Source organism: Stomoxys calcitrans, chromosome 2, assembly GCF_963082655.1.
Source record: "Stomoxys calcitrans chromosome 2, idStoCalc2.1, whole genome shotgun sequence".
NCBI classification, from domain to species: Eukaryota; Metazoa; Arthropoda; class Insecta; order Diptera; family Muscidae; genus Stomoxys; species Stomoxys calcitrans.
Window position 1 is genome coordinate 75,478,967 of NC_081553.1, and position 498,592 is coordinate 75,977,558.

A 498,592-nucleotide genomic window follows, 5' to 3' on the forward strand; every position below is an offset into this window, starting at 1 on the left:
TTGTATAGGCTCAGGAAGCCAAATTGGGCGATCGGTTTATATGGGAGCTATACCAGGTTATAGACCAATTTGGACCGTACTTAACACAGTTGTTGGAAGCCATAACGGAACACTACATGCAAAATTTCAGCCAAATTGGACAATAATTGCGTCTTTAAAATTTTGCCAATATCTTCAACATAAAAATATTTTCCAAACAATTTTTGATAATTTCGTATTCTTTGTATATAAACCTGATCTTCTGATCTCATAAAATCGTATTTTAGTTATATATAGCCGCTATATAGACCGATCTCCAGACTTAAAGTCTTGAGGCAATAAATTGATAATTTTAGTTATTTCAGTTCAGGTAGAGCCCTACCTATTTCTATAAAGTGTGGTTCAGATCGGACTATATTTGGATATAGCTGCCCATAAACCGACCGCCCGATCACCCGATACATGGTATTGAGGCCAAAAAAGATGCATTTATTACCCGAATTAGATGAAATTTGGCACAGTGCGTTCTGGTAGACCTCTTCCCATTATTTTTCATCCGATTTCAATGAAATTAGGCACAGTGAGTTCTGGTATCCCTTTGTTGAATATCATCATATCAAGTTCAGACCATATTTAGATACAGCTGTCAAATAGACCGATCTCCCGATATGGAGTATTGAGCTCATAAAAGGAGCATTTTACATCCGATTTTGATGAAATTTGAAACCAAACTTGAATTCATTGCGCAAAATTTCGGCCAAATCGGATATTGCGGAATTGCGCCCTGTAGTGCCTCAAGAAATAAAATTGGGCGATCTGTTTATATGGGACCGATTCAGGCCATAAGATTTATGTTGAAGCTCATACAAGAAGTCGTTTTGCCATTAATTGCGCCCTCTAGAGGGTAAAGAAGTCAAGATTCGAAATCGGTTTATATGTTAACTATAACAGGTTATGAACCGATATGGCACAGTTGTTGATGGTCAAATCAAAAAACTTCATGTAAAAATTTGGACAAATCGAATAAGAATTACCCCCCTTAGAGGCTCAAGAAGTAAAGACCCGATATCGGTTTATATGGCAGCTATACCAAAACATGGACTGATTTGGCCCATTTACAATCTCAACCGATCTGCACTTATAACAAATATTTATGCAAAATTTCAAGTTCCTAGCTTAACTTCTTCGAAAGTGACAGACAGACAGACGGACGGACGAACAGACGGCTAAATCGACAGAAAATGTCAAGACGATCAAGAATATAATACTTTGTTGGGTCTCAGATCAATATTTGGCCAGAAAATTTTTTGAGTTGAGTGTACAGTAGCGAAGTTTATGACAAAAAATGCGGTTTAACGAAATTTCAGATTGTTTTCCTCAAAAAATAAGCTTAAAATCGCATAACAATTAAAAAAAATCTAAATTTAGAAGCTCTGTAGCTCCTGAGATTATCGAACTTCAAAATGTTGTAAACACCGTTTGATTAGAGAAGTAAAGGTCTTTCGATATTGGCACTAATTTTTGAATAAAATCTTTTGTAAAACTTGGCTAAATACCATCTTTTAATGCCTTACCCAGTTCGTAAATACTGTAGCTCCTTTGTATTTTTCGAATTTCTTATAAATCGAAAGTATCCCTAGATCAGGGATCAAATATTTCTTAAGTAATAGTGTTAGTTGCAGCAATACTGAAAAATTTTCTTTGGAAAATTTCGCAAAAATCGATTTTTTTGGGTGTAAATATTCAAGGACATTTTCAAATTCGAAAACGGTGTAACTCCTTCGTTTTTTCAAATTTCTTAAATGCAAAAGTACTTCGCGATTCGAAATTCGTGAGGAATCATAAAATAAACAGCAATTTGTAAAATTTTCACTTTTAATTTTTTCCCCATTTTTTAGGAAAGGGCCTTAGCCTTATGAAAATTTTCAATTTTTGATGCCCCAAAAAAAAAAAATTGAGTTGAGTATACAGTAGCGAAGTTTATGGCAGAAAAATGCGGTTCGTTAAAATCCCAGATTGTTTTTCTCAAAAAACAAGCTCCAAATCGCATAATTAATATTCCAAAATTCAAATGAAATCTTTGTGAATTTGAAAATGCTGTAACTTCCTGAGATGTTCGAACTTCATAGTTTTAAAAACTCCGTGCGATTGTAAAATAGAGATCTTTCCATATTGGTGCACCCAGAGAAAAGTTGATACCAAACGTGCTCATTTCAGTACCAAACGGTATTAATAGTAAAGCAACACCGTATGGTAACAAAGCAATACCGCATTGTACGTATGAAATATAAAATGATTAGTAACGTTAGGTACTAGCCTTATTACCGAACTGGTATTGGTTTTAAAACCAATCTGTTATTGGTTTTAATTCCAAACCGTTATTGAATATTCCACCCCCTTATGAACCAAAATAAAAAACCATTAAAAATTTTTTTTTATCTCATTTTATTTTGATTATTTATGTTAAGAATTGTGATTAATAATTACAAAAAATAATGTCACGGTGTAACACTATTGCCTCGATTCGTTGTATTCAGTTATTGATTCCATGTCCATTGATTCCTAGAAGTGGTTTCACCAACACAGCTTTGTTTACCACACAAGAGGTTTATCATGTTTTTGATATAGATAACTTCTATAGAGCTTCTACTGTTTCCATTTTCACCGCTTTCGAGTGTTTTAACGCACACAAATCCTATGAAAACAATTTATTAAATTAAAACAAACATATTATAATGACGTCAATTGTTTAAGTACAACGCTCAACAGTACTTCTGGCGCAATGACATGAATGCAAATGTGACGCCGTCAATTCTTTATAGCCTCCTTTGTCTGGTACTAAAATGGATACCAAATGGTATTAAAAATACTAGCCAATAACGCAAATAAAATAATAAAAGCCATTATTGAAAAAGTATCGTCCTTTTTCTATCAGTGTGCAGTGTAATTGTCGAAAAATAGGCAAACTAAAATTTTTTAATGATATACAGAGTTCGAAATTATTGTAACTCCTTCGTATTTTTGAATTTCTGAAAAACCAAAAGCATCCCTAGATTAGGTACCAAATATTCCTTATGTAGAGGGCTGGTTGAAGCAATTCTTCACATTTTTCTTAGGAAAAATTGGTAAAAATCGATTTTTGTTTTGACGTAAATATTTAAGGATTTTTTTTAAGGTCAACAACGCTGTACCTCATCCATTTTTTCAAATTTCGAAAATCAAAAAGCGTTTTACGATTGGAAATTCGAAGAGGAATCCTAAAATAACCAATATTTCTTCAAATTTAAACTTTTATTTGTTTTGCATATTTTTAGGAAAGGGGTTAGCCTTATGAAAATTGTCAATTTTTGATGCTCCAAAAATGTTTGAGTTTAGTATACAGTAGTGAAGTTTATGGGAAAAAATGCGGTTTATTACAATCCCAGATTGTTTTTACCAAAAACAAGCTCCAAATCGCAAAAATGTTTTGTTAAAAAATAGGCAAACTAAAAATTTTTAATGACATGCATAGTTCGAAAATGCAGAAACTCCTCCAGAAGCATCCCTAGATTTGGGAGCTAACATTCTTTTCGTAATGATGTTAATTGAAGCAGTACTTTACAGTTTTCTTTGGGAAAAAATCGAATTTTGCGCCGTTAATATTTATGGTGATGTTCAAGTTCGAAAACGCTGTAACTCCTTAATTTTTCGAATATTGAAAATCAAAATGTATTTTGTGAATCGAAATTCGAAAAGGAATCATAAAATAAACAGTATTTCTTCAAATTTTCACTTATATTTTTTTCCCATTTTTAATTCTTTTAATTAATTTTTTCGAATTTCGAAAATCCCAAAGCAGTTCGTGATTTGAAATTCGAAAAGAAATCATAAAATAAACAGTATTTCTTCAAATTTTCACTTTTATTTTTCCCCATTTTTTATGAAAGGGGTTAGTTAGACTTATGAAAATTTTTGAGTATACAGTAGTGAAGTTTATGGCACAAAATGCTGTGTATTGCAATCTCAGATTGTTTTCCTAAAAAATCAAGCTCAAAATTGTATAATTGATATCTAAAAAATCAAAAGAAATCTTTGTTGAAAATTCCTTCGTATTTTTCAAAACCAAAAGCTGCCCTAGATTTGGGAGCTAATATTCTTTCCGTAATGGTGCTGATTGAAGCAGTACTTTACAATTTTTTTGATTTTTTTGGGTCAAAAATATTAAAGGTAATTTTTAAGTTCCTCTATTTTTTCGAACTTCGAAAATCCAAAAGCATGTCGTGATTCAAAATTCGAAGAGGAATCATAAAATAAACACCAATTCCTAAAATTTACACTTTTATTTTTTTTTTTTGCATTTTTTAGGAAAGGGGTTAGCCTTATGAAAATGTTAAATTTTTAATGCTCCAAAAATTTTTAAGTTGAGTATACAGTAGTGAAGTTTATGACAAAATAATGCAGTTTATTGCAGTCCCTGAGTGTTTTCCTCAAAAAAAAGCTCAGACTCGCAAAAGAAATATCCAAAAATTCAAAAAAAAACTATGTGAATTTAGATGTTCTGTAATGTGGGGACTACAATGCCAAGCACACGATTTGGGGATTTTGTCTTAATACACCGAAAGGACGACAGTTATACTGGGCTGTAAAAGAGCTTAATCTTCGGGTTATTTCACCATATTCTCCAACATATTGGCCGTCAGATCTGAATAAAATCCCAGATCTATAGATTTCTGCGTTTCCAAAGGTATTTAGGCTGGCTCCGAAAAATTTTTTCAAGCCACGATCAGTATCCATATCATTTTATGCACAGCACATACCTAAAGATCAAAAATGAAAGCTACACAATTATAAAACTAACTGGCTTTATTTTCGCTACCAATTCAGCAAAACTCTAAATCGAAATTTATCTCCTAAATCGAACCAACACATATCTTACGGCGTAGATCACCTATTGCAAACTATACAGAGCACCTCATGGAACTCCACACCCATGAAAAGTTTCATTGAACCAAAGAAGTACCCTGCCTTTATACAGAGAAAAGCGTAAAGCTTGGTATGCACCTCTAGCGAAATTTTCGGTTGTAGCCAAGACACTTATGTCGCAACTGAAAAATAATTGAGTAGAATACAAGATGGCGGCATATATTATAATTTTGGCCGTATCTTCATCATTTTTGGCTTATAAAGTACACCCAAAGAAAAGTTAATACCAAACGTGCTCATTTCAGTACCATACGGTATTGATAGTAAATCAACACCGTATGGTTAAAAAACAATACCAGATGGTATGGATGAAACATAAAACGATTAGTACCGTTTGGTACTGGTACCGAACATGCATTCGTTTTAATACCAACCTGTTAATGGTTTTAGCACCAGACCGTTATTGGTAATTTGTAATTTTTCCATTTTCAACGCACTCAAATTGTATTAAAACATTTTATTTATTTATTTAACAATTATTTTACAATGGCTTCAAATTTTTAAGTACAAAGCTTAACAACACTTCTTACGCGATGAAAAGAATACAAATGTGACGCCGTCATTTCTTAATAGCCTCCTTTGTCTGGTATTGAATCGATGCCAAATGGTTTTAAAAAATCTTTGGCAATGACGAGAACGAGAAAATATAATACCAGGCGGTAATACCCCCGAGGACAAACGAAAACTAAAAAAGGCAACTTCTGATTTGCAAAAGGTTTTTAAATGACATAGATGGTAACCATATTGAACGAGAAATGCAAAATCTTGGGTCAGCAAAGTGAAGGAAAATTTGGAAAGCCCATAAGGAAAATTTGGAAAGCCAAAGTCTGAAATGCAAAAAAGAGACTTTAACCTGGCAACGATCCTGGGTAAGACTTAATAGCCACCAAAATACCCAAAGAACTGACTAAAGAAGGCACTGACTTCATTCCGTTCATCTTCTATGCTTGTTTAAGGCGCTGCTGCATTTCGCCCCAATGGAAAGTTCACAAGTCACAATGATCTAGAAACCTGGAGGACCATCCGATGAAGTCTAATCATATCGACAAATAAGTCTACTGCCAATATTTTTCAAAGTATTCGAATCTCTGTTTCTTAAGAAATTGATGCCAATAATTGAGGAAAATAACTTGATAAAAAATCATCAATTCGGATTCAGAAAGAATCATGGGACTGCGGAACAAGCGGAAACTATAAATTCAGCATTTGAAACAAATGCTTCTTCCAGTAAATTACTGTCTCTTCATTAAATCATATATTCAAAAAATAATGTTTTTCGTTTCAAGAGGCCGATGAAATGAGCGATTTAAATCCTGTCAGAGCTGGGGTTCCACAGCGGAGCGTGATGAGCCCAATCTTATATATGTTTTTCACATCTGATATACCACAGACAGAGAAGGCAGTGATAGGTACATTCGCTGATGATACCGCTATGCTAGCTGTTAATAAAAATCCGGAAAAAGCACGCAATGTGCTTCAAACCTTTAGAACTCTGTGCGAGTGTCTGCAGCACTGGCATCTAAAAGCCAATGAAACTAAGTCCACGCACGTAACTTTCATACTTAACCACGGAAGCTGTCCTCTAGTTCAAATGAATGACATACAAATCCAGCAAGCGAACAAGGCAAAATATCTGGGTCTATTCTAAGACAAAAAAATAACTTGGAAAACTCACATAAAAACAAAAAGAAATGCTTTGGATATACGATATACAAGTACAAAAGATGAATTTTCCCATTGGACCAAACATACAACAATCAAACTGCTACAACAACTACCATGAAAAACATTACCCAAATTGCAGGTGCACCATACTACATAACTAAAAAGCGTCTACACAAGGAATTAAATATAAAACCTATCCAGGAAGAAACATTGTCTCAACTTAAAAATTGTGAATTGAGAATTCAACAACATCCAAACCCTCTAGCAACTACCCTTAAGACGAATACTGAAACATTTAAGCGGCTTCAAAGAAAAGTATCTCAAGACCTTCTGTACATTTCAACTACAACTAAATTATTATAATCTTTAATTAAATAATATCGAGAATAATGTAAATATCTATACTAATATATAAAGCATTAATAAAAAGGAAAATAATATAACAAAAAACATTTTTATTTGGAAAAATTGGTAAAAATCGATTTTTGTTTTGATGTAATTTTCAAGGTTGAAAACGCTGTAACTCATTAATATCTTCGAATTTCGAAAATCCAAAAGCAATTCATGATTCGAAATTCGAAAAGTAATCATAAAATCAATAGTATATCTTCAAATTTTCAATTTCATTTTTTTCTCTATTTTTTATGAAAGGGGTTAGCCTTGTGAAAATTTCCAATTTTTGATGTTCCAAAACTTTTTGAGTTGAGTATGCAGTAGCGAAGTTTATTGCGAAGAAAAGTGTTTTATTGCAATCCCAGATTGTTTTTCTTAAAAAATAAGCTCAAAATCGCATAATTGATATCCAAAACTTCATAAGAAATCTTTGTAAATTCGAAAATTCTGTAACTTCTTCGTATTTTCGAATTTCTTCAAAACCAAAAGCATCCCTATATTTAGGAGCTAATATTCTTTCCATTTTAGTGCTGATTGAATCAGTACTTTACAATTTTCTCCGGAAAATTCGCAAAAATCTATTTTTTTTTTGGAATGTAGATATTCAAGGTTATTTTCAAGTTCGAAAACGCTCTAACTCCTTCATTTTTTCGAATTTCGAAAATCCAAAAGCAATTCATGATTCGAAATTCGAAGAGGAATCATAAAATGAACAGTATTTCCTCAAATTTTCACTTTCATTTTTCACCCATTTTTTATGAAAGGGGTAAGCCTTGTGAAAATTTTAGCCTGCAAAAAATTCGCAAAAATTTATTTATTTTTTTTTTTTGAGTGTAGATGTTCAAGGTTATTTTCAAGTTCGAAAACGCTATATCTCCTTCATTTTTTCGAATTTCGAAAATCCAAAAGCAGTTCATGATTCGAAATTCGAAGAGGAATCATAAAATGAACAGCATTTCCTCAAATTTTCACTTTCATTTTTTCACCAATTTTTTATGAAAGGGGTTAGCCTTGTGAAAATTTTAAATTTTTGATGCCCCAAAAATTTTTGAGTCGAGTATGCAGTAGCGAAGTTTATTGCGAAAAAAGTGTTTTATTGCAATCCCAGATTATTTTTCTTAAAAAATAAGCTCAAAATCGCATAATTGATATCCAAAACTTCATAAGAAATCTTTGTTAATTCGAAAATTCTGTAACTTCTTCGTATTTTCGAATTTCTTCAAAACCAAAAGCATCCCTATATTTGGGAGCTAATATTCTTTCCGTTATAGTGCTGATTGAATCAGTACTTTACAATTTTCTCCGGAAAAATTCGCAAAAAAATTTTTTTTTGGAGTGTAGATTTTCAATGTAATTTTTAAGTTCGAAAACGCTATAACTCCTTAATTTTTTTCGAATTTCCAAAATCCAAAAGCAGTTCATGATTCGAAATTCGAAGAGGAATCATAAAATGAACAGTATTTCCTCAAATTTTCACTTTCATTTTTTCACCCTTTTTTATGAAAGCCTTGTGAAAATTTTAAATTTTTGATGCCCCAAAAATTTTTGAGTTGAGTATGCAGTAGCGAATTTTATTGCGAAAAAAGTGTTTTATTGCAATCCCAGATTGTTTTTCTTAAAAAATAAGCTCAAAATCGCATAATTGATATGCAAAACTTCATAAGAAATCTTTGTTAATTCGAAAATTCTGTAACTTCTTCGTATTTTCGAATTTCTTCAAAACCAAAAGCATCCCTATATTTGGGAGCTAATATTCTTTCCATTATAGTGCTGATTGAATCAGTACTTTACAATTTTCTCCGGAAAAATTCGCAAAAATTTATTTCTTTTTGGAGTGTAGATATTCAAGGTTATTTTCAAGTTCGAAAACGCTATAACTCCTTCATTTTTTTGAATTTCGAAAACCCAAAAGCAGTTCATGATTCGAAATTCGAAGAGGAATCATAAAATGAACAGTATTTCCTCAAATTTTCACTTTCATTTTTTCACCCATTTTTTTAGGAAAGGGGTTAGCCTTGTGAAAATGTCAATTTTTGATGCTCCATAAATTTTTTTGAATTTAGTATACAGTAGTGAAGTTTATGCCACCAAATACGGTTTATTGCAATCCCAGCGTGTTTTCCTCAAAAAATAAGCTCAACATCGCATAATTGATATCCAAAACTTCATAAGAAATCTTTGTTAATTCGAAAATTCTGTAACTTCTTCGTATTTTCGAATTTCTTCAAAACCAAAAGCATCCCTATATTTGGGAGCTAATATTCTTTCCGTTATAGTGCTGATTGAATCAGTACTTTAAAATTTTCTCCGGAAAAATTCGCAAAAATTTTTTTTTTGGAGTGTAGATATTCAATGTAATTTTTAAGTTCGAAAACGCTATAACTCCTTAATTTTTTTCGAATTTCCAAAATCCAAAAGCAGTTCATGATTCGAAATTCGAAGAGGAATCATAAAATGAACAGTATTTCCTCAAATTTTCACTTTCATTTCTTCACCCATTTTTTATGAAAGGGGTTAGCCTTGTGAAAATGTTAGCCTTCAAAAAATTCGCAAAAATTTATTTTTTTTTTGAGTGTAGATATTCAAGGTTATTTTCAAGTTCGAAAACGCTCTAACTCCTTCATTTTTTCGAATTTCGAAAATCCAAAAGCAATTCAAGATTCGAAATTCGAAGAGGAATCATAAAATGAACAGTATTTCCCCAATTTTTCACTTTCATTTTTTAACCCATTTTTTATGAAAGGGGTTAGCCTTGTGAAAATTTTAAATTTTTGATGCCCCAAAAATTTTTGAGTTGAGTATGCAGTAGCGAAGTTTATTGCGAAAAAAGTGTTTTATTGCAATCCCAGATTGTTTTTCTTAAAAAATAAGCTCAAAATCGCATAATTGATATCCAAAACTTCATAAGAAATCTTTGTAAATTCGAAATTCTGTAACTTCGTCGTATTTTCGATTTTCTTCAAAACCAAAAGCATCCCTATATTTGGGAGCTAATATTCTTTCCGTTATAGTGCTGATTGAATCAGTACTTTACAATTTTCTCCGGAATAATTCGCAAAAATTTATTTTTTTTTTGAGTGTAGATATTCAAGGTTATTTTCAAGTTCGAAAACGCTCTAACTCCTTCATTTTTTCGAATTTCGAAAATCCAAAAGCAATTCAAGATTCGAAATTCGAAGAGGAATCATAAAATGAACAGTATTTCCCCAATTTTTCACTTTCATTTTTTAACCCATTTTTTATGAAAGGGGTTAGCCTTGTGAAAATTTTAAATTTTTGATGCCCCAAAAATTTTTGAGTTGAGTATGCAGTAGCGAAGTTTATTGCGAAAAAAGTGTTTTATTCCAATCCCAGATTGTTTTTCTTAAAAAATAAGCTCAAAAGCGCATAATTGATATCCAAAACTTCATAAGAAATCTTTGTTAATTCGAAAATTCTGTAACTTCGTCGTATTTTCGATTTTCTTCAAAACCAAAAGCATCCCTATATTTGGGAGCTAATATTCTTTCCGTTATAGTGCTGATTGAATCAGTACTTTACAATTTTCTCCGGAATAATTCGCAAAAATTTATTTTTTTTTTTTTTGGAGTGTAGATATTCAAGGTTATTTTCAAGTTCGAAAACGCTCTAACTCCTTCATTTTTTCGAATTTCGAAAATCCAAAAGCAATTCAAGATTCGAAATTCGAAGAGGAATCATAAAATGAACAGTATTTCCCCAAATTTTCACTTTCATTTTTTAACCCATTTTTTAACCCATTTTTGTGAAAATTTTAAATTTTTGATGCCCCAAAAATTTTTGAGTTGAGTATGCAGTAGCGAAGTTTATTGCGAAAAAAGTGTTTTATTGCAATCCCAGATTGTTTTTCTTAAAAAATAAGCTCAAATTTTCACTTTCATTTTTTCACCCATTTTTTATGAAAGGGGTTAGCCTCATTAATATCTTCGAATTTCGAAAATCCAAAAGCAATTCATGATTCGAAATTCGAAAAGTAATCATAAAATCAATAGTATATCTTCAAATTTTCAATTTCATTTTTTTCTCTATTTTTTATGAAAGGGGTTAGCCTTGTGAAAATTTCCAATTTTTGATGTTCCAAAACTTTTTGAGTTGAGTATGCAGTAGCGAAGTTTATTGCGAAGAAAAGTGTTTTATTGCAATCCCAGATTGTTTTTCTTAAAAAATAAGCTCAAAATCGCATAATTGATATCCAAAACTTCATAAGAAATCTTTGTAAATTCGAAAATTCTGTAACTTCTTCGTATTTTCGAATTTCTTCAAAACCAAAAGCATCCCTATATTTAGGAGCTAATATTCTTTCCATTTTAGTGCTGATTGAATCAGTACTTTACAATTTTCTCCGGAAAATTCGCAAAAATCTATTTTTTTTTTTTGGAATGTAGATATTCAAGGTTATTTTCAAGTTCGAAAACGCTCTAACTCCTTCATTTTTTCGAATTTCGAAAATCCAAAAGCAATTCATGATTCGAAATTCGAAGAGGAATCATAAAATGAACAGTATTTCCTCAAATTTTCACTTTCATTTTTCACCCATTTTTTATGAAAGGGGTAAGCCTTGTGAAAATTTTAGCCTGCAAAAAATTCGCAAAAATTTATTTATTTTTTTTTTTTTGAGTGTAGATGTTCAAGGTTATTTTCAAGTTCGAAAACGCTATATCTCCTTCATTTTTTCGAATTTCGAAAATCCAAAAGCAGTTCATGATTCGAAATTCGAAGAGGAATCATAAAATGAACAGCATTTCCTCAAATTTTCACTTTCATTTTTTCACCAATTTTTTATGAAAGGGGTTAGCCTTGTGAAAATTTTAAATTTTTGATGCCCCAAAAATTTTTGAGTCGAGTATGCAGTAGCGAAGTTTATTGCGAAAAAAGTGTTTTATTGCAATCCCAGATTATTTTTCTTAAAAAATAAGCTCAAAATCGCATAATTGATATCCAAAACTTCATAAGAAATCTTTGTTAATTCGAAAATTCTGTAACTTCTTCGTATTTTCGAATTTCTTCAAAACCAAAAGCATCCCTATATTTGGGAGCTAATATTCTTTCCGTTATAGTGCTGATTGAATCAGTACTTTAAAATTTTCTCCGGAAAAATTCGCAAAAAAATTTTTTTTTGGAGTGTAGATTTTCAATGTAATTTTTAAGTTCGAAAACGCTATAACTCCTTAATTTTTTTCGAATTTCCAAAATCCAAAAGCAGTTCATGATTCGAAATTCGAAGAGGAATCATAAAATGAACAGTATTTCCTCAAATTTTCACTTTCATTTTTTCACCCTTTTTTATGAAAGCCTTGTGAAAATTTTAAATTTTTTATGCCCCAAAAATTTTTGAGTTGAGTATGCAGTAGCGAATTTTATTGCGAAAAAAGTGTTTTATTGCAATCCCAGATTGTTTTTCTTAAAAAATAAGCTCAAAATCGCATAATTGATATGCAAAACTTCATAAGAAATCTTTGTTAATTCGAAAATTCTGTAACTTCTTCGTATTTTCGAATTTCTTCAAAACCAAAAGCATCCCTATATTTGGGAGCTAATATTCTTTCCATTATAGTGCTGATTGAATCAGTACTTTACAATTTTCTCCGGAAAAATTCGCAAAAATTTATTTCTTTTTGGAGTGTAGATATTCAAGGTTATTTTCAAGTTCGAAAACGCTATAACTCCTTCATTTTTTTGAATTTCGAAAACCCAAAAGCAGTTCATGATTCGAAATTCGAAGAGGAATCATAAAATGAACAGTATTTCCTCAAATTTTCACTTTCATTTTTTCACCCATTTTTTTAGGAAAGGGGTTAGCCTTGTGAAAATGTCAATTTTTGATGCTCCATAAATTTTTTTGAATTTAGTATACAGTAGTGAAGTTTATGCCACCAAATACGGTTTATTGCAATCCCAGCGTGTTTTCCTCAAAAAATAAGCTCAACATCGCATAATTGATATCCAAAACTTCATAAGAAATCTTTGTTAATTCGAAAATTCTGTAACTTCTTCGTATTTTCGAATTTCTTCAAAACCAAAAGCATCCCTATATTTGGGAGCTAATATTCTTTCCGTTATAGTGCTGATTGAATCAGTACTTTAAAATTTTCTCCGGAAAAATTCGCAAAAATTTTTTTTTTGGAGTGTAGATATTCAATGTAATTTTTAAGTTCGAAAACGCTATAACTCCTTAATTTTTTTCGAATTTCCAAAATCCAAAAGCAGTTCATGATTCGAAATTCGAAGAGGAATCATAAAATGAACAGTATTTCCTCAAATTTTCACTTTCATTTCTTCACCCATTTTTTATGAAAGGGGTTAGCCTTGTGAAAATGTTAGCCTTCAAAAAATTCGCAAAAATTTATTTTTTTTTTGAGTGTAGATATTCAAGGTTATTTTCAAGTTCGAAAACGCTCTAACTCCTTCATTTTTTCGAATTTCGAAAATCCAAAAGCTATTCATGATTCGAAATTCGAAGAGGAATCATAAAATGAACAGTATTTCCCCAAATTTTCACTTTCATTTTTTCACCCATTTTTTATGAAAGGGGTTAGCCTTGTGAAAATTTTAAATTTTTGATGCCCCAAAAATTTTTGAGTCGAGTATGCAGTAGCGAAGTTTATTGCGAAAAAAGTGTTTTATTGCAATCCCAGATTATTTTTCTTAAAAAATAAGCTCAAAATCGCATAATTGATATCCAAAACTTCATAAGAAATCTTTGTAAATTCGAAAATTCTGTAACTTCTTCGTATTTTCGAATTTCTTCAAAACCAAAGGCATCCCTATATTTGGGAGCTAATATTCTTTCCGTTATAGTGCTGATTGAATCAGTACTTTACAATTTTCTCCGAAATAATTCGCATAAATTTATTTTTTTTTTTTGGAGTGTAGATATTCAAGGTTATTTTCAAGTTCGAAAACGCTCTAACTCCTTCATTTTTTCGAATTTCGAAAATCCAAAAGCAATTCAAGATTCGAAATTCGAAGAGGAATCATAAAATGAACAGTATTTCCCCAAATTATCACTTTCATTTTTAAACCCATTTTTTATTTTAGCCTTGTGAAAATTTTAAATTTTTGATGCCCCAAAAATTTTTGAGTTGAGTATGCAGTAGCGAAATATGAAAATTTTAAATTTTTGATGCCCCAAAAATTTTTGAGTTGAGTATGCAGTAGCGAAGTTTATTGCGAAAAAAGTGTTTTATTGCAATCCCAGATTGTTTTTCTTAAAAAATAAGCTCAAAATCGCATAATTGATATCCAAAACTTCATAAGAAATCTTTGTAAATTCGAAAATTCTGTAACTTCGTCGTATTTTCGATTTTCTTCAAAACCAAAAGCATCCCTATATTTGGGAGCTAATATTCTTTCCGTTATAGTGCTGATTGAATCAGTACTTTACAATTTTCTCCGGAATAATTCGCAAAAATTTATTTTTTTTTTTTTTTGGAGTGTAGATATTCAAGGTTATTTTCAAGTTCGAAAACGCTCTAACTCCTTCATTTTTTCGAATTTCGAAAATCCAAAAGCAATTCAAGATTCGAAATTCGAAGAGGAATCATAAAATGAACAGTATTTCCCCAAATTTTCACTTTCATTTTTTAACCCATTTTTTATGAAAGGGGTTAGCCTTGTGAAAATTTTAAATTTTTGATGCCCCAAAAATTTTTGAGTTGAGTATGCAATAGCGAAGTTTATTGCGAAAAAGGTGTTTTATTGCAATCCCAGATTGTTTTTCTTAAAAAATAAGCTCAAAATCGCATAATTGATATCCAAAACTTCATAAGAAATCTTTGTAAATTCGAAAATTCTGTAACTTCTTCGTATTTTCGAATTTCTTCAAAACCAAAGGCATCCCTATATTTAGGAGCTAATATTCTTTCCGTCATAGTGCTGATTGAATCAGTACTTTACAATTTTCTCCGGAATAATTCGCAAAAATTTATTTTTTTTTTGAGTGTAGATATTCAAGGTTATTTTCAAGTTCGAAAACGCTCTAACTCCTTCATTTTTTCGAATTTCGAAAATCCAAAAGCAATTCAAGATTCGAAATTCGAAGAGGAATCATAAAATGAACAGTATTTCCCCAAATTTTCACTTTCATTTTTTAACCCATTTTTTAACCCATTTTTGTGAAAATTTTAAATTTTTGATGCCCCAAAAATTTTTGAGTTGAGTATGCAGTAGCGAAGTTTATTGCGAAAAAAGTGTTTTATTGCAATCCCAGATTGTTTTTCTTAAAAAATAAGCTCAAATTTTCACTTTCATTTTTTCACCCATTTTTTATGAAAGGGGTTAGCCTTGTGAAAATTTTAAATTTTTGATGCCCCAAAAATTTTTGAGTCGAGTATGCAGTAGCGAAGTTTATTGCGAAAAAAGTGTTTTATTGCAATCCCAGATTATTTTTCTTAAAAAATAAGCTCAAAATCGCATAATTGATATCCAAAACTTCATAAGAAATCTTTGTAAATTCGAAAATTCTGTAACTTCTTCGTATTTTCGAATTTCTTCAAAACCAAAGGCATCCCTATATTTGGGAGCTAATATTCTTTCCGTTATAGTGCTGATTGAATCAGTACTTTACAATTTTCTCCGAAACAATTCGCATAAATTTATTTTTTTTTTTTGGAGTGTAGATATTCAAGGTTATTTTCAAGTTCGAAAACGCTCTAAGTCCTTCATTTTTTCGAATTTCGAAAATCCAAAAGCAATTCAAGATTCGAAATTCGAAGAGGAATCATAAAATGAACAGTATTTCCCCAAATTTTCACTTTCATTTTTTAACCCATTTTTTATTTTAGCCTTGTGAAAATTTTAAATTTTTGATGCCCCAAAAATTTTTGAGTTGAGTATGCAGTAGCGAAATATGAAAATTTTAAATTTTTGATGCCCCAAAAATTTTTGAGTTGAGTATGCAGTAGCGAAGTTTATTGCGAAAAAAGTGTTTTATTGCAATCCCAGATTGTTTTTCTTAAAAAATAAGCTCAAAATCGCATAATTGATATCCAAAACTTCATAAGAAATCTTTGTAAATTCGAAAATTCTGTAACTTCGTCGTATTTTCGATTTTCTTCAAAACCAAAAGCATCCCTATATTTGGGAGCTAATATTCTTTCCGTTATAGTGCTGATTGAATCAGTACTTTACAATTTTCTCCGGAATAATTCGCAAAAATTTATTTTTTTTTTTGAGTGTAGATATTCAAGGTTATTTTCAAGTTCGAAAACGCTCTAACTCCTTCATTTTTTCGAATTTCGAAAATCCAAAAGCAATTCAAGATTCGAAATTCGAAGAGGAATCATAAAATGAACAGTATTTCCCCAATTTTTCACTTTCATTTTTTAACCCATTTTTTATGAAAGGGGTTAGCCTTGTGAAAATTTTAAATTTTTGATGCCCCAAAAATTTTTGAGTTGAGTATGCAGTAGCGAAGTTTATTGCGAAAAAAGTGTTTTATTGCAATCCCAGATTGTTTTTCTTAAAAAATAAGCTCAAAATCGCATAATTGATATCCAAAACTTCATAAGAAATCTTTGTAAATTCGAAAATTCTGTAACTTCGTCGTATTTTCGATTTTCTTCAAAACCAAAAGCATCCCTATATTTGGGAGCTAATATTCTTTCCGTTATAGTGCTGATTGAATCAGTACTTTACAATTTTCTCCGGAATAATTCGCAAAAATTTATTTTTTTTTGAGTGTAGATATTCAAGGTTATTTTCAAGTTCGAAAACGCTCTAACTCCTTCATTTTTTCGAATTTCGAAAATCCAAAAGCAATTCAAGATTCGAAATTCGAAGAGGAATCATAAAATGAACAGTATTTCCCCAATTTTTCACTTTCATTTTTTAACCCATTTTTTATGAAAGGGGTTAGCCTTGTGAAAATTTTAAATTTTTGATGCCCCAAAAATTTTTGAGTTGAGTATGCAGTAGCGAAGTTTATTGCGAAAAAAGTGTTTTATTCCAATCCCAGATTGTTTTTCTTAAAAAATAAGCTCAAAAGCGCATAATTGATATCCAAAACTTCATAAGAAATCTTTGTTAATTCGAAAATTCTGTAACTTCTTCGTATTTTCGAATTTCTTCAAAACCAAAAGCATCCCTATATTTGGGAGCTAATATTCTTTCCGTTATAGTGCTGATTGAATCAGTACTTTACAATTTTCTCCGGAATAATTCGCAAAAATTTATTTTTTTTTTTTTTGGAGTGTAGATATTCAAGGTTATTTTCAAGTTCGAAAACGCTCTAACTCCTTCATTTTTTCGAATTTCGAAAATCCAAAAGCAATTCAAGATTCGAAATTCGAAGAGGAATCATAAAATGAACAGTATTTCCCCAAATTTTCACTTTCATTTTTTAACCCATTTTTTAACCCATTTTTGTGAAAATTTTAAATTTTTGATGCCCCAAAAATTTTTGAGTTGAGTATGCAGTAGCGAAGTTTATTGCGAAAAAAGTGTTTTATTGCAATCCCAGATTGTTTTTCTTAAAAAATAAGCTCAAAATCGCATAATTGATATCCAAAACTTCATAAGAAATCTTTGTAAATTCGAAAATTCTGTAACTTCGTCGTATTTTCGATTTTCTTCAAAACCAAAAGCATCCCTATATTTGGGAGCTAATATTCTTTCCGGTATAGTGCTGATTGAATCAGTACTTTACAATTTTCTCCGGAATAATTCGCAAAAATTTTTTTTTTTTGAGTGTAGATATTCAAGGTTATTTTCAAGTTCGAAAACGCTCTAACTCCTTCATTTTTTCGAATTTCGAAAATCCAAAAGCAATTCAAGATTCGAAATTCGAAGAGGAATCATAAAATGAACAGTATTTCCCCAATTTTTCACTTTCATTTTTTCACCCATTTTTTATGAAAGGGGTTAGCCTTGTGAAAATTTTAAATTTTTGATGCCCCAAAAATTTTTGAGTTGAGTATGCAGTAGCGAAGTTTATTACGAAAAAAGTGTTTTATTGCAATCCCAGATTGTTTTTCTTAAAAAATAAGCTCAAAAGCGCATAATTGATATCCAAAACTTCATAAGAAATCTTTGTTAATTCGAAAATTCTGTAACTTCTTCGTATTTTCGAATTTCTTCAAAACCAAAAGCATCCCTATATTTGGGAGCTAATATTCTTTCCGTTATAGTGCTGATTGAATCAGTATTTTACAATTTTCTACGAAATAATTCGCATAAATTTATTTTTTTTTTTGGAGTGTAGATATTCAAGGTTATTTTCAAGTTCGAAAACGCTCTAACTCCTTCATTTTTTCGAATTTCGAAAATCCAAAAGCAATTCAAGATTCGAAATTCGAAGAGGAATCATAAAATGAACAGTATTTCCCCAATTTTTCACTTTCATTTTTTCACCCATTTTTTATGAAAGGGGTTAGCCTTGTGAAAATTTAAAATTTTTGATGCTCCAAAAATTTTTGAGTTGAGTATACAGTAGTGAAGTTTATGCCACAAAATACGGTTTATTGCAATTCCAGCGTGTTTTCCTCAAAAAATAAGCTCAAAATCGCATAATTGATATCCAAAACTTCATAAGAAATCTTTGTAAATTCGAAAATTCTGTAACTTCGTCGTATTTTCGATTTTCTTCAAAACCAAAAGCATCCCTATATTTGGGAGCTAATATTCTTTCCGTTATAGTGCTGATTGAATCAGTACTTTACAATTTTCTCCGGAATAATTCGCAAAAATTTATTTTTTTTTTTTTTGGAGTGTAGATATTCAAGGTTATTTTCAAGTTCGAAAACGCTCTAACTCCTTCATTTTTTCGAATTTCGAAAATCCAAAAGCAATTCAAGATTCGAAATTCGAAGAGGAATCATAAAATGAACAGTATTTCCCCAAATTTTCACTTTCATTTTTTAACCCATTTTTTATGAAAGGGGTTAGCCTTGTGAAAATTTTAAATTTTTGATGCCCCAAAAATTTTTGAGTTGAGTATGCAGTAGCGAAGTTTATTGCGAAAAAAGTGTTTTATTGCAATCCCAGATTGTTTTTCTTAAAAAATAAGCTCAAATCGCATAATTGATATCCAAAACTTCATAAGAAATCTTTGTAAATTCGAAAATTCTGTAACTTCGTCGTATTTTCGATTTTCTTCAAAACCAAAAGCATCCCTATATTTGGGAGCTAATATTCTTTCCGTTATAGTGCTGATTGAATCAGTACTTTACAATTTTCTCCGGAATAATTCGCAAAAATTTATTTTTTTTTTTTTTTGGAGTGTAGATATTCAAGGTTATTTTCAAGTTCGAAAACGCTCTAACTCCTTCATTTTTTCGAATTTCGAAAATCCAAAAGCAATTCATGATTCGAAATTCGAAGAGGAATCATAAAATGAACAGTATTTCCCCAAATTTTCACTTTCATTTTTTAACCCATTTTTTATGAAAGGGGTTAGCCTTGTGAAAATGTCAATTTTTGATGCTCCAAAAATTTTTGAGTTGAGTATACAGTAGTGAAGTTTATGCCACAAAATACGGTTTATTGCAATTCCAGCGTGTTTTCCTCAAAAAATAAGCTCAAAATCGCATAATTGATATCCAAAACTTCATAAGAAATCTTTGTAAATTCGAAAATTCTGTAACTTCTTCGTATTTTCGAATTTCTTCAAAACCAAAGGCATCCCTATATTTGGGAGCTAATATTCTTTCCGTTATAGTGCTGATTGAATCAGTACTTTACAATTTTCTCCGAAATAATTCGCATAAATTTATTTTTTTTTTGGAGTGTAGATATTCAAGGTTATTTTCAAGTTCGAAAACGCTCTAACTCCTTCATTTTTTCGAATTTCGAAAATCCAAAAGCAATTCAAGATTCGAAATTCGAAGAGGAATCATAAAATGAACAGTATTTCCACAATTTTTCACTTTCATTTTTTAACCCATTTTTTATGAAAGGGGTTAGCCTTGTGAAAATTTTAAATTTTTGATGCCCCAAAAATTTTTGAGTTGAGTATGCAGTAGCGAAGTTTATTGCGAAAAAAGTGTTTTATTGCAATCCCAGATTGTTTTTCTTAAAAAATAAGCTCAAAATCGCATAATTGATATCCAAAACTTCATAAGAAATTTTTGTAAATTCGAAAATTCTGTAACTTCGTCGTATTTTCGATTTTCTTCAAAACCAAAAGCATCCCTATATTTGGGAGCTAATATTCTTTCCGTTATAGTGCTGATTGAATCAGTACTTTACAATTTTCTCCGGAATAATTCGCAAAAATTTATTTTTTTTTTTGAGTGTAGATATTCAAGGTTATTTTCAAGTTCGAATACGCTCTAACTCCTACATTTTTTCGAATTTCGAAAATCCAAAAGCAATTCAAGATTCGAAATTCGAAGAGGAATCATAAAATGAACAGTATTTCCTCAAATTTTCACTTTCATTTTTTAACCCATGCTCCAAAAATTTTTGAGTTGAGTATACAGTAGTGAAGTTTATGCCACAAAATACGGTTTATTGCAATTCCAGCGTGTTTTCCTCAAAAAATAAGCTCAAAATCGCATAATTGATATCCAAAACTTCATAAGAAATCTTTGTAAATTCGAAAATTCTGTAACTTCTTCGTATTTTCGAATTTCTTCAAAACCAAAGGCATCCCTATATTTGGGAGCTAATATTCTTTCCGTTATAGTGCTGATTGAATCAGTACTTTACAATTTTCTCCGGAATAATTCGCAAAAATTTATTTTTTTTTGGAGTGTAGATATTCAAGGTTATTTTCAAGTTCGAAAACGCTCTAACTCCTTCATTTTTTCGAATTTCGAAAATCCAAAAGCTATTCAAGATTCGAAATTCGAAGAGGAATCATAAAATGAACAGTATTTCCCCAAATTTTCACTTTCATTTTTTAACCCATTTTTTATGAAAGGGGTTAGCCTTGTGAAAATTTTAAATTTTTGATGCCCCAAAAATTTTTGAGTTGAGTATGCAGTAGCGAAGTTTATTGCGAAAAAAGTGTTTTATTGCAATCCCAGATTGTTTTTCTTAAAAAATAAGCTCAAAATCGCATAATTGATATCCAAAACTTCATAAGAAATCTTTTTAAATTCGAAAATTCTGTAACTTCGTCGTATTTTCGATTTTCTTCAAAACCAAAAGCATCCCTATATTTGGGAGCTAATATTCTTTCCGTTATAGTGCTGATTGAATCAGTACTTTACAATTTTCTCCGGAATAATTCGCAAAAATTTATTTTTTTTTTTTTTTGGAGTGTAGATATTCAAGGTTATTTTCAAGTTCGAAAACGCTCTAACTCCTTCATTTTTTCGAATTTCGAAAATCCAAAAGCAATTCAAGATTCGAAATTCGAAGAGGAATCATAAAATGAACAGTATTTCCCCAAATTTTCACTTTCATTTTTTAACCCATTTTTTATGAAAGGGGTTAGCCTTGTGAAAATTTTAAATTTTTGATGCCCCAAAAATTTTTGAGTTGAGTATGCAATAGCGAAGTTTATTGCGAAAAAGGTGTTTTATTGCAATCCCAGATTGTTTTTCTTAAAAAATAAGCTCAAAATCGCATAATTGATATCCAAAACTTCATAAGAAATCTTTGTAAATTCGAAAATTCTGTAACTTCTTCGTATTTTCGAATTTCTTCAAAACCAAAGGCATCCCTATATTTAGGAGCTAATATTCTTTCCGTCATAGTGCTGATTGAATCAGTACTTTACAATTTTCTCCGGAATAATTCGCAAAAATTTATTTTTTTTTTGAGTGTAGATATTCAAGGTTATTTTCAAGTTCGAAAACGCTCTAACTCCTTCATTTTTTCGAATTTCGAAAATCCAAAAGCAATTCAAGATTCGAAATTCGAAGAGGAATCATAAAATTAACAGTATTTCCCCAAATTTTCACTTTCATTTTTTAACCCATTTTTTATGAAAGGGGTTAGCCTTGTGAAAATGTCAATTTTTGATGCTCCAAAAATTTTTGAGTTGAGTATACAGTAGTGAAGTTTGTGCCACAAAATACGGTTTATTGCAATTCCAGCGTGTTTTCCTCAAAAAATAAGCTCAAAATCGCATAATTGATATCCAAAACTTCATAAGAAATCTTTGTAAATTCGAAAATTCTGTAACTTCTTCGTATTTTCGAATTTCTTCAAAACCAAAGGCATCCCTATATTTGGGAGCTAATATTCTTTCCGTTATAGTGCTGATTGAATCAGTACTTTAAAATTTTCTCCGAAATAATTCGCATAAATTTATTTTTTTTTTTGGAGTGTAGATATTCAAGGTTATTTTCAAGTTCGAAAACGCTCTAACTCCTTCATTTTTTCGAATTTCGAAAATCCAAAAGCAATTCAAGATTCGAAATTCGAAGAGGAATCATAAAATGAACAGTATTTCCACAATTTTTCACTTTCATTTTTTAACCCATTTTTTATGAAAGGGGTTAGCCTTGTGAAAATTTAAAATTTTTGATGCCCCAAAAATTTTTGAGTTGAGTATGCAGTAGCGAAGTTTATTGCGAAAAAAGTGTTTTATTGCAATCCCAGATTGTTTTTCTTAAAAAATAAGCTCAAAATCGCATAATTGATATCCAAAACTTCATAAGAAATTTTTGTAAATTCGAAAATTCTGTAACTTCGTCGTATTTTCGATTTTCTTCAAAACCAAAAGCATCCCTATATTTGGGAGCTAATATTCTTTCCGTTATAGTGCTGATTGAATCAGTACTTTACAATTTTCTCCGGAATAATTCGCAAAAATTTATTTTTTTTTTGAGTGTAGATATTCAAGGTTATTTTCAAGTTCGAATACGCTCTAACTCCTACATTTTTTCGAATTTCGAAAATCCAAAAGCAATTCAAGATTCGAAATTCGAAGAGGAATCATAAAATGAACAGTATTTCCTCAAATTTTCACTTTCATTTTTTAACCCATGCTCCAAAAATTTTTGAGTTGAGTATACAGTAGTGAAGTTTATGCCACAAAATACGGTTTATTGCAATTCCAGCGTGTTTTCCTCAAAAAATAAGCTCAAAATCGCATAATTGATATCCAAAACTTCATAAGAAATCTTTGTAAATTCGAAAATTCTGTAACTTCTTCGTATTTTCGAATTTCTTCAAAACCAAAGGCATCCCTATATTTGGGAGCTAATATTCTTTCCGTTATAGTGCTGATTGAATCAGTACTTTACAATTTTCTCCGGAATAATTCGCAAAAATTTATTTTTTTTTGGAGTGTAGATATTCAAGGTTATTTTCAAGTTCGAAAACGCTCTAACTCCTTCATTTTTTCGAATTTCGAAAATCCAAAAGCTATTCAAGATTCGAAATTCGAAGAGGAATCATAAAATGAACAGTATTTCCCCAAATTTTCACTTTCATTTTTTAACCCATTTTTTATGAAAGGGGTTAGCCTTGTGAAAATTTTAAATTTTTGATGCCCCAAAAATTTTTGAGTTGAGTATGCAGTAGCGAAGTTTATTGCGAAAAAAGTGTTTTATTGCAATCCCAGATTGTTTTTCTTAAAAAATAAGCTCAAAATCGCATAATTGATATCCAAAACTTCATAAGAAATCTTTTTAAATTCGAAAATTCTGTAACTTCGTCGTATTTTCGATTTTCTTCAAAACCAAAAGCATCCCTATATTTGGGAGCTAATATTCTTTCCGTTATAGTGCTGATTGAATCAGTACTTTACAATTTTCTCCGGAATAATTCGCAAAAATTTATTTTTTTTTTTTTGGAGTGTAGATATTCAAGGTTATTTTCAAGTTCGAAAACGCTCTAACTCCTTCATTTTTTCGAATTTCGAAAATCCAAAAGCAATTCAAGATTCGAAATTCGAAGAGGAATCATAAAATGAACAGTATTTCCCCAAATTTTCACTTTCATTTTTTAACCCATTTTTTATGAAAGGGGTTAGCCTTGTGAAAATTTTAAATTTTTGATGCCCCAAAAATTTTTGAGTTGAGTATGCAATAGCGAAGTTTATTGCGAAAAAGGTGTTTTATTGCAATCCCAGATTGTTTTTCTTAAAAAATAAGCTCAAAATCGCATAATTGATATCCAAAACTTCATAAGAAATCTTTGTAAATTCGAAAATTCTGTAACTTCTTCGTATTTTCGAATTTCTTCAAAACCAAAGGCATCCCTATATTTAGGAGCTAATATTCTTTCCGTCATAGTGCTGATTGAATCAGTACTTTACAATTTTCTCCGGAATAATTCGCAAAAATTTATTTTTTTTTTGAGTGTAGATATTCAAGGTTATTTTCAAGTTCGAAAACGCTCTAACTCCTTCATTTTTTCGAAAATCCAAAAGCAATTCAAGATTCGAAATTCGAAGAGGAATCATAAAATGAACAGTATTTCCCCAAATTTTCACTTTCATTTTTTAACCCATTTTTTATGAAAGGGGTTAGCCTTGTGAAAATGTCAATTTTTGATGCTCCAAAAATTTTTGAGTTGAGTATACAGTAGTGAAGTTTGTGCCACAAAATACGGTTTATTGCAATTCCAGCGTGTTTTCCTCAAAAAATAAGCTCAAAATCGCATAATTGATATCCAAAACTTCATAAGAAATCTTTGTAAATTCGAAAATTCTGTAACTTCTTCGTATTTTCGAATTTCTTCAAAACCAAAGGCATCCCTATATTTGGGAGCTAATATTCTTTCCGTTATAGTGCTGATTGAATCAGTACTTTAAAATTTTCTCCGAAATAATTCGCATAAATTTATTTTTTTTTTTGGAGTGTAGATATTCAAGGTTATTTTCAAGTTCGAAAACGCTCTAACTCCTTCATTTTTTCGAATTTCGAAAATCCAAAAGCAATTCAAGATTCGAAATTCGAAGAGGAATCATAAAATGAACAGTATTTCCACAATTTTTCACTTTCATTTTTTAACCCATTTTTTATGAAAGGGGTTAGCCTTGTGAAAATTTAAAATTTTTGATGCCCCAAAAATTTTTGAGTTGAGTATGCAGTAGCGAAGTTTATTGCGAAAAAAGTGTTTTATTGCAATCCCAGATTGTTTTTCTTAAAAAATAAGCTCAAAATCGCATAATTGATATCCAAAACTTCATAAGAAATTTTTGTAAATTCGAAAATTCTGTAACTTCGTCGTATTTTCGATTTTCTTCAAAACCAAAAGCATCCCTATATTTGGGAGCTAATATTCTTTCCGTTATAGTGCTGATTGAATCAGTACTTTACAATTTTCTCCGGAATAATTCGCAAAAATTTATTTTTTTTTTTTGAGTGTAGATATTCAAGGTTATTTTCAAGTTCGAATACGCTCTAACTCCTTCATTTTTTCGAATTTCGAAAATCCAAAAGCGATTCAAGATTCGAAATTCGAAGAGGAATCATAAAATGAACAGTATTTTCTCAAATTTTCACTTTCATTTTTTAACCCATTTTTTATGAAAGGGGTTAGCCTTGTGAAAATTTAAAATTTTTGATGCCCCAAAAATTTTTGAGTTGAGTATGCAGTAGCGAAGTTTATTGCGAAAAAAGTGTTTTATTGCAATCCCAGATTGTTTTTCTTAAAAAATAAGCTCAAAATCGCATAATTGATATCCAAAACTTCATAAGAAATCTTTGTAAATTCGAAAATTCTGTAACTTCTTCGTATTTTCGAATTTCTTCAAAACCAAAGGCATCCCTATATTTAGGAGCTAATATTCTTTCCGTTATAGTGCTGATTGAATCAGTACTTTACAATTTTCTCCGAAATAATTCGCATAAATTTATTTTTTTTTTTGGAGTGTAGATATTCAAGGTTATTTTCAAGTTCGAAAACGCTCTAACTCCTTCATTTTTTCGAATTTCGAAAATCCAAAAGCAATTCATGATTCGAAATTCGAAGAGGAATCATAAAATGAACAGTATTTCCCCAAATTTTCACTTTCATTTTTTAACCCATTTTTTATGAAAGGGGTTAGCCTTGTGAAAATTTTAAATTTTTGATGCCCCAAAAATTTTTGAGTTGAGTATGCAGTAGCGAAGTTTATTGCGAAAAAAGTGTTTTATTGCAATCCCAGATTGTTTTTCTTAAAAAATAAGCTCAAAATCGCATAATTGATATCCAAAACTTCATAAGAAATCTTTGTAAATTCGAAAATTCTGTAACTTCTTCGTATTTTCGAATTTCTTCAAAACCAAAGGCATCCCTATATTTAGGAGCTAATATTCTTTCCGTTATAGTGCTGATTGAATCAGTACTTTACAATTTTCTCCGAAATAATTCGCATAAATTTATTTTTTTTTTTTGGAGTGTAGATATTCAAGGTTATTTTCAAGTTCGAAAACGCTCTAACTCCTTCATTTTTTCGAATTTCGAAAATCCAAAAGCAATTCATGATTCGAAATTCGAAGAGGAATCATAAAATGAACAGTATTTCCCCAAATTTTCACTTTCATTTTTTAACCCATTTTTTATGAAAGGGGTTAGCCTTGTGAAAATTTTAAATTTTTGATGCCCCAAAAATTTTTGAGTTGAGTATGCAGTAGCGAAGTTTATTGCGAAAAAAGTGTTTTATTGCAATCCCAGATTGTTTTTCTTAAAAAATAAGCTCAAAATCGCATAATTGATATCCAAAACTTCATAAGAAATCTTTGTAAATTCGAAAATTCTGTAACTTCGTCGTATTTTCGATTTTCTTCAAAACCAAAAGCATCCCTATATTTGGGAGCTAATATTCTTTCCGTTATAGTGCTGATTGAATCAGTACTTTACAATTTTCTCCGGAATAATTCGCAAAAATTTATTTTTTTTTTTTTTGGAGTGTAGATATTCAAGGTTATTTTCAAGTTCGAAAACGCTCTAACTCCTTCATTTTTTCGAATTTCGAAAATCCAAAAGCAATTAAAGATTCGAAATTCGAAGAGGAATCATAAAATGAACAGTATTTCCCCAAATTTTCACTTTCATTTTTTAACCCATTTTTTATGAAAGGGGTTAGCCTTGTGAAAATTTTAAATTTTTGATGCCCCAAAAATTTTTGAGTTGAGTATGCAGTAGCGAAGTTTATTGCGAAAAAAGTGTTTTATTGCAATCCCAGATTGTTTTTCTTAAAAAATAAGCTCAAAATCGCATAATTGATATCCAAAACTTCATAAGAAATCTTTGTAAATTCGAAAATTCTGTAACTTCGTCGTATTTTCGATTTTCTTCAAAACCAAAAGCATCCCTATATTTGGGAGCTAATATTCTTTCCGTTATAGTGCTGATTGAATCAGTACTTTACAATTTTCTCCGGAATAATTCGCAAAAATTTATTTTTTTTTTGAGTGTAGATATTCAAGGTTATTTTCAAGTTCGAAAACGCTCTAACTCCTTCATTTTTTCGAATTTCGAAAATCCAAAAGCAATTCAAGATTCGAAATTCGAAGAGGAATCATAAAATGAACAGTATTTCCCCAATTTTTCACTTTCATTTTTTCACCCATTTTTTATGAAAGGGGTTAGCCTTGTGAAAATTTTAAATTTTTGATGCCCCAAAAATTTTTGAGTTGAGTATGCAGTAGCGAAGTTTATTACGAAAAAAGTGTTTTATTGCAATCCCAGATTGTTTTTCTTAAAAAATAAGCTCAAAAGCGCATAATTGATATCCAAAACTTCATAAGAAATCTTTGTTAATTCGAAAATTCTGTAACTTCTTCGTATTTTCGAATTTCTTCAAAACCAAAAGCATCCCTATATTTGGGAGCTAATATTCTTTCCGTTATAGTGCTGATTGAATCAGTATTTTACAATTTTCTCCGAAATAATTCGCATAAATTTATTTTTTTTTTTGGAGTGTAGATATTCAAGGTTATTTTCAAGTTCGAAAACGCTCTAACTCCTTCATTTTTTCGAATTTCGAAAATCCAAAAGCAATTCAAGATTCGAAATTCGAAGAGGAATCATAAAATGAACAGTATTTCCCCAATTTTTCACTTTCATTTTTTCACCCATTTTTTATGAAAGGGGTTAGCCTTGTGAAAATTTAAAATTTTTGATGCTCCAAAAATTTTTGAGTTGAGTATACAGTAGTGAAGTTTATGCCACAAAATACGGTTTATTGCAATTCCAGCGTGTTTTCCTCAAAAAATAAGCTCAAAATCGCATAATTGATATCCAAAACTTCATAAGAAATCTTTGTAAATTCGAAAATTCTGTAACTTCGTCGTATTTTCGATTTTCTTCAAAACCAAAAGCATCCCTATATTTGGGAGCTAATATTCTTTCCGTTATAGTGCTGATTGAATCAGTACTTTACAATTTTCTCCGGAATAATTCGCAAAAATTTATTTTTTTTTTTGAGTGTAGATATTCAAGGTTATTTTCAAGTTCGAAAACGCTCTAACTCCTTCATTTTTTCGAATTTCGAAAATCCAAAAGCAATTCAAGATTCGAAATTCGAAGAGGAATCATAAAATGAACAGTATTTTCCCAAATTTTCACTTTCATTTTTTCACCCATTTTTTATGAAAGGGGTTAGCCTTGTGAAAATTTTAAATTTTTGATGCCCCAACAATTTTTGAGTTGAGTATGCAGTAGCGAAGTTTATTGCGAAAAAAGTGTTTTATTGCAATTCCAGATTGTTTTTGTTAAAAAATAAGCTCAAAAGCGCATAATTGATATCCAAAACTTCATAAGAAATCTTTGTTAATTCGAAAATTCTGTAACTTCTTCGTATTTTCGAATTTCTTCAAAACCAAAAGCATCCCTATATTTGGGAGCTAATATTCTTTCCGTTATAGTGCTGATTGAATCAGTATTTTACAATTTTCTCCGAAATAATTCGCATAAATTTATTTTTTTTTTGGAGTGTAGATATTCAAGGTTATTTTCAAGTTCGAAAACTCTCTAACTCCTTCATTTTTTCGAATTTCGAAAATCCAAAAGCAATTCAAGATTCGAAATTCGAAGAGGAATCATAAAATGAACAGTATTTCCCCAAATTTTCACTTTCATTTTTTAACCCATTTTTTATGAAAGGGGTTAGCCTTGTGAAAATGTCAATTTTTGATGCTCCAAAAATTTTTGAGTTGAGTATACAGTAGTGAAGTTTATGCCACAAAATACGGTTTATTGCAATTCCAGCGTGTTTTCCACAAAAAATAAGCTCAAAATCGCATAATTGATATCCAAAACTTCATAAGAAATCTTTGTAAATTCGAAAATTCTGTAACTTCTTCGTATTTTCGAATTTCTTCAAAACCAAAGGCATCCCTATATTTAGGAGCTAATATTCTTTCCGTTATAGTGCTGATTGAATCAGTACTTTACAATTTTCTCCGGAATAATTCGCAAAAATTTATTTTTTTTTTTTGAGTGTAGATATTCAAGGTTATTTTCAAGTTCGAAAACGCTCTAACTCCTTCATTTTTTCGAATTTCGAAAATCCAAAAGCAATTCAAGATTCGAAATTCGAAGAGGAATCATAAAATGAACAGTATTTCCCCAAATTTTCACTTTCATTTTTTCACCCATTTTTTATGAAAGGGGTTAGCCTTGTGAAAATTTTAAATATTTGATGCCCCAAAAATTTTTGAGTTGAGTATACAGTAGTGAAGTTTATGCCACAAAATACGGTTTATTGCAATTCCAGCGTGTTTTCCTCAAAAAATAAGCTCAAAATCGCATAATTGATATCCAAAACTTCATAAGAAATCTTTGTAAATTCGAAAATTCTGTAACTTCGTCGTATTTTCGAATTTCTTCAAAACCAAAGGCATCCCTATATTTGGAAGCTAATATTCTTTCCGTTATAGTGCTGATTGAATCAGTACTTTACAATTTTCTCCGGAATAATTCGCAAAAATTTATTTTTTTTTTGGAGTGTAGATATTCAAGGTTATTTTCAAGTTCGAAAACGCTCTAACTCCTTCATTTTTTCGAATTTCGAAAATCCAAAAGCAATTCAAGATTCGAAATTCGAAGAGGAATCATAAAATGAACAGTATTTTCCCAAATTTTCACTTTCATTTTTTAACCCATTTTTTATGAAAGGGGTTAGCCTTGTGAAAATGTCAATTTTTGATGCTCCAAAAATTTTTGAGTTGAGTATACAGTAGTGAAGTTTATGCCACAAAATACGGTTTCTTGCAATTCCAGCGTGTTTTCCTCAAAAAATAAGCTCAAAATCGCATAATTGATATCCAAAACTTCATAAGAAATCTTTGTAAATTCGAAAATTCTGTAACTTCTTCGTATTTTCGAATTTCTTCAAAACCAAAGGCATCCCTATATTTAGGAGCTAATATTCTTTCCGTTATAGTGCTGATTGAATCAGTACTTTACAATTTTCTCCGGAATAATTCGCAAAAATTTATTTTTTTTTTTTTGAGTGTAGATATTCAAGGTTATTTTCAAGTTCGAAAACGCTCTAACTCCTTCATTTTTTCGAATTTCGAAAATCCAAAAGCAATTCAAGATTCGAAATTCGAAGAGGAATCATAAAATGAACAGTATTTCCCCAAATTTTCACTTTCATTTTTTCACCCATTTTTTATGAAAGGGGTTAGCCTTGTGAAAATTTTAAATATTTGATGCCCCAAAAATTTTTGAGTTGAGTATACAGTAGTGAAGTTTATGCCACAAAATACGGTTTATTGCAATTCCAGCGTGTTTTCCTCAAAAAATAAGCTCAAAATCGCATAATTGATATCCAAAACTTCATAAGAAATCTTTGTAAATTCGAAAATTCTGTAACTTCGTCGTATTTTCGAATTTCTTCAAAACCGAAGGCATCCCTATATTTGGAAGCTAATATTCTTTCCGTTATAGTGCTGATTGAATCAGTACTTTACAAATTTCTCCGGAATAATTCGCAAAAATTTATTTTTTTTTTTGGAGTGTAGATATTCAAGGTTATTTTCAAGTTCGAAAACGCTCTAACTCCTTCATTTTTTCGAATTTCGAAAATCCAAAAGCAATTCAAGATTCGAAATTCGAAGAGGAATCATAAAATGAACAGTATTTCCCCAAATTTTCACTTTCATTTTTTAACCCATTTTTTATGAAAGGGGTTAGCCTTGTGAAAATGTCAATTTTTGATGCTCCAAAAATTTTTGAGTTGAGTATACAGTAGTGAAGTTTATGCCACAAAATACGGTTTATTGCAATTCCAGCGTGTTTTCCTCAAAAAATAAGCTCAAAATCGCATAATTGATATCCAAAACTTCATAAGAAATCTTTGTAAATTCGAAAATTCTGTAACTTCTTCGTATTTTCGAATTTCTTCAAAACCAAAGGCATCCCTATATTTAGGAGCTAATATTCTTTCCGGTATAGTGCTGATTGAATCAGTACTTTAAAATTTTCTCCGGAAAAATTCGCAAAAATTTTTTTTTTGGAGTGTAGATATTCAAGGTTATTTTCAAGTTCGAAAACGCTCTAACTCCTTCATTTTTTCGAATTTCGAAAATCCAAAAGCAATTCATGATTCGAAATTCGAAGAGGAATCATAAAATGAACAGTATTTCCCCAAATTTTCACTTTCATTTTTTAACCCATTTTTTATGAAAGGGGTTAGCCTTGTGAAAATTTTAAATTTTTGATGCCCTAAAAATTTTTGAGTTGAGTATGCAGTAGCGAAGTTTATTACGAAAAAAGTGTTTTATTGCAATCCCAGATTGTTTTTCTTAAAACATAAGCTCAAAAGCGCATAATTGATATCCAAAACTTCATAAGAAATCTTTGTTAATTCGAAAATTCTGTAACTTCTTCGTATTTTCGAATTTCTTCAAAACCAAAAGCATCCCTATATTTGGGAGCTAATATTCTTTCCGTTATAGTGCTGATTGAATCAGTATTTTACAATTTTCTCCGAAATAATTCGCATAAATTTATTTTTTTTTTTGAGTGTAGATATTCAAGGTTATTTTCAAGTTCGAAAACGCTCTAACTCCTTCATTTTTTCGAATTTCGAAAATCCAAAAGCAATTCAAGATTCGAAATTCGAAGAGGAATCATAAAATGAACAGTATTTCCCCAAATTTTCACTTTCATTTTTTAACCCATTTTTTATGAAAGGGGTTAGCCTTGTGAAAATGTCAATTTTTGATGCTCCAAAAATTTTTGAGTTGAGTATACAGTAGTGAAGTTTATGCCACAAAATACGGTTTATTGCAATTCCAGCGTGTTTTCCTCAAAAAATAAGCTCAAAATCGCATAATTGATATCCAAAACTTCATAAGAAATCTTTGTAAATTCGAAAATTCTGTAACTTCTTCGTATTTTCGAATTTCTTCAAAACCAAAGGCATCCCTATATTTGGGAGCTAATATTCTTTCCGTTATAGTGCTGATTAAATCAGTACTTTACAATTTTCTCCGGAATAATTCGCATAAATTTATTTTTTTTTTTTTTGGAGTGTAGATATTCAAGGTTATTTTCAAGTTCGAAAACGCTCTAACTCCTTCATTTTTTCGAATTTCGAAAATCCAAAAGCAATTCAAGATTCGAAATTCGAAGAGGAATCATAAAATGAACAGTATTTCCCCAAATTTTCACTTTCATTTTTTCACCCATTTTTTATGAAAGGGGTTAGCCTTGTGAAAATTTTAAATATTTGATGCCCCAAAAATTTTTGAGTTGAGTATACAGTAGTGAAGTTTATGCCACAAAATACGGTTTATTGCAATTCCAGCGTGTTTTCCTCAAAAAATAAGCTCAAAATCGCATAATTGATATCCAAAACTTCATAAGAAATCTTTGTAAATTCGAAAATTCTGTAACTTCGTCGTATTTTCGAATTTCTTCAAAACCAAAGGCATCCCTATATTTGGAAGCTAATATTCTTTCCGTTATAGTGCTGATTCAATCAGTACTTTACAATTTTCTCCGGAATAATTCGCAAAAATTTATTTTTTTTTTGGAGTGTAGATATTCAAGGTTATTTTCAAGTTCGAAAACGCTCTAACTCCTTCATTTTTTCGAATTTCGAAAATCCAAAAGCAATTCAAGATTCGAAATTCGAAGAGGAATCATAAAATGAACAGTATTTCCCCAAATTTTCACTTTCATTTTTTAACCCATTTTTTATGAAAGGGGTTAGCCTTGTGAAAATGTCAATTTTTGATGCTTCAAAAATTTTTGAGTTGAGTATACAGTAGTGAAGTTTATGCCACAAAATACGGTTTATTGCAATTCCAGCGTGTTTTCCTCAAAAAATAAGCTCAAAATCGCATAATTGATATCCAAAACTTCATAAGAAATCTTTGTAAATTCGAAAATTCTGTAACTTCTTCGTATTTTCGAATTTCTTCAAAACCAAAGGCATCCCTATATTTAGGAGCTAATATTCTTTCCGTTATAGTGCTGATTGAATCAGTACTTTACAATTTTCTCCGGAATAATTCGCAAAAATTTATTTTTTTTTTTGGAGTGTAGATATTCAAGGTTATTTTCAAGTTCGAAAACGCTCTAACTCCTTCATTTTTTCGAATTTCGAAAATCCAAAAGCAATTCAAGATTCGAAATTCGAAGAGGAATCATAAAATGAACAGTATTTCCCCAAATTTTCACTTTCATTTTTTAACCCATTTTTTATGAAATGGTTAGCCTTGTGAAAATTTTAAATTTTTGATGCCCCAAAAATTTTTGAGTTGAGTATGCAGTAGCGAAGTTTATTGCGAAAAAAGTGTTTTATTGCAATCCCAGATTGTTTTTCTTAATAAATAAGCTCAAAATCGCATAATTGATATCCAAAACTTCATAAGAAATCTTTGTAAATTCGAAAATTCTGTAACTTCGTCGTATTTTCGATTTTCTTCAAAACCAAAAGCATCCCTATATTTGGGAGCTAATATTCTTTCTGTTATAGTGCTGATTGAATCAGTATTTTACTATTTTCTCCGAAATAATTCGCATAAATTTTTTTTTTTTTTGGAGTGTAGATATTCAAGGTTATTTTCAAGTTCGAATACGCTCTAACTCCTTCATTTTTTCGAATTTCGAAAATCCAAAAGCAATTCATGATTCGAAATTCGAAGAGGAATCATAAAATGAACAGTATTTCCCCAAATTTTCACTTTCATTTTTTAACCCATTTTTTATGAAAGGGGTTAGCCTTGTGAAAATTTTAAATTTTTGATGCCCCAAAAATTTTTGAGTTGAGTATGCAATAGCGAAGTTTATTGCGAAAAAAGTGTTTTATTGCAATCCCAGATTGTTTTTCTTAAAAAATAAGCTCAAAATCGCATAATTGATATCCAAAACTTCATAAGAAATCTTTGTAAATTCGAAAATTCTGTAACTTCGTCGTATTTTCGATTTTCTTCAAAACCAAAAGCATCCCTATATTTGGGAGCTAATATTCTTTCCGTTATAGTGCTGATTGAATCAGTACTTTACAATTTTCTCCGGAATAATTCGCAAATATTTATTTTTTTTTTTTGAGTGTAGATATTCAAGGTTATTTTCATGTTCGAATACGCTCTAACTCCTTCATTTTGTCGAATTTCGAAAATCCAAAAGCAATTCAAGATTCGAAATTCGAAGAGGAATCATAAAATGAACAGTATTTCCCCAAATTTTCACTTTCATTTTTTAACCCATTTTTTATGAAAGGGGTTAGCCTTGTGAAAATTTAAAATTTTTGATGCCCCAACAATTTTTGAGTTGAGTATGCAGTAGCGAAGTTTATTGCGAAAAAAGTGTTTTATTGCAATCCCAGATTGTTTTTCTTAAAAAATAAGCTCAAAATCGCATAATTGATATCCAAAACTTCATAAGAAATCTTTGTAAATTCGAAAATTCTGTAACTTCGTCGTATTTTCGATTTTCTTCAAAACTAAAAGCATCCCTATATTTGGAAGCTAATATTCTTTCCGTTATAGTGCTGATTGAATCAGTACTTTACAATTTTCTCCGGAATAATTCGCAAAAATTTATTTTTTTTTTGAGTGTAGATATTCAAGGTTATTTTCAAGTTCGAATACGCTCTAACTCCTTCATTTTTTCGAATTTCGAAAATCCAAACGCAATTCAAGATTCGAAATTCGAAGAGGAATCATAAAATGAACAGTATTTCCCCAAATTTTCACTTTCATTTTTTAACCCATTTTTTATGAAAGGGGTTAGCCTTGTGAAAATGTCAATTTTTGATGCTCCAAAAATTTTTGAGTTGAGTATACAGTAGTGAAGTTTATGCCACAAAATACGGTTTATTGCAATTCCAGCGTGTTTTCCTCAAGAAATAAGCTCAAAATCGCATAATTGATATCCAAAACTTCATAAGAAATCTTTGTAAATTCGAAAATTCTGTAACTTCTTCGTATTTTCGAATTTCTTCAAAACCAAAGGCATCCCTATATTTAGGAGCTAATATTCTTTCCGTTATAGTGCTGATTGAATCAGTACTTTACAATTTTCTCCGAAATAATTCGCATAAATTTATTTTTTTTTTTTTGGAGTGTAGATATTCAAGGTTATTTTCAAGTTCGAAAACGCTCTAACTCCTTCACTTTTTCGAATTTCGAAAATCCAAAAGCAATTCAAGATTCGAAATTCGAAGAGGAATCATAAAATGAACAGTATTTCCCCAAATTTTCACTTTCATTTTTTAACCCATTTTTTATGAAAGGGGTTAGCCTTGTGAAAATTTTAAATTTTTGATGCCCCAAAAATTTTTGAGTTGAGTATGCAGTAGCGAAGTTTATTGCGAAAAAAGTGTTTTATTGCAATCCCAGATTGTTTTTCTTAAAAAATAAGCTCAAAATCGCATAATTGATATCCAAAACTTCGTAAGAAATCTTTGTAAATTCGAAAATTCTGTAACTTCGTCGTATTTTCGATTTTCTTCAAAACCAAAAGCATCCCTATATTTGGGAGCTAATATTCTTTCCGTTATAGTGCTGATTGAATCAGTATTTTACAATTTTCTCCGAAATAATTCGCATAATTTTTTTTTTTTTTTGGAGTGTAGATATTCAAGGTTATTTTCAAGTTCGAATACGCTCTAACTCCTTCATTTTTTCGAATTTCGAAAATCCAAAAGCAATTCATGATTCGAAATTCGAAGAGGAATCATAAAATGAACAGTATTTCCCCAAATTTTCACTTTCATTTTTTAACCCATTTTTTATGAAAGGGGTTACCTTGTGAAAATTTTAAATTTTTGATGCCCCAAAAATTTTTGAGTTGAGTATGCAATAGCGAAGTTTATTGCGAAAAAAGTGTTTTATTGCAATCCCAGATTGTTTTTCTTAAAAAATAAGCTCAAAATCGCATAATTGATATCCAAAACTTCATAAGAAATCTTTGTAAATTCGAAAATTCTGTAACTTCGTCGTATTTTCGATTTTCTTCAAAACCAAAAGCATCCCTATATTTGGGAGCTAATATTCTTTCCGTTATAGTGCTGATTGAATCAGTACTTTACAATTTTCTCCGGAATAATTCGCAAAAATTTATTTTTTTTTTTGGAGTGTAGATATTCAAGGTTATTTTCAAGTTCGAAAACGCTCTAACTCCTTCATTTTTTCGAATTTCGAAAATCCAAAAGCAATTCAAGATTCGAAATTCGAAGAGGAATCATAAAATGAACAGTATTTCCCCAATTTTTCACTTTCATTTTTTAACCCATTTTTTATGAAAGGGGTTAGCCTTGTGAAAATTTAAAATTTTTGATGCTCCAAAAATTTTTGAGTTGAGTATACAGTAGCGAAGTTTATGCCACAAAATACGGTTTATTCCAATTCCAGCGTGTTTTCCTCAAAAAATAAGCTCAAAATCGCATAATTGATATCCAGAACTTCATAAGAAATCTTTGTAAATTCGAAAATTCTGTAACTTCTTCGTATTTTCGAATTTCTTCAAAACCAAAGGCATCCCTATATTTAGGAGCTAATATTCTTTCCGTTATAGTGCTGATTGAATCAGTACTTTACAATTTTCTCCGGAATAATTCGCATAAATTTATTTTTTTTTTTTTGGAGTGTAGATATTCAAGGTTATTTTCAAGTTCGAAAACGCTCTAACTCCTTCATTTTTTCGAATTTCGAAAATCCAAAAGCAATTCATGATTCGAAATTCGAAGAGGAATCATAAAATGAACACTATTTCCTCAAATTTTCACTTTCATTTTTTCACCCATTTTTTATGAAAGGGGTTAGCCTTGTGAAAATTTTAAATTTTTGATGCCCCAACAATTTTTGAGTTGAGTATGCAGTAGCGAAGTTTATTGCGAAAAAAGTGTTTTATTGCAATTCCAGATTGTTTTTGTTAAAAAATAAGCTCAAAAGCGCATAATTGATATCCAAAACTTCATAAGAAATCTTTGTTAATTCGAAAATTCTGTAACTTCTTCGTATTTTCGAATTTCTTCAAAACCAAAAGCATCCCTATATTTGGGAGCTAATATTCTTTCCGTTATAGTGCTGATTGAATCAGTATTTTACAATTTTCTCCGAAATAATTCGCATAAATTTATTTTTTTTTTGGAGTGTAGATATTCAAGGTTATTTTCAAGTTCGAAAACTCTCTAACTCCTTCATTTTTTCGAATTTCGAAAATCCAAAAGCAATTCAAGATTCGAAATTCGAAGAGGAATCATAAAATGAACAGTATTTCCCCAAATTTTCACTTTCATTTTTTAACCCATTTTTTATGAAAGGGGTTAGCCTTGTGAAAATGTCAATTTTTGATGCTCCAAAAATTTTTGAGTTGAGTATACAGTAGTGAAGTTTATGCCACAAAATACGGTTTATTGCAATTCCAGCGTGTTTTCCACAAAAAATAAGCTCAAAATCGCATAATTGATATCCAAAACTTCATAAGAAATCTTTGTAAATTCGAAAATTCTGTAACTTCTTCGTATTTTCGAATTTCTTCAAAACCAAAGGCATCCCTATATTTAGGAGCTAATATTCTTTCCGTTATAGTGCTGATTGAATCAGTACTTTACAATTTTCTCCGGAATAATTCGCAAAAATTTATTTTTTTTTTTTGGAGTGTAGATGTTCAAGGTTATTTTCAAGTTCGAAAACGCTCTAACTCCTTCATTTTTTCGAATTTCGAAAATCCAAAAGCAATTCAAGATTCGAAATTCGAAGAGGAATCATAAAATGAACAGTATTTCCCCAAATTTTCACTTTCATTTTTTAACCCATTTTTTATGAAATGGTTAGCCTTGTGAAAATTTTAAATTTTTGATGCCCCAAAAATTTTTGAGTTGAGTATGCAGTAGCGAAGTTTATTGCGAAAAAAGTGTTTTATTGCAATCCCAGATTGTTTTTCTCAAAAAACAAGCTCAAAATCGCATAATTGATTCGAAAAATTCAAAAGGAATCTTTGTGAATTTGAAATTGCTATAATTTCCTGAGATGTTCCAACTTCATAATTCTAAAAATTCCGTGCGATTGTACAAGTAGAGAACTTTCCAAATTGGTGCAAATCTGTTGTAATTATCGAAAAATAGACAATCTAAAACTTTTTAATGACCTACTTGGTTCGAAAATGCGGCAAACCCTCCGTATTCTCAAATTCCGAAATACCATACGCAAAAATCAATTTTTTTGGGCCACAGATATTCAAGGTAATTTTCAAGTTCGAAAACGGTGTAACTCCTTAATTTTATCGAATTTCGAAAATCAAAAAGCATGTCGTGTTTCGAAATTCGAAGAGGAAACGTAAATCAAGCAGCGTTTCTTAAAATGTTCACTTTAATTTTATTGAATATATTTAGGAAAGAGGTTAGCCTTATGAATATTTTCAATTTTGATGCCACAAAAATAATATAATATTCTATAGAAAAAATAGAAAAAAAAATTGCAAAAATCGTTTTATTTCGGCCGTAGATATCCAAGGTAATTTTAAAGTTCGAAAACGCTATAACTCCTTAATTTTTTTCGAATTTTGAAAATCCAAAAACAGTTTGTGATTTGAAATTCGAAAAGAAGTCATAAAATAAACAGTATTTCTTCAAATTTTCACTTTTATTTTTTACCCCATTTTTTATGAAAGGGGTTAGCCTTGTGAAAATTTCCAATTTTTGATTCCCCAAAAATTTTTGAGTTGAGTATACAGTTGCGGAGTTTATGGCGAAAAATGCGGTTTATTGCAATCCCCGATAGTTTTCTTCAGAAAATAAGGTCAAAATCGCAAAATTAATATCCCAAAATTCAAAAGAAATCTTTGTGAATTTGAAAATGCTGTAACTTTTAAAAACACCGTGCGATTGTAAAAGTAGAGATCTTTCCATATTGGTGCACCCAGAGAAATGTTGATACCAAACGTGCTCATTTCAGTACCATACGGTATTGATAGTAAAGCAAATCTTATGGAAACAAAGCAATATCGCATGGTATGTATGAAATTAGTAACGTTAGGTACTAGCCTTATTACGAACTGGTACTGGTTTTAATGCCAATCTGTTATTGTAATTCCAACCCGTTATTGGTTTTAGTACCAACCCATTATTGAATATTCCACCCCCTTATGAACCAAAATAAAAACCCTTAAAATTTTTTTTTATCTCATTTTATTTTGATTATTTATGTTAAGAATTATGATTAACAATTACAAAAAATAATGTCACGGTGTAACACTATTGCCTCGATTGGTTGTATTCAGCAATTGATTGCATATCCTTTGATTCCCAGAAGTGGTTTTCATATGAATACACCAACACAGCTTTGTTTACCACACATAAGGTTTATTATGTTTTTGATATAGATGACTTCTATAGAATTTCTACTATTTCCATTTTAACCGCTTTCGAGTGTTTTAACGCACACAAATCCTATGGAAACAATTTATTAAATTAAAACAAATATTTTATAATGGCGTCAATATTTTAAGTACAAAGCTCAACAACACTTCTGGCGCAATGACAAGAATACAAATGTGACGCCGTCAATTCTTTTTAACCTCCTTCGTCTGGTACTAAAATGGATACCAAATGGTATTAAAAATACTAGCCAATAACGCAAATAAAATAATAAAAGCCGTTATTGAAAAAGTGCCGTCCTTTTTCTATCAGTGTGCAGTGTAATTATCAAAAAATAGGCGAACTAAAATTTTTTAATGATAAACAGAGTTCGAAATTATTGTCACTCCTTCGTATTTTTGAATTTCTTAAAAACCAAAAGCATCCTTAGATTAGGTACCAAATATTCCTTGTGTAGTAGGGCTGGTTAAAGCAATTCTTCACATTTTTCTTTGAAAAATTTGGTAAAAATCGATTTTTGTTTTGACGTAAATATTTAAGGACTTTTTCAAGGTCAACACGCTGTAACTCGTCCATTTTTTCGAAATTCGCAAATCCAAAAGCAATTTGTGATTGGAAATTCAGAAAGGAATCATAAAATAAACAGCGTTTCTTCAAATTTTCACTTCTATTCCATTTTTTATGAAAGGGGTTAGCCTTGAAAAAATTTTAAATTTTTGATGCCCCAAAAAAACTCCGTGCGATTGTAAAAGGAGCAATCTTTCAATATTGGCGCGAACTTGCGAAAAAATCGATGGTAATTACCGAAAAATAAGCTAACTGCAATTTGTTAATGACCTACTAAGTTCGAAAATACTGAAACTCCTCCGTATTCTCAAATTTCTAAAAACCAAAAGCATCTCTAAGAGAGCTCTTGCAAGCTTCCAGCTGATTTTCTTTCCAAAATCGACCATTCTGCAAAAATGAGCTTCGTCGCTCGATGAACAACAGAGCACACATTTTGATAATAAAATTCAATAATTTGCAAGCGTTGTTTGTTTCCAAGACGATTCGTGGTTAAATTGTAGACCAAAGACCAAAAGATGCTTGACAGTGAAACAAAACACGAAACGTGCGTGAGCTTTTTAAACCAGTGATTCCAAAAAGATAATAGCTAAAAAATCACCCTTTATCTTCATAAAAGACTAGCTGTACCCAGCCCGCTCTGCTGCGCCTTCATTAGCACCACGCGAAAAATTAATTTCTTACTTACTGCCATATGTATCTCCTCAGTATAATTTGTTTATCTACTACCAAATACCTCTTATTGAACTCCATATAGCCATAATTGACAAATATTCACATTTTGGAAGGTGTTTGGAGGGGTAGGCAACCTTCTATAAATTAAACCTGATTTTTAATACCATATTCAAAGTGTACTTGCAAATACCTTTTATTTGAGTCCCATATTACCATGTTAGTCTAATATGCCCATTTGGGGCAGTCTTGGACCGGCCCCTTGGTAATTACATTTTTAATATTCGATAATCTCGTACGAGTATGTACGAGGGTTGACTTCTATATTTCGGGATTAGAGAACACAAAAGCAAATATTAATCATCGAAAATCCACTCTGTTTGAGAAATCTCCAAAACATTCATTCTGAACGCATCAACCGCTTCTTCGGGTTTCGAAAAACGTTGACCTTTCATTTTATTTTTTACGTTCGGGAATAAAAAGAAATCATTCGGTGCCAAGTCAGTTCTATACGAGATGACTCATTAAATCGATGTTTTGAGTGTTAAAAAATGCAGTTGTTGTATTGTATTGTATTTATGGAGCATGTTGTTGTATTTATGGAGCATTTCTTTCGAGCCTTTTTTTTTGAGCGATTAACAAATTGTGTACGATCCAACGCGAACAAATATTTTGGACGGTCAAATGTTCATGCAATTTTGAATTTATGCTGGTCCCTCTAATGGCTAAGGTTGTCTCAATCTCACAATAGGTCACATGACGATCCTGTAATATCGATTGGCGCACAGCATCAATGGTTTTTGGAACAACAACTGATTTTGGACGAACTTCACGAAATTCGTCTTGGAGGGAACTACGATCTCGGTTGAATTCACCATACCCCAACGATAAACACTGGTCTTTGATGGAGCTTCATCGCCAAAAATTGAATTAAGTTCATCAATGCACTGTTGTTGAGTTAATCCACGTCGAAAATTGTAAAAAATAATCGCACGAACATCTTCGCGATTTAATTCCATTTTTTGGGAGAGATGAATCTTAAGTTACTGCAAACAACACAAATAGCGCTCGTACCGCAAAATGTTCTGAGTACGTTTAATCGCAAAAATGTCACGCTTTAGAGCTGTTAGTTGGCAAATTGCAATAAAAGGGTTCTCCAATCCCGAAATATAAAAGGCAACCCTCGTACTCTACTCCCGGATACCTTGCATTGGAGTCCCAAACTGTCCCGATCGGTTTACTTTTGAGTTTCGACGGTTCTTTTGGTAAGGTTTTGGGCTTGGGGCGGCGCCCTAGCTACTTAGATTAAATTTTTTATCATATTCATATTCTTCTCCCGAATACCTTTCATTTGAGTCCCATATTGTCCCGATCGGTCCACTTTTGATTTTGGGCTGTTCTTTTGGTGATGTTTTGAGCTTGGGGCGGCGACCTAGGTACTTCTACCCAATTTTAAATATCATATTCATACTTTACTCCCGAATACCTTTCATTGGAGTCCTATATTGTCCCAATCGGTCCACTTTTTATTTTAGGCGGTAATCTAGGGGCAAAGCCATAGGTACTTGTATCCAATTTTTGACAACATATTAGTATTCTACTCCCGAAAACCTTTCATTGGAGTCCCATATTGTACCGATCGGTACACCTTTGATTTTGGGCACTACTTTTAAGGCGGTTTTGGGTCTGGGGCGGCTCCCTAGATACTTGGATCCAATTTAAAATGTCAAAATTATACTCTACTCCTTAATACCTTTCATTGAAGTCCTATGTTGTCCCGATCGGTCCACTTTTTATTTTGGGCGGTACTCTTGGGGGCGACGCTCTAGGTACTTGGATCCAATTTTTTACACCATATTCGTATTCTACTCCCGAATACCTTTCAGTTGGGTCTCATATTGTCCCAATCGGTCCACTTTGATTTTAGACAATACTTTTGGGGTGGTTTTGGGCTTGGGACGGTGCTCTCGGTACTCGAGTCAATTTTAAATATCATATTCATACTCTACTCTCAAATACCTTTCATTTGAGTCCCATATTGTTCCGATCGGTCCAGTTTCGATTTTCGGCACTGCTTTTGAGCGGTTTTGAGCCTGGAGCGGCCTGCTAGGTACTTGGACCCGATGTTTAATACCATATTCGCATTTAACTCCTCAATACCTTTCATATGCGTCCCATATTGACCCATCGGTAAATCTGTCCTGCTGGGGGCTTTTGGGGGTGGGGAGGCGCCCTCAGACATCAGGGAATACATTTTTATGTCGGATGTGAACTCTACTTTTAAACACCTTTCATTTGATACCCATATTTTCCAAAGCAGTAAAAGTGTCTTGGTGGATGGTGATTTTGGAGGTGGGGGACCGCCCGACACTTAGAGTGCCATATTTATGTCAAGTTCGCACTCTACTCTTTAATAACTTTTATGTTGTCCCATTCGGTAAGCATGTCCTTTCGGGTGGGTTTTGGGATGGGGCGTCCGCCAGGTTAATTGACCCCAAAGTTTTATACCAATTTCGTGTTTTTGTGGTACCATAAGGTGGCTTCCAAATTTTCGCTCCGAGATCTGGAGTTTTTGAAAATTGGGGTAAGCCCTTCAGATATCAAAAAATGTAGTACCCTATTTTCAATCAATTTCATTTTCAGTTTTGGGGAGTTATTTTGTGGCGCCCATCAGCGTTTGTTCAAGCGAGCTCCTGTTGTTGACCGAAATGTTTGTGAGAAATAGTTCCTAGATGAACTTTGTGACACCAAACAAATAAAAAGAGCTAGAGAGAGCTAAAACTTGACGAAATACTCGTATATACATATGAAACTCATAAAAATAAAACCAAAAATATCACAATATATATGACCAATATTAAAAACTATGGTATAAAATACTTAAAAACCGAAACAAATGTAGGGCTTTCTTAAAGTCTAACTCTTACCAACAAAGTACTACATTGTATATATGTATGTATGTACTGCATACATCTAGACAAAAGTATATTTTGTGATGCACTTTTATATTTACACATCCATGCCATACATACAATATATAATTTCTTTTTTCTGATAAAAAAGGAAATCGAGCTCATTGAAAAACATAAACAAAAAACAAAATGAATGACAACAGACTTATTTTACAAAAATATATCTTCAAAACTTTACAATAACAACAAAACAACATTTTTGTGTTTTTTTCGTAAAAGAGGAGAAACTCCGAAACATCGTTGGACACAAAGTCAAACTTAAAGATTCTTAATACGTAAAGCAATGAATAAAAATCTCATTATATTAAAAAAACAAAAGTAGATTGAAATCATGTGAACTGAAAACAAACCAAAAAAACACAAATTAACAAAAAAAAGTTTATGAAAAACACCTAGAAAGGGTATGTAAATTAAAAAATATATAGTACTATTGTTAACCTACATTGAAAGAAATAAAAACAAAAAGATATTGAAATTTAATTATGTTTACCGGTGTGATGATAATTATGACAAACCAAACGACAAACACAGTTGGTGGAATTATTTATTGAACAAGATCACTTATGTATATTTATAGTCTAGAGGCAACTTGCACAGTTGCCGCCCAGCAAGTCGCAATTGAATTCATTGATTACAAAACGAAAAGGAAAGCAAGAATTTACAGGAATTTTTTTTGATTGTGAATGTGTTAACATATTCTTTTGAAAATCGAACATATAACAAACAATTTGCTAAAATGGAAAACCAACTAAAACGAAAATATAAATAAAAAAAATACCGACAAAATTCAAAAAAAAATAAATATATATATAAACATTTTTTCGAGTTTAAATAAAACAAATACAAACTATACACATGTAGTCTTAATCCTATTTTGTGGTATCCACTAGTATTTTGGGATTGGCGACTCGAAACACATTGGGCACCATACTGGCTAAGGTGCTGAAGAGCTCTTCGGATATATCATGCGGCAGTAAGAGTTGCAAAGTGCTGCAAAGAATGTTAAATTAAGACAAATTTTATTATTAGGGAAAAATATGTAACAAGAAACCCCCACTAAGTTTGCCTCCTATTTGTGAGATGTAATGGGAATGGGACGTCCCTAGAAGGTTGGTCCCGAATGTGGATATCAGACTCGTGCTTTAATCCCAAATATCTTTCACTTGAGCAACATGTTTTCATAATCGGCAAACACGGTTTAGGGGGCGTGTTTTGGATGATGGCCACTGAATGACTTGGTCCTGAAAGTATATATCATATTCGGTTTCTACTCAAAAATACCATTTTATGGAGCCCCATACTGCAGTGGTAGAACAAGTAAAAAGGCGTTAAGTTCGGCCGAGCTTAACGATACCAACTACCTCTAGTATATATTGGGTTGCCCAAAAAGTAATTGCAGATTTTTTAAAAGAAAGTAAATGCATTTTAATAGAACTTAGAATGAACTTTAATCAAATATATAATTGCCATTTTGTTCGATAACCTTTTGCCATCTTTCTGGCAAATTTAGTATTCCACGCTCATAGAACTTCTGGCCTTTATCTGCAAAAAACTGAACCAAGTGCGATTTTATAGCCTCATCATTGCCGAAAGTTTTACCATTTAAGGAGTTCTGCAAGGATCGAAATAAATGGTAGTCTGATGGTGCAAGGTCAGGGCTATATGGTGGATGCATCAAAAGTTCCCAGTCAAGCTCACTCAGTTTTTGGCGAGTGACCAAAGATGTGTGCGGTCTAGCGTTGTCCTGGTGGAATATGACACCTTTACGATTGACCAATTCTGGTCGCTTCTCCTTGATGGCTGTATTCAATTTGTCCAATTGTTGACAATAAACATCCGAATTAATCGTATGGTTCCTTGGAAGCAGCTCAAAATATACCACACCCTTCCAATCCCACCAAACAGACAGCATAACCTTCTTTTGGTGGATATCAGCCTTTGAAGTGGTTTGAGCTGGTTCACCATGCTTGGACCATGATCGTTTTCGACTAACGCTGTTGTAAACAATCCATTTTTCATCTCCAGTTATGATTCGTTTTAAAAACGGATCGAATTCATTGCGTTTAAGGTGCATATCACAAGCGTTGATTCGGTTTGTTAAATGAATTTCTTTCAATACATGTGGTACCCAAATATCAAGCTTTTTCACCAGTCCAAGACTTTTTATGTTGTACCTTATGCCCCATAGTAGCTATATCGAAATATGTTCCGATTTGGACCAAATACTTATAAGTACAATTCATTGTTCAATTGTGTATAACAAAATATTGGTCTTTTAAGTCTCTATATTTTAAAATAAACCGATCTGAACGATCGGATGTCGAAAAGCCTAACACAAGTCACTTTGTCAAATTTCAGTGAAATCGGTTTATAAATGCGCCTATTATGGGGCCCAAGACTTTAAATCGAGATATCGCTCTATATGGCAGCTGTATCCAAATCTGGACTGATTTGGGCCAAGTTTAAGAAAATTGTCGAAGAGCCTAACACAATTCACTTTAAATCGAGAGATCGGTCTATATGGCAGCTATATACAAATCTGGACCAATCTGGGCCAAATTCAAGAAGGATATCGAAGAGCCTAACACAGCTCACTGTCGGCGTCATCGGACAATAAATGCGCCTTTTATGGGCCCAAACCTTAAATCAAGAGATCGGTCTATATGGCAGCCATATTGAAATCTGGACCGATCTGGCCCAAATTGAAGAAGTGTGTCGAAGGGTCTAACACAACTCACTGTCTTAAATTTCGGCGACATCGAACAATAAATGCGCCCAAAACCTTAAATCGACAGATCGGTCTATATTTAAGCTATATCCAAATCTAGACCGATCTGTGCCATATTGCAGAAATATGTCGAAGGTCATAACTTAACTTACTGTCCCAAATTTTGCCAAAATTGGGCAATAAATGTGCCTTTTATGGGCGCAAGACCTTAAATCGAGAGGTCGGTCTATATGGCAGCTATATCCAAATCTGGACCGATTTGTACAAAATTAAATAAGGATGTCGAAGGGCCTTACATAACTCACTGTCCCAAATTTCAGCAAAATCGTATAACAAATATGGCTTTTATGGGCCTAAGACCCTATATCGGCGGAACGGTCTATATGGGGGCTATATCAAGATATAGTCCTATATAGCCCATTTTCGAGCTTAACCTGCTGATGGACAAAAAATTAATCTGTGCAAAATTTCAGCTCAATATCTCTAATTTTAAAGACTGTAGCGTGATTTCAACAGACATACAGGTTATTGACCGGTTTGGGCCGTACTTCACACAGTCACACACACTTGGAAGTCATAACAGAACACCGCATGCAAAATTTCAGCCAAATCGGACAAAAATTGTGGCTTCCAGGGGCTCGAGAAGTCTAATCGGGAGATCGGTTTAGATGGAAACTATATCATGTTATAGACTTATTTAAACCGTATTAGGCACAGTTTCTGAAAGTCATAACAGAACTCCTCATGCAAATTTTCAGCCAAATGGGACAAAAATTGCGGCTTCCAGGGGCTCAAGAAGACAAATCGGGAGTTCGGTTTATATGGGAGCTATATCTAAATCTGAACCGATATGGCCTGTTTGCAATCCCCAACGAACTACCTCAATATTAAGTATCTGTGGAAAATTTCAAGTGGCTAACTTTACGCGTTCGACGGCTATCGTGATTTCGACAGACGGACGGAATGACTAGACTAGTATACCCCCATCCTATGGTGGTGGGTATAAAAATGAAAGTGTTGCGCTTTGTTTGTATGCATGTTATCTATAGACTCAAAAACAGCTGGACCGATATTCATGATATTTTCACAGATGGTAGAGGGTGACCCCCGATGGATATGGGGTACCCCATTTAATGACATCCGCGAAGGGGGCGGACCCTCCCCCAAACTCCAATTTTCAAAAACGACAGACTTCGGAGATGGGAGGTCGACTTAAGCGAAAATTTGTATGTACACACACAAAAGTATAAAAATTTGGTGTCAAATAACCGTAGGGTATGCCCAACCAAAAAACGCACCAAACGGACATGTTTACCGATTGGGACAATATGGGTATCAAATGAATGGTATTTTAGAATAGAGTACGAACTTGATACAACGAACTTGACCCCAAGTGTCGCGAGACCTGTCCTAAACCAGTCCTAGAGGGGCCGCCCACCTCAGAAACCACCCCAAAGAGACATATAAACCAATCGGGAAAATATGGGATTGAAACAAAAGGTACTTGAGAGTAAAATACGAAAATTATATAAAAATTTGAGGTCTATTCCCAGGCGGATCGCCCCACCCAAAAATTATGCCCCAAATGGACATGTACACCAAACGGCACAAAATGGAAAGGTATTTGGCAAAGCCGGCATGCTAGTATACACATATTGACTAATAATTCCAATTCAGGCTAGGCTAAAAAAAGTATCTACCTATCCAGGATGAAGACAATGTATAAGGAAAGGTAAGTACCTGTTTTTTAAGCTTCTCTTCCAAATTCTTACCTTAACTCGGCACCACCCCATGATGCTGATTCGATCATAAAACCTTTGGCACATTTAAATACCAGCTCCGCTCTACGCATACACCATTGCACTGTCATATCCTCGGACATTTCATGACGTAATAGTGCCGGTATTGTCAACGTTGTAACATCATGACGACTGGCAGTTTTCAGAATGTTGCGCAAACCCAATATTACCGGATGTCTGGAATTTATTTCGCTGGGAGCATTGATTGGCTCATCCGATATTAGATGGAATATAACATGTGATTGTGAAAGATTCGAATGTTTGGTAATGAAAAAGTCACCAGTTTTTAATTTTGCACTGGTTTTTATTGGCGAATTGCTTGCGCTGCTTTGTAAGGATTGATTTTTATCGCTGCCATTGGTAGCAACATCAGTTCCATCAGCACTGTTTAAACTAACATCGGTGCTAGCCGTACTTAAACTTTTTGTGCTGGGTGTGGATGAAGAATTAATGTTAAGCTGTCTTATTTGTTGTTCAATTTTCTCTAATTGATCATCGATCTGCAATTTTTTAAATAAAATTTTATTTATAAGTCATTCATATATACATATATGTAAGGATTTACTACATGCCTGATTAAAATGGAATTCAGTCGACATATTTGCATTCTTAATAATATCTTTGTTAGCCTGTGCCTGAACCGAGGGAGTTAGCACGACAACACCACACAATGAACTGGAGTATAGACCCAAGGCCATATTCAAACCATTTAGACTAAAAAAAAATAAATGCATTAATTAATGAGAATTCTTATTCTTGCGGAAATGTGCGGAAAAACTGGCGGGACGGGACAACAAAGTTTTAACCATAAGGTTCCCATTATGGACAATGAGGAAGCTGATGATAAAATCAGCCCAGTCTACTAGAAACTACTGAGCAAAAAAACTAGTCAAGCTAATGCTTTCGGATATATGGAGCAGCAGCGATATAATATTTAGAAGGACGAAAACAAATTTGCCATAATATTTGGGAGGGTGGAATCAGCCCTCATCGGAATCAAGAATTGAAGGCGTTGAGCTCCTAACCGGGGAATTTAAGGTCATATCGATTGAGTCTCTCTTACCTGTAGAGAATATTGGACACGTTTATGATAATAAATCTTCTGATCCTTGTTAGCAGCTACAAGCATGTCTGCACTAGGAATCGATCTGTTGACTATGATGTGGTTGTCTAGAAGATTTACATTGTCAACCTTCTTGAACGTAAAAGGGTTTTTAATAACATGAGCTTTAGAAAAAAACATAAATGGTGTTCCTGAATGTTCCCCCAATGCTGTTAAATCGGATTGATACGATGCTAAGGGAAGAATTGTCAAATCATCACTAGCGGACAGCTCAATTAGGAAGATGGTAACTAAAGCGGATTTTATCTCCCTTTTTGTGGGACTGAGTTCTTTTGATTCTGAGTTTTGACGCCTGAGAATGGGAGGTCGAGACTGGTTAGGAGATTCAAAATAATATTCCAACCATGATAAAGGCTATTAGGGTTTGCTGCGAATCGGGCCATCAAGAGGTTGTTGAGAATGAGGTGGCCGAATGGATGACTAGCCAGAATGGATGATTTTTGAATCAGTAAACTTTCCGCGGTGTGCGCTCTTTGTTAGGATGGATCGTTTTCTATGTGCATCATCCAAAGGCCTCGCTGTTGTTATAGCAGTGTGTTGTACACTGAGGCCATTGTATTGTAAAAAATTATGTTGTAGCTAGTGGCCAATTTTCACGTAACGGCAAGATACTTATCCTGGAGCTGAGACGATCTTGGACCACTGATAGGCAATAGGGGGTCTGTGGTAGTGAAAAACGGTTTGAGACGGTTAAGATCCTAGGGTGCCACTGCTGTGCACTGCCGGAAGAAGACACAAGATAATGATTTAACACCCACTCCATGCTTGAACTCTCTCCAGCCTCACAATCCTCTCGTCATTTGCAGGAACCTCAAATTGGCACTATGTAGGAAACACTCACCCATAAGGGTCTTCCCCTGCCCACCTGGCTTCTCTCGACTCTTGTTGTTTTAATTATTCTCGTGTTTTGTCTTGCGCATTGGTTCTCCTTCCTTCCCTTTTGATTCTACTGCCTTGCACCGTACTATTATAGATCTGCGTCTGCATATTTTTCTCTCCTTGGGCGTCCTCCAACCTAATTAAATCTAAGGCAAAACACAATTTTACAATAACCGGCACGGAATAGCTGTGACCACCACACAAGCTGGAATATTTAGCTCTAATTTTGTGTGTTGTTCATTGCTGTCACGAGAAGCTTAGCTGCGAGCTACAGGGCGCGTCCACAGGTTGCGGATAGTGGAATGCTCCATACGAAGTAGCTGCAACGGCATTCGCGGATAATCGGCGATATCGAGCGGAGAGTCTCAGTGAGAGGTCGAATGGCACCGGCTCTTGCATAAATACTGATTGCATATGATGCTCGATATGACAAGGCGAGTTATTGGCGCCTTTAAATAACCACTGGCCACCCTGTTCCCGCAGCAATCGGTCCTTTGGACCTGAACGAGCTTGCTCACCTACAGGAGCCACATGACATGAATTGTGGCTACAACAACAACAACTGTCCTCACTTTATAATGGCCGCCGGTTGCTCTGCAACGACCCTACTTAATAAGGTTCGCTAAACCCATATGGAAGTATGTGGTTACAACAGAAACAAATTAGCCATATGGTTGTAAGAGTTTTTCAAGTTATCAGGTCCATGCGCTGGAACGACCTTGCTTCCAATAGGAAACTTGCCTCTCACAAACAACAACAACTTATTATCGAATGGCCATCATGTTCCCGCGCCGATCGGACTTAGAGACCAGAACGGGCTTGCTCCCCTATAGGAGCTTGACGGCACGGCATGGCTATGAGCACCACACGGATTGGAACTGTAAGCACCAATTTGGTTGGTGTTTATAGCCATGACGATTAGCTCTGCTGGGAGATACCGGATATCGAATGGAGAGTCTCAGTGAGAAATCGGACGGCACTGGCACTCTTGCCTAAATACTGGTTGCCTTTGTTACTCGATATGACAAGGCGAGTTATTTGCGCTCTTAAATAACCAGTGGCCATGACGTACCCGCAACGATCGGTCACATGGCCCGGAACGAGCTTCCTCTCCGTGGAGCTTGAAGAGGATCGCTACCTCTACACACGGAGATGTGGCTACAGCAACGAAAACAACAACCTAATGGCTATCGTGTTCCCACGGCGATCGGTCTTACGAACCAGAACGAGCTTGACAAGGATCGCTACCTTCACATAGAAACATGTGGTTACAACAACAACAAATTACCCAGTTGCAAACCTTCTTCGAAGGGATTATTTCATTACTAAAACAGGCAAGGTTTCGAGTAAACAAACTGTACAGCCACTTTCACCAGAATCCAATACACTTATGATTCTTATGCTCAAAAAAGGCTTCTACTATAAGATCACCACAACCTCCTTTGAGATGGTGGGGATTGATTTTGGGGTATTTGAATCGAAGCTACTAACTTCATATTCATATTCATCAGCTAGATACTTAAAAATAAAAACTTGGCCTTACCTCTCATCTGCATAAAGTGGACTACAGAGATCATTAACATTTGAGCTTAGTATACGTATATTGTGCATGTGCTTCAATTGAGATCCTAGATGTATGGTAAAGCTCTCCTCCATTGAAGGTTGTTGAGAAATAAACATGGATGAGCGATTGCCCAATGGCGTTGAAACTGGCGAAGACTGGAATAGTTCACTAACTTGGCTTGTAATCCAATGACGATATTCATTTTTCTGATGGCCTATTTTTGCCTCCAATTCCGATTCGTATCTTTTACGAACATAATTCTGTGTAGAGTATTGTTGCGCCAATAAATTGTTTATGTCCTCTGGTGTTGTGGTTATATCCAATTGATTTATTTTAGACTCCATCTCCTCTTGTTGGGTATTATTCAGCGTTTCTACCTCTTTATCCATTTCTTTGGTCATGTTGGATATAACTTTAGAATAGGCACGTTCCTTTTTCAAGATTTCCTCCAGCGAAGAGGAATGTACAAGACGATGAAAACTTTGGGCAAATATATCCTCATCTGAAGGACCAACACGATCAGCAAATTGTATTAACTCCTCCTTATAATGACGCTCAGTTTCACGTATAATCTCTTCAACATCGATTTCATTATTGCGAACTTTTTCCAAAAGTTCTTCGGCATATTCATCTCTAAACTTTTGATTTTCAACATCGATAAACTTTTGTAGGACCTTTTCAATACCTAAAAAATACGAACCAGATGAACAAAGTTTTATTAAAAAAAAACTTGAAATATAACGCAATAGCGTAGGTCCCACTCCCTATCTGATCTGAACTTGAAGCTAGCCAGCACTAAATGGCCAATTTTACTCATGTGGCAGGACTAGTAGACTAATGTTGTCGTTGTTGTAGTAGTGTGTTGTACACTGAGGCGACAGCCCTTGCCGACGAAGGACTCCATGGGGTCAAATCGGTACGTACAACTGGCTGCCATGGGATGGACTAGTACCCTTATATCTTTAGTTTGCTTTCCACATTGCGCAGGTTGGCGCAGTCTAGTCTCCGCAAATAATTTTAAGGTATTAAAAATTCATCAAAATATCATCGAGGGTGTATTACTATAATGTGTAATTCAATCCCATACGTACCGGATTGACCGGACTTAATCGGCAAGGGCTGCCGCCTCGGTGTACAACACACCGCTACAACAACATATATTTTTTATGTTACAAGAGACAATTCTTCAAATAAATCGCAACAAAAAATTTATTTACTCATGCAGACAAATTCTCTGCGGTCATCGAATTGGCCAGAGGGCTGTCATAAACTTGTAAAATTGACGCAGTACGAGTTAAAGTCGTGGGGGACGTGTGCTATGGAAATCGCTTTATTCTGCTTAGGGGTAACTTTTGATAATGAGAGCGCACAGCAAGTCTATTGCTTGCATGTCCATAGTAACATGGGCGGTTTAAAATCCACACCCTCTTCTTTAACCTATCATAATCGTACCGGTATAGCATACATCTGTTTTACACACCTATATTTTCATCCAAAAGGCGCATCATAGGATCCATTTGGGCTAAGACTTGGGTGGTTAGCTCTTCTAGACTATCGTCATATGGTATAATGACATCAATGGTGGCTTCTCGCTGTACTCCTTCATGGTCCATGTATTTGTAGCAAAATTGCTGAGTTTTTGTCTTGTCCAACTCTACCATGCTGATATTTTAGGGGGATTCTATTTAAAAGATACGCCCCCTTTAAAGCAACATAAAATTTAACGTTGTTATAAATTTAACAAAACACAAATTACTGATAACAGCTTATACTAACAAACAGCTGGTATTAAGTGTGAATGGAACAGCTTATTGTGAATTATCAGTATCAATATTAATTATTGAGCCACATACAGTACCCTTCAACTACGAAGAACTCCGTTAACATTTAAAATTGTTGAAATGGCGAAACTATCAAAGGTGGTCTCATTTGTACAACAACCACAAATCATATGGTGCAATCCCCCATCTTGTCATAAAGGTGATCCACGTTTTGCCAACGCAACGTGTGCGTTATTGAGCAGAGAATATGGGAGAAAGAAGATAACAACAAAGAGAATTCAAACAAAAATCGGACACCTTAATACGTCAAACCTAGCCTGCTGCTAACAGCTGTTTGTGTATTCATATGAAAACCACTTCTAGGAATCAATGGATATGGAATCAATTGCTGAATACAAAAAATTGAGGTTGGGTTTAACATTAACTTTAACATTGCTTTTTGTAATTATTAATCTAAATAATCAAAATAAAATTAGATTAAAATTATTTTCAATGGTTTTTCTCTTGGATCATTAGGGGGTGGAACAATCAATAACGGTTTGGTACTAAAACCAATAACGGTCTGGTGCTAAAACCAATAACAGATTGGTATTAAAACCAATACGAGTACGATAATAAGGCTAGTACCAAACGGTACTAATCATTTTATGTTTTATCCATACAATCCTGTATTGTTTTTTATACCATACGGTGTTGCTCAAATATTAATACTGTATGGTACTCAATCCCATGGCAGCCGGTTGTACGTACCGCATTGACCCGATGAAGTCTTTCATCGGCAAGGGCTGTTGACTCAGTGTACAACACACTGCTACAACAACCGTATGGTACTGAAATGAGCACGTTTGGTATCATCATTTCTCTGGGTGCATATACACAGGTCAAGTGTGAGGCAGCCACTACGGCTATGAGACTTAAGGCGATGGGGCAATGACGGTATAATCGAGGCGACAATAGGAAACCTGGAAGGAATGCAAGAGGTTTCCGACCTTATACCTGAGACGACACTTGTTGGTGCGAGGCACTGCTGGTGCGAGGCACTGCTGGTGCGAGGCACTGCTGGTGCGAGACACTGCTGCCACATTGACGGAACCCTGGTATTGCCATATGGAAGATCATGCTAGATAGATGGATCAAAGCTAGAGAACAAATGGTGCCTGGGGGTCTACATTGAAAACCCAGGGACTGAGATCTGTTTTAGACTGTCTGACCATAATACGATCCTGCAGGCAGAGATCCATGTAATCTCGGAATGGAGATCCAAGTCGGTAAGGTCATGAACAGTTTTGGAGGACGTAGTGTTAAAATTTACAGTAAACTGGCCATCAGGTCAATAACAACCAAGTCGGTAAGGTCATGAACAGTTTTGGAGTGTAAGAAGAAGATTAAAGCCTTATCTGAGGATGGCGTGGTACGCATCGTTTAGGTATCGGGACATAGGGAAGTAAGGTATAATGAAGGCCATAGCCAAAGAAAAGTGAAACGGTCGGTAGGTCGACGAAAATCCTAAGGGAAGATCTGGATCATGAGAAGACGAGGTGATTATTGAAAGGAAGCAAGACAAAGGTCAACATAGCTTTCGGCATCATAACGGGCCATAGGACTACGAGCTCACTTATGGTAAATCGGTGCGGCACGACGATTATATGTTGGAGCATTTCCTATGTCACTGCCTGTCTTTCGCGGCTAACAAACACTGGCACTTCGGTGGGGACAAAATACCAGACATACCAATAGCTATACTGACCTCCTTCTTACTTTCTTTCAGTAATAGCCTCGTCTTCTCACGATCTGGATCCCCTCATAGGATTTTCGCCGCTGTTCCACAGTGTTGCATGCGCAGTCGTTGTGCACGCCCTTAACTCTTACTGCGTCAACCCGAAAGACTTCAGATTAACCAAGTTTATTAACGGCAGTCCTCTGGCCTTCACCGCTAAATCATCCGCCCTTACATTCCCCCTTACACCGTTATGACCCGGCGCCTAAACGATGCGGATTTTGCCATCCTCAGAGAAGGCGTTAATCTCCTTCCTATACTGCAAGACTGTTCGTGACCTTACGGTCCTGGTTGTTATTACCCTTTTGGCAATTTTACTATCCGTAAAGATGTTCGTACTCGACGTTCTCGCGTTATCACCACACCACTTCACGCATTCCGTGATAGCACTTATCTCCGCCTGCAGGACCGTATTATGGTCGGGCCGCATAAAACAGATCTCAGTCCCTGGGTTTTCAATGTAGAACCCCTTACGTACTCTGTCCTCTAGCTTTGATCCATCCATGTAACATGATCTTGCAAATGGCAATACTAGAGTTTCGATAATCCAAAATTGAGCCGCTGGCAGCGGTGCCTCGCATTCGACCTCAAGGTTAATTTATGGTATCCAATCAGAAACCCCTTCCTTCCGGGTTTCCTATCGTCGCCGCGATTATATCGCGATGGTTTGAGTTGCTTCCATCCTCAATCCAATTTCCCATCGCCTTAAGTCTTATAGCCGATGTGGCTGCCTCACACTTAATTTGTAAGTCAAGGGGTCGGATATTTAGAATAGTTTCCAGAGCCATAGTGGGCGTGGCCCTCATCGATCCGCCTATGCTAAGACAACATGTTCTCTGAACCTGTTGTATGGTCCTTATATTGCACTTTTTCTCCATAACAGTCCACCAAACTATTGAGGCGAAAGTAAGTATTGGTCTTATCACGCTCCTGTAGAGCCAGTGCACCATCTTCGGATTCAGGCCCCATTTCGAGCCTACGGCCCGTCTACATAGTACCCAACATCTGTGAGCCTTCTCAGTACGCTTCTAAATGTGCCACTTCCAATTCAGTTTCCTGTCCAAGTTCACACCAAAGTATTTGACGTTGTTAGATATCGAAACCGTCTTATTGAGAAAACGTGGTGCGTTAAATTGGCCCACCCTCGACTTCATGGTGAACAGGCATATTTCAGTCTTCTATGGGATAATTTTGAGACCTCTGGGTCTAGTCCAGTCATATGCCATATGTAAGACCCTTTTGGCCCTTCTGCATAGCGGATCCTTACCCCTTAGAAGTATTGCAACATCGTCTGAGTAGTAGACGGGTTCAAATCCCTTTTCAGTCAGCATCCGTACTGGGTCATTTATGGTGGTCACCCATGGGAGTGGCGAAAAAATGCCCCCCTGTGGCGTGCTATGTGCCACTTTCTCTCTTACATTTAAGCCATGGGACACATAATTTATCCACCTGTTTCTTAGCATATGATTTATCCAGTTTCTAAGGACCGGATCCACCCGGTACTGGTCTAGGGATTGGATCAGTGTGTCGGTCCGTACATTATTAAAAGCCCCCTCGATGTTAATACATACCGCCAGAGTGTACGTTTTGGCATCGAAGGATTCTTCTATTTTATGCACAACGCGCAGGGCATAACTTTCTTGACAAAGGCATGCTGTTTGTATTTGAACAGTTCGCTTGATGTCATACTCTTATCATGGTGTCCACAATACGTTTCATGGTTTTGAGTAGAATGGACGTAAGGCTTATAAGTCTGTAGGCTTTTGATGTCGCATAACTTGCGTTGCCGGGTTTAGATATAGTAACACCCTTGCCTTCTGCCAGACTATGCAAGTCCTAGGCACACTATAAAAATAGTTAAAAATGGTTTGAAGCTCCTCAAGGATTCCTTTACCATAAATTCCGTAATTATAAACATTCAATCAACATCATTATTCCAAGATTCCGTCGTTTTCATCAAAAGCCTCAACATGTTCTCCGCTGTCTCTGCTCTCACTCCCATGTCGTCTTATTAATTTTCAGTTTGGACATGGGTTTTTGAGAGAAACTTTTTTATCTTGGCGGCGTCATTAACGCTATCGACCTGTTCGCAGAAAAGCTTCCAAGAGGCACGTTTTGTCTTTTGTATTCCTTAAGCCGTGTGTTAAACACATCCCAATTAAATTCCGCTTTTTTACGACGTGCTCTGTTAAAAAGTCTGCGGACCTCTTTTGCAATATTGCGAATTTCTGATTTCCTTTCCCAAAGAGGACGACTATCTTCGAAGGACCCCACTAGTGCAGTCGTAATCCTGTTGACATTTCCGTCAATGTCTTCTATGCTTGGACAATCTAAATTGCCTTGCCCAAGTCTTCTGCTATTCTAAACCTAATGTGCCGATGGTAAGAGAAATAGTGTTCAATGGAGACCCTCCAATCCTAAACCTCATTGATTAGATTTTCCGAAATGTGGTGACAGTACCCTATTAGTACCACGTTTCCTTTCTGTTTTGCTTTCACACCATCCGTTGCATCTGCGACATGGGTGGCGTTGTCGGAGAGTCGAAAGGCAGATAAAGAGATGCCAGGTGTGTTACACCGTCTCCTTGTCTAACCATTGTTGCAACCGACGTTGACAACTCTGCGGAAAATATATAATTAAAAGTTTTTTGACAAATAACGCAGGTCCTAAGAGTACCAGTGTTAATATAGAATAATTGGTAGTTGATATGGTTCAGTCCAGAAACGTTGTTCCGGGTCGTCCATGGCTCCTGAATTAAGGCAATATAAATCTTGCCCAGTTAATTTGAGACATTTCAAAAAGAACAAATTAAATGTCTTGATGACCATGAGGGTTCTTCAAACTAAATTAAGAAGCATTAGAAATAAGAAACCGCTATTGTCTCAATTACTGAATGATTCTGTGGTAGACATTGTTTGCGTATCGGTGACGTACCTGGAAATTTGAAGGAAAGAAGGGCGTTGCCATTCCAATAAACAAATCGTAATCAAATCCGCTTATGTTCCACCTAACGTGTCCTTTAACAGAGCGGATCTTTTGAACATTATCCATTCCGCTAAATGCCAAAATTATTATGTGTGGCGATTTCAACTGTCATCACCAGATATTGGGTTTTACCGATACTGATGCACGAGGAGATAATATGCTCTAATTTATAAAAGACAGAGGCCTTATGCTTCTGAATGACGGATCACTTACATGAGTGCTTTGGTTCTTACCACTGTACCATAATTATGGATTTAAGCATACAGGCAACATGTCGCAAAACTACCTATAGAGTACCAAAACACAAAACAAGATTATCTTAATGTTGGTATAGTTGAAATATTTGTTGATGACCAATCAAAGTTCGAACTTTGATTTTAATGGCAATTACATGTATGAAGGTACTGAAGGGTGCGCAGTTTGGCTTGTGCGACGCTTTAGGGTTGGTATTCTATTCTGCTTTCGGAATGGTCGCGGAAATTTATAATTATTCCGCGAGCGGAATTTGACAGTAATCAAATGTTTTTGTTTCCATACCAAAACAAAACAATTTTTTTATCCGCACTTATTGTTTTCTCTATTTAATTTATATTTTTGCATATAAATAAAGAAAAACGAACCATTGAAAGCAATAAAACATGCAATATTTTCAAGTGTTTCCATTTTGATTTTTTTGCCATTTTCCTCACTATAAGCAGAGTACTACTTCTCCGGCTATTTTTAGCCAACGTTTTTTTTTTATATGGAGTTTGGCAGCATTCCGCCTGAAAAGCTGAACAGAAAACTCAGCTTTAGACCTGTATTCACAAAACTTAATGTAGCTTTAAAGTAGGTATATTGACAGATTTTCTTTATAGAATTGTGAAACAAACCTAATTTTAAGCTGCATTTTGTGAATACCGGTGTTAGTAATAAAGTATGAGCCCTTGCCACACGGTCTCTCGTAGAGACTGCTCTCGAAACAGCAGCCAACGGAGCATTCTTATATCCGCAATCTGTGGACACGCCCGCTAGCTCTCAGCCGAGCTCATATTAAGCTATAACTTGTCTGGTACTCGTGTCCATCCCGGAATTTGCAAATAAAATATAAAATATTATGTTTTATACAGTACATAAAAGGTAATGAACGAATAAAAAGCAAATATACAACAAATCCTAATGTATAAACGATCCATACAGAAGAGCCGAATTTTTTTGTTTAATGAACGCTGAACGTTACAATAGAGAAGTCGACAACTCGGTATATTCTCCAATACATATGAATGCCAATGTTCTAAATCGCATGTGTTGCACAGTGCGAGATATGTTTTATGCCTGCAAAACTAATTTCAATTTCTAAAATTTTTTATTCCATTTTCTAACTTTTTTTAATTTCAACTGTTTTTCGAACACTTAGAAATGAAGATGAAAATAAACATTAACAGAGAATTCCAAAAATCTAATTGTATCCAAATATCTTCAGATATTTGACATATACATATGGCAAAAAAAAAAATAAAGAATATCGAGAATTGTGGCATGGACTACCAATGTATATAGCTGGTCACAGCAAAGGATTTGATAAGGTTTAAAAAAATGATTATTTTTTAAATTAAAAATATAATACAAATAAAAATTTAAACAAAATTTAGTTATAATTTGTCAATATATATATTCTTTTGGAAAGATGTGTATTTTGGCAACTCCTTTTTGTTTTGCTTATCCTGCTTTCTTCCTGTAAAATTAAACGGCATTGGGTGACCAGAGTTCCTTTCAAACGATAAAAAATCATGAAAAATTTTGCCACAATCGATAATAAATCGATTATTTAAATTGTTCAAAACGATATTTCTTAACGCGAGAAAATATACAAAAAAGAAATATATAAATGAAATGGAAGTTAATTTAGAAAGAATTGCTGTCGCAATAGCGAATGAAGCTAGAACAGAAGGTGATTGTAAACCCATATTAACCAAAACTAGTGGGGCCGAGATGCAAGTGCCAACATCAATGGTAAATCAAGACACCACATCTACGACATCTTCCAAGGCCCTGAAGCGGTGTTTAAGTGTCCCAATACCACGATCGCAACCAACATCCAGGGAAGTATCCCCGGCACCAGTTTTCAATATATTTGCACCACGCGGACGCCGATATTCAGCTAGTTATAGTCCAGCTAGGGGTATGGGTGCAGCCGGAGGATCATCAACCAGTAATGCAGGAAATAATGGACAATCTTCAAGGTGTGTAACACCACGCATTTCACAGCTAAGACAAGAAGAATGTGTTGATGGTTTGAATTCTCGCGAGGTAAATCATGAACGTGAGGTACATAGTGCCATACAGATATCACAGAGTTGGGAGGATTTGTCATTGGTTGCTGAGAATTGGTCCTGCAAGTCAACCGAAGAGCTTTCAAATCCTCTGCAAGTTGTTGTGGGTGGTGTTTTGAGCGGCAATGGCAGTGGTGGTTGCTCTAGCCCCAGTCCCACCAATAATCGTGCCAATTTACGTCTTCCATATGGTTTATCGCCATCACCCACGCGGCGTAGCACCACATTTGCTACACGTCGTTCTATGTCTCCCATAGCTATACGACCATCGCAGTTGGGTCCTGTCAAAAGAAAATTTGAATTAGACGATACTGCACCTACAACGAGTAGCAGCACTTGGAATTCAATATATTCCCAGCCACCTAGCAAAAAAATGTTTTGCGAGAGTCGAGGATCTTCTCCTATATGCCAATCGCCCTCAGGTTCGGTGTGTCCCAGTCCAGATTCTGGAACGGGCACCTATGATGGTCGCCTAACACCAAAGTTGTTGATATCCAAATTATATACCCACAATGCCACAAGTATGAATGCCAACAACAATACAAACTCTTCGGCCTGTTCTTCGCCCATGTCAGCTTCTTCCTATGGTGGGGATGTTATTGAAACGGCCTCCACAGTATCAACACATTTGTGCTCCTCCTCATCGTCATCGTCATCATCATCAAATTCATCGTCCTCCATTGCTATTTCGACAGCCTCAAGCAATAGTGAGCCCATGTCTTTGGGTAGCATTGACGAAGGCATTTCACTTAATGATAAAATACTGGAGGAAGGCTCAATGTCAACCACTCACACCATAACACCCGCTATACAGGATGAGTCTACACTCATGGATATAATAAAACCAGCTATGGATGAAGAATGTAACAATATGATAATAGAAAATGCATGTGTAGCAACTGTTATGGATGATAAAATGTAAGATTTCCTTGGTCGAAATTGTGGAAAATTTTAAAAAATTCGAAATGTAAGCGTTAGCTTTTAGTTAGAATTTAAAGTAAATTTTGGACTATGTGCTTGGTAAGAACAAAAACACAACAACAACGAGACACTTAAATGTAATCGTCATATTCACCATTTGCTTTATTCTTGTAGCAAATTAAAAAAAAGGAAAACGCCAAAAATTGGCTACGAAATGTTTGGAAAAACAAGTGTTTTTATGCATAGATAAAAATAGGTCCTCTATATAAAACATCGGGAGATGGGCACACAAACTATCGAAACTAAAAGGCACCCAAAATTTTTAGATTATCGCTTTCAGCCTTTCTACCATTTAATTAAGTAGTTATAATACATATATGGGGACTATTGAAAGCAGATATATGTATGGGTATTTCTCCTCGTTTGAAATTATTTAAAAAAAAAAACTAATATCCCCTCTGCATTATACCAAAATTATCATTTACACAGCCTTGTATATATCTGCCTTCCATACTCCCAACTTCGTTCTTTGATATTTAAATATACTAAATAAACTTTATTTATATATATATAGAAATATGTATTTTAGTAAACTATACATAGTTCACATTAGTTTAAACTTCGTTTCTATTTACACGTTATTAGTGTGTAAATGTCGAATGTATTATCAAAAGCAATCCCTTACCCTTATCAATCTACCAATCTACTATAACATACACCACACATCCAACCATTAGACTTCATTTTCAGCTGTGGAAGGAACTCTTCGTTTTGTGTTAGACATGTTTATTGTGTGTGTATGGGTTTTTTTACTTATCCTAGATAAAGGAAACCTTTTTGTTAATTGTATGGTACGTCTTTGTTTTAATATGTTTTGAAAAACGAAAGGAAAGAAATAGAGTGACAAAAGATTCCCGTGATTTATTTGTATGTATTACTTATAATATCTCTACCTACCAACCAACCAACCCCCTGCGCGCTTTACTAAAGTTATTAAGTTTATGTTTAGGAATATAATTTAGAAACTATTTTGCTTAGATACAAAATAAAATAAAATTTGTCAAATGTATAACAATAACACCATATATAAAACACCAATTAGTTTTTTTAATTTAAGAAAGAAAAATAGCCATTGAAATTATGGATGTTGTAGCAGTGTGTTGCGACATAACCAGTATGACTATACTCCAGTAGTGAAGTGAGGCCAGGGCAAGATCGGGAATGTACCCACTCCATGCACCGGTTACACCTCACCGACACCGACCGATGATGGAGGCGGTTCTGGCAAACCGAACAGAACCAAGGTTCGGGGTTCTTTTAAATCCCGGCACGGGCCAGAAGCGTGCGGAGAAGGCACTCCGGAATGTGCCTCTCCCATGACGAAAAAAGATGAATACGTGCACTGAGGCGGCAGCCCTTGCCGATGAGGGTTCCATCGGGTCGATCCGGTGCGTACAACCGGCTGCTATGGGATTGCCATATATTTACATTGAACGTATATTTATACTATGCCAGATTCTGGAATAAACCAAAGGGAAACACAATGACACTTTAAAACTATTTGTTGTCTACAATGGCTTTCTTCAGTGCATCCATAGTGGCATATTTTTGTATCCAGCAACATTGGATGGGGGGTATACCATTCTAGTCATTCCGTTTTTAATACCTCAAAATATTGATCTGCTACCCCATATATATTCTTGATCGTCTTGACATTCAAAGTCGATCATGCCATATCTGTCTGCCTGTTTTGACTTCCAACATCCGTGCTTAGTATGATCCGTATCGGTCTATGAACTGATAAAGTAATAAAAGTTATACAAAACACCAGCTTAGCGCCAGCTGTATCAACTCAGAAGAAAACCACAATGGACAAGACACCCGTCCATGGCGATGATATCGACATTATGGCAATCAAAGCGATAAGTAACTGAATCTTAAAAGAATAGAATTGGAAGCATCCTTGCTAAAGTGGGTTAGTTTAGGTTGAAAAGAGGGTGCAGATATTAATCCGCACCATGCCACTATGGACATACACCTAAGCCAGTAATCGGCTTGTTGTGCGATCTAAATAAGGTAATCTCGAAAAAGAAAATCTAAGTTAGGAATTGCGTGCCACTTACAATATCCTTAATTGTTTTCAATACCACTCCCCTAAGTTAGTCCATGTCTGGTATTGTGTCTCCACCTAAGTGCCTAAGTCCCCGCATGCCCCGTCACATGCTTTCACTTGCCGCACCGATTTTACATAAGTGAGCTCGAAGTCCTATGTGTCCCTCCCTGACCTCCTTCTTACTTCCTTTCAGTAATAGCCTCGTCTTCTCACGATCTGGATTCCTATCGTCGCCTCGATTATACCGCGATGGTATGAGCCTTAAGTCTCATAGCCGCAGTGGCTGCCTCACACTCAATCTGTATGTCAATGGGTCGGATATCTTGAATAGTTCTAGTGCCATAGTGGGCGCGGTCCTCATCGCTCCGCCTATGCCAGGACAACATGTTCTCTGAACCTGTTGTATGGTCCTTATGTTGCACTTTTTCTCTATAGCAGTGCACCAAACTATTGAGGCGTAAGTAAATATAGGTCTTATCACGCTCCTGTAGAGCCAGTGGACTATCCTCGGATTCAGGCCCCATTACGAGCCTACGGCCCGTCTACATAGTGCCCAACATCTGTGAGCCTTCTCAGTACGCTTTGAATGTGCCACTTCCAATTCAGTTTCCTGTCCAAGATCACACCTAAGTATTTGACCTTGTCAGATATCGAAATCGTCTTATTGAGAAAACGTGGTGCGTTAAACTGGCCCACAGTAGTCTTCCTCCTGAACAGGCAGTCAGCATCCGCAATAGGTAATTTTTGGTTGTTGTTGTAGTAGTAGCAGTGTGTGGTACACTGAGGCGGCAGCCCTTGCCGATGAAGGAATTCATCGGGTCAATCCGGTACGTACAACCGGCTGCCATGGGATTGCGGTAATTTTTGGTGGTCACCCATAGGAGTGGCGATAGAATGCCTCCCTGTGACGTGCCTTGTGCCACTTTCTCCCCTATATTTATGCTATGTGACACATTATTTATCCACCTGTTTCTTAACATATGGTTTATTCAGTCTCTAAGAACCGAGTCCACGCGGTAGTGGTCTAAGGATTGGATCAGTATGTCGGCGCGCACATTGTTAAAAGCCCCCTCGATGTCAATGCATACCGCCAGGGTGTACGTTTTGGCATTAAAGGCATTCTCCTATTTTATGCAAAACCTCGTGCAGTGCAGTCTCCACCGATCTTCCCCTTGACATAGGCATGCTGTTTGTATTTGAGCTGTTCGCTGAATGTCCTACTCTTTAAGCTCCTTAGGAATTCCTTCATTATAAATTCCGTTATTATAAAACATCGATCACTATCATTATTCCGAGATTCCGGTGTCTCCGTGAGTCCCGTCGTATGCTATGGAAAATCCGTTGTTTCTTCTCTCACTTCCATGTCGTCTACTAAAGTTTCAGTTTGGACATGGGTTTCAGTTGGTTTTCAACTTATTCCGGAAACTTAAGCTTGCTAAAGTAAGTGTGGCAGTAAAAGGAGATAAAACCAAGTTATTAAAATGTTTAAAGCGTCAATTATATCCAAGAGGACGTAGAAAGATAAGCCTAGGCAAGGACATACTGAATGTTTATAAGCGGAACTTTAGCTATCTCGCTTGAGCAACTTGTGCTTTTATATGGAACAGAAACTTGATAGAAACCAATGAAAAATTACTCAGAGTACTCTGAAGAAGGTCATTTAATGCCATCAGAAAAATTTTAGTCCCCCATGAATTTTTCTCACCCATGTCATTTTCGACCAAAATTTCGTTTCAATGAGGTTTATCCCTTCAGAAAATGTGCTAGTTACTCTAATGGACAACAATGTCTGAGGCCTGGAAAGGACCCGAGTTTGAGGGAGTCGTACAGACCGATCTCCCTTCTCGAACCAGTGGCAAAGACGCTTGAGGCACTACTCCTCCCGAGCCTCGTAGGAGAATTTCCATTCGCCGAGCATCAACATGTATCTCGAAGATTGCATAGCACAACAACAGCTTTGCATGCCATCACCGCACACATTTACCGTGGCTTCAATCAGCCCGGTCCTCGTGGCACTGGACCTATCGAAGGCATTCGACACGGTCAGCCATGCCAAATTATTTGAGGACATCACCAACACGTCTCTCCAGCCAGGCCTGAAACGCTGGGTCGCGAATAATCTGCGTAGTCGCCAGTCATTTGTGGAATTTAGGAATAAGAAGTCGAAGCACCGTAGAGTGAAACAGGGACTTTTCCAAGGTGGGCTGATATCTCCGGCACTATTTAACCTCTACCTATCCTCCATTCCACCACCTCCAGACGGCATAGAGATCGTATCACATGCGGACAATTGTACGATCATGGCATTGTTGACATCTGCGATAGGTTGAACGTCTACCTCAAGGAACTTGCCTCATATTTCGCTCCAAGAAATCTCATATTTCGGTCACTACAAATACGCGTGAGGTGTATACTTAGCTGACAGTGATGGTCGATGGAGAAATGATTCCGACCATCAAGTGTACCAAAATACTTGGCGTCACATTTGACAACTCTTATACATTCTCCCCACATGCCACAACAATTTGCGATAAAGTCAAACGTAGAAACAAGGTCCTCAAGTCACTTACTGGCAGCACTTGGGGGTGCAGACAAAGAAACCTTGTTGACCACGTACAAAGCAATTGGTCGGTCTGTGGTAAGTTATGCAGCGCCAGTGTGGTCTCGTCAACTTTGTGACACGCAGTGGAATAATATTCAGATCTGTCAGAATGCCGCCCTATGAACTGCGACGGGCTGTCTCCTCAGTTCTAATGTGGACCAACTCCATTAGAAGACAAAGATCTAAGCAATAACTTTTGGGCCGTTATCGCAAAGACCATCCAAATCATCATCATGTGGATAGATATCCACCGCCCGAAAACCATAAGGTAGATCAAGAACGTGAGATTCAGCACTACAAGAGAAAACCTCTAGATCAAGCGGCATTTCAAGTTGGTCTAGACAACATTCATGCAGACACGGTAGCAGATGCGGTAAATGGCTACCGGGTAAAAGTAGTAAAAGTAAAAGTATTGCACTTAAAGAAATTGACCTCCACCGGCAAACTAGAGTAGTTCTGGCTCAATTACGATGAAGCAGATGCAGCCGCCTCAACTCCTACAGAGCAAGGATTGATGCCGACGTGCAAGATGTATGTCCCGATTGTAACTAGGGACCGCAAGATACACGTCACCTGTTTAACTGCCCAGCCAGACACAATCGACTCAGACGCACCCCATCTTCATCCCCCAGAATCAAGCAGACGAAAGATAGAACACAATAAACTGCTACAACAACAAAAAGGGAGATAAACTGATTAAGTGGAGCAATACTTTTATGCTTTAAGGTTGTAATAAAAGACAGTTTATTTGTGTAAAACCAGAGATAAACAATTCAAGTTGTTGTTTTAGCGACATTTTCTTTAAGCTCCTGTAGGTGAGCAAGCAAAGGACCGCTTGTCGCGGGAACAAGATGGCCATTGGTTAAAGTCGCCAATAACTCGCCTTGTCATATCAAGCATCATAGGCACTCAGTATTTGTGCAAGATCCGGTACCGCCCGACATCTTACACTGATACTCTTCGCTCGATACCGCTGATTGTACGCGGCTGCCGTTGCAGCTACTCTGTATGCATCACTACAGAGTTGGAAGAGTTTCAACCTGTGAACGCGTCCGGTAGCTCCCAGCTTAGCTTTTAATGATAACGAAGAACACACAGAGGGGGGCTCAAAGTTCCAGCCTGTGTTTTATATATGTTTTGTGGTGAAAGTAAATGCTTCAACTTACCCATTCACTTAAAGTTCAATAAATGAAAGCCTCTCAACCTAAAACAGAGTTTTTTAAGATTATTGTTTTTATTTGTTTCATTTTTGTGAATTATTTTTATGGTATAATTTAAATTTAAGTTTTTTGTTTTATGTTAAAGTAAATATTTTTTTCATTTTCCAAAAATAAATCACAATCAAAGTTCAAAACTAACTGAAAAAAAATTTTTAAAATAAAAAGGTGATTTTGTAAATGAAATTGAGACAATAATAAACCTACACAAATGTTTTAAATTAAGAAAAAAAAATATGTATATATATAAATCAATTCCAAAAGTGAATTGAAGTCTACACCTCCAGAATTAAATCCTTTAGGCTTGAAAGAGTTTCACATTATAATTTTAATTTATTGTATGATAACTTATATTAATGTGGTTAGTTTTGAACTTTAAATTCTTTTTTTTTATTTTATTTTATATATTTTTTTTATTAAAAATTTTTAATAATGTACCAACCTGTTGTTTTTCTTTTTTGTTTTTAATTTAAAGTAAATCTAGGTTTTCTCTTGTTTGTTAATTAAATAAAAAAAATATGTATGTATGTGTTATGTTTTTAAATTATTAATATTTCCATTTCAATGTATAGTAGATTTTCCTTATCTTATTTTAGTTTTTTATGTCTTTTTGTTAATTTTTTCTTCTGTTAAATGAACTACATTTTTGAGTGGTGGTAGCTTATAACAAAGAAAATAAACAGACAGTTTGATATAAATGGCCAATAATGGTATTAGAAAAACAAAATTGAAACCAACCACGTGGAAAAAATCTTTCCAGGAAAACGAAGCCAAAACACCTTACTTACTTCTTATTCAAGAAGAATTTTTTAAAAATTAAATTAAAAATTTCGAAAAACTGGCTTGAATACTAATGATTTGGTTTCATGCAGTGTAGGTTAAAGAATAGACACGATTATTGGTCTCATGAATTTTTGAATGGCCCAGCTAAATTAGGACTTTCGAAGAGGTAAACTCCTCAAACGAAAAGTGTTCTGACCCGAGCCGAATTTTATGTATATACCCTCCAACATGGTTCGCATTGATAAAGTTATCTGGTTGAATTTTATACCCACCACCGAAGGATGGGGGTATATTCATTTTGTCATTCCGTTTGTAACACATCGAAATATCCATTTCCGACCTTATAAAGTATATATATTCTTGATCAGCGTAAAAATCTAAGACGATCTAGCCATGTCCGTCCGTCTGTCTGTTGAAATCACGCTACAGTCTTTAAAAATAGAGATATTGAGCTGAAACTTTCCACAGATTCTTCTTTTGTCCATAAGCAGGTTAAGTTCGAAGATGGGCTATATCGGACTATATCATCATATAGCCCCCGTATAGACCGGTCCGCCGATTTAGGGTCTTAGGACCATAAAAGCAACATTTATTATCCGATTTTGCTGAAATTTGGGACAGTGAGTTATGTTTGGCCCTTCGATATCCTTCTTTAATTTGGCCCAGATCGGTCCAGATTTGGATATAGCTGCCATATAGACCGATCTCTCAATTTAAGGTTTTGGGCCCACAATTGGCGCATTTATTATACGATGTCCCCAAAATTGGGGACAGTGAGTTGCGTTAAGCCCTTCGACATACCTCTGCAATATAGCACAGATCGGTCCAGATTTGGATATAGCTGCCATATAGACCGATCTCTCGATTTAAGGTTTTGTGTCCATAAATGGCGCATTTATTGCCCGATTCTGCCGAAATTTTGGGACAGTGAGTTGCGTTAAGCCCTTCGACATCCTTCTTGAATTTGGCCCAGATTTGAATATAGCTGTCATATAGACCGATCTCTCGATTTAAGGTTTTGTGTCCATAAAAGGTGCATTTATTGTTGCGTTAAGCCCTTCGACATCGACAAATCTGGACCCAGATCGGTCCAGATTTGAATATAGCTGCCATATAGACTGATCTCTCGATTTAAGGTTTTGCCCCCATAAAAGGCGCATTTACTGTCCGATTTTGCCGAAATTTGGGACAGTCAGTTGCGTTAAGCCCTTCGACATCCTTCTTTAATTTGTTCCAGATCGGTCCAGATTTAGATATAGCTGCCATATAGACCGATATCTCGATTTAAAGTCTTGGCCCTTTTAAAAAATCCGCAATTACTTTTTGGGCAACCCAATAGCTGCAGTGGGACATAAGGCCGAACTTAACGCCTTTTTACTTGGTGAAGCAACCACCAGAAGTCTCCAATAAGAAACTTATAATGCTGAGTCTAAGAAAGTAACATTGAAGAAATTTGCAAGGTATAGTAATAGAAAAATATGTTAAGAAAATAAGTACAAGCGTGCTAAGTACAGCCGGGACAAATCTTATATATCCTCCACTTTTGATCCCATTTGTGAAGTTCTTTGCCTGATATCTCTTTATAAACAAACAAAGCATAATGAATAAAAATTGTCATTGTATTGGAGCCATATCAGGTTATGAACCGATTCGGACCATACTTAGTTTGTATGTTGGAGACCATAGTAGAAGACATTGCGCAAAACTTCAGTCAAATCAAATGCGAATTGCGCCCTATAGGGGCTCAATGTAAATACAGTTGAACCTCGATTATCTGGGGCTCTATTAACCGGTTACCACTGTTAACCGGCATGCCGTGCTTTTGATTTTGAAGCTGCGTCAATAATGCTCTCTTTATTAACCGTGCTGCTTACCCCTATTAACCGTGGCCCACACACATGATTGTTTGATGTAAAATTCTGGGGTTCCCCTTTTTATTATTTTTTAGTTAAAGCTGAATATTAAATCACATTCAGTTGCTTATTCAAAACTGGCCACAAGCGCAGCAGAAAAAAATAACTTTGATTTATTGAAGGAATTGTTTGACATAACCAAGGTAAAAAGCGAATGGATGTGCAAAGATGAGAATTTCCACAAACTATAATAAAGGGTGATTTTTTTGAGGTTAGGATTTTCATGCATTAGTATTTGACAGATCACGTGGGATTTCAGACATGGTGTCAAAGAGAAAGATGCTCAGTATGCTTTGACATTTCATCATGAATAGACTTACTAACGAGCAACGCTTGCAAATCATTGAATTTTATTACCAAAATCAGTGTTCGGTTCGAAATGTGTTCATTCACCGTAACGTTGCGTCCAACAGCATCTTTGAAAAAATACGGTCCAATGATTCCACCAGCGTACAAACCACACCAAACAGTGCATTTTTCGGGATGCATGGGCAGTTCTTGAACGGCTTCTGGTTGCTCTTCACTCCAAATGCGGCAATTTTGCTTATTTACGTAGCCATTCAACCAGAAATGAGCCTCATCGCTGAACAAAATTTGTCAAAATTTGAACACATTTCGAACCGAACACTGATTTTGGTAATAAAATTCAATGATTTGCAAGCGTTGCTCGTTAGTAAGTCTATTCATGATGAAATGTCAAAGCATACTGAGCATCTTTCTCTTTGACACCATGTCTGAAATCCCACGTGATCTGTCAAATACTAATGCATGAAAATCCTAACCTCAAAAAAATCACCCTTTACAAGTTGAGGGTTCATCTTCCTTGCACATCCATTTGTATTTTACCTTGGTTATGTCAAGTTGAAAGCAATGGCCGCGTTGGCTATTCTAGCGGCAAACCTGCCAATACCATCCAAGCGAAAGAGGGCAATGAAAGCGACTGTGTCCACACTAAGCAACTCAGCGATACTTGATTGTTCCTAAAGTAGCACGCACTCATGTGACAACAGTACAGATAGTCCTTGGGAGGATTGCAATGCAACATCAATGAGAAAAAAGAAGCCTAACCCAACAGGTATAGAAAAACGCCTTGTTACAAGCTCAAAGCAGTTATTCCACGAGGCAGCAATGGTCTGCCACAAACTTTTCGCTAAGGCATTGAAATCCCAACACCATGTCAGTCAGGAATCCACAAGCCTATACACAAGGAAACTGTTGGTGTGAAGGAGTATTTCTTAAGCACGCTTTATCTAGAGATGTGGAGCATGTACTTTGACAGCTAACACCTTGAGAGCGTTGAATATTAGGCCGTTGTCATCAATAATGAATCCAAAGAAATTAAGTTGACTGCGCTCAAATTAAAAGATTGGAAAGCTCAAAAGAAATCGCAGAAGGACTCCAGAATGAGTTAGATAAGTTCAACCTAAGGGAATGAATTGTGATGATTGTTGCCGACACAACAAGCGTGAATATCGGCAAATAAAATAGGCGCTTTAATTCGACTGCAGCAAATATTCGAGGAGAAAGGTCACACCACTCCCAAATTCATTAGACGCCAGCATCATGTGCTGGATCGCCTTCATCGCGTTGTCATGGACGATGAGCTCTATGAATCAACTAGATAACCAAACATGGAATACTTTTTTGTGCAGGAATTGATGACCAATTATGATGTATTGAAAGCAGCCTTCAGATATGGTAAAACTTAGATTAAGGAAACAAGCGACTGGAGAGACGACATGAAGATTATCTTCCACCTCACTCGTGTCTTCCGTCACTTAACTGAGAGGAGTAAATTCCCTTTTGTAGAGTCTAACCAGATCCCAAACATCTGCAATGCACGCTGGAACTCTGGTGCCATTCCAGCTCTTCTTGCATTTATTATGATGCCTTAAACTCGGAGAAGGTTGCATAAAATCTGATCATTGGTTCAGTAGTCAATTGTTTCGCGCTGAAGATTTTGAAGAACTCTGAATGACTACCCAAAAGCTCTCAAATGCTTGCTTGGAAAAAAGATAAACCAGTTTTGTGAGCGTGCGAACAATGTAATGCAACTCCTGCCCCAACAAGGACAGATTCATCCTCTCCAATGACAACTTGGTTATTTAACTTCCTTGAGTGTTTGATAATGATGGTTGTAGCAGTATGGGGTACACTTGGGCGGCAGCCCTTGCCGATGAAGGATCTAAACGGGTCAATCCGGTCCTTACAACCGAGTTTTATGATGTTGATGTAGCCGTAAAAGGACTCCATCGAGTCAATCCGGTACGTATAACCGGCCGCCATGGGATTGCCGAGATTTATGATGGCTCTAAAGTTTGTGTTCAATCATATAACTGCTTACAGATACTTCCAAAAATTGCCAAAATAAAAATTTTAAATTAATTTTGTGCGTGAGGTTTTTTTTTATATCGAATCACCTTAAATGTTAGATTTGCAGTCCAATTCTGTAAAGCTCCCAGGGAATTAATTTCTCCCTACAATAAAATTCTCCTATTCTGATTGAATGGGAGGCCACCGTAGCGCAGAGGTTAGCATGTCCGCCTATGACGCTGAACGCCTGGGTTCGAATCCTGCCGTGACCATCAGAAAAAAATTTCACCGGTGGTTTTCCTCTCCTAATGTTGGCGACATTTGTGAGGTGCTATGCAAAACATCTCTCCGAAGAGGTGTCGCACTGCGGTTCGCCGTTCGGACTCGGCTATAAAAAGGAGGCCTCTATCATTGAGCTTAAACTTGAATCGGACTGCACTCATTGATGTGTGAGAAGTTTGCCCCTGTTTCTTAGTGGAATGTTCATGGGCAAAATTTGCATTTTTGATTGAATGGGGAGAGGGTATTTCGAAAAAATTTTATAGCTAAACTATGACTATTATTTTTTGAGAAAAAAGAGCAAAAAAAAATAAGCAAGAAGTTATAATGGTGGTTTAAAATGTTTACAAACATGTAAGTGTTGCTTCAGTAAAACAATGATCTTAAAATCAAGATTTAATGGCTCGATCATCTGTTTTCCCTTTATAAAAACAGCTGACGAGCGACTTAAATCCGGATTTAATGAGCATTGTAAACTTTGTTTAATGTTTGTTTTAATATTTGTGTTTTTATAGTGCACAATTTTGGCTTACAGCTTGTCAACGAAAACAACTTTGCAACAATTTTTGGTAGAGGTTTGTTTCTATTTCGTCGTCGTGAATGCTGTTGTTGTCTGCCTGATACGCTGCTTTATCTAAAGGCCTACATTTATGGAGCTGAAACTTGAGGATCTAATCGACATTTCCGGGCGGCATTCGCTTTTCTTTATGGTTGGGACGACTGCTGGTCATATTGCTGCCGAAAATGCGACTTAAGGATTTATTCCTACTCTTGTGGAGTAAATGCTGCCAAATGTGGCACCAAGTTTTGAATAATTGATGGCCTGAAGCGCAATGTTGGAAAATTTCCCACGAACATTCCATTAAGGAACAGACAGACAACTTCTTGCATATCAATGGGTGCTGCCCAATTCTACTTTAAAAACAATGATTAGGGACCGCCTTTTAGTATCCGGAAATGGAGTGCCATTAACGAAATCTCAAACATAAATATATCTCATACATATATAAAGTAAATATAGAAAACAATAAGTGGAGATAAAAGGTGTTTTCCTTCATAAATCGGGTTTCATGACATTTTGTTCATAAATATTATTCATTATATTAATGAAAAACTCATAAATATTATGAATATTGATAATGATCGTTTATGAAAATAAGTTCTTATATTTATGAAATTTTGTTTCATAGATGTAAAGAAACTTTTCATAATCGGGTGTGTTCTGGGATTCACTTTTCCACTCAACTCAATTTGTTATTATCACACAAACAAAAAGACCAAATTAATTATTTGTTGTAAGATACATTTTGATTTTATCTAAGAAATATCATGATTAAAATTTTGAATATTTTGAAACTTTATTAAGGGGATAATAAGCGATTGAGTTTAGGGGAAAGGTGAAAAGTGAAATCCAGAACACACCCAAATATTAATAAAAAAAAAAACTAATCTCGAAAAAGAAAATCTATGTTAGGAATTCCGTGCTACTTACAAAATCCTTAATTGTTTTCCATGCCACTCTCCTAAGTTGGTTCATGTCTGATATAGTGTCCCCACCTAAGTGCCGGCATATGTTAAAAGCGAAAGCCGGGCAATGACAAAGGAAATGCTCCGACGTCTCATCATTTTCCCCGCATGTACTACACATGCTATCACTTGCCGCAGTACCGTCGTGATACCAATAGCTATACTGACCTCCTTCTTTAAATGTAATTAAATATCCAAGCTTTCGGTTTTATTATCCTTTTTTATAAATGTAATGAAAACATTTTATAAATTGTAGAACAGGGTTCCATGAATACAATAAATTTTATTTTAAATTTTTTATTTAAATGTAATGAAAAATACTCATAAATTTTATGAAAGTGTTTCATAAATGTTATGAAAACTTTTCATAAACTATATATGTTTGATTTTCATAAATATTATGGCATGTTTCATTTCAGATTTATGAAACGTGGAAATGTTTTATTGGGACATATTTAAACATTTTTTTCATAAATGTTATGACAAAATCATTAATATCATGAAAAATGTTCTTTCTTTGTACGCCTGGTTCTTTCTTTGTACGCCAGTTCCGCAGCAAGAAAATGTGTAAAACAAATAATTAAACCACCACAAAAATGCTGGAAGTTGTGAAATAACATGAACAAACACTATTTTTCCCGACACGGAATAGCTGTGAGCACCACACAGGCCGCTACATTGAGATCTGATCTGTGTGTTGTTCATTGCTATCACGGGAAGCTTAGCTGCGAGCTACCGGGCACGTCCTCAGATTGCGGGTAGTGGAATGCTCCATACAGAGTAGCTGCAACGGCAGTCGCTGACAATCAACGGTATCGAGCGGAGAGTCTAAGTGAGAGGTCGGGCGGCACCGGCTCTTGCACAAATACTGAGCGCCTATGATGCTCGATATGACAAGACGTGTTATTGGTCCCTTTAAATAACCAATGGCCAACGTGTTCCCGCGGCGATCGGTTTTTTCGACTGGAACGAGCTTGCTCGCCTGCAGGAGCTTGACGAAGATCCACATAAATATGTGGCTAGACAACAACAACTTTATTTGTAATTTAAAGTCTCTTTTTAATTTATTAAGGTGTACAAGATTATTTTTTGTCACCGTTTGCTGCTCTTCTCAATGGTTTTCTTTAGCTGCTTCAAGCCCCATATTTTTTCCAACATTAAAGAACTCGCCTGAATATCCAAGTTAATTTACAGACGTATAATGGGAATATGTAGGCACTCCTGCCGGTGGCTGACGGGCTGTGATTCGTTTTTATACCACCGTTGGATAGAGGGTATATTCATTTAATCATTCCGTTTGAAACCCATCGAAATATCAATTTCCGTATATATATTTCGGATCGAGTAAAATTCAAAGACTATTTAACGATGTTCGTGTGTCTGTCCGTCCGTCTGTTGTAATCACTCTACAGCCTTCAAAAATTAAAATATTGAGCTAAAATTTGACACAGATACGTCTTTTTGATACACGATGCTTAAGTTCTTCAACGGGCCAAAACGGACCATATTTGGATATAGCTGCTATATAGACCGATCTACCTATAAGGATCTAATGCCCATAAATGCTTTATTTATTACCCGATTTCGCTGAAATTTGATACAGTGAGTAGTTTTAGGCTCCCGACATCTGGCCCAAATACGGCTCAGATCGGACTATATTTAGATATAGCTGCCATATAGACCGAACTGCCGATAAAGGGTCTGAAGCCCATAAAAGCTTTACTTTTTATCCGATTTCGCTGAAATTTGAAACAGTGAGTTGTTTTAAGCCTACCGACATCCGCCCCAAATATGTTTCAGATCGAACTATATTTAGATATAGTTGCCATATAGACCTATCTGCCGTTTAAGGGTCTGGAACCCATGAAAGCAACATTTATTACCCAATTTCTCTGAAATTTAAATCAGTGAGTTGTTTTAAGCCACCCGCCATCTAACCCAAATATAGTAAATATCGAAATATATTTAGATTTAGCTGTCATATAGACCGATCTTTCACAAAATTGGACAGTAACTTATATTTATTAACCACTCAATGTCTGTGCCGAATTCGGGTGCTGAAGTTATCCAATTTGCGCCGGATTGTGACGAAAGGGGTTTACATATATACCCGAGGTTGTGTGTATCCGCCAGTATAATTTTTTCTTTGCTTTAAATTCTTTTTACACTCAACTATTCTTTGGAAGTTCGCGGCGATGTTTTTTTTGCACACGCACAACCCGGACTGGGTACTTGCGAAAGCAGAGGAGGCAGTGCTTGGAGTATTTGAGAGAAAGATTCTTCATAAAATATATGGACCAGTTTGCGTTAATGGAGAATATGGGCGACGTATGAACCACGAGCTGTATAAGCTGTTTGACGACGAAAGCATAGTTACACGCATCAAAATACAACGGTTGCGTTGGCTAGGTCATGTTGTCAGAATGGATGAAGAAGCCCCAGCAAAGAAGTATTTTGAAGGCAAACACGGTGGTACATGCAAACCGGGAAGACCAAAAGCCCGATGGAAAGATCAAGTGGTGGAAGACACCACGAAACTTGGTGTCAGATTTTAGAATGAGCGCAGAAGATCGAGGCGCTTGGAAGGCTATTCTACTTTCGGCTAGTGGAACTAATGTTCTGTCATAGCCAATTAAAGTTAAGTAAGTTATTCATCAAGAACTCGACGCCACTCACAGCCGCCTCATCATACCGTTGGAATATAGTTAGCCTTCCTTTACGGATTATGAGAAAGACGGATTATGAGAAAGTGTGTAGTATAGAGGTTTGCTTCTCCTTCGTCGTCATAAATGCTGTGGTGGTCTCCATGATAAGCCGCTTTGTCTAAAATCCTACTTTATGGAGCTTGTTGGTGCCGTTGTACACTAAGGCGGCAGCCCTTGCCGATGAAGGACTCCATCGGATCAATCCGGCACGTACAACCGGCTGCCGTGGGATTGGGTAAAAATATTGTTCGTAAATAGTAAACACTGTTACCATTTTTTTATAAAACAATTAAATTCATGATTTTTTATCCTAGCTCCCTTTCATTTGTTTTGGGGGAATTTTTTCCAAGTTTTATCGTCTCATTCTCCCATTTATTTCGATTCAGAATAGCTAATTTTTTCCGTGGAGATATATTCCTTTTTCGAAGTTTGTTTAGGATAAGGGAAAAGGGAGTAGGGAACAAACTCCCAGTAAATTGTTATGAATTGTTATGAAATGAAAATGAAAATGAAAAATGAAATTGTTATTCAGAATAGGGTAAAAGGGAGTAGTGAAGAAACTCCCAGGGAATTGTTATTCAGAACAGGGCTGGTCTTCTCTTGTTTTCCTGTTTTCGAGTTTTTCCCAAGACTTAAGGCAAACAAAATGTGGAACAGAATTGACATTTGACATTTCTACGTTGCTAAGGTGGAACAGTCGCCACATGACCAGTTTTGCCGAGTAGCAAATTTGGCTCGGTTTCGAAGGCCCATACCCTCGATAGTTTTGTTTCGGTTCATACGCATAGAACCATGAGTCGGGTTCATACGCAAAGATCCATGAGTCGGAACCTGTGAGATCATATAAACGTCTTTTAAAGCACCGCGACCGTATTTTTACATTATTTCGCACCAATCGACAAGAGCCTTTATTTGAGCTATTGTCAAAATGTCAAAAGTCATTTCAGAATGAGCAGATTTTGAACCATTAGATTTGTTAAAATAACGCAAATTTTTAAACTCAACAAAATGCGAACAATTTATTACAAAAGAACGTACCAACCCAAGTATGAAAAAAGTAAAAGTTAAGTGCAATTTGTTGTATGTCTACCATTGTTAGGCCAATTTTTATCCTATTCTAAGTACCGATATGACTTCTTAAGACCATTGAAACCTCAAATTTGATGGCTACGAAAGAATTAAAATACAAATTCGGTTAATAAGAGTAAATTTTGAGCAGAATCCAAGTTGTGGGTACCCAAGATTCGGCACGGCACGTTTTTACTTGTTTTTTATACCCACCATCATAGGATAAGGGGTTCATTTAGTCATTCCATCATTCCACTCATAGAAATATCAATTTCCGACCCTACAAAGAATATCTATTTTCGATAGTCGTAAAATTCTAAGACTAAGACTAAGACGTCGGGGGTGGCGCAAAGCAAATTGGGTTGGGAAGCCCTGTGCTAGAATATGTCAAAATTTTCAATGGAAACATCAGATTGTACCTAAGAACACTTTGTGTTGCCTTAGCCAGAAATATATACAGCAGTCGTCGTACTTACAGCTATCTTGGCTACAACAAATGAAATGGAAGCATCTCGTTTCCGAAAATGCAAAAATATGAAGGAAGTACATCTTTGGTGCATACCATGAACAACTGTTACTAGTAGAGCTTGCCAGGGCAAAATGTAAGGCAGTCAGCAGTATTTACACATACCTTTCTAAACACTTGTTTATCGGCAAAGGTTCTGGTAGTTAATTTGATTTTTTCACTGAAGTTTTCAATAAAAAATACCATTTTTAATTAAAAAAAAATTATATTTGATATTAATTGCATAATATTTTTGTCTAAGTATTTTCTTGTTTTTTTTTTAGAATTTTTTTCTGAAATTTTTACTTATACGGAATGTGTTGAAGTTTAGTTTTGTTTGATACTTCCGAATTTGATTAAATAGCTTAAACGATTATTTATTCCATGAATATGGCGTTTTTATTAAGTGATGATGAATACAAGAACTTTGGCCATGGGCATTTAGAATTTTGTAAGTGTATGGCGAGCGACTACAACAACCTAGACTATTAGCAGATGGTTTATTGGTTGATTGATTGCCGCGGCTAGGTAATATTCATGCCATGCAGAGCTGTTAGATAAACATTATCTATGATTTTCCCAGAAAATATTTCATATTTTCATAAATTGAATTAAAAAAAAATAATTATGACAATTTCTTTTTTTTTAATTACATCATATTTTTGTGTATTTGTTTGTTTGTTTGTTTCTTTTTTTTTTTTTGTTTCTTTAAAAATAAAAATAAAGATTTATAAATTAAAAAAATGTTATTATTAAATTAAAATAATTTCATTTCATCAATATCATTTAATAAAAAAAAAAATAAAAAGAGACAAATTTAAAGATATTGTTTTTTCTTTTTGTTTAACCGCTGATACATTTTCGTTTTCTTTTAAAAAATTATGAGAGCTTGAGTGAAACAATATTTATAGTTGTTGTTGTGTTTTTTTATATAGTAGTAGTTTAGAGAAAAGAATATAAAGAGGAGGACAATACATTTTTGTTATACGTAATTTTGTTTGTTTTGTTTAAGGCGCCGCCGTGTGTTCTCTCTCTTTCTCTTTCTTAAATGGCTTTTTAAAAAGCCCTTAGTCTTTGATTTGTTGTATGAAATGTTGTTGTATGTGGTATGAGAAAATATTGATAGAGTTAGAAAACAAAAAAAAAAAATAAGTTCAACAATATAATTTAGAATTATTTAAACAAAAAAATATAAAATATTTTTTCGATTTTCTTTCATTTTTCTGTGTTTTTTTATCGTTTAATTACAAATTAAAAAATGATTGTGTGTTAGCATTAGATGATTTCTTTTGTTTTTTTGTTTTAAGGTTTAAATGAATGTGGCGGAATGAAAAGAAAAACTAAACAGCAGCCAACAATCACTAATTTGAAGCTCATTCATTCAAGAAAAAATATTAATGGTTTCCTAAACACACACACACACAAACTCCTCTCGCCACTCCACCAACCAAATACTATAAAGTCTTTATAAAGATTGTATAAAAAAAAAATAAATAAACTAATATTTAGTTCTTCATCCCTTAGGAATATAAATACACGAAGAATAAAAAAATTATCGAATTTGTATTTAAAACAACTTCAATTGGCACCTCAAGTCTTAATGTCTTTTAACTGAACTGTAGCAGCGAGCCTATGCTCTCTATATTCGTTTTATTTTGTTGTTGTAGTTTGGGTGGTGCCTACTTTCTTCTCTTAAATCAACAGATCTAGGACTAAACAGCATTTGTATGAAGGCAGCTTGGGCAGATCAAACGAAAAACGAAAACAAAAACGAAAAAATACACAAGAAAAATACTATGTATTATAAATTTTAAATAAAAATCCTTAAATCTCTAGCATATATATATAAAAATACATATTTAAATAAAAAAAGGAACGCTAAAAGTTGCTTACGCGTCTTACATCTTATAAAGATTACATTTAATAAAGAGCTGTACTGCCTGTTGCTGTTGTTGAAGAAGAAGAAGAAGATGGAAACATAAAACGAACGAATGAATGAATGAAAGAAAGTATGAACCCTTTAGAGTTTTTTTCTTTTCTTGCTTAACCCTCTCAGAGTGTGACTTCTAATGAGTAGGTGGTGGTGGTGGAGGAGCTGTGTTGGTTGATGTGACAATTGTTGCAGCATTCGGAGCATAACAATTGATTGGACGAGTAGGTGTCGTTGTGTTTGTGGCGGCTGCTGTCGGTACTGCTGTTGCTACTGCTGCTGCTGATGGTGGTGGAGGTGGTGGTTGTAATGATGGTGGTGGTTGTGGAGCTGGAGTTTGTGGATGATAGAAGAATATTAATGGTTAGCGTCTTACACTATAACTGTTGCCTTGTGTCTGCGAATTATTTCCGCCGCGCATTTGTGAGCCACTACCGCCATTCGAAGTACGATTATCGTTACGATTAAAAGCACCACCCATGCGAGGACCGGCACCGCCGCCACTGGAGCCACCACGTGACATGCTGTTGTTGTTGTTGCCCACACTGTTACCCCGCATCATGCTGCCACCCCCACTGCCAGAGTTGGAGAGCGAACGCGATGGTGGTCCACCACTTGACATATTGCGCTGATTGTTGTTCATATTGTTCATGCCGCTGCCACCGCCCATATTTTGGCGTGGTGGCATATCATTAGTACGAGCTCTTGGTTTTTTCTCTTCCACATTCAGTTTTTGTCCATCGGGTGAGTTATCGGGGAAGTAAAGGGGCTATATAGACAAATCGAAACAATGTTTTATTATTAATGCAACAAGAACAAATAACATTTGCGTTTCCTTTACTTACACAATTGGCCAAACAATTTTGCACCGCATCTGGATCACTGTAGGTAATGAATCCATAATTCAAGGGATTTCTACCACCTGGGGGAATTTTACCACTGCCCTTCGATAGAATTCTTAAGTCAACAACAGAACCAAATTGACTGAATAAAGTTTTCAACTCCTCCTCGGAAGCATGGTGAGGAATGTTGCCAAGGAACAGTTGTTGATTATCTCCAAATTGTTGAATGTTACCAGTCCGGCGTTGATCAAAATCTATAAACAAGAAAAAAAAGCAGACATATATAGTTTCCAGCATTCATTTTCACTTGAATAGTTTTTTTAACCCTCCGGCGGGTGAGAAGACCCCTGGGGACGTTTTTTCAAGGTTCCTGGGGACCTTTTTCATTGATGTCTAAATATTAAAAAAAAAATGCGTTTTCATATAAAAGTCCACAGGAACCTTGTACTTCGGCAACGGTAACGGATGACTCAAGGTTCGGAAGGTTAATTTATTAAAATTAAAACACTTTTCAGAGAAAAGTTGGTACCAATGTTAAGTAAAATTACAATAGGACAACTGAAGCCATTCAAGGTGACACAAAAAATAACACACTATATATAGTCGTAAAGTTTCGTGGAACCGATTCTTTCATTACATTTCATTTATTTCAAAACATGTAATATTAGCCATCAGGCCTATTAAGTAATTACACAATCCGACCTCGATTATCCGAGAACCTCCATTATTATTTTTTCAATCAACCAACACGCAGGGGTGTCCCCCTGGAGAAGATAGTTAAGGATAGGATGGAGGAGAGGGAGGGAGTAGTGTTAATTGGCACTTGCTTTGAATTTCTGGATGTCGTCAGTAGCGGGAAAAACATCCGCCGGATGTCTATTTCACATACGAACGGTCCTTGCGAAAAAAGAATTCTCTCGGTAGTGCATGGTTCGATCAGCTGGCTAATCGACTACCAACCGGTGCGCGTTTCTAGAAAATCTTGCATTTCTGCAAACAACTTCAAGTCAGGAATCAGAAGACTGATTTCCGAAGAACACACACCGTGAAAGAATCAATACAACAGCGCCACACAACCTACATTTCGACGATGTTCAAGGGAAAAAATAGAGTTTGATACACTACCATCTCCTACAAACACTAACGCCCGCCTCTGGACACGATCAAGCTGCTTCAAGGATGATTTTGGAGCTCCATCTTCGGCCTAATGTACGTAGTGTAGATATTAAGGAGATCAGCGGGAGTGAAATATTTCTTACACCGCTAAAGAAAGCCCAAGCACTTGAATGCTTCTTTCGACACTTCGAATACATGCTTTGACCAACGGACATCACATTGATTCTTCATGCCTAAAACATCCAGAGCCTCTGACTACTTGATATCTACACCGTCTATAGATATTGACGATTTTAAAGTGTCAGTGAATCATTTGTGGGACAACAAACAGCACCGCGTTTTCCGTGCATTAGAATCTACTCTGTTCATAGACATCACTCAGAAATAGCCAGAAAACCCTGGCAGAGTGTTACGTCCATAATCCCCCTCCTGTCTTCAATCTCTCGAAGACTCGGCCTATGGTCGAATTATACGGGATAGAAAATATTTTTTTTTCGATTAACTCAATTATGCGCCATTACCTCTGTTATCCGGGAGTATAAACACGTTTTACGTTTGCAAATTTGCAAATTTTCTCATGAAAATTTCATTAAGGAACAGGGGACTAACTTCTTCGACTCGAGTTAGGCTGAATGATAAACGATGGCTGCTCTCACTTATGTCGCCAACATTAGGATTGTCAGGATTCGAATCCAGACGTTGGGCGACAAAAGGGGACATGCTTACCTCTGAGCTACGGTGGCTTCAGTTTTACGATTACGTTTGAAAAATTAAACAAAACGGGATTGAAAGCGTTTGCCTGAAAGCATTTTTTTTGTGCAATGATGAAGAAGTCGTAGATCGACATAAGGTGTAAAAGAGGGAAAGACTAACTGCATTATTGTGCATACAAGTGCAAGGAGTTAGTAATTGGAAAAAGAGCTCGGCCAAGAATTTTAAACAATTTTTACGAACTTCCCGTTTTTTTAAAGCCAATATATAAGCTCCTGCTAAACAAATAATAAATAATTAAAAACAGATATCGAGCTGAAACATGACACAGATTATTTTTGGCCATAAGCAGGTTAAGTTCGAAGATGGGCTACATCGGACTATATCTTGATATGGCCCCCCTATAGACTGATCCGCCCATTTAGGGTCTTAGGCCACATTTATTATCCGATTTTGCTGAAATTTGGGACAGTTGTGTTAGGCCCTTCGATATCATCCTTCAATTTCGGCACCGATCGGTCCACATCTGGATATAGCTGCCATATAGACCGATCTCTCGATTTAAAGTCTTGGCCCCATAAAAGGCGCATTTATAATCCGATTTCACTGAAATTTGACACAGTGACTTATGTTAGGCTTTTCGACCTCCGTGTCGTATATGGTTCAGATCGGTTTATTTTAAGATATAGCTATATTTTGTAATACACAATTGAACAATTACTTGTGCTTATTAGTACTTGGTCCAAATCTGAACATATTGCGATATAGCTGCTATGGGGCATAAGGTATGCATTTTTCACCGGATTTTGACGAAACGTGGTTTACATATATACCCGAGGTGGTGAGTATCCAAATTTCGTAGGCAAATAGTAGTCTAGCCGCTTAAAATTTTGATAAACACTCTTTATATATACAACCTTTTTAAATTTCTGGACGCAATTCCAATCTTATTAATGATAAAAAAATATGCATGTTAATGGCATAACTTCATCGATCTAATTATAACATATTCTGGGTAAATGTTTTTCTTTGGATTTACTTCTCAATGCATAAAGTTACTACCTCGGAAACAATATTTTCTGTTTAATTTTTGGATAATCCCCGGAGGTGTTTTGTTCCTAAAGAGTGATCATGGACCCAATCATAAACCTCAAATGCATGTTCCAGGAGTTTTACATATGTGAACCATGTTGCATCGTAATCAAGGGGGCGCCCTGTATAGCGCGCTTTTCGTAAAAATTTGAGTATAAAATTTGCATATTTTGCATAAAATTTTTAATTGCTCCAATTAAAAAATTAATTGGATATTTCGAAAGTTTCAATTATGTTTTAATTGGATCAATTAAAAAATTTAATGCATATGCAATTTTTTCAATTGAAATTTTTTTCAATCACCTTTTTCAAAAACTGTGATTGGTATTATCATTTTCGTCATTGAAGCAGTTTCAATTAAAAAAATTAATTTAATCAGTTAATTTCGTGATTGAGACCAATTTTTATTTTTTTCTATGTCATTTCTATGCTGTCAATAGAGTACATACGAACGCTGCACTGGCCAAGAGAATAAAACTCTGTTAGGAAAATTTAATTGAAAAATTTTAAAGTAAGGTACCATTGGTCCAATTGCCGTACAATTTTAAACGCGCAGGAAAAAAATAAGACATATATGTATTTCGCAAACTTGGCATTCAAAACGAATCGATCATGTTGTTGTTGTACCAGTTTGTTGTGCTCTATCTTTCGTCTGCTTGACTCTGTTGAGTGTCAAGACCCAGAAACTCTCCAAGGACTACATTCACCCGGTAACCATTTACCGCATCTTCTACCGTGTTTGCATGTATGTTGTCTAGACCTGCTTGATATGCCGCTTGATCTAGAAGTTCTCTCTTGTAACGCTGAAGCTTACGCTCTAGATCATGTAGATCTACCTAAAGGCTTCTGGGCGGTGGATACCTATCCACAAGATGATTTAGATGCTCTCTGCGATAACAGCCCAAAAGGGTATTGCTTAGAAAGCAACACACCAGAGTATGTGTTCGATCATGTTGTGGTCGCCTACAGGCATTTATCCAATGATCCAAGGCATCTTAAATGATTAAGATCATTACCTTGCAACAACAGAGATTAGCACTCATCTGAGTAAGTAAGCTGCAGATACACCCTCTTCTTGTGGTCTCTAGAAGTTAAATAGGGGAATCGATTTTTAGGGGGCATGAGCAAACTTCACCTACCATACTTTATCTAAATCGGATAAAAATTGAGGCCTAGAGACATTTAAGAACTAAAATCGCTATCTGGCCGGGGATTGGTGTGGGTGTTGGAGTATAAACGTTTTTTACATATAAAATTTAAAATTTTACAAAAATTGAGGCTCCCAGGGGTTCAAGAAGTCAAATCGGTGGATGAGATTATATATTGGTTATATCTGTTTATGGAGATAGCTGGGCTGAATTGTGTGGGTGTTGGAGAGTGTAAGCGTATATCTCGTGGGTTGAAACAATATCTGAACCGACATTGCCCATTTATAATACCCAATCCCAACACGGCATTACTAAGAGCACCACACAAACTGGAACTTTTAGCACCAATCTGTTGGTGTTCGTCTTTATCACAAGAAGCTTAGCTGGGAGCTCCTGGGCGCGTCCAAAGGTTGCGTATAGTGGAATGCACCATACGGAGTAGCTGCAACTACAGTCGCGAACAATCAGTGGTTCGAGTGGAGAGTCTCAATGAGGACGGGTGGCTCCTATGATGCTCGATACGACAAGGCGAGATATTGGCATCTTTAAATAACTAACGAGCTTGCTCACCTATAAAAGCTTGACGAGTATCGTCACCACCATATGCAAATGTGACAAAAACAAGTACTTGCGAAAACAGATGAGGTAGTACTTGGAGTGTTTGAGAGAAAAATCATTTTTTTCCTTGGGAAAAAATGAGCAAAGTAAACAAAGATACCATGAAATTATTATAGTCAAGCACTAGACCTAGCGCTCGACAAAATATATTTCATTAAGTCATGGAACCGTAGATTTTCTATTAAATAAGCGACAAAAAATTCCTAAAAAAATTTTGAAAATTCCTAAAAAAGAATTATATATAGAGTTAAGCCATTTTCTGGTTAAAAATTAATGCGCTTGTTATAAATGTATCAATGTTAATACAAACCTTTGTTGAATCCTTTTGTATTCGATCGTTGTGGTAATGGTCCAGCACCGCTGCTTTGTCCATTGTTATTATCTTGGCGAATGGAAGAACCATTATCATTGTTACGATTACCATAAACTGATATCGATGGCGTCGAACTGGCAGATTGTGAGTATGAACCCGCCGAACCTATTGACGAACTGTTGCCATACATTCCACCACTACTGGCGCCGACAATCGATTGCTGTTGTTGTTGCTGTTGCTGCTGCTGCTGCTGTTGTTGTATTTGTTGTTGTTGCTGCATTGCAGCATTCACAAAACTACTTGGGGAGGAAGATGACGATTTAAAAAGATTGGCATACGTTTTGGGCTCATTTTGTTGCTGCTGCTGTTGTTTGGCCGCTTCATATTTTTCCTGCTGTTGCTGTTCGTTGATGGTTTTAAAGTCTTCAACGATGGGAGCTGGTGTAGGAGGTTCGAGCACAGTGCTGGGTGATGAAGAAACTGTCTGGCCGCTCGCTACAACGTTGGCTGCTGTGTTAGGGCGGGATTGTTGTTCGGCAGCAACCAATGGTGGAGGTGGTTGCGTGCTTCCGACACCGTTATTGGAACTAATTGCATCATCAACATCGGTTACATTTGAAGTGGAGGACAATGGTGTTTGAGTTTGTTGTTGTTGCATAGTCTGTTGTTGCTGCTGTTGTGGTGGTTGGGAGGGTGTATTCGGTAGTGGCTGTTGTTGTTGCATTGGTGTTGGTATCTGTTGTTGTGGTGGCTGAGGTTGATGCTGTTGTTGTTGCTGTAAGATATGTGTTTGGATTACCGGCGATTGTTGATAACTTGGCATAGTTGTGTTGCTTGCCGCATTCTGTGGCAATCCAGTCGTTGTTGCAGAGGCAACGGGAACACCAGTTACGCCCACTGATGCCTGGGTGCTGAGCACAGCAGCATTGCCAACAGCTACGGCAGCTGTCGCCTGTGGCATAACAGGAGAGGTGGATTGATTTGCCATTTGTGGTTGTGGGGCAACACTGGCGGGTGGCATACTTGAAATGATCTCATCATGGGCCACTATGCCATTGAGTTGAGCAACTCCTGCGCCGCTAGCGTTAGCCTGTACTGCCGCTTGTGGTTGCTGCGGTGGAACTCCAGCCGTGTTGGCATTAGTAAAGGTTGCAGTGGGAATTGGCACTCCAGCCACGCCAGGAGGTGGTTGTAAAACAGTTATTGGACGACCACCTGCGGTTGGCATGGAGTAGTAAACAGCTTGAGCTGGTTGTTGCGGCAATACGCCACCAGCACTACCTCCACTAGCAATCACCTGACCCGACATTGCTTGCTGCTCATTACCGCCACTATTGACAACTTGGCCCTGCTGGTCGTTAGCACTTGTGGCTACAGTTTGTACTTGTAGCGGCAACTGTTGCTGATCATGCTCTTCGTCGTTTTCCGAGCGAGACTCACCATCGACCTCCTCATCCGGGTACATATCTTGGTAACGGAAGATATCGTTGTGTACATAGTACTTTTTAGGGGATTGAGCAGCGAGAACAAAGGTCTGCGTGAAGCGACGCATTGGTTGCCCGTCATTGGATAGTTCACCAGTCACTTGCACAACAACACCATTGCCAAGTGTAGCTTGAGCATCGACTTGGCTGATCTTAGCATGACAGTCGTGAAAGTTCAGTTGCTGGATGCGATTGTGAATATTTTTCTGGCCAACAACAAGTGTTGATTCACCATGTATGAAAGAAGAGTTGTTGGTGTAGAAGCGATGCAAATGATTTGGAGCCTTATTCAACAACGTATAATATTGGCGGACAAATTCACGTCCAACCGATTGTGGTGATGGTTGTTGGGGTTGAGTTGCATCCATTACCATTTCGTTTTCTTCTTTCGCGTTCACCAGACTTGTTCACTACAGCAGTCTTACAAATGGTGTTAGTAATTCTCCAATATCTTCACTCCTTAAACGAAGATAGGCGCACAAGTTATGGGGTGAGAACGACGATGTCGCCAAAAAGTATATCAGCCCAAATGCAGTAATCTAAAAATTAGTTGATCCGTTGACAATGCAAAATTTTGACACTAAAAAGAATGAAACAGGAGATTTCGTATATAAGTTAGAACTTCCAAAATTGGCATATTAAGTATTTTGTCTAAAAAAGAATCCGAAAGCAACAATGTCAACGCTGCATTATGTAGTTCCTACGGTTATGATGTTCTTCACATAGAATTCAAAACCAATACGTAAGTTCATAACAATTTAAGTTTTGCTATATGATAGGTAAGGCTGAGTTAAGTTAAAGTAGCAATCTGCAAGGCGAAGGAAGATGCCTTCTACATAGTTGAGAAAGAAACTTTATGATTTGTAGACCTCTTCAGATAAAAATGGACCGCATCAACATGGACTCTGCAAAGCCCCATATTTGTGACCATCTTTTAACCGTTGCCCCTTGGACCTTATCTCGAAAATTATAAGGGACAGAGTAGCTACTGAAATCAGTAAAGCATTTGAGTAATGCAGAATCCAAAAGAACTCCCCTCTTCTCGCCAGCTGCTAAGGCGTTTGAGGCACTATTCCTCCCGAGCCTTGTTGGAGATTTTCTAGGACCGCATATATTTCCCGGCACGGAAAAGCTATAAACACCACACAGGCGGGAACAATCAGGTTCGATCTATGTGGTGTACAGTGCTGCAACGGCAGTCGTGGACAATCAGCAGTATCGAACGGAGAGTCTCAGTGAGAGGCCGGGCGGCACCGGCTCTTACACATACTGAGTGCCTTTGACGTTCGATATAACAAGGCGGGTTATTGGCGCCTTTAAAGAACCAATGGCCGCCCTGTTCCCGCAGTGATCGGTCCTTTGGACCGCAACGAGCTTGCTTACCTACAGGAGCCTGACGAGGATCGCCACCTCCACTTGAAAATGTGGCTACAACAACAACAACCGCACATATTTCCGTAGGTCCCAAACAGGGCAAGTTGAGCCATAGAGGTGTCAACTTGGCTTTTGAAATATCTGAAGCTTCCGATAGTCACCCATGGAAAGCTTTTTGTGGACATCGCCAACACATCCCTCCAGCCGAGACTAAGGCGTGGAACGAGATTTTTTTTTTTTTGAAGACATGCGGTTAGAGATCCTTGAAAAGCTTATTTTGGGGAACTATTATTTTTGTTGTCGCCACACATATGTAGATTTTAGAGATAAGAAGTCAAAGTCCCGTAGGGTGAAACAGGATGTATCCTAGGTGGATTTATTCTCTTTTCCGTGCAGACGCCTTTGGGCCCCCACCTAGATATATTTATATGGTAGAATTTGCTTGCTTCTCTGCTAGAAATTTTAAGATAAAAGTAGAAACAAGGCCTCGCATGATGTAGCACATGAGGTATAGACAAAGAAACCTTCTTGACTACATACAAAGACAATTGACCAGTTAGTGGCGAAGTATGCAGCGATTATATAGGCAGGAAAGTTAAGCGACATGCAGTGAAATAAGATTTATATCTGTCAAAATGCTGCTCGGCGAACTGCGAAATGGTGCATCCTATAAACTGGAATATTCAATCCCTTGGCAGTCGGTTATACCCGGTTACCTCTTCATTTCAAATCGACACCAGGGGCCGAATTACGGCATACGTGAACGAGTAAAATCGTTCGAAATATCTATTGCGAATTGCAAATTTTGCCCATGAACATTCCACTAAGTAACAGGGGCAAACTTCTTACATATCAATGAGTGCAGGCCGATTCAAGTTTTAAGCTCAATGATAAGGGGCCTCGTTTTTATAGCCGAGTCCGAACGGCGTGCCGCAGTGCGACACCTCTTTGGAGAGAAGTTTTACATGGCATAGTACCTCACAAATGTTGCCAGCATTAGAAGGGGAAAACCACAGCTGAAAATTTTTACTGATGGTCTCGGCAGGATTCGAACCCAGGCGTTCAGCGTCATAGGCGGACATTCTAACCCCTGTGCTACGGTGGCCTTCGTATTGTGAATTATGTATCCTTTTATTGAACCGGGGTTTTTTAAATATAAGAATCAATCATTATTTATAAAAATTTTGACATACAAGTGGTAGTAAAAACGAGTTGAAATTTCTTTTACATGGGCCGATCACATAATTGCCACTACTGGAAAAATATTTGGTATGTTAAGGACACTGTACTAGACACAATAGTTTACGTCAAAACACATACGTCTTTTTTTAGCTAAAACTAACTTACTGCCTGTGCTCTGCTATAGAAGTGAACTGTTTAGCAAATGAGACTCTAGGAGCACTGGGTGACTGGAGACAGCTCACAATGCTATTATAAGATATGTTCAAAGTTTAAGTCAATTAGAGTAAAGCATATGCAATATGAAATTTACAGTTTTTGATGTAAAGAATTTGTCACTTTTCCATGAAATAATAAATGAAAAATTCGATGGATGCCATCCCACATTGGAATTTGCTGATTCCGCTGCTTAAGAGTTTGTTATGATGCCAATGATTTTTAAGATCCCATGCTTTCATCACATAATCATTAACACATGCAGAGCCAAACAGTGATCAGAGCAGCAGGCGCTATGGGAAAACTACCGAAGTTTCCTATTATCGCATAACTTGGCCCTAATAAGACCAAAGTATCGTCAAAAGTATACAAGATTTGAATATATTTTGTTGACGCGTGTCAAGGTGGCTAAAGCCTTATTCAACTATAGGCATTACTATAACAATTCAGGGGCCGAATTACCGCATACATTATCGAGTGAGCTTTCGAATCGAATGAAATTTTATTTCGTTTTTAGTGGATGTTATATCTTGTACATAATTTTTAGGTTTTAATAATAAATAATGATCGATTTAAACATTCGCGTTCTGAAATTTCATTAAATTCCCGTTCAATAAGGAGATACATAATTCACAATAAGGGAAGTAAGATTTTATTTGCTATACCCACACCACTACTGTGGTACAGGGTATTATAACTTAGTGAATTTGTATGTAACACCCAAAAGGAAGAGAGATAGGACCATTGATAATGTCTGTCCATGTTAATTTGTGTACAAACTACAGGTCGCAATTTTCATCCGATCGTCTTCAAATTTGGTACAGGCATGTTTTTCGGCCTAGAGAAGACGCCTATTGAAATTGATAAAATCAATTCACATTTGGATATAGCTCCCATATACATGTTCGTCCGATTCGCAGTATAGTGAATTTGTTTGTAACACCCAAAAGGAAGAGAGATAGGCCCATTGATAATTATACCGATCGACTAAGAATCACTTTCTAATTCGAGTTAGCTATGCCAGTCTGTCTGTCCATGTTAATTTGTGTACAAACTACAGGCATGTTTTTCGGCCTAGAGAAGACGCCTATTGAAATTGATAAAATCAATTCACATTTGGATATAGCTCCCATATACATGTTCGTCCGATTCGCAGTAATAATGCAATAAAATGGTCATTTGTTAACCGATTCTCTTGATAGGATTTTCTCATGACTCTGGTGAATTTCATAAAAATCGTTTCAGATTTAGATATAGCTGCCATATATAAAGGGTGATTTTTTTGAGGTTAGGATTTTCATGCATTAGTATATGACAGATCACGTGGGATTTCAGACATGGTGTCAAAGAGAAAGATGCTCAGTATGCTTTGACATTTCATCATGAATAGACTTACTAACGAGCAACGCTTGCAAATCATTGAATTTTATTACCAAAATTAGTGTTCGGTTCGAAATGTGTTCAAATTTTGACAAATTTTGTTCAGCGATGAGGCTCATTTCTGGTTGAATGGCTACGTAAATAAGCAAAATTGCCGCATTTGGAGTGAAGAACAACCAGAAGCCGTTCAAGAACTGCCCATGCATCCCGAAAAATGCACTGTTTGGTGTGGTTTGTACGCTGGTGGAATCATTGGACCGTATTTTTTCAATGATGCTGTTGGACGCAACGTTACGGTGAATGAACACATTTCGAACCGAACACTGATTTTGGTAATAAAATTCAATGATTTGCAAGCATTGCTCGTTAGTAAGTCTATTCATGATGAAATGTCAAAGCATACTGAGCATCTTTCTCTTTGACACCATGTCTGAAATCCCACGTGATCTGTCAAATACTAATGCATGAAAATCCTAACCTCTAAAAAATCACCCTTTATATATATAAATTTATCGCCCGATTTTCATTCCTAGAGCCACTGGAAGCGCATTTATTTACCATTCTTCCGAAAATTTTGTAAGACGCTTTCCTCAACGACTTCCACAATATCGATTCAGATTTAGATATAGCTCCTATGTGATGATCGAAATTTTGCACAAATACTTTTTATTGGTGTAGATTGGGTTGGTATTGTAAATGAGCCAAATCGGTCCATTTTTGATGTAGCTGCCATATAAACAGATCTTGTGTCTTGACTTTTTGAGTCTCTAGAGGTCGCAATTCTCGTCCGATTTGACTGAAATTTTGCACGCGGTGTTTTGGTACCACTTCCAAATGTGCCAATTATGGTTTACATCGATTCATAACCTGATATAGCTGCCATATAAACCGATCTTGGGTCTTGGCTTCTTCAGCTATTGGAGAGCGCAACTCTTATTCGATTTGGCTGTAATATTGCACGTGTTTTTTTGGTATCACTTCTAACAACTGTATTAAGAATGGTTCAAATCGGTTCATAACCTGGTATAGCTGCCATATAAACCGATCTTGGATCTTGACTTCTTGAGCCTCTAGAATGCGCAATTCTCATCCGATTTGGCAGAAATTTTGTACAACGGTTTCTCCCATGGCCTTCAACATACGAGTCCAATATGGTCTGAATCGATTTATAGCTTGATACAGCTCTCATAAAAACCGATCTTCCGACTTTGCTTCTTGAGCTCATACAAGGCGCGATTCTTATCCGAATGGACTGAAATATTACACAATGACTTCTACAATGTTCAGCATTTAATTCATTTATGGTCGGAATCGGAAACATACTATTGGTCAAACAAACTATTGATATATTTATATATTATTTTTTATAAAAAAAAAAATAACTATAAAATAATAAAATATTTTTATTATAAAATAAATTTGATAAAGATCGGATTGCAACGAAAATTTGTTCTTGTGGATAGTAACGTCATTAAGCCATTTATATTCTAATAGTTTGTAATCAAATAAACCAACAAATTTCGCCATATAGGTTGGGACATTAAGGAAGGTCTCCTGTATGGGTCACTGACTTTTCCTTAAAATTAAGTCATCAGATGCATGTTTTGAATACCAATATACATATTTATGTGCACCCATAAACTTTACTTGATAACTCAACTTTGTTTCAGAAATCATTCCTTAGATTTTTTTACAAATAGAATGTGAAAAAATACTCCCCTTCTAAGGTGGTAGAATCTCAAAAAAATGATTTAAAATAATCTTTGTGGTGGCTTTTTTTATACATAAATGGTGAGAAATTATCTTAAATGTCAAGCATTTTGTACTTGAAACCTGATACTTTATTGAACAAAGGTATTTCACACTTAATTTAGTGTTGTTTTATTTATGGCATATTTGCATTGTTAAACCAATCTGGCTTTGCAAACGAGAAAACGAAAACCCCTTATATCAAAGTTTGTGTAAGATCTTTGGCATGCTTGCACATATTCAAAGGACCTCAACGCAATTGAACTGCAAACAAATCCAGGTGCACGTAAGAAAAAAAATTCACAGTTTTTATAACGATGCAATAAATAAAAGGCTGCACCAATTAAAGAAAATATGAAAAAGGAAATACGAAAGATTGAATATAGAGAAAAGAAGCTTAAATTTGCTTTTGTATGCAAAATAATTGAAAAGATGAGGATTTTGTTCGATGAGTACTTGAGCAGATGTGCAGCTCGATATGAAAACATCTATGATTGTAATTTGCCGAAATTCCCAATCATAGACCAAGTATTTCCCGGTAATAAAACTAACAACTTTGGTAGCTTATATAAGAAGGTAACCCTAACTAGAAAGTGAAGAAAATCAAATATATTGTAGATCGCCTTAAAGGTGACAAAACAACAGCAAACCTTTTAAGGGTTATTGTTGTTGTCGTAGCAGTGTGTTGTACACTGAAGCGGCAGCCCTTGTCGATTAAGGAATCCATCAGGTCAATCCGGTACGTACAACCGGCTGCCATGGGATTGACAAGCTTTTGTAGCAGTGGATTGTGCTCATGCATTAATCTACTGGATTCTGTTAAATATTTAGATCTAGGCACTCTCCGACAAAGTGGTGTGCGTCCAAATGGATCTGGTCCTAAGTCAGGTACAATTGGCGGGACAGTTAAACAGACGGCGTGAGTCGTTTGGTCCCAGTTTACAATCGGGTCCCACATCCAAAACGGTGGCATCTGTAGGAGTTGAGGCGGTTGCCTCCGACGTAATCCAATTAACTTCTAAGGTGCAACGGGTGGCTGTCGATCTCCAAGACATGCTTTCACTCGGTTGCTGTTCACCGCTTCGGATAACATGTCTGCGTGAATGCTTTCTAGACCAGCTTGAAACGCCGCCTGATCTAGAAGTTCTCTCTTGTGGCGCTGAACCTCACGTTCTAGATCATGTAGATCCACCTGATATCTCTATGTGGTGGATGCCTAGCCACAAGGTGGTTATTGAGATGACAGTATATAAAGCTTAGATAGCATACTGTTGTTGTTTTAGCCACATTTTCATGTGGAGGTGGCGATCCTCGTCAAGCTTCTGAGCAAGCTCGTTCCGGTCGTTCCAATGGACGCATCGCCGCGGGGACAGGGTGGCAATTGGTTATTTAAAGGCGCTAACTAATAACTGTTATTGCCATATCGAGCATCATAGGCAATTAGAATATATGCCGCCCGGCCTCTCACTGAGACTATGCGCTCGATAACGCTGATTGTTCGCGACTGCCCTAGCAGCTACTCCGTATTAAGCATTCCAATAGTCGCAACCTGTGGACGCGCCCGGTAGCTCGCAGCTAAGCTTCTCGTGATAGCAATGAACACCACACAGATTGATCTGCGTGGTGCTCACATATGCTGGTGTGTTCTAGATTTCACTTTCCCTTTCCCCCTTGATATAACTTGCTGTTATCACGCGTATGGAATGCCAACATTTTATATATTTTGACCAAAAATAAAACTTCTGTACTTCATTCCCGAGAACGGATTGACAGCCATTTTTAGTGCCTATGAATCCATTCGCAAAAAAAATGCATATTGTTGTCTCCACACGTCATTTCAAAACAAAATCATTCAACACTATTCACAAAAAGAGTATGACGAAAGCCGTGCCGTGTTTTTTGTTTATCTTACCTAATACTCTCAAAGGCAACGAATATGCAGTGAATGGTATGAATCATTTTAGTGTTTATTGAATAAAGCCGTATAACTTTCAAAGGGAATATTTTTAAATACTTTGTAAAGTTCTGTTGTACTTATCACCATAGAATGTGAAACGGTATTGGGAAAGAGATTGCCAAAATAATTTTGAACCCAAGTGTCTGGGGAACCGCCCGCCAACCTAAAGACAACCCAAACGAACATATAGACCAATGTGAGATTTTAATAATGGTTCGTAAATTTTGTTCAAAAACGGCAGAACCAATTTTCCCGAAATTTTCACATATTGTGTAAATTGGTATGGAAGGAGCAAGAGGCTATATAAATTTGTGATATCGGAAAAGGGGCGGACCCTCCTCATCACCCCAAAAGCAACAACCAAAAATAGAAGTGGACCGATCGGAACAATATGGAACTCAAATGAAAGTTATTTGGGAGTAGAGTACGAATTTGATATTAAAACTTGGGTACAAGTATCTAGGGCGCCGCCCTGACCCCAAAACTATATAAAGGGTGATTTTTTTGAGGTTAGGATTTTCATGCATTAGTATTTGACAGATCACGTGGGATTTCAGACATGGTGTCAAAGAGAAAGATGCTCAGTATGCTTTGACATTTCATCATGAATAGACTTACTAACGAGCAACGCTTGCAAATCATTGAATTTTATTACCAAAATCAGTGTTCGGTTCGAAATGTGTTCATTCACCGTAACGTTGCGTCCAACAGCATCTTTGAAAAAATACGGTCCAATGATTCCACCAGCGTACAAACCACACCAAACAGTGCATTTTTCGGGATGCATGGGCAGTTCTTGAACGGCTTCTGGTTGCTCTTCACTCCAAATGCGGCAATTTTGCTTATTTACGTAGCCATTCAACCAGAAATGAGACTCATCGCTGAACAAAATTTGTCAAAATTTGAACACATTTCGAACCGAACACTGATTTTGGTAATAAAATTCAATGATTTGCAAGCGTTGCTCGTTAGTAAGTCTATTCATGATGAAATGTCAAAGCATACTGAGCATCTTTCTCTTTGACACCATGTCTGAAATCCCACGTGATCTGTCAAATACTAATGCATGAAAATCCTAACCTCAAAAAAATCACCCTTTATATATATATATATATATATATATATATATATATATATATGTATATTGGACGATCAAGACTATACGAGAATCAAGTGAAAGGTATTCGGGACTAGACTACGAATATGTTCTGGAAAAACCAATAGACTATGTAATTTGTTGATATCGGAAGGGGCCTCCCCCTTACTATTGTACAAAAGCACACCCAAAAATAAAATTGGACCGATCGGGACAATATGAGACTCAAATGAAATGTTTTTGAGAGTAAAGTTCAAATTTGACACTATAAATTGGGTTCAGGTATCTAGAAAGTCGTCCCCAACCTAAACCCCCATTCAAACAGCCATATTGGCCGATAATGACAATATGGGACTCAACTGAAATTTATTAGTGAGTAAATTACGAATGCGATATTTAAAATGTTTGGTTCAAAAATCTGGTGGGCATGCCAAAAATAAAATTGGACCGATCGGGACAATATGGAACTCAAATGAAATGCAATCTGGGAAAATTAGAGATTGTATAGATTTGTATGTCAGCCCACTTTCCAATATCAACAAATTATATAGCCTTTTTCTCAATCCAGACCAACCTACACAATCTATAAAAATTTCAGATTGTGTAGGATTAGTCAACCTATTTTTAGGGGTTAGAGCCAGCCAGATACTTGGATACAAATTAAAGATTTCTTTCATTTGAGTCCATTATTGGCATGATCGTTCAAAGTATCATTTTGGGGCGGTTTCCGACAGTTTTGGACTTGGGCCGGTCCTCTAGATACTTGGACCAAATTTAAATTATGATATTCGTACTCTACCCTCGAATACCTTTCATTTTAGATACATATATTCCCGATCGGTTAACTTTTTATGTTGAAAGGTGCTGTTGGTGTAAGAGCGTTTTAATTTTGTCTAAAGTTCAAAACTCCTTGCTTCGCACCACACCAAAATATCAACAAATACTGAACGAATGGTGCGAATCATCTCTTATTTTTAGTGTGACTGATTTCATGTTATTGCTTATAGTTGTTGTTGTTAAAGCAGTGTGTTGTACAGCAGCGGCAGCACTTGTCGATGAAGGACTCCATCGGGTCAATCCGGCTGCCATGGGATTGTTGCTTGTAGTGTAACGACACTATATAAAAAAGCATAAAGAAGCACACATCAAAACAATGAATGTATTTGAAAGCAACATCACTTGCTATTTTGTTGAATGAAGACAAGTCAAAAGCAACGATACTATGAATGCGTTATAAAAGCGAATTGTAGCAATCTATTCTCTGCTAGATATGTAGTGTCGACATACGGCTAGACATTCGGTCTTGAAACTTAAATTGGACAGCACTTATTGATGTGAGAGAAATCCTCCACAAATGCTACCGCAGTTTGTGATAAAGTTAGCAGTTCCGGTACGGATTAGCTGTGAACACAACACAGTCTGGAACAGTGAGGTCTGATCAGTGTGGTGTTCATTGCTGTCACGAAAAGCTTAGCTACGAGCTTTCGTCCTCAAGTTGCGGATAGTGCAATGCTCCATTCGGAGTAGCTGCAACGGCAGTCACGGACAATTAGCGGTATCGAGCGGAGAGTCTTAGTGGGAGGCCGGGCGGCACCGGTTCTGATAGGTTATTGTTAAAAAATTGGCTGGCCAGTGGTAAACTTGGCAGCGCAAGTTTGGACTCTTTAGTTAAGCGACAGACCTGGCAAAATGCTAATAAATATATGCACTGCATTCCGAAGGAACAAGTTATACGGTCTAAGCATCCTCTTGTGGACTGTCATCGTACAAATCAACAACATGGAGATGGGCAATTACCGCCCTGTTTGAATCTTCATGACCTAGAACCATCCGACAAGTAAACAGCTACCGAGCGAATGCCGATTTTAGGGACCATTTGCCGATCATAACACCTGATAAAGTAAACCTTCGAAACTACGAACTACCATGAGCGGTATTCAAAATTCATATTGCACAAAAATTGAGACTTCTAGGAGTTCAAATAGTTGAATCTAAGATGTATATGGGAGCTTTATCCAAATCTGAAACAAAATGGCCGTGAAACAAGGTACAGCCTCGATCGTAGACACAATTGTAAGGTGTCTAAGCACTATCTACAGAGCTGTCATCGCAGCAGTCATCCAAATCATTATCTTGTGGATCGGTAACCAACGCCCAGAGAATTAATGCTGAATCTTCAGTTCAGCGTTACCAAATGGAGCTTCTTAATCAAGCTGCAGCATTCCCTTGGAAGCGGTGTACATATATCGGAGGAATGACGTTCTTAGATACACTTTGTCGTCCATAGCACTTGAAGAGGTTAACCGCTGCCGGCAAGTCGCAGAAGTTCTGATGCCAACGTAGGTACTAAATGTGTGTCCTCTTTTGACCTGTCCAGACAGTCCTACTCGACTGATCCCTCTGGATTAGTTTCTGATTATTTAGCAAATCTAGGATTATTAATGAAGACAAAATATAACATTATAACAACAACAACGAACGGACATGGCTAGTACGACATAGAATGTCAAGGAGATTTAGCAAAACTTCGCATATTTGGTGACAAATCAATATTTCGAGCTGTTACAAACGCAATTATAGAATTAGTATAGCCGATCCTTTGGTTAAGAATGTAAAAAGAAAAATGCTGACTATAGTTCGAAAAATATTCGAGTTATACAAGAATACTAAGGATTATTTTCCACATGCACTTTGGCAACTTAACCAACATACAGCATATTTATTATTATTAAAGTGTGAAGGCGACGGCGCAACTTATTTAGAATTAAACGACGGCGCAATGGATATAACAGTTCGGCTTCTGTTTCTATAATGAGAAACACATAAAACAACAAAAATGAAACATTGAGAAGAGAAAACGAAGAAATTGCACAAATGGCTCCAAATATGCGTGGTTCTCAGGGTCTTCTTTGGATAATAAAAAAAACCTTAACCAGCGAACAAACACCAAAGAAGCTATAAAAGAGAAATATCTTAATAAATTTCCGACAAAGGCAACGTTTAAAACAAATGTTTCCAAAAATTTTTTAGGTTATGTTATGCCGGAAGAAATTTACATTAACTTTATGGAAAAGGTGAAAAAAAAAAACACAATTACAACAAAGGAAGCAAATGCCGCATGGTTTTGATGTATAAAAAAGAAAAGTTACATACATAAAGTTATTCTTACTTACCAGTTCCAGTTAAATAAAGCACTTGGTTATATTGCTTTTTGAAGATTCTTCTTATTTTTGTGGAGAAAACACTAAGGCTGCAAATATTTTTTGTTTTATGGATATAATAATGGTTGGATATAAACGACGTCCAAAGGATGTAATCAGAAGAGATTTTTCCAGTTGCTTTTTTCTTTTTGTTATTTCAGCACACAGCACACCAAAGTGGTAGGTAATAAATGCCCCGATATCTTGACTATTTTTGTTTGTTTTGAGATGATAATTTAAAGACTATGTTTTAGTTTCGTTATTGGTATCAAACGAATTTGGTAATATTTGTTTGTTAAAAAAATAGAAATTATTTTTATTTTTGGCGTTACTTTTTTATTTTAGTAGTCTCCCCTTCACTTCTTTGCGACGGCTTTGTAGTAGTGTGGTATCGCCTTCGTACTAATTCTTCGTCTGCTGCTGCTTCTTCTTGCTTTGTATATTTTTGCAAATTTTCGTTTTTCTCTTTTGTGTTTGTATGGCAAAAGAAAAAATGATTTCCAATCGCTTTGTGTTCTTGTCTTGTTCAATATTTCCTCCACTACCAAAAATTGTGTTTGCGCACACAATTAATCTTTTCTCCTCTTGAAATCACAGTTTTGGTTTTTGTTTAATATTTTTTATTATATCTATGTAGTGCAGTGTTTTTTGTTTTGTATATGCGAAAAAATAATTGCAGTTAGCGTTGAAATTGAACAAGTGTTGAAAGTGAACCTCTTTTTGTGCTTCTCCAACGGTGGGTGTTCTAAAAAAAGTTCAAGTTCTAAAAGCGGGTTTTGTCTCATATGTTTGACTCATCCGACACAATTCTTTGTTTCTCTCTGCCTAATACAGTCTCTTCAGCTGAATTGTTTTGTTAGGCTGAAGTCATGCAATCATAGAAAAGGATGACTGTAGCAAGTAACCAGAACCCAGTGTCTAGCAACTTCTAATTCGACGCCGGTATCTGAAAAAAGAATGAATAAAGAAGATTAAAGAACCCAAGGAATTGTAATTTATAAACGTGTTCTATTTAGCAATCTAGCTTGAGATGATTATTAAGTTCAGATTTTACTTAAGGGGCGGTACGCACCTAAAACTAAATTTTTCGTTTCCATAAGAAAAGCGAAATTTTCGGTTCGGTACCATTACCGACAATTTCGTTTGCAGATATGCAATTTTTGTTTCGATACCGTTGCCAAAAATTTCGTTTGCAAGTATGCAGCTCAAATGAAATTTTCTTTGCTTAACAGGGTGACATTATAGGCATTGGATAATTTTTTTGCAACCACGAGTGAAAATTTATGTTTTGAAAGCTTCACGCAACAAGAAATGAAGTGAAAATGAAATGAAAAATCGAGGAAAATAATCGCAATTTTTTAGTCTAGACAACTAAATCCCAGTGGAAACATAAATGTTTTGGCTGCAACCAAAAATTTCGCTGGAGCTGCGTCTGGAGCTTTAAATTCGATGTTGTGAGAATGGCAGCAGTACTGCAATTCTCTAGCTTAAGGGCATGTATGCACCTTTGGCGAAAATTTCGTTTTCGTAAGAAAGAAAAAATAACTACATTCGTTTGGCCAATCTGCAAAACTTTTTTGGTGATGAAGTAGGCGTTTATCAAAATTAAGCATTATTTTGTATAAATGAATCCATTACGTGGCGCAAAAAATGGTCAGGCAGTATGCTCTGAATGTCACTCTGTACCAAAATTTTCGCTTCGAAAACGTCAATGCATTTCTTGTAGTAATGAAGATTTCGTTTGAGGTGCATACTGACTTTAAATTCGAGACATTTAAAAAAGTTTTTATTAAATTTTAGCGTTATAAATTGATTAATTTATCAGCATGTCTAAACGTTCCATTAGAAATTAATATGTTATCCACGTTATGCTTTCCATTAATTGTAGAAGACGCCCTCTTTATGTCCCGGTTGTAGAAAAGGGTAGACCAGTCGCTCATGCGGTTTTTCGTCCTACTTTGTCAATTATTATCAAAGCAAAACAAAAAGAGACAATAGTATAACGGCGATTTATATTCAGCACGTGATTTTTATTCAGCGCCCTGAAAACAAAGTTTTAACATCAGCTAGTCTTTTCACGTTTTCTGTCTTTTCCGGCCATTGTAGTCATCAGCTTTACCGCTCGTGTCGTCGCAAAAATTGGGATTCGGACTTTGACAAATACAGAAAAGTATATAGTGCAGTTTTTTTTTTACTCTCAGAAAGTGCAAACGTTTTAACTAAATTCAATTCATTAACTTTAAAGTAAAATAAATTTCAATACACAATGGCCGATAATAAAAACCAGGATTGTGAAATGAATGGCGAGGACTTTTCCCAAGACGTCAGCGCTTCTAATGAAAAAGAAAATGGAGGTAGCACCGGTACCAATGGAAATGAATCTAATGCACGCGATGACGACAGGTATTTAATAAATTTCTAATATACGAACCAAGCATTTTGAAGTGTTAAGCTTAAAATTTCCAAGTGTTACGTAAAGAAAAAAATGAAGTCAGTTTGTTTTTGGTGAAAATTGAAGATTTACCACGGCGCCCAAAAAGAACTGGAATTATAGTGAATTGGGTATTCGGAACTTTTACTTGGTCATCGTATGAAATGTATTCCTTTTGTGGTTTTATTAAAGGTATCTTGTTATGTGTCCCCCCAAGTTGTGTTCAACTGTACTTTGATTTTTGGAAAACAAAACGCGCCATTTTTATTCTGTTTGTATTTGGTTTTTTTCGCAAATGTTAAATATTTTCCCATTTTTAATTTGCAACTTTTCTTTGTAGCTTGAGATGCCAATTTTATTTCTCCTAATCTGTATTAAAGAAAAAGTGAGGTTAAGGATTTCGTTTCATTTGAACCCGCGTGCTTTGGTTTCTTTCTCATTGACTTTTTCTGTACTATATACGCTCTTTCGTATTTTTTTTCTTGTACATCTTATCGATTCTCAAAATGGCGGTCCGCATTGCTACTATTTACTGATTTGTCATCATCGTTTTTGTTTTGCATTTGCTTTCTCTTCATTTTTGTTAGCATTCACCGGCCGCTGTTTGTTATTCTGTATGCAAGTATGTATGTGTGTGTGTATATGTGTGAAAAATGGACGCCGCCACTGCCGTAGATACTTTTTTTGTTTTGGAAGAGTGGCCAGATTGGTTGGTGGTAATTGTATGCCTTTGGAATAATTATTTTGCATATTTAGCGGTAGTATAAAAAGCAATAAGCCCTTACCATTAGTTTCTTCAAACAATGAGCTTAATAACAATATGGAATAGCATACTACACGACATTCTTCTAGGAATGAATTATTCCAAATTATAAATACATAAACATATGCTGGTCGCGATGGCAATATGTTTTCCCCCCAAATATTCAATGAAGAACAGTGGCTAGCTTCTCATATTTCAATGAGTGCTGTCTGATTCAAGTTTAAACTCAATAATAAAGAACCTCGTTTTTTATAGCCGAGTCCAACGGCCGCAGTGCGACTGCCATACCGGTTTTTTTTTTAAATGGCACAGTACCTCATAAATCACGCCAGCATTAAGAAGGTTATTTATCACTTCAGAAAATTCAAAATTCGCAGATGTTCTTGCCCAAATTCATGTTGTACGGCAAAATTCCATTCTACGACAAAATTTAAGAAGTTTTAACAAGTATTCTTAGGTATAAATAAAAATCTAGATTCCGGTATAAACGATATGCAAACGTTCCATTATGCCCAATATAAGCCAAACTTTCGAGTTTGTCATGTTTTCATGGCAAAAAGTATTTTCTATAAATTTTTACTTATTCCTCAATGGTGTAAATTTACGTAGGTAAATTTCCTTAAGGCTGGTTCTATGTTCCAGCATTTTTTCGATACCTATTATTGTAACGATTCTAGTTTAAAGTTCTCACTCTTTCTTGCAGGAAAATTTATAATTTGTATGAAAAATTAATTTCGTTCACGATTATCTTTAGTAAAATAGCATTTCGTTAGCGAAAAGCGAATAGAACCAATCTTTAGTTGGCTATTACAGAACGTTAGTTCAATGCAAATACAAATTTTGCCCATGAACATTCCACTAAGGAACAGGTGCAAACTTCTCACATATCAATGAGTGCAGTCCGATTCAAGTTTTAAGCTGAATGATAAGGGGCCCTCTTTTTATAGCCGAATCCGAACGGCGTGCCGCAGTGTGACATCTCTTTCGAGAGAAGTTTTACATGGCATAGTATCTCACAAATGTTGCCAGCATAAGGAGGGGAAAACCACCGCTGAAAATTTTTTTCTGATGGTCTCGCCAGGATTCCAACCCAGGCGTTTAGCGTCATAGGCGGACATGCTAACCTCTGCGCTACGGTGGTCTCCGTTAGTTCTACTAGATGTTAACTACTAATGTAGAGATATCAGATTTGCAGAACTGGCAAGTGTAAAGATTCGAAATAAGCTAAGAGCGAATTTTTAGCGTACTGTGAAAAAACAAATATTTTGCGAATGAACTATGAAATTGGGTTAGATAGTTTTCATTGGATTTAAAATTTTTTTCTATAAACATGAAATTATTTTTTCAAAACATTTTTAAATTGTTAGAAGAATATCTAATGGTTGCACTTGGAAATCATTTTTGGCTGAGAGGGATTATATATGAGGGATCTATTTGATTTACCATCTGTGTTATTAATACACAACTCTCATATCGCCTTATTTATGATTTATACTAAGAAATTCAAAGATCTGAAAGTGGGTCTTAGATTAAAATGCTCACATAGAACAGAAAACAAAATTTCAATGTTTTGCTCATAGTAATCTGCGGCATGCCCGAGTCTTTCGACCGCGCGAAACATCGCTATGAAGAGGTGTGTTTAATCTTTGCCTTATCAGGGAGACAAGGTGCTCTGGATGGTAGTAGCAGTTGTAGCCACTTATAGCATGTGGAGGTAACGATTCTTGTAAAGCAAAATTTTTGGAGCAAGATTGTTGCGGTCCACAAATTCGAATGCTGGGGTAATTCTCTGGATGGTAATTTTCAGGTTGTAAGAAACGTATATGAAGTATATTAACCTTGTTGAATATCCATTGTTGTTATAGCAGTGTGTTGTACACTGAGACGGCATCCCTTGCCGATGAGAGATTCCATCGGGTCAATCCAACCGGCTGTCATGGAATTCTTTAAAGAAAATGGAATATCTGTGTTTTCGATATTTGAAGCCCGTGCTGTAAAAATTTACGAGTTTTGCATGTTTAAACTCATCTTAAAATCAAAAGCTAAGAGTGTGAGTTATTGTATATAATTTAATATGCAACCTTTGGTAAGGCGAAGATAAAAGCACACAATTTGCATAGATTAATTCTGCCACTGTTCCTTGACAGGATGTCCTTTGACTTGTACTTCATAACCCAAATTTCCTAGTGAGTTTCAAGTCTATTCTTCGATTTCATAATAGTCTGATCTGGAATCTTTCAAGACTTAAAGCTTTTGGAAATCAATAAGCATGTGGGGAAGCTTATTTGACAGAACGTAAATACATCTTTTATATGGAGGATATAGATAATCCCTTGTGTTTGGGAAAACTCCACTGGGCTCTTCTGCCACCTGTAGGTACGTGGTCAATCTGACAGAATTTGAATGTTTGATTGCAGGGAAAACATGGTAAAGGAATATCAACCAGATTGTAATTTATATAGTTCTTGATATATGAAATTGCGAGAACATAACTGTATAATTAATATTTTCTTTGTGCAATTAATTAAGTTGCAATTCATTCAAAATAATTATATTTTATTGCAAAAGTGGAGGTTTGTTAGGGTTTTATGTTAATTGCAGATATGTTTAGACATTATTGTTTGTTCTTACCTTTCAGTTGTTTTGGTTTTTATTTATTATGATTTTTTTCCGTATAAAGTAATTTTTTGTGAGATTGTCATCGCCTAGCAATGATTGGATTTTTATAGATAAACCTACAAATATTCTATTAATACGTAAATTAGTTTATAACATACAACATTGTACATATATTTATTAAATTAAAAAAAAATATAATATTGTTAACGTAAATTACACGTGTTTCTATTGAATAAAGTAAACAATTTCAAAAACAAAACCTTGTTTTTTTTATACATATATTTTCATTTCAAAAGCCTAATATATTATATGTAGATGTAATATAATTGAAAGAATTATATCATTTTTAAGAAAATGCAATCCAATCGTTGTTTTAGCTTTAAGAGTAAAAACCTTTATTGAAACGATAAAATATTTGAAAATAAAAAGATACAGCTATGGAAAGTTTACATATTCGTGAGCAGAGATTTTATATTTGTTTGGATAAAAGGAAGGCGGCTACTGTAGCCATAGAAATCAACATGCATTTGTATATGTTTTATAAGAGAAAACAAATTCTAATATGGATTAGAAAAGCCGAGCGTTCAGCTATATTTTCACACACATAAACAACAACATTTATAAACAACATATTTAATTTTCCTGTTGTGTTTGAGCGAACTAATCTTGTTCCTCTCCGGCAGGTACTATAAGCCAATAACAAACCTCTAGTAGCTTCTAAGTGTGGAGACTGTTGTATACTTTATCAACAACAACTACAAATGTCATCAAGATGTGCGGAACCAATTTATCTTAAACCCCATGAAGATGTGACGAAGACGATGGGTGCATTCGATTGCAGTTGCTTCGCTGTATACAAAAGGATCGCGGATAAACATGGATGTTATAAAGGAGGCGGACGGAATCTCCCTCGCCACCGCAATCAACCGGCAATGCTTTTCCACCCACCGCCTCTCCATGCAAGACGATGGTATTTATCATAGTAAAGCATACATAAAATACACAAATTACTCTAGTTTATGAAAAAAAAAATAATAAAAAAGAATTGGATTAATAATTTCTTGATTTATAGAAATGTTGTATATTTTCCACGAACTTATGTTTTACCGATTTTTATTAAAAATGCTCTTACATTGATTGATCAAAAATCTCTCGCTCGCTCGATGGCTCGCCCGCTCTCTCAACCCACAGCTTTACGAAAGCCTACAAATAAATGATAACGGTGTTTAAACAATTTCGAATATTCAGAGACGTTAACGAACATTTGACAAATTTTTGGCCTTCTGTATGATTGTCTAGATTGCTTTAAATTTAACGTAAGATTGATTGATCGAACCAAGCCGTATTCCGTATTTTACATATCATATTGACTAAATCTTGTTTACTACAGATATTTTTATATTGATAAATATTTGCTTGCCACAACATTCCATCCTCTTTTCTCGACTCGTAAACGAAATATATATCTCTCTCTTGTTGCTCTTTGAAATATATTTGGTAATATTTTTTAAAATTCCTTAACTTCTGTAAGTTTTCTCTTTTTCTCTGCTGAAAACAGATCGTGTTTGTACAAAAAATTTTTAACGTTTGAAAAATAATTTTAACGTAAAAATTTCAAAACAAATTTAAAAAGTTGAATTCACACTTAAATTTTTTTTATTAATAACAAAATGTGGTTACACGGTTACTAATGTAATAATTTCTTCTCTTTTTTACTTTTAATTTACAGAAAATTGTTTGTTGGCGGTTTAAGCTGGGAAACTTCGGAAAGTAAGTTGGCACTATTTTTAATTTATATATATGTATATATATTTTTTTTTTAACTTTTTATTTACAATGAATGATTTTACCATAACATAGAAAAAAATAATACAAAATAAAACTTAGAAGTAGAATACAAAGAATTTAGTATCATTTAGTTTGTAGTAGTAGTTTGCAATCATAATCGGTCTTTCAAATTAAAGATAATTATGCCCTTGTCAATCTCTCTCTATCGGACTACCGCATACGCGATTGAGTGTGCTTTTGTATAGAATAAACTTTTATTTCACGTTTAATTATTGTTTACTAATTTTTCATAAATTTTAATGTAATTTCTTATTATAATTTATGATCGAATTAAACATTTGCGGTCTTAAAAAAAACCCTTGCAATAAAGAAATACATAATTCACAATAGAGACATTTCGAACGATTTTATTCGTTCATGTATGCGGTTATTCGACCCCTGACTTTAGATTGTTGTGATTCACGTTATCATTCAGAAGGTAGTCTTGGATGTTTATATTTCTAAATCTTGTTTAACGGAAATTGGCTTAAACACCTCATATTATTGTTTAGGTGAAAATTGAAATGCTCAATTAGTTGCTACTCGAAAACAGTCAATAATCTTAATGAAAGAAAGAAAAAAATTACAAAATTGAAATATTTAAGATTAAATAGCACCTAGTTAACGCCAGAACTTGTCTCAATAATGCAATCTACTCTGCTGAGTAGATTTAGATTTATTGGGGTCGATGAATTGATTTTTGCCATTTAACTTTTAAAAACAACTTCATGTAAATAACGCCCAGACTGATTCAAATGGTCAAAGGTCCATTTTTGCACCACTGCCGTTGAGCTTTACAATACTCACCGACTTAATCTATAGGAAATATTTCCGCACAATTTTTAACTGTTAGCCTTACTTGTTCGACAATTTGCTTACATTTGACAAACAGATTGGAGGATCACAGCAATCAGGAATATGTGTGCTTTATAGGGCATTTGAATAATAATAAGAAGAAAAACAAAAAAAGAAGAATTTTGAATTGTAATTTGTCTTTTATTTTTTTATCTTTTTCTGAATATGTATATCTCTTTATTTTCTTTTTATTCTACAACCATTTGACGCAGAAATGTAAATTCAGAGCTGTTGTCCAAAGAAGTAGGCCTATCGCCATAACTGCATTTCTTATACCACCACCGAAGGACGGGTGTATATTCATTTTGTCATTCCATTTGCAACACATCGAAATATTTATTTCCGACCATAAAAAGTATACTCGTATATATTCTTGGTTGTCGTAAAGATATAAGAAAAACTAGCCATGTCCGCCTGCCTGATGAAATCACGCTACAGTCTCTTAAAATGAAGATATTGAGCTGACACTTTGCACAGATTTTGTTTTTGGTCATAAGTAGGTTAAGTTAGAAGATGGACTATATTTTGACCTACATCAATCTCCCAACTAAATGTCTTAAGCCCATCTCCTTAACCCGATTTCGCTGAAATAAAGAAACACGACATCCGTGCTGAAAATGGTCCAAATTGGTCTTTATAATTATATATCCTCCATAAAGACCGATCTGCCGATTTGGGATCTTAATCCCATTAATGCCGCATTTATTATCCGATTTAATTAAAATTTAACACAGTGAACTGTGTTAGTCCCTCCAACCTCAGTGCTAACTATGGGTCTATATCTTAATATAGCCTCCATATTAAACGATCTCCTGATTTTAAGTCTTAGGCTTTTTAAAAGCCGCATTTATTACCTGATAAATTTGGTACATTGAGTTACGCTTAGGTCTCTGGAACTCGTGCCGAATAAGGTCTAGATCGGACTATATCTTAATGAAGCCCACATATAGACCAATCCCAAAATTTTAATTCTTGGGCCTATAAAAGCTGCATTTAATACACTATTTCGCTAAGATTTGACACAGTGAACGGGGTTTAGTTCCATACCGAGTATTGTTTAGATCCGACTATTTTTAAGAACAGAACCCATACAGAAGTTTCAAATTGAAATTCTTTCATCAACAAATGGTATATCTATTACCCGACTTTGCTCCAATTTAATGCGGTGAGCTACACAAATTAAACTCCTATACATCCTCCCGAAATATGGTGCAGATCGTTTTGCAATATAGCTGCTATATATTCGATCTCTCGATATATGAGCTTGAAACCGTATAAGACCAATTTTATACCCGATTTTGGTGAAATTTTGAGCAGTGAATTGTGGCGAGTTTGCTCCATCGGACTATGTTTCCATATAGACAAAACATTTACAACCACCACAGAAATTTCAAACAACTAAAAAAGTTATAGGGCGCCCCAGTAGCCGAGTTGGTATCGTGCTTGGAATACCAGTGCAGGGGGCTTGGGTTCGATTACCGCCAGAAGCCTTGGTCTTTCGCTACTGTGGTATCACAATGGACTTAAAATTGTATAAGTGAGTCTGTAAAGGACTGCCACTCTTACCTAACCTAAAAAAAGTTATAAGGATTTGTAAAATTGATAAATTTATTGTTTCTCTCGTAAAAACGAATTTCGCAATGCATAAGATAAATTAAATCATTGGCACTTATTTATTTTTAATTTTACTAAGTCAAAAACATTTGGATAAAACATTTACAAGAAAAAATTATAATCGATGGCTAGCCTTATCTAATCATGTTTAACTTCGCCCCATCGAGAGGGAAATTTAAAAATAATAATACAAAATAAACAAAATAATTTTCATTATAAAACAAATTTTTATTTGCGTGACAGACGGACTTGCGCAAAAATCAAATGAACACTGAAAAGCATACAAGTTAAGATCAAATGACAATTCGCGTTGTTGCCATCTGATTTAAGTCAGCTTAGTTGTATTTACTTCTGTAGATGGCGCTGTGGATGCAGTGTTGTTGAAGAACAGTTGATGTGGCTTCAACAATAACAATTGAGGCAATTGCTATTTATTCAAAAAAACAATTACCAACTTTAGGCGTCTTTTTTTTAAAGCACAATTATAATAACAGTTATTTTGTCTGCTGTTATTTAAATTCTATCAAAATTTAGCAAATTGTAGAAAATTGAAAAAAAAATTTTTGCGTTATATGCTTGTTAAATAGAAAGATAAGATGGAATGTACAAATTATACATTATGACGAGATTAAGCTGCATCCCCTGTAATGCTTTTGAAACATAGCAGTTCTAATAAAAGTACTACGGAGAACTCTAGAACAAAAGAGCTTTAGAAACTTGAACAACTTCACAACCACAAGGGGAACAAGCAGTGATTCCTTAAGACCAGGCCCGAGGTCTTCTGTACGATTAGAAGATAAGCTATGCTAAAGACTTATGTGTTTGTCATTCACTTGTAGAAGTTTAATTTCCTTAAAGATTTTGAACATTCACAAATTTTACTTCTTTAACAAGTGATTTTAACAACTATTTCTTTAAATACTTTAGTATTCTATAAAACCACTTGCCCATATTACAATATTTATAAGAAAAATTCTTTTTGTATTTTCAGAGGAACTCCGTGAACACTTTAGCAAGTTTGGTGAAATCGAAAGCATCAATGTTAAAACTGACCCACAGACTGGACGTTCTCGTGGTTTTGCATTCATTGTCTTTGCAACAACAGATGCCATTGACAAAGTAAATGAAGCCGGTGAACATGTCATTAACAATAAGAAGGTTGATCCCAAAAAAGCTAAAGCCCGCCATGGCAAAATCTTCGTCGGTGGTTTGACAACTGAAATCAGCGATGATGAAATCAAGACCTACTTTGGTCAATTTGGCAATGTAAGTGATAAATCCGCCGTGAATTCACAAAAATCCCTTGTGTACTACATACAAACATATACTCCATTGTTGTTTTCTCTTCCTTTTTTCAGATTGTGGACGTAGAAATGCCTTTCGACAAACAAAAGTCGCAACGCAAAGGTTTCTGTTTCATTACATTTGATTCGGAACAAGTTGTAACTGAATTATTAAAGACACCAAAACAAAAAATTTCCGGAAAGGAAGTAGATGTTAAGCGTGCCACACCCAAACCAGAAAATCAAATGATGATGATGGGCGGACGCGGCGGTCGTGGTGGTATGCGAGGAGGACGTGGTGGTTACGGACGTGGTGGTGAGTAATACCAACAGGTTTTTAACATAATTGAAAATTATTATGCACACATATTTCTTTAAGCCAAAATATGTATTCATCCTACCGCTTGGCAAAGAAAGGGTAATAGTTTTCAAAATTAATAATATAATCAAACGAAACGGATAAATCGGCATGATGAATTATATCCTCCGGTATTAGACTTTAAATACCGTAATATGCAAAGTCTTAATAGCAAAAATACCTAACTCAAACATATCTTAATGTCTTCACCTTTGGGACTCCCGAAACGTGCGCAACAAGATGTCAATTTGTTTTGTTGGAAGGATCGATCACAGATTGAGTTTGACAGATTTTGACGACGCCCTGGTGGCGCCTTATTATTTTAATGAATTTAGATCTCAATCTCTCCCACAATACACTGGATAATATTTTGAAATTATGGGAAAGAGACTTAATACTCCTGATTTTGCACATTAGGTCATCCTTTTTTGCACAGTAGGTCATCCATCTTATGATCTGGACATAGTATGGTGAGGTTCTAATCATCGGCTATACGTTCATCAAGTCAAATAGTACAAACTAGTTGATGTATGCGCCTTTTTAGTATATTGCATTCGATTATAAACCCAACTTTAGCAACCCATCGACTTTTGCTTCCTCATTTATTGTTGATATTACTTCTAGTTTTAACTTACGGCTATTCGGTGTGTGCTCTATACCTCTAACAAGAAAGTTTCGAAGGTACACTCCACCACACTATATTTAAAAACCAACAGTTTTCATTCCTTATGATCTGAATAGTATGCTGATGTTCTAATCATCGGCTATCTGTTCATCAAGTCCAAATAGTACAAATAAGTTGATGCATACGTCTTTTTAGTATATTGCATTCGATTATAAACCCAAGTTTAGCAACCCATAAACTTTTGCTTCTTCATTTATTGTTGACGTTACTTCTACTTTGAACTTGCGGCTCTTCGGAGTGCGCTCTATACCTCTTTCAGAAAAATATTCAAAGGTACCCTCTACCTCACTATATTAAAAAACCAACAGTTTTCTTTCCATGTCTTGAACACTGTGTATCAAGTGTTAATAGGCCCCATATTTATTTCTAAAAGAGAATGGTGTGTTTTTACTGAAGCTAATAGATAGAAGTTTTTTTTTATTTGTGGTGGCATGTTCCGACTTTATTATGGTTTTTTCTTCATATCCACATGGACCTTGTACTTTTAATTTTGAATTTTTGAACAAGGTCCCCATTGACCTTGAAAAAGTCCCCAGGGATCATCTCACCCGCCGGAGGGTTAAGAGGGATACCCAAAGGAAAAAAAATTCTGATGTTCTCAACAGGATTCGAATCCAGGCCTTGAGCATCATAAGCGAAAATGCTAACTTCTGCGCTACCATGTTTCTATTGTATGAACCAGTATAACATCATATATGTATATCACCTACAGGATGGCGATTTTTTTATCGGATATTCCAGCTTACAACATCCATGTTAGAAATATGCTCAAATATCCATCAAGTTTATTTTTGAGCTGAACTTCTCATGATAACGATGAACACCACACAGATCGGAGCTAAAAAAAGCCAAGCTGTGTGGTGCTCATAGGTATCCCATGCTGGGAGGTGGCTGTCTTTCATTCGCAAGCATTTCAGTTTCGATATCGAGAAATAGGCTATTAGTGTTGCTGAATTTGTATGACACAAGTTTTAAAGGTCCTCGGTACTATAAAAAATACTATACAGAAATTCTAGGTAAATTTTTTATTACTTCCTTGACCATTATTTTTCATTTCTTTACCTTTTTAATGGGAAATGTTTTATGTGAGAGCTTCTTTCCTCAGAATATGTGATTATCGAGGGCTTCAAAAGATGAATGACTACAACTAATTAAGCATTGAAAGAGCTGGGTTAATATTCATTGTGCATGGATTGTGCTTTTAAAAATGTGTTGCCGATTTTAGTATTTTTCCGTAAATGCATTTCATTGAAATTAATGTATCGTTTTTTTTTATACCTATTCCTTGATAGGTTATGCACATCAATGGTCTGGTGGTCCCGGCGCATACCCCTCTTATGGTAACTACGGCTATGATGCTGGTTACGGCGATTACTACAGTGGTGGCTATTACAATGGCTACGATTATGGCTACGGTAAATACCAAACATCTTATAATAGTAGTAATACACAAAATTCTCCTAATTTTTACAATAACAACCCAAGCACTTATCACAAAAATAATAGTAATTATCAGCAATTCAAATAAGTTTTTAAAAAACTTATTTTAGAACCATATGCAAACTATGCAAACAAAATGAAGAAAGTTAATGTGTTGTATAAAAGAAAAACGCCAAACCAGAAAGTCACATTTTAAGAGACACAGACAAAAAAACATCATCTATGCCATGCCCCACCTACTACCACACAAGCAAAAACGGAAAAATCTGAATCCCCCCATAACCAAATCCAACGCACACAATAGTAGAGAAGAGGAACAAATCCAATTCCTAAAAATAATTGCAAACTAACGAAGTTGTTGACAACCTAAAGGCAGTAGTCGTCTTCAGCGGTTAGTCCTTACTTCCACACCCCCTTAATTTGTTCAATATTCTGATGATGATTATGATGATTACTATTATTTTCTTTGATATTTGATTAGAGATGTTCATCTTATATATACAAACCTATATATATATATACATTGTACTCTTTAAACATTTTGTTTGATTTTAGAAGAAAAACAAAAACAAATCTTAGACAAGTTTAAAGCAAAACGTAATTATTTTTCTTTCCTGTAATGAAAGTTTTTTTTAGAAATTAATATACATACTCTTATATTTTACACGTATCATATAATTTTTGTTTTAATTAAAACAAACAAAAAAAACCAAACTTGTTTCAATATTGCTTAAAATTAAAATTGAAAAAATTCGAGAGCATCATTTCCAACGTAAACGTAAAAGTAATAAAATCCGATTTTTTTTAACAAAACATCGTGAACTGACGAAGCTATAGTGTGTTAAAAACATATATAAAACTAATCATCGAGGCGTGTTTTGATTATTTTCGATGGACGATCATGTTAATAATCCAGAGACGTGCCAATTTATACAACGCGTATCTCAAAAAAGAAAACAAAAAGAATAGGCAAAGAATATGAAGAGCGAAAAAGAAGAGAAAAATAGTAGAAAAGAATTTGCGGAGAAAAAATTACAAGAAAAGATAGGAAATACATATAGAGGGATAGCAAAGCTGTGTATGTTTATAAAACTTATATAATAGGCCCATAGGCAGGATTTTATTTATACCAAAATTCTTACATTTGATCATATGATTTTTGAACAATTTAAATCTAAGGTTGAGAAAATATATTCTATAACTATAAGGAGTAAACAACCCCCTAATAGGAAAATTGGACAAAAAGTTGAAAAAAGTCATTGAAAAATAAACCAATACAGAATTGGTATATCTGGTCAAATATTTCTACCAGTTGTACTTATTTATTTATACATTGTAACCAGTTTTGTTTCTTCCTTTTGTTTATAATGACATTAATCACAATAGTCGCCACAATCAATTACTGCTGCCGAACAATTATTCACAATAAAGCCTTTATTGGATCAACAGTATGGCTGAGGCGCCAGCCCTTGCCGTTGAAGAACTTCATCGGGTCAATCCGGTACGTACAGCCGGCTGCCATGGGATTGATTAGATGGTTAACTGTTTCAAGCTATTTCGTAGAATATATTTTCAATATATGTTGATGAAGTCAGGGCCGGTAATACCGCAAGCGTGAATGTATAAACCCGTAAGAAATATATCTATTGTGAATTATTTATTTCTTTTTAGAAAGAGAATTATTTAGATCGTTCATAGATCATTCAATAATAGACATTAAAATGGATATAAAAGTAGTTTGACATGCATTAAAAACGAGATGAAATTTTATTAGATACGAAAGCGCACCCAATAATGTATGCGGCAATTCGGCCTCAGTTTTTCAATTAATGAGAGTTTTTGAGTTTTGCTAGGGCAATATATATGTACAACCATACCTCAGAGTGCCAAACAGTTTTTATTAGCTTTCAAGCTTGGAAGTGCCTTTAGGTGATATGGAGACTTAAATGTGGACATTTAACAATTTTCCAGTCTAAAACCGTTTAATGCTGGTCTTCTTACACCTTTCTTTAATCTCCGAATCCAAAAATGTACTTCCTATATCTTTTCTTATTAGTAGTCTCTCTCCAAGAAAAACTTTGAATTTACTTTTCTCATGAAAGCAATTTTATTGCTCTTTAACACCAACATAATAACCCTCAAAAATCCCTAATATACATAGTTATTTATTTTATAAATATTTATTATAATAACCATAAGCATTTGGCTTAAAGCCAAATAAAAAAACAAACAAACAAAAAAGCCTTTTGCGCCACTTTGACAAGAGAAAGTGGTCACATTTTAGAGGAATTATATGTTATAATTTTTTTTATAACATATTTTTTCAATATAGGACATATTTGATATTCTAGTAAGCGAGTGAATGAAGAAGAAAGGAGAGCAATGCGAGCATATATTTTTTTATGCAGCAAGAAGAGTTTTAGACATGAAACATTTTTTTGTTTTATATATGATGAATAAAAGCAGCGGGGGTGCCATAGGAGGAGATTGCAAAGAGAAATTGTAAAACGTTTACTGTTTGTTACGAACAAAGAAATAATTTCTTATTTTCCAAGAAATTTCATAAAGATTATTACAGAAAAGGGATGCCACCAACCCGCTGCAAACAAAACTATACACATTACACACAACCCATACCATACCATATATATTTTTTTGTAGAAGAACTTGCTTTTTTCCTATAATGAGAGACTTAAACAAATTGAGCGAGTTATAAGTCAAGTATAAAGTGCAATACTAAGATCTCTGAAGAATACTACATAAACACACACACAACATACACAAAATTAAGACCAGAAAAGAATTAGGTCTTGGGAGAGAAGCATAGTTTTTACTGCGAAAAAGTAAAGAAAACCTTTTATTTGCCTTGGGACAATTGTTGTAAAATCTGTCAAAAAGAAAAGTCTTAAACGTTTTTTTCTATTTTACCGTAACAACACACACACACACAGGCAGGCATATACATTTTATTTACTTAGTCCAGCAAATATTTACTTTTTTAGCGTTCAATTTCAAACAAAAATTACGCGTGTTTGCGGCGTTTTAAGTTTTTTTTGTTGTTGCTGTTAAAAAAAAAACTAGAAAGAACACACTTCGTCAATTGAAAACAAAATAATACACCAATGTTCCAAAAAGCCTAAGAAGAAGAAGAGTGGGACAAAATGCCTCTTTCATATGGTAGACAACCAAAACAATGGTTCGCAGAATTTTAACATAATTTTAAAAAGCTTAATCTACCAAAAAATTAAGATTAAAAGCAAATTTGTTTGAATTAGTTTGATTCGACTGTTTTTAGTTTGAGTTTGAACCTAGTAGCATTTGGAGTTTACTATTCTCAATTTAAACCTCCCGGTTTGGTTGAACCTCTTCTTGGCTAGTGGCTTTTTGATCGGTACTTCCGCGTGGTGTTGACTTTTAATGCTTGATAAAATAAATTTTAAACAAGATTTGAAACATTTTTCTTAAATAAATATCTTTATTAGATTTCTTAATTAATTTCTAAACAGGCACAGTTCATTAAGGGAAAACCAAAAAAGGTGTTAAAAATTGAAAATAAAGGCGCAGAAAAAGGCCAAATAAGTCTTATTTATCTCGTCTATTGAACAGATTGACTCTTTTTTAGCAGTGCCCTTTAGTTAAAATATGTGTAATTTTAAATATTTTTTCTATTTTTTTTTTGTCTATACTATATTGATTATAAATAATCTTTGATTTAATTAAATTTTAAAAGTATATGTTATACCCAAACCCCATTATTATGTAACACTATTATAAAATCGAAAAACCAACTAAATTAAATATTTTAAATAACACTCCCTTGCATGTTTCTCAATGTTTATTTCCTTGGAACAAAAAAAACCTTTTAAATTTTAAGTTTGAATATAAAAAATAATGAAAGAGGAATTGAAATAGCCGTTATTTCGATAATTATTATCTTGTAAATACAAGAAGAATTATTGTAATATCGCCCTGTCTTGAATATTTCTTGCTTTTGTATAACAGCATTTTCATTACTTGTTATATTATTTTTTTTTATAGATATATATATATATATACTTTCAATATAACAAAAAACAAAAAAAAAAAAAACATTGTAATACCGAGTTTTCAAATGTTTCGCCTCACAACACACCATTTTTTAATTATTATATTCTTTACCTACCCCCCCGAATACTTCTTTTCAAAAATATTGTTTAAAAACACAAATGTTTTCGCTTAAAATTTTTATCCAAATAAGTTTAATTTTTTTCTTAATACTTTTTAACCTGGTTTTGTGGTTAATTTTCCGTAATTAATTTTTAATCGTAATACTTAGTTTAACTTTGTTATGTAGTAGTTTTAAACATAATTTTTGTCTTGAATTATTTTTTTTTCCTTTTTTATGAAAACATATTAGCATTAGTTTTTCTTTTTTGAATTTCCGTTAACTTCTAACCTTCTAAACGTCGTCATATCAACAGAAGAGACAAGTAAAGTTGTTTTTATAACGATATAAATTTAATTTTTATTACCAATTTGTTTTTGTTTTTCTGAAATCAAATAAAAATGAAAAAAGCATACACTCTGAATAATACAAAACACATAACGTTAATAGTTGAGATAAAATCAAAAAAAAAAAACCTATAATATATATACCATGAAAACCAAATCCCTTTCAAAATATCTATAAAATATATATATGGTGAGGTGAGACATTAAAACACACACAGAGAATTAGCAGCAGCAGCACAAGTTAAAATGAGAGAACGCCGCGAGCCAGTTTAGCACGCGTCGCTTCCCCTCCTTTTGCTCTGCCTAAAAAAACAAAAACACCATTCTTTAAGATCAAAGATCATTTGAACGCTAAATTGTTGTGTGGAAAATAAGGTACAAAATCACAAATATTGTCAAAATGCATTGAGAAAACATGAGAAAGTTTTGCATCAAAATTCTTGCTAAATAAGAGAAAACAGTGAGAGAGAGATAGTGATGATGCAGTCCAAATATTTTTTATAATAAACAATGAGTTTCTGAATAGAGCGCCGGCCGCATTTTAGCGCCTAAATTCGTTTTTGCAAAAATGGTGAAACAGAAAAACGCAAATATTTTATGTCAAATAGTTTCTCTACTAAACAAACAAACATCTTATCATTGTTTTTATATATAATATATATAATGCAACAAAATGCCTTTAAAATTCTTATAATTAGACACATGTGTATGTATTTAAAAAAAAAAAGAGCAAATAAAAGTGAAAAAAAACATAAAACAATCATCTCTTTTGGTTTCTCATGTTGTGCTTGGAAGAGGCGGCGGCAATCATTAAAAGATTTTCATCTTTATTTTCCCCATAACAATAAATGTGTGTTCCAAATTGAAATCTGAAATCTTAATTTAAGAACGGCCAGAACAAACTAATGGATATAAATGCAAAAATTTTCTACCAAAGCGAAATCATGCACAAGGTAAATTTTTGATAATTGTGTTTCTGATGTATATACCTATATAAAGTGCCTGCATTAAAATCATTAAATTAAAAAAAGATAACTTCCAACTAAGGATACACTCGGTAACTCCATTACGATTAAAATGTCTCGTGGTCTTTTATCGTTAAGAGAAACCAACAAGAGAACACAGTCACTCCCAAATCTCACAGATTCTTTTGCTGCAAATTTTAGTGGGCTTTCTGACCAAGCATTGCGAAATTTACATAACGATGGTTTAATATAAAGAGGGCCCCAACTCATTTTATTTTTATTCTGGAAGACAAAATGAAATACCTCTAAATTTCTGGTCGATACAACTACAAATAACGGATTTATAACGATTTACCAAAAAAATACTAATTCAAGTTTTTCCCTTCTCCTGTAAAGTAACAAAAAAATCAGTAAGGAAAGGCAAATGTCGGGCGGAGCCGCCTATATAATACCCTACACCTACCCTACAATTTTAAATTCGGGCAATATATAAGAATATATGTATAAGAGAGCTATTTCTAAATCTGAATCGACTTTCAAACAGAACGTTTGAAAATTGTTACTGCGGTCAAATAAGTGCAAATCTGGCGATAAATATGTATGGGTACTACATCCAAATTTTAACCGATTAAGATCGGTTACAAATTGTGTTTATTACACTCATATAAGTGTAAATCGTGCGATACATATACACGGGAGCTATATCCAATTCTGAACCGATTTTAATTAAATCTTGCAAGTATGTTATGATCAGTAACAAAACAATTCACGCCAAATTTTGTGCAGATTGGTTAAAAATTGTAGTAACTACGTCCATTTAGGTGCAAATTGGGCGATACATATATATGGGAGCTATATCCAAATATGAACCGATTTTGGTGAAATCTAGCAGATATGTTAGGATCAAAAACAAAGTTATCCTTGCCAAATTTTGTCCAGATCGGTTGAAAATTGTATCTACTACGGCCATTTAATTGGAGATCGGGCGATACATATATATGGGAGTTATATCTAAATCTGAAACGATTTTGATGAAATTTTAAAGATATGTTTAGGTCAGTAACAAAACATTCCGCGCCAAATTTTGTACAGATCGGTTGAAAACTGTAGCCACTATGGCCATTTAAGTGCAAATCGGGCGATACATACATATGGGAGCTATATTTTAATCTGAACCGATCTTGATGAAATTTTGCAGATATATTAAGATCAGCAAAAAAAAAACGATACGTACCAAATTTTAAGCAAATCAGTTGAATGTTGTAGCTTCTACGGCCATTCAAGTGGAAATCGGGCGATACATATATATGGGAGCTATATCCAAATCTGAACCGATTTTGATGAAATTTCGTAGATATGTTAAAATCAGTCAGGAAAAAATTCGTCCCAAATTTTGAGGAGATCGTTTGAAAATTGTAGTTACTACGACCATTTAAGTGCAAATCGGACGATACATATATATGGGAGCTATATCTAAATCTGAACCGATTTTTACCAAAATCAATAGCGTTCGTCCTTGGGCCAAAAAGTGATATGTGCAAAATTGTGATCGTGATGATTGGATGGCAAATACGACCTACACTTTGATTACAAGAATACATGGACTCACAGACGGACATGGGTAAATCGAATCAGAATTACTAAGTCGATCGGTATGCTTATCAATGGGTCTAGCTCTTCTTCTTCTTAGCGTTGCAAACAAGTGCACAAACTTATAATACCCTGTACGACAGTGGTGGTGTTGGGTATAAAAATCGGGTTAGACCCTTTTCATATTCAGCTCTCGAAGGAAAACATCAATTTATTACCGACCGATAAATAACGAAAAGAAACTGACTGACTTTCGTGGGGAATGATACCTGAGACAAACCGACAGCTTGCTGCGCCGTTATCACTGTTAGAATGTTATACGTTTAGATCGCACAAGAGTCGGGGTAGGGTCTGCGCCTGAACTTCTCTGGTCTTTGGTAGGAGGTTGCATATCATTGGGTCCTATGGACGGACATCCAAGAACATACTACTCGTTTTCAGTTTACCGCTTATAGACCTGAATCTCTCGCTCTGCCGTCGAGAGCTAGTCGCTCAGTTTACGAGTCCACACTGGCACTGGTGTGTCCTGCCAATATGTTTTTGTCTGCAACCTAAATCCTGCTGGAAAGAGAGAATGGATCACCTAATTTTTCCTTCGGACTTTGACACAAAATACAGGAGCACTTGTAGGCTATCAAATGTGAAACCAAGTTTTTTTTTGTGGGTTAGTTAGTGGTTGGGAATCGTTATGCCATCGACTCTCAGTGACACTATAGACAAAAATGCAAACTTCTCACATATCCATGAGTGCTCTCCGATTCAAGTTAAGCTCAATGATAAAGGGCCTCCTTTTTATAGCCGAACGGCGTGCCGCAGTGCGACACCTCTTTGGAGAGTTGCAGCTGCAGTTGGGAAAGAGGATAGATAGAGGTTAAACAGTGCCATGCATATGAACTCACCTTGGGGAGTTCCTGTTTATCCCTAAATACAACATACGACTCGTGACCACCACATGTAATTCACAATTCAACATTTCAATTCCGGCTGGAGGGACATGGAGGCATTGGCAACATCCTGAAATTTCGTGTATTTACCAAAATGCGTCTTCGGCCTAAAAATAATAGTAATATGTGAAAAATTTCGTGGTGATTGGGTAACAATTGAGATCTCCAACTTGATTAAAAACAAAATAGGCGGACCAACGGTATAGAAAGGAAACTGGCACAGAGCACGCCCCAGGGGGCTTTTATCGCCTCTCCTTTGGGTGACCACTATAAATAACCTATTACGGGTACTGACTGAGGAGGGACTTGAACCCGTCTGCTATGCAGACAATGTTATAATACTTCTGAGAGGTAAGGATCCGAACCAACTATGCAGAAGGGCCGAAAGGGTCTTGCATATGGCATATAAAATATGCCTGTTCACGAGGAAGACGAAGGTGGGCCAATAAAACAATTTCGATATCTGACAAGTTCAAACACTAAGGAGTGATCTTGGATAGGAAATTTAAGTGTCACATTCAAGAGCGTACTGACAAGGCTCACAGTTGTTGGGCACTATGTAGACGGGTCGTAGGCTCGAAATGAGGCCTGAATCCGAGGATAGTCCCACTGGCTCTACAGGAGCGTGATTAGATCAATACTTACTTACGCCTCAGTAGTTTGGTGGACTGCTATGGAGAAAAAGTGCAACATAAGGACCATACAGAGAACATTTTGTCTTGGCATAGGCGGAGCAATGAGGACCACGCACACTAGGCCACTGTAGACTATTCTATATATCAGACCCATTGACATACAGATTATGTGTTCGGCAGCCACTGCGGCTATGAGACTTAAGGCGATGAGAGAATGAATTGAGGATGGGAGCAGCTCATACCATCGCGGTATAATAGAGGCGACGATAGAAACCTGGAAGGAAGGGGAGAGGTTTCCGATTGGATACCTGAGACGACACTTGAGGTCGAGTGCGAGGCACTGCTGTCAGCGGCACAGTCTTGGATTGACGGAACCCCCCTAGTATTACTATCTGGAAGATCATGTTATACGGATGGATTAAAGCTAGAGGACAGTGTGGGCCTTGGGTCTACATTGAGAACCCAGGGACTGAGATATATTTTAGAATGCCTTACCATAATACGGCCCTGCAGGTGGAGAGATCAGGGCGACTACGGAATGCGTGAGGTGGTGTGGTACTAACGCGAGAACATCGAGTGTGATCATCTTTACGGACAGTAAAATGGCCATAAGGGCAATAACAACCAGGAAGGTAAGGTTGCGAAAAGTCTTGCAGTGTTAGAAGGAGACTAACGCCTTCTATGAGGATGGCACAATCCGCCTCGTTTGGGTGCCGGGCCATAACATAGTAAGGGAGAATGAAAGGGCAGACGATTTGGCAGTGAAAGTCAGAGAACTGCCGTCAATAAACTTGGTTAACCCGAAGCCTTTCCGGTCGACGCGTCCGATTTAAGAGAGTGGGCGACAGCGGCGAAAATCCTATGGGGCGATGCGGATCGTGAGAGGACGAGGCTATTACTGAAAGGAAGTAAGAAGGAGGTCAGTATAACTTTTGGTATCATAACGGGATACATAGGATCACTTTTACAAAAGTGATAGCATATATAAGACATGTGGGGAAGATAAGACGTTGGAGCATTTCCTATGTCATTGCCCGGCTTTCGCTACTAGAAGATAACGGTACTTAGGTGGCAACACAATACCAGACATGAACCAACTTAGGGGAGTGGTATGAAAACATAAACGGTTTTGTAAGTAGCAGGGAATTCCTAACTACTAGTTTTGTTTTTTCTTGGTTACTTTTTATACCCACCACCGTAGGATAGGGGGTATATTCATTTAGTCATTCCGTATGCAACACATCGATATATCAATTTCCAACCCTACAAAGTATATATATTTCGGATCATCGTTAAATTCTAAGACGATTTAGCGATGTCCGTCCGTCTGTTGTTATCATTCTAAAGCTTTCAAACATTGACATATTGAGCTGAAATTTGGCACAGATAAGTTCTTGAACGGGCCAAATTGGACCATATTTGAATATAGCTGCTATATAGACCGATCTACCGATAAAAGGTCGAATGCCCGTAAATGCTGATTTTTTTATCCGATTTCGCTGAAATTTGAAACAATGAGTAGCTTAAGGCTTTCCGGCATCTGACCCAAATATGGTTCAGATCGGACTATATTTGGATATAGCTGCCATATAGACCGATCTGCCGATAAAGGGTCGTAAGCCCATAAAAGGTTTATTTGTTACCCGATTTCTCTGAAATTTAAAGGAGTGAGTTATTTTAAACCTCCCGACATCTGACCTAATTATGGTTCAGATCGGTTTCTATTTGAATTTAGCTGTCATATAGACCGATCTGCCGATAAAGGGCCTTAAGCCCATAAAAGCTTTATTTGTTACCCGATTTCTCTGAATTTTTAAGGGGTGAGTTATTTTAAACCTCCCTACATCTGACCTAATTATGGTTCAGAGCGGACTTTATTTAGATATAGCTACCATATAGACCGATCTGCCGATAAAGGGTCTAAAGCCCATAAATGCCTTATTTTTTATCCGATTTCGCTGAAATTTAAAACAGTTGTTTTGAGCCTTCCAATATCCGACCTTAATATGGTTCAGATTGGTTTATATTTGGATATAGCTGCCAAAAAGACCAATATTTTGTTGTAAAAATTTGAACAGTGACTTATATTTATTAGACCACTCAATGTCCGTGCCTAATTTGAGTGTTTAAGTTATACAATTTTCACCGGATTGTGACGAAATGGGTTTTACATATATACCCGAGGTGGTAGGTATCCAAAGTTCGGCTCGGCCGAACTTAATACCTTTTTGCTTGTTAGTTTTTAGAGCGCACAACAAGGCGATTGCTGGCTAAGGTGTATGTTCATAGTGGCATAGGGTGGATCATTATCCGCACCCTCTTTTCAACCTAGACTAAATATTTATCTAGAACATTGTTGTGTTTGATATCTGACATACAATTTTCGCTTGAACTGGATGTGCTGTATATACGTACAGCCTATATACATATGTACAAGTAAAAAATACAAATTTTGCCCATGAACATTCCACTAAGGAACAGGGGCAAACTTCTCACATATCAATGAGTGCAGTTCGATTCAAGTTTAAGCTCAATGATAAAGGGCCTCCTCTCTTTGAAGAGAAGTTTTACATGGCATAGTACCTCACAAATGTTGCCAGCATTAGGAAAGGAAAATCACCGCTGAAAAATTTTTCTGATGGTCTCGCCAGGATTCGAACCCAGGCGTTCAACGTCATAGGCGGACATGCTAACCTCTGCGCTACAAGTACAGCTATCTAATATTCAACTTGGTTAGATACGGGCCCGAATGATCGAGTACGATATCGCAAACTTGGGGCAGGCACCTACTAAGGAGTGCTGTGTTCTTATCTTTGGAAGTTTCCCATAAACATTCACCCTTATTATGTCGAAAATTAGAGTTCATATATCAGTGGTGTTATGTGCAATATAGAGGTGTTTGTTTTTTGAAATAGATGAACCATCTATAAAAAGAAGCAATTACATCGATGTTGTTCATAATACCAATTTTAGGCAGCCGTAGTCAAATATTCAAATTTGACATGTATTCTCAAGCATCTTAAAAAAATGTGGTGATATATAGAAAAATGATAAATTTTCTATATAGGTACGACTGTTGGCTCAAGCCAAACTTAATACATCTTTAACATGGCGACGACACAAAAGGTAAGCCTTTCAAAGCCTATATTGAAGAAAAGTACGGGATCAAAACAATCGATAATGCCTGTTAAATGTTTGTGATAAGGTAACATTGAGTTTGTTGCCATGTGTTAATTATGTCCCACTTGATATAAATCAAACCATAATATATTTTATAGATTTTCGTATGTAATTTTGACCGAATTTCCTTTACACCCAAACAGAAATAAACGTGAAGAAGTAGAGTTACAAAGTTAGCGAGTAGAATGATGATAACGTAAATTTTTCATAAATTATTTATGATTTGTTTTATTTTTGCTTTTTTCTTTGTTAAACAAAAAAAACCTAATATCTTAATGAAAACCATTTAAATTGAAAAAAAACGTATATAATGAATCAAACCGAAAAAAAAAAAATCAAAACCAATTATACAAATACACCCTAACACCTCTCACAATAAGACTATGGCTATGCTGGAGGTTACGATGGCTATGGTGGTAGCGGCGGTTATGGCCCTGGAGGTGGTGGTGGTCGGGGTACCGGTGGACCTAGAGGAGGTCCCAAAGGAGGTAGTATAAACAATTCCCCATATCATAATAACAAAAAAATTTCGAAAACATTGGTACAATACAAACAAAAAAAATATAACGTATTAGAAAAACGGTCAAAATTAAATTTTAATAGAAACAAAAATAAAATTTAAGTATTTGGTTCAAAATTTGTTTAAATCTAATTGATTGTTAGGGTTTAAAATATGTGTGTGCGTGTTTCATTATTTACAAATTTTTATTTGCAGTGTGTCATATATGTTTTAATCAAAAACTTTCTCATTTTTGTAATGTTTTTCCCCCTTAGGTGCCGGAGGTGGTTATCAGTCAGGCAAACAGAGAGGGACAGGACGTCAACCCAGACATCAACCATATTAATTTTACACTTCCTTACCACACATTAACACAGCAAAGATTAAAAAGTAATTTTTAATATAAACAAAACAAAACAAAAACACAAAACAAACCTAAGCAAACGAAAGTCTTTCTAGAATACAACAAAGGCGATATGCTTATAAGCAGCATAATTATTTAAACAAAACAAAAAATATATCATAGTTTAGTTTGTTGTGGTAAGTTAATACAAAATATTTAAATTTTATATAAAACACCGTGGAACAAAATTGATTTTTTTTTTTTAATTTACAAAAACTTAATGCAATATTTGGAATATTCATTTAAATATGTTGAACAGATACATTTTAGTAGTCTTTTTTTAAAAAATTGTCAAATCAAAGAGTCGCTGTAGAGTGTAAAATTTCTCCCAAAATATTTCTTGCCATGTTATGTATTAAAGTAAAGTAAGTCATTACTATTGTCAAAGACTATACACCAAGGCGTATTTACCAGGTGGGCGCATCAACCCAGCTAAGAGAATTTGATAAGTCAATTCATTTTTAAATTCGTCGTACAAAAAAAAAACTTCAAAATATATATTTTATAAATTGTGTTTGCTGCTGTTAGGGTTTTTAAACTTAGGTTATATACTGGCACGCGTCTAACAAATTCAGTCACTATCAGCTTTCATTGTGATGCCCCCGAAAATGATTCAAAAAGCGCAGAACAACACTGATAAAATTTACGTCAGAACATTGCCAGACATTAGAATGAAGAAGATTGGGAGCCAACATGCATGACAAAACGGTCAGGCTGTCTGGAGAATTTTTCCTGCTTTAAAGCTACAGCATGTCAAGAATGGCGAAAGTACAATTGCATGAAGATAATTTAGACAGGAAAATATGTGTTTGTGTAGCCATAATTCTGCACCTACGGTTGCAGATTAGGTTAGGTAAGAGTGGCAGTCCTTTACAGACTCACTTAGACAATTTTAAGTCCGTTGTGGTACCACAGTAGCGACAGGCTCGAAAGAGACGAGCTCTAAGAGAAATTTTTAAGTTAGGAATTCCGTGCTACTTACAAAATCCTTAATTCCTCATTCCTCAAATCCTCATTCCGTGATCGCCTGAATCTCCGCCTGCAAGACCGTATTATGGGCAGGCAGTCTAAAACAGATCTCAGTCCCTGGGTTCTCAATGTAGACCCCCAGACCCACTTTGTCCTCTAGCTTTGATCCATCCCTGTAACATGATCTTCCATATGGCAATACTAGGCTTCCATCAATCCAAGACTGTGCCGATGGCAGCAGTGCCTCGCAGGAGATAAAACAATTAAAGTTAATAAAAACTTGGAATTTTTTGTCAGTTTCATTTAATATTGGTTTTATCAGCTATTTAGTATATGGTAAAAAAGCATGCAATTCAATACAGAAATGGAATTTTCTATAAGAAATTTGCTCGACGGCAAGCAACTGAAGTTAGATTGCAATCCATAATTGACACATAAACTTTGTATTTGTATGTACCTTAAAGACCATGGCAACATTTCGAGATGATAGAAAGGAAATTAAGTTTTAGTTACTCCTTTTCTATGGTTGTTTTTGTTGTTCCAGCAACAAATAAACCAAACAAATTTTGCCCATGAACATTCCACTAAGGAACAGGGGAAACTTCTCACTTATCAATGAGTGCAGTCCAATTCAAGTTTTAAGCTCAATGAAAAGGGGCCTCCTTTTTATAGCCGTGTCCAAGCGGCGTGCCGCAATGCGACACCTCTTTGTAGAAAAGTTTTACATGACATAGTACCTCACAAATATTGCCACCATTAGGAAGGGGAAAACCACCTCTGAAATTTTTTTCTGATGGTCTCGTCAGGATTCGAAACCAGGTATTCAGCGTCATAGGCGGACATGCTAACCTCTGCGCTACGGTGGTCTCCTCCTTGTTGTTCCAGCAGTGTGTTGTATACTGAGGCGGCAGCCCTTGCCGATGAATGACTCCATCGAGCCAATCCGGTACGTACAACCGGCTGTCATGGGTAAAGGGTATCAACGAAATTTAAGCTCAGCCATTATAAAGTATCATATGCTTATTGGATATTTCAAATTATATTAATTCATTGAGTTTTGAATCAAATTAAGATTTAAGGAAATATTTGAGAATCATGTATCGATGTTTATTAACCACAGTTTTTTTTTTATTATTTCTATCTTTTTTTTCAGCGTTCATTTTTTTACAAATAATTTAATCACAGACTCTCCCCACAAACAAAATATCGACTATCCATCCAGCCCCCATACAATATAATTTATTGTCCTTGAAAGACACAGGGAAATCCTACATTAATTAACCAAGGACAACGTCTGCGCTCTATACATACTACAAGTCTTTAAAGAAAATCAGTGGAAACTATATAGATATATATTGTCATTTGAATTATTGTTTTGACAACACTTAACACAACAACTACCATTCCAGAAAAAAAAACCATTGCAGTTATAAAACAAAAACAAACACACCTCCCATAGTAGTTCTGTTCTTCTTCATTTCACCGCGCTGTCATCATAAATTCCCATATTCAGGTTACTTAGTCTCTTCACAACAAAACTATTTTAATTTTTTGCTACAGCTTAGTTCATAAATATTTGTAATATTAAATTTAATAAAACAATACCTTAATTATAAAGATATAGTTTTTTCGTATTTTCGGTTTACAACAACAACAACTACTACTACAACTAAAGAGTGTGCTTCAAAAGAAGTTTTTTATTTTTTAAAAACGTATTGAAGAAACCCACCTCATATATATACATATAATATATATACATACAACCAACCAATCAACCAACCAACCAACCAAACTGATCTTCCTTTGGTCTTATTCACTCTTTATAATCATCTTCTCTATCTTTCTACATATATATATATAAATATAAATATGTGTATCTCATACCTCCTACCTACTACTACCTTAACTAGAAGTAATAATAACTACTTTCCATTAAACAAAAAAGTAAAAAACAAAAATCAATCTTGCAGGCTTTGTGTTTCTATGTTAAGTTTCTCTCTTTTTTTCATTTTTTTCTTTTATTTCTTTGGCAATATTAAGTACCCTCGATGATATACAACTTATATTTTTTTATTACTTTTAAGAACTATAATGTAATTTTCAACACAACATATGATATAAAACAAGCAAACTATTGAACAAAAGAAACCAATTAAATTATAAAAAAAAAAGAAAATTGAAGAAAAAATAAAAGGTTCTAAATTGATAACAAGACCACCAAACGTATTCCTTGATGTCTTTTTCTTTACATTAATAAACTAAAGGCTTGGAGAACATACCAATCAAACACATAAATAATTGGCATGATGTTGACTCCTTTTTATTCTGAAAATTTATTAAATGTTTGGAGTCTTTGGCAGATGTATGCATCGCGTATGTAAAGGGTGATTTTTTTGAGGTTAGGATTTTCATGCATTAGTATTTGACAGATCACGTGGGATTTCAGACATGGTGTCAAAGAGAAAGATGCTCAGTATGCTTTGACATTTCATCATGAATAGACTTACTAACGAGCAACGCTTGCAAATCATTGAATTTTATTACCAAAATCAGTGTTCGGTTCGAAATGTGTTCAAATTTTGACAAATTTTGTTCAGCGATGAGGCTCATTTCTGGTTGAATGGCTACGTAAATAAGCAAAATTGCCGCATTTGGAGTGAAGAGCAACCAGAAGCCGTTCAAGAACTGCCCATGCATCCCGAAAAATGCACTGTTTGGTGTGGTTTGTACGCTGGTGGAATCATTGGACCGTATTTTTTCAAAGATGCTGTTGGACGCAACGTTACGGTGAATGAACACATTTCGAACCGAACACTGATTTTGGTAATAAAATTCAATGATTTGCAAGCGTTGCTCGTTAGTAAGTCTATTCATGATGAAATGTCAAAGCATACTGAGCATCTTTCTCTTTGACACCATGTCTGAAATCCCACGTGATCTGTCAAATACTAATGCATGAAAATCCTAACCTCAAAAAAATCACCCTATAGAACTTTTAGCAACTACTTCCAAAAGTAGCCTTGGTCTCGTAAGTTTTGTTTATAGAGGTGCTAGGATAGATAGAGTTGCTGACACTCTCTTAACAGAGATGCTAATTTTGATGCTTTGGTACTATTTAGAGATAGACCCATTGATATGTATACCGATCGACTCAGAATTACTTTCTGATTCGATTTAGCTATGTCCATCTGTCCACGTTAATTGCAGGTCGCAATTTTCATCCGATCGTTTTCAAATTTGGCATTGGCATGTTTTTCGGCCTAGAGACGAAGCCTATTGAAATTGGAGAAAATCGGTTCAGATTTGGATATAGCTCCCATATATATGTTCGTACGATTTGCAGTAATACTGCAATAAAATGGTCATTTGTTAACCAATTCCCTCGAAATTTGGCAGGAAAGATTTTCTTCTGACTCCCGACATTACAGAAAACGGATTTCATAGAAATCGGTTCACATTTGGATAAAGCTCCCATACATATGTTCGTCCGATTTGCAGTAATACTGCAATAAAATGGTCATTTGTTAACCAATTCCCTCGAAATTTGGCAGGGAAGATTCTCTTCTTTTGACTCTCATCATTATAGATGAATTTCATAGAAATCGGTCCAGATTTAGATATAGCTTTCATATATGTATTATCGCCCGATATTTACTTCTAGAGCCATTGCAAGCGGATTTTTGACTAATCTTGCCAAAATTTTGCACAATGCTTTTCTCAACAAGTACCACATTATCTGAGAAGTTTCTCAAAGTCAAATTTTTGGCTAATTTGCAATAATGTTGTTATTTGTAAACCGTAGTTAGTACAGTTTGAAGATATTTGCTCGAAATGTGATAAGGATTTTAGAACAACCCATCTGAAAACATCCGGCGAGGTCCATCAAAATTGTATGAGAATTAAATATAACTCCAACTTTGTACCTATAGGGAAGGTGTAGGGTTGTTAGGTTCTCCCGGTTTATATATGTCATGTACCCATCCATAGGTTTGCGTATGGTTTTCAATTTTATTAGCAATAAAAGATAAGAAATCTAGAATTGATTTATATACATAGGTATAAAAATATTCGTAGACTCATAAATAAAAACAGATGTCGCTAATTGGCACACCGTTTGAAGTCGGATACTAAAAAGGGGTCCCTTATCATTAAGCTTGAAGCAGGATCGGGCAGCACTCAATGGAATGTTCGTGGGCAAATTTGCTACATTTCACTCCAGACCATATTTAGCAGGTGTAGGAATAAATCCATAAGTCGCTTTTCGGTAGCAGCAGCCGTCCCAACCACAAAAAAAGCAGGCGCCTGGAAATATGGATTATTTCTTCAAGTTCTAGCTTCATAAAAGTACGCCTTTAGAAAAAGACGTGTGTCATGTAGACCTTCACAACATTCATGACGACGAAGTAGAAGCATAGTTCTATACTACTCAGAACTAGATTCAGCTACCTAAACTCCTTTTGGCAAGGGAAAACGTCAACGTTCAGGATGTGTGCCCCGCATGCAACCAGAGACAACAAAACACAATTAAACTATCTGTCTACCAGACCACTTTGGAAGCATCTCATTTTAGCCAACGATTGTTGGATGTAAACAAACGTTACAAAGGCAACACTAAACATGTTTGTTGTTTGTTTGCTGATTTTTCCATTATAAGATCTTTTTTCAAAAAATAGTAGTCAAATATTTACCCAAAATAAAACAGCTGTAGCAAAACAGCTGTTTTCGAAAATTCGAATTTCCCTCTCCCAAGTTGTTCCTTTCACCATTCGACTACCCCATCGCCAACCGGAATAAGGGGGATTATTAATGATATAAATACAGATATATGTAATATATGCATTAGGGTGGGAAATTTGGAATGCATGCATACATACGTGCGGATCAATATGTATGCACCCGTATTACGCACTAAAGGGTTGCCAAAATGATAATCTACGACTAATTGGAAGAATTTTTGTCCAAGAATGCATGGGTCTAAACCGAGCTTCCGGACCAACAAAATAGAGAAATAGTAGACCCAGACCGAACAGCGGGATATTGATGCAAGAATACTAGGAGCGAGAAACGTATGTTAAATGCTTATATTTGGTTCTTTCTCTAAGGGTTGCGTTTGAGCTCTAAGGGTAATAGGAGTGAGAGAAACGTATGTTTAATGCTTATATTTGGTACCATTTGGTACTTTTCTTACGGTTTACATTAGAGTTTTAAATTTAGCATGTAATTAAATAAATTATGCTCCGTACGGAGTTGCTTCAACCAGTGTTGCCACTCGAGAAAATTATATCCTACCAAAATTTTAGAAAAATCCTACCAAAACCAACCAAAACCTTCCAAAGAGTTGGCCATTTTGCCATTCCATATGTAATTCATAAAATTGTACATTTTCAACTCTACAAAGTACGCATACTAGACCCTCATTATATTGATAGACGATCTGAACATGTCCGTCCGTCTGTTTGTTGAAATCACTCTGCAACCTAAAGTTCAAAGAGGGCCTATATCTTGATATAGCACCATTTATACTGATCTCCCGATAATAAATCTTGCGTTCATAAAGTTGTATTTTTGCCCTGATTTCAATGAATGATTTGAGCCCAGAAATAAGCTTTTACTGTCCATTTTCACTATGCCAGTGAGTTGCTTGGACCCCTCAACGTCTGACTATGGACCAGATCTGACCATATTTGTGTGCAGCTGCCAGCCATATAGCCCAGTTTTCCGATTGAAGGCGATGAACGTACAAAAGCCTCATTTGTTGCCCAGTATTTACAAAACCTACTCCTTTTTCCTCAAGTTTGAAGCAGTGAAACCCCCTTGTAACAGTATTTGGCTCCTCGACATCTATGGTTTTATTCGCACTTTTAACGAATACAAACAAACGACAAGAAGTGAGATAATTTTGAGTATCTTCGCAGATTTTTTTAGTTAATAACTTGGTATTTATACATTGGAAAAACCTACCAAAAATTGAGGTCAGCCTTCCAGCCTACCAACAGGTATCGAGTGGAAAGTCTCAGTGATGATCAGGCGGCATCGGCTCTTGCTTAAATACTAAATATCAATGAGAAGCCGACTTATTGGCGTCCTTAAAAACCAATGACAATCACGTTACCGTGGTAGCCGGTTTTACGCACCGGATTGACCAGATAGGACCCTCATCGGCAAGGGCGGCCGCCTCAGTGTACGTGTTCGTCTTTTTTTCGTCATGGGAGGGGCACATCCCAGAGTCCCTTCTCCACATGCTTCTGATTCGTGCCGGGATTGTAAAGAACCCCGTACCCTGGTTCTGTTCGGTTTGCCAGAACCGCCTCCATCATAGGTCGGTGTCGGTGAGTTGTAGGTGCATATAGTGGGTACATTTTCGGTTTTGCTCTGGCCTTACGCCACTTTGGGAGTATAGTTGCACTGAATATGTTGCATGGTGCTGTGCGAACATAGACAGCAGTGGGTCACAAGCACCGTCGTCGTCGCCTTCTGCGTCCTAGTCGGACTATATACGCAACTGCAGCATCCCAGTTCCAATATTGCCAGGCTAGTGCTAGAAATGGCATCTTTGTTGCAATTGAATTGAAATAGTATGAGAGGCAAGATCGATGAGGTAGTGGATTTTATGAGTCGAAAAACATATTGTTTTCAGCGACATATTGTTGTCACTCCTACAATGTGTTAAGTAAGAATCGCTAAGGAATGAAGGTGAGGGATTGGCCTTCCTTATACACCATTCCGTGCAGTATAGACCCATGTCGCGTGCGACTGACGCTATTAACCCCAACATGGATTGCATGGGGATAGCTGTCAGGTCCGGTACTGCCGAGATAGAGCTATATAAGGTGTAAATAGTAGTTGTAACCTAGCTAAAGGCCAAGCTTACTAGCCCGACATAAGTGGGCTACTGTCTCGCCATAATCGTCTGGTTCTAGGGGACTTTAATGCGCATCACACTTCATTGCATTCTCCCCTAGATAACGGCCAGCGTGGCATAGCTTTGTCAGAGCAGATTGAAGGCTCCACGTTCTGCACGGTGAATGAGGATGCCCCCACTAGGATTATGAGGAGGTGCAGCAGCTCGCCAGACATTTCCATTGCATCCCCCGATATCCTCAGTGACGTATCCTGGCAAGCCGTCATCTCTTTGGGGTCAGACCACCTCCCCATAATTCTGACCATCGACCAACCACCTGACTACATAACCTCTGAGCGCCGGACGTTTATCAACCAGAAGAAGGCCGATTGGGCTGGTTTCAGAAATTATACCAATCGCCGCTTCAGTGAACTGCCATCCCCCTCGGATGTGCTGGGGGCCGAGGGGAAATTCCGAGACATCATAAACGCAGCAGCAGCTCGCTTTATACAACCCGTCGAATACCCCAAGTGAAGCCCAATTTCCCGGCGCATGCAGTGGTACTCGCAGACGAGCGTGATGGGATTCGTTGCTGAATCTGGAAATAAACAGGCTGAAACACTTGGAGCAATGTAACTTAGGCACTGGTTTGGGCAAGCTGTGGTATACTGTTAAGTCACTCTCGAACCCCTGTAGGCGGGACGACAGGACCTCAGTCACTTTTGGCGACGCAACTATGATTGATCCGAGGAGATGCGCCAAGTTGTTAAACCGTCAATTAATTGTGCATCCCGAAAGTGACAGGGCTAGGAAGCGAGCCATTGGATTCGGTAGTGGAAGCAGCAAACAGTTATCGAGTGAATGAAGTTCTCACTCCACTCTTATTGTCCCCGGTCTTCTGGCGCATCATTCGTCCTTTGGAACATAGGACGGCAATTATTTTATTAATCACTACTTATTATTTTAAAGCAATTTTTGTTACTTATACTTACCCATAGCCAATGCCTTAAGATATTATTTAATTGCATTTTTCGCCTTTGGTATTTACTCAAGGGCTGCACAAGCCGAATTAAAAGAAACCTTGATAGCTGTGACAGCATGCTATTGTATTGTTAGGTCATTCCGTACAACCACAGGCCCTGACAACTGCATATTCATTCATTTTTTATTAATCAAACATCAACTACCCGGGCTTTACATTGATGGATTTAAAAACTACAGTGATGAAGAAAAGAATTTGAGAATTCCGGATTGAACTCAAGAATTGAAACTGGCTTCACCGTGATTAAGGATATTGAAGAAAAAGCTGCGGCTTCTAGTATTGAGAAAGAGCTGAAAATGACGACCATAAACGAACCGTAGTATGCTATGGAAACAATTTTGAAGTTTAAGCAGATTAGTCCTATTGGATCTGTAATATACCTCAGCACCATACAATATATGAGGCATCAGCAACGAATGGACCAGCATATCTTTTGTTTGTGTGGTTAAAATAACATTCAAATTGTAGAGCTTTTTAAGTATAAAGTTTAATTTGGAGCAGATATGTGCAATGTGCAAGAAAAATACAATATCATAATCAATTACAAAGCCCAATGAATTCATAATATCAGTCGATGTGACAACATTGTTTCGAGGAGAGATGATGACGTGAGCTATTGAATACCACGCAGCTATCCGATTCAAGTTTTGAGCTCATTGATAAGGGGCCTCCTTCTTATAGCCGAGTCCCAATAGCGTACATCTCTTTTGGGCATAGTTCCTCGCCGCTGACTTTTTTTCTGATGTTCTCACCAGGATTTGAAACCAGGCGTCCAGCTCCATAGGCGGACATGCTGAACTCTGCGCTACGATGGCCTCCACAGCTTCTTGCAGTACCAAAAAAATACTTTATTACAAAATAGGGATAAAGGTTTTATGATGTCTTCCCCCATTTTGTCAAATGTTCGTTTAACGCCATCATATAACAAGTTAACAAATTTCTTTCGGCTTTTTCTTTTCTCATACGTTTTCAAAATTAACACTGATTCATTGCAGGTATGCCGGGTTGCTGTGATAACAGTCAATGGCATGTGATTGTTTCTGCATTGGAGCATGTGACAAAGGGCTGTCGAGCAGCCCTCATGACATGATGTTGGGTTGATGATCGCATATCGTGGCAATGCATTTGTTGCCGACAGATGGCATTAATAGAGAACAGTTTCACGTATGCAGGCTTTGAGTACTCACCAATCCATCCTATTTTAAAGTAAGAATTTCGAATGCAACTCCACCTTCCACATTCGCCAATGTTTAAATGAAAAGCAAACAGATTGGATTTCTTAAGAAAAAAATTTATTGAAAAAATATGTATAGCATTGTGAATGGAAATTGTAATTGCAATACTTACAACATGCTTCGTTCGTCAATGCCTAGGCGATGTGTTTATAAATCCTAACGGTTTTAATGTACATATGTATATACAAACAATACAAGCCACATAACCAAATAATCTTCAAGGAAAGGAAAGGAAAAGAAAATCCTGGCCTTTAGTCATGTAAAATTTTTCTACGGAAATATAAGCAAAAGTACAACGGCCATTCAACGTGAAAGGCGTCACAATTCCGACCACCAATTATCTCAATATACTAAGCGAAAACAATTTGAGACAAAATCAGATATAGTAACAAGGTCCTCAAGTCATTCCACTTCAATCAGAAGAACTCAAAATATTAGAAATGAACCAACTTAGGAGATTATGGATACTTACAAAAGTAGCAGGGAATTCTTGTCTCCGACCAGAGACAGCAAGATTTAAATAGTATTCATTAGAATACTGTAGCAGAAAACAACAACAACAACCTGGAGCCCATATATGTAGCCTGAAATCTATTGGTCTGGGATTGGCGCTTACGTGCTGGGTGTGTATTCCACTAATAACCATGGACCACAAACCACTTTTTTACACTGGACGCGCCCCATCCAAGATTTAGTATTCCAAATTTGAAAATACATTTAACAGAAACTTTGGTAACCAATAATTGAGGAAGACATAATACACAGATAAAACGTCTATAGATCGACCGCTGTCCTGACCTTGCCATAGGCCATGTTGAACTGCACTCGTTCAGCAGCCTCGTTCGCTAGCCGCTTCATTCAGAGGCCTAAGGTCCTTTGTGTTCGCCCTTGATAAAAATATGTGAAGAATCTTACACATAGAGAGCCACCGTAATAAGGTGCAAGACAATAGAACTAAATAAGTAAGGACGGCCTAAAGACGGACCTTTTAATACCCTACACCACCTTTGGTATGCAGGCTGAGTCGCCAAAGTGTAAATTTGCTTAAATTTGAAAGGAAGAAATTCGACCACAATCTGTACATTTGTGGGAGCATCGGAAAATTGCTGTGCAAATTTTTAAGAAGATCGGTTAATATATGTGCTTGCAAAGGTCCTAGAAGCAAAAATTGGGAATACAGGAAGGAAGGAAGCTGTATATAGATCTGAACGGATTTCTATGAAATTCAATAATAGAATCCTTCGTGAGAACCAGTTGAAAATAGACCACATTTTGCAATATTTGTCCGAATCGGACGAACATATATATGGGAGCTACATATATCCAAATCTAAACCGATTATTTTCAGTTTCAAAAGGCTTAGTCTCAAGTCGGGGCGCCTCGGTAGCCGAGTTGGTAGCGTGCTTGGATTACCAGTGCAGGGATCGTGGGTTCGATTCCCGCCAGAAGCATGGTCTGTCGCTACTGTGGTATCACAGTGGACATAAAATTTGCTGAGACTGTAAAGGACTGCCACTCTTAATTAACCTAACCTAGTCTCCAGGCCAAAAAAGATGTGCATGCCTGTAATTTGTGCACAAATTAACTTGCACACACCTACAGACGGACGGGCAGATAGACGGACAGACATAGCTTAATCGAATCAGAAAGCGATTCTGAGTCGATCCGTATACATATCAATGAACTTTTCTTCGGGGTGTTGCCAACAAATGCACTAAATTATATACCGGATTGGCCTGAAGGAGTCCTTCATCGGCAATAGCTGCCGCTTCAGTGTACAAAACGCTGCAACCACTATAAATATTGTATATATATGTAGTGGTGTAGGGTATAAAGAGAGAAGGATAGGGAAAACAAACGCACATGACAAAGATGAAAGAAGCCAGGAGGCCCGAAAAAGAGTTTTCAACGTTGAGAATTTTCTTCTGTCTGCCACTTCAGGAGTCTAGCAAGAGAGCCTTGATAGCTTTTTCCATGGCTCGAAGAAGCTGTTTGCACCGTCCAACCAAACTCAACCTTATATGACCCGTAGTAGCCAGAGCCTTCAGCGCCACCTGACTGTCCACGTATATGGTAAAGTCGGAAGAGGCATACGCTCCTGCATCTCAATCGTCTCCTGGGTCGCGAAGACCGAAGAAAATACTAAGTTGAAAAGATTAAGGGGAGTAAAACATCTTCAAAATTAATATTAGGGTGTCCTTCGTTCTTAGCTTCTCTCCTTGACCAGATAGCAAGGCACTTCTTGGCATAGGTTATCATTTTAGCCTATGCAATCCATAACCAATGCAAGTAATAAGCGCTGCATTTAAGTTAGAAAATGTATAAGAAAAAATATAGAGATAAGAAAAATACTAGATAATGATAAAAATAAATATGTATATTAGAAATTATTTATTAATACTTTGCAAATGTTGACATACAGTAAGAAAACCCTCAATTGTGTATCCAAAATCCGAGCACAATTTTTAAGCAAGCTTTAAAATTACCAATACGTGGACGGGAATTTCTCCTGCAAATCTCTAAAACTCGTTACTGAACTGATTTTCCAACTTTTTATACTGAAATTTGTTTAATAGTCAACCAACAATAAGAATAAAAATTCACTGTAAAATAATCTACCCAGATACTTGAGCATACTTTGCATCACGAATCAAGCAAAAATATTCCTTCTTTCCATTATTGCATCATACTGTATAACTGCATATAACACTTTTTTATATCGTGGTATGCAGTAAAAATACACAATAAAAAACATAAACAATAAATATACGTTATATAAGTCTATATTTGCATAAAAATATTTATAGTATGTTATATGTAATTGAAAATCGGATACCAATCAATATGCTTATATATATATATATATATAGATATATATTGAGGCTTGGAAGTACTCCTTTGCTAAATGATCAGCTCAGTGTTCTGGAACAATATCGTCAGCTTATACAATAATAATCCACCAGAATCCAAACGTGTGTCCTTCCATTTCTCTAATATATATTTTCTAATATACGATTTATACAAAAGAGGTTAATGGGTACTAATAAATATAGACCTAAGTAGAAAAATAAAAATTTATGTATATATAAAATAAACAATAAAGGATGACATTTCTCTAAAAATAATATCATATTATAAAGAGATAAATATGTTGAGTGTTTACGACCGTGATGTCATAACTAAGCAACAGTTTCTTTTATTATTTAAACATCGTCGAATTTACACAAACTTACCTAATTCAATTGTTGTAAGGTTTCATTCTGTTCCCATGTAATTTACTACCTTTATCGGGACCGCCATTATATGACTGCTGATAGTTTCCATATTGATTTTGATTAGCTGGTGGTGCTGAACTATTCCAACCATTTGCCGCAGAAGATGCTCCTGGTACTGGTGGAGTACTGTATCCCCAGCCATTCCATGCTGGAGGTGCTCCGTAAGCTGGTGGCGGAGCTGGAGGATAAGCGCCCGATGGAGGAGGTGCTCCCCAACCTGGAGCACCATACGGTGCTGGTGGATATCCATACGGAGCGGGATATGGGTAAGGAGATGCCTGTGGAGGATAACCTGATCCCGGTGGTGGGTAGGGAGATGATGCCGGTTGTACACCACCAGGTCCTTGTTGTCCAGTTTGGTGTTGCTGCATTCTATTTTGATCTGGTTTGTAGTTTGACTTTTTAACATCCACTGCGATATGTTTAATTATGTGATTTTGATGCACTAAAGTTTGAAGAAAAAGAAGAAGAAAACTTAGATATCTTTCGCAACAATTTGCATCTTGACTAATGAAATTGGTTTGTCTAATACAGTACATACAGATGATCAAACTATTTCCGAGCACTTTCATAATGGCTGATGGAATATAGAACTAGTGATCCCATTACAGAAACCTGGAAAGGATTCGATGCCCCTCCTCTTGCCTGTAACCAATATTAACCACATATTAAGGGCAGGCCATGCGATAAGACGATCCTTTTGGCTCTGGACCTGTCGAAAGCTTCGTCAGTCATGCCATGCTTATTGAGGACATCGGTAACACGTCCCTCCAGCCAGGCCTTTAACTTTGGATTACGAACTACAGTGGTGGCCAAAACATTTTCAACCAACACAGAAATTTTTTAAAAACTAAATTTCCTCTGGACAATTGAGGGGATGTTAGCACACTGAAGCGGCGATTGGTATACTTTCTGCAGCCGATTCAATCGTTTTTTTTCTGATTAATAAACGACCAACGCTCAGAGGTTATGAAGGCGGCCGGTGGTGAGTCTTATGGGGAGGTGGTCTGATGGAATGGAAAAGATTGGCGAACTGCTGCACTTACTAGTTATCTTAGTGGGGGCATCCTCATTCACCGTGCAGATTTTGGAGCCCTCAAACTACTGTCAATGATATGCCCCTCTGGTCGTTGCCTACGGTAGAATGCCATAAAACGTAATGCGCATTAAAGTCTCCTAGAACCAGCCGATTATAGCCAAACAGTAGGCCACTTATGTCGGGCCTGCAAACTTGGCCATTAACCGGGTCACCAAAAAAGCGGTCTATACAGGAGCCGCATAATTTATCACCGGTCGCCCGATCGCCTTATAGGTCATCAACAGTGTTTCTTGGTTCATTTCCCAGGTGCTGCCGACCAAAGATTTAAGGAATCTGATCTTGTTCCCGGCACTTTCGCAGTTCGTAGTATCGTGGACCAACATTATATGCAGTTTTGGAGGGTTTCTCCCAAGATATTTAGGTGCCACATCGTTGGAATCGTTTGTCCATCAAAATGTATACCAAGCTCTCTGGTGCAATCTGTTGTCCAGGTGGTGAATAATGTTACCTATGATTTGGTGGGTGAGATTTTTAGGTTACAACTTGTGAAAAATTCTCCTAAATCCCGGAGGTAAATATTTACTTGCTCGCACTGTCCGTTGATCTTATACTAGCTCGATCAGGTAGCAGCAGCGCCTCTAGTGTCTTTGCGACCTGGTACAAGAGAGAGATTGGCCTGTATGAGCCCCTTGTTCGGCAGATTTACCCGACTTCAGAATTGTGCCACTCGACCTACATTCCATATGTCGGGAATCACCAAAATTGACAGATTTAGGACATCCACCAGGTATTCCATTCCCACTTCACCCAAAATGTTGAGCATCAACATCGATAGTCCATTCGCCCATAGCTTTCGATGGCTAAGGTTTTATGACCTCGACAACATCTTCTGTACTAAATAGTTGTAGTTCAGTTCTGAACGGTAGTTTCGTGCCTTTCTTGGGGTGCTCCATCTCGTCTTGTTTCTAGTTGAGTGCAATAAATTTGTCAATTAAAATGATTTGCACATCGTTTTCCATCTAGTATCTGTTGTCCATTGAAGGCAATTGCGACTTGGCATGTGCTTCCTTATCGGTTTGTTGAGTGATGTCACTGTTTGGCACAATCTATTGGCACCATAGCGTTTTGCATTTCTCGACCAGTCTCGCTGCTTTGGCCGTGAAATTAAGATTAAGGGTCAGCTGCTGTCGTGATGATTAATCGGAGAATCCTTGCTGCGCTGTGACAACTGAAGGGGCGGAATGAGTCTTCAGTATGGTCCCTGAAACCTGACCAGTATGTCTCTTTCTGGTTAACGTATGTTCGGCGTTTGTAAATTATGAAGTCATTCGGACGACGATGCGCTATGATAATTGGAATGTGGTATGAGGTGACTAACGTAATGTCAAGAGCAATTTTCCACAATCCTGGTTTGGACGTAGTTATTTATGGTGCAGAACGGGGAGTTTATTATTCGTTCCACCAGATCGGTACCTCTCTGGTCTCCACATGTCCCGAGTTCCAGAGTGCATGTTGAGCGTTAAAATCTTCCATGATTATCCGATTCTCGCCCACAAGCAACACTCAAACATCAGGGCGATAGCCGGATCGGCAGGAAGACGCAGGCGTAATATACACATTATCGCTGTTACATCGATGACATCGATCACATGCGATTCAACATGTTCATCCTGTAATCTCTGGTCAGGTATGATCGTCCTGTATTTCGCTGGTTGGTGGATTATGAACGAAATGTCCCCGACGTAATTTCTCACTCGATCTCTTCGTATGACGTTGTAGTCGTCTCTTGGATCGCAGTAATCGTGACGCCATGAAGGCCGTCATCTCTGTTATCTTATTCCGGAGGATGTTACAGTAGAATTGCCTTTATTTAATGCTATCCTGGGTGGTCACGCTGACGTGTGGTGTTTAGTTTGGGGCGTTGTGGTAGGACCGACCTATGGTGGCGAGACGTTGGGCAATTATTGTGTTAGCCGAGGTGGTGAGTGTATCCGTGAAGGATATGGTGGGGGTGGAGGAGGCGGTGTTAGTTCTAAACGCTAACGTGGATTGGTTCGCGTAGCATGCGCCCACATAATGCACTCTCCAGTCTCTACGCCCAGGAATGCGTGAGCAATTTCTACTTTCCGGTGATAGATCCCAGAATTTTAAGTTGTACACCTGACTGATGTTGTTGCTTTTGTTGTGGTAGCAGTGTGTTGTACACTTAGAAATGCTTGCTGCAATCTAAATCTTTTTGTTGTAAATAATTCAATTCCCACTCATTTTGTTTTTGTTTCATAATTCAACTTCTCTAAATGATTATTTTTAATTGTCTTCTCTTGAAAGTCTTAGATTCTCTCGTCAGTTTCAATGTCCTGCAATTTCTCATCACTCTTTTATTTTTATTTTCTTAAACGTTGAGTGTGTGAATGTAACTCAAATATATGAACATATTGATGTTGGTGCTATAAGTGCTGCAGTTGTCGAAGAATATGTGTCTTCATATGATTATTCTGACCTATTCAGGACTTCTGATGTTAATGAGCAACTGAATCTGCTTTATGATAAATTGGTTGAAATTCATTCGATCTTTCATGTTCGCAGAAATAGGTGTTATTATACCAGAAAAGATTTGAAAGGCATGCAATTCGATATAGCATTTCTAAGGGAAATAGCTTCGCAAACTTATCATCGTGATCGTTCTGCTGCAAACTGGAAAGTTTGTTGCAGATGCCGCAATAAAACTAAGCCGATTATTAGGAAGGTAAAGTCAATAGCGCATTCGAAACTATTTGATGGCCAGGTGCATAAGGAAATGTTGCAAATTTTGGATAATGATGGGATTGGGGAAATTCGAAGACTTTGGTGATGTGAGCGTGGGGATTTTAACAGGAAATTTTTGTCATATCAAGTATCGGGAAGCCAGGCTTTTCCTACACTTCCTAATATTGATGATGATTTTTTATTTCGCGCAGTAACTAGGATTGAATTAATTGATGCGTTTTAAATAATTAAATCACGAGCTGTTTGATCTGATAGATAAAGTTAAATTCCTTGAAGATTGTTTTTCCTTTTATAAATGATTTTGCGTTGAATATTCACTCACAACAGTAATATTTCCAACCACGTGGAAGAAGTTATACCTATAAGGAAGAATGATGCGACTGACGGTTACAGGCCAATTTCAATAATGACTATATTATCAATCAGCCTATTTTGAGGGGATTATTATTACATGATTGTCAGTTAGAATTAGGTCTTATAGGCCTTACTAATCTTATCTGTAAGATAGGTTTCAATATGTGAGTTGTAATAATAGATGTTCGAATTTGTTGGAGGTGAAGAGTGGGGTGACGCAGGGTTCCGACCTTGGTCCGTTACTATTTATACAGCCCAATTCTGAAAATTCCCTGGGAATAAACTCCCAGGGAATTAATTTCCCCCTCGAATAAAATCCTCCTATTCTGACTGAATGGGGAACGGAAAATTTTGGGAGAGGGAATTTCGAATTTTTGAAAACAGCTGTTTTGCTTCAGCTGTTTTATTTTGGCTAAAAATTTTACCATAATTTTTTGGAAAAGAAAACTTTAAATGGAAAAATAACCAAAAAGAAGTTATAAAGGTTGTTAAAAAGTTTACAAGAATGTTAATGTTGCTTTTGTAATGTTTGTTTAACTTTTTTGTATTTTGATAGAGCACAATTATTACCTGTCACGAAATTTCTGTGTTGTGATAACAACTTTTCATCCTCATCCAACAATCGTTGGCTAAATGAGATGCTTTCAGAGTGGTCTGTTGGACGTTGCCAAAAGGAGTTTAGGTAGCTAAATCTACCGTATAGTTCTTGGGCAGAACTACTTAAGTGAGTAATATAGAAGTTTGCTTCGACTACGTCGTCATGAACGCTGTGGTGGTCTGCCTGACCACCGCTGCTTTATCTAAAGACCAACATTTATGCAGCTAAAACTTGTATATTTATTCGACATTCCGGGCTGCAGCAGCTTTTCTTGCTGGTTGGGACGGCTGTTGGACTATGGGTTTATTTATATCCCTGAGGCGTGAACGTTGCCATATGTGGCACCAAGTATTCTTAAGCAACTGATGGTCTGAAGTGTAATGTAAATAACAGGCAGAAGACTTCTTGCATATCAATGAGTGCTTCCTGATTCTACTTTAAGCTCAATAATAAGGGACCTCTTTTTAGTTTTATTTTACAACATCTCTTTATACAAATGGCTCTAAGGATTCATATTTTATGAATCACATATTTTGATACCTTTGTATATCCCGTGGCAGCCGGATGTACGTTCCGTATTGACCCGATGAAGACCTTCATTGGCGAGAGCTGTCGCCTCGGTTTACAACACGCTGCTTCAACAACAACCACTACATACAAATGTATATTCTTATACCAATTCTAGAATTTTCGTATTTTATTGTCAATAAATCTGAAAACTTAAGCAAACCTTCTGTGGTGGGTACATGACATTTAAGCTGGTAGAACTTAACAAAATTTTTCCTTGTTTTTGATGAATAAATGAAATGAAATGAAGTGAAGTGAGAAATAATTTCTGTACATTATACATTGTTCGTAAATAATAAGTGGTAACATTTTTTTATAAAAAAAAATTAAATTCATAATTTTTTGTACTAACTCCCTTCCATTTGTTTAGGGGAATTTTTCTCAAATTTTATCGTCTCATTCTCCCCTTTATTTCGATTTAGAATACCTACTTTTTTCCCTGCGAGACATTTCCCATTTTCCAAGTTTGTTTAGAATAAGGGAAAAGTGAACGAACTCCCAGAAAATTGTTATTCAGAATAGGGGAAAAGGGAATAGGGGAAAAGGGAATAGGGAAAAAAAACTCCCAGGGAATTGATATTCAGAATAGGGCTGATAATGTTTATGAATGATTTGTTTGTTGCTATTGAAAGTTCTAACTGCTTACCATTTGCTTTTGCTGATGGTGTGCAAATTTTATTGAAAAGTTCTTCTGAATTTCCAGGAGTTTTGCAAGGAGTTATTGACTTCAGTTTCTCTATACTAATGGAATGGTTGCAAGTTAAGAATCTATCTGTAAATACCAGTAACTCAAAGGCAATGTGCTATGCAATTAGGTCTAATTTGCCTTTAGTTGTCTGTATATGGCAGCCGGTTGTACGTACCGGATTGACCCGATGAAGTCCTTCATCGACAAGGGCTGCCGCCTCAGTTTACTGCACAGTGCTACAACAACAACAACAGAGTGGACCTATACTTTTTAGAGCATGAGGTTCAGCTTGAGAATGGCCATGGAAAAATAAGTAAGTGAAATGTAGTTACCGAATACAAATTTATAGAATGCAAAGCCCTCTATAAGTTTAAGAATTTGATATACCTTAATTTCTGATACCTTGATATTCCCTAAGATTGAAGACTTAAAAACTTTAATTTCTTTTATAATATTGGTGAGTAAGAAACCCATATTTTAAATGTCTATACTAAATTTAAATATCTTCTCGATCGCTTTCACTTGGTCTGAGGTTACTTGAAAAATCTATCAATACTTACACACAGCTTTGTCAGCACAATCGGGATCCTCAAATTCGACATATCCGAATCCCCGTCTACGTCCAGTGTTTTTATCCACCAAAATCTTAATTCCCATTACCTTTCCAAATTGTTGAAAATGCTGTCTGAGTGCGTGTTCATCTTGAATATCTTTCAATCCTCCGACAAAGATTTTCCTTCCAGAATCCTTATTTTTTGGTTCTGACTCGACTATAACGCGTTTAGAATCGATGGCTCTGAAAAAAATATAGTCTCACTTATCAAATGAACTTTTTTATATATTTTTTGGTTATAAGGGTAATACTATTGGGTTGCCCAAAAAGTAATTGCGGATTTTTCACATAGTCGGCGTTGAAAAATTTTTTCACAGCTTGTGACTCTAATTACATTCTTTCTTCTGTCAGTTATCAGCTGTTACTTTTAGCTTGCTTTAGAAAAAATGTGTAAAATAAGTATATTTGATTAAAGTTCATTCCAAGTTTTATTAATAATGCATTTACTTTCTTTTAAAAAATCCGCAATTACTTTTTGGGCAACCCAATATATTCACTTTAGCAAAATATTTTCGTGATTTTTTTTTTATAAGATATTTTGAAGCAAAATAACTTGCTGACTTCATTAATAGGACATTCACTCATTAAGGCTGGTACTATATTCGGTTTTTACAGGGGAAAACATGTTTTTCATGGTTACTTTTTTGAAACACTACAAAAATCTCAATGATAAAGGATGGTACTATATTCGTTTTCAGTGAAATTTTTTCATGATTCCTTTTTAGATAATAGATTTTGAAGCAAAAAAAAAAACTTTGCTGATTTCATTTGGAAGGACATTCCCTCACTACTTCTGAAAAAATTTTCATTAAATAGTACTCCATAAAGGTGTGAAACCAACACGACTTTGTAGTCTCATTCACCTTAAAAAATATAATGTCAAAAACCATACCCAACATCATTCAACAATCATATGTATGTACATGACTGACTTTGCACAGTTATGAAAATTTACATTTGACGTAATATATCAATACTTTCACTTCTCGTTTGACGTTTGGCTGTGTATGTTGTCTGGCTGTGAAGAAAAAATTTTATCGTGAAGCATCGTGGTTGTTCTAACCTGTTAATACGTGTTACACATATTATTGGACTCCTGTGGAGCTCCTAGATTTACTGGAAGCTGTATTTTTTATCAATTTTAACTGGAAAAAGTGTTTTTGGTGTTTTGTGGTGTGAGTGGTGGGCAGCCTGCTTGATTGGCCGCTGTGGAGGCCGAAATGAATGAGAAGGAGGAGAGGGCTGGGCCCTCGGAGACGCTAATTTTGTGTCGTATAGACACAGAAATGAAGAGAAAGAATTTGACGAATTCCAGAAAGAATGAAAATATTACCTTTACTGGTAATGGTGGTGGTGCAGCTACTGTTAATGGCGTGTGTGTGGCAAATGGTAATGGTGGTGTTTGTGCTAATGAAGACAATGTCAATGCAATTGATGCAAGTGGCTCGAATGAAGTGGCGATGGATGGTAATGAGGTGAGGAAAACAAGGAGGCGAGAGGAGAATGACGTGAATGACCCTAAGAAAAGGAGGATTAATGACGCTGATGTAAGATATACCCCAGAGCATTCAGGTGAGTGTTTGGTACTAGTTGATACATCTGAGGCAGATGGAGTTAACAATAAAAAAATCAGGAATGGCTTGTATTTTATATCTAAAATAAAAGATTTGAAATCGGATGAGTTTCAAAAGATTAAGAAGGTGGTTGCGATAGGGGTTACCCTATACAAGCTGACTTTTGATGATTGGGAGTCTGCGAATAAATTTATTGATAATGATGAGTTGAGGAAGAGGAAGTTGAGGCCTTTCGTGCCTCGGAACTTCATTGAGACTTTTGGGGTTATAAGGGACGTTCCCCTATGTTATTCTGAAGAGGAGATTATGGCTAATTCGACGGCTGGGAAAAAAATAACTTCGGTAAGAAGGTTTACTAGAAGAGATGCGAATGATCCCACTGTGTTTCATCCAACTGAGACGGTCAAGGTTGGATTTGCGGGGGATGACCATCCACAATGGATTATCTTTGAAAGGACTGTGCTGAATGTCAGGACCTTCTATCCGGCAGTAAGGCAATGTTTTAACTGTGGAAGGCTAGGGCATACCAAACAAGGATGCAGATCAAGAAAACGCTGTATTAAGTGTGGTAGCAATGAGGCGACTTGTGGAGGTGCTTGTGAAGAGAAGAGGTGTATTTTGTGTAATGGAAATGGCCATGTGGCAAAAGATAGGGATGTATGTCCGATTTGGCTGAAAGAAGTTGAAACGAACAAGATTATGACAAGAAAGAAGATGTCAAAGAAGGAGGTTTTCGATATGTACAAGAACCAGAATAGGTTTGATTTATTAGCTGATGATGACCAGTTTCCTGAGATTATGGGGAACAGGAGGACGAACAAGGCCACCAACGGCTGTGAAGACAGCAGAGAGAGGGAGGTAAATGAAATCCTTACACCGTACACCTTTAATTCTGTAGTGAAGAGACAGAGGAAGCCCTATATTCATAGACCTGGAGCTGAAATGCATCCAAGGATGTTTGGTGAGTCTCAGCCAGCCACGCCGGTGTACATGACTGATGCAGTTAGAACTTCGGAGCTGGAGAAGGTAACGAAAGAAATGTTAATATTTATGATGGATTTTTTGAGAATGACAGGCAATTCGATGGCAGTGGATGCCATGAATCATTTCGCTACTCGACTAAGCAAGTTTGGGGTGAATACAAATGTCCCTGTAAGCAATATGTCTAGCCTTACCAGTAGTCATGGTAAAGATACTACAATATAATGTGCAGTCGTTAACCAAAAATGGGAATTTTGTTGAGTTTTACCTTAACAACTACAATTTTGATATTGTGGCACTTTCGGAGATTTTCTCGGAGTGTCCTAATAAAAGAAATAAACTAGCCAATTACAACTTGATACAGCGATTTAGAAACGATGGCTATGGGGGAGTGGCCATTGGTTTCAAAAAATGCATTAGATTCGCCAATGTGGTATTTGATTCGGAGTATGACATATTGATTACTAAAACTACAAGCCTGAACAAGAATTTGGTGATTGCCTCAGTGTACTTTCCACCATCCCTGCCGCTTGGTGTTTTTTTGAGGGAGGCTGGGAGATTATGTTCCTTTTTGGAAAGGTTTCAGAATGTGGTGCTAATGGGAGACTTCAATGCCCGGAATGCTGTGTGGGGTGATACGATTACGAACAGGAAAGGCAAGGAATTGGAGGTGATTATTAATGACTCCAGACTCAAGTGTATCAACAATGGCAGCTGTACTTTTAAGAGGAATGATGACACGGATGGTTCTGTCCTGGATCTGACTTTTGTGAGTGCTGATCTGGCAGGTGCGTGGGAGGCCAGTCAGGGTTACCTAGGAGGCAGTAGACATTTTCCCGTAACGGTCAGCATTGAGCTGACTGGGGTGAAGAAGACGAAATTTCTGTCCAAGAAAAAGCTGATGCAGTCGTTGAGTAAGCTTGAACTAGAGCCAGATGTTGGTCTGATTGAGAGTGCCATTGGAAATGAGATGAGCTATGCGATGTGTGAGGTGGAAAGTGCCCGTTCCCCCAAGTTCTGGTGGACAGAGGAACTCAAGAGACTCTTTAGAAAGCAGCTGGCTGCTACCAAGAAGGCTAGGAAAGATCCGAGTTACAGCAATCTAGAGTTGGCAAGGAGAGAAGTGGAATTGTGGAAGAAGAGGGTAGCTGAGGCGAAAAAGGAAAGTTTCCTGAACAAAATTAATGAGATTAACCATACTCCCAATACAAGGGAGGCATGGAGATTTATAAATAATGTCAGAGGACGAATGAATCCCCAGAGGGCTTTGTGGAATGAAGAAAATAATGAAAAATATTTGGAATACCTGAAGGGTCAAGTTGTGGATGCATTAGGTAATGCAAGGAGTGTTGCTGTGGAATCAGAGTGTGGGACGGTAGAGCCCTTTGAGTTTGAGGAATTTGAAAATTGCTTAATGAACAAAAGGATGCGATCTGCGGGTGGGCACGATGGTGTGACCTATGCAATGTTAAAGGCGCTGCCAGGAATCTCCAAAAGGGCAATTTTGATGGCGTTGAACAATGCTTTTCTAAGTAACGACATTTCTGACAACTGGAGAACAATTAAGATTGTCCCAATTCCTAAACCCAACAAGGACTATAATGACATTGCTAGTTTTAGACCGATCTCCCTCATTTCGGTCTTTCTAAAATGCATAAATTTAATGATCAAAGACAGGTTGATGGACTATGTGAAGTCCTGTGGTGCTGTCCCTGCTAGATCTTTTGCATATTTCAAAAACAGGTCCACTAATACCTGCATTAATGAATTGCTTCATAGAATTGCAATCCTTAAGGCGAATGGCTTTAAGGTAATACTTCTCTCCTTGGATATAAGTAATGCCTACAATTGTGTGGACATTGGATTATTGCATGACATACTAACTGATCTTGGTTTTAATGAATGGTACTGTAGCTGGATATATAACTTTCTCTCTTTAAGAGTATTGAAGATGGGCAGGAAGGAGGTGGTGATCAGGAATGGTATCCCTCAAGGTAGTTGCCTTTCACCCGTTCTTTTTAATCTTTACACGGCAGGCCTGCACTCACTGGAGGATAGAAATACTTTAGTTTTTCAGTATGCAGATGACTTTATTCTGTTGTCATTTAATCGGGATTATGACCTAGCTTTAGTGAACCTGAAAAGTAAAGCGACTCTTTTTCGGGACAAATGCGAAAGATTGAACCTGTCCTTCAATCCGGACAAGTGCCACACCATGTATTTTGCTAAAACCAGCCATAGAAAAGTAGATCTTGTGTTGGAAGGGAGGAGTGTTGAACATGCAAGACAGATAAAATTTCTGGGAAGGCATATCTCGTGTTCACTAGCGGTGAAAGGGCACTATGACTCCATTAGGCCGGATGTAGGGGGAAGAATTAATATGCTGAAATGCTTATCGTCTATAAGAGGGGGTCTGCACCCTAAGACAGCTCTGAATGTGTATAGGAGCCTGGTCAGGTCCAAGTTGGAGTACTCCAGGACGACTACGGCGCATAGCCCACATTATATAAATAAGCAGATACAAAGGATGCAGAATGGAATGCTAAGGAGATGTTTGGGGGTGTCTAGGTCGACCCCTGTGCACGTTATTTATGCCCTGGCCCATGAATTACCCCCTGAGCACAGAGCGGCTCTTCTTACGGTCAAGGAGTTGCTCAGGCTGCGAAGGGACAACTTTTACCTCTATGACATGGTAGCTGACAATCCCAGGGTTAAATCCAGCTACAGTCATGTATATAATGAATTTAAGGATGTTTTTGACCGGGTTGGGGATATTATATGTCCGATTGCCTCTAAAAAGATCTCTGTTACACTCAACCGATTATCAGACAGAAAAGAAGCTACTCCTAAGGAAGTTATAAAGCAAATCTATAACAAAGAATTCTATGAATATAAAAATAGTGGCTTTACGATTTTTGCCACAGACGCCTCCCTATCTGAGAATGCTACTGGATGCGGGGTCTTTGTCCCCACTCTGGGGTACAAGTTTTATTTCAAGATTGATTTCAAGGCCTCCTCTACATTTGGGGAGCTTTGGGCGCTATACAAGGCCTTAGAGATTGCCGTTGAGGATGGGCATGAAAGATGCGTGTTCTTCACAGATAGCCTTGCGGCCTGTAAGGCTCTGGGCAGTAAGAACATTGATGATTATGTGGCATCCCTATTTCATCAGAAACTGAACTTGTCTGACATACAGGCATGTCATGTGGTCTGGGTTCCGGGACACTCCGGAATTGATTTCAATGAGACAGTGGATGAGATAGCCAAGCAGGCAACTGAATGTGGTGCGCCGATGGAGGCCGAGCTGTCCCACAAGGAGGCTATGAATATTATAAAGAGAAGATTATGGGAAAGATGGAATGATTGTTTTGCTGGGACCTCGAGAGAAAAGGGCAAATTTTTCTATCGCCTGTACAAAGATGTTACTGAGAAACCATGGTTTCTCAGGATGAACCTTGATTCGGCTGAGGTGAGAATTATCAACAGGCTTCACACGGGACATACGTGTGACAAAGTTTATTTGCACAAAATAGGTGCAATCTCCACTCCGATTTGCGACACGTGCTGGAAGCCCGGTACAAGCCACCATGCCATTTTTGAATGCACCAAATATGATGTGCTCCGTGGGAACTATACTTTTTTTAAACGCCACAAGGATATTGAAGCCATACTAAGTACCAAGGAGGTTAATACTTATAAAGCACTCGTTGCCTTTATTGTGGAAGCGGAGATTAATTTGTAAAAGTTACGATCCCTTGTTTGAGAATATAGGGATACTCGATTAAGCTGTGATTGGAACTGTGATATAACATAGTGCATATGTTATAGTATGCGATCGTTGACAACTAATTATACTTTATGCCAGTTTACTGGCTAGGATTATATGGATTTTACCACCTAAGACACTGTGATAATAAATTAAGATTTTCAACATTCTCTTTTAGCAGCGGGCCTGCTTCGTTTTTAATCAAACACTATTATACCACTCACACTGGGTCTTGGAGCTGTCTCCCACTGCTGCTTGGTCCAACATCGTTTTATCTACACGCCCCTGAGGGAGGGGTATAGGAGAAGCTGTTCATCTGATGTAGACTGGGTCTACATGCAGTAGTTAATAACCTGGCTTTTGGTGCCTTATAAGCATCGCCATAACTCAACCCACAACCCAAAAAAAAAAAAATATCAATACTTACTTTCCATCCACGACATGTGGTCTTGCTGCCTGTGCCTTATCAACACAAGAGACATCAATGTATGTAACAAATGCAAAACCCCTGGAACGACCAGATATAGGATCACGTCGTAATGTTAAATCCACAATTTCACCAAATTTACTATAAAATGCGCGCAAGGAATCCTCTGTTGAATTTGGCGACAAACCGCCCAAAAACAATTTACGTATATGATCGCCTTCACCAGTAATCTAAAAAAGCGTATTAAAAAATTAATACAAATGTATATAAACGAAAAAGGCTACTCTGTATATTTAGACTTACCATTTTGAATTTTTTAAGGCACTTAGTATTACAAAAATAAACCAAAAAGTACGAATCCAACAACTGAAAAGAAAGAATTATGTATACTAAACTAGGAAGCTAAAAGTCGATATTCGACTTATCGATTAATCGAATAATGTCATTGGAATAGATTATAGTAAAATACAGCCTATACAGTGGGATGAGGTGTTGGCGTCTGTCAGAAAAGGACAAGTAGTGGAATGTGGCCAACAACAAAATATAGTGAACTATCTGTCAAAATCATTGATTAATGCAACTCCGATTTTGTATATGTAACTAGTTCACGACAATTTAAATTGTGTGAATAGTTCTTAACCATAATACACACACACAACCAAAACTCGTTGACAGATAGTGTACTTCGCGAGAAAAAATTGTACTAACTGTTTACGGTACTCTACCTGGTAATTATGTCATGGTCATTGCCTCGGTGGAGCAGTTGGTGTCACGCACATTGGAAAAAATTGTACTCAGCTGTTTGCTGCATGCTACCTCTTTGTTATATCGTGGGCTCTAGTATAAATGTAGTTTTACATTACGATTCAAGCGATTTGTATTTGCCAACAGGGATGTTTTTGACAGCGTTCTTAATTGTGATCAGCTTTGTTATTATTAGCTGTTTGCCAGCAGAAGAGAGCGCGAGAGAGCAAATGTTGAGAGTTCGAAAATAGAGAACCTGCAAATTTCTACTGGGACGTTTTTGCAACTTTGAACAGATGTTTTGTAAATGTCAGCTGTTTTATGAAAAGCAGCAGCAGAATACAAAGGCGATCAAAATGGCAGAGCGAAGTAAAAATTAAAAATACTGTTTATTGGCAATTATAAAATTTGTTTCATTTTTATTTACTTTTAATGAAGATTCAAGCCAGTGTTCAGGTACAGAAAACTCGCCAAATAAAGTTGTAATTTTACCTCAAGTCGGTTGTTCTACAGTAGAAGATAAGTGCAAAATTTGGGGAATTATTTGGAAAATCTTGAAAAATTAAAATATTGTATCCTTCCAGACACCAAGAAGAGAGCAATTATCGGTTTCTTAAGCGTTTTGATGAAATCACCCTCATCAGAGAGCTACGATGAAACCAATACCGTTCCTTTGAATTTGTTAAGGAGGCTGGTTAGCTGGGAAGTTGAACATGTGACGCACAGTGGGGTTGCAAACATTTGTGCAAATTAGTCTGTCAATTGAACATATCTGTAATCTTCAATGATATAACAGTGCCGGATACCCAACACATGACAAAATAGAAAGCTCCCTTAGCCTCACATCAGTGGTAGCAGCAATTTGTCTAGCTATAATATCCAGAAGCATTAGGTGCTTGGTCCAAGGTTTCTTGTCAGCACACAAAGTGCTGCCGACAAGGGACTTGAGAATGTTGTTTTTGTACTTTTGTGTGCGGCGATGAGATGAAAAGCAAAATCAGAGTTGCACTAATCAATGATTTTGACAAATAGTGTACTCAATATTTTGTTGTTGGGCAACTGCCACTACCTGTAAATATATATGTATATCTTGAATACTGCGGTCAACAATTAAATTGGTGAAACCATTTTTTAACAACGAAAAGGAATTAATTATCGAATAAAAACTTGTTTGATAATGCGGGAATTAGGCCCCTGATTATGGTAAAACTTTTTCATTTTGCTGTAGAAGATTATACGAGACGCAGGTGTAAACTGGCTTGGTACACAATCCACAAAGGACGTTTTCCTTGTGCTGCTTGCCGCAGTATTTAATTGTTTAAAAAGGTTATCGTACATTACAGTACCCACAAACTCTGATTGACCATAGTAAAAGCTCCCTTACCCCCACGGCAGTGGTCGCAGCAATTTGTCTAGCCACATTGTCCAGTTGCATCAGGTGGATTTTTGTTAACGGTGTTCAATTAACCAAAAACCATAGGTGTGGCAAAGTCTAAGTAGCCTCTTTCCAAATTTTTTGATTTCAATTTCCTATCCAGCAAAATTTTAAAGGTATTTTGCGTCCAGTAAAATCGCACAGATTTAACCCATACTCGTATAAACTATAAATTTGAGAAGACCCGCAGACGATCGACACATAACATATCTAAATGAAAAAAATTCCAAATTTTGCTTTACATTACATATCGATTACATTTTTAAAATAAAACAAGTATCTTTTATTTCTTGTTAAACTCAATTTATTGATTTTATAAAAAAAAACATAAAAACAATTGAAATACTTACATTGTTTACCTCCATTACTTAAAAACGTGAGTGCATTAATATACACGATCAACCTATAAAGGGCATCCATATATGTTTGTACAATGCGACGAAATTTCCATAAATAATAAATACCCCAATAAATAAATACGACATAATTTCAAATCTAATCGTATGTTAACTTCCACATATTAGACTAGGAATGCTTGCCTGCTTATGGAGAAACCTACCAGTTATTGTTTAACTTAGAAAAGGGTTATCGTACAAGTACAAAAATAAATCAAACTAGTTTTCGGCAGTTCAGGAAAGCTTAAATTCATTCGCAAGAATGTGAAAAGTCTTTCGAATACAAAACGCAATTAAAAAATCAAGCGTTAAAATAAAAATTAAATAAATAGGGCGCCCCGATAGCCGAGTTGGTAGCGTGTTGAGGTCGTGGGTTCGATTCCCGTCAGAAGCCTTGGTCTGTCGCTACTGTGGTATCACAATGGACTTAAAAGCTCTAAGTGAGTCTGTAAAGCACTGCCACTTTTACCTAACCTAACCTAAAAAAATTAAAACTTGTAGTCAAATAATCCCAGAAGTCTGAAGTATTTGAAAAAAGATTCAAATTGATTCACTAAAACAAAGTTTTTTTTCATAACCACTAGACGTAAACTTATTTAAAAAATTTACCTTTAACTATTTAACTATACGTTTTTTTTTTGAATTGTTGACCAAGCTAATTAAAACGATAGATTTTAAGATTAATGTCTACTACCTATGATTGTATGGATGAAAAAATTGTTAAAAATTGTATAGCAGAAACGTAATATACAAAAAATTCTTTGAAGAAACCGTGGATCTAAATCCTAATCCGCGCCGATGTTTAGCAAAAATAAATATAAAATAAGAAAATTTTAATAATTTTTTTATTCCCTCTAAGCGTTTAATAAAAATAATAAAAAAAAATAAAATTTTTATAACAAAAATAAAAAAAACAAGGAGAACGATGCATATGCCCATGCGAGTTCCAATAGTTGCTGTTTCAACAACGACTGAAACAAAGAGTATGAGAATACGTGTGACTTGCCATCAACGCTACCGCAAATGGCTGAATATCGATGTTATACATATGTAGTATAGCATTGTACGCTCTAATAAAATATATGAAAAATAATAAACCATAGAATATATTCTTTACGTCTATATTATTATATTAATATTAATAGCAGTTCTTACATATTCATACTTCAAGATCAAATACCAATTAAAATGTGATAAAATATTGAGACTTGGATATACTCCTTCAGTAATCAGTAAATGCTCTCATGCTCATAGCTCTGCAGTAAAAGCCAATGACTCTTACAATAATCCAATCACATCCTTCGACTTTTAATATATATTTCTTAATATATAATTTATAAGAGACAGGTTATAGGTTATCATACATATATATAGACCTAAATAAAGAAATAAAAGGATATACAGAACAATAAATACAATGATAAAAATAATATTAAGGAAATAAATGCGTTTAGGAATACTTTTATATATTATAGAAAAATAATATACAAAAATATGTTTCATAAAATGTATAAAAACGATTTAAATGGCAAGTACATTTTTCTGTTTGTTGGTACTTTTTTTGTATATATATATATGGGCGGAGTTTGTATACTTACCTAAAATTAAGATCGATACGGAGCCTTCCTATTCGCTTGTAATTTACCACCTTTTTCTGGTCCTCCATTGTATGACTGCTGATAGTTTCCAAATTGTTGAGGAGCTGGTGGGGCAGTATTATTCCAACCGTTTGCCGCAGGCGGTGCTCCTGGTGCTGGTGGGGCACCATAACCCCATCCATTCCAAGCTGGGGGAGCCCCATATGCTGGTGGTGGAGCTTGGGCATATGCACCTGCTGGTGGAGGTGCTCCCCAACCTGGTGCACCATATGGAGCCGGTGCTGGGGGATAGCCGTATGGTGCTGGATAGGCGGGTGGTGGATACGGTGATGCTGCAGGAGGCGCTCCAGCGGGTACTAGTTGACCATTTTGTTGCTGCATTCGATTTTGATCGGGTTTGTAGTTTGATTTTTTTACATCAACTGTTAGGAATTTGATTGTATGATTTTTGTGTACTAAAAAAACAAAAGAGAAATTAAACATTAACGTTATACAATTCAGAGCACTTGTATTTCTAAAAGTATGATTCAAACAATAAAGTTTCCATGTTATCGAAAAACTGAATATCAGAATAACAAAAAAATGTAACCTTTAAACGAAAAATACTTAGAGGATCATTGGAAGATTTCCGTAATATCAAAAAGTGCATGAAGTTTTCATAAATATTGCCTTTTCAGTGAAGGAAAATCAGTGCTCAAATAATGGACTCAAAAGTCATAATGGACCCAAGAGCTAAAAATAATTTAAAAAAAACTAGAAGTTCACTCTTGGATTCGGCTCAAGGCACTAAGCACACTAAAAATATACATAAATATAAGGGGAAAAAGGCATTCAAATTAAAAGAATTTTTGTAAAGAATATAAAATATGAAAAGTGTAATAAGGTTAAGATCTGTTTGAAAATGTTGAGATATGGTACAAAAATTGCACTTCACCGTGGTGCAGAAGTTATTATGTAAGCTTATGGTGCGTGGTTTTAAATTCTTACGAGAACGTTAGAAATCATATTCAACGGTAGTTATCCTGTCACTAATGCTGACGACATTTGTGAGGATCCAAACATGTGAAAATTCTCCACAAAGTTATATTGCTAATCTGCACGCCATTCGGACTCGCTTGAAAGCCCTCAGACGCAAACCTTGAAAACCGGTTTCTATCTTTTTCTAACATTATATTTAGAGTTTTCCTTAACAATTTTTGGTGACATTACATTGGAGCAATTATTTTTTGGTCTGAAATAATAAAAATTTATCGATACTTACATACAGCTTTATCAGCCGAATCGTAATCCTCAAATTCCACATAACCAAATCCTCTCCCTCGGCCAGTGTTTTTGTCAACTAAAATTCTTACTCCCATAACCTTTCCGAATTGTTGGAAATGATCTCTGAGGGACTGTTCGTCATGGACGTCTTTTAATCCTCCAACAAAGACTTTTCTTCCAGAACCCATAAGTTTTGGTTCGTTGCGCACACGTTTGGAATCTATGGCTCTGAAGGATAGAAAACGATAAGCATTAGTTATTTAATATATATAGAAAATAAATAAAATCACGAAGAATAAATAACTCAACAATAAATAGAAAAAGGAAAATTATTGCGATTTCTCATTGGTCCTTATTTTTTTTATTACTTTTACTTAACATAGTCAAAAAATCACGAAAACTAAACATAATCCACTAGAACAATTTCCTCAGTGCTTAACTACTACAATATTTTTTGGGCTGTAATAGGCACATTTTTGGTCCATTTTTATTCCCTCCACCATACTAATTTCGTCATTCTATCCGTCTATCAATGTCTGTCCGTCCGTCTTTCGAAATCACGCTAACTTTCGAAGGAGTAAAGCTTGGCGCTTGAAATATTGCACAAATACTTTCTATTAGTGTAGGTCGGTTGGGATTGTAAATGGGCTATATCGGTTCATGTTTCAATATAGCTACCATATAAACCGATCTTGGGTCTTGACTTCTTAAGCCTCTAGAGGGCGCAATTATCTTCCGATTTGGCTGAATTGAAAGGGTATATAAAATTCGGCCTGGCCGAACTTAGCACGCTTTTACTTGTTTAAACTTCCATGCTTGCAAAATCCTTCGAAAGTATGACAGAAAAAATAAAAATCGGGTTTAATCACGAAATTAATTGATCCAATTAATTTTTTAATTGAAACAGTTTCAATCACGAAAATGATGATGTGGATAATCGCCAGATATGGGGTCCACCTCGAAGTAATGCGAAAGGTAAATATAATAAAGTATCTCATTATGTTAAGAAATGAATTTAATTATCTGTTATACTCAGGTTACTGAAATGTTTGTATGTAATTATTTTATGGGCCTTATTGGCTTTATATTACATATTTGGTTAGTAAACAAAATGAAATGAAAGCGGTTCCAAAGTGGAATTAACCCACAGGGGTGACACAGGGTGGGTTTTTTAGCCGATAACTGAGTCCGGCATAAAGATGAAGTTACAAACTATGCGCGTTCATTAAAAATGCAACTGTGCAAAATATTTTTCTATCGTTTAAAGTCAAGATACTTGAGCTGCTATTCCCATCAAACCTGGCGGAGGATTCTACGCTAAGCTGTTTTCCCTAGTGGATAAGCAATCCCACGAAAGATAAGAATCTCTAGACCACGTAGATTAATAGGCGGTAGTGATAGTAGAACGATAAACAGATACCAAGTGATTGTTGTTCTGGCGTATTACCCGCAACCCCAAAGCATAAAAAGATTCTCTTCGAAGTTTTGGAGTTTTTAAGTCTGAGAAACGTAATTTTTTCCTATGCACATTGATGGTAAAATAATATGGCCTTAACGACATGTACCTATGTATGTGCGCACATGAGCGATTAGAAAACGCTGCATTTGTTTCGACAAATTATAGATTAAATAAAACACGAGAAGCTTGCGAAACAAATTAAATTCAATTAATTACTAAAAAAATTAAAACCAATTGGTGTGTATTACTTACTTTCCATCTACTACATGCGGCCTTGCCGCTTGTGCCTTGTCAACACATGAGGTATCGGCATATGTTATAAAACCAAAACCTCTGGAACGTCCAGTCATAGGATGCCGTCGTATTGTTACATCAAGTATTTCGCCAAATTGGCGATAAAAACTACGCAAGGAATCCTCAGTTGAGTTTGGGGATAAGCCTCCCAAGAACAATTTACGAAGATGGTCGCCTTCTGTGTTGTACTAAAAAAAATATTCAAGCAAGCCATCGTAAATTCGCTGAACATATGACAATGAATTGGAGTCTTACCATTTTTAATTTGTTAAATTATTGTTTAAATGTCGTCAATTAATAATTAGTCACACTTTCTTCACGACAAACAAAAAAATAGACACGTATATTTCTTGTAAATGCTCGCAGAAAAAAGATGTCTATACTGGAAACTTAAGATAACCAGACCCAAGCGACAGAGATGCATTTCGTTCTTAAACACAATAGGCATGTTTTCGTATTGCTTTCTGAAGGAGTAATCGGTTGTTTTCACATATTATCGAAAGTGTTTTTCTATAAGTGCTTAATTCATTGGACGTGTTTTATTTAATCCAATGAGTGAGTGAGATTAATTTATATATTTTCATCGCCTGTTATCGATGGCACGTAAATTGTACTTTATAATAGCAAAATAAAGCAGGCCCATTATATGCTGTGGTTTATTTTCTTCTCCTTGCGACGTATATATTAAAATCAATTCTACCACCATATGACTATGGGCAGTGAAACAAAATAAGATGACGAAGTGATTTATTTTAGTACAAAATAGTAAAGTGCAAATCCCGATAAAACGTTTCAAATTATCTGTTATCGTATTATATCGATAACTTACCAGCACAACTGTGCACTGGTATTTCGTCCAGAACATTTTACTTGCGCTAGATAGGACTGAAATAAAACACAGCAAAGGACTTCCGCTCATATGCAGTACAATTTTTACAATCCGGCTGCCACAATCCCATGGCAGCCGGCTGTACGTACCGGATTGACCCGATGGAGTTCTTCATCGGCAAGGGCTGCCGTCTCAGTGTATAACACACTGCTACAACAACAACAATTTTTACAAGATGAGCTGTACAAGTTGTCTCGGCCAACTAGTCTAATGCGTGTTGTGCTTTGCGATCGCTTTATTAAGCTCGTGGCTCAAAGATAGAAGATTGTACAACAACAATGGCCACTCTGTGGGGCCGGAACGAGCTTGCTCAACCCACAGGAGCTTGACGAGGATCGCCACCTTCACACGAAAATGTGGTTACAACAACACCAAAGCTGTTTTAAGTAAACGACTCGTTTTCACAGAGGTGAATACTGCCCATCATGGCGATATTTTCGTTACCATAAGAAATGCATTGACGTATCCTGAACGAAATTTTCGTTACCGGTATCGTTTGCAGGTACGCAGCTCAAATGAAATTTTCTTGACGTAACAGGGTGACACAAAAGGCATTGGTGAATGTTTTCTTACAACTACGAATGAAAATGTGCTTAACCAAAAATTTTTGTGTGAACGTGTGCAGAAAGTTTGCGTACGTGAACAGAGAATATGCGAGAAAGAAAGTAACAACAAAGAGAATGCAAACAAAAATCTGAAATCTTAATACCGTCAAATTTGGTTGTTAACAGCCACTTTAAGGTTCAGCCATGTATTTTGCCTAAATTGCTGTGTTTCATATTAGTGCTGTGTATACAAGTCGCGAAGGACAAAAATAAAACGTAAAAATGAATCCGGTGCAAGTCTGTGAGGAACTATTTGATTTCTGTAAAATAAAATTCATTAAAAATTTTCCAATTAATTTTATAAATAATTGGTCTTATTTATGCTGTCATTCACAAAAGAGGAATTTCCGAAGGGTGCCACACTTAAAAGCTGGTACTATATTCGCCTTTCGCCGATTATTTTTTAGAGAAAATACATTTAAAAAGCAGAAAAACTTGCGGATTTCATTCAATAAGACCTCCTACTTGAGATAAAATTTTAATAAAACTTTTACCTTATCATTGTTTTTTTCGTAAAAAAAGAAAGGTTTCAACGATGAAAAACAAACATAGTACCAGCCATAATTGTGAAATATAGTCATCCTTCTATACGAGCTTACACCACAGACAATAATAACTATCTATTCCTATTGAACATCTGTGGCTTGCACTGTCAATTTACCCAAAACTTCGTTGCAATTTATAGACTTCGAAGTACTAAAATAAAACAGGGCTATTATCGCATACTAGCGATAACTATTTAGTACAACTTTACACTGCAATTCTAACAGTATCATCCATTATCATACCATAAAATCGATAGCTGTCTTATACACAATAGGACGAAAATAAAACAACTTGTCTTAAATGTACGTAAGTATTGTATTTTATGTTAAAATAATGTTGATTTTCGAAATATCTTGTGCATCTAAGTAGATATTTAACCGATCCAATTTATCTTCGATGCAAAAAATCCATTTGTAATACATTTTCAATAAAATATATACATTGTAGTAGTTAGATGTAAGAAATTGTATATGTTGTTTTGTAATATAAGTTCTATAAAAGAGAATTAAAAAAAGAACATGTTAGCAAATTTAAAGAGTGATATAGTATATATATATATATATAATTTTTTTAAATAAGATAAATGCCAATTTTGAACTTGCTACTTCCCCTCATTGATTAAAAATGCGGAACGGGTGCAACAAATGTTGCCATATTTCCAATAAAACATATTTTCCCAAGTTTGATTAGAATAAAAAAAAATTAAAATATGCAGGCAAACAAAAGCCAGTGTTTCAAAATGCTGGAGGAAATTCCTGGAAATTATCCATAATCATACAATTTGTTGTAAACTGAAGAGACCTCTTCATAATTATTTCAAGAAAAACTATATTGATAAGATAATTTTTTGGGTCAAAAATATTTTCTTGAAGTAACTCTTAGTTGAAATGTACGGAAAACGCCTTCAAATTACATGCTCAATAGCATTACAAATGAATGAAGTACTTCTGTTGAGATGATGTTGATTTTGAGATAAAACTTTTTGGTTGATTCTATTTAAAATCGAGCTCCAAGTGCATTTCAACAATTTTGCGCAACTGTCATCCGTCAATATTACAGGTTAATTTTGATGAACAAAATTTTCTTTAAACTACATACTTACAATCTTCGCCAAGAGTTATGTGGTGGAGAAGTAAGATGATGTCAATCATTAGAGGGTAGTTTACTTAAGTAAGATCATTGCTGAACGTATAAGTATGGTATACATAAACACATTTGTTTAGAAATAAGTTCAAATCTTTCGATTGTCGTTCATTAAGGGGCAATAATTTACGTCGGTAAAAAAAAAACTTCCAACTTACCAGTTATACATTATATGGATTTCTACGGTTATTTTGTAAGTTGTGTCCCTTCTGAGGGCCTCCGCCATGGGAATGTTGGTAACTGCCGAATTGTCCTTCGGACTGACCTGCATTCCAACCATTTGCTGCACCCGGAGGTGGGGCAGCATTATAATTATTTTGTTCTTCCCATCCATTATATGCAGTTGGTGGGTTACTTTGGACTGGCGCAGCAGCATAGCCTTCATACATTGTCTGTGGTTGTTGAGCATAATGTGTTGTGTGTCCTGTCCAACCATTATAAGAAGCTTGCGGATAGTTATATGAAGGGTTCTGTGTATATGCAACTTGGGAGTAAGATCCTGAAGAGCCGCCATGTTGGTAAGATCCCCGATTGGCTTGTTCTTGTCGGTAGTTAGACTTTTTAACTTCAACGGGAAGCTGATCAATTGTGTGATTTTTATGAACTAAAAAATAGAAAGGGTTAAAGATTATTTTACAAAATTTTCCCTAATAAGACTTGAAAGACGTTAATTACAATACTTACAAACGGCTCTATCGGCAGCTTCACAAGTATCAAATTCTACGAATCCGAAGCCACGTTTGCGACCAGTTGTTCTATCCAACAAGACTTTTACGGTCAAAACATTACCAAATTGTTGGAAATGATCCTGTAAATTTTGTTCATCGTGATTGTCTTTAAGACCACCTACGAATATTTTTCGAACATTGTCATTAGAACCAATTCTGTTTGTCTCAGATCGGGGCAAGGCGGGTTTGGAATCAACATTGCTATAATGAATTTATGTATGCTCTCTTATTATTGAACTATATACATAGTACCGATCATACTAACCGTCCGTCAATAATATGTGGTTTAAGGCTTTGGGCACGTTCAATACTAGAGGAATCCTTGTATGTGATAAAACCGAATCCCTTAGAGCGCTGAGTTGTGGGATCACGTTTTACGACAGCACTTGCCACCTCACCATATTGAGCATAAAAATTTGTTATACTTTCTTCAGTTGTATTAGGCGACAATCCTCCTAAGAACAACTTACAAGAGTAATTGTCATTTTCGTACATTTTGTTTTGCTGGAAATGTGAAACAAATCAATTAAATTCAACTGCTTACTGATAAATTAATCTATTATAACTACACTTTTGTTACTTGAGACATATGTAGTAAAATTTTTTGGTGCCAAGATATGAGCTATTTTATTAATTGTACCACTTAATACTACTACCTTGCGACCTACTCAAGCTAGAGACTTATAGGATGATTATACTAGGGTAATCCAATCATTTGGCTAGCGAAACCGTACATATAACTTTTTTTTACAAATTATGATAGGAAGTTATTGGAATTTTAGCTTATAATCTATTCGTTCTGCGTTACAACGCTCGGACTTGGCTGAAAAAAATAATGCCTCTTATCATTTAACTGAATATGAATCGCCGACACTCATTGATATGAGTGAAGTTTGTCAATGGGTCGAGCGGGAAATGCTAACCTATTCACGATGGGGGTCTTCAAATAGTAGCAAAGAAAGCAAAGCGCAATCTTAAAAGATACGAACAACAATCTCAAATGTAGCGTTATAAGTTTCCCTAGAAATGCAATCTCTAAGATAACTTGCATTCCAAGCACAGAGGTCAGGTTCCGTCACATTGTTCATCCTAACTTGTATAGGTGTTTTTGAGCTGAAAAACTTTTACAAGTTAACCTTTGCTTTAGTAGGCTTTGAGTAACGCCAATAAAACATGGAAATATAGTCATCTAGAAAGCACCATTGCACAATCCAATAGAAAGGCACGCAATGACACAACAAGAAACACCCCATACGTGAGCAAGCCATGTACCTATTAGGAGCATCATTGCGGTTTTTAGCTATAAGTACCTACCTAAATCTATCGTATTTTTTATTTTAATCATATAAACACTTACCTGGATATCAGTATAAGGAGCTCCGATAACATCGACCATTTCAGTATATTTATTTTGCAATTAGATGAGATATTAGAAATTATGTACTCCAATTACGAATTCTACTTTTCCCTTGCCACGATGTATACAATGCCCAATGCTTTAAACCAAAATGGCTGGAAATAAATACCGAGTAACAGTAATCAAGTCAAACGCCAAAATTATTCGTGTACGTGTCGCATGACCGTGGCGTTCTTATGTACCGTTAACATTTTAAGAGAGGTCGTCCGCCCAACCGGGTCTTCGGAAATCGCCCATAAAGTTTTTTTCCAGTGTTCACTAAAGAGGGTTACGTCACTTACCCAACTGATGAAATATTGCAATTGCAGAGTTGTATCCAAATACATTCATATGTTAAATGGTTTGTTTAGATTTTAAAGTTTTTACAACATTTTATTTACTTTTCCACATTTTTTTTCACAAATCTTTTGTTTTTTTGGCTGCTGCAAATTAAAACTTGTATGTGTACTTGGCAATATACAGAAATTTGACAGAAGAGTGGGAATTTCTACCCCCATCCCCACAGGGTTGAATCGTTGTTTTCGTTGTTGTTGGGCAAATGACGCTACCTTCTGTAATTGTACGATGGTTTGTTCCAAGATATATTCATTTCCAGGTAGTGGCATGACATAACTACCAGGTAATGTACCGTAAACAGCTGAGTACAATTTTTTCTCGCGAAGTGCACTGACTGTCAACGAGTTTTGGTTGTGTGTGTGTATTATATTTAAGAACCATAGCACACACAAACAAAACAAAATGGCGCGAACTAGTAACATACACAAAATCAGGATTGCAAACTAGGTTTCCCATAAATTTTCAGTGTGAGCAAATCTATTTATTTAAGATCTGCAGCAAAACTCTTTCGATATTCAAATGCAACACTGCGTTTGATGGCAATGCCGGTTATTATCGGTAGTTTTGGACAGCGACAATTTCTTATTGAAATTATAAAATTTTGTAATTAAATTTAATAAAATAGCTTCACTAATATAATAGCTGAGCATAATAAACCCGCTGTCAAAAACATCCCTGTTGACAAATCATTTAAATAGTAGTGTAACGGGTTTTGCAGATTATCTCAAATCAAGTATTGGGTTGCCCAAAAAGTAATTGCGGAATGAACTTTAATCAAATATACTTTTTTCACACGTTTTTTTCTAAAGCAAGCTAAAAGTAACAGCTGATAACTGACAGAAGAATGAATGCAATTACAGAGTCACAAGCTGTGAAAAAATTTGTCATCGCCGACTATATGAAAAATCCGCAATTACTTTTTGGGCAACCCAATAGATTTGGGATCTATTGTAAACGAGATTTTATGACTAGTACCATGGCAAAACCATTAAAGGTGGTCTCATTTGTACAACATCCACAAATCATATGGTGCAGTTCGCCATATTGCCATCAAGCTGATCGACGTTTTGCCAACTCACACAAAGAAATTTGTGTGTGAGTGCGAGAGTTCGAATATGCGCCTGAAGGTAATTTAGAAAGGAAAACGTTTTCGTTTTGTAATAATCCTGCGCCTATCTCCGTAATTTCAGGGTAGTGCCACAATAGGTGATCAACCGTGTCATACCCACAAGGTGTCTCACGCGAACAGCTGTTAACAGCCGGCCTATCTTGATACAGTCCCCATATCTTGATATAGCCCCCATATAGACCGATCCGCAGATTTTGGGTCTTAGGCCCATAAAAGCCACATCTATTATCCGATTTTGCTGAAATTTGGGACAGTGAGTTATGTTAGGGCCTTCGATATCTTTCTTCAATTTCTGCTGCCATATAGACCGATCTGCCGATTTAGGATCTTAGGCCCATAAAAGCAACATTTATTATCCGATTTTGCTAAAATTTAGGTCAGTGAGTTGTGTTAGGCCCACCGACATATTTCTTCAATTTGTCCCAGATCGGTTCAGATTTGGTTATAAGTGCCATATAGAACGATCTTTCGATTTAAGGTGCATTTATTGTCCGATTTCGCCGAAATTTGGGACAGTGAGTTGTGTCAGGCTCTTCGACATTTTTCTTGGCCCAAATCGGTCCAGATTTCGATGTAGCTGCCATATAGACCGATATCTCGACTTAAAGACTTGGCCCCATAAAAGGAGCATTTATAATTCGATTTCACTGAAATTTGACACAGGGACTTATGTTAGGCTTTTCGACATCCGTGCCGTATATTGTTCAGATCGGTTTATTTTTAGATATAGCTACTAAAAACACCAATATTTTGTTATACACAATTGAAATGTAATATTTTTTACAGGCTAATCGAACCGAAAATAAAACACAACAAGCTTTTCACAATAAAATTAAAGTTCCGAATTGAACAACTTTATTGACTTGCTTGTTGCTAACCAAAAATACTAATGTTATACGTAAAGCAAGAAATGTAACTTCAGCCAAAAATGCAACTACATTCATATATAAAAAAGGCTTCATTTCCAAAAAAGGGTTAATATACATACACTCACACTTACATAAAAGTGCATCCCCAATCTATTGGATTGCCCAAAAAGTAATTGCGGATTTTTTAAAAGAAAGTAAATGCATTTTTAATAAAACTTAGAATGAACTTTAATCAAATATACTTTTTTTACACTTTTTTTCTAAAGCAAGCTAAAAGTAACAGCTGATAACTGACAGAAGAAAGAATGCAATTACAGAGTCACAAGCTGTGAAAAAATTTGTCAACGCCGACTATATGAAAAATCCGCAATTACTTTTTGGGCAACCCAATATTAGTACAGACAGCGACAAGGCAGAAATACGCTGGCGTATGTGTGAAAGTACATGCATGCATTTAAATGGTAGACAGGTAATAGGTTTTAGATGTTGCACAAATGCAATAACAATAATTTGCATAAAATTTTTGAGTAACAGCAGTAGCCAAACCGAACAGGGCCGGACTTGCGGTTAACACGAACAATGACTTGTACTTATTGGTATTTGGTCCAAATCGGAACATATTTCGATATAGCTGCTATGGGCCATAAGGTATACATTTTTCACCGGGTTTTGGCGAAAGATAGTTTACATATATACACGAGGTGGTGGGTATCCAAAGTTCGGCCCGGAAGAACTTAACGCCTTTCTACTTGTTGAATCTTTTTCGGGGGCGACACAATGTACTTAAGTTCACTGAGTGAAGTTAACAGATTAAGGATATAAGATGTGTGCCATTATTTATATATAGCTTAAGAACTTAACAGCAGCTAACACAACAATCATCCTATAACATTTTTATTTTGAAGTTTATATTTTTGTAAGGCGAATTCAAAAATTAATTGACATATCAAATTCTATCAGCTGGGTTGATAAATACGCCTTGGTAATGAGCATAATTGCCTTTTTATATGTACGACACATTTGTTCAACATTTACGAGAGCATAACCAGGCCTTACGTAACTGCTATTTATGAAAAGGTATGTAGATGTATTTTTGCCACTGTACATACTTATGTCGTTGCAAATGAAACAAATTTGTTTTATTGGTACGATTATATTCTTTTGGTTTATTAAAATTCAGTCTTCGATCTCACCTAAAAAGTTAATACCTACATATACTTGCATACTACATTTGAATACTTACAACACTTGTTCGCCGTCTCCATCATTTGGTTTTTTAACTATGCTCATAGAATATATTGTAAATATGCAGAGCCATCCCCATCGGCTTATGACTTGAGATTCTGCTTAAAAGAAACATTGAAATAGTTCAACTGGTCAAAAAATGATTTCAAAAGCGAGCAAATAACAATAATTAACGGGGGGAAATGTATTTATACAAAATACAATTGAATTGAGTTTAGAGAAACATAAAGCATTCTAAATACGAAAAAGCAGCATAATTGATTAAAAAAACTAGCTGCCAAGGCAAAGTCAGATTTTGACATGAACAACAACTAATATAAAAAAGTATATTAGATTTTAAACATACATTTTTAATAGCCCTATGTAAATAGCGGATAATGCTTTTATAACAGAAGGTGGTGATAGGTAGTTTATAAACCTTATAAGGGATATTCATTGAAAGTATATTTACGTACATACATAGGTAGTTGCGTGTTCAAACAAGCGCTAGTGCTGCCTGTCTTAAAAAGATATATTTTTTATACCTCGGTTACATGTACAAAACACAATGTATTTGAGAATACAAAGATTGGAATAATAATAATACATGTAAACATTTTAATTGGGGTATACATATATTGCATGAATGCTATTGCATTACTAAATACATATATATTCGATAACACTTAAAATTCTTTTTTAATTCTGAAATTTTTTTCTTCTAATTTATTGGGGTTTCCGATCACAAAGAAATGTATGCAAAATATTTAGTCTTACAATTATTTTGGTTTCAACTATATATAAAAAAAGTTCATCTGCTTGAAATAAATGAAATTGTATGAAACTATTGGGTTGCCCAAAAAATAATTGCGGATTTTTTAAAAGAAAGTAAATGCATTTTTAATAAAACTTAGAATGAACTTTAATCAAATATACTTTTTTTCTAAAGCAAGCTAAAAGTAACAGCTGATAACTGACGAAAGAAAGAATGCAATTACAAAGTCACAAGCTGTGAAAAAATTTGTCAACGCCGACTATATGAAAAATCGTCAATTACTTTTTGGGCAACCCACTATATAGTTAAAAACTTATAGCGAATTAAAAATTTGTATAAAAAATTGGTGTACACAGAAAATATTGCAATAATAAAGCGAACAAAACTATAACATCAATTTAACATGGTAGTATCAGTGACTTGTAAAGTGTAATTTTTGTCTGCCGAGAGGAGATTTTGTTTTTAAGCCGAGCGGATTTAATCTATTATATGACCAGTAAGGAAAGGCAATAGTCGGGCGGGGCTACTATACAATACCCTACACCACCTAGTATACGTGCTACTTTTAATATATGAAACTTATCTCCAAATTTAGTCAGACTTTAATATTGAAATATTGACATATCGCATAAACGAGTCTACGTATACTTTTACTATATAGCGCTTATATCCAAAACTAGTCAGACTTTAATTTTGCATACCTATTGAAATGTGGAATGGAGCCTTCTACGATTTTCTTACGATGGTACGAAAATTGCGGCTTCTATAGCCTTAAAAGTCGGAACGCATAAAATATATATATAGGAGTTTTATCTAAATCTGATTCGATTGTGATAAAATTTTGCACACGTATTGGGATTTTAATTGGTCAGTTAAAACATCTCATGAAAAATTTTGTAGAGATCGGACCAAAATTGTAGCAACTACAGCCTTAAAAGTCGAAACGATAAAAAGATATATATGGGAACTTTACCTTAATCTGGTTCGATTTTGAGGCAGTGCGAAGTCAAATAAAACATCTCATGCAAAAATTTTGTAAGGATGGGACCAAAATTGTGGGTACTACAGCTTTATCGGATATCGGATGAATGATATATAAGGGAGTTGTATATAAATCTGATCCGATTCTAATGAACACATACTAGAACGATAAAAAAAAGCACTTTGTACCAAATTTGGTAAAGATTGGCCCAAAATGGTACCTTCTACAGTCTTAAAAGACCATATCGGACGAAAGACATTTATGGGAGCTATATATAAATCTGATCCGATTCTGATGAAATTTTGCGCACATATTGGGCCGTAACAAAAAGCACTTCGTGCCAAACTTGGAAAAGATCGGACCAAAATTGTGCCTTCTACGGCCTTAATAGGTCAAATCGGATGAAAGTTATATATGGGAGCTATATCTAATTTGATGAAATTTTACACACGTATTAAGACGTCACACGAAATATCTCATGCTAAGTTTGGTAAAGATCGGACTAAAATTGTGGCTCCTACATCTATAAAAGGGCATATCGGATGAAAAATATATATGGGAGCTGTACCCTTCCTCATATCCCAATTTTCAAAAACGCCAGATCCCGGAGATGCGTGAACCGATTTAAGCGAAATTTTGTATTCCACCTTATGGTAACCCAAAATCACAAAATTGGTAAAAATGATGGGGTCAAATAACCTGGGGAGACGCCCCATCCCAAAACCCACTCGAACGGACATGTGTAGCGATTGGGACAATATGGATATCAAATGAAAGGTATTTAAGAGTAGAATACTTAATATGTTACCCTAAGTATTTAAAAGTTGAATACAAATCTGACACAAAAATGTATTTTTTGGTGTCTGAGGCACTCCCCACCCACCAAAACCCCCAGCAGGACAAATTTACCGATTGAGACTATATGGATATCAAATAAAAGCCATTTAAAGGTAGAGTCCAATGCTGATATAAAAATGTATTCCTTGGTAACCGAGGCGCCTCCCCCCCCCCCCAAAAAAAAAAACCCCTCAACAGGACATATTAACCGATTGGGACAATATAGGAATCCAACGAAAGATATTTGGAAGAAGAAGAATTTGGTGAACGGTGTCTACGGGGCCTCCCCATCCCCAAAAACCCTCAAAACGGGCATAAATGTCCAACGTCACAAAATGGGTATCGAATGAAAGGTCTGAAAGTTAAATTAAATTATTTAAAAATATTTGTTCACAGCATAAAGACCTAGATTTGTGATAAGGAAATCCCAATGATATTAGAAAAATTAATGGTCGGTTATGGAATAAAATAATATATTCCAGTTTGGAACATTGTATAAATCAAAGAGAGTATTTTTTTATGGCTAAGAGCTCTAAAAGAAAAACGTCATAACACATTGACATAGAAATGTATGTTTTTGTTTTTAAATAGCATGTACATGTACAAAAGTATATTTTGTAACAATATAAACACTGTGTTATTTTATTTATATAGTTTATACATAATACTGGTTTTAGAAAACTAAAGGACGGAAGGTCTTCATTGGGCCAAGAGAGCCAATTTTGTCCAGATGTAGTTGGTAAGTTGATCATCATGTCACTTCATCGAAGACAAATGTTGTGATGTAATTATTGAATATATGTTTAAATTGTGGTTACAAATAATTTTCTTTACATAAATTGCCAAATAAAATAGTAGCTTTATATAATAGGATTTTAGTTTTTTTATTGAATTTATATTAAATTGATTGTAGAATAATGAAAAAAAAAAAATAAATAAAAGTATGTTTTTAGGAATAAGTCTTTCAGTAATATTAATATATATTATTGTTATTATTATATATGAAGTGTGGTTACAATAACAATATTTTAATTTATGTTTTCCATTACGGTGTTTGGCCGTATCAACGTTGGCGCCCAGCTTTAAAGTGTATATTATTCATCATCATACAACTATATATGTACATATGTCGAATAGATAGTAGGGTAGCTCCTTCTCATGTTTAGTGTCCTCTGTCCTATTGTTTACTCGTTGCGTTGTCACTTAGATTATGGATATAAGCTGTCCTTAATTTTCTTGATATACTCTTAAATAAGTTGTACATAAAGAAAATCTATATAATCTATATATCTCAGATAGTACTACCTATATAAAAATAAAGAAAAATACAAATTGTATAATTTATGTTATATATAAATTAAGTGTAAAATTGTGTGCAAATGTTTGAGAGTGGAAAACAAATTTGGGACCATGTTCCTACCGATATACAACATACTTAACGAATTTGCTGTATTCTTTTATAAAAATAAAATTGTAATGGTGTTGCCGTGTTACTAATCATCCAAAAAAACACTACAGAAATAAAATCTCTAACAGACGTAACCCCCATTTAGTTTATTATTCGCTAACAATAAACTTACATTACAGTTTTCCTGATAGTTAAAAAATTTGGTAATTAAAAAAAGTAAGACTGATAGACTAGCAAACAAAGTGTAAGTCACTTTGACGTTTTCATTATATTGCTTAGAAGTTAGCTCTGAGAAAGAATGTCTTGTGAATTTTTGAAGATTGACTCGCAAATGTTTCCAAAACTAGCCCGTTATTTAAAATAGCTCAAACCTGTTCAATAAACCCTTTACATCAATCAGAAGAAAGGTGGAAAAGCCGGTAGAGCAAAACCCCGAAAGTGTTTAGTGTTCTCAGTCCAAATTTTAAATACTCGAGAAAGAAAAAAACTATGTGGTCAGATCCACTTATATCTACCATAAATAAGACTTGAACCCAAATTTGTCCTGAATTTTCAACTTTTTACTAGGGTATTGCCTAAACTGAAGGCTAAGGGTTCTTTTATCTGGCTTTTTATCCTAAAAATGCCGGAGATGGGTAGATCGATTTATTCCGAATTTTGCTACAAATGAATGCAAATGCAAATTTGCCCATGAACATTTCACTAAGGAACTGGGGCAAACTTCTCACAAATCAATGAGTGCTGTCCCATTCAATTTTAAGCTCACTGATAAGGGACCTCCTTTTTTTTATAGCCGAGTCCGAACGGCGTGCCGCAGAGCAACACCTTTTTGGGGAGAAGTTTTTACACGGCAAAGTAACTCACAAATGTTGCCAGCATTAGGAATGGAAAACCACCGCTGAAAAATTTTCTTATGTTCGTGGCAGGATTCGAACCCAGGCGTTCAGTGTCATAGGCGGACATGCTATAATAGAACTAAAATCAGAAATTTAAAATGGGCATTTTTACGGAATAGTTTACGAAATGATATTAAAATTAGGGGTCAAGTGCCATTAACATTTCTCATATTTTTTCACTTCTGCTAGAGTTCTAGATTTAATTAATAGAGCCGTATAAATTATTACTATTAACGTTATTTGAATAAAATATATCAAAAAATGTAAGTAAATACATAACATTTATTAACAGATATATATAGTCTAATATCACAGCCAGTTCCTTTTTTATAATGGAATTGTTAGAAATTAGAAATATAACATAGTGGAAACATAAACATAGACACTTGGTAAATCTTAAAATCGCTGTAACATCTTAAAATTTGAATATTTTAGTTGTGTCTATTTTCCTATCTATATTAATAGTTGAAATATAAAAGCGAAACTAAGAAAATTGGGCAGGTTAAACGACTAAGTAATTCTTCAGAAAGATAACGAAACAATTTACATTTAAATGTAGGTGTACTTACCAACTTATAGCTTAAACACTGTATGGATTCATACGATTTGCTTGTAGACTACTGCTTTTCTGTGGACCGCCATTGTAGGACTGTTGATAGTTACCAAAATTGGTGGTGGGACATTGTGCAGCCGGTGCAGCGCCTGTCCAACCATTGGCAGGTGGTGCGCTGTAACCATTTGGCGCAGCGGCAGTTGTAGCACTCCATGTATTGGCTGCAGGCGGTGAGCTATAAGCACCCTGCTGGCCCCAAGCTGGGGCCGCAGCATATGTATTCCATGATTGTTGTGGAGCAGCATTTTGTGTTGTAGGCGGCGCTGCATAGGCACCATATGCCGGTGGTTGTTGCGTATAAGGAGCAGCTGGTGGTGGATAGCCCCACCCAGCATATGCTTGTGGGGGTGGATAGCTATACGCAGCTTGTTGGGAATAAGGAGCTTGTGCATATGCTCCCGCCGCATTAGGATCATTTGCTTGTGGAGCCATACCCATGGCACCGTTTTGTTGTTGTTGTAGTTCCAATCTCTTTGCTTGCACTTGCTTATAGTTGGATTTCTTTACATCAACAAGCATATATTTAATAGTATGTGTTTTGCGCACTGAAAAATCCAAAAACAAAGTATTTAATGTAAAGCAACATAAAAAAAGCAACATCAAGGTATACTAACAGACAACTTTATCAACAACATCGTAATCATCAAATTCTACAAATGCAAAGCCACGCTTCCGACCTGTATTCTTGTCTACCAGAATATTTACAGACACCACTTTGCCGAATTGTTGAAAGTATTCTTTAAGGGCTTCCTCGTCGTGATAATCCTTTAGACCACCCACAAAGATTTTTCGTACCATGCCATTGCTTTCGCTTTTAGCAGTCTCGCTACGAGGCAAAGCTCTTTTGGAATCGATAGTCCTAGAAATGAGTGGAAAAATCATATAAATGTTGCAATAATTTATGTAAAGTCGTATAAAATTTATTAATTTAATAACACATGAGCTAAAAGTCCATTGGATACTATATAAATCGCGCCACAAAATTCAAGTCTGTACTAACTGCCAGAAACATAAACAAAATTTTATTTTAATCTGATCATTAGTTCACAAGTTAGAGTTATTTAGTTTTTCGATTTTTAATTTAATTATTTTATTTAAAATTTTTTGAATTTTGAATAGGTAGTAGGGTCAATCTGGTGAATACGGGGGATACGGAAGTAATTCGTAGACTTGGAGTTTTGTGTGGCGTCACTCACTCCAACATCTGCTTTTCCTTTATAAAATCATCTGGTTTTGATAGAAGGTCAAAAAGTAGTAACTCATTTCCGTGATGAAAAGCGAGTGAAACAGGCAGTATATTTTGTGTTATAGTTTGGTTGGAATAAAACTTTTTCAATTATGAATTATTATTTTTTGCGATAAAGTCAGTAAGAGTTGACTGTAATTGTTCCCAATATTCGCAAACCATTGTTGGAAAGTTACTTATTAGCAATTCGTTAACGAATGACACCAAAACTAGCCAAGAAACAATCAGTTTAGTTTGCTAAAGGACAAATCGACTGGCTAATGAAAATTGAATGAACTAGGTCTAGACAGTATATCGCATGTCTTCCCAACATATAAGCACATTATACAAAAAAGATAGTCAAATATGGTGGTGGAAAAGGAATGGCACATTGGAGCATTTTGAACAATGGTCAAATTGGAATTTCGGTACATATAATGTTACCCTATCCAGAATGGGATTTCCTTATGAAATTGATATTCCAACACTGGAAACATACTAAAAAATCCGCAAAGTAATGGTAAAAGGTCAATGGGGTTCAGGTTTAGTCGTGACCTGTCGAGTCTCCTGACCTCAATCCCATAGAACATATATGGGGAGACATTGGAAATTATGTTACAGCGACACAAATGCCGAATGCGTCAGAGTTTGGAACGCAATTATAATGCGTGACACAAAATCTGTTTAAAGAGATGCCGAAAACTCCCTGTTAAGGATATAATTGGGACTCCACTAAATTTCAATTTTTATGATGTGAACGTTCACATATTTTTGGGCTTTTTAAAGCGATCTGTATGGCTCAAGGGTAGGAACTAGTAAGTAAGTCTGATGGCAAGGTGCAACTTAAATCTAACCTATCAATACTCCTAGTATTTTGAACCGCAAACTTTTGGGAAAAATTTGTTCATTGAAATATTTTAAAATATTGTAGCTTTAATCACATAATTTAATGTTGTTAAATTTAGGAAGAACGATTAATAATTAATCTTAGGTATAAAAATCGTAATAAAACGAAATATTTTTATACAAAAATCAATATTTGCCTTTTTGTTGGGCGCACGCCTATTTTTTTGAACACAACTGTATACTATCCAATGAAATTTTTAATTCATGTCTTATAATATAGTATGTTGTCTGGTCTACATACAAGCATTAAAAATATATACAGGTGCTTACCTTCCATCAACAACATGTGGTCTGGCGGCCTGCGCTTTATCCACGCTGGAAGCGGACTTAAATGTAACAAATCCAAAACCTCTTGAACGCTTAGTTGCCGAATCACGCATTATCACAATGTCATCAATTTCTCCGAACTGATAAAAGAAGTTTCGTACCATATCTTCATTGGTGTTTGGCGTTAAACCGCCCAAAAACATTTTTCGAAGGTAATCATCAGCAGCCGGCACCACTGGTTTTACCTAAAAATTATATAAAAAAAACATTAGAAAGGAACATACATTAAATTAGGTTTGGCTGTGATAAAATTTTTGTTTTCCATCCATTCCATAAGAAACTAATCTTGATTTAGTGAATTGTGAGACCTCTAGTTGTCCTAGCGCAAGCCTATATCGGATCATATTGTGAAAAGTTTAAAAGAGACCAACCTCCCAACTTAACGACATGAGACCGATCTCACGATTTAAGATCTTGGGGTCAATAAAGAAGGCATTTGTTCTTTCGGACCCCTCGACATCCTTGCACGATATGATGTTATTTGTTTTGTACACAGATCTTGAATTGCTGTTTAAAATTGTATAAAAAACCTAATAGCTGGCGATTAATCACATCCGATATTTCAGACAAGTTCTCGAAGAAATAAAAACCTAAAGTGGAATATCTTCTTTCTATCACTCACATTTGAAAGCTTTTGTGGTCTAATGCCCATATTTAGTTAAGTAGGGTTATTTGCCATATATCCTTTATAGAACAACTGTCAAATAAACCTACTATAAAACTGTTTTTAGTTTTTGAATACCGTTATAAGTTTATATGTTAGAGAAGTCAATGGAAGAAACAAAATTTTCATATTTTGGAGTGTCCATATAATAGGTTGTTCATATTTTTGCGAGTGGACTGCAATTATTATATCAGATGATTTTGATGGAAACTTTCCAGCTTGACATATTTCCTTAAGAGAACAACTGTCAAATAAACCTAATATGAAACTGTTTTAAGTTTTGTGAATACCGTTGTAAGTTTATGTGGAAGAAACTAAATTTTTTAGAGTGTCCATATAATAGGTTGCTCATATTTTTGCGAGTGCGCTGTAATTATTTTTCAGATGATTTTGTTCAAAATTTTCCAGGTAGCCACATTTTCATTTGGAAGAGGCGATCCTTCTCCAAACTCCTGTAGGTGAGCAAGCTCGTTCCGGTTCAAACGATTGGTCGCCTCGCGAACAGGTTAGTTTCATGCGCCAATAACTCACCTTGCATATTGAGCATCATAGGCACTCAGTATATGTGCAAGACTCTCCAAACAATTGTCCGCGATGCGCAACATGTGGACGCGCCCGGTAACTCGCAGCTAAGCTTCTCGTGACAGCAATACACCCTGCATATATTGGACTTCAATGTTCCAGCCTGTGTTGTGATGGAAAGCTGTGAATCCCTTTCCGACAACTTTTCCAGGTCAAGGTTGTAGGTACTTAGAATATAAAAAATGGTTTTATTTAATCCAATATTTCTTTGTTTCATTGGAGAACATCACTAGGGATAGCTCTTAACGTATACACAGAAACCACCGGAAACGAAACGGTTTTGAGCTATCCCCAACGAATCTTTCTATAATGTACTTAGTAATTATATATAGGAAAAATCTACCAATATTGAGGTCAACCCACCAAAAAAAAAACAACAATTTTGGTAGGATTCTACCTAAAATCCCCCACTGTCTGGCAAATATACACCAGTTAGTAGAAAAATTTCATACGACCGCACTCATATCACTAGCATAAGTAAGGCAACGAGCACAGGCGTTCAGCTTCCTAGGACGACGTGCCAATCTCTGATTCACAATGGGCTTACGGCTATTATATATAAGAATCACAGAGTTTGTATACGTTTTAACCTCATTGTATTCATGAATGTACTTCATACATATGTATTTATGTACTTGTAATTGTGTTTACAATTCCGCCATGTTTCTAAGGCGTTCCCTAATTACTTGTAAGTTCCATAAAAAATTAAAAATAGAAAGCTGTTTGCCCAAACAAAATTCCATGCAATATGAAATGAGATTAAAACTTAGAAACAAAGATGTAATCCGAACCAATGAATGAATGTATGCGAATTGTTGAACGTGAATTACTACATTTAAAGAAGCGTATACGAGTGGTTGTACAATGTACATTTGTATATAAAAATTTTCATTATCAGACATATTTTTAAAGGTTTAATATGCAGGTATAGTATGGATGATGAAGCAACAATTAAAAGAAAGAAGAAAATAACCGGGCTGTGACTTTCATACATACATACATAATTACAATGTCCCAAACATCCACCTGTTCGATGGGAAATCTAAACATATAGTAGTACACGGCGAGTAAGTTCACGTACATGGTGTAACAACAATTGTCTTTGCATATATGATTGTGTGTGCATTATTCTGCACTCATATTTTGACGATGATGTATAAATGTATGTAAGTTTGTATTTATTTGTTAGAAAGCAAGTAGCAGCGAACAAACAAAAGAACTTGCATTCGTCATCATTTGAGTTCGCTCATTTATGTAAAAATATTTGTTATTTAAATGTTTTATTAAGTACCTCCGTTTGTGCTTGGTTTTCATATGACATTTTTGTAATGGTTTTATTTTTTGTTCACAAATATTTATATTTTTAATAATACTAGATTAATCCACCGTGTAAAAAAACTATGACGACGACACTAACGACCAATTGCTATAGTGGTTGTGTCTAGGGTATATTAAAAGGGGAAATAAAAAAAAAAAACCCAGCGTTGCATTGCTCTTTGTTACACAGAGTTGTTCTCTTTAACCGCTACTACCATTCCCTATGTTACAAAAGTAGATATGGCATTGACAACTACTTTATTGTCTTACAGGTGAATTAAAATTTACCAATCAAAAATTGGTATGAATAGAAAAAACTGGTTGGACGGATATTTAGACTCTTATATATGCAGCTATTCATTTGTTTTAACAATGTACAACTTCTTCGGAAGTTTGCGCTTCCTAAGCTAAGGAATTTTATGAAGACACTACCACTAACACAAGTAGTTTGGATGTTTCCCTTTTAACAAACTATACGGCGTAACGGATTTACCAGAGTAGTTCTTCCTTATTGATGGACTGGACGTTGTTTTTCCAAAAAGTAATCAAAGGGCTGGAAGTTTCCCACCTATTCCGTTACATTCTGTATGTATCAATGGGACTAAATTCGATGTGGGTTCTAGGTTTAAATTGAATTCCCTCGAGTTAGGGAATCTTTAAGACTTCTGGACAGTGTAGCGTCTTGCAGGAGGAATGCGGTTCAGGAAGCAATGTAGACGCAAAGATGTCATGATATACTTGGACAGATAAGCGGCAATGAAGGGTATGGCGTCTGAACGGTTAAGAGATGGAAATAGTTTCTTCATGCAACGGGGAGGAAAAACATGAACAGAAAGAAGACATAGAATTATTTTCCAGCAACTCCTTGTCTAAATCCAATACAGACTAAACCAATCTCTTACATGAGTCGTAACCCCAACACATTGAAAACTGAAACATATACCAGGAATACAATATTGGAGAGATGGAAACGTAACACAATTCTAAACTGGAGGGTGATGCTACTCTGATAGAAGATTGCACACAATAACGACCCATTAATCAAGATCTATATCAGTGACGGGCGCACTAACAAAGTTGAAAATATTTAATTGTATTGGCATGCCTGGGGCGATCAACTAAGTGTGGCAGCAACGCAGAATAAAAACTATGCGTTAGCAGGACCAAGCCACATGAAGTTGCTTACACGGTCCGTGTGCTGCTGCTAGCTTTCCTATTCCCGCGGGCATATGCAATATTTTCAACTGTTTTGGTATGCCCACCACTGTTCTGAATCCATTTGACTCGTTATTACACTGCACTGTTCAGATCTGACCATGCTCTGCTAATGAAATCAATCAAAAAGTTTTTTGATCTGAAGAATCCTGGTATGAATGCATGCCTTCTTTCAAATACAAATGTAAGTTATTCCATTACAGTCGGTTATATATACCGGAGAGATCTGATATAGTCTTTCATCGACAAGGGCTGCAGCCTTAGTGCTGCAACAACAAATTGTATTCCACTTGTATATAAAAAGTAGGCTTTCCCTTAGGAGTATGTTACAGGATAACTGGAAGCAATATTTTTGAGAAATTGCAACTATAGGAAAATATTTACATTGTTTTCTAACATATGGAGTAGAGAAAGTAATGTTTTCTACTATCAAATTCATTGACAGCAATCTGTTGTCTTATTATCTAGTTCATTAAGTTTTTCAAAAGGGTCCAGCGATTTTTTATTCTTGACAGGTATTTCGGCATAACTGATTTTTATGTATGTATACGTCCTCCCACTGCCGAATCCATGTCAGCATAAAATTTGCCTTGCCATTCTGGAATTTTATTGTTAAAAAGCAACATTGTATATGAAGCATTACCTGGTCTTTTCTTTCATATTCGTATGATTCATCGAGCTCTTCTTTTTTAATCATATTTATTTATTTATTTAACAACAAAACTATGATTTTTGTAACAAATTTGCGGTAGCGGCGTCTTTAGTGACAGATACACTTATCAAAATATAATAGTACTCGTTAACCATTTTTCTGTACGAATGGTTATTTTAGGGTATGTTTTCATGTTAGGATATAACGGTTGATTTGCAGTATTGCATTCATAGTTTAACAATAGGTTTGTTTTATTTATTTTCTCGCTTAAGGGTGGTACTATGTTCGCTTTTAGCGAAATTTTATTCATGATTACTTTTTCTAGATAACAGATTTTGAAGCAAAATAACTTGCTTATTCATTCAATAGAACACTCCTTCATTACTTATGAAAAATTTTTAAAAAAGTATTGTTATTTGAGATTGAGATTTTTTTAGTATTTCAAAAAAGTAACCGTGAATAACATGTGTTTTCACCGGTGAAAAACGAACATAACATCAGTCATTATTTAATACCGTGGCGGAACAATTAAAGGTTATCTCATTTATACAACAACCACCGCCATCTTGTCATCAAGATGATCGACGTTTTGCCAACACTCGCAAAGAAATTTGTGTGCGTGTGTGTATACGTGTGCGTACGTGAGCAGAGAATATACGAGTTAGAAGATAGCAACAAATGCATGAATGCACACAAAAATCTGAGATCTTAATACCGTCAAGCCTGGACGGCTGTTAACAGCTGTTCGCGTGGGACTAAATATTTAAATCCGCTTGCGAAAAGTGAATTAAGTACCAGCCTTTGAGGCCTATATTTGGTTTTAACAGTTGAAACACACAAAATTTTTTTACTGTTACTTTTTTGAAACACTACAAAAATCTCAATGAAAACATAATACTTTTATGAAGATTTTTTCGTAATTAATGAGGGAATGTCCTACTGAAAGAAATTAGCAATTTTTGCTTCAAAATCGATTTTCTAAAAGAAGTAATCATGAAAAAATGTCGTAAAAAAGCGAACATAGTATCAGCCATATTTCGACTTTTCACTTCAAAGTTGATTATTCGACGTTTTTAGTCAGTAAAAGTCGACTTCGACCCTTCGATTTTTTTCACAAAAAGTCGATTAGTCAAAAGTCGATGCCTACTTCCGCTTTGGACATTTTCATTTTCTGATATAGATACATTCTTGCTTGCTCATTCGTATTTTTTTCCTTGAGAGAGTTGCATCGGGTTTGTGGATAGTTTCGTAACACCTCGGTGAATTATTAAATTAATTGTAAGAAATCGGCTAATTAATAAATCTATGGGAAAAATGACCAATCAAAATGGAAACCAAAACAATGACAATGATGTAAGTTGCTTTTTTTTTTTCTTCTGATAAAAGTGTGATTTCATTTATTTGCAAATCGAGAATGTTCCAAAAAGAACGCATTGTCCGCCATTTTGTTTTTTTTCACATTGCTGAATTGTGGATTAATAAATTTGTGCATATACATACATGCATACATTTAGGTAATACATATTTTTCTCTTTTGTAAAATTTCAGGAACAAATAACTGAGCCCGAGCAATTCCGTAAATTGTTCATTGGCGGTCTGGATTACCGCACCACTGATGAAGGCTTGAAATCGCATTTCGAGAAATGGGGCCGAGTTGTCGATGTGGTGGTAATGAAAGATCCCCGCACCAAAAAATCACGTGGTTTTGGTTTCATTACCTATTCCAAGTCAACTATGGTGGATGATGCCCAAAATGCCCGTCCCCACAAAATCGATGGACGTGTTGTTGAACCCAAGCGTGCTGTGCCACGTCAAGATATTGACAATCCAAATGCAGGAGCCACTGTTAAAAAAGTCTTTGTGGGTGGTCTCAAGGATGAACATGATGAGCAGTGTCTGCGCGACTATTTCAACAAATACGGAACAATTGTGGAAATTAATATTGTAATGGACAAGGAGACCGGCAAAAAACGTGGTTTCGCTTTCGTTGAATATGATGATTACGATCCAGTTGACAAAATTGTTTGTAAGTATCTAAAAAAAAATTTAGGTAGTAACTGTTTTGTTTGTTACCTGGGCTAACAATCCGTTTGGGTTTATGTATTCTTTATTAATGTGTAACTGTCGAAGGTACAGTCCCAGCTCCGCATAGATTTTCTTAATGCTTCTTTGCGGCGTTTCATTGGCTGTTATAAGAATCTTATCGTAGATTATATCACTGTTGGATTCTCTTTCCCTGTAAGGGGATGATGTGAATTCGATGAAAAAGTCTGCGTTACAATAATATATGTACATCTATAATATGCCGGTCACTTCACAGTTTCCCTGACACAAACTGGCAAATGTAATTATCATTGGTCTAGTTCCCTTTTTTTAAGCTGTGAGATAAATTACAGCGTCGGCTATTGCTATGTTATGCGAATTTCTTTGTCATATTCGATGTAACACGCAGCCTCGTTACAGATTTCATAGATTAAAATAAGATCCCAATAAGTACCATATCGGAGCCATCACAGTTACCCTGACACAAACTGGCAAATGTAACCATCATTTGCTCTAGTTCTATTTAAAAAAGCTGTGAGATAAATTTCAGCGTCGGCTTTTGCTATGTTATGCGAATTTCTTTGCCATATTCGATGTAACACGCAGCCTCGTTACAGATTAACCGTTTCAGTTGAATGTCTTGTCGTTTTGCTTTTTTCAATTTTAATATTTTCTCTTTTTGTTTTTCAGTGCAAAAATCTCACAACATTAAAAACAAAACTCTGGATGTAAAGAAAGCTTTGCCTAAAAATGATATGGGAGGTCCACAAGGTGGCGGCAATATGGGCGGTCGTGGCGGAAATATGGGTGGTCGCGGCGGTAATATGGGAGGCCGTGGCGGTAACATGGGTGGTGGCGGTCGTGGCGGCAATATGGGAGGCCGTGGCGGCAATATGGGCAATCAAAATGGCATGGGTGGCGGCGGTGGCTGGAATGGCGGCAACAACTGGGGTGGTGGTAACTTCAACAATGGTGGAGGTTTCAATGGTGGTCCCGGCAACAATGGTGGTGGTTGGGGTGGAAATAACATGGGCCCTTGGGATAACAATGGCGGCGGCGGTGGTGGTGGCTGGAATAACAATGGCGGCAACTTTGGTGGTCCCAGCAGTGGTGGTGGCGGCGGTAACAGCGGCAATTGGGGTAATGACGATTTCGGCTCAGGCGGCTATCAACAAAATTATGGTGGCGGACCCCAACGAGGCGGCAACTTTGGCAACAATCGCATGCAGCCTTATGGCGGTGGCGGCAACAGCTTTGGCAGCAAAATGGGTAAGTAAGAACTTTTATTTTGTTTTCCTCAACTGCTTGTCCAAAGATGTATTCTAAAGAATAGTTACTTCAGGCACCATTTTTTCCAATGTCAGCTTCCTTCACAGTTCCCTGACACAATTGACAAATATAATAACAAATTTGTACAATTATTATTTTCAAACTGTAAGATAAAAATCATCTTGGCGTCGACTTTTGCTATGTTATGCAAATTGATATATTCCAGTATTTGTTGTAACACGCTGTCTCGCTACATTTTCATACAACCATTACAAGAGAATTACAAAATTTGAGACTTTTTATAGTCTAGTTAAATTTTTAAACAAATGTCTGGATTATAGGTCTTAAACTCTAAAATATCTGAATATATCTAGCACGTTGGCGCCAATTCTAGGTCAAGATGTTATTAGAGCCACACCTACTCTAGTTTAACTTCAACTTGTACTGCAATGAATTTGTCTCCAATAACGCTATTTGGCATCATCTGCTGCATTATTTGCTTAAGAAGCTCCATATCCAGATCATGAAGATCCATCTTGACGTTTCTGGGCGGTCGTATAGTTTGACTACTCTATTAGGAGGGGATAACCGCCACAGAAAATGTTTGATGTTCTCGCCAGGATTCAGCGTCATAGGTAGATATGCTAACTTATGAGCTGCGGTGATCTAGCAACCAGCCGAAAATTTACTGTTTCTAATTCTGACATTATTTCAGTAGTCAGTTGGGGGTGGTGTAAAGGCATCAAATGTGACACCAAGTATTTTGGGTTCATTTCGTTCAGTTCTTTTCATTTTCCAGTTTACCTCCTTTTGATCAGTTCAGCTGGTACATATCAACTCGGTTCGTTTATTTCATTAGTTTAGTTCAGGGCCTGAATTACCGCATACGTGATCGAGTGAGCTTTCGTATCGAATGAAACGTCATCTCATATTTAATGGATGTTATACGACTTTTGTAGACATTTTAATGTAAATTTTTTACGAATTGTGATCGATTTAAACATTAAATTGCTATGATTTTCGTTTAATAAAGAAATGCATTATTCATAATAGAGAGATTTCGAGCAATTTTAATCGTTCATGTATGCGGTAATTCGGCCCCAGATTGTTCAGCACAGATCGTTGAGCATAATTCGTTTAGTACAGTTTGTTCAGTAAATTTCATTCAGTACAGTTTGTTCAGTACAGTTTTTGTTGTAGCCCCATATGTTGCATGTTGAAGTAGCGATACTCCTCAAGCTCCAATAGTTGAGCTAGCTCGTTTCGGTCCTTTTACCGCGGGAACATGATGGCTTTTGGCTATTTAAAGGCGCTAATAACGCGCCTTGTCATATGGAGCATCATAGGCACTTAGTATTTAAGCAACAGTCGTTGGCGCTGTGCTTCTCACTGAGACTCTACCAGTTACCGCTGATTGTCCGCGACTGTGGAGGCGCCCGTTAGCTTCCAGCAGAGCTTCCAATGATAACGATAAACACCACACGGATGAGAGCTTAAAATTCCAACCCATTTGGTGCTCATATTCATTCCGTGCCGGGTTCCTTTATTCAAAACAGTTTTTTTTTAGTACAGCCTTATGGTTTAGTTTAATGGACAGGAAAACACCTAGACTGCCATGAATTGGGAGCCGTATGCTGGCACTCTGGAACTTCTAGAATGAGTGCTTCCGGGAATCTGCCACTGATACTACTTCATTTGCTTCCTGTAAATCATTTTGAAGTATATTTCTCTCAAACACTCCAAATACTATCTCTTTGCTTTTGACCCATTACGCGTTAATTAAAACTAAATTCAATAGAAGTTTGAAGCGAAATGTTTCTAGCACATATTTGTACACAGTCCCAGCTCCGGGTGAAATTCTCAATAGTTACATCCGGCGTTTCATGACTGTAAGATTAAACATTGCACTTATTATATCTGGGTTAATTTTTACAAAATGTATAAATTGATGAAAACGTATTTGCAACAAAAAAATTTTAAAATTATTTTAAAAATATTTGAAAATTGTTTATATGTTTAAATTTTGAAATTTGGTTTTCTAATTTCCATTTTCAGGTGGAAACCAGGGAAATTTTGGTAATAGCGGCGGCAGTGGTGGTGGTTTCAATAGCGGCCCCATGGGTGGTGGCGGCGGTGGTAATGCAGGCAACAACCGTAGATACTAAATAGGATCAGCATAGAACAAGGTAAGTGTTTTGTTTAACTCATGTGCCACAGCTAATAATGGTAGCGTTTAATTCAAAATTTATTTTTATTTATTTTGAGTAAATGAAAAAAGTTAAAGTAGGATTGTTTTTCAACTTCAGCAAATTTTAGGGTTACAGAAATTTCCAATGCTAGTTGGTTGGTTGGTTTCTTTTGCTATTGAAAACAGCACTCTAGTAATTTTTTTGTTAATTCTGGATAAATTTTGAGTTTTTTAATTTTTATTTGGATTTTTGATTTGTTTTTCTCCTCTACTAATAATTAGAGACATATCATACAACCTATATGCCTACCATCAACCTGTCTTCTCTTACATTATAAAAAAACCAATGATGATTAATTTTCTTTATTCTTGTAACATGTTTTTATAGGTGTTGTATAAAAAAAATCCCAGTATAAAATCCATACAAAAAATTCAAAGCCACAGACAGTTACAGTTTAACCACAATATGAGAGAAACAGAAATACAGAGTTAAGAAAAATAGATTCAAGATCACATTCTTATCAAACAATCACAAGCTCCTTCCAAGTCATCCAAGAGTAAATCTCAGAGTAAAGAATGAAAGAAAGAGAGGACGAACAGTTTTGTCCTATCACACACAGAGATATGCAGCAATTATTGAGGAACAAGAGCAGAAGAGCAAGAGAACAGTGTTAATAGAGGACTTAACGAAAGTGAAGAGGAGGAAGAAGAAGAAATGTGAAGATGAAGAAAGAGGAAACATCATCTCAGAGAGTTACTACTAAGTCTACTTATAACAAAATCAGATCAGCAGAGACACATTAATTGGTGGTGATGATTTAAAAACAGACAGTGTGAGAAGATATATATCTCCCACCCCATATATTCCCTTCTCATAATGTTGTCTTTTTAATGATAAGATCAAAAGCAAGTGTTAGAGCCGATAGTAGTGAAGGCTAAAAACAGCATCAAATATCAAATTAACATTTAACAAAAAATCATTGAGGACAGATATAAGTAATCTGTTTTTTGTAGATCACAGTAGATTTTATTATGATGATGATGATGATATGATGTGAATTGAACACTTAGTATAAATTGATGATAGCATTGTAAGTCGTCTTGTCTCAAGTGTTGTTGTTTCTCTTCATAGAATGATTGATCTTATAGGATCTGTTCAGCAGCAGCCTATTTTGAAGAAGAAAGCTAAGAAAAAAAGTAATGGAAAACTGTCATCATAACAAAATTTCTTAGCAATAGCATAAAACCATAGATAATATTTCTCATTAAGTGTGTCTTGAGTATTCTCGCACGTATGTGTCAACCCCATGGGCATAGTATGTGCTGCATCTTATTTTCATTTCTTTATAAGTCTTGAGGCGACAATGTCTGTCACCTTAACAGTAGAATTTAAGCTATTTCATACAACAACAAAAATATAGTTTTTAAGTTTTTTTTTTTAGTTTACTACCAACAAAATATATGTGGCAATTTTAATTTTTACTTGAAACAACAACAACAAAAAGATTAATAGCAGCAAGAGCGAGCTATAGAAGAGAAATAGAAACAAGAAGAAAAAATTAAGATAACTTTGATAATGAGGAACAGAGAAAGTCAAAGAAGTAAGCAGAACATTGATACATTTTTTTTTCTTTTCACCCCCACACAACAATTGTATTAGTAGACTTTTAGATGAATTCTATGTTAGTATTTGACGAAAAAGAAGAAATTTCAAAGTTATAACAAACCACCATGTAAACAAGAGATATGTACTTGTGTGTTTTTATTCTTGTCTTTAGAATACTACTACTACTCTATAAATTTATTCTGTAAGACTTCTTCTAATACGCAGCCATTACTGACTTCAGATTTTTTCTATTAAGCTATTTTATAACTGTTAGCCACAACAGAGAAGAAGAGAACAAACAATAAATCTATGTACATATTTATTACATTATGATGAAAATGTAAAGAAAGAAATTTTAGAAAAACTCATGCATACGTTTTTCTTTTCATTTGAGTGATGATCTATTTCGTTTTGAAAGAGTTTGTGTTTTTGTTCCTTTGCTTTTCACCTAGTACACCACTACTACTACTTCCTATTGAGTACGATAGAGATAGAGATTCTCGTACAGTTAGAGAGCCTACAGCAGCAACAGCAGTGCGAGCCTTCATTTGTTATATTCTCTCTCTTTCACTCACTTTTTCTCTCTCCTTAGACTTAAACCCTTTGATTTTAACATATTCATTTTGTTTTGTGTTCCAAGTTTTGTCGAGACAAGAAAATGGCACATCGGATAAATATTCCACTTACCATCGCCACGGTGTGTTGTTGTCGACTTTTTGGGGCTAAGAGCTAATACTGATGCCACTCTGTGTGATTCGGGGTAAGTACCAATAATAGCGTATTTTCAGTATTTAGCTGCAATGTTGCGCTACCGATGGCTGTAAACTTGGTCACCGAATGGACTTTACTGGATTTAAAAATGCAATTTATACATGTATGTTCTTTTTATTTCATATTTATTTCTTAATAAAAACTAACTAATTAAAAAATATATGTATGAGTATTTTTTATGAATTGGGAAAAGGGAGTTGCGAGTACTATTTGAAAAATTTGCAAGATTTTCTCGAGCTGAGTGTCGAAAGTCTGCCTGCCGAAGGTTGTACGACATTGCGGGATATTATACGAATTTTCCTAAAAGTTTTTGATGTTGTAGACTAGACGCTGTTTGCGATGTAACAGTTTGAACCGAATGAAAGAAAGTCGCAAGTAACCAATGACAAGTAGAAACGAGCTGAGTTCTAAATCTGAATCATTATGGCCCATTTGCAATCCCCAACGGCCTACATCAATTAGTTTCGGTGCAAAATTTACTGTATTCCTTTAAACGCTGAGTTCGGCAAACAGACGGACGGAAAGACAGACATGACAAGATCGTCTGAATGAACAATCAATCTTCCTTATCCCGTTGTCGAAGGCGAATTTAACATTTCGTAGTTTTCTGTAACTTTTTCGCCTTCGACAGTTTGATGATAGACAAATATTGTAAATATAAAATAATATAAAAGTTGGTTCCATACTATTTCGAGAAACAGGCGTTTTGTATTTTTGATCAATATTTCGAGGTGTTGCATACAAAATGACACCATTCGATTGTGGTGGATATAAAAACTTTGTAAGCGTTATAGTGGATAATGGAATTTAGAGTCATGTTATCTTAGATCTTGAAACTTGCTAACTTGAATCTCGCTCAAATATTAAAATCCACACTGTCAATTCCATGGCAGCCGGTTGTACGTACCGGATTGACCCGATGGAGTCGTTCATCGGTGAGGGCTGCCGCCTCGGTGTTCAATACACTGCTACAATAACGTTTGGACGGTGGTTTCCTATCAACAAGATGGTAATTTGCATAACCTGTTGTGATATCAGCCCAGGGGCATAATTATCGCATTCGGCATCGATCGAGTTTTTGTTTGCAGATTAATTCCGTACCGTAAATACGAATTGGAGGCGGATACCACCGTGGCGCAGAGATTAGTATGTCCGCATATGACGCTGAACGCTTGGGTTCGAAACCCGGCGAGACCATCAGAATAAATTGTTAGTGGTGTTATCCCCATGACATAATTACCAGTTAGTGTACCGTAAACGGTTGAGTAAACAACAAATTTTGGTAGTGTACGTGTATTATAGTTAAGAACCAGACACACACACAAACAACCATGGCAAACCAATTAAAGGTTGTCTCATTTGTACAACAACCACAAATCATATGGTGCAATCTGCCATCTTGTTATCAAGCTGATCGTATTGGGTTGAACCAAAAAGTAATTGCGGATTTTTAAAAAAAAATTAAATGCATTTTTAATAAAACTTAGAATGAACTTTAATCAAATATATAATTGCCATTTTGTTCGATAACCTTTTCCCATCTTCCTGGCAAATTTAGTATTCCACGCTCATAGAACTTCTGGCCTTTATCTGCAAAAAACTGAACCAAGTGCGATTTTATAGCCTCATCATTGCCGAAAGTTTTACCATTTAAGGAGTTCTGCAAAGATCGAAATAAATGGTAGTCTGATGGTGCAAGGTCAGGGCTATATGGTGGATGCATTAAAAGTGCCCAGCCAAGCTCACTCAGTTTTTGTCGAGTGACCAAAGATGTGTGCGTTCTAGCGTTGTCCTGGTGGAATATGACACCTTTACGATTGACCAATTCTGGTCGCTTCTCCTTGATGGCTGTATTCAATTTGTCCAATTGTTGACTGTAAACATCCGAATTAATCGTTTGGTTCCTTGGAAGCAGCTCAAAATATACCACACCCTTCCAATCCCACCAAACAGACAGCATAACCTTCTTTTGGTGGATATCAGCCTTTGAAGTGGTTTGAGCTGGTTCACCATGCTTGGACCATGATCGTTTTCGACTAACGTTGTTGTAAACAATCCATTTTTCATCTCCAGTTATGATTCGTTTTAAATTTCGCGCACTTTTTTTCTAAAGCAAGCTAAAAGTAACAGCTGGTAACTGACAGAAGAAAGAATGCAATTACAGAGTCACAAGCCGTTGAAAAAATTTGTCAACGCCGACTATATTACTGCTATGTTACCGACAATTACTTTTTGGGCAACCCAATAGTTTTACCACCACACACAAAGAAATTTGTGTGCTTTTGTGTATACGCGATATAGATTACAACAAAGAGTATACAAATAAAAATCTGTCATCTTAATACCGTCAAACCTGGCCAGCTGTTAAAGCTGTTCGCGTGGGACCACCTTTTTAAATCCGCCTTGACAAACAACGGATTGACCCGATGAAGTCCTTCACCGACTAGGGCTGCCGCTTCAAGTACTATAAGATATATTCATTTACAGGCAGTGGCAGTTGCCCAACAACAAAATCAGAGTTGCACTAATCACTGATTTTAACATATAGTGCACTCAATATTTTATTATTGGGCAACTGCCACTACCTGTAAATGAATATATCTTGGCGATAACCAATTAGTGCAATTTGACCAATTTGAGTATGTTACTAGTTTGCCCTGTTTGTGTGTTTTATAGTTCTTAACCATAATACACACCCAACCAAAACTCGTTGAGAGACAGTGCACTTCGCGAGAAAAAATTGTACTCAGCTGTTTACTCCTCTCCTAATGCTTGCGACATATGTTAGGTACTGTACCATTTGTTATGGCAGCCATGTAAAACACTTCTCCACAAAAAAGGTGACACATTGTAGCACGCCGTTCGGACTCGGCTCAAAAAAGGAGGCCCAAGGTTGAATAAAGAAGGTTGGCTCACTTGCCCAGCTGATGGAATTGTCCAATTCAAGAGTTGTATCCAAATCTCACTAGAACGTCAAAAGCTTGGTTTGGATTTTAAAATTGTTTCACATTTTAGTTGTTTTAGTTTATAATTTACACGTTTATAATCATAATTTTTTTGATCTTGTGGCTGCTACACATGATAATGCAAATTAAACTAGAATATAAATTAGGAAGTGTCCAGAAATTTGACAGCCTATGCGGAAATTTGCGCCACCATCGCCACAGGTTTATAACCAAGGTGGATCAATAAAGGTAATCTCACGCGAACAGCTGAAAACAGCCGGTCGGTTTGAGGGTATTAAGATGTCAGTTCTGTGCTTACATTCGAAGTAAACCACCCCGTTTTTTTGCACGTTCTCTTTGTGTTTTTCTTTCTCTCATTTTATCTATCCACGTACACACACGAGCGCTCGTATCTTTAGTTGTGTTGAAATAACATCTCGATGGCAAGATGGCGGATTGCACCATATGATTTGTGGTTGTTGTACAATTGCCATGGTTTGTATCGTTGATTTCGTTGTTGTTGGTCAAGTAAGCAAACATTCTTAATTCAACAATGGGAGGCTCTTTATCATTGAGCTTCAACTTGAATCGGACAGCCCTTATTGATGTGCGGGAAGTTTGCCCCTGTTCCTTAATAGAATTTTCATTAGAAAATTGGCATTTGAAAATATAAATTGGATCTTGCATCCGTTATCGAGCGGGTTTATATTCGAAGATTAATTCCGTTCGGTATAGAGCTGGCATATTTTCGATAGTTTTAATAATAAATACCGATAGTATCGATACTATCGTTAATTTTCCATCACCTATATTTCAAACGAAAATGAAAAGTAAAAATCAAGAGATCGATTTATATAGAAGCACACATATCAACGCACAGACCAAATAAAACCAAGGTTAGTTAAGTCATTTGGAAGTCACGAGAGAAATCGTTGTACAAAATTTTAGTCTACTTACTTTACTTTAATTGGCTATGACAGATCATTTGTTCCACTAGCCGAACGTAGAATAGCGTTCGAAGCGACTCGATCTTCTGCGCTCATTCTAAAATCTCTGACACCAAGTTTTTTCCATCGAGCTTTTGGTCTTCTCGGTTTGCGTGTACCACCGTGTTTGCCTTCAAAAGACTTCTTTGCTGGATCTTCTTCATCCATTTTAACAATAACCTAGCCAGCGCAGCCGTTGTATTTTGATGCGTGTAACTATGCTATCGTCGTCATACAGCTCGTGGTTCATATGTCGCCTATATTCTTCATCTCCAACGCAAACTGGTCCACATATTTTACGAAAAATCTTTCTCTCAAAAAATGGTTTAGAGAGATTCTTTACTATTCTTACTGAGGAACGCCTATCAGCAAGTGCCATCCTGCAGTGTCTTATTAATTTTGCAGGGATACCAAACTCAGACATGTCTTGAAATACCTTTGAACGTAAAGGGGTATCGAAAGCGGCTTTGTAGTCAAGAAAGAGATGGTAGGTGTTGATTCTCGGGTCTTTTCAAGGATTCAGCGCAGTGTGAATATCTGGTCCTGGGTGGGTTTACCAGGTCTAAAGGCGCATTGACAGGGCCCAATCATCTCATTGACTTTAGGTTTGAATCTTTCACACAGTGTGCTCGAGAGTATCTTTTATGCGATGGGGAGGAGACTTATTCCTCTGTAGTTGGCACATTCCTTCTCATGGCGAAACAATTAAAGGTGGTCTCATTTGTAGAACAACCACAAATCATATGGTGCAATCCGCCATGTTGTCACCAAGCAGATCGACGTTTTACCAATACGCAAAAAAAAAAAATTGTGTGCGTGTGTCTATACATGTGCGTACAAGAGTAGAGAATGTGCGAGAAAGAAGATAACAAAAAGAGAAACCATACAAAAATCTGTCATCTTAATACCGCCAAACCTGGGCGGCTGTTAACAGTAGTTCGCGTGAGACGGCCTTTTTAAATCCGCCTTGATTCCGTCTTGTCTCATTTAGTCTAATCAGATGAAAGTTGCGCCCTCTATAGGCGCAATGTATCTTAAATGATACACTCAGTGTCGGATTGCTTATTTTTTGTTTAGTTTTGCAAAAAAATGAACTTTTGCGATAGTATCCATGGGAAAAATATCAATCGATATTCAGTCAAAATTAAATATTGATAGTGCCATCAATATTTTGCTATCGAAATCGCCCAAGGACTCCGTTTACATTGAGACTCCATCGGTTTGAATTAGAGCCCCGATTTTTTTTCAGATTTGGCTGGTATTTAGTGACTAAAGTACATATACCCTCTAATACGCCTACTACATACATTTATGGACCAGTTAGGTCCATAAATAGGTATAGCATACATGTAAACCATTCAATTGATTTTTTTGAGCCATATGTTGGCATATAAACTGAGCTAACTGGTAAACATTTTAAGCAGTATACAGGGTAGTGGGTACCCGTGGAATTTAGGTATATTTATCCCAATTATTATACCGAGGCACATCATAATTCATCAGTTATAACAAGCCACATGGAATTTAGTTCATTTCATACAACATACGAGCATTTAATATTTCCTTTCGACTTGTCCAGTTTGATGGAGAATTTTTAAAATATTCAAAAATTCTCTATAATTAAATTCCAAACCTGTGCCGCGTTGCATGCCGAAGCACTTAAAAATAACATCAAATTCACGACTGCTCAGCATATGGTGCATGTCACGCACAGTAAGGGCACGCATCAGTTGGTTCTTTTGTATGGTGCCACAATTCTCACGATCGAAATCTTTGAAAACCGAGCTTAAATTCGATACTTCATCAGGCTGACGAGCCAATTTCATCAGAGCCTGAGAGCATAGGGTGCGTTCTTCAAAGTTAAGGAAACACTCAAAACAATCTAAATTGGCCAGATGCAGCAGAGGTACGGCAGTGATCTCTCCATCGCCAGACGCAGTTTCGATTTTCACAAATACTTCATCAAGGGCTCGGCAAAAATCGCGATATAAGACACAACAGCCACGCTTGGGTGAGCGGAATCTGCAGAAATAAAAAGTTAAATGTACAAATTGCCTGCATACGTATGTTGGAGATCTAAAGTGTGTATGAAGCTTACATTTTACATAGCATTTTGACTTCTTGAGGTAATAATTTGACATTGGCATTATCCAGGCCTCGTCGAAAATCTTCTTCAGAAATCTCACCCTCACGATGACGATCGTAGTCTTGTAGAAAATCCATGACCGATATGCTTTTTGTAATGGCTTGCCTTTTTATCTTTGCCAGTAGTTTGATGATGTATTGTTCATTTGTTATGTTCCCAATCTCATCTTCACCGTTGGCATCTCCATCTCTAGTGAGAGGAGCCAAGCAATTGCCCTGTATAGTTGAGCTAGTTGTCAACTTAGGTATAGCATATTCCGCTGGATCAGCATGCTCCAAAAAGCGAGTATAATTAAATCCCAACTCATTGCCATAGCGATCGATAAGGCTGTTCAACTCGTCATTCGATAACAAAATGCCATTATTAACCAATATTTGATTGGCAATTTTGCAGGGGACATGACCACTGTTGAGTCTGAAAATGGCCGAGGCAATTGAAAAGATCTATAAACATGTAAATAATAAAAATGAAGGAAGACAAGAAAAAACGAGTTATGATCGGTCGGGTCGATACAATACTTCCGATACCTGTCACTTTGGCTAGGTAAGGTTAGGCTGAAAAAAGGGTGCAGATATTAATCCGCCCCATGCCACTATAGACATACACCTAAGCCAGTAATCGGCTTGTGCGCTCTAAAAACTATAAAGTAACCTCTAAAAAGAACATTTTAAGTTAGAAATTCCGTGCTACTTACAAAATCCTTAATTTTTTTCAATACCACTCCCCTAAGTTGGTTAATGTCTGGCATTGTGTCTCCACCTAAGTGCCGGTATTTGTTAGATGCGAAAGCCGGGCAATGATAAAGGAAATGGTCCAACGTCTCATCATCTTCCCCGCATGCCCTACACATGTTATCACTTGACGCACAGATTTTACATAAGTGAGCTCGTAGTCCTATGTGTCTCGTTATGATACCAATAGCTATTCTGACCTCCTTCTTGCTTCCTTTCAGTAATAGCCTCGTCTTCGCACGATCTGGATCCCCCCATAGGATTTTCGCCGTCCTTGTTACATGCGCGTTTGTCTACCCTTTCATTCCCCCTTACCCTGTTATGGCTCGGCACCCGGATTGCCCCATCCTCAGAGCAGGCATTAATCTCCTTCTTACACTGTAAGAGTGTTCGTGACGTTACCGTCCTGCTTATTATTGCCCTTATGGCCATTTTACTGTCCGTATAGATGTTCACAATCGACGTCCTCGCATTCCGTGATTACCCCGATCTCCGCCTACAGGACCGTATTATGGTCAGGAAGTCTAAAACAGATCTCAGTCCCTGGGTTCTCAATGTAGACCCCCAGGCCCACTCTGTCTCCTAGCTTTAATCCTTCCGTTTAACATGATCTTTCAAACGGCAGTACTAGTGTTCCTTCAGTCCAAGACTGTGCCTCTGGCAGCAGTGGCTCGCACTCGACCTCAAGTGTCGTCTCACGTCTCCGATCGGAAATCTCTTCCCTTCCTTCGAAGTTTCCTATCGTCGCCTCGATTATACCGCTAAGGTATGAGCTGCTCCCATCCTCAATCCATTCTCCCATCGCCTTAAGTCTCATAGCCATAGTGGCTGCCACACGTTTAATCTGTATGTCAATGGGTTGGATATCTAGAAAAGTGGCCAGTGCCCTAGTGCCAAGACAACAAGTTCTCTGAACTTCATGTATGGTCCTTATGTTACACTTTTTCTCCATAGCAGTCCACCAAACTAATGAGGCGTAAGAAAGTATTGGTCTAATCACGCTTCTGTAGAGCCAGTGGATTATCCTCAGATTCAGGCCCCATTTCGAGCCTACGGCCCATCTACATAGTGCCCAACATCTGTGAGCCTTCTCAGTACGCTCCTTAATGTGACACTTCCATTTCAGTTTCCTGTCCAAGATCATACCAAAGTATTTGACCTTGTCAGATATCGAACTTTTATTGAGGAAACGTGGTGCGTTCTTCTTCCTAGTGAACAGGCATATTTCAGTCTTCTCTGGGTGAACATTGAGACCCCTGGATCTAGCCCAGTTATATGCCATATGTAAGACCCTTTTGGCCCTTGTGCGTAGCTGGTTCGGATCCTTACCCCTAAGAAGTATTATAATATCACCTGCATAGCAGACGGGTTTAAGTCCCTCCTCAGTCAGCATCCGTAAAATGTTATTTATGGGGGTCACCCAAAGGAGTGGCGATAAAATGCCCCCCTGTGGCGCGCCCTGCGCCACTTTCCCCCTTATTTTTATGCCATGGAACTCACAATTTATCCACCTGTTCTTTAGCATATGGTTCTATCTCTTAGGACCCGGACTTTATGGTTCTGGTCTCTAAGGAACCGGTCACCCGGTACTGGTCTCACTGTACTTCTTGGCATCGAATAATTCTTCTATTTTATACACAACCGACCTTCCCTTGACATAGGCATGCTGTTTGAATTGACACAATGCGTTTCACGGTTTTGAGTAGCCTTTGGTGTCTTGCCGGGCTTGGGAATAAACACCACCCTTGCCTACTGCCGGGCTTTCGGAGTATATGCAAGTCCTCGGCACGCTGTAAAAAAATGGTGGCCAGATGAGGCGCCAGATAGTCGGCCTCCTTTTGTAGTGACGCCGGAAATATTCCATCAGGTCCGGGTGACTTAAATGGTTTGAAGCTCCTCAAGGCTTTCTTGACCATAAATTCGATCAACCTCATTATTCCAAGATTACGGTGACTCCGTGAGGCCAGTCGTATACTGTGGAAAATGAGCTTTCGTCAAAAGCCTCAACATATACTCCGTCGATTCTTTTCTCACTCTCATGCCGTCTGTTTCAGTTTGCATATGGGTTTTTGAGGGAAAATTTTTCATCTTGGCGGCGTTATTAACGCTATCGACCTGGTCGCAGAAAAGCTTTCTGGAGGCATGTTAGGGTAATCTTATTGTATTCCTTGAGCTGTGTGTACTACACATCCCAATATATTTTCGCTTTTGTACGAAGTGCTCTGTTAAAAAGTCTGCGGACCTCCTTCCCAATATTGCGAATCTCCTCGGTCATCCAGGGTTTTTCTTGGGCTGATTTCCTTTTTCAAAGGGGACAACTATCTTCGAAAGACTCCACTAGTGGTGGAGGGTATACAATTAAATTAATGGCGCTCTTTTGACAGCAGGTATGGTTTTATGTCAAAGTCATATAATTTTGAGAAAATATTTTGTCTTTGTTATAAAAGCATAGTGGCTTAGGGAAAAAAAAACATTTTTTATATTCTTAAAATTAAAAAAAAAAACATGTTTAAAAATATTTAAAAAATTTAAATGCTTGGGGTCGACTCCGGAGTCCGAGTGGGGGTCGAGCAATCTTCCCGGAGTCGGAATCGAGTCAAAATAGTTTGACTCCGTAGCCCTGGTCTCAACAATGACTGAATCCAAGATATTAAGAATATGTGTGAATTGAGCCTCAACGTTTAGCACCTTTTGTGATGTAAGACGAGAATGCGGTATATCCGCAAACACCGCAACGATGAGAAATCTCATGTATGTCATCAAAAATATATTTGATTATTGCTACGATAAATTGAAGTTTTGACTTTTTCTAGATTTTAATGTCAAAATAAAATTGCGGTGTTTGCGTTGTTTTTGTCAAAAACTCATCATACCACCGCATGTACAAGAGACACATGAGTATAAATATTTGTCGTGGTAATAAAAACTCAGGCGTTGCTCGTTTGCTTCATAGCGGTATATACATATCAGCACCACCGCAAAATCAATCACCCCTGATGTAAGACGAGAATGGAAATACCGCAACGGTGAGAAATCCCATTTTTTTTATCTAAAAAAATATATATATTTTTGCTACGACAAATTTGATTTTTTGGGACTTTTTCAAACTTTTTTATGTTAAAAATGGAATGGAATGAAAATACCGCAAACACCGCAACGTTGAGAAATCCCATTTAAGTCATCAAAATTATATTTTCATATTGCTAAGACAAATTTAATTTTTTGAGATTTTTTCAATCTTTTATATGTTAACAATGAAATAGCGGTGTTTGCGTTGTTTTTGGCCTGTATAAGAGACACATGAGCATAAGTATTTGCCGTTGTAATTAGAACTCGTCTCTTCTTTGCTTCATAGCGGTACATACACATCAGCACCACTGAAAAATCATTTGTGTTTTTGTCCAAGCAGTTAGTTTCGTTGATTAAAAAAGACAAGCATTTTTGCGGTGCACCGCAATTTTGTCTGGGCGAAATATACTTGTTGCCGTTATTCAGAAAATTTCATGAACATTTCATTTTCATAGCAAATTTTCAACGATATTAGTTTTTCCCCAGGATTCACTAATAGAAGTTTGGGTCACTTGCGAAAACATAAAGTGGATGACTCCATGAACATCATTAAGGATGTCAAATCTGCCGATTGAAAATGTCATCAAATAGGAGAAAACCAAAACAAAGAATTAATGTAAAAAGAGAACATCCTCAATGCCAAGTATTGCCAAAAATTAAAAAAATTGTATGTCGGCTGATCGCTTGGCTTAACCGTTTTCAGTGAATCCTGATTTTTCCCAGTTATTGAACCGAAATTTAATTTCTAATTTTAAAGGAGACTTTTCTATAAAAATATCATACTTATCATAACTTTTGAAGAAGGGATGCATATGCAGTCTTCTGTTCTTTATACGTATTTGTATCCTATGCAAAGATTCTTCACATAGATCACGTATTTCCGGTTTGGCCTCCTGCCAATTAAGCGAACCGGAACGAGGCATTTCTTCAATGTATTTGGGTGGCGATTGCACCTCTAGTAATGGCGTTTTCTCCAAATGTTTGATTGTAAATACTGAAAAGTTTATGTTGAAAGGATTTTCAAATCAATTCTAAAAAATGATATAAGGATTCGATTCACTTCTTACCCCTATCAATCTCATCCTCAAACATTCGCCACCTTATGCGATTCGTGTCAATGGGATCTATATAACGTGCACTCAGCAATTCGAATTCACGCTGGGTCAAATATTTCCCAACTCCCATGTTGTTGAGAGATCTTTCGAATTGATTTTTCGTCACCGTACCCGTATGCATTAAATCAAATCCCTCCAAGAATTCACGAACCCTTATGCGATTCTTGTGAACCACTTTTTGTATGCAAAATACAATGTCGCAAATAGTTTTGTTCTCCTGCGGATGATTGCAAAAATCTTTGAATATGCGTTGAGCCACACTAGTCCCATCGACAGGTGGAAGTTCGGGCAAATCTAGGTCCACCAGTTTGCCTGGGAAATTTTGTATGATTTTCTATAAACCAAAAAGAAATGGAGAAAGGTCAGGGCCATTGATTTTGTCTTAGTGTTCTGTAGTTTTTCACCATGGCATTATCGGTTAAATTATTGGTTTTTAAATAATCCTTTATGCTTTCCAAGTGATTGACAAAAGCCACATAATTCACCATATAGGAATCCTTCATGTAGCGTTTTAGTAGCAGCAAAAAATCACTATCCGATAAGGGAATTTTCATAAAATGTAAAAGTCTTGAGAAGTGAGTAATGGTCACGGTACCCACATTTTGGGAAACCTAAAATGGAAATATTTTGTAAAACATTCCGGAAATTCTAGAAAAAATTTAAATAAAATATGTTCCAAAGAATTTTGTTTATATTTTAATTTCATAGAAAATATCGTCGAAATAAGTTTTTTTTTATAAAACACTATCTGAAGCGGGCCCGCTCCGCTGCGCCTTCTTTTACTTTATATGGAACAAAATTATCCATTGAATATTTTTTTCGACAATTAAAAAGCTTTTAATGAAATACCATGCTATGAAAATAGCATATTTATATCGCTTAAATAACAGTATAACAATATAAGTGCTTTTATCTGAATCCCATATGATCATTATTGGACTACGAATTTGCTCGGAGGGTTTAATGTCATTTGAATTTGGATGTTAGTTGTACTCCATTCTTAAAATACTTTTTTTCAGCCCGATATTCAAATGATGTCCGATTTAGGGGTGTTTTCGGGGGTCAGGTGGTCACCCAGGCACTTGGCCCTGAAAAAATATCAGCATCGCGTATTTGAGAGAATACCATTGATTTAAACCCCATATTGTCATTGGTTTAAGGAGAGTTTATAGGATAATGATGACCAAATTGATCACGTTGTGATTGATGGAAGGCTTTCATCCAGCGTGTTAGATGTACGATCGATCCGTGGAGTGAATATAGATTCGGATCATTACCTTGTTGCAGCAAAGGTTCGCACCCGTTTGAACATGGCGAGGAAAGTACGATCTGACACTGCACGGAAGCTGGACATTGGAAAGCTGCAGACGCAACAAATAGCAGCGGCATACTCCACTCGACAGACCCAACTGCTTGATGATATAATGGCGCAGTGGCAAACTATTGCCCACTCCATGGAAAATGCCGCGAAATCCGTACTTGGGTACCGGAAGCCTCCTCCAAAAAACCCATGGTACGACCAAGAGTGTCGAGATGCTACTGAAGCCAAGAATGCGGCATATAGAGTAACCCTGCAATCAGTAGCAACGTGCCAGATGAAGGAGAGGTATCGGGAGAAAAGCAGAGAGGAGAAACGTCTATTCCGCAGAAAGAAAAAGGAAATGGAAAGACGTGAGTGCGAGCGAATTGAGATGTATAGGAGTCAGAATGATGTCCGGAAATTCTACCAAAGAATTAAGCACCAAACCGATGGCTTTGGTGCAGGCACATCCTCCTGCAGAGACAAAGAAGGAAATCTGGTAACTGACACAGACAACATGCTGAGGATATGGAAAGAACATTTTACCCAACTGCTAGTGTCCGATGTTGTCGGCGAAGAGGATACCGCAGAACCAATCCCTGATGATGGTATATAATGTTTACCTCCTAGTCAGAATGAGGTCCAAGTAGCAGTAACCCGACTAAAGAACAACAAGGCAGCAGGAGCCGACGGGTTACCCGCTGAACTATTTAAGACCGGAGGCGACACGCTGATAAGGCGTATGCATCAGCTTATCTGCGTAATCTGGCTAGAAGAACGCATACCCGATGATTGGAACCTCAGCATACTATGTCCCGTACCCAAGAAAGGATACAAGACGGAATGTGCCAACTACAGAGGAATAAGTCTCCTCCCCATCGCATACAAGATACTCTCGAGCGTACTGTGTGAAAGATTAAAACCTAAAGTCAATGAGATAATTGGGCCCTATCAATGCGGCTTTAGACCAGGTAAATGCATCCTAGACCAGATATTCACACTGCGCCAAATCCTGGCAAAGACCCGAGAAGGACAAATCAACACCTACCACCTCTGTGTTGACTACAAAGCCGCCTTCGATACTCCTTTACGTTCAAAGGTGTTTCAAGCCATGTCTGAGTTTGGTATCCCTGCAAAATTAATAAGACTCTGCAGATACGCGTTCCTCAGTAAGAATAGGAAAGAATCTCTCCGAACCATTTAATACCAAACGAGGTTTCAGACAAAGATACAGCCTATCGTGTGATCTCTTTAATATCCTGCTGGAGAAGATTATACGAGATGCAGAAGTGAATAGATATGCCACACTAATCACAAAAGAGCACATGCTACTCGCCTATGCCGACGATCTCGATATCATAGGTCGGTCACCGGAAGTAGTAACTGCAGCCTTTGAAAGAATCGAAAGAGAGTCAGTGAAAATAGGTCTGGCAGTAAATGGAGATAAGACGAAATGGATGGTATCCACTCCCAAAATGCCTTGCACAACCGAACAGATAAAGAAAATGGAGAAAGTTGGGAACCACAACTTTGAGATAGTCAGTAACTTTATCTACCTCGGCACCGCCGTCACCGAAACGAATGACACCAGTTTTGAGATAAATCGAAGAATAATACTGGCAAACAGACGCTACTTTGGACTAAGTAAGCAGTTTAGAAACGAGGCCACCTCTCGACAGACGAAGACTACACTTTACAAGACACTGATACTACCCGTGCTGTTATATGGTTCTGAAGCATGGGTACTTGTGAAAGCAGATGAGGCAGTGCTTGGAGTATTTGAGAGAAAGATTCTTCGTAAAATATATGGACCAGTTTGCGTTAACGGAGAATATAGGCGACGTATGAACCACGAGCTGTATGAGCTGTATGACGACGTTAGCATAGTTACACGCATCAAAACACAACGGCTGCGTTGGCTAGGTCATGTTATCAGAATGGATGAAGAAGCTCCAGCAAAGAAGTCTTTTGAAGGCAAGCACGGTGGTACACGCAAACCGGTAAGACCAAAAGCCCGATGGAAAGATCAAGTTGTGGGAGACACCTCGAAACTTGGTGTCAGAGATTTTAGAATGAGTGCAGAAGATCGAGGCGCTTGGAATGCTATTCTACGTTCGGCTAGTGGAAGAAATATTCTGTCATAGCCAATTAAAGTAAAAGTAAGTAAAGTTATAGGATGAGGCGTCCCCCAAACATTTAGCCCCAAAATTGGTTATCAAATTAGTTTTCTAATCTCAAATACCTTTCATTTGAGCTACATATTACAATGGTCATTAAATGTTTACCCTTTGGAGGGTGTTTTGGGTAAGGGGCGGTGCCCCAAATACATGGTACCCCAAACACTTAGCTCTGAAAATATATCAGCATCGTGGTCTATTCTCATGGAACTATATATCATTTATTTGAACCCCATATTGCCATTGGCCTCGAAATTGGTTTTCTAATCTCCCCTGTTCCTTAGTGGAATGTTCATGGGCAAAATTTGCATTTTGCTACAACCCTAAAATACTCGGCAAAACTGTAGTTAATAGGGCTCACCTCCGATTTCGCTGAAATTTGATAAACAGACGTGGTTTGACCCCAGGAATACAAGTCCGAAGTTCGTTTTTGGGGCAAAGGACCCTGGTCTCCCCTAGGGACCAAAAATGAAAAGTATTCTCGAGTAGGTTACGCATATGCAAAAACGTGTCTAAAAATTGGACCCGAGAAAGACCTAAGGGGTCTTGAGAATTTTGAAACCTCTTAACATAGGCAATATGGGTATTAAATGAAAGGTACGAAGGAGTAGATTACGATAAATATGCAAAAAAACATAAATAAAGCTCTAAAAGATCTCTACAGAAATATTTTTCGCATGCACCGCTTTCCCTTCATTTAACTACCAACTTGCATATAAAGCCAAAAAAATAAAAGTTTTTCAAAAACAAAAACAAGCGATTTAGCAAAGTTCATATTTAAATAGAAGTGTGTACCCTTTTGTTAAATCTTGCGGAATAGCCGGAAATTTACATCACCCCGGAGGAATAACCTCGCAGACGCTGAAGGGGTAAAAGAGGAGGAAAATGAGGAGGGGGAGGAGAAATATGATAATGAGTAGAAAGACATCGTGGGTGTAAACAAACTTCAGATTCGTATTCGTAGGGTCAAAATTAGGGGGTTTGAAAAATGAAAAAAAAAAAATGGAAACAAAATGGTGTGTGTGCGTTTCTCTAATTCCAAAATGTTTTACTTTTTACCATGGGACGATCTAATGTGCACTTTTTGCCCTCCTACAACTATAAGAAGTGTCGCAAGGATTGGTCTATAAGTAGATATGGCGCCACAAAATCCGGTAACCAGATCTGACTTTAGGAGTCCTAAATCATAATCCTATATGATTCCTTAACAAGTAAAAGCGTGCTAAGTTCGGCCGGGCCGAATCTTGGGAACCCACCATCACGGATTCTGCTAAAAATTTATACGAAAAAAAATAAGTTGTAGGGCATAATTTTATTTTACATATCAAACTTCTGTCAAACCAGCAAAAATTAAAGCTTCTTGGGAACCCACCACCATAGATTCTGCTAAAAATTTATATGAAAAAAATTAAGTGGTAGGGCATAATTTTATTCTACATATCAAACTTCTGTCAAACCAGCAAAAATTAAAGCTTCTAGGAACCGAGCAAAGATGATCGAGGGATCGGTTTACGTGGGAGCTATATCAGGTTATAGACTGATTTGGACTGTACTTAGCAAGGTTGTTGGAAGTCGTAACAGAGCACCGTATGTAAAATTTTAGCCAAATCGGACAAAAATTGCGGCTTCCAGGGGCTTAAGAGGTCGAATCGGGAGATCGGTTTATATGGGTGCTATACCAGGTTATAGACTGATCTAAAGTGCACATGCAAAATTTCAGCCAAATCGGACAAAAATTGCGGCTTCCAGGGGCTCAAGAAGTCAAATCGGGAGATCGGTGTGAATGGGAGCTATATCAGGTTATATACCGATTTGGACCGTACTTAAAACAGTTGTTGGGAATCATAACGGAACACTATGTGAAAAATTTCAGCTGAATCGGAAAAAATTGCGGCTTCCAGGAGCTCAAGAAATCAAATCTGCAGATCGGTTTATATGGGAGCAATATCTTAATCTGAACCTATATGGCCCATTTGCAGTCCCCAAGGACCTACATCGGTATTAGGTATCTGTGCAAAATTTCAAACGGCTATCTTTACGCGTTCGACTTTTATCGTGATTTCTAGAGACGGGCGGACATGGCTAGATTGATTCAAAACAACGAGACGATCGAGAATATATATACTTTATGAAGTCTTATATTTCGAGGCGTTACAAACGGAATGACTAGATTAGTATACCCCCATCCTATGGTGGTGGGTTTAAAAATCGGGGGTGCACCCTACAAAGTGCAGTTTTCCCTCGTAGTTTGCTTATTGGGATCCAAAGGAAGCAATCAAGAGGGGATTGCTTTATTCTAATTGCAAAAAAAAATTTCTATTTTATAGCATGGGACGGTCTAATGTACACTTTCTGCCCTCCGACAAAAAGTGTCGCGGAGAATGGTCTATAAGTAGATATAGCGGCATATAATCCCCTAACTCATCTGACTTTATGAGGCCTCAATCATATTTATTTCTTAAAAATAATACGGATATAAACTAAGTATATTGGGTACACTTTTCGAGAATCCATGGTGTTAGAATCGCATGATTCGGTCCGGAGAACTTTGCATATTTTTACGTGTTTTCTAATCTTACCAATTCATAATCTTGAAAATATGGCAATAATGGCAAATGGGAATATTGAGCAATTTTGATCAAAACTAAACACAATTGTCGCCGTTCTTCAGGGCGAGCTATTATGTTGACATGCATGGGATCATTCCATTCCAAGCCGGTGGCAATATCTTTGTGATCACCCTTGTTGTGCTCTGGAATGAAGATGCCAAAAACATCTATATCTTCCAAAGAAGAATTTTATAGATATTATTCTACTTACTTTCATCACAAACAACTTTACAAAATTCTCTATATATGATGCGGCCATCACGCAAACGAAAGTAATCGGTAACCTCTCGCAGCTCAAAATCCGATAGGCCAAAGACAGTTTTGTATTTAGCTAAAATGCTACTAAATAGGGACTCTAAAATTCAGTGGTACTTAAATCATCTTAAAATCTTTTTTCTAGATCGATTTATTTACCCGAAATTAAACCTTTGCCTTGAGGATCGTGGCCACAGAATTCGGTGGCAATATCGAAACCATATCGGAATAAGGCATCTTGAATTTTGCGACATGCTTTCCAAACTTCATTCAAACCAATATCGAGCTATAATTTTTGAATATTCATAAGTTGTTTTTGTTGTTGTGTAGATTATGTAATATGTACATACGCGATTATCAGAATCCATGTTAGAAATTTTAAATCGTTATATTCTTAGGAATTGCGGGAAAATATTACAGAAAATTTTCTTTTTCTATAAAGAAAGGTTTTCAACTTTGACATAAAAGACTAATAGAGAGTGGGGAGAAAATTTACAAAATCGGTAGTCGATAAATAACAAATGGGTATTAAAGGGTACATACTTTGCTTCATTTCAAATTTCAATGACGGAGTTTTAATATTGACACCATCATAAGGGTTGATATGCATCGATGGAGTTAAGATTAACTCCACACATGCAAAATATTTGTATTAAAGAACCGAATTTCTTTTAAACTAGAAGTACCTTGTGTTAGTCCGCCTTTGTATGTATCTCTCTCAAAGTACCCGTGGCGAAAAATTATGAGTTTTTTGATTACAATAGATTTAGTGAACCAACATTGCGTTAGAAGGCTGATATTTTATTTTTGGTCTAAGTATGGTATTGGTACTGGTACTTTTGGTGTTGCTACTTTTCCTATCGATACTATCGGCAAAGTTATTTTTTTTGCAAAAATTAACAAAAATAAGTGATTCGCCTATAGAGGGCGCTATTTTCATCCCATTGCGCTAAAATTGTGTACAAGGATTTCTCTCACGATTTTTTTATACCCACCACCGTAGGATGGGGGGGTATATTCATTTAGTCATTTCGTTTTCAACACATCGAAATATCAATTTCCGACCCTAGAAAGTATATATTTTTCGGATCGTCGTACAATTCTAGTACGATTTAACGATGGCCGTGTGTCTGTCCGTCTGTCCGTCCGTCTGTTGTAATCGCTCTACAGCCTTCAAAAATTGAGATATTGAGCTGAAATTTAGTACATATGCGTCTTGATACACGCTGGTTAAGTTTTTGAACGGGCAAATCGGACCAAATCACAGCTTGAAATTTCAGCGAAATTTGAGTTTGAGTTTGAGTAGTTTGAGGCCTCCCGACATCTGATCCAAATATGGTTTAGATTATATTGGGTTGCCCAAAAAGTAATTGCGGATTTTTTAAAAGAAAGTAAATGCATTTTTAATAAAACTTAGAATGAAACTTAATCAAATATGTATACTGTTTTACACTTTTTTTCTAAAGCAAGCTAAAAGTAACAGCTGATAACTGACAGAAGAAAAATGCAATTACAGAGTCACAAGCTGTGAAAAAATTTGTCAACGCCGACTATATGAAAAACCCGCAATTACTTTTTGGGCAACCCAATAGATTAGAATATATTTAGATATAGCTTTAAATAAAGCTTTATTTATTGCCCGATGTCGATGAAATTTTAATCAGTGAATAGTTTCATCCGTCCCAAATAGCTTCATCCGTCCCAAATAGGGTTCGGATAGGACTGTATTTAGATATAGCTGTCATATAGACCGATATGCCGATTAAAGGTCTGAAGCTCAAAAAAGCTTTATTTATTACCCGATTTTGTTGAAATTTGAAATACAAAATTCAACAGTGACTTTTATTTATTAGACCACTCAATGTCCGTGCCAAATTTGGCTGCATAAGTTATCCAATTCTCACCGGAAAGCGGGTTTGCATATATACCCGAGGTGGTGGGTATCCAAAGTTTGGCGCGGCCTAACTTAATGTCTTTTTACTTGTTTTTAATTGGATTTATTCGGTCTGCGCATTGATATTGGTTCTATATAAAGGGTGATTTTTTTGAGGTTAGGATTTTCATGCATTAGTATTTGACAGATCACGTGGGATTTCAGACATGGTGTCAAAGAGAAAGATGCTCAGTATGCTTTGACATTTCATCATGAATAGACTTACTAACGAGCAACGCTTGCAAATCATTGAATTTTATTACCAAAATCAGTGTTCGGTTCGAAATGTGTTCATTCACCGTAACGTTGCGTCCAACAGCATCTTTGAAAAAATACGGTCCAATGATTCCACCAGCGTACAAACCACACCAAACAGTGCATTTTTCGGGATGCATGGGCAGTTCTTGAACGGCTTCTGGTTGCTCTTCACTCCAAATGCGGCAATTTTGCTTATTTACGTAGCCATTCAACCAGAAATGAGCCTCATCGCTGAACAAAATTTGTCAAAATTTGAACACATTTCGAACCGAACACTGATTTTGGTAATAAAATTCAATGATTTGCAAGCGTTGCTCGTTAGAAAGTCTATTCATGATGAAATGTCAAAGCATACTGAGCATCTTTCTCTTTGACACCATGTCTGAAATCCCACGTGATCTGTCAAATACTAGTGCATGAAAATCCTAACCTCAAAAAAATCACCCTTTATATCGATCTTCTGTTTTTACTTCTTATTTTTATTTGATACTAGCCGAACCGGGCCCACTCCGCTGCGCCTTCTTTAACTCTCTAATATCTTTTTAGGCTGGGGACACCTCGCCCTGAATGCGGATATCGAATTCGTGCCATTGTACCCTATGATGTTGAACACGTTCGGCGAGAATATCGGAGAAAGCGGTGTTTATCCCCTCTTAATGTTGGCGACATTTGCGAGGTACAATGCCATGCATGGTTATTTAAAAATTTTTTCCCAAAGAGGTGTCGCACTGCGGGACACCATTTAGACTGGGCTATAAAAAAGGTCCCTTATCATTGAGTTTAAACTTGAATCGGAAAGCACTCATTGATGTATGAGAATTTGCCCCTTCTTGGTTTCTGGTAGTAATGTTCTTCCTTAGGGTAATGTTCTCATGTGCGGAGGGATGGCACCTCAGACATTTCCACTCAAATATGGATATCAAAATTTGTGTTGCACTTCCAAATTCCTTTAATTTGAGCCCCATATTGTCATTGCTGGTAAATATGAACCCTTTGGAGGGTGTTTTGGGGCTGGGGCGGCCACCGGCACTTTGCACTGAAAATATATATCAAATTGGTTCTTTATTCCCATCGGAAATTAAGTTCAGTTTAGGCGGTGCTTTAGGGCGTACCCCAAAACACTTGGCTCCAAAATTGGATATCAAAAATCGTTTTCTACTCTCAAATACCTTTTATTTGAGTCCCATATCAACCTATTTGACTTATTTTTGGAAGAAAAAGCGTTACTTAGACTTGAACGCAAATTTTAATGTCAAATTTGTAATCTTTTCCTTAATGTCTTTCATTTGAGTCTCATTTAGCCATGTTCGGCTAATATGCCTGTGGTGGCACACTTTGTGAAAATAACTTTGTTTCTTAATTTAAATATTTATCAAAGTAACCTTAGAATAATTTTATTATTTCGTAAAAACAACTTTGTTTATTATTCTGAATATTTATCACATAGGCTTAGTATAATTTTGACAATGTACAAGAAATTCATTTCTGCATAATAAAGTTTAGTTTTGAATTAGTTTTTATTACGAACACATCTATCCATTCCACATTGGTGACCCCGAACGAAAAATATACAGATTTTATTTTTTTTCAAGCATGGCTACTGAAAATGAAAATAATGCATTGGAGTTATCCCGTGTAGCGGTTCGAGTTCCTCCGTTTTGGCGACAAAATCCGCGGCTATGGTTAATACAATTGGAGTCCCAGTTTGTTACATCAGGAATTTCTTCCGACGAAACGAAGTTCCATACGCTAGTTGGGTCCATGGAAAGCGGTATTTTGAACCATGTAAGCCATATTGTGGAAAATCCTCCAGCGGTCAACAAATACGAAGTCTTGAAGAAGGCATTGCTTGATGAATTTATGGAATCTGAGGAAAAACGCCTTCGACAACTTTTGGAAAATGTATGTACCGGTGACAAGAAACCTTCAGCATTACTAAGGGAAATGATGGAATTGTCCTGTGGAAAAGTGTCAAAAGAGTTATTGAAAACATTGTGGATCCAGCGCCTTCCATCAACAACAAGAGCCATACTGTCGGTAAGCGATGATGGAGTAGACAAGTTAGCAATCATGGCAGATAAAATCCATGACCAGTATGATGCTTCTGGTGTAGTCAATGCTGTTTCAACTAAAGATGAAGACCGTTTGATGGTTTTGGAAAGGCAAGTAAGTGAACTTTTATCGAAAATTGATGCCTTTTCGTTCAGAGGTGGTCAACACGAAAAAAGGAATTCCACACATCGTTCACGAAGTAATTCACGCTCTCGTTCAACATCTTCTGTGTGTTGGTACCACTTTAAATTTGGACGGAAAGCGACAAAATGCCGTTCGCCCTGCTCGTTCAATTCGACGGAAAACAATTAGGCACCTCATCTAAGGTGGCGGATGAGTGCGGCCGGCATATAAGTCGCCTTTTTATTCAAGATGCAGAATCAAATTTAAGATACCTTATAGATACCGGTGCCGACATATCTGTTTTACCTCGCAGAAACGATGAAAAAAACAAAGCGTCAAATTCTTTTGTTTTGTATGCAGCGAACAACACGAAAATACGAACTTATGGAACAAGGGTTATTAATTGCAATATCGGTCTACGGCGAAGATTTCTCTGGTCATTTATTGTAGCTCCTGGTGGATATGAAAAACAATCAACTAATCGATTCAACAACAAAACTCAAAGTATCTGGATTTTGCTCACTTCAACCAAGAGTTTTTGGGTTGGAGGGGCCCGTTGGGTACTTGGACACAAATTTTAATAATATATAATTTTTCTGGTCTGCAATACCTTTCATTTGATATCCTTATTGGGCCCATCGGACCACTTTCGGATATGGGTGGCGCTTTTGGGGAAAGGGGGAGGGTCCGCCTCCACCCGATATCTAAAAATACAGACAAACGTACACAATCTATGAAAATTTTAAGAAAATCGGTTCAGCCAAGTATCATATAGTCATAATGGGTCTGATGGCGTTTTTGAGTTGTGGCGTGGCCCCCTATATTCGATCAGATTTTGTATATCAGATTCGAAATCTACTCCCGAATACCTTTTATTTGATCCCTATATTGAAATGAATGTCCAATATGAGTGGTTGGGGGAGTTTTAGGGTTGGGGCGGGCCGATGGGTACTTGGACCCAACATTACTTACGAAATTCGAACTCTACTCTTAAATACCTTTCATTTTAATCCCATATGGTCCCGATCGGTCCACTTTTATTTTTGCGTAGTACTTTTGTGGTAAGTACTACATCTTATACAACAACAACCTACATCTTATAGATGTAGGTTGTTGTAGATGGGATTACAAATGGGCCATATAGGTTCAGATTTGATATAACCCCCATATAAACCGATCCCCCAATTTGACTTCTTGAGCCCATAAAAGCTTTAATTTTCATCCGATTTGAATAAAATTTGGAACAAAGACTTAAGTTATGACTCATGTTGGAAGTCATAACTTAATGCCAAGTATGATCCTAATAGGTCTATAAACAGATACAGCCCCTATATAATCCGATCCCCGGATTTGACTTCTTGAACGCTAAGCAGCCGCAATTTTCATCCGATTTGGCTGAAATTTGGAACAAAGACTTGAGTTATGACTTTTGACATCCATGCCAAGTATGGTCCGAATCGGTCTATAGACAAATATAGCTCCCATATAAACTGGTCCCCGGATTTGACTTTTTGAGCCCTTAGAAGCCTCAATTTTTATCCAATTTGGCTGAAATTTAGAACAAAGACTTGAGATATGACTTTCAACTTCCATGTAAAGTATGATCCTAGTCGGTCTATAAACAGATATAGCCCCCATATAAACCGATCTCCGGATTTGACTTCTTGAGACATTAGAAGCCGCACTTTTCATCCTGATTTGGCTGAAATTTGAAACATAGACTTGAATAATGACTTCCAACATATATGATTAGAATCGGTCTATAAACAGATATAGGCCGGTCTCCGAATTTGACTTCTTCAACCCTTAGAAGTTTAAATTTCCACCTGATTTCGCTGAGATTTGGCCCAAACCCCTGTCTTATGACTTACAACATCAGAACCAAGGTTTATCCTAATTGGTCAATGTGGTGATAAAGGCCCCCCTAAGTACCGATATCCCGATATGTCTTTTTGAGGCCAAAATAATTCAAATACAAAATCAGTAAATTTTTTGCGAAATCCATGGTTGTTAACATCAACACGATTAATCGATTAACCGTTCTAAAGTATTCGATTATTTGTTACTTTGTTCGATTATTTGACAGGTCACGAATAATTGAATGTATACCCTAATTTGGAGGCCACCGTAGCGCAGAGGTTAGCATGTCCGCCTATGACGCTGAAAGCCTGGGTTCGAATCCTGGCGATACCATCAGAAAAAATGCTGGCAACATTTGAGGTATTATGTCATGTAAAACTTCTCTTCACAGAGGTGTCGCACTGTGACAAGACGTTCGGACTCGGCTATAAAAAGGAGGCCCCTTATCATTGAGCTTAAACTAGAATCGGACTGCACTCATTGATAGGTGAGAAGTTTGCCCCTGTTCCTTAGTTGAATGTTCATGAGCATAATTTGCATGCATACCCTAATTCTGGTAAAATGTTGAACCTCGCATCAGTTATGTGTCCAACACCTTGAATAAAATCAATCTTATCATCAATCTTAAATCAAAACATAATCTCTTTGGTTTCTTGCTGTGTGATCTGGCTACATCTGATCTTACAACCACACCATTACTGGGTACAAGGTAATAGAAAGAGATATACACCCATCGATAAGTATACATATAGATTCAAAATCACGGTATATTGAGTAGGTATATGTTGCTATCACCATTTTAAAATTGTAATTAAATACTGATCGCATTTATTGTCGGATCGTCTTGAAATTTGGCGCATAAATTTTATTCGCCTAGAGGCGAAGCGCATTGAATTTGAAAGAAATAAGAATAGATTTCTTTTAACCGATCAACCGATTTATCAGCCGATCTTCTAAAAGTTGTATGTCCTCTTTTATGGCTTGACTCGAGTTTGATTTTAATTTCCTTTCATATAACAAATTTAATATCAAATGTTTGCGTTGATTCTTTTGGGGGTGTCTTATGTTGTGATTCTTTTATTCTTCTCTTTGTTTGAAGCATTCCAAAATCCATTTTATATAGCATTTACATTTTATAAAAGGTCCTACATCATCCCAAAGGAAGAAGAGGATAAACAGAGGATGTGTAAAATGAATGGTCGTTATCTGATGTTAGAGTTCCGTTGATGTTTATGCTCTCATTGTATGAGTGTTCTTCGAATGATTGGCTTAGAAGAACTATCACTTCTAGTGTCATTTTCATGAATGCCCACTCCTTCTCTGTACAGCCGCCCACACATACTGCAATCATCATAAGCTTTGTGGCTATGACGAAGCCTTGGTGTCCTTCGAAAAACTAAAGCCAACTAAAGAAAGGACCATTAAGGGACTTTAAATGTTTTCTTTTAGTTTAAATAGTTGGAGTGATTTTACTCACACACATACGCTCAGAGAAAAAGTTTGAATAGAATGAATTTTATATGAACATCAGTATAAAAAAGAAAATCTTTTATATTTTGTACTGAACTAGAAAATCGTAATTCTAAATTTTAAATTGACTATTATTTTTTTGAGTGCATAAAATGGCGTCCTTGAATCATATTGGTATTAGACAAGCTAAGTCAACAGGATTTAGTTGACCACTGAAAGAGAAGAACAAGCTGATAGTTATCTGCTATTTATTATCTATGGTGCTCAGAAAATCTAAACCACTTTTAGTAAAAAGATGTTAAAGAATAGGAATTTTGTCACTTTTATGTTTTAACTGTGATTGAAGTTTGTTTGTGTAGACAATAGCTGATTTGTGATTTTATGCATTAATGATGCTGAAATGACAGTGCGGGATACCCAAACAGCAGATGTTCTTTAGTTTTCTAGTCCGTAATGTCCTCACAGCTTTTGCCGAAATAGTTACTTGGAACTTTTAGTCTATCAGCACGATTTTTTAATTGGCGAGTTACTGAGCACTGAGTCGCGGCGGACTAAAATTTTTCTTTTCTGACTATAAATTTTTTACTAACATTTTTCATAATTTTGGAAGAGAGTTTTTTAGCAGTTTTTCTTCCGTATGAGTCGTGAAACACTCTTTTAGGGTATGATTGGGCAATCTATTAAGTGTGAGCGGAAGTATTAGCAAATATTCGCAACGATTCTCTTACAACTCATTGCGTTATAACCATATGTATGAGTTTTGAAACACTCTACTAGGATATCAATGAAAATCCATCACATCACTCATTGCGTTATAACCCTCCAGAAGATTTGTTTATCAACCAATTGAGTTAACCTTTCGCGATTTTTTATTATAATATGTGATGCGTGTAGGACTTTATTTTGTTATTTGATGTTTTGTTTTGAGTGGACAACTTCCACAACAACAAACGTAATTCTCACTTGGTTTGAATCACGATTGTATTTAGTATGACCAATATGACGACCCAGCGGGAAACCTGAGAAGGACCCATATTTAGAAACCTTCCGTAAGGTCTATAATTCAACCTCAAACAAGGCAAAACAAACTCTAAAATCCTTTCTGTTCAATGCGGCCAAGATCGGTCTAGATTTGCATTAAGCAGCCATATAAACCGATCTCCCGATTTAAGGTTTTGGACCTGTAAAAGGTAAAATTATTTACCGCTTTTGCTGATATTAAGGTCCCTTGACATTCGTACCTAGTATAGAAAAGATCGGTATTTATTTCGTCATAGCTGTCATGTAGATTGATCTCTCGATATAAGGACTCGAGCCCATAATAGGCGCATTTATTGTCCGACTTCGCTGAAATTTGGTACAGCGATTTGCGTTAGGCCTCTTGACATCCCCGTTCAATACGGCTCAGATCGGTCCAGATTTGGCTATAGCTGTCATATACATCGATCTCCCGATTTAAAACTTTGGACCCATAAAAGGTGAATTAAATATCCGATTTTGCAGAAATTATGCACAATGAGTTGCCTTAGGCCTCTATACATTCGTACCGAGTATGGGCAATATCTGGCTATACTTGGATATAGCTGCCATATGTATCAATCCTCCGATTTAAGTTCTTGGGTCAATAAAAGCATGTTTTGTTACTCGATTTCAATGAAATTTGACAAAATGGGCTGTGTTAGGCTTCTCGATATTCCTGTTGCCATATACTCTCGAATTAAATTCTTAGACCCATAAAAGGTGACTTTTTTAACCGATGAATACAAGGGTTGACTTATATATTTCGGGATTAGAGAACACAAAAACAAATATTAATCATTGAATATCTCTATTGTTTTTCAAAATATTCCCCATTAAGTTCTATACACTTTTGCATGCGTTTTGTTGCCACTTTTGCCACTCTGATTGAAGTATCTCCAGAAGTCATTTGGTGCCAAGTCAAGACCATACGGCGGATGACTCATCGAAGTGATGTTTTAAGTGCTCAAAAATGCAGTTGTTTCGTATTTTTGGAGCATTTCTTTCGACCAATCGACACCAGGCCTTTTTTGAGTGATTGACAAACTGTGTGGGATCCAACGCGAACAAATTTTTTTGACGATCAAATGTTTTATCCAACATTCATTCGATCTTGCAACAACAACTGATTTTGGATGACCTTTACGAAATTCATATTGGAGTGAACTACGACCTCGTTTAAATTCACCATACCATCGATAAACACTGGTCCGTAATGGAGCTTCTTCGCCAAAAATTAAATAAAGTTCATCGATGGTTGTTGTTGAGGTAATCCACGTCGAAAGTTGTAAAAATTTACGCATGAAAATGTTCACGATTTAATTCCATTTTTTGGGTGAGATAAATCTTTTAAGTTACTGTAAACAACACAAATAGCGCTCGTATGTCAAAACGTTCTGAGTACGTATAACCTCAAAAATGTCAAGCTTTACGATAGAGCAGTCAGTTGGCAGATTGCCAACTATATATTTCGGGATGTCCAATCCCGAAATATATAGAGTGCAACCCTTGCATGAAGTATCATTAGTTGTGTTAGACTCTTATATAGCCTTCTTCAATATGGTGATAATCGGACTTTATTTAGATATAGCTGCTGTGGGTTTATAAATGATGCATTTTCCACTGTATTATGACGAAAGGTTTTTAATATATATGTATATCTGAGGTGGTGGGGATCCAAATTTTGGCCCGGGCAAACTTGATGCATTTTTTTACTTGTTTTGATTTATTGTAAATGGATTAAGAAAATTATTATGCCGCCCTTCAATTGTACAAGAGCAAATCTGATAAAAATAGAAATTGCCATCTGCTAATAACAACAAGTAAGAGCGTGCTAAGTTCGGCCGGGCCGAATCTTATATACCCTCCACCATTGATCGCATTTGTCGAGTTCTGTGCGTGGTATCACTTTTTAGACAAACATAGAATATTGAATCAGAACTGTTATGCTATTGGAGCTATATCAAGTTATAGTCCGATTAGGACCATAAATGAATGCTGAACATTGTAGAAGTCATTGTGTAATATTTCAGTTCATTCGGATAAGAACTGCGCCTTGTAGGGGCTCAAGAAGCAAAATAGGGAGATAGGTTTATATGGGAGCTGTATAAAGCTGTTGATCGATTCAGACCATATTAGACACGTATGTTGAAGGTCATGAGAGAAGCCGTTGTACAAAATTTCTTCTAAATCGGATGAGAATTGCGCCCTCCAGAGGTTCAAGAAGTCAAGATCCCAGATTGGTTTATATGGCAGCTATATCAGGTTTTATACCGATTTACGCCATACTTAGCATTGTTATTGAAAGTCATGACAAAACAACTCATGCAAAATTTCAGCCAAGTCGGTTGAGAATTGCCTGCTTTATTGGCTCAAGAAGTCAAGTTCCAAGATCGGTTTATATAACAGCTATACCCGATTATGAACCGATTTGAATCATACTTAGCAGTTGTTTAAAGTGATACCAAAACACTACGTGCAAAATTTCAGTTAAATCGGACGAGAATTGCGCCATCTAGAGGCTCAAGAAGTCAAGACCCAAGATCGGTTTATATGGCAGCTATATCAAAACATGTACCGATTTAAACCATACTTAGCGTAATTGTTGGGAGTGATACCAAAACACTACATGCGGATGAGAATTGCGCCCTCTAGAGGCTCAAGAAGTCAAGACCCAAGATCGGTTTATATGGCAGCTATATCAAAACATGTACCGATTTAAACCATACTTAGCGTAATTGTTGGAAGTGATACCAAAACACTACATGCAAAATTTCAGTTAAACCGGATGAGAATTGCGCCCTCTAGAGGCTCAAGAAGTCAAGTCCCAAGATCGGTTTATATGGCAGCTATATCAAAACATTGACCGATTTAAACCATACTTAGCGTAGTTGTTGGAAGTGATACCAAAACACTGCATGCAAAAGTTCAGACGGATGGACAGACGGACGGACATGGCTAGATCGACTTAAAATGACATGACGATCAAGAATATATATACTTTATGGGGTCTTAGACGCATATTTCGAGGTGTTACAAACAGAATGACGAAATTAGTATACCCCCATCCTATGGTGGAGGGTATAAAAAAGATTTTGTTTTGTTTTGTTGTAAGAAGCCAACGAACCAAGTTTCCAAGCATCATAAAAATTAAAAAAAAAAAATTATTAGGTACAATGAATATTTCGAGTAGCTCACAAAACTCAGCATGGCAACTATTTTAAATAATCTCTTTACAATCGTTGGCAAGTAATGAAGTGGACAACGAGAAAAGTGTGAAAAGCGGCTGGAAATGGCTACGAAGTGTAAAAGTAAAAACTTTTGCCTTTTTAATAAACAATGCAGAAAAATCTTAAATTCATTTGCTAAATACAAGAACTTGGCCTTTTTTCTGGTTATTACAACTTACAGCAATTTCTTTTTGTTATACAACGTCCAATGAGTGAAATACCACAATCACCTCCTTCAACACTGCCTGACCGCCAACATGGAACATTTGCGTTGCGGCGTTGTTGAATTATGAACTTATAAAAAGTTACTTTGACTTTACAAATTATGTAGAAGTTAGAGCATAATTACTACTGGTTTTCCTTACATTTTTAGTGTAGCAAACTGGAGGAAAGTCCAAGCAGAACTCTTTAGATGGTACTATTGACAGGCACAAGTGGTTGGTTCTTAAACTTTAAATACATTAACATTGTAGCATCACCTTTCATTTTGTGGGTATTTTTGAAAAATAAGTTGAATTTGGAAATTTTGTACTTAAGTTAAAGAAGAAGCAAGACGGCTCTATTTAAGTTTGAACGATCCGAATTTTGTAAACCCTCCACCATGGATCGAATTAGCCAAGTATTTTGAACAATTTTTGTAAAGGCAGATTAGGTGGCCTATGTGCTTATATGCAGGCGAGGTTATAAACAGATTTGCAAATTGGTAGTCATAGCAAAGATCATCATGCAAAATTTTAGCTAAATCGAATAATGCACATGCGCTACATTTATTCGTTCTTGAAACAGTTTCTAAATCGAAAATTCAAGTTTCGAGATAGTTTAATATGGGAGCTAGGTTATGATAAAAAAAAAATGCAAATTTTGCCCATGAACATTCCATTAAGGAACAGGGGCAAACTTCTCACATATCAATGAGTGCAGTCCGATTCAAGTTTAAGCTCAATGATAAGGAGCCTCCTTTTCATAGCCGAGTCCGAACGGCGTGCCGCAGTGCGACACCTCTTTGGAGAGAAGTTTTACATGGCATAGTCCCTCAAAAATGTTGCCAGCATTAGGAGGGGTAAACCACCGCTGAAAATTTTTTCTGATGGTCTCGCCAGAATTCGAACCCAGGCGTTCAGCATCATAGGCGGATATGCTAACCTCTGCGCTACGGTGGCCTCCGAATCAGGTTATGATCAAAGTTGCCGTTTTTGGTAGATTTTTATTCTCTGGCAATGTTGGTAGGTTGACCTCAAATTTTGGTATGGTTTCCAACATATGAAGTAAAGGGTGATTTTTTTGAAGTTAGGATTTTCATGCATTAGTATTTGACAGATCACGTGGGATTTCAGACATGGTGTCAAAGAGAAAGATGCTCAGTATGCTTTGACATTTCATCATGAATAGACTTACTAACGAGCAACGCTTGCAAATCATTGAATTTTATTACCAAAATCAGTGTTCGGTTCGAAATGTGTTCATTCACCGTAACGTTGCGTCCAACAGCATCTTCGAAAAAATACGGTCCAATGATTCCACCAGCGTACAAACCACACCAAACAGTGCATTTTTCGGGATGCATGGGCAGTTCTTGAACGGCTTCTGGTTGCTCTTCACTCCAAATGCGGCAATTTTGCTTATTTACGTAGCCATTCAACCAGAAATGAGCCTCATCGCTGAACAAAATTTGTCAAAATTTGAACACATTTCGAACCGAACACTGATTTTGGTAATAAAATTCAATGATTTGCAAGCGTTGCTCGTTAGTAAGTCTATTCATGATGAAATGTCAAAGCATACTGAGCATCTTTCTCTTTGACACCATGTCTGAAATCCCACGTGATCTGTCAAATACTAATGCATGAAAATCCTAACCTCAAAAAAATCACCCTTTACTTACTGAAAAAAAACGTGTATTTGTTAAGAGTGCAGAACAAAACCATGGATGTCGAGGGGCCAAATACTATTACTATTGGTCTCACTACTTTAAGCTTCAGTAAAAAAAGCGCAAGTCCTGATATTGTATTTTGAACGAGTTTAAGGAATCTCTTCCGAATTCCGTAAATTAAGAAAAATTAAGGGTAGAAAATGCGGCTTGTTTGTCTTCCATCGGAAAACAGGTAGCTGGTATATGGTAGCTGCATACCAATATGGTCAGATGAGGCCTATACTCAAATTTTGAGAGGTTCGTGCAATTCAATGCAACGGCATTTAAATTAATCGCGACATTTAAATCGGGAGATCACTTTATCAAAACTGGGCATGATTGTTCATTGAAATCGGGGCATAAATATGACTTTATGAATCCAAGCTTTCTTATAGGGAGGTCGGTATTAAGGGTGCTACATCAAGATATAGGGCATCTTAGAATGTAAGTCTGCAGAGTGATTTCAACAAACAGACTGACGGACATGTCTACATCCTTCATGTATAACGACGCTCCAGTACTTTGAAGCGATGAACATGTATAATATGATATGTTACAAATGGAACGGCAAAGTAGCCAACTTTTCGGTGGTGGATACAAAAAAATCGCAGTTTTGCCTTGTAGAACATTTGGTAGGTTTTGGTGGTAACACTGATTATGATTTAGTTGGAGGACACGCGACGAGCAACATCGATCCCCTCACTCAATGATCGTAGGTCCATTTTGCTCGCCCTGGAAGAAGGTAGAAGAGAACAAGTAAAAACGTTCTAAGTACGGCCGGGCCGAATCTTATATACTCTCTACCATGGATCGCATTTTTAAAGTTTTTTGCTCTCGATATCTCTTTATAGGCAAACAAAGAATAATGGATAAGAATGCTTTTGATGCTATATCAGGTTGTGGACCGATTCGAGCCATAATTGGTTTGGATGTTGGAGACCGATTCACATCATATTTCCAATTCAGCCCGACCAATGTCAGCCAAATCAGACAAGAACTGCGCCATCTATGGGCATATATGCGACATAAAAAAAGTATGACAAATAACCTAAATCAACTGATGGAACAAATGGCTAGCCTTAAAATGAATATCACCGTAAGGCTAACTCAAATTGGATTGCATGAAGATTGAATTCCGGAATGCCAATGGCCTGGCCCAACATATCCTTGAAGTTAATAATTGATATACTCCTTATATCGGAAACTCACTTCACACAAGAACATCATTTGCACGACTTTTATCATGTCATGCACCCTTCTGGCTACGGCCGGAGGAAATCCAGGCACGGAAACTGGTGTTCACCCATTACCTTGTGTCTTGTCCTCGCAATTGCGGGTTAATGACGCAAAAGGTGCTCGATCGTACCTAACTCCTTCTCGTCAACGCATATCCTGCAGAAGTCAGACTCTCCATGCTTTTCACATACAGACAGACAGACGAACGGAAGGACGGACATACGAATGAGTTAGTTCGACTTTAACCCTACGGCGGGGTAAGAATGAACGTGGGGACTTTTTTCAAGGACCTTTTTCATTGGTGTCTTAAAAATTAAAAAAAAAATGCTTTTTTATATAAAATTCCACACTATGTCCCTGTGGACCTTGTAATTCGGCAACGGATGGCTCAACGGTTGACGCGTTCGACCGCGGATGGACTGACATGGCTAAATCGACTCAGCATGTTGAGATGATCTAGAATGGAAGGTATCGGGGAGTATAATACGAATATTATATCAAAATTAGGCGCCAAGTCTAAGGTCAAGGTGTTTTAGGAAAGGGATGATGCCCTAAATACATGGTCCTATAGGTATTCTACTCCCAAATAGGTATTCTACTCCCAAATATGTATTCTACTCCCAAATAGGTATTCTACTTCCAAATACCTTTATATTGCGATGGTCACTAAAACATTGCTGTTTGTGGGGTATTTTGGGAAAATGGTAGACCCCAGAAAATTGGTCCCGAAAATGGGTATAAATTCTTGCTCAACCCCCTAAAACCTTTCATTTAGGCTCCACATTGACATTGACATGATCGGTAAATATGCCCGATTTAGGGGTGTTTTGGGGATTGGGGTGGTCCCCCAAACACTTAGCCCGGAAAATATATCAGCAACGTGCTCAATTGTCAATAATCTATATATCATTTATTTGAACCCCATATTGCCATTGCCCTCAAAATTGGATATCAAATTCGTTTTCTAATCTCATTTAAACTCCTTATTGCAAAGTCAGCAAACATGTCCGGTTTGGGGTATTGGCCCTAAAAACTATGAATATATAGTTCCCCTCTCTTTAAGACCCCATTTTAGACAGTTGGCCCCTAATGTTGATATCAGATAGGTGGTCTACTCCCAAAGACCTTTAATTTGAGCCCCATATTTCCATAGTCGGCAAACATGACCGGCTTGGGGGGTGTTTTGGGGGATGGGGGGCCACTCAGTGAGTTGGCCTTGAAAATATATATTTGATTTGTGTTCCACTTTAAAAACCTTTTTATTTAAGCCTCATATTATAATAGTCAGAAAATACTTACTATTTGGGTGGTGTTTTGTCCCGAATATTGATATCAAATTCGTGCTTTACTCCCAAAGACCTTTCATTTGAGCCCCATATTGCTATGGTCGTAAATTTGTCCCCTTTGGGGGATGTTTTTGGTGAGAGGCGGCCCCCAAACATATTTGGATATCAGATTCGTATTCTACATTCAAATACCTTTTATTTAAGCCCCATATTCCCATGGTCAGTAAATAAGTCCTGTTTGGGGGTGTTTTGGGAAGGGGTGGACTCCCAGAAACGTAGCCCCACATTTGGTTATCAGATTCGTATTCTACTCGCAAATACCTTTCAGTTGAGTCCCATATTGCCATGGTCGGTAAATATGTCCGATTTAGGGGTGTTTTGGGGCTTGGGGTGGTCCCCCAAACACATGGTCCGACAATTAGATATCAGATACGTTTTCTTATCCTAAATACCTTTCATTTGAGTCCCATATTGTCGTGATTGATCTAAATATATGTTTGGTAGGTTTTAGGGTGGGGAGCCCCCCTAGGTACCCGAAATTCGGATACCAAATTTTTATTTTTAGGGTACTATATGAGAGCACACAAAATTAGGCTTAAATCGCACCACCCATCTCCGCAATCTGGCGTTTCTGAAAATTTGAATAAGGGGGAGGGTCCGCCCCCCCTTCAGATATCAAAAAATGTAGTACCCTATTTTCACCACGGGGTCATTATGCACCATCTGCAAAAATTTCAAGAAAATCGGTTTAGCCGTTTCTGAGTCTATAAGGAACACACAAACATACAAACAAACAAACACAAATTTTTACAAATTTTTAGATATATATAGGATATTTAGCATTTAGTACTATGTCATAGTAATATCCAAATATGGGCTAGGTGCCGAGAAGCCTTATTTATACAAGTCACGTTTGAAATTTCAGTGAAATCGGGCAACAAATCCTCTTTTTATGGGAATAGGACAGAAAATCGGACTATATAGCAGGATATCGATTGGCCTAGTGCAAATCATTGTTCCGAGTTTCAGAGAAATCAGGTAATAAATGAGACTAAATACCCCAAATCGGCCGATCGGTCTATATAACAGCTATATCGAAGTAATGTCCGATCTGGCCCATAGATTCGAATATGGGCATCAGGGAGTCAAATTTCAGCTCAATATTATAATTTTTGAAGGCTATAGCGTGACTACATTAGACGGACGGGTGGATGGAAAGAGAAATGGACAGACACTCAGACGTCCTAAATATGATATCAAAATTAGGCACACCCAGAAAAATAAGTTTGCTGATATCAGCAAACATTGTCTGCTGATTTCATAATAAAGTTTTTTTACCTTTGAAGGAAACAATTTAAAATTTGTGAACACCTGAATGGTCGTCAAAGCATTTTCTATATATTTATGTGCTCTTTTGGTTGTTGGATTGGATTGGATTTTAGCGAGAATATCAGAAAAAATTTTGAGCGGTGGTTATCCCCTCGTAATGCTGGCGACATTTGGGAGGTACTGTACCATTCGGTATGGCAGCCATGTATAAATTTCTCCACAAAGTGGTGTAGCATTGTGGTACGCCGTTCGGACTCGGTTATAAAAAGAGACCCCTTATCAATAAGCTTAAAATTGAATCGGATAGCACTCATTGATATAAAGGGTGATTTTTTTGAGGTTAGGATTTTCATGCATTAGTATTTGACAGATCACGTGGGATTTCAGATATGGTGTCAAAGAGAAAGATGCTCAGTATGCTTTCACATTTCATCATGAATAGACTTACTAACGAGCAACGCTTGCAAATTATTGAATTTTATTACCAAAATCAGTGTTCGGTTCGAAATGTGTTCATTCACCGTAACGTTGCTTCCAACAGCATCTTTGAAAAAATACGGTCCAATGATTCCACCAGCGTACAAACCACACCAAACAGTGCATTTTTCGGGATGCATGGGCAGTTCTTGAACGGCTTCTGGTTGCTCTTTACTCCAAATGCGGCAATTTTGCTTATTTACGTAGCCATTCAACCAGAAATGAGCCTCATCGCTGAACGGTGAATGAACACATTTCGAACCGAACACTGATTTTGGTAATAAAATTCAATGATTTGCAAGCATTGCTCGTTAGTAAGTCTATTCATGATGAAATGTCAAAGCATACTGAGCATCTTTCTCTTTGACACCATGTCTGAAATCCCACGTGATCTGTCAAATACTAATGCATGAAAATCCTAACCTCAAAAAAATCACCCTTTATTAGCAGTTTGCCATTGTTCCTTAATGGAATGTTCATGGGCAAAATTTGCAATATTTACTGCATATTAGATTATTTTGCATACGCGTCATTAGCGGCGAGTGAATACGCGTATTTAAATATTTGGTAAAGGTAACAATTAATTCAAAAGATTGCGGCCAAAATTATGGTTTTTATTTTGACTTTTAGTGTAGAAAAAATAATCCCCGGGCAAACAATTAAGATTTTAATACCTTTCACCACCACTGTGGTATAAGGTATTATGGGGATGGGACGTCCACTAGGTAATCCCCTATAAATATCGCCTGATTTTCATTCCTAGAACCACTGTAAGCGCATTTATAGATCAACTACCATAATACCTAAAAAAGTTTGTTCTAAATCGGTTCAGATTTGGATATAGCTCGCTTATCTTATGTTAGTCCGGTTTTAAGAAATATTGCAATAAATTGTTCATTTGTAAACTGATTCTCTCGAAATTTGGCAGGAATGATTATCTTAATATTACTAGTGAATTTCATAGACATCGGTCCAGATTTAGATATAGCTGCCATATATGTATATCGCCCGATTTTCACTTATAGATCCACTGCAAGCACATTTATTGACAAATGTTGCCAAAACTTTGTACAACGCTTTCCTTGACGATTCCTACAATATCTGTTGAGTTTGATCGATATCGGTTCAGATTTGGATATAGCGCCCGATTTTGAGAAATATTGCAATAAAGTGTTCATTTGTCAACCGATTCTTTCGAAATTTGGCAGGAAGGACTACCTTATTATTTTTTATCTTAGTATTACTGGTGAATTTCATAGAAATCGGTCCAGATTTAGACAGCTGCCAAATATGTATATCGCCCGATTTTCATTTCTAGAGCCACTGCAAGCGCATTTATTGACCAATCTTGCCAAAATTTTGCACAACGCTTTCGTCGACGACTACCAGAATATCTATAGAGTTTGGTCGAAATCGGTTCAGATTAACATGTAGCTCTCATATATATATGTTCGTCCGATTTTGAGAAATATTGCAAAAAAATGGTTCATTTGTTAACCGATTCTTTCAAAATTAGGCAGGCATTTCATAGAAATCGTTTCAGATTAAGATATAGCTGCCAAATATGTATATTGCCCGATTTTCATTTCTAGAGCCACTGCCAGCGCATTTATTGACCAATCTTGCCAAAATGTTGCACAACGCTTTCGTCGACGACTACAAAAATATCTATATAGTTTGGTCGAAATCGGTTCAGATTAACATGTAGCTCTCATATATATGTTCGTCCGATTTTGAGAAAATATTGCAATAAATTGTTCATTTGTTAACCAATTCTCCCGAAATTTGGCAGGAAGGATTTTCTTATGAATCTTTATATTACTGGCGAATTTCATAGGAATCGGTTCAGATTAAGATATAGCTGCCAACTACCGACAACTACCACAATATCTCCAAAGTTTTTTCAAAATCGGTTTACATTTACATATAGCTCCCATATATAGAGTACCACCAAAATTGGTTCAGAATAAGATACAAATAGTTCTCACTGAGTACTTACAATATATTGTGGGTGTAGGGTATTATACAGCCTGCTGAGTTCCATCAAAATTGGTTCAGAATAAGATACAAATAGTTCCCACTTTGTACTTATATTGTAGGTGTAGGGTCTTGTACAGTCGGCACCGCCCCACTTTTGCCTTTCCTTACTCGTTTCATAATGTAATTGATGGGAACTTGTTTTGGCTACACCTGACAGTATTAGACGATATGCCCTAAAGTTCAAAAAACAGAACTGGGAATTTTTCACTTTGGCTTCCATGGGAGTATGAATTGCAAAATATTAATACGTCACATTCTACAATTTTATGTTTTGTTCTTGTTTACTACGACAAGACACGTGATGATCATCATGTTTCTATTTTTTTTTTGCTTCAAATCAATTGCAGATTAGAGTTATTCCCCTACCCGAAAAAAAAACTCCTCATGATGAAATTAATGTACACTTAAGTACTCAATTCAGTAGTGATTTTAATGAACAAAAATTTGATTTGGAATCTAAGCGTATAAGGTAGAACAATATCGCCCATACATACAAAATTCCAAGTAAAACCGTTTCAAATGGAAGTAAAGTACCAAAATAGATTTGACCAAAACAAAGAGTTAATAGTTTTTTTTTGGGATTTTTGAAGTCTCCATATCCCCTGTAGGTACAAAGCAAATGTTTATACTGAAGTACGGTACAAAGCGAGAAAAAAAGTGTAAAATGGTATAAATAATAAGATTTATTATGAAAGCTATTTAGTTGTTTCAAAGAAATCATAACAACGTAACCAAATTAATTTTAATTAAAAACAAAAAAAAAATGCGATTTTTGCCGCATTTTATGATTCTAGCCATTATTCTGGCATGTGGTGTCTACCATGTAGATTCAGAAGAGGAGCAAACAGTTGGAGCTGAAGGCAATCTGGATGTAAAGGAACAGAATATACCCATCACTTTGGTTCAGGTGGATGCTGGTGTCCAGAATGAGGGAGATTTAAATCGGGAAACTAGGCAGTTTGGTTTTGGCAGACCCCGCCCTTACTACGGAGGTGGTGGTTTCTACAGACCTCCTTTCTACAGGCCACCCATTTATCGACCTCCTATATACAGACCACCCTTCTATAGACCACCTCGGCCATATTATGGTGGCTATTTTAGACCACCACCATTCTTTGGTTAGATATAGGCAAAAAAGAGTTTTAAATTAGGTAAATTTTAAGTTTTATAAGATAATTTAATAAAAATGGATAAAATACTAAAGTTATTAAAGCTGGACATTTCCGAACACAATTTTGTTTGATTCTCTATAAAAATTAATATGTTAGCATTTTGCAAACAAACTATTTTGGGGTTGGTATTCCCCTTACCGATTTCCTGAGAGTTATCCGACCAGGACTATTTTGATTTCAAGACTTAAAATATAAAATATGGACAAGTTTTTTTTTTTAATCCAAATTTAAGTGAAATTTTTTGAAAAAAAAAAAAAATAAAACCACTTATTTACGAAAAAAAGTCTAAATCAGTAAAAATAAAAGTTTCGTAAAATTTTTCTTTTAAATACAAAATCTTATAAATACAAATCAATTTGTGTTTGTTTGCGTGTTCCTTATAGACTCATAACCGGCTGAACCGGTTTGGTGCATAATGGTCCCGTGGTGAAAATAGGGTACAACATTTTTTGATATCTGAAGGGGGGCGGACCTTCCCCCTTACCCTAATTTTCAGAAACGCCAGATCTCGGTGATGGATAGTGCGATTTAAGCGAAATTTTGTGTGCTCTCTTATTGTAACCTAAAAATAAAAATTTGGTATCTTAATTTCGATGGGGTACCTAGGGGGGCCGCCCCTCCCCCAAAACCTACCCAAATGTATATTTAGACCAATCACGACAATATGGGACTCAAATGAAAGGTATTTAGGATAAGAAATCATTTCTGATATCCAATTGTTGGAACAAGTGTTAAGGGGACCACCCAACCCCAAAACATATTTACATACCATGGCAACATGGGACTCAAATGAAAGGTATTTGCGAGTAGAATACGAATCTGATATCCCAATGAGAGACCAAGTTTCTGTGGGTCCACCCCTTCCCCAAAATACCCCCCCAACCAGGACTTATTTACTGACCATAGCAATATGGGGCTTAAATAAAAGGGTACGAATTTGATATCACTTTCTGAAAACGGTGTCTATGGGGCCACCCCACCCCCATAACACCACCCATATGGGAGGTATTTGATGACCACTGCAATGTGGGGCTCAAATAAGAGGTATTTTAAAGTAGAACACAAATCTGATTAATATTTTCATATCCCCCAAAACACTCCCCAAACCCGTCATGTTTGCCGACTATGGAAATATGGGGCTCTAATGGAAGGTATTTGGGAGTAGACCACGAATCTGATATCAACATTCTGTACCAACTGCCTAGGGGACGTCAAACCCCCATAACAACCCCCAAATAGGACGTATTTGCTCACCATGACAATTTGGGTCTTAAAGAAAGTGGATCTCGATATTGATAGTTTATAGGGCCCATACCCCAAACCGTTCATATTTTCTGACTTTTGCAATAAGGGGTTTAAAAAAAGGTATTTGAGATTTGAAAACGAATTTGATATCCAATTTTGAGGCCAATGACAATATGGGGTTCAAAAAAATGATATTAGAGAGTAGAACACTATGGTGATACATTTTCAGGGCAAAGTGTTTGGGAAACCATCCCACTCCCCAAAACACCACAAAATCGGACATATTTACCGACCACGTCAATGTGGGGCTCAAATGAAAGGTACTGAGGAGTGTTCACCAAAACACCCCACAAACAACAATTATTTACTAACCATCGCAATATGGGGCTCAAATAAAGGTATTTGGAAGCAGAATACGAATCTGATTACCAAAATGTGGGACGTGGCATCGCCCTTTTCCCAAAACACCCGCCAAAAAGTACAAATCTGGGGGCCAAATGTTTGAGGACCCCTCATCCCCTTCAACCAATGGCAATGTGGGGTTCAAATAAATGGTATTTGAGAGAAGAGCATGATGCAGATAATTTTTTCAGGGCCAAGTGTCTAGGTGACCACATTTCACTACAAGATCTTTAACCGTCGAAAATAAATATTAAAAGGATAATTTTATTCCGTATAAAGTAAAAGAAGGCACAGCGGAACGGGCCCGGTTCAGCTAGCGTTTATGTATAAAAATCAATCATCTATGTTTGTTTATTTGCTAGTTTGTGTGTGTCGTATAGACCCAAAAATGGTGGAACCGTTTTTATTAAACTTTCACAGATGATAAAGAATGGTGAAACTGGGCTATTTTATTTTTTTATACCCACCACCATAGGACAGCGGTATACTAATCTAGATTTGGATATAGCCCCCATATAAACCGATCGCCCGATTTGACTTCTTGAGCCCTTAGGAGTCTCAATTTTCTTCCGATTTGGCTGAAATTTGGAACAAAGACTTGATTAAGACTACCAATATCTATGCCGGTCATCTTATCCGAATCGGTCTAAAAACAGATATAGCCCCCATATAAACCGATCCCCGGTTTTGATTTCTTGAGCCCCTAGAAGCTTCAATTTATATCTGATTTGTCTGAAATTTGGAACAAAGACTTGTGTATTTACTTCCAATATCGACGTCTAGTACGATCCTAATCGGTCTATAAACTGATATAGCCCCCATATAAACCGATCACCGGGTTTGAACTCTCGAGCTCCTAGAAGCCTTAATTTCCATCCGATTTGGCTGAACAAAGATTTGTGTTATGACTTCCAACATCTATGCAAAGTATGATCCGAATCGGTCTATAAGCAGATATAGCTCCCATATAAACCGATCCCTGGTTTTGACTTCTTGAGGCTCTAGAAGCCTACATTTTCACCAGACTTGGTTAAAGTTTGATCCAAAAACCGTACCGAACCTTTGGTACCCACAACCATGGATTCCTCTAAAAATATACCTGTATTAACTCAGTTTTCTAACTTATTTTGTACTAATCAAATCGGAATTGATTGCGGTTTCTATGGTCTTAAGAATTCTTATCGAAGTATCGGTATTTAAGTGCCTATATCAGTATATAGACCGATTCGGATCGTATTTGGCACGGATACTGGAAGACATAACAAACTTATGTTGTGCCAAATTTAAGCCAAATTGGATTAAAATTGAGGCCTCTAGGAGCTCAAGAAGTCCGAACTGGGGATCGGTTTATATGGGCCTATATCATATTGGAGGCCACCGAAGCGCAGAGGTTAGCATGTCTGCCTATGACGCTGAACGCCTGTGTTCGAATCCTGGCAAGGCCAGCACAAAAAGTTTACAGCGATCGACATAAACCAGAAATTTCAAATAATAAATCGCACCGACTTAAGTCTGGAGAGCTTCCCAGCCATTGGAGAACACCTCCGAGAGATATAAGGCGGTCGGGGAAATGTCGTAACAAATTCATTCTCCCGAACGCCGGGGAGAATGCACAACTGACTGCCCTAGTCTTTTGATATTTTTCGGAGTTTTGATGGCCCGGTGAAGTCCATTTGTGGGTTTAGCGACACTACCACACTCCCGAAATGAGTAAATACACGACAGAAACGAATTAAGGCCAGGAATGAGTCTGCGAGAAGGAATTTCAAAGCGAGCTTCAAATGAGCGACCGTAAGAAAAGGAGCTCCCAACGGCAAAGGCCCATTGCTCCCTAGACCAGAGCATGATGACAACTGACTAGAGAGAGGAACAAACTTGGGAACTTTCCCTTCTAGATACGCAACCTGTGGACGCGCTCGGTAGCACGCAGCTAAGCTTTTCGTGATAGCAATGAACACCACACAGATCGGACCACTATGTTCCGGCCTGTGTGGTGTTCACATCTATGCGTGCTGGGACCTCACAAATGATGAACCCAGGCCTTTAACGTCATAGGTAAATATGCTAACCTCTGCTCAACGGTCGCTAAGGTCGCAGATCGATATTTTGTTAGATGTTAGATGTTACTAACGGCATAATTAGATTATCCTTTGGTGGTATGAAAAACAAATCATCGCCACGAGTGGGCCTGCCGCAAAAAAAAATATATCAAATGAACTATAGAACTATCATCATAATATGCGAGGCAATTGAAAAGTATTAGAAAGTAGTGTAAGAAACTGTTATTCAATATTGGAGAGCCCACCCAACCGCTGAAACCACCTCATGCGGACTTGTAAATCTATTATGAGAACGTGGGACTCAAATAAATGGTATTCGCAAGTAGAGTAGGAATACGTTCTAAAAATTTAGATCTAAGGATCTGGTGTGTTACATGTGAGAGACCTTATCTCCCCCCTAAATCGGAAGATATTGCTTGTTATCTAAAATTGATTCCATCTCGCTATACTCGGGACGTTTATCGACAGATCTCATACTATTAATTTTCAGATTTCGTTGAAATTTGGAACAGTGTACTATATATAGAGTGATCAGTTCGTTTTTTGAAAACCGGTTTTTTGGGTTTGAATATACTAATCAGTTCCGTTTTTGAAAACCGTTTTTTTTTTCAGTTTGAATACACTAATCGGTTTCCAAAAATTTCCATTTTTCGAGTTTTTGATAAATAGGGTTCATGGTATAAATAACCGGTTTCAAACAATAATTTTTGATAATTAATGCTTTCAAAATGCAAATTTGCCCCTAAAATTACCATAAAAGAACACGGGTGAACCAACGGGTGAATGGTTAACAAAATTGTTCCGCTAATCATTTCGTCCACACGGTGGCTGCTAATGTTTCACTCCATTTTGCTTTACAATAAATAGTAAAGGGTGATTTTTTAGCTATTCCCTTTTTGGCAACACGGGTTTAAACAGCTCAAGCACGTTTCGTTTTTTGTTTCACTGTCAAACATCTTCAGTTTGGTCTACCATTTAACCATAAATCGTCTTACAAACATACAACGCTTGCAAATTATTGCATTTTATTATCCAAATGTGTTCTCTGTTAAGAAAGTTCATAGCGCGCTTCTTGTGTTCAGCGACGAAGCCAATTTTTGGCTCAATGGGTACGTAAATAAGCAGAATTGTCGATTTTTGAGTGAAGATAAGCCAGTAGTATTGCAAGAGCTACCAATACATTCAGATAAAGTCACAGTATGGGGCGGTTTATGTGCTGGTGGCATCATTGGACCGAACTTCTTCGAAGATGATGCGAATCGTAACGTAACCGTGAATGGTGAGCGCTATCGTGAGATGATATCGATTTTTTTGCGCAAAATGCAAGAGCTTGAAAAAATATAAATCAAATTGCCACAAAAAAATAAAAAATACACCAGTAAGGAAAGGCAAAAGTCGGGCGGTGCCGACTGTATAATACCCTACACCTACCCCATAAGTACAAAGTGGAATCTATATCTGATTCTGAACCAATTTTGATGGACCTTGGCGGATGTCAGATGGATTATTAAACAACCATATCAAACTGTCATAACTACGGTTGACAAATGACAACATTATTGCAAATTACCTAAAATCTGACCAACATATATATGGGAGCGATATCTAAATCTGAACCGGTTTTGTTGTAGTTGTAGCAGAGTGTTTCATACTGAGGCAGTAGCCCTTGCCCATGAAGGATTTCATGGAGTCAATCCGGTACGTACAACCGGCAGCCATGGGATTGATATTGATTGATGTTGTAGTAGTCGTCGAGGAAAGTGTTGTGCAAAATTTTGGCAATATTGGTCAATAAATGCGCTTGAAGTGGCCCTAAAAGTGAAAATCAGTCGAAGTATGGGAGCTATATCTAAATCTGAACCGATTTATATGAATTTCGCCAATAATGTCGAGACTCAAGAGAAAGTCCTTCCCGCCAAATTTCAAGAGAATCGGTCAACAATGGACCACATTGTTGCAATATTAGTCCAAATCGGACAACACGGACCGAATAACAGGCCTGCACCAAATTTGAAGACGACTGGTCGAAAATTGCGACCTGTACTTTGTTCACAAACTGACATGGACAGACAGACGGACGGACAGATATTATTGCAATATTAGTCCAAAACGGACGAACATATATATCAAAAGCTATATCCAAATCTGAACCGATTTTTAAAATTTCAACAGGCGTCGTTTCTGTACCAAAAGAAATGTATGTGCCAAATTTGAAGACAATCGGATGAAAATTGTGACCTGTTGTTTATACACAACTTGGTATGGACAGACAGACGTTCGTAGCTAAATCGACTCAGAAAGTGATTCTGAGTCGATCGTTATGTATTTGTCAATGTGTCTAGCTCCCTTCCTTTTGGGTGTTACAAACAAATGCACAAAGTCATAATAACTTGTTCCGCATTAGTGGTGTAGGATTTAAAAATCATAAATAAAATTGGTAAAAATTTTCCCACGAAAATCTACATTTGTTATGATGAACTTTCTTACCATACAATCGCTGTAGACTAGTGTAATACGTTTTAGATCTTCTTAATGGTATGTGTTTCATATTTGTTAATAATGTTAGAAAATTTGCCATCAATTGGATTGGCCCCCCTCCAATCAACGATGTGTATTTATAACGAGAAGATGCCTTATCCCCTGGTCGATGGCACTTAAATTGGGCATAGATCGTCGGCAGTTCCCAAAATTCTGGTTTTCTTCTTCTATCTTCTATCTCAGTTCTCATTGTTTGGAGACAAAATCGTAAAGAAAACATGCTTTGTATGGAGCCTTCCTTACTTGGGTGAATGTATAAATAATGAGTTACTTTGCAGAATCCGTTTAGTTCTAAGTGATAGCAAAGCAAGGTCAACCGAAATCTACATTTATTTTAACGAAAAAAAAAAGCTATGAAATTGTTATGGCATTGTGCGGCGATTGCCTTGGTCCTGGCAATGGCGAAGGGTGCTTACGCAGAAGAGGTTAAAGCTTCGGAGATGGCGACCTCTGTTCCTGTAGCTGTGCTGATAACGGACAATGAACCTAAAAGTGAGATTGCCGCTGCTCCTGTGGCTGTGATGGCATCTAATGATGAGCCTAAAACTGCGTCTGGCCCTGATGCGGTAGCTATGCTGGTATCATCCAATGAGCCAAAAACAGTAACCCTTGAGAGTGTGGATTCTGGTGTTCAAAATGATGAAGAGTTGAAGCGTGATACTCGTCAGTTTGGCAGATTTGGCGGCTTTGGTAGATTTGGCGGCTTTGGTAGATATGGCGGCTTTGGTAGATTTGGTGGCAGAGGATTTGGTTTTGGCTATGGTAGACCATTTTTTGGCGGTGGTTTCTACAGACCCTACTACAGACCATTCTATGGAGGTTATGGCGGCTATGGTGGTTTCCACAGACCTTTCTATGGTGGTTTCCATAGACCTTTCTATGGTGGCTACGGTGGCTACGGAGGCTTCGGAGGCTTCGGTGGTGGCTACTATGGATAAAATTTTTAATGTTGTCTGATCTGAATCGCGCGTTCATTGTTATTTGTTTGAAATAAATTAAGCTACATAAATTAAGCTACATATTATTTTTGTCATAAATTCAAATGAAAGTGAGTGGGTTTGGTTTTTGTTAAGCGTTTGCCGATGTTATTTTCAAGAGTTTTGTTGGATAAAAATATTCCAAAGCTACAAAAGGTATTTTGAATATGAAAGTCGGCATTTTGAAGTGCGTTTTTGTTTATAAAAACTGTTGATTAATACGAATCCTACACGATTTTAGTAATGGAATGAATTTAAACAAGAAGTGAAATAATTCTAAAAACTTCGATAAGAAAAATCAATACGTCGCATTTGTTTAAAATACGTTTCAACGTTTGGATATAATTTCATAAATAAATTTTCATAAATATTTGATTAAGAAGAATTTTGTCAAAATTAATTTTTACAAAAAAAAAAAGCAAAAAAAATATAAAATCTACCTTTAAGTGAAATTTTTTCAAAAGCATATTCCCATAGAAATTTTCATCTTATTTTCTCATTGAAATGGATTTGTGTACCCACCACCAAGGCACGGGGGTTATAGGTTAACAGCTCGTTATATTGTTTTCAAGCCCCCAAAGGCATTTGCTTCGGAGTTTAAGTTTGCCTGGCCGAAAAGTCCCTGTGCAAATTTCAGCCAAATCGGATAAAAATTACGCTCTAGAATATCAAGAAGTATTTATATTAGGGAGATCGGTTTATATTGGAGCTACATCAAAATAAGTACTAATAGGACTTTGTCAAGGTAACTCATAACCTTTATTTGTTATCCATCATTCCCTCCATGCAGAATCTTGTTCAAAAAGTCTCGTCTAGATTTTTTACAAATATTTTATGAACTTTCACACCCCAAAAAATTCTTTAATATTTGAATTCATGGAAATTTTAGCCAACATTTTTCTTCTATAAAAATCTGTCATTTATGCTTTATGAGAATTATTTTGCAACATGTTTGCAAAGTAAATAATGCTTGAGGCAGCAGTGAGAAAGACTGTAAAGACGAATAAAGGAAACTAATTAAATTCGAAATTAATTCCATTTGGAAGCGTTGAAATGCTAATATACTTAGTAGTGGTGGCGCTTAGGTTGGCAAACATGTTGGCATTAACGTGACAAAGAAACTTAATCAGACTAAGGTTAACAATGTCAGTCATTTACCAGCACTTCCAGCCAGTCCATTTCAGTCATCTCCTTTTGTTTTTTGTTTTTTTCCTATGCTCCAAGGCACTCCCTTTCTATGCTGGTCTGATGATGAGTTCAATCTTTTTGCGGTGTTTGTTTAATTTCTTTCATGGTGAACTCGAAATGGATGCAGGACCTAGAAACGAGCAATGGTCAAGGGACGAAGGCGGAGATGTACTCGCAGAACATGTAAAAAGCGTACAAGTTATTTACACGCGCATTCGTCGTCTGATACTTCCTGCCGCTTTTGCCATTCTTCTGCTTCCTTGCCTTGGCCATTCATCCTGACCTCCATTTTATATGAGCGCTGCTTTTCATCATTCTATCATTTCTATCGCTGTTCTCAGAAACCGAAATATGGTGCAAAAATGTGGCAGGCGAAAAGGAGCAGAAAGCCAAACGCAGATGAGGAAGATGTTAGCTAATTTATATGCGTTTCAAGTTTTAATTACGTGATAAAAATGCAGAGAACGGGTAGGAGGAGTCGGTGAAGCGAGGGAAAAAAACGCACAAATCGCAACAAACTATGCTCAAAAAGGATGTCTTTTGTGATGGATGTTGATGGACAGTGTACTAGTTTTACTTTGGCCACAGATACGTTGGACAGTGGAGATGTTCTTTGAAATATCGCATTCAGGGCAATTTGGTGGTGGCTTGCAAAAAGTCAGTATGGCCCCCACTATTGAATGGACAATTTACTAATCTTCTCATTTCGTTTACTACATTGCGAAATATTGATCAGCGATCCCATTAAGGAAATATGTATGTTTTTTTAAACATGTAATTATTATTTCATCTGACTATGTCAGTTCGTAGGTTAAAATCTAAACAGCTTTGAAAGGTATTTACCTGTCGATTTAAAATTTTGCACAAATACTTACAAAGGACTTATGGAATTACAAATGAACCAAAATCATCAGCTTCTTAGTTTAGTCTCTAGAAGTCTAAATTTGTATCCTATTTAGCTGAATGTTTGAAATCATTCGTCTGAAATAGAGTATGCCAAGTTCATTTATGCCTATTTATAGTCATGCCTCCTCATATCGATTTTAGAGCCCACTTTAATTTTGTTTTTGTTGGCCAGTGTTATTAACCGGTGAATAACCTGATGATGACTCATTGTTTTTAAAATTCTAGCTTCTGAAATATCAACATTTCAATGTTAATATGTCCACATTGGGTGAATATCCAAGTACATTATAAAACTAGACTTAAGCATATGACTATTCGCAATTTGAAATCATCATCTCAAAAATGGGGTTTGCATAGATTAAAGTTAACCCTTCGATGCAAGAACATTTCGATTGTCATATCTGGGCGAAATAAGAGAAGATATAACGCCGCAACTTTTGATTCACTGACCTGATGAATGTAAGTCGCTAGTATCAGTAATACAGGAGGCAACATAAGGTGTCACATTTGACCAACTTTCAACTCTCTTACATTTTGAAGACTATAACACTTAACGAACCGGTCTGCAACTATACCCAAATATTATCCTACCTGGAATATATTTCGAACGGCTGTCGAGGAGTCTAATATATTTCACTGTTACAAATTTCATCGAAATCGTGTAAGTTAGGTTGAAAAGAGGGTGCGGATGTTGATCCGCCTCACGCTACTATGGAGTTACATCTAAGCCAGTAATTGGCTTGTTGTGCGTTCTAAATATTAACATGTAAAAGCGTGCTAAGTTCGGCCGGGCCGAATCTTATATACCCTCCACCATGTATTGCATTTGTCGAGTTCTTTTCCCGATATCTCTTCTTAGGCAAAAAAGAATATAAGAAAAGATTTGCTCTGCTATTAGAGCGATATCGAGATATGGTCCGGTTTGAACCACAATTAAATTATATGTTGGAGACCTGTGTAAAATGTCAGCCAATTCGAATAAGAATTGCGCCCTTTGGGGGCTCAAGAAGTAAAATAGAGAGATCGATTTATGTGGGAGCTGTATCGGGCTATAGACCGATTCAGACTATAATAAACACGTATGTTAATGATCATGAGAGAATCCGTCGTACAAAATTTCAGGCAAATCGAATAATAATTGCGACCTCTAGAGGCTCAAGAAGTCAAGATCCCAGATCGGTTTATATAGCAGCTATATCAGGTTATGAACCGATTTGAACCTTATTTGACACAGTTGTTGAAAGTAAAAATAAAACACGTCTTGCAAAATTTCGGCCAAATCGGATCGGAATTGCGCCCTCTAGAAGCTGAAGAAGTCAAGTCCTCAGATCTGTTTATAAGACAGCTATATCAGGTTATGAACCGATTTGAACCTTATTTGACACAGTTGTTGAAAGTAAGAATAAAACACTTCTTGCAAAATTTCAGCCAAATCGGATAAGAATTGCGCCCTCTAGAGGCTCAAGAAGTCAAGACCCTTGATCGGTTTATATGGCAGCTATATCCGGTTATAGACCGATTTGAACCATACTTCGCACAGTTGTTGGATATCAAAACAAAACACGTCGTGAAAAACTTCATTCCAATCGGATAAGAATTGCGCACTCTAGAGGCTCAAGAAGTCAAGAAGTCAAGACCCAAGATTGGTTTACATGGCAGCTATATCAAAACACGGACCGATATGGCCCATTTACAATACCAACCGACCTACACTAATAAGAAGTATTTGTGCAAAATTTCAAGCGGCTAGCTTTACTCCTTCGGAAGTAAGCGTGCTTTCGACAGGACAGACATGGACAGACAAATGTCGAAAATCTAAGTCCGAAGTTCCGTGCTACTTACAAAATTCCTAATTGTTTGCCATACCACGCTCTTAAATTGGTTCATGTCTGATATTGGGTCCCCACTTAAGTGTCGGCGCCTATTAGGCGCGAAAGCCGGACAATTCCGCACCGATTTTGCATAAGTAAGCTCATTCTCCTATGTGTCCCGCATTGTGTCCCCACCTAAATGCCAGTGTCTGCTAGGCGCGGAAGCCGAACAATGACATAGGAAGTGCTTCAACTTATCATCATCCCCACATGCCCCGCACATACCATTTATTGTCGCACCGATATTGCATAAGTGTGTCCTATGTTTCCCGTAATGATACCGAAATCTATACTGACCTCCTTCTTATTTCTTCGTCTTCTCACGATCCATATCTTCCTATGGGTTTTTCGTCTTCCTACCGACTGCCATTGGCCAAAATTACAAAAAAAATGGAATCTGTATTTGTTTCATGGCCAAGTGTTTCAGGGACGCCTCACTTCATAAACTCCCCCTAAACCACACATACATATATACCGACTATAGCAATATGTAGCTCCAATGTGGTTTCTGGGAGTGGAGTGAGTATAAGTCAGATATCCAGTTTCCGGGCAGAGAGTTTGGCTACTCCAATGCACCACCAAATCCAAGAGAATGAAGTAGATCTAACATCCACACTTTAATGGGAGGACCCTCTCCTTACCCTGTTTTCATAAACGCCAGATCTTGGAGATGGGTCGGGCGATTTAAGCGGAATTTAGTTTGTTTTATTTGGGATTTCCAGGGACACCGCTCCAACCCCAAAGCCCGCCAAATCGAAATATAAACCAATAAAGACAATATGGGATTCAAATAAAAGGTAGTGGAGACTAGAGCATGAATCTGAATCTCACCCCCAAAAATACCACCATACCAGACATATTTACCGACCATAGCAATATAAGGCTTCAACCAAAGGTATTTGAGAGAAGATCACCAATATAATATCCACATTGGCGTGAAATATCTGAAAGGCCGTACCAGCAACAAGAAACAGGACTTATTTCCTGACGTGACCGTAAAGGGCTCAGGTAAAATAAGAGAGTGAAAGAAGGCGCAGCGGAGCGGGCCCTGTCCAGCTAGTCTATTTTATAAAAATGAAATTGTTGAACTTTGTTTGTTTGTCTGTTCCGTATAGGCTCAAAAATGACTGAACCGATTTTCATGTAAATTTCACAGATGGTATAGTTTGAGCTTCCGGTAAAAATAGGGTACTACATTTTTTGATATCCGAAGGGGGGCGGACCTTTCCCCTTACCCTAATTTTCAAAAAAACGAACCTCGGAGATGCGTGAACCGATTCAAGCGAAATTTTATATGCCACCTCATGGTACTCCGAAACACGAAATTGGTATAAAATTTTGGGGTTATTTAACCTGGGGGACGCCCCAACTCAAAACCTCCCCGAATGAACATATTTACCGACTAGGATAATATGGGTATCTAATAAAAGGTATTTAAGAGTAGAGTAGAGTATAGTAGGCATAAAAATTTCACCCTAAGTATCGGGGGGTCCCCTGCCTCCAAAAACACCACCCAATAGGACACTTTTACCGCTTTGGGCAATATGGGTATCAAATGAGAGGTATTTAAAAGTAGCATACAAATCTGATATAAAAATGTATGTCCCAGCAGGACATATTTACCAATTGGGACAAAACGGATATCAAATCAAAGGTATTTAAAAGTATAGTAAAAAGCTGATATAAACATCTATTCCTTGGTGTCTGAGGCGCCCCTAACCCCCAAAAACTCCTCAACAGGACATATTTACCGATTGGGAAAGTATGGGTATCACATGAAAGGTGTTTGAAAGTTGAGTATACATCTGTTATAAGAATTTCGTCTAAGGTGTACACGGGGCCTCTCCAACCCCGAAAACTCCCAAAACGGGCATGAATGACCAACGTCTCAAAATGGGTATAAAATGAAAGGTTTTTTAAAGTTGGCTACGAATTTGATTAAAACATTTGGGACAGAGTCTGGGACCGGCCCACCCACCTAATACGCTTCAATAAGACGTGTAGTTCGATCGGGAAAATATGGGTATAGAGTTCGAATCTAATGTTGATATAAGGATTTAAGTATCTGGGTCACGTCCTGCCGTTGAAGGACTCAAATAATGTCTTTTGGGTCTTAGCTTCGGGGGACCGATCCTCTCCTCGCAATAAAAACCACACCAAACTGTCATGTATGACGACCGAGAATATATTGTATTCAAGTGAAAGGATGTGGCAGAAGGCAATCGCCTACCCAAAAAAAGGAATTAAAACTAATAAATGAAGGCCGATCAGGATAGAATAGGACAGCAATAAAAGGCCTTTGGTAGGAGAGTACAGCTTTTACTCTCAAATTGGACCTGCGGATCTTTGAAAAATGATTTTGAAAGAAGATAAACAATACAAAAAAAATTAATTAGTGTGAATCAGAATGCGACCCATAGCCCTAAATATCTTGATCGCCACCTTCAAAATGTTTGACGTTATAGGGCTCAAACAAAAACGATGTTGATATTATTTCAGGGTCTACTACATAAACTTCCTTTAAACCGGCCATGTTTGCCTACTGTGGCAATAAGGGGCTCAAATAACCGATATTTGATAGTATAAAACGAATTTGATATCCAATCTAACAGTAGAGCACGATGCTGATATTTTTACACGGCTACGTGTGTGGGTGGCCGCCCCTCTTTACTTACCCCTCAAACTGGACATATTTGTTGTTGATTATGGCAAAAAAGAGTTCAAATCTGATGTCCGTTTTACGGCCATGTGTTTCAGGGACGACTCATCTCATAAACTCCCCTTAAACCACATATATACATGTAGCTCAAAAGTAGTTTTTGGGAGTAGAGCATGAATCTGATATCCACTTTCGGGGCAAAGTGTTTGGCTACTCCCATCCATCACCAAAATTAAGAGAATGAAGTAAATCTAACATCCACACTTTAATGGGCGGATCCTTTCCTTACAAATAGGTGGGGCGATTTAAGCGAAATTTAGTTTGTATATAATAACACAAAAACAGAAATTTGTTACTGTTCTAAAGCCCGCCAAATAGAAATATAAACTAATAATGACAATATAGGATATATTTACCGACCATAGCAACATAAGGCTCAAATGGAAGGTATTTGGGAGTAAGGCACCAATATGATATCCACATAGGGGCGAAATATCTGAAAGGCCGTACCAGCACCCTATACACCCGTGCCAATATAGGGTTCAGATAAAATAAGAGAGTGAAACAAGGCGAAGCGGAGCGGGCCCTGTCCAGATAGTAGAGTATAAGTTTGACATCGAAATTTTGGGCCAACAATCTCAAGGGCCTCAAAAACTGCAGGAAAAGACGTGTTGCCGATTAAAAACTAAACTGGGTTTAAATGAAAGTATTTTAAGAGTAGAGTGGAAACAATAATGGCCATATGATATTCAAATGAAGGGTATATGGCAGTAGGGTAAAAATTTGTTGCATCCTCTTGTAAAAGCTTATATAGACTCAAATAGCTATATAGCTCTCGCAGCTCCTTCAATTCCCATCAAACGACCATATAACCGGATAATAACAATATGGGGCATAAATTAAAGAAGGGCGATACGAATCCTACAATTAAAATGCATGTGCGGCTGCACAATCCTAGTTTTTTGAAATATGCACTGCATTCAGTCGAAAGATATTGGCAAATTGTGTATGCCAACAATGTGGAGTATATTTAAAGTCAAGATACACCCATAAGATATCCATATTAGGTTATCATATATATAAAATTCAAATTGTGTTTGTTTGTCGGTAATTTTTTGACATCGGGATATGGGATTCAAATAATATGGGATTCAAATAAAGGTATTCAAGAGTAGAGCACGAATTTCATAACAAAAGTTGGGTTCAAGTACCTGGGGGGCCGCCCCAGCCCTAAAAAATAGGTTAATTTGACGATCATGACAATATGGGACTTAAATTATAGGTATTCGAGAGTAGATTACGAATATGGTCGGGAATAAGGAATAGACTTTATAATTTATTGACATCGGAAGGAGGCGGACCGTTTCCCTTTACCCCAAAATCAAAAGTGGACCGATGGGACAATATGGGTATCAAATAAAAAGTATGCGGGAGTAGATGACGAATCTGGCACACAAATGGGCACATTAGCCAATCACGGATATATGGGACTCGGTTTGTTTGTTCCGTATAGACTGAAAAACGACAGAACCTATGTAATTTTTCGATATCGGAAGGGGTACGGACCCCCTTTGCCAAAAACACAACCCAAAATCAAAAGTCAATCGATCGGGACAATATAGGTATCAAATGAATGGTATTGGAGAATAGAATACTAATATTGTATTAAAATTTGAGTCTAAGTATCCATCGGGCCGCCCCAACCCCATAACTCCCCCAAACAGACATATTGGACGTACATTTCAATATGGGGCTCAAATGAAAGGTATTCGGGAGTAGATTTCGAATCTGGCATACAAAATTAGATCAAAGTATAGGGGGTCACGCCACCCCCCAAAAACGCTATTAGACCCATTATGACTATATGATACATGGCTGAACACATTTTCTTAAATTTTTCGTAGATTGTGTACGTTTTTCTCGAAGGAATCATCGGCTATATAATTTTTGAATATCGGGTGAAGGCGGACCTTCCCCCTTACTCCAAAAACGCAACAAGGGTATCAAATGAAAGCAATTGGAGACCAGAAAACGAATATTGTATTAAAACTTGGGTCGAAGTACCTAGCGTGCCCCCACAACCCCAAAACTCCTCTAAACAGATATATTCGAAGTTCATGTCAATATGGGACTCAAATGAAAAGTATTAGGCAGTAGATTACAAATATGGCCCAAAATATCTCCAAATGGGCATATAAACCGACAATGGAGTAGATTACGAATATGACACTAAAATTTGCGTTCAATTCAATGTGGCGCTTTCCTCATAAAGATACGTCAAATGGGTTATTAGACCCATTATGAGTAGAAAACAAATTAGATATCCAATTTTGAAGCCAAGTGTTTTGGGGTGCGCCTTAAAGCACCCCTAAACTGAACCTTATTTCCATTGGGAATAAAGAACGAATTTGAAATCTATTTTCAGTGCAAAGTGCCGGTGTTCGCCCCAGCCCCAAAACTCACTCTAAATGGTCCATATTTACCGGCCATGGCAATATGGGGTTCAAATTATAGGGATTTGGAAGTGCAGCACGAATTTGATATCCATATTTGAGTCGAAAAAGGTAATTCTCATTACCCTAATTTTTAAAAACACCAGTAACCTAGGGGGGCAATCTTCTCACTCATCAATGAGTGCTTTCCGATTCAAGTTTAAACTCAATGAAAAGGGATCTTTTTTTATAACCGAGTCCGAAAAGCGTTCCGCAGTGCGACACCTCTTTGGGGAAAATGTTTTAAATGACCATGCATGGCCAACATTAAGAGGGGATAAACACCGATTTGTCCGATGTTCTCGCCAGGATTCGAACGCGTTCATCGTCATATACTACAATGGCACGAATTCGATATCCGCATACAGGGCGAAGTGTCCCCAACTTCAAAAGATATTAGAGTTAAAGAGGACGCAGCGGAGCGGGCCCGGTTCGGCTAGTAATAAATATAAGTAAATTTTCATTCTGTGTATTGTAGAAGGCGCAGCAGAGCGTGCTTGGGTAGGCAAATTATTTTTAATTTCAAAAACTTTTTAATGTTCTTATCACTTAATTAAGCCTGCTTAGTTTTTTTTTTTAAATTGTCGCCACTGTTCCATTACAAACACTCGGTTTTTTTGCTATTTAAATATACGAGACAAGTGAATGAGGGGGAAAAAACGCAATAAATCTGAAACAACATAAAGGCGTTATTTTTTATTTGCATTGCAAAAGATGCTGTAATGCTTCATATTCAACAAACATAAATTAGCAAAGTGAGTGAATTACTTAAAAGATGGATGGTCAGTCGAGTCCTTGCCAACTGTAAAATGTGGGTTTATACTGATGGGGGTTAATTGATCGGTATACTTTAACATTAAACATGAGCAGCAACAGCAAGAACAACCGCAGACAAATTAAAAAAAAAAAATACAAAACTCCCTCACAGGGCTAAAAAGAGCTCTGATTATTGTTGCAACCAAAAGTACTTTAGGGTTTCTTATTATTCGAAATTAGAAGGACTCCTTTTTTTCCATTTTGCTGTGCAAATATTTTTAATAACATCAAAAGTAGAAATTGTAATCCTTTTTTTATTTTTGGGTTTTAAACAGCAGCACCATCATCTGACGACAATGAAAGAATGAATTTTGATGATGCCACAAACAGCACCCTGATGTTTTTTCATATTTTTTTTTATTCTTTTGGCTAGTAGAAAATTTTTGGAAAATTTGAAAAGTTTACAGATGACAATATAAAATTGTCTGCAAAGGAATATGAAATATTTTTGTAAGCCTTTAATAGATTTCCTCTAGCCCTTTTACAATGTTCAGCTTCTAATATTCTTTCATAAAGAAAAGCTGTTGGGTGTAAATACAATAGACTGAGAAGAAAGCTTGTTTGACAAATAGGAAATGTTTCTTTTTTTTAATTTTCACAGTTCAAATGGAGTTTCTTATGACTTAAATTTGGAATTTATTCAACAAAAATTTTGAAACAATGGGTGATAACTGTAGTCATCTTGTAGTAGCTGTGCCATTTATACGCACAATCTAATATACACAACCCCATTCAAGATATTTTCAATTTGTGTAAGCTATTTCATGCAAATTAAAATATATTTCTTTGCACCCTACACGTGTTATGTGTGATATTTTTTTAATAAGTATTCCGCCACATCCATGGCTTTTTGTTGAAAAAAATTTTGATTCGGTCTTAATTGGCCCCAACAAAAAATCAGGAGCAGTCTTGGTTTCTTCTTTATATAAGCTGTGCAAACTGACATCCCCATGATGTTACCTTGGGAATCCTAAACATCCGTTGAAGGCTAAAAAAAGATTATATTAACATACTGGTTTCGATATCTTATGGTATTGACATTGATAATATAAAACGACTGCACTGATAAAAAAATTAATACCAAATGTGATTATTTCGATACCATATGGTGTTCGTAGTGAAGTTAGCCCGCATGATATGGATAAAAAACGGATAAGTACTGTTTCGTATTCGATTTATTACGCACGAAAATAATATTAAGTAAAATTTTATGAAATTAAAACATACATTTTTTCGTGCAAAATTTCACGAAACCAGATAGGATCTGCGCCCTCTAAAGGCTCAAGAAGTCAAGACCCCAGATCGGTTTATATGACAGCTATATCAGGTTATGGACCGATTTCAACCATACTTAGCACATTTGTTGAAAATCATAAAAACACTTCATGCAAAATTTCAGCCAAATCGGATAAAAAGTGGCTAGCTTTACTCCTTCGAATGTTAGCGTGCTTTCGACAGACAGATGGACGGACGGACATGGCTAGATCGACATAAAATGTCATGGCGATCAAGAATATATATGTACTTTATAGGGTCTGAGACGAATATTTCGAGGAGTTACAAACAGAATGACGAAATTAGTATACCTCCATCCAATGATGGAGTTTATACATATATAAAATTAATAAAAATAATCTATTTGAAATAATACCACTAGGTAAAATAATATCATCACTGTACTACCGTTTGGTATTGCTGTTAATACGAAACTGTGATTGGCTTTAGTAACTTTTTAGTCAATCGAAACAATTCAATCCAAAAATGTTTCCAGCAGTGATTTTTTTAAGAATATACCATCACAAACTAAACACCGTTCAGCATCAAAATACTTTTATCACGTTTTATAAAAAAATCTTTTTATTAAGGGTTCCACCGATTAAAATACTTGCGCATTTCATTTTGGGGAATCCAGTAAACGATTCAGGGACCATGATTTGCGAATCTTCATCTGAAACGTCCGAATTCTATACTGAGAAGGTATAATGTAAACACTGTCGAATATAAAGGGTGATTTCTTAGCAATTATATTTTTGGAAACACTGATTTAAATAGCTCACGCACATTTCGTGCTTTGTTTCACTGTCAAACATCTTCACTTAGGTCTATAATTTAGTCATGAATCGTTATACAATGTGCATCATACAAAGAAAGTTCATCGCGCGCTTTCTTGTGTTCAGCGACGAAGCTCATTTTTGGATGAATGGGTACGTAAATAAGCCGAACTGTTGTTTTCGGAGTGAAGATCGGCTGGAAGCATTGCAAGAGTTACTAATCCATCCAGAAAAAGTCACAGTTTGGAACGGTTTATGGGCTGGTGACATTATTGGACCGTACTTCTTTAAAGATGATGCGAATCAAAAAGCAACTGTGAATGATATCGTAAGATGATATCCGACCTTTTTTTGCCCAAAATGCAAAAGTTTGACTTGCATGACGCGTGATTTCAACAAGATGATGCCACATAGAACGGTGGACATTTCACATTGGGGACCGGTTAATTGGCCGCATAGATCGTGCGATTTAACGCCTTAAGACTATTTTTTGGGGCTATGTTTGTTTAAGCTCATGTCTATACAGACAAGCCCGCTTCAATTGGTGCATTGGAAAACAACATTGAAGCATTTATACCGGCCGAAATGTTGGAAAGAGTATGTCAAACTTGGACTAACCGGATGGACCATTTGAGGTGCAGTCACGGTCAACATTTGCATGAAATAATCTTTAAACATTCAATTATGTGGACCGTACTATCGATTCAAATAAAGATTTCATGCATTTTTCTGAGTTTTATGTGTGTATGTTGAAAAACTTTCCTTTAGTTTACAGAATGTGCAATGGACTAATGGAGGGGGAGAGACATCACAACGGATCTGAAAGATAACGCATTGTAATGCAGCTGTCTTCATGAGAGACTTTAGTTTGACTAAAGTGATTGGAAAAAAATTCTTCAATAAAATTTTAGAACCCATCTGCGGTGATAGAGAATATGGGCTACTGAGAGCTGTATAGCGATGTTTACAAAGTAATGCATAATAGAATATAATGACCAGGTTAGTTACCCAGTGGGAAAACTAGTACTTCTCGAACAAGCCATGTCCGTCCGTCTGTCGAAATAACAATAGCGGTCGAACGCGTAAAGCTAGCCGCTTGAAATTTTGCACAGATACTTTATATTGGTGTAGGTCGGTGGGGACTGCAAATGGGCCATATCGGTAAGAATTTGGATATAGCTCCCATATAGACCGCGTAAAGCTCCCGATTTGACTTCTTGAACCCCTGGAAGCCGCAATTTTTGACCAATTTGGCTCCCGCCATATCGTCCCTTTATAAAGGGACCATATGGCTGGAGTTGGCCTAATATACGTCAATCCGCTTAATTCCCATCATAATTTTTACGCGAATATTTTTATGATTTGTTTCCACCAGCTGTTAAAATAAAAATATTGTTCCCGTTAACGTACCATTAATTTAAGGTACGTTTTCCATGATTTTATTTACCTGCAACCCTAGCTTTTTTAGATTTTTTTTAGGCTGTTTTTAATATTTTCCATTTTTGTTGGTTAAAGTTGAAACTTGAACCGAATTATAGAACAACTCTGAGTTGAGATATGTTTCAACTTCTTTTCTATATGGTTTTTAAAAATATTCATATAAACGAACACGTAGCGCAAGAAATAAAAAGGTTCCATAAAACGGACACTGTTCACTAATGGGTTAAAAAGATATAAACATGGAATTCGGAGACCAGTCCTCGCAGATGGAAAACAAGAAATGATATCAGGCCTCCAAGTCACCGCCTTTTCCTGCTGGGTAGCTTATGCTGTCAGAATGCAAGATGTTCGATATATACGAGTATATATAGGTGCAATATCTAGATCCAAACCGATTTCTTGGAGATTCAATTGAATGCGTTTCTAGGCCAAAAATATTTCAAGAAAATTTGATTTAAAACTGCTTTCTGTATTTTGAAAAAAAAAAAATAGACACAAAGATGGACAGAAAAGAGGATGGACAGACAGACAGGACTTAAACTGAATAATAAAATGTTGCTGAGTCGATCGGTAAACTTAACAAATAAAAACGTGCCAAGTTCAGCCGGGCCGAACCTTATAAACTCTCCACCATGGATCGCATTTACCAAGTTCAAAAAAGTATAATGGATTAGAATGTTTATGATATTGTAGCTATATCAGGTTATGGACCGATTTGGACCATACATTGTTTATCATTGGAGATCATAGTAGAAGACTTTGCGCAAAATTTCAGCCAAATTGGATAAGAATTGAGTCCCATAGGGGCTCCTGAAAAAATATCGGGAGATCGGTTTATAAGGGAGATAAAAGATGTAGTCCATATTTGGAACCTACTTTGAAGGTCTTGGGAAAAGTTTTATATGGGGAGAATCTCCCGATATTACTTCCTGAGCCCCTTTGGGACTCAATTCTTATACGATTTGGATGCAATTTTGCACAATGAGTTATATTAGGTTATGGACCTACTCACACCATAGGAGATGTTGTTGTGTAAAATTTCAGCAAAATCATATAGAAATTGCGTCCTCTAAGACCTAAAGAAGTATTGTAGTGGAGATCTGGAAATCAGAGAATTAGTTTATATGGGAGGAATTTCAGGCTATAAAAGGATTTAGATCGTTTGTTGAATGTCATAAGTAAAGTCATTGTAATATCAGGTTATTGACTGACTCAGACCATTGGAGAAGTCGTTGCGTCCTCTAGAGGCTCAACAAATAAAGTAAATGGGAGATATTTCAGGTTATAGACCGATTTAGACCATATTTGGTACGTATGTTGACGGTCATAGAATAAGTAATTGTGCAAAATTTCAACCAAATAGGATAAGAATTACGCCCTCTAGAAGCTAAAGAAGTATAATCGGGAGATCGGTTTACATGGAAACTATGTCAAGTTTTAGACCGACTAGGGAGGTATTTCAGGTTATGGACCAACTTAGACCATATTTGGCACGTATGTGGAAGGTAATGGAAGAAGTCATTGTGCAAAATTTCAACCAATTCGGATAAGAATTCCGCCCTCTAGGGGCTCAAGTACTATAACCAGGATATCGGTTTATATGGGAGCTATATATAGTTTTAGACTGGCTCGAACCATACTTGGCACATCAGTTAAAAGGCTACAAAAAATTCAGACAAATTGGATAAAAATTGCACTCTCCCGAGGCTCAAGAAATATAATCAGAAGATCGGTTTCTATGGGAGCTATATCTTAACATGGACCGGTTTGGCCCATTTACAATCCCAACCGATCTACAATAAATTGGTTATTTTTCCTCCGATTTCGATGAAATTTGGCAGAGTTAATTCTGGTAGACCCCTACTTATTTCTATGAAGTGTAGTGCATATCAGACCATATTTGGATATAAACCACTACTTATTTTTTTGAAGATCAGACCATATTTGGATATAGTTGCCCTATAGATTGAAAGCCCCATATCCCAACATAAGGCCATAAAAGATCAATTTATTACCCGATTTCGATAAAATTGGCACAGTGAGATCTGGTAGACCATTACCCATTCCTGTCAAATGTAGTCCAAATCTTACCATACTTGGATATAGCTGCCATATAGATCGATCTCCTGTTCACATCGGAACATATTATTTGGATATAGCTGCCATATAGACCGATCTCCAGTCGTTTTTTTCTAGAGGCTCAAGAAGTATAATCAGGAGATCGGTTTATATGGGGCTGCATCTTAACATGGACCTGTTTGGCCCATTTATAATCCCAACCGATCTACAATAAATTGGTAATTTTTCATCCGATTTCGATGAAATTTGGCATAGTCAATTCTGGTAGACCCCTACTTATTTCTGTGAAGTGTAGTGCAGATCAGACCATATTTGGATATAGCTGCCCTATAGACCGAAAGACCGATCTCCCAATATAAGGCCATAAAAGATCCATTTATTATCCTATTTTGATGAAAATTGACACAGTAAGTTCTGGTAGTTCCTTATCCATTCCTGTGAAATGTGGTCCAGATCTGACCATATTTCGATAAAGCTGCATATAGACCGATCTCCCGATATAGAGTATCGAGCCTATAAAAGGAGCATTTTTTATCGGATTTCGATGGAATTTGAAACAGTGAGCTTTGGTACCCCTTTACATCTTTGTTTTAAATATCGTATAGATCGGACCATATTTGGATATAGCTACCGATCTCCTGACATAGAGAATTGAGCCTATAAAAGGCACATTTTTCATCCGATTTTGATGAAGTTTGAAACAGTGAGTTTTGGTACCCCTCTACCCATTTTTGTTGAATATCGTCCAGATCGTATCATATTTGGATATAGCTCTCATATAGACGAACATGGTTAGATCGACTTGAAATGTCATGACGATCAAGAATATATATACTCTATGGGGTCTAGACGAATATTTCGAGGAGTTACAAACGGAATGTCGAAATTAATATACCCCCATCCTATGGTAGAGGGTATAAAAATGTTTGCTCTTAAATAAGGTTTTATAGGCCGGAGTCGAGCAAAAATTTTCGACTCCGGCGCCATGATTTTGACGAAATGTGTATATATAAAATATAATATACACATCCGAGGTTGTGGATATCCATTTTTATATATTTTATATATGTTTTTTTTATTGTAGAGAAACATGCAACCGTAGTCTATGTTGCCTTCAATTCCGATAAACTCCAATGCGCTCAAAATGTAATAATCTTCTTCTTGGGAAGAATCGAAAGATGACAAAATCAGCATCAACACGAATTCTGTCCTGGCCATAACATGCAGCCTCAAACATACTCACACGAACGTTGAAATCCTTGTAAGTTCTTAAAAAAATATATGCATATTGTTAGTAGGCAAGGGTACCTTCTCGTTAGTTTGTAGCTGCTGTTGTACATCACCAGGCAATTTGAACTTTTAAATTAATTTTTGACAAAATTAAATTCCCATCAAAAATATATTTCACATTGTGCATTGTTGTGTTGTAAAATTTTTGCAAGTTGGGTGGGAGGAAAATTTTAATATGGAAAATTGTTGTTGTTATAAAGCAGAGGAAAAATTCAAATTTGAAGATGGAAAATTGTCCGACTGAGAAAGGATTGAAATTATTAGTTTTTTTATTAGGTGCTTCCACATCTTTAGAATTTGATGGGCAAAAAAAAAAAAACAAAAAATTTGATATACAAGGGTTTTAATTAAATTAAGTAATATTGGCATGTGGCTCATGATTTTATAAGGCACCTATGAATATTTTGGAGACCACCGTGGCGCAGAGATTATCATGTCTGCCTAACTAAGAGGCCGTAAGCCTGGGGTAAAATTCTGGGGAGAATTTCCAGAGGTCATCCACTCCTAATGCTCCCGATATTTTTGAGGTACTATGCCATTTGATTTTCGAGAGGAGAGTCTCAGTGAGGAGTCAAGTGGCACTGGCCTTAATTAAATACTGAGTGCCAATGACAATTGCCAATATTTGCGTCTGTTCTCAGGTTAGAGGTGGTTGGAGGCGAGCGTCAGATCTTGGAGCAAGCGGCTCGCGGCAACGAAGGGTACATGTGCGATCCCACAAAACCCATGCGGTTGGGGCGCTGGGCCAGTAACCCGCCCCGGAAAACTATGAGAATCACTATGAGAAAGAAGGGAATAGGAAAAACGTACCCCCACTTCATATTGAAATCGTTATGGGAGATAGAAAGGAAAACATCTTAAGTCCAACAATGAGAAAGTTTAGCCTCCACGTGATAACAACCGGTAATGTTTTGAGGCTGATAGATTTCGCCGTGGCAAAAAAACATGGTAGTCAGTAGCACCAGATTACGTTGTGATAGATGGAAGGCATTTATCCAGCGTGTTAGATGTATAATCGATTCATGGAGCGATTATAGATTCGGATCATTACCTTGTTGCAGCGAACGTATGAAAATGGCGAGGAAAGTACGATCTGACACAGCACGGAAGCTGGAGGTTGAAAAGCTGCAAACACAACGGATGGCTATTGCATACTTCACTCGACTGACCCAACTGCTTGATGAAAGCACTCCTTGTTCCGATGATATAATGCGCAGTGGCAAAACATTGCCCACTTCATGGAAAATGCCGCGAAATCTGCACTTAGATACCGGAAGCCTCCCCAAGAAACCCCTGGTACGACCAAGATTGTCGAGCAACACAATTCAATCAGTAGCAATGCACCAGATGCAGTAGAGGAATCGGGAGAAAAGGAGAGGGGAGTAACGTCTTTTCCGCAGAAAGAAAAATGAAGTGGAAAGATGTGAGTGTGAACAAATTAAGATGTACAGAATGAAATCCGGAAATTCCAGCAAATAATTAAACATCGAACCGATGGCTTTGGTGCAGGCACATCCTCCTGCAGAGACAAAGAAGGAAATCTGGTAACTGACGCAGATAGCATGCTGAGGATATGGAAAAACATTTTACCCAACTGCTAGTGTTCGACGATGGCGGTGAAAAGGATTCCGCAGAACCAATGCCTGATGATGGTATAGAATGTTTACCGCCTAGTCAGAATAAGATCAGAATGAGAACTAGCTGTGGCCCTTATGAAAAACAACAGGGCATCAGAAGCCGGCGGGTTACCCGCTGAACTATTTAAAACCGGAGGCGACACACCGCCAAGGGGACTCAAATTTAAAGACTTTGGAAGCACAGTGGTCACCAATAAACCCATATTGGTTATCTGGGACAATACAAGTAACAGCGTGCGAAGTTCGACCGGGCCGAATCTTATACACCCTACACCATGGATCGCATTTGTCGAGTTCTTTTCCCGGCATCTCTTCTTAGCCACAATAAGGATAAAAGAAAAGATTTGCTCTGCTATTAGAGCGATATCAAGATAAAGTCCGGTTCGGACCACAATTAAATTATTAAATTGTTGGAGACCTGTGTAAAATGTAAGCCAATTCGAATAAGAATTGCGCCCTTTGGGTGCCCAAGAAGTAAAATAGAGAGATCGATATGGAAGCTGTATCAGGCTATAGACCGATTCCGGCCATATAAGACGCGTATGTTGAAGGTCATGGGAGAAGCCGTTGTACAAAATTTCAGGCAAATAGGATAATAATCGGGACACCTAGAGGCACAAGAAGTCATGATCCCAGATCGGCTACTATGGCAGCTATATCACGTTATGAACTGATTTTAACCCTATTTGGCACAGTTATTGAATGTCATAATAAAATACGTCATGCAAAATTTCAGCCAAATAGGATAAGAATTGCGTCCTCTAGAAGCTCAAGAAGTCAAGTCCACAGATCGGTTTATATGGCAGCTATATCAGGTTATAGACCGATTTGATCCAAACTTGGTACAGTTGTTGGTTGGCAGCTATATCAGGTTATAGACCGATTTGAACCATACTTGGTACAGTTGTTGGATATCATAACGAAACACATCATGCAAAATTTCATTTCAATCGGATAGAATTGCGCCCTCCAGAGGCTCAAGAAGTCAAGACCCAAGATCGTTTTATATTACAGCTATATCAAAACATGGACCGATATGGCCCATTTACAATCCCAACCGACCTACACTAATAAGAAGTATTTGTGCAAAATTTCAAGCGGCTAGCTTTACATCTTCAAAAGTTAGCGTGCTTTCGACAGACAGACGGACGGACGGACATACCGACGGACATGGCTAGATCGACATAAAATGTCACGACGATCAAGAATATATATACTTTATGGGGTCTCAGATGAATATTTCGAGTAGTTACAAATAGAATGATGAGATTAGTATAGCCCCATCCTACGGTGGAGGGTATAAAAACACGTTAGGATCGGCCATGCTTAAATTTGATAAATAAGCAATAACGCAAGAATTTTAATCGAGAAATCTTTATACATATATATACCTATATCTATATCATATTTCGTTCCGTCCTAGACAATATCCGCCAAGAGTTTTGAGGTGTCAAAAAAAACTCAGTCTAAAATTTTGTCGTTATCGGGTATTAAGTACAATTTCGAACCATTCTATCTACTTTTAATCGCAGATCGGTCTATACGGCAGCTTTTAAAAAAAGCCCGGTCAGGAACATATTTAGAATGTGTGTTGAGGACCCTAACACACATTTTTTTTTCTAAATTTCAGCGATATTGGATAACAAATGCGCCCATTATGGGCCCAAGATCATATATTGGGAGATCGGTCTATATGGCAGCTATGGTCTGGACCATATTCGGTCTAGATATCTCGAGGCTTTGTACAATTCACGGTTCCAAAATTCAGATGAATCAAATAATAAATACGGCTTTTATAAGCTTCAGCTATATCCAAATATGGTCGGATATGGGCGAAATTTGGCATACATGTATAGGTGTATAATATGACTCTCCGTTCTAGATTGCATTAAAATTGTATTTAGATTGAAACTCGATTATCACTTTTAGGACCTTTGCAAAAGCATTTATCATCCAATCTTGTCGAAATTTTGCCCAACTATTTCTCCTGTGACTCCTACAATACGTACGGATTTTTGTTCAAAATACTACATTTCAAATATAAACATATTTGGCCTGCACACCCAATGTGGTATAGGGTATCAAAAGGTCGGCTTCTCTCGACTCGTTTATTAATGATTTCCATTTAAATTATTATTTTTCAATTGTGTCGTGATGTCCAGTTTTAATAATAATTTTAAAAAATTACTGTTGTATGTAAAACTAAATGCCTGTTAGACTGTTATAATGATATAATGAATGATACTAATCATTGCAATTAAATTAACAGATATTTCATTAGAATAGTGTCTCCTGAATGCAGCCAATGAAATGTTGAGAAAACTACGATGAAATAACTTTGTTTTGTTGCATCAGTAATTTAATGACCAATACAGCCCATGAGAAATCTTCTTATATATAAAATTGAATTTGTGTTTGTTTATTTGTTTCATATAGACCCAAAAACGGCTGAATTGTGTACGTTGGTCTGGAAGGAAACATAGGCTATATAATTGTTTGATATGGGGAGGGGGACGGACCCTCCCCCTAACCCCAAAAGTACTACCCAAAAATAAAAGCGGACCGATCGGGAAAAGATGGGATTCCAATGGAAGGGGCTTTGCCCTGTTACTTAGTGAAAGTTTCATGGGCACAATTTGCAATTTGCATTTTTATTCAAGAGTAGAGTACGAATTGCATAATAAAAGATGGGTTCAAGTACCCGGGGGGCCGCCCCAGCCCCAAAACCCCTTAAAATAGGTTTATTTGACGATCATGACAATATGGGACTCAAATGAAAGGTATTCGGGAGTAGTAGTTACGAATATGGTAATGAAGAAGAAATATGCTTTATAATTTGTTGATATCAGAAGGGGGCGGACCCTCCCCGTTACCCCAAAAATACCACCCAAAATCACGAGTGGATCGATAAAGGCAATATGGATATCAAATGAAAGGTACAAAGGGTAGTATACAAATATGGTATTAGAAATTGGGTACAAGTACCCGGAAAGTCTCCTTAACCCCAAAATGTCTAAAAACAGACAAATTGGTCGTCAATATCAATATGGGGCTTAAATGAAAGGTATTCGGGAGTAGATTAAGAATCTGGCATACAAAATCTGATCGAAGTGTAGGGGGTCACCCCACCCCCACAAAAACTCCCAAAATGGGCATATGACCAATCATGGCTATAAGGGACTCGGTTTGTTTGTTTGTTCCATAGAATCAAAAAAAGGAAACATAGGTTATATTATTTCTTAGATATCGGATGGTGGCTGACCCTCCCCCTTACACCAAAAACGCCACCCAAATCTACAAAAGGACTGATGGGCACAATATGGGTATCAAATGAAAGGTATTGAAGACTTGAAAGTGAATATCATATCAAATTTTGGGTTCAAGTACCCAGCGGGCCGCCCCAACCCAAAAACTCCTCTAAACAGAAATATTCGACATTCCTATCAATATGGGACTGAAATGAAAAGTATCCGGCAGAAGATTACAAATATGGTACAAAAAAATTTGGGTCCAAGTATCCAGCGGACCGCCCAACCCAAAAACTCCTCTAAACAGAAATATTCGACATTCATATCAATATGGGACTGAAATGAAAAGTATCCGGCAGTAGATTACAAATATGGTATAAAAAATTAGGTCTAAGTAATGGGAGGTCGCCTCACCCCCAAATGGGCATATCAGCCGACTATGGCTATATAGGATTCAAATGAAGGATATTTGGGAGTAGATTAAAAATATGAAATTAAAATTTGCGTTCAAGTCAAGGTGGCTCTTTTCCTCCTAAAAATACATCGAATCCATTTATTGACCCATTTTGGCAATATGGGACTCAAATGAAAGGTAAACGAATTTTGATATCCAATTTTGGGGGTACTCCCTAAATCACCCCTCAAACTGAACTTTATTTCCGACTATAGCAATATGGAGCTCAAAAACGAATTTGGGAGTAAAAAACGAATTTGAAATCTATTTTTAGGGTAAAGTGCCGGTGGCCTCCCCAGCCCCAAAACATCCTCTATACTTACCGACCATAACAAAATGGGGTTCAATGTAAAGGGATTTGGGAGTGGACACGAATTTGATATCGACATTTGAATCGAAATCTCTCCCCCTTACTTCAAAAATACCAGAACTAGGAGATTGGTAATGCGATTAGTTCGAAATTCTTTGCACTCTAACAATCACCAAAAAAAACATGGTTTTAATTGTTGGGGACGGCCCAAAACCCGCCAAATGGATATATAGACCAATCACGGCAATATAGAGCCATGTGTTTGGCGAGCGGCCCATTTATATTAATTTTTGGGACAAAGACCTTTGGGTCCACCCCACCTTCAAACACAACTTATTTACCGATCATGCCATTATGGGACTCATACCAAATTTTTCTAAAAGTATATTTACTTTGATGGCCAAGTGACCACCCCCGAAATACCTCCTAAGCCCGAAATATTTACCAATACATTAATATGGGACTCAAAAGAAAGGCATTTGGGAGTAGAGAAAAAAGTTGCCCAGGAACCGAGCAGGGGCAAAATTCTCATACATTAATGAGTGCTTTTCGATTCAAGTTCAGTTTACCAACGATATGGGACCTTTTTAATGGCCCAGTCCGTATTCATTACATTTTGGTTAACAACAAACAAATTAGTTAATAAAATGTAAAGTTAAGGATTTATTATTCTAGATTTAAAGATAAAATTCCTTAACATCAAGTAAAAAATCTTTCAACAAAAGACATTTTCAATTTTTCATTTTCATTTTTAAAAGGGATTACCCCTGTGTAGATTGCTAACTCAACCTATTAGCTATATTTGATATTGCATAGTTCTAAGTCGAACTCACTGCAAATTTTGCTCACGACTGTAACAGATGTTTATGGTGTCACTCGCAATCACCGTATCTGCATCGCTATAAATTTACATTTTTCAACTTAAAAATATTTAATCAAACATTCTATAGAATCTATTTTAAAAAATATTTAAATAGGGCTTTAAAAATCAACATTAACGTCAATAAACTATTCTACCATTTAGGACCGTTCAAATTTAAATCAAGAACGTCAACTATAATTTATTTACTTGTCCGAAACTGTCGATGTCTATTCAATATTTGAACAAATTAATATTCATTTTGACTTGTTGTTTGTGGTTTTTGTTGTTAGTTGGATTTCCCACCCAAATTTAGGATGAATTTAGCAAATCCACCTTTCAAAACTAATGTGTCAATACGTCACATTTGGACACGAGTAGTTTGGCAGAGTAAACATCAACAGCACTCCAGTCAGTTGGGTATGATGGTGTCTTTATTGAACGTGGTAATCATCTCCCTCGGCATCATCATTACTATAAAGATGGTCATTATCATGATGATTATGGTTGTGGTTTTGGTTATGAACACCCAACTCAAGGAAGTTTATTGATCTCTACCAACTACAAACTACCAACGCTAATGTCTTTAAATTAAAATCACAATGACTCATCTATAAAATGATGATGATGGCCGGGTTTGCATGGTGCGGCATCATTATCACATGCCATTCGTTAAGTGTTCTAAACAATATTTTTGATAGTTTGCTGGTAATCATCCAGAATGATTTAGGGGCGTATGATGGGCATTAAAAACGTCTTCGATTATCAGGTTTTTTAGTTACTGGACTTTTCATGTCAACCTCATACACGGTAAGTTCCCAACAATACGGAAGAGTTTGTAAAATGCGACATTAACGCTTTGTTTGAAGGGAAAATCCCCAATGAGAATTGTTCTAGGTATGCGTAGAAGCTGGTTAAGTTTTCGAAAGGTTGAGTGACGCCACAACTTACAACTGATGGCTTATGGCCAAAAAGTTACAACATTTGAAGAAAATAACAACAAAGAGAAATGAAAGATAATCAATCAGAATGAATAGTCGATATCGATTTTTTTTACAATACAATGCTTCTCTTTACAAAATGAATTTCACTCTAAACAACTATTTATGCCCTCCACCATAGGATGGGAATATACTAAATTCGCCATTCAGTTAGTAACTGAACGAAATATATGTCTAAGGCCAAAGAAAGTGTATATATTTTTGAACCCCATTACATCTAAAGTCGATTAGGCCGTGGCCCTACAGAGTGAAATCTAGGAAAGTAAGTTGACTGCGCTCAAATTAAAAGAGGGGAAAGCTCAAACAATCGCAGCAGGACTCTTGTGTTTGCGGAAGAGCACATCTCGATCTTTAGTCAGGAAGGCGCTTAAGAACCTACTACGATGCAATCGATTTCAATATATCGTAAAGACTTCCGTAAAAATTAACGAAATTAAAATCCGGAACAAGAATCTTCCTCTCTCAGAACTCATTGATTTTTGAGAAAGGTGAGGTCAAAATGTTTGGGGAAAGTTAAAGAATTCTGAAATATACTTAAAGCATACGGCATAGTACTGACCTCGATACCTGTTGAGCAAGCCATATATATGTATGGTCTTGCAGACAGAAGTCTCCGCCGCAACCAATAAAATCAAGATGTTCCACTCTTGAAGCTCAAGATTAATGTATGACTTGAATTTAAGAACGATGAGGTCGAAGCGAAGAGGCCACCATTGCGCAGAGGTTAGCATGTCCGCCTATGACGCTGAACGTCTGGGTTCGAATCCTGGCGAGACTATCAGAAAAAATGTTCAGCGGTGGTTTTCCCCTCCTAATGCTGGCAACATTTGTGAGTTACGATGCCATGTACAAGTTCTCTCCAAAGAAATGTCGCACTAAGGCACGCCGTTCGGACTCGGCTATAAACAGGAGGCCTCTTATCAATGAGCTTAAACTTGAATCGGACTGTACTCATTGATATGTGAGGAGTTTGCCTCTATTCCTTGGTGGAATGTTAATGGGCAAAATTTGCATTTTTGAGTTCGAAGCGCGTAAAGAAATCCCGAACATACTTCAAGCACACGTTATCTGTCATGTAAAAACTTCTCTCCAAAGAGGTGTCGCACTGTAGCACGCCGGTCGGACTTGCTTATAAAAAGAGGGCCCCTTATGATTAAGCTTAAACTTGAATCGGACTGCACTCATTGATATGTCAGAAGTTTGCACCTGTTTCTTTGTGGAATGTTCATGGGCAAATTTGCAGATAAAGTCCTCCAAAAGGATTTCTACTGCTGATGAGTATTTTTGATGTTCTCTGGGTCTTTTCCTTGAAAATTTATCTCTTCGAGCTCTTCTCTATCCAAATACAAGATAAAGTCCTCCTAAGTGATTTCTACTGCTGATGAGTGTTTTTGATGTTCTCACCAAGAGTTGGATATAGACGCAGCGTCATATGCTCAATAAAGTGCATCAAAGTAGATCTGTTTATATTACTACAGCTCATGGAGAAAGTTTGGCCCACTTTAATATTTGACCACGTTTCCTCAATAAGACGATTTCGATATCTGACAAGGAAAAATACTTAGGAGTGATCTTGGACAGGAAACTGAATTGGAAGTGTCACATTCAGGAGCGTACTGAGAAGGCTCATAGATGTTGGGCACTATGTAGGCTCGAAATGGGGCCTGAATCCTAGGATAGTACACTGGATTAGACCAATACTTTCTTACGTCTCGGTAGTTTGGTGGACTGCTATGGAGAAAAAGTGCAACATAAGGACCATACAACAGGATCAGAGAACATGTTGTCTTGGCATAGGAGGAGCGATGAGGACCACGTCCACTAGGGCACTGGAGACTATTCTAGATATCCGACCCATTGACAGTCTTGCAGTGTAAGGAGATTAAAGCCTTCTCTGAGGAGGGCAAAATCCGCATCGTTTGGGCGCCGGGCCACAACAGAGTAAGGGGATATGAAAGGGCAGACGATTTGGCGGTGAAGCGCAGAGGACTGCCGTCAATAAACTTGGTTAACCCGAAGCCTTCCGGGTCGACGCAGTCCGACTTAAGGGAGTGGGCGACGAATGCGCATGCAATATTGTGGAACAACGAAACGGTCGGTAGGACGGTGAAAATCCTATGGGGGATCGAGATCGTGAGAAGACGAGGCTATTACTGAAAGGTAGCAAGAAGGAGGTCAGTATAGCTATTGGTATCATAACGGGACACATAGGACTACGAGCTCACTTATGTAAAATCGGTGCGGCAAGTGATAGCATTTATAAGCCATGCGGGGAAGATTGCTTTGTCAATGCCCGGCTTTCGCGTCCAACAGACACCAGCACTTAGGTGGAGGCACAATATCAGACATGAAACATCTTAGGAGAGTGGTATTGAAAACAATTAAGGATTTTGTAAGTAGTACGGATTTTCTAACTTAAAATTTTCTTTTTAGAGGTTACTTTATAGTTTTTAGAGCGCACAGTAAGCCGATTACTGGCTTAGGTGTTTGTCCATAGTGGCATGGGGCGGATTAATATCTGCACCCACTTTTCAACCTAACCTAACCTTACACTAAATATTTGTCACATGGAGTGACTAACCAAAAATACCATCTTGCTTCGATGTAGGGCACCAAGATGACTTGTGACAAAAACATCCATAATTCATTCATTTATTTTAATTTCTTGAGATTGCCTTACTAATCTATTTGTTTACGCATTTGAGTAACAATCTCAAAGAGCCATCAGATCGATAAATTCAAAAGATGTTGACGTAGGCAATTGACGTATTCCTACTTTCTTCGAGTTGCTTGCCTATAAAAACTCTTCGTTTGGTCCAACTTTAATTTAGACGCTTGAATTTAATCAAAAACGGAAAGTCTAGCCAGATTCAGTGTGAAAGCCATGAAGAAAGGTGTGATCTTATTAAGCATTGTTATAACAATGGCTACGATACATTTAACTAAATGTGCCGTAATTGAAGGCGCTGATATTGTTGCCAGTGAACCGTTGGAGCGTAATGTAGCCGCTGCCGGCAGTGTTGATGATGCCGTTGCTGAATCTTTAGCTGTTGCTGACAATGATCATCCAACTAATGCGAAAGGTCAAGATTCTTTAAGCGTCGAACCTCAAGTTCGTAAGCCACGCCAGCTTTATTTTGGCATTGGTGTTCCGCTGTTTTATGGAGGAGGCTTTTATCGTCGACGATATGGTGGCTTTTATGGTGGATATTATGGACGCCGACGTTTCTATGGACGTCGTCGTTTCTATGGCTAAAATTATTCTAATTTAGATTTAACATTAATTAGCATAATTAAGCGAGTATAGTATTAGTCGAATTTAATTTATTGAAAATAAATATTAAAAAGTGAAATGTTAAGCTTTGATTGAATTATGTAATATTGTGAAGTCATTCCAAATTTGTTAATGTTGTATGATTTGTAAAAATTAGGCTTAACAAGTAATGAATGCTAAAGTTCGTTGACCGCATTTGGCGAATTATAAATGTTGAATCTCTAAAGAGTTCAGAGCAATTATAAACAAGTAGAAGAGCGATAAGTGCGGTCGGGCCGAATCTTATATACCCTCCCCTGGATCGAATGTGAAGTTCATTGAATGACTTTTTCATATATATTCGTAGGAGCTAAATGAAGTTATGGAGCGGTTAGGACCGTACTAGTCATAGCGGTTGGAAATTATAAAAATACCACTTTAAAAATTTCAGACAAATCAGATAGTAAAAGTTCATTCTAGAGGCTCATGAAGTCTAATCGGGCTATTGGGTAATACGGCAGGAGGGGAAAGCATCGAAACGAGACCCGGCAAGCCTTGTTGAACACCTTGGGCTGAAGGTGTATGCCAGCAGGGAAGGACGAAACTCAAAAAGTACTTCGACAGCAGCAGCTAGTAAAGCATCTAAGGAGGAATCGTCCACACCGCAAGTGTTCAATGTTCTGAGGAAGAGTGGTTCCACTGCTTTCTCATCTGCGACTGGGTGCGTACAGAAGCTCATCATGACAATATCTTAAGAATCTTGTGACGATGCACTCCTGGCGGAATCAGAAGACGCGGGTAATGCAACAGTGGTGGAAGTTCTGAATCTTGACTATGGGCCGGTTTCTGCAGATAAATCTCTACCATTGAAGGGCCGCTTTAGTGGCCCTAAAGGTCTTGCTTATGGCAGGGGGATTTGATGTCGAACCATGGGTGTGTAGAGGAATGGTTCGTATATTAAGAATTCCGGGATTTAAACTACTCAAGGGTATGGGGAATGGGAGACACAGAGCCTGTATTCTTGCTAGGGAAGTCTAAATGTTTTTCTTCTTTCGTCGATAAGCACTGAAGATGCATTAGTAGCCAGCCTTGAAATAAATAAGTCTCTTTACTGGCTGGCTTCCCTATATGACACACAATTCAGAGATGCCTCCTTGAAGCCTTAAGTTGTTGGTTAAGGAAATGATGGTAATGCACTTCTCCAGAAGTGATGTTCGGATGTCAACGAAAGGGGTGAGCTGCTTATCGTATATATTATAAGTTGCAATCTGCAGATTTGTAGAAAAGGGTATAAACCGACCTATATTATCAGGAAATGGCAGGAGGTACTATATATTACTTTTGTATCGGAAGATATAAGCGCAAGAATATGCGCTGGGAAGTGTTCGATGACCACAGCTTCTCTAATCATCGTTATATTAGATTCAGCCTTGCAGAAAATACTGCAGAAGTGCTTCTCGGCTAAACAGAAGAAAGGCGGATTGGGATACATTTCGGCACAAATTCAGCATGTCTGTCTCTTCTAGACCAGAAAAGGAAGTGGAAACTGCGGTGGATATAGAGGGTAATGGTCAAGCGGATCACGAAGGCCCTGAATGACCCGCTTGCGTCAGCATGTCCTAGTACCAAGCTAAGGGGCAAACAGCAACCATGGCGGTGAAACCCAAAATTGGTTGGACTATGGAAAGACTGCAGAAAACTCTTTACCAGGGCGAAAGCCACAAGAGCACTACAAGATTGGGAAATCTAGTAGGCTGAGCTAAGAAAATATAAGGGCGAGCTTAGAAAAGCTCAGAACAAATCCTGGGTAGAATTCTACAGCTCCGTAGAGGATACATTTGAGGCCTCTAGGCTAAGGAAGATTCTGTCCTCGAAACCTATTGCGGTGGGGTATATTCCGAAGTCAGAGAATGTATGGAAAATGTCTAGTGAGGAAACACTAGAACTACTCGTTGATACACATATCCCGGGAAATTATCCAACGGACAACGTGGCGCCAAAAGAGGTTGTCACTGGTATGTATTCATGGGAGGTTATTGGGGAAATTGTGTCTGAGCCGAAAATCCTTTGAGCGATAAGAAGTTTCGACTCCTTTAAGTCGCCAGGCCCTGATGATGTATCACCGGTTGAATTACAGACTGTGTCTGTTAGACCCGTTCCTTGGCTAAGGGAGGAGATATACTCTGCTTGTATCAGCATGTCATATATACCTGTGGGATGGAGGGACACGATGGTCATTTTCAGTCCGAAAGCAGGAAAACTTTACCACACGAAGGCGAAAGATTTTCGCCTTCGTGTGTTTGTCATCCTCTACGCTGAACACACTTGAGAGGTTGATAGAAACATATCTTAGGGCAAAGATCTCTGGAGATCGCCTGTCTCGGCAGCAGCATTCATATAGTAAAGGCAAATCCACTAAAACAGCCCATCACGACCTAGTCGACTGCAAGAGGTTTCTATCGATGTGAAGGAATATACAGTGGTAGCATTTTTTGACACTGAAGGTGCTTTTAACAATGTTAAACCGACGTCAATCATGAACGAGTTGGAGTTTCTAGGCGTCAACTCTACCGTAAGAAAGTTTATTAATAACTTACATACTTAAAGATGTATTACGGCAGGCTTGGGATCTGTGGGTCAAAAAAGAAAATAGCCACTAACAACATATTATTGTCTCTGGAAGAAAAAGGTGTAATAGTGGTCGCGTATGCTGATGACGTGGCTATTGCAGTTAGGGGAAGTTTCCTAGTACTCTTAGTGATATACTTCAGGAAGCTCGACCTGCAACAGCGAAGTGGGCTACCGAAAGAGGTCTAGGTGTAAATCCGTGCTAGACAGAAGTAGTTCTTTTCAGCAGGAGATACAAGTTGCCTACAGTGGCACACGTCTCCCTGGGAGAAGAGAATGTTCCAACTCTTGCGTTCTACACCTGCATGAGAGCCAAAGTTGGGGGTTTAGACCGCGCGTCATGCACTGGGTATATGCTGCAATTGTCAGACCTATAATCCTATATGGTGTAGTGGTTTGCTGGACGGCGCTTCAAAAGTCCACCTACCGCTCAATACATAACCGGATCCAAAGGATGGCATGTTCTTGGTCACAGAGATATCCTAGGGAATTGTAAGGCGGACGAGCTTACACATGCCAGGGAAACTGGAATCTGTGGGTATGCCTCTAGCGAGATGAAATGTACGTTTTTAGGATTATACCTGAAGGGCAACGAATAATAGATGGTCACAAAGAGGGGGCTGTTAGCATTCCTAATCTCTGTGTCCTAATTTAGACTTGAAGAGGTCCGCCGCTTTGCTGTCGTTGCCTAGAACAGACATCTCAGTCAGTCCGTCATGACAGGTCACTGTCCAATCGGAAAATATGCTGACAGACTGAAGGTTGTCAGTAACGACTTTTGCACAAGCTTGAAAAGGGAGTGACTATAGTACACCTTCTGTGTGTGCGTCCTGCACTGACAGTCGGAAGGAGTTCCACTTTAGGTTCTCATTTCTTTGAAAACCAGTCTTATTTAACGGGTGTGAACATTCGCAAGTTGTTGGGGTTTTTAAAGCGATCTGGATGGATCAACGGTAGGAACTAGAAGGCATCTTGCATCTTCTGTTCCTATGGTATCATAATGTACGAAAATGTCTAAGGGAGTCTGATGGCAGACTGCCACTTAAACCTAACCTAACCTATATGTTATGAACTGATTGATATCATACAAGCAAAGAAGAAATTATGTCGTATTGCATCGATGGTACTGATAGTGTGGATAGTGAATTAATACCAAATAAATATCGTATGATATGTATAACGCTTTACATCATCCATACCATACGGTATTGTTTTGGTATCAAAACTGTGTGCTTAACATGCATCTTGGAAATCGAAACAAAATATTAGCCAAATCGGATAATATTTGCGTCCTCTAGAGACGTATGAAGCCCAATCTGAATATCGGTTAATATGGTTATTATGTAATTGACTGATTTGGACCATACTTGGCACAATTATCTTGGCCGAGAAGTCTGTTGTCCGTCACAACATTGATGTTAAAAGAGGCTTTCTCTGAATACCATTGATAATAGAAGAACATCATATAAAATAAAATTGATAAACTACGTGGAGAGAAACGGATAAAAAAGAAAAACATGCTAAAAAGCGTTAAGTTCGACCGGGCCGAACTTTGGCTACCCACCACCTCGGGTATATATGCATACAACCTTTCGTCAAAATCCGGTGATAAATTCATAATTTATACCCCCATAGCAGATTTATCGAAATATTGTCCGATTTGGACCAAATTCGGCACGGACATTGTGTGGTCTAATAAGTACAAGCCATTGTTGAATTTTGTAGAATAAAATATTGTTTTTTTTTTTGGTAGCTATATCCAAATATAGACCGATCAGAACCATATACGGCGCGAATGATGAAAAGCCTAACATAAGCCACTGGAGATCGGTCTATATGGCAGTCATATCCAAATCTAAACCGATCTTGGCCAAATTGCAGAAGGATGTCGACTGCTCACGACAACTCACTGTCCCCAAATTTCGTCGAAATTGGGCAATAAAATTGCCTTTTATGGGCCTAAGACTTTAAATCGAGAGATCGGTCTATATGGCAGCTATATCCATATCTGGGCCGATCTGAGCCAAATTGAAGAGGGATGTCGAAGGGCCTAGCACAACTCACTGTCCAAAATTTTTTTTGGCAAAATTGGACAATAAATGGGCCTTTTATGGGCCCAAGACCTTAAATCAGCGGATCGGTGTATATGGCAGCTATATCCAAATCTGAACCGATATGGCCCATTTGTAATCCCCAACGAACCATATTAGTACGAAATATCTATGGAAAGTTTCAAGCGGATATATTTATTCGTTCGACCACTATCGTGATATAGACAGACAGACATACAGTCTTAGAAACCGACGGGCGGACATGGCTACATCGACTTAGTCTGCCAAGACGATCCTGAATGTATATAATGCAGTGGAAGAAGTTGCACACATAAGCATAGAAAGACCTCTGGGGTGGACTATGCATCCCCAGAGAAGATACAAAATTGAATTCGCAATTTTGTATCTTCTCAAAGGGTTGTAGCACCCGCTCCCCAAACAAATTGGTTGGTGGCGCTATGGTCCCAGATCAATATTTTTTTTAAAGTTACAAATGGAATGGTTAAATTAGTATACCTTTATGTCTATTGTTTTTTAAATAATTTCTGCATTTCACAAAGCAAAATAGGACAATACGAAATAAAATCGCTCATAAACTTCTTTTAACAGTTTCTGTGAAAGTCAAATATTCAAAATAGAAAACTTATTATCGCAATATCTGCATATGGAAATCATGGTAAACAATTTAGTGTCGCATTCACACTAAGCGGCAGCTATAGTCCAATGACATTTGCACAAGTCTAAAAGTAATGGACCAAAATTATGTTATTCCACAGTCAGTGTTTTCATTAGCATATTCAAATTAAAATTATAGGTTGCTTTGTTTTCGGAAAATAAGTGTGCTGGTTAAAAAAAAACACATCAATCAATCAATGGAATTAATTGGCGTTAGACAGAAATTATCTTTAGGTATATCGTAGTAATTCTTTATAAACGGATTAAGAATAAGCTTAGATACTGCTCTTCAAACAAGTAAAAAGTTTAGCTGATTAATCCATTTAAGGCGTTAATAAAACAAGAATTCATTTAAAAGTAGTTTGTTTTAGAATTTCTGAGGAAAGGCCTTGTTGCTGGAACCTGGTTATTTTTATATTTAACTAGCTGGACAGGGCCCGTTTCGCTGCGCCTTCTTTTACTTTATATGGAACAAAATTTTCCTTGGAATATTTATTACCGACAATTCAAGAGCTTTTAGTGAAATACCATGCTACGGAAATAGTATATCGCTTGACTAACAGTTTAACTATATAAGTGCCTTTATCTGAATCCCATATGATCTTTATTTGCCTACGAATTTAAGTTTGGATGTAAGGTGTACTCCATTCTTAAAATACTTTATTTCAGCCCGATATTCTCATGATATCTGATTTTGGGGGTGTTTTCAGGGGTGCGGTGGTCCCCCAGACACTTGGCCCTGAAAAAATCGAGCTCATCTTTCAAATACCATTTATTTAAACCCCATATTGCCATTGGTTTTGAGGGGAGCTTGCAGTATGAGGCGTCCCCCAAACACATGACCCTAGAATTGGTTATCAAATTCGTTTTCTAATCTCAAATACCTTTCATTTGAGGCACATATTGGCATGGTCGAAAAATGTTTACCCTTTGGGAGGTGTTTTAGGGAAGGGGTGCTGCCTACATTTGGATATCAAATTCGTATTTTACTCAGAAATACCTTTATTTGAGCCCCATATTGCGATGGTCAGCAGATACTTCCTATTTGGGTGGTGTTATGGGGGTGGGGTGGCCCCATAGACACTTTTCCCGAATATTGATATGAGATTCGTTCTTTACTTCCAAAGACCTTTCATTTGAGCCGCATATTGTTATGGTCGTAAATTTGTCCGATTTTGGGCTGTTTTTGGGTGGTCTCCCAAACACTTGGTCTGACCATTGGGTATCAGATTCGTATTTTAATCTCATCATATTGCCATGGCCAGTAAATAAGTCCTGTTTGGGGGGTGTTTTGGGGAAGGGGTGGACCCCAAGAAACTTGGTCCCACATTTGGATATCAGATTCGTATTTTACACTCAAATATCTTTTATTTAAGCCCCATATTGCCATGGCCAGTAAATAAATGCTGTTTGGGGAAGGGGGGGACCCCTAGAAACTTGGTCCCACATTTGGATATCAGATTCGTATTTTACTCGCAAATACCTTTCATTTAATCCCATATTATCATGGTCGGTAAATATGTCCGATTTTGGAGTGTTTTGGGGGTTGGGGTTTGTGCATTTGTTTGCAACGCTAATAAGGAGAAGAGCTAGACCCACTGATAAGTATACCGATCGACTCAGAATCACTTCCTGATTCGATTTAACCATGTCCGTCTTTGAGTCCATGTATTCTTGTAATCAAAGTGCAGGTCGTATTTGTTGTCCGATTGTCACGAAATTTTGCACATGTCACTTTTTTTGGCCCAAGGACAAACGCTATTGATTTTGAAAAAATCGGTTCAGATTTAGATATAGCTCCCATATATATCTTTCATCCGATATGGCTTTTTAAGGCTGTAGAAGCCAAAATTTTCGTCCAATCTTTACAAAATTTGGCATTGGATATTTTATTTGAGGTCTACATATGCGCGCAAAATTTCATAAAAATCGGTTCAGATTTAGATATAGCTCCCATATATATATATGGGATATATATATATCTGTCATCCGATATGGACTTTTAAAGCTGTAGAAGCCACAGTTTTAGTCCGATCTTTAAAATATTTTGCGCGATGTGTTTTATTTAACGTCCTAATATGTGTGGAAAATTTCATGAATCGGTCCAGATTTAGATATAGCTCATATACATATCTTTCATCCGATATGGCCGTTTAAGGCTGTAGAAGCCACATTTTTTTACCGATCTTTACAAAATTTGGCATGGGGTGTTTTATTTGACGTCTCCATATGTGTGCAAAATTTCATAAAAATCGGTCCATATTAAGATATAGCTCCCATATATATGCACTTAAATGGCCGTAGGAGCTACAATTGTCAACCGATCTGCAAAAAATTTCGCACGGACTGTTTTGTTACTGATCTTAACATATCTGAAAAATTTCATCAAAACCGATTCAGATTTAGATATAGCTCCCATATATATCTTTCATCCGATTTGAACTAAATATTAAAGCTGTAGAAGCCACAATTTTGGTCCGATCTTCACCAAATTTGGCGTATAGTCGTTTTTGTGAAGTGTCAATATATGCGCAAATTTCATTAAAAAATTTTCATTAAAATCGGTTCATATTTAGATATAGCTCCCATATATATTGTTCATCCGTGCCCTTTTAATCCGATTTTGCATGAGACATTCAAATTGACGTTCCAAAATTTCATTAAAATCGGTCATAATTTAGATATAGCTCCAACGAGTATATTTCATCCGATATGGACTTTAAAGGCAGTAAAATCAACAATTTCCCAGTATGTGTCATTAAAATTGGCACAGGTTTCGATATAACTTCCATATAATCTTTTATCCGATATGGCCTTTTAAAGATGTGGAAATCCAAATCTTTTGCCCCATGGTAGGAAAATTTTACAAGGTTCTAAATTGCTATTTCAATTGGTATACAAATTAAAGTCTGACTAGATTTCGAGATAAGTTCTACATATAAAAAGTACTACATGCACTAGGTGGTGTAGGGTATTATATAGTCGGCACCGCCCGACTTTTGCCTTTCCTTACTGGTTATATATAAGAAAGAAGATTTTTTGAAGTATTTGAAAGTAAGGTAATTGCAGCAGATATACAGTCAGACAAACACGCGAATATGACTACACCAAAATGTATTTCGAAAAAGAATATATATAAACCTTTTAAGATTGGAGATGATTATTTCAATGTGTTGAAAATAGAATGACAATATGAAAATGAAAGGCAATTAAATATATTTTAATTGTATATGTTCACTGGTTTCATATCATCAGAAATGAATTTCGGTGTATTTTGTCATCAATGCGTTTGTAATATCTCAGATTTTTTTATTCATCTTTTTCTCATTATGATATTTGTATTGTGTTTGTAAAATGCTTTTAGAGCAGCACCATTGATGATATCACAAAATGTGTTAATTAGAAAAAATTATCGATTCAACAAAAAAAGTAAACAAATGTCTCTTCGTACGAGTTTTTTTTATTGTGCCTTAAAAACACAATATTGAAAAATTCTGCCCAAAAAAAAAAAAAAGAAAATGAAGGGAAGGTTTGTAGCAGTCGCTAAAAAAGCCAATACAATTTTACTTTCGTTATTTGGTTCAAGTAAATAGAAGAGAAGTAAACGAAAAACAAGACAGATGATAAATGTTGTTCTTAATCTTAGGATCGTTGCATAAAAATGTATCTAAATTTGTATTGTTTAAAGTTCTTTACTTAGTGGCAAGGAAAAGAAAACGAAAATCATTGCAAATGAACATTTGGATAACAAATTTGTGATCTGTCATAATATTTAGTTTCTCAGTGTACTGTGCGTGACAGCGCCAGACGGACAGATAGTTGTTGGATTGTCTTGGAATTTTACGATCACGGATAATATATCCTTCTTCTCTTCTCTTCTATATATAAAAATGAAATTTAACCGATTTAATAGAAATTTGGTATGCCACTTTATGGAACCCCAAAAACACGAAATTGGGTTAATATTTTTGGGTCAATTAACCAGGGGGGACGCCCCATCCCAAACCAACTCGGACGGACATGTTTACCGATTGGGACAATATGGGTATCAAACGATAGTTATTTAAGAGTAGAGTTCGAACTTGGTATACAAATTTAGCCCAAAGTATTCGGGAGACCCCCACCCCCAAAAAACCCCCACACAGGCCTCTTTTATCGCTTTGGGTAATATGGGTATCAAATGAAAGGTATTTAAAAGTAGAGTACAAATTTGACATAAAAATTTATTGTCTGAGGAGCCTCCTCATCCCTATTAAGAAGTGGAGTAAAAATCCGATTTAAAAATGCATTCCTTGGTATCTGAGGCGCCTCACCACCCCCTAAAACCCCCCAGTAGGGCTTATATACCAATTGGGGCAATATGGATATCAAATGAAAGGTGTTTGGAAGTTGAGTACACATCGGTTATAAGAATTTGGTCCAAGGTGTCTACGGGGCCTCCCCAACCCCTTAAACAGGCATGAATGTTCAACGTCACAAAATGGGTATCAAATGAAAGGTCTTTGGGAGTTGACTATGAATCTGTTATACATATTTGGGATAGAGTCTGGGACCGGCCCACCCACTTAATACTCTTCAATGGGACGCGTTGTTAGAGCGGCATAATATGTGAATTAAAAGAAAGGTCTATGTCAGTAGAGTTCGAATCTAATGCTGATATAAGGATTCAAGAATCTGGATCACATCCCGCAGTGCTACCATTCAGCAGGACATGTATATAAATTGTCTTTTGAGTCTTAAAAAAAGGAAATGGAGGCCGATCAGAATAGGACAACAATAAAAGTTCTTTGATAGTAGAGTACACTTTTTACCCTCAAATTGGGATAGACACGGGAGGACCTATGGATCTTTCAAAACTTCCACTTGGGGTTTGAAATATGTTTTTTAACGTAGATAATCAAAGCAAAAAAAAAATTGTGTGGATCTGTATGAGACCCGTTGTCCTGAATATCTTTATAGCCAGTTTCAAAATGCTTGACATTATAGGGCCAAACAAAATCGTGCTCTAACACGATTCTAATATTATTTCAGGGTCCGCCCTTGAATCCTTCAAACCGGACATGGCAATAACTAATAGGTACTTGATCTTAGAAAACGAATTTGAATTCGAATTCGATGCCGAGTGTTTTGAAGGTCGTCTTACCCCATAAAGTTTCCCTAAACCAATGGCTATTGGGGTTCAAATAAAAGAAATTTGAGAGTAGAGCACGATGCTGATATTTTTTGTGCGTAGGTTGTCGCCCCACCCTAGATACCCCTTAAAGTGGACATATTTGTGGATTATGACAATAAGGGGCTCAAATCTGATATCTTTCTTATAGCCAAGTGTCTCAGGATCATCTCACAAACTCCCCATAAACCACATAAACATAAATTTGGTATCCTTATTTAGAGTGGGATATCTAGGCGGGCCACGCCACCTTTAAAGCACGTCAAATTTGAATATAAACCAATAATGACAATATGTGGCTAAAATGAATGGTATTTAAGACTAGAGCACGAATCTGATATATGGGGTCCACCTGAATCCCAAAAATACCCCATACCGGACAGATTTACTTACCACAGCTATATAAGGCTCAAATGAAAGGTATTTGGGAGTAGAATACTAATATGATATCCACATTAGGGCGAAATATCTAAAAGCGGTACCAGCATGCCAAACAGGACTTATTTCCATACCGTGCCAGTATGGTGCTCAGATAAAATAAGTGAGGGAAGGAAGGCGCAGCGAGGCGGCCCTGTCCAGCTAGTCTTATAATAAAAATCAATTTGTGTTTGTTTGTTTGTCGGTTTTTTGCTTGTTCCGTATGGACTCTAAAAAAAACCGGCGGAATTTGAAATTTTCACAGATTGTGTAGTTTGGTCTGGAAGGAAACATAGGCCATATAATTTTTTGATATCGGTCGCGGGGCGGACCAAAAACACCAAAAACAAAAATACCACCCAAAATCAAAAGAGGATCGATCGGGACAACATGGGTATCAAATGAAAGGTATTGGAGAGTAGAATACGAATATGATGTTAAAATTTGAGTCCAAACAGACATATTGGACGTTCATGTCAATGGGACTCAAATGAGAGGTATTCGGAAGTAGATTAAGAATCTGGCATACAAAATAAGATTGAAGTATAGGTGGTAACCCCACCCCCTAAAAACGCCCAAAATGAATGTGAAAATATGAACCAATCATGACTATATGGGACTGTATGTTTGTTTGTTCCGTAGAATCAAAAATGTGATTTTTCTCAGATTGTGTAAGTTTGTCTGGAAGGAAACATAGGTTATATAATTTTTTGATAACGGATGGAGGCGGACCCTCCCCCTTACCCCAAAAACGCCCTCCCCTTTACCCCAAAAACCAAAAGTGGACCAATAGACACAGTATGGGTATCAAATGAAAGGTATTGGAGACTACAATAGAAAATGAATATTAAAATTTGGGTCCATCCCTCAAACTTCTCTTAACAGATATATTTGACGTTCACATTAATATGGAACACAAATGAAAAGTATAGGCATTAGATTACAAACATGGCATACAAAATTAGGTTAATGTAATGGAGGTCGCCCACCTCCAAATAACCCCAAATGGGCATATTAGCGAACATGGCTATATGGAACTCAAATGAAAGGTCTATGGGAGTAGTTTACGAAAATGACATTTAAATTTCCGTTCCAGTCTAGTTGGCGCTTTTTCTCCTTAAAATAGCTTAATTGACCCATTATTACAATATGGGACCCAAATGAAAGGCATATGAGAGTAGAAAATTAATTAATAAAACAATTTTGGAGCCAAGTGTTTGGGGAAACGCCCTAAAGCACGCCCTAAACTAAATTCATTTCCGACTATGGCAATATAAAGCTCAAATTTGCGGTATTTGGGAGTAAAGAACGAATTTGATATCTATTTTCAGGATAAAGCCGAGACTGAACGGCGTGCCGCAGTGCGACACCTCTTTGGTGAGAATTTTTTACATGACCATGCAAAGCCTGGTACCTCGCAAATGTCGCCTGCATTAAGAGGGGATAACCACCGCGTTAAATTGTTTCCGATGTTCTCGCCAGGATTTGAACGCAGGCGTTCACCCTCATAGGCGCACGAATTCGATATCCACAATCAAGAAGAAGTGTGCCCCCTCTAAAAAGATATTAAAGAGTTAAAGAAGGCCCAGCGCAGCGAGCCCGGTTCGGCTAGTATTTCATAAAGTCAAATCCTTACTAAGTATTACTGATCTTAACACGTATTAACGAAATAACAGAAGTAATATATTGATGTCCATACAACATTGAGGGAATGATTTTGTAAATCCATTTAATTCTAATTTACAAAAAAAATGTTATTTGTCCACATCATTTAATTTGTTAATCTGTTGTTTGAGTGATGGTCACAGATTTTCTTCAAATAGCAACGTATTGATAACATTCCACTCACAATTCTCAGAAAATGCGTAATAGCTTTTGGACGTTCGTATTATTCACAACAAAACAAATATTTATTTTGGTTATTTTTTTTTAATATGAACCAGTAAGGAAGGGCAAAAGTCGGGCGGTGCCGACTGTATAATACCCTACACCTACCCTATGAATACAATGTGGGAGCTATATCTAATTCTGAACCAGTTTTGATGGACCTCGGCGGATGTTTTCAGATGGGTTATTAAGCAATCCGTATCAAATTTGGAGCAAATATGTTCAAACTGTAATAACTACGGTTGACAAATTACAACATTATTGAAAATTACCCAAAATCTGACGAATATATATATGGGAACTATACCTATTTTAGAACCGATTTCGAACAAACTTGTCAGATATGGTGGTAGGTGTCAAGGAAAGCGTTGTACAAAATTTTGGCAATATTGTTCAATAAATGCGCTTGCAGTGATCCTAGAAGTGAAAATCGGGCAATATATTGGGTTGCCCAAAAAGTAATTGGGGATTTTTCATATAGTCGGCGTTGACAAATTTTTTCACAGCTTGTGACTTTGTAATTGCATTCTTTCTTCTGTCATTTATCAGCTGTTACTTTAGCTTGCTTTAGAAAAAAGTTGTAAAAAAAGTATATTTGATTAAAGTTCATTCTAAGTTTTATTAATAATGCATTTACTTTCTTTTAAAAAATCCGCGATTACTTTTTGGGCAACCCAATATATGAGAGCTATATCTAAATTTGAACCGATTTCGATGATATTCAAAATTTAAGTCGAGAGTCAAGAGAAAATCCTTCGTGCCAAATCTCGAGCGAACAAATGATCCGATTTGCAAATCGGATGAACATATATATGGGAGCTATATATACATCTCAACCGATTTCAAGCAAACTTTACAGACAATGAAGAAGTCGTCAAGGAAAGTGATGTACGAAGTTTTGAGAAGATTGATCAATAAATGCGCTTGCAAAGTGGTTTTAGGAGTGAAAATCGGGTTATTTATATGAGGGCTATATCTATATCTGAACCGATTTCTATGAAATTCCCCATTAATGTCGAGAGTTATAAGAAAATCCTTCCTGCCAAATTTCGAGAGAATCGGTTAAAAAATTACCATTTTATTGCATTATTACTGCAAATCGGACGAACATATATGGAAGCTATATCCAAATCTGAACCGATTTCTTCCAATTTCAGTAGGGTTCTTCTCTAGGCAGAATAACATGCTTGTACCAAATTTGAAGACGATTAGATGAAAACTGCGACTTGTAATTTGTACTCAAATTAACATGGACAGACGGACAGACATAGCTAAATCGAATCAGAAAGTGATTCTGAGTCGATCTGTATACTTATCAATGAGTCTATCTCTCTTCCTTTTGGGTGTTACAAACAAATGCTCTAAGTTATAATACCCTGTATCACAGTAGGGGTGTAGGGTATAAAAATTGCACTGCGTTCTGCTTGGTTGCAAATTAACTGCCTTTTTGTAGGGTAAAAACCTGTTTCAATGTCAATGCGATCTGCTCATTTTAATTTGTAGTAAAATAATAATTAACACGTTTGTTTTTAAACAGCGCTATGACGCGAATTTCGATCGTATTGTTCAAATTAATTAAGTGATAATTCATATTAATTGAAGTAGGTATTCATAAATCTTAAAGAGCAACTAAAGTATAATAAATAAATAAATTTGTGTTATGGAATAAAAACATGTACAAATTATAATAAGTTCGACCAGACCGACATTTGGATAGCCATCACCACGGATGTGTATCTTAACCTAATTTCCTAGAAATTGTTTTATGGGTTTTATGGACACAATACCTAAAATCGGGATAGCGGTCTATATGATAGCTTTACCGAAATATTGTCTGTTTTAGAGCATGTTGCTCACGTATGTTGGTGGAATTAATCTGAAAGGATTTTTTTATCCGGTTTTTATAGCCACCATCATAGGATGGGGGTATAATAATCTAATTTAATAATTCCATTAGCAACACCTTGAAATATCGATTTGGGACCCCTTAAAGTATATATATTTTTGGTTGTCTTGATATTCTAAGTCGATCCAGCCATGTCCGTCCATCTGTCCGTCTGTTGAAATCATAATAGCGGTCGAACGAATACAGATATCCAGTTGAGATTTTGCAGAGATACTTCTTATTGATGTAGGCCGTTGAATAAAGCTCTCATATAAAATGGTCCTTCAATTTTACTTCTTGAGCCGCTAGAAGCCGTGATTGTTATCCGATATGGCTGACATTTTTTGTGCAATTGTGTGCTGTTTTCGCTGAAATTTTGCACGTAGTGTTTTGCTACGACTTTCAGGGTCCAAAGCGGTCTATTACCTGATTTGACATCTTTAGCCCATGGAAGCCGCAATTGTTTTGTGATTTGACTAAAATTACGTAGTGTTTAAATTGATTGTATCCGAGTGTCGTGCACATGGGTTAAAAATTGTAGTAACTACTCCCTTGTAAGTGTAAATAGAGCAATTTATATATTGGGTTGCCCAAAAAGTAATTGCGGATTTTTTAAAAGAAAGTAAATGCATTTTTAATAAAACTTAGAATGAACTTTAATCAAATATACTTTTTTTACACTTTTTTTTCTAAAGCAAGCTAAAAGTAACAGCTGATAACTGACAGAAGAAAGAATGCAATTACAGAGTCACAAGCTGTGAAAAAATTTGTCAACGCCGACTATATGAAAAATCCGCAATTACTTTTTGGGCAACCCAATATATATCTATATCTAAATCTGGATAGAATTTACCAACATTGATAGCATTTGTCTTTACGCTAAAAAATAGATATGTTAAAAATTTCTTGATGATAAGATAACAAATGCGATCTACACCTCATTAGAAACAAAATTAAAAGCGCGTTAAATTTGGCCGGGCCAAATTTTATATACCCTCCTTCATGGATCGCATTTGTCAAGTTCTTTACAGGGTTACTCTTTATAGGTAGAAACTAAAAACAAGAAAAAGCGTGCTAAGTTCGGCCGGCCCGAATATTATATACCCTCCACCATGGATCGCATTTGTCGAGTTCTTTTCCCGGTAAAGAAAGAATTGCTATGATATTGGATCTATTCAAATTTCGGTTAATAATTGCGACCTCTAGATCCTCAAGAAGTCAAGATCCCAGATCGGTTTATATGGCAGCTATATCAGATTATGGACCAATTAAAAACATACTTGGCACAGTTGTTGGAAGTCATAGTGAAACACCTCATGCAAAATTTAAGCCAAATCAGATAAGAATTGCGCTCTCTAGTGGCTCAAGAAGTCAAGATTCAAGATCGCTTTATATCGCAGCTGTTTAGCCGAGAAATTAGAGAAACGACCGTGTTGATTGGTGTCTTGAACAGAACTACTCTTTATTTCTTACAAAAACTATCTTAACACCTAATACATACTTAAACTTCTGTAAACTGTACAATCTTAAATATCTAAGGACAACAAATACAACACACATTGATCCTATTTCCATCCACAGGATATTTACATAGTGAACTAGCTACCTGCCTTAGTTGAAACACATGTACTCTTAATGATTAGAAAATCACTTACTGATAAACGATACACTTAATGATAAACAATACAAATGCTTACTTCTACATAAGTGTTCCAACATGTGCTCATTTTATGATCTAAGGTTTTATCATAGAAATTCCCTATCTCTGGGTATATATACTATGCACACATGTCTGTTATTTGTTGGCCTATCCTCAACCAAACATACTGAACTGTACAGCAGCTATATCAGGTAATGGACCGATTTGAACCGTATTTAGCACAGTTGTTGGAAGTTATAACAAAACACCTCATACAAAATTTCAGCCAAATCGGATTAATTGCGCCCTATAGAGGCTCAAGAAGTCAAGATCCCAGATCGGTTTATATGGCAGCTATATCAGGTTATGTGCCGATTAGCGCCATACTTAGTACAGTTGTTGGAAGTGATATCAAAGCACCACGTGCTAAATTTCAGTCAAATCGGATGAGAATTGCGCCCTCTAGAGGCTCAAGAAGTCAGCGCCATACTTCGCACAGTTGTTGGAAGTGATATCAAAGCACCACGTGCTAAATTTCAGTCAAATCCCTCTAAAGCCTCTAATCGGCAGATCGGTTTATATGGGAGCTATATCTGGTTTTGAATCGGTTTGGACCATACTTAGTACATTTCTTGGAAATCATAGTAAAAGTTATCGGCCCTTACTTGGTACATCTGTTGGTATTTAACCTCGTATAGCATACATATAAACCGACCTCCCGATTAGAGGCTTTAGAGGGCGCAATTCCTATCCGATTCGGTTGAAATTGTGCATGACGTATTTCGTTATGACTTCCAATAACTGTGCTAAGTATGGTTTAAATCGGTTCATAAACTGATATAACTGCCATATAAACCGATCTTGGGTCTTGACTTCTGGAGCTTCTAGAGGGCGCAATTCTGTGTACACTTTTAGCAGAATCTATGGAGGTGGGCCCAGAAGATTTGGTCCGCCCGAACGTTTTTACTTATTATAAGCTCAAAATGTTTAATCAGCGTTTTAGTTTTTGATACGCAAAATAAATGCGATTATTGTGAGCTCAAGACCCTAAATCAGCCGATTAGTCTATACGGCAATTAGAGCCACCAAATTCGGTTTTAAATCGTGATAAATGTGCCTATTATGGAATTAAGACCCTTATCCAAAGGTCGCTCCAAATATCAGTTATATACAAATATGGTCCCATCTGGATCATATTGGGAAAGAATAACGATGGGCCGTCTTTAAAACAGTGTTCTAAATTTTAGCAAAATAAAAAAAATTATCTATTAGGGCTGAAAACCTTAAAGCTGGAAATCGGTCTATATGACTGTTATATCCAAATAAATTCCTATTTGGATCATACTTGATTCCGTTGTTTAGGGGCTTACCTGAAGTCACTGACCCAAATTTCAGCGAAATCGAAAAAATGCGCTTTAAATATATCAGCTAAATCCTAATTTAGTCCGATATGTCCGATTTAAGAACTAAAGCAGCATATGGACAAAACAGGAACTTCAGAGCTGATGCTGAACACCTGTGCTCAAATCCCGGAACGAAGATCATCCTCTTTCAGTGCTTGCTACACTTGTGAGGTATGTTGTTATCTTAGTGCAAACTTCTCACATGCCCTACAGATGCTGCCACTTGCTGCACCTTTTCTGCTAAGTGCGCTCCTATTTCTATTTAACCCAAAGTTCTATGTGAACGTTTGGCCCCTACGCCCTTTAATTATCCCTTACTTTGCCGTGGCCCGGTACCCAAACGTTGCGGATCGTGCCATCCAAGACTGTCCCTGACCTTACCGTCGTGATGACAAGTTTACTTCATATAAAGATGCTCAGTCTGCGGGTCCCCAATGAAGACCCCTAGGCCATTTTGCCCTCTAGCTTTTTAATGTGGCTGGCACCTATCCTCTATCCATTCTCTCATCGCACATTGGGAGAAAATCGAAAAAAAAAAAACAATAGTAAAAAAACTAAGTTCGACCGGGTCGAATCCTGGGAACCCACCACCATGCATTCTGATAAAAATTTATACAAAATAAATCCAGTTGAAGGGCATTACTATATTCTACATACCAAACTTCTGTCAAACCAGCAAAAATTAAAGCTTCTAGGAACCGAACAAGGATTATCGAGAGACCGGTTTATATGGGAGCTATATCAGGCTATAGACCGATTCAGACCATAATAAACGCGTATGTTGATGGTTATGAGAGGATCCGTCGTGCAAACTTCGTCAAGATCCCAGATCAGTTTATATGGCAGATTTCAGGTTATAGGCTAATTTGAACCATATTTAAAACAGTTGTTGAAAGTCATGATAAAGCACGTTATGAAAAACTTCAGCCAAATAGGATAAGAATTGCGCGCTCTAGTGGCTAAAGAAGTCAAGATTCAAGATCGGTTTTTATGGCAGCTATATCAGGTTATGGACTGATGTTGTTGGAGTGTATAGCGAAACACGTCGTGCAAAATTTCAGGCAAATCGGATGGGAATTGCGCCCTTTAGAAGCTCAAGAAGCCAAGATCCCTGATCGGCTTATATGACAGCTGTATCAGGTTATGAAATGATTTGAACCATACTTAGCACAATTGTTGAAAATCAAACTGGGGATTCCAGGGGCTCAAGAAGTAAAATCGGGGGATCGATTTATATGGGAGCTATATCAGGTTATAGACTGATTTGGACCGTATTTGGCACAGTTGTTGAAAGTCGTAAAGGAACACGTCATGCAATATTTCAGGCAAATCGGATGGGAATTGCGCCCTCTAGAAGCTCAAGAAGTCAAGACCCCTGATCGGCTTATGTGACAGCTATATCAGGTTATGAATCGATTTGAACAACTGAGTAAAAAGTTGTTGGAAGTCATAGCAAAACACGTCATGCAACATTTCAGCCAAATCGAATAATAATTGAGCCCTCTTGAGGCTCAAGAAGTCAAGATCCAAAATCGGTTTATATGGCAGCTATATCAAAACATGGACCGATATGGCCTATTTAAATCCCAACCGACCTAAACTAATAAGAAGTATTTGTGCAAGCTGTAGCTCTACTCCTTCGACGACATACAGACGGACGGACGGAAATGGCTAGATCGAGATAAAATGTCATAAAGATCAAAAATATATATACTTTATGGGGTCTCAGACAAATATTTTGAGGAGTTACATAATGACGAAAGGAGGCCACCGTAGCGCAGAGGTTAGCATGTCCGCCTATGACGCTGAACGCCTGGGTTCGAATCCTGGCGAGACCATCAGAAAAAATTTTCAGTAGTGGTTTTCCCCTCCTAATGCTGGCAACATTTGTGAGGTACTATGCCATGTAAAACTTCTCTCCAAAGAGGTGTCGCACTGCGGCACGCCGTTCGGACTCGGCCATAAAAAGGAGGCCCCTTATCATTGAGCTTAAACTTGAATCGGACTGCACTCATTGATATGTGAGAAGTTTGCCCCTATTCCTAATGGATTGTTAATGGATAATGCATAATGACGAAATTAGTATACCCCCATCCTATGGTGGAGGGTATAAAAATTGGAATTTAGTTAATCAATCTTCAAAATTGCACTCGACTTATATTCTTAAACCTGGGTTAGGTAATGCTGAAAAAGAGGTGCGGGTACTAGTCCTCCCCATGCCACAACGAACATAGGCCTAAGCCAGTAGTCGATTTGTTGAACGCTTTAAATCCGAAAAGCATTTCCGGAGGTATCTTAGTCGTACTGCTCACAAAATCCTTAATGGTTTTCCATGCCTAGTCCCTAAGCTGATTCTAGTCTGGTATTGTAGTGCCGTAGCCGCATAAGCCGAGCATTGACATTGGAAATGTTCCAATGTCTCATCATTCTCCCCATATGTCCTACCTGCGCTGTATCTTTCTGTGCCTGACTCGTAGTCTAATGTCATGCATTGGTCCCTTGCCCTTACGTTACAGTCCTGATCAGCATTTTACTGTCTGCAACGAAGATCAGTCTGTAGGTTCCCAATGAAGACCCCAAGGACACTCTGTCCTCCAGCTTTGCACCGTGGCCTGGACCTATTTTCTATTAATTCTCCTATCGCCATAAGTCTCATAGCCGCAGGGGCTACCTCGTACTTAATCTGTCGGCCGAATATCTAATCTAAGATGGTGTCCTGTGCCATAGTAGGCATGGTCCTCATCGCACCGTCTAGACAGCATGTTCTCTGAACCTTTTGTAATGTTCTACGATTGCATTTTTTCTTCATCGATGTACACTTACTTAAACTTCAAGCATATTAAGCTGCTTAGGTATTTTTGCATTCAATTTATTTCTGTCTTGTTCCTTCTTAAAAGTTCTATACTCGGTTTACTTACAATTAATTAGATTTTTTAACTTATCAAATTTAATTCCAATACTTGCAGAAAGACCATAACAATGGGATTGTAAAAAAACGAGTTTGTTATTCTTTTTTAATTGAGCATAACAACAGCATAAACAATAATGATTTTCAAAATTTCAAATCATTTGGCGATCTGTTTTGCTAGATAATGCACATCAAATTGGGGGATTTTTTTTTTCGAAGTAATTGATTGTGGTGATATGACGCATCAACTTGAATGTTTATAGTTTCAATTTTCTTCAGATATTTATTTACATTTTTCTCCACTGAGTTGTTAATTTTGTGATTTTTTATTATTTACGTATTTGCTTTTTTTCTGCTTTTTGCGTGTTGACATAATTCAGTTAGTGAACTGATTGTCGTTGTTGTTGTTTATATAATGAATATTAACGATGTTCTTAGACCTGCGGCTATTCATTCGCCCCCTCTATCTTCTATATGGGAAAGTGTTGGCGCAAATCGACACCGGCTAGGCTTGGGAAGATGATCAGATGAATTTTTGAGTAGTTACTAGTGGGGACGTACTCTGTTAAGCTTGGCTGAGAGTTAGTCACACATTCTCAGAACGGGAGGCGCACATTTTCGTTATAATTTAAATCAACGCTTTTTAATGTGAATTATAGAATGACAGTTTGTGTATACTTAACTATTACGTTAAGACGTTTAAATGACACGATACTTCAAGCAAACCAGGTGAAGCCTAAAGTTATTAAAGTCCCCTTATTCTCATTAACCATGAAATGTTTATGAACACAAAACAAACTAAGGTTTATTAAGTAAATTTTGGGCTGACGAAAATTTTAGAAAAATTTCTCTTAGTAAAAGATTGGAATTTCATGGTAATTTCGTTGGAAGTTGAAAATCCTGTACGAAATTTTGTGGATTTCAATGAACGGTAAAAAATTGTAAATATTTAGTTCGGCCGGGCTGAATCTTGCGAACCCACCACCATGGATTCTGCAAAAAAAATTTAAACAAAATACTTCTGTCAAACCAGCAAAAATTAAATCTTTTAGGAACCGAACAAGGATGATCGTGAGACCACTTTATATGGGAGCTGTATCGGGTTATAGACTAATTTGGATCGTATTTGGCACAGTTAATGGAAGTTGTAATAAACTTTTAGCCAAATCGGACGAAAATTGCGGCTTGTAACGACTCATGAATTCTAATTGGGAGATCGGTTTATATGAGTGCTATATCAGGTTATAGACCGATTTCGGCCGTACTAGGCACAATTATTAGAAGTCGTAAGAGAACATTACGTGCAAAATTTCAGTCAAATCGGACAAAATTTGAGGCCTGTAAGGCCTCAAGAAGTCAAATCGGGAGATCGGTTTATATGGGAGCTACATCAGGATATGGACCGATTTGTCCAAAACGGACAAAAATTTTAGCTTCCAGAGGCTCAAGAAGTCAAATCTGGCAATCGGTTTATATGGGAGCTATATCTAGATCTGAACCGATATGGCCCAATTGCAATCCCCAACGATCTACATCGATATTAAGTATCTTTGCAAAATTTAAAGCGGCTAGCTTTACGCGTTCGACCGCTATCGTGATTTCGATAGACGGTCGGACGGACGGACATGGCTAGATCGACTCAGAACGTCGAGACGATCAAGAATATATATACTTTATAGGGTCTAAGATGAATATTTCGAGGTGTTACAAACGAATGACTAGATTAGTATACCCCCATTCTATGGTGGAAATTTGTATCATTAAATTGGTTGGCTGGTTGATTTTTAGAAATATGACGAATTTGTATTTTTTTTTTTAATTTAATATCAGAATCTGCCATATATTCCCCAATATATATCGCTTTAGATTTTCTCTAGGGGTTTTAAGGGTTAAGACCGCTTCACTGATATTTGGTCAAAATGTTGCCATCAGGATCATACTCTTTATTACACTTTTAATATCCGAACGGTACAAGGTTTGGAGGCGGCGGACTTCCTAAACACATGCCCGAATATGTTTGTCACATTCGTTCTATACTCCCAGAAACCTTTTATTTGAGATTTACTATATTGCCATGGAAGATATAAATATATATAAAATTGGTCTATTACCTGATATACTATCCACTATGTTCATTTATGTACATATTTCATGGAATGCATGGTAGCGGGTTTCTAAAATTCGATCCGGCCGAATTTATCACGTTTTTACTTCTTTGAGTCTCATTTTGTTCTAACTGGTCAATATGCTTGCTCAGTGAGTTTTGATAGTGGGACGTTTCCAGTCGGAAGTTTCCAGTTACCTGACCTCAAAGTGGATTCCAGATTAAAATATTTGGGTTAATTTTCATCTAAACCGTGAGCACCTACCATCCCGTGGTATCAGTCGTTAGAATTAGTGAGCTATGATGTGCTTTGAGTTCCTAATTGCACATTTGCCCATTAACATTCCATTAAGAAACAGAGGCAAACTTCTCACATATCTATGAGTGCTTTCCAATTCAAATTTTATCTCAATGATGAGGGACCTCCTTTTTATGCGAACGGGGTGCCGCAGTTCTACACCTATCATGGGTTTTATGCATGCTATAGTGCATCACAAATGTCTCTAGCATTAGGAGGGGATATCCACCCGTGAAAACATTTTTCTGATGTTTCCGCCAGGATTTAAGCCCGATTGTTCAACGTCGTAGGCGGACATGCTAACCTCTGGGCTATGGTGGCCTCCGTGAGTATCTAACAAGTAAAAATGTGTTAAGTTCGACCGTGTGTCCAAAATGTCAGCTCACTATCATCATTTTTAAGGACTGTTATTTGATTGAGGCAAGAAGGCTAGATCGAATGACGACATAAAATTATCTCCATCCTACAATGCACAGTGAGAGAAAATCAAAAAAAAAAAAAAGTAAAATTTATTCCCTGTGAGAACGGATCGGTTGGTGAAATTTGGATTGGTTAGAGCTGAAGTGTTGGATAGATCGTCTGCAAAATTTCAAGGCCCTTGGTTGTCTTGCCACCTTTTAGCAAGCCCCTAAAGTTGGTCAACTCGGTATTTCAAAAATTTGTTGGGACTGATAATTCTTCATTTGTGGTCCGTTTTCTATTTTTTTTTTGCTGGATAATACTCAAACATGCCTACAAAAAAGTCCGCTCGAGGTCTACAATCTCTTCAATGGTTTCGAGAATATTTAATTTCTTTCCAAATTTCAAAGAGATATCACTTCCCGTTCTCACCCAGCATATTTTTCACGTTTTTTTTCTTTATTTTCTCCCACTGTGTGGTGGTAGGTTTAAAACAAATAAAGTACTATGGACTTTAATGCTGTCAATCTCTACAAACGAATAAAGAACATGCTTTTCGAATCCATACTTGCAATGTCCGAACTCTGTACAGAAAAGGTACTACTTTATACACAATGACAAATGTTTTAGAAATGTATAAGGCCTCGTTATTAGATCAGGGAATATATCGATGGCACTATCGATATTTTATTGTTTGTCTGAATATTGATTGATATTTTTCCTATCACAATTTTCATCCAAATGGGCTAAAATTTGTAAAATGAATTTTCTCATGACATTCAACGGACTTAATTAATGTTGCTATTATCGTCAGCTCTACTCCTTATCGCATTACATGAAGTACCATGGATTGAGAACAACAACACCGAAAGCTTGCAATTCGGTTTCATTAATTCGGCTAGAAAATAACAAGGCAGCAGAAGCTGATGGGTTGCCAGCTCAATTATTTAGGGCCTTTTTAAGACCATTTTGCCTAATTATCTCACTTTGTCAAATACTGCAAAATACCTAGAAATGTCAAAGTTTAACGCAGATGTATGCCATTACGGCTATAATCTTAGAGGCTTAAAGGACTAAACAGAATGGGCGCGTTGAGGAGCGTCGCGTTAAAAAATGCAACTCTGCAAACAAATGTTAAAAAAGCAACATGCTAAAGTTAATCAATTTTTAACTTTGACGACCAAAAACACTACTTTAAGTGTGGCAACACCGGTTTCAAGTGGTAAAGTTGAAATTTTTCACAATGTGCGGACAGACACACCGATCAAATCCTTAAACCAGCGGCGAGTGGACAGCGTCCTTATAGACTGAATAAATCATGGTGGATAAATAAACAGATGGATAAATTGTGGGTCCCATGCATAAATATAAAGAAGAATGTGGCGCAGGGCACGTCACATAAATATTTTCTAAGGGGTAGGAATCCGAATCAGGTATGCACAAAGACTGAAAGGGTCTTGGAGATTACATACGACTGGGCTAGACTGGGTCTCAGTGTTAACCCGAGAAGAGTGAATCATTCTGTTCACGAGGGTGGGCTAATTGACGCACCACGAAACTGAACGGAAATGTCACATTTAGGAGAAGGCTCACAGATGTAGAGCATTGTTAGGTTCGAAATAGAGCCTGAATCCGAGGATGGACAAATGGCTCTTCAGAAGCGCGAATAAACCAATGCTTACATTCGCCTCAGTAGTTTGGTGAATTGCGATGGAGAAAAAATGCAACGAAAGGATAATACAACACTACAACACCACTACAGCTATGAGATAAAATGCTTTGGGAGAATGGATAGAGGAATTGAGCAAATCACATAACGCAAATCGTTGCGTTATAATTGAGGCGACGATAGGAAACTTGGAAGGAATGAAGAGATTTCGGATCGGATACCTGAGTCGACACTTGAGAACAAGTGCGACGCATTGCTGCCAGTGACACAGTCTTGGATTAATGGAACTCTGGTAGTGTCATTTGGAAGTTCATGTTATACAGATGAAGCAAGGCTAGAGGACGGAGTGTTTCCGACTGCCTGACTATAATACGGTCCTACAGGTAGAGATCCGGGTGATCATGGAATTCGTGGGATGGTATGGTGTTTTCGCGGGGACGTCGAGTGTAAACACCTTTACGGACATTAAACTGGCCGTTAGGGCAATAACAACCAGGACGGTAGAGTCACGACCAGTCTTGGATTTTAAGAAGGGGGATTTACGTCTTCTCTGATGGTGGCTCGAACCGCAATGTTTGGCGGGTGGCGGGTGGAGTAAGGGGGAATGAAAGAGCAGTCGATTTGTTTGTGAAGGTTTTTCGAGTCGACGTAAACCGAGATAAGGAAGTGGACACCGAACGCATGTAACTTTGTGTAATAGCGTAACGGTCGGTGGGTTGACGAAAATCCTAAGGGGAGATCCGAATCGTACAGTGGGAGAAAAATTTGAAATGGTTAGATCTGAGGTGTAAGCGAGGTCAAAGGCATATGTTTTTCGGGCACTTTTTGGTAGGCGCCTATTATTGGTCACTTCGGTAGGGTACGGTGGGAGGATGCTGTTGGAAGCTTCCATCAAAAGTTTCTTCTTTTCGGGTAGTGGTTATCCTATGTTTGCCATAAGTCTGCTCACTTGGGCCGTGATTCCGATCGCTTTTTGAGCAGAGAATTTTATCTGCAAACCGAACGTCAGTTTGGAATCCAATCGAATTCCGAGGTAATTTACCATCTTCTTTGACTTGAAGACTACGTTATCGACTCGCATGTCTATATCTAGGGGGATTCGCCGTCTGGTTAGCAGAACTAATTCAGTCTTAGGTGTGGCCAACTCTAGTCCGCGTTCGTGTAGCCAGTTCCTCGAGTGGATTATGACTTATGTTAGTTTACGCCAAACCTCTCCCATGTTTTTCGCCGGTATGACTTCCTACGAGGAAGTTCTTGTCAGGCAATCCCATTTTTAGGATGTCATCGTAAATGATATTTCATAGGTCCGGGCTCAGGATGGACCCCTGAGCTGCTCCTGACTTTATCAGTAATCTCTTCGCTTCAGAGCTCGTATCTTAGACCAAAGTTCTATCTCTTAGATAGATCTTGATTGCCTTAAAATGTACTCTGCTATTTTAAACTTACTTTATAGGGTGTCTATCACATCTTTCCACCGAAGGCTATTAAAAGCGGTCTTCACATCAAGTGTTGTATAGTATGATTGGTCTGCTGTGTTAGTTTTTTTTCTCGAGGTTCTCATAGAACCTCATCGACAAAGTTTTTTAGTGAGACGACGGTTGATTTTCCTGGGCGGAAGCCGTGTTGCCGTCCGGAAAACTCTTCTCCCCTGTTTATAGCTTCTTCCAGTCTTGACTACTCTTTCGAGTAGTTTACCGGCTGTATCAAGCATGCATAGAGGTCTTGGTTATCAATACTAACTTTTGTTCTTTTCAACATTCTGGGAAAACACCATCGGTACGAAACGTACTGTACATGTTCAGGAATATGTCCGGCCTTGCCACGGCTATTTGTTTCAGCATCACTGTTGGACCTGGTGGTGGGGAATAACGTGTTTACGTATGTATAAGAATAAGTCATGAGTTGTAAAATCACACTCTCGCCTACTGAAGAACATAGTTCCACCCACTTATTGTTAGCGAAAAGTGCAGTGGGCTAACAAAGCTTTGGGGTTTGGTCTAAAGTTGAACAATATCCTGTAAATATTTAGTTCTTCGAAAAGAATACTTTCGTCAAAATATGGTTTTCTTTCCAAAACTTCCAAGATTTTCCAAAATCCATTTCTTTAAGTTTTTGTTTTACGTTCTCCATTCGTGTTTGAGACCACTTTTAATTCAATTTTAACTAATCCTATGATTTATGTTAGATTTAAATCAGTATTTGTTTTCGCTTTCCATCTTATAAACTTTCTTCCACACTTTGAACTTTATTCTCACGTGATGCTAAAAATTAAGAAAAAATCATAAATGCTATACCAGATTTTTGCACAGAAGTCGTATTTGCCCATTTCAGCCTAAAGCCTATTAGCATCAATCGATGGCGCTTCAAAAATCCCAAGCATCTAATTTGATGATCATAACTCATAAATTATTCAATTTTGTTTTGTTTTCTTTTCGACGTATTTAACGAAAAAGACAGATAGCAATTAATTATGCTCATTTATGGGATTTCCACCACCGTAGCCACATTATGATAATACACTTCATGTGATATGTCACGTAGGAAGCTTAAAACGCTTCCTATTTGGGAAATATCTGTTATACATAGTAATTGGTGTAAGTTTTTAATTATATTTTCATTTGGTACGCAATGAGGGGGGATATACTATTTTCGTCAAAGTGTTTGTAACATGTCGATATATTGAAATAAGATACCAGTCGGAGTTGATGCAATGTTATTACTAGAAACAGCGTTTGTTGTTGCTAGGAATATATAGTTTAAGTTATTTAGACATACAGGGTGGCTGATGAATATTGCTACAATGATGAATATTGCTACATTTTTTTTTCGGTGTATGGAATACATTTTTCTTTTATTCATGTTAAATTAAATTATTAAATTAATTATTAAATTATTATTAATTAAATTAATTAATTAATTAATTAAATTAATTATTAAATTATTATTATTAAATAGAAAAAAAGTTATTACATTTTTTTTTGGTAGCGGCTTTCATCAGCCACCCTGTACCTTCCTTGTAGATCGATCTCTTTCATCTACAGAAATATGATTTGTATTTGCTTACGCAAGTGCTAGAGAACTACCAGAATTCCTTCCATAAGAATAGGAAATCGACTTATGTGATTTTCAGATATAGGCCTCAAATGTTCCGATTTGACTTATGCAAATGCAAATTTGGCCATGAAAATTCCATAAAAGAACAGGGGCACAATTTTCACGTGTGAATAAATGCTGCCCGATTAAAATTTTATCTTAATGATAAGCTTTTATTCTTATAGCCGAGCCCGAACGGTGTGCCGTAGTGGGACACCTCTTTAGGGCCACTTTTTCATGGCATACTACCTCACAAATATCGCCAGAAGCGGATAACCAACGTTGACATTTTTTTTTGTTTTCGCCAGGTTCCAAATCAGGCGGTCAGCGTCATAGGCGGGCTTGCTAATATCTGTGCTACAGCGGTTGGACTCAGTAAGTTCCAAAAGTTCAACTTTGGGTGTTAAAAATCTAACTTTTTGATATTTGACTTCTAATTTCTCATTTGATTTTGAAGATGTCGTTTTTATGCAAATGATTCAGATTGGACCACATTTGGGTATAATTATTATTCAACACACCAAACTTCTGTCAAACCAGCAAATATTAAAGCTTATAGGAACCGAACAAGGATTGTAGAGAGACCAGTTTACATGGGAGCTATATCAGGTTATAGACAAATTTCAGTCAAATCAGACAAAAATTGCGGCTTGTAAGGAGTCAAGAAGTCAAATCGGAGGATCGGTTTATATGGGAGCTATATCAGGTTATAGACCGATTTGGACCGTATTTGACACAATTTTTGGAAGTCATATCGGAACCAAATATGCAAAATTTCAGCAAAATCGGATAAAAATTGCGGCTTCTAAGGGCTCAAGAAGTCAAATCGGGAGATGGGTTTAAATGGGATCTATATCAGGTTATAGACCGTACTAGGCACAGTTGTTGGCAGTCATAACAGAACACTACGTGCAAAATTTTAGCTAAATCGGGCCAAAGATGCGGCTTGTAAGGGCTCAAGAAGTCTTATCAGGAGATCGGTTAATATGGGAACAATATCAGGTTATAGAACGATTCAGCAATCTTGGCACATTTGTTGGAAGTGATAACAGAGCACTATCTGCAAAATTTCAGGCAAATCGGGAAAAAATTGCGGCTTCCAGGGGCTCAAGAAGTCAAATCGGGAGATCGGTTTATATGGGAGCTATATCAGGTTATAGACTGATTTGAACTGTACTTCGCACAGTTGTTAGAAGTCATAACAGAACACTACATGAAAAATTTCAGCCAAATCAGACAAAAATTTGGGGCTTCCAGGGGCTCAAGAAGTTAAATCGGGAGATCGGTTTATATGGGAGCTTTATCAGGTTATAGATCGATTCGGACCGTACTTGGCCCAGTTTTTGGAAATCATAACAGAACACCATATGCAAAATTTCAGCCGAATCGGACGAAAATTGCGGCTTGTAAGGGCTCAAGAAGTTAAATCGGGAGATCGGTTTATGTAACTCCTCGAAATATTCGTAACTACTCGAAATATTCGTCTAAGACCCCATAAAGTTTATATATTCTTGATCGTTATGACATTTAAAGTCGATCTAGCCATGTCGATCCGTCGGTCTGTCCGTCCAACCGTCCTTTGAAAGCACCTATCTTTCGGAGGAGTAATGCTAGGCGCTTGCAATATTGCATAAATACTTCTTATTAATGTACAGGGTGGCTGATGAATATTGCTACAATGATGAATATTGCTACATTTTTTTTTCGGTGTATGGAATACATTTTTCTTTTATTCATGTTAAATTAAATTATTAAATTAATTATTAAATTATTATTAATTAAATTAATTAATTAATTAATTAAATTAATTATTAAATTATTATTATTAAATAGAAAAAAAGTTATTACATTTTTTTTTGGTAGCGGCTTTCATCAGCCACCCTGTAGGTCGGTTGGGATTGTAAATGGGCCATATCGGTCCATGTTTTGATATAACTGCCATATAAACCGATCTCGGAGTTTGACTTCTTGAGCCACTAAAAGCGCAATTCTTATGATTTCCAACAACTGCGTTAAGTAGGGTTCAATTCGGTCTATAACCTGATCTGGCTGCCATATAAACCGATCTGGGTTCTACAGGGCGCCATTCTTATCCGATTTACCTAACATTTTGCATGACATATTTTGTTATAACTTTTAACAACTGTGCCAAGTAAAGTTTAAATTGGTATATAATCTGATATAGCTGCCATATAAACCGATCGGTGATCTTGACTTATTGAGCCGATTTGGCTGAAATTTTGCGTGACATGTTTTGTTATGACTTCCAACAACTGTGTTCAATATGATTCAAATCTATTTAGCTGCCATATAAACCTATCTGGGATCTTGACTTCTTGTGCCTCTAGAGGGCGCAATTGTTATCAGATTTGGCTGAAAATTTGCACCATCACTTTCAACAATTGTGCTAAGTATATATAATAGTTTAAATCGGTTCATAACGTGGTATAGCTGACATATAAACCGATCTGGGGTCTTGACTTTTTGAGCCTCTAGAGGTCGCAATTCTTATCCAATTTGGGTGATATTTTGTATGACGCATGGATGATATTTATTGATGATATTATAACGATATTTATGACTTCCAATAACTGTGCCAAGTAGGGTTCAAATCGGTCTTTGATTTGATATAGCTGCCATATAAACCGATCTGGGATCTTGACTTCTTGAGCCTCTAGAGGGTGCAATTATTATCCGATTTGGCTGAAAATGTATCACATGGAGTTTTAGTATCACTTTTAACAATTGTGCTAAGTATGGTTTAAATCGGTGGATTACGTGATATAGCTGCCATGTTAACCGATCTGGGGTCCTGACTTCTTGAGCCACAAGAGGGCTCAAATCTCATCCGATTTGGCTGAAATTTTGCATGACATGTTTGCTTATGACATCCAACAACTGTGTCTAATATGATCAAATCGGTCTTTAATCTGATATAGTTTCCGTATAAACCGATCTGGGATCTTGACTTCTTGAGCCGCTCGGAGGCCCAATTATTATCCCATTTGGCTGAAATTTTGCACATGGAGTTTCAGTATCACTTTCATCAATTTTGCTAAGTATGGTTTAAATCGGTTCATTAAGTAATATAGCTTTCATGTAAACCGATCTGGGGTCTTGACTTCTTGAGCCTCTAGAGGTCGCAATTCTTATCCGATATGGGTGATATTTCGCATGACGCATGTTGATGAAATTTGAAATTTTGTACAACGGCTTCTCCCATGACCATTTAACATAGGTGCCAAATATGATCTAAATTGGTCTATAACCTGAGCTTCCGATGCCCCTATTTTACTTCTTGAGCTCCTAAAGGGCACAATTCTTATCAGAATTGGCTGAAATTTTACACAATGACTTCTGCTATGGTCTTTAACATTTAATTCAATTGTGGTCCGAATCAAACCATAACTTGATATAACTCCAATAGCATAGCAACCCTTATCCGTTTTCTTTATTCGCCTAAAAAGAGATACCGGGCAAAGAACTCGTCAAATGCGATCCATGGTGGAGGGTATATAAGATTCGGCCCGGACGAACTTAGTACCCTTTTACTTGTTAGTTGATGAACCCGAAATGTAAATACGTAGCAAACCTCTGCGAATTCAACATTAAACAAGTTGGGGGAAGCACCCATCGTAGGGTGTACATCTGGCAGCCACACACAAGATTATCGTAGAATCCCATGATGCTTGGCATACAAAGTGCGCCACACTAGATCTTAGGCTTTATTTAACTTAATGAATTGTAAATTGGGATTATTTTTTGTATTTTAATATTCTTTCTGCCAACCACGCTTAAAGAAATTCCATTTGTCTCCAAGGGGGGCAGCATAGTTTTTATGATGTGTGACCAATAATAGCTTTGCAGCTTCATTCATTAGCTACATTATTTTTTTTTTTCGAACTTGGCTTTGTTTATTTTGTCTCATAATGGCTTAAAGCGCTCATGAAAGATATTCATTCATTTGTTTACGATTTTTTTTGCGCTCTTTTGTTTGTGCGATACAGATTGTTGACGGCGAATTGTTTGCGTGTATGCTGGTGACTTCTTGCCGGTTTTTTTTTCTTTGTCTCCCCCCTGCCGCCACATGGCAGGTGGGTGAGCGAATGAGTCTATTGCAAAATAAATTCTCAACATCAAAATAGAATTTCTCACATTTTCCTCGGACGTTGGCGATTTTGGTATATAAATGACCCAAGTTGGCGAATAACTCAATTAAACGTAAACGTCTCGAGTTCGAGTTAAGAACGCACTCTCAAAGAACATCTTATATCGCTGCTAGACTAAGGTTCTAGTTTTATCTTCAAAATGCGTGCTTTTGTATTATTGGCTGTTTTGGCTTGCTTTATGGCTTTGGCCTGGTCCGCTGCTGTAGAACAACAACAATTCGATGATAGTGAAAATGTGGCTGCCAACGATTTATTGTCGGTCGATGCTGGAGTCGAGAGTGGCGATGAGAACAGCCGTCAGGCGCGTCAATTTGGTTTTGGATTTGGTCGTCCCTATGGTGGCTTCTATGGTCGTCCCTACGGTGGTTTCTATGGCCGCCCCTATGGTGGATTCTATGGCCGTCCTTATGGTGGTTTCTACGGTCGTCCCTACTATGGTGGTTACTATGGATAAAGACGATGCACCAAAGACAAACAATTCCTAATACATAGAAGTTAAGTGTTAATTATAAGAAAACTAAGTTATATTAATGGAAAATTAAGAAAAAAAAAAAAAATAAATAAAAAAAATTTAAAACAAATAAGTATGGTGTTATTTTTGTTGATGTGGCTCTGCTGTGGGTATATTTGGGGAAAATAAATTTAAAACAAACAAAAAATATGAAAAATGTCCATGCGGTGAATCTTGAATATAGCCAAAATGGAATCAGTCCTTTCATGGTTTAAAATTTCAGTGGAAAAATATTATAATTATGACCAATAGGTGACAAACAAAAATATTTAAATCAAATAGTTTTAATCAAAAGGTTAATAGGGTAAGTAAATAGTCCCATCATATTTGTAAATTGCACCAAAATTAATTAATATATGATACATGTTCAAAAGAAAAGTTCAAATTTAATTTGTCTCAAAAATAAATTTAGTTTTTCCCTCTACCGAAGGACAGATGTATATTAATTTTGTCATTCTATATGCAACACATCGCACTATCCATTTTCGTACCCCTATTAAGATTATACATACACCTATGATCCTCGTTAAATTCGACGGTGAAGAGAATACCGCAGAACCAATCAATGATGATGGTATAGAATGTTTACCTCCTAGTCAGAATGAGGTTCAAGTAGCAGTGACCCGACTAAAGAACAACAAGGCAGCAGGAGCCGACGGGTTACCCGCTGAACTATTTAAGATCGGAGGCGACACGCTGATAGGGCGTATGCATCAGCTTATCTGCGCAATCTGGCTTGAAGAACGCTTACCCGATGATTGGAACCTCAGCATATTATGTCTCGTACACAAGAAAGGAGACAAGACGGAATGTGCCAAATACAGAGGAATAAGTATCCTCCCCATTGCATACAAGATACTCTCGAGCGTACTGTGTGAAAGAGTAGAACCTAAAGTCAATGAGATAATTGAGCATATTCATTTTGTCATTCCGTTTGCAATACATCGAAATATCCATTTCCGACCCTATAAAGTATATATATTCTTGATGATTTGATCTAAGACGATCTAGCCATGTCCGCCCGTTTGTCTGTTGAAATCACGCTACAGTCTTTAAAAATAAAGATATTAAGCTGAAACTTTGCACAGATTCTTTTTTTTTTTGTCCATAGGCAGGTTAAGCTCGAAGATGGACTATACGGAGTATATCTTGATATAGCCCCCATACAGACCGATCCGGCGATTAAGTCTTAGGCTCATAAAAGCTACATTTATTATCCGGTTTTGCAAAAATTTGGGACGGTTAGTTGTGTTAGGCCATTCGACATCTTTCTTTAATTTGGCTCCGATCGGTCCAGATTTGGATATAGTTGCCATATAGACCGATCTCTCGAATTAAGGTCATGGGCCCATAAAAGGCGCATTTATTGTCCGATTTCGCCGAACTTTGGGACAGTGAGTTGCGTTAGGCCCTTCAACATTCTTCTTTAATTTGGCTCAAATCGGTCCAGATTTGGATATAGTTGCCATATAGACCGATCCCTCGATTTGAGGTTATGGACCCATAAAAGGTGAAATTTCGGACAGTGAGTTGTGTTAGGGCCTTCGACCCTCTACCCTCTTCAATTTGGCCCAGATCGATTCACATTTGGATATTGCTGGTATATAGACCGATCTCTCGATTTAAAGTCTCGGCCCCATAAAAGGTGTTTTATAATCCAATTTCGCTGAAATTTGACACAGTGACCAATGTTAGGCTTTTCGACATCCGTGGTTCCGTGGTGGTATGGTTCAGATCGGTCTATATTTGGATTTGGCTACCAAAAGACCAATATTTTGTTCTACAAAATTGAACAATGACTTGTACTTATACTCACTCCCTCACCTACTCAATATCCGTGTCGAATTTGGTCCAAATCGGACCATATTTCGTTATAGCTGCTATGGGGGCATAAATTGTGTATTTTTTTTTTACCGGATTATGACAAAAGTTTGTTTACATATATACCAGAGGTGGCGGGTATCCACAGTTCTGCCCGGCCTAACTTAACGCCTTTTTACTTGTTTCTATTTCTTTTCCTACATTCATCGCTGGAATTATCTCTTTCCACCTCTCTGGGAGTTGTATAGACATATTGCAGTTGATACTTTGTCTGTGCATTGTGCTCATTGTGTTCTATTTCAAACCAAGTATAACTCTGCCGTTGTTACCAACATCAGATGAGTTATTAAACAATTCGTATCAAATTTCGGCCAATTATGTTCAAACTGTAATACAAACGGTTGACAAATGACAACATGATTGCAAATTACTCATAATGTGAGGAACATATATATGGGAGTTACACCTATTGTAAATCTGAACCAATTTTGACACAACTTCTTAGATATTTTGGTAGGCATCGAGGAAAACGTTATGCCCAATTTTGGCAATATTGGTCAATAAATGCGCTTGCAGTGGCTCTGAAGTGAAAATTGGGCGATATACATATATGGCATCTATATCTAAATCTGGACTGGTTTCTGTGAAACTCACCAGTAATATTAGGAGTGTTAAGAAAATCCTTGCTGCTGGATTTCGAGAAAATCGGTTCACAAATGACCATTTTATTGCAATATTTCTCAGAATCGGACGAACATATGGGAGCTATATTTAAATCTGAACCGATTTCGACCAAACTCTATGGATATTGTGGGAGTCGTCGAGGAAGGCGTTGTACAAAATTTTGGGGAGATTGGTCAATAAATTCGCTTGCAGTAGCTCTAGGATTGAAAATCAGGGGATATATACATATGAGAGCTATATCTAATTCTGAACCGATTTCTATGAAATTCACCAGTAATGTCGAGAGTCAAGACAAAATCCTTCCTGCTGAATTTCGAGAGAATCGGTTAACGAATGACTTTTTTATTGCATAATTACTGCAAATCGGACGAACATATATATGGGAGCTATATCGAAATCTGAACCGATATTTTGCAATTTCAATAGGCTTCGTCTCTAGGCTGAAAAACATGCCTGTACCAAATTTGAAGAAGATCGGATGAAAATTGCGACCTTTAGTTTCTACACAAATTAACATGGACAGATAGATAGGCAGACGAACAGACAGACAGACGGAAATCCCATGGCAGCCGGTTGTACATACCGGATTGGATCGGCAAGGGCTGCCGCCTCAGTGTACAACACACTGCTCCAACAACAAAAGACAGACGGACATAGGTAAATCAAAGCAGATAGTGATTCTGAGTCGATCGGTTTACTTATCAATGGATCTATCTCTCTTCCTTCTGGGTGTTACAAACAAATTCACTAACTTATAATACCCTGTACCACAGAAGTGGGTATACTTATCAAGGTTATAAATATAATCGTCTCCCGTTTATCCTTATGCGTTTCCTAGAAGCTTTAATTTTTGATGGGTTGACAGAAGCATGGTATGTAGAATAAAATTATGCCTTTCAACTTAATTAAGTTTGTATACATTTTTAGCAGAAACCATGGTGGTGGGTTCCCAAAATTCGGCCCGGCCGAACTTATTACACTCTTACTTGTTGAATATATGGTGGAAATTTGTGTGTTTTATTAGATTTTTCTGATATTTTGCAAATTGATTTTTTCCACATATATTCATCGCTCGATTATACACATATTGTACAGGTGTGGTAGAAATTTTCTATGGATTGTTTTATTACCCATCTGAAAATCTCTGCGATTTCCATTAAAATTAGTTCAGAATTAGATATAGCGTTCACGTAGTGTTATTGCCCAATTTCCGCAGTACCGACGTTTATCTTTTCTAATTTGTTTGTTCTAGGTTTAACTTCAATTACTATTGCAATAATTGTCCAATTTGCCATAGACATCCTGCAAATTTTTTTTTGATACACCTTAAATAATTATTATTTGAGTTTGCTGCAGATTAAAATTAATTTTTAGGTTTCATTAGGATTAAGTATACACCAAAGTTTTTTGTTCGTTCAATCAACTCTTCCCAACTGATATTATGTGTTTTTCTAAGAAACCATGTTCCGCAAAACCTAACGTCTCCTCTGTATCTTTCCAACTAATATGAGAGTCAAACGCGCCGCTTTTTTTATTCAACTTTTTTAATGCGTCTGGTTTTCTGCTTGAGTTAACATTCTTCCAAACTTTGAACTCAATTCTCACATGCCTCTCCGAAGTTAGAGAAAATAAATTTCAAATTTCAAATAGTGTGACACGAATCTGCACAGAAGTCAGATGGTCTAAATAATGTTCATAAACCTCTGACGATGGTGCTTAAAATTCCCGAGAGCATTACGTTTGAAGTCTGAATTGTATAATTTGTTTTTAATCTTGTTTTGTTTTCTTTTTGACGTCTCTGGCGAATTTATAATTTATAAGAAAGACTATTAATTATGTATGATAGCTTAACCGCAAACACATTAAGACATTATCATTTGAGAGTAGCATACATTGTGTATTGGAAGTTTCTATTTCTCGAAAAATCGTTCAAAGGCAGTGATGTAAGAAGCTCGTGTTATAAAATTTATTGTGTATGCTTAAACCTTTCTATAGGAGGGTATATGCATTTTATTAAACCATTTGAAACGAATAGAAACCACATTGAAAGGAATACACATTTTTTTGGATCGTTGCAAGATCCTGCGACGATTTTACAATGTCTGCTTCCTCTTCAATTACATTAAATATAATGCTGAAAGTTCACTGCTCTTCTTTGCCTTGGGAATGTCTAGAATGAGTTCATTTATCGACACTTCTAATTGGTCTATCGTCCAAGTTGTTCATGCTAATGACAATTGGCAACCGATTTGTTGTCGTTATCTATTGTAGCTTGAGTGTAAACGTGACTCATTCTAATGAATTAGACAGAAACAATAAGTAAAGCGTGCTAAGTTCGGCCGGGTCGAACCTTGGGAACCCACCACAATGGATTCTACTAAAAACTTTTACAAAATAAATTAAGCTGAAGTCATAATTATATTCTACATACCAATCATCCGTCAAACCACCAAAAATTAAAGCTTCTAGTAACCGAACAAGGATGATCGAGAGACTGGTATACATGGGAGCTATTGGTTTACATGGCAAGCTAAAAGTAACAACTGATAACTGACAGAAGAAAGAATGCAATTACAGAGTCACAAGCTGTGAAAAAATTTGTCAACGCCGACTATATGAAAAATCCGCAATTACTTTTTGGGCAACCCAATATATTAGGTTATACTCTGATTTGAACCGTATTTGGCACAGTTGTTGGAAGTCGTAATAGAACAGCGAATGCCGAATTTCAGCCAAATCGGATAAATCTTGTGGCTTCCAGGAGCTCAAAAAGTCAAGTCGGGAGATCGGTTTATATGGGAGCTCTATCGGGTTATAGACCGATGTGGACCGTACTGATCGCAGTTGCTAAAAGTCATGCAAAATTTCAGCCAAATCGGACAAAAATTGCGGCTTGTAGGGGTTCAAGAAGTCAAATCGGGAGGTCGGTTTATATTAGAGCTATATCGGGTTATAGACCGATTTGGACCGTACTTGGCACAGTTCTTGAAAGTCATAACAGAAATCTACATATAAGATTTGAGCAAAATCGGGCAAAAATTGCGACTTGTAAGGGCTTAAGAAGTCGAATCGGGAGATCGGTTTATATGAGAGCTATATTAAGATTTAGACCGATATGATCCGTACTAGACACAGTTCTTGGAAGTCATAACAGAACACTACATATACGATTTCAGCTATATCGGACAAAAATTGCGGCTTGTAAGGTTCAAGAAATCAAATCAAGAGATCGGTTTATATGGGAGCTATATAGGGTAACGGACCGATTTGGACCGTACTTGGCACAGTTGCTGAAAGTCATAATAGAACACTACATGAAAAATTTCAGCCAAATCGGACAGAAATTACAGCTTCCAAGGGCCTAAGAAGTCAAATCGGGAGATCGGTTTATATAGGAATTATATCGAAATCTGAACCGGCATGGCCCATTTGCAATCCCCAACGACCTACATCGATACTAAATATCTGTGCAAAATTTCAACCAGCTAGCTTTACGCGTTCGACCTTTATCGTGATTTCGACAGACGAACATGGCTAGATCGACTCAGAACGTCGAAACGATCAAGAGGTTGCCCAAAAAGTAATTACGGATTTTTTAAAAGAAAGTAAATGCATTTTTAATAAAATTTAGAATGAACTTTAATCAAATATACTTTTTTTACACTTTTTTCTAAAGCAAGCTAAAAGTAACATCTGATATCTGACAGAAGAAAGAATGCAATTACAGAGTCACAAGCTGTGAAAAAATTTGTCAACGCCGACTATATGAAAAATCCGCAATTACTTTTTGGGCAACCCAATATATACTTTATGTAGTCTACCAACATCGTCCAAGTGCTAAGTTCGCCGCCGAATCTTATATATCCTCCACCATGGATCGCTTTTGTCGAGTTTTATGCGCGGTATTTTTTTTTTAGGCAAACAAAGAATATTCAATAAGAACTGTTATGCAATTGAAGCTATATCAAGTTATAGTCCAATTCGGACCATAAATGAATGCTGAACATTGTAGAAGTCATTGTGTATTATTTCAGTTTATTCGGATAAGAATTGCGCCTTGTAGGGGCTCAAGAGATAGATTTATATGGGAGCTGTATCAAGCTATTGATCGATTCAGACCATATTAGACACGTATGTTGAAGGTCGTGAGAGAAGCCGTTGTACAAATCGGATGAGAATTGCGCCCTCTAGAGACTCAAGAAATCAAGATCCAAGATCAGTTTATATGGCAGCTATATCAAAACATGGACCGAATTGAACCATACATAGCACAGTTGTTGGAAGTGATACCAGAACACCACGTGCAAAATTTTAGTCAAATCGGATGAGAATTGCGCCCTCTAGAGGTTCAAGAAGTCAAGACCCAAGATCGGTTTATATGGCAGCTGTATCAAAACATGAACCGATTTGAACCATACTTAGCGAAGTTGTTGGAAGTGATACCAAAACACTACTTGCAACATTTTAGTCAAATCGAATGAGAATTGCGCCCTCTAGAGGCTCAAGAAGTCAAGACCCAAGATCTGTTTATAAGTCAGCTATATCAGGTTATGAACCGATTTGAACCATACTTAGCGCAGTTGTTGGAAGTGATACCAAAACACTACGTGCAAAATTTAAGTCAAATCGGACGAAAATTGCGCCCTCTAGAGGCTCAAGAAGTCAAGACCCAAGATCGGTTTATATGGCAATTATATCAAAACATGGACCGATTTGGCCCATTTACAATCCCAACCGACCTACACTAATTAAAAGTATTAGTGCAAAATTTTAAGCTCCTAGGTTTACTCCTTCAAAAGTTAGCGTGCTTTTCACAGACAGACGGACGGACATGGCTAGATCGACTTAAAATGACATGAAGATCAAGAATATATATACTTTATGGGGTCTCAGATGCATCTTTCGATGCATCCTATGGTGGAGGGTATAAAAACTACATTAACAATAATAACAACAAAAAAGGCCAAACTAAATATTGACGCTCGAAAGTTCTCAATGGCTCCTCAACATCTCCCTTCTTCCGATCCAAGGTTTAAGGCAAAAAAAAGGTGAATTTATTAACACATTTCGCTGAAATTAGGCACAATGAGTAGCGTTAGGCCCTTCGACATTCGTACCGAGTATGGTTAAGATCGGTCTATATTTCGATATAACTGCCATAAATACCGATCTCTCAATTTAGGGTCTTGGGCCCATAACAAGCGTATTTATTATCCGATTTCTTTGAAATTTAGTATAGCGAGTTGTGTTATGCTCCCCGACATCCCTGTTCAATACGGCCTAGATCGGTCCAGATTTGAATGCAGCTTCCATATATACCGATCTTTCGATTTAAGATTTTGGGCCTATAAGACGAGCATTTATTATCCTATTTCGCTGAAATTTGGGACAGTTAGTAGTGTAAGGCCTCTCAATATTCTCGTTCAATACGGCCGAGATCGGTTCAGACTTGAGTATTGCTGCCATATAGACCGATCTCTCGATTTGAGGTCTTGGGCCCATGAAAGCGATCAAATTTAGATATAGCTGCCATATAGACCGATCTCTCGATTTGAGGTCTTGGGCCCATTAAAGCCACATATATTATCCGATTTCGCCGAAATTTGGAACAGTGAGATGTGTTAGGGCTCTCAATATCCTTGTTCGATATTGTCGAGATTGGTTCAGACTTGAGTATAGCTGCCATATAGACCGATCTTTCGATTTAGGGTCTTCGGCCCAAAACGAATTTTGACATCCTTGTTAAATTTGACCCAGATCGGTCCAGATTTGGATATAACTGCAATATAGACCGATATCTCGATTTAATGTCTTGGACCCAAAATGGGCGTATTCATTTTTTGATTTCGCCGAAACTTGGTATAGTGAGTTGAGGTTTTAGGCCCATAAAAGGTGAATTTAATAACCGATTTCGCTGAAATTTAGCACATTGAGTTCTGTTAGGCATTTCGACATTTGTACCGAGTATGGTCAAGATCGGGCTATATGTGTATATAGATGCGATATACACCGATCTCTCGATTTCAGTTCTTGGGACCATAAAGGACATTTATTACTCGATTTTGCTGAAATTTGGCACAGTGGGTTGTATTGGGCTCTTCGATTCGAGTTCAATATGTTCCATATTGGTCTATATTTAGATTTAGCTGCCATATAAACCAATATCCCAATTTAAGTTCTTCGACTTATAAAATCCGCAATTATTATCCAATTTCGCTGAATTTTGACACAGAGAGCCCTCTTAAGCTCTTTGACACTCGTGTCCTATATAGTTCAGATCGGTCTATATTTGGATATAGCAGTCATATACATATACCGATCTCCCAATTAAAGTTCTTAGGCGAATTTTTTAACCGATGAATTTGGTACAATGAGTTGTGTTAGACCCTTATATTTTTTCACCGTATTATGAAGAACGGTGGTAAATATACAGCCGAGGTAGTGGGTATCCAAAGTTCGCCTCGGCCGAACTTAATGCCTATTTACTTGTTTCACATTTATAGGGAAATTTCGAGCTCAGCTTAAGGGGCATCCCACTTTAAATGATGTGCGGTGAACAAACAATGACTTTTCCCCATGAAGCCTCAGACGTAACCATCATTTAATTTAATGCCTTTTTGTAGCTTCTTATTTATTCAGTCTCATAATAGCTTAACACATTTTTAAATATTATCCATACATTTCATTACGATTTTTTTTTTGTTCTCTTCTAAGTACTGTGAGATATAGATCGCGAGTTGTTTGCGTGCTGCATGGTGGATTAACTTTCTTTTCATTGTTGTGTTCTGCCACCACAACTCCATCTAATGCAAATCCAAAGCTAAAACAATATCGACGTCAAATCATAATAGAATTTCTCACATTTCTCAAACACATTGGCTCATCGATGGTGCCGGTATATAAGCGACCCATCTTGGCGAGTATCGCCATAAACGTTAACATTACGGATACCAGTAAAGAACGTCGTTACTACAAATAAATAACACAGTTGAAAGATAAATAATTTCTAGTTTAACTCATAATTGTACAAAATGCGTGCTTGTGTGTTATTGGCTATTTTTGCCTGTTTCTTGGCCCTGGCATGGTCTGCTGCAATCGAACAAGTAGAAGATAATGAAAAGGTGCCCGCTAACGATTTATTGGCTGTTGATGCTGGAGTCGAGAGTGGAGATGAGAAGACACGTCAAGCTCGTCAATTCATAGCCTTTGGATTAGGCAGTCCATTTGGATATTATGGCCGTCCGTATTATGGCGGCTATTACGGACGTCCTTATTACGGTGGCTACTATGGCCGTCCCTATTACGGTGGCTACTATCGTCGTCCTTATTATGGTGGTTTTTATGGCTAAAGTGGATGTTGCCGAACTCAGTATCGAATAGTTTTAGTGAAAGTGATATTTATTTAAAACACTATGTTAATTTAATAAAAAAAAAACAAATTTAAAAAAATGAAAAAAAAAAAAAAATATTTTAACGTTTTATTGTGCTATTCCTATGTCAAATTTGTTGTGCTGTGTGTGGAAAAAGTTGTACTAGTGTTTTCTACTCTCTTTTAGTAAAATCGTTTATAGATCATTCGCCAATTAGAATGTGCTAGAATTCAAAATGCGACTGAAGAGCTTTCTATGGTTTATATTAGACTCTTCCAGATTCGTTCCTATTCAAATGAGTTGATTTCAATGACCCAAAAAAAAATCATCATTTTTACAAAACTGAATAACAAAAAAGAAAAGAAAATTGGAATGGAATGGAATTTCAAATGACTTGAATTTCTCTTTGGGGAACCCCTACATTTCTTATATATGCGATTTATTTTTACATTATGGTAAATGTTTATGTAAATAGTCTAAAGAGATAACTATCAAAGCAAACGTGTGGCGGAAGCAGAGCACACAAAACTGCTAATGGGAAGCATCGTCAGTGAAGACTAGCCTCCGCGAAAAACGATGAAATGAACAAGTAATAGCGTGTAAAGTTGAACCGGTTCAAAATTTCTATACCCTTCAACATGGATCACTTTGGTAAACTTCTTCGGACAAAATCTTCCATAATCCAAAAAACTAAATGAAGGTCATAAAATACATCAAATGGGGTGATCGGTTTTTATGGCAGCTATAGGATTGGATTAGGTTAGGTTTAAGTGGCAGTTTGCCATCAGACTCACTTAGACGTTTTTGTCCATTGTGATACTACAAGAACAGAAGAAGGAAGATGTCTTCTAGTTCCTAGCGTTGAACCATCCAGATCGCTTTAAAAAGCCCAACAACTCAAAGAAATGAGGACCTGAAGTGAAAGTTCTTCTGACTGCCAGTGGGACACACACACGCACAGAAGGTGTTCTATGGTCTCTTCTTCTTCGATGTCCTCACAGCTTCTGCAAAAGTCGTTGCTGGCAACCTTCAGTCTGTCTGCTTGTTTTTTGTTTTCCGATTAGACGGACACAATAACTGAGACGTCTGTTCTAGCCAGTGACAGCAAAGTGGTAGACATCTTCAAGTCTAGATTACGCCATATAGATTTGAAGTGCTCACAGCCCCCTCTTTGCGACTACCTATCATTCGTTGTCCTTCGGGACTGATCCTGAAGACTAAGCTTTCAAGTCGCTAGACGCATACCCACAGATTCCAGTTTCTAAGTAAGGTTGCACCAAGGCTCGCAAGCTCGTCAGCTTTACAAATCCCTGGGATATCTCTGTGGCCCGGTAACCAGAACAGATGAATTTTGAACTCTTCAGCCATCTCGTTGAGAGATCTGCGACAGTCGAGGGCGGTTTTTGTGTTCAGTAATATGTTCTCCGGGGGTTTAATGGCTGCCTGGCTGTCTGAGATGATATTTATGCCAGGATCTCCGCTTGATACACACTGCAGTGGTCGGGTAACCTTTTCTATATAATCTGTTCTAGATCTTTGGAGAACACCCCAAAGCCCAACTGGTCGTCTAGTTTGGAACCATCCGTATAGAAGTCTATGTGACTTTTAGTACCAGGGATATCGTAGTTTCAATCGGTTCTATCAGGAATAGTGGTACAGTACTTTTTAGCAAAAAAACTGCTCAGGTACCGCTTGGAATATCAGATATTGTGTCAAGGACAACACATGTAGCGGCTACGGACACAGCCGCTACATGACCAAAGAGAAAGCTCCCATAGCCTCACGGCAGTGGTCGCAGCAAATTGTCTGGCCACAATGTCCAGAGGCATTAGATGTAGGATTAAATTCAGTGCATCAGACGGTGTCGTCCTCAGTGCGGCTGTGATGCACAAACAAGCCATGCATTGGATCCTGTTGAGTATTGAAGTGGACTTTTGAAGCGCCGTCCACCGGACCACAACACCATATGGTATTATAGGTCTGACAACTGTAGTATATACCCCATTAGCCTCACTTGCAGGTGTATAGTGCAAGAGTTGCCTTTCTTGCCCTTTCCAAAATATTGGATTTGAAGTTCAATTTCCTGTCCAGCAAAACACCCAGGTATTTTGCGCTTTCTGTAAATGGATCATTCTCTCCTCCCAAGAATACAGGTGCCATTGTAGGCAACTTGTATATCCTGCTGAAAAAAACTACTTTTGTCTTGCACGGATTTATATCTAGACCACTTTCGGTAGCCCACTTCGCTGTTGCACGTAGACCCTCCTGAAGTATATGTCTTAGAGTGATGGGAAACTTTCCCCTAAATTCAATTGCCACGCCATAATCATACGCTACCACTTTTATACCTTTTCCTTCCAGGGACAATAATATATTGTTAATGATTATATTCCAAAGTAGAGGAGACAGTACACCTCCTTGAGGTGTTCCTCGGCTGACCCATCGTTTTAGATATTCAAATCCCAAGCCTGCCGTAATGCATCTTTTAATAAGTTAGTTATTAACAAATTTTCTTACGGTAGAGTCGATGCTCCTCCAACTCCTTCGTGTTGGTTTTAAATTATTGAAAGCACCTTCAAGAAATGCTACCATCGTATATTCCTTGACAGCGAGAGAACCCTCTATTTAGCCGACTAGGTCGTGAAGGTCTGTTTCAGTGGATTTGTCTTTACTATATGCATGCTGCCTTTACTATATGCATGGAGGCCACCGTAGCGCGGAGGTTAGCATGCCCGCCTATGAGGCTGAACGCCTGGGTTGGAATCCTGGCGAGACCAGCAGAAAAAATTTTCAGTGGTGGTTTTCCCCTCCTAATGCTGGCAACATTTGTGTGGTGCTATGCCATGCAAAACTTCTCTTCAATGAGGTGTCACACTGCGGCACACCGTTCGGACTCGGCTATAAAAAGGAGGCCCCTTATCATTGAGCTTAAACTTGAATCGGACAGCACTCATTGATATGTGAGAAGTTTGCACCTGTTTCTTAGTGGAATGTTCATAGGCAAACATTTTTATTTTGTAAAAATATGCATGCTGCTGCCACGACAGGCGGCTTCGGGGATCTTTGCCCTGAGATATGTTTCTATAAACATCCCAAGAGTCTTCAGCATAAAGTACGACAGACTAATTGGACGAAAATCTTTCGTCTTTGTGTGGTAAGGTTTTCCTGTTTTTGGATTGAAAATGACCATCTCTCCATCCCACAGATATATGGGACATACTGATACACTCATAGTATATCTCACTAAGCCAGGGAGTCAATCTATTGGACAGAGCTTGTTATTTAACCGGTGATACACCATCAAGGCTTTTCGATTTGAAGGACTCGAAACGTTTTATCGCCCAAAGGATTTTCAACTCGATAAAGTTTCACCATTACTTTCGGCGAATGCGTGTCAGTGAGAACCTCTTCTGGCCCCACGTTGTCCATTTGAGAATTTCTCGGGAAATGTGTATCAACAACTTCCGAATATATCATACCGTAATAGGTTTCTAGGATAGGATCTTTCTTAGCCTAAGATGTATACTCCAGGGAACTGCAGAACTTCACCCAAAATTTGTTCTGGGCCTTTCTCAGCTTGTACTTTCTTAACTCAGAGCGCCATATATTGGGTTGCCCAAAAAGTAATTGCGGATTTTTTGAAAGAAAGTAAATGCATTTTTAATAAAACTTGGAATGACTTAACTTAATCAAATATACTTTTTTTACACTTTTTTCTAAAGCAATCTAAAAGTAACAGCTGATAACTGACAGAAGAAAGAATGCAATTACAGAGTCACAAGTCATGCAATTACAGAGTCACAAGCTGAAAAAATTTGTCAACGCCGACTATATGAAAAATGCGCAATTACTTTTTGGGCAACCCAATATATATACAGTGCTTTTGCCCTGTTGAAAAGTTTTCTGCAACCCTGCCTTAGACCAACCTGTTCTGGGCTCCACCATGGCGCCATGGCTGTCCCTGTTTGCATCTTGGCTTGGCTGTAGGATATGCTGGACCAAGTGAGTGATTCAGGGCTGTCGTCATCCGCTTCACCATTATGCCGATGATCTTCGCAGTTTCCACTTCCTTTTATGCTCTTGAAGGGATAGTCGGGCAGAATGTGTTCCGAAATTTATCCCAATCCGCCTTTCTTCTGCTTAGACGAGGGAGCACTTTAAAGCAACTTCAGGCTTGAAGGCGGCATCTCTTATATAGAGAAGCCAACCAATAATGAGACTAATTATTTTCAAGGTTAGCTTCTATACTCAAAGAAATTACTCTGATATTAAAACACCGTCTGCCGATATTTAATTAAAAATTTTCAATTTGTATGAATTCATACAAATTTTTTTAATTTCTTAACTATTATTGCGGCGTTTGCTCTATATTAAAAAATAAATGCAAAGTGTAGGCGTTTATTTCTTATTCAAAAGCATAAACATAATGGTAGTAGTTATTTTGTTTGCTGTTATTTAATTTCGTTCAAAAATTAGCAAATTGTAAATATTGTGAAAATTGGGAAAAAAGTTTACTCTATATGGCACTCTGCTTGTATATATATAAATTTTTTCCAGTTTCAGCAAAAAACTACTGCTGTCCCATTTTCAGCAGACTTTCTGCACTTACAGCAAAATTTTTTGCTGTTTTTACTAACAAATTTCTCTGAGTGTACTGAATCTTCAGTGCTTAGCGACGGAAGAAGAAATACGTTAAGACTACTCTTTGAAAGAATATAGACTGTTTCTTTCATTCCCCCGTACCCTGGAGTAGTTTAAATCCAGGAATACTTAGTCCACGTACTATTCCTCCACACACCCATGGTTCCGGGATAAAAACCACTTCAAATACATCAGAAGGACCTTTAGTGCTGCCGAAGCTGTAGAAGATAAAATATGCTAATTTATTCCAACTTGTTTTTATTTCATCTTTGTATTCTTCCTTCTTGGTCTCTATCCCTACCTTTACCTTCTGTCCTTCGGCCCCATTTGTTCTTTTCATTAAGTGCGGCTTTATTTTTCTTCAAGGATGCAATAGGATGAGCGTCTATTTTATATACTTAGTATATACTTTGCTATGTACAATGTACAAAAGTCGTAGTTCCAACCTACCATTTTTTCAGCCATCCGCCTTTCATCTACTTGCCCATACCCATGTCTGTATTCCATCCGCCATCTCCTCTCCCACCTTTAATTAAGGTTTCGTATATACATTTCACACATAGTTTGTTCCCAATGTGTCACCATTTCTATTTATAAATTTTTTCATATTTTGTTAAATGACTCTTTAGTGAATTAATTGCAACAAACCAGCTCTGTATCTGCTCACAATCATTGTGTAAATGTATAAAAGGTAATTGACTTCATATTAAAATGGCTTAGATCTTGACAATCACAATAATTGTTTAGATAATTAAATGGAGGATATGTGAAAATAATTTCTTTCATACCAGATTAATGTTCATTGCAATAAGATTGTTTACTATTTAAAAAAAAATTAATAAGATATAATTTTAAAAAACAAATTTACAATTTCGATAGTAAGGATAAGTATTTGAAACCGGATGGTATTGAAATAACAAAACAATAATAAATTTGAAAGGAAATAAGTCATCCTTCATATCTGGACTTTGTTTTTTGTACTGAATAGTCTAATAAATATATATGCCAACAACACAAATGAAAGCGTGCTACGTTCGGTCGGCACGAATCTTCTAATGTATAACAATTGCTATGCTATTGGAGCTATGGACTGACTGGGTTACACTTTGCTTAGATGTCGCAGACCATAGTAAATTTAATTGTGCAAAGTTTCAGTCAAATTGTTGGAGAATTGCCCTCTCTAAGGGCTAATGAAGTGCAATCGGGAGATCGGTTTATATGGGAGCTATATCAGGAGGAATGTACAATGATAGTTAGATGCATTACGGCTGGCTTGGGATCACAAGATCTAGAAGGGTCAGTAGAGGAACTCTTCTAGGAGGTGTACTGTCTCCTCTACTTTGGAATATGGCCATTCGCAATATATTATTGTCTCTAGAAGTAGGAGGCGTAAAAGTGGTCTCGTATGCAGATGACGTAGCTGTTGCGGTCAGGGGAAAGTTTCCCAGTACACTTATAGTGATTTCGATTCTGAAAAAAAAGAAAATGTTACACTAATGTTGCACTTGTATGCAGGCCATTAGGAGGCAATTAGGGAAATTGCGTCTGAGCCGAAAAACCTTTGGGCGATAAGAAGTTTCGACTCCTTTAAGTCGCCAGGCCCTGATGACGTATCACCGGTTGAATTACAAGCTGTGTCTGATAGACTGATTCCCTGGCTTAGGGAGATATACTCTGCTTGTATCAGAATGTCATATATACCTGTGGGATGAAGGGACACGAAGGTCATTTTCATTCCGGAAGCAGGAAAACCCTACCACACAAAGGCGAAAGATTTTCGTCCTATTAGTCTGTCATCCTTTATGCTGAAGACTCTTGAGAGGTTGATAGAAATATATCTTAGGGCAAAGATCCCTGGAGATCGCCTGTCACGGCAGCACCATGCATATAGTAAAGGCAAATCCACTGAAACAGCCCTTCACGACCTAGTCGGCTACATAGAGGGTTCTCTCGGTGTCAACGAATATACAATGGTAGCATTTCTTGACATTGAAGGTGCATTCAATAATGTAAAACCGACGTCAATCATGAAGGAGTTGGAGTTTCTAGGTATTAACTCTACTAAAAGATGCATTACGGCTGGCCGTAATGGATCTAAAAAAATGGGTCAGCAGAGGAATACCTCAAGGAGTTTAACAATCTCCTCTACTTTGGAATATAGCCATTACCAATATATTATTGTCTCTGGAAGAAAAAGGTGTAAAAGTGGTCGTGTATGCTGATGACATGGCAATTGCGGTTAGGGGAAAGTTTCCCAGCTCTCTAAGAGATATACTTCAGGAAGTTCTACGTGCAAAAGCAAAGTGGGCTATCGAAAGTGGTCTAGGTATAAGTCCGTCCAAGACAGAAGTAGTTCTTTTCAGCAAGAGATACAAATTGCCTACAGTGGAATCTGTCTCCATGAGTGGAGAGAATGTTCCATTTATAGAAAGCGAGTTTTGCTTGACAGAATATTGAACAACATTTTGGAAAGGGCAAGAAAGGCAAATCTTGTCCTATACACCTGCAAGAGAGCCATTGGCAAAAGTTGAGGGGTTAGACCGCGTGTCACGCATTGGGTATATACTGCAGTTGTCAGACCAATAATGCTATATAATGTTGGGGTCTGGTGGACGGCGCTTAAGAAATCCACCTACTGCTAAATACCTAACCGGATTAAAAGGATGGCTTGTTTGTACATCACAGCCGCACTGAGGGAGACACCATCTGATGCACTGAATTTAATGCTATATCTTATGCTTTTGGTCATTGTGGCTATCCAAATTGCTGCGACCACTGCCGTGAGGTTAAGGAAATTTTCTCATTGCTCATGTGGCGGCTACGGACACTGTGTTATTCTTGATACAATATCCGATGTTCCAGGCAGTGTGGATTACACCCTACCTGAGCCGCTTTTTGATAATAACTACTGTACCATTATTCCTGATAGAACCGATTGAAACTGCGATATCCCTGGTAACAGAAGATACATAGACTTCTATACGGATAGTTCTAAACTAAGCGACCAGGTGGTCTTTGGGGTGTACCCTAAAGATCTAGAACTGATCATATAGAAGAGGTTACCCGACCACTGCAGTGTGTGTCAAGCAGAGATGCTTGCAATTAAGGAATTGGTGGTATGGCTAAGATATAATGTCATTACGACGATTGACATAAATATCTTCTCAGACAGCCATTAAATCCCTGGAGAACGTGGCTGCAGAGTTCAAAATTCACCAGTTCTGATTGCCGGGACACAGAGATATCCGAGGAAATTGTAAAGCGGACGAGCTTGCGAGCCTAGGTGTAACCTTACACATTTTAGAGGAACTGGAATCTATGGGTATGCCTCTAGCGATATGTAAGCTAAGTTTTCAGGACCAGGCCCGAAGGACAACGAATGATAGATGGTAACAAAGAGGTGGCTGTGAGCATTCCAAAACTATGTGGCCTATTCTAGACTTGAAGAGGTCTACCGCTTTGTTGTCACTGGCAAGAACAGACGTCTCGGTCATTGTGTCCGTCATGACAGGTCACTGTCTATTCAGAAGGCTGACAGACTGAAGGTTGCAGCAACGACTTTTACACAAGCTGTGAGAACATCGAAGAAGAAGAGACTATAGAACATATTTTATGTGTGTGTCCCGCACTAGCAGTCAAAAGGAGTTCCACTTTAGGTTCTCATGTCTATGAGAACCAGTCTGATTTTTTAATGTTGTACTTTGCCGATTTTTGCAAACATTCAACAACTGTTGTCTTCTTCTCCTTCTGTTGAAACAAAATTTGCGTGAATGATAGCCCCTGATTTTAAGTGCGACATTCTCTACTGTATACTTGGAACGGTATAAGAAATGTAACATTTTCCCACTCTCTGCAGACAACACCATTACAAACGAACACTACTCCCGGTGGTAGGGTTTCATTTTTTTGGACGAATGAATACCAAATTTCGGTTTCGGTGCAATATGTCGAAAAAAATGCTCCACTTTTTTGCACAATCGAAATCACCATTAGAGATATACTTCAGGATGCTCTAACTGCGATAGCGAAGTGGGCTAGCGAAGACAGAAGTAGTACTTTCATCAGGAGATACAAATTTCTTACAGTGGCACCTGTTTCCTTGGAAAGAGAGAATGTTCCATTTGCTGAAAGCCTAAAATACCTGAATGTTTTGCTGGACAGGAAATTTAACTTTAATTCAAAAATTTTGGAACGGGCAAGAAAGGCAACTTTTGCCCTATACACCAGCAAGAAAGCCATTGGCAAAAGTTGGGGTTTTAAACCGCGTGCCATGCACGGCGTATATACTGCAGTTGTCAGACCCATGATGTTGTGGTCTGATGGACGTTACATGAAAAGGCCACCTGCTGTTCAATACTCGACTGGATGCAAAGGATGCATTGTTTGTGCATCACAGACGCATTGAGGACTACACCATCTCCATCACCAAATTTAGCGTTATACCTAATACCTCTGAACATTTTGGTGAGAAAAATTGCTGCGATCACTGCTGTGAGTCTATGGGAGCTTTCTCCTTGGTTTGCGGCGGCCTTAACACAATGCACGATGTTCTAGGCAGTGTGGATACACCCTGTCTGAGCCGCTAGTCGATAACATTCTTAATTGGATCGATTTTAACTACAATATCCCTGGTAAAAGACTTAGACTTCTAAACGGATAGTTCCAAACTAGACGACCAGGTGAACTTTGAGGGGTTATCTGAAGAACTAGGACTGGTCTTATCGAGAAGGTTACACATCCACTGCAGTGTGTATCAAGCGGAGAACGAAATTTTTTTTAAACCCTACTCCACTACTGTGGTACAGGGCATTATAACATAGAGCATTTGTTTGTAACACCTAGAAGGAAGAGAGATAGACCCATTGATACGTATACCAATCGACTCAGAATAACATTCTGAATCGATGTGCTATGTCTGTTCGCCTATCTATGTTAATTTGTGTACAAACTACAAGTCACAATTTGCATCGTATAGGCTTCAAATTTGGTGCAGAGACGAAGTTTATTGAAATTGGAAAAAATCGGTTCAGATTTGTATAAAGCTCCCATATAAAGGGTAATTTTTTAGCAATTATCTTTTTGGCAACATTGGTTTAAACAGCTCACGCACGTTTCGTGTTCTGTTTCACTGTCAAACATCTTCAGTTTGGTCTATAATTTAACAAACGAACAACGCTTGCAAATTATTGAATTTTATTACCAAGAAAGTTCATCGCGCACTTCTTGTGTTCAGCGACGAAGCTCATTTTAGGCTCAATGGGTACGTAAATAACCAGAATTGTCGATTTTGAATGAAGATCAGCCAGAAGCACTTCAAGAGCTACCAATGAATCTATAAATAGTCATAGTTTGGTACGGTTTATGGGCTGGTGGCATCATTGGACCGTACTACTTCAAAGATGATGAGCGCTATCGTGAAATGAAGTTCAACTTTTTTTTACGTACTGGGTACGTAAATAACCAGAATTGTCGATTTTGAACGAAGATCAGCCAGAAGCACTTTAAGAGCTACCAATGCATCTATAAAAAGTCATAGTTTGGTGCGGTTTATTGGCTGGTGGCATCATTGAACCGTACTTCTTCAAAGATGATGAGCGCTATCGTGAGATGATGTCCAACTTTTTTTTCCAAAAATGCAAGAGCTTTACTTATATGATATGTGGTTTCAACAAGACGGTGCCACATGCCCCACAACACGCGTAACAATGGACCAATTGAGAAGCGAGTTCGGTGAACATTTTATTTCACGAGACCGATCAATTGACGGCTTGGATCATGCGATTTAACGCCTTTAGGCTATTTTTTGTAGGACAATGTTAAAGCTCATGTCTATACCGACAAGCCCGCTTCAATTGACGTATTAGAAGACAACATTGAAGCATTTATTCGTCAGATACCGGCCGAAATGTAGGAAAGAGTATGCCAAAACTGGACTAAGCGGTTGGACCATTTGAGGCGCAGTGACTGTCAACATTTTCATGAAATAATCTTCAAACATTAAATTATATGGACCGTACTATCGATTAAAAATAAGGTTTCATGAATTTTTCTGAATTTAATGTGTTTTTTTTTAACTTTTCTACAGCTTTTAAAAAATCACTCTTTATATCTTAATGTGAATCGATTTTTTAAAATTTTAATATTTTTCATTCCTAGGCCATGAAAAACATTTTTGGTAATTTTCATCAAGATTGGATGCTTCCCTAAATTGGTCTCAATTTGAAATGACAAATACCTTACTGTGCGTTGGCTAGAACAAACGTCTCAGTCATTGTGTCCGTCACGACAGGTCAATGTTTGATCGAAAAACATATAGACAGACTGAAGGTTGCAAGTAACGACTTTCGAAGAAGCTGTGAGGACTTCGAAGAAAAAGAGATTATAGAGCATCTGCTGTGTGTGTGACCCGCTCTGGCCATCAGAAGGAGTTCTACTTTAGGTTCTCATTTCTTTTAGAACTTGCCTTATTTAGCGGATGTGAACATTCGCAAGTTGCTGGGCTTTTTAAAGCGATGTGGATGGTTCAACGGTAAGAACTAAAAGGCATCTTCCCTCTCCTGTTCTTGTGGTAGAACAATAGAGGAACATTTCTAAGTGAGTCTGATGGTAGACTGCCGCTTTAACCTGACCGTACCTTCCTTCTACAGTCCAAAACAGGATCAAACGCTTGCTATGAGTATACCATCTCCTTTTTTTTGTGCGGCAGTCATTATCCGTTCCTAATTGTATATTGGTAAATTCCTAATGGTCTAACTCCCCCATAAATCCCAGCAGTAAGCAGAAATTATTTTTTGCTTATTTTTCTGTGGTAGCATACCAAAACCATGCCACAAGAACGTATATAATATCACAAACATTGTATACAGGTCCCTAATGACATAATTAAATCACTTAATCTTCGGTTTAGCATTAAAGGTAAAAAAGCAAACAAGAAAAACAAGCACATCGCGCTAAAATGGCTAACAGCTAAGGATTCGATCCTTCAAGGCACAACCACCAGTCAACTTCGTGTGCTTCTATGGAACTGCAGCAAAGCTCTTGCTCTGGTTAACGTGCACAAATACAAATCAAGAGAAGAAAAAAAAACCAAAACTTACCCATTATACACAAGGGACTGAGAAATGCTTAGTAGGTAGGCTTGCAAAACAAAAACTTTATCTGTAAGAGAATGAAGTCTTTTAAATGCCATTAATGTCCCATCAAACCGATAGAAAGATAGTTATTAAAAAAAATTGTGTTGTAAATATGCCGAACAGTGATAGCAAGGGAGAAGAAGAAGGTTGCACGCCTAGGAGCATGTAGAGCCTTGTCCACATAAATTCGCTGAAGATAGCTAGGTGATATCAGAGAAGAAGAAGGTTGTATACCTAAGAGCATGTAGAGCATGAAGACTTTAGTGGCAGTCAGACTTCTTCTTCTTCAAGTTATTATCGTTGTAGCGGTCAGACTGGTTTAAAAAGCCTTCGCATATACGTATCAACAAGCTCAGGCAAATAATCAAAGAAATAAGAACCCAAAGTGAAACTCTTGAAGTAAAGGCCAGGCACCAGCAGTTGTCTTATAGTCTCTCTCCTCCTTCTACGGAATTCGCTACATGCATTCATTCTATCGCCATGTCTTCCAATCAGACAGTGACGTGTCATAACGGACACGATGAATTAGATTTCTGATCTAAGCAACGGCAGCGAAGCGTAGATCTTCTAAAGTCTAGATTGGGCCACAAAGTCTTGGTGAGTTCACAGCCCCCAATTTGTAAACATTTGTCATATGTTGCCCTTTGGGCTTTATCTCGAAAAATTAGCTTTTATGCTAACATACCCACAGATTTCAGTTCACCTGAAATGTGTAAAATAGTTCTTAGTCATGCAAGTTCGACTGCTCTGCAACATTTATCAATCCAAAATGTTTATTCGGGAAACCAAATATATATGGCAATATATCAAGTATTATATGCGCATTTATGGGCCCAAGACCCTAATTGATCAGTAGGTTGAGTTAGTTTAAAAAGGGGGTGAAGATATGACCCGTCACCCAAACGATGCGGACAGTGTCATCCTCGAAAAAGGCGTTGATTTCCTCTAATACAACTTTATTACCAAATTATAGCGAAATTGAATGCAAACTACACCATTTATATGGGGCTATATCAAAATAGTTCGATCTGTACCATATTCGACGGGTGTAATACTCGTACAACTACTGTGTCTAATTTCAGCAAGAAAAATACGAAGCACAATAAATATGGCTTTTATAGGCCGAAGACCTAAAATCTGTTTATATGACAGCTATATCCAAATATGGACCGATTTGGTTAATACTCGGTGAGGATGTCGAGGGGCCTTACATATCGCACAGTGTTAGATTTCAACGGATGGAATAATAAATGTGCGTTTTATGCCTATGAAGAATTGGAAATAAGAACAAACACTTACCCTGTCGATGTAGAAATCCGAAAGTGAAAATGGACTTGGTTGGGTTATATCCTACGCCGGCTGTGAGAATATAGCGATAAATGTCCTGGACTGTTACCCGCAAAGTCAGCGAAGGAGGGGACGCTCGAAAACAACATGGATCCGCTGTACGAAAAGAGAGTTTGAAAGAGCTTGTTGATGCCCCTTTTTCATCCTGAACAGTTGAGGTTAGGTTAGGTTGAAAAGAGGGTGCAGATATTAACCCTTAATACTTAATTGTTTTCAATGCCACTCCCCTAAGTTGGTTCATGTCTGATATTGTGTCACCACCTAAGTACCGGTATCTGTTGGACGCGAAAGCCGGGTAATGACAAAGGAAGTGCTCAACGTCTCATCGTCTTCCCCGCATGCCCAACACATGCTATCACTTGCTGCACCGATTTTATATAAGTGAGCTCGTAGTCCTATGTGTCCCATTATGTAATCGCCCGGATCTCCGCCTGCAGGACCGTATTATGGTCAGGCAGTCGAAAACAGATGTCAGTCCCTGTGTTTTCAATGTAAACCCCCAGGCCCACTCTGTCCTCTAGCTTTGATCCATCCATGTAACATGATCTTACAGATGACAATACTAGGGTTCCGTCAATCCAAGACTGTGCCGATGGCAGCAGTGCGTCGCACTCGACTTCAAGGTTCATCTCAGGTATCCGATCGGAAACCTCTTCCCTTCCTTCTAGGTTTCCTATTGACGCTTCGATTATACCGCAATGGTAAGAGCTGCTCCCATCCTCAATCCATTTTCCCATCGCCTTAAGTCTCATAGCCGTAGTGGCTGCCTCACACTTAATCTGTATGTCAATGGGTCGGATATCTAGAATAGTCTCCAGTGGGTGTGGTTCTCATCGCTCCGCCTATGCCAAGACAACATGTTCTCTGAATCTGTTTTATGGACCTTATGTTGCACTTTTACTCCACAGCAGTCCACCAAACTACTGAGGCGTAAGTAAGTATTGGTCTAACCACGCTCCTGTAGAGCCAGTGGACTGTCCTAGGATTCAGGCCCCATTTCGAGCCTATGGCCCGCCTTCTCAGTACGCTCTTGAATGTGACACTTCCAATTCTGTTTCATGTCCAAGATCACACCTAAGTATTTGACCTTGTCAGATATCGAAATCGTCGTATTAAGAAAGCGTGGAGCGTTAAATTCGCCCACCTTCGTCTGCCTCGTGAACAGGAATATTTCAGTCTACTCTGGGTTAACATTGAGACCTCTGGGTCATATGCCATATGCAAGACCCTTTTGGCCCTTCTGCATAGCTCGTTCGGATTCTTACCTCTTAGAAGTATTATAACATCGTCTGCGTAGCAGACGGGTTCAAATTCATCCTCAGTCAGCATCCGTAATAGGTCATTTATGGTGGTCGATAAAATGCCCCCCTGTGGCGTGCCCTTTGCCACTTTCTCCCTTATATTTGTGCCATGCGTTCCTTAGCATATGGTTAATCCCGTCTCTAAAGACCGGGTCCACCCGGTACTGGTCTAAGGATTAGATCTGTGTGTCGCTCCGCACATTGTTAAAAGCCCCCTCGATGCCAATGCATACCGCCAGTGTGTACGTTTTGGCATCGAACGATTCTTCTATTTTATGCACAATCTCGTGCAGGGCAGTCTCAACCGACCTTCCCTTGACATAGGCATGCTGTTTGCATTTGAGCAGTTTGCTGGATGTCATACTCGTTATCCTGGTGTTCACAATACGTTCCATGGTTTTGAGTTGGAAGGACGTAAGGCTTATTACTGAACAGTTTACTATTGGCCAAATTTTATTGTAATACATTTTATATAAATCGGCAGACTATATTCCAAAACAAGTAAAAAAAAATGGGTCCAATAACAGATTAAGTACAGATCAGATCATTTTTGGAGCGTAGATTGGAGGTCATAGGACAAGTCGTTGTGCAAAGTTTCAGCCGAATCAGATAAGAATTACACACTCGAGGGGATCAAGAATATCATTTGAGAGATCGGTTTACATGGAAGCAATATCAGATATTAGACCAATTGAAGTCATACTTGGCAAGTACGTTGCAGGTCATAGACGAAGTCATTGTGCAATGTTTCAGCTAACTCGGATAAGAATTGCGCCCTCCAGAGGCTCAAGAATTCAAAATTCAGTTTATATTGGAGCAATTGGACCCATTTAGATCATACCTAGCACTATTGTTGGAAGTTATATCAAAACGCTACGTGCAAATGTCAGCAAAGTCAGATAACAATTGCGTCCTCTAGAAGCTGAAAAAGTCAAGATCCGAGATAGGTTTATATGACAGCTATACCAAAACATGCCCTGGGTTCGAATCCTGGTGGGAACATCAACTGTGATTTTCCCCTCCTAATGCTGGCGACAATTGTGAGGTACTATGATTTGGCCGATTTACTTATAAGAAGTATTTGTGCATAATTTCAAGCACCTAGCTTTACTTCTTTGAAAGATGGTGTGCTTTCGCCGTACAGAATTCCACTTAGGAAGAGGAGCAAACTTCTCACATATTAAAAAGTCCAGTCGGATTCAAGTTTAAGCTCTTGAACCTTTTATAATAGGGGTACTGTAGTTTCAATGGGTTCCAATTCCAATCGACAATGTGAAGTGCAGACCGACTGGAATATCGGGCAATGCCTCAAGGATAATATAGTGCCCATGTCCGCAATGCATCGGATGGTGTATTCCTCAATGCGACTGTAATGCACAAACAATCCACCCTTTGGACCTGGCTGAGTATAGGACAGTAGGTGGCTTTTTGGAGCATTGTAGGTCTGATAAAGCAGTATACAGCCAAATTATGACAATCAGATTAAAGCCCCCAATTTTCAGATTAAAGCCTAGATACTCCTATGTGGAGGACATTGTCAACCTTTGCTGCAAGGTTCGCTGGGTTAGATTTAACATTAATAAAACCTTATATGAATGTAAATTCACAAATCAAGTTACACAAAAGTTACAAATTGCATTATATGTGGTAACGGTGTGATGATTATCATTACAAGGACTTACAGAGCGATATTAGCTCATAACTTCTGCCTTCACCAAAATACACACACCCCCACACACATTCCATATATATCATATCCTCTTTGATGTGGGATATGATGTATGACTATCTACTCTGCATACTGGTAAGCTGCTGACTGCTGCTGGATTCCCAGTGTGCAAATAAAGATCCCAAAATACTAATAACTTAGAAAAGTTTTAGAAATAAGACTTAAAAGTTCTCCTTCATCATCTTCATTATCATCATAGGCGTAGTAGTCGTCAAGATTTTGCAACGCTTTCCTCAGCCTCTCCAGCCTCTTCTATAGGAGTGTGAAGGAGCAGGGGTTTGCAAAGGATTTCGTTTGGGAGAAATATCTTAGACTCTTGGGCACATTAGGTGTGCCATTTACATATGTTTATCTTCAGATGTATGATGTGATAGTGGGACAAATTTAGCCCATATAAAATGGCAGGGATGGGAAAACTAAAGCTGTGGTACTAATATGCTGTAAAATTTTTGCATTTGAAAATTAAAAAAAATTAAATAAAAATATTTAAAAAACTTGAATTGCCAAAAAAAAATTATAAAAAATCAAATCAATTTGTAGGTATTGAGACTGAACTTAAAATTGTCTAAGTGAATCTGTAAAGGACTGGCACTCTTACCTTAACTTGGTAAGCACTAATTTGCAGTCCGCAATCAGACTCACTAAGACATCGTAGTCTCAAATAGTAAGGAAGTTGCCTTCTAAGTCCTATGAACCTGCAAGAAATTTTTTATGGGTTCTTTTTTGGTTGGTCTCACACAAATATCTACTTTCGGATCTATACTTCTTCATCTCGTGAAACATTTTGGAACAATCGATGCATCATAGAAGTTCTCTTTATCTCCAGCCTGACTCATTTTGATTACGAGGTTTCTGTTTTATGGTTTTTCCTAATGAGCAATTTTTATACCCACCACCACGGGTTGGAGGTATACTAATCTAGTCAATCCGTTTGTAACACCTCGAAATATTGATCTAAGACCCCATAAAGTATATATATTCTTGATCGTCTCGACATTATGAGTCGATCTAGCCATGTCCGTCTGTCCGTCCGTCTGTTGAAATCACTAAAACGGTAGAACGCATAAAGCTTACCGCTTGAAATTTTGCACAAATTCATACTATTGATGTACGTCGTCGGGGATGGCAAATGGGTCATATCGGTTGAAATTTGGATATAGCTCCCAAATAAACCGATCTCCCGATTTGACTTCTTAAGCCCCTGCAAGCTGCAATTTTTGTCCGATTTGGCCGAAATATTTTCTTGAACCCCTGGAAGCTAAACATTTTCTCGATTTGATTTTCTTGAGCCCCTGGAAGCCACAAATTTCGTCCGATTTGGCTAACATTTTGCAGATAGTGTTCTGAATTACTTCCAACAATTGTGCCAAGTACGGTTCAAATCTGTCGATAACCTGATATAGTTCCCATAGAAACCGATCTCCCGATTTGACTTCTTGAGTACTTACGAGGCGAAATTTTTGTCTGATTTGGCTGAAATTTTGCCGTTATATTCCGTTATGACTTCTAACAACTGTGCCAAGTACGGTCCAAATCGGTCTATAACCTGATATAGCTCCCATATAAACCGATCACCAGATTTGGCTTCTTAAGCCTTTAAAAGTCGCAATTTTTGTTCGATTTGGCTGAAATCGACCATGTATTATTGTGGTATGACTTTCAACAACTGTGCCAAGTACGGTCCAAATCGGTCTATAACTAGATATAGTTCCCATATAAACCAACCTCCCGATTTGACTTCTTGAGCCCTTACAAGCCGCAATTTTTGTCCGATTTGACTGAAATTTTGCACATACTGTTCTGTTATGACTTTCAACAACTGTGCCAAGTACGGTCCGAATCGGTCTATCACTTGATATAGCTCCCATATAGATCGATCTCCAGATTTGGCTTAAGCCTTTAAAAGCCGCAATTTTTGTTCGATTTGGCTGAAATCGAGAATGTATTATTGTGGTATGACTTTCAACAACTGTGCCAAGTACGGTCCAAATCGGTCTATAACTAGATATAGTTCCCATATAAACCAACCTCCTGATTTGACTTCTTGAGCCCTTACAAGCCGCAATTTTTGTCCGATTTGACTGAAATTTTGCACATACTGTTCTGTTATGACTTTCAACAACTGTGCCAAGTACGGTCCGAATCGGTCTATAACTTGATATAGCTCCCATATAGATCGATTTCCAGATTTGGCTTATTAAGCCTTTAAAAGCCGCAATTTTTGTTCGATTTGGCTGAAATCGAGCATGTATTATTGTGGTATGACTTTCAACAACTGTGCCAAGTACGGTCCAAATCGGTCTTTATGCTCCAACGCCTCATCATCTTTCTTACATGCTATTACTTGCCGCACCGATTATCTCCCAGTCCTATGTGTCCTGTTATGATACCGATGGCTAAACTGACCTGTTACTTACTTCCTTTAAAAAATAGCCTCATGATCCGGATCTCCCCATAGGATTTTCGCCGTCCTTCCGACTGTTTCGCTATTCCACAGTGTTACATGTTCGTAGCTCAAGCCCTGAACTCGGACTGCGTCGACCCGAATGGCTTCGGGTTAACCACGTTTATTGATGGCAATCCTCTGGCCTTCACTGACAAATTGTCTGCTTTATTCATTGTCTGGTATATTCATTTTGTCATTCCGTTTGCAACACATTTCAATCCATTTCCGACCCTATAAATAATATATATATTCTTGAGCAGCGTAAAAATCTAAGACGGTCTAGCCATGTCCGTCTGTCTGATGAAATCACGCTACAGTCTTAAAAAATAGAAATATTTAGCTGAAACTACAGATTCTTTTTTTTTGTCCATAAGCAGGTTAAGTTCGAAGGTGATCTATATCGGACTATATCTTGATATAGCCCCCATATAAACCGAATCGCCGATTTAGGGTCTTAGGCCCATAAAAACCACATTTATTATCCGATTTTGCTGAAATTTGGGACAATGAGTTGAGTTAGACCCTTCGACATCTTTCTTCAATTTGGTCGAGATCGGTCAAGATTTGGATATAGCTGTCATATAGACCGATCTCTCGATTTAAGGCTTTGGGTCCATAAAAGGCGCATTTATTGTCCGATGTCCCCGAAATTTGGGCAGTAAGTTAAGTAAAGCCGCTCGACATAGTTCTGCAATATGGCATAGATCGGTCCAGATTTGGATATAGCTGACATATAGGCCGATCTTTTGATTTAAGGTTTTGAGCCCATAAAAGGCGCATTTATTGTCCGATGACGCCGAATTTCGGGACAGTGAGTTAAGTTAAGCCCCTCGATATAATTCTGCAATATCGCACAGATCGGTCCAGATTTGGATATAGCTGACATATAGACCGATCTCTCGATTTAAGGTTTTAAGCCCCAAAAAGGCGCATTTATTGTCCGATGACGCCGAAATTTGGGACAGTGGGTTACGTTAGGACCTTCGACATCCTTCTTCAATTTCAATTTCTTCAATTTGACCCAGACCGATTCAGATCTGAATATATTGGGTTGCCCAAAAAGTAATTGCGGATTTTTCATATAGTCGGCGTTGACAAATTTTTTCACAGCTTGTGACTCTGTAATTGCATTATTTCTTCTGCCAGTTATCAGCTGTTACTTTTAGCTTGCTTTAGAAAAAAAGTGTAAAAAAGTATATTTGATTAAAGTTCATTCTAAGTTTTATTAAAAATGCATTTACTTTCTTTTAAAAAATCCGCAATTACTTTTTGGGCAACCCAATAGGTGCCATTAAGACCGATCTCTCGATTTAAGGTAATGGGGCCCCTTAAAGACGCATTTATTGTCCGAGTTCGCCGAAATTTGTGATAGTGAGTTGTGTTGGGCCCTTCGACATGCTTCTTGAGTTTGGCTCAGATCGGTCTAGATTTGGATATAGCTGCTATATAGACCGATCTCTCGATTTAAGGTTATGGGGCCCTAAATGGCGCATTTATTGTCCGAGTTCGGCGAAATTTGTGACAGTGAGTTGTGTTAGGCTCTACGACATTTTTCCGTAACTTGGCCCAAATCGGTCCAGATTTAAATAAATCTGCCATATAAAACGATATCTCGATTTAAAGTCTTGGGTGTCCTCCTGCTTTGATTCCTTCGTGCAACATGATTTTCCTGATTGCAATACTAGGATCCGATCTAAAACCTCTTCCATTCCTTCCAGGTTTTCTATCGTCGCCTCGATGGTATGACCTGCTCCTATCCTCTATCAATTCTCCCATCGCCTTAAGTCTCATAACCATAATGGTTGCCTCAAACTTAATCTGTATGTCTACGAGTCGGATATCTAGAATAGTCTCCAGTGCCCTAGTGAGAGTCGTACTCATCGCCCCGCCTATGCCAAGACAACATGTTCTCTGAACCTGTTGTATGGTGTTGCACTTTTTCTCCATAGCAGTTCACCAAACTATTGATGTATAAGTAAGTACTGGTCTAATAACGCTCCTGAAGAGCCAGTGGACTATCCTCGGATTCAGGACCCATTTCGAGCCTACGGCCCATCTACATAGTGCCCAAAATCTGTGAGCCTTCTCGGTACCCTCATGAATGTGACTTTTCCAAATCAGTTTCTTGTCCAAGATCACACCTAAGTATTTGACCTTAAATTGGCCCACCTTTGTCTTCCTCGTGAACAAGCAGATTTCTGTCTTCTCTGGGTTAACATTGAGACTCCTAGGTGTAGCCCAGTTGTATGCCATCTCCAACACTCTTTGGCCGTTTGCATAACTGGTTCGGAACCTTACCCCTTAGAAGTATCTGTTAGACGCTAAATCCTGGCAAAGGAAGTCGTATCATAGCGGGACACATAGGACTACGTGCTCACTTATGTCAAGTCAGTGCGGAAAGTGATAGCATGTGTAGGGCATGCGGGAAAGATGATGAGACGTCGGCTTTCGCGTCTAACAGATACCAGCACTTAGGTGGGGACATAATACCAGATATGAACCAACTTAGGAGCGTGGCATGGAAAACAATTAAGGATTTTGTAAGTAGCGCGGAATTCCTAAGTTAGATTTTCTTTTTCTGGGTTACTTTTTAGTTTTTAGAGCACACATCAAGCCGATTACTGGCTTAGGTGTATGTCTATAGGGGCAGATTAATATCAGCACTCTCTTTTCAACCTAACCTAACATAACCTAGAAGCATTATAAAATCGCCTGCGTAGCAGATAACATTGTAACTTTTACTGAGTTACAATGTTAACTGTTTCCTAAAGTGAATTTCCGAACTTTCAACAATATTTAGAACTTCATTTCAAGATTTGTTGCTCTTTACAATAAGCCAGATCTATTAAACTACAATTTCGCATAAAATAAAATTTCTTTGAAGTAAGTATATCACTTTGGTGAAGGGTACACAAGTGAGAAATATCGTGTATTATTTTTTGTACCGTTTCCATTGCCCATCTCTGTTGAATTTAATATCCTTGCCACTCTGTTTGCTTGTTAGTGGCATTTACTTTGGATTTTTATAAAGAAAATTAGCTGACATTCAAATACTAATGTCTAATTAAGACTTTTAGTGGTAAAACATAAAGTTTAGAAAAAGTTTTCCAACTAATATCTCAGCCGCTGTTTTAGAGAGCGATGGTGTTTGTTTCGGGCAACCCAAATGGTTGGTTTCGTGGCATTCTTATTGAAGGCAACCCAACCATATTTTGATGTAATGTTGGTTTTTTAGGTTCATTTTAAATGAACGAGCAACGCATCGCATGTGTGTTGATCTAAGTTAAAGTTTGCGTGTGTGTGTGGTTGTGAGTTATATCGTAAAGATTGAATGCCTGTACTACCGGCGTTGGTGGTTTACTCAAATATTGTCGACAACTTGGCTTAATCAAAGTTGTTCCTTTTGTTCTGTAGTACCATGGAACATCAAACATTGTTTATGACCTCAAAAAAAGCCTATTTACAAGTCATTCTTTTGCCGATAAGCGCACTAAATTATGAACTTTTAACTCTTCATTAAATAACTTTTTACCCGGCAGCATAACAAACAAATGTGGGGAGGATAAAATACGAGTTTTTTTTTCAGTATAACTAAAAAGAGGAGCTGAATTAGCTAAATATGAAGCCAACCTATTTATGTTAGAAAAAATGGCAAACAATGTTTTAAAAGTTATGGTTCATAAAAAAATTATTGTATTAATATTTTTTTTAATTTTGAATTTCCTTCCCAAAAAGCCAAATTTCCTCAAAAAGTAATAATGGTAAAAACTATTATCAAATAACTTTTCTCATAAAACTATTCTGTCAAAATTTTTATTTCACAAAAAAAATTAATTTTCATAAAATTTTCTTAATACGAGTATTTGATGTTTATAGAAACCTAGCTGAACCGGCTCCGCTCAGCTGCGCCTTCTTTTTCTTGAAAGATGTAGTGTTTATTGATATTTGTATTAAATCTCTGGATGTCATTATGGGTGGAAAAAGCACTAGCCGGAAGTCGATTCCACATACTATAACTATAATATAACTATCTATAATGCATTGTCCGGACATCCTTACATCACGAATATCAGACTAACACATGAAAGTACCGATAAATCAGCGCCAAACAACCCACATTGCGACGATGTTCAAGAGAGGCTATGGAGTTGGATACCCTACTGTCCCCAATCAACGCCATCACTCTCCTCTGTACATGGTCCTGTAGCTCCAAGGATAATTTTGAAGCTCCAGCCCATACATGTGAGTGGTACTCCATTTTCGGCCTTATTAAAGTGGTGAAGATGTTAAGAAGATCAGAAGTAGTTTAAGAAAGCCTAAACACTTGAATGCTTCTTTCGACACTACAAATACATGTTTAGCCCAACGATGATTACATTGTATTTTCATGCCCCGTATATTAAGAGCTTCTGATTGCTCAACATCTATACCGTTGATAGACAAAGATAATCGTAACGGGTCAGCGAATCGTTTGTGTGGCAACAAGCAGCACTGAGTCTTCCGTGCATTAATATCTACTCGATTCATTCGACCCCACACAGAAATGGCCATCCTGGCAGAATGTATCGCCAATAACCAGCCTCATGTCCTCAATCTCTCGAAGACTGGGCATAAGGTCGAATGAGTACGAATGACAGAGATTACTGTCATCCGCAAATGAGTAGATCGGATTTGATGCCCTGATTCAACAGATCGTTGATGAAAATAAGAAAAAGAGAAGGAGAAAGAACAGCACTGGGGTAAACCTGCGGTATAGTGCGATCTCTGAGAATGCTCGAAATAAATCGAACGAAGCCATTACCGACACCAAATGCGACGATCTTTGATAGTAGTGCACCGTGCCAGACCCTATCAATTAGGCACTTGGAGATATCCGAAGCCACAACCTCACTCTCACCAAACTGGTGGATTGAGCGAATCCAACGTTCCAATAGAAATGCCATGAGGTCGCCCGTAGAGCGATTTCTGCAGAACCCATACTGTTGGACGCTAAGAAGGCCATTAGACTCTAAATACCTCACAAGATGGTGATTAACCATGTTTTCCATAACCTTAGAGAGGGCGAAGCACATCGCAATTGGCCAATAATTCGCAAAGTGGTTCGCCTCACACTTCTTGGGTATTGGCTGAACGTTCGCAACCTTTCAACGCGCCGGGAAGACTCTCTCACGGTTGGCAAGGTTGCGCAATGGACGAGCAAGCGTCGAAGAATACTAGCGCAAGATGTTGATATTCCTTCCGGGCCCGGGGATTTATTTACATTTAGATTCTCAATAACCCTTTTAACTCCACGAGTTTGAAAAAATATCTGGGGCATGACGCCAGATACATTTTCCACTAAGGGGAGTAGGTGATTGCTATCCGGCAGGGAAGAGTTCCCTGCAAATATATCAGCTAACAGGTTAGCCTTATCAACCGGGTCAGTAAACGTTTGATCATCCTTAACAAGAGTTGGTATAGATGAAGAAATACCCTTTCACGAAAGTGAAATTTTTCGCGCCTAAGCACTTTGGCACACGAAGATCATGCCTGCTTGCGCAGCAGTTCAGTATTGGCATTTTTTATCCAAGCGCCAGTTCCTGAATGCCACCTCTTTCGATCTGCATGTCTGGTTAAACCGATTTTAGTCGTCGGATTTAGAATTTCAAATACAAATGCTCAAATACAAATCCATTGAGCTCAGCCGAGCTTTTTCGTTTAAAAAGATTGACCGCTTCGGGACTGGGGAATTGGAAAGAGATGCTGAAACAATGCAGTGATTAGAATTACCAAGAGGTACAAGAGTATTAACTTCATACTTTTCATGGTGTGAAGTCAAGAAAAGGTCAATAATAATATATATTTTGGTGCCTTTGGACACATGCGATATGTGTCGGTTCGTTCAGTAGTTGCGCCAAACCATATGGCAATGGTCAGCAAATACTTGCTATTTGGGTGGAGTTATGGGGGTGGGGTGACCCCATAGACACTTTTTCCCAAATATTGATATGAGATGCATGCTTTACTCCCAAAGACATTTCATTTGAGCCCCATATTGCCATGGTCATAAATTTGTCCTCTTTGGTGGATGGTTTTGGGGAGGGGCGGCCCTCCAAACACTTGGTCCCACATTTGGATATCAGATTCGTATTCTTCACTCAAATACCCTTTATTAAAGTACTATATTGCCATGGTCAGTATATAAGCCTGTTTGGGGGGTGTTTGGTGTCTAGCGTTTCTGAAAATTAGTAACTAGGGTAAAGAGGATTCTTCGACAAATTACCCAGTCAATCATCAACGTTACTGTATTCAATTTGGATAGTTGATGAAATTGTTTCGAAACTAAAAATCCCATATTAAGTGATTTATGTTTTAGGAGTACGATTCTTAGGTAACATGATGTCTACAGCAAAGAAGGTCGAATGAAGTAACCCTTTATGACGTAGCAGTCTAAATCGTATGGTTTTTCACTATCTTGAAGGAGCTGGGTCGGCTATATCCAAATATGGTCCGATCTCAATCAAATTTTCTACGGATGGCGAGAGGTTGTATAACTAACCTTCTTTGGTTCCATAGCCCTAAATCGGGAGATCGGTCCATAAGGTAGCTACTTGTACATCCAAATATGCTCCGATTTCGACCGTTCATTAACTTAACCTGCGTAGAAAAAAACATAGACCTGCGCCAAATGTTAGCTTACTGTCTCAATTTTGAAGCCTGCAGCATGATTACAATTGACAGACCGACACACGAACATGGATAAATTGTTTTAGAATTAAAATGTGGGAATAAAAACTACATGCTTATTATAACTATATGCATAGATGTTTGAGTTTCTTATGGAACCAGTACACCCAGCTTAAGGCTGGCACAATATTCGCTTTTCGCCGATTATTTTGTTTAGATAATAGATTTTAAAGGAGAAAAACTTGCTGATTTCATTCAGTAGGACATTCCCTTATTACTTATTGTAAAATGTTCATAAAATTGTTATTTTACCATTGTTTTCTTCGTAATGCTTCAAAAAGGTAGTCGTGAAAAAAGGGGGTTTCAACGGTAAAAAACGAACATAGTACCAGCCATTGTCGGAATTGTCGAAATCTAACGAATCTTTGAGTATGCATTTCCCACAATAAACGCCACTACACCTATGAACATATAACAAATCTTGACTTTACAAAATAGTATCCAAGACATGAACCAAAGCTTTAAAACTTAGTGCACTTCATAGAACATAGATAACGCTGTACATATCCGCTGTTTGAGTGTTTAATCAAGCTAAGCTAAGCTAAGCTTAGAAAGTGGTCTGAGGTAATGTCTGAGCGACAAGATAAATTAAACCAAACGAGCAAACTGGTATAGCTATGCTATAGGAGTTTAAAATTTTGTTTTTTTTATTAATTCAAAATTAATTTAATTATAATTTTAAATTTAAGTTTAACAGCCCACGCACGTTTCATGTTTTTTGTTTCACTGTCCAAACATCTTCAGTTTAGTCTATAATTTAACCGTGAATCACCTTACAAACGAACAACGCTTGCAAATTATTGAATTTTATTATCAAAATGATTTTTTTTTATTATTAGCGTTAGTAACGAATAGTGACTCGGTGAAGGTTTTGGACCAGAGCTCCTTTTCGGATTACTATAGGATATGTTTTCAAGTCGAGCACGAGAGGGGAAAAGGATTCCATAAATAAACCTGAGGAGGACCTACAGGAAGAATTTTTAGGGAACAGATGCAGAAATTGGGGACCTCTAGGGTCCCCTGAAGGACGCAAGGGAACTGGAGGCCGCAGTCCATCTTATCATGGAATGCCTGAACGAGACCTTTTTGAAGACATGTCCCGAAAGTGTACCGCCACGCAAAACCAGTCAGTCATGGTGGTCACAGGAGTAGAAGTTGCTCAGGAGGGAGAGCAGAAGGCTTTTTAATATGGCCAAATGAGAGAAGACGGCAGAGGGCTGGGATGAGTATCGCGACGATCTTGGAAAGTTCAAGGGGGAGACTAGGAAAGTGAAGAGGAGTTTCTCGGCAAAATTCTGTGGGGAGTTGGAAAGCACTAGTGAGGCATCTAGGTTGCGCAAGGTGCTCTCGAAGGATGCCATCACGCCTAGCTCCCTGAGGAGGGAGGACGGTACTTACACTGAGAGTGGGCAGGAGACGGTGGAACTTTTGATGGAGGCTCATTTCCTAGGTTGCCAGGAAGAGGTCGGCGATCAAGATATCGCAATCAGGGACATCGCTGACGAGGAGCGAGCATGGCATGGTCATACAAATCGAGGGCATGGAGGGAGGTCAAGGTGGTCTTTATCCCCAGGGCGGGAAGAATAAACCATAGTATGACGAAGGATTATAGGTCTATTAGTCTGTCATCGTTTTTGCTGAAAACACTGGGAAGAGTGATTGACCTGAAGGTGAGAGGGGGACTGACTTCAGTGGGGTACAACACGCATACCTCAAAGGCGAACCTGGGAGATAGTGTGTTCAAAAGGCGGGTGACCAGAGGAACGCATCAAGGAGGGGTGTTCCGATTCTATGGAATCTCGTGATTGATAAAATCCTGATGGATCTTAGTACAAGGATTATCGATTATGCGGGCGACGTCGTGCTGCTGGTCCGAGGCAGGTTTCTGTCGACGATCAGCGAGATTATGGAAGAGTCACTGAGGAGGTTAGAAATGGGTTGAGGATCAATCTAGGGAAGGCGGAGCTAGTGTTCTTCACGCGTAGATATAAGATAGCGGAGTTCAGACTCCCGTCCATGAACGGGGTCACCGTGCGGCTGTCGAAGGAGGTACCTAGGCATAGTCCTCGATTCGAAACTGCACTGGAAGAGGAACACCAAGGAAAGAAGCCGCAAGGCACTGTGCGCTTTTTACTCCCGCAGGAGGATGTTCGATAGGAATTGGATGATTTATTGGATGTATACGGCCATCGTGAGACCAGTACTGGCCTATGGAGCACTGGTATGGTGGAATGCCGTAGGGAAGAGGACGCGTGCGAGGGAGTTGGAGAAGGTCCAGAGACTGGCCTGCATCGGGATCACAGGGGCACTGGAGATCACAGGAGCACTGGGATCACAGGGGCTGGATATCCATCCCATTGGGGCCTATATTTGGAACTGCACCGCCATGGTCGCGCTTAAGCTGAGGGAGCTCGGCATGCAGAAGGAGTATGGTTGCGGCCACAGTTCGATTCTGGGTGTTATGGATGGAGAGGGTAGACTGAGAGGGATATCTGAATACCTGTCACCAGTGCCGACTGGAGTGAGTGTATTCGCAATTCGATTTCCTAGGAGGGATTAAAGGAGCGCGAATGCAGTACTTAGGGAGGATGAGACTTCGATCTACACCGATGGCTCCAAAATGGAGTCAGGGACTGGATTGGGGGTCTACTCTGATGCACTCAATACCAGCATGTCTCTGCGACTGCCGGACGAGGACCTTAGGCAGAGGTTTGTGCCATTGCAGTGGCCGCAAAAGAAATTCTGGTAAGGGATTTACCGCCCTTGAAACTCAGAACTTATGTGAACAGTATGGGAACGCTCAAGGCCTTAGCGTCGAGGATAGTGAGGCCGAGATGCGTGGCGGACTGTTTGGAGTCCCAGGATAGGCCTCACGATGTGACGCTGGCATGGGTTCCTGGGCATGAGGGGATTCCAGGAAATGAGAGGGAGGGCGATTGCACCAGGAGGGTTTCGTCTGCGCCGCGCGGACCAGTCACCGGTCTTGCCTACTTGGGCAGGGCGGCATCGTTGGCGAGGGATGGACCTTTACAGCGGTCATAACCAGACACTGTGTCATAGGACGCAGGGAAATACCGCACAATGACTTCTGTAGGAGTTGCCTGGAAGAGGATGAAGAGGAGACTATTGAGGACTTGCTGTGTTCATGTTCGAGTCTGCAGGGACGTAGTCTCCTATTTGGGGAGTCGTTTCCTCTGTGATCTGGGTGAACTTGCGAACGTACCTCTGGTAGGTCTCCTGAGAATTGTTGAAGGAACGGGATGGTTCTGATGGGGGGGTACCATAAGCTCCGGCGTAGGTACGTCCGTGCTTGCGTAGGGACGGGCGTTTCCTCACCCCCCGCTCGGGTTCTTCATTCCTCCTGTCTTCTTTTATTCGTGTATAAGTTCTAGTCTGAGGTCTAACACCTTCGTTCTCTTCCTTTTCTTTCTAAGGTACCACAATGGGCCAGACTGGCCTGCGAGTGAACTCACCTTTGGTGGGCAACCCACTCAACCTAACTTAACTTTATCAAAATGAGTGCTCTGTTAAGAAAGTTCATCGCGCGCCCATTTTTGCTAATTTTTTCCCCATTTTTGGCCCAATGGTTACTTAAATAAGCACAATTGTCTTCTTGTGCCAAATTTCATCTAACTATCTCAGTTTTTGAAGGCTGTAACATGTTTAAAACTGACAAACAGACAGACACACGATCATCATTAAATTGTCTTAGAATTTAATGGTGGGCATAAAAAATGCTCGCTTTACACTTGTTATAACTAAAGGGTGATTTTTTTGAAGTTAGGATTTTCATGCATTAGTATTTGACAGATCACGTGGGATTTCAGACATGGTGTCAAAGAGAAAGATGCTCAGTATGCTTTGACATTTCATCATGAATAGACTTACTAACGAGCAACGCTTGGAAATCATTGAATTTTATTACCCAAATCAGTGTTCGGTTCGAAATTATATTCTTGATCAGCGTAAAAATTTAAGACGATCTAGCCATGTCCGTCCGTCTGTTGAAATCACGCTGTAGTCTTTAAAAATAGAGATATTGAGCTGAAAATTTACACATATTCTTTTTTCCATAAACATTTAAACATATTCTTTTTTTCCATAAGCAGGTTAATTTCGAAGATGGGCTATATCGGACTATATCTTGATATAGCCCCCATATAGACCGATCCGCCGATTTAGTGTCTTAGGCCAATAAAAGCCACGTTTATTATCCGATTTTTCTGAAATTTGGGATAGTGGATTTTGTTAGGCCTTTCGACATCTTTCTTCAATTTGGCCCTGATCGGTCCAGATTTGGATATAGCTGCCATATAGACCGACACTTAGGGTCTTAGGCCCATAAAAGCCACATTTATTATCCGATTTTGCTGAAATTTGAAACAGTGAGTTGTGTTAGGCCCTTCGTCATCTTTTTTCAATGTGGCGTAGATCGGTTCAGATTTGCATATAGCTGTCATATAGACCGATGTCTCGATTTAAGGTCTTGCGCCCATAAAGGGACATTTATTGCCCGATTTCGCCAAAATTTGGGACAGTGAGTTGTGTTAGGCCTTTCGACATCCTTCCACAATTTGGTCCAGATCGGTTCAGGTTTGGATATAGCTGTCATATCGACCGATCTCTCGATTTAAGGTCTTGCGCCCATAAAAGGGGCATTTATTGCCCGATTCCGCCAAAATTTGGGACAGTGAGTTGTGTTAGGCCCTTCGTCATCTTTCTTCAATTTGGCCTAGATCGGTTCAGATTTGCATATAGCTGCCCTATAGACCGATCTCTCGATTTAAGGTTTTGGGCCCATAAAATGCGCATTTATTGTCCGATCTCGCCGAAATTTGGGACAGTGAGTTGTGTTAGGCCCTTAGACATTTTTCTTCAATTTGGCCCAAATCGGTCCAGATTTGGATATAGCTGCCATAAAGATCGATATTTCGCTTTAAAATCTTGGCCCCATAAAAGGTGCACTTATTGCTCGAATTTCGCTGAAATTTTGGGACAGTGAGTTGTGTTAGGCTTTTCGACATTTTTCTGCAACTTGGTTTAAATCGGTCCAGATTTGGATATAGCTGCCATATAGACCGATATCTAGAGCCGATTTTACTGAAATTTGACACAGTGACTTTTGTTAGGCTTTTCGATATCCGTGTTGTATACGGTTCAGATGGGTTTATTTTTAGATTTACCTACTAAAAAGATCAACATTTTGCTATACACAGTTGAACAATGACTTGTACTTATTAGTATTTGGTCCAAATCGGAACATGTTTCGATATAGCTGCTATGGGGCAAAAGGTATGCATTTTTCATCGGATTTTGGCGAAAGGTGCTTTACATATATGCCCGAGTTGGTGGGTATCCACGCCTTATAACCTGTTATGGAAACAGAATGCCTCTCTTACCCGGAACTGTCCATTTCTAACAAATCTTCGAGTGTACAATGTACACTGTACACTACCCATAACATTCGCTACTATTGTACATTAACATATAAAAATCCGTGTTTTAACAATATTTTATCCAAGACACGAACCAAAGCCTAACAACTTTGTGCAAATCATATAACCTAGATGTACATATCCGCTGCTTGAGTGTTGAATCAAAGAAAGTCTCTAAGCCAAGCTTAGAAAGTTGTCTGAGATTAAGTCTGACCAATTACATAAATTAAAGCAAATTGGTATAGGCATGCAATAAGTTTAAAAAATAGAGTCTTTTAAGATTCCATATTTAATTTAGTTAAAAACTAAAACAAATTTTACAAAAATTTAGAATATAGAATTTTTGTGCTTTAAACCCTTTGCAATAATTCCTGAAATGGTTTTGATACTCAATGCAATCCTATTTTCATTTCCTTGTATTGTATTCTTCAACATAATTTTCATTTCCAATGTACAAAATGAAAAACAAAAACAATATTTTCAAATGAACAAAACTAACATAAATGTTCCCAACTACAAGTGCACCTCAGTTATGAAGCAGAAACAAAAAAAAAACAAAAAATCAATTACTCTTCATTCTGATGAATATTCAATTTTGTCCCTTGACGTTGTGATGTTTCCTCTCCACCCATTACCGAACCATTTGAATTAGCATTCGTTGTGCAGTGTACGGCTATGACGATGATGATGAATGAACGAACGAACGAACGAACATTGAAATGTTTTAGCAGATTTCATGGCAGTAGTATTTGGAAGAATTCTATTTGAAATCGAATAAACAGAACAGAATCAGGTCAATAACAGATTATTTCAATTTCAAAATGTGCTCGAGTTCGCAAACAAAACAAAAACTTAATAAAAAGCTAAAATGCTAAACATGGAGCATTTAAAAACAATTACCGCCTTAAATAATTTAATCTATCTATGTGCCTGCAGCAAGCAGGTAGCAAGCCTGACTTTCATCATTTTGTGATGGCTTCAAAAAAAGTGAAAATTAGCAAAAAATAACATAGCGATTAAACTTTGATGAATTAATTTTTGACCTTGCCTCAATTAAATCTAAGCTAGCTACAACAAAAATTGTGCTCGTTTTCATATATAAACGAGTAGCTTTGGTGTGATTAGTTTCCACTAATTGGAAAATTACAATTTTCACAGACGCATTTCATTACTAATTACATAATTAGTAGCTACGCATGGTATTTTTATGCCAATCATTATAGGATGGTAGTAAACTGACTTCTTTATTTCGTTTGAAACTCCTTGAAATATTGATCCAAGAACATGCTGTATATAATTTTATCAACATTCTAAAGGATTTTATTTCTAAAAATTTTTCAAAGCATAAAAAACGATATTTTTTCATAAAAAAGCAATACCGATATTAAAATAATATTATTCTCTTCAATGTCAATAAGTTAAATGCTTTTGCTATGAATGAAATGCTTTGTCATTTATATTTTAAAATCCATGTCTAACATAAATGTAGTTTAAATGTACGAAAATATAATTTTTTTCGTAAATTTGACAAAACAAACAATGTTTCTTTCATAGCAAAACTCTAACAAATACAGTCCGTTTAGACGATTTTTGAGGGTAATTGAAGTGACAGTCATATGTCGTTTGATGATATATGGGCATTTCCATTGCAACGAGCGTTGTGTTGATACGCAAATATACAAGGTGACGAAGAGGATGTTGGTTACCAAGAAACGATTCTAATTAACATAGCGAAGTTTTGTTCAATCTGGGTTCCACTTTAATCTCAACTGTGTATACTGACCATCAAGAGGCGTTAACTAGGATAGCTTACAGTAAAAAAAACGCTAAAGGTAGGAATACGCTCTAAGTTTTCTACCCTCTACCATATAATCGAAGAATGCATCCAGAAAAATTAGTCTGCTGAAATCAGCAAACACTGTCTGCTGACATTAAATTAAAAGTCTTAAGCTTTTGAATGCATCTATAAACTATTTTTGTACCCACCACCGAAGGATGGGGGTATATTCATTTTGTCATTCTCTTTGCCAAACAACGAAATATCCACTTCCGACTTTATATAATATATATATTCTTGAATGTCCTACAAATCTGAGACGATCTAACCATGTCCGTCCGTCTGTCTGTGGAAATCACGCAACAGTCTTTAAGAATAGAGATATTGAGTTGCACAGATTCCTCTTTTGACCATATGCAGGTTAAGTTCGTAGATGGGCTATATCGGACTATATCTTGCTCTAACCCCCATATAGACCGATCTGCTGATTTAAGGTCTTGGGCCCATAAAAGCCACATTTATTGCCTGATTTTACGGAAAATTTGGGACAATTAGCTGTGCTGGGCCACCCGACATACTTCTTTCATTTGGCCCCGATCAGTCCAGATTTGTATATAGCTGCCATATAGACCGATCTTTCGATTTAACATCTTGTGCCCATAAAGGGTGCATTTATAGTCTAATGTCTCCGAAATTTGATGCAGTGAGTTGTGTTAGGCCTCACGACATCTTTCTGCAATTTGGCTCACATCGGTCCAGATTTGGGTATAGATGCCATACAGACCGATCTCTCGATTTAAGGTTTTGGGCCCATAAAAGGCGCATTTGATGTCCGATGGCGCCGAAATTCGGGACAGTGAGTTGTGTAAGGGTCATCCATATTCTTCTTCAATTTGGCCCAGATCGGTCCAGATTTGAATATAGCTGCCATATAGACCGATATCTCGATTTAAGGTCTTGGGTCCATAAAAGCCACATTTATTGTCCAATTTCGCCAAAAGTTGGGACATTGAGTTATGTGTGGCCCTAAGACAGACCTCTTCAATTTGGCCCACATCGGTTCAGATTTGGATATAGATGCCATATAGACCGATCTCTCGATTTAAAGTATTGACTCCATGAAAGGCGCATTTATAATCAGAGTTCGCTGAAATTTGACACAGTGACTTATGTTAGGCTTTTCGACATCCGTGTCGTATATGGTCCAGATCGTCATTCCGCCTGTGCACTTGACCCCAAATTTAAAAAAAAACTGATTTGTGTTTTTGTCTGTGACATAGGCCCAACTATCTCTGACATATCTTGAGAACCCTTCGTATATGGTTATGCTTATAAAGGGTTTTCAAATAGGGAATTGACAACTTTGAATTTAATTTGTGAACGCACTCTTACACTAATCATGGAACTGTAACTGTCAATTTACACAGCAAACTCAACATTTTCATCATGGTAAAGTAAACAAACGAATAACGTCTGCAAATTATAACAAGTAAAAGCGTGCTAAGTTCGGCCGGGCCGAATCTTATATACCCTCCACCATGGATCGCATCTGTCGAGTTCTTTGCGCAGTATCTCTTTTTAGGCAAACAAAGAATAAGGACGGAGGAGAAGGAGCTATATCAAGTTATAGTCCGATTTGGGGCTTAAGAAGCAAAATCGGAAGATCGGTTTATATGGGAGCTGTATCATTCTATAGATCGATTCAGCCCATATTGCACACGTATGTTGAAGGCCATGGGAGAAGCCGTTGTACAAAATTTGTGCCAAATCGGATGAGAATTGCGCTCTCTGCTGGGGAACGTGGGGCCTCAAATTGGCCCACCCATCTTCTTTTCAGAATATGGCATATTTTAGCTTTCTCTGGGTTAACATTTAGGCTAGACCTAGACAAGTCGTATGGTCGTATCTCCCTTTCAGCATTACTGAATAACCGATTCGGGTCCATACCCCTTAGAGTATTATTGTCTGCGTAGCAAGCAGACTTAAATTATACACCCATTGCGATATCACAGGAACAAGATAAAAAGGATACATTCTAATTCCTACTGTTGAACCTGGCAGATCGATTTAAACATCAAATAATTTGCGAATGCTCACATCCTTTAATTCAGACACTTACCCCAATTATCTTGAAGTCCTCACAGCTTCTGCAGAAATATTTACTTGCAACTTTTAGTCTACCAGTATCAGCTTGTTTTCAAAGCAGACAATGAATTGTCATGAAGGAAACGAAGACTGATACTTCTGTTCGCTTACAAGATACATTCAAGCAAATTGTGAGGCAGATTGGAAAAAAATTTTACCTTATAAATGAGGCTATAGACCTGGTAAATTCACAAAATACCAGGGGCCAAATTACAGCATTCGTGATGGAGGAGCCTTACGCATCTAATGAAATTTCTTCACGTTTCGAATGGATGTAGTATCCATTCATAGCTTTAAAAGTCAAGTCAGTCATTGTATCAAATTTCACCATGTGTAAGATATGCCTTTAAGAGGCTCAAGAAATCTACTCCAGGTATCGGCTTACATGAGAGATTTTTGAGAGGTTTGCTTTAGTCGTGTTTGCGGCATACAAAAAGCAGGCGCAGGGTTCAGCAAGTTTTTTGGTCATCCAAAAAAATTCATTTTCTACAAAACAAAAAAATAATTTTATTGCTATCTGCTTCTGGGAATTTTGCTTTTTAAGATTTTTTTTTTTTTTTAATTTTTAATTAAGTTCTTTACTCTTGAAATTTAATAAACACCTTTCCATTCTATTATTAATAAAATTGCTGTTTGTACATCTCTGTAGCTTGTTAAATAAAATAAAATTTTTAGATTGACACAGTACCGGGAAAATTCTATTTAGTTTTCTCCCTCTCTCTCAATCTCCATCCATCTGGCTCCAAAACGAATATTTAATTTGGTTTTTTAGGCTTCCAGCTAAGCGGAACACAGTATAAATAAACACATTTCCAACACTGCCGTTGACAGTAGCAATTCAAAGTTTTTCCCCATAAAAAGCAGGTCTTTTTACGCCATCGCACTAAGCCAACGCAGCACAAGCCAGATAGACAATCTAATACCTGAAAATCTGTCATTTCTGTGTGGTATTTGGATAGTTTCAGTTTTATTGGAAAAAAGCGTTCCTTTTTTTGTTGTGGATAACTTCGTAGGAGTTGCTGCAACCCCGTTTCCACGCCACCGGATCTCCTGTTCGGCAGTAGAGATAAGTGAAATGAATAAAATATCATTTGGGGTTGTCTTCGTGTGCATATACGCTTTAGCACATCATTCAGGAATCACTGCCCATGATTTATCGTCATCAGTCCAAATGACAGTTGGAAAATCAGCTGCCATTGCCACCAATAGAGCTGACACTCTAACCACAGCTATATCAACGGTTGGTAGAGTAGCAGCAGCGAGTGCAGAAAAACAGGATTTTTATGGCATTGAAAATAGAAATGCAAGCAAAATCGTCGATGAGGATTCTCAGACTCGTAATGAGCTAGCAAGGAGCACCACTTTGGCGAAACATCGAAGTAGACGTTCGTTCTTTTACACCTATATCTACAATGGTAATTTATATGGCAATTCCAGTGGTTATTATCCTTACTATCCTGTCGTTCCTACCTATGCTGGATATCCTTATTATTCTCCTATTGTTAAGGTCTTGAATTTTGGCTTCCCTGGTTTTTTCTGGGGACGATGATGATGATGTTCTCTGTTTGTTACGGAATAATCGATTTTAAAGGCTTTGAAGGTCTGGTCGGGTTAAAGTTTTTGTTACATTTTTATAATAAAATTATTTTCATATATGAAAAAAAAAAATGTTTGTTGTACTTACTCGAAATTATAGCAGACTGTGTCATTCTTTATCAGTTTGATGATTCACTGAAAATATAAAGAAAAAACAAATAATTTAGTATAAAGTTTTTAATCGATACAAAAAAAAAATCAAAAATACAATTAAAAGCATGCTATTGTAAATTCAGCCAAATCGGGCAAAAATTGCGGCTTGTAAGGACTCGAGAAATAAAATTGGGAGATCGGTTTATATGGGAGCTATATCAGGCTATAGACCGACATGGACCATACTTGGCATATTTGTTGAAAATCATAACATAAGCCTACATGCTCAATTTCAGCCAAATCGGACAAAAATTGAGGCTTGTAAGGGCTCAAGAAGTCAAATCGGGAGATCGGTTTATATAGGAGCTATATTAGATTATAGACCGATTTGGACTGTACTTGACACAGTTATTAGAAGCCATAACAAAACACTACATGCAAAATATCAGCCAAATCGGACAAAAAATGCGGCTTTCAAGGGCTCAAGAAATCAAATCGGGAGATCGGTTTATATAGAAGCTATATCTGAATCTAAACCGATATGACCCATTTGCAATCCCCAACGACCTTCATCGATATTAAGCATGTGTGCAAAATTTCAAGAGGCTAGCTTTACGCATTCGACCTCTATCGTGATTTCGACAGACGGTCGGACGAATGGACAAGGCTAGATCGACTCAGAATGTCGAGACAATCAAGAATACATATAGTTTATGGGGCCTTAGGCGAATATTTCGAGGTGTTAGAAACGGAATGACTAGATTAGTATACCCCCATACTATGGTGGTGGGTATAAAAACAATTAAAAGCGAGCTAAGTTCGGCCGGGTCGAATCTTATATACCCTCCACCATGGATCGCATTTGTTAAGTTCTTTGAATGAATTTTTCAAATATATATGAACTATATCAAGTTATTCACCGATATCGATATGACAAGTACGGTTGTCATGCCATACAAGTCGTATAAATATATCACCTCTAAAATTTCAGGCAAATCGAGTTATAATTGAGCTTTCAAGAGGCTCAGAAAGTCAAATTGGGAGATCGGTTTACACGGCAGCTATGCCAGTTCATGAACCGATTTAGACCATACTTGACACAGTTGTTGGAAGTCATACCAAAACGACATATTTCAGCTAAATTGGACAAGAATTACGCCGTCTAGGACTCAATAAGTGAAATAAGGTGATCGATTTATATGGCGGCTGTATCAGGTTATAGACTGATTTGGACGATACTTGGCTCAATTGTTGGAAGACATACTATCCGCTAAATCGGATAAGAATTGCGCCCTCAAGAGACCCAAGATCGGTTTATATGACAGCTATATAAGGTTATGAACTGATTTTGACCATACTTTGCACAGTTGTTGGATGTCATACTAAAACGATATGACCAAAATTTCAGCCCTCTAGAAGCACAAGAAGTCAAGACCCAAGATCGGTTTATATGGCAGCTTTATCAAAACAAACGATATGGCCCATTTACAATCCCAACCGGTCTACACTAATAAAAAGTATTTGTGGAAAAATTCAGCGCCTACATTTACATTTCAGCGTGTTTTCCACAGATGGACGGACATGGCTAGATCGACTTAAAATGTCATAACGATCAAGAATATATATACTTTATATATATATATACTATATATACACAATTAAGGAAAGGTAAAAGTTGGGCGACTATTTAATGCCCTGCACCACCCGGTTGTCCAAAACAACGCACTGCATCTAGTTTAAGTGAAAATGGGTAATATTTTCCGCCCTTTATGCACTCAAGACCAGTGAAAGAAGACGAGCCGATGTCAGCCGGCGGTGCGGCGCATCCGATTTAATCGACACGAGAGGCTTAAATTGCGCCGGCTGGGCCGAAACAATAATACCAAAATCAAAAATTTTTTCGCAGTTGTGATATGTGTCAACCAATAAAGTTGAACGATTAATCATCAAATAATGCTAATTTATGCAGCCGTCGATTTGATGTCTTGAGACGGCTCAACCGTCCAAGCCGCCGACGAAAAATTTTTCGCAGTTGTGATATTTGTCAACCAATAAATTTGAACGATAAATCATCAAATAGTGCTAATTTATGCAGCCGTCGATTTGAATTCATGAGACGGCTCAGCCGTCCAAGACGCCGACGAAAAGTCTCGGGTTCGTTCATTACTCAAGTCCTTAAATCGGAAGATCGGTCTATGTGGCAGTTATATTCAACTAGCTGACCCGGTGTGCTTCGCTACACCCATAAGTGTCAAAATGGGGCTGCAATATTTTGACATGATCCAAATTTGAAAATAATTTATATGCGTATTCGTAACTCTTAAATGACTTTTATTGGAATCCCGTTGTCCCGTTTGGTGTTCATGTCCATTTGGCCTATTATTTTGGGGTAGGGCGATTCTCCGGGAACTGACCTTCAGTTTGAGTCCCATCTTGTCCCGTTCGGTGTTCATGTCCATTTGGTATATAATTTTGGGATGGGGGACCCGACAAGGAATGGATCACAAACTTTTCTGATCAACCTACATGTCCGTTTGGGGGTGATTTTTGAGGGGGAGCGGAACCTTTGGGAGTTGACCCCAAATTTTTATAAAAGTTTCGAATTATACTTCCAATAACCTTTCCTTTGATACCCATATTGCCTCAACCGGTAAGTATATAATTTTTGGGGCGGATTTTAGGGATTGGACGGCCTCACCGATATTTGGGGCCAAGTTGCTAAATCAAGTTCATACTCTACCCTTAAATAACTTTCATTTGATACCCATATTGTTCCAATCGGTAATCAAGTTCGTTAGGGCGAGTTTTGGGGTAGGGCGGCCCCCACGGTTCATTGACCCCTAAGTTTTATACCTATTTTGTGTTTTTGAGTTACCGTTACCACAACAAACAAACAAAGCGCAAGAATTTCATTTTTATACTCTACACCACTGCTGTGGTACACAGTATTATAATTTTGTGCATTTGTTTGTAACACCCAGAAGGAAGAGAGATAGACCCATTGATAAGTATACCGATCGGCTCAGAATCACTTACTGATTCGATTTAGCTATGTCCGTCTGTCTATCCATGTTAATTTGTGTACAAAGTACAGATTGCAATTTTTATCCGATCATCTTCAAATTTTGCCCAGATGCCCATTATTGGCCTAGAAACGAAGCCTATTGAAATTGAAAAAAATCGGTTACGATTTGGATATAGCTCCGATATGTATGTTCGTCCAATTTTGAGTAATATTGCAATAATATCGTCATTTGTTAACCGATTCTCTTGTAATTTAGTAGAAAGGATTTTCTTTTAACTCTCGACATTACCACTGAACTTCATGGAAATCGGTTCAGATTAAGATATAGCTCTCATGTACATATTTCGCTCAATTTTCACTCCTAGAGCCACTGCAATCGCATTTATTCACCAATCATGCCAAAATTTTGTACAACGCTTTCTTTGGCGACTACTACTACATTTAAGAAGTCTGCTCGAAATCGGTACAGATTTAGATACAGCTACCATATATATGTTCTTCTGATTTTGAGAAATATTGCAATAAAGTGCTCATTTGTTAGCAAATTTTCTCGAAATTTGGATGGAAGGATTTTCTTATGACTTTTAATATTACTGGTGAATTTCATAGAAGTCAGTTCAGATTTAGATATAGCTGCCATATATGTATGTCACCCGATTTTCACTTCTAGAGCAACTGCAAGCACATTTATTGACCATTCGTGCCAAAATTTTGCGCAAAGCTTTCCTCGACTACCACAATATCGATAGAGTTTGATCGAAAACGGTTCAGATTTAGATAAAGCTCCCATACATATGTTAGCCAGATTTTAGCAATAATGTTGTCATTTGTCAACCGTATTTATTACAGTTTGAACATATTTGCTCGAAATTTAATACGGATTTGATAGGTGTAGGGTATTGTATAGTCGGCACCGCCCGACTTTTACCTTTCCTTACTGGTATAGTTTTGTAATTCTGGTTCAGGTAAACATGCTTAAAATTAGCCTCTGCCCATATCTGATGATATTCATTAGCATCACTTCCTAAAATGAGGCTCTTTTTCCCTGCAGAAGCAGCTTCAACCAGTAACTTATGGCTTGAAGGCGGCATCTCAACTTAGTTTTCAGTACATAGCGACGGAAGAAGAAAACATTTAGACTACTCTTTGAAAGAATACAGGCTCTGCGTCTCCCATTCCCCGTGCCCTTGAGTAGTTTTAATCCAGCTCAATAGATTCAACTCAGTCCACGAAAGAAGAATCACGCACCCATGGTTCGTGGGTAAGAACCACGTCAAATCCTCCTGCCATCAGAAGGATCTTTAGTGCCGCCGAAACGGCCTTACCACTGTTGCGTTCGCCTTATCTCATGAGTCCGCCAGGAGTTCATCCTTTCATGATTCGACCTTATCATGATGAGTTTCTTTACGCATCCAGGGCAGTAAAGAAACACTGGACTGGACTGGACACTTGTGATGTGAACAATTCCTTCTTAGATGTGTCATTAGCTACTGCTTTCACATCCGTCCTTGCCCGCAGGCCCACACCTTGAGCCCAATCCAAACGGATGACCCACCCACATATGGCTTGTCGGGTCCCGTTTCGACGCTTTTTCCTCATGTTTTGATCGTGGCAGGGAGGTTTGCATATGCAAATTTACCCATGAATATTCCATTAAGGAAAAGGGGCAAACTTTTCACATATCAATGAATGCTGTCCAATTTAAGATTAAGCTCAGCCGGCCGCAGTACGACACCTCTTTTGGGGTGTCGCCTCACTAATGTCGCCAGCATTGAAAGGGGATAATCAGTCCCCTGCAATAAGCCAGACTTTAGAAATGTGGTTGATTGTTCCTCAGACTAGCGTTCAGCAACAACTGCTGGAGACAACCGGAGTTTAGTACGAATACTCCATGTCTCCTGTCTCCGGTCGCCGTCAGCCACATACAACCTACCAATCTTCCAGTCGATGGTTGAAAGACTGGGATCACAGTTCCTTAGTCTCCCAGCCATGGATTCAGAATCTTTGGTATCTTTAGTTTGGGAATCTTTGGTATTCAAACGTCTGCCATTGAACTATGGGCGGAAGCGCACAGTGGGATGGGAAGAAACAGTGGGATGGGAAGAAATAAGTTTTTTAGCCGGAAGTCGATTCCACATCCACATTCCACGAACGTTTCGGACGAAATAAGAATTCTCTCTATAATACAAATAATTACAAACGGGTGTGAGTTCCTGGAATCTCTAGTATCCCTGACAAACATCCTTACATCAGGAATAAGAAGACGAATATCAGACGATCACACACCATGAAAGTACCGATAGAATAGCGTTAAACAACCCACATTGAGGCGATGTTCAAGAGAGGCAAGAGAGTTGGATACCCTACTGTCCCCAATCAACGCCATTCCTGTCCCGGTCCAGTGGCTTCAGGGATGATTTTGAAGCCCCAGCTCATACATGTGAGTTGTACTCCACTTTCGGCCTTATGAAAGTGGTTGTAGATGTTAAGAAGATCAGAAGGAGTTAAGTAATTATTAAATGCCTTGGAGATATCAAGAGCCACAACTTTACTCTCACCAAACTGATGGATTGAGCGACTTCAACGTTCCGACAGAAGTGCCATGAGGTCGTTCGTAGAGCGATTTCTGCGGAACACAAACTGTTGGTCGCTAAGAAGGCCATTAGACTCTAAATACCTCACAAGATGGTGATTAACCATGCTCTCCATAATCTTGGAGAGAGCGGAGCATATCGCAATTGGCCGATAATTCGCAGGGTTGTTTGCCTCACCCATCTTGGGTATTGGCTAAACGTTCGCCATATTCCAACGCGCCGGGAAGACTCCCGCACGATCGATAGGCAAGTGGACAATGGACGAGCAAGCGTCGAAGAACACCTGCGCAAGACAAGTGTTGATTTGCCATCCGGGCCCGGGGATTTATTTACGTCTAGATTCCCAAGAACCTTTTAACTCCACAAGTTCGAAAAAATATCTGAACATGACGCCAGATACATTATCGATTGAGGGGAGCGGTTGATTGCAATCCGGCAGGCCAGAGTTCCTTGCAAACATATCAGCCTACAGTTTAGCCTTCTCAGCCGAGTCAGTGAACGTTTGATCATCCTTAACAAGAGTTGGAATAGATGAAGAACTACCCTTTACCCTTTTCACGAACGACCAAAAGCTCTTACGTCCTCGTGTAGAAGCAAGAACCTTAGTACGCAGACGCTGTTCGTAAAGAAATTTTTCGCGCCTAAGCACATTGGCACACGAAGATCTTGCATGCTTAAACAGCAGTTCAGTATAGGCATTTTTATCCAAGCGCCAGTTCCTGAATGCGATGTCTTTCAATCTGACAGCATCTCTGCATGTCTGGTTAAACCAATTTTAGGCGTCTGATTTAGCCGTTATAGTCTTAACTGGAATATATTTCCTCATTCCATTTAAAACTATCCTCTCAATCATTTCAGCAGTAGCAGTTATATCGTCATCTAGAAAACGTAGTTTTCGTTGTTTTACGATTTTCGCCCATGGTGCGTTGGTCGAGAAGAAATATCTTCTTACTTAATTAAATTCAGTGCCGCGCTTAGCCAAATCTCGCCAATCTTTTTTAGGGCGCAATGATACGACTCAATTGACCGTTGATCCCCGAAAGCATTAATTTGTGTCGTCCCTGATACCAGCCTGCATCGTCACAAACTGGAGGACGCCCAGGCACTTCCGCAAGGACATCGGAGTGTACAGATGACAGCCCATGGACTATTCCACTCCAATTGTTGCTCGGTAGGAGTAACCCGGCTGAAAATTAACAAGACAGCAGGAGCCGAAGAGTTACCAGATGAGCTATATAAGATCACAGGCGATATACAGACAAGGCAGATGCATAAGCCCGCCTATGAAACTGTCTAGAAGAAAAATATGCTGATTCACTCATCGATATAAGGAAATACTCTTTGATATTTCTCATCTTGTTCGAAGGCAAATTTGGACCTCACAATGGTTGTCAACAGTATATCATAGTGTCTTTACTACAACAATTTTGTGTTAAGTATTGAGAAACAAACAAAGCAAAATTTAAACTACTAACGGATACTCCTCTTGTTTAAGGTTTTTAAATTCGAGATGTTAAACCTTATATATAAATATTTTTGTTGAAAATTTGCCCATGGTTTTCACTTTTCCCATTGAAGTATATTGATTTTTCCTCTAGTCAGCCATGTTTTTTCGCCGACATTTTCATTGCCAATTAATTTGTCCGCCTTTTGTGTTAATTTTAAATAGCAACGTAATTGAAATTTTCTGAAAACTGAAACAGCATTTTTTGCGATTTTCTTTGTTGGGTACTGAAAACGGAAAATTTTCGCAGGCTCACATAATAAATATTACATTGAGTCGTATAATTAATGCAAATATTTGGATGAGCACATGCACTCGTTCTCTCACAAGGGCATGCATTGTCCAATATTGAAGTGATATTTTTTGTTTAATATCGATGGGCTTTCATTTTGGCAGTTTAATGTCTGCCGAGTTGGTTGCAATGCGCAAACAAAAATCTATAAATTTGGCAAAAATTTTTTCTTGCTCTATAGGGAATAATTTTATGCCAACAAATATGAATATTGGTATCGATAGGGATGACCATTGTTGGGAGTATGAAGGGCAAAGATATATGCTAGCCATTTATTGCAAGATAAGACCTCAAAAACTAGAATATTAAATATTTTGATTTTTTGATTGATGTTTATACATAATTTTATCAATAGTACAATATGGTATCTATTTCCTTCATAGCTTTCTCCTTGCCATCCCTAATACAAAACATTTATAAAGTTGTTACATATTCTGCCCTTTTTTATCCAAAGGTGTCACCTATGATACAGGTATGCACACCAAGCATACCAAAGACACCAACAATTTTGCTGATGTTAAAACATACTTTAGTAAAGACTACAGTTTGGGGCGTTGCATATTTCATGCGAAAAATAACTAAAAACTGATATCCTTGCCAGATCACTTAAAGTCCATAAAGTGATATAGTTTCCATATAAATCGGTCACCATATTTGACTTCTTGGGCCGTAAGAGGGCATAGTTCAAGTTCGAATTCGCTAAGGTTTGGCATTCTGGGTTCCGTCACAAAGTCGAACATTAGATCGGGATATCGACTAACTCCAACTATACTCCTATTAAAAAAGTATCGAGAAAGAATGTCGAATAGTACTTGCGGATATCGACGTTAATAAATCTTCGGACCCGAACGGTAAATCAACAATTGTCCGTTGTAAGTGTTATTCGACGCTTGCTCGTTCACTACGCAGCCTTTTCAACCTTGCTTACCGTGCGGGAGTTTTCCCGACGCGTTGGAAGGTTGCGAACGTTCAGCCCATCCCCAAAAAAGGTGGGGCAAACAACCCTGTGAATTATCGGCCAATTGCGATATGCTCCGCGCTCTCCAAGGTATGGAGAGTATGGTTAACTATCATCTTGTGAGATACTTAGAGTCCAATGGCCTTCTTAGCGATAGACAGTATGGATTCCGTAGAAATCGCTCTACGGGAAACCTAATGGTATTTCTGTCGGAACGTTGGAGTGGCTCTATCCACCAATCGGTGAGAGTAAGGTCGTGGCTCTGGATATCTCCAAGGCATTTGATAGGGTCTGGCACGGGGCACTTTTATCAAAGCTTGTCGCTTTTGGAGTTGGTAATAACTTCTATCGATTTATATCGAGCTTTCTCAGAGATCGCACTATACGAGTAGTTGTAGATGGATTCTCATCCGATGAATATACATTGACCGCAGGTCTGCCACAATGCTCTGTCCTTTACTTTTCCCCTTCCCTTTTTCTTATTTTCATTGACGATCTATTGGGTCGGACTTCGAATGCAGTCTACTCATTTGCCGATGACAGTAGTCTGTGTCATTCATATTTATTCGACCATAGGCCCAGTCCTCAAGAAATTGTGGATAGGAGGCGCATTATGGATGAGACGCTCTCCCAGGATTTATTGGCCATTTCCGAGTGGGGTAGAATAAACGGAGTAGGCTTTAACAAACAGAAGACGCAGTGCTGTTTCTTGTCTTACAAACGATTCACTGACCCACTACAATCGTCCATATCTATCTGGGCACGAAGATACAATGTGATATCCGTTCTGCATTCTGCGTATTCTGCATTCAAGTGTTTGGGCTTTCTTAAGCGGTGCAGGAACAATTTCATCTCTTCTGATCTTCTCAATATCTATACGACCTACATCAGGCCGAGGATGGAATATAAATCTTATGTATAAGCTCCACAATCATCCTTGGAGCTACTTGACCGGGTTCAACGGAGAACGATGGTGTTGGTTGGGGACAGTAGAGTACCCAACTCTATTGCTTCTCTTGAACATTGTCGGAATGTGGGTAGCTTTGTATTGCCCTATCGTTATTTTCATGGCGGGTTTTCCAGCGATATTCGTCTTCTTATCCCTAACGTTAGGATGTTCACCAGTCACACAAGGCTTGCCAGGAATTCACACCCGTTTGTTATTGATTGGCCAGTCGAGCAAACCATGCATTACCGAGGAAATTCATTTTCGCCCGAACCATTCGTATGTGGAATCGACTTCCGGCTAATGTCTTTCCCACGGACATTGACATTCAGAAATTTAAGACGACTATCAATAAACACTACTCCCTCTTTGCTCCTCCAAACCCTTAATTTTCCTTATTGCCAACGCAATGCACTCCATATATATAGGAGACTGCCCTGCGTGTTGGTTACATGAAAAAAATATACGATTGAATATTTTGAATTCTATCGAAATCCGGTTAAAAATGAGCCGTCAATAGGTTCAAGACCCTGAATTGGGAAATCAGTTTATGCAAATAAGTCCAATGTAGACCATATTTCGTTCACATATCGAGGGGTCTAATGGTACTACTATTTCAAACTTTGTGGCAATGGGATAAAAATGTTTTCAAAGACTGCAGTTACTACATCCGGTGACCGACCTATGATATCGATGTCGACGGCATAGGCGATTAGCATGTGTTCTCTTGTGAGATCCAGCAAAATATTAATATGGATAGTATCTTGTACGCGATATTCATCTATAGTTGGCACATTCCATCTTGTCTCCTGCGTTTTTTACCAGATTGCGCAGAGAAGCTAATGCATACGCCTATCAGCATGACGTCTGCAGTCTTAAATAGTTTAGCGGGTAACCCGCCGGCTCCTGCTGCCATGTTGTTCTTCAGTAGAGGCACTGCTACTTGGTCCTCATTCTGTCTAGGAGGTAAGAATTCTATACCATCATCAAGGATTGGTTCTGCGGTATCCTCTTCGCCGCCATCGTCGAACTCTAGCAGTTGGGTTAAATTCTTTGGTAAAATTTCCGGATTTCATTCTGACTCCTGTACATCTGAATTCGCTCACACTTACATCTTTCCATATCCTTTCTAAATGCTGGCAACATTTGTGAGGTATTATGCCATGTAAAACTTCTCTCCAAAGAGGTGTCGCACTGCGGCACGCCGTTCGGACTCGGCTATAAAAAGGAGGCCTCTCATCATCAAGCTTAAATTTCGTAGAAATCGGTTCAGATTTAGATTTAACTCCTGAATATATGTTCTAGTATTGCAATAATTTGGTCATTTGTTAACCGATTCACACGACAATTGGCACAAAGGATTCCCTTATGACTCCCGCAATCGCCATTGAATTTAATAGAAATCGGTTCAGATTTAGATATAGCTCCCATATATATTTTCTCCCGATTTTGAATAATTCTCAATAATTTAGTAATTTCTTAACAGACCTTCACAACATTTAGCACGAAGGTTTCTCTTATATCTCTTCTGATGATTGATGAATTTCATAGAAATTCGTTCAGTTTTAGATATGGCTCCCATATATATGCATCTTCGATTTTTATACCCCCCACCATAGGATGGGGGTATACTAATTTAGTCAATCCGTTTGTAACACCTCGAAATAGGCGTCTAAGACCCCATCAAGTATATATACTCTTGATCGTCATGACATTTTAAGTCGATCTAGCCATGTCCGTCCGTCTGTCGAAAGCACGCTTAATTTCGAAGGAGTAAAGCTAGACGTTTGAAATTTTGCAAAAAAACTTCTTATTAGTGTAGGTCGGTTGGGATTGTAAATGGGCCAAATCGGTCCATGTTTTGATATAGGTGCCATATAAACCGATCTTGGGTCTCGACTTCTTGAGCATCTAGAGGCAGCAATTCTTATCCGATGGGGCTGAGTTTTGCACGTGATACTTTGGTATTACTTCCAACAACTGTGCCAAGTATGGTCCAAATCGGTTCATAACCTAATATAGCTGCCATATAAACCGATCTTGGGTCTTGACTTCTTGAGCCACTAGAGGGCGTAATTCTTATCCGATTTGGCTTAAAATGTGCATGAATTGTTTTGTTATGACTTCAGACAACTGTGCTGAGTATAGTTGAAATCGGTTCATAACCTTATATAGCTGCCATATATACCGATCTTGGATCTTGACTTCTTGAGCCAATAGAGGGCGCCATTCTAATCCGATTTGGCTGATATTTAGCATGAAGTAGTTTGTTATGACTTCCAATAACTGCGATAAATATGGTTCAAATCGATATATAACCTGATATAGCTGCCATATAAACCGATCTGGAATTTTGATTTTTAAAGCCTCTAGAGGGCTCATTTCTTATCCGATTTGGCTGAAATTTTGTACAACGGCTTCTCCCATGACCTTCAATATACTAGTACAATATGGTCTTAATCGATCTATAGCCTGATACAGCTCCCATATAAACCGATCTGCTGAATGTAATTCTTGAGCCCCTACAAGGCGCAATTCTTATCCGAATGAACTAAAATATTGCATAATGACTTCTACTATGGTCTTCAACATTTAATTTACTTATGGTCCAAAAACTCTTTCCCATTATTCTTTGTTTGCCTAAAAAGAGATACTGCTCTAAGAACTCGACAAATGCGATCCATGGTGGAGGGTATATAAGATTCGGCTACTTTTGACTTTTAAGGCCTTTGCTAATTATTATTAATCGAGCTTCTGAAAAAAATCAAATTTAAGCAAATTTTAAATTCGACGACTTAGCCTGCATATCCAATGTGGTGAAGTGTAATGTTGAAATCTGGTGCAGCTAACTACCATGGTTTTGCCTCAACCCATTATCGAACTTTATCTCATGGAGGTAAAACTTTCCGACTGTTGGAGCAAAGATTTAATATCAAGGGCGGGGCAGCGGTCATATTCTCTTTTTAGGCGTTCGTAGAAAATATCCTTGGTCTGCTCGTCCTTGTCTTCCGTCGGGCCATGGGCACAAATAAGGCTGATGTTGAAGAATTTGTCTTTTATGCGGATTGTGGCTAGCCTCTCATCCACAGGAGTATACCTAGAGACAAGGTGTTTCAGTCTCTGACTAACCACAAATCCACAGACAAATTCATGTCTTGTCCCATGGCAGCTGTAATATAGGGCGTCACCACTCGGTGTTGTTGTGACGCCATTTCCGGTCCATCGCACTTCCTGTAAGGCATTAATATCTGCCTTGTACTTCTCCAACACATCCGCTAGTGCGTACACTGCACCTTTTCTATAAAGAGTCCGGACATTCCAGGTGCAGATCCACATATATGTTGGGTATAAGAATCCCTCAAAAGAACTTGACAAACGTGATCCATGGAGTAGGGTACATAAAATTCGGCTCAATGAGATTTTAATTCTTACATTGGGTTTTTTGTGTGGCAAAAGTTCGTTTGGTTTAACTTGTGTGTCAAATGTACACAACCCGTTTTCGCCCCCACAGTCATTGATACTGAATTGATGGCGTAAAACTTTCATTTATTTGCCCATGTGAAATTATGAGCAAATTCACATATGCAGCATACGGTGTGGCAGATAGCAATTGTTTATTATGCTGTGAGACTCCAAAAAAGAGCACAACTCCAAGAAAGACAATAACATATTTTGGTCTGTTTTTGCTTTTTGTATGGCAACATTGCCTTAATAGCGGAGTAACAGTTTTACACGAGCATATTTATTGAGGCACAGCCATTTTGCCAAATGGCACAATGAAAATTTTTGTTTTTCGCAATAAATTGGAATAATTTCGAATAATTTGTATGTCCATAGCAACATAAAAACGGTGTACGAGGCGTGAATGATTTTATTAATTTTTTCTCCATATGAAGAAGAAATTTATTTAAAATTTCACGTTAATATTTCTTTCATAATACGCAATAGCATCAAATTGATAAAATGTTGGACATTTCAAAAGTTTATGGCTAGTATAGGGCATAAATATGCCATAAAGCACAGTTTAAAAAGAACATTAACCATAGTTTATGTACATTAGGGTGGGGCAACTTGTAACGGCCAAAAAATTAAAACCGTAATCTGTGACAAATTTTAAGAAGTTTTGCTCAAGAAACCGTGAGCAAAACTTCTTGAAATTTGTCGTAGATTAAGGCTTTTGGTGACCGCCTCAAATTGACCCCCCTTAATGTAAATATTCTAATAGATAGTCACAAGTAAACACATGTTAAGCTTTATACCCCCTAATATGTGTAGTCACCTTGTCATTCCGTTCAAACCGATATCGGACTTTGACTTCTTAAGTCCATATAGGGCGCATTACTTATCACATTTGGCCAAAATTTCGCATAAGGTGTTTTGTTTTGATTTCTACCAAATGTGTCAAGTATGGTCCAAAACGTTCCACAACCTGATATAGCTGTCATTGAGACCGATCTTTTAATCCAAAATCTTAGGCCCATAATAGGATTATTTATTACCTATTTCGATTAAATTTTAAAAACCGAGTTGAATTATATGTTTTCGTCATGCGCGTCGAGAAAGTCCACATTGAACACTATTTGGATATAGCTGTCATATGAACTGATAACACAAATTTTGGTCTTGGGTGCGTAAAAGTCGCAGAGGACACTGTAGCGCAGATGTTACCATGTCAGCATAGATGTTAAACGCCTGGGTTCGAACCCAGAAAAGGCAAAAGTTTTCTGAACCAATTTTGATGGACCTCGACTCAAAATCTGACGAACATATATACGGGAGCTACATCTAAATCTGAATCTATTTCGAAGAAACTTCTTAGGTATTGTGGTAGTCGTCGAGGAAAGCGTTGCGCAATAGATTGGCCAATAAATGCGCTTGCAGTCGGGCGGCTATATATATATGTGGCAGCTATATCTAAATCTGAACCGATTTCTATGAAATTCATCAGTAATACAAAGAGTCATGAGAAAATCCTTTTTGCCAAATTTCGAGATTCGACCTACTAGTGTAGTTCGGTTGAGTTTGTAAATGGGCCATATCGGTCCATGTTTTGATATAGCTCCCTAATAACCTGATCTCCCGACTATATTTCTTGAGCCTCTAGAGAGCGCAAAATCGGATAATATCCGATTTGGCTGAAATTTTTTAAGAAGTGTTGTGTTATGACTTTCAGTAACTGTGTTAAGTATGGTGAAAATCGTAACTTGATATAGCTGTCATTAAAACCGATCTCGGATCTTATTATCCGAATTAACTAAAATTTCGCATCAATTTTTTTTTTTGACTTCCAATAACTATGAAAAGTACGGTTGAAATCGGTTCTTAACCTGATATAGCTCCGATATGAAATGATCTCCCGATTATACTTCTCGAGCCTATAGAGTGTACAACAACTTCTCCTTCGACGTGCGTACCAAATATGTTTTGAATCGGTCTACTAACTGACTACTACTTCCCTATAAACATTCCATTAAGGAACAGCGGATACTTCTCTCATATTAATGAGTGCAGTCCGATTTAAGTTTAAGCTCAATGATAAGAGGTCTCCTTTTTTATGTCGATTCCAAACGGCGTGCCGCAAAGCGACACTTAGGATAGGTAAGAGTGGCAGTCCTTTACAGACTCACTTAGACAATTTTAAGTCCATTGTGATACCACAGTAGCGACAGACCAAGTCTTCTGGCGGGAATCCACGACATCTGCACTGGTAATCCAAGCATGTTACTAACTTGGCTACCGGGCACCCTGTGGAGACACTACTTGGCAGAAAATTTTTAACATTGCAGAAAGCCCTACAAATGTAGTCAGCATTAGTAAGGGGATAACAACCCCATGAAACATTTTTTTGATGTTCGCGCTGGGATGTGAACGCAGGCGTTCGGCATCATAAGTGAATATGCTAACCTCTGCGCCACTGTGGTCTCCTCTGAATCGGTCTATAATCTGATATATTGAGTTGCCCAAAAAGTAATTGCGGATTTTTTAAAAGAAAGTAAATGCATTTTTAATAAAACTTACAATAAACTTTAATCAAATATACTTTTTTTACACTTTTTTTCTAAAGCAAGCTAAAAGTTACAGCTGATAACTGACAGAAGAAAGAATGCAATTACAGAGGTACAAGCTGTGAAAAAATTTGTTAACGCCGACTATATGAAAATCCGCAATTACTTTTTGGGCAACCCAATAGCTCCGATCTCTCTTTATTACTTCTTGAGCCCCTATAGGGAGCCATAACCTGATATGGCTTAAATAACATGACAATTTTTATCCATTATCCTTTGTTTGCCTATAAAGAGATGGTGGCGGGTATATAAGATCCGGCTCGGCCGAACTTAGCCCATCCGGGCGTTATATTGATAGATTTCATATTTTTCATTCCCAAAATGTTGACAAAAAAATTCGAAAAGTTTCTAAATGGGGAAATGTTTTCAAACAGGTGATATATCTGTTGTATCCAATTAGTCAAAAGGATTTTTATACCCACCACCATACAATGGGAGGTACGCTAATTTGCTAATTCCGTTTGTACCACCTCAAAATATTGAACTGCAACCCTATAAAGTATATATTTTCTTCAACGTCTGGACATTTTAAATCGATCTAGCCATGTCGAAATCACGATAGCGGTCGAACCCATAAAGCTAGCCGATTGAAATTTTGCACAGATACATCTTATTGATGTAGGTCGTTGAGGATTGCAAATGGGTCATATCGGTTCAGATTTGGATATAGCTCCCATATAAACCGATTTCCTGACTTGATATATTTGGCCCCTAGAATTGGGCTGGAATTTTGCATGTTGTGTTCTATTACGAAGTCCAATAACTGTGCCAAGTACGGTTGAAATCGGTCTATAACCTGATGTAGATCCCATATACCCCGATCTCCCGATTTGAAATCTTGAGCCCCTGGAAGTATGTTCAAGCATGTAGTCTTCTGTTCCGATTTCCAACAACTGTGCCAAGTACGGTTGAAATCGGTCTACAACCTGACAAGCTCCCATATAACCTGATCTCCCGATTTCACATCTTGAGCCTCTGCAGTCCGTAACTTTTGTCCGATTTGGTTAAAATTTTGCATGAAGTGATCTCTTACGACTTCCAAACACTATAACTGATATAGCTCTCATATACAATGAACTCTCGATTTCACGTCTAGATGCGATAAAATCGGACAATTTTTGTCCAATTTGGCAAAAATTTTGCAAGTGGTGTTCTGTTACGATTTCCAACACCTGTGCCAAGTACGATCCAAGTCGGTCTTTAACTTGATGTAACTCCCATATAAACCGATCTCTCGATTATCCTTGTTCGGTTCCTAGAAACTTTAATTTTTGCCTGGTTTGGCTGAAATTGGGTACGTAGAGTAAAATTATGCAAAATGCTAATTTTATCCGTGAACATTCCACTTAGCCAAATCGGACAAAAGTTGCGGACTACAGAGGCTCAAGATGTGAAATCGGGAGATCAGGTTATATGGGAGCTAGTCAGGTTATAGACCGATTTCAACCGTACTTGGCAAAGTTGTTGGAAGACGTAACAGAACACTACATGCATGAACATACTTCCAGGGGCTTAAAAAGTCAAATCGTGAGATCGGTTTATATGGGAGCTATATCTAAATCTGAACCGATATGGGCCATTTTCAATCACCAACGATCTACATCGATATTTAGTATCTGTGCAAAATTTCAGGCGGCTAGCTTTACGTGTTGGACCTCTATCGTGATCGCGAGTTGTTACAAAGGGAATGACTAGATCAGTATACCCCATCCATCCTATGGTGTTGGATAAGAAAATCAATGTGTGTTTGTTTGTCTGTTCCGTATAGACTCAAAGAAGGCCTAACCGATTTTCATGAATTTCTCATAGATGGCGCATTAGGATCCTGTGGTGGATACTAAATTTGTTGATATCGGACAGGGAGGGGTCCTTCCCCCTTACCCTAATTTTCAAAAACACCAGATCTCGAAGATGGGTGGTGCGATTTGAGCGAAATTTTCATTGCGGTCTCAATTATATACCATTTTCGTAGCATAGGGGTGGCGGGGGCGGTCCCTCCCCCTTACCCTAATTTTCAAAAACACCAGATCTCGGAGATGGGTGGTGCGATTTGAGCGAAATTTTCATTGCGGGCTCAATTATATACCATTTTCGTAGCATGGTATTTCACTAAAATTTCCTTAATTGCCGAAAATAAATCTTCAAACGATAGTTTTGTTCCATATAAAGTAAAAGAAGGTGCAGCGGAGCGGGCCGGGTCCTTAATAAAAACAAGTAAAACGTGTTAAGTTTGACCTGGCCTAGTCTTGGGAACCCATCACCAAGAATTTGACTAAAAATTTACACAAATTACCTTAGTTGAATGAAGGGATCCGGAACTGGTACTTTGTGTTTCTCTCTGGCAAATTTTTTTTTTCTCCACTAAGGGAGTTTTTTTGACTAAAGTAAAAGTTTTAGTTTTCGGAACGGAGTGGTGTTCAGATATAAAACCGAAGGTTATAACAATGGTGGTATGGAGATCGGTTTATATGGGATCTATATCTGGTTAGAGAACGGTTTGGATTTTACTTGACACGAAAGTTGGAAATGTGCAAAATTTGAGACAAATCGGATAACAATTGCAGCTTCTGGGGGCACAAGATGTCAAATCAGGAGATTTGTTTTTATGAGAGCTAAATATATTTGGTTATAGGCCGAATTGGACCATAGTTTCCAAGTACTTGGACCATACTTTCCAAGCATGCTGAATAAAAATACACCATATACAAAATTTTTACCAAATAGAATATTAATTGCTGCTTTTAGGGGCCCAAGGAGTCAGGTCGAAGGAACATTTAATATAGGGTGCTAAATCCTATTCTGAACCGATATGGCCCCAACGACTTCAGTCAATAAGTAGTATCTGGGCAAAATTTCAAGCGGTTATCTTTTTTCATTCAACTGCTATCGTGATTTCTATAAAAGAACGGACAGACGGGCGGACATGGATGAATCGACTAAAAATGTCAAGACGATCAAGGATTAAATGTGTATTTAAACGGTTCGCGGAACAAAATTGGGGATATTCTTCATTCAACCTTGTCATATATTGTAACACTCAATTTTGATTCTTTAAAAAAATCCTTGGTCTGGTTGTGTTGTTGCTAGTGTAATTGGTTTCATTTGGTATTTTGTATATTGTTTTTTTTCTGTTACCCAAGTATGTTCCGCAGTCCCCACATTGTTATCCTTGAAAACAATGTTGGCTGTATCCGCATGGTATGGTTGACAAACGTGACCTCTTTTAAACAATTTTCTCTTCATTCGATGATGCATGCTGAACTTTTATGTCATCCATATTCGCTGTGTGATGAAATATCAAAGATGACAAAACGTGAAACGTACACCCTTGCAGCTATGGTCTCCGATGGGAGTTTTGTGTATGGGTGTTTTTATACTACAAAGTTAAGGCAAACACCGGGAGTCTCAAAACAAAGAAGGTTAAAGTCACGGATCAACAAAATTGGCTTTTTTTTGTGTTCATTGTGGTGCTTTCCGTAGATGTTTGGGAAATTGCATAAAAATCATTTGTCACAATGATTGGAACGTGTAAATGTGACACCGAGGGTCCAAGGGTGAACATTAGGGTTCATATAAAAAAAAACCCAAGTCTTCAATTTAATAGTTAACAACTCATAAATCATAAGTTATGTAGTGTAAATTCCTAAAATTATAATTTTCAATATAACATAAAATTTTCACATATTCCTTACTTCCCTTTTATGCTATGCCCCGGTGTTGATTACAGTTTGGTGTGACCTCTGATCCCAATTAGTGGAACCTTCCATCTCTTAAGCTTGGCATTCGCAGTCTCATGGCCTTCACAGAGCCTTGCCAAATGCAGCCGGGCATGGGATAACTGTGCGTACCACAGCGGCTGGAACATTGAGGTCCGGTCTCTATGGAAGCGCCCGGTAGTTCGCAGAATGCTCCATACGGAGTAGCTGCAACTGCAGTCGCGCTCAATCAGCGTTATCGGGTGGAGAGTCTTAGTGAGAGGCCGAATGGCACTGGCTCTTATTTAAGTACTGAGTGCCTATGATGCTCGATATGCCAAGGCGAGTTAATGGCGCCTTTAAATAACCAATGACCATCAGATTCCAGCGGCGATCGGAACGAGCTTGCTCGCTTTTACGAGCTTGACGAGGATCGTCACCTTCAAATGCAAATGTGGCTTCAACAAGGATAACCTATGACATCTAAGGTAATCGCTACGTGCCTCGTGTAGTCGTAGACGCCATAGGTAGCTTTAATCTCCTTCCTATTCTCCGTCAGCCAGATCCGCCTTAGGCTATTTGGTCATCTTCCGACTTCATACGGCGTGGGTTGGCGCGATCTGGTTTCTGCTTTCTGAATTTATCGTTGGCAAACCAACTAACTGCCGGTTTCTCCACTTTTACATTATATCCTATACCACTACTGTAGAACAGGGTATTATAACTATGTGCATTTGCTTGTAACACCCATAAGGAAAAGAGATAGACCCATTAATAAGTATACGAACCGGCTTAGAATCACTTCCTAATTCGATCTGGCTATGTCCGTTTGCTCATCTGCCAGTCTGTTTGTGGTTTCTGTATTCTTCTAATCAAATTTCTTACCCGATTTGGCTGAAAATTTGAAACAGTGAAATGTTTTAAGCCCCCCGACATCAGACCCAAATATGGTTCGGAACGGACTGTATTTAGATATAGCTGTCATATAGACCGATCTGTTGATCAAGGGTCTAAAGCCCATTAAAGCTTTATTCATTGCCTTAATTCGCTGAAATTTGAAAAAGTGAGTTGCTTTAAGCGTCTCGACATCCGAACAAAATATGGTTCGGCTCGGCTCGGCTATTTATATATAGCTGCCATATAGACCGATCTGCCGATAAAGGCTCTAAAGCCCATAAAAGCTTTATTTATTTCCCGAATTCGCTGAAATTTGAAACAGTGAGATATTTTAAGCCTTCAAACATTCGACTCAAATATGGTTCAGATAGGACCATATTTGGATATAGCTGCCACATAGACCGATCTGCCATATAGTGATTGTTTTTGCAGAACTCGTGAACGCTGAACCCACATGATGTATTATTTCAAGACGACTGAAGATAGAGTAACACAAACAAGTTGCTGTTGAGTAGATATTTTTGAAAAACAACTACCATTCAGTGCTTGGGAGTATTTTTATATCCAATTCATTGCCGCTACAGTGACATTTGAGAAATTAGTCGCTGTACTTTGAGTCAAATGAAAGCGTCTCGCTGTCATTTTCAAAACATGAACTGATCACACAAATCGTATGCAAACTGTTTGTTTTCTCATATAAAAAAACTACGCCCGTGTATTTGCGCATGCTTTTGACAATCAACCACGTTGCCTTCGTACGAATTTCGCACTACGGAAACTGACGAGAAGAAAAATACTTTATCTGAAGCAAAATGTACCTCAATACATTCAATGTACAACGTGCACTCACTAAAAACTTAATCAATCTTTCTTTTTGCTGGAGGTATAGGATTTGGGTATACTAATCATTCCGCGTGTAACACCGCGAAATATTGATCTGCGACCCCATAAAGTATATATATATATATTCTGGATACTCTCGACATTCTGATTCGAACTAGCCATGTCCGTCCGTCCGTCTGTCTGTCGAAATCACGATAAAGGTCGAACGCGTAAAGCTAGCCGCTTGCAATTTGGCACATATACTTAATATCGATGAAGGTCGTCGTGGATTGCAAATGGGCCATATCGGTTCAGATTTAGATATATTCCAATTTGACTTCTTGAGCCCCTGGAAGCCGCAATTTTTTGTCCGATTTGGCTGAAATGTTGCATACAGTGTTCCGTTATGACTTTCAACAACAAATACGGTCTCAATCGGTCTATAACCTTATATAGCTCCCATATAAACCGATCTCACGATTTGACTTCTTGAGCACCTGGAAGCTGCAATTTTTGTCCGATTTGGCTGCAATTTTGCACGTGGTGTTCTTATATAACCACAACTTTGAGACAGTCAGTAACTTTATCTACCACGGCACCGCCCTAACCGAAACCAATGATACCAGTTTTGAGATTAAGCGAAGAATAATACTGGCAAACAGATGCTACTTTGGACTAAGTTAGCAGTTTAGAAACAAGGCCACCTCTTGACAGACGAAGATTACACTATACAAGACACTGATACTACACGTGTTGTTATATGGTTCTGAAGCATGGGTACTTGTGAAAGCAGATGAGGCAGTGCTTGAAGTATTTGAGAGAAAGATTCTTCGTAAAATATATGAACCAGTTTGCGATAATGGAGAATATAGGCGAAGTATGAACCATGAGCTGTATGATGATGTATGATAGCACAGTTACACGCATCAAAATACAACGGCTGCGTTGGCTAGGTCATGTTGTCAGAATGGATGAAGAAGCACCAGCAAAGAAGTCTTTTGAAGGCAAACACGGTGGTACACGCAAAGACCGGGAAGACCAAAAGCCCGATGGAAAGATCAAGTTATGGGAGACACCTCGAAACTTGGTGTCAGAGATTTTAGAATGAGCGCAAAAGATCGAGGCGCTTGGAACGATATTCTACGTTTGGCTAGTGGAACAAAAATTCTGTCATAGCCAATTATGACTTCCAACAACTGTGCCAAGTACGGTTTAAATCTGTCTATAACCTGATATAGCTTCCATTTCAACCGATCTCTCGATTTGATTTCTTGAGCCCTTAAAAGTCGTAATTTTTGTCTGATGTGGCTAAAATTTTGCATATAGTGTTCTGTTATGACTTCTTATAACTGTGCCAAGTACGATCCAAATCGGTCTATAACCTGATATAGCGCCCATATTAACCTCATTTTACTTTGTACACCTCTGGACAAGAGTAAGACAGCCATTCACGGATCTCTCTTTGTGACATAAGCTTGTTGGAAGCAGAACGAGATCGCACTACCGCCAATACACAGGCACTAACACCGGTGTTGCGAGCAGTTCTGACATATGGATTACATGTCGCATGTGCAAGACCTGAATAGGGTGAATAGTTTGGCATTAGGATTTATAAGTGTTGCTATGAGTACTACTGCGACCAGGGCCATGTAGTTGCTGATGGGGCCAGCTGATATACCGGTATTCTCAGTTTTTGTGGACCTGCACTCTGACTACCCAGTAAGGGTTGACAACAGATTGCGTGTGTTGGAGCCTGCATTGGCGGATTGGAAAAAGGAGTAGATACAATTTGGAGATTTCAGCACTTTAACAGCTGGATCGAAGTTAAGAATTTGGAGCGGACTGGAAGCGGGGAATCGGAAATTCCGAAGCGTAAGGATAGCTGATCTATTTTCGCCTGAGTGGGAGCGAAGTTTCAATAAGCCGCTGCGAATCGGTTTTCAATTTCAAACCCCCTATCATTCGTTTAAATCTCTGTCTTTGATCCATCTTCCAGTAGAGCTGGCAAAATATCGATGGCACTATCGAGACTATCGATATTTCAATTTTTGTCTATCGACAAAGTTAATTTTTCGCAAAATTTAACAAATATAATCGATCCGATACTGAATGTATCCTATATGCTACATTGCACCTATAGAGGGCGCAAAATTCATCCCATTGGGTTAAAATTTCTCTCATGACTTCCAACTGACTTTATTAAATTTGGTTTTATTTGGTCTTTGGATTGATATTGCTTCCATATAATTCGATCTCCTGATTTGTACTTCTCATTTTCGATTGCAATATAGGTGAAATACTATCGATATTTATTAGAAGGAATATCGAAAATATCGAACTTCGCGATTATTGATAGTTTGCCAGCTCTTTCTTCTAGCCATTTGTAGATGGATAATGGAACTTGATTCTGTAGCTACTGTGCAGAACTAAACTAAAGGAAATATATCAAATAAGCCTATTTCAAATCTACATTGAGTTTTGTGAATAAGGCCGCTAATGTCTGTTTCAACCTAACCTTACTAAGCATCTGAGAGCCTGGTCCACCTGACATTGGTCTTAGAAGTGTATAAGTGTTAAGTGTAAGTTAAAGGCTCCCTCAATGTCAATAGCAAAATTGTTTTGAAAAATTTATGATTCCTATTGTATGATGAATAGCGTACACATGATGAATCTGTACCCACAGAGCAATACGATGTCAGAATAATTCTGTCCAACATATCCTGGCTCTAGCATTGTTCTTGTATGCACTTTGAACGAATCCTTGGATATCTTTCATTGCAAAAGTTACATGAAATCGCTTCATTTCATACACTTTGCTCAATGTATTCTCCAAATGTATTTCTTTATACCAGCCAACCATTGGCATTTGTATTTTTCCAATTCATTTTATTCACTTCGTTTTTGTTTTGGTGAGAAGTAACAGCAAATGTATTGTGGTCCAAGCTAATATTTAAATTCCACCTCACTATCGTTAAGGTAGTCTACAATTGCAAATTTACCCATGAACATACCATTAAGGAATAAGGGCAAACATCTTATATATCAATGAATGCTGTCCGATTCAAGTTTAAGCTCAATTATAAGGGACCTTCTTTTTATAGACAAGTCCGAACGGCGTGCGGCATTGCGACCCTTCTTTGGAAAGAAGTTTTTACATCACATAATAGCTCACAAATGTCGCCGGCATTAGAAGGGGATAAGCAGAGCTGAAAATTTGTTCTGTTATTCTCGCCTGGATTCCGTTCAGCGTTATAAGCGGACATGATAACATCTGAGCTACTGTGGTCTCCGTTATATGTCTCAATTACAGCGGCGTAAAGAATTGGATTGGATTAGATGGCCTGGAAGTCGTTTACTTCAAAGGAGCAAGGTCACTGTAATATTAGGAGATATAACAAGTAAAAGCGTGCTAAGTTCGACCGAGCCGAATCTTGGCAACCCACCACCATGGATGGGATATGGGAGCTAAATCTAGTTATAGACCGATTTGATCCGTACTTGTTGAGAGTCGTAACAGAACACTACGTGCAATACTTCAGCCAAATCGGACAAAAATTGCGGCTTGTAAGAGCTCAATAAGTCAAATCGGGAAATCGGTTGGACTGGGAGCTTTATCAGGTTATAGAACGATTTGAACGGTACTTCGCACAGTTGTTGGAAGTCACAACTGAGCACTATATGCTAAATTTCAGCCACATCGGACAAAAATTGTTGCTTCCAGGGGCTCAAGAAGTCAAATCGGGATATCGGTTTATATGGGAGCTATATCTAAAACTTAATCGATATGGCCCACTTTCAATACCCAATGACCTACATCGATATTACGTATCTGTGCAAAATTTCAAGCGGATAGCTTTACGCGTTCGACCGCTATCGTGATATATAATATATATACTTTATGTAGTTGAGGTGTTACAAACATGACTAGGTAAGTATACCCCCATCCTGTTGTGGTGGGTATAAAAATGTTACTTGTTATTCAATTAAAAATTCATGAAATATTTAGAAGCCTAGGATGAATGGACAACATTTTCCTACTTATCTTATCGTAGATCTCCAATGCTGCAAATCATGCTTTCACCAGTAAAATACAAACATCTAACGATGTAGATTGCCTCATTGCTTTCAGTTATCACCTCTGACTGCAATGATAGTGCCACTGTGCCTTAAATATTTCATGCGACATTGCAAAATCCCCAGATATCCTTTAAACGTCTTTGTTTTCTTCAACCGAATGAAATGGCTGAATGTATGTTTTTGTGAGCAAAGTTGTATGTCCGATGGTTGGAAAATACCTCTCGTTGACTGATGCCACAACTTAATAAGTTTCCTTGAAAGCATCACATTACGTAAAAGTCCGACAGTACTACGACATGCCAAGGGATAGTCGCTGAAACAAACACACGCCTCACACCATACACCACACACCACTCATCAGTGTCTTTCCTTATTTTCTACTTCTTCTTATGAAGCTGGTATCAAGAAGACATTCATGCAGCAGACTTCTTTAACGAATCATCATCATTGCCATGTCAACAGTGCAGTAATGCATTCGTGGAAATCCATTCGAGATGGCCAATAATAAGAGACGCAGTAATAATGTTTGTTGTTGCACAAAAAACGTAGGGAGAAATAAAAACGCACCCCGGACAGCAGATAATAAGCGATGATACGTAAAGAATATATACGGAAGGCGTAAATAAGTACTCAAAGTAAAGGACGTAGTGCCGGAAGAGACCTAGCTATGACAACAGACAAACAGACACATGGCCCCCTTGCTAACAACACTAAAGTTACTCACTTGCAGCAGCAGCAATATCAACAACAATAACAACACAGATGATATTAATAATAAACCCCGGTGTAGAAGGAACAACAGCAACATCACTCGGAATAGATTGACTGCTGTAGGAAAACTTTGAAGCGGCTAATGGTGTCTTATGGCGTTTTTAAGTCGTGTCAAGACACAAGTACTTTTCCTCAATTACAAACGCGTGAACATCAACAGGAGGCCAGGACAAACACGTACACGGAGGGTAGCATAATTTTCGAGAAAAAGAAAACAAACACATAATAATAACTGATGTACAGTGGTATAGGGAAGAAATAAAGAACGTTATCAGAATCACTCTAAAATTTGCACCTCAAATTAAAGAGTTATGACAGCTGCTAATAAATCTATCGTCCAAAACTATATAAATTCAGTTTAAGTATGCTACAAAAAATACATAAATTCTTCGAAGAAAATCTTCGTTAAAACTTCATAAATGCAAGAAAGTTATCGTGCTCTGCAAACACAGACAAATGGTAGGACGGACAGACACAGCTATATTGACTTTAAATGTCATGGCGACCAAGAATAAATATACTTTGTAAAAATTGCCAATTTTGCCCATGAACATTCCACCAAAGAACAGGGGCAAACTTCTCACATATCAATGAATGCAGTCCGATTCAAGTTTAAGCCTAATGATAGGGGGCCTCCTTTTTATAGCCGAGTCCGAACGGCGTGCCGCATAGCGACACCTCTTTGGAGAGAAGTTTTACATGGCACAGTACCTCACAAATGTTGTCAGCATTAGGAGGGGGAAACCACCACTAAACATTTTTTTGGTGGTCTCGCCAGGATTCGAACACAGGCATTCAACGTAATAGGCGGACATGCTAATCTCTGCGCTACGGTGGCCTCCAAAATATATTTTGTTGGGTTCAAAATTTATTATATACTAGAATACGTACACCCTGCGGTTGGGGCGCTTGGCCAATAACCCACCCCCGGAAAACTATGAGAACTATTGGGTTGCCCAAAAAGTAATTGCGGATTTTTCATATAGTCGGCGTTGACAAATTTTTTCACAGCTTGTGACTCTGTAATTGCATTCTTTCTTCTGTCAGTTATCAGCTGTTACTTTTAGCTTGCTTTAGAAAAAAAGTCTAAAAAAAGTATATTTGATTAAAGTTCATTCTAAGTTTTATTAAAAAAGCATTTACTTTCTTTTAAAAAATCCGCAATTACTTTTTGGGCAACCCATACTATGAGCAACAAAGGAATAGTAAAAACGGACCCAACGTTGACGACCCGCTCAAAGGAAGAAAGGACCATGATTTGCGGATCTGCACCTGGAATGACCGCACTCTTTATAGAGAAGGTGCAGTATACGCGCTTGCGGATGTATTAGAGAAGTACAAGACAGATATTACAGACTTACAGGAAGTGCGATGGAATGGCGTCACTGCAACACCAAACGGTGACTAACTATACTATAGCTGCCATAACACGTGGCACGAATTTGACTGTGGATTTGTGATTAGTCGGAGACTGAAACACCTTGTTTCCAGCTTTACTCCGGTGGATGAGAGGCTAGCCACAATCCGCATAAAAGCCAAATTCTTCAACATCAGTCTTATTTGTGCCCATGCCTCGACGGAAGACAAAGACGAGCAGACCAAGGATATTTTCTACGAGCGTCTAGAGAAAGGATATGACCACTGCCCCTCCCTTGATATTAAAATCGTTTTGGGAGATTTTACTGCAAAGATAAGGAAGGAAGACATCTTTGGTCCAACAGTCGGAAAGTTTAGACTCCACGAGATAACGTCCAGTAAAGGGTTTGTAGTTAGTAGCACCAGATTTCAACATAAAAAAATTACAGAGCCACATGGCTGTCACCTGATCCAAACACGAAGAACCAAATTGATCACGTTGCGATGGATGGAAGGCATTCATCCAAGGTGTTAGATGTACGATCGATCCGTGGAGCGAATATAGATTCGGATCATTACCTTGTTGCAGGAAAGGTTCGCACCCGTTTAAACATGGCGAGAAAAGTACGATCTGACACTGCACAGAAGCTGGACATTGTAAAGCTGCAAATACAACAAATACATACTCCACTCCACTGACCCAACTGCTTGATGAAAACACTCCTTGCTCCGATGATATAATGGCGCAGTGGCAAATTATTGCCCACTCCATAGAAAATGCTGCGAAATCCGTACTTGGGTACCGGAAGCCTCCTCTAAGAAACCTATGGTACGACCAAGAGTGTCGAGATGCTACTGAAGCCAAGAATGCGGCATATAGAGCAACCCTGGAACCAACCCTGGAGGTATCGGGAGAAAAGGAGAGCGAATAAACGTCAATTCCGCCGAAAGAAATAGGAAATGGAATGACGTGAGTGTGAGCGAATTGAGATGTACAGGAGTCAGAATGAAGTCCGAAAATTCTACCAAAGAATTAAACATTAAACCGATGGCTTTGGTACAGGCACATCCTCCTGCAGAGACAAAGAAGGAAATCTGGTAACTGACACAGATAGCATGCTGGTGTTATGGAAAGAACATTTTACCCAACTTCTAATGTCCGACGTTGCCGGCGAAGAGGATACCGCACAACCAATCAATGATTATGGTATAATATTTTATGAGGTGTAAGTAGCAGTGACCCGACTAAAGAACAACAAGGCAGCAGGAGCCGACGGAATACCTGCTTAACTATGATCGGAGGCGACACGCTGATATAGCGTATGTATCAGGTTATCTTCGCAATCTGGCTAGAAGAACTCATTGCCGATGATTGCAACCTCAACTGTGTCAACTGCAGAGGAGTTTAAGTCTCCTCCCCATCGAATACAAGATACTCTCGAGCATACTGCGTGAAAGATTAAAACATAAAGTCAATGAAATAATTTGGCCTTATCAATGCAGCTTTAGACCTGGAAAATCTTCTCTGGACCAGATATTTACACTGCTCCAAATCCTGGAAAAGACCAGAGAAGGACAAATTAACACCTACCATCTCTTTGTTGACTACAAAGCCGCTTTCAAAGGTATTGTAAGCCATGTCTGATTTTGGTATCCGTGCAAAACTAATAATACTCTACAGGATGACACTTGCTGATACACGTTCCCGGGTAAGAATAGGAAAGAATCTCTCCGAACCATTCTATACCAAACGAGGTTTCAGACAAGGAGACTGAACTTTCGTGTGATCTCTTTAATATCCTGCTGGAGAAGATTACACGAGATACAGATTTGAATAGATATGGCACACCAATCACAAGAGAAAACATGCTACTCGCCTATGCCGACGACATCGACATCATTCGTCGGTCACCGGAAGTAGTAACTGTAGCCTTTGAAAGAATCGAAAGAGAATCAGTGAAAATGGGTCTGGCAGTAAATAGAGATAACACGGATGGATGGTTTCAACTCCCAAAACGCCTTGTACAACCGAGCAGATAAAGAAAATGGAGAAAGTTGGGAACCACAACTTTAAGATAGTCAGCGACTTTATTTACCTCGGCAGCGCTGTAACGGAAACGAATGACACCAGTTTTCAGATAAAATGAAGAATAATACTGGCAAACAGATGCATTTTTAGATGAAGTTAGTAATTTAGATACAAGCCCACCTCTCGACAGACGAAGATTACACTATACAAGACACTGATACTACCCGTGTTGTTATATGGTTCTGAGGCATGGGTACTTGTGAAAGCAGATGAGGTAGTGCTTGGAGTGTTTGAGAGAAAGATTCTTTGTAAAATATATGGACCAGTTTGCGTTAATGGGGAATATAGGCGACACATGAACCACGAGCTGTATGACGACGATAGCATAGTTACACATATCAAAATACAATGTTGCATTGGCTAGGTTATCAGAATGGATGAAGAAGCTCCAGCAAAGAAGTCTTTCTATACCCCAAGCAAACTATCTGCATCACTTAACAAGATTTCGTTCTTAATCTCTGCAGGATAATTTGCCTGCACTAAAGCCATCGGTATGATGTTTGATTTTCGGACTTTATTCTGACTCTTGTACATCTCAATTTGTTCACATTACATCATGTCTTTCCATTTCATTACCCACCATCATAGGAAATATTCGTCTAAGACCCCATAAATTATGTATATTCTTGCTCGTCTCAACGTTCTGTGTCAATCTAGCCATGTGCGTCCGTCCGCCCGTCTGTCGAAATCACGATAGCGGTCGAACGCGTAAAGCTAGCAGCTTGAATTTTCCACAAATACTTAATATTAATGTAAGACGCCGGGGATTGCAAATGGGCCATTTCGGTTCAGATTTAGATCCCGATCTCCCGATTTGACTTCTTGAGCGTCTGAAAGCCGCAATTTTTGTCCGATTTTGAGGATATTTTGCATGCGGTGTTTTTTTACGACTTCCAACAAATGTGCCAAGATCGGTCTAAATCGGTCTATAACCTGATATAACTCCGATCTCCCGATTTGACTACTTGAAGCTTTACAAACCGCATATTTGGTACGATTTGGCTGATATTTTGCATGTGGTGTTCTACGGTCCAAATCAGTCTATAACCTGATATAGCTCCCATATAAACCGATCTTCCGATTTGAATTCTTGAGTCCTTACAAGCCGCAATTTGTGTCCGATTTGGCTGAAATTTTTCATGCGGTGTTCTGTTATGATTTCCAGTGCGCCAAATACGGTCCAAATCACGATAGCGGTCGATCACGATTGCGGTCGGTCAGTAACTTAATATAGCTCTCATATAATCCGATCTCCCGATTTGACTTCTTGAGCCCTTACATGCCGCAATTTATGTCCGATTTGGCTGAAATTTTGAATGTAGTGTTCTGTTATATCAATAAATATACGAAATACGATCCGAATCTGTCCACAACCAGATATAGTTCTCATGTTAACCGATTTCCCTATTTGACTTACAAGCCAAAATTTTTGTCCGATTTGGTTGAAATGCGGTGTTCTGTTACAACTTCCAACAACTGTGCATGGTATAGTCAAAAACGGACTGTAACCTGATATAGCTCCCATATAAACCCATTCCCCGGTTTGACTTCTTGAGTCCTTACAAGCCCAAATTTTTGTCCGATTTGGCTGAAATTTTGCATATAGTATTATGTTACGACTTCCAACAAATATACCAAATACGGTCCGAATGGGTCCATAACCAGATATAGTTCTCATGTAAACCGATCTCCCGATTTGACTTGTTGAGCCCTTACAAGCCACAAATTTTGTCCGGTTTCCAACAACTTTGCCAAATACGGTCCAAATCACCACCTGATATAGCTTCCATATAAATCGGTCTCTCGATTATACTTGTTCGGCTCCTAGAAGCTTTAAGTTTTAATGGTTTGACAGATGATTGGTATGTAGAATAAGATTATGCCGTTTAACTAAATTTATTTTGTATAAATTGTTAGCAGAATCCATGGTGTTTGGTTACCAAGATTCGGCCCAGCCGAACTTAGTACGCTTTTAGTTGTTTGCACTTATGTATCCATATTTAATCACTGTGCATAATTCATTCATAATAACTGAAATCAAGAATATACAACACGAAAGCTAACAACAGCAGGAAGGGGCCGCGTGTTAACAACAAACAAGGACTTAAACACGTTGCCACAGCATTCATTGCTGCACACAATATCAACTGGACAAACCACTTGCCGACCCATACCTCACCTCACACCCACCACATCCAATGTCGTGGGTTTCAGTGCTTATTATAAGTGCAGCGGCCGCTTGTGTTGTGTCTTCGTGTCATATAGACACTATAGGGTTGGCCCCGAAGAAAAAGTTGGTGCTGGAGTACTTGCAGAAAAGTAATATCGTCCCACTGATAACCTTAATCATGAATATTGCATCTTGGCATCCTGCAAGGAGCATAAAAGCTAAAGAATCAAACGAAATGAAAATGCTTGAAGTCTAGCAAATGCTTGAAGTCTAGCACCACTACGACGGTGGGGTTGGTGAATTCAAGGAATTCTCAGTGCCAGGTCTAATACGAAAGGATAGTCTATGAGTATGGAACAGGAAAAAATGGCGAAGCGCATATACGAGCACTTAAGCAAGTAAGGAGAACTTAAGCCGACCAATTAATGCCATACACAAAATGCACAAATCGGAGAAAACTTATAAAAGCAAAAAAATATTAAATTAATTTCAGCAGGCAAACCATCGGGTCTTGTTGCTTTGTTATTTTGTATTTGTTATGGTATTACTTTAACCCTTGCCGTTATATACTCTACATTAACGACAACAATTGTCTCGCAGACGAAATTTGGCTTTTTTGTGGACGATAAGAGTGAACTAGAATTTTAGAAGCAGTGGTGTCACCACGAAAAACTAAACTCATAAAAAATTCTTTACATTTGTACCGTGGCTTAGAGGTTACTTGAAGAATCTTTCTTAATGTTACCAATCATTGCCCTATATTACAACGCACTATACCAGAGTAGCATTTCACGATACAAATACCTCCTTAATGTTGTGTCCGGACAATAAGCCTTGACTTCTTTCACTTTATGGAAGTTTTATTGTGATGAGTTTTTCAGCGGTGAAAGGTAAGTAGTTTCTGGGCGAGATGCTGCTTTGCCAGTTGTTTTTGCTGTTATAGCTGTTGCCATGACATCCAAGTAACTACACAATAGACCTACTTGGGTGGGTGGTATGGCCACTACATTGGACATCCTTATAGTTTCTGGACTAAAAGTATCGTTTTGTTAGCTTTAAGAAATGCGTTTTCCAAAGATGCGTTTTTTTGCGAGCCTCCTTCATTACTTGCGATATCTTGACGACAGTTAATGGCACTCTATGGGAGGACGGGGCATCACTTAAAATGATTAAAAGAAATTAAAAATGTTACTTAAAGACATTGTCGTGACCCACTAACTAGGACGAAATGCGAAGAGCTCGCCTTCATTGTTTTACGTTGCACTTAGGATTTCAGATGGGATTGGGTGAAGGAACTTTAATGAAGCCATTACTTAGCGTTGCGGAAAATAAGTGAGTAATCGCATGCGAACTAATTAAGGTAAACGACAGAGAAGGAGAGATGCTATAACCAGTTGTAAAACGTTAGGCAAAGTAAAAAGAAACTCTTTAAAGAAAGGAAAAAATCAAATTTTATAAAAAAAGAGGAAAATTTTTTTCCGGATCCAAAGAATGGCTTGTTTGTGCATCACAGCCGCACTGAGGACGAAACCATCTGATGCACTGAATTTAATGCTACATCTTATGCCTTATGGACCTTGTGGCTAGACAAATTGCAGAGACCACTGCCGTGGGGTTTAAGGGAGCTTTCTCTTTGGTCATGTGGCGGCTACTGACACTGTGTTATCCTTCATACAATATCCAATGCTCCTGGCAGTGTGGATTACACCCTACCTGAGCCGCTTTTTGATAAAAATTACTGTGCCACTTTTCTTGATAGAACCGATTGGAACTATGATATTCCTGGTAACAGAAATTACATAGACACCTATACGGGTGGTTCCAAACTAAACGACCAGATGGGCTTTGGGGTGTACTCTAAAGATCTGGAACTCGTTATATCGAAAAGGTTACCCGACCACCGCAGTGTGTACCAAGCATACATCCTTGTAATTAAGGAAGTGGTGTAATGGCCAAGATATAATGTAATTACGACAATTGGCATCAATATCTTCTCAGACAGCCAGGCAGCCATTAAATCCCTGGAGAACGCATTTTTGAATACAAATACCGCCCTCGACTGTTGCAGATTTCTCAACGAGATGGCTGTACAGTTCAAAATTCACCTGTTCTGGTTGCCGGGCCAAAGAGATATCCCAAGGAATTGTGAAGCGGACGAGCTTGCGAGATTAGGAACTACCCTACACATTCCAGGGATGCTGGAATCGGTGGGTATGACTCTAGCGACATGAAAGCTAAGTTTTTAGGACCAGGCCCGAAGGACAACGAATGATTGATGGTTACAAAGAGGGGGCTGTGAGCATTCCAAAACTATCTGGCCTAATCTAGACTTGAAGAGATTTACTGCTGTGCTATTATTGGCTAGAACATACGTCTCAGTCATTGTGTCCGTCATTACAGGTCACTATTTAATTGGAAAACATGCTGACAGACTGAAGGTTGCCAGCAACGACTTTTGCAGAAGCTGTGGGAACATCGAAGGAGAAGAGACTATAGAACACCTTCTGTGTTTGTGTCCCGCACAAGCAGTCAGAAGGAGTTTCACTTTAGGTTTTCATTTCTTTGAGAACCTGTCTGATTTATCGGATGTGAACATTCGCAAGTTATTGGGCTTTTTAAAGCGATTTGGATGTTTCAACGGTGGGAACTAGAAGGCATCTTCCTTCTTCTGTTCCTATGGTATTACAATGGACGAAAACGTCTAAGTGAGTCTGATGGCAGACAGTTACCTAAACCTAACCTAAACGAACCTAAATCTCCTTTAGTCAGTCACCCAAACAATGCGGATTGTCCCATCCTTATGAACAAATTTGTGTAAATTTAATTTTCATTGGAAATATTTATCAAAACTATTTGTGGGTTCGAGTACATAATAGTTTTGCAAAAATGTGTGTAATAAAAGTAAAGGACAAGTCCAAGTCGTGTTTTGTGCAGGCACCTGTCATGTTGGCCTTATCCTGCAGGACTGTTAACCTCGGGTGAATATAATGCGTCTACCAACACCTCCATATATGACTGAAGCCAGCATGAGTACCGATTCGATCCCATGTTGTTTGGACGTTATCTCCCCCTTGGTTAGGAGCGGAGCACTATCTAGAACTCATTCCGATTTGTGGGTAACAACACCTGGTTGATTACAATCAACACCGCGACGAGCATCGAATTGTTCTTCCTGCAATTATATTTCTAAACCACAGCCACCACGTTGCTCCCGAATTGGGCCTCACCATAATCAGGCTAGAACCGAAGTTTCAGGGGCTCCTGACTCCCGTGGTCCGACCACATAGTTAAAACTATTTCCAGTTGAAGTCCAAACAGTTCCGGACTGGCCACCTAGTGGGATGATGCAAGCACCATTCCGTAGCAATTAGTCATACAGAAACAATCAGAAATCTGGTGGCATAACCTTAAAAGATTCAGCACAAGACTAAGCCAAAACAGAAATGCCACCGAAATATTCACACAAATCGGTATATATTTTGCTATTAACAAGGAATAGCAGCGACGCCGTTTGGAAAACATTCAAACCATCAAAACTTTTACACTCACCCCACATGACCAGCTCCGAAGACTTAAACTCACCGACCTTCCCGATGCAGTCTACTAACCTCTCATCCATACTCCGTCCCATCGCTTCAACATCACCTCCTTCCCGTCCATCACCTCCTTCCCGTCCATCACCTCCTTCCCGTCCATCACCTCCTTCTCGTCCATCACCTCCTTCTCGTCCATCACCTCCTTCTCGTCCATCACCTCCTTCTCGTCCGTCACCTCCTTCCCGTCCATCACCTCCTTCCCGTCCACCACCTCCTTCCCGTCCATCACCTCCTTCCCGTTTATCACCTCCTTCCCGTTTATCACCTCCTTCCCGTTTATCACCTCCTTCCCGTCCATCACCTCCTTACCGTCCATCACCTCCTTCCCGTCCATCACCTACTTCCCGTCCATCACCTCCTTCCCGTGCATCACCTCCTTTCCGTCCATCACCATCCAATCCGTCACTACCTGCAACCATTCTACTCCGTTTATTAATCAGCATTTTCTTCCATCCATCATTTAAAAAGCACTGTCGTACCCAGGAGAATAATTGTTAAGGAAAATCCCAAAACGACACGATATCTGGGCATCAATCTTCCACCGTGGTGATGATGTGTTGCACACTTTTCACCTAATGGTCCCCCAGTCGGGAAGAAGTATAGTACAGTAGAAACCGTTAGGTTAACCTGCTAGGTCATATTCGCCCACTTGTTCAAGGGGATAGGTGTTTAAGTATATGGGGTTCAGCTCACCCGGGGCAAGGTTTGTCACAGAAATATATTTGATCTGGGATTGAGAGAGTGAAACGCTTTTGAATTTGACTTTTTAAATTTTTTTTGCTGGATGGAGTCTGAAAGCTAAGAAGTGAGGTGTGTGTTTCAGGAGCATGGTCGCTGATGGTCTCGGTGGGTGGGTTTGCGAACGGGCTCACCCTAATAACGGCTGGGCATTGCGGTTTGAAAGCCGGTTACACTGTTGGGCACTGATTCGTGGCTAGGAAGCACACCCTAATACAGGTTACTATTCGGGTTAACCGGCGTTCACGGCACGAAGATCCGGAAGAGATTCGAGATGTTCGGGCATGGGAAACAATAGAAGTCACTTCCTAATATGCAATACGATACGGGGTTTAGTGTCAAGGGGGCACACCCTAATACACTGCACTGTTCGGGTCCACAGTGGAACTTGACGGGAAGGTGAGAGAGGGAACTCCGTTGATAAAAGGGGGTTTTCGGGCGCGGTGGCACATCCTATTATACGGCACAATACGTGGGTTGGTGGCTAAAAGGCGCACCCTAGTACATGACACTATCCGTGTTCACTAGGTGACGACACGAGGATGTGAGAGATGACACTTCGTTGATAAAAGGGGGAGTTGCGGGAGTGGTGGTAAAGAATGGCAAGGAGGCACACCCTATTATTCGGCACAATACGCGGGTTGGTGGCTAAAAGGCACACCCTAGTACATGGCACTATTCGGGTTCACTAGCTGAAGACATGAGGAGGCGAGAGAAGGCACTTCCTTGATAAAAGGAGGAGTTTCGGGAGTGGTGGTAAGAGAATGGCAACGAGGCAAACCCTATTATTCGGCACAATACGCTGTTTGGCGGCTAGGAGGAACAGCCTGTTCGGTTCCACAGTGGAAAAGCACGGGGAGGCGAGAGAGGGCACTCCATTCATAAAAGGAGGGTTTCTGGCGAGGTGGCGACACTGTTCACAAAGCTAAGAGACAAGAGAGCATTCTGTTTACACTAGACACTGGGCGACGAATGGGCACACCCTATTATCTTTGTAAGTAAGTTTAGCTTTCGGTATCATAGCGGTACACATAGGGCTATCAGCTCACTAATGCAAAATCAGTGCGACAAGTGATAGCAGGTGTGGGGCATGCGGGGAAGATGATGAGCAGCATTTGGAGCATTTCCAGTGTCATTGCCCGGCTTTCGCGGCTAACAAACACCGGTACTTAAGAGGGGACACAATACCAGACATGAACCAACCTAGGGGCGTGGTGTGGAAAACAATTAAGGATTTTGTAAGTAGCACGAAATTCCTATTTTAGATTGTCTTTTTCTAGGTTATTTTTAGTATTTTAAGCGCTTAACAAGCCGACTAGTGGCTTATGTATATGTCGGTAGTTGCAACATAACCAAACCTAGCCCATGTACCAGCCTAGTATACGGCACTGTTCGGGTCCACAGTGGAAAGACAGGGGGAGGCGAGTGAGGGCACTATCTTGATATAAGGGGAGTTTGCGACAAGGTGGCAAGGAGGGATACCTTAATGTACGACACTGTTTACTCACGTTCACAAAACCAAGAGACAAGAGGGCACTCTGTTTACACTAGGCACTGGGCGACGATACTAGACATGAACCAACTTAGGGGCGTGGTATGGTAAACAATTAAGGATTGTGTAAGTAGCGTGGAATTCCTGTCTTAGATTGTCTTTTTAGAGGTTATTTTTTAGTAATTAGAGAGCACAACAAGCCGACTAGTGGCTTATGTGCATGTCCGTAGTTGCGTGGGGCGGATTTATATCCGCACCCCTATTTTCAACCTAACAAAACCTAGCCCATGAACCATTCCTCATCCTTGGTTCCTGGATAAGAACAACTTCAAATCCTCCTGCCATCAGAAGGGCCTTTAGTGCCGCTGAAGCGTTCTTACAATGGTGGAGATTTATCTGCAGAAAGTGGGCCATAGCCAAGATTCAGAATTTGCACCACTGTTGCGTTAGGCTCGTCTTCTGAGTCTGCCAGAAGTTCATCTTTACAAGATTCGTTCGAACTTACCATGATGAGTTGCCTGGAGCATCAAAGGACAGTGGAGAAGGCATTGGAACCACTATTCCTCAGGAGCACTGAGCACTTGCGGTGTGGAAGATTATATTTAAGATGCTTAAATAGCTCGTACCTGGGATAGAGATATGAGAGAAAAATCACTCACGGTCACGTACACTCACGAGAAAAAAATCGAAAATTTGCTCTGCAGGCAAATCTTTGCACATTTCCTGCCGTAAATAAATTCAAGTTTCAACACCTGTGCTTTACTTTAATGTTCTTAGTGATTTCGAGTAATTGATGAATAGGAAAATTCCAAACCAAGAGTATCGTCCCGGCCATTACCATGATTATTTGCATATCTTGCCAGGGAATAGTTACAATCGTTAAGTCAACAATCGTGCAGCATATAAAAATAGACCAAACAATGAAATGCTTGCTTCAAAGGTAAAAGATATAAAAATTAGCAAGAAAAAACAGCACTCGTTGCTGGTGAAAACCTGGGCAAAAAGTAAGAAAAACAATAACATTTACTTCTTTGTCCTGGCGCTTAATGATGCAAGGAAATAATGAATTTGCCCCTTACTCTCAACGCCCAGTGTGCAGCAACCACTGCAGAGACTCCATGGATAATGGAGTCAGTGACTGATGCTGATGGAGCTTAGATTCAACTATGGCAACAAAACAAGCAACTATCCGCGACATTAACATCCATCCGTGGCGCCAAGGAGTCATCACCATCCCTCTGCCTGCATACTCATCCAGCAGCAGTGTTTTTTGTTATTTCGCCTCCCCCCAACCGACCGACCCTCTAACCGATCCGGTCCATACTAGCGTGACGATGCCACCAATGTTAATCCTGTTTGTACTCCTGTTGTAACAGGATGTTCATTTGTTCGACTCCTTGAGCGGAATAACGTACCAAATGACTGCTGCCTGAATGGCTAAATGACTGACTGGCGGGCGAACTTAATAGCAGAATGTGTGAGTTAGTGAGTGAATGAATGAACGAATGAATGAATGCATTGCGCAATGGTCTTCCTTGTCGTATTTACTAAGGTTAAGTTGAGTGAAAAATTAAATTTCAAATTTATTTCATTTCAAATTAAAAGTTTGCCATCTTCATGCCATTGCTGTTTGTCTGACTCTGTGTTTGTAAGTCTTGTCGTCGCCTTCCTTGTAGCTTTCATTGGCGAATAGTTACTTTTCGTGTACCAGAAGTTTTATTTTACGCTCTTCTATTCATTTCGTTTCGCTCTGGTAATTTAGGTACGCGCGTGTGTGTGTGTGTGTGTGTGTCTGCAAGTGCGTTTCATTAGCATAAGAGCCTAGATAGACAATTTTAGACTTAATTTTAATTCTTTTTTAAGAAAATATGATAATTACCTGAATAGCGAATAAGATTTAGTTGGACTCTGGTAAATTGTTATGGTGTTTATTGTCCTTTTAGTTGAGGGTTGCCATGCATTACAAGTTGAAGTTACATTTTGTATTGAAAAATGGATAGAATTTATTAAAGATTTTATTTTAAGGCATGAGTCTTATATATAAAAATCAATTTGTGTTTGTTTGTATGTTTGTGTGTTCCTTATATCGGGGCTGAACCGATTTTCTTGAAATTTTCACAGATGGTGCATAATGATCCCGTGGTGAAAATAGTGTACTACATTTTTTGATATCTGAAGGGGGGGGCGGACCCTCCCCCTTACCCTAATTTTCAGAAACGCCATATCTCGGAGATGGGTGTTGCGATTTAAGCGAAATTTTGTGTGCTTTCATATAGTACCCAAAAAATAAAAATTTGGTATCCAAATTTCGGATGGGGTACCAAGGGGCCGCCCCACCCTAAAACCTACCAAACATATATTTAGACCAATCACGACATTATGGGACTCAAATGAAAGGTATTTAGGATAAGACAACGTATCTGATATCCATTTGTCGAACCAAGTGCTAGGGGGACTAACCCAACCCCCAAAACACCCCTAAATCGGACATATTAACCGACCATGGCAATATGGGACTCAAATGATAGGTATTTGCGAGTAGAATACGAATCTGATATCTAAATGTGGGACCACGTTTCTGGGGGTCTACCCCTTCCCCAAAACACCCCCCAAACAGGACTTGTTTACTGACCATGGGAATATGGGGCTTAAAGGTATTTGAGTGTAGAATTAGAATCTGATATCCAAATATGGGACCAAGTGTTTGGGGGGGCCGCCTCTCACCAAAACATCCCCCAAAGGGGACAAATTTACGACCATAGCAATATGGGGCTCAAATGAAAGGTTTTTGGGAGTAAAGCACGAATTTGATTACAATATTCGGGTAAAGTGTCTATGGGGCCACCCCATCCCCACAACACCACCCAAATAGTAAGTATTTGCTGACTATTGCAATGTGAGGCTCAAATAAGAGGGTTTTTAAAGTTGAACACGAATCCGATATATATTTTCAAGGCCAACTCACTGAGTGGCTGCCCATCCCCCAAAACAACCCCCAAGCCGGTCATGTTTGCCGACTATGGAAATATGGGGCTCATATTAAAGGTATTTAGGAGTAGACCACGTATCTGATATCAACATTGGGGACCAACTGTCTAGGGGACGTCCCACTACCATAACAACCCCCAAATAGGACGTATTTGCTCACCAAGACAATTTGGGTCTTAAAGAGAGTGGAACTAAATATTTATAGTTTTTGGGGCCAATACCCCAAACCGGATATATTTGCTGACTTTTGCAATAAGGAGTTTACATGAGATTAGAAAACGAATTTGATATCCAATTTGAGGCCAATGGCAATATGGGGTTCAAATAAATCATACAAAGATATATGAGGATAGAGCGATACTGATATATTTTCCGGGCTTAGTGTTTGGGGGACCATCCCAATCCCCAAAACACCCCTAAATCGGGCATATTTACCGACCATGTCAATGTGGAGCTTAAATGAAAGGTATTGAGTGGTAGAGCAAGAATTGATAACCATTTTTGGGACCAATTTTCTGGGGGTCTACCCCTTTCCCAAAATACCCCACAAACCGTAACATTTTTTGCTGACCATCGCAATATGGGACTCAAATAAAGGTATTTGGGGGTACAATACGAATTTGATATCCAAACGTATGACCATGTATTTAGGGCATCACCCTTTCCTCAAAACACCCCCCAAAGGATAAAAATTTTTCGACGATGCCAATATGTGGCTCAAATGAAAGGTATTTGAGATAAGAAAAAGAATTTGAAAACCTATTTTGGGGTCATGAATTTGGGGGACGCCTCATCGTGTAAACTCCCCTAAACCAATGGCAATATGGGGTTTAAATAAATGGTATTTGAAAGAAGAGCTGATAGTTTTCAGAGGCAAGTGTCTGGGGGACCACCTCACCCCCGAAAACACCCCTAAATCAGATATCATGAGAATATCGGGCTGAAATAAAGTATTTTAAGAATGGAGTACACCTTACGTCCAAACTTAAATTCGTAGACCAATAAAGATCATATAGGGTTCAGATAAAGGCACTTATATTGTTAAACTGTTAGTCCATCGATATACTATTTTCACTAAAAGCTCTTTAATTGTCAAAAATAAATATTCTAAGGAAAATTTTGTTCTATATAAAGTAAAAGAAGGCGCAGCGGAGCGGGCCCGGGTCAGCTATTTTAGTTATAAATTAAAGTTAGACAAGTAAACCATGGAGGCACTTTTTTTATACCCACCACCGTAGGCCATTCATTTAGTCATTCCGTTTGCAACACATCGAAATATTAATTTCCTAACCTACAAGGTATATATTGGCTTGCCCAAAAAGTAATTGCGGATTTTTCATATAGCCGGCGTTGACAAATTTTTTCACAGCTTGTGACTCTGTAATTGCGTTCTTTCATCTGTCAGTTATCAGCTGTTACTTTTAGCTTGCTTTGGAAAAAAAGTGCAAAAAAAGTATATTTGATTAAAGTTCATTCAAAGTTTTTACTAAAAATGCATTTACTTTCTTTTAAAAAATCCGCAAATACTTTTTGGGCAACCCAATAAGTTTTATTAAAAATGCATTTACTTTCTTTTAAAAAATCCGCAAATACTTTTTGGGCAACCCAATATATTTCGGATCGTCGTAAAATTCTAAGACGATTTAACGATGTCCGTGTGTCCATCCGTGTGTTGTAATCACTCTACTCCACTCCTTCAAAAATTGAGATATTGAGCTGAAATTTGGTACAGATACGTCTTTTTGATGCACGCTGGTTAAGTTCTTGAACGGGCCAAATCGGACCATATTTGGATATAGCTGCTATATAGACCAATCTGCAGATAAATGGTATAATGCCCATAAATGCTTTATTTTTATGCGATTTTGCTGAAATTTCAAACAGTGAGAGTTTAAAGCTTCCCGACATCTGACCTAAATAAGGTACAGATTGGACTATATTCAGATATAGCTGCCATATAGACCGATCTCCCAAAAAAGGGTTAAATGCCCATAAATGCTTTATTTATTACCAGATTTTGCTGAAATTTTAAACAGTGGGTTATTTTAAGCCTCCCGACATCTGACCTAAATATGAGTTAGATCGGAGAGTAAATAGATATAGCTGCCATATAGACCGATCTGCCAAAAAAGGGTCTAATGGCCATAAATGCTTTATTTTTTATCCGATTTTTCTGAAATTTGAAACAGTGAAAAATTTTGAGCCTTCCGACATCTGACCCAAATATGGGTCAGATCGTGCTATATTTAGATATAGCTCTCATATAGACTGATCTGCCGATAAGGGGTCTGAAGTAAATAAAAGTTTTATTTATTACCCGATTTCGCTGAAATTTGAAACAGTGAATTTTTTGAGCCTTTCGACATCCGACCTAAATATGGCTCAGATCGATCTATATTAAGATATAGCTGTCATATATACCAATCTGCCGATAAAGGGTCCAAAGCCCATAAAAGCTTTATTTATTAAACGACTTCGGTGAAATTTTAAACAGTGAGATGGTTTGAGCCTCCCGATATCCGACCTTAATATGGTTCAGATCAGACTATGTTTAGATGTAGCTGTCATATAAACCGATCTCCCGATAAAGAGTCTGAAGCCCATAAAAGCTTTATTTTTTATCCGATTTTGCTGACATTTGAAACAGTGAGTTGTTTTTAGCCTCTCGACATCCGCCTCAAATATGGGTCAGATCAGACTATATAGATATAGCTGGAAGATCGGTCTAATCTTCCAATTTATGGTCCTAATCCCATAAAAAGCTGATTTATTGTCTGAAAATGTTACTTATATATGATAAATATGATCGAGATCAGCCCCTATTAAGATATAACTACGTATATAGTAGTGGAGTTGTAATAAAATTGAATGATTATTATGTCCATGTATAATTTGGTCCCCATCGCTCCAAATTTGGTTAAAGGTGCCATGTAGAAAGAAGTCTCGATTTAAAGTTGATATATGACGCAGTGACTTATGTTAGGCTTTTCAACATCAGTGTGTATTATGGTTCAGATCGGTTTATATTTGGATATAGCATTCAAACAAATTCGGCAATCCATAACTTATCCAATATTCACCGGAGTGTGACGAAAGGGGGTTTACATATATACCCGAGGTGGTGGGTATCCAAAGTTCGGCCCGGTTGAACTTAATGCCTTTTTACTTGTTTTTAAATCCTCTTATTTGAAGGGGTTTTTTTTGTCTACCGGGACAACACTGTGCGCCGTTCGGACTCGGCTATAAAGAGGAGGTCCCTTATCTTTGAGCTTAAAACTTGAATCGGACAGCACACATTTATATGTGAGAAGTTTGCCCCTGTTTTTTAGGAGAATATTCATGGGCCAATGTGCATTATAGGTTTATGATCCAATGACCACATAACCACACAAACTTTTAATTTTCCACCCTGTAGATCATGACCCTGAAATTATCTCATAATGTTCTTTGTTTCAACATTGATACCAGAGAATCTCTTCAACATGGCAATCCTGTTTCAGGCACTCCAAGTACAAGTATAATAACAAATTAAGTACTGTCTCCAATCTATTTCATGGTAAATTTGTATTTTAGATTAGAAAAATTCAAAAATAAGTATAAAATGTATTTAAAGCCATTAAATTTTTTTTTTAATTTAAATAGATAGTAGACGTATACTTGCATTACACTTAAGTGGATTTTTTTTTATAAAAAGAAGGTTAGGAGGAAAGAGGGAGAGAGTTTGTTAAAATATTTTATTGTTGCACATTTTTTTTTTTTTTTATATTTCCTTGAAAGCGAAAAACCGCTGCAAAAGTTTGCATTTAAATCATAGCGAACGAACATTTTGGTTTATGTCATATTTCACTATGCGCAGCAATGTTCAATTGTTTGAGTTTTTCTAATAGAAAGTATTTGAGATTTTGTTTGAATAAAATTTTTATACACATCAGGCTGTATCGAGAAATGCTGGGAGAATGATAATGAAAAATTAAATCGTCTTTTTAATTTATACGAGAGCAATAGCGATTGGATTTATTTTTTTTGTCGACAGACTAAATTATCTGTTCGTTTGTTTTGCCTTGTTACAGCCGGTTATGTAAATCAATTCATATTGCGTTGAGTCGAGCTGTAATGGCAAAGATAATATTATATAGAAAGAAGAGATTGTTTTGAATGAGTTCTATAGAAAAGAAATTGCGAGCTTTTCTCAGAACATAGACATTCACACAACTGGTGGACGCGTTTTGTTGAATGTTTAGATTATCATTTTCAACACCATTGTGAATCATGCGCCTCTGCTGGACAAGCCTACAGTTGCAGCACTGAAATATTGGGCAATACTCATTTTGTTTATTGACGGATATCTTTATTCGTTTCATCCGCTATTGTTGTTTCAACAGACGGAAGGATGGACGGACATCGCTAGATCAGTTTAGAATGTCAAGACTATCAAGAATATATGTACTTTATGGGGTCGCAGATCAGAAGGGTTGGTATACCCCCACCCTTTGGTATAAAAAAATAGAGATATTGAGCTGTAGCTTTGCACAGATTTTTTGTCCATTGGTAGGTTAAGTTTGATGGGCTACATCATCTTATTTCTTAATTAGTAGGGTGAAAATCGGACTCCATGTGGATATAGCTGCCACATATACTGATTTTCCAAATTAAGGTCTTAAACCCATAAAAGTTGAACTTATTATCCGATTTTAACGAAATTTGGCACAGTGAGCAAAGTTAGGCCTCTCGGCATTCGTACCGAGTAAAGTCAAGATCGGACTAAATTCCGATATAAAGTTGTTTGGTCCATAAAAACCGATTTCAATAACAGATTTTGTTGAAATTTGGCACAGAGCTGTATAACGCTCTTCTGGCCCTCATTAGGCCCATATGTGAATAGGATATGGGTCTCCAATTTCGCTGAAATTTGTCGCAGTGACCTATGTTAGGTTTTCCGACCTCCATGCTACATGGTTTAGATAGGTCTTTTGTTGGATATAGCTGCCATATATGCTGATCTCCCGATTACAGTTTGTAAACCGAATATGGTAGAGATCGGATTTGATCTCGCCATATTTTCAAAATTCGCTTTTTGATTGCCCCATAACATAATTCAAAAAAGTTCATCCCTCCCCCTTACCCTCATTTTCATAAAAGCCAGATCTCGGAGATGGCTGGTGCGAAATTTTGTGTGCTTTCTTATCTTAACGTAAAAACAATAATCCAAAATTTGGGATGAGTCTGCGCCACCCCAAAACCTACCAAATATATAGATAGACCAATCACGACAATATGCGACTTATATGAAAGGTATTTAAGATAAGAAAACGTATCTGATATCCAATTGTTGGACCAAGTGTTTGGGAGACCTCCCCAACCCCTAAAAACAGCCCTTATTCGGACATATTTACCAACTATGGCAATATGGGATTAACATGAAAGGTATTTGCGAGTAGAATACGAATCTGATAACCAAATGAGGGACCAAGTGTTTGGGGGCCGCCCTTCCTCAAAAATACCTCCCAAAGAGGGCAAATCTCCGACCATTGCAATATAGAGCTCAAATAAAAGGTCTTTGGGAGAAAGCACGAATCTGATATCAAAATTCGGGAAAAGTGTTTATGGGGCCACCCCACCCTTATAACACCACCCAAGTAGGACGTATTTGCTGACCATTGCAATATGGGGCTCAAATAGGAGGTATTTTACAGTAGAACAAGAATTTGATAAATATTTTCAGGTCCAGTTCACTGAGTGGCCGCCCATCCACCAAAACACCCCCCAAACAGGTCATATTTGCCATCTATGGAAGTAAGGGGCTCACATGAAAGGTATTTGGGAGTAGACTACGAATATGATATATACATTCGGGACCAACTGTCTAGGGGACGTCCGACCCCCATAACAACACCCAAATAGGACGTATTAGCTCACCATGACACTTTTGGTCGTAAAGAGAGTGGAGCTTGATATTGATAGTTTTAAGGTCCCATACCACAAACCGGACATATTTGTTGACTTTTGCAATTAGGAGTTTAAATGAAAGGTAGTTGAGATTTCAGATTAAAATCGAATTTGATATCCAATTTTGAGTCCAATGGCATTATGGAGTTCAAATAAATGATAGTTGAGAGACGAGCACGATGCTCCCCAAAACACCCTTAAGTCGGACATATTTACCAACCTTGTGAAGGTGGGGCTCAAATAAAAGGTATTGGGGAGAAGAGCACGAAATTAATTACCACTTTCGGCACAAATTTTCTGAGGTCTACCCATTTTTCAAAGTACCCCACAAACAGCAATTATTTACTGACCATCCCAATATGGGGCTCAAATAAAGGTATTTGGGAGTAGAATACGAATCTGGCCGAGTCTTCGAGAGATTGAGAGGCGGGTTATGGACGATACACTCTGCCTGGATTTGTTGGCCATCTCAGGGTGGGGTCTTATGAATCGAGTAAATGTTAATGTTGTTTGTTCTCACTTAAACGATTCGCTGACCCATTACGATTATCTTTATCTATCAACGGTTTAGATGTTGAGGAATCAGAAGCTCTTGATGTCCTGAACATGAAAATACAAAGTGATGTCCGTTAGGCGAAACATGTATTTGAAGTGTCGAAAGAAGCATTCAAGTGCTTAGGCTTCCTCAAACGGTGTAGGAATAACTTCACTCCTTCTGATCTTATAAACATCCATACCACTTTCATAAGGCCGAAAATGGAGTCATAATAAAACTCACTGTTCCGAATTTTAGAATTTTTTCGAAACGGGGCAAATTGGTCTATTCTCTTATAGTTTAAACTGGAGGCCACCGTAGCGCAGAGGTAGCATGTCCGCTTATGACGCTGAACGCCTGGGTTTGAATCCTGGTGTGACCATCAGAAAAAATGTTCAGCGGTGGTTTTCCCCTCCTAATGATGGCAGCATTTGTGAGGTACTATGCCATGTAAAACTTCTCTCCAAAGAGGTGTTGCATTGCTGCACGCCGTTCGCGGCTATAAAAAGGAGGCCCCTTATCATTGAGCTTAAACTTAAATCGGACTGCACTCATTTGTAGGTAAGAAGTTTGCCCTGTTCCTTAGTGGAATGTTCATGGGCAAAATTTGTTGTTTGTTTGTTATAGCTTAAACTATATCTTAAAACAGTGCGATCTGAATCAGACTCGTGCCCTGTGCCGACAGGCCTAACTCACTGTTCTAAAGTTCTAAAAATTGGGTGGTAAGCGCGTCTGTTATGGGCTTAAGATCCTAAATCGGCAGATCGGTCTATATGGCAGCTATATTCAATTATGGATCGGTGTGGTGGCGGGTATTAAAACTCATGGAGTTTCTTGCTTAATCCGTTTCAATTTCTGCCTATAAAGAGAAACCGTGCAAAGAACTTAACAAATGCAATCAAAGGTGGATGGTATACAAGATTCGGCCCACCGAACTTAGCTCGTTTTTATTTATATTGACTTTAGGACGAAACCTTTTAAGATTGGTAGTTAACTTTTAAGTTATCTCATATTAATTTAAAATTGTTGGTTCAATCCTTTAGTCAAAAAATGTGCATTTAAAAGGTTTTTATTTCGTCGGAGCGGAGAGGATTTTGAGATTGGAAACCTATCTATTTCCTATATCTATTTTAAGGATTGTCTCATATAGTACGTTTCTCGCTAAATGTTTCTGAGTTGAAGCAGTTAAATCGAAAGGTTAACAATTCTTATATTATAAGTACTCATTGATATATCACCCTAATATACGAATATAACTCAGCCACGACAATAGCAAAATAAGTACAACATATTTCACTGCTTTTTCGTTTGATTCATAACATAAAACCAATGAATTTTTAAAAAAACTTTAACAATTCATCTTGTGATTTATTTTGCAAACATTCAAACACCCATCCATGTCTTTTTCATTTGACTTTAGCCAAAAAAAAAAAAAAAAAATAAAAATATATCAAATGCATTGAAACTCTTATGAAAATATTTATTTTCATGAACAAGTATTCACGTATACTATCTGTTAAAATTTCTTGGTATGGGCAAGTGTTAAAGTTAATGGATGAGAGCAGCGTTGTCGTTTTGGGCTTTTTCTAGCAATTTTAGTAGGATTTACTTTCAACTTTAAGGGTTTGGTCGATTTTGGTAGATTTTTAGCGAAATTATATTTTTATACCCACCACCGTAGAATAAGGGGCATATTAATTTAGTCATTCCGTTTGAAACACATCGAAATATCAATTTCCGACCCAAAAAAAAAAAAAATACATTCTTTATTGTCGTAACAATTCTAAGACGATTTAACGATGCCCGTGTGTATTCCCGTCCGTCTGTATGACTATGTGTAAAAAATTGAGATATTAAGCTGAAATTCGAGACAGGCGCATATTTTTTTTTTCTTACGCAGGTCAAGTTCTTGAATGAGCCAAATCGTACTATATTTGCATCGTAGAGTGAAATAGGGAGTTCCCCTATCTTTCATTCCACCCCCTCCAGATAGCATAGAGATCGTATCATATGCGGACGATTGTAAGATCATGGCATCAGGCCCCCACCCATTGCTGACATCTGCGAGAGGTTGAGTGTCTACCTCAACGAACATGCCTGATATTTCGCTGTAAGAAATCTGAAGATATCCACTACCAAATCTTCAACCACATTGTGCACTACAAATACGCGTGAGGTGAATACTGAGCTGACTGTGATGGTCGATGGAGAAAAGATTCCGACCATCAAGTGTCCCAAAATACTTGGCCTCACATTTGATAGCTCTTACACATTCTCCCCACATGCCACAGAAATTTGCGATAAAGTCGAAAGTAGAAACAAGGTCCTAAAGTCACTTGCTTTCAGTACTTGGGGTGCAGACAAAGAAACTTTTTTTACCATGTACAAAGCAATTGGCCGGTCTCTGGTAAGTTATGACGCGCCAGTGTGGTCTCGTCAACTTTGCGACACGCAGTGGAATAATATTCAGATCTGTCAGAATGCCGCCCCCCAAACTGCGATGGGCTGTCTCCTCATGTGGACCACCTCCATCAGGAGACAAAGATCCTACCAGTGCGAAGACATAACTACATATTGTCTAAGCAATACCTTTTGGGCTGTTATCACAGAGACCATCCAAATCATCATCTTGTGGATAGATATCCACCTGCCAGAAGCCTTAAAGTAGATCTACATGATCTAGAGCGTAAGGTTCAGCGCTACAAGAGAGAACCTCTAGATCAAGCGGCATATCAAGTAGGTCTAAACAACATTCATGCAGACACGGTAGCAGATGCGGTGAATGGCTACCGGGTGAATATAGTTCTTGGAGAACGACCGCCTCCCATTGCACCTGAAGAAATTGACCTCTTTCGGCAAACCAGAGTAGTTTTGGCACAATTACGTTCCGGCAGATGCAGCCGCCTCAACTCCTACAGTGCAAGAATTGATGCCGATGTGCAAGATGTATGTCCCGATTGTAACCAGGGAACGCCTGATACAAGTCACCTGTTTAACTGGCTAGCCAGATCCACTCGACTCAGATCTAGATCCCTGTGGATGCACCCCATCTTAGTCGCAGAGTTCCTGGGTCTTGACACTCAACAGAATCAAGCAGACGAAAGATAGAGCACAACAAACTGCTACAACAACAACAACATATTTGGATATAGCTGTCATATAGACCGATCCGCGGTGGGATAGAACCGTGAAAAAACTAGTAAATAAATAAATAAATCTTTGAAATTGTTACAGCTGAGATGTTATCGAAATCATGTACAAAATTTCATGACCCTAAATGGTCCACGCGCCTCCTGGGCCCGCCAGGGTATTTCGAAAAATTTTTCGGGCTGCCAAATCTTCATTTCTGGTCCGATTTTCATCCCACTGTGCGATCTGCCGATTTGGGGTCTTAAGCCCATAACAGCCCAATTTATTATTCGATTTCGATGAAATTTGGAACAATATCGGACTATTTAAAGCGGTCTGCTGATTTGAAGTCTTAAGCCAATAAAAGGCTAATTTGTTACCCGTTTTTTCTGTAATTTGCTAATTTGAGTTGAATTGCTAATTGCCCATGAACATTCCAAACTTCTCACATATCAATGAGTGCTGTCCGATTTAATTTAAGCTCAATGATACGGGGCCTCCGGTTTATAGCCGACTGCGAAAGACGTGCGGCAGTGCGACACCTCTTTGGGGAAAGTTTTTACATGGCAAAGTACCTCACAAATGTAGCCAGCATTAGGAGGGGATAACCATCGCTGAAAAATTTTCTGATGGTCCTGCCAGGATTCGAGGCGTTCAGCGTCTAGGCGGACATGCTAACCTCTGCACAATACCAGACATAAACCAACTTAGGGGCGTGGCATAGAAAACAATAAAGGATTTTGTAAATAGCACGGAATTCCTAAGGTTACGTTTTTTTTGTATTTAAAGTGCACTTCAAGCCGATAACTGGCTTAGGCGTATGTCCATAGTGGCATGGGGCGGATTAATATCCGCACCCTATTTTCAAACTACCCTAACCTAATAGGAGGTATTTGTGCCAAATCTCAAGTGCCTAGTTTACTACTCCTTCGAAAGGTGGCGTGCTCTCGACGGACAGACGGAAGGGCGTTTAAATCGACTTAGACGATCATGGATATATGTATTTGTTTGGGTCTATGATCAATATTTCCATCTTTTACAAATCTCTTATCTTATCTCTTATCATATCAGTCACTTACAATCAGTATCAGGTATTACAGTCTTACAATAGGGTCTGATGACCTCAGGCCTTAGCATTATTTTCCTACCTTAGTACTGATAGTGACAGATTTTATACAAATTCAGAAAAGCAAGGGTGGTTATAAGTTTAATATAACACATTATAACAAATTTTGGGGAAATCGGTAAACAGGGCCGATCCCATATAGTCCCATCTGGACCAGCTTATTATTCCAAAATGCTAGCAAGACCGGGTTATAAATGCAAGTTTTATTTTCTCAAGCCCTTTAATCTGAGATTGGTATAATGAAAGTCATATCTGGACCATGTTCGGCTCTCATGTCAATACGCCTAAACTGGGTGTGACAAAAAAAGGGTCTGTATAAAATTGCAGCCCAAATTGTGATCCATTTCAAAGACAAAAGGTGGCACCGTTGCGCAGCGTTCAGCATGCCCGGTTATGACACCGTACAACTGGATTCGAATTCTGACGAGAAAATTTATTGCGGTAGTTATCCAAATCTGAACCGATATGGTCATTTAAAAGTATTTTTGCAAAGCGCGGAATCGGTGACTTTACAACGAAATGCAAATGCAAATTTTGCCCATGAACATTCCACTTCTCACATATCAATGAGTGCTGTCCGATTCAAGTTTAAGCTCAATATTAAGGGGCCTCCTGTTTATAGCCGACTGCGAACGACGTGCGGCAGTGCGACACCTCTTTGGGGAAAGTTTTTACATGGCAAAGTACCTCACAAATGTAGCCAGCATTAGGAGGGGATAACCACCGTTGAAAATTTTTCTGATATTCACGACGGGTTTTGAACCAAGGCGTTCAGCGTCACAGGCGAACTTGCTAGCCCATACGCCACGGTGGCCTTGAGTTCCATTAGGCCCCTCGAAACCTGTGCCGAGTATGGTCAAGATCGAATTGTATTTGAATTTATATGGTGTGTTGTATTGGACCCTAATAAGGCCATGAGATAATAAGAGCCCCTGTTATTTCCCTAAATTGACAACATTTAGAATAGTGAATAGTTTTGACTCCCTCAACATCCACACTGGTTCGAATGGGTTTCTATAACAATCACATTGGAAAGTTAATCTGTTAGAATTCTATGAGCATTTTGAAGTTCCTGAAATTATGCCTAATGGATAACATTTGATATTGTCAAACATTTGTCATTGTTCACCAAACCACATTAGAAATTCTTTACATCACAGTTAAATGACTGCCTTAAAAATTCATTCATTTAAAAGATTTTTTACTTCTATTACTATTTAAAATGGCAAAATAAAATCTGAGCATCTATTAAAAAAATTGTTCAGTTGAGTTTAGTTTTTTTTTGATGGGCAGCAATTTGATATCGATTAGGGATTTTAATATTTCCATATTTTTTAATTTACTTCATAAATCTACACATCACACGTCTCAACTGAGCACAATCTTTGTGACAAATTCAAATGGTTGGAGTTGCATCAAAATTTTTGTTTTTCATTTAAATTTTTATCGACTTATTTTATGATAAATAAACTGTTCAGTTTACTATTGACTATCAACGTGTGCGGTAGTTAATTAAACAGCTGATACAAAAAGGAAAATAAATAAAACAAACCAATTTGTTGGAATTTATTTCCATTAAAATGAACAATAAACGTAAACAATATTGGGGAAACAACCCACGATTCAAAGTTCCTAAGACTATGGATAGAAACTCTAATCGTTTCAGTTGTTTATCTGATCTCGACGAAAGTGACGACGACAGTTCCATAATGGATGCAAACCAAAACATTTCTATTGAAGATAAGATTCCACCAATTATTGTAGATAATTGCCATAGCTTCAGTTCAGTTATCAAACTTTTTGGTACCAAATGCAATTATAAGAGGATGTCAATTGGAACAAAACTTGTGCCGAGTACCCTAGCATATTATGATGAAATCATAAAATATCTGAAAGAAAAGAAAATGAAATTTTATACTCATCCAGTATTGGATAGAAAAGCTTTTAAACTGGCCTTATTTGGGCTTCCACAGCTGGAGACTGCTTTCATAATTGAAGAGTTCAACACGAAGTACAACATTCAACCAACGAAGGTTACAGAGGTTAAAACCGCTCGTTCCAACGTCGACGACGCATTATACATGCTTGAGTTTGATCGCACTAAAATTTCGAAGAGAGAAGTTCGTAAAATACGCTACGTTTGTGGAATCGTCGTTTACTGGCGAAACCCACAAAAAAGATCCAGGGGCCCCACACAATGCTCCAAATGTGCCATGTTTGGCCATGGTTCCTCAAACTGTTTTAGAGATAATGCGTGCTTGGGTTGTGGTGGGCCCCACGACTATTCAGTATGTCAATTACAAAAAGCCCCCAAGGATGATGCTGTTGTGTACAAATGTTTTAATTGTGCTAAGAGGAATTTAAAACATGTAAACCATCGTGCGGATGACCCACGTTGCCCTTCTCGAAAGGAGTATATGGAAATTCGACAAAAGGTAACTGCAAACCGAAAATATAACAAATTTATTCCGTCTCAAGACTTTAGCATGTCAAATGACGACTTTCCATCTACAAGTCGTCAAGCTGCGCAATTTCAAGTGCCTTCCTGGCCCAAGAATGACCACAACAGTAAAAATGTTCCATTATCGAACTCGAACAATAGAACTAATGACGATTTGTCAAACGATAAAATTATGGAAATATTTTTCGAAGCAATAGATGCATTGGAAAAATGCACAAATAAATTTGATAAAATGAGAGTACTAGGAAATATGCTTCGTCATGTCATATAATCCTAATATAATAAATCGATTAAATGTTATGCACTGGAACTCACAAGGCATAACGAATAGAAATTCTGTTATTGAATTGGAACACTTCTTGCACCAAAAGCAAATCCACATAGCCTTAATTAATGAGACTTTTTTAAAAGAGCATCATAAATTCAAAATAACCAACTATAAAATATACAGAGCCGACAGACCAACGCACGGTGGAGGCGTACTAATTGCAATTAAAAACAAAATACCACATCAAATATTGCCTCATATCCCAACATACGAATTGGAAAACATTTCGATACTAATTAACATTGACCATAGACCAATAAGATTAATTGCAGCTTATAGCCCGAAATATACAGCCAATTTTGCTCATGACATAGATAAAATGACGTCTATATCAGAAGATTATTTAATTTTTGGAGATTTAAACGCGCATCATAAAAGCTGGAATTGTTTCCACAACAATTCTGCCGGAAACTGTTTATTCAATAATCAACTTCAATCGAATTTTTACATCTATGCGCCTACAGAATTCACCAGATATCCACAGGGAACATTGGCGAAGCGCCCTTCAGTTGTTGACATTTTATTAACAAATTCCAGCATTAATATTTCACCGCTTGAGACACATCCAGGTGAGCTCCAATCGGATCATGTTCCCATCACATGCCAAATATACGGCCAAGTTTCTGAAAGACGAATTTTAGTACCACAACTAAAACTTGCTGACTGGAATGCCATACAAAACTGGGCTGAAAATAAAATACAAAGCCTTAGCATAGAGCCTTTAAATATCTCATTAACAAATATTGAAATTACCTTATCCCGAATAACGAAAATTGTCCAAGGCGCCGCAGAAAAGGTTCCAAAAGTCGAAAAACAAGCTTGGCAGCATCGATTGTCTCGATTAACTATATATTTAATCGGGCAAAGACGAAGATATACCAGAAAGTTACAAAGATCCAATAATGCTCAAGAAAGAATCTACCTTACATGTGTCTTGAAACAGCTGTCGAAACTGATCAGCTGGCACACTTGTCAAGACAGAAATAACAGCTGGAATAATTTTCTACAAGGGTTGCCACCTGGTAGGAAAAAGTTTTGGGCAATAACGAAGGCCATAAAAGGGAAAAAATGCTCAGTTGGAAATTTAAAATCAAACGGAACTGATGTCTTATGCAACACAGATAAAGCAAACCTTATAGCTGACTCGTTTGAAAATGCACATAAAACCACTTTGAGTTCACATTCCTCTGTTGAAGGTAAGGTTGAAAAACATATTCAATGGTTAAATTCACAACGAATTCCAAACACTGCAAATGAAGCACTTACGACTAGTAATGAAATCAAATTAATAGTTAGCCAATTAAAAAATAACAAAGCCGCTGGAGTCGATGGCATAAAAGCAATATTTTTGAAAAAAATGCCTGAAATATTTTTTCATAAACTGGCCATCATTTTCAACTGGTGTATTTTAAACGGTTATTTCCCAATGCAATTTAAAAAGGCGAAAATTGTTCCAGTCTTAAAGGCTGGCAAAGACGCAAAGCAAGCAGCTAGCTACAGACCAATCAGCATTTTATGTGGTCTAGATAAAGTATTTGAGAATGTTATACACTCCAGAATTGTAGAGTATTCGGAGAACAATCGTATTATTAATAAGGAGCAATTCGGATTTAGAAGAGATCATTCTACTATTCACCAACTTAAACGAGTTTTAAATTATATTAAAACTAACAAGGAAAATCGGAAATCAACGGGTGTTGTTTTTCTTGATATAGAAAAGGCATTTGATTCTATTTGGCATAATGGACTTATTTTTAAGATGAACCAGTTTGGATATCCTATTTATTTGCAAAAAATGATACAAAGTTTTCTATTGGGAAGATCATTTATTGTAACAGTAGGTGAAGGAATATCCACAGAACGTTCAATTCCAGCAGGTGTCCCCCAGGGCTCAATTCTCTCGCCCCACTTATACTCCATCTTTACTGCGGACTTTAGTATCCCAAGAAATCAAAAGGCAGCGTTTTATGCGGATGACTCTGCCCTAATCACTTCAGGAAAAGTTTCGAATGCTTTAGTCAAGAACATGAAAAAGGCGATAACTGTTTCTCAAAAATATTTTGACAGATGGAAAATCAAGATCAACTCCGCCAAAACAAAAGCAATAATTTTTCCTTATAACAAATCGCCAAAAAGAATTCCTAGTATTCAGTTGTCGGTGAATAATGAGATCATTCCCCTGGAGGATTCGGTGAAATATTTAGGCGTGTTATTCGACAAAAAACTCAACTTTAATGCCCACATATCTTATATTTCTGGGAAAGCTATAAAATGCGGACGAGCATTGTTTCCGCTGTTAAACAGAAAATCAAAACTAAATGTCAAAAATAAAACACTAATTTATAAAATGTGTATCCGGCCGATCATTACTTACGGTTGCCCAATTTGGTCAACACAGATGACACAAACGAATCTCAAAAAACTTCAAGTCATTCAAAACAAAAACCTAAAATGTATCTTAAATCTACCAAGAAGATTTCCAACGAATACATTACATTCAAGATTTAATTTTAAGTTGTTATCTGAAATATTTAATGAAATTTCACAAAGATTTGAAGATAGATGCAGATCTTCACATATCCATTTAATAAGACATTTGTACGGTTAACCATATTTACATCTTTTATAACAAAAAGATGATTAAAGTGGTTGACTGAAAATTTCTTCAAATTTTGTAGATTATCAAAGGTTTTGCCTATCTTTTTCCTTACATGGCTCTTTTACTAGGTATTTATTTTTCTATTATATTATAAGCCTTACTTGATGCAATACTATATGTAAAATCTCATAATATGTTATATTGAAAATCTTATATTTTAACTTTGTAACATGGATAGTGATAAATAAATAAAAAAAAAAAAAATAAATAAACTGTTAAAAAAAATTGCATAGGCTTCACCATTGTTGCTGGCTGATGCATGGTTTTATGCGAGGTCAGTCCCGGGGGATGTTTGCCACAGACAAAAAGGAACTATGTAAACAAAGAGTAAAAAATGGCTTTGGTTAAATATGTCCATGTCTGTCTGCTATGTAAATGAGGGTAGATGGACTGCAACAGACAGACAATGGGACAGACAGACTTGCAGTTATAAATATGCATAAATACTCCCACTCATATATACTGGTATAAAACAAACAGACTGACAGTTGCACTTCCGCATGCAAATGCTCAGATGACCCCTTTTTGCTTTCATTGGAGTTGTGCTTTAATAAAACAGTGATACATGTGATCACATTGAGTGATATTGAAATGAAAGTATGGGTTGCCCAAAAAGTAATTGCGGATTTTTTAAAAGAAAATAAATACATTTTTAATAAAACTTAGAATGAACTTTAATCAAATATACTTTTTTTACACTTTTTTTCTAAAGCAAGCCAAAAGTAACAGCTGATAACTGACAGAAGAAAGAATGCAATTACAGAGTCAAAAGCTGTGAAAAAATTTGTCAACGCCGACTATATGAAAAATCCGCAATTACTTTTTGGGCAACCCAATATGTTTTAATAAATTTTTCAGCCAAATCGGATGAAATTTGAGGCTTCCAGGGGCTCAAGAATTCAAATCGGGATATCGGTTCATATAGGAACTGTATCATGTTCTTGACCGATTTCAACCGTACTTATCACAGTTGTTGGAAATCACAGCAGAACACTGTTTGCGAATTGTCAATCAAATCGGATGAAATTTGAGGCTTCCAGGGGCTCAGGAAGTAAAATCGGGAGATCGGCTTATATGAGAGCTTTATCAGATTATAACCCGGTTTGGGACCGTACTCACCACAGTTGTTGGAAGTCAGAACAGAACACTATGCACAAAATTTCAGCCACATCAGACGAAAATTTCGGCTTCCAGGGGCCCAAGAAATCAAAGGGGAGATCGGTTTATATGGGAGCTATATGAGTTTCTTGACCGATTTGAACCGTACTTGGCACATTTGTTGGAAGTCATAACGGCACACTATGTGCAAAATGTCAGCCAAATCGGATAAAAATCGCTTGTAAGGGCTCAAGGAGTCAAATCGGGAGGTCTGTTTATATGGGAGCTATATCAGGTTATAGACCGTTCAAAATTTCAGCTATATCGGATGAAAATTTCTTCCGGCTTCCGGGGGTCCAAAAAGTCAAATGGGAAAATCGGTTTATATAAGAGCTATTATATAAGAGCTAATGACCTATTTAAACCGTACTTGGCACAGTTGTTGGAAGTCAGAACAAAACACTATGTGCAAAATTTCAGCCACATCCAATGAAAATTTTGGCTTCCAGGGGCCCAAGAAGTCAAATGGGAGATCGATTTATAGGGGAACTATATCAGGTTCTTGACCGATTTGAACCGTACGTGGCACAGTTGTTGGAAGTCACAACGGAACATCACATACAAAATTTCAGCCAAATCGGATGAAAATTGCGGCTTCCAGCGGTTAAAGAAATCAAATCGGGATATGGGTTTATATGGGAGGTATATCATGTTCTTGACCGATTTGAACCGTACTTGGCGCAGTTGTTGGAAGTCACAACGGAACATCACTTACAAAATTTCAATCAAATGGGATAAAAATCGCGACTTGTAAGGCCGCAAGGAGTCAAATCGGACGATCGATTAATATGGGACCTTTATCAGGTTATAGACCGATTAAGAGCATACTAGGCACAGTTGTATGCACAATTTCAGTCATATCTAAATCTGAACCGATATGACTCATTTGCATTCCCCAACGACCTACATATAAAGTATGTGTGCCAAATTTCAAGCGACTAGATTTACGCGTTCGACCGTTTTCGTGATTTCGTCAGACGGACGGACGAACATGGCTAGATCGACTCAGGATGTTGAGACGAACTAGAATATACATACTTTATGGGGTCCTAGAACCTAGAATTTTTCGAGGTATTACAAAGGGAATGACTAGATTAGTATATCCCCATCCTATGGTGGTGGGCATAATAGATTTCACACTACTGTTGAAGATCCACACTTTTGTATTACATGGGATGTCACTGCATCTCCAAACTTTATTGAGTTTAAGAAAGGAGCTTTTAGCCATGTTGGTTCGTTGGCGGGTGTCTGCGTCGAATCCTCCGTCCTTAGCAATTTTGCTGTTAAGATTGGAAAAGTTTTTAACATCTTCAATGACAGGGTCGTTTAAAGTGAGCGGTGTCAGATGTTTTTTTTTCTATCCTCATCAATTTGGTCTTTGTTATGTTTATTTGCAGGCCTACATTGGCCGCGTTTTCATTCAAACGTTCCAATTTTGCCTATTTGTGCTCAAAGCAATGCGCAAAGAGGCAAGTATCATCGTAGTCGATGTCTCCAAGGAAGTTGTTTATACCCCAACAAATTGCATAGGGTGCCTCAGAATTTGTAGCTTCTAAGACGGAATCGAGTAATATTAAAAAGAGCGTCGTCGATGGTATGCTCCCCAGCTTCACTCCTTTATTGATCCCGAAAGGATGGCTCTCTTGTCCATTGAATTGGAATGAAACTTCAGCATTCCTATACAGATCCTTAATTAGTGTCACGATCTTATCAGGGATGGCCTTATTCAACAGTATGCTCTACAATTTCGCGAAACTATGTCAAGAGCATGCCCGAAGTCGAGGAATAAACGTTATAGGTGTGTATTAAGTTCTTCAGACTGTAAAATGCTGTCGGCACAAGAACGTCCTGGCCGGAAACCCGACTGTTCCTTTCGCAAAATACTGTCAAGTGCAGGGGAAATACGATGAAGCAGAAGGCTTGCCATTAGTTTATTCATTACGTTTGGCAATTTAACCCTCTCCAGTTTTAACACTGGGTGAGGTCAACCTTCTTTGGGATAGTGACCATGATTTCCTTCTTACATTGTGAGGAAATAACATTTGTGGCCCAGGCCTCTCTGAAGATTGGGGTGATTGGTTGACTACTGGGGTGTATTCCCTACCGCATCAGTTCGGCAGGACGTTGTCAGGACCGGATGATTCGCCATATTTTAGTGAGACCAAAATGGCCTCAATTTTTTCGCAGGTCGGTGGGGCTGTAGATATATCCCTGCGTGGGTTTCGTTGTACAGGGGGCTTCGAATCTGAAAAATCCGCGTCATCGCTCTTCGGGCGTTGTTACTTCCTATCCGTTCACATCTTTTATTATTGCCGTTGGCCTTATATTGTTCCAGCTCATTTGATTTATTGACTCGTAAACGCAACGCATGTTTCTAATATGAGTTGCATTTTCGGCTTGCTCTGCTAACATATTAAAGTATTTTCACTTGTCTCTGCGAACGAAACGTTTGACCAGTGAGGCTGAGGCGCGATATTCAGTCCTGGCTGCGGTTTTTGGTACACTTGATTTTGCCCGTAGCAGAGCGTTGCGTAGATGTTTCCGGTGTTTTATTTCCTCTATATATAGTTTCGTTCCTTATCCTTGGTTTGACCAGCGAGGCGGAAGCGCGATATTCAGTCCCGGCTGCAGTTTTTGGTATGATTTTGCCCGTAGCAGAGCGTTGCGTAGATTAGTATATCCACTGCCCGTAGCAGAGCGTTGCGTTGATGTTTCCGGTGTTTTATTTCCTCTATAGTTTCGTTGCTTATCCAAGGTTTTTGGGATAGTCTAGCAGTGCCTATGATAGAGGTGGCCGTCTCCGTACAAGCTGGTGTTATGTCGGCCCATGTCTGGGTGACATTTTGAAGCTTCTCAGTTAATGCTGTCTTGTATTCGCGCGCTGTTTCGAGATCTTTTAGGTTTAAAAGGTTGAACTTTGTGCTTTTTGTTTGAGTCCTTTTTCGCTAAGAGCATGTGGTCGCTATCGATATCGGCTCCTCGTCTAGTTTTCACATCCAACAGCGAACCCAGGAAGAGTTTGCTGATAAGTACATTATCGATTTGATTACGGGTGTTTCTATCTGGTGATTCTTAAGTATATTTTTATGGAAGAATTGTGTGCCTCTAATAAAGAGCCGATAACGATCCGCCGATTTAAGTTCTTAGGCCCAAAAAAGCCACATTTATTATCCGATTTTGCTGAAATTTGCGACAGTAAGGCTTTTCGAAATCCATGCCGTATATGCTTCGTGTTAGGACATCATCCTTCAATTTGGCTCCAATCGGTTCTGATTTGGATATAGCTGCCATATAGACCGATCTCTCGATATAAGGTCTTGAGCCCATAAAAGGCGCATTTATTGCCCGATTTCGCCGAAATTAGAGACAGTGAGTTTTGTTAGGCCTTCGACATCCTTCTTCAAATTGGTCCCGATATATTTGGATGGATATATTTGGATCTCTCGATTTAAGGTTTTAGCCCATTAAAGGCGCACTTATTGTTTGATGTCGCCTAAATTTGGGACAGTGAGGTGTGTTAGACTCTTCGATATATTTATAGAAATTGGTTCAGATTGGGCCAGATTTGGATGTAGCTGCCATATTGACCGATCTCTCGAATAAGGTTTTGGGCCCATAAAAGGCGCATTTATTGTCCGATGTCGCCGAAATTCGGGACAGTGAGGTATGTTAGGCCCTTTAAAATTCTTCTTTAATTAGGCTTAGATCGGTCCAGGCTTGTATATAGCTGCCATAAAGACCGATCTCTCGATTTAAGATTTTGGGCCCATAATAGATGCATTTATTGTCCGATATCGCCGAAATTTGGGACAGAGATTTGGGTTAGGTCCTTCGACATTTTTCTTCAATTTGGCTCCGATCGGTCTAGATTTGGATATAGCTGCCATTTAGATCGACCACTCGAATAAGGTTTTGGGGCCATTAAAGACGCATTTATTTTGAGACAGTGATTTCGGTTACATCCTTCGACATCTTCCTTCAATTTGGCCCCGATCGGTCCAGATTTGGATATAGCCGCCATATAGACCGATCTCTCGATTTAAGGATTTGAGCCCATTAAAGGTGCATTTATTGTCCGATATCCCCGAAATTTGGGACAGTGAGGTGCGTTACGCCCTTCAATATCCTTCTTCAATTTTGCTGAGATCGGTCCAGACTTGTATATAGCTGCCATACAGACCGATCTCTCGATTTAAGGTTTTGGGCCCATAAAAGGCGCATATGTTGTCCGATTTCGCCAAAATTTGAGACATTGAGTTGCGTTAGGGACTTCGACATCTTTTTTTCAGTTTGGCCCCGATTTGGATATAGCTGCCATATAAACCGAACTCTCGATTTAAGGATTTGAGCCCATAAAAGGTGCATTTATTGTCCGATGTCGCCGAAATTAGGGACAGTGAGGTGTGTTAGGCCTTTCAATATTCTTCTTCAATTTGTCTCAGATCGGTCCAGACATGGATATAGCTGCCATATAGACAGTTCTCTCGATTTAAGGTTTTAGGCCATAAAAGGCGCATTTATTGTCCGATTTTGCCAAAATTTGGGACAGTGGGTTGTGTTAGCGCTTACGACATCTTTCTTCTATTTGTCCCAGATTGGTCCATTTTTGAATATAGCTGCCATATAGACCCATCTCTCGATTTAAAGTCTTGGCTCCACTAAATGCGCATTTATAATCCGATTTCGCTGAAATTTGACACAGTTAGGCTTTTCGAAATCTGTGCCTTATACGCTTCAAACCGGCCTATATTAGGATATAGCTACCAAAAAGATTTTGTTCTACAAAGTTGAACAATGACATGTACTTATTAGACCATTCAATGTCCGTTTCGTTCACGGATCGGACCACATTTCGATATAGCTGCTATAGGGGCATAAATGATGCCATTTTCACTAAGTTATGACGAAAGATGGTTTACATATATACCCGAGATGGTGGGTATGTAAAGTTCAGCCCGGCCGAACTTAACGCTTTTATACTTGTTTTTTTTTTTCGATGGATGGTCTCCCATCCACCTCCTGGGGAGGCGTCTGATGTGAGAAATGAAAACTTCTCACGGATTTGGCTTATTACTTTCTGTAAAAAAAATCTTCTAGAAATTCGAACAATTCAGAAATTCGAGCAGCCCGAGGTACCGAGAGGTTCGAGTTTCTGAGAGTCTACTGTTGTTCTGGAAATGCTTTAAGATGTAACTGAATTCTTTTTTTTCGAATTATTTAACTCATTATAGGAAAACCAATTTTTTTACTAATCTTAGCTATTTCGACGAGTAATAAGATTTTGTTTACTGGTATTCGTATGGGTAGTGATATGTATTTTCCTAGTTTTTACTGAGTTATGTTCCGATAACCATTGTTAGCTTTAGAACAATAGACGAAACGTTTTATTATACGCAGTATGACAAAAAATGCTACATAAATAGAATTTGGTTGTATTAAGTCAACATATTCGGGAAGATGAGATTTTCATCGATATAAACAGTTTTGCCCTTGTAATGTCAGTATTTAATTTCCGCAATATGTGATAATTACACTCAAAAAAAAAAATGATTAATGAATGAGATATAAACCTATTTTATATGAGCTAGCTCTAAATTTTTATACCACTATTGATTGAATTTGAATATTAAGCTTTGAAACAGTAGTGTTTTAGTAGACAGTGAGACTTAGATTGGACAATTTGTTTCTGCAAGTTATCAATTGAATAAATCTAGTTATTCTTCTTCTTAGATGGTTACAACATAGCTCGAAGCGCATTGATATTCTGCGCTCCTTCTCCAATTAGTGACACAAATTTGCGAGATGTGCTTTTGTACTTGGACTTTCAAAAGACCACTTTTGCAGTCTTATTGCCTAATGTCTTCTAAGCTGGGGCTTCTTCATTCTTTCCAACATGACATGGAGATTTATAAATAAAAATATTAAATCTACTCGAATCTAACTTATTGGAAAGAAGGAGTACCATTCTAGGTTCTGATTTCTTTGAGAACCTTTCTGATTTGGCGTATGTGAACATTCGCAAGTTTTTGGGCTTTTTAAAGCGATCTGGATGGTTCAACAGTGGGAACTAAGTGGCATCTTCCTTCTTCTGCTCCTGTGCAATCACAATGGCCTAAGTGAGTCTTATGGCAAACTGACACTCAAACCTAACCTAACTTATTGGATGAAATATAAGTTACCCAGGGTGACAACTGCGAATTGGTGTTTATGAATCGAATCAATGGCCATTAAAGTGTTTCACAGAAGAAGAATTTTTCATTCATATGAAGACATTTCCATGAATTCATTTGATTTTATATAATTTTTTTTGTGAGTGTATCTTTTTTAATTTATAACGTTAGTTTCAAACCGTTTGGTGTTAGCGCATCAAACAAGACAACGATTGATTAATGCCCACGCACTCATGCGTTGTGTATAAAACGGTCAAGATTCTGTTTATAGTCCAAACAGGCAAATAACGTTTAGTTGACACTTTTATGTATACGACTATGAGTAGACTTAATAAGTATAAATGGGCTAGATTGACTTTATTTTTAGCCTTAAGTCAAGAATGGGAACAAGCAAAAAAAAAAAAAAAAAAATTGGCAAAACCAAACATTCACTTCCCATTGATATAAAAAGAAAGATAAGAGCTGCAAATCTTATCAATCTCAAACTAAACGAACGAGTAAACTTCTCAAGTTCTGAAAAAAAGGTATTTTTTTTTTAATTCTTAAAAAATGCGCTGCATTGCTCTCCTGGCCATTTTAGCCTGCACTTTGGCTTTGACTTGGTCCGCTGATGTCGAAAAAAATTCAAACAAGAATGAGGACGTAAACATGGTCTATATTTTTGATCTTGAAGCTGATAGTGTTGCAGATAAATCACGTTCGAAACGTCAAATCTATGGTGATTTTAGAGGTCATGGAGGATACTATGGTCACCCAGGAGGATACTATGGTCATGGTCATGGTCATGGTCATGGTCATGGTCATGGTCACTATGGACATGGACATGGTCATGGCCATGGTCATGGTGGCTTTTACGGTGGTGCCTATGGTGGCTATGGTGGATATGGCCATTATCCAGGAGGTTTCCCAGGTGGTTATTATGGCTAAGTCCTAATTTGTGTTGTTAGCGTTTGTTTCAAAAAATTGTTATTTGTTGTAAAATGTTTTGTTTTATAAATAAAAAAATATATTAAACATTAATAATTAAACATGATGAAGAAGTAGATGAGACATTGGAGCATTTCCTATGTCATTGTCCGGCTTTCGCGTCTAACAGATACCGGCACTTAGGTGGGGACACTATACCAGACATGAACCAACTTAAGGGCGTGGCATGGAAAACATTTAAGGATTTTCTAAGTAGCACAAAATTCCGAACTTAGATTTTCTTTTCCGAGGTAACCTTTTTTTAGTATTTAGAGCGCACAAAAAGCCGATAACTGGCTTGGGTGTATGTCCATCGTAGCATGGGGCGGAATAATAACCACACCCTATTTTCAATCCAACCTAACATAACCTAATAATTGAACAAGAGATCAGTTTAAATGAGAGCTGTATGAAGAATGAAAACAGCCATCACGCAAAATTGCATTCAATGAGATGAAAATTGCGTTCTCTTGGGGATTACTAAGCCAAATTGCAAGTTTGGTTTGGTACATCTAAATAAAACCATATACGACAGTTAAACGATTCGGACAAAACTTGGCACTGATGTTGTAAGTCATGAGATAGGTCTTTGGGCCAAATTTCAGCCAAATCAGGTAAAAACTTAGGTCTAACAGGGCCGAAGAAGTCAAATCCTGGGATCGGCCTATATGGGAGCTAAATCCGTTTATAGACAAATTCGGATCATACATAGCATGGATGTGGGAAGTCATAACTCAAAATTTTGTTCCAAAATTCAGAGAAATCAGGTGAAAATTTAAGCTTCTAAGGGCTGAAAAAGTCAAATCCGGGGATCGGTTTATATGGGGGTTATATCTGTTTATAGACCGATTCTCATCATACTTGACATGGATGCTGAAAGTCATAACACAAATTTTTGTTCCAAATTTCAGCCAAATCGCATGAAAATTGAGGCTTCTAAGAGCTCAAGAAGTCAAATCTGGGGATCGGTCTATATGGGGGATATATCTGCTTAAAGACCGATACAGATCATACTTGGCATGCCTATTGGAAATCATAACTCAAGTCTTTGTTCCGAATTTCAGCTAAATAGGATGGAAATTCAGGCTTCTAAGGGCTCAAGAAGTCAAATCAGAGGATCGGTTTATATGGGGGCCATATCGGTTTACAGACCGATTCGGATGGTACTTGGCGTGGATGTTGGAAGTTGTAACTCAAATCTTTGTTCTGAATTTCAGCTAAATCGGAAGAAAATTAGGGCTTATAGGTGCTCAAGAAGTCAAATCGAGGGATCGGTTTATATGGGGGTTATATCGGTTTCAAAACCGATTCGGATAAAATTTGGCACTGATGTTGAAAATCATAAGATAGGTTTTGGGCCAAATTTCAGCCAAATCAGATGAAAATTTTGACTTCTAAGAGCTCAAGAAGTCAAATCTGGGAATCGGTTTATATGGGGGATATATCTGCTTATAGACCGATACAGATCAACCTTGGCATGTATATTGGAAGTCGTAATTGAAGTATTTGTTTCAAATTTCAGCCAATTCGGATGAAAATTGGGGCTTCTAAGGGCTCAAGAAGTCAAATCCGCGGATCGGTTTATATGGGGGCTGTATCTGTTTATAACCGATACGGATCATAATTGGCATGGATATTAGAAGTCATAATTCATGTCTTTATTCCAAATTTCAGCCAAATCAGGTGAACATTTAAGTTTCTAAGGGCTGAAGGCCACCATAGCGCAGAGGTTAGCATGTTCGCGTATGACTCTGAACGCCTGGGTTCGAATCCTGAGGAGACCATCAGTAAAAATTTTCAGCGGTGGTTTTCCCCTTTTAATGCTGACAACATTTGTGCGGTACTATGCCATGTAAAACTTCTCTCCAAAGAGGTGACGCACTGCGGCACGCCGTTCGGACTCGACTATAAGAAGGAGGTCCCTTATCATTGAGCTTAAACTTGAATCGGACTGCACTCATTGATATGTGAGAAGTTTGCCCCTGTTCCTTAGTGGAATGTTCATGGGCAAAATTTGCATTTGAAAGGGCTTAAGAAGTCAAACCCGGGGATCGGTATATATGGGGGCTATATGTGTTCAAGACCAATTCGGATAATACTTGGAATGTATGTTGTCTTTGTTCCAAATTTCAGCAGAATATTTTTATTACCCCAAAAGGTAAGGATTTTTGGGATGAGCCAGTCCCCGCGCTCTTGGAGCCCAAAAGCGCGATACTTTTTCTATTATATAATAGATAAAGGACCCTGCACTGCATTTCAGTTTTATGGTGACTAACAGTGGGAAAGAATAGAAAAAACTAGTAAAAAGGCATTAAGTTCGGCAGGGCCGAACTTTGGATACCCACCTCGGGTATATATGTAAACCTCATTTCGTCACAGTCCGATGAAAATTGCATAACTTATGCACCCGAATTCGGCACCAACATTGAATAGTCTAATAAATAGAAGTCATTGTTGAATTTTGTATTTCAAATTTCAACAAAATCGGGTAATAAATAAAGCTTTTACGAGCTTTAGACCCTTAATTGGCATATTGGTCTATATAACAGCTTATCTAAATACGGTCCGATCTTTACCATATTTGGGTCAGATGGCGGATGGCCTAAAACTTACTGTTTCAGCGAAATCGGACAAAATAAAGCTTTTATGGGCTTCATACTCTTCATCGGGAGATCGATCTGTTTGACAGCTTTATCTAAATATAGTCCGATCAGAACCATATTTGGGACGGATGTCGGTAGACCTCAAACTACCCACTGTTTCCAATTTGAGCAAAATCGGGTAATAAATAAAGCTTTATGGGCTTCAGACCCTTTATCGGCAAATCGGTCTATATGGCAGCTATATTTAAATATAGTCCGATCGGAACCATATTTAGGTCTGATTAACTTACTCACTGTTTTAAATTCCAGCGAAATTGTTTAATAAATAAAGCTTTTATTGGCTTCAGACCCTTATCGGCAGATCGGTCTATATGACAGCTTTTACGGGCTTCAGACTATTAATTGGAAGATCGGTCTATATGGATGCTATATCTAGATATAGACCCATCTGAACCATATTTAGATCAGATATCGGGATGCTTAAATTAACCCGTTGTTTAAAATTTCAGCGAAATCGGGTAATAAATAAAGCTTTACGGGTCTTCAGAGCCTTCATCGGGAGATCGGTCTACATGGCAGCTATATCTAAATATAGTCCGATCCAAACCATATTTGGGACAGATGTTGGTAGGACTAAAACTACTCACTGTTTCAAATTGGATGAAAATCGGTCTATATAGCAGCTATATCCAAATATGGTCCGATTTGGCCCGTTCAAGAACTAAACCAGCGTGCATCAGAAAAACGTCTGTGCCAAATTTCAGCTCAATATATTCATATTTGAAGGCGGTAGAGTGATTACAACAGACGGAGGGACAAACGGACAGACACACGGACACATCGTTAAATCGTCTTAGAATTTTACGACGATCCGAAATATATATACTTTGTAGGGTGGGAAATTAATATTTCGATATGATGCAAACGGAATGACTAAGTGAATATACACCCTATCCTACGGTGGTAGGTATAAAATAACAAAAACGTTTGTGGATATCAATGAAATTTCTGTGAAAGTTCGTTCGATGTCATTATGTATGGAGCTCGATTTCTTTTGCATGGCCACCACGAGCAACCTTGAAAAAGTCCAGGCGCTGAACCCAATTTTCGACGGTGTTCAAGCATAAATCGGCCGATACAGCTGCAATATCGTGTTCGATATTTGTCGCTGGCTTGTTGGTCTAGACCGTAGACTTGACGTAGCCCCACAGTAAAAAATCTAACGCGTTAAATCGCAGGACCGAAGCTGTCAATCGACTGGATCATTTCGTGAGATAACACGTTCTCCAAACTGGGTTTCCAATAAATTGATTCTGACATTCGTTGTGTAGCTTTGGGGCCGTTCTGTTGAAACCATATGTCCTCCAAGTCCATATTATCCAATTGGGGTCAATAATAGTCGGTTGTTATTGAACGGTAGTGATTCCCATTCACAGTAAAGTTCCGGTCTTGACTGAAGTACGCCCCAATGACGCCGCCGGCCCATAAACCGCACTAAACCGTAGTTTCTTCAGGATGTAATGATGACTCATGGAGTACGTGTGTATTGCTGTCTGAGCAAAAACGCATGTTTTGCTTATTGGCGAAGGCATTTAACCAGAAATAAGCCTCATCACTGAAGATGATTTGCGCTCTTAACTTGAGGCCACTGACTCCAGATTTCGGTAATAAATGTTAATAATTTCGACTCGTTGTTGGCTCGTATATCTTTCCATCATCAAATAGCAAACCTTACTGAACAGAAATGTGAAAAGAGTGGTTAAAAATATCGCGTCGTTTGCTGTCCGTATCGGTCTACTTTCGTAGCGTCCGTGTTGAAAAAACCGTGTTATAACAGATAAAAGACAATGCATTGCATTACAGTTTTGTGGTGACGCACAGTGGGAGAGAATCGAAAAAACTAGTAAAAAATATGCCATATGAGAACAGGAGAAATAACTATTTATTTTTGATTTCCAAACAGCACAACTTTTAACTGAATAATCGTTTGCTGACGTATACTGCAATTTATCACCAATTCTAATCATGCATCAAACTAAAAATCGAACCACAAATGCCTTCATAAATCGCAAACTACGAAGCCATTCTAGGGCAAAATTTAAAAAAATACAAATTAAAAGTAGAATAATCCCGAAACCAGTGAGGATATCGTTTACCTCTAAGGATATCGTATACCTCAAAAGATGAAGAATTTGGAAATTGAACCACGAATGAAGATTTGGCAGCTCGAACAGAGCCCTGGCAAGAGGCGTTCGTACTACCTAAGGCCCTGAAATTTTGCACATGACATCGCCAAAGCTTTTATCATTTTTGGAGAGTTATCTCTATCCTGTCTGAAATGGCCTATTTTTTACTAGTTTTTTTGATTCTATTCCACAGTGTGACGCCTCTGACACACTATTGTAGTGTGACTTTTAAGTTATTATCGTTTTGCAACATTGGTATAAACACCTCACGCACGTTTGGTGTTTTGTTTCACTGTCAAACATCTTCAGTTTGGTCTAAAATTTAACCATGAATTGTCTTACAAAAGAACAACGCTTGCAAATTATTGAATTTTATTATCAAAATGCGTGCTCTGCTAAGAAAGTTCAACGCACGCTTCTTGTGTTCAGTGACGAAGCTTATTTTTGGCTCAATGGTTACGGAAATAAGCAGAATTGTTGATATTTCAGTGAAGATCAACCAGAAGCATTGCAAGAGCTACCAAGGCATCCGGAAAAAGACACAGTTTGTGGGCTGATGGCATCATTGGACTGTACTTCTTCAGAGATGATGCGAATCGTAATGTTACCGTGAATAGTGAGCGCTATCGTGGGATAGTACCCAACAATCATTTGCCCAAAATGCAAGAGCTTGACTTGCATGACATGTGGTTTCAACTAGACGGTGCCACATGCCACACCGCACCCGCAACAAAGGACTTATTGAGAGGCGATTTCGGTGAACATTTAATTTCACGTTCGGAATCTGTCAACTGGCCGCCTAGATCGTGCGATTTAACGCCTTTAGACTATTTTTGTGGGGCTATGTTAAAGCTCATGTCTATGAAGACAACATTGAAGCATTTATTCGTGAGCTACTAACCGATGAACCATTGGAGGCGCAGTCACGGTCAACATTTGCATGAAATAATCTTCAATTATATGGACCGTACTATCGATTCCAATAAAGATTTCATGCGTTTTTCTGAGTTGTATGTGTTTTTTTTTTTGACAAACTTTCCTATAGCTCTTAAAAAGTCACCCTTTAGATTTTGAACTTCTTAAGAACTCCCGCCTTGTGCTAATCTGTTAAAGCTTATAACTCATATATATAACAATATTAACCTATCCCTGACACACTGTGCGACAAAATCCATGCCTTTTTATGGTGATGCATGGTTGGTGTTTTCTTCGATTTTTTCCACGCTTCCATACTTCGTTAATATTATATTATTGGTAAGTATGTTTGTGAGTTTTGTTGCGAGATTTTTTTCTTTTTTGTCGATGCTATCTGACAGTCAGTTTGCTGTTTTTATGCAAATTCATATTGGCAAAATATTTGCCATCTTTTTTACCCTCTATGCCTCGGTGTTTTTTTTTTTCGACTCAATCTCAAATAGCCATATTTCTGGTCCTGTTTCAATTTTTAACTAAAGTGGGATTTCTGCTGACAGCTGTTAGTCACCAGATTACAAAAAAGTAGAAACGAGGGGAAAATATTGATTTGGTGTCTGGACCATTAAAAAAAATGTGTCTACCACAAACGCAGCTACATCAATGTTGCAGTTTTAGCTTAACGCGTTTTGTGGCACGTTCAGGCGACTGCTTCCCCTCTGCTACCGGAAGCCTGTCTAATGCACTGATCCACCAGCCAGAGTTGTTGTCAGCCTCGAAGGTTTGAGATAGAAGAAAAAAATGAACTGCGACTTTTGTTTTGAATTTTTAAAACGCCACATAGGTTTATTTAGAATTGTAGTGTTTTTTCTTTTTCTAGCACAGGAGATTATCACTGAGTGCCGTAGTATTGAATCTGTGTTTGATGTCAATCGCATAGCTTTTAGTTTACATTGACTTCTACATTGAAATGCTAGATAGGAAGTCACACTTGTACATTTTTTTTTTCATTCCACTTTACTGCATAGCAAATTAATCAAGTCGTAGGGCATAAATAAAGCAATCAAGCTTTGCGTCAGAAAAGTTTATGGAGTGTACGATAGTATTTTTTTTTATGTGTTTAAATCGTTTCAATCATTTTCACTTTTAGATTATGATTTTTTAGAGAATTTAGATTTATTTTGATTTCAAGTACAAAAATGTCCAACACCTGCCTTCTGAGGGTTAAAGTTGGCATTTGGAAATAGGTCTTTGTTAATAATGAGAAACATAGCATACTTTTAGGTATATTCAATCTATAAACAAATGAAAGCTTATTAAAAGCCTTCATATGTTTCGGAAACGAATAATAAGAGGGTAATACCAGTATCGGAGAGCGAGAGGTGGTTTTGTTCCAAGCATGCGTAGCAAACTTAAATTTCCATATTCCAATATTCATAAGGAATGAAGTTCAGAGGTACAAGATAACATGCTACGGACTGTAGACCCGAAAGACGGAGGTAAGAGGGCAACACTATGGAACTGATGAAAAGACCAAGTCACGCTTTAAAATCAAATCCATCTGCTGTTCAATACTCTGTTGGGCTTTTCACGTGAAGAACTGTCAAACTTTATATAAAAACAAGTAAAAGCGTGCTAAGTACGGTCGGGCCTAATCTTGGGAACCTACCACAATGGATTCTGCTAAAAATTTATACAAAATAAATTTAGCTGGAGGGCATAATTTTACTCTACGTATCAAACTTCTGTCAAACCATCAAAACCGGTTGTACGATCCAAATCAGTCTCTCAGGTTATAGACTGATTTGGACCGTATTTGGCACATATATTGGAAGTTGTAACAGAACACGGCACACATTGGTTCAAGAGTGGCCGAAATTCATTTTTTTCATGTTCGCCGATTTGGATAATTTTTTGGTATTTTGTTGTCAGATAGTTGAATATTATGATTCCGTAATATTAGGCTGATATATTTAGTATTTCTTTGGACAGACACGCTCCAAGTTCTTATATGTTCGCTTGTTTAAAATGGCATGCAAATTTACTGTATATTCAATCTTTTGGTACAATCACAGTAAACTTATCATTTGACTTTGTTGTATATTTTCGTAAATGGCAATTGTCATAGATGAGATTTGCATTAAAAAAAGTTGGAAAAAGTGCCACATAAAAAATTTCGTAGAACAAAATATAAACAACATCAAAATTTCAATGTTCATCAACTTCAGTGGACTGCATGTTTTTAGCGCTGTGGAGCGCTGTTTAACGAAAGACGTCAAATTACAGCTTGAAGTCTCAGCTAAAAGCTAAAAAAAAATTCAGCTGCTCATACCTGCTCCTTTCCAAAAGAAACAGTAAAAACTATAAAGTGATAAAGTAAGAAAACGTGAATTTTCGTTCATGCTTGTTGTTGTTGTTGCCATAATTCTTTACTGTTAACAACAATAGAAGATCAAGCGATAGACTATTAGGTGCTGTGTTATCATTCATTTATTATGTTGTTGCATGCAATAACAACTACACATTATAAAAGAAGAGTTAATACATAGATTTAAAATTATTTTGGCCGCAATAAATTGTAATGCAGCAGTCGACACTAGCAAATTTCATATATATTGCATGGATACTGCCAAGTTGTTTGTTGATCTCTATGGCTGGTACTACATGCCTGTAACTGTGCATAAGATTCTGGTGCATGGTAGCAAAATTATAGCAGAAGCTATTCTGCCAATAGGTATGTCTCTATTTAAAGGCCCTTATTCAATGATTTAATTTTCATTTTTTACATTTTAATTGATTGTTTGTATCAGGTATGCTGTCCGAAGAAGCTCAGGAAGCGAGGAATAAAGATTATAGAGCCTATAGATTACATCATTCGCGAAGAATTGGACGTGTAGCCACTAATGAAGATGTAATGCATAACCTTTTATTGTCTTCAGACCCATTTATAAATAGATTTCGCTCAAAGCTGCAAATCAAAAAATTGGAGTACGATAATGATGTTAAAAAATTATTAAAAGACTATGCTTAATTTATTTATTCATGTTTTTTCTATGGGAGGTGGCCGTAAAAGTGGGCGGATCAGGTATATATTTTCAGGAGCCCATTCTACAATTATAATAATTACTTTTTGTGAAAATTGAATTGATGCATTAAAAATCAAGGGAGTTATGCCACTTTTTCAATACAAGTTGTATGGGAAGTGGGCGTAAAAGTGGGCGGATATTTTTCAAATTTCACACAAATGATTCTGAGTGTTTAAAAATGCTATGTGCCAAAAAACAATGCCGTAGGTCAAAATTTAATTTTTACTTTGTATGGGAGGTGGGCGTAAAAGTGGGCGGATCATTTTGATTTTTCCATTTTTTCTTGATTCAAACAAAAAATGCCTATGTGCCAAGTTTCATTGTCCTTCGACAACTTCTTCTATTTTTAGCCGCTCGTTCAATGAACTTGAACCAATGTGCGGCATGGAAAATTTCGGCCAAATCGTACACAAATTGCGACTTGTAAGTGCTCAAGAAGTCAAATCGGGAGATCTGTTTATATGGGAGCTATATAAGGTTATAGACCGATTCAGATCGTACTTGGCACAGCTGCAAAATTTCATTAAAATCGGACAAAAATTGCGGCTTGTAAGGGTTCAAGAAGTCAAATCGGGAGATCGGTTTATATGGGAGCTATATCATGTTATAAACCGATGTAGACCGTATTTGACACAGTTGTTGAAAGTCATAACAGAACACTACGTGCAAAATTTCAGCCAAATCGGACAAAAATTGCGCAAGAATTCATATCGGGAGATCGGTTTATATGGGAGCTATATCTAAATCTGAACCGATATGGCCCATTTGGAATCCCTAATGACCTACATCAATACTAAGTATCTTTGCAAAAAAAAAATAACCGTTATTTTAATTTTCTTCAAAAAGAACCTTCATCCTTCAGAGGAATACAAACAGCGTCCTTCAGTTTGTAACTCATCGAAGAAATGATTTGAGACCCAACAAAGTATACGAGTTCTGATCAAAAAATAACCGCTACGAATATTGATATCAGACTTGTGCTTTATTCCCAAAGACTTTTCTTTTAAGCCACATATTACTATGGTCGTAAGTTTGTCCTCTTTGGGGGGTGTTTTTGGAGACGGGCGGTCCCCAAACACTTAGTCCCACATTTTTTTTTTTATTTGAGTCCCATATTGCCATGGTCAGTCTATAAGTTCTGTTTGGGGGTTGGACCCCAGAAACTTTGGTCCCACATTAAGATGTCAGATTCGTATTCTACTCGCAAATACCTTTAATTTGAGTCCCATATTGCCATGGTCGGTAAATATGTCCGATTTAGGGGTGTTTTCGGGGTTGGGGTGGTTCCCCAAACACTTGGTCCGAAAATTGTATATCAGATATGTTTTCTAATCTAAAATACCTTTCATTTGAGTTCCATGTTGTCGTGACTGGTTTATATATATAATTGGTAGGGTTTGGGGCGGGGTACCCCATCCGGAATATAGATACCAAACTTTAGTTTTTAGGTTGCTATAAGGATCGCGTTTTCGCTGAAAACGCACGACACATCTCCGAGATTTGGAGTTTCTGAAAATTAGGGGAAAGGGGAGGGTTGATTTTTATCCCCTTCACCATAGGATGGGGGTATACTAATTTCGTCATTCTGTTTGCAAAAATTGCAAATTTTGCCCATGAACATTTCACTAAGGAACAGGGGCAAACTTCTCACATATCAATGAGTGCTGTCCGATTCAAGTTTAAGCTCAATGATAAGGGGTGTCCTTTTTATGGATGATCTTTTTTTTCTGATGATCTCGCCAGGATTCGAATCCAGGCGTTCAGCGTCAAAGCCGGACATGCTTATCTCTGTTCTGTTTGAAACACGTCGAAATATGCGTCTGAGACCCCATAAATGATATATATATTCGTGATCGTCCTGTGATTTTATGTCGACCTAGCCATGTCCGTCCGTCCGTCTGTCTGTCGAAAGTACGCTAACTTTCGAAGGTGTAAAGCTAGCCGCTTGAAATTTTGAACAAATAATTTTTATTAGTGTAAGTCGGTTGGGATTGTAAATGGGCCAAATCGGTCCATGTTTTGATATAGCTGCCATATAAACCGATCTTGGGTCTTGACTTCTTGAACCAATAGAGCGCACAATTCTCATCCGATTTGGCTGAAATTTTGCATGAGGTGATAACTGTGATAAGTATGGCGCAAATTGGAACATAACCTGATATAGCTGCCATATAAACCGATCTGGGGTCTTGACTTCTTGAGCCTCTAAAGGGTGCAATTCTAATCCGATTTGGCAGGAATTTTGTACAACTCTCAGGACCTTCAACATACATGTCTTAAATGGTCTGAATCAATGAATAGCTTGATACAGCTCTCATATAACCTGATATAGCTGCCATATAAACCGATCTGGGGTCTTGACTTCTTGAGCCTCTAAAGGGTGCAATTCTAATCCGATTTGGCAGGAATTTTGTACAACTCTCAGGACCTTCAACATACATGTCTTAAATGGTCTGAATCAATGAATAGCTTGATACAGCTCTCATATAAACCGATCTCCGATTTTGCTTCTTGAGCCCCTACAAAGCGCAATTCTTATCCGAATGAACTGAAATATTAAACAATGACTTCTACAATGTTCAATATTCATTTATGGTCCGAATCGGACTATAACTTGATATATCTCCAATAGCATAACAGTTCTTATTTAGTATTCTTTGTTTGCATAAAAAGAGATACCGCGCATAGCACTGAACAAATACGATCCATGGTGGAGGGTATATAAGATTCGGCCCGGCCGAACTTAGCACGCTCATACTTGTTATATATAAAATAGCCCCCATATAGACCGATTTGAAGTCTTAGACTTATAAAAGGCACATTTATTATACAATTTTGCTGAAATTTGAGACAGTGAGTTGTGTTAGGGCACTTGACATCATTCTTCAGTTTAGCCCAGATTGGTCCAGATTTGATATAGCTGCCATAAAGATCGGCCTCTCGCATTTATAATCCGATTTCGCTGATATTTGACACATTGATTTGGCATTACGACATCCGTATACTATATGGTTCAGATTGGTCTATATTTGGATATAGCTGCCAAAAAGACCAAGATTGAACCAAAATTTGACAGTGACTTGATCAAATCAGACTATGTTTGGCTATAGCTGCATATGGGTGCATAAATAATACATTTTGTCAACGGAATATAACCGAGGTGGTTGGTATCCAAAGTTCGGCGCGGCCGATCTTAATGTCTGTTTACTTATTGTTAAAGATTTTGATCAGCTACATATTAATTTTAAGTGAGGTTTTAACCCTTAAAAAAAAGTACCAAAAAGACCCCCTTAGTGAACAGGTTGAGAGTTGAAATGTTGTACAATAATATTGCACGCTGTCTTGTCAATAGTGTTACCGAATACACTTAACACCTTAAATTAAAGGATTACAAGTTATCGTAAGCGAGATATTTAGAAAAATATCCCGAAGGGGGGAATTTCCCTCCTCTTATTTGGTTACTTTTCGAAGTAAACTTTCAAAACGCCGATACACGTGTTTTCTCTTTTAGTTTCTTCTTTCATGATCTGTGCATTTTTTCTGATATTTTTTTTCACAGTGTTATTGAACGTGAACTCGACTTTCTTAATGGAATGACCACTTGAAAGTCTGTATGTTATATTTTCCCTTGCAAATGATATAAATTTTCATTTTTTTTTACCAATAAAATTGCATAGTTTTCAAATGTGTGATAATTTTGATGGAATAAGTAGAACTTACTTTGTAAGAGTGATCTCAATTGAAGAAATCTTAAAACTTGAAAATTGTTGCCTTACCAATGGACTAGTATTATCAACACCAAGTAGCTCCATAGCTATTTTGCCTTCAATTGAAATCCTAAAAAGACTCAATTTACCATATCAACATTAAAGTGCTCATTTTGCAATGTTCTTTCGCTTGGCAAACTATTTCAATTTATTAGTTTGCTCTCATTTATCAAGAAAAGTTTCTTTTCTCATTGGCTTAGCATAGCATATTCCGTACGATTACTATCCTATTTCACTTATTTGGATTTAGATGGCTGCAAACACAAACATATGTTCATCATATCCACATAAAATCGTTTTACGTAACTGCATAATAATTCTGAAGCTCAAATTCAAAGTTTGCTTATGCCAGTATACCATATATGTGAAAAAAAATATTTGCAAATATTGCACATGAGTGCGAGTGCATAAAGCATGAATGCGGTATGCGCATTTGTCATTAGACAGATATACTAGGAAATATAGAGATGTCATACAAAAACAGTTTTAAAAATTGTTTTTGCAAGTAAAGATTATGATGTATAGGGTTTTAGATAAAAATATAAAAAAGAGTCGCGTGATTGACTGACTAATCATCGCCCAGTCCAAACGACTAAAGCTAGAATTATGAAATTTTGCGCGTGTGTTGGTCTTGAGTCATAGGCTCGGGATAAGATGGTACTAAAAAGTATCAAAAAGTACGAAATGGTGACTTTATACGAATTTAAGAGTGTCTCGAAAAAATAAGATTTGGTGACAACAATTTTGCAAAATCGTACCGGAAGTTAGAGAAATAGTACGTTTAGTACTGCAATCGGTACTATTTGGTACTTTCTTTGTTAATTGAGCTAGAGCTGTGAATTTTGGAACTTAGGTACACCATGGCAACCTTAATTGGGTGGGAACAAGCTTTGCGCGTGTGTTGGTCTTGAGTCATAGGCTCGGGATAAGATGGTACTAACAAGTATCAAAAAGTACGAAATGGTGACTTTTTACGAATTTAAGAGTGTCTCGAAAAAATAAGATTTGGTGACAACAATTTTGCAAAATCGTACCGGAAGTTAGAGAAATAGTACGTTTAGTACTGCAATCGGTACTATTTGGTACTTTCTTTGTTAATTGAGCTAGAGCTGTGAATTTTGGAGCTTAGGTACACCATGGCAACCTTAATTGGGTGGGAACAAGCTTTTTTGGAAATTTTTACATATTGATACTAAAAAAAGTACCAAATTGGTTGAACTTTGTACAGGGCGGATGGATATAGCTAGAACTTTGAAATTTTATTAAAAGAAATCTGCTGCAAAATAATGAGGGTAAAATTAAAAAAATGGAAACAAGTTAAAAGGCATTAAGTTCGACCGGGCCGAACTTTGGATACCCGCCAACTCGGTTATATATGTAAATCATCTTTCGTCTTAAGCCGGTGAAAAATGCCCCATAGCAGTTTTTTCTAAATATGGTCCGATTTGGACCAAATTGGAAACGGCTATTGAGTGGTCTATTAAGTATAGCTCATTGTTCAATTTTGTAGAACAAAATATTGGTCTTTTCGGTAGCCATATCCAAATATAGACCTATCTGAACCATAAACGACACGGATGTCGTAAAGCCTAACAAAAGTCACCGTGTCAAATTTCTGCGAAATCGGATTATAAATATGCCTTTTATGGGGCCAAAACTTTAAATCGAGAGATCGGCCAAACGACGGCTATATCCAAGTCTGAACCGATCTATGCCAAATTAAAGAGGGCTGACGAAGAACCTTACACAACTCACTGTCCCAAATTTCTGAAAAATCGGACAATAAATGTGCTTCTTTTGGGCCCAAAACCTTAATTCGAGAGATCGGTCTATAGGCAGCTATATCCAAATCTGGACCGATTTGGGCAAAATTGCAGAAAGTTATCGAAGAGCCAAACGCAACTCATTGTCCCAAATTTAAACGAAATTGGATAATAAATGCGCCTTTTTGGGGCTCAAAACCTTAAATCGAGAGATCGGTCTATATAGTAGCTATATCTGGGCAAAATTGCAGAGAGATATCGAAGATCCTAACGCAACTAACTTTCCCAAATTTCAGCGAAATCAAACAATAAATGTGGCTTTTATGAGCCTAAGACCTTAAATTGAGATCTCGGTCTATATGACAGCTATATGCAAATCTGGACCTATCTGAGCCAAATTAAAGAAGAATGATGAAGGGCCTTACACAACTCACTATCCCATGCAATAACAACTACATGCAATAACAACTACACATTATAAAAGAAGAGTTAATACATAGATTTAAAATTATTTTGGCCGCAATAAATTGTAATGCAGCAGTCGACACTAGCAAATTTCATATATATTGCATGGATACTGCCAAGTTGTTTGTTGATCTCTATGGCTGGTACTACATGCCTGTAACTGTGCATAAGATTCTGGTGCATGGTAGCAAAATTATAGCAGAAGCTATTCTGCCAATAGGTATGTCTCTATTTAAAGGCCCTTATTCAATGATTTAATTTTCATTTTTTACATTTTAATTGATTGTTTGTATCAGGTATGCTGTCCGAAGAAGCTCAGGAAGCGAGGAATAAAGATTATAGAGCCTATAGATTACATCATTCGCGAAGAATTGGACGTGTAGCCACTAATGAAGATGTAATGCATAACCTTTTATTGTCTTCAGACCCATTTATAAATAGATTTCGCTCAAAGCTGCAAATCAAAAAATTGGAGTACGATAATGATGTTAAAAAATTATTAAAAGACTATGCTTAATTTATTTATTCATGTTTTTTCTATGGGAGGTGGCCGTAAAAGTGGGCGGATCAGGTATATATTTTCAGGAGCCCATTCTACAATTATAATAATTACTTTTTGTGAAAATTGAATTGATGCATTAAAAATCAAGGGAGTTATGCCACTTTTTCAATACAAGTTGTATGGGAAGTGGGCGTAAAAGTGGGCGGATATTTTTCAAATTTCACACAAATGATTCTGAGTGTTTAAAAATGCTATGTGCCAAAAAACAATGCCGTAGGTCAAAATTTAATTTTTACTTTGTATGGGAGGTGGGCGTAAAAGTGGGCGGATCATTTTGATTTTTCCATTTTTTCTTGATTCAAACAAAAAATGCCTATGTGCCAAGTTTCATTGTCCTTCGACAACTTCTTCTATTTTTAGCCGCTCGTTCAATGAACTTGAACCAATGTGCGGCATGGAAAATTTCGGCCAAATCGTACACAAATTGCGACTTGTAAGTGCTCAAGAAGTCAAATCGGGAGATCTGTTTATATGGGAGCTATATAAGGTTATAGACCGATTCAGATCGTACTTGGCACAGCTGCAAAATTTCATTAAAATCGGACAAAAATTGCGGCTTGTAAGGGTTCAAGAAGTCAAATCGGGAGATCGGTTTATATGGGAGCTATATCATGTTATAAACCGATGTAGACCGTATTTGACACAGTTGTTGAAAGTCATAACAGAACACTACGTGCAAAATTTCAGCCAAATCGGACAAAAATTGCGCAAGAATTCATATCGGGAGATCGGTTTATATGGGAGCTATATCTAAATCTGAACCGATATGGCCCATTTGGAATCCCTAATGACCTACATCAATACTAAGTATCTTTGCAAAAAAAAAATAACCGTTATTTTAATTTTCTTCAAAAAGAACCTTCATCCTTCAGAGGAATACAAACAGCGTCCTTCAGTTTGTAACTCATCGAAGAAATGATTTGAGACCCAACAAAGTATACGAGTTCTGATCAAAAAATAACCGCTACGAATATTGATATCAGACTTGTGCTTTATTCCCAAAGACTTTTCTTTTAAGCCACATATTACTATGGTCGTAAGTTTGTCCTCTTTGGGGGGTGTTTTTGGAGACGGGCGGTCCCCAAACACTTAGTCCCACATTTTTTTTTTTATTTGAGTCCCATATTGCCATGGTCAGTCTATAAGTTCTGTTTGGGGGTTGGACCCCAGAAACTTTGGTCCCACATTAAGATGTCAGATTCGTATTCTACTCGCAAATACCTTTAATTTGAGTCCCATATTGCCATGGTCGGTAAATATGTCCGATTTAGGGGTGTTTTCGGGGTTGGGGTGGTTCCCCAAACACTTGGTCCGAAAATTGTATATCAGATATGTTTTCTAATCTAAAATACCTTTCATTTGAGTTCCATGTTGTCGTGACTGGTTTATATATATAATTGGTAGGGTTTGGGGCGGGGTACCCCATCCGGAATATAGATACCAAACTTTAGTTTTTAGGTTGCTATAAGGATCGCGTTTTCGCTGAAAACGCACGACACATCTCCGAGATTTGGAGTTTCTGAAAATTAGGGGAAAGGGGAGGGTTGATTTTTATCCCCTTCACCATAGGATGGGGGTATACTAATTTCGTCATTCTGTTTGCAAAAATTGCAAATTTTGCCCATGAACATTTCACTAAGGAACAGGGGCAAACTTCTCACATATCAATGAGTGCTGTCCGATTCAAGTTTAAGCTCAATGATAAGGGGTGTCCTTTTTATGGATGATCTTTTTTTTCTGATGATCTCGCCAGGATTCGAATCCAGGCGTTCAGCGTCAAAGCCGGACATGCTTATCTCTGTTCTGTTTGAAACACGTCGAAATATGCGTCTGAGACCCCATAAATGATATATATATTCGTGATCGTCCTGTGATTTTATGTCGACCTAGCCATGTCCGTCCGTCCGTCTGTCTGTCGAAAGTACGCTAACTTTCGAAGGTGTAAAGCTAGCCGCTTGAAATTTTGAACAAATAATTTTTATTAGTGTAAGTCGGTTGGGATTGTAAATGGGCCAAATCGGTCCATGTTTTGATATAGCTGCCATATAAACCGATCTTGGGTCTTGACTTCTTGAACCAATAGAGCGCACAATTCTCATCCGATTTGGCTGAAATTTTGCATGAGGTGATAACTGTGATAAGTATGGCGCAAATTGGAACATAACCTGATATAGCTGCCATATAAACCGATCTGGGGTCTTGACTTCTTGAGCCTCTAAAGGGTGCAATTCTAATCCGATTTGGCAGGAATTTTGTACAACTCTCAGGACCTTCAACATACATGTCTTAAATGGTCTGAATCAATGAATAGCTTGATACAGCTCTCATATAACCTGATATAGCTGCCATATAAACCGATCTGGGGTCTTGACTTCTTGAGCCTCTAAAGGGTGCAATTCTAATCCGATTTGGCAGGAATTTTGTACAACTCTCAGGACCTTCAACATACATGTCTTAAATGGTCTGAATCAATGAATAGCTTGATACAGCTCTCATATAAACCGATCTCCGATTTTGCTTCTTGAGCCCCTACAAAGCGCAATTCTTATCCGAATGAACTGAAATATTAAACAATGACTTCTACAATGTTCAATATTCATTTATGGTCCGAATCGGACTATAACTTGATATATCTCCAATAGCATAACAGTTCTTATTTAGTATTCTTTGTTTGCATAAAAAGAGATACCGCGCATAGCACTGAACAAATACGATCCATGGTGGAGGGTATATAAGATTCGGCCCGGCCGAACTTAGCACGCTCATACTTGTTATATATAAAATAGCCCCCATATAGACCGATTTGAAGTCTTAGACTTATAAAAGGCACATTTATTATACAATTTTGCTGAAATTTGAGACAGTGAGTTGTGTTAGGGCACTTGACATCATTCTTCAGTTTAGCCCAGATTGGTCCAGATTTGATATAGCTGCCATAAAGATCGGCCTCTCGCATTTATAATCCGATTTCGCTGATATTTGACACATTGATTTGGCATTACGACATCCGTATACTATATGGTTCAGATTGGTCTATATTTGGATATAGCTGCCAAAAAGACCAAGATTGAACCAAAATTTGACAGTGACTTGATCAAATCAGACTATGTTTGGCTATAGCTGCATATGGGTGCATAAATAATACATTTTGTCAACGGAATATAACCGAGGTGGTTGGTATCCAAAGTTCGGCGCGGCCGATCTTAATGTCTGTTTACTTATTGTTAAAGATTTTGATCAGCTACATATTAATTTTAAGTGAGGTTTTAACCCTTAAAAAAAAGTACCAAAAAGACCCCCTTAGTGAACAGGTTGAGAGTTGAAATGTTGTACAATAATATTGCACGCTGTCTTGTCAATAGTGTTACCGAATACACTTAACACCTTAAATTAAAGGATTACAAGTTATCGTAAGCGAGATATTTAGAAAAATATCCCGAAGGGGGGAATTTCCCTCCTCTTATTTGGTTACTTTTCGAAGTAAACTTTCAAAACGCCGATACACGTGTTTTCTCTTTTAGTTTCTTCTTTCATGATCTGTGCATTTTTTCTGATATTTTTTTTCACAGTGTTATTGAACGTGAACTCGACTTTCTTAATGGAATGACCACTTGAAAGTCTGTATGTTATATTTTCCCTTGCAAATGATATAAATTTTCATTTTTTTTTACCAATAAAATTGCATAGTTTTCAAATGTGTGATAATTTTGATGGAATAAGTAGAACTTACTTTGTAAGAGTGATCTCAATTGAAGAAATCTTAAAACTTGAAAATTGTTGCCTTACCAATGGACTAGTATTATCAACACCAAGTAGCTCCATAGCTATTTTGCCTTCAATTGAAATCCTAAAAAGACTCAATTTACCATATCAACATTAAAGTGCTCATTTTGCAATGTTCTTTCGCTTGGCAAACTATTTCAATTTATTAGTTTGCTCTCATTTATCAAGAAAAGTTTCTTTTCTCATTGGCTTAGCATAGCATATTCCGTACGATTACTATCCTATTTCACTTATTTGGATTTAGATGGCTGCAAACACAAACATATGTTCATCATATCCACATAAAATCGTTTTACGTAACTGCATAATAATTCTGAAGCTCAAATTCAAAGTTTGCTTATGCCAGTATACCATATATGTGAAAAAAAATATTTGCAAATATTGCACATGAGTGCGAGTGCATAAAGCATGAATGCGGTATGCGCATTTGTCATTAGACAGATATACTAGGAAATATAGAGATGTCATACAAAAACAGTTTTAAAAATTGTTTTTGCAAGTAAAGATTATGATGTATAGGGTTTTAGATAAAAATATAAAAAAGAGTCGCGTGATTGACTGACTAATCATCGCCCAGTCCAAACGACTAAAGCTAGAATTATGAAATTTTGCGCGTGTGTTGGTCTTGAGTCATAGGCTCGGGATAAGATGGTACTAAAAAGTATCAAAAAGTACGAAATGGTGACTTTATACGAATTTAAGAGTGTCTCGAAAAAATAAGATTTGGTGACAACAATTTTGCAAAATCGTACCGGAAGTTAGAGAAATAGTACGTTTAGTACTGCAATCGGTACTATTTGGTACTTTCTTTGTTAATTGAGCTAGAGCTGTGAATTTTGGAACTTAGGTACACCATGGCAACCTTAATTGGGTGGGAACAAGCTTTGCGCGTGTGTTGGTCTTGAGTCATAGGCTCGGGATAAGATGGTACTAACAAGTATCAAAAAGTACGAAATGGTGACTTTTTACGAATTTAAGAGTGTCTCGAAAAAATAAGATTTGGTGACAACAATTTTGCAAAATCGTACCGGAAGTTAGAGAAATAGTACGTTTAGTACTGCAATCGGTACTATTTGGTACTTTCTTTGTTAATTGAGCTAGAGCTGTGAATTTTGGAGCTTAGGTACACCATGGCAACCTTAATTGGGTGGGAACAAGCTTTTTTGGAAATTTTTACATATTGATACTAAAAAAAGTACCAAATTGGTTGAACTTTGTACAGGGCGGATGGATATAGCTAGAACTTTGAAATTTTATTAAAAGAAATCTGCTGCAAAATAATGAGGGTAAAATTAAAAAAATGGAAACAAGTTAAAAGGCATTAAGTTCGACCGGGCCGAACTTTGGATACCCGCCAACTCGGTTATATATGTAAATCATCTTTCGTCTTAAGCCGGTGAAAAATGCCCCATAGCAGTTTTTTCTAAATATGGTCCGATTTGGACCAAATTGGAAACGGCTATTGAGTGGTCTATTAAGTATAGCTCATTGTTCAATTTTGTAGAACAAAATATTGGTCTTTTCGGTAGCCATATCCAAATATAGACCTATCTGAACCATAAACGACACGGATGTCGTAAAGCCTAACAAAAGTCACCGTGTCAAATTTCTGCGAAATCGGATTATAAATATGCCTTTTATGGGGCCAAAACTTTAAATCGAGAGATCGGCCAAACGACGGCTATATCCAAGTCTGAACCGATCTATGCCAAATTAAAGAGGGCTGACGAAGAACCTTACACAACTCACTGTCCCAAATTTCTGAAAAATCGGACAATAAATGTGCTTCTTTTGGGCCCAAAACCTTAATTCGAGAGATCGGTCTATAGGCAGCTATATCCAAATCTGGACCGATTTGGGCAAAATTGCAGAAAGTTATCGAAGAGCCAAACGCAACTCATTGTCCCAAATTTAAACGAAATTGGATAATAAATGCGCCTTTTTGGGGCTCAAAACCTTAAATCGAGAGATCGGTCTATATAGTAGCTATATCTGGGCAAAATTGCAGAGAGATATCGAAGATCCTAACGCAACTAACTTTCCCAAATTTCAGCGAAATCAAACAATAAATGTGGCTTTTATGAGCCTAAGACCTTAAATTGAGATCTCGGTCTATATGACAGCTATATGCAAATCTGGACCTATCTGAGCCAAATTAAAGAAGAATGATGAAGGGCCTTACACAACTCACTATCCCAAAGTTCGGCGACATCGGACAATAAATGCGAATTTTATGGGCCCAAGACCTTAAGTCGAGAGATCGGTCTATATGACAGCTATATCCAAATCTGGACCGATCTGTGTCATATTGTAGAAGGATGTCGACTGGCCTAACACAACTCACTATCGCAAATTTCAGAAAAATCGGAGAATAAATGTGGCTTTTATGGGCCTAAATCGGCGGATCGGCCTATAAAGGGGCTACATCAAGATATAGTATGGAAAAAAGAATCTGTGCAAAGTTTCAGCTCAATATCTCTATTTTTAAAGACTGTAGCATGATTTCAAAAGACAGACGGACAGGTGGACTGACGGGCGGACATGGCTGGGTCGTCTGAGATTTTTGCGCTGATCAAGAATATATATACTTTATAAGTTCGGAAATGGATATTTCGATGTGCTGCAAACGGAATGACAAAAAGGATATACCCCATCCTTCGGTGGTGGGTATAAAAATAGTATAGCTACTGGTAAGATTTGGAACTATCTTTAACGATGGAGCTAGAGCTCTGAAATTTGGCGTGTAGGTACAAGAAGGAAATATATAATGGGTGACTAATTGATATGTTCTAAATTCATACATTTTGGTACCAAAAAAAATCCAATAACCCCAAACAAGCGCATGGGCTGGCACTTAAATCCAGTTATGTGCTCGCCACTGGTACAAACACATCCTCACACACAACATTTTTGACTTTTCATAACCAACCCTATAGGAAAGGGGGTAATCATTTAGTCATTCCGTTTGCATCACATCGAAATATTCATCTCCGACCTTAAAAAGTATATATATTTCGGATCGTCGGATTATTGCCTAGTTTCGCTGGAACTGTGACTTATTATAGTCTAGGATACTAGCTGACTCGGGCTCGCTACACGCCTTTTTTTACTTTATATGGTACAAAGGTTTCCTTGGAATATTTATTTTCGACAATTAAAGATCTTTTAGTGAAATACCATGCTAACTTGACTAACAGTTTAGTGCCTTTGTCTGAATCACATATGATCTATATTGGTCTAGAAATTTAAGTTTGGATGTAAGGTGTACTCCATTCTTAAAATACTTCATTTCAACCAGATATTCTCATGATGTCTGATTTTGTGGTGTTTTCGGGAGAGAGGTGGTCTCCCAGATACTTGGCCCGGAAAAAATATCAGCATCGTGCTTTTCTCTCATATACCATTTTTTTGGGGCTTGGGGTGGTCCCCCTAGCACTTGGTATGACAATTGGATATCAGATACGTTTTCATATCCTAAATACCTTTCATTTGAGTGATTGGTCAAAATATATGTTTGGTAGGTTTTAGGATGGGGAAGCCCCCTAGACACCACATCCGAAATTTGGATGCCAAATTTTTATTTTTAGGATACTGTATGGGAGCACTCAAAATTTCGCTTAAATCGCACCACCCATCTCCGAGATCTGGCGTTTCTGAAAATTTGGGTAAGGGGGAGGGTCAGAAAATTAAAGCTTCTAGGAACCGAACAAGGATGATCGAGAGACCGGTTTACATGAGAGCTATATCAGGTTATAGACTAATTTGGACGGTATCACGTAGCACAGTTGGTGGAAGTCGTAAAAGATTACTACATGCAAAATTTCAGCCAAATCGGACAAAAATTGCGGCTTGTAAGGGCTCAAGAAGCATATCGGGTGTTCGGTCTATAAGGGGGCTATATCAGGTTATAGAGCGATTTGAACCGTACTTGGTACAGGTGTTGGAAGACATTACAGAACACAGCAAGCTGAATGCAAGCAAGCAAAAGCAGAGTTGTTGGAAGTCGTAAAATAACACCGCGTGCCAATTATTAGCAAATCGGACGAAAATTGTGGTTTGTAAGGTGCTCAAGAAGACAAATCGGGAGATCGGTCTATATGGGGACTATACCAGGTTATAGACTGATTTGAACCGTTCTCGGTACAGTTGTTGAAAGTCATTACAGAACACTGTAAGCAAAATTTCAGCCAAATCGGACAAAAATTGCGGCTTGTAAGGGCTCAAGAAGTGAAATCGGGAGATCGGTTTATATGGGAGATATATCTTAATCTGAACCGATATCATCCATTTGCAATCCCCAATGATCAATGTCGATAGTAAGTATCTGTGCAAAATTGCAAGTGGGTAGCTTTACGGGTTCGACCGCTATCGTGATTTCGACAGACAGACGGACATGGCTGGATCGACTCAGAACGCCGAAACGATCAAGAATATATATACTTTATGGGATCTTAGACGAATATTTTGAGGTGTTACAAATGGAATGACTTGATTAGTGTACCCGAATCCTTTGGTTGTGGGTATAAAAATTATAATTTGTCTAATGACAAAAATCATTATATCGACATACAAATGGATGCCAGGTACAAGAAAAGACAACAAGAATTTCTAAGGCACATACATTGTTTGGTTACATTAACGCGATAAGAAAATACTCATCTCAAAGTAGGTAATGTTTTGTTGCATTTATTACATAACGAATACAGCCTATCATCAAACAAAACCATAATGGAGATGTGTGAAAATGGAAGGCTTTGATACGTATGGTGAAGGTCATGGGAGAAGTCGTTGTACAAAATTTCAGCCAAATTGGATAGGAATAGCGCCCTCTAGAGGTTCAAGAAGTCAAGACCCCAGATCGGTTTATATGACAGCTAAATATATCAGGTTATGAACCTATTTGAACTATACTTACACAGTTGTTAGAAATCATAACAAAACACCTCATGCTAAATTTCAGCCAAATCGGATGAGAATAGCGCCCTCTACTGGCTCAAGAAGTCAAGATCAAAGATCAGTTTATATGGCAACTATATCAAAATATGAACCGATATGGCTCATTTACAATCCCAACTGATCTACACGAATAACTCCTTCGAAAGTTAGCGTGCTTTCGACATACATACGGGCGGGCGGACAGGCGGACTGACATGGTTAGATCGATTTAAAATGTCATGTCGGACAAGAATATAAATACTTTATGGGGTCTCAGACGAATATTTCGAGGAGTTACAAACAGAATGACGAAATTAGTATACCCCTATCATGTGGTGGAGGGTATACAAAGCTAGTTGAAACCCCGAATAACATATTTTGATGTCAATAATGAAATGTTTTGTCGAGGTTTAAAAAAAAGATTGTATTTGTTAGAAATTCCTGCAAAAGTTTATCGCAAAAATCATGAACTTTCATCGTAAACAAAGTCAACTTAACGCAATTTTCTTTTATGGGAATCGAATTATTTTTGTTTTGCGTGTATATCTCTATTCCTTATATGAAAGCACGCAAATCTCCTGTACTCATCCAAGTGTATATTTTTCCTATCAAGTCGTACACATTAGTTAATCATGTTCAATAAAAAGTTTTCTACGCTAGTTTGTTACTTTCTCAATTTGTATGAAAAATTGTATTCGGCAGCGGTAATGATATTAGATGAAGTTGCGAATGTGCAGGTGATGCAGTTATACATTGTACACACATGCACAAGAAATGCTACTCTTGAAGCAAGAAATTACATTCAAAACCTGAGGTTTGATGTTGTAATACATTTGAATCCATACGTGTGTTAAAAACCAAAGGTAACTTTTTTTCTATTGATAATTTAGGTTAAAAAGTTACAACATGAGTTATGGATTTGTTTATTTCAGAAATAAGTAGACAACTTTATATGCGAGATTGAGGACAACAGACGATATCCTTTAAATGGGGCAACTTTTCTATAGCTTATGAAACAAAAACAAGAAAGAGACATTAAGTTCGGCCTGGTCGTATTTTGGATACCCACTACTTTGATTATATGTATGTTCTAGCTGGACAGGGCTCGCCTTCTTTCACTCTCTTATTTTATCTGAGCCCTATACTAGCACGTACGGCTTTTCAGATATTTTGCCTCAATGTGGATATCATGTTGAAGCTCTACTCTCAAATATCTTTCACTTGAGACTTATATTGCTATGGTGAGTAAATATGTCCTGAATGCGGGTGTTTTTGGGGATGAGGTGAACCCCCATGTATCAGATTCGTGCTGTAGTCTCAAATACCTTTCATTTGAGCCTAATATTGTCATTATTGGTTTTAATTTCCATTTGAGGGGCGGCCGCCCTAGACATCCCACCTTAAATAGGTTGGGTTAGGTTAGGTTTAAGTGGCAGTCTGCCATCAGACTTACTTAGACGTTTAGTCCAATGTGATACCACAGGAACAGAAGAAGGAAGATGCCTTCTAGTTCCTACCGTTGAAAGATCCAGATCGCTTTAAAAAGCACAATAACTTTCGATTGTTCACATCCGCAAAGTCAGACAGGATATCTCTGTGGACCGGCACCCAAAACCGGTGAATTTTGAACTGTTCAGCCATCTCAGCACCCAAAACCGGTGAATTTTGAACTGTTCAGCCATCTCGTTGAGAAATCTGCGATAGTCGAGGGCGGTTTTTGTGTTCAGAAATACGTTCTCCAGGAATTTAATGGCTGTCTGGCTGTCTGGCTGTTTGAGAAGATATTTATGTCAATCGTCGTAATGACATTATATCTTAGCCATTCCACCACTTCCTTAATTGCAAGGATCTTTGCTTAATACACACTGCAGTGGTCGGGTAACCTTCTAAGTTCTAGATCTTTAGAGTACACTCCAAAGACCACATTGTCGATTAGTTTGGAATCATCCGTATTATCTATGTAACTTCTGTTACCAGGGATATCGGTTCTATCAGGATTGGTGGTACAGTAATTTTTATCAAAAAGCGGCTGAGGTAGGGTGTAATCCAAACTGCCTGGAACATCGGATATTGTATCAAGGATAACACAGTGTCCGTAGTCGCCATATGAGCAAAGAGAAAGCCCTCTTAACCTCATGGCAGTGGTCGGTGCAATTTGGGTAGCCACAATGTCCAGAGCCATAATTTGTAGCATAAAATGCAGTGCATCAGATAGTGTCGTCCTCAGTGCAGCTGTGATGCACAAACAAGTCATTCTTTGGATCCGGTTCTTTTCAAGCGCCGTCCACCAGACCACAACACCATATAGCATTACAGGTCTGACAACTGAAATATGTACCCAATGCATGACACGCGGTCTAAATCAACAACTTTTGCCTACCTCTTGCATTTGTATAGGGCAAGAGTGGCATTTCTTGCTCTTTCCAAAATGTTGGATTTGAAGTTCAATTTCCTGTCCAGCAAATACCTAGGTATTTTGCGCTTTCAATAAATGGAACATTCTCTCCACACAAGGAGATAGGTTCCACTGTGGTCAACTTGTATCTGCTGCTAAAAATAACTGCTTATGTCTTGCACGGATTTATACCTAGACAACTTTCGATAGTCCACTTTGCTGTTACACGTTGAGCTTCCTGAAGTATATCTCTTAGAGTGCTGGAAAACTTTCCCCTAACCGCAATTGCCACGTCATCAGCATACGCAACCACTTTTACACATTTTTCTTCCAGAGACAATAATATCTTGTTAATGGCTATATTCCAAAGTAGAGGAGACAGTACACCTCCCTGCGGTGTTCCTCTGCTGACCCATCTTTTTAGATCCACAGATCCCAAGTCTGCCGTAATGCATCTTTTAGTAAGTAAGTTATTTATGAACATTCTTACGGTAGAGTTGATGCGTAGAAACTCCAATTTCTTCTTGATTAACTTCGTTTTCGCTTTATTGAAAGCACCTTTAACGTCAAAAAATGCTACCATTGTATATTCCTTGACAGTGATAGAACCCACTATGTAGCCGACTAGGTCGTGAAGGCCTGTTTCACCCTAAATAAGTATATCAAATTTCTGTTTTTGAGTAATTATAAACATACTAAATTTCGCGTAAATCGCCCCATCCATTTGCGTGACCTGGCGTTTAAAAAAAAGGATAAAAGGAGGGTCCGCCCATTGAAGTTTAGATGTTATGATTTCCAACAACTGAGCCGAGTACGGTCCAAATCAGTTTATAACCTGATGTAGCTCCCATATAAACAGATCTCCCGATTTGATTTCTTGAGCCCCTGGAAGCCCCAATTTTTGTCCGAATTGGCTAAAATGTTGTATGTAGTGTTCTGTTATGACTTCCCACTACTGTGCCACATATGGTTCAAATCGGTTCATAACCTGATATAGCTGCCATATAAACCGATCTGGGACCTTGTCTTCTTGAGCCTCTTAAGGGACGCAATTATTTTTGAAATTTTGTATAATGGCTTTTCTCATGAACTTCTACATACGTGTCAAATATGGTCTAAGTCGGTCTATAACCTGATATATTGGGTTGCCCAAAAAGTAATTGCGAATTTTTCGTATAGTCGGCGTTGACAAATTTTTTCACAGCTTGTGACTCTGTAATTGCATTCTTTCTTCTGTCAGTTATCAGCTGTTACTTTTAAAGGGTGATTTTTTTGAGGTTAGGATTTTCATGCATTAGTATTTGACAGATCACGTGGGATTTCAGACATGGTGTCAAAGAGAAAGATGCTCAGTATGCTTTGACATTTCATCATGAATAGACTTACTAACGAGCAACGCTTGCAAATCATTGAATTTTATTACCAAAATCAGTGTTCGGTTCGAAATGTGTTCATTCATGTGTTCAGCGATGAGGCTCATTTCTGGTTGAATGGCTACGTAAATAAGCAAAATTGCCGCATTTGGAGTGAAGAGCAACCAGAAGCCGTTCAAGAACTGCCCATGCATCCCGAAAAATGCACTGTTTGGTGTGGTTTGTACGCTGGTGGAATCATTGGACCGTATTTTTTCAAAGATGCTGTTGGACGCAACGTTACGGTGAATGAACACATTTCGAACCGAACACTGATTTTGGTAATAAAATTCAATGATTTGCAAGCGTTGCTCGTTAGTAAGTCTATTCATGATGAAATGTCAAAGCATACTGAGCATCTTTCTCTTTGACACCATGTCTGAAATCCCACGTGATCTGTCAAATACTAATGCATGAAAATCCTAACCTCAAAAAAATCACCCTTTAGCTTGCTTTAGAAAAAAGTGTAAAAAAAGTATATTTGATTAAAGTTCATTCTAAGTTTTATTAAAAATGCATTTACTTTTTTTTTAAAAAATCCGCAATTACTTTTTGGGCAACCCAATAGCTGCCATGTAAACCGATCTTGGGTCTTGACTTCTTGAACCTCTATATGGCGCAATTTTCGTCCGATTTGACTGAAATTTGTATTCGAATTGGCGGAAATTTTACAAAATGACTCCAACTGTGGTCTCCAATATTCATTTGATATAGCTGCAATAGCGTAGCAATTGTTTTCTTTTATCATTTGTTGGCCGAAAAAGAGATACCGGGAAAAGAACTCGTCAAATGTGATCCATGGTGGAGTGCCCGGCCGAACTTAGCACGCTTTTACTTGTTTTGTATAAAATTTTAGCTGAATCCATGGTGGTGGGATCCCATTATTCTTCACATGTTTTTAAAAAAAATTTTCGATTCTATCCCATAGCGCAACGTTTCATAATTTTCCTCATATGTCATACACATACTATCACTTGCCGATCCCCTTTTAAATAAACGATCTCGTAGCAGTATGTGTCCCTTATGACACCGAAAGCTGTACTGATCTGCTATTTACTTCCTTTCGGTAGTAGCCTCGTCTTCTCAGGCTTAACCAAATTTATTGACAGTAGTCTTCTGGCCTGTACAACCAAATCGTCTGCTCCTTTATTCGAGCTTACTGCGCTATGGCTCGGCACTCAAACAATGCGGATTGTTCTATCTTCTATCTACTTTCTCTCGCAGACTGTTCGTAACCTTAACGTCCTAAATAGTTGTTACAGCCATGTTGGCCATTTTTTTTTTAAGTTTAAATTTTTATTTTTTCAAAGAGTGTGCTTGAACGAACCATGATCCATTGTAATTACTGCAGTAATTGTATGCAGCAGCGTAACTCACCTATTACCCTTCCATTCAACTACATTAGGATAAAAATCCTTTTGAAAATGTTGAAGTTAGCCTTTCGATTTATTTACACGAACATTATTGTTTCTAATATTGTAATTGTAATCTTTTTACACACCAAAATGCACACGAATCGCTACTTCACACTTGTTAGCTTTTGCGCTGCGCCAAAGTTCTTTCCACTATAAAGGCCAAACAAGGGATTTTCCCAAAAACTTCCTGCAGCAACAACAATCATATCACTGATTGGTAATGCCAAAGGCATATACATATGGAGAGTTCAACGAAAACTTAGACAGTTATCATTACAATGTCTTTTAGCAATGAAAATTGTGGCTTAGAAAATATTTCAGAGAAATTTTCCCTCAAGGAAAAAGTGTCACAAGAAAATTAATAAAAGTTTTGTCATTTGAGAAAATTAAATGACAAATTTCCACTTTAGAGAAGATTTCATGGGAAGTTTGTGTTAACGGAAAAGGAAACTAAAGTTTTGTTCTAAGAAAAAATTTAATACAAATTTAGAGAAATTTTCTGGCATTTGGTTTTTAGAAGAGATTTCATAATTTTTTCAAGAGAAAATTTCATAGACACTTCGCATATACAGAAAACTATGGAAATGTGATTTATGGAAATTTTAGTTCTATATGAAAACCTAATTTAAGAAAAATGTTTATGGAAGTTTTATTTACTTACATATATTTTACAATGGAAATTTTGTCTTTAGTCAAACTTCTTAGCATTTTTTCATTTTCAAAAAATTATGTCTTCAGAGAAATTTTTTTCTTTGAGGACAATTTTCTTGATTATTTTGTGTTTTGTGAAAACTTTCAGGACAAATTTTCAAAACAAGAAAAAAATTCTTGGAGAAAAATTTGAGTAAAGTTTTTCTCTTGAGAGAATCTTGAAGAAATATCGTCCTTGGAGAAAATTTTGAGAGGAGATATGGCTATTAAAAGTTTTCCAAGTCAAAAATGTATATTTGGTCGATTTTCATCAATATTGTAAATTTTTGGAAGATATCACAAATTAACCTTACTTTTGCTGTACGAGGCTTAGTTAGGGAGATATGGCCATTATAAATTTTCCAAGTCAAAAAATAATGTTTGGGTTGATTTTCATAGAAATGTTTAATTTTTGGAAGTGATCTCGAATTGACCTTTCTTTTGCTCTACGAGGCTTAGTTAAGGAGATGTGGCTATTTAAAGTTTTCCAAGTCAACACTTTATTTTTTAATCGAATTTCTTAAAAATTTTTAATTTTTCGAAGGCTACGAGGCTTAGTTAAGGAAAGTTTTGAATTTTTGGATGTGATCACGAATTAACATTATTACTATTTTACGAGGCTTAGTTAAGGAGATATGGCCATTTAAAGTTTTCCTAATATAAAATAAAATGGAGGCTAAGACGCTGAACGCCTGGGTTCGAATCTTGGCGAGACCATCAGAAAAAAAATTTCAGCGGTAATTTTCCCTTCCTAATGCTGGCAACATTTGTGATCTACAATGCCATCTAAAACTTCTCTCCAAAGAGGTGTCGCACTGCGGCACGCCGCTCGGACTCCGCTTTAAAAAGAAGGTCCCTTATCCTTGAGCTTAAACTTGAATCGGACTGCACTCATTGATATGTGAGAAGTGCCCCTGTTCCTTAGTGGAATGTTCATATAGACAAAATTTGCATTTGCAAAATTAATGTTTTGGTCGATATTCATGGAAATTTTGGGTTTTTGAAGTTTGCAATTTTTATCCAAACTTAGAATTTTCAAATTTACTTTTGCTCTACGAAGCTTAGTTTATGAGATACGGCCAACTTAAGTTTTAAAACTGAAAATCGCAATTTTTTGGCCAAATTGCATCACGAAAAGCGAACCAATCAATTCTGTTTGCTCTTGGACACTTACTTGAGGGGGTATGGGCATTTTAAGTTTTGGACGTGAAATTCGCCATTTAAGGTCAATTTTAGTCGAAATTTTGAATGTTTGAAATTAAATATGAATTAAACTCCCGTTTGTTTTACAACGCATAGTGGGCCAAAGGGCGAAAATATTGGAAAAAAGTCCAAACTTTTATCTGTTGATCTAAGTGGTCAAAGTTAACCACTTTTCACTAGTCCAACCATCAAGGGGCTGTTCTTTTGATCTACTGAACCGATCTACTCCATGGATTAAGTAGAAGAATACTTCGATGCTAAGACGTACACATTGGCGGTTTGCTTGACATCGAGGGGGCGTTTAACAATGTGCGGATCGACTTGTTGCTCCGATGCTTAGACCAGTACCGGATGAACCGGGTCTTTAGAAACTGGATAAACCATAAGGAACAGGTGGATAAATTGCGGGTCCCTTTACATAAATATAAGGGAGAAAGTGGCACAGGGCACGCCACAGGGGGGCATTTTATCGCCACTCCTTTGGGTGACCACCATAAATGATATATTACGGATTCTGACTGAGGAGGGATTTGAGCCCGTCTACTATGCAGACGATGTTATATTACTTCTAAAGGTTAAGAATCTGAACCACCTATGCAGAAGGGCCGAAAAGATATTGAATATGGCATATGACTGGGCTAGACCCAGAGTTCTCGATGTAAACCCAGAGAAGACTGAAATATGACTGTTCACGGGGAAGACGAAGGTGGGTCAATTTGACAAATCACGTTTCCTCAATAAAACGATTTCGATATCTGACAAGGTTAAATACTTAGAAGTGATCTTGGGTGAGAAACTTAATTGGAAGTGCAGGAGTGTTCTGAGAAGGTCACAGATATTGGGTACTAAGTGACGGGCCGTAGGCTCGAAGTGAAGCGTGATTAGACCAATACTTATTTACGCCTGAGTAGTTTGTTAGACTGCTATGGAGAAAAGTGCAACAGAAAACAAGTTCAGAGGAAATGTTACCTTATCATAGGCGGAGCTAAGAGGACCACGCCAACTTGGGCATTGGAAACTATTCCAGATATCCGACCCATTGACATACAGATTAAGTATGTGAGGCAGTTACTGCGGCTATGGGACTTAAGGCGATGGGAGAATGGATTTAGGATGGGAGCAGCTCTAACCGTCGCGGTATAACCGAGGCGACGATAGGAAGAGGGCAATAACAACCAGGGCGGTAAGGTAAGGAACAGTCTTGCAGGGTAAGAAGGTGATTAACGCCTTCTCTGAGGATGGAAAAATCCGCATCGTTTGGGTGCCGGGCCATAAAAGAGTAAGGGGGAATGAAAGGGCAGACAGCGAAACAGTCAATAGGACGGCGAAAATCCTATGAGGTGATCTGGATCATGAGAGGACGAGGCTATTACGAAAAGGATGTAATAAGGAGGTCAGTATAAATAGCTTTTGGTATCATAACGGGACACTAGGACTTCGAGCTTACTTCTGCAAAATCAGTGCGGCAAGAGATAGCATGTGTAGGGCATGTGTGAACGATGATGAAAAATTTGGCATGGGGTATTAAATTTGACATCTCCATATATATGTGCAAAATTTCATAAAAATCAGTACAGATTTAAATATAGCTCCCATATATAGGTATCGCCCGATTTGAACTATTAAAGCTGTAGAAGCCACAATTTTGGTCCGATCTTCACCAAATTTGGCGTGGAGTCGTCTTTTTGAAGTCTCAATGTATGTACAAAATTTAATCAAAATCGGATCAGATTTAGATAAAGCTGCCATATATATTTTGCCACAATTATGTTCCGATCTTTACAAAGATCATATTTTGAAATTTTCATAAAAATCGGTTCAGATAAAGATATAGCTCCCTTACATATCTTTCATCCGATATGGCCTTTTAAGGCTGTAGAAACCACAATTTTCGTCCCATCTTTACAAAATTTAGCATGGGGTGTTTTATTTATCATCCTCATATGTGTGCAAAATTTCATAAAAATCGGTTTAGATTTAGATATATTGGGTTGCCCAAAAAGTAATTGCGGATTTTTCATATAGTCGGCGTTGACAATTTTTTTCACAGCTTGTGACTCTGTAATTGCATTCTTTCTTCTGTCATTTATCAGCTGTGACTTTTAGTTTGCTTTTGAAAAAAAGTTTAAAAAAGTATATTTGATTAAAGTTCATTCTAAGTTTTATTAAAAATGCATTTACTTCCTTTTAAAAAATCCGCAATTACTTTTTGGGCAACCCAATAGCTCCCCATATATATCGTTCATCCTATATGGCTTTTTAAGGCTGTAGAATCCAAAATTTTCGTCCGATTTTGCATGAGACGTTTAAATTGACGTTACCATATGTTCGCAAAATTTCATTAAAATCGGTCCTAATTTAGATATAGCTCCAATGTGTATATTTCATCCGATATGGACTTTAAAGGCAGTAAAATACACAATTTTAGTCACATCTCTACAATATAGGGAGTGAGATGTTCTATTTCATGTTCCAGTATGTGTCATTAAAATCTTTTATCCGATATGGCCTTTTAAAGATGTGGAAATCCAAATCTTTTGTCCTATGGTAGGGGAATTCTTTCAAGGTTCTAAATTGGTATTTCACATTAAATTTTGACTATATTTCGAGATAAGTTGTACATATAAAAAGTACTATATACATGGTGTAGGGTATTATATAGTCGGCTCCGACCGACTTTTGCCTTTCCTTACTGGTTTATGTTGTCTTCACCATTACACAAAAACAAACGTCTTATATAGGCAATACATTTCCCAACTCGGGTTCTTTCTACTCTAAATTTCATCTAGACTTCACTAAACTAGGTGGGAGCTATATAGGACCTAAAGTAGAACCGATCTGGACAATATTCGGCACAGTTCTCGATAGGTCTAATAAAATTCCCTGTTTCAATTTTCCGCCAAATCAGGTAAAAAGTCGAGAAGTGAAAAGTGGTCGACTACGACACCCTACTTTTCTACTAATGTCTGGAACATTTTTACCGCTCAGATCAACTGGTAAAAACTTGTTGACTTATTACCATTTTTTGCCGTTTGGTCTACGCTTAATTGAGGAGATATATCAAATAAAGTTTAGGAAAATCGCCATTTTGGATCGATTGATTGGAAATGATAACGAATTAACCTTACTGGCATTCAATGTTTGAAAGTGATTAAGAATTATTCCTACCTTTGCTCTAGGACGCTTAGCTTAGGAGATATGTCCAATTGAAGTTTTGTATCGGAAAATCGTGAATTTCAACCGACTTTTATCCACATTTCGTTTGTTTAGAAGTGAATACAAATTAAGCTTATTTTTGCTCTAGGAGGTTTAGTTTGAAGATATGGTCAATACAGGGTTTGGAACCAAAAATCGACCGATTTTCCTTCAAATTTCCAACTTTTGGAAGCGGTCACGAATTAAAATAGTTTTTCGTAAACCAAACTTTAAAGACAGTTTTTTTTTTTGAGTTAATTTCTTGAAAATGTTGTCTGTTGAGAAAATTTCATGGAAATTTTGTTAAAAAAAAAGCATAAAAATTATGTTTTAAGAAAAAAGTTGTTGAACATTTTGTCTCTAAAGAAAATTTAACCAAAATATGGTTTTAAAAGAAAATTTTATCGAAATTTTATTCTTGGAGGAAATTTCATGGAAATTATGTTTTTAGGGATTTGCAATGGAATGGCCCATTTGAAGCGCACACTCCTTTCCACATATTTGTTCTACGTTATTTGCCACCTGACCATGACGACATCATTATGAATATAAATCTTTGTTCTGCCTCCTTTTGTCTGTGGCTGGTTTTCGTTATCTATGAAATGGCTACTGATATAAATGTAATTTATGAATGCAGACACTGGCTGTTCTATAGAAAATGGTGACTTTAGAGATGGCTGCATGAAGTAATATATCGCGAAAACAAATATGAAGCGAACAAAATTAAGTGGAGGTTATTCAGACACTTTACTAAAAATGGTCATACCAAAAATATACAAATTTAAGAAACTTCTTTTTCTTAATGTTGATTATTAATGGCAAGGAAAGCCCTAACCAATAATCCTCTTACAAAGTAGCAACAAATAAAAAGCTTTCATCCATTTTTCAGTTTTTCTAACCAATTTCAAATTTGCACCAACTGCCATTGGCTGTTTATCACAATTCCCATACTGCAAGATTGCATACTTTTAAACGCTCTTATGTACAGATTATGAAGAAGGTATTTATGAAGAATTAATCACTTTATTTTGCTCATTAATGGAGCACAATTGAGTTGCATGGTATTAACCAAAGCTGTAAACATTATTACAAAAGCCCTTAGCTCACTGCTGGCATGATTTGTTAGGATATCTGCACATTACAGACTGCTTATCATTACAAGCACCCAAGTTGGTAAATTCGTTGCCACCAGTGATCAAATAAAAGTATGGAACTATTGAGGCCATACGGACGAATCGTGCGAACCCACAACCATGGATTCTGCTAAAAACTTATAGAAAATAAATTCAACAAAAATTAATGCATCTATGAACCGAACATGGATGATTGAGAAACCGGTTTACATGGAAGCTATATCAGGTTTTAGACTGATGTAGACCGTATTTGGTCCAGTTGTTGGAAGTCCTAACAGAACACTGCATGCAAAAATTCAGCCAAATCGGACAAAAATTGCGGCATGTAAAGGCTCAAGAAAAAGGGAGATCGGTTTATATGGGAGCTATATCAGGTTATAGACCGATCCAGGCCGTACTCAGCACAGTTGTTGGACGTGATAACGGAACACGAAAGTCACAAAGGAACATACATGAAAAATTTCAGCCGAATCGGACAAAAATTGAGGATTGTAAGGGTTCAAATCCCTCCTCAGTCAGCATCCGTAATAGGTCATTTATGGTGGTCACCCACAGGGGGTAATTTTATCGCCACTCCTATAGGTGACCACCATAAATAACCTATTACGGATGCTGACTGAGGAGGGATTTGAACCCGACTGCTACGCAGAATATGTTATCTTACTTCTAAGGGGTAAGGATCCGAACGAGCTACGCAGAAGGGCTGAAAGGTTCTTGCATATGGCATATGACTGTGCCAGATCCAGAGGTCTCAAAGTTAACACAGAGAAGACTAAAATATGCCTGTTCACGAGGAAGACGAAGGTGAGCCGATTTAACGCACCGCGTTTTGTCATAAAGACGATTTCGATATCGGACAAGGTCAAATACTTAGGTGTGATCTTGGACATGAAACTGAATTGGAAGCGTCACATTCAGGAGCGTACCGAGAAGGCTCAAAGATGTTGGGCACTATGTAGACGGGACGAAGGCTCGAAATGGGAACTGAATCCGATGATAGCCCATTGGTTCTATAGAAGCGTTCTTAGACCAATACTTACTTACGTCTCAGTAGTTTGGTGGACTGCTATGGGGAAAAAGTGCAACATAAGGACCATATAACAGGTTCACAGAACATGTTGTCTTGGCATAGGCGTAGTGATGAGGACCACCCACTAGGGCACTGGAGACAATTCTTGATATTCTACCTATAGACATACAGATAAAGTGTGAGGCAACCACTGCGGCTATGAAACTTAAGGCGATGGGAGAATGGTATAAAGATGGGAGAAGCTCTTACCATCGCGGTATAATCGAGGCGACGATAGGAAACCTGGAAGGAAGGGAAGAGGTTTCCTATCGGAAATCTAAGGTGAACCTTGAAATCGAGTGCGAGGCACCAGCTGCCAGCGGCACAGTCTTGGATTGACGGCATCCTAGTATTGTCATCTGGAAGATCATATTACACGATGGGAGAATGGTTTGAAGATGGGAGTAGCTCATACCATCGCGATATAGTCGAGGCGATGATAGGAAATCTGGAAAGAAGGGAAGAGGTTTCCGATCGGATATCTGAGGTGAACCTTGAAGTCGAGTGCGAGGCACCAGCTGCCAGCGGCACAGTCTTGGATTGACGGAACCCTAGTATTTCCATGTGGAAGATCGGGTTACACGGATGGATCAAAGCTAGAGGACAGAGTGGGCCAACATTGAGAACCCAGGAACTGAGATCTGTTTAAGACTGCCTGACCATAATACGGTGCAGGCGGAGATCCGGGCGATTACGGTATTTGTGAAGTGGTGTGGTGCTAACGCGAGGACGTCGAGTGTGAACATCTTTACTGACAGTAAAATTGCCATAAGGGCAATAACAACCAGGACGGTAAGGTCACGAACAGTCTTGCATTGTAAGAAGGAGATTAACGCCTTCTCTGAGGATGGCAAAATCCACATCGTTTGGGTGCCGGGCCTTAAGGGAGTAAGGGAATATGAAATGGCAGACGATTTGGCGGTGAAGGCCAGAGGACTGCCGTCGATAAACTTGGTTAAGCCGACGCCTTTCGGGTTGAAGTAGTCCGATTTAAGAGAGTGGGCGACGAACGCGCATGAAACATTGTGGAACAGCGAAACAGTCGGTAGGACGGCGAAAATCCTCCAGATCTTGAGAGGACGAGGCTATTACAGAAAGGAAGTAAGAAGGAGGTCAGTATAGCTATTGGTATCATAACGGGACACAAAGGACTACGAGCTGACTTATGTAAAATCGGTGCGGCAAGTGATAGCATATGTAGGGCACGCGTGGAAGATGATGAGACGTTGGAGCATTTCCTTTGTCATTGCCCAGCTTTTGTGTCTAACAGATACCGGCACTTAGGTGCGGACACAATACCAGACATTAACCAAATTAGGGGCATGGCATGGAAAACAATTAAGGATTTTGTAGGTAGCACGAAATTTCTAACTTAAAATTTTCTTTTAAGAGGTTACTTTATAGTTTTTAGAGCGCACAATAAGCCGATTACTGTATTAGGTGTATGTCCATAGTGGCATAGGGGGATTAATATCTGCATCCTCTTTTCAACCTAACCTTTGGTCTCAAAAAGTCAAATCGAGAGATCGGTTTATATGGGAGCTGTATCAGGTCATAGACCGATTTGGACCGTACTATGCAAGTTGCTGAAAATCATAAAAGAACACTAGATGAAAAATTTCAGCCAAATCGGACAAAAATTGCGGCTTGTTAGGGCTTAAGAAGTCAAAGCGGGAGATAAATTTATATGGGAGCTATACCAGGTCATATCGGTACCGTTCCTGGCACAGTTGATGGAAGTCATAACAGAACACTACAAGCAACATTTCAGCCAACTCGGACAAATTTGAGGCTTTCAGGGGCTCAAGAAGTCAAATCGGGTGATCGGTATATAGGAGGCCATATCTAAATCGGTACTAATATGCAATCCCATTTGCAATCCTCAACGACTTATATCGATACTTAGTATTTGTGCAAAATTTCAAGTGGCTTGCTTCAAGCGTTCGACCGCTATCGTAATTTCGTCACACGGACGGACGGATGGACATGGGACGTCTCGGAACGTCGAGACGATAAAAAATATATCTACTTTTGGGATCTTAGACGAATATTTGGAGGTGTTGCAAACGGAATGACTAGATTAGTACACCCCTATCCTATGGCGGTGGATATAAAAAGAACAACTATAGGATCAACAACTACACAAAATAGGTTTTTGCGAACATCTATAAAAAAACGGCGATTTTTAAAGAACTATAGCAATTTTTTTCAAAAAAACACGTAAAATTCAGCAAAAATAATAAAATCTTCATTTGAATCGATAGTATGGTCCATATAATTTAATTGTTAGGGATGATCTCATGCAAATTTTGACCATGCACCTCAAATGGTCCGCCGCTTAGTCCAATTTTGGCATACTCTTTCCAACATTCGGCCAGTAACTTACGAATAAATGCTTCAATGTTGTCTTCCAATGCGTCAATTGAAGTGGACTTGTCTGTATAGACATGAGCTTAAACACAGTCTCCCAAAAATTTGTCTAAAGGCGTTAAAACGAACGATCCAGGCGGCCAATAGACCGGTCCCGAAAGTGAAATAAAATGTTCACCGAACTCGCCTCTCAATAAGTCCATTGCTACGCATGGAGTGTGGCATGTATCACCGACTTGTTGAAACCACATGGCAAGTCAAGCTCTCGCAATTTGGGCAAAAAATTGTTGGATACCATCTCACGATAGCGCTCACCATTCCCGGTTACGTTACGATTGGCATCATCTTTGAAGTAGTACGCTCCAATGATGCCACCAGCCCATAAACCGCGCTTAACTGTGATTTTTTTGGATGCATTGGTAGCTCTTGCAATGCTTCTGACTAATCTTCACTCCAACATCGACAATTCTGTTTATTTGCGTACCCATTGAGCCAAAAATGAGTTTCGTCACTGAACACATGAAGCGCGCGATGAACTTTCTTGTCAGAGCCCGCATTTTGATAAAAAAAAATTTAATAATTTGCACGCGTTGTTCGTTTGTAGGACGATTCATGGTTAAATTATGGACAAAACTAAAGATGTTTGACAGTGACACAAAACGTGCGTAAGTGTTGCCAAAAAAAAAAATAGCTAAAAAATCACCCTTTATAAAAGAGCTCCGTGACTGATAGACTTATCGACTTACTGACTGGTTGACTGATCAACGGCCAACGAAAACATCTACAACTAGGGATAGGGCTAGAAATATGATTTTGGCTCAAACTAATGAGCGTGTCGAAAAAATAAGATTTGGAGACAAAAATTTCTCAAAATCATGCCATAAGTGGGAGAAATAGTATGTTTAGCACTGCCATTGGCAATTTTTGGTATTTTTTTTTTAATAAAGCTAGAGCATTTAATTTTGATATTTAAGTATACTATAGCAGCCTTAATTGGAAGGGTGAATAAGTATTTGGACATTAAGGTACTAAAAATTACCAAAAAGGTACGAAGTAGGTTTGCACAGTGCGCACGGATAGAGCAAGAATTTCGAAATTTCGGCTAGAGAATGCTGTGTGAAGAGAAAAATTTTGAAAAATAGTTCCGGAACCGAGAGATAACGTACATTTAGTTCCGAAATTGGTACTATTTGGTACTTTCTTTACTTTATTTACTTTAGTTAGCTATGACAGAACTTCTTTCTTTATTTTATCAAAAACGTACCAAATAGGTGAAATTTTGCCTGGGGTTAAAGAGAAAATTTTTTAAAAATAGTTCCCAAATCTGGAGAAAATTTACATTTAGTACCGAAATTGGTACCATTTGATACTTTCTTTACGGATTGAACTAGATCTCTGAATTTCGGCATATAGGCGAAGCGAAGAAAAATATTAAGGGGGGCTGAATGAATTTTTCGAAATTCGTAAATTTTTTGTACCAATAATAGTGCAAAATTGAACGAAATAGCTTATCTTTGTTTACAGCGATCGGCGACAGCTAGAATTAGGCAATTTGATAAAAATTATCGTAGTCTTGACGAAAATACTGTAAGTTGTACCGAATACGACATGTTATTACACTACCAGAAGAGGAAGAAAATGCTTATTTATTGTCGTATTTCGTACTTTTTGGTACTTTTTTTAACAGATTGATTCCCGATATTCGGAATACAGGTAAACCTTGACGGATTATGTTGGGCGACAAAAAGATTTTTTTGAAATTCGTACATTTTGGTACTAAAACGTACAAATTGTTACTTTCTATTGAGATTGAACCACAGCTCTCCAAATTGTGATACAGATCTCGACAGTATTTATCGGGCAATTAAAAAAGGCGTACATTTTGGTACAAAAACGTACAAACTGGTACTTCCTTACAGATTGGACCACAGCACTCAAAACTGTGATACCGTTACACCTAGGCAGTTACATCAGGCGACTAGAAAACTTTTTTTAAATACCTTTAGGTACTAAAACCTGAATACAGCTATAGCGCTACGTATCGGGCGACCATAGGATTTATTTGAAATCAGTACATTGGGATACTGGTACACCTCGCCAGTATTTATCGGGAAACTAGAAAATTTTTCTGAAATTCGTACATTTTGGTACTAAAACGTACAGAATGGTACTTTCTGTACATATTTAACGAAAGCTCTAAAAATTTGGATACAGCTGCACCTTGACATTATGTATCGGGCGACTTGAATATTTTTTTGAAATTCGTACATTTTGGTACTAAAACGTACAACTTGATACTTTATTTACAGATTTAGCTAGAGCTCTGAAATTTTGAGTATCTTGACAGTATATATTGGGCGACAAGAAGAATTTTGAAATTCGTACATTTTGGTACTAAAACGTTTAAAATGGTACTTTGTTTACGGATTGAACTAAAGTCCGCCCAATTTGGATATAGGTACACTTGACAGTAAGTATCGGGCAACCAGACACCTTTTTGAAATTCGTACATTTTGGTACCAAAACTTACAAGTTGGAACTTTCTTTATGGGTTGAGCTAAAGCTCACAAAATTGGGATACAGCTACACCTTGACGTTATGTGTCGGGCGACTCGAAGATTTTTTGAAATTCGTACATTTTGGTACTAAAACGTACAACATGCTACTTTATTTACAGATTGAGCTACAGCTCTGAAATTTGGGATACCGGTACACATTGAGAGTATATACCGGGCGACTAGGGTATTTTTTTTTTGAAATTCGTACATTTTGGTACTAAAACGTACAAAATGGTGCTTTCTTTACTGACTGATATACAGCTCTGTAATTTGGGATACAGATACACAATGAGTGTATATTACGGGCGACTTTTTTGAAGTTCGTAAGTTTTGTGAATGCGGCCGTATATGGTTAATTTCATTTTGTTGGATTTTTAACATTTATTTAATATTATATTTGATATATTTGATTTATTTTAAAAATATTTCCATCTATGTGGCAACATTGTTCCACCTAACACATCAGATTGATGGCAAATGTATTCGCTTATGAATACTCGTTTCCTATGAAGCTTGCGGGCGATAGCCCTTGCAGTTTGAACACACATATCCGGTATGCAAGTATACTCACTGAACTTTTCATTGGTAATTCTTAGCAAAAGACAATGTTCAACATTTCGCTATGGTTACGGAATCTTAACAATATTTACCTATCGATAGATTACAAACATCTGCATGGTATTTAAACTTAACCAACGGCAGTTAGTTAGTAATTATATTCTTAGATACTAATGGCCTTTTTCTCACATCTATTGTACATCATTAAGAATAAGGCCGTAAGAACATAATTATGGATTGCAGAAAAACGGAATAAACTGACAGATTCTACTTTTGAAATTAAAAATTGTGTAAATTTTTATTCATTATTTCATAGCTTCGGTACAAAGTATAGCTTTTAATTTTTTGCGATAAGAAAACTACATACCAATCATAAATATTAAGATACAATTCCATAGTTTTCAAAGTATTTTTTCGAAAATTTAAATTTTTTAATATATCTGATATGAAAATCTAAATTTGCAGATTTTTATATGCCCCACCACAGGATGAGGTTCGTCATTCATAATATGGTGTTGCGATATTTTAATTTCAATAAGAATTATTATTGAAAATTTTCTGCGAACCATTTGTCGTATGAGTTTTGCATCTACGATAAATGTGATAAAGTATAAGCTGAATTTTTTATGAGGTGATGATGAGCAGAACATAAATTCTTCAACGAATTTTTAAAAAGCCATATCTGGAAGCTGTGTCAACCGATTTAGCAGAGTTAAGTTTAGTCGTTGAGTGGAGCGGCTGTGTGCTTTTATTTCGCTCCTCAAAGAAAACATATCCATATCTCGGAATAGGTACTACCTATTACGAAAAATTTTAAAAGCATTTTGGAGTAGGCTAGAATTGGACTCCAAAGACCTAACAGCTGCTTTGGTGGTGTCAGACCATAGTGTGTTGTTCTCCCCTACTATCGTCATAAAAATTTGAATTATATATTTTCCCCCAACGTCGGATGTAACTGTGGTGAGACAGGGAGACGGTGGAGCATACCTTCACTTTATCTACCTTTCGACTCTCCGACACCGCCACGGCCGGTGAGGAAAGCAAAACAGACAGGAAATGAGGAACTAATAGGGTGCGATGCAAACTCTCACCCAATTTCGTGGGGTAATATCAAAACTAATAACCAGAGCCAAGCCCTGGCAGAGTTCTTGAATACTAACGGTCCAATAACACTTAATATTGGTAACACCGCTACCTTTGTTAATAGGATTAGGGAGGGGGTATTAGATGTGCCAATATGTTCGGAAAATCTAATCGATGAGGTTGAGAATGGGAGCACTCAGCTCCATGGAGCACTCTTTCTCTGACCAACGCTTCATTAGATTTAGAATAGCACGGCCAGCGCGGAATCCGATATGCTTCCGGAATAAGTTGAAGATCAACTGGACAAAATTCAGAAGGCTACTCAGAAGAAGACTTGGGCAATATAATTTAGATTGTCCAAGCATAGAAGACATTGAAGAAAATGTCAACAAGTTTACGATTGCACTGGTGGGGTATTTTGAGGATAGTTGTTTTCTTCGGGAAAGGAAAAAAGCCCAAGAAAAACCCTGGACGACCGAGGAGATTCGCAATATTGGGAAAGAGCATGTCGTAAAGCATGTATTGGGGAAGAGTATGTTAACAGAGCATGTCGTAAAAAACGGAAGTTTACTGGGATGTGCATTACACACGGCTCAAGGAATACAATACGATTAGCAGAGCGGCAAAATGTGCCTCCTGTAACCTTTTCTGCGAACAGGTCGATAGCGTTAATGACGCTGCCAAGACATTTTTCTCTCAAAAACTCATGTTCAAACTGAAACTTTAGTTGACGGCATGGGAGTGAGAAGAGAGACAATGGAGGACATGTTGGGGCTTTTGATGAAAACCCATTTTTCTCAGGAAACGACGGGACTCACGGGGATCCCGGAATCTTGAAATAATGATGTTGATCGAAGGTTTATAATTACGAAATTTATGGTGAAGGAATCCTTGAGGAGCTTCAAACCATTTAAGTCACCCGGACCTGACGGAATATTTCCGGCGTTACTACAGAAAGAGGCAGACTATCTGGCGCCCCACCTGACCAATTTTTCACAGCGTGCCTGGCTCTTGCATATACTTCAAAAACCTGGCAGGAGGCAAGGGAGGCATTTATACCCAAGCCCGGCAATGCAAGTTATGAGACACCAATGGCCTACAGACCTATAAGCCTGAAGTCCTTTCTACTCAAAACCATGGAATGCATTGCGAACACCATGATAAAGAGTAGGACATCCAGCGAACTGCTCAAATAGCAACAGCATGCCTATGTCAAGGGAAGGTCGGTGGAGACTGCCCTGCACGAGGTTGAGCATAAAATAAAAAAACTGAATTGGAAGTGTCACATTCAGAAGCGTGCTGAGAAGGCTCACAGATGTTGGGTACTATGTAGACGGGCCGTAGGCTGGATATGGGGCCTGAATCCGAGGATAGTCCACTGGTGGACTGCTATGGAGAAAAAGTGCAATATTAGGACCATACAACAATTTAAGAGAACAGGTTCAAAGAACATGTTGTCTTGGCATAGGCGGAGCGATGAGGATCCCACCCACTAGGGTACTGAAGACTATTCTAAATATCCGACCCATTGACAAACAGATTAAGTGTGAGGCAGCCACTACGGCTATGAGACTTAAGGCAATGGGAGATTGGATTGAGGATGGGAGCAGCTCATACCATCGCGGTATAACCGAGGCGACGATAAAAAGCCTTGAAGGAATAGAAGAGGTTTCTGATCGGATACCTGAGATCAATCTTGAGGTCGAGTGCAGAGATGGCAAAATCTGCATTGTTGGGTGCCGGGTCATAACAGAGTAAGGGGGAATGAAATGAACTTGGTTAACCCGAAGCCTTTCAGGTCGACGCAGTCCGAGTTAAGGGCGTTGGCGATGAATGCGCATGCAAACCTGTGGACAGCGAAACGGTTGGTAGAATGGCGAAAATCCTATGGGTGGATCCAAATCGTGAGAAGACTATGATATTACTGAAAGGAAGTAAGAAGGAGGTCAGTATAGCTATTGGTATCATGACGGGACACATAGGACTACGAGGTCACTTATATAAAATGGGTGCGGCAAGTGATAGCATGTGTAGGGCATGCGGGGTAGATAATGAGACGTTGGAGCATTTCCATTGTCACTGCCAGGCTTTCGCGTCTGATACCGGCACTTAGGTGGAGACACAATGCCAGACATGAACCAACTTAGGGAAGTGGCATGGAAAACAATTTAAGATTTTGTAAGTAGCACGGAATTCCTTACTTCTTTTTCGAGGTGACTTTTTAGTATTTAGAGCGCGGATGTGAAGGTGTATGTCCACAGTGGCATGGTGCTGATTTATATCTGCACCCTCTTTTCAACCTATCCTAACAGCAATTTCAAAACACGAATAGCTCAATTTTGGAGTAATATATAAAGAGGGTTGCTCACCATTTATGATAGACTTTGTGTCTATTATTAATGTGGTAAAGAAAACGCAAAATTTCAGCAGGATGATAATTATATATGATAATAGATATAAATGATATCAGAACTTACCGATTTTCTCCTGAAACGAAAAGAAAAGTACAAAATAAATAAATAGAGTGATAGGTTCCACAAATGAAAATTGTTGAAGGAAATATGAGTTCGTTACGAACCAAATTTCTACAAAATCAGCTAAGTATTTAAGCAAATCGGGAGATTGGCTTGTGTGGGAGCTATTTCAGTTTAAAGATCGACTTTAACCGTACTTGATTGTCTTAGACTTTTACGACGTTCAAGAATATATACCCACTTTATAGGATCGGAAATGAATATTTCTAAATGTTGCTAACGGAATGACAATGAATATACTCCCATACTTCGGTGTTGGGTATAAAAATTTAATATTGAAATATGCTCTTATTTGTAAGGATATTTGGCGTATTTAACTACGGTTCACTGCTGTCTTGTCCCAAGGTAAATTTTCCTAACTTTTAACGATATTTTTACTTTCATTTAAGATTTTTGTCTTTAATAACAAGACGCAAATTTGAGGATTTACTAACCTACCATTAAAAATAAATAAATAAGTAACAGAGTGCAAAGTTTGGACGGGCCGAATCATGGGAACCCACCACCATGGATTGAGCTAAAAATTCATACAAAATAAATTTAGTTCAAGGGCATAATTTAATCCTACTTACCAAACTTCTGTCAAAGCAGCAAAAATTAAAGCTTCTAGGAACCGAACAACGATGATAGATAAGTAGACCGGGTTACATGGGAGCTATATCAGGTTATGGACTGATTTGGACCGAATTTGCATGCAAATCGTACAGAAATTACAGCTTGTAAGGACTCAAGAAGTCAAATCGTAATATCGGTTTATGTGAGAGCTATATCAGGTTATAGACCAATTTAGACAGTACTAGGCAGAGAAGTTGTTGGAAGTCATAACAAACCACTACATGCTAAATTTCATCCAAATCGGAAAAAATTGCGGCTTGTAAGGACTCGAGAAGTCAAATCGGGAGATCGGTTTATATGGGAGCTATATCAGGTCATAGACCGATTCGAACCTAACGTGGCACAGTTATTGGAAGTTAGAACAGAATTGGGCCTTGTAAGGGCACAAGAAGTCAAATCGGGAGAATGGTCTATATGAGAGCTATATCTAAACCTGAACCGATATGGCCCATTTGCAATACCCAATGACCTCAAACAACATTAAATATATGTGGAAAATTTTAAGAGGCTAGCTTTACGTGTTTGACCGTTATCGTGATTTCGACAGACGGACGGAAAGACATGGCTAGATCGATTCAAGATGTCGAGACGATCAAGAATATATATACTTTATGCAAATGCATATTTTGCCCATGATCATTCCACTAAGGAACGGGGGCAAAACTTCTCATATATCAATGAGTGCAGTACGATTCAAGTTTAAGCTCAATGATAAGGAGCCTCCTTTTTATACCCTACACCACTACTGTGGTATAGGGTATTATAACTTAGTGAATTAGTTTGTAACACCCAGAAGGAAGAGAGGTAGACCCGTTGGTAAGTATACCGATCGACTCAGAATCACTTTCTGATTCGATTTAGCTATGTCTGTCTGTCTGTCTGTCTGTCTGTCTGTCCGTCCGTCAGTTTGTCCATGTTAATTTGTGTACAAAGTACAGGTCGCAGTTTTCATCCGATCGTCTTCAAATTTGGTATGGGCATGTTTTTCGGCCTAGAGACGAAGCCTATTGAAATTGAAAAAATTCAGTTCAGATTTGCAGTAATACTGTAATCCGATTTGCAGTAATACTTCAATAAAATGATCATTTGTTAACCGATTTTCTCGAAATTTGGCAGGAAGGATTTTCTTATGACTCCCGACATCACCGATTAATTTCATAGAAATCGGTTCGGATTTGGATATAGCTTCCATGCATATATTCGTCCGATTTACAGTAATAATGCAATAAAATGGTCGTTTAACCGATTCTTTTGAAATTTGTTAGGAAGGATTTTCTCTTGACTCTCGACATTACTGGTGAATTTCATTCAATTCAATTGGTTTAGATTTAGATATAGCTCTTATATATATACATCGCCCGATTTTTACTGCTAGAGCCACTGCAAGCGCATTTATTGACCAATCTTCCCAAAACTTCGTACAACACTTTCTTCGACGACTTTGACAGTATCTGAGAAGTTTGCTCGAACTCGGTTCAGTTTTAGATATAGCTCCCATATATATGTTCGTCCGATTTGCAATAATATTGCAATAAAATGGTCTTTTGTTAACCGATTATCTCGACATTCGTCAGGAAGGATTTTCTTATGACTCTCGATATTACTGGCGAATTTCATAGAAATCGGCTTAGATTTAGATATAGCTGTCATATATGTATATCGCAAGATTTTCACCCCAAGAGCCACTACAAGTGCATTATTTGACCAATCTTCCCAAAATTTTGCACCACGCTTTCCTCGACGACTATCACATTATCTAAGAAGTTTGCTTGAAATCGGTTCCGAATTAGATATAGCTCCCATATAGATATATGTTCGTCAGATTTTGGGACATTTGCAAAAATTTTGTCATTTGTCAACCGTAGTTATAACTGTTTGACATATATTTGATCGCCGAGGTCCATCAAAATTGGTTCAGAATTGGTAATAGCTCCCACATTGTACTTACAGGGTAGGTGTAGGGTATTATACAGTCGGCACCACCCGACTTTTGCCCTTTCTTACTGGTTATAGCTGAGTCCGATCGGCGTGCCGCAGTGCGACACCTCTTTGGAGAGAAGTTTTACATGGCGTAGTGCCTCACAAATGTTGCCAGCATTATGGGGACTTAGACGAATATTTCTTAGTGTTACAAACGGAATTACTAGATAAGTATACCAATATCCTATGGTAGTGTGTATAAAAAGGAAAATATTTTTCGCCGAAGGTTATGTTTTCTTAAAAAGTTGGAAAATTTATCATCTTTAAATTATATTTGCCAAGCATCGGCTCGAATCTTTAAAATTAGAAAAAAATTTTTAGTCTGGTGGGGGGTACATATGATTCGGCCGGCCGAATTTAGCACGCTTTTACTTGTTTTCAATAATGGATTTTTTTTAATTTTTTTTATTTTATTTTATTTTTTTTTTTTTATTTTATTTTCCTTTAATATTAAAGCACTTAAAGCATTTTTTTTTTTTAAATAGGGCGTTTCGAATGTCCTTTGATGCAATAAAAAGGTTCACCCCTAATAAGAAGACAAATAAATAAATGAAAAACAAATGATGTCAATTTCTGTTATAAACGAAATAGGAAGAACAACAAGTAATATGGGTGTTTCTATAACAAATTAGATAATTGAGGATTATTGTTCTAATTTGATTTTATATCATGCGACATGCAGGAATCGCTTTCAAACATCGAACCAAAACTATGCAAAGTTTCTTAACATAAAGATTTTTTTATTTTTGAAACTTAACAATTAAGCTTAAAATTTTCCAAATATTTGGTTTTTACAATCGGATATTGTCCGGCTGCAGAACGGACGATAATTTGATTTTTCAAAACTTTGCAATTGTCATGAAATCTCCCATATTGATATTAACAATCCTTACACCCAGCAGAAGAATGTTATCACCTTGAAAGTGCGCTACCTTTTTAAGGTCATTCATAGTAGAGGCATATCTAAGGACACTAAGCTGGAATTTATCTCCATCAACCTTCCTTCCCCACAACCCTACCAACATTACTTATACTTGTCATCTATGTTTGCTTTTCCTTTGTCTGTTTGCATTGGAGACTCTGCCTTTGATTGTTTATTGAATGGATGGATCACTTTATTTTGATTTAATTTCAGTCCATGTACTACTTGCAACATCATTCAATGTATTTTATTATTATTATTGTTATTGTTTCTTTATGCCGATGTTTTCTCTTATACCCCGCACAGCGTTTGATTCACCTACCCCTTACTTTGCCTATTCTAATTGAAACATTATTCAAGGATAGAAAGGCCGACAGACCATAAATGATTGATTGATGGTTGGGTGATGGTTGGGTGTGAGCCCTTGTAAATATGTGTGGGTGGTGTGCATGTGCGTGCGTGCGTTAAAGGATAAGGAAAAGGAAAACAATTTCACACAGACAGCAATCAAATCAAATGTATTTGAGGTAAATACGAGTTTCTCTTTTTCATTATTTACTATAAACTCATCTGAATTAGATTTAAATGAAATCTCTTTTCCCTCAATCATTTCTAGGAAATGTATTGGCCTGCTGCCAAATTGAAGTATAACACTTAAGCTTTCATTTAATAAAAAAAAATATAAAAAAAATTAATATGAAAATAATTGGGAAAAATCAATTACTGGTGTAATTATTTGCAATAAAGGCCAATTTAAGTTTAATAAACATTCATTTGAGAAAAAAGGGAAAACGAAGTAAAAAAAGGATTCTTTTTAGATAAAAAAACCCTTTTGAAGAATCTAAGCGGTATGCAGTTTGAATGATTTCTAGGAAAAATAACAGCAAAAGTAAATTCTCTACGTTTTGTAGATTATTAATCAACACAATTTGATTTATTGAAACACTAGAGTAGATAAAACCAGATTAGAATGAAGGTGATAATATCAAAATACTGTTTTTATTCAAATTTAAATTTTATAAAATTATTTTTGTGCCTCAGCACTTTAAGGCATAAAAGCGAATGCCGTACAACACACAGTTAGACAAGCGACGAAAAAAAATGGAAATAAACCTAAAATTTTATAACTATTGATCGGAGTGGTAAAAAATGTTCTAAACATTTGTAGAGGAGGACATTCATGTGCAAATTTGCCCCTGAACATTCCATTAAGAAACAGGGGCAAATGTCACGCATATCAACAAGTGCTGTCCGATTCAAGTTAAAGCTCAATGATAGGGGGCCTCCTCTTTATAGCCGAGTCCGAACGGAGTGCCGCAGTGCACTCCGCTCTTTGGAGCGAAGTTTTACATGGCATAGCACCTCACAAATGTTGCCAGCATTAGGAGGGGAAAACCATCGCTGAAATTTTATTCTGATGGTCTCACCAGGATTCGAACCCAGGCGATCTAAACATTTGTAGAGGAGGACATACACGTGCAAATTCTCCCATGAACATTGCATTAAGGAACAGAGGTAAACTTCACACATATCAATGAGTGCTCTCCGATTCAAGTTAAAGCTCAGTGATAAGGGGCCCTTCATTTTATTGCCGAGTCCGAACGGCATGTGACACCTCTTTGGAAAGAAGTTTTAACATGGCTGTCATACCAAATGTCGCCAGCATTAGAACTGGATAACCACCCCTGGAAATATTTTCTGATGCTCTTGCCAGGATTCAAGCCCAGACGTTCAGGGTCGTAGGCGGAAATGCGAACCTCTGCTCTACGGTGGTGTCCTTACCACCTGGGATGTGGGTATACTAATTTTGTCATTCCGTTTGTAAAACCTCAAAATATGCGTCTAAAGCCCCATAAAATATATACATATATTCTTGATCGTCATGAAACTATATGTCGATTTAGCCTTGTGCGTCCGTCCGTCCATGTGTCGAAAGTACGCTAACTCCGAAGGAGTAAAGCTAGCCGCTAGATATTTTGCACAAATATTTCTTATTAGGGCAGGTCGGTTTGGATTGTAAATGGGCCAAATCTAAAGTAACCGTCGAATGGTGCGATCGTGTTTTCATTTCGCTGCTAGAAGAAAAATATCAGTATGTGGAAATAAGTAACTATTACGAACAATTTTAAAGCCTTTCAAGAGTGGGCACAAAATGCACTGCAATGACCCGACAGCTGCGGTGGTGGTGTCAGACCGTGGCATGTTGTCCTCCTCACCTATAGGTGTTAATACCTTGGCACCTGTAGTCGAGCGTAATTCTTGAAGCGCACAACGAGTCGTCAGACTAACAAATGAGGAAGAGACAAGAAAACCAGAGGGATGCACAGTTCGTCCCCAGCCTTTAAGTAGAGGTGGTGTTTTCGATTCGGTTTCAGATTGCTAAAGTGTCAATTAAACAGTTATTGTAACCGAATCGGATGACGGCAGAAGTGAGCATTGTCTTTGTTAAGCTCACAAGTAGACCGAGAAAGCGATCCGGGGTACGATCGCGTAATCGGGCGAAAGTGCTGTACAGGATAGAAATGACATTCCAGGCACTTCTATGGAAGCTGGAAAGAGAACCAGATCTCCTGAAGAGCATAACATTGCCAAGATGCTGAAGAAGAAAAAGAGCTTCCCGCTTTCAAGTACTCTGGGAAGACCAAGCCAGCCCTCCCTCAATGGAGACTCCAGACAGTGACCTGCGGAGAGAGACAAAGTCGGAACTGAAACGAAGAAAGCGCGCACGGCCCCTGAGTCTACATGGAGGACTGTGACTTCCAAAAGGAGGCCACAGCCATCACGGCAGGGGAAGATGGTCGCTGAGAATGGTAAGGAGCCTCGCTCTTACTACAGAGTGGCAAGGAAGCATAACAGAGATGAGCTGACTTATGCATTCATCAATATCGGCAGCGCATCCGGTAGAATTCCAACAGATCATTTTTATCAATATTAGACCGGTGATCTGTTGGAATCCTACCGGATGCGCTGCCGATATTGATGAATGCATAAGTCAGCTCATCTCTGTTATGCTTCCGTGCCATTCTGTAGTGAGAGGGAGGCTCCTTACCATTCTCAGCGACCATCTTCCCCTGCCGTGATGGCTGTGGCCTCCTTTTGGGAGTCACAGTCCTCCATGTAGACTCAGGGGCCGTGAGCGCTTTCTTCGTTCCACCAAGTGGAGGATCTGATTAATGAGCGGATCCTCAGCAGAAGGTATTGATACCGTCAAAAAGCTTGTCGAAGGTATCCACATTCCCTGGGAGGGTACAAAGCTCGACCTGGTGAAAAGATGGGCATCTCCCAGCTCACAAAGGCAACGGTCTTCACCAAGGGATAGGGCAGCAAATTGGCGACGGAACTCATGTTGGGACGCTTAGGCAAGCAAAACCAAGGTTTGGTCGCACAGAAATGAGAGGTCTTCCATAGGGAGGAGTAGGAGGAAGGAACACCCCTTGTGCTTGGAATTAGTGAAGTCACCGTGACAAGTTTGGCTGAGACTTAAGGCAGGGTGCACTATGGGAGTCAGGCTGTCCTTTTTCAAGATTGGGAAGACTAGGATAGACAAAAATCCTCATATTGAGACATTATGCCGTGGCAGTTGACTTAATACCGCATAACAAACAGGGGGCTAGGACGAGACCATCGCCTTCTGTCCCAATAATGGGAAAACTAGGACAAGCAAAGTTCTAAATATTAAAAAATTAGGCAGTACAGGGGCGAAGGACTCAATACAGCCTAACGAACAGGGACCCGACGATGGAACCATTACCGACTTTATCAAGATTTGGATGACTAGGAGGGAGGGAGGGAGGCAGGGAGCCTAATACTAAAATACCAGGCAGTGAAGTGACGGGAAAGCCAATGCAGGCTAAAGAACAAGGAGCGGACGATAGGACCATAACCTACTCCCAAGAAGTCCATTTATTACAGATTTGGAAGACCAAGATAGGTAAAGATCCTAATGGTGGAACATCAAGCAATGCAGGGACGGAAAACTCAATACAGTCTTAAAGAAGATTTTCACAGCGTGCCTCGTGCCTTAAGGAAGATTTATACAACGAAAGCCTGGCAGGAGGCAAGGGTGGTATTTATGCTCAAGCCCGGCAAGGCAAGTTATGGGACACCAAAGGCCTTGGATCTAAAAGCCTTACATCCTTTCTACTTAAAACCATGGAACGTATTGTGAATTCCATGATAAAAAGTAGGACATCCAGCGAACTGCTCAAATACAAACAGAATGCTCTTGTCAAGGGAAGCCGGTGGAGACTGTCCTGCACGAGGTTGTGAATAAAATAGAAAAACCATTACTGGTGGTTTGCATTGAAATCGAAATTGCGTTTAACAATGTGCGGCCCGACATATTGATTCAATCCTTAGACCAGTACCAAGTGGACCGGTACTTAGAAACTGGATAAATCATATGCTAAGGAACAGGTGGATAAATTGGTGCATTTTATCGTCACTCCTATGGGTGACCACCATAAATGACCTATTACAGATGCTGACGGATGAGAGATTTGAACCCGTCTGCTACGCAGAGGATACGTCTTAGAGGTCAGGATCCGAAATATCTATGCAGAAGGGCAGAAAAGGTATTGCAGATGGTTTATAAATGGGCCAGGTGTCTCAATGTTAACCCAGGAACGACTGAAATCTTTCTGTTCGGACTATTCTAGATATCTTCCTCTAGAGACTATTCTAGATATCCGATCCACATACAAACACATAAATGGCAAGGCAGCAACTGCGGCTACAAGACTTAAAGCGATGAGATCAAACCATCGTGGTATAATCGAGGCTACGAAGGGAAACTTGAAAGTAATAGAAGAGCCTTCCGATCGGGTACAGCGAGGCACTGCTGCAGCGGCACAGTCTTGGATTGATGGATCCTGGTATTGCCATCTGGAAGATCTTGCTACACAGATGGATAAAAGCTAGAGGACAGAGTGGGCCTGGGGGTTCACATTGGGAACCCAGGGACTGAGATCTGTTTCAGTCTGCCTGACCATCATACGGCCCTGCAGGCGGTGATTCGGACGATAACGGATTACATCAGATGGTTTGGTGTTAACACGAGGGCAGCGAGTGTGAACATCTTTACGGACAGTAAAATTGCGCTATGGGTAATAACAACCAAGACAGTAAGGTCACGAACAGTCTTGGAGTGTAAGAAGGAGATTAACGCCTTCTCTGAGGATTGCAAAATCCGCAACGTTTGGGTGCCGGGCCATAACGGAGAAAGGGGGAATGAAAGGGCAGATGATTTGGCGGTGATGGCCAGAGGACTTCCGTCAATAAATTTGGTTCACCCGAAGCCTTTCGAGTCGCCGCAGTCCGAGTTAAGGGCGTGGGTGACGAATACGCATGCATCACTGTGGAACAGCGAAACGGTCGGTAGGACGGCGAAAATCCTATGGGGGAATGCAGATCGTGAGAGGACGAGGCTATTACTGAAAAAAAAAAAAGAAATAAGAAGGAGCTGAGTATAGCGCTAAGTACCACAACGGTATCATAACACATAGGACTACGAGCTCCCTTATGAAAAATCGGTGGGGCAAGTGATAGCATGTATAGGGCATGTGACGTTGGAGCATTTCCTATGTAAATGTCCGGTTTTCGTGTCAAACAGACACGGGAATTTAGGTGGGAACACAATACCAGACATGAACCAACTTAGGGGTATGGTATGGAAAACCATTAAGGAGTTTGTAAGTAGCACAGAATTTCTTACTTAGATTTTTTTCGAGGTTACTTTTTAGTTTTAGAGCGCACAACAAGCCGATTACTGGCTTAGGTGAATGGCCATAGTGGCATGGGTTGGATTAATATCCGAATCCTCTTTTCAACCTAACCTAACTTAAAGGGGCCAAATCTGTCCATATTTTGATATAACTGTCATACAAAGCGATCTTGGATCTTAACTTCTTGAGCTTCTAGAGGGCACAATTCTTATCCGACTGGGCTGAAATTTTGCACAAGTTGTGTTGGTATGACTTTCAAAAACAGTGCCTATTATGGTCAAAATCAGTTAATAACCTGATATAGCCTCCATATAAACCGATCTCATGATAAGACTTGTTGAGCTTCTAGAAGGCTCGATTCTTATCCAAATTGGTTGAAATTTTATTTATGTTAGGTTGGAATAACTTCCAACAACTGTGGCAAGTAGGGTTTAACCTGATATATCTGCATACAAGCCGATCTCCCAATTTGACTTTCTGAGCCATTTGAGGAAGCAATTATAACTCGATTAGCCTGAAATGCGAATATCGGTCAATAACTTGATATAGCTCATACATATTTGATAAATTCATTCAAAGAACTTGACAAATGCTATCTATGGTGGAGGGTATAAAAGATTTGGGGCGGCCGAGCTCAGCACGCTCTAACTTGTTTATGGTGTTCTGGTGGGAGGGGGAGGAAAGGATGTAGTGCTTTATGACATTTGTCTTAAATCTTGGATTTCAAAGTGGGTGGGAAAAACATTAGCCGGAAGTCGATTCCACATACGAACGGTTCGGGCGAAATAAGAATTCTCTCTATAATGCATTGTGCGGTCCGCTGGCCAATCAATTATAAACGGGTGTGAGTTCCTGGAATATCTAGTATCCCTGACATATATCCTTACATCAGGAATAAGAAGACTAATATCAGACGAACACACACCATGAAAGTACCGATAGAACAGCGCCAAACAACCCACATTGCGACGATGATGAATCAACGCCACCGCTCTCCTCTGTACACGGTCCAGTAGCTTCAGGGATGATTTTGAAGCTCCAGCCCATACATTTGAGTTGTACCCCATTTTCGGCCTTATGAAAGTGGTGTAGATGTTAAGAAGATTAGACGGAGTGAAGTAATTCTTACACCGTTTAGGTGCGCACGCATTAATATGCAACTTTGCCAACAAACAAAGAGTATACATCATTTAATGTCTATTTAGTCATTCATTTAGTCGTTCACTAAATATTTTAGTGGCGAACATATTAGGTAAGAAATTATAATTGGAAGATGGTCCCATCACTTTGGCATTAGATACGGTAAAGCCACCGTTTATTCCCAATACGCCATTGAGGTCACCTACAACCTCAAAGGATAAAATGTGTTCTAGCCTGTAACGTAATGACTATAAACCCAGTCTATAGTGGTATGTGTAAATCCAACAAATCCATTAAATGAATGAATAAAGTTGAATTTTTCCATATCTAAAAGTTTAACTGATAGATGTCACAGTACAAGTCATGAAATAGTTTAAAATCATGTCTATTTACCTGTTAAAAATTCAAAAATTTATTTCCGTCTTCTGTGGACTGCTGTGAGTTCCTATGCAAGCTACTTTGCCATTTGGTGTTAGGGGTTGAAAAGCTAAATTAGGTAAGGCTCCAAATTATAGCTAACCACTCAACCACCAAAATGCATTAAAACTTTTCCATTTAAATTTACAGTTGTGTTGTCGGTACGCATACCTAAACAGCACAGATTCTGGAAACTATCCATGTCATCAAGTCATAGTTGGTGCAATATTTCATATGATACATTTTGAATTGCTTTGAATTGTCAAAACCAAAATTTATTGAAATTTGAATTAAAGAAAAAAAAAATTAATTGAAATTTTTACCACAGAAAAATATATTGTTATTCGGAATAACTTCTAGGAACAGTCTTTATTGAAATTTTGTCTCTAGCGATAATTTCAATCAAATTTAGTTTTTGAGAAAATTTCTCGGAAAGTTTTTCTTTTGAGAAAAATTTTCAGTTATTTTCATGGAAGTTTTTTTAGAGAACATTTCTCAGAAATTTTTTCTATAGAGAAAATTTCTTGCTCCGTCCGCTGGTCGGTCCGTCGAAATCACAATAGCGGTCGAAAGCGTAGAGCTAGGCGCTTAAAATTTTGCACAAATACTTAATATTGATGTTGGTCGTTGGGGATTGCAAATGGGCCATATCGGTTAAGATTTAGACATAGCTCGCATATAAACCGATCTCCCGATTTGACTTCTTGAGCCCTTAAAAGCCGCAGTTTTTGTCAAACTTGGCGGAAATTTTGCATGTGGGGTTCTGATATGACTTTCAGCAACTGTGTCAAGTATGGTCCAAATCGGTCTAAAGCTCCCAAATAAACCGATTTCCCGATTTGACTTCTTGAGCCCTTACAAGTCACAGTTTTTGTCCGATTTGGCTGAAATTTTGCATGTGGTGTTGACTTCCGACAACTGTACCAAGTACAGTACAGAAGTTTGGTATGTAGAATAAAATTATGCCCTAAAATTTAATTTATTTCGTATAAATTTTTAGCAGAATCCATGGTGGTGGGTTCCCAAGATTCGGCCCGGCCGATCTTAGCACACTTTTTCTTGTTTTACTTCATATGTCCCCTAAATTCATGAAGAAAAAATTTGCACTTTACGATATTTCCTGCCTTCAGAGCAAATATACTAAAAAATTCCGATTTTGAAACCATTTTTTCCCAAAACTGATATTTTGGGGATTTTTATAAAAAAAAATCGGAAAGATTTTATTTTTCGTTTTTTAAAGACACTTTTATCTGCAGTATTCAAAAAGAAATACTGAGATATATGTTTTCGTTCTTTTCTTAGAATTGGAGCAGTATCCAGCAAAACAAAAATTTTGGAAGGCGGACCATAAGCGAAGATTTGGCGGCCATAAGAATTTTTCGAAATACCGAGGTGACCAACATTAGAGGCCTGCCGACAGGCGTCCGGATAACCCAAAGCCTTGAAATTTAGTACGCGATCTTGCTATCATCTCAGCTCTAACCATTCCAAATTTCAAAGATATATCTCTACATGTTCTCACACCGCATATTTTTTACTAATATTTTTTTTTCGATTTTCTCCCACAGTGCAGTGGCACAGTCTTGGTTAAAGGGAAATTTGATATTGTCATCTGCAAGTTGAGGATTCACGGACTGAGATCTGTTTCTGCCTGCCTAACTATAATATGGTCCTGCAGGCGGAGATTCACACGAGAACGTCGAGTGTAAACATCTTAACGGACACGAATGTCGTGTTTAATGCAGATGCCTGCCATCACGGCCCAAACCTGCGAGGCCCAAGGGTGAATACAATGCGTCTACTAACGCCCCCACATGTGGTAACCCATACATGAGTACCAATTTGATCCCACGTATTTGGACGTGTTCACCTCCTTGGTTAGGAGCGGAGCACTACCTTAAACTCCTTCCGATCTATGGGTCACGGCACCCGGCTGAAAACGCAACTCCACGCCGATCTTATGCTCTACCCGCGATTTGGGTACCAACCACAGCCACCACGTTGCTCCCTACTGTGGCCTCACCATTGTCAGGCTGGAACGGAAGTTCCGGGGGCTCCTGACACCGAAGTTTCAGGGGCTCCTGGCCGATCACGAACAGTGTTGAAGTGTAAGAAGAAGATCAACACCTCTCTAAGGTTGCACAATCCGCAATGTTTGGTGCCGGGCTATGGCGCAGCAAAGGGAAATGAATGAACCAATGATTTGACCGTGAAGGCCAGAGGACTGCTGTTATTCCGAAACCTTTCGGGGCGACACAGTCCGAGTTAAGCGCGTGGGCGACGAATAGTAAAAGGTCGGTAAGATTACCAAAAGTCATATGAGAAGATCCGGATCTTGAGAAGACGATGCTGTTATTGACAGGAAATAAGAAGGAGGCCAGTATGGCTTTCGGTATTATAACGGGACATGTAGGACACACCTATGCAGAATAGATGTGGCAAATGATAGGACGTGGGGGAAAGAAGATGAGACGTTTGAGCATTTCTTAAATCATTAGACGGCATTGTATTTATGCGGAGTAGCTGCAAATGCAGCCGCAGGCAGTCAGGTCAGGCACTGACCCACGTGGTTGGGGCGCTGGACTAGTAACCCGCAAAAGTAAAAAGTCACTCAAAGAAATAAAGGAATAGTAAAAACGGACTCCCATAACGTTGAAGACCCTCGCAAACGAAAAAAATGACCAGAATCTGCCGACTTTCACCTGGAATGTCCGGACTTTTCACACAAAATTTATAATATACGGCAGATGTATTGGAGAAGTACTTCCTTATAGGAAGTGCGATGCATCGGGAGAGATGTAACAACAACACCAAGCTGTGACGCATGAGACATGCATTGGGCAATGGATATGTGGTTAGTCGAAGACTGAAACACCATCTCTCCCATCCACATAAAGGATTCTTCGTGTGCCTTATTTATGACCATGCCTCGGCAGAAGGCAAGGACGAGCAGACCAAAGATATTTTCTACGAGCACGATGAGAGAGAATACGCCATGATATTAAAATCGTTCTGGGAAATTTTGTTGAAAATATAGGTAAGGAAAATAACTTTGGTCCAACCGTCGCAAAGTTTAGATTACACGAGATAACGTCCTATTTTGTATTGGGTTGCCCAAAAAGTAATTGCGGATTTTTTAAAAGAAAGTAAATGCATTTTTAATAAAACTTAGAAAGAACTTTAATCAAATATACTTTTTTTCTAAAGCAAGCTAAAAGTAACAGCTGATAACTGACAGAAGAAAGAATGCAATTACAGAGTCAGAAGCTGTGAAAAAATTTGTCACGCACACTATATGAAAAATCCGCAATTACTTTTTGGGCAACCCAATATTAAGGCTAATAAAATTAGTCGCGGCGAAAATCATGATTGTTGGCAGCACCAAATTTCCTTTAAAAAAAATTTCCCAGGAATTTTTTCTTAGAAAAAAATTCTTTAAAATTTTGTTTTAAATAAATTTGACGCAAATTTTTTTAGAGAAAATTTGTCAGAATATTTTGCTTCAGAGAAAATTTTTCATGAATTTTTACTTTTGAGAAAAATGTACATGAATATTATAGCCTACACAAGATAACGTCCTATATTGTATTAAGGCTAAATCTTGGTAGTTGGCATCAGCAGGTTTTCTTTAGAGAAAATTTCACAAGAATTTTTTCTTTAGAAAAAACTTCTTTGAAAAATTGTCTTTAGAGAAAATTTGACGCGAATTATTTTAGAGAAAATTTCGAAGAACTTTTTGCTTTAGAGAAAATTTTTCATTATTTTTTTCTTTTGAGAAAATTTTTCAGGAATATTTTCTTCAAGAGGAAATTTCTCAATTTCTCATTTTCTTTAAAATTTTGTCCCTAGAGAAAACTTTACGCAAATTTTTTTGGAGAAAATTTGTCTGATTATTTTGCTATAGAGAAAATTTTTGACGAATTTTTTGTCTAGAGAAATTTTCTTTTAGGTAATATCTCTCAGAAATTTAGTTTTTAGAAAAAAATTTACAGATAATAAATACAAAAATCTTATATCAATTGTGGCCCTGGAAGAAAATTCGTTGAAATTTTCTTTATGGAGGGGTTGGAAAAGTCGACATCCACCAGTAACAGCATTTGGGTCTGTACCTTGACCATAGCATCTCATCCACAGCCGGTGTGATAGTTGAGGAGTGCAATTTTATTTCTGCTCCTTCGTTTTGTGTACGTTGTTATTTTATTCAGCTGAGCTGGATCTGAATTTAGTTTGTCGGTCCTTTGCCTGTGTGTAAATCTAACGAACAAAACCAAGGAAACACATTACTCTCCTTCGTAAATGTCGAAAAATGTAATTAAGTTATCAACCAATACCATTACACGCTCCACTGCCTGCAGAAATGCATATTTTTCACAAACGCGTTCTATATTTTCTGCAGGCATTATTTCTCGCCTGGATGACTGGCCGCAGGCTACTAAACTTAACGCCTTTTTGTGTTGTTGTTGTTTTTATTATTGAAGCGAAAGTGCATTGTTTTTTTTTTGGCAATTGGCTGTTGCCTGTGTAGTTGTAAATGTTTAAGTGCATTAGCGACCACTTGCTTCACCAATACACAGACACGAATATGAACTGCTAGTAGTTCAAACTATATCCAATGACTCTTTGGGAACAGTAATCACTGCAGCGGCTATTAAAGACACTAAAAAACTCATTTACTATTATCTGCTGGAGAAAATATATAACCAAAGCGATGAGATGTGAGATGTAAGAAACTACGTTGAATTTATGTGAAGGTAGAAAAATTTAATAGTAAAATAAACAAGTAAAAGCGTGCTAAGTTCGGCCGGGCCGAATCTTTGTCGAGCTCTTGCCACGGTATCTTATTTTAGGCAAACAAAGGATAAAAGAAAAGAATTGCTATGTTATAAATATTGGAATAATATCAAGTTATGGTTCATTTCGGACCATAATTGAACTAAACATTGGAGACCATAGTAGAAGTCATTGTATAAAATTTCAGTCAAATCTAGTAAGAATTGCGCACTTTAGGGGCTGAAGAAGTAAAATAGGGAGATCGGTTTATAGGGGAGCTGTATAAGGCTATAAATCGATTCATGTAATTTTTGACACGTAAGTTAAAGGTCATGAGAGAAGCCTTTGTACAAAATTCCACCTAAATCGGATAGTAATTGCTCCCTCTAGTGGCTCAAGAAGTCAAGACCCCAGATCGGTTTATATGGCAGCTGTATCAGGTTATGGACCGATTTGAACTATTCTTAGCACAGTTGTTGAAAGTCATTAAAAAACACCTCATACAAAATTTCAGCCAAATCGGATAATAGTTGCATCCTCTAGAGGCTCAAAAAGTCAAGACCCCAGATCGGTTTAAATGGCAGCTATATAAGGTTATGGACCGATTTCAACCTTACTTAGCACAGTTGTTCGAAGTCATAATAAAACACCTCATGCAAAATTTCAGCTAAATCGAATAAGATTTGTGCCCTCTTGCGGCTCAAGAAGTCAATATCCCAAATCGGTTTATATGGCAGCTATATCAAAGCGTGGACCGATATAGCCCTTTTATAATCCCAACCGACCTACACTAATAAGAAGTGTTTGTGCAAAATTTCAAGCGGCTAGCTTTGCTCCTTCGAAGGTTAGCGTCCGTATAAATTGAGGGACTGGAGAAGTTCGCGACGCCCCCAGTCCAAAGCTACCTCTCCGAAAAAATAAACTCCAAGTCGCCAACTAAGAAAGATTCGTCCGGCATACAGGCCGTCGCGTTGCCAATGCCAAGTAGTCGTCGCACGCCATCGGGGACGACCGAAATCAGATGAGCGCATATCACTTACTATCTCAGTCAGAAGAATATACTCAATGCAACGCCCTCCACGTATAAGTGGAAAGGTCTCAGATCAAGAATCGAATTGAGTATTGTTCTTGGTGCACTCCTCCTCGCCCCCAACATCAGCGCCGTCACAATACCCTGTACCTTTTCCATCATACCGCGTACCCATATGTGATGATCAATCTAACCACAACAGGAACGCTAGTATTGCCATCTGGAAGATCATGTTACACGGATGGATCAAAGCAAGGACTGAGATCTGATTTAGACTACCTGACGATAAAACGGTCCTGCAGGCGGAGATCCGGGCAATGACGGAATGCGTGAGGTGGTGTGGTGCTAACGCGAGAATGTCGAGTGTGAACATCTTTACGGTCACTAAAATGGCCATAAGGGCCATAACAACCGGGACGGTAAGGTCACGAACAGTCTAAAAAGGAAATTAACGTCTTCTCTGAGAATGGCACAGTCTGTATCGTTTTGGTGCGGCGCCATAACAAGGGGGAATGAAAGGGAAAATGATTGGGCAGTGAAGGTCAGAGGACTGCCGTCATTAAACTTGGTTAACCCGAAGCCTTTCGGGTCGACTCAGTCCGAGTTAAGGGCGTGGGCGACGATCGCATGAGAGAATTTCCTATGGCATTGACCGGCTTTCGCGGCTAACAGATACTGGTACTTAAGTGGGGACACAATACCAGACATGAACCAACTTAGGAGAGTTGTAGGCAAAACAATTAAGGATTTTGTTGTAAGTAGTACGGAATTCCTAACCTAACATTTCTTTTTCGAGGTTAGTTTTAAGTTTTCAGAGCGCACAAACCGATTACTGGCTTAGGTTGTTGTTGTGGTAACCACATTTTCATGTGGAGGCGCGATTCTCTTTAAGCTCCTGTAGGTGAGCAAACTCGTTCCGGTCCAAAGGGCCAATCGCCGAGGGAACAGTGGCAATTGGTTATGTAAAAACGCCAATAATACGCCTTGCCATATCGAGCATCATAGAATTCAGTATTTGTGCAGGATCCGGTGCCGCCCGTCCTCTTACTGAGACTCTCGATTGCAACTGCTCCGCCATTGCAACTGCTCCGTATGGAGCATTCCACTGTCTAACCTAATTGATGTTAAGCAACATTTTCCGCACAATCCAAGTCAATACGTGTCTTAAAGCAAGAAAAAATAAATCTAACAATAGTGCATCAAAACATTTATGGAGTTTGAAAAAATACAATTTCCAAAACATCGCAACTAGTGTGACCGTTCGAGATGTTTTTCAAAACGACATGAGCTAAACTAGTCAATGCAGACATAACATAAAACAAGTAAAAGCGTGCTAAGTTCGGCCGGGCCGAATCTTGGGAACCCACCACCATGGATTTTGCTAAAATATGGAAGCTTTATCTCGTTATTGACCGATTTGGACCGTACTTGGTACAGTTGTTGAGACTCATAACAGAGCACTGTACGCAACATTTTAGCCAAATCGGATCGGAAATTTTAGCCAAAATTGCGGTTTGTAAGGGATCAAGAAGTCAAATCGGGAGATCGGTTTATATTGGAGCTATATCCTGTTCTTAACCAATTTTAACCATACTTAGCACAGTTGTTGAGATTCATAAAAGAATACTATGTGCAAAATTTCAGCTAAATCGGAAAATTGCGGTTTCCAGGGGCTCAATATCAAATTGGGAGACCGGTTTTTAAGGGACCTATATCAGGTTCTTGACCGATTTGGACCGTACTTAGAACACTTATTGGAAGTCATATCAGAACACGTTATGCAAAATTTCAGCCAAATCGGACAAAAATTGCAGCTTCCAATGGGTCAAGAAATCTAATCGGGAGATCGGTTTATATGGGAGCTATATCTAAATCTGAACCGATGGGGCCCATTTGCAATCGCCCACGACCTACATTAATGTAGAGTATCTGTGCAAAATTTCCAGCTTCACGCGTTCGACCGCTATTGTGCTTTCGTCAGACGGACGGACATGACTTGTTCGACTCAGAATGACGAGACGATCAAAAATATATGTACAATACTTTATGGGGTCCTAGATCAAGATTTCGAGGTGTTACAAACGGAATGACTAGATAAGTCCTATGGTGGTGGGTATAAAAAGTAAAATTTTAAATGACATTTTTCGAACAACAACATTTCAATGAAATTTTCCTTTGAAACAATTTGTGCAATCATGATTGCCCGTCACTTAAAGTCTACTAATGGTAGTACCAATGGTGGTTCTTGTTGTAGCAGTGTGTGTTTTCTATATCTCGTCAGTTTGATTCTGTTGAATATCCAGATCCAGGAATCGGCGACATAGATTGGATGAGTGCAGAGGGATCTTGGTCTGAGTCCAGTATGTCTCTTCCCAGTAGTCCAGGCCACTAGTTCCAAACCAGCTTATTCACTAGCTCCAAAGTAATAAGGACAAGTTCCACTTTTGTTTACTTTCAGTGTAAACAACTAGTGAATTTAATATGGGTTTATTATTGGAGTAAATAGTTGACCCTGGAACTAGTTCTTCTGCTAATTACAACAAACTAGTTTCGTAATTGATTTCTTTGGACATTTGTCTCTATTTGATAAAAAAAAAAAAACAAGTAAAAGCGTGCTAATTTCGGCCGGACCGAATCTTATATACCCTCCACCATGGATCGCATTTGCCGAGTTCTTCTCCCGGCATCTCTTCTTAGGCAAAAAAGGATATAAGAAAAGATTTGCTCTGCCATTATTACATGTTATTACATGTTGGAGACCTGTGTAAATGTCAGCCAATTCGAATAAGAATTGCGCCCTTTGGGGGCTCAAGAAGTAAAATAGAGAGATCGATTTATATGGGAGCTGTATCGGGCTATAGACCGATTCAGACCATAATAAACACGTATGATGATGGTCATGAGAGAATCTGTCGTACAAAATTTCATTCCAATCGGACAAGAATTGCACACTCTAGAGGCTCAAGAAGTCAAGACCCAAGATCGGTTTATATGACAGCTATATCAGGTTATGGTCCGATTTGAACCATACTTGGCACAGTTGTTGGATATCATAACAAAACACGTCGTGCAAAATTTCATTCCAATCGGATAAGAATTGCGCACTCTAGAGGCTCAAGAAGTCAATACCCAAGATCGGTTTATATGGCAGCTATATCAGGTTATGGACCGATTTGAACCATACATGGCACATTTATTGGATATCATAACAAAATACGTCGTGCAAAATTTCATTCCAATCGGATAAGAATTGCGCACTCTAGAGGCTCAAGAAGTCAAGACCCAAGATCGGTTTATATGGCAGCTATATCAAAACATGGACCGATATGGCCCATTTACAATACCAACCGACCGACAAAATTTCAAGCGGCTAGCTTTACTCCTTCGGAAGTTAGCGTGCTTTCGGCAGACAGATGGACGGACGGACGGACAGACGGACGGACATGGCTAGATCGACATAAAATGTCGCGACGATCAAGAACAGAATGACAAAATTAGTATACCCCCATCTTATGGTGGAGGGTATAAACATATATTTCTTCTTGCTCTCGGTTTATTGTTTATCACTCTCTATACTTAAACGATTTGGAAGTTTTTTTCAGTCGCCTACTAGGGGATTTGAACTCATCATTTTATATTTGGTAGTCTTCCACGCATCCTCTAGCCTACCGACATCACATTGTTAATGATGTAATAACGCAATAAGCATTACTTAACATCAAAAAGTTTTTCAATTAAATTATATTTAAAATATTATAGAAATCCCTTTTTGTACAAAATTTTAATGAGAAATACATAAAAAACTTCGCCGAATTTTCTAAAATATTTTACCGACCTGGGTACTTGAATCTGAATTTTTGGTGGTGCAAATTCTTTATCGCAAGCACGATCATTTTTTTAAACCGACCCCTTTCAACAATACCTGCTACTAGTTCCGTAAATAGTTTTTGAGAGCCAAATGCATAAATAACTACATTTCTTAGAATTTTTGCATAAAATGGAACTGCAGAGACAACATTGGCTTTAAAAGTTAGCTACAGAACTAAATGATGGTGCCAACTGGTTACTAGCTGGACAACTGGGTTACTACTAATGCTAAATTGCTTTGATATCTATATCCCTATTCCTTTAGTCTAATTATTTCCAAATTGCCAACTTTAATCGACAAATGATGCTGTTTAAAACTGTTTTTACTTTCTCTATATCCAATCTAGAGTCTCTGGGTAAATATCAAAAAAGTTTATCATGACCCACTTAGCAACATTAAATAAGTAACAAGTTAGAGTTTTATTTGACTTTGTTTTTCGAGTTTCGAGGTTTAGTTTTCGTTTTTGTTGTTGTTTGCCATTTCACATGTCACTCAGCTGCCTCACTCGCTCCGTCCTGCTGACTGCCACACTCTGTTCAAATGGACTTATCTGCAACGAAATTGTTTTTGCTCGCTAGCGATTGTAATCTATTTAATGAAATGTATTTCACAAAAGTAAAGCAGCAATGGCGGGCGCACTTGTTTTAATTACATTTCCATTTGTGTGTCGAATGCTGGATTTAATTCACCAGCTTTTCAGCGACTAAATGATGCCAATAAATTATTTAAATTAACTTGTCGATTTTGGCCAACATTGATGGAGGCCTTGGAGTAACTAGTTGCAAATAGTTGGAGTAGTTTTTCGACAGTTCGAAAAGGTTCTTCAAGAACAACTCACTTAACTTTGGGGGTGGAGGGCCTGATACATTAACGATGTTCTGTATGCGGCATTAAGCATCAATTTATGCAACAAGAGACTCTTTGCATGGGTAAATAGTTTTTCGACAGAAGTTTTCATTGGTAATGTTGATGAGAACTTTATTTTTGAAAGCGTATCATTTGTGCCTTCGAATTCAGAGTAATCCGATTAAAGCATCAAAGTTTCTCCATCTCAATAGAGCAACAACATTACCATGCATATACATACATAACACATTTTAAATGAAGATGGGGTTTAAAATGAAGTTAATCAAATATATTATAATTAAAAGGAATTTTCGTAGAAAATAATTCGTTTGGTACCTGGTTCGAAGCCATATTGATGTGGGAGGTCTTGAGACTCAAATCAAGGGAATTCTAAATCTTGGGATATATGCACGTATGTACGAACCGAATTTTGTATGTTGTAGCGCATAATTGTTCTTCGCGCACCAAATATAACTCCAAACCAAATATTACTCTAACGAGCCTGGAACAATCGATTGTCATGATTTGGCATATGAAGAGACAATAATTTTGTTAAAATTGGACCAAAATTGTAGCTTGTACATCCTTAAAAGGCCATATAGGATGAATGATATATATCGGAGCTATATCTCCAACTTGCCCCACTTTGATGAAATTATGCACACGTATTGGGACGTCAAATAAAACAATATAGTGCTAAATTTTGTGAAGATCGGACCAATACTGTGGCTACTAAAGCCTAGAAAGCCATATCGGATGAATAAAATATAGTGGAGCTATATCTAAATCTGAAACGATTTTTTTTTTTAAATTTTGGACACGTATTGGGACATCAAATAAATTGTCTCGTTTTAAGTTTTGTAAATATCGGGCCAAAATTGTAGCGACTTCGACCTTCAAAGGCCATATCAGATGAAAAATATATATGGAAGCTTCATCTGAATTTGAACCGATTTTTATAAAGATTTGCACATGTGTTGGGACGTTAAAAAAAAACACCTCATGCTAAATTTTGTATAGATCGGACCATAATTGTGGCTTCAAAAGCCTATAAATGCCATATCGTATGAAAGATATATATGGGAGCTATATCTGAATCTGAACCTATTTGTAAGAAATTTTGTGCACCTATTACGACGTCAAGTAAAACACTTCGGCCTTCGAAGGCCATATCGGGTTAAAGATATATATGGGAGCTATATCCAAATCTGATCCGACATTTTCCAAAATCAATAGCGTTCGTCCTTGGACCAAAAAATAGACTTGTCTAAAAGTTGATGACAATTGGGCAATAAATGTGATCTCTACCTTGAATACATGGACAGACAGATGGACACACCCAGAGAATTTTGCGAATGTGCGTATTCTACTCGCAAATACCTTTCATTTAAGTCCCATATTGCCATGTTTCGTAAATATGTCCGATTTAGGGAGGTTTTGGGCCTTGGGGTGGTCCCCCAAACACTTGGTCCGGCAATTGGATATCATACAAGTTTTCTTATCTTAAGTACCTCTCATTTGAGTCTCATATTGTCATGATTGGTCAATATAAATATTTGATAGGTTTTTGGGGTGGGGCGGGCCCCATAGGTACCCCATTAGAAATTTGGACATACAATTTTTCGCCAAAATCGCACCACTCATCTCCGAAATCTGCCATTTCTGAAAATTAGAGTTAGGGGAGGGGCTCCCCTGGGCCCCCCTCCTCCCCTTCGGATATTAAAAAATTAAATATCCTATTTTTACCACGGGTCCATAGCGCATTATCTGGGAAAATTTCTAAAAAATCGGCTAGCCGTTTTTGAGTCTATACGGAACGTACATACAAACAAACAAACGCAAATTCATTTTTATATACAAGAAGATATCAGGTTATAAACCGATTTGAGCCATATGTGCGCAATTATTAGAAGTAAGAACAAAACATTTCATGCAAATTTTGAACCAATTCGGATACATGTTGCGAACTTTAGCGGCTCAAGGAGTCAAGAACGAAAATCGGTGTATATGTAGATATATCAGGTTGTGAACCGATTTAGACCGTAATTTGCACAGTTTTTGAGGGTCAAACCAAAACATTTCATGCAAGATTTCAGCCAAATAAGATAATAATTGCGCCCTCCAGAGGCTCAAGAAAGATCCGAGATCGGTTTATAAGGGGGCTATATCTGGTTATGAACTGATTTGGACCATACTTGGCGTAGTTGTTAGAAGTTAGAACAAAACACTTCATGCAAAATTTCAGACAATGCGGATATTATTTTCGCCCTCTAGCGGCTCAAGAAGTCATGATACGAAATTGGTTTATATGGTAGCTATATCAAGTAATGAACCGATTTGAGCCATAATAAGCCCAAAGCTGCATGAAAATTTTAGCTAAATTGGATACAAATTGCGCCCTCTATATTCTCAAGAAGTCAAGTTTCGAAATTGGTTTATATGGGAGCTATATCAGATTATGACCGATGTGAACCATATTTGGCACAGTTGTTGATGGCACTTTGCACTTCATGTACAATTTCAGCCAATTCGGATAATAATTGCGACCTCTAGCGGCTCAAGAAGTCAAGATACAAAATTGGTTTATATGGTAGTTATATCAGGTTATGAACTGATTTGGGTTATACTTGGCACAGTTGTTGGTGGCCAAACTAAAACACTTAGTGCACAATTTCAGTCAAATCGGATGATAATTGAGCCCTCTATCGGCTCAATAAGTTAAGATCCATCGACTCAAGAAGTCAAGATCAAACTTTCAAGTACCTAACTTCACTCCTTCGACAGTTAGCGTGCCTTCGACAGTGAAACAGACTGACAAACAGAAATGGCTAAAACGATTAAGAATGTCAAAATGATTAAGAATATATTACTTTATTGGGTCTCAGATCAATATTTCGATGTTTTACAAATGGAATGGCGAAATTAGTATACCCCCATGGTGGAGGGTATACAAATAGGATATGCACCAATATGTTACCAAAAGCGTTCCAATTGTTGAACATCTTTTTACTCTAAAAATTATGAATTTGAGGATGACCTAAGAATATATACAAGACGCCCCGGTAGCCAATTTGGTTGGCTGATTACGAAAGCGGGGGTCGTGGGTTCCAGAGGCCTTGGTCTGTCGCTCCTGTGGTATTATAAGGGACTTCAAATTGTCTAACTAAGTCTGTAAAGGTCTCCCACCCCTACCTTAGCTAATCTAACCTAACATATATACTTGTTGATCAAATCGGGACTTCCGCAGCGCTAGTTGCATCTACATTTAGTCCTACCTAACTGCCAGTACGGGACAAACACACAGCAGATGTTCTATAGTCTCTTCATCCTCCATGTTCTCCCAGCTTCTGCAAAAGTCATTACCTGCAACCGTCAGTCTGCCAGTATGTTTTCGGATCAGACAATGACCTGTCGTGACGGACACAATGAAAGAGATGTCTGATCTAGACAGCGACAGCAAAGCGAAAGACCTTCAAGTCTTCAAGTCTAGATTGGGAAACATAAATTTGGAGTGTACTCAACCCCACTTTGTGACTATCTGTCATTTGTTGGCCTTCGGTGCTAATCCTGAAAGCTTAGCTTACATGGCGCTAGGGCAATACCCGCAGATTCAAGTTCCCATGGAATGTGTTAGGTAGTTCCTAGTCTTGCAAGCTCGTCTGCTCTACAATTCTCTGGGAAATCTCTATGGCGCGGCACCCAGAACAGGTGAATTTTTAACTATTCAGTCGACATTTTAGAGGGCTTCTTGAATTCAGAAATATCTTCTGTCTGGCTGTCTGAGAATTTATTTATGCCAATCGTCGTTATGACATTATACCTTAGCCATTCCACCACTTCTTTGATTACAAGGATCTCCTTTTGATACACACCACAGTGGACTAGTTAGTGCCAATATTGAAATTTCATGAAAACCTTTAAGAGGGGTTCTTGAATTCCGAAATATCTTCTGTCTGGCTGTCTGAGAAGTTATTTATGCATCTCGTTGTTATGACATTATATCTTGGCCATTCCACCACTTCTTTAATTGCAAGGATCTCCTTTTGATACACACCACAGTGGACTAGTTAGAGCCAATATTGAAATTTCATGAAAGACTTTATCGAATTTTAATTTTATTGAACTTGTAGTTAATTTCTAATATTTAAGAAAATAATTTTGTGAAAATTTTAATCCCCTAAAAATTTTTGTCACTATTTTATTACATCTGCAAGCATTGTAGATAAGAAAGGCAAATATGTAATTTATTACCCTAAGGTCGCATGTTTGATTTTCCCCTTAAATCTTTGTAAACTAGCTGTCACAAAGGGCATTAACAAATCTACCTTTGTAATAGTCACTTGTCAATCAAAAACATCATAGAACTGTGCCACAGCCAAAGAGATTCAGCCTCAGGTTTAGATGCGTCCAAAAAGATGTTTGATGATGTTCACCTAAAATATTTCCCAAATGTCTTGACTAAACATTGGTTCGTGTTGATGGTTGATAGGAAGTGGATTGGGGGAAGGGAAAATCCGGGGGAATCTTGATTTGTGTTGTGAAAATAATGTAAATTTCATTATTGTCAAAGTGATAGATTTGCTCAAGTCCATCCAATTTCGATGTCGGTGAAATATCTTCATTTTTTACCGTTTCTAACAAATCCCTGCTGCTTATCGCCCAAACAATTCTAACCCAAGTGTAAAATCCTTGACAGCAAAATGCTCGAGAACAATCACAAAATGCCGATAACAGCAAAGATTTCCAACAGCCGATAATAAAGGGATACAACAATTTAACTTTTGTTTTTGGCTTTTTATTCTCGCTTTGTCGTGTTGTTGTGTTTTTTGTCTTTTTTTTTCTTCTCGTTTTTTGTTGATTTGATGTCCTTCAAAGCAAAGCCAAATAAAGTGAACACCATATTCAAACAAGAAAAATAAGTTGGCTTAAAACACTAACAACCGTGACGATGACTGCCATGCCAGCCAACCATTCCCTCCTTTCTTTTTTGGAGGAGAGCCCGAAGGGGGGTTTATTGTAGAAGGATAAATGAACGAATCTTATGATAACTAATCCTTATCAAAAGACTGATGGCAAATTAATACATTTGGGAGGGCTTGCAGCAACAGCAGCAGCAGCAGCAACAACAGAAACAGCAGCTGAACAAAATGATCGAATAAAACAAAAGTTTTTACTTTCATTGTTTCGCAAACATTCGCACACATACACAAATATAACCAGAAATCAAAAAAAGGAGAAATCAGCAAGTTAACAGAAATGGTTAAACCGACTTAGCAGCACCATAACCGTTAGAAAAGTCCATCTAATATTGCAAGAAAATAAAATAATGATGATATTTTTAAGGAAACCAAAATATTGGTCCAGACCGAATTTAACTTGTTGCTTTTTTTTGACCCTTCTAAAAAGCTCAAACCGTTTAAAATTTGAACGAGTTATCCCAAACCATTCTCAAATGGCAAACTATTGCGATTCTATACTACTGTACACTGGGCTTGTAATCCGGACTTGTAGAAAATTCTTAATTCTGTAAAAAAAGGACATTCCTAACGTTGACGACTACCGCAAACTTATTATGGACTCTGCTATTTGCGAATCTGCACTTGAAAAGTCCCAACTTTACACAAATTATTGGGTTGCCCAAAAGAAATTGGGGATTTTTCATATAGTCGGCGTTGACAAATTTTTTTACAGCTTGTGACTCTGTAATTGCATTCTTTCTTCTCTCAGTTATCAGCTGTTACTTTTAGCTTGCTTTAGAAAAAAAGTGTAAAGAAAGTATATTTGATTAAAGTTCATTCTAAGTTTTATTAAAAATGCATTTACTTTCTTTTAAAAAATCCGCAATTACTTTTTGGGCAACCCAATAGTTGCAGTATACGCACTGGCAGATGTATTGGTTAAGCAGAAAGTCGATATTGCCATTTTACAGGAAGTGCAATGGAAAGGTGGAGGCGTGGCAGCAACACCGAAAAGTGACTTACAGTTCCAGGGACATGGCCTCGTCTTCCATGATTAGGATATCCACATAGAATTTTCGCTGTCCTACTGACCGTTTCGCTGTTCCACAGGGCTACATGGCATTCGTCGCCTACGCCCTTAACTCGTACTGCGTCGACCCGAAACGCTTCGGGTTATCGAAGTTTATTGACGGCAGTAGAGATGTGCGCGTGAGTGATTAAACATTGTAGCGATTTTTTCGAAAGCAAAATAGAATACCAACCCAAGGTCCTCTTAAGAGTCGTGATATTTTGTGGTTCGTGATTTTTCGAGGCCACCGTAGCGCAGAGGTTAGCATGTCCGCCTATGACACTGAACGCCTAGGTTCGAATCCTGGCGAGACCATCAGAAAAAATTTTCAAACGGTGGTTTTCTCCTCCTAATGCTGGCAACATTTGTGAGGTACAATGCCATATAAAACTTCTCTCTAAAGAGTTGTCGCACTGCGGCACGCCGTTCGGACTCGGCTATAAAAATGAGGCCCCTTGTCGTTGAGCTTTAAACTTGACTCGGACTGCACTCATTGATATGTGAGAAGTTTGCCCCTGTTCCTTAGTGGAATGTTCATGGGCACAATTTGCAAAACTTGCATTTGATTTTCTCGTGAGCAGTGATTAGCGTTGTGGGTCGTGATTCATGCTCACGCGCGAAGAATTTCAATTCAATCACGCTCACGCACAATCACGTGATTAGATATGTATCTCACTCACGAATCACGTGATTCACGCGTGACACGACTGCTCACGAGTCACGTAAACACCACTAGTCTGCAGGTATTCTGGCCTTCACTGCCAAATCGTCTACTTTCTCTTTCCAAGCTACTCTGCTAAGGCCTGGCATTCAAACGATGCGGATCGTGCCATCCTCAGAAAAGGAGTTAATCTTCTTCTAACATTCCAAGAATGTTTGTGATCTTACCGTCCCGGTTGTTATTGCACTTGTGGCCATTTTACTGTTCGTAAAGATGTTAATACCCGATGTCCTCGAGTTAACAACAACACCACCTCAAGCACTCCGTGATCGCCTCGCGATGGTATGAGCTGCTCCTATCCTCAATCCATTCTTCAATCGCCTTAAGTCTTTTAGCCACAGGGGTTGCTTCACACCTAATCTGTATGTCTATGGGCCGGATATCTAGAGTAGTCTCTAGCGCCCTAGTAGGCGTGCTCCTCACGGATCCATCCATGTCACGTGGTCCTCACGGCTCCACTCTGAGCCTGTGGTATTATCCTTACGTTGCACTTTTTTTCATCACAGTCCACCAAGCTACTGAGGCGTAAATAAGTACCGGTCTAATCATGCTCCTATAGAGTCTACGGACCGTCTTCATAGTGCACAACATCTGTGAGCCTTCTCGGTACGCACCTGAATGTGACACTTCCAATTCAGTTTCCTGCCCAAGATAACACCTTAGTATTTAACCTTGTCAGACATCGAGATCGTTCAATTGAGGAAACGTGGTGCGTCAAATTGGCCCACCTTCTTCTTCCTCGTGAACAGGCAGAATTCAGTCTTCTTGGGGTTAACACTAAGACCCCTAGGTCTAGCCCAGTTGTGTGCAATCTGCAAGACCCTTTCGGCCCTTCTGCATAGCTGATTCGGATTCTTACCCTCTGCGTAGCAGAGAGTTTCAAATCCCTCCTCATTCAGCATCCGTAATAGGATTTTTATGGTGGTCACCCAAAGGAGTGGCGATAAAATGCCTTCCTGTGGCTTGCCCTCTGCCACTTTATCCCTTATGTTTATGTCATGAGACATACAATTTATCCACCTGTGCCTTAGCATGTGGTCTATCCAGTCTCTAAAGACTGAGTCCTATCGGTAGTAGTCTAAGGATTAGATCAGTGTGTCGGTCCGCACATTGTTAGAAGCCCCCACGATGTCAATGTATACCGCCAGTGCGTACGTTTTGACATCGAAGGATTCTTCTATTTTATGCACAAACTCGTACAGGGCAGTCTCCACCGACGTTCCTTTGACATAGGCATGCTGTTTGTATATGAGCAGTTCGCTGGATGCCCAACTTTTTATCATGGTGTCCACAATTCGTTCCATGGTTTTGAGTAGAAAGGACAAGGCTTGAAAGTCTGTAGGCAATTGGTGTCTCATAACTTGCCTTGCCGGCCTTTGGCATAAATACCACACTTGGCTCCTGCCAGGTTTTTGGAGTATATGGAAGCCCCAGGCACGCTGTGAAAATATTGGCCAGGTGGGGCGCTAGATAGTCTACCTCCTTCTGTAGTAACGCCGTCCGGACCGGGTGACTTAGATGGTTCGAAGCTCCTGAAGGATTTCTTCACGCTCCAGTGGAGGTTTATTTGGATGACCTCAATCATTAGTCCTCCATTAAATGGGTTTCTTGGGTTAGGCGATGATATCATCGTTCGTTCCCTATTCTTTAGGCTGCATTCACATTACTGTCACTACACTGCCTGATGTTTCGGTAATAGGTTCTTGACTTATCTTAACCTTCCAAATCGAAGAATCCCAACATGCGTTCCGTCATAAATTTATTGCCCCTTTCCTTGATGAAGACCGTCACCTTTGTGAACTGAGGGATGTGTACTTTCACACCAGGTCGATAATGGCGGTAATGGTTCCATCGTCGGGTCCTTGTGCGTTAGGCTGTATTGAGTTTCCCGTTCCTGCATTGCCTGATGTTTAAATATAAGATTCTTTGTCTATTATCCTAGTCTTCCAAATCTTGATTAAATGGGCTTCTGGAGAGTAGGTGATGGTTTCATTGTCCGCTCCCTGTTCTTCAGGTTGCATTGACTTTCCTGCACTGCCTGATGTGTCAGTATTAGGTTCTTTGCCTATCCTAGCCCTCCGACTCTTAACAAAGTCAGTAATGGTTCTAACGTTGGGTTCCTGTTCGTTAGGCAGTGTTGAGTCTCTCGCCCCTGCACTGACTAATGTTTAAATATTAGGATCTTTATTTATCCTAGTCTTCCTATTATTGGGGCAGTCGGTGATGGTCTCATCGTCTGCACCCTGTTTGTTAGACGGTATTGAGTCACTCGCAACTGCACGGCCTGATGACTCAATATATTGGGTTGCCAAAAAAGTAATTGCGGATTTTTCATATAGTCGGCGTTGACAAATTTTTTCACAGCTTGTGACTCTGTAATTGCATTCTTTCTTCTGTCAGTTATCAGCTGCTACTTTTAGCTTGCTTGAGAAAAAAGTGTAAAAAAGTATATTTGATTAAAGTTCATTCTAAGTTTTATTAAAAATGCATTTACTTTCTTTTAAAAAATCCGCAATTACTTTTTGGGCAACCCAATAAATATTTTTGCCTATCCTAGTCTTCCTAATCTTGAAAAAGGCTGCCTTTTTTCCGTAGTGCGCCATGCCTTTAGTCTTAGCCAAATTTGTCACGGAGACTTGATCAATGCCAAGCACAAGAAAAGTTCCTTCCTGCTTCTCCTCCCTGTTGAAGACCTCCCACCTCTCTGCGACCAAGCCTTGGTTTTGCTGGCCCAAGAATCCCAACATGCGTTCCGTCATAAGTTTGTCCAAGAATCCCAAAATGCGTTGCGTCATAAGTTTACTGCCCTTTCCCTTGATGAAGAATGTCACCTTTGTGAACTGAGGGATGTCCATCTCTCTCACCAGGTCGAACTTTGCGCCTTCCCAAGGATCGTGGATACCTCCGACGAGCTTTTTGAAGGTATCAATACATTCCGCCGACGCTAAACGCAGCGTAAAGATGTCCCCTCTATACTCGCAGCTCATCATTTCTATGGGTGGACCCTTTACAGAGTTACGCACTTATTCGAAAATCCACTCGTTAAGCAGATCCTCCAATTGGGACCTATGATCTGGTGGAATCCTACCGGATGCACTGACGATGTTAATGACTGCATAAGTCAGCTCATCTCTGTTGTACTTCCTTGCCACTCTGGCGTTAGGGGCGGATCCTTACCATTCTCAGCAACCATCTTCCCCGTCCGTGATGGTTGTGGCCTCATTTTTTGAAGTCACAGCCCTCCATGGAGCCGTGGCAGGGGCCGTACGCGCTTTCTTCGTACCTGTTTCAACTTTGCCTCCCTCCGCAGGACACTGTCTGCAGTCTTCAATGCGGTATGGCTGGCTTGGTTTTCCCAGAGTGGGGAGTTCCTTTTATTTTCCAACATTTTAGTAGTTTTATGCTCTTCGGGAGATCTGATTCCCTTTCCAGCTTCCATAGAAGTGCTTGGAATGTCAAATATATCCCTTCCAGCATCCTGCACTTTCTCCCGATTGCGGTGCCGGTGCAATACTCCTCCGTCTCCTTCGTCGGGTCTCCGATAGCTTTCTCAGTTTGCTTTTGAGCTTAGCACAGCCATCGCTCACTTCTGCCGTCATCCCGCTGCCTTTATCTCTCGATTCAACAGCGATGACTGTTTTATCGACACTGTCGCTGTCTGAATCCGAGTCGGAAACACCACCTTTACTTAAAGGCTTAGAAAGAACTGTGCATCCCTCTGGGTTATCCGTCTCTTCTTCATTTGTTTGACTGACGACTAGTTGTGCGCTTGAAGTATAACTCTCGACTACAGGTGCCAAGGCACCCACACCTATAGAAGGGGAGGACAACATGCTACGAGTTGATGTCATCACCGCAGCTGTTGGGTCATTGGAGTCCATTTTGAGCCTACTCCTGAAAGGCTTTAACATTTTTCGTAATAGGTAGTACTTATACCGAGATATGGATGTTTTTCTTCGAGGAGCGAAATGAAAACAACAACGGCTACTTAACTGCTTTGGATTAAGTAAGCAGTTTAGGAGTAAAACCACTTTCGACAGATGAAAATCACACTATACAAGACACTGATATTGCCTGTGCTGTTGTATGGTTGCGAAGCATGGCTACTTGCGAAAACGGACAAAACTTGGAGTGTTTGAGAGAAAGATCATTTAAAAAATATAAGCAACATATATGACGACATTAGCATAGCTAAACGTATCAAAATACAACGATTGCGTTGGCTAGATTATACTGATGACATAGATGACTTGTTCAGACGTCCATAAAGGAATACACAAATGGGAAAGACCAAAGCACCCATGGAAAGACCAAGTGGAGAAAGACATCTCGAAAGTAGATGTCAGAGTTTGAAGAAGGAGCGCAGAAAATCGAGACGCTTGAAAATCTGTTCTATGTTCGGCTAGTGAAATTTATTTCCTGTAATGACCACCAAGCATATAAGAGAGTCTATTTACCTCATTTTACACCATGCTTACGAGTTATGCAAATAGAATTGTGCTAGTGGCTAGTGGAGTTAATGTTCTGCAAGGACCACCATATAAGTGAGAGAATTTACCACTTTGTACCCCATGCTTACGAGTTATGCAAATTATGTCATATCATAACACTCCATACCACTGCCAACTTTAGGGTGCCAAGCATAAGCAGCAGCTGCATAACTTTAATGCTGATTTAGCTAATTTAGGCTTTTTGACTGATAATGTGCAAAAATGAAGAAAAAATAACCTTCGAACAAAATCGAAAGCACAGAAAAAAGCAACACCAAACAATGGCAGCAATGGTAATATATGATGATTTCACTCCCGACGCGTCTGATACTTTGTGGCTGGGTTGTTCTGTTGTTGTTCTTTTTCATCTTCACTTAAGGAAGGGTGGCAGGAGTAGTAGTTCAGATAGAAAGGACTTCACAGCAGGATTTATATGTTATTTTACATTAAATTGCTTTTATTTGATGCTATGCTTTGTGTCAGTGTATATTTGTAAGTGTCTGTGTGTATGGTGTAGTGTGGCTTCTTTTTCTTTGCCATCAATTTCTGGCTCCTCCTCTGCGGTGGAGGTGTTAAGTTGTCAATGATGTTAAGCTTAATTTGTTTTGTTCGTTGTTGCTCCTCTCATTTGCTGAAACGAGCATTTGCTTATTCCATCAATGGCATAAGATTATGCTGGAAATTAAGGGATTTTCTGCACTAAGCAAACCAAAAAAAAAAAAACTGATAGCAAAACCCCTTAAAAATCGATAAGACTTTATTGTTTGATAATTGGGGCATTGAGTAGTTTTCTTAAATGAAAAACAAATTTGGAATTATTTGCAATAGAAAAAGTTTGAAAAGAATTAAAGTCAACGTACCCTTTGAAGTTGAAGAAAACTATTTCGTTATCGTTTTTAAAGTATCGAACTTTGAACACCCAGCAATTTTCACAGATTGTGTAGGTTGGTCTAGAAGAAAGCATAGTCTATATAATTATTTGATAACGGAAGGGGGCGGACCCTCACCCTTACCACAAAATAAAAGTGGACCGATCGGGACAATATGGGACTCAAAGGAAAGGTATTAAGAAGTAGAGTACGAATTTCATATTAAAAATTGGATCCAAGTAACTGGGGCCGCCCCAAAACCCTCTCAAATAGGTTTTTTGGACGATCATGGCAATATGGGACTCAAAAGAAAGGTACTCGGGAGCAGATTGCGAATGTGGTCAGGAACGAGAATAGGCTTTGTAATTTGTTGATTTCGGAAGGGGGCGGACTCACCTCCGTTACCCAAAAACACCACCCAAAATCAAATGTGGACCCATCGGGACTATATGGAAATCAAATGAAAGGTATTGATATATAGATTACGAATATGGTATTAAAATTAGGGTCTAAGTACAAATCGGGCCGCCCAACCCCAAAATTCCCCCAAACAGACATATTGGACGTTCATGTCAATATGGGCCTCAAATGAGGCCCCCATGATCGAAGTATGGGGGGTCACGCTATCCCCCAAAAAAGCCTTGAATGGGCATATGACCCATCATGACTATATGGGACTCGGTTTTTTTGTTTGTTCACAATCAAAACGAAACTTGCTTTCTATTGTTGGGGTAGGGTGTCTCGGGGGCCATCAAAAAGCCACCAAATGAGTATACCAATCACGACAATGTAGCGCTCAAATTAAAGGTGCTTGAGAGAAAAAAAAATAATTTGATATCCAATTGAGAAACTGCAAAAATAGCTTAAAACTAAAAAATCGCTTAAAACAAACGCTGACCATGATTTCTCTTAGCAATTTTCTTAATATTTTGCCAATTTTATACCTTGCACAGTAGCGCGTTTGACTTTTTTTCGTTGCAAAAACCATATCTTTTGAACCGAATAAGATAATTGAATGATTTAAACGGCATATGACAGATAAGTGGGTTTCGGCTCAAACTAAGTCAAAATTTGTAGAAAAAGGTAACTAAATGGAATAATTTTTATACCTTCCACCATGGGATGGGGGTATACTTATTTCGTCATTCTGTTTGTTACAACTCGAAATATGCGTCTAAGACCCCATATAAAGTATATATATTCTTGATCGTAATGACATTTTATGACGATCTAACCATAGCCGTTCGTCTGTCAGTGTCCGTCCGTATGTCGAAAGCACGCATATTTTCGAAGGAGTCATGACATTTTAAGTCGATCTGGCCATGTCCGTCCGTCTGTCGAAAGGACGCTAACTTTCGAAGGAGTAAAGCTAGCCACAAGAAATTTTGCACAAATACCTCTTATTAGTGTAGGTCGATTGGGATAGTTAATCCGCAAAATCGCTTCATGTTTATATTGGGTTGCCCAAAAAGTAATTGCGGATTTTTTAAAAGAAAGTAAATGCATTTTTAATAAAACTTAGAATGAACTTTAATCAAATATACTTTTTTTACACTTTTTTTTCTAAAGCAAGCTAAAAGTAACAGCTGATAACTGACAGAAGAAAGAATGCAATTACAGAGTCACAAGCTGTGAAAAAATTTGTCAACGCCGACTATATGAAAAATCCGCAATTACTTTTTGGGCAACCCAATATATAGCTGCCATATAAACATATCCTGGGTCTTGACTTCTTGAGCTTCTAGAGGGCGCAGTTCTTATCAGATTTGGCAGAAATTTTGAACACATCGTTTTGGTATGACTTCCAACGATTGTGCCAAGTATAGTTTAAATTAGTTCAAACCCTGATATAGCCGCCATATCAACCGATCTCTTGATTGGACTTCTTGAGCTTCTACAGGGCACAATTCTTATCCGTTTTGCACATAACACTGAGGAATGACTTCCAATAACTGTGCCAAGTATTGTCCAAATCAGTCCATAACCTGATACAGCTGCCATATAAACCGATCTCCTGACTAAACCGCATGAACTTCTAGAGAGCGCGATTCTTATCCGATTTGCCTGGAATTTTGCACATAGCGTTTTGGCATGACGTCCAACAACTGTGTCAAGTATGGTCTAAATCATTCCAAAACCTGATATAGCCGCCATATAAGCCGATCTCCCGATTAGACTTCTTGAGCTTCTAGAGAGCGCAATTCTTATCCGATTTGGCTGGAATTTTGCACATATCGTTTTGGTATGACTTCCAATAACTGTGTCAAGTATGGTTTAATCAATCCAAAACCTAAGACTAGAGGTCGCAATTCTTATCCAATTTGGTTGAAATTTGGCATATGTCGTTTTGATATGACTTCCAACAAATGTTTAAAGTATGGTCAAAATCTGTTGATAACCTGGTAAAGCTGCCATATGAACCGATCTCCCAATTTGACTTTCTGAGTCTCTGGAGGGCGCTATTATTACTCGATTTACCTGACATTTTTAAGGTGTTGTTTTTCTATGACTTCTAACAATCATGACAAGTATGGACCGTACTTGTTGGTCAATAATTTTATATAGGTTATGCATACATTGGGTTGCCCAAAAAGTAAATGCGGATTTTTTAAAAGAAAGTAAATGCATTTTTAATAAAACTTAGAATGAACTTTAATCAAATATACTTTTTTTACACCTTTTTTCTAAAGCAAGCTAAAAGTAACAGCTGATAACTGACAGAAGAAAGAATGCAATTACAGAGTCACAAGCTGTAAAAAAATTTGTCAACGCCGACTATAAGAAAAATCCGCAATTACTTTTTGGGCATAAAAAAATTCTGAATTCTGTCAAACCAGCAACAATTAAAGCTTCTAGGAAGCTTTAACCGGTTTACATGGGAGCAATTAAGGTTATAGACAGATTTGGACCGCATTTGGCACAGTTATTGGAAGTCATAACATAACAACACATGCAAAATTTCATTTCAAAAATTGCGGCTTCCAGGGGCTTAAGAAGTTAAATCGGGTTATGGGAAGCTATGTCAGGTTATGGACTGATTTGGTCCGTACTTGGCACAGTTGTTAAAAGTTATAACAGAACACTAAATGCAAATTTTCAGCCGAATCAGACAAATTGCGTCTTGTAAGGGCTCAAGAAGTCAAATCGGGAGATCGGTTATATGGGAGATTATAGACCGATTTGGACCTTACTTGGCACGGTTATTGAAAGTCATAAGAGAACACAATGTGAAAAATTTCAGCCAAATCGGAAAAAAATTGCGGCTTCCAGGGGCTCAAGAAGTCAAATCGGGACATTGGTTTATATGGAAGCTATATCAGGTTATAGACCGATTTATACCGTACTTGGCACGGTTATTGAAAGTCATAAGAGAACACAATGTGTTTCAGCCAAATCGGACAAAAATTGCGGCTTCCAGGGGATCAAGTAGTCAAATCGGGAGATCGGTTGATATGGGAGCTATATGTAAATCTGAACCGATGTGGCCCATTTGCAATCCCCATCGAATACTAAGTATCTGTGCAAATTTTCAATAGTCTAGCTTTATGCGTTCGACCTCTATCGTGATTTCGACAGACGGACATGGCTAATTCGACTAACAACGTCGAGACGATCATGTATATATATACTAAATGGGGTCTTAGACGAATATTTCGAGGTGTTACAAACGGAACGACTAGATTAGTATACTCCCATCCTATTGTGGTGGGTGTAAAAAGGACCTCAGGAGTGGATGTAAAAAGGACCTCATGTCCCCCGGCTAGGTAATGTACATATTATTGCTCGCGCGAAATCGGTTATATTGGGTTGCCCAAAAAGTAATTGCGGATTTTTCATATAGTCGGCGTTGACAAATTTTTTCACAGCTTGGACTCTGTATTTGCATTCTTTCTTCTATCAGTTATCAGCTGTTACTTTTAGCTTGCTTTAGAAAAAAAGTGTAAAAAAAAAGTATATTTGATTAAAGTTCATTCTAAGTTTTATTAAAAATGCATTTACTTTCTTTTAAAAAATCCGCAATTTCTTTTTGGGCAACCCAATAGTAATTTAGATAATCGATTACGGATTTTGTATTACGGACTACCCGAACTCTCTGACTGCCAGGACTTTCTGACGACCCCAAGTGCAAAAAGTCATATGTTAAGACCGGCGAATCAGCCAAATCAATGCGGATTCGCAAAGGCAATGCTCTGTATTTTGTGAAATCAGAAAGTTTTTTTATATTGAGATGTTGAAAACGGACCAAACGATTACAGGGGACCTTCACTGAACGCAACTGTTTAATTTGAAGCGAGCAATCAAGGTAAAACGGTCAAAACTGTTAACATTCATATTATGACAACGCTCGCCCTTGCGCTTCAAGAAGGGTAAAAAACTACTTCGAAAAGAATTTAAGGAAAGTCTTGGCTTATCCACCTTATTTGACTAGAAAAGTTGGAAAGAGTAGTGGCTAACGAAGGATAATTCTTTAAATAATGTACCAATTTATTATTTAATAACAGCAAATCTATCTTACAGGCAAAAATTCACATTCTTAACTTGTTAGCCCTTTTTTCAAATAGCATTCAAATAGAATAGTGTAAATCTCTTATCAGCCTTTTAATGGAAAAGAGCTTTAAAAGGTTTACTTTTCCACCAATTCAAGCTGTTATGAACTATTTGTTGTCTTAAAGCTGGTAAAGCAAAAAAAAAATTAACCTAGCCTATGTCGAAGACAGCTTAATTAGGCAATGGCATCATTCCGCTGCAGAAAAATGCCATCTATTCCAAGGAGAAGAAATATTTAATATTCTATTACTTCTGTTGGTGTTTCCTTGTACAACTGCTCAACCAATGTATGCCTCTAAGGCAATGACGAAGAAGTAGAAGGAATAAATCCAAAAAGAAGAAGAAGAACCAAAAAAAAAAAACAAACCAAACTCAAAGGCATAAATACTGAGTTGTACTTTTGCTACTTTTAATTATGTCGACAAAGTCTTAGAACTTCCTTGTGAGTGGGTGAGTGAGTTTATATGCATGCGTCGATGGGTGTATAAGTGTATGGGAATGCTTCAAGTCCTTATTGAAATTTATTTCACAGACCCGGATGGTAAGCATATGTGCGTGGCATGGCATACTTCATACTTGTAATCAGCTACGCACGCATGTGTGAGTGTGGATGTACGCATGAGGATCCTTATGTTATCCTTTGGTGAGAAGGTGGCATGAAGTGTGGGTTGGTATACTTTTGCTTTCATACTGCCGTTAAACATTTTATTTCCGCGGGAATTTCATTTCCGTTTTGATTGTTTTGTTTTAATTGTGATTTGATATGTGGCTGGCTGGCTGGCTGGCTGACTGACTTGCTGCATGCCTGCCATTCCGTCGTTGGACCATTGAATCTGTTGCTTCTATCTTTCCATTCGCTGTATTCTTCCGTTTCAATGCTTCGCTTGTTTTCTATTCAGCCTTTTTTTGCCATTTTCTTTACTGTTCACATTGTTGTTGGTGTATTCAATTATGTCCATGATGCTTGTCTTTGCGTGTGTGGGTGTGTGTGTATGTGTCTGAGTGTTGGCTCTGTTTATGTGTACTCAGTTAACATAACTTCTTCTTTGACGCTTTGGGTATTGATGTTGCCATTGTCGAAGGCGCTTCCTCTAATGCTGCCATTGCAGTTGCCATTGTTCTTGTTAGTGATTCTTGTAGTCGGCGTCCATGTGTATGTGTAAATGTGTGTATAAGGCGTTAGGCTGTACTGTTTTCATAACAGAACAAAACACATTCACAGGCGATCATACATCAACGCCTTAAGGTTTTAATTTTCCGTAAGATTCTATTACTGTAAACGCATCCATTGTTTGCTTTGAATCGTAGTTAAGGACAGTGGATGGTGGGTAGAAACTTGAAAACTTTAAGGTTTAACAAGTTAAAATGTGCTATAGCTGCCATTCGACTATAAAACATTTCATATGTGATTTCAAAAACAGCAACTCTGAAAATTGTACACATCGTGCGATACACTCAGAAAAATTAGTCTGCTGATATCAGCAAATTTTCGTACTCGACGACAAGTCTTATGAATACAAAAAGTGACAGCTCATATGACATGTCTTATCGTTTAATGGCAGATTAAGTTCGGCAGGGCCGAATATTTGAAACCCACCACCATGGATTCTGCGTAAAATTTACACAAAATAAAATTAGCTGAAAAGTATAATTTTACTCTATATACCAAATATCTGCCAAACCAGGCAACAATGAAAGCTTCTAGGAACCGAACAAGAATAACATGGGAGCTACATGAGGTTAAAGACCGATTTGGAACGTAATTGGCTCAGTTGGTGGAAGTCGTAGCGGAACACTAAATGCAAAATATTAGCCAAATCGGACATAAAATCAAGTAAAAATTAAAGTAAAGTAAAAGGAGGCCACCGTAGCGCAGAGGTTAGCATGACCGCCTATGACGCTGAACGCCTGGGTTCAAATCCTGGCGAAACCATCAGAAAAAAATTCAGCGGTGGTTTTCCCTCCTAATGCTGGCAACATTTGTGAGATATTATGCCATGTAAAACTTCTCTCCAAAGAGGTGTCGCACTGCGGCACTCCGTTCGGACTCGGCTATAAAAAGGAAGCCCATTATCATTGAGCTTAAACTTGAATCAAACCGCACTCATTGTAATGTGAGAAGTTTGCCCCTGTTCCTTAGTGGAATTTTCATGGGCAAAATTGCATTTGCAAATTCGAACGGGCAGAACTCTGGATACCCACCACCTCGGGTATCTATGTAAACCCCCTTTCGTCGCAATCCGGTGAAAATTGGACAACTTAAGCACCCAAATTGAGTGGTTTAATAAAAATAAGTCACTGTTCAATTTTGTAGAAAAAATATAGGTTTTTTGGCAGCTATATCCAAATATAAACTGATCTGAACGATATAGGACACGGATATCGAAAAGCCTAACATAAGGCACTGCGTCAAATTTCAACGAAATCGGATAATAAATGCGCTTTTTACAGTGCCAACACTTTAAATCGAGAGATCGTTCTATATGGCGCCGATAACCAAATCTGGCCCGATCTGGACCAAATTAAGCAAGGATATAATAATCATCCTATTTTATTATAACTCTAGTACTATATGCGTAGTTATGTCTTAATAGTGGCTGGTCTAGATCATATTTTATTCAGGTCCCGAGAACCCATATCTAAGCAACATTTTTAGACAATAAACCTACTTTTAATGGGCTTCAGACCCTTTATCTCCAGATCCGTCTATATGGAAGCTATATCAAAATATAGTCCATTTAGGACAGATGGGAAGCCCTAAATTTCTCACTATTTCAAATTTCAGCGAAATCGGGTAGTAAATAAAGCTTTTATAAATTTCAGACCCCTTATTGGCAGATCAGTCTATATGGCACCTATATCTAAATATAGTCGGATCAGAACCATATACAGGTCGGATATCAGGAGGCTCAAAACAACTCACTGTTTCAAATTTCAGCGCAATCGGGTAGTAAATAAAGCTTTTTTGAGTTTCAGACCCTTTATCGGCAGATTGGAATATATGGCAGCTAAATCTAAATATGTTCCGATCTGGATCATATTTAGGTCAGATGTCCAGAGGCTTGGCATAATCCACTGTTTCAAATTTCAGCGAAATCGGGTATTAAATAAAGTTTTTATGGGCTTCAGACCATTTATCGGTAGATCGGTGTATATAACAGCTATATCTAAGCATAGTCCGATCTGAATCATTTTTGCGTCCTATGTTGGGAGGCCTAAAACTATGCACTATTTCAAATTTCGGAGAAATCGGTTAAAAAATAAAGCTTTTATGGGTTTCAGACCCTTAATCGGCAGATCGGTCTATATGACAACTATATCTAAATATAGTCCGATCTGAACCACATTTAGGTCAGATGTCGGGAAGCCCTAAACTACTCACTGTTTCAAATTTCAGCGAAATTGGATAAAAAATAAAGCATTTATAGGCTTCAGACCCTTAATCGGCAGATCGGTCAGATATGGCAGCTATATACAAATATGGTCCAATATGGCCCATTCATAGACGGACGGACAAACACACGGACATCGTTAAATCGTCTTAGAATTTTACGACGATCCGAAATATATATACTTTGTAGGGTCGGAAATTGATATTTCGATGTGTTGCAAACGGAATGACTAAATGAATATACCCCCTATCCAACGCTGGTGGGTATAATTAGGGACTGCAGGGGCTCAAGATCTCAAATCGAGAGATCGTATTATATGGGAGCCACGTCAGACCGATTCCAATAGTACTTGGCACAGTTGTTGAAAATCGTAACAGAACACAACATGCAAAAATTACCAAATCAGAGAAAAGATGTCAAATCGGGAGATCCGGTTATATGGGAGCTAAATCAGGTTATACAATGATTTCAACTGTACTTGTCACGTTTATTGGTTGTCGTAACAGAACACTAATGCAAAATATCAGCCCAATCGGAAAACAGGGGTTAAATATGTCATATCGGGAGATCGGTTTATATCGGAGCTATATCCAAATGAAAACCATATGGCCCATTTGCAACCCCAACGACCTACATCAAAAGGATATATCTGGGAAAAAATTCAAGCGGCAATCTTTATGTATTCCACCGCTATTGTAATTTTCACAGACGGACAGACCGACGGACATGGCTAGATCGACTCAAAATTTCTAGAGGATCAAGAATGTATAAAAATTTGTCATCTCAGCAAAAAACTTGCTGGATATTCAGCAGCTTTGTGAGAGAAAGTCACACACCTTGGCGCTTACTGATGAGCTAAATTTACTGGTGAACTTTTAAGGCAATGTCAAACATGAATACGTTTCCTCTATGTAAGCAAATGGAAAATAGGAAATCATTATCACTTAACTGACTTATAAACTCCACCATAGCGTGGGAAAGAAAGCATTAAACAATAGCCTAAAGCCGGACAATATGCTGCAATGGATTCTCAATAAGATTTTAAGACCAAAAAAAAAAGGAAGCGCAAACAGACAAACCAAACGAAAGGCACGTCGCATGTGGTGTAGGTCACTGCCTATACACAGCACTGGCAGCATCAACCGTTGGGCGATCGCCGTGCAAAGAACAAAAGAGTTTTGAAAAAAATGTTTGTGTTTGATGCTATTGGCATCGTTGGATAAGTTGGATTTGAATAAGGGAAGTAAGATTTGATTTGTTTCCTATTGCGCTTGTGAATCAAGTCGTCTTAAAGAGCCCTGTTTAAATTCAGATATGTGCTCAACAATCTACTCTTGTTGGGATGGTTGTAAAGCACCATGATGCATTTGAAATGGTTGAAATTGAAATCGCGATACGGGTAACCAGTCAAACGCTTTTAGCAACTAAACACACTTTTGTTGCCTTTTAAATGTTTTTTTGCTATATTATTCTTTGAATAGAAAGCATTAAACAATGGTCTACAGCCGGACAATATCCTGCAATGGAATCTAAGATAGCATTATCTTATATATAACAAGTAAAAGCGTGATAAGTTCGGCCGGGCCGAATCTTATATACCCTCCACCATGGATCGCATTTGTCGAGTTTTTTTCCCGGCATCTCTTCTTAGGCAAAAAAGGATATAAGAAAAGAGTTGCTCCGCTATTAAAACGATATCAAGATATTGGGTTGCCCAAAAAGTAATTGCGGATTTTTCATATAGTCGGCGTTGACAAATTTTTTCACAGCTTCTGTCTCTGTAATTGCATTCTTTCTTCTGTCAGTTATCATCTGTTACTTTTAGCTTGCTTTAGAAAAAAAAGTGTAAAAAAGTATATTTGATTAAAGTTCATTCTAAGTTTTATAAAAAATGGATTTACTTTTTTTTAAAAAATCCGCAATTACTTTTTGGGCAACCCAATATGGTCCGGTCCGGACCACAATTAAATTATATGTTGGAGACCTGTGTAGTAGTAACGAAGTAAAATAGAGAGAACGATTTATATGGAATCTGTATCGGGCTATAGACCGATTCAGACCATAATAAACACGTTTGTTGATGGTCATGAGAGGATCCGTCGTACAAAATTTCAGGCATATCGGGTAATAATTGCGACCTCTAGGGGTCAAGAAGTCAAGATCCCAGATCGGTTTATATGGCAGCTATATCAGGTTATGAACCGATTTGAACCTTATTTGACACAGTTGTTGAAAGTAAAAATAAAATACGTCATGCAAAATTTCAGCCAAATCGGATAGGAATTGCGCCCTCTAGAAGCTCAAGAAGTCAAATCCTCAGATCTGTTTATATGACAGCTATATCAGGTTATGGACCGATTTCAACCATACTTGGCACAGTTGTTGGATATCATAACGAAATACTTCGTGCAAAAATTCATTCAAATCGGATAAGAATTGTGCCCTCTAGAGGCTCAAGAAGTAAAGACCCAAGATCGGTTTATATGGCAGCTATATCAGGTTATCGACCGATTTTAACCATACTTGGCACAGTTGTTGGGTATCATAACAAAACACGTCGTGCGAAATTCCATTCCATTCGGATAAGAATTGCGCCCTCTAGAGGCTCAAAAAGTCAAGACCCAAGATCGGTTTATATGGCAGCTATATCAGGTTATGGGCCGATTTGAACCATACTTGGCACAGTTGTTGGATATAATAACAAAACACGTCGTGCAAAATTTCATTTCAATCGGATAGGAATTGCGCACTCTAGAGGCTCAAGAAGTCAAGACCCAAGATCGGTTTATATGGCAGCTATATCAGGTTATGAACCGATTTGAACCATACTTGGCGCAGTTGTTGGATATTGTAACAAAACACGTCTTGCAAAATTTCATTTCAATCGGATAAGAATTGCGCACTCTATTGGCTCAAGAAGTCAAGACCCAAGATCGGTTTATATGGCAGCTATATCAGGTTATGAACCGATTTGAACCATACTTGGCGCAGTTGTTGGATATCGTAACAAAACACGTCTTGCAAAATTTCATTCTGATCGGATAAGAATTGCGCTCGCTAGAGGCTCAAGAAGTCAAGACCCAAGATCGGTTTATATGGCAGCTATATCAAAACATGGACCGATATGGCCCATTTACAATACCAACCGACCTACACTAATAAGAAGTATTTGTGCAAAATTTCAAGCGGCTAGCTTTACTCCTTCGAACTTACTCCCCTTACCCTAATTTTCTGAAACGCCAGATCTCGGAGATGGGTGGTGCGATTTAAGCGAAATTTTGAGTGCTCTCGTATAGTACCCTAAAAATAAAAAATTGGTATCCCAATGTCGGATGGGGTACCTAGGGGGGCTGCCCCACCCTAAAAACCTAGCAAACATATATTTAGACCAATCACGACAATATGGGACTCAAAAGAAAGGTATTTAGGATAAGAAAATATATCTGATATCCAATTGTCGGACCAAGTGCTAGGGGGACCATCCCAAGCCCCTAATCGGACATATTTACCGACCATGGCAATACGGGACTCAAATGAAAGGTATTTGCGAGTCGAATACGACTCTGATATCCAAATGTGGGACCACATTTTCGTGGGTCCACCGCTTTCCCAAAACACCCTCTAAACAGGACTTATTTACTGACCATCGCAATATAGGGCTTAAATAAAAGGTATTTGAGTGTAGAATACGAATCTGATATCCAAATATGGGACCAAGTCTTTGGGATCGCCTCTCCCCAAAAACTTCCCCCAAAGGGGACAAACTTACGACCATAGCAATATGGGTCTCAAATGAAAGTTATTTGGAAGTAAAGCAATATTTTGATATAAATATTCGGAAAAAGTGTCTATGGGGCCACCCCATCCCAAATAGGAAGTATTTGCTGACCATTGCAATTTAAGGCTTAAATAAGAGGTTTTTTAGAGTATAACACGAATCTGATATATATTTTCAAAACCAAGTCACTGAGTGGCCGCCCCCTATGGAAAAATGGGGCTCAAATGAAAGATAGTTAGGAGTAGACCATGAATCTGATATCAACATTCGGAACCACCTGTCTAAGGGACGTCTCATCACCATAGCAATCCCCAAATAGGATGTTTTTTGTAACCATGAGAATTTGGGTCTTAAAGAGAGTGGAGCTCGCTATTGGTAGTTTTTATGGCCCATACCTCTTAAAGGAAAGGTATTTGAGATTTGCAAACGAATTTGATATCCAATTTTTAGACCAATGGCAATGTGGGGTTCAAATAAATGGTATTTGAGAGTATTTCACGATGCTGATAATTTTTAGGGCTAAGAGCTTTTGGTTGTCAAATGACAGGTATTGGGGAGTAGAGCGCAAAATTTATACCCACTTTCGGGACTAATTTTCTGAAGGTCTAGCCCTTTCCCATATGGGGCTCAAATAAAGGTATTTGGGAGTAGAATACGAATTTGATATCCTCAAAAAGTACAAATTAAATGACCATAGTAATATGTGGCTTTAATGAGAGGCATTTAAGATTGGAAAACTAATTTCATAACCAATTTTTGGAGCCAAGTGTTTG

General features: G+C 37.7%; 13 protein-coding genes across 25 annotated transcripts; 6 read left to right on the forward strand and 7 right to left on the reverse strand.

Moving 5' to 3' along the window:
• Window positions 1-44,355: 44,355 nt before the first annotated feature.
• On the reverse strand, window positions 44,356-53,706 carry LOC106083476 (protein C12orf4 homolog). Its single transcript, XM_013246520.2, has 5 exons — window positions 53,410-53,706; window positions 51,909-52,614; window positions 48,936-49,077; window positions 48,337-48,863; window positions 44,356-44,826 (listed from the first exon to the last, which is right to left on the reverse strand). The coding sequence occupies exons 1-5, from the start codon at window positions 53,588-53,590 to the stop codon at window positions 44,706-44,708; spliced, it is 1,677 nt and encodes a 558-aa protein (XP_013101974.2). The 5' UTR covers window positions 53,591-53,706; the 3' UTR covers window positions 44,356-44,705.
• A 6,454-nt stretch (window positions 53,707-60,160) lies between these two features.
• Window positions 60,161-62,803, forward strand: LOC106083459 (P2R1A-PPP2R2A-interacting phosphatase regulator 1). Its single transcript, XM_013246489.2, has one exon. The coding sequence runs from the start codon at window positions 60,345-60,347 to the stop codon at window positions 61,704-61,706; it is 1,362 nt and encodes a 453-aa protein (XP_013101943.2). The 5' UTR covers window positions 60,161-60,344; the 3' UTR covers window positions 61,707-62,803.
• A 16,300-nt stretch (window positions 62,804-79,103) lies between these two features.
• On the reverse strand, window positions 79,104-100,879 carry LOC106083474 (ras GTPase-activating protein-binding protein 1). Its single transcript, XM_013246518.2, has 5 exons — window positions 100,468-100,879; window positions 100,109-100,343; window positions 86,498-88,564; window positions 81,506-81,756; window positions 79,104-81,429 (listed from the first exon to the last, which is right to left on the reverse strand). Exons 3-5 carry the CDS (start codon window positions 88,356-88,358, stop codon window positions 81,025-81,027), a joined length of 2,517 nt encoding a protein of 838 aa, XP_013101972.1. The 5' UTR covers window positions 88,359-88,564; window positions 100,109-100,343; window positions 100,468-100,879; the 3' UTR covers window positions 79,104-81,024.
• Window positions 100,880-102,202: 1,323 nt separating this feature from the next.
• LOC106083465 (RNA-binding protein squid) lies at window positions 102,203-129,303 on the forward strand. Of its 6 annotated transcripts, none has more exons than XM_013246496.2 (9): window positions 102,203-102,305; window positions 102,381-102,538; window positions 107,678-107,718; window positions 111,236-111,510; window positions 111,603-111,843; window positions 113,863-113,985; window positions 126,196-126,303; window positions 126,590-126,854; window positions 128,840-129,303. In XM_013246496.2, the coding sequence occupies exons 2-8, from the start codon at window positions 102,402-102,404 to the stop codon at window positions 126,658-126,660; spliced, it is 996 nt and encodes a 331-aa protein (XP_013101950.1). In that variant the 5' UTR covers window positions 102,203-102,305; window positions 102,381-102,401; the 3' UTR covers window positions 126,661-126,854; window positions 128,840-129,303. The 6 variants fall into 6 exon arrangements, with proteins under 6 accessions (XP_013101950.1, XP_013101951.1, XP_013101948.1 ...); XM_013246497.2 differs by having other exon boundaries at window positions 102,214-102,538; window positions 126,590-126,704; window positions 126,765-126,854; XM_013246494.2 differs by having other exon boundaries at window positions 102,214-102,538.
• A 2,367-nt stretch (window positions 129,304-131,670) lies between these two features.
• On the reverse strand, window positions 131,671-153,858 carry LOC106083472 (ribonucleoprotein RB97D). Of its 4 annotated transcripts, none has more exons than XM_013246514.2 (5): window positions 153,756-153,858; window positions 153,453-153,682; window positions 146,652-146,887; window positions 140,038-140,524; window positions 131,671-131,988 (listed from the first exon to the last, which is right to left on the reverse strand). In XM_013246514.2, the coding sequence occupies exons 1-4, from the start codon at window positions 153,756-153,758 to the stop codon at window positions 140,043-140,045; spliced, it is 951 nt and encodes a 316-aa protein (XP_013101968.2). In that variant the 5' UTR covers window positions 153,759-153,858; the 3' UTR covers window positions 131,671-131,988; window positions 140,038-140,042. The 4 variants fall into 4 exon arrangements, with proteins under 4 accessions (XP_013101968.2, XP_013101966.2, XP_013101964.2 ...); XM_013246512.2 differs by lacking the exon at window positions 131,671-131,988 and adding an exon at window positions 136,840-137,019; XM_013246510.2 differs by lacking the exon at window positions 131,671-131,988 and adding an exon at window positions 136,840-139,859.
• On the forward strand, window positions 147,693-415,742 carry LOC131995010 (uncharacterized). Its single transcript, XM_059362509.1, has 3 exons — window positions 147,693-148,276; window positions 415,295-415,441; window positions 415,518-415,742. The coding sequence occupies exons 1-3, from the start codon at window positions 147,925-147,927 to the stop codon at window positions 415,736-415,738; spliced, it is 720 nt and encodes a 239-aa protein (XP_059218492.1). The 5' UTR covers window positions 147,693-147,924; the 3' UTR covers window positions 415,739-415,742.
• On the reverse strand, window positions 157,134-161,060 carry LOC106083460 (ribonucleoprotein RB97D). The gene is made up of 5 exons (XM_013246490.2): window positions 160,896-161,060; window positions 160,599-160,828; window positions 158,886-159,115; window positions 157,625-158,079; window positions 157,134-157,402 (listed from the first exon to the last, which is right to left on the reverse strand). The coding sequence occupies exons 1-4, from the start codon at window positions 160,896-160,898 to the stop codon at window positions 157,631-157,633; spliced, it is 912 nt and encodes a 303-aa protein (XP_013101944.1). The 5' UTR covers window positions 160,899-161,060; the 3' UTR covers window positions 157,134-157,402; window positions 157,625-157,630.
• LOC106083461 (ribonucleoprotein RB97D) lies at window positions 162,994-166,063 on the reverse strand. Its single transcript, XM_013246491.2, has 5 exons — window positions 165,909-166,063; window positions 164,817-165,055; window positions 164,508-164,752; window positions 163,982-164,427; window positions 162,994-163,172 (listed from the first exon to the last, which is right to left on the reverse strand). The coding sequence occupies exons 1-4, from the start codon at window positions 165,945-165,947 to the stop codon at window positions 163,985-163,987; spliced, it is 966 nt and encodes a 321-aa protein (XP_013101945.1). The 5' UTR covers window positions 165,948-166,063; the 3' UTR covers window positions 162,994-163,172; window positions 163,982-163,984.
• LOC106083477 (ribonucleoprotein RB97D) lies at window positions 169,442-182,038 on the reverse strand. 4 transcript variants are annotated; one of them, XM_059362506.1, is made up of 5 exons: window positions 181,917-182,038; window positions 177,439-177,680; window positions 175,652-175,896; window positions 174,994-175,582; window positions 169,442-169,645 (listed from the first exon to the last, which is right to left on the reverse strand). In XM_059362506.1, the coding sequence occupies exons 1-4, from the start codon at window positions 181,968-181,970 to the stop codon at window positions 175,005-175,007; spliced, it is 1,119 nt and encodes a 372-aa protein (XP_059218489.1). In that variant the 5' UTR covers window positions 181,971-182,038; the 3' UTR covers window positions 169,442-169,645; window positions 174,994-175,004. The 4 variants fall into 4 exon arrangements, with proteins under 4 accessions (XP_059218489.1, XP_013101975.2, XP_013101977.2 ...); XM_013246521.2 differs by lacking the exon at window positions 169,442-169,645 and adding an exon at window positions 173,077-173,425; XM_013246523.2 differs by lacking the exons at window positions 169,442-169,645; window positions 181,917-182,038 and adding exons at window positions 173,077-173,425; window positions 180,033-180,179.
• On the forward strand, window positions 183,091-189,962 carry LOC106083473 (heterogeneous nuclear ribonucleoprotein A1). Of its 2 annotated transcripts, none has more exons than XM_013246516.2 (5): window positions 183,091-183,278; window positions 183,474-183,951; window positions 184,659-185,237; window positions 187,293-187,423; window positions 189,672-189,962. In XM_013246516.2, exons 1-4 carry the CDS (start codon window positions 183,231-183,233, stop codon window positions 187,400-187,402), a joined length of 1,215 nt encoding a protein of 404 aa, XP_013101970.1. In that variant the 5' UTR covers window positions 183,091-183,230; the 3' UTR covers window positions 187,403-187,423; window positions 189,672-189,962. The 2 variants fall into 2 exon arrangements, with proteins under 2 accessions (XP_013101970.1, XP_013101969.1); XM_013246515.2 differs by lacking the exon at window positions 189,672-189,962 and adding an exon at window positions 187,814-189,399 and having other exon boundaries at window positions 183,092-183,278.
• Window positions 195,148-207,607, reverse strand: LOC106083462 (uncharacterized). Its single transcript, XM_059362504.1, has 9 exons — window positions 207,486-207,607; window positions 207,295-207,421; window positions 207,092-207,235; window positions 206,851-207,023; window positions 201,199-201,405; window positions 200,747-201,128; window positions 200,463-200,673; window positions 195,832-196,293; window positions 195,148-195,755 (listed from the first exon to the last, which is right to left on the reverse strand). The coding sequence occupies exons 1-9, from the start codon at window positions 207,501-207,503 to the stop codon at window positions 195,287-195,289; spliced, it is 2,193 nt and encodes a 730-aa protein (XP_059218487.1). The 5' UTR covers window positions 207,504-207,607; the 3' UTR covers window positions 195,148-195,286.
• LOC106083464 (uncharacterized) lies at window positions 305,629-306,169 on the forward strand. Its single transcript, XM_013246493.2, has one exon. It carries the CDS (start codon window positions 305,746-305,748, stop codon window positions 306,061-306,063), a length of 318 nt encoding a protein of 105 aa, XP_013101947.2. The 5' UTR covers window positions 305,629-305,745; the 3' UTR covers window positions 306,064-306,169.
• Window positions 415,743-421,806: 6,064 nt separating the features above from the next.
• LOC131995011 (uncharacterized) lies at window positions 421,807-422,309 on the forward strand. Its single transcript, XM_059362510.1, has 2 exons — window positions 421,807-422,008; window positions 422,085-422,309. The coding sequence occupies exons 1-2, from the start codon at window positions 421,894-421,896 to the stop codon at window positions 422,303-422,305; spliced, it is 336 nt and encodes a 111-aa protein (XP_059218493.1). The 5' UTR covers window positions 421,807-421,893; the 3' UTR covers window positions 422,306-422,309.
• Window positions 422,310-498,592: the final 76,283 nt, after the last annotated feature.

Bases quoted from the DNA above. Each gene is read 5' to 3' on its own strand.
- LOC106083476 (XM_013246520.2), bottom strand. From the start codon at position 53,590: ATGGTAGAGTTGGACAAGACAAAAACTCAGCAATTTTGCTACAAATAC. The intron at 48,864-48,935 runs GCATGTAGTAAA...AAAAAATTGCAG, and splicing joins CTGAATTCCATTTTAATCAG to ATCGATGATCAATTAGAGAA. The intron at 44,827-48,336 runs GTAAGAATTTGG...CATTCTTTGCAG, and splicing joins TGGGGTGGTGCCGAGTTAAG to CACTTTGCAACTCTTACTGC.
- LOC106083459 (XM_013246489.2), top strand. From the start codon at position 60,345: ATGGAAGTTAATTTAGAAAGAATTGCTGTCGCAATAGCGAATGAAGCT.
- LOC106083474 (XM_013246518.2), bottom strand. From the start codon at position 88,358: ATGGTAATGGATGCAACTCAACCCCAACAACCATCACCACAATCGGTT. The intron at 81,757-86,497 runs GTTTGTATTAAC...TCTTGTTTATAG, and splicing joins TACAAAAGGATTCAACAAAG to ATTTTGATCAACGCCGGACT. The intron at 81,430-81,505 runs GTAAGTAAAGGA...TTGTCTATATAG, and splicing joins AAAATTGTTTGGCCAATTGT to CCCCTTTACTTCCCCGATAA.
- LOC106083465 (XM_013246496.2), top strand. From the start codon at position 102,402: ATGGCCGATAATAAAAACCAGGATTGTGAAATGAATGGCGAGGACTTT. The intron at 102,539-107,677 runs GTATTTAATAAA...TTTAATTTACAG, and splicing joins AATGCACGCGATGACGACAG to AAAATTGTTTGTTGGCGGTT. The intron at 111,511-111,602 runs GTAAGTGATAAA...TCCTTTTTTCAG, and splicing joins ACTTTGGTCAATTTGGCAAT to ATTGTGGACGTAGAAATGCC.
- LOC131995010 (XM_059362509.1), top strand. From the start codon at position 147,925: ATGAATGAGAAGGAGGAGAGGGCTGGGCCCTCGGAGACGCTAATTTTG. The intron at 148,277-415,294 runs GTGAGTGTTTGG...ATTGTAATGCAG, and splicing joins ATATACCCCAGAGCATTCAG to CAGTCGACACTAGCAAATTT. The intron at 415,442-415,517 runs GTATGTCTCTAT...TGTTTGTATCAG, and splicing joins AGAAGCTATTCTGCCAATAG to GTATGCTGTCCGAAGAAGCT.
- LOC106083472 (XM_013246514.2), bottom strand. The intron at 146,888-153,452 runs GTAAGTATTGAT...TATTTTTTTCAG, and splicing joins CCACATGTCGTGGATGGAAA to AGCCATCGATTCTAAACGCG. The intron at 140,525-146,651 runs GTAAGTATTGAT...TTCAAACTTTAG, and splicing joins TTGTGCTGACAAAGCTGTGT to TGCATCAAAATCACATAATT.
- LOC106083460 (XM_013246490.2), bottom strand. The intron at 159,116-160,598 runs GTAAGTAATACA...TCTATCCTTCAG, and splicing joins CCGCATGTAGTAGATGGAAA to AGCCATAGATTCCAAACGTG. The intron at 158,080-158,885 runs GTAAGTATCGAT...TTGTTTTTTTAG, and splicing joins TTCGGCTGATAAAGCTGTAT to TACACAAAAATCATACAATC.
- LOC106083461 (XM_013246491.2), bottom strand. From the start codon at position 165,947: ATGGTCGATGTTATCGGAGCTCCTTATACTGATATCCAG. The intron at 165,056-165,908 runs GTAAGTGTTTAT...TCACATTTCCAG, and splicing joins CTCCTTATACTGATATCCAG to CAAAACAAAATGTACGAAAA. The intron at 164,753-164,816 runs GTTAGTATGATC...AATTCATTATAG, and splicing joins CCACATATTATTGACGGACG to CAATGTTGATTCCAAACCCG.
- LOC106083477 (XM_059362506.1), bottom strand. From the start codon at position 181,970: ATGATTAAAAAAGAAGAGCTCGATGAATCATACGAATATGAAAGAAAA. The intron at 177,681-181,916 runs GTAATGCTTCAT...TATAATTTTTAG, and splicing joins AATATGAAAGAAAAGACCAG to GTAAAACCAGTGGTGCCGGC. The intron at 175,583-175,651 runs GTTAGTATACCT...TGGATTTTTCAG, and splicing joins TGTTGTTGATAAAGTTGTCT to TGCGCAAAACACATACTATT.
- LOC106083473 (XM_013246516.2), top strand. From the start codon at position 183,231: ATGGGAAAAATGACCAATCAAAATGGAAACCAAAACAATGACAATGAT. The intron at 183,279-183,473 runs GTAAGTTGCTTT...GTAAAATTTCAG, and splicing joins ACCAAAACAATGACAATGAT to GAACAAATAACTGAGCCCGA. The intron at 183,952-184,658 runs GTAAGTATCTAA...TTTGTTTTTCAG, and splicing joins TCCAGTTGACAAAATTGTTT to TGCAAAAATCTCACAACATT.
- LOC106083462 (XM_059362504.1), bottom strand. The intron at 200,674-200,746 runs GTAAGAAGTGAA...TAAACTTTTCAG, and splicing joins TGAGGATGAGATTGATAGGG to TATTTACAATCAAACATTTG. The intron at 196,294-200,462 runs GTATGATATTTT...GGCCATTTTCAG, and splicing joins TTCTTCAAAAGTTATGATAA to ACTCAACAGTGGTCATGTCC.
- LOC106083464 (XM_013246493.2), top strand. From the start codon at position 305,746: ATGCGTGCTTGTGTGTTATTGGCTATTTTTGCCTGTTTCTTGGCCCTG.
- LOC131995011 (XM_059362510.1), top strand. From the start codon at position 421,894: ATGGATACTGCCAAGTTGTTTGTTGATCTCTATGGCTGGTACTACATG. The intron at 422,009-422,084 runs GTATGTCTCTAT...TGTTTGTATCAG, and splicing joins AGAAGCTATTCTGCCAATAG to GTATGCTGTCCGAAGAAGCT.